The 468,050-nt window shown below is 39.0% G+C and overlaps 1 protein-coding gene, 1 long non-coding RNA gene and 2 other non-coding genes across 15 annotated transcripts; 1 reads left to right on the top strand and 3 right to left on the bottom strand.

Moving 5' to 3' along the window:
- Window positions 1-42,822: 42,822 nt before the first annotated feature.
- Window positions 42,823-417,391, bottom strand: TCF12 (transcription factor 12). 12 transcript variants are annotated; one of them, XM_066276118.1, is made up of 21 exons: window positions 417,127-417,391; window positions 416,092-416,188; window positions 414,998-415,070; window positions 277,751-277,824; window positions 247,652-247,754; window positions 156,254-156,318; window positions 123,319-123,454; window positions 118,770-118,822; window positions 89,277-89,382; window positions 88,130-88,269; window positions 87,699-87,843; window positions 87,336-87,400; window positions 77,800-77,878; window positions 68,522-68,595; window positions 67,526-67,597; window positions 66,567-66,773; window positions 56,978-57,092; window positions 55,296-55,458; window positions 52,687-52,916; window positions 48,810-48,963; window positions 42,823-45,168 (listed from the first exon to the last, which is right to left on the bottom strand). In XM_066276118.1, exons 2-20 carry the CDS (start codon window positions 416,164-416,166, stop codon window positions 48,821-48,823), a joined length of 2,118 nt encoding a protein of 705 aa, XP_066132215.1. In that variant the 5' UTR covers window positions 416,167-416,188; window positions 417,127-417,391; the 3' UTR covers window positions 42,823-45,168; window positions 48,810-48,820. The 12 variants fall into 12 exon arrangements, with proteins under 12 accessions (XP_066132215.1, XP_066132214.1, XP_066132212.1 ...); XM_066276117.1 differs by having other exon boundaries at window positions 52,687-52,919; window positions 66,567-66,770; window positions 417,127-417,389; XM_066276115.1 differs by having other exon boundaries at window positions 52,687-52,919; window positions 417,127-417,389.
- LOC136336886 (U5 spliceosomal RNA) lies at window positions 120,963-121,078 on the bottom strand. The gene has a single exon (XR_010731626.1). It is a non-coding gene; the product is annotated as a U5 spliceosomal RNA (small nuclear RNA).
- Window positions 399,260-399,363, top strand: LOC136336961 (U6 spliceosomal RNA). The gene has a single exon (XR_010731694.1). It is a non-coding gene; the product is annotated as a U6 spliceosomal RNA (small nuclear RNA).
- A 6,466-nt stretch (window positions 417,392-423,857) lies between the features above and the next one.
- LOC136335088 (uncharacterized) lies at window positions 423,858-441,069 on the bottom strand. Its single transcript, XR_010731263.1, has 4 exons — window positions 440,961-441,069; window positions 431,997-432,088; window positions 429,701-429,781; window positions 423,858-425,940 (listed from the first exon to the last, which is right to left on the bottom strand). It is a non-coding gene; the product is annotated as an uncharacterized lncRNA (long non-coding RNA).
- Window positions 441,070-468,050: the final 26,981 nt, after the last annotated feature.

The following is a 468,050-nucleotide window of genomic DNA, read 5'->3' on the forward strand; positions in this document are numbered from 1 at the left end:
CCTCAATGGCCAGAGGCAAAGACTTCCATTTTTGAATGGGTGAGAGAGCGTCATCTCTGTCTTCTTGTTCACTGCTGGAATGACGTTCATGGGTCATCCACACACGAGGTCACACAGTTCTCCAGATGACACTTCACCCGGAGCTCTGTACACCCTGCATCTATTGACTCTTTCATCTTTGTCATTGCGATGCATGGTGCACCAGGCCAGGAGCTGGGAGCCAGGGCCTGGGCCTGAGCCAGAGGCGTGTGGCGGAGCTCAGTGCCCTGTGATGTACCTGCTGCATGGACACCCGGCGTCCTCACAGCCCCGTTGCTACAGTGGAATGTGAGACCCTGCGTTTTCCCGGTCCAGGCGTGGACAAACTTTTTATTAAAACCACCCATTTTTGCAGTGCTGGTCAACCTGATCCCTACCGCCCACTAGTGGGCGTTCCAGCTTTCATGGTGAGCCAATCGCGACGCCGTTTGGTTGTTCTGCTACGCCCACAATGAAAGAGGAAACGCTCACTAGTGGGCGGAAGGGACCAGGTTGACCAGCACTGCAAAAGTGGGCAGTTTTTATAAAAAGTTTGACGATGCCTGCTCCAGACTCTTCAACCACGGAGTTTACCGCCTCCTGCGCTGGAAGGTGCTATCGCTCCGCCCTGGCATCCTGACGCTACTGCTATATTTCCTTAAAGAACATCTGCTTCTGACATTTATGCTCCCCTGTAACAAGTTGCACAGAAGGGAATTTTTTCTGAGTATCATTCAAGCAAGGGAATTTGAATACAAATTCTGTTATGAACTTAAATAAGTTGTAGCAATTAACTTTTTGTGACATTTAAAAATACCTGTCTACTCTTTACAAAGTTTGTGCAGTAGTTATAAAAATAATTGGATAACTGTCACCCTAAGAAAATAAGTTAATAAAAATAATAATAAAGCATCTCTTAAGCTGTAATTCACAAAGTTTGCCACAGCACTTTATATTTTCTTCCAACACAGTCTAGAACGTCTGTCCAGCACCCCACATTTCTTCCAGAAAATTCTCTATCACTGACTATTCATTGTACAAGAAAGCTTAAGTTTCAGAGAAAATAAAAGCTAAAACAGTTGGAAAGCTTTGCCCCCCCCCCCCCCCCGCCACGTGGTCCTTTCTGACAGGTCAGAGCGCAGCACTCAGCACTCCCCTCTATGAGCTGTGACCTGAGTCCCGTCTGGCCTCTCAGGAGAAAGCCGTTCCCCATCTTGTTTCCCCCCAGTGATTTGAAGGGGGCAGTGGAGGGAGTGGGGAGGGGGGAGGGAGAGAGAGAGAGAGAGAGAGAGAGAGAGAGAAGCATCAACTTGTTTCACTTAGTTATTCCACTTAGTTGTGTACTCATTGGTTGCTTCTCCCACGCGCCCTGACTGGGGATGGAACCCACAACATCAGCGCACCAGGATGATGCTCTGTGCACTGAGTGGCTCCCGCCAGGGCCATTCCCCATCTTGCCGTGGATTTTCTCCCCTTGGGTGTCAGGCTACCCACACTGCACTGCCATGCAGTTTGTGCCTGGGTCCCCAGCTTCTCCCAAGCCCTTGCTTTGTTTCTGATTTCCTCAGGTTACAAGAAGCAGGTGTCGGGAAGGTTGTGAAGACTGGTAAGTCCTCAGCTTCTGCTTCACCTGCTCTTTGAAGGTAACCCTGAGCTTGTCACACTACGACTTGTATGTCTCAGTGTGGCCACCATCACAGAGGGCTCTGACTTCCCCGTAATTTCCCTCCATCAGGAAACACCCATCTCTTCACAGTTCAACACCTGTGGCCTCCATTTGGACATCCTGCTATCCCTCCTTCATTTCAGGGCCCCTGACAACTCTCCTCATTTGTAGAGCGTGTGATGGACACCCGCGAGGCCGGCGTAGAGCCAGTCTGGTGCCTTCTCTGTGCTCCGGGCTCCTGTCCCACCACAGCCTTCTGAGGAACTTCCAAAATCAAAGAACCAAGTGAGCAATGGTAAGGACTCTATGTCCATCCACAGTCTGAGAAGTACTGCTGATTGATAAGCCACGTGTCCCCCCGCCCCCTTCCCCAGTTCCTAACCCACACAAGAGGAAAAAGGTAGATTGTACAAAGCTAATTCCTGGCTCTCAATGCTGCTAAAACCAGGCCCCTGCCCTTACATGACCTCTGACCCGTTCAACCCAGATCCAGCGCCTGTCCCACAACCTCCTCAGTCCCCAAGGAAGACTTTATTGAAGAATTCATCCTGGCCTGACTTGTGGTGGCGCAGTGGATAAAGCCTTGACCTAGAACGCTGAGGTCGCCAGTTTAAAACCCTGGGCTTGCCTGGTCAAGGTACAGATGGGAGTTGATAGTTCCTGCTCTCCCCTTCTCTTTCCTCTCTAAAATAATAAATAAATAAAATCTTAAAAAAATATTCACCCTGCTTTCTACACCTGCAGACTAGGAAGCACATTTCTCAGATAGATTAGATTCTACTAACCGTCAAAATATTTAAAAAGTTACTAGGTACAAAAGATATCTTTACTAAATAAATGGATTAGTAAACTGACAGTAGCTGGCCAAATGCTTTTCAGGGAGATGTGGACACAGCCTCATTAGACTTGTCATTGAGTAAAGTGACTTTTGGAAAGCAGGCCACGCCCCTGGGCAGCGTTTTCCCAATTCATTTGTATTGAGCCCTCGGAGTGTGCAGCTGTTGTGCAATGGTGCCACCTGGTGGTTATTTTTAGAATAACCACTGTAGTAGCAAATTCCTGCCAGAAGACTGAAATGTTGAATATTTTTCCCTGTTGTCTGTTGTCTGCTGGTTGGTGTTCACCACAAATGAAAAGAGTGAATACCAGGATTCACCTCTTTTTATTTTGCCTAAAAAATGAAATTTCTCAGCTATATCTACTGATGTATTATGGAAAGAACATGACTTAGAAATGGGAGATTCAGGCTAAAACCCACTTTGGCAACGTACTAGTTATAAGCCTTGGGAAAGTGACTCACCCTGAGCACCCATTTCCTTATCTGGAGCTAGGATTCTCTGTGAGGATGACACGGGAATACATGCACACCTGTGAGCACGATGCCTGTCCCGGAGAGCAAGTATGCAGAGGAAACCGACGCCATGGTAACAGTTCACTGAAGGAGGGCCTCGCCAGCTGTCTTCAGTGGCTGGAAGTAACAGTCACCCCATCCCACCCGCAGCGAACAGTGAATGCACAACTAAGTGGCACAGCAAATGAGTGCTTCTCTCTCTCTCTCTCTCTCTCTTTTCCTTCCTCTCTCTGTCTTTCTAGAATCTCTCTAAAATCCATCAATAATAATAATAATAAAATCATCCCACCCTTTGTTTGGCAGTGGCTAAGGTTGTGATGAGGCCATGTCTCAGCCAGAGGGTACCTGCTTGGGGCACTGTGGCCATAGTGCCAGGGCAGTGTCCACCTCTGGGCCTGACTCCGGCCCAAGTGAGTAATTTAACGGTGGGGCTGGCATCTCTTTAAACTTCCGTCCAGGCCAAGCGACAGCTCAAGTAGTCTCTCTAAGCCTTGGTTTCTTTGTCTGTAAAATGAAGTTGATATAACAAGGTGAGCTATTTATTAGAACAAAAAAAAAATGGTCCTGTGGGTTTGGTTTTGTTTATGTGGTGGGGGAGAGGGGTGGGTAGAAGTGTCATTTGACTTATGCTCTAAATTCCCCAAAGAAAATTAAAGCATCTTCCTTCCTCCTTCTGCCTTCTCATTCTGGGAACGAGGCCACTCAGCGTGTCTGAAGGGCCGAGCCTGTCCGCTTCAACTCCGCAGGCACACAGGGTAATAATGTTTAGCCCATGGGGTGTGGGGAGGGGAGTAAGCTAGTGGTCTTGTAAGAAAAGTGGGTGTGAAATTGGTGTCTTGACTTGAAGGGGCTTGGCCAACAGTGCCGGATAGAGGGGTCACAGGGGTAGTGGTCTCAACAAACGTCAAGGAGTCAGGGTGGGCATGCGGGTACCCAAGGTTGCTCTCAGGGATGGGGCATGAATAGCCAAGGACCGAGCTTGGACTCAGTGGTGCCGCGGCCACTGGGGACCGGGACGACTGAAGAGCCACCTCTCAGCAGTGCCCACGGTGTCCTGAGGCCCAGAGCACCACTTGTCTGAATGGATGAGACCCTCTCCAGTGATAGGACCCCAGGGAGCAGAGAAGGTCCCCGAACACAACAGATGGGATTCCCCGCCAAGCCTGGTAGACGGGTGCTAGAAAACTAAAGGAAACTGGTGACTTGCCCACTGGAATGTTATGAAGGAAACCATGCCCATTCCTCAGTCACACCCTGCTGGGAGGACTCAGCAGCCCCCAGCCCTGCTCAGTGACCACTGACTGCCTTCCCTTTCCTGGCCCCACTTTGTATTCAAGACTTTGAATACAAAGGTCTTACGTGAGAAGAGGAGGGCTTGCAAAAGAAGTTTTATGACCCACTTCCTGAGGCTCTGCCTGCAGGAAGTGCTTTTTCACACCAAGAAATTCTGGCTCCAGGATCCACATTTTTAGTGGGAACGTGGCCAGTCCACACGCGTCCTCCAGGCCGGCTGTGGACCAGATGCTGAGAAGAAACATCCCCCGAACCAGAGAGCAAGCCAGGCCACCTCAGCTCTGTGGGAAAGCCGCTTCCCTCCCATTTCAGCCAGAGAGGTGCAGGGACACCTGCCCCTGAAGGCTCACAGGGACTATGACGACCGGACCGGTGTCTGCCTTGCCTCCCTCCTCACCGGGGAGGGGCAGTTCTCAGTGGCTCAAGCATTTTTCTTATGAGCTTCCTGCCCTTTCATCTCAGAGCTGCAGCTTCCCCCTCACCCCCAGCCTGGAGCTCTCTGAACCCCCCCACCACTATAATAAGTGAAGCATACGGAGCTGCCCATGGCCCCCTGAACATACTGCATTAAGGTCCCAGTGAGCCCCCAAAATCTCCCAGCAGAAAATTGAGCTCTACCTCCATTACCACCGAAGAACATGAACTCACCTTCGTCATCCGGGACACAGAAACACAGATCTGTTTGTTCTGAAACACATTTTTCACAAACAAGAAATAAGAAAGCTCTGAGACTCACACTGTGGAGAGGACCCCCTGCCGCTGTCACCTCTGTCAGGTGGGCCCCTGCGGGGAGGTGGGCCCCTGCGGGGAGACGCCCCAAGGCAGGCCTCCCCCGTGAGCCCCTGCGGGGAGACGCCCCAAGGCAGGCCTCCCCCCCCCCCCGTGAGCCCCTGCGGGGAGACGCCCCAAGGCAGGCCTCCCCCGTGAGCCCCTGCGGGGAGACGCCCCAAGGCAGGCCTCCCCCCCCCCCCGTGAGCCCCTGCGGGGAGACGCCCCAAGGCAGGCCTCCCCCCCCCCGTGAGCCCCTGCGGGGAGACGCCCCAAGGCAGGCCTCCCCCCCCCCCGTGAGCCCCTGCGGGGAGACGCCCCAAGGCAGGCCTCCCCCCCCCCCCCCCGTGAGCCCCTGCGGGGCGTGAGCCCCTGCGGGGAGATGCCCCAAGGCAGGCCTCCCCCCCCCCCCCGTGAGCCCCTGCGGGGAGATGCCCCAAGGCAGGCCTCCCCCCCCCCCCGTGAGCCCCTGCGGGGAGACGCCCCAAGGCAGGCCTCCCCCCCCCCCCCCCGTGAGCCCCTGCGGGGAGACGCCCCAAGGCAGGCCTCCCCCGTGAGCCCCTGCGGGGAGACGCCCCAAGGCAGGCCTCCCCCCCCCCGTGAGCCCCTGCGGGGAGACGCCCCAAGGCAGGCCTCCCCCCCCCCCCCGTGCGCCCCTGCGGGGAGACGCCCCAAGGCAGGCCTCCCCCCCCCCCCCCCCGTGAGCCCCTGCGGGGAGACGCCCCAAGGCAGGCCTCCCCCCCCCCCCCCGTGAGCCCCTGCGGGGAGATGCCCCAAGGCAGGCCTCCCCCCCCCCCCCGTGAGCCCCTGCGGGGAGACGCCCCAAGGCAGGCCTCCCCCGTGAGCCCCTGCGGGGAGACGCCCCAAGGCAGGCCTCCCCCGCTGAGCTGCTGAGCCCACAGGAAAGCCCAGGCTGGCCCTGAAGATGCAGTGTCTTCAGTCACTTCAGCCCCGTGACCCACGGGATGGGGGATGGTCACGTGCGAGGCACTGGAACCATGTGGACCTGGAAGCCCGCTCTTTGTCCACCTCGCCCTCCTCTTGCCGAGGAACTCGAAGTCCACCCCAGGAAGAACACCCCTGGATTATGCGTGGGCAAGACAGGAACCGGTGACGGTGACGAGGTGCTCTGCGCAGGGCCTCGCTACCCCTCCCTCTGGGCTCCTGTGGGGTGGGCCGGGGTCCGAAGCCCTTTCTCAGGTACCCCTGCCGGAGGGCTCCAAGCATCTTCCCTTACCTTGGGTTCTGGCTCACAGATCCCACGCGTGAGAGAGACCCTGGAAGACGTCTCCCGTTTGGCACATGCAGAAAGGGAAGAACGGAGAGTTTATGGGGACTTGCCCCCAGTTACACAGCACATCAGTGGCAAAGCCAGGTGGCCCCTCTGTCCCCTGGCCAGTGTGCTTGTGCTCCAGGCTCCGGAGCAGGGGTCCTCAACTGCCTTGGCCGGTGAGAGCGTTAAGTTCCCGGCTCAGGCCCTGCCTCGGGGGGGGCGGCGAGTGGGGAGTTGGTAGTTGTGAAGTCCCCCCAGTGGTCCGCTGGGCCGCTGGAGCAGAGCCCCTGCAGGGGCAGGTGTGGTGGCCCCGCCCGTCTCCAGATCGTGGAGCTGTGTGAGCTGAAGGAGGCCGCCTCTCCTCCCTGAGTCCCTCTGCAATCTGTAACGAGGCCCCTCTTCCTGACAAAGAGCATATGGGAGGTCCAGACACTGGAGCCCCTCCCAGTCCAGCGACAGGTTCTCTGAGCTGAGATCAAATGTAGAAAGATTTTTATAAGCTTGATGTGTGTTAGAGTAGAAAGCATGATGTGTTGTTGTTTTTCCAAGTAATCATTTAAAAAGTAGTCAAGGCGTTCTTTAACTAGAAGCATATTTGGAATGAGCCCCTTCTACTGGGACGGCTTTGGGGTGGTCAGGCCCCAGCACAATGACAGGCGCCCCCTCCTACAGGGACCGCTTTGGGGTGGTCAGGCCCCAGCACACTGACAGGTGCACAGCCGGCCTTCAGTAAGTGTTGGCGGAGTGAGTGCCAAAGGCGTGGGTGGCCAGGGTTCTCTGAATGCACCCAGCTCTGTTATAAGAACAAAACAAACAAACGGGCACGAGTCTAGGCCAGGTCAGTGAGCGTGGCTGTCCTGCGTACATGTCACTCCATTTGGTCTCTCTGAGCCTGAGACTGTGAAGCACTCTCCAAGTGACGAGAAAGCCAAGGTTAGCACTGGCTTTGTGATTCAGAGAATGGCAGGAGGATCATTTTCTTGGGGGGAAAATGTTCATTAAAGCAGATCTGTCTCTCTCAGCATAAAATAAACAAGAAATTTCCTCTAGCAGTTTTAGCCAAGATTTTTGGTCAAATCATCCCTGGATAGGGGGACCTGAGTGGCTTAAGTGATCCCTGTGGCAAAGGGTCAGCTGCAGGACAGAACAACAGGCACTAGGGAGCCCTGTGGCCTCTCAGGGAGGAAGGGGCACGTGAACCCAGGCCCAGAGCGGACGCAGGGTGCAGAGCGCATGCTCAGAACATACCTATTAGTGAAGGAGAGTAAGATACTGTCACGTGGGTCAAACACTGCTGCCCCTGGAGCACTAGCCCACAGTCCAAATGCGTATATATGTGTGTGAGTGTGTGTGTGCACGTGCATGAGCATGGATGAGCGTGTGCATATGGGCACATGTGAGTGCCTGTGTGAGTGTGCCTGTATGAGGGAGAGTTGAGGACTCTGGAATCAGACCCTCTTCTGCCACTTCCTTTGGGCTTTGACTTTCTTTTCTGCAAAAGTGAGGTGGAGACATCATCTTAACCCCTAGTGTAGCTGGGAAGATAGTGAGATAGTGCAGGTGAGAGCAGAGGGCACTGACTAGATAAGTAGCAGTTCCCTTTCCCCCTTCCTTCCCTCTTTCTTTGCTCCTTCCTTCCCTCCTTCCCTCCGCCCTTCCTCCTTCCCTTCCCTCTCTCTCCCTCTTCCCTCCCTCCCTCCCTCCGTTCCTTCCTCCCTCCCTCCTTCCCTCCCTCCCTCCCTCCCTCCCTCCCTCCCTCCCTCCCTTCCTTCCTTCCTTCCTTCCTTCCTTCCTTCCTTCCTTCCTTCCTTCCTTCCTTTCTTCCTTCCTTCCTAGCTCACAGAGCTGTTGTAAAAATCAAGTGAGACCATGCTGAGACCGAGCACAGAAAACTCAGCCTTGTGTGGCCCTGTATTGCTCACGCACTGCCACTGCCCTGTGGGACAGCGTGCCCACTGTGCACATTCACCCCTGTACACACTCCTAGCGCAGTGCCTGTGCTGACACATGACAGGTGTACATATTTACTAGGGAGTGACTAAATGCACAGACGAAAGGGTGTGGGGGAGACTGTGACTTCTGCAGCTGTCACTGCTTCCAGAAACTGCAGCAAGGCTCCCAGCTGTGGGAGAGCCTAGGCAGGTGAGTGGGAAGGGCCTGCCCTGTGTAGCTGCACTGTCCGGGGGCCATGGCCTGTGAGCTCCATCTCACCTGTGTCCCCAGACCTGGGCAGCAGCAATCTATGACAGGGGACAGTCTCGAGGACTGCTGTTCTCCTGCTCAGAGGAGGCTAGCTCTCCTGAGAGGCAAGTCCCATTCCTCCAGTCTCATAACATTTGTGCCACGGAGAGAGGCCTCAGGCGTCAGTTGTTTGTCTTTAGAAATGGGTAAAAAGCATCACCCAGATATGTGTCTAAAATGGGCCTGGACAATGTTCAGAGGAAGATTTATTTTTGCAAGTGGGAGTCTGCCAGACACAGATTGTATCTTTCTGGGAAAATGCAAAGTCCTGGCGAACGACCGACAGAAGAGAGCTGAGGAGCAAGGCTGGGCACTCAAGTCCAAGGTCATTGGTGGGCAGAACCAGGGTCCAGGAGAGCAGCTCCCGGAGGCCAGTCAGGGCTGCAAAGGGCCTGGTCTGAGGGCTTTTCTCCCGGGGAGAAGCTCCTCTCTCACCTCAGGTAGTGGGGCCACCCTGCTGCACTCACAGCTGCCCCAACACCAGGTGGAGACAGGATCTCAGAACTCCAACTACCATTGCAAATGTACCAGGAAAGTTTCTATTTAAGGAGCCCCGTCGTCTTCCGAGGCAGAGCTAGTGAGCCCCACCGCTTCTCACAGGGGTGGGGACGGAGTCCACAGAGCCAGGAGGAGCAACCTGGGAGAGGCTCTCCCTTCAGGGGCAGAGCAAGCCAACTACAGAATTGAAGGTGGGCAGCTCAAAGGCCCTCAACCTTCACGGGCTCCACCAACACCCACGACGGCAGTGGAACTGAGTTCACTCAGCTGTGTCTCATAAATGAAACCGTGTCCAGGAGGCAGGGGGAGAGGAGCCCGCCGGCTGCGCGGGCCTCTGGCTTCCCTGGGGTCTCTCCTCTTCCCCAGTTCTCTTCTGGGGACCTGGGCGGAGGGGTGCACAGAGGGAGACACTGTTTCCTAGGTTCTTGCCCACATTTGGGGAGCCCTATGCATGTATGTCTGGCCAGTGGCTTCTCATCTGTTCACCAGGATCTGGACTTCTCAGCTGAAGCACTCAGCCTCTCCTTGTCCTCGCCGTCTGGAGGGGACCGCACAGCCACTGCCTCTCTGCCTTCCTCTCAGCCCTGTGTCCCCGTGTGGTTTCCTCCCACAGTGTGGCTGCCCACGCCCCCTGCACTCTGTCAAGGCAGTGAAGAGGGTCTGCAAGCGTTTTTAAGATTTCAGAAAGCTTAAGGAGAATTATACATTGACCTCAAAGAGATTCCCAGACTAAATAAAACATTAAGTTTATTTGCTTTGGGCTGGAGTTGTATCAACTCAGTGTGGCCTCCTGACTGATCAGAAGCACTGATCTGCAGTTATAGATCTTTGATGAATAAAATTCAAAGAAGCAAATTATTATTCAATAAATGTAGTTTGTTGGGTAGATAAAAGCTTTCAAAACACGGAATCCCTAGAGGAAAGAACTAAAAAGGCTCTGTGGTGGTGAAAGGGGTGGGAACTTCTGATTTACACAAATGTCACGTTCTTATGAAAGCAAAGCCCATATTTCTCCACAGGCCTTTGATGCCAGGTTTCTCATTAGAGCATTTTGACTTCACAGTATTCCTGGCATGAAATATTGTCCATGCCAGCTTTCCCCCAAATGTGATTCACCAAATTCTGTTCATAGGCGCTCCTTGGGAGTTCCTAGGAAAAGGCCCACAAGCCAAGTAGTTTTGGCAAAAACTAGCTAAGCAAAATGAGAGCATTTGTGTGGAATTTTTCGGAGCTCTTAGCAGATAATACGAATCAGGAGCGCCCAGAGGGAGGCGGAGGGTGCAGCCTGCCGTCAGCCGTGGGGTCCATGTTTTGAGGCACATTCATAAGAAACAAGTGTTCCACAGGGCACACTTTGGAGCAATGAGAGATTATGATGACAAGGGTTAGCCAAGACCCCACTGACGGCCACAGGGACAGATGGAATTAGGAGGAGAAGATGGGTGAAGAAGTGGGGGGCGGGCCCCAGGGTGGTTGAGTTGTAGAACGCTGAGGGTGCCGGCACATTCCGAGTCAACACTGTGCTCTGCTGCTTCCCCTGCAGGGAACAGGTGTGGGGGACAGGTGTGGCCAGGTAAGGTACCGGCCGCCATGTTTCCCAGAGCCCTGGATTCTGAAAGAAGAGCTCAAGCGACTTGGGTAGCCTCCACTTGACTGGCTTTCCAGCCCTCATCGTGTGATCGCCTGTTAAAGCAGGAGGAGGTGGGGTATTTATGAGAAGCATCTCAACACCCTTTCGTGAAACCCACTTAATAAGATCCTACCTGACTCTTCACTTCTTTAGGCCCCTTGGGTCCCTCTCCCCTCCTCTGGGGCCACCCCAGCACCTACACATGGACCCACACGAAGTCGCCTCTTGGCTTGCCCGCCGCACAGGTGCCACGGTTCTCAAGGTGCGGTGGTGGTTGAGGCCTGTGGCATGTCCAGATGCAGCACGAAAAATCCAGTGACTCACCCAGATGTTTTCCCCACACATCTCCACATGTGAGGAACCTGGACCAGGATCTATAGGAGGGGGATGTGGCCCTGTGAGGGCTTCTCCCGGCAGATGGGGCCAACTTCCTTGCTTTCGCAAACAAAGAAAAGGAGCTCTTATCCAAGAGACAGGAGATGGTGCCGTGCCAGCGGCTGATTAGGGAAGGGACAGGGAAAGAAGGAGAAAGGAAAAGGATAACAGTGGTGGGATTCAGCCGGCTCGCACCAGTTCAGCAGAGCTGATACCTGATTTTTTTCTTGAGTTTGGCGAACCGGTTGTTAAAATGGCACTTGTAATCAGGGTTCTCTCTAAGGTGGGCACCGGGGCAGCCGCCCAATGTGGAAATCACAACTTTACATTCCCTTCCTCTTTCTAAATGTTTATCTGCGCAACAGCGTATTCTAAGTGCCCGTAGTGACATTCATTCTGTCCACAGGTGAAAAGAATTGCAAGTGAGGATGCCAATCAAGAAGCAATATAAAAATATCTTAAATAACAGTTTTATTGTTTTTTTGTCAGGTATTATTTAATATGTTTTCATTAATATTTTAAAATGCTTTCTTATAACATATCTAGTTTTGTGTCTTCTTTTATTGTTCTTATTTAAGTACTAAATTTATGAAATAATAAACTACCTTTTGATATATTATTTTCTTATACTTAAAATGGTCATTAGGGCAGAGAACCAGCTGTTAAATTATTTGAATCCCACCACTGGGTATATACCCAGCTCCTATGATATGCCAAGCCCCTCCGCCAGTGGTCCTTTGTTTCGCTCTTACAGACTCCCATTAGAGTAGATTTATTATCTCCACTTAACAGATGAGAAAACGACAGCTCAGCAAAGTCCACAGATAATTAATAAGTGATCTGTCTGGCTCAAAGTCCCGCAAGCTGCCCGGTGCTAGGCTGCCTCAAGGACTTCGGGAAACCTGACTTGGTTTCAGGGAGGTGGTTGCCCAGCCAAGAATTCTGTGAGAAGACTCTGGAAGACACGATGAAGAAACTTGGAGGAGGGCGATTTCAAGAGGAAGCCGAGAGGTTCCTCTGTGGTCCTTGCTTCCCGCAGCGACAGAGGCAAAGAGCCCGAGGCCATGACAGAACCAGTCAGAAGGTCAGGCTGACCCCCAAGGGCAGCTGGTACATAAAGAGAAGAGACCACTAACACAGTTTGAATAGCAAGGCAACTACAATTGGGAATGATTGAAAAGCTTCATGAGGAAGAATCTAGAAGTGGTATCCACTCGTGCTTTCTATTTGTGTAGAACTTTGAACGTTGTGTGGCTTTTCTCAATCTATATTCTCGTCTTACTCTTGTTAACTTTCCTGGGAGGCCAGGGGAATGGGTACGTAATAATTAGTGTTTCCACCTGACAGATAAAGAAACTGGGGCTCAGTGAAGTAGGGAAAAGACATCCTTTATGCCTGATAGCTGGTGATGGACCGCATTCGTGACTTTTCTACACTTCTCCATACAGTACAATGACTCTAAGCTGAGCCATTCGATGACTAGAATTGCCAAACCCCGGTAGCACCTGTGGCAGAAGTAGAACTGTCTCCTGGCACCGGAGTCACTGGCACCAGGGGCAGCGGCTGCCCCTCCTGCCACCCCATTTCTACATTTAACATAAGAAACCATCTTCTACTGACTTCAAAGGCTTTATCCACAAAAATGGTATCCTGCCTCTGCAGCTATTTTCTGGTGTACTGAGGTCACCAAGAGCTGCCCTGACCAGGATTTGGTGACTTCAGGCACAAGCTATCTGCAGTCTGGGCAGTCTCTGGAATTTGCTCCTGGAACCACAAGCAGATGACTGTTTAATAAATTGACCTGGACATTAACGGTAGATTTAATGCCAGCGCTTCTTCTCAGTGACCTCATTTGTTGAGTCAGACTTAATTCCATCACAATCCTCTGAGCAAGGATCCAAGTTGCCGGGGCCGTGTCTCAGAGGCATCCTCAGATTGGGTACTACACTTGATCGCCTTAAGGGATGGGAAGAATTCTGTCGATCATCAGTTGCTGGGTTTCAGTGATGTATCAGCTTGGCTGCTTATTTATTTTTATATTTATTATTATTTTTTTTTAATCATAGTGAATTCAACCAGGTACTCTGAAATGCAGACATTAATTCATCATTAATTTTCAGTTAATGTTGTCATCAAATGTTGGTAGGGTTGAGTGAAATGGAAATATCATTCTGAGGGAAAGACCATTCTAAAGTCTCTGCAAGAGCCAAGCAGCCAAGTTGGGCCGTTGGATTCTGGGGCTCTGCGTGTCAATGGCAGGGCTTCCAGCCCAGGAAGTAAAGGGGTTGGTTCTAAAACCCATTCTCTTTTTCTTCTTTTTAAGATTTTTTTAAAAAAATTTATTCATTTTAGAGAGGTGGGGGAGATAGACACAGACAGAAGGGTGCGAGGAGCAGGAAGCATCAACTCCCAGATGTGCCTTGACCAGGCGAGCCCAGGGTTTCGAACCGGCAATCTTGTGTGCTAGGTCGATGCTTTATCCGCTGTGCCACCCCGGGTCAGGCCTGAAGCCCATCCTTACACTGGCAGTGAGAGGAAGGCACCCCTGAAGGCAGGAGAAGGGAGAGGGTCATCGAGAGCCGCTACGATAAGGGGAAGGGAACACAGGAAAGGTCAGTTAAAATAAACAAGCGCTGTGACGCCCATGTCAGGCAAACAACTCTTGTTTAATTAAGGAAGAAATTTAAAGCACGACAGCAGAGAAAAGGGGCTTAAAGACAATTTATGTCAGTGTGAGGTATTTTCCAGAAAGAATTAGGGCAACCAAGGATTATTATTTTCTTAAGCTTTTGGTTGAAATCTCAGACTTTCATCCATTCTGCTGTTAGAAAAATCAAGAGATGAGTGGCTCAAGCCCCAACAAGGGAAACGACAGGCCAGGAACACACAGGGGCTGTGGGAACTCAGGGGGGAACTCGCGGGAAAGAGGCGGGGCTTTGGCCCATCCTTCCTACTTACCTTCCCGCCCTGGCCACACAGCCCAGCAGATGATTTCGACCCCCGCACTCCCCCCCTGCATCAGGGCTGCCCCCTTCGGGGACTTACTGGACCCTCCCTCCTGCAGGCACGGCTGGGCCCTCCCTCACACAGTGCCCAGGAGTCTCTCTAATGGTCATGTCCCCCACAGCTCCCTGGGACAGCAAGCTGCTGCGGGTACAGCCCATTTCTGCCAACAAACGCGCACACAGGGCTGCCAGTCTTGGCTTTGGAACCACACAAGTCATCTCATTCCCTGCTAGGTAAAAGGAGTTCACTAGCATCTCCAGCACTAAGCACATATCTATTTTTATTTTACCACGGGGGAAAATAAATCCCTTGGCTGTGTAGGAGCGCCCCATTCAGTCCGCACCACCGAGTATTACACGCCACAAAAAAGAGGGAGTAGGATCCCTAGCTGCTCTCTCACACAGGGATTTTTATGACGTATTTTATCCTTCAGTAAGCAAAACAAGTGGCGGAGAATTGTATCGAGTCTATTCAACTCTTGCAAAACAAATATAGCTACAGAAAAGCAGTGACACCCCTTACAACGAAAGTGTGTGCACGCACAAGGAGAAAAGGGTGAGTTGTCAAGAGCCATTGCTTTGGCGATAGGCCTAGGAAACGGGACTGGAGGCTTGTGAGAAGAGACGTTTTGAAGAAAGCACTTATAAACAAATGCAAGAATATATTTGCATGGACATTAGAGGTTCTCAGAGAGGTTCTCAAATGATAACAGGTTGAAGTTCAACCTTAGAGTTCTGGTTAAAGTAATGGTTCAAACACACAGAGCAACCTCTCCTGTCTGTAGATGAAGACGGAGGGCTATGGTGGGCGGGGCGGGTAGAGCTCTGATCTGAGGAAGAGCAGTTCCTGAGTTGGGGAGGAGGGGCTGATTTCTCCTCTTCCTCCTCCTGCTTCCTTCCTTGGCTTTGCCTCTTCCCTGGCTCCCACCTTTTCCTCTATCTCCCTCTTCTCGCTCCCCTCCCGCCGCCCCCACTCCCCTTTCTCGCCTCCCCCACCCCTCCCTTGCCCTTCTCTCCCTCTTCTTCCTCCTAGAAACTATGAAGGGGCGTATGGCTGGCTCTTCACCCAGCGGGCCTGTCCTGTAGCCAGAGCCAGTGAGCCTCTAGAGAGGGCAGATCTGGGTCTTAATCCTCCTCCTGGCCCTCCTGGAATCCGGTAAATGACTTATTCAAGGTCACAACAATTTGTCACCTTACCTCCCAAAATTATTATCCCAACTCCAAGTAGACTCTTTCTCTCCTCATCAGGTGGCTGGTTAATGTGGACAGGTTTTGTTTGTTTGTTTGTTTGTTTAGAGAGAGAGAGAGAGAGAGAGAGAGAGGAGAGGAAGTGAGAAGCATCAACTGGTTGTTCCCTCGCTTAATTGTTCATTGATTGCTTTCTCATATGTGCCTTGAGGGGGTGTGCTCAAGCCGAGCCAGTGACCCCATGCTCAAGTCAGTGATCTTGAGATCATGTTCATGACCCCATGCTCAGGCTGGCAAGTTGGCGCTCAAGCCAGTGACCTTGGGATTTTGAACCTGGGACCTCAGCGTTCCAAGTCCATGCTCTATCCACTGTGCCACCACAGCTCAGGCAATGTGGACAGATTTTTTTTTTCCTTTGTATTTTCTGAAGTTGGAAACAGGGAGGCAGTCAGACAGACTCCTGCATGCGCCCGACCAGGATCCACCCAGCACGTCCACCAGGGGGCGATGCTCTGCCCATCCGGGGCGTTGCTCTGTTGCAACTAGAGCCATTCTAACACCTAAGGCAGAGGCCATGGAGCCATCCTCAGCGCCCAGGCCAACTTTGCTCCAATGGAGCCTTGACTGCGGGGGGGGGAAGAGAGAGACAGAGAGGAAGGAGAGGGGGAGGGGTGGAGAAGCAGATGGGCACTTCTTCTGTGTGCCCTGGCCAGGAATCGAACTCAGGACTCCTGCATGCCAGGCTGATGCTCTACCACTGAGCCAACCGACCAGGGCCAATATGGACAGATTTTGACAGCTCTGGAATCCCTGCCTAGGGAATGTCGGTCAAATAAATTTGTAAATATGATATATATGTTTGCTCACTTATAGTTTGCACTGGGTGTGGGGGACAGGCTATAAGCAGACAGGGTCGTTATAGCCTAAGACTTAGTTTTAAGACTAAGCTTTCCCCCACACCCTTGACTGTTGCATGATGTGGGTGGTGCACTCTCATGAGGAATCCCATCATGCCTCAGATAAGTGACTTTGTATCAGAGACTTCCTTGTTTGTATATTGGATTAAAGGTTTTGATTTCTACACTATAAAATGGGCAGAGGAGCCCATGCTGAAAGAGAGCAGAGAAAGGCCACGTGGAGGAGAGGAGAGGCAGCCAAGATGGTGGAGTGCTGAAGGAGAAGCCAGTTTGTGCAGAGTTTGTGCAGAGAGAAGGAGATGGGGAACAGAGGTGAATAAGGCTAGTGAGGTAGAACCTTTGATTCTAGGAAACTCGGATAAGTCAGTGGTTTTGGGATCCCTGAATGGAAAGAGAAGTGTTTTCCCACTGTGTGTATTTCTTGCCCGCCGGGTGCAAGCTAGGATTAAAGGTAATGGCCCACCAGTTCTTGGCTCCGTTGTTTCATTACCATCTGTCCGAATCAAATACAAACCTGCACGGGCCAGGCAGCTGTGATGGTGGCCGAGGCTACTGGCTTTACACTAGGGAATCTGAGTGACTTGATTGCTATGCTTATCTGCACGGGAAGGCGCGTCCAGGGTGCCCCGCCACAGTGCAGCTGACTGCTGAAGCCGGTGTTCATTTTCCTGCTTGGAGGTGCCCGCTGACTTGGTGGCAGGTAAAAGTCCTGCTGGCACCTGCCTACTAGGGCCTGGCCTGGGGATCACTTAGTGCTGTAACCCTGTGCTTCAGAAGTGACTGTTTCCAAACTAGCCACATTCTGCCTTTACCACATGCTGGGCTGCCTGGTGCACCTGCCTCTGGGCCTCCCTCACATCTCCATTGGAGGCATGCAGCTAGGGGTACAGGATGGCCATCCCTGTCCCCACCCACCTTCACCTCTGCGAGTGACAGAAAGCTCCAAGGGGGTGGGAAGGCCCCAGGAGAGCACCGCCTCCGGAGGCGCAGAGCACTCCGTTCTGGGTCCCCATTCCCTGTGACCTGCTCCCTGGCCCCAACACCCTGTCTCCTGCCGTGCTCTTGGCCTCAGTGCGTGCCACCCAGCCAGAAACTCCGGCCTCAACCTTGACACTTCCATCTCCTTCATCCCAAGGGAATGAGTTGCCAAACCCTGTCAATTTCATCTCCTAAACATCCCTCAAGGCCCTCTGCGTCCTGCCATTCCTGTCCAAGGTGCTTTCGTCTCCTGGCTGGACCACTGCAGGGGCTCCTGCTGGGCCCCTCGGACCAACTGAACGCAAATGTCTGGCGGGGGAGGCTGAGGTTTGAGTGCATCTCAGACTTCTTGGTGCAGCACATCTGAGACTGCAAACCACTGCTCCAGGCCATTCGCTGCACAGCAGCCAACGGAATTGTTCTGAAACACAAATTTGATCTGCCAGTCCCCTCCTTAAAACCTGTCAAAGGCTCTCCAGATGGTTCTTCTGATCAAGACACCCTCATCCCCCCCAAGGGCCAGCTCCTGCCCACCCACCCAGCAGCTCACCCCACCCCCTTCTCTAAGAGTCCTGCCTCTGCTTGGCCTGCCTCCAGTCCTTCTCATCCTTCACACTCCCTTCTATCAGAGCCACAGAGGCCCGCCCTCCTGGGAACACCTCCCTCTGGCCGCTCCCTCTTCCTTCCCAGATAGCAGACAAGCTCTCGGGAATGGGTTTCCTTCCTTCACACACACCTCTCTGTCTGCAGTTCCACATTCTTGCATACGATTATTTGACTGATGTCTCCTTCCCCTCCCTGTGAAGGCAGGACTATGTCAGAATTGGTCATTGTCATAACACAGGCTAATCATTCAGGAGTATTTGCTGTATGAAATGACTAGACAATTACAACAGGAGTTCAGATGAAGGCAGTGATGGTGAACACAGGATTGGGAAGATCATGACCCCAAACTCAGATTCTGGGAAGGGTTTCTGAGGGAGGTGGCATCTGAACGGAGAGCCGAAGGACTAACGGACTTCTCCAGGCCAGGGCCCTGGGGTGAGAAGGGGCCGGCTTTGCATGTGGAAGGTGTGCACGAGGGTGTGCAGGCTGAGTGGGTGGAACAATAAGTAATCCACAGGAAGTGGCAAGTGGGCGAGAAGACTGGAAAGATGAGCTGTGACCAGATCACACAGAGCCTTGAGCTTCAGGCTAAGGAGTTTGGGCTTGATGCTGTGGGCCACAGAGGATCCTAGAACACTAACTTTAGCATAGAGGGACACTAATATTTTCAGCATTAGTGCAATATGGGAGCAGGTCAGCCCTGGAAGGGATCTGAGCTCATTCAATCCCAGCCCCTTCATTTGACAAGTTAGAAAGTTGAGGCCCAGCCTGACCCGTGGAGAGAGCGTCAACTTGGGACGCTGAGGTCCCAGGTTCAAAACCCTGAGGTCGCCAGCTTGAGCGCAGGTTCACCAGCTTGAGCAGGGGTTGCTGCCTTGAGCATGGGATCATCGATAGGATCCAATGGTCACTGGCTTGAGCCCAAGGTCGCTGGCTTGAGCAAGGGGTCACTGACTCGGCTGCCTCACCCCCACCAAGGCACGCATGAGAAGCAATCAATGAACAACTAAAATGCCACAACTCTGAGTTGATATTTCTCATTTTTCTCCCTTCCTCTCTCTCTCTCTCTCTCTATAAAAGAAAAGAAGGAAGGAAAGAAGGAAGGAAGGAAGGAAGGAAGGAAGGAAGGAAGGAAGGAAGGAAGGACAAAAACAAAAACAAAAACAAAAACCTGAGACCCAGAGAGTGCAGAGAGTGAGAGTGGCTTGTCCAAGGTCACACATCTGACTTCCAGTACAGTGCTCTTTCCAAAAGAAAAAAAGAATGATCTCAATCAGATGTCAATCTAATTTTAACCTCTCATTATTCTTCCTTTATGTTGCCCCCATCAGCCAGCTTCCTTTTCCTTTGCCCTTTATTAGAAAATATATTTGTTCATAAAAGTTCATCCTGGCTCCTGCTCTGTGGGCCACAGCTGCTTAGAAATCCTGGCTTTTGTGCTTAATTCTGTCCCTGCATACAGTAAGTGACCTTGGGTCAGTTCCTCCCCTCTGTGACTCTGTTTGCCCTGCTAACCCCAGCCTTTTCTGAAGATCAATGCAGGGAGAGCTCTCTGCCTGGCCAGTCATAAAGCAAACGAATGCTCAGTGGTCCCACAGCGCCCTCAGGGTAATAACTTCATCGAGCAGAGGACCAGGAGTGGCCATGAAGACACTGGAGGGGACCCTGCAGGAACTCCCCAGTGAGGCTAGCTGGTCATTTCTCACTTTATTGTTGTTGTTGTTGTTTTGATTGATTGATTTTAAAGAGACACAGAGAGAAAGGAGGAGAGGGAGAAAGAGTGAGAGAGAGAGAGAAAAGCATTCATTTTGTTGTTCTACTTAGTTGTACATTCATTAGTCATTTCCTATGTATATGCCCTGATCGGGAATTGAACCCACACCCTTGGACGCTCTGACTGACTGAGCTAACTGGCCAGGACATCTAACATTTTTAACATCTGCCCTCAGATGTTGCGAAGAGGCAAATGGAGGCATCAGACCTCAACTCAGAAGGTGGGTACAGTGTGTGGCTCTGCAGAAGCAGCTGGTGAGCCCCGAGCACGCTCAAGGATCAAAGAGGAAAAAAGCACGCAGGCTGGAGCTGGTCGTTGGTCCTGTTTTAAACCCTATTACATCATGTCATTCCAAAGAACTGACTCTGTTCTCCCTGAAAGAACTTGTGAATCATTCCTTTTTTCCCCTGAAAACTGTTACTCTACAGGAAGGAATCTCCATAGCAACCATTTTATATCCCCAAAGCCTTCAGAAGGAAGTACCGTGAGAGTTCTCAGTATCTCCCAAGGATCCCAGGCCTCTCACTCATTTCCATTAGTCTGAGAGACAAAGACATTGGCCTAATCTTCAGGTTTCAGTTGAAGAAGAAGCGAACAGGAGCTTCAGAAAGGGAACAGTAACCAGGGCTATCGGTGGGAGAGCCAAACTCACGGGCCCTCTGAGGAGACGCGGGGAGCACAGAGGAGGCCTGGGCCATTCTGCAGGTTTGCAGGCAGGAGAGCCCACGCCATCTGGCTGCCTCGGGCAGTGGCTGGCCTTGGCTGGGGCCCAGGCCTTTCCCCAAGCTGCCCTGGGGAGACCTGGTTCCCCTCTCACTCCTCCTCTTTTGCCCTCCTCTCTTTGGTTCCTTGTGTCGGTAACCATCCCTTTCCCTTCTGCACAGAATGGGAGAGGAACCTGACAAACCACCTCCAACACTCGTTTCACAGGGAGGAAACCAGGCGGGCGCCCTCCCAGGAGCGGAGGTGCATGTGCGTGTTCTCCCGCCTCGGCGGTGACTGCCCGGAAGCTTCTGGCTCCTGGAGAACGCTCTCTCTATCCCCTAACGCACGGCCGCTTCCCTCCTCCTTTCCATCCACGGGGGTCAGCTGGGATGAGCTCGGACAAATGCCTATCTATAGCTTATAGCTTTGGGGACTTCCGCAGGGACCTGCCAGGCAAGTGGTCAAGGTGGGCTTTCCCCTTTCCCTAACCCTAGACCCCCCAGGGCACAGAGACGCAAAAGGCCTGGGGAGTGGAAGGGAAGTCAGAGGTCACTCGGCTGGAGACTTAGGTCTCCGGCTTCTCTGCGGCCGGAGGCTCTCTCCTGCCTCCTGGGCCCCACGATGCTTCTCTCTCTCTCCTTGTCTTCTCCTTTCCTCTCTCCCTCTCTCCCTTTCCTGTTTGGCTCAGAGCCTTATGCTGCCCACCATGTGCACACCATCTACCTCAGGCCTGCCCTAGTCACCATGTTCAGGACTCTAGAACCTTCTCTCTCCTCACCCCAGCATCAGTCATACCTCCTTGGCTTTAGAGCTTTGCATGAGAAATGCAATAACAACAACAACAACAAAATGACAGGAGGACTCCGGGATGTGGGCCTCCCTGGCCCTGATTCCCACCCTCCAGGCTTCCCTGTCACGGCACAAGATGGGAATAGGAGGGTCACCTGCAGCCTACTTTCCTCACCCCCAGGACAGACCCTCACGCAGAGTCAGCTGGTTCACATGGGGGGCTGGGGGCGCTCCCCCTGGGGTCTCGAGGGAGGGTGTGTGCTTGGTCCTCGCAGTTTGTTCCTTTCTCCTGGTGTGCACAGTTCACGGCTCACTGTCCTAAAGAAAAGGAAAAGCAGGGCACCCTCATTCCCCACCACAGTTTAAGGGAAACAATAGTGTGAAGGACATCATTTATGCCTCCATCCCGCAGCATTCATTCATTGCACATTTCCTCAACCCACTCTGCACCACACCGGTGCCTGTTGCTAAGGAACAAAGAAGACAAGCTCCTGTCCTCAAGTCTGAGCAACTACTGCAGGGAGAGGCATGGAGCCCTTGGTGGGGAGGACGTCCGTCAGGTGCAGGTGAGATGGTGGTGTACGCCACCCCCTTCGTGTTCTGCATAGGGTTGAACAGTAAGGTTTTCCAGCTGGTGAATGTCTTTTGGGCAAACATTGTTTCTGGGCTATGATACAAATAGTTGTTTATATAAAGTCACCCATAGTATTGTTTATTGTTAATATTAACAATAATAATATCATTAATTCACTCAGGCTGAGCATAACTCTTTCTCACCCTGGTGGTAGACAGCCTTCCTCACTAGACTGACTGACAGTGATTTGACAGCCCTCTCCCCACCCCCACCTCAAAGCCCACCCCTTAGCAACCCAGCAACCCAGGTGATCAACCCAGGGATTAACCCTGGCACATCATAGGTTCATAGTAGAACTGAGCTGATGGGCAGATGCAGCTCAGGGATGAGGAGCAGGCTGGTCTCTAGAGGCCCTGGGGCTGTGGGGCAGATCCTGGCCCTGCCACTTCTCACCGGGGTAGGCTTTGTCTGAATTTCCTAATCAATAGACCAAGAATAGTAAGGTGGGAGTGTCCTGAGAATCACAGTGCATGTGGAGCCAGACAATGAATAAAGGGTTCTTTAAGAAGCTTTTTAGTATGGAGTCAAAATTTACAAGGAAGGCCCTGGCTGGTTGGCTCAGCGGTAGAGTGTCGGCCTGGCGTGCGGGGGACCCGGGTTCGATTCCCGGCCAGGGCACATAGGAGAAGCGCCCATTTTCTTCTACCCCCCCCCCCCTTCCTCTCTGTCTCTCTCTTCCCCTCCGGCAGCCGAGGCTCCATTGGAGCAAAGATGGCCCGGGCGCTGGGGATGGCTCCTTGGCCTCTGCCCCAGGTGCTAGAGTGGCTCTGGTCGCGGCAGAGCTTCGCCCCTGGTGGGCGTGCCAGGTGGATCCCGGTCAGGCGCATGCAGGAATCTGTCTGACTGTCTCTCCCCGTTTCCAGCTTCAGAAAAATACAAAAAAAAATTTATATATATATAAAAAAAATTTACAAGGAAGAGCTTCTTTATTCAAACGTATTTTGGGCAGCTCTGTGCTAGGTGCTGGGGCACCTAAGAGCGCCTAAAAACAGGAAGCAAGGACTGAGGGGCAGGGAATGAGGGGAGCAGAAATGAGTGGGTGTTAGCTGGGCAGACAGAAGCCAGACGGGCCAGATGAGGAGCCAAGGAGGTGGCCACTCAGCCAGCGTGCACCCTAACCCAGGCCCGAGGGAGTGGGCAGGGCCACATCTTCCCTGCCCTGAGATGGCGTAGGGATTGGAGTCGAAGGATCATGCAGAGAGTCACAGATGGGCTGAGCCTGCTAGGTCGTGGGTTCAGTTTCCGTGTCTGCCAGATGGTTGCTTTGACCTCAAGCCAGGAAGGGTGGTCCACAGCTCAGAGCGGAAACAGGAAACACCCTCTCTGAGCAACCCAGGGAGATGGACAAGAGGACTGAGCAAAGTGCTGGGACAAAGAAATCCCAACCTCATGCTGGTTCCCCGGAGCGGAGAAGCAGCACCCCAGGAATGCCATCGTGTGGCCTGAACAAGGCTGGACTGAGCCCACCCTGACAGGCACATGGTGGCAGGAGGGTGCATAAGCTTGAAGTGGCACTGTTGCCCAGGAAGGCTGCAGGCATTGGACTTTCAGTTGAGCAAGAGCATCCCCTGGGATGTAAATTGGTAATTGGTCCCACCCACCCAGTGAGTGTGGAGAGCTTTTCTGCTTCCAAATGGGGTGAAGTCATATCTTCTGTGGTCAAGAACTTTTACATGGATCCTAAGCTCCTTCTTAAAAAGATGACATGCCTGACCTGTGGTGGCTCAGTGGATAAAGCGTCGACCTGGAAATGCTGAGGTTGCCGGTTTGAAACCCTGGGCTTGCCTGGTCAAGGCACATATGGGAGTTGATGCTTCCAGCTCCTCCCCACCCTTCTCTCTCTCTGTCTCTCCTCTCTCTCTCTCTGTCTCACCCTCTCCTCTCTAAAATGAATAAATTAAAAAAATAAATTAAAAAAAAAAAAAAAAAAGATGACATGCTACAAATCAAGTATCTGTGGATGAATGAATGCATAAACCCAACACGGTATATCCATACAGTGGAATATTGTTCAGCCACTAAAAAGCTACAATGTGGATGAATCCTGAAGATCTTACACTACTTGAAATACCTGACACAAAAGGTCACATATGTTTCCATTTTTATGGAATGTCTAGAACAGGTAAATCCATACAGAAAGGAAGCAGAGGTGTTTGCTAGGGGTGGGGAGAGGGAGAGAATGGAAGTGACTGTTTAATGGGTTTGGGGTTTTCATTTGGGGTGATGAAAATGTGTTGAGACTCGATATTCATGATAGTTGCATAATATTGTGAATGTACTAAATGATACTAAATTGTACACTTTAAAATGATTAATTTTATGATTTTCTGTTATGTGAATTTCACCCCAATTTAAAACAACAACAACAACTTTGCAGCTGAAAGAAGACAACTGAAATGCTGTCACGGATGCCCAGGCAGGCAGGTCCGCCTTCAGGAAGGACTTCCTCTCCCAGCGCCCGGCTGCCCCGCCAGGTCCGAGTTGCCAGCCCCTCCCCGGCAGCCACAGCTCCTCCCCGGGAGGCCACCCCCAATGCCTGAGTGGCTTGGGGCTGGAAAGGCCCGACCCCCAACGTCCCTTTACAGCGCTGAGGGCGTCACCCAGCTGCAGAGCACCCAAAGGTCTGCAGAGACTGCGCCTCAGCTCAACTCCTCCCTCTGCCCGCACTTGCCTCCTTCTTGCCACTTCCCTTCTCGTCCCGGGTGTGGAACCCAAGAATTCTCCCTGACAAGCCCCCTGCAAGCTGCCCTCAGCCTTCGAGTCAGCTTTCTGGGGACACATGGCAATAGAGTCTCGCAGGAGAGGGCTTTAGTGCCCAAGCAAAGCAGCGGGCAATAATCTTGACCCCTTGGGGGTCCAAGGCCAGAGTGTACTCCTTGTCGTCACGTAGAACAGATGGTGAGGGGCCGGGAGCCTCCGGTGTTTCTGTTTATATCATCTGAGGAGCAGTTTGGCGGAGCGCGCCTGTCGTGGCATTTTGGTTTCACAGTTGCTTTGGGACCCTTGCCAGGAAAGGGCCTCTGACGGGGAGAACTTTGGAAAGACATCCACCCAACCGCCCTGATCCCCCAGGTGACTCGTTTCCAAGCCTCTTAAAAATAGAAGTGTGAAAACCATTTAATTGCCAAGAAGCTGTGGGGTTCCGTGCTTCTGTGGCCATGGTCAAGTTGGAGTGCCGCCTTGAGATGCCTGAGGAAAACAAGTCCCTGTTTTTCCCCTTGGCCTGTGACTCAGATGGACCGACACACTCCGGGGACGTCAGCAGTGCCAGGCCAGGAGTCACGTGCCAGGCCGTGGTCCCTGGAAGGCATGCCTGTGCTATAATTACGCAGGGCGGTGGAGGTGTCCAGAGCAGCCTCCATGTCTATCACGGCCTTTCCTTCCAGCGCTGGGCTGTGGTCAGAGGGCATGATTGCCCTGTGAATGAGGCAGAGATGGCAGGTAGGACGCCTGGGCCCTGGGAACTCAGGCAAGTAATGAAGTCACAACCTCAACGTTTCTGCAACTTATCTTCCAAAAGAAAATATCAGAATGGCTTATTTCCACAGGTCCAAGCAGGTTTACTTTAAAAAGTGTTTTAAGAGCCTCGGATAAAGCAGGGCAACAGATTAAGAATTCACTTAACTGCAGCAATTTGAAACGTGTGATATTTTGCAGAATCGGGGCTGACGTTTACTTCGGGGGAAATTCTGAGGGCAAAGTCAGCTGAGCAAATGATGTTGTAAACGGATGTCACTGTAGTGGAGAATGAACAGGCTTTTCCAGAACTATAAAAACCTTCCATTTCCATATAGCAACTGATAAGCTAATGATACATCATTTTCTTGTCTCCATTAAGACCCCAAAGAAGTTTTCCTGCCTGAAATTTATCTCATTTTAAATTCTACACTCACTTGAAGCCATAAAACTGTTTAGTTTAAAAGATGTGGTTCAGATTTCATTTCACTAATGTGGTGAGCCCCCCCACACACACACACACTTAAGTGAGATAGCAGTTGGTAAAACACCACACCAGTTATTGGGTCAATATTGTGGGTGAAATGCCATCCACACTGGGCTCTGTGCCCTTGGCCATCTCTTCGGAGAGTCAGGCTTTATGATGTTGCCCGTTTCTGTCTGTGCACACACAGATATCGAGCCCAGCCTCGTTGTCAGGACTGAGATGGGAAAGGTCTGCAGGCAGAACTGCCACTGGGGGCAGCCCTGGCTGAGTCTAACCCTGGGTTTTGGGCACAGCTGCAACCAATGAATCTTGGGTCTGCAGGCTCTGGGACTTCATATCATTCGCTGTTTTGTGTGAAGAAGGAAAGAAGCAATAAGAATTGTATTTTGGACCCTGGCCAGTTGGCTCAGTGGTAGAGCATTGACCTGGTGTGTGGATGACCCAGGTTCAATTCCTGGTCAGGGCACACAGGATAAGCACCCATCTACCTCTCCACTCCTTCCTCTCCCCCTTCTCTCTCTCTCACTCTCTCCCTCCCACAGCCATGGCTTGACTGATTCAAGTGCATTGGCCTGGGCACTGAGGTTGGCTCTGTGGAGTCTCTGCCTCTGGCACTAAAAATAACTCGGATGTGAGCATACCCCAGATGGGCAGAGCATCAGCTCCAGATGGGAGTTGCTAGGTGGATCCTGGTTGGGGTGTATGCAGGAGTCTGTCCTCTCTATCTCCCCTTCTCTCACTTGGCAAAAGAAGAAGAAGGAAGGAAGGAAGGAAGGAAGGAAGGAAGGAAGGAAGGAAGGAAGGAAGGAAGGGGAGAGAGAAAGAGAGAAAGAAAGAAAGGAAAGAAAGGAAAGGAAGAAAGAGAGAGAGAGAGAGAAAGAAAGAAAGAAAGAAAGAAAGAAAGAAAGAAAGAAAGAAAGAAAGAAAGAATTGTGATTTGGTTGAAGGTGCTGGGAACCACCTGCCCCAGGAACTAAGTCTTTCTCCTATGACGTTTCCACAAGGGTCTTTTGTGGGGCACACAGACGAGCCCAGGGAGAGGCTCCAGGGTCAGGGTGAGAGGGTACCATGCTGACTGGGACAGGAGCCTTCCTAGCTGCAGGGAGAACAGTGTGGCTCTGGCCTGGGGCACTGAAGGAGGCCCCGCTCCATTTGGGCTACTCAAGGGTTTTGTTCTTAAGAAGTGTAGCCCTGGGGTAGCACGTCACAGAGACAATGGCCATGGGGGGAACGGCACTTTGAGAGTTTCATCATTAACACATGGCACTCAGGAGTTCCAGTGAAAGGACTGTCAGTGGACTCAGGTGAGATGGTGTCTGGCGGCTCCCAGAAGGGGCTGGGAAATGTTTATGGGGAGCCCCTGAGGTCCTGAGTTAGGCGGAGGTAAGTGGGATGAGCCCATGGAACATGAGCACTGATGCTAATGCCACTTGCTGGGTATGAACCTGCCTGAATGGAACTGGGTTAGGTGAGGAGGAGGTCAGGGACACGTCAGTGTGCTCAGGGGCGTGAGACTACCGGAAAAGTGACATGATATAGAATCTCTTGAGCGGGTTTTAAAGAGATTCTCAGAAAGGCTTCCAGGGGAGAGGGCTGGCAGGAGCGGAGGCTGCGGTTCATTTTCTCAGCAAAGGCAAGGCAGTGAGGAGCACGGCTCACTCTGGGTTCCAGTTTCGCCTCCCGGGTAGCCGGGGAGATATGGTTATTCTACACAGGTGACTTAGGGTTGAGTGGCAATCAGGATGGGATTTGGTGTTCCTCCAAACCTGGTCAGCACCTGGAGACCTAAGCAGACAGGTTTGCTCTGAAGGAGACGAGACAGCTGCAATAATGTCTTCCACCCCAGGAAAAGTATGCGCAGGGCTGAGGGAGGGCCAGAGAGGATCCCTGCCCAAATGGGTAAGACGAAAAAGCAGTCGCCAGCTAGTCCTTACTTTACCAGCGGAAGAGTTGATAGGCACAGCACGGAAACCTGGAACTGTAGAAAAATAGAGGAGCACCGGCTTGGAAAATGCCAAACAAAAATACGTTTTTAAATTTGCCTACCGCTTTGGAATATTGTGAATAATAATAATAATTGTTGTTTTTTTTAAAGATGGATCTTTCCCACTTTGCTCCTCTTTAGCTTGGTGAGTGAACCTGACCCCTTTGAGCACGCACCAGTCAGGAGGGTAGGACAAGAAGATGGGGCTGTCCTGGGGGAGGCACTTCACAAGTTGGTGTCTTTCCAAAATGTTCTACCCAACAACTGGGTAAGTGCAGACTAGGTTTGTGAAAGATTCTTCTAGCAAAAAGAATTCTCCAGGGGGTTCTTCATAAACTCAGTTCACGAATTTGGAACTATGATCATTGAGTAATTATTAGAACAAGGATCAGACTTTTGGGTTCAAAAGGCAGGCAATGTTTAGGTCACAGCAGGGGGGCCAGGCTGGCCCGGGGGAGGGGGCACTGCTGATTTCTACGGTAAGCCTGGAGTAAAAAGAATACCCCTAAATTTAGAGCAGAGGGCATCCTTCCCGTTGCTGAGAATTATCTTACAAGTATCAAGAGGCAGTCTTCCCGCCCTGGCTGGTTGGCTCAGCGGTAGAGCGTCGGCCTAGCGTGCGGAGGACCCGGGTTCGATTCCGGCCAGGGCACACAGGAGAAGCGCCCATTTGCTTCTCCACCCCTCCGCCGCGCTTTCCCTCTCTGTCTCTCTCTTCCCCTCCCGCAGCCAAGGCTCTGTTGGAGCAAAGATGGCCCGGGCGCTGGGGATGGCTCTGTGGCCTCTGCCCCAGGCGCTAGAGTGGCTCTGGTCGCGGCAGAGCGACGCCCAGGATGGGCAGAGCATCGCCCCCTGGTGGGCAGAGCGTCGCCCTTGGTGGGCGTGCCGGGTGGATCCCGGTCGGGCGCATGCGGGAGTCTGTCTGGCTGTCTCTCCCTGTTTCCAGCTTCAGAAAAATGAAAAAAAAAAAAAAAAAAAAAAAAAGAGGCAGTCTTCCCAAGGGTCGGCCAGGTGGACCTGCCTGTGGAGAGCCCCCTTCTCCCAGAAGCAAAGGGGCCTCTTCTGCCTGAGGCTGGGCAGCAGCGCCTTCGCCAGCTCAGTGCTCCCAGCATCCTGGCCTGCAGCCCTCCAAGCTCTCTGTCATGCCTGTTTTTTATCCGATTGTCACTCTTCACATGCTCACATTCTAGAGTTCTGGCCACCATTTCTGTGCTTGGAGATGGAGGTAGTGGTAGGTGTTTCGGACTGAATTAACGCACCCTCGTACCCCTTATTCAGATATTGAAGTCCTAATACCGGAACTACAGAATGTGACTATTTGGAGATGGTGTCTTTAGTGAAGTAATTAAGTTAAAATAAAGTCATTGGGGTGGGCCCTAATCTGATGACTGGTGTCCTTTTAGAAAAGATGATCAGGACCCAGACCCACACAGAGGGAGAAGAGGGCCATCTACATTCCAGAGAGAAACCCTCCCACCAGCACCTTAGTTTTGGACTTTTAGCTTCCAGAGTTGTGGGAGAATAAATGTCTGTTGTTTAACCACCTGGCTGGTCTGTGGGGCTTTGTTACGGCCCCAGCACAGGGAAACAGTGGGGGAGGGAAAAAGGAGTTACAGAAGAAGTTGCTAGGACCCTTGAGAAGGCCAGGGCTGAGGACGTGCAGGAAGGAGCTGCTGGGGGTGGAACTGGAAGTCGGGGGCGGAAGGCCAGCTGGAAGGCAGAGCAGGGGCTCCAGGGAGCTCAGTGGCAGGGAGCGCCCGCCCTCTCCGCCCGCCGCATCCTGATACACTCTCCCTCCATTCCAAAAGGGCTTGAATCTGCAATTACCAGGAACATGCAGGAACAGCCAAAAGTACACGAAACACATTTCCTAAGACGTGAAACACAAACCAAAGTTCTGTTTGTTCTCTGACAATGTAAACATTACACGTTTTATTAAGAGAGAAAATAAAAAGCAAAGACTCCACATGAGGCTCTCTAAGGAAATCCCATCACTGCCTCCTCGAAGGAATCTGCGTTCGCCAGCGTTTTAGCCCGGACAGCCCTCAGATGGTGGCCCAGGAGGACGGCCGTGTCCAAGGGCACGTGAGGACTTCGGTAGGCCCTGGGCACCTTTGCCTTCGTGGACTATCTTCTCCATCAACATATAATATTTACAATTATACTTTACCACTGTGTGGGTATAAAGATGACTATGTTAATATTGTGTATTAAAATATTTTCTTCAACCTAAAAGTATATTTCTTCTTTCTGATTTTAAAAGAAATGAAAACATCCCCGAGGGCCTCTGTGGTGTGGGAGTCGTGGGGCTGCAGCCTCCTGGACCTCCGTAGAGAGCGCCCTGGCCCTGGTGAGGGAGGGGCCCGGAACCCTGAGGCCTCAGGCTGGGCAGGGGGCAGGGTGGTTGGGGGAAACGGGCGCTGGCCCTTGGAATATGGAAAACCAGACTCGGTTCTTAGGGAAAAGGGGGAGCAGGGCACAGGGGACGAGACCAGGATGCAGTCACGGACCATTGCTTGGTCCCCAGAGCAAGTGAGAGCTGGAAGGGGAGCTCTGTGGTGTAGGCTGCTGGGAAAGGACCTTGGTGCTGTCTCGCCTGCCCTGCTCCTGCCCCCTCAGATAGGGGGCCTTTGAATTTCCCTTTAGAGCATCAAGGCTCGTCTGGAACCTGGGGTCTGGCTGGAAGGTCAGCTGGCCTGGGGACGGGCACTGAACATCCTGGCAGGAGACAGGCAGGGGTGCGCTGGTCACGGTAGCCCAGCTGAGACAGCCTGCGTCTTACTGTGTCCTCCGTAGTACCCAGCAGAGCACTGGCTTGGGGACAACTGCGAAGTTCTTTTTGACTGATTGATTAATTACCACTAAGTTTGCAGCCCATGGGATGTGAACCCAATCACCAGCACATTGAACCTCTGCCCAATGGTCACAATAACTTCAGGCAGCAGGGAGCGCCCCAGCGCGGAAGTTAAAGGTGGGCTGGGCAGGTAGGTGCACAGAGCGCGGGGCCTAGGTGACCAAGAAGGGCAGGGACTCCAGAAAAACTGGCGCAGGTGCTGGAGGTACCGTGATAAAGTAGCAGCTGACAGAGGCACCTTAGAGCTAGAAAGAGCCCTTGTTGGAAGGAGAGGTGCAGGTTGAAAAATAAATCAAATGTTAAGAATATACAGCTCACAAAAATTAGGGGATATTTATCGCTTTCTAGTCATTTTGAAATATCCCCTAATTTTTGTGAGCCGTATAATTCATCACTCCCCCTCTCCCAACTGCATCTCTCAAAAGCACCTTCCCTGTCTGGTGACATCTCTTCCCAGACTCCGTGCTTCCTTCCTGAAGGGCAAAGGGCACTGCTCTACCCGGCCCAGGAATATATCAAGTTCATGAACGGGGTGACTGCCTAAGCTGACGCTCCCCTCGGACAGCTGTGATCCGGAGAGCCCCTTCATCACTTGTCTTTGTCTAAAAATAAACGTGGAGGAAAGAGAAGAGTAGATCCACCCTTCAGAGGGAGGCCGGCAGGGCCACTTCTGAGGACCTCCACTCCTAGGGGCCCACTCCGGGATCTTATTTGTAATTAAAGCAACGTGGCCCTTTCAGCTTCAAGGGAAAACATGAGATGAGAGTAATCAGGGGTGACGAAGAGAAACAAAGGCAGTGCACGTAGGAAGCACAGGGCAGAGCCAGGCAGGACATGTATTGCAACTGCCTTTACTGCACATGCTGATAAGCTTCTAACAATGCCTGGTTCTTTGATAAGCTCTAAGATTGCAGCATGCGCTTTGATAGCTCAAAAAGGGAGTCCCCCAGTTAGGCTAGGTCATGGAAAGTGGGTTGACAGAGGGAGAAGTAGGGGTCAGCGCCTTGCCTTTAGAGCCTGGATTTAGTCCCTGTCTCTCCCCAACTTCCTCACAGTTTACACAGATGGCATATGAGGCCCAGACAAGTTAAGTAACGTGCTCAGGGTCACACAGCAAATTAGCAAAAAATAAATAAAATAAAAAATTCTGGATAGCAAGCCCCAAATAACTGGATTCCCAGTGTTCTTTGTTTAGTTGTTCACTGAGCCATTTAATCAAACGGTAATTATTGCACGTTCACTATGTGCTCTATTTGATCTTGTGTCCAGAGTGGTTTCTCAGCTGTCTGGTTCTCACTGGCCTTTTTATCATCTTTCATCCAAATACTATCCACACACGTCTTAGCCCAGGGTGTCTGTGAGTCTCTCAAGCTGACTTGCTCCCTTTCTGCCTGCAAGGCTGGGCCTTCAGGGAGCTTTGGACGTTCTAGACGCTTTTACATAAGTTCTACCAAAATAAGTCGTTTCTTATTTCACAGGAATTTTCCCTGTTCTCCTCCCGTGGGTGAGACATTCTTCAAGAGAAGGAGGCTTTTCAGTAGGAGTAATGGTCCTCATTTCCAGATTCAAACATTAGCACCTTACGAACACACGTGCGCGCACGCGCGCACACACACACACACACACACACACACGCACACGCACACACACACTCATATTCTCATACTCAGACATTTACCCAAATGAGTGCTTAGGATGGTACCTCTTCTTCTCTCTCTTGTTTTCTAATGAATGGGAGACAGTCTTGCTTCCCAGTCAAAAGATAAACTGGGCATCTGTCCCAATCAAAGATATAAATGAGGACATTTTCCTGCCAGGCATGTGAGTGGGGGCCCCTCCAGAAGCAGTCCCCCTCCCCCAGCCAATGTTTGCCGCTGCTGTTTGATTGCAGCTGTGCTGGTCCTCCCTAACTCCCCCCTCCCATCTGAGTTAATTGCTGCTGCCATGGGTCCCAGAGCCCTGGGTCTGTACACTGGGGAGCAAGTGTAATTTCTTAGCCTGCCCTGCTGGTCTGCGCTGTGGTCATCTCCATGTTCCCCGTGGCACCCAGCAAGGTCCCTGCCACTTCAGGAGAATCCAAACGTTGGAGGGAGAGAGAGGCTGGGAGCCACACCTGCCAGGTAATTGGAGCTCCAAGAGCCTGAAATTTCTCTTTGTGACTTTAACTTGTTATTATGAAAAATGTCAAGAACACACAGGAGTGGGGAGAAAAGAACAATCCACGTTCATGTGTCTTCATCCAGCTTCGAGCGTCATTCATCCTCTGACATTCTTGTGTCATCTACTCAGAACACCTTTTGCTGGAATAGTTTAAAATAAAATACCTCCCAATGTGAGACTGAGATAGAAGAACCACTGAATGTTGGGGTTAAGTGAGCCCCCAACAAGCCAGGTGGGGCTGCAGGCCCTGCAGTGGGTGCGGAGCCTGGGACAACCCTGGCCCCGGAGCTGTGGAGGGCAGTGTAGGCACCGCCATCAGCTCCCGCCGGATCCTGGGGAAAGAGCCCGGGGTGACTGGTTTAGTTCTTCCTGAGCCCAATGGAATCCATCCAAAGGATCCTCTTGCTTCCTCTTCTCCAACTCCCCTCTCCCCTTGTGCCACACCCTTGCGGTGTAGGGATTATCGGTTCTGTTTTACAAGCAAGGCCATGTATGCTCCAAGAGGCTGAGGACCTTGCCCTCAGTGGCTGCCAGTCAGCAGAAGCAGACGCTCACCCGGCTCTGCTGAACTTCAAAGCCCCAGCTTGACCGAAGGTCTCACCTCCTGGCCTTGTTTTATCCTCCAGAAAGGTGCAGTCTGCATGCAACCTTCTCCCAACAGCAAACAGTCCTGGCGGCTCCTGGGTCTCTCCTGGGTGGTGGTGAAAGCTGCTGGTGAAAAGGTGGCTTTGGGGGAAGTTGAACCTGAATATAAGAACTAGGATTTAAGAAGCGTGTTGAGTGAGTGGGAGAAAGTTTTATGGGGGGACCTCCAAAGCCAGCCGCAAAACACATACAATGGGGAGCCGCTCCTTCCCTCCCCCAGAGGGTTGGAGTCTCCAGCCAGCAAAACCCACGCTGCCTAGGGGCCTCGCTCCCCATTGTCTCTCCTGTCCTTTGATGTCGGATAAACCCAATTCATCGCTTTCATATCACTACAAAGGAGCCTCCTAATTACTTTGTTTAGGCAGCTTCTTTTCCAAATATTAAACATTTGGTCTTCTCGGCCCTCCAACCACTTAACACCATCCAGGTTGTTGCAAAATACACTTTTCCCTAAACTAGTTGGCAGACTCTTCTCTCCCATTCCCAGCCTCCCTGGACGGATCTGGACACCTCCCCATGCCCGCAGGCGGCACCAGGAATAGCCCTTCCTCTAGGAGACAGTGAGCGCCCTGTCCTGCTAGGACCCTCGGAGAAGCCTCAGGGAAACGGGAGTCATGCAAGGGCTCAAGGGTGGCAGGCTTGTGGGGCAAGCTTTGCCCTAGTGGTGGCTGGCTCAGCACCTAGCCCAGGGCCATCTGCCACTTCCAACTGCCAGACCACGAACTTGGTGGCCTGTGTGTCTCCAAATGCCACCTGCCCGGTAGCTAGGGGCTTTCCTTGTCTTTAAAAAAAATCACTCTGATCCTGGAGCACCCTCCCACCACCAGCCTCGAGGCCCCGGCACCCTTTCCTTAGGAAGGGACGTTGGCTCCCATTGCTTCCTCCTAGACAGTGATTCATGGTCTCCTTTCTGATACTTCCCTCCTGGTCCCATGACCCTTCACCACCTGATGTCATGTGCACCACCTGTCCTGCTGGCTCTCTCCAGGGTGTGGGCTTGTCCCCAGAGGATTTTGCCACTTGGGGCTGCACCCTGGATATTCCTCCTGTCTCTTTATGGGCCTCTTAGCTCTGGCCACAGATGACAACCTGCTCCCCTGCTGTCAATGTGGAAGGTTTCAGAGGGGAAACCTTTGAGCAGAATCTGTTTCCTTCTGTGCTCTCTGCCTCCATCCCTGCCTCCTTTCCTGCCTGCCTCTCTCCTTTCTTTCTTCTAACTTTTTCTTTCTTTCTTTCTTTCTTTTTTTTTGAGAGACAGGGACAGACAGAGAGGAAGAGAGAGAGATGAGCAGCATCAACTCATAGTTGTGGCACTTTAGTTGTTCATTGATTGCTTTCCTTTTTTTTAAATACAGAGACAGAGAGAGAGTCAGAGAGAGGGATAGGGACAGACAGATAGGAATGGAGATGAGAAACATCAATCATCAGTTTTTCGTTGCAACACCTTAGTTGTTCATTGATTGCTATCTCATATGTGCCTTGACCAGGGGACTACTTAGACTGAGTAACCCCATGCTCGAGCCACTGACCTTGGGTCCAAGCTGGTGAGCCTTGTTCAAACCAGATGAGCCCGTGCTCAAGCTGGCAAGCTTGGGGTCTCAAACCTGGGTCCTCCACATCCCAGTCCGACGCTCTATCCACTGCGCCACCGCCTGGTCAGGCCGATTGCTTTCTCATATTAGCCTTGGTTGGGGAGGGAAGCTCCAGCCAAGCCAGTGACCTCTGGGCTCAAGCCAGCGACCATGGGGCAGTAGGGGGATTCAGCTGGTTCGCACCGGCTTGGCAGAACTGATACCGAATTTTTTGTTGAGTTTGGTGAACTGGTTGTTAAAATGGCACCTGTAATCAGGGTTCTTGCAATGTGAAAACCACAAATTTACATTTCTCACTTTTTTTTTTTTTTTAATTTTTCTGAAGCTGGAAACCGGGAGAGACAGACAGACTCCCACATGCGCCCAACCGGGATCCACCCGGCACGCCCACCAGGGGTGAAGCTCTGCCCACCAGGGGGCGATGCTCTGCCCCTCCAGGGTGTCGCTCTGCCGTGACCAGAGCCACTCTAGCGCCTGGGGCAGAGGCCAAGGAGCCATCCCCAGCGCCCGGGCCATCTTTGCTCCAATGGAGCCTTGGCTGCGGGAGGGGAAGAGAGAGACAGAAAGGAAGGAGGGGAGGGGGGTCGGAGAAGCAAATGGGTGCTTCTCCTATATGCCCTGGCCAGGAATTGAACCCGGGTCCCCCGCACGCCAGGCCGACGCTCTACCGCTGAACCAACCGGCCAGGGCCTCTCACTTTTTTTTTAATGTTCATCTGCGCAACAGCATATTCTAAGAGCGCCCGTAGTAATGTTCATCCCATATGTAGGTAAAAAAAATTGCAAGTGAGGATGCCAATCAAGAAGCAATGTCGAAATGTCTTAAATAACAGTTTTGTTTTTTGTCACTTATTATTTAGCATTTTTCATTAACATTTTAAAACTTTCTTTTTTTTGTTTTTTTTGTTTTAATAAAATAAAATATTTTGCAGTTGAGGCAGAGAAATGGAGAGGTAACTGGAGAGAGAGAGGCAGAGAAATGGAGAGGTAACTGGAGAGAGAGAGGCAGAGAAATGGAGAGGTAACTGGAGAGAGAGAGGCAGAGAAATGGAGAGGTAACTGGAGAGAGAAGACCGAGCTGATTGAATGACAAGGAAGCTTTACTGGGAAGTCCCTTTTATTTTTTTATTTTTATTTTTTTTAAGACTTTATTCATTTTAGAGAGGAGAGAAGGAGGAGAGAGAGAGAGAGAGAGAGAGAGAGAGAGAGAAGAGAGGAGGAGCGGGAAGCATCAACTCCCATATGTGCCTTGACCAGGTAATCCCAGGGTTTTGAACCGGCAACCTCAGCATTTCCAGGTCGACGCTTTATCCACTGCGCCACCACAGGTCAGGCCTTTAAAACTTTCTTATAACATCATCTAGTTTTGTGTACCTCTTTTATTATTTAAGTATTAAATTCATGAAATAATAAGCTATCTTTCAAGATATTGTTTTTCCATACTTAAAAGTGTCATTAGGGCAGAGAACTGGTTGTTAATTCTTTTTTAATCCCATCACTGCCATAGGGGTCATGTTTATGATCCTGCACTCAAGCCAGCAACCCTGCCCTCAAGCTGGTGAGCCTGCACTCAAGCTGGCAACCTTAGGGTTTTGAACGTGGGTCCTCATATCCTAGGTTGGCGCTCTGTCCACAGCGCCACCGCTGGTCAGGCTCTTTCAACTTTTTATCATGAAAAATGTCAAACATCTACAGTAATGAGTATAATAACCCCCCCACATTCCTATCACCCAGATGAACAACTACCAACTCCCTGCCTTGTGCCATCTAACCCCCTATCATCCTCAGTCACTGAAGCTAAACCAGACATCCTGTCACTCCTCTGTATGCACTTCAGTGTGTCTCTCTAGAAGACAAAGGTTTGCCTGACCTGTGGTGGCGCAGTGGATAAAGCGTCGACCTGAAAATGCTGAGGTCGCTGGTTCAAAACCCTGGGCTTGCCTGGTCAAGGCACATATGGGAGTTGATGCTTCCTGCTCCTCCCCTGTTTCTCTCTCTCTTCTCTAAAATGAATAAAGTCCTAAAATTTTTTAAAAAGATAAATAAAAGACAAAGACTTTTAGAAAACAACCACAGTATCATATCTAAAGTTATAAATACAGTGGTGCCTTGACACACGAGTTTAATTTCATAGCCGAGCTTGTGACTCAACTTGCTTGTGTGTCAAATCAAATTTCCCCATTTAAATTAATGGGAATGCAATTAATCTGTTCTGGCTCCCAAAAACCACACGGATTTTTTGTTTTATATGCTTTTAAATAAGAAAATGTACTTTATAAATAACAAATACATACATATATATACATAATAAGAGAGAATGTAAAGAAATAAACTAGTTTATGAAGTGTATTTACCTTCAAGGTCAGGCGAAGATGCTGGTGGAGGGGGAGGATATATTAGCATAACAATGGCCCTTTCCAAGCAGGAAGGTAATCAGCAGTTTGCAATCAACTGCCTTGCTCTGAGGGCAAGCACACATGTGGCTGCCCAGCACCGTTTTTTAACAATAAACGTGCACAAACTCAAAAAACACAAATTTTTTTGTCATTTGCCAATACTCATGATTCAAATATCCGCTCGTGACTTAAAGCAAAAATCCTGTGAGTGACTGCTCGTCTCTCAAACTGCTTGTGATTCAAAGTGCTCGTGTGTCAAGGTACCACTGTAATTATTTTCTTGATAGCATCAAGTGTCCAATCAGTCTTCAAACCTCCTCAAGTATCTCAAGGCTTATGTTTGTAGTTGGTTGGTTTGAGCCAGGATCCAAACACAGGTCACCTACTGAGCAGGGAGGCTTGAGGGAGCCACATTCTGGTGTGGGTGTGGGGTGACCAGTGGGGAGGGGCAGGGTATTCTCTCCATTCTTGCTCTGCCTCCCTTTTGGTACTGATTCTCCTGGACCTATCACCATCTAGCCCTTGAACACTCTCCTCACTTCCTGGTCAGACTCAGGGGCGTGGCACTCCTTCCAGGCAGCCTTCTTTGCACCCTGCCGTGGCCTTCAGCCCTGGCCAGGGTCCTTGTCTTTTGGTACCCAGGTCCACTGTGTTTCCCTGGTCACACTGTCTGCTCCTATCGACTTGTCTATCTTCCCACGCCTCTGTGATGTGAGCGGTGGCAGGCCTGCCTGTGCCCCACACACTGTCAGCCTGTGAAGCTTGCGCCGGTAAGTGACGAGTGGGTGTGCATGTCGGCAGGTTTTGATTTGCTGCTCTCTTTGGCTTGCTTTCGTGAGGGGGTCCGGAAGCGTTCGCTCTGCGCCATGCACCGCTGAACTCAGTTCTCGTAACCATCACGCAAGCAAAGAGGAAACTGAAGCTCAGAGTTGTTAAGTTAGTCAAATCTCATGGCTGCTAAATCGCAGTCCCTCCTATCCTCTGTGGCTCTCCCCAGCACCCGTAAAGGGCCATTTCGGCTGTTAATCCTGGATGCAAAGTTCCAGAAAATGCCAGTAATAGAACAAGATGGCTCCCACTTCTTAGCTGTAGAAAATTCTTTTCACTATTTCTAGTCAGGTCGCAGGGTGATTACTCCCTCTCCATCCCACCTTCCTCCCCAAGCCCAACGGAGCTGAGTCTCCACTGCTGGCGTCCTCGGCCCCCCACAGCTGAGTGTGCCTGGAGCAGGTACTTCAAATGAAGCAGGTACCTCCTGCTTAACCGTGCCTTCCTATGCACCAGCAGGCAAGGAGCAGAGCACAGAAAATAAACGTATATTTCCATAGATGATCCTTGCAGGAAGGCACCTTCTCCTCCCCGCTGTTTCTGCTTGTGGACTCGTTGCCCTGGGTTTGGACTAGGCAGGAAGCACTCGGGTGCTGGGACATGTTTACTACCTACTCCTCCCTCTACACCCCTGGACAGAAGGTCGCTGGTTCTTGGGGAAGAATAGTTCCTTTGTGTTTCCTTTCCTTTCTTCCTGGCGCCTAATTAGGATTATGCTTGGGAATCAAGCTAATTAATCTCTGCCAGTCCGGGGTAAGATCCAGCTTCTTGCATTATCAGTGTTGATCAATAACTCACTGCTGAGCCTGGAAAACAACCCCACTCCTTTCATCACCGGCCTGAACGAGGATGAGGCTGATGGCCTGCGGGAGGCCCAGAGCTGGGGGGGGGGGTGGCAGCCCGCCTGCCAGGAGGGAGGTGTCGGAAAGGGTCTTCTAGCTGGGTCCTCCCGAGTGAGGTGGCCTCCATGGCAGGGTTGGAGCTTCGCTTATTATGCTGCTGCTTGGAACATGATCTGACTTCTCGGAGCATTAAGGGTGGTCACGGGGAGTACTCACACAATGGAGAAAAACCACCATGGCAAACCACTGGGTGTATTTTAGGACAAGGTGATCCTTCCTGCTGACCAGAGCCTGGCCACAGCCTGCTTACAACACTGGGCTGCCACCTTGGCCCAATAGGGACCAACTGACCAGGAGAACAGACCCAGGCTTGCAGGAAAGGGGGCAGCAGAAGGTCAGATGTAGTATTTAGAGCTCCTAAAAAATCCATGCTGTCTCTGGGAGTCTTCTGGGTCTTGGTAGAGTAGGTTTTCAGGGATACCCACGTTGCCCTTGCCTCCAGAGGGGAAGACACAGTTGTATTTCTGCCCAAGGAGACTATTGATAAACCAGAGGGAGACAAAAAAAGATAATGGAGACTGTGGAACCCAGGAGGGGCTCTTAAGACCTTTGGAAGTCCTTGCCTTCATCATATCAAATATGTTAAAATGAGCTCAAATCCTACAGGAAAAAGTAATTTTATTTTGCTATAACAATTTGAGATGATTTTTATAATTGTTTTTGAAATAAATTTGATTTTTTGCAGTTTGTCTTTTCAGGTCGGAAATGCCTTCACAGGCTTTGCAAGGCTCGGAGGCCCTGGAGTGTGCTTACTGTGCGTAAGGGTAAATGGCGCGGAGAGCTGCGGGGTTTGGCAAGGGCCCGTCTGGTGGAGCAGGAGCCCCGAGCGTGAGAAGGAGAATGGCAGTCTGCAGCAGTACCTGTCAGCTTTGGGACGAGATTGTAGGTCTAAGCCAAAGGGAACAGAAAACCCGTTTCAGGCTGTCTTCCACAATAAATGATTAGACAGGGAAAGATAAGGAAAGCAGGATATTTCTACTCCCATGAACATACCCTAGTATAGGGCAGAGGTAAGAGCTTCCACAACTGGGGACACTCACACAGGGAAATACCCCAAAACTGAGAACATGTGGCCCTCCAAACAGAGGTGGCCCCAAAGACTCTCTGGACCATCCACTGACTGGGACTATGGTGCCCTCCTGGGAACACCAGAATACTGAACACTGCAACCTCAGAGGCTCGGCCAACTATGCCAGCCCACATCACAACCATGGAGGTGGGGAGGAATGTGATTCACCTTTCCTAATTACATGTGTAGGTGTATTTTGACTGTATAATGCCAAGGGAGAAAGAATTGCAATGTTTGAAACACTGATCAGCCTGCGATCACCTATGGTTTCAGCAATTGCAGAAGACCCTTAACAGAGGTGTTGTGGAAGCTAGGGAGGGGCACCTCTGAGATCTCTTTTCAAGGGACAACCTGTGCAGTCAGCTGCCAGCCTCCAGGTGCAGCAGCACCCTTGCTGCAGTGTTCTGGGGTCTGTCTCCCCAGGTAATGCACAGCCAGTGACTGACCACAGCAGAGATACAGGTTCCTTAGCTTTTTTGCCCAACACAAGACTCTGCAATAGGCAATCTTCTTGGACCCCACTGCACAGCCCAGGACTTCCTCAGAACTCCAAGGCAGGGTGAAGCTCTTCCTGCTTACTTCTCCTCCCCCTCCCCCTCACAGGTGTCGGATCTGCATCATGTTCTGAAGGCCGATCTGGCTCCTCTTGATTCCTTTTCTTTTGTTTTCCGTAGGTGCTACATCCAGTAAATCCCTTGTACTTCCCCTCCTTGGCATCCGCTTCCTAAGCACCCAAACTGATCCAGCCATCAACCCACACAGGGTGCCCAGGGTAGAGCCTACTAGCTCATTCTTGACATGGGAAGATTTTAAAATGTCTTCAGAAAATGTAGGCCACAGGTGGGTGCTGAAAATGAGTATTTCATTGCATTGGCCAAAAATAATGTAGGCTTCTGCAGAAATGGGCTGACATCTTCCTGAGGTGTCTGAAGAAGAATGAATCATCCTGGGAGCTGGTTGTAAGGAAAGCTACTATTTATTTAAAAAATATTTATCATTTATTGAGTACTTGCGTGACAGGAACCATGGTAAGAGCTCTCCATACATTGTTTCATTCTGTCCTTACCCAACTCTAGTATGCTCCTCCATTTGTCAGATAAAGAAATGGAGTTAATTAGATGTTGGGCTTGGATTTGAACTGAGGACTGTTGATGCCAAAACGAATACTTTTTTAAAACACACACATATACACCCACACACATGATGTGATGTGTATTTAATTGAGTTTCCATGGAAGAAAAAAATATATAGAGGATAGGAAAATAAAAGAAAAAATGGAATAGAGAGAAAAATAAATTCAATGAATAGAACTGGGCTAAAAATCTGTAAAGAGAAAAGAAAAAATAAAGGCACAGATTTTTGTAGAAAATGTTTTAAAGAATCTTGATCTGTTACTAGGTTATGTGTTCTTGGAGACATATAAGCTCTCTGGGCCTCAATTTTTATAAATGAAGCAGTTGATGAGACGATTTCTAGATTTCATTCAGTTCTAATGTTCTTTTTTTTCTTCTTAGATGTAACTTTTAATTCAGCTTATCAGAGAAATAAAACTAACACCTTGAATTACTTTTACCAAATCCCACACTTAGTGGAAGGATCTGCTGGGCCTCCACTGTGGATTGTAGATTTCAGAACTCACCCAGAGAAGCAACCTGCCAGGACCCTGAGAGGGTGTAACAGGACTGTGGGCACTCACACACAGGCCCTACAGAGCATCCGTCCCATTGTTCAGGCTCTTCCTTGGCATGCACTCCTCATGGCTAATTACTAGGAGTATTTTTGATGGTGGTGGCAGTGGTGGTGTGTGTGAAAACTGGGATGAAAGCAGAACTTTAAATCTGAAAACAGTAAGTAAAACCATACTCTAATTATGACATAGGCTTTTTTGTGAGAAAAGGGACATTAAAACATGTGAAAAGTGTTTTGAAGAATGTTCATTTGAAAAGCCTCATTTGAGTCTTTTTCCATTTTCTTTGTTTTTTTTCCTAGACCTACAAATTAGTTATTAACTATTAACAGATGTTTGGTCAGCCTTCAGAAAAAGGCTAAAAGGCTCCTCTCAGTAGAGAGAGCAAGAGAAACATATAACCCAGAGAAGCTACAGGCTCCAATACCTACCTAGCTTTACAACAGTGGTCCCCAACCTTTTTTGAGCCACGGACCGGTTTGATGTCAAAAAATATTTTCACGGACCGGCCTTTAGGGTGGGACGGAAAAATGTATCACGAGATCGAGACAAGCGTCAAGAGTGAGTCTTAGACGGATATAACAGAGGGAATCTGGTCATTTAAAAAAAATAAAACACCGTTCAGACTTAAATATAAATAAAACAAAAATAATGTAAGTTATTTATTCTTTCTCTGTGGACCCCGGTACCAGTCTGCAGCCGGGGGGTTGAGGACCACTGCTTTACAAGACTGATTTTGTCTTGATGGTTTCCCAGGTAATATTGTCAATAATGCAGACATGAAAAGCAGTGTGCGCCTTTCACCACAACACACACAAAAGCCACTATTGAGGTGAGGGATGTTAACTAACTTATTGTGATAATCATTTTGCAATATATACATATATCAAATCATTAAGCTGTATACCTTAAACTCCCAATGTTATATGCCAATAGTATTTCAATAAAGCTGGAGGGAGAAAAGAAAAGCAGTGTGGGCAATTCTGGGAGGAATGAAATGGAGAAAAGAAAAATTGTATTTTTCTTTGGGAGGAATGTAAAAAACTCACTAAGTTTACTATGTTAAAAAAAGATGGCACATTTATTGCTACATAAATGTTATATACATATTGTGTTTTCTGTTACAGTGACAGAAAAATTTTGAACTTCTTGCTGCTGGTTGAAAAGATTTATCAATAATACCTTCAATTTGACACAGGATACAAATCTGCAATAAACCAACAATGGAAACTGGAGAACAAGATGAGAGGCAATTCATCTCGGACTATTAGCTCTTACAATACTCCATAGGTACTACACGGTATGCTAGAATCCTACTATGGTCTTAAAATGCTATTGTAAATTTCTGATATTAATGAACAGGTTATGGTAAATAACCCTACATTTTTACTACCTAATATAATAAAATAAAGTAAGAAACTTTTTACTGAAAACTTTTCGATTTCAAAAATCTAGAAAGAGTAATATTTAGAATTCAAGAAATTTTCTTACAAGATTATTGTATAAAAGACTAGCTACAGTGAAAAATAAGCCAAATGTTTTTTCTTTCTATTTTATGAAGGAAAGCTTCTGGGCATACTGCAAAGTCTAATATAGCGAAAAAGACAACAAGCTCTGAAGAAAAAAGGCCAGGCAGTGGCATATGTTCACTCACACATCATAAGCAACAATTTCTGTTTAGCTGATAAACACTGAAATGAAGAACAAGGCCACAGATAGAGTCTGATGTAACTGGAGACTATATGAAAATTAAAGTAACCAAAAAGTCCACTAAGTTCACAAAAGACTGTTTTTCTTGTTAGGAATCATCCTGATTGGCGGATCTCAAGTTCTGTCTGTTTTTGTTCTTTCAAATTAACAGAAATCTTTAAGTTACATAGTGATTTGGGTCCTTTCTCCTGTGTGCTGATTGCCACTGTTAATATTGGCTATAGGAATTATTAAGCCAAGACAACCTTGTTTAGCATGTGTTTTTCTCTCCCAGGGTGGTTGCGGTGGAAGACAGATTTCATGGAAGTTCAAAGTGATTATTAAATCTTAAAAAACAACTCTTAAGGATAAGAGACAGAGGGGTGTGCCATAATATACAGTATTAACATGGACCAACAAGTACTGATTTAATGCTAATCTGGCTCATCTTCTTGGGACAGAGGCAGATGGTTTGCAGTTGATTAAATCACCCACTCAATTCCTCCCCACTGACCAGCCATCCAAATGACAGAGATCAAGGCTAGGATAAGGAAACATGGGTGACCACTGTTCTTGTATCCCATTTAGTAATTAGCCTCAGAGTGGTGCATTCATTTATCACACTACCCGCCTTGGTGACTACCGGAATTTGTTATGGTCACCGTAACCACAGCCTGCAAATCTTTTTTGTATTTTAAATCCACTTTGTGCTTACTTATAGCTCACACTTTACAAGTACTATATGAAGTACTTACTGCTTGGAAAACAAAGCAATTTCTAAATAATAGATTCTTCCCTTGTAATTTACACTTCTTGCTATTACAAGCTTTACTATGAAACCTAGAAGCTTGAAAAGTCGTGATTATTAGAAATAAAGAAATATTTATTTTAGGGAAAATCTAGGGGACATAATTTCCCCTTTCAAAATCTTAGCTAAGCTATGGTCTCTGCTTATCTTTGTAAGTTAAATATGCAAAGCACATAGGGCTACATGGAGGATTCTGGACTGTGACCATAAACTATCCAGATTCAGAGACCAAATATAACACCCACAAGGAGAAAATAAAAATGAATGAAAAAAATGAGCGAGAAATGCTATACAAAGTAATATTTTCCTATTTTATGGAAAACACTATTCATATGGCAAAAGGATAGGAGAGGGTAACAAAAGACTTTTCCCTTCCTTTTTAAGACACTAATAGGTATGCCGGGAATGCTAAGGGCCAATGGTTGTCACTGCTTTGTTCTCTGCACGTGAACAGCTTTAACAAATGCTGGCATCAGCTGAGTGTATATCAGCTTTCCATAATAACTTTTTCCCTTTATATGTAGACCTTACAGTTCCATAACAATAAATAAAATTTGTAGTTACAATGCATTTGTCAATTCAGTTTAGGCACAAGGCAACTTCCACGGTGAGTGGAGAGATCGAGACAGTCTCTGATTGTGCAGAAGCGATACTCTGCTTGCAACAAAATGATATGCTGCAAACGTCTCATGGGCTGATGTTCTACCTGATGAGCTTCCTGTCTTCACTTCTGATGGAAGTGTTGACCAGTTGCTTTGATCGTAGGATTACATTTGAGTTTCTTGCTTCAAGTGTTTTGTTTTTTCTTCTCCCTCCTATCAGGTTTGTCTTCAGATAATCTGAGTTGTCCAAGTCCTTATGAGGAGAGTTCACCTTCTATCTAGCCTACTGATAACTCTGGAACTGTGGCAGGCAGAGCCAAGGGAGAGAACAGAACCAATTAGGACACCATTGTTAAAAATAAATACCTCTCCAGAAAACCAACCAACCAACCAACCAAGAAAAATTGATATTCCTCATACCCAGGTTTACACTAAATTAGCAGTCTGCTAAATGACTTAAAAATAAGCCTCTTTCTTTCAAGGCGTAATTGAAATGGTTTTACTTGATGTAAGTGGTCATATTTTTAAAAAAAGAGATCATGTGATTATAGAACCACAAAATATAGGATTATTCTCCTCTGTGACAACTGTGCAAATCTTAATTTTGGCAGCACTTGAGTCAGCAGTCTGTGAGCTTTGAGGTTCTACTCATTGTTCTCCAGTGGAGACATGTGTTAAATAAAGTATACATTTACTGCTATATCCAGTCATCACACTGAGCTTATAGTTCACATCTACTCCAAACTGAACATTTCTGAAGGCAAAGATCATTTTGTACTCATTTTCACATTGATCCCCATTCCTGGTCCAAAGTAAGACCTCAAAAAGTATTTGCTCGAAGTTTTAGGGACATTTCACTCTATTTTAGTATAAATCTTATACATATTTATATTCTTTATATAATATATACAGAGTAGTAACTCTAAAATTTTCCATTTTTGATGGATATAGTTTTATGAAGACTCCTACTTTTCACTTCCTTTTAAAACAATAACCACAATATTGTTTTGTAATAGAGTGATGCTCTTTTGTAATAGAGAGATACTCAAAGCTGCCTGGCTGTAATAATGTAAATTATATGGAGGATCCTTGTACTTCTACAGTCATTCATTTTGTGCTCATTTATCAGCTAATTTGACCCTAGCAGCTGTTTCCTGGTGCCTAGTCTCTTGCTGGCTTTAATCTGCCATTCAGTTCTATAAAGAATTGAAGGTTATCAGGTGAAACCAGACAACCACCTTTATGAAATTAGCAACCCTTAAGATATATTTTAAGATAATAAACACTGGTCTATAAAATCTAATGGAACAAAGTGCATTCAATTTATTTCTCATAACCTTGAAGCTTTTTTTTTTAAAGGATTCTTGATCTCTTTTTGATAGGTGATAATCTCAAGGTTTAATTTAACCTAAGTGGGGGAATTTCCTCATTATAGAGATATGGGTAGAGATATGAAAGTCATATGAGATATAGAAGCAGTAAAAAGAGCAGGAAGTAAACAGAAGGAGGGAAGACAGATGTGAGGTAGGGCGGGAGAGTTAAAGGGAAAGAGCTGGAGAGAGAGGGAAGAAAATAAGAGGAAATGATTATAACAAACTACAGACAAGAAAAAGAAGACATAGGCTCTGAGATAAATGTGACCGGTGAATTCAAAGCGTTCTGTTCACAGCTCGGTGATTACCCGGGCCCTGGACATAAGTGACCTCTCATCATGCTTCTTTGAGATGATCTGCCAATTTAGAAAGTCACCTTTGCATTAAGAAACAGTGGCACGTTTTTATTTTAAAACTTCAAAGTTTATTTTCGAACAAAAATATTTATTTTTTCATAATATTCTGTATTTTTGATAGAATATGAAACAATGGCTTGGGTTTTAGAGGATCTGCAAGTTAGCTAGCTCTTACCAAAGTCTCTCTGACATGCACAATCAGTTAAGACTATGGGATATTTTTTGTGGGGGAGGTAGCTTAGAGTTTTATCCAGTGTAGTAATGTCAGAATTATAATTGACAAATAAATCAACATTCTTCCTCTTGTATCCAAATGAAACCTTCAGTATTGGTCTAGTTTGATCCTAGGAAGGCTATATGAAGAGGTGGCAGGAACCAAAATTTTCAGAAAAGGGTGAGTTGTTGACTAATGTTTGTAGTTTATAAAATAGTCTAACAAATTCCAGACTTTCAGATCAAAATAACAGCCACAAAGCTGATAAAATGAAATTGAAATTTTCTTCCTGCTCTATATCCCCCCTGCCCCCAGTTCATCTTTACTTAATGCTTTTAACCTGCTGATGGAACTGGGAGGAGACTAACATACTGGCACATTACACAAATAAAGGTACCAATTCTATTCCTGATCCACGATGCTAGCTAAAATGTTACTGCCCTAAATATTTAGTTATAGTGCATATTAATTTCTGCCACCTAAATATTTTTTCTTTTTCTTTTCCAAACAAGAAGAGGGGAGATAAAGAGACAGACTCCTGTATGCACCCAGACTGATATCCACCCAGCAACCTCCATCTGGGGCAGGTGCACTAACCATCTGGGCCATGCTCGGCAACCCAGCTATTTTTAGCGCCTAAGGCAGATGTTCTATGAAGCCATCCTCAGCACCTGAGGCCAATGTGCTTGAAGCAACAGAGCCATGGCTGCGTGAGAGGAAGAGAGAGAGAAAGAGAGGAGTGGAGGGGTGGAGAAGCAGATGGTTGCTTTTCCTGTGTGCCCTAACTGGGAATCAAACCCTGGATATCCACACGCCTGGCTGACACTCTACTACTGAACCAACCAGCCAGGGCCTCTGCTACCTAAATATTAACTATACAACTTAGATTATAGATAATGTGAAAAAAAGGTGATTCATATTAACTTAGGCAACAACCTCACATTACTTTGGCACTCAGTTTAAAAAACAAAAATTACAAGGAAGTAAACTGTGTTTAGTCTATGAAGAGGAAGATAAAAAGAATTGTCTTTCAACAAGCAAAATTCCAGAGAGAAGGGCATTCTGGTTCTATCATATATAGTACCTTTATATTCGTTAGTTGATTCAAAGTGTACTGATATTCTTACAGGGAAGAAAGACACATAATACAAACTTGTATGACTGATCCAATGGAAACAAGGAGTAACTGTTTTGTATATTAAGACTTCATGGCAAAGAAGAGGTGGATGGTTAAGAGAAAACTGACAATACAGTCAAGTATTTGTTAGGAAAATGAGAAACATAAGTGATAGCCAAAATTATTAAAAATTTCTTTTAAAATTTATTGATTTTAGAGAGAGGGGGGAAAGGGGAGAGGAAGAGAGAGTGACCTGGACTTGTTCCACTTATTTATGAATTCATTGGTTGATTCATATATATGCCCTGACTGGGGATCAAGTCCACCACTTTGATGTATTGGATGATGCTCTAACCACCTGACCTACCTGGCCAGGGCACAAAAGTATTTTTTGATGGAAGAGTCATTGTACTATTTTCTTCTTGGATCAGAATGACATTCATGATGATCCAGAAAAGAGCCCAAAGTTCTTTATAAGTCATAGACTACTATCACACTTTTAAGAGAATAGTAATTGGGTAGAAGATGACATTGGCTTTCTAAGCATGACTATACAACAGAAAAGTAAACAGATTCCAAATTACATATGACCTTTATCACAACCAGTGCCACTAGAGAATTCTGATCAAAGGTTCTAAGTTTAAGAAAAATCAGGTGATTTGCCTGACCTGTGGTGGCACAGTGGATAAAGCGTCAACCTGGAAACGCTGAATGAGGTTGCCGGTTCAAAACCCTGGGCTTGCCTGGTCAAGGCACATATGGGAGTTGATGCTTCCTGCTCCCCCCCCCTTCTCTATAATAAATAAATAAAATCTTAAGAAAAATAAAATAAAAGAAAAATCAGGTGATTTCCTTATACTTTCTTTTCATACCCTTACTTACCTGGCTGATGTTTACATATGACCCATAGGGTTGGTAGTTTCACTAAGCCCAGGATGGGTTCCTGGTAGTGTGGTTGGCGGCTCTGCCGATACGGCAGAAACTTTTTCTTCTTCCCTTCTCTTAAGGCAGGCTGCTTTGGGGTTAAGATTCCTCTCTGAAACAGGTGAAAATAATTTCTTATCATTTTAGTCATTAGTTATGAATCAGGGACTCTTAGGTCTTAAACTGAGCAAATTACTGTTATTTTTCTTTCTGTGGGTTTTACCCCATGGTAACCCAAAAGTGAGACACTATTATTCAGGAATTCCTAAATCTGGAGGTCTTTTCTCTATTTAGTTTCTCTAGAAAAGAGTTCTCCAATTTTCTTGAAGTTGGGGTAATATACTTTGCTGTGAGCGCCAGGGAAGCAGAGCGGACACAGGGCTGAGGGTTTCCCTGCTCCTCGTCATGCCTCTCATATTATCTGTTCTTGTTGGTGTCCAGATTTGCAGCCTTTGTGAGTTTTTCCCCAGAAAATGCTCCTCTTGTCTTTTATGGTGGAAGGGAAGGGAGGGCAAAAGAAATATGAAGTAGAGAGGAGACTTAGGGATCCAACCTTTCCACAGAAGACCTACAATCAATCTTTCTGTTTTCAGGCCTGATGCCTGGTCCAACAGGCAGTACTCCATAGCTCAGAGCCGTTCAGGGTGGGGAGCTCTGTGTGGCCTACTTCTTGCTGGTTTTCTTCCCTGTCCCACTCCATTTCTTCTGCCTAAGTACGGCAGGTACCCTCTTCTACTTTCTATCCATCTTACAAACAGGATTTGCCCTCTCATCTGCTATCGTTTTCTTTCCCATCTGTCTGTGTGGGTTAATTTCATTTTCATTCATTTCAGTGGGATTTCAGTAAGGAGTAGAGGATTATCAATGAATATGCTAAGACACCATGTTTGACTGTCCTGTTGCAGCTAAATTAAAATCTATTGGGTGTAAGGTCAGATTTGTTTAGGAAAAGGAAAGCCTCAGGTGATTCTGAGGCAAACCACATTTGGGAACTGTTGTCCTAGTTTATTCATTAAGAAACCAGGAAACAAAAATTGTAATAGTTCTATTGATTCTAGATTATCACTAGAAGAGAAGTGAGTTGATGAACTGATCTGTGAGTTTGATGAGGAAGTATATGACCAGTAATTCAACCTTTAGTAAAAGCTTAAAGTACAAACATGAAGGTAATAAGTGAAATCTACTGAGAATTAGCAAAATTGTAGTCATGATAATGTAAAGGCTTAAGCTGGCGATGGCAAGGACAAGACAACTGAACACGTGGGCACCAAGGCACAGAGTGCTCTGGCAAATCGGAAGCTGAGGGAAGCCCTCTTCTTGCTCTTCTCCAGATGCTCTGCTAGGCCTGGGCCTGGCTGCCCTCCTGGTACAACTGTTGTCCAGGGAGGACAGGTTATAGATAGCCAGGGGTAGCCTTGGATCACCATTCCACAGCAGAGAGGAGCCCAGAGGGGCCAGAGGATGCCCAAAGTAGACATGTAAACAATGGTTACCTTTTCAGAAACTGTGGGGCCCAGGGACTGCTGGGTGGGGCCCCTGCAAGGATGAAGAAGCTCTCACAAGTGAATAGGTTACCAAAATAACTCAAAAATGCGGAGATCAAGTCCAGGGAAAGACAGTGGCAACACCAAATTCTGAAGGTGCTGCCATAGACAAGCACAGCTTGCTGTGAACTGCTCAAAGGGTTATGAATCCTGTTTGACAAACAACCATCAGAACTCCTTTCAAAAAGCAATCTTACATGGATCCCAAAGCTTTTACGGTAAGTCATAAAATAAAGGCTCTGGGTTTTGAAGCCCAGAGTCTGAGAGTTGGAGAAAGTCCCTAATGAATTCATTGTTCAGTGCACTTAAATTTTGTTCAAACTCTATAATCAGTCAATGGCTCCTTATAAAAAGCTTCCTAGATTTGTGTGAAAAAGTCAGTACTCATAACAGTGACCAGAGCCTAGATGTTAGATCCTCCCTTAGACTCAGTACTTGAGTGGAACTACTATAAAATCCAATCTTACAAATGAATGAATAAGATCTACCCAGGCATGGTGATGTTTATAATTCTTTTCAAACATAGAGGTACGTCTCATTTTTTATGGCCTGGATCTGAGAGTAGGTACTTCTAATCTTAAAAAAATATTTTAACTGCAGATGACTGTATTCTAGCTCTAATAAACTGTGAGGAGAGATGCTGTATAGGAATAAGTTCTAGCACCACTGTTGTCCAGACAGTGGGACATTCAGTCCATCTAGAAGCAATAATCTTGACAATAAATGAAGAGAGTCAGGGTAGAAAATATCTTGGGCTACAGAGCAGGAGGATGATTGTACTTGGGCCACTAACAAAGGTGTCTTGCTGCCTTCAGCATGAGACAAGGGGGTCGGACACAATGGAATAAAAACTTTTGGTAAAATACCAGAAGATACTAGAGGTTCCAGGAACAACTGCTCCTGCCACAGATGAGCGGGCAACAATTGGAATGTATTTCTGAATACCTCAATGCAGTCTGTAACTCCTTGAAGATCGGGTTTCCTTAACATTTATCCTTTACAGATATTTCCAAGGGCCTTAAAACAATAGGACCAAGTATCTGGCTTTAGTGATAGGTTGGTTATATATGAAATAATCCATTCATCATTCTTATTCATTAAATATATTGGAGGGAAGTGGGTGGATAAATTAATTACTACTGTATGTTTTTCTGAGAACATGTTCTAGTTCCCTAATTCTGGTTTTCCTGAAACGAGTGGTCTTCCTGTGATCAATGTCGAGGGTCTATGGTTATAGCTGTCAGGCATCTGTCTACTCCTACTGTTCTTTTTCCTTTCCAACTTTCTTTAAATATTACATAATTATACAATAAATAGGACAGAATTTCTCTCAATGAGATAGGCTAAAGGGAGGTCTAGAACCCAAGGTCACATCTATAAATTCTTTGCAAAAAGGCATAGGATGAGGCATTCATAACTTTGGATAAAAAGATACAAAAGTAATATGCAAAAAAGCAAGCTTAATGGTAGAACCTCACAAGGGCCTGTATTAACTGATAACTCAGGGTCAGAGTAGTAAGTACTTGTTCAAAAGATAAAATTTCACATTATCTTCAAGATTTCATCAAACTTCTTGAAAAGCTAAACAGCTGGGGGAGTTGTCTGAATCAGTAGTGGATACACTGATATAAATCACACTTTGCGCCCTTACGGACATCCATATGGGCAAGCAAGTTCGTACCAGCCCAAGTAGCTCATGGCATTCCTGATCAGAAATCAACAAAGGAGTCCTGACCCCTTATTCACACCTTAAGTAAGGCGTCCTTTATATCCTTATATACTTTATGACCTTAAATAAGGGTATAAAGGACATCCACATAAGGCAAAGCCAGGAGGGGCCATGACGGGGCATCCTATTAAGCAGCACTAATTAGTAGATGCCCCCAGAGTAAAGCAGGTAAGAAACTGAGTTCAGAGAAATGGGAAAGACAGAAAGGAGCAGAAGGAGAACAGGTCTTGGCAGGTAAATTCAACAGTGTGGGAGACCAGAGTCATTAAGACAAAAAGGCACAAAGCACTAATGCTGAGCAGCAGGCGGGGGCTGGCTATTCTCTGCATTGTTACACAGGCTCGCTCTCCTCTGGTTTGTGCAAAGCACTGAGCCAGCAGATACTGACAATACAGTGCAACAGAGGTGGGAGAACTAGAAAGAAAACTTGATCCAGATGATGCAGTGGCAGAAGTACCAGCTGAATTTGAAAACAATCTGCCTACGCAGAAGAGTGAGTGGAAACAGAAATGTCTGCCCGCCTGAGGCAGAAGAGTTATGTGTCTCTGCAGAACCACCTTACCTCTGACTTGCTGTTCTAGACTAAGGATGACTGCCACGGCCTGATGAAGAATAAGGAGTTTTGTTTGGGGTTTTTCACTCTTTAAATGAAGTTGACACATTCGACCAAGCTCTTTGAATGCCTCATTAATATCCCGCACACGCAAGCGTTCTCTGGCATTGTTAGCCATCCGCCTTTCCTTCTCCCTTTCTATCTTCTGTTCTGGGTTCAAGTCCTCATCTTCATTAGTACTGCTGGAAAACAAAGTGACAACAACGTCCATAAAGCACAGATGAATCTATGAAAGCATTCACAGATTACTGAATGAAATGATAAAGTATAAAGATGGAAATGAAAATTACCTATAAATTTTACCAAACAGTAGTGGTAGCTACACTTCACGTGAATGTTTATTTCTCTCCAGTCTTTCCTCAATGCACACATATAGTTAAAATGGCTGAAATTTTACCACATACAGGGTGGGGCAAAAGAAGGTTTACAGCGGTGAGTATGCAAAATACATTTTATTTTTGTATAACACAATATTATATTACTTATAAATTATTATATTATTTTTCATACAAACTGTAAACTCACTTTTTGCCCCATCCTATAAATTAAAAAATGCATTTTCATTGCATATTACAGCATGAAGACTTTTCCATGCTAGTGAAATTCTTCATAAATATAATTTGAACGACTATGTAATATTCTTGGCACTTTGCTGCTCAAAATGTGACCAGCAGCACCACTGTTACTGGGAGCTTGTTGAAAACAGACTTGCAGGTTCTGTTGCAACCTACAGCATCAGAAGCTGCATTTTAAAACCCTCAGCTGACTCCTATGTACATACAAGTTTGGGAAGCACTGTCCTAGTACGCTATTGTATTACTCTGCTTAACCTCTTCTCTTAACTACATGCTGGCAGTCACCTGGTGAAGAGAAAGAAAAGCTTAAAGACATAGAGTGAGAAAAGTAATCAGAAAATGACTATTTTTTCGTTCCACAGAGAAATATCATCACCAGAGATGACAATTAAAAACACGGGTGAATTGGAAAATTTTTTTCTGAAGGACAAACTGGCAAAATAAATCCAAAGCCTTAAAAGGTTCTTTACCTCTTAATCAGCAATTCCAACTTTAGAAATTCATCCTACGGATATAATTAGAGATGTACATAGAAATTTATGTAAATAAAGTTGATCACAGAACTATTATATTAGTAACACACTGGAGGCCAATAATAGGAGATGGGTTAGATAAATCACAGTACATTCAGACAATGGTCTACTGTACAGCCTCTAAAAATCAAGCTGCAGGTTACAAGAAGTCAAAGACGCCAGACACAAAAGACTATATACTATATGATTCTATTTATATGAACATCTAGAAAAGACACCACTCTGGTAATGGAAAGCAGATCTATGGTTGCCAAGAGATGGAAGAGAGTACTCATTATAAAGGGGCATGTGGGAACTTTTTGAGGTGGTAGAACTATTCTTCCATTTTGCAGAAAACATCCAGGGTTAGATGAAAATGTTAAAAATACACTGCTAAATAAAAAATTGAAATTATAAAAATTATATCAAGTTTAATTCAAATTTAAACTATATTTATGGAAAAAGATATTCCTTGAGAAGTAAACAGTGGTTAATTCTGGGTAGTGAAATCAGGAGCTGGCAAACTTTTCCTATAAAGGCCAGATAATAAATATTTTCAGCTTTGTGGGCCATCTGGTTTCTTTCGCAACTACTCAAAACTATTATTATTGCAGTGCAAAAGCAGCCATAGATAATATGTAAATAAATGGGTGTGAAAGTGTTCCAATAAAACTATATTTCTTCTTTTTTTTTGGTGATAGACAGAGAGGAACAGATAGGAACAGTCAGATAGGAAGGGAGAGAGATGAGAAATATCAATTCTTCACGCGGTACATTGGCTGTTCATCGATTGCTTTCTCATATGTGCCTTGATTGGCGGACTACCGCAGAGTGAGTGACCCCTTGCTCAAGCCAGCGGCCCCGCGCTCAAGCCAGGTGAGCCCGCGCACAAGCCGGAGGCCTTGGGGTTTCGAACCTGGGTCCTTTACGTCCCAGTCTGAGCTCTATCCACTGTGCCACTGCCTGGTCAGGCAAAACTATATTTCATTAAAATATTTTTCCCCATTGATTTGAGGGGAGAGGGAGGGCGGGAAGGAGAGAGAGAGCAAGCATCAACTCATTCCACTTACTCCATTTTGTTGTGTACTCATTGGTTGCTCCTCATATGTGCCCTGACTGGGGATCGAACCTGTGACATTAGTGTATCAGGATGACACTCTATTCACTGAACCACCTGTCCAGGGCCCCAATAAAACTTTACTTATAAAAAATAAGAAGTGGGCTGGATTTGGCCCATTAACTATTTGCCAACTCCTGGTTTAAATCATACAATAGAGAAAACATAATTTTTGAGTCAGCTTCATGATTACCTTTTAGGGACGCTGTAAGGATTAAATGAGGCAACATACATAAAGTCCCAACACAGTATTTAGAACACTGCTAACAATAAATTCACAACACCCTTCAATTTTCCAAGCTTTTTCATCCAGGGCAAATGAGTGAAATTTAATACCTGGATGCTAACAAATACCTTGTTCTGCCTCTAGATGAAACCTTGATATCTTTTTGGGAGGATTCATCATCTGATTTCATGTCATCTGATGAAGGAGGTTCATGAAGGTTTTCATCTTTCTCTTTGTTTTCAGTCTTGATTTCTGCTGGAACAACAGTTCCAGACTGACTCTGCAAGCCACCTAACAGAGGCAAAGAAACAAAATAAATATCCAGACTCGTGAATTAGAACCAAGACAGGAAAAGTAAATACTCTTAGTTGTTATAGGGCTCTGAGGGATACCTGAAGATGTAGGAAAGTAAACTATTTAGAGCTGGAAAAGCATGCCCGCAAATCTTAAGAGAAAATTATTTTTTATTTTATTTTATTAAAGATTTTATCTGTTGATTTTACAGAGGTGGTGGTAGTGTGACGACAAGAAGTAGTTGCTTCACGTTAGCTGTTCACTGCTTGCTTGTTGTATGTGCCTTGACCCGGCAAGCTCAGGGTTTCAAACAGGCAACCTCAGTATTCCAGGTCAATGCTCCATCCACTGCGCCACCACAGGTCAGGCAAGAGAAAATGATTTTTTAAAGCATCTGTATTTAAAAGAACAAGTCTGGCCTTGATGGTCAAACTAATGATCATGCTCAGGTTCTATTTCAGGTACTATTTAATAAATGAATAAGATATGAGAAACTTGATGAATTTTTAGAAACTGACTTCTAAGATTTTGCCAAGGTAAAGGAAATAAGCTTTAAGATTTTCCTAAACACAATAAAATAAGTGTCATAGTTAAATGTAACTGGGAGAACTTTACTTTGATATTCTTTTTTAAAAAAAATTCAGTGAGAGGAGGAGAGGTAGAGACAGACTCCTGCATGCGCCTGGACCAGGATCCACCTGGCAAACCCACTAGGGGGGTGATGTGGCATTGCTCCTTTGCTCAGCAACCAAGTTCTTCTTAGTGCCTGAGACGGAGGCCATAGAGCCATTCTCAGCTCCCGGGGCCAACTTGCTCCAATTGAGCCATGGTGCAGGAAAGGGAGAGAGAGGGGGAAAGAGGGAAAGAAAGAAGGAGAGGGAGACGGGGGGGGGGGGGGGGGGGGGAGAGGGTGAGAGAGAGAGAGAGAGAGAGAGAGAGAGAAACGAGAAGCAAGGAGGGGATTCCCTGACTGAGAATCGAACCTGGGACATCTATATGCTGGGCCGATGCTTTACCACTGAGCCAGCAGGCCAGGGCCTACTTTGGTACTCTTAATGTTAGCCATGTATTATATTTGTATTTTAGTGCTTTTCATCAGAGATGTTTCTACAATTTTACTATTTCTGAAAATCAGCTACTATCACCGTATCAGATCTCTCAACGTACTCGGATATATCTTTCCCACTGCTATTAGGGACCATAAAGACTCAGTCATGAAGGGAAGTAATTAAGGCAGACATGACAGAAGCAGGAGTAGGTAAGAAAATGACAAAAACCAAATAACAGTTTGCATGCAGTTCCAACCATAAGGATCTATAATTCACCCAGCCAAACAGGCTGACTGGAACCATCAATATTTACCCTCTGTATTCATGCAGTGGTATTACTGTTTGGAATTTTCCCACCTAAAGATGACTTTTGACCCACAGTTGTCAATCTGTATGTGAAAAAGGTGGTAAGTGTTCCAAATGGTATTTCTGTCTGCATCACTGCTGAAAACCAACAATACAGTTACCTCTATAATTCTCTTGTGTTTTATGGTTCAAGTCCGTGCTTGAAGCAGTGACTGTACTAGACAGGACTGAATGATTGCCATTGAGACTGACAGAATCTTCTCGATGAGTTCCAACCTGAAGTTAAAAAAAAAGTCAAGATAGTTCAGGGGCAATAATTGCTTAAATTCTTTTATTGGGTTTAATAGAGAAAACAAGAGTACTCATCTGAATTTAGCAGCTTTTCTTGAATACCACTTTTCTGGATTTTGGATTTCAAAAGACTTGATAATAGCTTAAATTTTATTTTCAATTATCCCATAGAGGATTATAGCAAATGAGCTAATAAGAGACAAAGCACTCCAGAAGCCATAAAGCTCTACACATTATTAGAATTTATTAATAATCCTCTATGAACTGATCTGAAAACCTAAATACTATTTAAATACAGAGGGGCAAAAGTAGGTTTCCAGTTGTGCGTATGCAAAACATAGTTCCTTGTATTATTACTATATATTTATTAGTTATTGTATTATCTTCCATACGAACAACTGGAAACCTACTTTTGCCCCACCCTGTATATTTTAATGTGTATGAACTTACATTTAAGAAAATATCGCTAGGTTCCAAGTAACAATACCTACCTACACTTTGGCACATCCTTTCCTCATACACACATATAGTGTTTTATTTTTTCTTCCTCTAAATGCCTGCCCTCAAAAATTTTAAGAGCAACAAGACAATACAAAATTAAAATAACTTAAAACAAAAGTTCTGCATTGCCAGGAAATAAAAATGACATATATTTTTATTCTCGGTTTTAATCAAGCATACACAAGTCACAATTAACCTGAAATGGGAATTAAAGCATGTAAATGCCACCAAATGTTTTGGCTATTGCAGTATTTTTAGAAAAACTGGTTACAAATGAAGCTTTATTAGAACAGTAGCAGACATGTCAACCCAAAGATTAAGTCTTTAATTAAAGAGGTTTACTGCCTGGAGTTATACATGAGAACCACTGTTTTCAATAAATCCTTCAATCCTAGTAAATTGACGAGCTCTGAATCCCTCTTGAGTAATTAATATAGCTTTTTATCTTTAATAACTTTGTATGGATTTTACCTAAGAGGTATAAACACCCTTATGCTAGTTTATCCTTTGGTTTCTTACGAGCTACACTAGAGAAACCAAAGCAAAATTTAAGGCAATGCAGACCATTTGGTAGCAGACCTAACTAGGACACATCAGGTCTTCACCACTTCTATAAGAAATGTGATGATGCCTTAAGGAATTGTGCACCTGAAACCTGTGTAATTATGTTCACCAGTGCCACTCCAATAAAAAAAAAAATGAAAATACTATGAAAAATTAAGAGAAACGTCTGTCCCCTACCTACCCTCATTCTTAACTTTAATGTAGTTTTAAAATACATATAATACATTTAATGTATTCCACAACTACCGGTACTTTCAAAATTATTTGAGGGTTAGGATAACAGTAGGTAATTGCTGGAGGGGGAGGTAAAGGAGGGTACAGGGGACATAATGGTGATGGGATGAAGAACTGACTTGGGGGTTGTGTGAACACACAATACTACAGAGATGTGCTGTGGAACTGTAGAATTGGGCACCTGAAACGTATATATAATAATGTTAACTAGTGTCACCCTAGTACATTCAATTAAAAAAAAGTGAGGTGTAAAATGGCTAAAAAGTAAATGTAAAAACCCCACAAATTATTTGAATATTAGTCATGCTGAGGCTTAGTTGTGTCACTACTCTTAGATAATCAAGCATGAAGATATATCCTTTTTCTAAACCACACAATTTCATCATGAATTAGAATCATAAAATCTTAAAGTTGGGGAGGGGCTACAGACACTACTTTTATCCCTTTCCCACTAAAATCTTCCCTAAGTCTTTAAATCCCCCCCCCAAAAAAAAACACTTGAGAAAAATCTGAAGACTTAATCAGTGAAAAAATCGGTTGTGAAAATTATATTCGAGAGAAAATTATTCTTAAAATATTTCATGATATTCTAGTCATGTTTATTTTTAACACATAGGGTGCTTTCTTGCTAGCTATAAACTGCTCTAAGGACAAGGTCAGTTCAAAATCCCATTTTATAAACATTTTTTGAAACCTTAAGAGCCTTGGCCTACTCTATAGAAAAAATATCACTAGAACAATTCTGACTGACTAAAGAAATCATTGCAGAATGTAGTAAAAGGTAAGATTTTTGTATTTGTGTTTATCATAAACTTAAAACAGCCTGACCATGGTGGCACAGTGGATAGAGTGTTGGATTGGGATGTGGAGGATCCAGGTTTGAAACCCAACGGTTGCCAGCTTGAGCCCAGGCTCACCAGCTTGAGCCCAAGATCCCTGGCTTGAGCCCAAGGATGCTGGTTTGAGCAAGGGGTCACTTGCTCTGCTGGAGCCCCTGGTCAAGGCACATATGAGAGAGTAATCAATGAACAATTAAGGTGGTGCAACAAAGAAATGATGCTTCTCATCTCTCTCCCTTCCTGTCTGTCTGTCCCTCTCTCTGTCACAAAAACAAAATAAAACACAAAACTTAAAACTTTCTGTGATCTCTGGTAATATGTGCGAATTCTGCTCTTACCTTAGTATTGTGAGCTATCATATAAAGTAATTTAAAAGGAAACAACCTTATAAAATTAAAAAAAAATTAAACATATACAATTACTATATGTGAAACTTATTTTACAGTTCCATAAGACAATAATCACTGGACAGTAACAAACTAAAATTTCACTCATTTTAGTGATAAGTGATGATGCATCTGCTAAATTCTTACTTCTTTTTGTTTCATTAGTATAAACAATTCTTTGATTTTCCTAAATCTTTACTAACAAAATGTTTTATTATCTCCTTTCTGATGAAAGGCTTTGCAGACAAAGGATCATTATTTAAACAATAAATCTAAGGAATTTTGCCTTTCCCTGAAAGAAAATCAAAATGGTTGCTACATTGGTTTTGGGATATAAATGCCAGCAGATATTTTTGTTTCTACAGAATACTACAAATTATGTTCTCATACCAATCTACACAACTGGCTTCCAAAAGAAAAAAAAACAACACAACCTTAAAAATTGGCCTTCGACTAGCAAACTGCTTGAAGTCTGGAGTTTTTCATGTTAATGAAGTTAGCAGGAACTTTTTCTTTGTAACTTGATTCCCCTTGCAAATGGCCCTCAAATATACTTTCTGAAGAATCTGACTTTTATAGTACTTACAGTTCTCTTTAACCCTTGGCTCACCTTGGCTGCCATGGCCTCCCTTTAATCTGCAGTTACCCATTCAAATGGCTCTGTCCACACACATACAACAGGTGTATAAACAGTTCTTTGTCTGAGCCCACAGAGCCTGTGAGGCCAGCCAGATAGGACCCTGTTTAATTGTTCACCTCGTTAGCATACAGCTGACAGGCTGCCTTCCATTGGGGCAGAACCAGGGGAAGGCAACCCTTAGGCTGCTATGCTCAAAATTTCAATTATTATGTAGAGCTCTATGTCAGAATAAAAGGCCATCTCATTAAACAACAGCATCTTGAATTCTGAATCTTCACAAGTTGTGTATGACCCTAGTTTATTTAGTGCAGGCACCCTTCAAGAAACCTGTTTCAATTTCATTTAGCCAATAGCTTTAACACCCATGATGAAAAATGTTAAATCTAACTAGCTGATGAATAGTGGGTCTTGTGAATTAAGGAACAGAACAGACTGGAAAATACTCAGTATAAATTCCACTCTGATTCTGAATTCTAGTCTAATAATTTGTTCAAATTTCTATTATTCACTGAATACTAATGACTTAATCAGTACTAACCTACATACTGATTAAAGAATCTTTATGTATTATATGCATTTGTTTTACTTAAAGAGGGGTTTTATTCCAGAAACTTGGCAGAATTCCATTTGTTACGTATCCTTTTGAATGATATTTCCGTAATATATAACCTGTAGGTTTTCAAACTTTAAAAAATGCTGCCATTTTGTGTACCATTTTGAATTTTAAAACTGGCATCAAAATCCTTAAGAGTACTATCCCTGTGGTATTAACAAAAATAAAAAAAAATTAATTGCCCTTTTAAGGAAAAAATGTTAGAAAAAGTAAAATACAATTAAAAACTAGATAATTTTTACAGCATATAAATTTATACCAATAAAATAAAATACTATCTAAATATAAGGTTAAAATGATTCCAAATTTATTCTGATGTGACAAAAATGCTAATCTTAAACAAAATATTACCTATTTCCCTGTTAGTCTTTAATAACTTAATCTGAAGTCTCTCAGAATTTTTTTTTCTTAATTCGGTAAGAGGAGGGGAGGCAGAGAGAAAGACTCCTGCAAGCACTCTGACCGGGATCCACCCAGCAAGCCCACTAGGTGGTGATGCTCTGGTGCTCAGCAACCTAGCTCTTCTTTAGCGTCTGAGGCAGACAGAGGCCATGGAGCCATCCTCTGCGCCAGGGGCCAACTTGCTCCAATCGAGCCATGGCTGCAGGAAGGGGAGAGATAGAGGGGGAGAGAGAAGCAAGAAGGGGAGGGGTGAAGAAACAGATGGTTGCTTCTCCTGTGTGTCCTGACTAGAAATCGAACCAGGACATCCACATGCTAGTAGGACACTACCAGTGAGCCAACCGGCCGGGGCCTGAAGTCTCAGGATTTAAACAAAACAAAACAATAGTTTCTCTAACTGCTTTAGAGTTTTGAAAACAGACATGATTTATATTTTTAAATCATATAAGGTAGCTTAAAATTTCTTGATTTAACATTATTTACTCTGTTTTCATACAATAAATAATACCACACATCTCCAACCACAGTTTAAATAACAAAGCCCCTCAAGCAATAAAAACAAACAAATACATAAATAGAAAGAAAGAAAAGAAAGAAATGCATGGATTAAATTTCCCCATGACTTGTACAAAAAACTCAAAAGACTTTATGGATGGAATTTTATCTTACATCATAAATAAGGAACTTTTAAAGATTTGCACCAAGCTTCCATTAATACAGAAAGCTCCTAATCTCACTTAGTTTGAAGTTGATATCACTGAGGAATAACAGCACTTTGTGTTAAAGATAAAAGTGCTGTCATGGATCTATCTCAATGGGCCTCAGTATTTTATATATTATAGCTATAAACAGACGTGATATATTTTATATTGCAGAAACCTCTTTGTACTACACAAATACAATTAACATTCTATTCCCTTTTAGTTTTCCACTTAACACAAGTATTTTTTCCTGTCAGCAGTTTATTCTTACACTAAATAAATACGAGCAAAACTAAAGTACAACACTAACATTTTAATAGTTCTAAAAACCCTGATTTTATGCCTTAAAATTTAAATGATACATCAACCGCATCTCGGTAAGAGTGTCTGACGAAAAGTCAAGTTTTATATTTGCATTAAACAAATTTGAAGAAATTATCAAGATTACTTAAAGGGAATAGGAAATCAAGCAAATGAAAATATTAACCCCATTAAAAAAATAAGAGCAAATATTAAACTATGCCAGGCTGGTTACACTAATTATACAAAAAGGAGAAGGAGCTACCCATTTCCTAGTTTCTTTTTTGAATATAATAATCTTTCAGGAAACTTAACTTCTGTGTATGTTTGATAGCTAAAGTATGTTAAAAGCTTTCTGTCGTTGAAACTCCATTTAATTCTAAACTTTGACACAGTCAAGTCTATTGTTAAAAGAATCAACAGTCAAAATTAAGTCTTTGACACTGACTCATATTAACATACATTTTTGTTAGGTGGCAGTCTTCTTATCTACTTGACGTGAAATATAAAAATACTTTCTGGAACAATAAAAAAAAACCAAATTATTTCTTTTATAAGACAGTAAGACTGATCTCATACAAAATCAACAACACTATCAGCTGTGGATGATCCTACTGGCACATCCTTGTTATAACTAAAGACAGTGTAAAGAATGGTGATCAACAACAAAGCTATTTCCTTGACCGTGGACATTATTACTGGCCCATGTAGTTTTTACACCACAGGTAATATGCCAGCATTGCAGGGTAAAAGCTGAGCTCCCCTTACCGCTTGTATCCTGCCATCAACTCTCATTCTTCCATTCCCGGTGCATTCTAGCTCACCTCAAAATATTCTGCTTCAACAAAACTTAAAAAACACTCAATAAAACAAAATAAACAAAAAGTTACAGGTTCCAAGAAAAATGAAAACAAAACACAAGAACCAAATCTTACTAACCCTTGTTTCCTGCACTGGAAAGCTAATTCTGCTTCTACATCAGGTATTGGGAAAGTATTATCAGCGGGCCAAGTCTGGTCTGTTTTTTACAAATAAAGGAACACTCTTTATTAATAAATTTTTATTGAAACAGCCACACCCACTTGTTTTCATAATATCTATGGCTACACTTTCATGTCACAATGTCAAAGTAAAGTAGCTGTGACAGAGACCATAAAAGGCTGAAAATATTTATTATATGGCCTTTTACAGAAAAAGTGTGTGGATCCTTCTAAATTCTGGGTGAAAAAGCAGTATCATATTTAACACCTGCAGTTGGATGATTAAAAGTAAATGTCGCCTGACCTGTGGTGGCACAGTGGATAAAGCATTGACCTGGAAATGCTGAGGTCGCCAGTTCGAAACCCTGGGCTTGCCTGGTCAAGGCACATATGGGAGTTGATGCTTCCTGCTCCTCCCCCCTTCTTTCTCCCTCTCTCTCCTCCTCTTTCTCCTTTCTAAAATGAATAAATAAATATTAAAAAAAAACAGATTTAAAAAAAAAAAGTAAATGCCCATTAGAACACAAATCCATTAAAACAAAAATATTATCTGAATGTTCTGTGTAGTTACTGAAATAGTATTTATGTTTATTAGAATTTCTGTTATTTTCTGTAGAAAACAAATAGAATGATGAAAGTTAAATATTTTTGGAAAAGCAGACCTCACAAATTATATGGGTGATACAGAATTGCTGATAACCTGATACTTCTGTGATTACTTTGTAATTTTGGCCAAGTGACCTTCAGTTCTAAGAGCCTAAAACAAATACTAATTTAGATTCACTCAGAGGAAAAGTATATACACTACCAGAAAGTTACATAAGACACGAAAAGTAATGACAAAATGTAAAATTGTGTCATTTCTTAGTTATGATCAGTTATAATACATGGGGGTGAAAAGGAATAATAAAAGCAGGAGATAACTCTTGGAGACGGCTGGCAATAGTTACAATTATGTCCCCCCAAATCACACACCCTTCAGGAATATGAAAAGAGTTGATTTCAGATGGGGGTACTGATAAAAATCTTCAGACACGGACAGAAACACTAGGATAAGAATTCTTCAAAAGTATGCCTAAGACTCAGCAGGGAGAGTCACTGGCTGACTGTGATCTTTATTTCATTCCTTCCTTTTGTTTTTTTTGCTGAAACTGAGAAGTGAGGACTGCCAGCTAAAAAGTTCATTTTAGAAGTACAGGAGATGAATATTGACTCATATGACAGTGTCAGGTTCTGTCAGTTAATAACTTTGTATTCTGAAGGTAAGCCTGGCAGAAACAATTAAATCTCCACCTCTACTAGTGATTGTGCCTGAATGGAGTAGATGTAGCAGATGATGTCTAGCAGATTTTCGTCAGCTCTATGTCTTCTACGAAAGCTGAAGCACTGAAGAGATCTGGATAGACACACTAGGCAATACCTTGGCTGAGCTGCTGTGGCATTGATCTGCTGTGGCATTGATCTGCTATTCAGACTAAGCCAGACTCAGCTCATGTTTCAGGAGACTTGTTTTTCTGACTCCTTCGAATTTCTTTTTTAAGAGTATCTCTGACAGTCCTTTTGTTCATGCTCTGAAGTAGGCAGCATATTCCTAGAGAATTATATACAAGCTACTTTCTTAATTAAAAGCTTCAGGGTAGTATTTATGCAACAATTTTTCTTTCTACACATTCTTTTAAAATGTATTGGGTTTCTAAATGACTTCGAAGGAATGAATTTTCAAAAAATATCTCAATTCATATCCAAAGTTGGTAAAAACTGCCTTCTTAAAGACATAGGTTCCATTTTATACAAATGAAGAAACCCATTTTTTGAAAATAAATATTTATTGAAACATAGTCACACTCATTTTAATTGAGAGGAGTCAGAGATATATCAAATATTATAGCAGATAAACTGAAAAGGAATAATAAACAATATATAATGAAGAATTAAAAATAATTAAGAGGTGAGGATTAAGAACTATAAATATGGTAAACTTAGGATTCAAATTTATTGATTTTTAAGTAATCCTTCTAAATAAGGATAAGTAGTATTTCTATAAAATAAGTTTGATATTCTACATTTATACTTATTACAAAGGTTATACTATGAAAATTACTACTGCCAATAGTGGTAACACTCCCTTATATTTCTATGAGTTTCACAATTTATAAATGTTCACACATTAGTTTATCAATACAACAAAAACTAATTTTAAAGAAGATTGATTTCAAGATTTCTTGGCATTAAAAAAAACAACCAAACACACCGCCCTCCCAAAACCACAACCCAAAACTGGTTCAGATATGCAGGCATCTAATGTCACCTATGTTACTGAAAACACTGTGCTCAAGAAACCAGGCTGCCTTGTTTGATGTTTACTTTGGTGGCTCCAAAATGAATATAAATGGCTGTCTGACATGTGAATGTGAAAATCTGGAACCAATCTTATTTTATAGAACACAAGCCTTCAGCATTTGAAAACCTAACTAGTTTGATGATAGGTGAGTTTTAGCCTTGATCACATGGATTATAGCTAGAAATCTATTTCATAGGAGAATATTTCACAACATGCAGTGAATCTTAAAAACCATGCCATAAACATGCAAACACATGGTATCAGTTAAATAGCAGGTTCAAAAAGAGCTTCATTCCTTTAAAAGACAATTTGGATAAAAAATAATGTAAGACACTCAATATAAAATTTTTGATGTACATAGCTACAGATTTTTTACTTTTTTCCATCTAAAGAATTACCACATTTTAAAAAACATGGATTGAATTATTCTCTTTGGGGATTAATCTAAAATTGTTTCCTTTCATCATCACTTAAATTACAGCCATTCTTAAAACTACTCCCACATTTTTTCTTAGTTTGGGAATAAAGCTTAAGTATGGACCTATACAAATAATTTCATATTTCTTCTGCTCTTGAAGGCTGGTTCCAAAGATAATAAACAGCCCTTCTGGACCAGAACCCCTAAAATCCAGTCTTGTTTTACTGCTCTTGCTATTCAGACTTCCTACACACTAGGAAAGGCAAAAGCTGTTCTGCCAATTATTATGCATCTGGGGGAGGGGTGGATACAAGTTTAAGCTAAAATGATCTCTGAATAAAGTTTCTGCTTTTTGCACATGATCATAGCAGGATTTTAAGGGTTAATGCTCAGCCAATGACCCTGCCGGGGACAGTAAAGGAATTCTTAAAAGCCACTCTATGTCCCTTCAATAAGAAAGTCTCTTTCCTCAAAGATTTCATGAAAAACATTTAGGACAATAGACTATAGGAGTTATAAGAAAGATGAGCACTATTTTACCATTGAAGCAGATCTACTGCTTGTGACAAGGCTTGATCCACCATAGTTTGAATTGATGCTTCCAACTGGTGCACTGTGGGATGGTCCCAATAAACTATGTATATCACTGTGACCAGCAGGCAAACTGGTGGAAGGTCCCACAGCATGGTTCCGCAGCACGTGGATAGCATCATCCAGTCTGTCTAAACGATCCTCCATTCGAGACTGCTGGAGTGATTGAAAAAAGACATGGAAGTTACTGCTTGTAATTGTTAAAATCAAACTTCTGTGTTTCCTACTTTGGGATATATGGAAGACAGCAAGTGAAATGCAGTATCAAGTAGCTTCAAAAGCAACTATCTGCACTACAAATCAACTACCAAAGAAAGGAGACTATGCTCAATTAACAAAGCTTCAGAAACTAATCACTGCTTCATCAAGTAAATTTACCAATCTACCATGAGGTTATTTCTTTTAGTTTCTATTAAAGATGAATGCTACTGTACTACCGTGCCTGATACTCAATTACAGCTGATAAAAAAAGATAACCTGTACTTTAATACTGATCTTTGAAATGAGGGCAATTTGGGACACATCCTCAAACCCATCAAGTTTAAGTTGTAATTTTGTCTTAAGTGAATAAAGCATACGTTTCTGAAATAGTGAACACATCCAAATATCATCTTTCATAAAACTGAGCAAATGATATTGTCTGTGGATACAAACATGCCCCATACACAAACATATTAGAATTTTTAAAATCAAAAGCACATGCCAGTAGAGCTCTTTAAAAAAACAAATCATTCTCAACAACGTAAGAGAACAAAAGTCTATTTTTACACACTGTTACAAAAACAGAAATGGTCATTGTTTGGTTTTAAAAGACTTTGGAGTCTGTATATACTTGAAGATTTTAAATGGACAATAGGAATTATAATTAACTGAAACAGAAAAAAGGCACCATCTAAAAGAAATAGTACCTCACAGACATCCTTTAAGAAGGACATTGCATCTTGCAAATGCTCGTGAAGTTGCTGCTCAACTCGATTTTTCTGGCAAAGTCAAGACAGAACAGGAGGCAAAGCACAGGTTAAGATTAACTCCAAAAGAGATGAGGAAATAGCTGATGTGCATGTCAGTATAACATGTTAGTAAAGTTAACGCGGAGACCTGTGAGATCTACTTGTATTAAGGTATGAGAAGACTGGAATTTAATAGCGAAGTTATAAGGTTAGCATATAAATAGCACAAATTGCTTATATGTGCTTGTGAGAAGAAAACTTTCCATTAATTTAAAATATTCTGTTAGTCACAGAAAAATACATTTTCTATTTGCAACCTGGAATTACTAAATGATAACATGACTTAGTATTCCATCAAGTCATCCTTATTTTGTTTTTATAATATTTTGTAATTCTGTGGTATGCATAGAAAAGCAATAGTAGTTAACATTCAACCACAAATTCTTCACACTCAATACCTAGACAGGCTCCTTTATTCTACTGCCTTATTAGTTTGTTAAATAACATTTTTGCTTGTACAATTAGCACAATAAAAACGGGGAATAATCTTCATGACAAAAATGATTTCTATAATATTTAATACAACTGGTTTCCATTGTTGGACTAATTTTCTTGCATTTACTTGGTCTGTGTTTTTTTTTAAGCTTCCTCTTACATACAAATGCAAAAGTATAGAAAAACTAAGCCCTAGATTTCTCAAAGTAACAAAAATCCCGTAACACTATTTTGATACCAGCTGTCCTTAGACCAGAAGCCTGATGTCCCAAAGAACAGATGGCAAAGGCACACCCAATGTGTCTTATATTGTTCAACTAAAAAGGCCATTTGTTAGCAAAGAATTTGTGTGTAATGCTATCCTACTGTTTTTTCATTGTTACTCAAGATTTACTGGGGAAAAAAAGAACTGCATTCTATTACATAAAAGCAAACTGTATGTTTCTAAGAGGTTCTTACCAGAGAGTGGAGTGAGTTTTCATAGCTTGGAGATGAAGGAGCTTGCCCTCCAGGTCTGGGCCACTGACTGGTACCTGTTAAAACAAAACCCCCAAAGCACCCACACACCTTGGTTAGTACAGTGTTCTTGATAATGTTCTGAAGGAAAGGGTAAAGACATTTAGTAATTAACTGTACATAAATTTATATAAAAATTTTTGTTCAGCCTTCAGCATAGTATTGGCTTCTTTTAAGCCCAACACATTAAAACAATCTTTTCATTATTAATACAATAATGTAGAGAGTGTAGGTAATTAAGAAAACAAAGAAAAAAACATACTTTAAAACAGAACTACTTTTATGTTTTCATATCCTTCAGGCTGTCGATATGCACACATATCTTCAGAAAATGTTCTTACAATATACATACTTTAAAATCTGTGCCTTCCCATGGTTTTACATAGGCTGAACTGCCTTTGTGTGTGTGTATGAGAAAGAGAAGGAGAGAGACAGACAGGAAGGGAGAGAGATGAGAAGCATCAACTTGTAGTTGTGGCTCCTTAGTTGTTCACTGATTGCTTTCTATTATGTGCCTTGACCAGGGGGCTGAAGCTGAGCCAGTGACCTCTTGCTAAAGCCAGCGACTGTGAGCTTCAAGCCAGCAACCTTTGGGCCCAAGCCAGTGACCATGGGGTCATGTCTATGATCCCATGTTCAAGCTGGCGAGCCTGTGCTCTACTTTGGTATTTTGAACCTTGGTCCTCAGTGTCCCAAGCCGACACTCTATCCACTGCACCATGGCCAGGTCAGGCAGGCTAAACTGCCTTTAGTAATACACAAATGTAACAATTTCAAATGACTACAAACGCATTTAGGATCATCTGTTAAAAATTTTCCCGACATAATTTTATAACAGAGCACATTCTTTAATTTGGAAATATTAGAAAAAAAATTAAATTTCATTTATTCTTCAAGTTTTGAAAAGAATCAATTTAATAAAAATGAAGATAGAAAAAAGAAAAAACACAAGTTCAGAGTGGAAAGAATAAAAAGGGGGAAAAAAACCATAAGAAAAAATAAAGGGATGAATTCATCCATGTGATAGGGAGAATACAGAGTTTATTGGTCTTGCCAAATACCTTCATATAAAAATATGAGAACGGATCAAAAATCTTAACTATTTCATGACTGTGCATTTGAAAATAAGTTATTTATAGAAAACAATGAAGACCATTCAGTTAAATACATACCATTGTTCTTAGTAAAAGTTTTAGTGACAACCCATATATATAAGAAATATAAAGTTGGCAAAGTTAAAGTCTTACTTAATTTGTCTCATTTATTGCTAAATTAATTTTAAACTATAGTCTACTGGAGACGGTTATTGCAGGTTTATTCATCACATTTAGGAAACTAAAAACTTATGGTAAAGTGAAACTATTATAGTTCACCTTAGCAGACTAACCTAGTAGTTCTATGACCATTAATCATATATATTTGCAAGTTGAAAAGTTGGATACATAGATCCTTAATAACCTGATATTTCACAATTAATTATATGTAACTGTTGTGATTATACAGAAAAATCTTAAATTCTAAAGTTGTTAAGAAAAAGTACAATACGTATTTCATTAGCTAACTATTTTTTTACTTGTGAGTAAATTACAAATTATTTTGAGGACCAATACAAGGCTTCCTAACTAGACATACTTTACACAAATAAAGGAGAATCTAAAATTGCTCATTAAAACAGAAGCTTGTAGACTAATTTTATAATAAATAAGTAGAATTTAGCAACCAGAAAAACCTAGTAACGTACTGTATAAAAAATCCATATAAAAACAACCAGCCAATACTTTATTACTGATTTCAGTGCATTATTTTCAAAGCACTGATGTAGACTTTTAAATTTTTAAGTAAATAAGAGGTTACTCAGAATATATTTTTGAAAAGGAACCCTAAATTATTTTTAAAATAGTTTCCCGGCCCTGGCCAGATAGCTAGATTTGTTAGAGAGGCATCCGGTATGCAAAGGTTGCTGGTTCAATCCCCCATCAGGGCACACATGGAAATAGATCAATGTTCTTGTCTCTCTTTCCCCTCCCTTCCTTTCTCTCTAAAGTAAAAATAAAAAAACCAAAAAGTTTCCCTTAATATTTATAATTTTTTTTTTTGTATTTTTCTGAAGTTGGAAACGGGGAGGCAGTCAGACTCCCGCATGCTCCTGACTGGGATCCACCAGGCACGTCCACCAGGGGGCGATGCTCTGCCCATCTGGGACGTTGCTCTGTTGCAACCAGAGCCACTCTAGTGCCTGAGGCAGAGGCCACAGAGCCATCCTCAGTGCCCGGGGCCAACTTTGCTCCAATGGAGCCTCAGCTGCGGGAGGGGAAGAGAGAGACAGAGAGGAAGGAGAGGGGGAGGGGTAGAGAAGCAGATGGGCGCTCCTCCTGTGTGCCCTGGCTGGGAATCAAACCTGGGACTCCTGCACACCAGGCCGACGCTCTACCGCTGAGCCAACCGGCCAGGGCCAAAATTTATAATATTTTATTTTCAGTCATTTTGCTCCATCTTTCCCAACCCCCTTGGGTTGGGTGATCAGCCTGTGGTAGGAACCTTATCATCAAATACTAATGTAATATTAATTCAAATTTTATGTTTGAACTCAGAATTATAGAGGCAATTTTTGCAAAATAGGCAATTTTTTTGTTTCTTCACTAACTTAATGTTGAACAGTAAGGTCTGTGCACTGAATTACTCAGATAAGAAATCACCTACATTAGTTACTTTTTGATGGTTACACGAAGAGACTATGCTCAGGTCTATCTTCAAAAGGCAATTAATTAAACTGGAAAAATATACATATAGTCAAACCTATTTTTTTTTATTATACATAGGGCTGTCCACTGTAACATACTTAATTAAAACAAAATATTAACAAGGTTAAATCACTGATATTTGTTTGAACTTAATAAAAACACCAAGTTATATTTCATGGACAGATTTTCTTGAACCTCACTTGGTCAACTGAAAAATTCATGCTATTATTCACAAAGAGGATGGCTGGATAGTTAGCTCAGCAGAAGTCAATCCTATGGCTGGCAAAACTCAAAGGGGGGCATGAAAGTTGAAATGATACTGGGAGTTAATGGAACTTCATTCTTGCTGATCTGTACTATTTATTAATTTTATAAGCCCTGACTATAAAATAGGCACATTGTTTTTTTGTTTTGTTTTCAATCTGTCATACAAGGCTAATCAATGAGGTAAAAGATATGAAAGCACTCACATCATGAGCCTAAAGGTCTTTCTGACTTTGGGACATTATTATTTCTTTGTGATGGTAGATCTACTGTGAAGAAAAATGATACATAGACTTTTACAACTCTGGCCCACCGATGGCATATGAGCTACAGGTGAAACCTCTAGGGTTGTGAATGGAATTCAAGTTCTGGACACAGACCATGATACTAGCTAGCATACCTCTGACAATAGGCATCCTTTTGTAAAACTAGTATGTGAATAAAATATATAGATTAAATTTAGAATATAATGATACTCTAGCTTATTATCGACTGTAGCATCAGTGCACAAGTATGGAAAAACAGAAGCGCAGAGGCTGAATCTCAGGGGTTTCCTGGAGAACAGACACTGCCCCTTTCCTTTCCTGCCACCTGTCGCCTGGTAGTAGACATAGACAGGGAGGCATTCTCAAACATTTTTTTTTTCCAGCTACAGTTGAATACAATAGTGTATTAGTTTTAGGTCAACATAGTGATTAGGCATTTACATAACTTACAAAGTGATCATGTCAATAAGTCTAGTATCTGTATGACACCATATATAGCTCTTACAATACAATTTGATTATATTCCATATCCTGTACTTTACATCCCTGTGATTGGTTTTATAACGGGCAATTTGCACATCTTAATCCTGTCACCTATTTACCCTTTCCCCTACCCAATCTGGCAACCATCAATATGTTCTCTGTATCTATGAGTTTCTTCATTTGGTTCTTAGATTCTGCATGTAAGTGAAATCATATGGTATTTATTTTTATTTGTCTGACTTATTTTACTTAGTACAATACCTTTATAGAGGTTTTGGGCTTCTACTTTTTTCAATTAGACAGGCACAAGCTTTCAACTATTTTAAAAAAAATTTTAATGTTTATTTAATTGATTTTAGAGGGATAGGGAGAGAGACAGAAACATTGCTCCATTCCTGTATGTGCCCTGACCAGGGATTGAACCAGCAACCTCTGCGCTTTGGGCTGATGCTCTAAGTCCAAACCAATCCAGCTATCCGGCCAGGGCAGCTTTCAACTATTAATGTAGTTAATTTCTATAATTGCCTTGGGCTTTTTAGTGAGCACCTCAAAGAGCTATCTTTTATTCAAAAAGGATTATAATAAACCTACTTAATATTAAATTTTATTTATTTATTTATTTATTTATTTATTTATTTATATTTTTCTGAAGCTGGAAACGGGGAGAGACAGTCAGACAGACTCCTGCATGCGCCCGACCGGGATCCACCGGGCATGCCCACCAGAGGCGATGCTCTGCCCACCAGGGGGTGATGCTCTGCCCCTCCAGGGCGTCGCTCTGTCACGACCAGAGCCACTCTAGCCGCTCTGTCACGACCAGAGCCACTCTAGCGCCTGGGGCAGAGGCCAAGGAGCCATCCCTACTCCAATGGAGCCTCAGCTGCGGGAGGGGAAGAGAGAGACAGAGAGGAAGGAGAGGGGGAGGGCTGGAGAAGCAGATAGGCATTTCTCCTGTGTGCCCTGGCTGGGAATCGAACCCGGGACTTCTGCACGCCAGGCCGACGCTCTACCACTGAGCCAACCGGCCAGGGTGTATTAAAATTTATTGACCATTTCCAGGAAACAAGCTAGCTGGGTGATTAGGATAACAGAATCAAGTATTTGGCTTGGAAATCTGGAAAGACTTTCTTTGACCACTAAATCTAAAAGGACTTAATAAGTACTTCACCTAATGAAACTGGTTAACAAACTTAGAGAATAGATACTAACATTTTGTGTGATTGAGAGAAATTCTAAGGACTATTTACCATGCATTTTCTTATTTTGTTAATTGTTTCCCTTTGTCATCTCACCCTAAATTCAAACTTTCATGAGATTCCCCCATGCCTGGGAAAGGCTGGATAATTCTTAAAGTAGCTTTTACTGCTCTGAGTTCCACAATCGGGCCCCAGCCAACCTTTCTGTCTTAGTTTTTCACCTACGCATACATGAAGAATTCACAACTAGTCAGCTCAATGGCTCTGGATAAGCAGATTACATACTGCCTTACATCTGCATCTTTGTTGGGCTTTTCCTTTTATAACCAGAGATTTCTACTTACCTCCTTTAAATATGCAGTGTGTCCGTAAAGTCATGGTGCACTTTTGACTGGTCACAGGAAAGCAACAAAAGACGATAGAAATGTGAAATCTGCACCAAATAAAAGGAAAACTCTCCCAGTTTCTGTAGGATGATGTGGCAGCATGTGCGCATGTGCAGATGATGATGTAACACCGTGTATACAGCGGAGCAACCCATGGCCATGCTAGTCGAGATGTGGACGGAACAGAGAAAAGTTCAGTGTGTTCTGTGGCTCGCTAAATTCAAATCCGTGACCAAAGTGCAATGTGAATATCGGTGTGTTTATAACGAAGTGCCACCACATAGGAATAACATTACTCAGTGGGATAAGCAGTTGAAGGAAACCGGCAGTTTGGTGGAGAAACCCCGTTCTGGTAGGCCATCAGTCAGTGATGAGTCTGTAGAGGCTATACAGGATAGCTCCCTAAGGAGCCCTAAAAAATCTGTGCGTGAGCCCACATCGAACTGCACTGAATAGGTATGAAACTGGGAGAGTTTTCCTTTTATTTGGTGCAGATTTCACATTTCTATCGTCTTTTGTTGTTTTCCTGTGACCAGTCATAAGTGCACCATGACTTTACGGACACACTGTACTACTCTCTTCATGAAGTCTATCCTGAGCACTCTAGAGAAATACTTTCTTGATTAAACGAGCAAAAACTAAGGACTCCTTTCTTTCTTTTCTCCCTATTTTTATTCTGAGTGTTCTGAAGACTGCTACTGACTACTGAAATTATTAAATTTTTATTGACTTATACTAAAGAAGGAGATATGGTTTTGCCTCTGCTTTCCCAGTTCTCTTTGTAAATACATTCTCTTAATTCAAAATACTCATGGTCTTTTCCCAAAAGGCAACTGTAATAGATAAAGCCCTTCTTCTCTTCTACCTTGCTGCCAGAGTCCTAATTTTCTTCAGAAGGCATATGTGTGTGTCTATCCTTTCCTAGTGTGAACTGGGACAGAGTCATTATATTCTTGCCTCTCGGAATAAACTTGGTGTCTAAGATAAATATGGTGGACTCATGTTTGTTGAGAGCAAATGTGTTAGGTTCAGTGCTGGCCAATGAGTTATGAGGGGAAATCTGTTGACAAGGTTTCTGGAGAAAGATTCTTTTATAAAAAAGTCTTTTAAATTTTATTTAGAAAATTAAATTTAATTAAAATTAAATTTAATTTTAATCTCTCTCTCTCTCTTTTTTTTTTTACGAATTGGACAATGTTAAATCTGCATTGGGACCTTGCCACAGGCCTGAGGAAAAAATTGCAAAGAAGTAGAGCAGCAGTAGCAGCCCAGAACTTGCACTGCTATGGGTTTCTTGTCATACAAGATAATCAATCCCCTTATTAAAGTTAACTGAGACAAGGGTTTCTCTTTCTTTTAGCCTAAAGTGTCCTAACTGATGCAATATGATCATCTCAAAAGCTTCCTCATAAGCATTCTCTAGGTAAAATGTATATTCTTAGCCTGAAAAGTTCCCAAGGAAAATGAGTGAGATTTAAACAGGAATGATGACTGCCTTAGGAAGCTGCCTATATGGCTCTGCACCTGTTTCACTATCGGTACAAGGCCTGTGCTCAGTCTGGCTGATGAGGCATAAGGGATAGGGCAAGTGTGAGCATGAGCATGGAGTGGGTAGGAGTTTTCTTACTCTAGAAAACAGGCCATTGCCACACAAGGCACACAATTGTTTCTACATTATTATGTAGGAGCTCTGGTTTGTTCCATCTTTTACATTTTTCCTTCAACTGTGAGTACTTTACCACATAGTGCTACTTTCCTTTTTTCCTCCTCCCCCTTCATCTCTGCTCTGCTGACTGGGTGTGTGTGTGTGTGTTTTGATAAGGAGAACATTTGATACAGGAGATGGGAGATACACCGCATAAAATCAGTTGTTGATTTGCCCTTTCAGCAGTATATGCAAGTATTCTTCTTTGATTCAACTACTGATTTTTATTTTTATTTTTTTGTGGCAGAGACAGAGAGAGTCAGAGAGAGGGACAGACAGACAGACAGGGAGAGAGATGAAAACATCAATTCTTCGTTGCGGATCCTTAGTTGTTCATTGATTGATTTCTCATATGTGCCTTGACCTGGGTGCTACAGCAGACTGAGTGACCCCTTGCTCAAACCAGAAGAACCCGTGCTCAAGCTGGTGACCTCGGGGTCTCGAACCTGGGTCCTCCACATCCCACTCCGACGCTCTATCTACTGTGCTACCGCCTGGTCAGGCTCAACTACTGAATTTAAAAAGCCTATTAATACCTTCATGATGCAATTCAACAGTCCAGAGATTTTCATTAATTGGCTGAATTATGGGGAAAAGAGGATGCTACCCATTAAATACCAACAAAAGGCGGAGGAAATATGAGATTCTACTTATTATGTTTTGAAAAATGTCTAAGTCTCCAATTTTCCATTTTATTGATGTCGCTTCATAGATGCCGGGCTCCTCTGCTGCCTGCTTTCCCCATGTTAATGAAAACTAACTAATAGACACTTTGATAACTCTCTCACTGGGCAGGGGAGCAGAGGCAGTGGGAACAGAGAGTAAGGGCTAACATAGCACCTCAGATGGGAAAGGGAAACAGGCTGTGGCAAAAATGATGCTGATAGTTTCAGTAAAACTCTGCCAGGAGGGTGAGTAGGGTTAAAGTTACATCATTCTTCCTGTAATTTCAGCTCTCTGTCAAACAACAACTTTAAGTCAATGGGCCTTTCATAGTCCAGTCTATGTGGGGAACAGCTGTTCAACTTTTACTAGACAGCTGAAGCCACGGTGTCTGAGAAAGTGGCCGAACCCACTCAGAGCTGGCAGCAGCTGCCGGCAGTTCATCATCTCCATACCTAAATGCTTCTCAGCAGAGCCACAGGCTCCCACACAAAGCACAGGTGACAGCCAGGACCCTGAGAGACCAGAGCTCTGATTTTCATAAACCATGTACAATGCAAAAAAAAAAAAAAGAAAGGCTTAACAACAACAGCAAAGCCACATGTTTGATCAGAAAAAGAGAATCATTTCTGAGGTCAACTGATGGAGGTATATGGCAATTTTTATCCAGTTGCCTGACTAATATCTTTCCTCAGAACCTATACCTTTCTTCTTCAGCATGTTTTGTTTTTTTTACCAAATATTAATAGAAAATAAAAGTTAAAGTTTTAAAATTATAATTTTAACACATATTAAGCATTTTTCTATAATTTAATCCTAATAAATCTAAAAATTCCTATTTACAATAATAATTAGATCTCAACACATTTATACTGTAGGATGAATATATCTGAAACTTGTTAATGTAGAAAAAAAGGAAAACATAAAGCAAATCTAAATCACTTATTTAACTCTATTTATTTATAACCACTTAGTTATTTACATTCACAGAGTTCTTTTCCTTAGCAAAAAATCCCAACATTTCCCCCAGGAATTTATTTACATATATATGAAATAATAACTTAGTAGATCTAAAAATAAAGACAAACATCTAGCCAAAACAGTTATTCATTTCTGAGTTGTATGATACAGGGAAACGCAGTGAACTAGGAAGAGAGGAGTTACATGTACTGCTAAATAATTTTCTATGCTATCATATAAAAACTTCTGATTTATCTCCTTCATATTTTATCTTCATCCAATTGCCTATTCTTATTTTTATCCCATTATAACAGTTGTTCTTAGGAATAACTACAAATTATTTTAAGAATAAGATATGAACAAATTAATTCAAAACTAGCAAATATTTCAATGGTCTCTAAAATGAACTCAAGAAAAAAGTTCTGTTCATTTACTTTCTCAAAATCTAGTTTATTTCTCCCACAAATTTTTACTGCATTTTATTTAAAAATATATTTCAAATATTTCCAAGTAGCCCCATACACGTTATTAAGTAGTTAGATAAAACAAAAGCCTACCTGTGAGAGGTGAGGGTGATCCAACTGGTGTTGATGGATTTGATGGAAAACTACTACTGGTATGGTCAGGAGAATAAATCTAATAACCAGAAAACAACAGAGATACACATATCAATATGTGATAACAGTAAAAATAGAAATCCATTTGCATGGATTTATAAAATCTAAGTTGACCACCCCTAAGACCAGAGTGAAAAACTCATTAATTTTAGGACTATTCCACTGAATAAAGGCAATAAAAGACCCAGTTTTAAAACTAGGATTTAAAAGTTTATATATTCTAATACTAGAGGAAAATAATAAGATCATATCTATTATACTAGTTGGAAACAAATTAAAGTTTCTAATTTCAGAAGAAAGAGAAGTGACCTATAACAAATTTGGTAACACTCTTTCTAGACTGTTACCAAGTGATATCCATGAAAAATAGTTCAGGAAACTATTAACTTATCTTTTGAATAGTCTTTAAAAAGTTTTAAAAGCCAAAGAAAATAATTGCTAACATGTTACCCCTTATTTCTTATTTGAAAAACTCTAATCAACTATATTTTCGCCAAATTTAGCTCCAAGTGCTATATAAGTAGTATTGTAAAAAATCAAACTTGCTCTGAAAGGATACTTTGTCATCCTGGAAGGAAGTGAGAGAACCCTAAAAGTCCTTCAAAAAATATCCCCCAAATAATCTGTGGACTTTACGCCCTAAGAGGTTTATGTTAAAGAAGATAAAACATATCTGGATGCAGACATTCTGGTATTTTGGTTAAAAGTTTTGTTGTAATACTTTGTATTTGTCATTATTGCTTTAAAAAAATGACAAAAATTCATTCAAATTTACCTGACTAACCATTACATATTTAAAAAGTCTCCTTAATCCAGTCACTAAAGGTTCCTACGAGGTCTTCTCTAGGATAAACCTATTTTTATAATGGTCATAATAAATCATCTTCATATTTCAGCATTTAACTCAGGGCAGACAAATCAACTTATGTGGACAAATTGTGGCCAAACATTTTAAAAAGGAAAACTACTAGTGGGTGCAGAGTCATCCAACAGAAATAACCTTGAGCTTAGAGCTCAAAGAGATTCAAATTATGTTATATAAAAGGTCTCAGAACTGGTTTTAAAGACAGTGTTATGTGTTAGAAAAGTTGGATATCGGGACAGTCATGTGAAGCAAAATTCCACAAATCATGATCATCAAACACAACACTTCCATTTTTTCTAAAAAAGAAGACAGCACTAAGTAAACTGCAGGCAGCCAGAAAGTCTATTTTCTATTGTACAGATACGGAGATATCTACTTCAAACAACATACTCCAATTTGTATGTTATTAATAAATTATAATTGTAAATACCTTTAAACATCAACTTGCTCCAAACAGCCAGATCTATAAGTTGCATTTTCAGTTAGAAAGACATTTTGGAAAAAGCAAAGCTATCAAGAAGTCTTCAGAAGACTTTATGGGAAAACTTAGTACTAGGGAAATAGTATAAGATATCATTACTGTTGATCTTCAAGTTGTTATCTTTAAAAATACTCAAGGGACATGTGAAAATTAGCTAACGGCTTGATTTTAGTTCCCAGTGGCCTGCATACATATAGCAATTTATTTATATCATATAAGTAAATTAGATAAAGGTCATTGAACTTCAACACAAACATATCTCCATGTACCCCTTTTAATCACTATTTCTATCATGTTTAAGATTCAAATAATTATACCTTTTATGAAAAACTGATGCTCACCTCTATGAAATATCTCAACTATTATATTGGTAAGAGTGAAAGGTTGATAACATTGACGGTGGGATGAGAAGTGACAAAAGTTTCAATTCCATGCAGATTTTATCAAGAACTAGACCCAATGACTCATTTTTTAAAAATTTCCTTGTCTATAGGATTAATAGCATGAAAGCATTGGAGAATAGCATTCCCTCTCTGTCACACCCTCCTGCTTCTATTTTCTTCATACTGCTTAAGTTAATTCCTAACTGTCCAAATTTTCTTACTTATTATCGGTCTTTTACCCTTTCTCTACTAAAATATGTTCCAGTAAAGCAAGGATATGGTCTTATTCAGACAAAATCTTAATTATATATAACCTGCAGTAGTTTCAGATTCCAGACAGTACTGGTGAATATACACATATTTATTGAAAGAATGAATGATACCCTTGTGAGAAGTTACCACTTGAATATTTCTTTTAAATCCTTGTGTTTACCTAGGCAAGGTCCTTCCCTCTTTTAGTCTCCTGTTCCCTTACTGTAGGTTTCCAGAGCCCTTGTCTCAGTTTTTTATTTTGGTAAAACCATTCTTTGCAAAGTATAGCTAAGTTGACAATTCTATCCTCATACTGATTGTTAGACTTCTCCATCTGGACCTGTTCTTCCACCTCAAGCTGAGTATGTCCAAACCCAAACTTTTATCACTGCCCCAAGCTTCTTACATTCTTATCACTAGTCTTCTGTTTTCTCTGCCTCAGTACCATTAGTCTCATAGTGGTGAGAATCACTTTCCCTATTTCCTCCTTTCCACTGTCCCCCCACACTTCCCACCACAGATTCCGATATTCACAATGATTTAGTTCCTGGGGTAGGCACACGTCATTCTCAATGCCATGATACTTCTTCAAACTTTTATTAGAACTTGTGGCTAAACTACTTACGTCTGTATTCCTAGTTACTCCAGGCTCCTCTTATCACATCTGTAACTGCCTGAGCTATTGTGCTTAACCAGTTTTGAAGAGTTAGATGCCATGTAGTGCTTCCTGTTGCTTATTAAATGAAATAGACCGTCTTTCATAATCTGGCCACAAAGATATCTTTCTACAATATAATATTATGTACCCTATTATCCAAACAAAAACGTATTTTTTTATTATCTAAACATAGCTTATCCATTCAATGTGCCTGTTTCTTAACTTCTCCCTGATGGAATTCTATACCACATCAAAGCACAGCTCAAATGTCACCTCCCTTGTACTCTTAGAATAACCTGCACTTCTCTTCCGTCTTTTACTTCACACTATGTGTTAAATTATCATTTTTTGTATGCCTGACTTATCTTCTCTCCTTGAATGCAAGTTCTTTGAAGGCAGGGACCTGTTCAATACTGAATTCATTATTCTTTGTCACTGTCATGTACAAGTAGGTGCTCAAATTTTTTTTAATACTTGAGTGATTAAATTGCACTTAAAATTTGCTATAATACTTTTTTTAAAGGAAGGATATTCTTTTATCTTTATTTATTTATTTTAGTGAAAGAGGAAGGGAGAGAGAGAGAAAGAAACATCAACTGGTCCCTGTATGCGCTCTGACTGGGGGTCAAACTGGCAACCCCTGCACTCTGGGACGATGCAACTGAGCTCACCAGTCAGGGCTGCTATCATACTTTTTGATTAGAAGCAGAAGGACTCAGTAAGTGGTAGTGTTATGTAATGGGGTACTGTAACAGAAATACCAAAAGGATGAAAAAGATTTTGTTATAAAGATGAATTCACTTGCAAACTAGTTTTATGGTAAGTTTTGAGAACAATATAGTGGGGTTCCATTATTTCTGAGAATTAGTGTTGATATACTAAGCTGTTCATACCACATTGTTAGGCAGGTATGGGCTTTGAGGATATAAGTAAACTATTGTATCAATCTTCATTCTCCCCAGTAACTCTGCCATTAGTGTTAAATAATCCCTAGGTAGGGTATGTCAAGGACTGGTGACAACTTCCTTATCTCAAAGAAGAAAGAGGTTATTTATACTTTAGAGTTATATATCACTACCTTGCAATGACTTAGCAAAATGTGCTGATGCTGTGTTATAAAATAGGTGTGAGATTTAAAAAATCACTCTGAAAACAGGAGAAACAGTACCCAAAATGTATCCAGTGAAAAAACAGCTTCTGGTGTTTTTTTCAAAAGCAGCTTCTCCATTTGTACAATAAAAGCCATTTTCTCTACTCACTTATCCAATTCCCTGATTCTATTCTGCCCCAAACTAAAGTGATGACAGACAAAATTGTTATTAATTAAGGTGACCAACATTTTACAATGAAAAGGAGAACAAAAATAAATTGAAGAAAACAATATCGTAAATATAAGAAACAGTTTATTCATTGCAACAATACACTATGATATGATAAATGCATAACATTTGTAATATTTTATATTGTAATTATGCTTACATGTCTATTAATTTTTAATAATTGTAAGAAAAAAGTACTCACTTAGATACTGATCTTTGACAAATCATCATGTCAGATACAAATATGTCACATCATACACAATGGATCGACTCTGCATCGATCGAATACGGACATTTACAGATTAGTCTTCCAAAAGGAGGACATGTAGGAGGACATTTTTCAAGGGAGGACGGAACTTACAAAAGAAGGACTGTCCTCCCTAAAGGAGGATGATTGGTCACCTTATATTAATACTTTTCCTAAACTGACAGACAGCCTGGAAAATTACAGGACTTTTTCTTGTCCCTTTTACTTTCATAAAAAGAATGTGTATATGAGGAGAAGAAGAAGAAACACAACATTAAAAAGACAAAATAATATTGCCTTTTAGATCACAGGCCATTTCATTAAACTTCACTTCTGTGTGCTTATTCCATTACCAAATAACGTAGAAGTTATACTTACTCTATATAGAAATTGTTGTGCTACTTTAATTCTAAACATAAGGTTTTATTTGACAGAGCATTCTAAATCAGGAATACATTACTTTTTGTACTTTTTGACCTTAAAGAATTCTTACATTGGTGTTTGAAAGCAAAAAAAGAAAAAAGAAAAAAGTCAGTCATTTAAAAAATGGGAACAGGAGTGATTTAGAATCTAGAGCATAAACACAAAGTAAGAACTCATTCTGCATGCAGCCATGGTCCTACTGTTAAATGACCAATGATGAATAACCCCCAACACCTTCTGCGAGGCTTAAACGGTAATATGCCTCATTTTACTGCAACAAATGAGGCTCCTCCTCCTATCAGTCACGGTCCATTCCAATCAGCAGGGTGCCAATAAGCCAGAGGGTAATGAAAAGGGCCTCAAACAAAAGAGAAACAATAGAGAGCTCCCAAGCCCAACCTTGGAACTGTGAGCCCAATTTTTTAAACACTACAGTGCACATTTCAGTTAATCTTTATTATGCTAATGTTATTGAGTCTAAGGAACAAAGAAACTTATTTCATGAATTACTTTTAAACGTCAACTTCTCTGAATTTTCTTTTCTTTTGTTAGAGACTACTGACCATTTAACTATCCAGATTAAAACTCTCTCTCTTCTTGCTCTGAGGTAGAAATCGAAACATAAATTATCACAAAGAAGTCTGATATAATCAACAAAGTTAAACAGTTCCCTTGTTTGATCTCCTCTAAATTAAAGACCAAGTGTTTTGATATGGTATTAAGCACTGAAATAAACCAGATGTTTTCTTCCTCTATATAACTCTCCATGGGCACAATCTTAAAGGGTTATTGTCTGGCAAATGTTCAGGGAAACACATTAGAAATGGCACGAATACCCAGATTTTCCTTTCCTTCTATCTACCCTAGTTTATTATCTAAACTAATGCATAATCCACAGGGCTTTGGGAACTTTGTGTAAATACTTTCATGTACAATTCTCTTTCTAGCTATCCTGAGATTAAGACCACAATTATCCAGGCTTAAACCTAAAATAAAGGAACCTTTGCAAATGTATTATCTGGCTTTACATGTTTAATCACACAGTATTCTGTGTGCTCTTTAATACCTAAACTGAAGAATAAAGGTTGTACCCTCTGATGTTTCACACATGAAAGATCTTCTAAGACACACATCAGACAATTGGGGCACTAGAAATGTCTTCTAATGATAATAGGAGGGTGTTTCTCCATCTAAAACTAGATGCTATTTTAAAAATGTCACATTTAAAGAACTTAAAATCTCAAAATGCTCATGGTCATCATTTTGAAAGATTTCCTAATATCGAACATAAAATTCTGATATGTCAAGACTCTTAAACGTAATCCTCATAAAATTCTTTCTCCTCATCTCTTCTAATCGTATGTAATGTTTTTGCTTTTCAGTACATTCTGAGAGCACTAAAGTAAATGTGAGTCTGTAATGGAGTTAGAGAAAGAATGTACTGGGGGAGGTGCCTGGTAGGGAGGGGGCAGCAGATGGATTGAAGGAGGGATCCAAAGTGTGTAGACTATGGCATGCAGTGATGGAGCAGATGGAATGCATCACCATCAACTATGACAGAAATGATTTATGGAATGACCTGGCTGCTCCTGCCTAGTAACAACATAGGATGACAGAGCTGAGTTTCCATGACAACCAAAGCCCACCCACTAACTAGATTAAACATTCTTGCTGGCTTCCACTCACACTGAATTTGGATTTCCTCTCCCAAATGCCAACTGATTGGTTCATATGGTGGTCATAATATGGGAAAATAGTCAAGGACTTGAAGGGTAACTGAAAAGGAACTTGAAGGACCACTGAGAACATCACAAATTCTTGCCTACCTGAATGCCAAGATTCCTTTACATATGTTTTCTTTGAAAATAAACTGACTATTGAGAAAAACACTCCTTAAGATGCCAGTTACTGTTTTAAAAGTCCCTAGTATTGAAGGCTCAAATAGTATTTGTCCTCTTACATGTGAAATACATGCTTCTGGATTCTTTCAGAATCAGCAGAAGGAATATGGCAAGACAATCAAATACTTGGGAAGTACTCTGATTTAATATTGTATTATAGAATACTTTTTTTCCTAGTAGTAGTTTTCATCAGGTGGCAATAAAGTGGGACAACTGCCTTTTATCCTCATCAGCCTGTAAAACAATACACTGCAGCACTGCTGTTCTGGGAGTAAGAGCAGTAAAGATCATCATGTCAGGGCTCTCATCTTATAGATAGGGGCTTTACCCTTCTCACTTGGTGATCCCAAGGGCAAGAGACTTCATTTTTTCTGAGCTGAAGTTACTTAACCTTTTAAACCCATGCTCCTCATCTGTAATATTGGGAATATAATACTAACCTCACAGGGTTTTCTTGAGGCTTAAATAAAAAACGCATGTAAATGCTTAGTATAGTGCTTAGCACCTAGTAATCATTCAAATTAGAGCTGATGTTTTTGTGGGTTTTGTTATCATCACTCTTTTTGTCATATGATGAAAGACTGAACTCAACAAACATTAACTGAGCTCTGTTTTGTGCAGGGCTCCATTATGTGATAGGTAAGTTTGAATTGGCTTCACTTCTCAAGAAACTTTTACTGGGCTGCAGAGAAAGGTTTATTTACTGAAACCATATACAAAGAGGTTTATCTACTTAAATGTTTAATATATAGTTGCTTCCTATTAATTACTCTCACATGAGGTGGTCTGCCATGCCCATAAACAGCAGCAGAAGTGTGTGACAGAATTACCTGCACTTCATAGGAATGTAAGACAACTCTGTGGGAATTCTCAGAGGCATATCACTTAGGAGGAAAAACAAAACCACCAAGTAAAAAAAACCTAAGGAGAAACTTCAAAAAGTATAAATAAGTAATGTCTCCTTCAAATAATTATATTTGTAATTTCTGTGGATTGTTGGAGAATGCTCTTGCAAAAAAATTCCAAAAGGGATTTCAGTTTTAATGTTTTAAGGATCACATATTAAAATATAATTTAAAAAAATATTTTTGACAGAGTCAGAAAGAGGGACAGATAGGGACAGACAGACAGGAAGGGAGAGAGATGAGAAGCATCAATTCTTCATTGCAGCACCTTAGTTGTTCATTGACTGCTTTCTCATATGTGCCTTGATGGGGGGGGGGGGTAACAGCAGACCCAGTGACCCCTTGCTTAAGCTGGCGACCTCAGGGTTTTGAACCTGGGTCCTCTGCATCCCAGTCCAATGCTCTATTTACTGCGCCACCGCCTGGTCAGGCTAATTATTAATTTTCTTAAAGCAAATCATTGCTTTGTCATTAATGTTCTGATGTAATATAAACAAGATGTTCAAGAAAAAACTGTGGAATTCCTCCAAATCAGTTTTACTAACTTTAGCACAAACTCTTCAACAAATCTGGCTTTTTGTGAGGAAGGCTCTCATTTCCTGTTTCTTGTATAAATCAGTTGCATATAATTATGTTTCCTTTTAAAAACTATGTAAAATATTTTCTGTTTTGGAAAAATTCCTTATAAAAGCACTTTCTTCTCTGGATCAGAAAAATAACTGAGTTGCCCTTTTTTTCCATAAATTATTTAAAATTGATTTTAGATAGAGAGAGGAAGGGTGGACAGAGAAAGGGTGAGAGAAACATTAGTGACTTCTTGCTCCACTCATTTATTCTTTTCTCAGTTGATCCTGTACTTTTCTTTTTTTGAGGTGCACACACCCATGCGCGCAAGAGAGACAGGATGTGAAAGAGATGAGGAACATCAACTCGTAGTTGTGTCACTTTAGTTGTTCACAGATTGCTTCTCCTACATGCCTTTACCAGGGGCTCAAGCTGAGCCAGTGACCCCTTGCTCAAGCCAGTGACCCTGGGCTCACGTTGACAATCCTGTGCTCAAGCCAGCAACCCCTTGCTCAAGCTGGAGAGCCTATGCTCAAACCGGTGATTTCAGGGTTTTGAACCTTGGTCCTCAGTGTCCCAGGTTGATGTTCTATCTACTGTGCCACCACTGGCCAGGCTCTCAGTTGACTCTTGTATGTGCCCTGACCGGGGATCAAACTCACAACCTTGATATATCAGGAAAACATTCCAACCAGCTGAGCTACCTGGCCAAGGCCTTTCTTGGTTCCAGATGACTTATGTTAATAGACAACTCACTAAGTATTTGAATCTAAGAAATAGCTTTAAATATTAATCTGAGAAATCTGTGTTTTAGAGTTCAAAATGTTCAAATTTCTCTCCCTTCTATCTATATCTGTTCTATTAAGACAAAAACATATACAGTATTTTTTTTTTTTTTTCTGAAGTTGGAAATGGGGAGATAGTCAGACAGACTCCCGCATGCGCCCGACCGGGATCCACCCGGCATGCCCACCAGGGGGCGATGCTCCACCCATCCGGGGGCGTCGCGCCGTGGCGACCAGAGCCACTCTAGCGCCTGGGGCAGAGGCCAAGGAGCCATCCCCAGCGCCCGGGCCATCCTTTGCTCCAGTGGAGCCTCGGCTGCGGGAGGGGAAGAGAGAGACAGAGAGGAAGGAGAGGGGGAGCGGTGGAGAAGCAGATGGGCGCCTCTCCTGTGTGCCCCGGCCGGGAATCGAACCCGGGACTTCCGCACGCCAGGCCGATGCTCCACAACTGAGCCAACCGGCCAGGGCCAAAAACATATACAGTGTTTAAATTGAAGTTAGAAGAACAGATCTTGTGGGAATGTTCTCATGAGTTATTTTAAGGACAGCATGAATTGATAAAAACAGAATAATGCTAAATGAGTAATGAAGTTGATCCTGTTATACCACATCCTTTAACTATGACACACAAAATACAATCACTGCATTCAGCAGTGTAAAATTCATTCAGTAGGAAAGCAAATCAATACTCACAGATGCCAAAGCCTTTCCAAGTGCATCACCTGTCTGTGAGCTTCCAGCAGCATTCCCTCTGGTTCCTGAATATTTCAAGTAGAAAAACAAATCAAGAATTTTAGCAAGATGGCATGCTTTTCTTAGCACTCTGTCATTATCTCAAGGGTGTTCTCTACTGCTATCTCACAACTGTCACAATAAACTAGCAAATGCTCTGCATGTGTTGTACTTTGTAAGCTAAAGATGGTTCTACATTAATGAAAATGAAAAGGTTTCTTCCTTTCTTTCATTTTTAATTCAATACTAAAAAATATGTTAAAAGGTATAGGGTTCACTGAAAATCTCATAATTAGGGAGTTTTGCCAACCTAAAAAAGCTCACCTAGAATGCTATCTGATCCATTGATGGGAGGAGTGTGTGAGGCAGCAACATAAGGTGAGCCACTGGTACTGCCACGATGGAAGCTGGACATCGGCGGAAGACTCGTGTTCATGTCTGTTGGTGAAACTGAGTGTGGAGGATAACTCTAGAGAGAGGGGGAAGAAACATAATGTATTAAATACATTTTCTGAATAATATGCACATATAACTGGACAACTACTGTAACAGGACAAGAAGAACATCACATATTAGCAACTGAAGAGTACTACTATTGTCATTTACATTTTAAAAAGGTATGCTTAATGCAGTAAGCTTAGAAGTATTTCAAACTTCAGAAGTTTCGGCAGAACCAAATCTTACACTTGTAATCCAATAAGAAGGACAAGTGAGGACAAAGTGTTGCTACACCCTAGTCATGTGTCACAGCCTACCAAGCGGTCATGTGAATGAAGGCTGCCATAACTACTGGATTGAGACATGTGGGAAGTGGAGGTCCCCAGAATTCCACCAAAACCAGGCTGGCTCATCCCATTTGATGAACTCCAAAGGTCAGAAGAATTGTGGGTCCCATCTAAGACAAAAAGAGAAATATAAAATTTTCCTTAGCTAAAAATTTTTCTTTGGAAGATGCTATAAAAATTCAAAGGGTACCCTCCAATATTTTTCCTCCCCTTTCCAACCTAGTCCTCTATTTAGTTTTCTTCCCTTCACATTGTATAATTACTATCTGAAAAGAAGGACTAAAGCTTTTTAGTGAGAGGAAAAAAATGTAATCCAAATTAATAGGTAAGTTATTATAAAAATCCTCAAAAAATCTACCATCATATCAAGGATAATAAAAATTCCACTTTTGGGGATAGGTTTTATTTAATTTTTGATTAAATGGTATACCCATAAACATTTTAAAAAGTCCTTAATCTATAATAAACGATGTACATTAAATCAAATATTCTAAACCTAAGTAATTGATGACTATATTATAGTCAGCCTTCAAATGAAATGTATTAGCAATGACTTCACTCACCAATGCAAAGTCAAAGAACCATTTATGCAGTAATTTATCGCTCCCATAGTATATGCTTCCCATAGTCCAAAACCTCCTATTGTCCAAACAATACGGATTTGCTAGACACGAATGAAAGGAAATGCAACTCTTTTTTTCAAACTTAAGAAATCTTATTCTGTCCTATGATATTCATCTTTTATTTATATCGATAACTTTAGGAATGATAAGAATCTGTAATTTAAATAAGAAACTATAGTTAGTATCTTTTATACATTTTAAATATAAAATGAAAAATAACTGCTCTATTCATTTTTCTCAGGTGAAGTCTGTTATAAATTCAGTCAGTACTAGATAGGCACTCCAATGGTTTGCTGGATAGTCCAACAATGCAGGCAGTGATGAACTGGACTAGAAAACTTTAAAGATAAATTTTATTTATGTCAGCCAGAAACACTTTGATAAATAACGCCTGAATTCCTATGAAGGTATTCTTTTTCCTCACACCTGTAAACGTTAGCTAACATACCGGAGGTAACTGCTGTAGTGCTGAACAATTGTTTGGCAGTGCTTACCTTGCATAAAGAAAGTGCTAGCAAACATACTGGCTGGTGGCTTGGGAGATGGATAACTGGGAGATTCACGGTTGAAATCATCTGAATTTGGGGATGGTGCATATACCTTAAAATTAAATAGGAAATTTAATTGAAATGTAAATTACTATCATATCACTTATGTAAAATGAGTGCTACATTATAAAGGGCCAGAAAAGACTTACCTAATATCTATAAAGGCCTACCAAAAATCCAACAAACTGCTTTAATCCACATAAATAATGCCTAATTTCGTGAATATCTACATGTTTGTTTTTAGCTAATTACTAGAGAAAAATACTACTCCAAATATGGGGCAAAAGTAGGCTTAGAGCTGTTCATATGAAAAATAATACAAGAATAAATAAAAATACAAGAATAAACTTTGTTTCATGTACTTGCAACATTAAACCTACTTTTGCCTCACCCTGTGTTCCTGCAATGCATCTCATATGACAATTACATCAGGTGGTTGGATCAAGTCATAAGCGTTGACTTTTCTTACAGAACACAAATCCATATAGACTCATGACTCAAAATGTGACCGTGAAAACAAATGTCTTTTGAATATAGCATGAAATAAAATTTGGGCTACAAGATTTTTCAAAATCAAAATATGTTCAATGAGATGTTACTATGCTTTGTTACTATTAAAATCTCATTTAATTTGAGCAGTACTATTTTCCTGGGGCACACCTTTGCTTCAGATAAGCAAAGTATAAACATTTTAAACTGGCCAATGGACAACACTGGCACTTTTCTGGAAAACTGAAGGGGCAACCAAATAACTTTAATAATCGAAACATCATCAAACCATTTTCATGATGACTATTAAAATCAAGAAAAAATAGTATTTAAGATAATGAATAATCTATAAAAGTAAATTAGAAGGAAGAATGAAAAGGTATCTTATTATGAACAGTGTATAAAACATTTCTTTTGTTTAGCCTGATAAAAATACATAAATTTCACTCCAAAATAAGAACCTTAAGTGTTCACGTAAGTGGTAGAAAGTAACTACCTTACTAAAAATATGGGACATGTATATATAAAGAATTGTATTTTTTGATAAGCATTGAAAATTTCTGGAATTATATATGAGAAACTAAATGGTTACACATCTGGACTTAGAACTATGAAGAAGGGCACTGACTTTTACTTTTACAAAGTTTAATATTTTTAACCTGAGCATATATTTCTATGCATTAATAAAAAAGTCAAGAAAGTATACATGGAGATTACAATGGGAGCCAATTATTAAATTTATATAATCTATCATTTATATTCATTTAGTCTTTCTCTGAGGTAGTAACTAAATGTAAAGACTTCTGGTAAATTAACCCTCCGGACTCAACTTCCTCATTTGTAAGATAGTGCTAACAGTACCTATATCATGGGGTTGATAGGAAAATCAGACAAGATAATACACATAAAATGTTTAGCACAGTAACCACTCAACGAGTATTAGCTTAGAGTATCACCTTCCTATAATTCTTCCAGGAGCAGTTATTTTGCCATATTGTCCATGTTCAGTCCTCAAATACTATTTCTTATATAATAGTTGTCTGACACGATCCTACAAATTCATTCTAAATGAAAAGTTAAAAAGTCCATGTGTACTCTTCTTGCTATTGTGCTGATACTTGCACAGGTGTATGTCCTTTTAATGAATTGGTAACTCAGGTTAGTTTTCTACCTTTCACATCTCAAAGATCAAACAAACACCTGTAGTACCTGAGAAGTTTGGGACAAGATATATTCCTATGAATTCTCCAGAAGGAGCCTAGATAGGAAAATACGGAAGATAAAATGTTTCTTTTCATTATCTATATTAAACAGATTTTTCTAGCTTACTGTTATTACATAAAAATAGTGTTGGAATGAAATGATAACAAATGTGTTTGGAATGTATTATATAATCCATAAACTGATAGGCAAGAAAATGCTTTCAGGAAGGTAATTTTGCACTTTTTTCTTTTGATCAAGTTTTAGTGTCTAAATTTAGCCACAGATAGATGTCCTTTGTTCTCTTTATATGTAGACTGTCACAAACTAGGCTGAAACCACAAACAAAAAAAAGTAAAGTAAATCCACAGATGTAGCAAGAAAATACAATGAGAATAAAACTTAGACAATAGCACTAGCACGTGTTTTTGTTGCAAATGCTTATTTACTATATACATCATCACTGATCTGAAGGTATCATGTATAAAATTCTCCAATTCTATCTAGGTTATAGAATGAAACTGTGTAAGCCTCCCACTGATAGCTATGAAAAACTCCAGTTTTGATGTCATTTCACAAAACAAACCTACATAATTTGCCAATTTAAATTTATATATAGCTTATCAATTTATATATCCTTTACCTTCTTTCTATTCAATTCACTGTATTCCAAACAGAATATACTTGTCACTTGAAATTTTTTTTAAATGTTTGCAATTACAAAAGCAAATAAGAAGATATACTTCAGTTTACTGATTTACAAATTGCTGTCAAATATATAAAGAATATACAGCTCAGATAATGGTTAATAGACGGCTGTTATGGAAAGTAAGATAAACCAACAGAAACCTCATAAAGGAGAAGAAACTTGTCTACTCTTGTAAAAACTGGAAACTATACAGAGAAAATAAAATGGACTTATTTTAGAGTTAAAAGTTATTTTTAATATTGGTATTTATAAATGGACTTTGAAAAAATAAATGGACTTTTGAAGGCTAGTACTTATAAACACAGATAATAACTAAACTACTATAAGTTTATAACTTATTTACTAACATAAGTTCATAGTTTGTATCTTAATAAAAATGTTTTGAAAAACATGGTTTTCAGAGAGGCCCATCTAACAGCATTTCTAACAGCCAAACAACGTTACTTTTCTATCTTAACCATAGCTTGCAAAAACATAGATGCAATGTTATGAAGCAGCAGTTGTGCCAGTCTCAATTTTTTAGATCAAAGAGTTCTTGCGGCAAAGAGCAACTGATGTGGTCTCAAAGACTTTATTAACTCCAGATGTAGGGAAATAGCCAATTCCACAAAAAGAGCAAATCTCTTTTAGTTACAATCAGTACTGGCCACAAATTAAAACCAGACTGCTTATGTCATCTGATCACCTGCATCCAGATGCCAGTTTTTTCTAGTTAATGATCTAATCATATGTTTAAATCTTAAGTACGATTTTGTATAACAACAATCTTAAAATTAAGAGAAGAGAATATATATGTATGCATTAAGATGGTTAAAATCTACCAGGAGTTAAACTATTTTTTTTAAAAATAGAAAGAAGGTACAATTAAGTACAGTAATTTAAGATTTTTATTAAAATGTGGTAGGTACTTAGAAATTATCTTTAGAATCCTAGCTTCATTCAAAAATGTTAGGCTCACAGTAGCTATCATGGGACTGTCTGTCTTCTTTCCCAAGCACTATATTTTTTCCTTCAGGAATGGCGATGAGAGAAATTTTGAGTGTCTGGGGAATAAAACCATAACATTTATTTAAACTTGCATGCATATATAACTGAAAATCTAACAGTACCTCCTTTTCACTGTTAGGACTGGGTGAAAATAACAAATCCACATTATTATCTTTAATGTTCACATCCCATCCCCCTAAATTGACTTTTTAAGAGTGATAGAGTACTCCAGGGGTGAATATTTACAATTAGTCCTAATAGTGATCACACAATTGTTGGAATGTTTTAGCTTATACAATCAATGGAGTGAAGTTAACAAAAACAGATTCTCCTTTTCCTATTTGGATGATTCAGTTCAGTCATAAGGTTAACTCCAAATTCAAGGCAGCCCACTCTGTTTAGCTTTAGAGACTGGAGCTGTGTGCTGTTCTCTTGGTTTCAATGCATCCTTCACGTAATTAATATTGGAAACATCTATGCAAGGCAGAGAGTCAGAATGATTTCCTGATACTTATTGAGAAAAGATGCAAAGAAGTAAAAGCTTTTGTTAAAAAGATAGTTTTTCTTTTTATCTTATCACACACAGTGATGAGTTAAAAGATGATGTCATTCTCTATGCTTTTTAAAATAATAGCCTGTGTGGTGGCTGGTATTTTTAAATATCCCAAATGATGAGGAGATGAGTTGGGAATTTTCTTTAGCATGTGAGAATAGCTGTATATCTTAATTAAGATACCTTCCACAGAAAATGAGAGGAATGCTTTAGATGAGCACTTGTCCAATAGAGGTTTCTCTGATGATGGAAGTGTTCTATATCTGTGCTACACAATACAGTAGCCACTAGTTACATGTGACTTTTGAACATTTCAAATGTAGGTATGTAGCACACTGAGGAAATGAATTTTTAATTTTATTTTAATTAATTTAAAATAATCATACATGACTAGGGGTTACTACAGAACAACACCTAGCAGTTCAAAATTATGTAACTTACTTTGAAAGAAATATTCTAGAAGTCTCATAAGTTAGTTCCAAGACCATAATTAGTCTTAATTCTCAAACATTATGGGAACACCTTCAGCTAATTTGGAAAGAAAGAAAGAGAAGCTTATCCATTTTTCTGAACATTCTCTAACACAGAAATTATTACCAAGATTTCAAAATGTTTAAGCTTCTACTTGTTCTTTTGTCAAGATGATCTGAATAGTATTATTTTAAGTTCTGATATGTTAAATATCATTAAATGCTTTAATATCTGCTAACATGGACCTCTAATATGTAAAAAAGTTTATGCTAATAATAGAAATCATCTTTAGCACAATCTTCATCAATTTACCAAAATAACTAAATAAAATTACTTGGCTAATTTACCATCATAATTTTAAAATAAAGATGTAAAATCATATTCAGAAACATCCACTTAATTTATCTGATATTTTACATAACTATATTTTGTATTAAACTATAAAAAATTTTACAAGTTGATACTTAAAACTTGAAAAAAAATCGTCTAGGTCACTAGAAAAAAGAAAACTGCAACCTAAGTCATATCCCCCTTGAAATACTGTAATTAAATCTCTGGACCAATAATTTTAAAAATGTACACATTTAAGAGTTAATACTCAAAAATTAGGGAAAAAATTAAGTAATTATTATAATAATTTATTTTTTAGTTATTGGTAATTAACCTATACAAAGTTCCACACATAGTAACACATACACAAACAACAGCTTCCTGAATTTTGTGGGACTTGAATTTAGTAAAAAAAAACAAAACAAAAACAGGTCAATAAAAGTTGTTTAATAATTATACTCACTCTGATAAGAGTGCTAGATAAGTGTCAGAGGAGTTAAAGAAGTTTCCTATTGATTTTCCTGATCATTTTTGATCCTTTATTTTCCATGAATACTAATCTTATGTATAGACTCAGATAGTCATTAGAACATTTAAATAAATCTATGAAACAAAAGTCTAATTTAAGAATTTCCCCAATATCTAATATATAAATGATAGATTTAATAAACATCTCAATGCGTTTAACATTTTAATATGACATAAGATTTTTTTTTTTTTGCCATAAAGCCCAGTCTAACACTACAGTTTTTATGTTAATTCCAAGCCTGAGGGAGAAAATATTTGGATAGTTCCAATACTAAATACCACAAGAACTGAAACCAAAAGGCATTAAAAAGCAAAATGTCTAAAGTACAAAGATGAACTCAGGGACATACAACCTACCTCTATCAAAGATTCTTTTCATCTAATTAGCCTGCTAAAAATACAGTTGGCATTTCTGTAAAAGGTATAAGTATACATGTTTATATTTTCAATAGTTTCATAAACAAAAAGACCAACATCTTTTCCCAAGAATTTCCAGAGACATGTTTAGGGTTGAAATAAAGTAAAATGTCTTTTCTAACATAAGAAAAAAGAATTCCAGCTTTGGTACAAAGCTGTTTAAAATCAATGACTACTTCTACAAAGAAGCATCATTGAAATTACTGATTTTCAACTGTGAGAAAAACTTCTTAGGTAAGTCAAGCACACACTTTTTATTCAAGTTAACTGCACTGCACTGGGCATATTTCATCAGCTCTTTACTGTAACTGCTATCATTTCTATACTAACCACAAATTTTTTCCTGAGAAATAAACTGTGGAATTTTTAAGGAACTGAGTTTGAAATCTGTACGCTAGAATAATATACTGAACAAATCAATGTCACTTTTTAGTTACTTACATTTTAAAGAAATTTAGATCCAACAATATAGCACCTGATCCCTTTAACATGTTCATTAACTAGTGAAAAATGACAAATTTCTTTCTAAAACATTAATAAAGCTGACCAGTGAGTGACAACATACTCTTTTGGCAGGGACTATAGTTTTAACTCACTGGTATTTGTGTTCACTTGAATCATGAAAAAAAGACTTCTTTGGATTCATATCTGGAATATAGTTTCAGATATTTTTGGTAAAGAGAAAAACAAAGATTTAAGAGGAAATCCTTGTCATTCAATGTCATTAGTATTCTACCTTCAGAGAATTATTAAATGACTTCATGTTTTCTTCATTATACACATTAGACTTAATTCTATTGGGCCGACAGACATGGAAATTTAAATGAATTTAATTGTACTTTCTTTCCTCTCTCATGTTAATTAGCAAAAAATCCCCAATGAAACAGAAATGTAGTTCTATACACTCTCATATGGGTTTCTGTGCTTTTATTCACTGAAAATGTTTATTTGAAAAATAAGTCTTAGAAATATTTACAGTGCAATTTTAGCTATATGAGACCCTACTTCTTATGAAAACACAAATTATGTGGGCAAGCAGGTGCCAAAACTATGGCTAACCCAACTTCTAGTACTATGAGCTCTATTAGAAGAGGAGACCTATTATGTAATTTCCTGAGTTTTTAAACATATTTAGAATAGTTTTAAGTTCTTTATCTTAAACAGAAATAAATATTTGCTTGATTGGGCACATCAATTATTATTCAGAAAATTGTTAGCCTGATCATATATGTAAAATAACATTTATTTTTAGGAATGGGCTAGTGTTTTTCCCAGTAACATTCTTTCCATTGCAGTATGTTTTTATACAAATGGTAGGTAAGGACAAGTGAAGTTTGGCCTTGTCCTATGGAGGCTAGTTTATTTGCTCTTAGATGACATAAAAGAGAAAACCTCCTCTTGGGAGAGACCAGTGTTCAATTCTGGCTTAAGCACTTACTAACTGGGTGGAGCTTGAGCAAGAACTAAACATCCCTGAACCTCATTTCCCTTATTTATAAAAGGCTAGAAACAGATAAATGACAGCGTGAATGCAGAAATTAAACGAGGCAAACATCAAGTCCCCCACATGGCTCCTGACACAGAGTAGCCCTTATAATCATGCTAGTTCCTGTCCCTTCTTTCCCAGAGTCCATACAAAGAAGCTCAATATTCAAAATGTGTTTTTAAGCTTGAGTTTTAAAACTTGGATTTCTGTGTTGTCTCTAATTAAAGATTAAAATAACCCCGATACAATTAAAAGAGCATCATGCCTGTACGTGCTGTGGTTTTTATACCTGGACTACTCTGTAACATCTTCAGTTCAAGGCTTAGAAAATAGAGGCTGATCAGATCAGAGGAAGGCCAAAACTCCAGAATCATAAAGGCAAAGAAAACCGGAGGAATCCTCTCTTCCCAAAACTTTCTCCTACTTTACCTCTAAGACTTTCTACCTTTCTGCATAAAGGATACAACTTAGTCATGTTAATGAGAAAACTGAATGTAGGCCAAATTCTTTATATATAAGGAATTTCAAAAACCCATTATTCCTTACTATTTTTATTTTGGCTATTTTTTTTAAAATCTCAAAAAATAGAAAATACTAAAATAGTTTTTAGTTCTCTATCATAAACATGTATTACTATCTTACAGTATGGTAGAGAATACACCTACACTAAAGTTATGAATAATTCAAAAACATTAACCCCATCACTTTTCAAATAGTGGAAAAATAGGGTTAACATTTTTGGCTTCTTTTTTTTTCTGTATACAGGTGTTCAAGCCTGTAATATTCCAACAATACAATATGGCCACATAATCTAAAATAAAATAAAATCTGATTGTTTTTCCTCTAGTTTGTCAGTCTTATTATTAAAATATCTCTAAACATCCTCTAAATACATGGAACCAAATTTGAAATTTAAAAACAAAAACCAAAAAAGGGCGGGCATTTTCTTTAAGACCAGTACCACTAATGACTTCTCAACTCTCTCATAATACCCATAATGGAATTGTAAAAATAAAATCAATGTGAACTTATTAGCATTTCAAAATATTAATCTGTACTATCATCTTAACTTGATAAAATGGAATCAAAATGTAAACTTAAATTTAACCTATTCACTGAGAATTATCTAAAAATTCCATAACTCAAATGAGCAAGTATATTTCACTTAGAGTCCAGAAATGTTAATTTAAAGTGCTAGTTTTTACTATAAAGCATTGATGGGTAGACATTTCCTAATATATACTAAGATTGAGGTATTTAAGTAGTCTGGATAATGTACTTATTTCCACATGATTTTCTTACTGAAGAGTTATAAGAGAATAATAGTAAAAAACTAGGTAGAGGTGGTAAAAATAAAATACATATAAGAAAATATATGTAAGAACAGGGCCTTATGATACAGATGACTAAGACAATAAATATATCATCTCTTTATGCATTTTTCAGGAACATAAAAGTCCCCTCTGACCTATATCAGGCACAGGCTATCAATTTTCAGGCTACACTTCTCTACCATACCAGCTTTGTCATCTACACTAAGCCTGGAAATACTTAATACGATCAAAGCTGTTGCGCTCCCCCCCAAATGTAGAACAAAGAGAAATGTTGTAATAGAGTGATCTGTGCTCTCGAAAAGAATCAAATCTAAACTCAATTTGAGTTATAGTTTCTCCACTTCAAGGGTCCTGTATAATTAATTTTACTGAAAACACACACACACACACACACACACCTTCAAACAGACTATTTTACTTAAAATTGGACATAAAAGAAAAATATTTTCACATTTGAAAGACAGTTGGCAAGGAAATTATACACAGATCAAGTAATTTCATTTACATACAACCCCATCTAAATCTCTCATACTTAAAGCTCTACTTACACGGGCAGTGTGAACATGTATTTTTTAATGAGTTTAAGGGTAATTTGGCTTGATTATCATCTATTAAGAAATCATACCCAAAAGTTAACAACCAAATGCTAAGAGTCTAAAGAGGCCTTACCAAAGCAACCAGAGAATGGAAAAGTGCTTTCATTAGTTCTCATGTACCCTGGTTAGAAACATCCAGGATGGGGCAAAAGTAGGTTACAGCTGTGAGTATGCAAAATGAGTTTATTCCTGCATTATTATTTATTAATTATTGTATTATTTTTCCATATAAACAATTGAAAACCTACTTTTGCCCCATCCTGTGTGCTATTTTAAAACATTAAAGTGGTAAAAAGGGTAGACAAAACATATCTGGTTTTTATACCTATTTTAGAAAATGATTAAATTTTCTTTATAATTTCAAACATTAACATGAAAAATGCCTTCACTCCTAACCAAAAAAAATTACTAAAGTCATATCTATCACCTATTTATCTATCATCTAGATATCTATATACATATATAGATATATAGTTAACTATATATATATCTATATATATCTCTAGGTATATATATATATTTAAAAAGACATCTAAGGGAAAACTTTCTTGGGAAATGACTGAAGAAAAAAACACTGAATTCTTGACATAAACTCAAGATCGTTATTCATTAGTATAACATTTTTATAATGTGAAACAAAATATCTTACAAAGATAATTCCTTCCTATTATCTCTTCCAGGGTAGTTCATAGTTCATTTTCTTTTTAGAATATACAAAATCTTCTGACTTAGAGATATTTTTGCAAAAACATATTAAATAATTAATACTAAGTAAAGAATAGAAAGATTTCACTTAGCAACACAGAAAGGTATTATCTTAAAACATCTAACCATGTGCTGTAAATTGACCAGAAGTACATTCTTTGGGAAATGTATAAATACATTCTTTGAAAAATAGTGATTTATTTTATGAATCTGTACAGGGTCAAAATTCTAGTTTGATTGGAAACAGATGGTATCCCAGTAAAGTCAGGCTCTGGACCTGAAACTCCAAACAGGAAATACGGCCCTCACTAGCTGACTGCTTTCTTAATCATTCCCAGAGCTTCATACTTGTTATTTTTATGAATATCCAATATGACTTTCATCTTTGCTTTCTATCTAGAAAGTATTAAATAATCCTCTCTGTCTATTATGTGTGTGTCCTTTATATATAGATTATGTTTACAAGATAATAAAACATTAAACCAAAGGTACTTTCAAGCTCACTGCTAGTAAAGAAATAAGGTATTAAAAATAAGTCACAAATTCAAGTTTATATTCTGTACTATTTTAGAAATAAAAGCCAACAACTATTGAGTAACTCCGTCAAAGACACTTTACTGACACTTCTTACAAAGAAATACATAATCTAAATGTATTATAGAAAATGATAAAACAAAACCTTACAGATTTTAATAAAAAGCAATTAATCTACACTGCTTTCCATACAACAAACCAGTCAGAAGCTATATGAACAAAGAAAAAAGACTTACCGTTTTCCCATTGTAGTAATACATCAAAGAATTGCTGCCCATTCCAGGAACAGGATAAGCACAATACATGTTGATTTTGAAAATGTTACTGTTTGCAGCTAATGCACACAGCTTTTCTCCCAGACATACATCCACACAGCCAGAGTTAAGAGTTCAGCACTATGCATCCACACATGGATCTACTCAAAAGGAACTTATGCAAAACAGGACTGAACCAACTCACAGAGCAGAGAGGGAGGGTTTATGCTGTAAGTAACTTCTTTCAATTTCTAGTAAGTCTTTGCATTGTGGAGGAGACCAACAAGACAAACTTTAGGATATTAAAAAAAAACAAAAACAAGTCACTTACAAATGCTAAATAATAAAAAAAAGAATGTCCTGGAAATAAATATCCCAAGGAATTATTATTTTTGTCATATGAGATTATCTATCTATTTCAAAGAAAGGCAAACTGACAGATCTGCTAATCTGGTTTTAGTTTTAATTAAATTAGAGCACTTGTGGCAAGAAAACCTAGTTTGCCACACCTCTAGCAACATTACCATCTGGCGTGATCTAAAGTTGCTTCCAACTTTGATAAACACATGATCAAGCAATCAGGAATTGGAAACACTGAATCATGTGTAACAAGAAGGATCTAGGGAGTTAAGCTTAGTACAAAATCACTTCCTGGAGAAAGCGGACTTGTCATGTAAGTACCACTTAACTAGTTAGAACAAACAATGATTCTTTTTAAATTATAAAAATCATATTGAAAAAGAAGGGAAAGGAACACATTTTATGAAAATGTTCAGTCCAAAAAATAGATTTTTTGTTATTAAACTTCTTAAATTCCTCATCATAACACCAATTACAAGTTTATAATGAACCTGCACTCTTCTAGAATATCTAATATGTATTAAGCAATTCAGAAATTAAATAGAAAAAACAATCAAGGTTATGTATTCCCTTATAAAAAAAGTATGAAAAGCCAGTGTGTGTAACAGACAAAATGTATTGAATACATTCTAGCTGATAACTTAAAAAAAAGGCTTCTTAGAGCTCTTTTCTCCAAGTTTATTATTGTTCATAAAAAAGTTTATATAGTTATATTTTAGTGTTAATACTCAAATTTCTCAAAATGGAAAAATAATAAGTGCGGGAATCTCATAGATTTAAAAAATTTGTTATATTTAGAAGTCAAAAGGTTCTAGACATTGTCTGCAAATATGTATTTTTCACACACAAACTTTTGTTATTTAAAGTTTTCTATTTGTCTTTTGGTATGGACAAAAAAAGAGAACAGCAACCTTTTCCTGATATACCCCCATCAAAACCTCTTTGTAATAGCTCTTCTTCCTGTGCCCTATAGGTTCTAACAGAACTCTGTTAATCAGAGCTCACAGGCTGCAAAAAAGGGGAAAGTTACTTTTTTTAAAAAGGTATCTTTTATAAAGCAGAACTTCTCTAACTTAGAAATATTCTAAAAGGGACCACCTCCTCATTCTTATGAAACATACTGATCAAATTATAGTAATAAAACAAAACCAGACAATAAGGCCAGCTAACTTCACGTTTTAAAAGCTGATGATATCAGAGTAACAATAAAGCTTCCCCACACTCTCCAGATATAGAAAAGGCTAAGCAGCAGCTGCAAAAGAACATCACTGTACAGCAGACTATTAAAATGCCAGTCTGCAGAGTGGTTTGTAACTTCCTCCCTCCTGAGAGACCACAAAGACCCATTTCAATCCTGACAGAACTGTGTAAAAAGCTTTGATTTACAATTAACAATGCCATGCCTTAAAACCATTCAAGTAAATTTTAGTCTTTCATCGACACAGTCTTTCTCTAACAAAACAGCTATAAAAAAAAAAGAAAAAGAAAAACCATCTAAAATGAAATTTCCTTTTTTTCTTAAAGATGAAAAAATTTATTGAAAACCTTACTCTTGAATAGAAAGTGAGGCAGGATGGAGGAAGGAGTCAGAAAGCACTGACAATACTTCCAACATTTTCTTCCTACAATCATTATTCCAACCTGAGAAAACTTTTATACATTGGTTTAAAAAAAACCCCACCTACAGTAGCTAAGCTTCTCTGGGGCTTGCCAAAAAAGAGAGAGAGAGAGAGAGAGAGAGAGAGAGTACTATGTTGTCTAATAAAACAAAAGCATAATGTAATTTCAATTATGCAATCTTGGCTAGTAAAAGCACGACAAAAATTTTAGTATTTCATCATTCATTCTTTAGTATAGAAGCAACCATATGATACTGACAGGAATAAACAGATATCCAAGTAAAAAAGAAATTCAGAATAAAGTCAGACAGCATATCTTACTGTTCTAAAGCAGTTTATTAAGTAATTAGGTAAGATTTGCTCTTAAACATGAAACCTGAATGTAAAATATAAGTTTCTAAACAGTCGAGTAAGTAATTAAAAGCTATTGTTTCTACTCTTCATTCCTCCTCTTAAAAACACAGATACAAAAGCCATACAAGGGTATTTAAGAACCCTCTTCCCCAGTACCCAAAACATTCACTGCGTATACACAATTGCCTAATAAAGACTGTATCTAGGAACGGGGGTGGTGGTAGAGGAAGGTAGATCTACATATATATGGCATTAAACTCATTCCTCAAACACAGTAAATCATACGCACACACACAAAACTGGTGGTGATCTAAAGAAAATGTTCCCGTATTTTACTTGTACATTATGGAAAGGTCTTTTAACATTGTTGCACCAAAATATCATCTTTTTGAAGTTGCCTTACCCCAAAGAAGCTAAAATTGGTTGGTATGGACAGTTATTTTCTTTATCACAATTACTAATTATCTTCTATAGTAAAGTCTTTTTTCTCTTCCTCAAAAATATTTTTGGAAAAATTTAATCTAATCTGTGTAACAGCTGGAGCACAATTTTTTTCTTAAGGAGAATCACATTACAGGAAAAAATGCATAGAGATGGATCAAGTGCTGCTCTAGTCAATGCAGTTGTTTAATCTTTGCCTTTTTTTTTTTAAAGGAACATGTCAAGGGTTAATCCTGTGACTCCATCTGACAAAACGAGTCAGCTGGAGACAGGGCCACTATTTAAATCTGGTTTCAGATAGACATGCAGTCTGCACAGGAGCTCCACATGTCATGCTTTTTTATCCTGAATTGTTTCCGCCCACAAATCTACGTAAGTATGTGTGTTTATTCTAAGACAATGGGATCTGACTCAATATTCACACTCCCAGTCCAAAATCTAAAAAGTCACCAAGTTTCATAGCCAAATGAACATACTGTGCACATGGGCAACATAATTAATAAAAATGTCAGAGAACTCTGGAAAAATATGACTTGGAGCCACACATATTTTACTAGCAAACTGATGATTCCTGGTTTGAGGATTATTGCATTTTTCCAATTTTCAAATATGCTTACCCTCATGAATGGTTCAGGATGTGTGATGTTTTCTGCCATTCCAATAGTCATCAGGCACAGATCTAAACTAGATAAGAAAAAGCTACAGAGTGCTTTGCCTAAGCAACATGCTTCTTTACTGAAGATTTAAGAAAAGATGTTTTCAGAAAGTCTACTAGGTAGGGACTTTGTGGCTATTTCAGTTTCCAGTTCAGATCCCCATGCAGAAATTTCCTTTTTCCTTATTTTTCTGAATTTGGGGAAATGGGCAGATCTTCCTTGGAGAGCTATGCACTATTTCTTGGGATTAACCAGGCAGTATTTTAATCTATTTTATTAGCTCTTCTTCATCCCCAATACCTGGATCACTATAATTCTCAAATCTATTTTTAAAACTGCCCTTAATGCAAGAATGTTTCAAAAATTTAAAATATTTTCAAGAAAAAACTTAAACTAAATCACATACCTTGAATTAATTACTTAGTTAATGCCAGATAGTGGTTAATCCTATTGTACATTTTTTCTAAAAATAAGCAGGCAACATTCCAGTGTCCCAGAAGGACAGAAGAACTGGCTGGGGGGGGGGGCCCTAAAACTTCCTCATAGAATTCCTCTTGAAAAGTTTCAACATTAATTCTAAGTGAATCAATTCCTGAAAAACAAGACTTGTAATGTGATAAAAGATGCCAAATAAAATTCACATGTGAATAATTCCATAAATGGCCTGACCAGGCGATGGCACAGTGGATAGAACGTCGGACTGGGATGTGGAGGACCCAGGTTCAAGACCCCAAGGTTGTCAGCTTGAGCAAGGGGTTACTCAGTCTGCTGAAGGCCCGCGGTCATGGCACATATGAGAAAGCAATCAATGAGCAACTAAGGTGTCACAACGAAAAACTAATGATTGATGCTTCTCATCTCTCTCCGTTCCTGTCTGTCCCTATCTATCCCTCTCTCTGACTTTCCCTCTGTCTCTGTAAAAAAAATATAAATAAATAAAAATAAATAATTCCATAAATAAACTTTATATTTTCCTAAAGTGTGAAATTCAATAAATAACTAACAAATGATCGACTGCAAAGGAGGGGGGGGGGTGAAGATAGGTTTAAGAGGATAACAAGCCAAAGAATCATCAAGTGGACAGATTCAAAGCAAAAGACCCTTCTCAATGCCTCCTCTTCCTCAGCTTGTGGAGAGATGACTTGTGAATGCATGCTGTTTCCTATGTGTGCTGTAATAGTTAGCCCGGCTAACTAAATCAGACACCAAGTCAGATACCAAAGTCCAGGTTTTATATCTAAACATTATTATTGCAGATTCTAGTATATGCTTTGGAAAAAACATGAAAAGTCATTCCTAAGTGTTCATAACATTGGTCTTTTTTCAATATCCTCGTAATTTAGAAACTTTACTTTCACAAAAAAGGAAAAAATATAAAATTCTAGTGAAATAATGCCTCTGCTGTCTTAAACTAATCCAATAACATCCAATGTAAAGATAATGCTATTGATGTAAAATCATATATTGCATCTTCTAATTCAATAATATCACTCATCTTGCTGATACTGATCAATCAGTAAAAAGGCTTGTGAATATTGCCTTTCCATTGTATGAATATATTAAAAATCAAAGACTTGATTTTGTGACCTTTATTCAGGTGACACTGAAAAAAAAGATTTAATTATACCTTATTTGTGAGCACCTAAACTTAGCCAAACCAATAATCAGAGTTACACTGAATGATATTATATATTGGTCTGAGTTACCAGTACTTATTTCGATATTGGTTGGGAATAAGGAGATCAATACCCATAAATTTCTTAAGAGCAGAGTAAAAGCACATGCTAAAATTCACAAATCACATCACCTGTCTCACAGAACATCAGATTTCTTATTATTTGTTGACAAAAATCTCTATAGTCTAACTTGAGCTTTAGAAATGCTTAATGGTTAACAAGTAAGAAAATACTTACTTGTATTTGTTTCTGTATAGTCAACAGAAACAATCAGCTACCTAAATTGCATTTATAGGGTAAAAGAATACTTGTTTAACTTCCCTTTTGACAACCATATGACTCTAATGAGGATGTGTAAAACAGCCATACCTCCTGGAGGAGAAAGCAAATTCTTCTCTTTCTGAGTGAGGTAAATAAATAGTATCCCTCTGACATCAACACTAACAGAATTGACAAATCATACAAAGCGTCATCATTAGACTCCCCTTCAAATGAGAGAACTTTAATTCCTGAGAATATATAAAACCTGAAGCAAACTGCATTTTTAAACTACAAACTCAGAATAACAAAGTGGTTTTCTTTGAAATATTCAAGTCTCCCCCTCCCTAGTAACCCCTGCAACTCTTGACTGTCCATTCTTTTCCTACATGGATTGCAGTTGGTCACTTCTCATTTACTACATACTTGAAATAACAGGGTAAGAGAATCATTATGTTGCAACTTGATTAATTTTCCTGCACATGGCTCTATAATCACAGGACTGCCTAATGGTGTGCACACAAGTAAAAAAAGAAACAACAACGAAGAAGACACCCAGGTTTTTACATTTCTCAGTAACCCAGAACTTCTGAAGAGCTTCCAAGGATGGACAAGGCTTTGCACTATTGACTTATTAGGCAACCTGACAACAAAATAAAACTATAAGCAAACAAAGTTATTTTAAAAAATCATCTGTAGAAGGCAAACAATTTGGCTTTGGGTTGAGGTAGCTCTCGCTTAAGGAAAATGCCACCCATCTGTCTGTTTCTTTTTCTGCCTTGTGCAATTTTTTTTTCTTCCAAGCTGGAAAGAGCCAGATCCTTTCAATTTATGAGAAATGAAACAGTACCAAGAAATTTTATTCTAAAATTATTTTTAAAGAGACAAGAAGTAACATCTGCATTTTAGCCTAGAACCATTTCAAGATTCTAAATAATATGTTATTTCTGGCCCCCAGTCTATGTTTTGTTTCAGTAAAAATTCTTGTTAGTGGCAGAAATTTTCTTAATACTTCATATAATTAATCAAATAATGAGAGTCTACCAAATCATCCTGCCTCACATTTTTAACAATCAGGTAACAAAGCAGAGTTAATTTTAGCTATACTCACTGAAGAAATCACGCAGATCCTGAATTTATGAAAAGAACTACGTATCTTAAAAAGTAGGGTTTTTTACTAATAAGTATAGTGACCACTAGCAACAAAAGCCATATATTATTTCATTTTGAAAACACATCCAAAGAGGTAAGAATAGGCAGGAAGGAGATGGGAGATGGTGTCAGTTCAACACAGAACAAGGCAAAAACAAAATAAAGTTTGACTAATGTTTAGTACACTTCACCAGTAAAGGCAATATACCACCCCAACAATAAGTGTCCCTTACCAGACAGACTGGGAAACAGACACAAAACTTTGAAGAAGAAATCTGTTAAGTTGCTTGTTCTATGTATTTATATCACATCTATACACAATAGGGCAGAAGTATTCTTCCTACCACTCATTAGTACTCTGCAATGTGAGATAGGCTACTCAGGTTTCAGACACTGTGATGTCAGATCCCATGATGAAAAAGAGCACTAGGCCCTGGCCGGTTGGCTCAGCGGTAGAGTGTCGGCCTGGCGTGCTGGGGACCCGGGTTCGATTCCCGGCCAGGGCACATAGGAGAAGCGCCCATTTGCTTCTCCACCCCTCCTTCCTCTCTGTCTCTTCCCCTCCCGCAGCCAAGGCTCCATTGGAGCAAAGATGGCCCGGGCGCTGGGGATGGCTCCTTGGCCTCTGCTCCAGGAGCTAGAATGGCTCTGGTGTGGCAGAGCGACCCCCCCCCCCCCCGGAAGGGCAGAACATCGCCCCCTGGTGGGTGTGCCGGGTGGACACCGGTCGGGTGCATGCGGGAGTCTGTCTGACTGTCTCTCCCTGTTTCCAGCTTCAGAAAAATACAAAAAAAGAAAAAAGAAAAAAAAAAGAAAAAGAGCACTGGACTTGGAGTCAGAAAATAGGAATCCAGGTTTTAGCTGCCCTCTTAGGAGGCATGAGAGTTTAGGCTAGGTTTTGACTTTCCCTGAGCCTAAGTTTCCATTTCTGCAAAATGCAAGCATTAAACTAGGCCAAAGATTTCCTAGCTATTTCACCACCAATAAAACCTTTTATTATCTACTCCACCCAAAACACTGACTTCCTATTTTAAAAGATTTTGGTCTCCCAAATTCCTTTTTATTGAGTTATAATGAATATTTTTCCCTGTTAAAAAACAAACACAAAGCAATGTAACTTCCATTCAGAAATCCTGATTAAAAGGAAAATGAAGCATTGCCATGCTGAGCTAAAATATTCAATAATTCTAATAAAAGAATTTGCTAGCTCTGGCCAGTTGGATCAGTGGATAGAGCGTTGGCACCATGGTATATAGATTATAGATGTCCTGGGTTCGATTCCCAGTTAGTGCACACAGGAGAAGCAACCATCTGCTTCTCTATCTCTCCCCCTCTCCCATCTTCCCCTCCTGCTGCCAGTGGCTGGATTGGTTCCGGCATTGCCCCAGGCACTGAGGATAACTCTGTTGGTCCAAGCACCAGCCCCAGATAGGTTGCATGCGGGTAGTCTGTCTCATTATCTCCCCTCCTCTCACTTAAAAGAAAATAAAAAAAAGAAAGAAATTTACTGTTTTAACTAGCATCAATAATTTTATTTTAGTAAAGTACACAATTTGTTAGGTATTCTGAAACATTTTACACCTTGTCAGATTATTATTTTTGAAGACTCAGGCTGTGACTCACTGGCATAGATAATACCCAGTGTCCATACCAACCCTGAACTGTATTTTTATAATCATCTCTGCAAGTGGTTTGATTAAAAGCCTAAAGCCTCACACGAAAGGTTGATACAAAAGGGAATCCTAAAACATAATTACAGCTTCTCAGTTCTAAGAAAAGAGTACAAATGCTTTGCATTCTAACAGCATTGATGCTAGCAAATTAATTATTTTTACAAGTTTAGTAACATACTTCCATTACTTAGTAATATTTCCATTTAAAACTAACATCTTTTTAAAGAGTTTTCTAGTGTCTAGAACAAAGCAGTTAAAAAAGAGAGAAAAAGGTTGATATCTTACCAATAGTTAACTTTTACTGAACTTTCTCATTGTTCAATTAGTTTGATAACAATTTTTGTTTCTCACTAATGTGCCATTTGATCCACAAGTCAAACACTTTATTTTTAACAAAGCATCATCTGGAAAATAAAAGATTTTGGTCATGTCCTTCAAATAAACATATAAGCCTCTACAGCAGGGGTCCCCAAACTACGCATGCGGCCCCCTGAGGCCATTTATCCCCCCCCCCCCCCCCGCACTTCTGGAAGGGGCACCTCTTTCATTGGTGGTCAGTGAGAGAAGCATAGTTCCCTTTGAAATACTGGTCAGTTTGTTGATTTAAATTTACTTGTTCTTTATTTTAAATATTGTATCTGTTCCCGTTTTGTTTTTTTATTTTAAAATAAGATATGTGCAGTGTGCATAGGGATTTGTTCATAGTTTTTTTTATAGTCCGGCCCTCCAACAGTCTGAGGGACAGTGAATTGGCCCCCTGTGTAAAAATTTTGGGGACCCCTGCTCTACAGAGATGGCTTTGTTATATCTTTAGCAGGCAACAGAGTTAATGAGTCAATAGGGAGCCTATCTTTCTTTTTTTAAATTTATTCATTTTTTAGAGAGAGGAGAGAAAAAGGAGAGAAGAGAGAGTGAGTGAGTGAGAGAGAGAGAGAGAGAGAGAGATGGGGGGGAGCAGGAAGCATCAACTCCTAAATGGGCTCTGACTGGGCAAGCTCAGGGTTTCAAACCAGTGACCTCAATGTTCCAGCTCAATGCTTCTTAAGTAGGCTGTGGCTCCTGCACTATTTTGAATGAAGTTGGGCTTGTGATGTGTGTCTTTGTGCCTTTAGGCGGGAGTATTTAGCAGATCGGTAAAAGATATTGTTAAGCAGATTATAAACAAAGGTCGCTGTAATGAATATGTAGGTTGGAAAATTTACAGGTACAATAGGACAGGTAAGGGTGAAAGCAGGTCCCTTTTCAGGTATAGGTATGTGATCCAGAGGACACCTGTTGCCCTAACATTGGTTATTTCAGACTTAAATGATTAATCTATAAAAAAAGGTTCAGACTGCATTACTACTGTTAAAAATGGAATTAAGATCACATGAATGTAAGAACACAATTATCAAATGATAAAACTTCACATGGGTCTTCCTAATTCTAATGTATCCAACTGAGGGTAAATTTATACCTATGTAAATGGGAAGAATCTCAGCGATCTTTGCCACTGAAAACACTTTCACTTTTCTCCCTAAAATGCTTTTACAAAGTTTAAGCATGGTACTTTATAATATAGATGGCAAAAATATACTGTAGTTCTTGCTGAAGGATACTGATTTCTGATAATCCAGCATGCTCTTTATACCTTCTCTGAGTCAAGAGTTATGATTTTATTGCTATGTCATGGGGTGAAGATTCTCTTAAATTTTGTGTGAAGCTTTTGTATTTAGAGATACATTGCGGCATGTTTCAAGAGAATCCACTTCATAGTTATACCTGTACTGGAGTTAATTCTTAAGCTGCTAGAAACTTTCTTTTAGCTTTGGGTTCTATGAGAAAGTTGGGCCAGGATAAAAGATGGATAAATAAATGATAGTAGAGCTGTTTACATCAAAGTAAAATGATTTAAATAAATACTTTATACCCAAATGTTTCAAATATACATTTGCTAATATCAGTTTATGGGCTTACTTTTTTTTTTTGTCTGTGTGACAGAGACAGAGAGAGAGAGAAACACAGAGAGGGACAGATAGGAAAAGACAGGAAGGGAGAGAGATGAGAAGCATCAATTCTTCGTTGTGGTGCTTTAGTTGTTCATTGATTGCTTTCTCATATGTGCCTTGACTGGGGGGCTACAACACAGTGAGTAACCCCTTGCTCAAGCCAGTGACCTTGGGCTTCAAGCCAGCGACCCTGTACTCAAGCTGGTGAGCCCGCGCTCAAGCTGGCTATCTCGGGTTTCAAACCTGGGTCCTCTGCATCCCAGTCTGACATTCTACCACTGTACCACCGCCTGGTCAGGCTCATGGGCTTACTTTTGATGTTATAAACTACTGCATATTATTACCTGATGTGGTATTTAAATCCTAAAAAAATTATGATGTCACAGCACCCACTTTATACACTGAGGCTTTTCCACTGTCCCAATCAAGTACATTTTAGAATAAGGCAAATAATGGTTTTGAAAACTCTGTTTATACAATAAGCTCTGGCTCAGTTCTCAGAGCCTTAAGGAAATGATGATGGGATAATGAATACTGGGTAATGGATCTTACCCCCTCACAAACCTCCCCCCAAAACCCTACCATGGAACACACCTGAAAATATTTAATTTTGTTGCTCTTTGGGCCTGTTTTTCACAGGAACTACATTTATGAAAAAGGTAAGACTATATCTACTTTAGGCATATGCTTGAGTTGTGTTCTTTTTTTTTTTTTTTTTTTTGTATTTTTTCTGAAGTTGGAAACGGGGAGGCACTCAGACTCCTGCATGCGCCCGACCGGGATCCACCCAGCACGCCCACCAGGGGGTGATGCTCTGCCCATCTAGGGCATCGCTCTGTTGCAACCAGAGCCATTCTAGCACTTGAGGCAGAGGCCACAGAGCCATCCTCAGTGCCCGGGTCAACTTTGCTCCAATGGAGCCTTGGCTGCGGTAGGGGAAGAGAGAGACAGAGAGGAAGGAGAGGGGGAGGGGTGGAGAAGCAGATGGGCGCTTCTCCTGTGTGTCCTGGCCAGGAATTGAACCCGGGACTCCTGCACGCCAGGCTGATGCTCTACCATTGAGTAAACCGGCCAGGGCCAAGTTCTTGTGTTCTTAATGTTTAATGCAGGGGTTGGCAAACTATTGCAATAGGCCAAATCTGTTTTGTTTCCGTTTTTCCCCCCACAAATAAAGTTTTATTGGAACACAACCAACCCCATTATTTATGTATTATCTGTTGCTGCTTCAACACTCCAATGCACAGTTAAGTAATTGTGACAGAGGGTGCGTGGCCCACAAAGCCTAACATACTTACTATACAATCCTTTACACAAAAAGTTTGCTGACCTTTGATCTAGCACATTGAGGAAGAGTAGAAATACACACTATACAAAGAGATAAGCAGGTTCTAGCAAATATTCCAGGAACATAAATTTCTAGAAACAAATTATTTTTGAAAACTAATAAAACATTGGCATATTACAGATATATTGGGTTATGTGTTAAAATAACTGCAGATAGGCTTGGCTGGGTAACTTAGTTGGTTAGAATGTTGTCCTGTTATGCCAAGGTTGCAGGTTTGATCTCCGTTCAGGGCATATACAAAAATCATTCACTGAATGCAAAAATAAGTGGAACAATAAATCAATGTTCCCCCCCTCTAAAAAAAATCAATAAAAAATAAAATAATAGCAGATAATAAAAAGATAAAAATTTGGAATGGTCAACACTTTAAAATGTGTTTAAAATCTATTAAGTAAACACAAACACAGAGGAGAAATTAGAAACTATCCTGGGACTGGCAGTGTTTTAAAAATGCTTAAAAGACTTAACTATGAATTTATCTATATAGCATATAGTTCAGTCCTCAAAATCAGATATGTATTATACAAGTAAAATAAATGACTTTTCAAAGTAAAATCATTATGATTAAACACAGGGAATATCAATGATAGCAAAATTTTATGCCAGCACTTACTCAGGATGAAAATGCCCTCCCTAACTTTGAATGAAATCCAGAGCCTCAAACATCCCCATTGATAAAATTAAAAATGTCTTACTTTATTCCTTCTTTGCTATACTTGAAAAAACAATTCTCAACTGTATTAAGCAAAAAAATAAAAAATAAAAAACTTCATGTTTCTATTGCTGTTGAACACCGTGAAAAGCATTTACAGAATTCAACCACATAGTCTTTAAAAACCATACAAGTTACACGCACACACACACACATATACTCTCTCCCCCTTCTACCCTCCCCCCATCCTATATTTGGTTTGTCAAGTCTCAAAGAGTAGAACTACCAGTGGCTGAAGAGTTAGATCTTAATCGCCAGCTCTGAAATTCAGCCACAATCTTTCTTCTTTAAAAAGAAATAGAAAGGGCCCTGACCCAGAAGCTCAGTTGGTTAGAGAATTTAAATCTCCGGTCAGGGAACATACAGGAATCAACAAATAAATGCCTAAGCGGGCAGAACAACAAATCGATGTTTTTTTCTCTCTCTCTCCCTTCCTTTCTTTCTCTCTCTGAAATGAATTAAAAAAAAAAGATTAGAAAATAACAAGTATCACTGTACAACCACAGGACATCAGTACAAACAATTGGATACGTAGGATTCAGTGATTCCATTTCCTTCTGCTTTTTGACTTGAAATCAGATCAAAGACATTACTGGCTTGTCATTAAAATGAACATCTTATAACTATGTATTAAAAGCCTATTATTTGTAATGATACAATTCTGACACTGTTCTGAACAGTAGTTACTGTCAGCATAAACAGTGGCTATTTCTTCTTATTAATGTAGGAAGATAATCTTTCATTCAGTGACCAAATTGAATATAAATGTGGAATGAATTTTAGAACCATTCCCTTTATTTACTAAAATTTTTCTGCCAGTCTGTTCTATAAGGTCAGAGGAAGAATTGACCACTTTGGAAATTTTATATTGTGGTAGCCCTCCAATAGAGATAGCTTATCTAATAGCCAGCAATAAGAAACTCTAAAGTACCCTACAGTTGTTTTGTGCCCTCTATGCTTGTCTGCCAAAGGAGCTGAGCAAAAATCTATTCCAACTCATGTCCAGGAACTGAAAGGTTCACTCAAGTTCTGCTAAAGCTGGGACTGCAAATAAATACTATTTATTGTACAATCACTAGGATTCTTGCTAGTCTTAAAGGCCTAGGATAACTGTCTATACGACACACTGTTATCTTAGCTTCCTAGTGACTTCCACAGGACACACCTTTTGAGAGTACTTTACTTGCTGTTCAACTTGCTATTTTCATGAATAAACAGAGGTAACAGTTTTTCCATAGTTCTAACTCTTGACCTTTTCCTTGCTGGTTCAGATACCTAGTAATGATTTTTTTTAAAAATATTTTAATTGTTATTGAATGTACTGGGGTGACATTGGTTAATAAAATTATATAGGTTTCAAGTATACTGTATTATGTTCACCACCCAAAGTCAAATCTCCTTCTGTCACCATTTATCCCCCCTTTACTCTCTCCTATTCCCTACCAGTAACCTTTTAAATGGTAGTTTTCAAAATTATTTATTTCTACCAACTCCAGAAAGTAGTGTTTGTCCTCTCGTTCTCATTAAAAAAAATCCTCATTTTAGCCACCCTCAGGATTTATTATTTTGACTGTTTCTATTTAAGTCTTACTAATTCTATTAGTACTTACATTAAAATGCTATCTCATTGGACGTGGTTTAGTGGTCTCCAATCATCTCAAGGGGTGCCTTTAAAATTTCAAATTTAATATTAAAAATAACTCAAAACTCATATTAATTAGCCTGATCAGTGGTGGCACAGTAGATAGAACATCGACCTGGGGCACTGAGATCCCAAGTTTGAAACACCGAGGTCGCTGGCTTGAGCGTGAGCTCATCCGGCTTGAGCGCAGGGTTACTGGCTTGACTGCAGTATCATTGACATGATCCCATGATCACTGGCTTGAGCACAGGGCCAGTGGCTTGGCTGGAGCCCCCTGATCAAGGCACGCATGAGAAGCAATCAATGGACAACTAAAGTGCCACAACTACAAGTTGATGTTTTTTTAAAAAAATTATTATTATTATTATTTTAAATTTTGGACAGAGACAGAGAGAGTCAGAGAGAGGGACAGATAGGGACAGACAGACCAGAAGGGACAGAGATGAGAAGCATCAGTTCTTCATTGTTGTACCTTAGTTGTTCATTGATTGCTTTCTCATATGTGCCGTGACTGAGGGGCTACAGTAGAGCGAGCGACCCCTTGCTCAAGCCACCTACTTTGGGCTTCAAGCCAGTGACCCCGTGTTCAAGCTGGTGAGCCTGTGCTCAAGCCGGTAACCTCGGGGTTTCGAACCTGGGTCCTTTGCAGTCTGATGCTTTATTCACTGTGCCACTGCCTGGTCAGGCAAGTTGATGTTTCTTATCTCGCTCCCTTCCCATCTTGTTCACGCTCTCCTTTCTCACTTAAAAAAAAAATCACGATAATTAAAAAAGAAAAAAAAAAAGCCATTTCCAACAACAAAAAAAATCCCATAAAAAATTTGGGAAATTAGAAGGCATCATTTCTTCAACTGTAGTCAATTACCAATCCAAAGGCAGACTGTGCACCTGTCTGCAGCAAAGCAAGGAAAGGTGAAATCTAAGTTTCTTTGATTCATCTCAGAAACAGTAAAGTAACTCATGGGGGGAAGAGTTTAAATAATATTTTTTTCCTTTATGGCTGTGGTGGTAAAATATACTTTGAGAGTTTAACTGAAAAGCAAAGAAATTATCTGATAAGCTGTAAAGGCTTTTGTGGGAAAATATATACACACTTAAAAACAGGACAAAGGACAGAATAACATTTGATAAAGAAACAAAGAGATATTGTCATTAGCCTATGTATGGGACTGCAAACTAGTTATTTTCAAAACGAATGAAGCAAGCCTTTTTGATGCATAGCTAAGATTTGATGTTCAAAAGACATTTTCAAATGTTACTGAACCAGCATATAACTTTAGGGATTTGGATCTAAAGGCATTCTAGAATTGGTCTAAGGCGTGTACTCTCTGGTGATAAAAATCTTAAAAATGTCTTGCTTCATTCTTACTTCAGAATTCTGTGCCTTCCTTAGCATATTTTTAAGAAAGGATCTATGTCTAGAAATACTAACATTAAGTTAAGGAATAAAGAATAAAAGACAACAAAACTTCTCTCCATCTGAGAAATGCTTCTCACTGATAAAAATAAAGGAAAAAAAGCATAGACTTCTGATAGCTTGGAAAAACAAAAATAATTAGTATGAATTCTAGGCGGCATAAATTTCACTCAACAAATTTTCCCTCCTTTTTATAGGTTCCTTTTCTGACAATGCTTTTTTTTTTTTTTTTGCATTTTTCTGAAGCTGGAAACAGGGAGAGACAGTTAGACAGACTCCCGCATGCGCACGACCGACCGGGATCCACCCGGCACGCCCATCAGGGGCGATGCTCTGCCTACCAGGGGGGCGATGCTCTGCCCATCCTGGGCGTCGCCATGTTGCGACCAGAGCCACTCTAGTGCCTGAGGCAGAGGCCACAGAGCCATCCCCAGCACCCGGGCCATCTTTGCTCCAATAGAGCCTTGGCTGCGGGAAGGGAAGAGAGAGACAGAGAGGAAGGCGCGGCGGAGGGGTGGAGAAGCAAATGGGCGCTTCTCCTGTGTGCCCTGGCCGGGAATTGAACCCGGGTCCTCCGCAAGCTAGGCCGACGCTCTACCGCTGAGCCAACCGGCCAGCGCCATATTATATATTTTTTATGAGCAGTACTACCCTAGCTCTTTCACCATCTTTGGTAAAGGTGAAGTGTATTTTACAGATTAAAGATAGATGAGATAAGCAGCAAACTTTAAAATTTGAGATGTTACTGTCCAATTTCTAGATTGATTTGAGAAGTCTAGTATTCAAATGATCATGAAATAAAATAAACACAGTCCATTCTCATTCTTATACCCATTAGAAAAAAACAAACATTTTGCGCCTGACCAGGCGGTGGTGCAGTGGAGAGAGTGTAGGACTGGGATGCAGAGGACCCAGGTTCGAGACCCTGAGGTTGCCAGCTTGAGCGTGGGCTCATCTGGCTTGAGCAAAAAGTTCACCAGCTTGGACCCAAGGTCGCTGGCTCGACCAAGGGGTTACTCAATCTGCTGAAGGCCCGTGGTCAAGGCACATAAGAGAAAGCAATCAATGAACAACTAAGGTGTCGCAACGTGCAACGAAAAATGATTGATGCTTCTCATCTCTCTCCGTTCCTATCTGTCTGTCTGTCCCTATCTATCCCTCTCTCTGACTCTCTGTCCCTGTAAGAAAAAATAAAAATAAAAAACATTTTTCATTGTTAATAGTCTATAAGTTACATATATTTCAGGAAAAGCATTTAAATAGAAAACCATAACTTTAAATTCCCAGTTGTTTTTAGACACTGAAAAGGTAAGCAGTGTAATGGTAAGTGTTCACAGAAGTATCAAGGTATCTGTTTTTAAAGATTTAAAAAAATACTTCTGTAAAAACTTGAGAATTCTACATAGAATTAATCTAAAATATACTTTCAATTAATTAAAATGCATTTATTATTTATATATCCTTAACAGCATTCAATATATTAAAATACAGTACTATTTTCAACATGGTTTCAAAGTAGTATGATCAGGTTTGAAGTTGATGTTTAATATAAAACTAAAAATACTAAATTTTATCCTGTTCTGCAAAACTATCAAATAAATCCCAAATAAGGTAGCTAGTAATACAATATATAAGTAGGCTTGGCTTGTAAATTCCTGATGGTTCTCAAAGGAATCAAAGGTTTTGTCAGATTTGGTGACTTTCTCTATCTCTGCGGTTCCTCCTGGGACAATACAGAGAACTACCTCCAAGCAGTGAATGTTTGATTAGGACATAACAGTAACCTCCAGTGTCTATTCTCCTTCCAGCTGTTCTGTCCATTTTGCCTTTTTGGTTTAAAAATGAAAGAACTATGAAGCACTGAAAAGAAACTGTTTCTTAAAAACTGATCTCAGATTATGAAGAAATGGGATGAATTTTTCATGTACTAATGTGGTATTATTTTACCTGTGTAGTTCTACTAAATATCAACATATAATTTAACTTTTATTATTCTCCTAGAATTACAGCAATAGATTACAAGAAAATCGCAGTTATATGCTTTAGTGATTCTGTCAGTTTTAAGTATGATTTGTTAATCTAGCAGAAATCAGTTGAACCACCTACCCCTGCACAGCACTCAACTGTTAAAATGTAAATTTCCCAACTATTTTTAGCTGCTGCTGAAAAAAAAAATTCCTGTCTTTAGGAATAATGATTTGAGGCATTGTGTTCATTTTGTTTATCAAGCAGCTATTCAGCCTCTAGTGGGCCCAAGTGCTTACGCAAGCAAAAGCTTTTAAGAATGCCTGCAGCTGCAATCCAACCTTCCAGGTAGGCTGCAGGTTCAGAGCAAGCTGCCCTAGGCGGCATAAAACTCAGATCCATCTGAAACCGAGTTTCAAAGAGGATTTCAAATTTGAGTTTTCATATATCTCACGACAGAGAAGGCGAGGGAAGAACAGAGGAAAGAGGGAAAGCAAACAACCAAAAGATGGTATCTGTACTTCAGCCTTAATAAAAAATGAAAAGCTCAAACCCATGCTGCTCCTTCTGGATTACTACTTGCCAAGCCGGATATTCCATTCAGTGTGTACTTCGATGAGCTGTGACTCATCCAGCAGCACCTGCGCCCATGTGTTAAGTACTGCCAAATAAAAGCCCAACAGCCATTTACACAACAAAGAGATGTACCCTACAAGGCATGAGGCCTCAATCCAAAAGCCCCACTCCCCATTTTGTTCTAAGCAAAGGGAGAGAAAAAAAACATCTTCCCTCCTCACACCAGGGATTTCTAAATTGTAGGTAGATTTATGATGCAGGTTCATTTACAAATACTTTTACTCTTTAAAAGAATAAAGTCTATTTAATAGTACAAACATCCCTACAGCATTAGAGTATCATGGCCATTAATGATCGTTCCCCAAACCTTTCCAACCTCCTTCATGAACACTCTTAATTCTCAAAGGACACATTTTTGAGCAAAGAGGGATCAACAAACTAGTTGCTTGAAAGCTTTCTTGATGCTAGGCTGAAGTTAGGAAAGGCTTAATGAAGGCTTTAAAATCCACAAGGGCTTCACAATGAACATCAGACTTGGTGATTTATGCATATTAATAACCTCAGTCCTACTGGGCAAGCTGAGCCGAACATGTCCTCCGAATCTTAATGTCTTTAGCTCCACTGGGATTATTACAAATGTAAATTTCTAAGATTCTCAGCTATTAATCTCTGTCTGTTCTCCTGTTCGGCAACATAATGACTAATTAAACATCAAAAGACCTGTACAGGAGATCTTCTTTGACAGCTACCGGCCTAGTCTTCTTCCCAAGAGGGGAATTCAAATGACAGGGACATGGAGTAAAAGCATATGAGTCAGCTACAAATCACTGCAGAGAAATCTAAAAACCTAACATTAAATGCAGATTTATCTCAATCAATGATTCCATTAAGCAGCAAACAGTGACTATGAAGTGTGCTTACTGACACCAATTGAATATATCCTGATAGCCAGTAAATTCTGAATATCTGAAACCAGTTTGTTTACCACAAAGTAAAAAAAATGGGTACTTACAGAAGAAGGCAAACCAGGAGGCACCTTTCTGACTTTCTTTGCTTGCAAAGGATCTGCACATGGAAAACACTATATGTCATCAGCATTTATATTAGAGACGAACAGACTTCAAATAAACAGGAAATAATTTTTCCTTCTAGTACCTTTCTTGTTTTCCAATATTTAGGAGTAAACAAATGAATATAGGGATGAGGGCCTCATTCTTCCTAACTGGTTCCAGAGTAAAACAGGTTCTAATGAAGTGATATATTCTGAAATACATATCTCACAAGTCTGGGAAGATTACAGCCCATAAAGTAAAACAAGAAAGAAAACAACAAACCAATAAGCATGTGCAAGGAAAGAAAATACTTCTTCTTAATTACCTATTACTATAACTATTATGCCCAGGCTCTACACGAGCACTTTACATCCTTTATCTCAGTTTCATTTGCACAGGGGGTATGTGGTGCAAGAGGTCATTTTCATAATTGACTCCTTCACAGGCACAAATTTAGTGTCCCCATCACATTGAGAAGCTGTTTTACTTTAACAATGTGTGGTGAAACCCGTAACTTCAGCACCAATTATGGTACAAGTTATCTTTGAGTGTTTTTGTTTATATTTACTTCCCAGAACTATATAGAGAAAGTATGTTTCTCTCTAAGATATAAATGATTTATTAATATAAATGAAAACATGAGCACTTTCATATACCTAACCAGCCTTACTTGGTATTTTAATTTTACTATCTGTAAAATTTAAAACTTATCCTTATTTATTGTAAAAAAAAAAAGTGGTAAGTACAGCTTTTTAATATTTCACAAATAAGGGATCAAATTCAGAATTTTTTCTAGGAGTTCACTATTAAGAAGAGAGAACACAGAAAAGGCTGATGTAAAGTACATTTTATTTCTGAAAACTGTAAAAATGGGAATTAAACAAGCATGGTACTTTCCTGGGTCATAAATGATATGACACAATAAGACATGGAGTTGTTCAATAAAGAATGAAACCCATTTAAAATGGGAGTGAAAATCTTTACAGCAAATATCCCAGGAGGTTACAAAGCTAAAAAACCAACTTTATAAGTAGCATGTGGAAAAATTTTACAGAATAAAAGGGGGGGAGCATTCATTAACGTCCAAGTCACTACCCCAACAGGCAACTTACATTTCCTTAAAACAAAGTGCCAAGGATAAACAACATCTGGCACACACAAATTTATAAAATTTGCAGGGAAAATTTTTGTGAAGCTTTTCTAGAACCTGACTCTTCACAACTAATACAACATTCCTTGAGCAAAGCCACTCTAAATCAAGAGTCAAATGAACTGCTTTTAATAGTTTGGAGCCCATCACTCTATCGACGGGTAATTATTAGTAGGAGATACTATTTAATTTAGGGCTGTTTTCCCCTGCCAGGTGAATTGAAAATTTTTATGTTTTTATTTCATCATTAGTTACCACTCTACAGTCACATACATAATGTGAAATTTAAAATCATGAATTTGGAATTCACACCACTTTTGGGACGGTGTGAAGTATAATAGTTAGGAGGGGAAGCCAGCTGGATTAAAATTTTAACATCATTCAGCAGCTGTGTGAGCTTGGGAGATTACTTGTCCATTTTGAGCTTCAGTGACTTAAGATGGAAAAGGTGGATAACACCTCCTGGAGTTATTGTAATAAAGATAATACATGAAACAGGTTCAGGGCAGTGCCTACAGAGAGTGACACTTTAATAAATTTTAGCTATTATTATTAGGTTTCTACTAAAATCTGGCAAAATGAAGCCCTGGCCGGTTGGCTCAGTGGTAGAGCGTCGGCCTGGCATGCGGGAGTCCTGGGTTCGATTCCCGGCCAGGGCACACAGGAGAAGCGCCCATCTGCTTCTCCACCCCTCCCCCTCTCCTTCCTCTCTGTCTCTCTCTTCCCCTCCTGCAGCCAAGGCTCCACTGGAGCAAAGTTGGCCCGGGCGCTGAGGATGGCTCTGTGGTCTCTGCCTCAGGCGCTAGAGTGGCTCTGGTTGCAACAGAGCGACGCCCCTGATGGGCAGAGCATCGCCCCCTGGTGGGCATGCCGGGTGGATCCCGGTCGGGCGCATGCGGGAGTCTGTCTGACTGCCTCCCCCTTTCCAGCTTCAGAAAAAAATAAAATAAAATAAAATAAAATCTGGCAAAATGATTATAAAATGGATATTTCTTTCTTTTTTAGCTTTGCAGACATAAGGCCTCAAAAAACTGGTTCAAAACTCAGAATTATTTCTCTCCATGGAAATCTTTTGTAAAAGGCAAAAGATTTATGTGACCTGGAGAGAAATCAGAGTATGTGTTTGATACTGTTTTATAGAATGTTAATTGCCCTAAAGCATCTAAATAGAGAAGATGCTGAGATTGGTGCAGATGATCGGTGAGATCCTTTCAACTCTGAGATTTTAAGAATAACTGTAATGCCAAGAAAGAGTGGCTATGAAAGAAATAACAACAAAGAATAGAAAAAAATAATCCACTAAATGGAAACCACACAGGACATGAATGGGCCTCCCTGGGTACCAAGTCTCGGCTAATAAGTTACTTAAGCTTCCTGGGTCTTGGTTCCTCATTTGTAATAAAAGGTTAACATTATAATACCATGGAGTTTTTGTAAAAACGTAGTATGTACAGCATAGAACCTGACATAGAGACAATAGACAGTATCTACCATTATTATAATAAAAAATAAAAAAGTAAGATAAAATTTGGGTTTTTATGAAATCCACCCTTTCTTCCTAGTTATTTAAATAGTTCATTTTCCCCCAGAACTGTTATTAATTATATACTGGTCTATAGTAGTGGTTTTTTTTTTTGTCACAGTAGATGTTCACATAATAAAAAGATATTTTCTAGAGTAAAATCAACACATCTAGACTCAAATGAATACCACTAACTCATTTGGTGGGAAACAAGAGTGGAGATGTATAGGACAAGCTACAATTAATAATTTTTTTCATAATAAAAAGTATAGGCCCTGGCCAGTTAGCTCAGTGGTAGAGTGTCGGCCTGGCGTGCGGGGGACCCGGGTTCGATTCCCGGACAGGGCACATAAGAGAAGCGCCCATTTGCTTCTCCACCCCCCTCCCTTTCTCTCTGTCTCTCTCTTCCCCTCCCGCAGCCAAGGCTCCATTGGAGCAAAGATGGCCCAGACGCTGGGGATGGCTCCTTGGCCTCTGCCCCAGGCGCTAGAGTGGCTCTGGTCGCAGCAGAGCGACGCCCCGGAGGGGCAGAGCATTGCCCCCTGGTGGGCAGAGCGTTGCCCCTGGTGGGCGTGTCGGGTGGATCCCGGTCGGGTGCATGCAGGAGTCTGTCTCACTGTCTCTCCCCGTTTCCAGCTCAAAAAAGAAAAAAAAAAAAAAAAAAGTATACTGGCCTAAATCATCTGGGTTCACTCAACTAGTACATATATATACTAAATCACTCATAATACTGAGAGGTAGGAACACCTAATTAAGAGCTCTCTGCTGACCATGACAATCCATCATTGTGCCCGTTGTTACCTCAAGCATACTCTAGACACAGAAAGTAGGGCTATTTCTCCAAAATGTAGGTTTGATATACATATATATATGTATATACACATATATATGTACATATATATGTAGATATATATATATACGTGTGTGTGTGTGTGTGTATATATATATATATCTAAAAATAAAAATAAAAATAAACTGGAGACAGTCCAGAAATATTTGTGGAATAAATAATGACATAATATAAACATGCTTTAAATTTCAATTTTCCTGTACACAGGATTCTTTGGTAGGAATGACCAAAAATTCCCACATTTAAACAGTGCTTAGATGGTGTCAGAGTACACCTGAAGCTCACTGTAAGTAGCAACACGAAACAGATTGGCCTGGTTAGGCAATGTATAAAGCAAATGAAGGCTGAATGCTTAATAAGTATTGTTTTCCTTTTGAGGTGATGTTTTGGAATTAGAGATTATGGTTACAGAGTAGTGTAAATAAATTGAATGTCACCAAATTGTACACTTTAGTATGACTGATTTCACATTATTTAACTTGATCTCATTTTTTTAAAAAGGGGGGGAGTAGAAGCAATTAATATACCAAAAATATTAGACTTACAGAGTCAGAAAAATCTTAAATTTTCTCCTGTGTAAATCACCTAATACAAATGTGTCCTCCTTTGAGCCTTGGTTTTATGTTAAATCTAGTTTTATACCCACTGTCTTGCAGAACTGTTGGTATTGAGATGAGAATGTATGTAAAACCACTTTGTAAACTGTTCACTCTATCAATTTTAATCAAAAATAAGGTACACATGACATAAAAGGAAAAACAAGTTCTGTTTTTAAGCTGTTTTTCACTATTCAGTTCCTCATAATGATGAACAAACAAGAGCATTAAATTGTTTATTAAATATCTAAAACACATTATTTTATGCAAATTGGTGCCAATATCAACATGATACCCCCCAAATCAAATTTCTTCTAATTAAAAATGCAGAAGAGACTAAGGGTGAGGGAGGAACATTTACAGGACAGTTTTTGTCGTGTGACATACTTACCAAGTGCTGCAGAGTCATGGAGTGGCCTTCTCCTGGAACTTGTGGCAGAGAATGAGTAGTATGGAGTCCCAGGTTTTCCTGAGGAAGACAGCTGTGCTGGGCTTCCAAGTCCTAGATCTTGTCTCAGGAGACTAGACTATAAAACAAGGCCAAGGAAACAAGTTACTTTCCCACTGATAATGACCCAAAGTAGAAAATTTCACAACTTCTGTATTTAGTATCTTCAACAATGCCTTGAATTTAGGAAGCATCCACTAGGTACTTATTTGAGTTTGATTAGACCGTTGGTTAGGCATGTATTTCTCCTTTCTCCCATCCTCACGTTGCCTGCTCTATACTAGTCGTTACATAGATCCATATAATCTTAAGGTTGAAAGACGCTTTAGTTACTTTGTGCTTCACCCATTAATCATCAAAAATATTTTTTAAAAATGGCCACCCAACCTTTGCTTGAACGCTTTCAGACCACACAGGCAGTCAATTTTGTTATTTTTCTTTTCTCTTTTTCTTTTTGGATAACTTTCATTGTTTGAAGAGTGCCAATATTTTCACGACTAGCCACTCCTGTTTTCTTCAACTGTGTCTCATGACGTGTTTGTATATATTTTTCACCATCCTGACATATAGATCTCTGTATTTATTTTCAGTTTATCAAAGTCTCTTGTAAAATGGAATGGAGGACAATATGTCAGATTAATGCAGAGTAGTTTTTAACAATACATTTAAACAATCCATTTGTGCTAGCTCATATTGAAAGGTTAATAAGAGTGATCACATCCTATTACTCTTTATTGCATATGCTACAATTAAGTCATGTCCCTCCAATCGTGTCCTTGCTTAGTTTGTGTTTTTTGGTCCCAAGTAAAGTACAAAGACTTTTAACATTTATCTCTGAAAGAATTCATCTTGTTATATTTGATCCATAATAATAACCTATTCCTATTTTTTTAGATTCTGAGTCTGTCAACCAAGACTTGCTAACCAAGTGTCTAGGCATAAAAAAATGTATTAAAGAAATTAGGATGACAGGCTAAGGAGAGTATGTTACAGTGACATCATGAGAATTTGTCAAGTGCTTTACTGAATTCAGAGATTCAGCAGCCCTGACCTATATGATAGCAGTGATAGTATCATAAAGCAAATAAAGTTAACTTGCCAGAATTTGGTTCCAAGCTTTCTGGTAGCTGAAGGAAAAAGAAGACCTCAATTGGAAGAGTGCTGGATACACTTGAATGGATGCTCTCAAGTGAAAAGAGCTGTGGTTTATCTGACACATTTACCATCCTACTATCCCATATTTAATTTCCCTTACTGCCATCACCATACGTATGCTTAGTAGCTGACTTCAGCTACTGAGTATCATGAAGGTACTGAGAAATAAAACTTGCCCTTTGGCCAGAAAGAATCACAGAAAGAACTGTGAAAAAGCAAGTTATAGTAGGCCAACTCCTGCCTCTGTTCTCATAATCAAGAAAAACTCCTATTTCAGTTTATCATACTATTTATTAATTTTAAAGTAATTTTATCTTTCATCTTTAAAAAATTGAGGTGAAACCCACATTTAAGACACTCATAATGCTGTACAACTATCACTACCTAGTTCCAGAACATTTTCATCACCTCAGAAGAAAACCCCATACCGATTAAACAGTTACTTTCATTTTTCCCCTCCCTAGCCCCACTACTCTGCTTCCTAGTCTAGGATTTACCTATCCTGAATATTTATTATAAATGGAATCATACAATACGTAATTTCTTGTATCTGGCTTCTTTCACTTAGCATAATGTTCACAGACTTTATCTGTGTTGTAGGATATATCAGTATTTCATTCCTATTTAGGGCTGAATAATATTCCATTTTACAGGTACATTACAATTGGTTATCTGTTAATCCACTGATGAGACATTTTGGTTGTTTCCAAACAGCTTTGGACTGTTGTGAACAGTATTGCTATTAACATTTGTATACAAGTATTTGAGTATCTGTTTTCAAATCTTTTGGGGTATATATAGACTTAAGAGTTGAACTGCTGTGTTATGTGTCAATTCTAGGTTTAACTTTTTGAAGACCTGCCACACTATTTCCACAGTGGTGGCACCAATTTTACATTCCCACTAGCAATGTTTAAGGGTTCTAATTTCTCTATGTCACTGCCAACACTTGTCACTTAAAACAAGACAAAACAAAACAAAAAAACCCAAAGTCATCCTCATGGGTATGAAGTGGTATCTTATTGTGGCTTTGTTTTGCATTTCTCTAATGACTAATGATAGTGAGCACCTCTTCACGGGCTTGATGGTCCTTTGTGTATCTTTTTTGGGAAAATGTCTATTCAACTCCTTTGCCCATTTTAAAATAGACTGTCTCTCTGTTGTGTATTGTAAGAGTTCTTCTATGTTTTGAATACTAGACCCTTCTCAGACATATGATTTGCAAATATTTTATCCCTTGTGTAGGTTGTCCTTTCACTTTCTTGATGGACTTTAATGCACAAGAGTTTTTAATTCTGATGAACTTTAATTTACCTATTTTTTTTTGCTTTTCGTGCTTTTGATCTAAGAATCCATTGCTAAACCCAAGGTAATGAAGATTTATCCCTACACTTTCTTTTAAGAGTTTATAGTTTTTGTTCTTTCACATAAATCATTGACCCAGTTTGAATTAATTTTTGTATATGATGTAGGTAGGGGTCTAACTTCATTCTTTCATATGTGGATACCCAATTGTCCTAACACCACTAGATGAGGAAAATAGTATTTTCTTATTCAGTGGTCTTGGCACACTTGCTGAAAATAAAATTGGTTACAGATGTAACCAACTGTGTTTATGTCTGAACTCTCAATTCTATTCTGTTGGTCTATATGTTTACTTTATGCCAGTTCCATACTGTTTCGATTACTATAGCTTTGTAATAAGTTTTGAAGTTTGGAAGGTGTGAGTATTCCAACTTTATTCTTTTTCAATATTGTTTTGGCTATTTGAGGTTCCTTAAAGTTGCATATAAATTTGAGGATCAGCTTTTCCACTTCTGAAAAAACGTCACTGAAATTTTAATAGGGATTGTACTGAATCTATAGATTGCTCTGGGTGTATTGCCATCTTAACAACATGGAGTCTTCTAGTTGATGAACACAATACTTTTCCACTTATTTAGGTCTTCTTTAATTTCTTTTGGCAATGCTCTGTAATTTCCAATGTACAAGTCTTACACCTTGTAGTTAAATTTTATTTCTAGGTATTTTATTCTTTTGTATGTTATTATTGAAACTATTTTCCCAATTTTATTTTTGGTTTGTTCATCCGCAGTGCACAAATTTAAAACTAATTTTTTGTGCATTGATTTTGACTTTTGCAATTTTGCTAAATTCATTTATTAGCTCTAATAGTTTTATTGCGAATTCACTCATACCATCTGCAAATAGCGATAGTTTTTCTTTCTCTTTTTTGTTTTCCTTACTTTCCCATTTGAATGCCTTTTATTTCTGTTACTTGCCTGTTTTGGTTAAACCTTCCAGTAAAATGTTTCATATAAAAGTGTTAAAGGTGGACATCCTTGTCTTGTTCTTGATCTCAGGAGAGGCTTTCATGCTTTAACCACTATAAGCTGTCAGTTTTCATAAATGACCATTATCAAATTAAGAAAGTTCCTGATACTATTTGTTAAGCATCATCATGAAAGTGTACTGAGCCTTGGCTGGTCTGCTCAGTGGAGAGAGCATCGGCCTGGCATATGGATGTCCTGGGTTCAATTCTGGTCAGGGCACATAAGAGAAGTGACCATCTACTTCTATACATCCCCCCTTCCCCTTCCTCTCCCACAGCCAGTGGCGTGACTCGTTCAAGCACTAGCCCCAGGGCACTGAGGATAGCTCTGATTGGGCAGAGGGTGTCAGCCTCAGGTGCTAAAAAGTAGCTTGGCTGGTAAGAGCATCTGCCTCAGATGAGGGCTGCCAGGTAGATCCTGGTCCAGATTCATGCAGGAGTCTGTCTTACTATTTCCCCTCCTCTCACTTAAAAAGAGTATTGAATTTGATCAGATGTCTTTTCTACATTAATTGAGATGATCATACAACTTTCCCTTCTATTCGTAAATTAAAATGATCAATTTTCATATATTATATATTGAACTACCCTTGCATTCTGGAGACAAAACCCACTTGGTCATTGTGCATAATCCTTTTAATACACTGTTGGATTTAGTTAGCATTTTGTATAAGATTTTTACATTAATATACAAAAAGGATATTGGTTTCCTTTTTCTTCTGATAACTCTGTCTGCCTTTTGTATCAGGGTAATGCTGGCCTCATAGGATGAGATAAGAAGTGCTTGAGAAGGATTGGTGTTAATTCTTCAAATGATTGGTAGAATCCATTAGTGAAGCCAGTTGGTGCTAGGCTTCTTTTTGGGGGAGAATTTTTATTAGTAATTCAATCCCTTTACTTGTTTTAGCTCTGTTCAGATATTCTGTTTTTACTTGAGTCAGTTTTGATAGTGTGTCTATTTCTAGGAATTTGTCCCTTTCATCTAGATTGTCTAATCTGTTAGCATACATTTGTCCATAGTATTCTTTTATCATTTTTTTAAATTTCTATAAGGTCAGTAGTAATGCTCCCTATTTTCATTTCTGATCTTATTAAGTAGACATTCCTTTTTTTCCTAGCTAAAGGTCTGTCAATTTTTTAATCTTTTTATTTATATTTTTAAATTTTTAATTGATTTTAGAGAGAGAGAAGGGGGCAGGGAGAGAGACAGAAACATTGAGCTGCTTCATTATGTGTCCTGATTGGGTATTGAATTGGCAACTGCTAGGTATCCAGATGATGTTCTAACTAAATGAGCTATCCAATCAGGGCTTGTTAAGCTTTCTTTTTTTTTTTGTATTTTTCTGAAGTGAGAAGTGGGGAGGCAGAAAGACAGATTCCTGCATGTGCCCACTGGGACCCACTGGGCATGCCCACTAGGGGGTGATGCTCTGCCCATCTGGGGCATTGCTCTGTTGCAAGTGGAGCCATTCTAGCACCTGAGGCGGAGGGCCATGGAGCTATCCTAGATGCCTGGGCCAACTTTGCTCCAATGCAGTCTTGGCTGAGGGAGGGGAAGAGAGAGAAAGGAGAGGGGGAAGGGTGGAGAAGCAGATGGGCACTTCTCTTGTGTGCCCTGACTGGTAATAGAACCTGGGATATCCACAAGCCAGGCTGACACTCTACCATTGTGCCAACCAGCCAGGGCCTTGTTAAGCTTTTTAAAAAATAGAATTTTTATTTGATTTTGTTGATTATATTATTTTTCCGTTCTCTATTTTTAAAAATTCTGCTCTAATCTTTATTTCCTTGCCACTGCTAACTTTGTACTTGGTTTGCTCTTCCTTTTCCTACGTTATTATGGTATAAAGTTAGGTTATTCATTTGAAATCTTTTTTCTTTTTAAATGTAGGCATTTACAACTATAAATTCCCTTCTGATCACTGCTTTCAATGCATTTCATGTTTTGCTATATTGTCTTTTCTTCATTTAAAATTCAATTAAATAAAAAGCCTATTCAACAATACTGAAGCACACATGAGGTAATCACTGTATTAAACCAGTCAAAGATCGTTACATATTTTATAAATGCTTGTGATTAAAAACAGCTTTTTCAGACTCCACAATGGACCTCCTGATCATGTTAATTATATAAAAGTAGTGTGACCAAATCAAGTCTCCCACACATTATACTGAAATTTCTTCCACTGTCACATATGTTTTGTGTTTTTTTCTCTCTCTTTTGCCCATGCAAGGCACATTCAACATTCCTCAAATAATGATCAAAATATGGCTCATGGTATGCTAGATGGAATAATTTATTATCACATGTTTGAGGGCAGGGGTCATGTATCTTGAAATTTTCCTCTAAACAACACTAGTCTTTTAGGATATTCCCATGCCTTTCATGATATCATGTTTTGAGACACCTGCTGTATTTATTACTTCACCTGCTTTTTATCTAGAAGGCATATATGAAACTAGTCATTGTAAAAGGTGAAAGATTTATATGATCTAAAGCGAAACCAGAAAGCCCAGTTGGTTAGTGTCATCCCGATACACCAAAGTTGTGGGTTCAATTCCTGGTCAGGGCATATACAAGACTCTACCAATGAATGCATAAATAAGATGAACAACAAATGGATGTTTCTCTCCACCCCTTCTCCCATTTTCTCTCTAAATTCAATAAATTTATAAAAAGAAAAAGGAAACTGTTCATTGTACATATATAAACAAATACATGACAAAAACTGGGCATTCACATCTCTCTTAACAGTGCTCCTTACAACATTTCTAAATAATGATTTAGAGAAGAGGTCAACAAACCATGGTCTGTCGGCAGGTCAAATTGGGCCTGTTTATAAATACTTTTTATTGGAACACAGTTTTACCCATTCCTTTATGTATTAGCTATGGTTCTTTTTGTGCTATGATGGAAGAGTTGAGTACAGAGAATATATATGGTCTACAAAGCCTAAAATATTTACTACCCTTTTTAGAAACTGTTTATTGACCCCTTTGATGAAGGAACAAAGGACTGTATTTGGAGGACAGTGAAGAAATGGGTATACTGAAGTCACAAAATAAAGATAAACTTTCAGGTGAGTAAAATGTAGTCAGTAAGTTATTTCCTTAAAGAAGTCAAATAATAGTCATAATAAAGACTAACAGAAGCATAAAATAATCTAGTCATGAATCAGAAAGCTCATTTCTTATATTCCTAAAAATAGATAAAATGCTTACAAAAACTTTATGTGCTAGAAATAGCTGGGGCTTCATAGTTAGATACACTGAGTTCAAATCCTAACTGTGTAATCCAGGGCAAATTATCTAACATTAATGCATGTTTCCTTTTCTGTAAATGGGTGTGTTACTAATTAGCTCATATGGTTGCTGGGAGAAGTAAATAAGGCTTTAAGTAAAACTGGGTAGTACAGTTGTAGACTCTGTTGAAAACAAAAAACTCAATTTCATTTTTTCCTTCATGTATCACCACATTCTAAGCATCACAAAAGAATGAAAACAAGCCATGGCTGGGCAACTCAGTTGGTTGGAGCATCGTCCTGATATACTAAACTGCAGGTATGATCCCCAGTCAGGGCACATATAAGAAACAAGCAATGAATGCATAGATAAGTGGAACAATCACTGATGTTTTTCTCTCTCTTTCAAAGCAATAAATAAAAATTAAAAAACAAAAGAATGAAACTAAGATGAATGGCTTTTTAAATTGTTTTCTGGGCACTAACTCCTTTCTTAACTTAGGAGGCCTTGTGTTCCCTGAAGCTGTCTTACAACTCCCGATGACTACAGTGAGACGGATGTTAGAAATAGGAAAGAGAACAGGCTCCTAGAGAGAAGGCTGACAATTAGAGGTTAAATCCTAAGAGAAGTATGACAGATTCAAACTGTTTCAATTTTGATCAAGAATAAATAGACAAATGCCAACTTATTCCTCAAAATGACTTAGCATAAACCCATATATAACATACATACATATATAAACACATATTGAGTGAAAGAAAAGGAATGTGTGTAACAACTGTGGAGGCTAATGAGTACATGGTCATTCTGGCATGTTTTCTGTGGATCTGTTAATTTTCAAAATAAAAAGTTGGAGAAAATCAGAATAAATATCAAGGATCTACTAGCACACTTTCAAATGCATTATCTCTGTTAATGTTAACCACAATCTTAATGATTATATGGATTTTATGTTTTACAGATAACAAGTAGTAGAAACCTAATTTTTTTAAATTAAGCTAGGGGCAGGAAGGCAGTGAGACAGACTTCCACATATGCCCCAACCGGGATCCACCAGGCAAGCCCTCTACCAGGCCATGCTCTACCCATCTGTGGCTGCTGCTCTGTTGCTTGGCAACCGAGCTATTTTAGCTCCTGAGGAGAGGCCATGGAGCCATCCTCAGCACCTGGGGCCAACTTGCTTGAACCATGTGAACCACAGCTGCGGGGAAGGCGGGGGCGGGGGGAGAGTAAAGTGAGAGGGGAAGGAGTGGAGAAGCAGGTGGGTGCTTCGCCTCTGTGTCCTGACCAGGAATCTAACCTGGGACTTCTACATGCTGGGCCAACACTCTACCACTGAGCCAACCGGCCAGGGCCAGAAACCTAATTTGAACATAGGTCTATTTCAGAGGCTTCTTTCTCAATATGACAAGGCTTCTACAATAGTCCAGGAGCCTAATGACAATTTAAAAGATTGTTAACTTGAAAAAATATAAGTGACCTGTAGAGGAATTTGTGCATAACAATCCTATAGCTGAGTCATCTACAGAACACATACTGGTAGGCTTTTTTATGCACATACACATGGAAGCAAAAAAATGAGAAAAGAATTTTAAGGAAAAAAAGTTTACTTGCTACCAAGTTTAGTGTTGCTAAACCTTCCTCTCTGTACTTATACACAAATATGTAGATGTGGTTAGGAAATACCTTGTCTTCTTGTTCTATACTAAATGTAAAAAAAGTGTAGAAGCTGTTCTTCACTCAGCTGTCCTAACTGCAGAACTAACCATTTCCCTCTGTTTAATCTTTACCAAGATGTTATATAATTAGGTAAAGTAAATGGAGAAGAAATTGTTTCTCTTTAAAAACACAAGATGACATTTTATCCTGTTAACTACAATAAATTGTTCAGTACTGTAATAAATAAAAAATTTATTTATCTACCACATGCCGGTTGGCTCAGTGGTAGAACGTTGGCCCGGCGAGTGGAAATCCTGGGTTTGATTCCTGGTCAGGGCACATAGGAAAAGTGACCATCTTCTTCTCCACCCCTCCTCCTTCTCTTTCTTTCTTTTTCTCTCTCTCTACCCCTCCTACAGCCATGGCTCATTCGAGCAAGTTGGCCCTGGAGGCTGAGGATGGCACCATGGCCTCACTTTGGTGCTAAAATAGCTCAGTTGCTGAGCAATGGAGCAACAGCCCCATATGGACAGAGCATCGTCCCCTAGTGGGCTGGTCAGGTGGATCCTGGTCAGGGCACATGCAGGAGTCTGTCTCTCTGCCTCTCTCTCATTTAATATAATAATAGAAAAAGAAATTTAAGACAAGGTTTTCTTCACAAGGACTTGATAAATCTAGGAAACAATACCCATGAAACTAATGCAATATAAGACTAAAAAAACTTAAGGGCCAAACTTATGTAAGCCTAATATTTTGATATTCTACCCCTAAACAAAATCATGTATTTTTCCTTTGATTCTTCAAACATTTTGGTAACATTAAAACACATATAATAAACTAATTTTTCCCACAAAATTAAATTACAAGTCAGCTCATGTTATTGATTTTTCTGCCTGCCTAAAACAAATGAGAAGCATTATTGATCACCACTAATCTTGTCCTAGAGTTATCTCCAGCAAAGGAATAAACAGGTATCCCTGGGGATACAGAATTAGGCAAAGCAGTTTTATTCTGCCAAGCGGTCTTATTCAAGGCAGAATTAGAATTCTGAAGAGACAAAGTATTAAATATCTTACACATACTTCAAAAAGAATCTTTAAAAAAGTTATCTAGAAGTTCATTTGTGAAAAACTTATATAATTACTGAAGAATAATCAATAAAGGGTTACTCCTGAAACACTAATATAACATATCAGTATATATTATTATAATAAAACTGACAGCAAGTTAAGCTTCATTCTGAATTACATATGAGAAACCTCTAGCTAGTAAATAAAAATCCCTATTTTTTACAAGGAACTTAGGGTAGCTTATTTGAGAAATTTGTTTAAGTTCTCTCTCCTTCATATGCTTGAGTATTCCTGACTCTAAATTGTGAACTTTAAAAGGCTATTCAAATTCGATGTAAGCCTTCACGATGACACTGACAGAAAAGTAGGGAAGAGAAAAATGTAGTAAGGGGTGTGGCCATCTCAGCCAACATGGTTTATCAATGCTTAATTATACTGGAAGGTATTCTAAATGTGATTTACTGAGAAAGTAGAAGAAACGGTGCTGCTCAACAGCCAGTAGGAGTCAGAATCACACTGCAGTAATTTGGATATTCTTTACCCTAAAAGAGAAAGTATTAATATTTGAAATCTTGATAAACATCTGGGTTTTCTCTAAGAACTGCTTTTTACCATTAAATAGTTTTTAGCTCCAGCACTATATTACATATACTTTGATATCCATAACTTCAGATTAAATAAAGACCTAATTAACCCCATGTCAAAAATTATTAGCCTCATTTTATGATTAATAATTAAGAACTCAACACTAACTCGTTTTCTAGAAAAATAAAATGGAAGTGTCTAATACTATAGTCACATATCTCAAAGAATTTAAAATACTTAATATGGACTCCTGGAAGCTCAGTAGAATTCCTTACTTTCATGCCCATAATATACCCCCCAAGTAATATGCAGTTGTAATATATAAAAGCAAGCAGCTGTTACCAGATTTGTCTTTTTGAGAGGAGAATCTACTGATTAAAGTGGTAGAAAGGTATACAACAATCAAAACAGAGTACATATATAAACTGTTAAGATTTCTCAGTTGAATTCTTTATACTGTACCATGTATTTGTCACTGAAGGGTGAAGAAAAATTTTTTCTAAGAGCAAAATTAGTATAGTATTTTCATATATATTTGCAACTGTCCTTTTAATTTAGATACATCACAGTACAGTTTATCTGTAAATCCACTTGAAGTTTCAGAGACTATGACAGGGGAACTGGAAAGTGATAAGCTTCTCACTCCAAGTCACAATAAAAAATCTCAGAGGATGAGGAGGAAGTCAGGGCAAAATATAAATGTTGGGCTTTAATAATATCAGTCTTCTGTTAATTTTCTACAAAGAATTAAAAAACAGACCTTAAAAAAATCCAAATTTGGACAACACTGACATTTGTGGAATAATTTTATTATAATGCAAATTCATTTACATCGAAATTCCAGGGATATGTTAGCAATTATCAGCATGTTGTTAAAGAATTCTATCCTGAGAATCTCATTAGATAGTGATGCAAAGTACAGTTGTTATCATTCTGAGAACAAAGGGATCTTGAATGAGTAATCAATAGCAACTGGCAGAAAATGAGACATTAATTATGATCCTCTCTAGTGTTTTGTCTAAGACAAGATTTCATTAAATGCTTTGTGCAACCCTGAGCAGTTCCAAGTCATTACCAACACGCTGGACAAGATATTAACTGGGGGAGGGGGTTGGAGATGTACAGGGAAACAAAGTGAAAGGAAACCCAAGATGTTTCTATTTCTTTCCTCATCAATAAAAACACACCAACCACTACCAGCCAACTGTTATGCTCATTCTTTTACAAGTCCCAAATTTTATAATCTCAACATAATCTCTTGAAAATTTATTTATAATTTTCTATACTTAAAAGTGTTGTGCACGTTTGAGATGATAATGACAGTCATCTATCAAAGGCATCCTGCCAATGCAATCAACCCAATCTTTCTATCTTAAAAAGAGAAGAAAAAAAAACTACCTATGCACCATGAAATTACTAAAATGTGGTAATCTTAGCAGTTTAATCTTCTTTAATAATCAGCAACAGAGAGAAATTTTACCATCTTAATATTTCCTTTTCATGAATTTTTTTTCTCTGAACATTTCTCCCATATCTATGAAAAGACATCAAAGTAGATATATTTGAACTTAGATCAATAAAAAAAAGACTTCTTAGAAATAAAAGAACTATATAGAACTAAAAGTCATTTTAATATATCCAATATTTAAATAATTGCCACTATGCAATAAGAAAATCTTTATTTTAGAATTTTATAGGCTTCCATAAAGAGAGTTCCCATTTCTAAAAATGCTATAAGGGATTTCTTGAAGGCAGACTCATGAAGTCAGGTGTGGGCATATTCCGTCTTCTAAGTGAGTTTTTCTGAATGTCTGCAAACTTCCTTGTTAAATAGGACTCTCTGAAAACCATTTGTAAAGCTACCAGAAAGCCTTTGAAGTGTTTCTTTTGTGAATACAAAGGAGCCAACTATATGAGGTGCTAACCAGGCAGTAGAAGAACAGGAGACAAGTGTCATTTCTCTCTTGCTTTTGTGGAAATGGTGTTACACAGTCCTAAGATTTTCAGCAGAGCTTCTAATACTCTGAAGCCACTCCCTTTCCCTTTAATGCTAGTTTTTACTTCTAGTAAATGAGTACCCTCTCTTCTCAATCCCTTGCATTTTTACACATACAATTAAGAGCAAACCAAAACCCAATATAGTAAGTACTACAGGCATGCAATACTGAAACATTATCATCTATACTGGACAACTTTAAAAATTTAAACTTTTTATTTCTGGAATTCTCAATAATCAACAGAAGTAGAAAAAAAAAGTACAATGAACCTTCACATAACTTTTACCTATTTCAACAACTCAGCATACTGTTGCTCTTGCTCTATTCTGTCATCTCTCAGTTCTTATACACGTCCCACAATAGACAACAATCCCTTATTATCATATAATATCCAGTCTGTGGTCACCTGTTTTCATTTTTTATTCGGAGATGTTGTCTAATTGCTGGCCATAATTTAATTTTTTCTCCTGAAATAAATCTGCTAAAGAATAAACTGACTTTTTGAAACAATGCTTCCAAAGAGCATTAAGAACCACCAAAAGTATAATTAGAAAGTTTTTTGGAAAGAACAGAAACAATGAAGTTCTTTTCCCTGCCAAGATCCCTGCATAATATAACTCTCTGTAGTCTTTTAACAGAAGCAGGAAATTAAGACTGACTATACTGCCTGACAATTCAAGATGAGAATTTCCTTCCACAAAACAATTTATTTTACCTATGTTCCAAACAACTTACAAATCCTAGCTCACTCTGAAGGCAGTTAATGGTTTTTCCTTCTATCTAATGTGCTTTTTCATAGATGACAGGATTTAGATTCAAACATTTTTGGAATGCCTACTGTGTGCCAACCACTGTACATGGCTCTTTCACATGCTACTTCATGAGTGAATTCTCTTGGCTAGCTTCAACACTGATTGAATATAAATTTTTTTAAAAAATTATTTTAATTTATTCATTTTAGAGGAGACAGAGAGAGAGAGAGAGAAAGAGAGAGAGAGAGAGAAGGGGGGAGGAGCAGGAAGCATCAACTCCCATATGTGCCTTGTGCGGGCAAGCCCAGGGTTTTGAACCGGCAACCTCAGCATTCCAGGCTCGAATATAAAATTTTTATGTCTTAATATTCCTGACTCTAACCATCCTCTAATCACCCTCAAATAATTTATTCCCAAAAGGATGTTTTAAAGTACTGGAAACCACATGACTTCTGAAGTTTTTAAGGACAGTATTCAACTCTGAGATAACCTATTCTTAAGACACCACTGCCCTCTTATTACTGCATTTGTTCTTTCGCCTCAACACATCCAATATCTTGACCTTTCCTTTTTCAGTCCCAAAGTTTAATCATGGCTTCATCTCCTCTCTTTGAAAACTAGACAGTATAGTCCACCACTTTAATTATTTCATCACTACCTCAGTTTTCCTAGCCATATCTCACTTATCAGCTGTGAAACCTTGGATAAATTGTATAACCCTTAATATCAATAGTTCAGGTTCCTCAGTTGTGAAATAAGAGAAATAACTGTAACAGCAATAACAGCAGTAGCAACAACTTTTTCATAGAGCACTGCAAGGACCAAATGAAATGTTTATAAGGTACTTAGCACAATCCTGGCATTAGTAACTGTCTGACATATGCTATCAAGTTATCATATAACCTATCAAATTATTCTGCAAACTTGATCACTTTATCAATTCAAATATTTGCTAACAGTGCTTCCACATTTAATCTGCTGAATACTATTGGAATAAAAATTAAAACATATAAAACCATATAGGTTATTGTCAGTAATAATTTCTGGTCTCCAACCTCAAATGGATCAGCAGCGCCTCTTAGAAAATAGGAGAGGAACATTTTAAGGTCTTCTATTTCATACAACAAATGTTCTAATCCCTCTATTATAAAAATTCCAGTAAAGTGAATATGTAGCCTCTGCTTGAAAATACCAAGTGAGAGGGAAGTCACTATCCACCAAGACTCCATCCTAGGTACTTACTATGAGAACATTCTTATATTAAGTTAAAATCAGGATTGCTTAACTCCTATCTACTGTCCAAAATTTTAACCCTAAATGTTACAGAACAAATCGAACTGTGTTTCAAATATTTGAAGATGTTCCTTATATTACTGGAGTCCTCACCACTTAAAACTAGCCCTTAGTTCTTCAATCATTGTCCATATGTAAGAGTTGCAAGTTACTTTACTATTTGTGAGCTGTTCTCTGAATCAGTTTTAGTTTACTTATGCCTGTTTGGAAATGCATTTCCTCAGAATGAAATACAATATCAACTTTTTGTTCTAAATATTATGTTTCTAATAATTCTGTCTAAAGTCCCTCCTATTAGGTTTGTTGTTATGTAAAAAACTATCCAAATTGCTCTTTAAAACAAATAGCTTTAATTAATTCTCTCGGGGAAAGAGGAGGCCTGTATATGATTGGCTACATATGAAAGCCCCTGATTTTCTTGTCAGAAACACATATATGCAGAGGAAAACTATTGTGCTTCAATGGAAAATTATGCATTATCTAGATTCTAGAGCAGGGGTCTCAAACTCAACTCAGCATGTGGGCCGCAGAGCAAGATCACAGTCGTTCAGCGGGCCGCACTAGGTCTACAAAAGGCAACTGTTACGCAACATTTTTCTCACTGCAGTTGAAAACAAAAAAAATCAGTACAACAAGCACAATTGTACATGCAGTTTACTCAGTGTCACAAAACGACCAGAAACTGTAGTTCGCATCACAACTGCTGTTAACTAAGCTAATATCTAGCTAGGATACTAGAGAAATGAAAAATACAAGCGGGCCGCATGCGGCCCGCAGGACACGAGTTTGAGACCCCTGTTCTAGAGTATGGTCAGTTCTATAAAGAGCCAGATAAAAACATTAAAGCTTTGAGGGCGAATATTGTCTCTGTTTTAACTACTCAATGCCATCTTTGAGGGGAAAAAAGGAGCCATAGTCAATATGTAAACAAATGAGCATAGCTATGTTCGAATACAACAACAACAACAACAAAAAGAAGGAAAGCACTGGGGATATTTGGCTGGTAGCCACAGTTTGTTGAGCCCTGGTTACAGCACATCTTTCCAGATACCAGATTCTCAAGGGGAGCTATTTTATAACTTTGTAAGTTGCAGATAACTGATAACAATGCAAAATAATTCTTTTTTTTTTTTTTTCTGAAGCTGGAAACGGGGAGAGACAGTCAGACTCCTGCATGCGCCTGACCAGGATCCACCCGGCACGCCCACCAGGGGGCGAAGCTCTGCCCACCAGGGGGCGATGCTCTGCCCCTCCAGGGCATCACTCTGTTGAGACCAGAGCCATTCCAGCGCCTAGGGCAGAGGCCAAGGAGCCATCCCCTGCGCCCGGGCCATCTTTGCTCCAATGGAGCCTCGGCTGCGGGAGGGGAAGAGAGAGACAGAGAAGAAGGAGAGGGGGAGGGGTGGAGAAGCAAATGGGTGCTTCTCCTGTGTGCCCTGGCCGGGAATCGAACCCAGGACCTCTGCACGCCAGGCCGACGCTCTACTACTGAGCCAACCGGCCAGGGCACAAAATAATTCTTATCAGTAGACCTGCAAAAAAATTCTGTCCATTGAAGGAATGAAAAATCCTCCTCCACCCTCAAAATCTCTATCATCCTCTTAAAGAAAAAAAATAGTTTTGCCTCCGTTTGAACATTAATTTCCATAATTTTGATCAATGAATGTATCTGTTTTTAGATTTTCCTTTGAACTGGTTCTAATATCTTACACATTTCTTCACTGATGAGATAAAATCTGCATACATGTTCATTCTCATATCTGTAGGAGTCATGAGTTTATCTAATTATTTTCACAGAAAACATTAATTTATATTTTGAAAACCAAGCTTGACTTTATAGCAGTGATTCAATGAGGGGGAAATCTCTTAAAATTATTTATAGGGTTCTTTTGACACCCTAAGTTCTAATCTAATAGAATTTATGGCCTATAATTCTCTTTATCTTTGCATATAATTTTACTTTTTTTTTTTTGTATTTTTTTGAAGTTGGAAACTGGGAGGCAGTCAGACAGACTCCCGCATGCACCCAACCGGGATCCATCTGGCTTGCCCACCCGGCTTGCTCTGCCCATCTGGGGCATCGCTCTGTTGCAACCAGAGCCATTCTAGTGCCTGAGGCAGAGGCCACAGAGCCATCCTCAGCACCCGGGTCAACTTTGCTCCAATGGAGCCTTGGCTGTGGGAGGGGAAGAGAGAGACAGAGAGGAAGGAGGGGGGAGAGGTAGAGAAGCAGATGGGTGCTTCTCCTGTGTGCCCTGGCCGGGAATCAAACCTGGGACTCCTGCATGCCAGGCTGACGCTCTACCACTGAGCCAACTGGCTTGGGCCTAATTTAACCTATTTTTTAAAAATTATCTTTTTATATACCTGCAGATATATTAAAATATAACTAAATTACTTGCCATCTCACTGTTCTTCATATGTGGCCTATAACAATAACATCTCAAATAGTTTGTCTCCAGTTTATAAATTATCTTATATATCCTGAACTAGAGCTCACTTTCTAAGAAACACTTGTATTTTACCTCATGCTACATGTCCAATTACAAACCATTATAGGGTAAAATACAAACTCTTCAGTTACCTGTTCAAGCATTGCCCTTAAAAATTTAGGCCCTGGCTGGTTGGCTCAGTGGTAGAGAGTCGGCCTGGCGTGCGGAAGTCCCGGGTTCGATTCCCAGCCAGTGCACACAGGAGAAGCGCCCATCTGCTTCTCCACCCCTCCCCCTCTCCTTCCTCTCTGTCTCTCTCCTCCCCTCCTGCAGCCAAGGCTCCATTGGAGCAAAGATGGCCCGGGCGCTGGGGATGGCTGCATGGCCTCTGCCTCAGGTGCTACAGTGGCTCTGGTCGCAACAGAGCGACGCCCTGGATGGGCAGAGCATCGCCCCCTGGTGGGCATGCCGGGTGGATCCCGGTCAGGCGCATGCGGGAGTCTGCCTGCCTGCCTCCCTGTTTCCAGCTTCAGAAAAATACAAAAAATAAAAATAAAAAATAAAAAAAATTAAACATCTTACACCGTTTATCTAAATAAATACTCCATTCAAGCCAAATGAAAACGCTACTATTCACTTATTTTTTTTCTTTTAAAATATAAATACATTTATTAAAAGGTATTCATTGAAATCTTCTATTTGTCAGGCACAGAGCTAGATGACTGTGAAATATAAGTAAGTAGCCATGACCCTGCCCTCACAAAATTTAGTTTTGGTGGGAGAAAATTAAGAAGCAACTGCATGATGTGTGTTAAATATGACTGACTCTAATCTTTCTTCAAGATGTCCTCCTCTCTATTCTGTCAAATTCTACTGATCCTTCAAGATCTTAGAGTTCTAAACTTTCTTTTTTTTTTTTTTTCATTTTTCTGAAGCTGGAAACAGGGAGAGACAGACAGACTCCCGCATGCGCCCGACCGGGATCCACCCGGCACGCCCACCATGGGGCGACGCTCTGCCCACCAGGGGGTGATGCTCTGCCCCTCCGGGGCGTCGCCATGTCACGACCAGAGCCACTCTAGTGCCTGAGGCAGAGGCCACAGAGCCATCCCCAGCGCCCGGGCCATCTTTGCTCCAATGGAGCCTTAGCTGCGGGAAGGGAAGAGAGAGACAGAGAGGAAAGCGCGGCGGAGGGGTGGAGAAGCAAATGGGCGCTTCTCCTGTGTGCCCTGGCCGGGAATTGAACCCGGGTCCTCCACACGCTAGGCAGACGCTCTACCGCTGAGCCAACCGGCCAGGGCAGTTCTAAACTTTCTTGATATCAAAATTACATTTATTTATTTTTTCTTCTAACTTACTACCTACTTGAGATTTGATATGGAGCCTTTTGTAATCTTAATTAATTTTTCTGTGTGTACACAGCTGGTCTTCCCCAACTAGAATATAACCTTCTTGAGGACAACACTAATTTTTTTTATGTTGCTGCCTGGCCCAGGTCCTTATACATGTAAAACAAATAAATATTTGTTGATTTGATTCTATATGTTAAGCAAATACTGTAATGTATAAAGTTGTTTCCTTGACATTTTTTACCCAGTAAGAAAAAAGCATGAAAGAAAAGATGGAACATTTAAATTGTAAGTGAATTTGGTCTGCTTAAAACAGAAGTTGCAACAAATCTTTGAGAATTGGAAACGCCATAGTTATTAAAGGCACAACAGTCCTCAAGGAATAAGGAATTCTTTTAATTAAAAATAAAGAATACTAAAATTGCAAAAATTCTAGCCCATAAAATGCAAAATACAACGCATATATTATGTTATAAGATACAGGTTTGTGTAATAAACCCTCTGTGTAAAACTCACTTATTTTTTATTAAAAGTAGGTTTGAAATAAAGCAAGTCATGTCAAACACTCCCTAAGACACAAATTATATCTAGAGATTAAACAATTAGGGTTGCTGAAGTCATTTAAAATGCATTAAAAATTCTGTCTTAGCAACTTAAAAACTTAAAAAGTAAAAGCAGCAATGAGTTTAGGATGTACCACCCTTGACTTATTGAATACTTTAAATTGAGGAGTTTGAGAAATTCACAGAAGCAGGAAGCTGACTTTGAGCCCGCCCCCGCCCCGCAGCCTTCTTCCCTGAAACAGGCCATCACATCTTCAGGGAGACAGCTACCCTTCCTGTACCCAGAGGAAAAGAGCATCTTCATCTCCAAAGACAAAGGGATGCCGACAAACAGGACTTAGTAAGTTTCCCCCAATTTACTACAAGTCCCTCAGATTCCTTTATCTATCATACTCCTCCATAACTATGTCCACTCTTCATCAGACTTAGCATAAAAGTAAATAGGTCTTTCCTTTCAGTTCCTTATGACGGCTCCTGTGTCATGTAAAATTATTATTAAATAAATCTTATGTTTTTCTTCTGTTAATCTGTCTTTGTCGGTTTGTTTTTTAGACCCAGCCGGGGACCCTAACAGGGTTGAGGAAAACTTTGCTCCCCTACAGCAGTAAGACTTTCATATATTCTTAGGGGTCTCTTAGGCTGCATCATTATTCTACTGATCCCATCCTTTAGGGTTTTCTTTATATACACGGTCAGAAATCACCATATTAAGTAACAGTTCAAATTGTAAAACTGTCAGCTCACTGGCTAAGGAATTGTTTTTGGAGGAGAGAAGCCATATTGGGGGAAGAGGAAGGAGAAGAAAGAAAGAGAAGTTATACCATATTGTCTTTTATGTAGCAGCTTATAATCATGCTATCCACTAGGAATGATCCTGTTCTTGAAATGATCACAGCATCACCAGTCTAGAAGGGATTGGAAATTTGTTTATCCACTGCACTTAAAACTCCTGTCATAAGGAGAAAAACTATAGAAGTCTTGGGTAACCTTGTTATAGAGTCCAGGGGCTCTTTCTACATCTTGGATATGAGTCCTTTGTCAGATACCTGTTTTATAAATACTGACACCAGCTCTGTGGCTTGTCTGTTTTGTTTTTGTTCTTATATCTATGCTTTTTGATAGCAGAAGTCTTTAATTTTGATGAAGTCTAATTTACCATATTTTCTTTTGTGGTTATTTTTCTCTGTATTCTGTGTAAAAAACCTTTGCTTACTCCGAAATTGAGAAAATATTCTTTTATGTTTTCTTCTTAAATCTTTGTAGTTTTTAGCTTTTACATTTAGGTCTAGGATCCATCTTGAATAATTTTTGTGTTTAGTGTGAGAAAAGAAAAGACATCCATATTTGTCCAGATGAATATCCACTTGCTACTGTATTTTTTTGTTGAAAAATCTTTCCTTTCCCCATCAGACTACTTCAGCAAACATTGTTGAAATCAAATTATCTCTGTGTGGAACATAAGTGACTTCATCTTAAAGCTAATACCACGCTGACATCTGGGTGAACCTGGAACCTTAACTCCCTTGCTTTTCTCAACTCATATGCTCTCTCTGTGCAGCGAGGGGATCTCTTAACTTACTCTGGCACCAGAGCCCCCCCACACCTGGTTCTTGTGATCATTCACACATTCTCACTGCTTAGGACAGGGGTTCCCAAACATTTTACACAGGGGGCCAGTTCACTGTCCCTCAGACCGTTAGAGGGCTGGACTATAAAATAAACAATGAACAAATCCCTATGCACACTGCACATATCTTATTTTAAAGTAAAAAAACAAAACGGGAATAAATATAATATTTAAAATAAAGAACAAGTAAATTTAAATCAACAAACTGACCAGTATTTCAATGGGAACTAAGCTCTTCTCACTGACCACCAATAAAAGAGGTGCCCCTTCCAGAAGTGCGGCAGGGGCCGGATAAATGACCTCAGGGGGCCGCATGCGGCCCACGGGCCGTAGTTTGGGGACCTCTGGCTTAGGAGATACAAGTCATTGATCTGGGGGGGGTGTGCAAAGAATAAAGATCCATTCATCTTGCTGCATGCAGCCTGAGACTGCTTTCTGTATGTAAATCCCCAATTCATGAGTCTTAAACCGAAAAGCTGGACTTGTCTGCCTCGTTATTTGGCCTCTCGGTGCATCTGGTGTTTGGGGACTGCTTTGCATATAACAGCCTTATCACAAAACAAACTCCAAAAGTATAGGTGTATTGGGCTCTATTTTATTCTAATGTCATATTTCTTAACAATGCTTGTATGGTGCTTAATTATAATACAGTAGCTTTATACGAGGTATTCATTTATAATAGTCAAGTAACAAATTCTTCAATTTTGCTCTTCACTTTCCAAGACTGCTTTGGGTATTCTAGGTCCTTTTTATTTCCAATTTACTTTTAAATCAGCTTGTAAATTCCTACATGCACATGCACGTAAACCCGCTGCCCCCCCCCAATATTTTGGTAGGGTTATATTTAGGATTGCAATTAATCTACAGATCAATTTGGGAAGAACTGACATTAGAATACTGTCTTCCTGTTCATAAACATGATACATCTCTGCATTTGCTTATGTCTTTTTAAATTTTTCTAGGCATGTCTTGTTATATTTTGTTCCTAAGTATTTTAAGTTTTTAGATGCTACTGTAAATGGGATTTCTTTTCATTTAAAAAAAAAACAAACTAAAACAATAAAATGTTCACAACTTAAGTGTACTACTTAATCAATGCATATCAAGACACAAGACATTTCCATCACCTTGGAAATAGGAGTCCCTTCCTTTTCGTTAGAACCCTTCTCCCATTAGCAACCACTGATTTGAATTTTATCAACACATGACAGTTTCCCCAACATAGATGTTCATATAAAGGGAGTTATACAGTATTTTTGAGATTTGACTTCTTTCACTCAGCATAACATTATGAGATAATTATATCACTCCATTTTATTGCTGAGTACAGTCATCCCTGGTCATATCACGGTTCACTTTTCATGGTCTCCCTGTATCAGATTTTTAAATTGTATATATCTAATTGTGTATCGTGGATTTTTTGCTATATCATGGGATTTTGTGGTATACAGATATTTTTATATATTTGTTATTTTAATTACTTTTGTGGTAAAATAAGCATTTTTTAGCCTAAAAAATTGAAAAGGTTTATAAGAGTGTAGGGAGGGTTTATAAGGCCTTAAAAATATATAAATAATAAAATAAATATAAGGTCGCTACTTTGTGGATTTTCACCTATGGGGGGGTGGTTCTGGAACCTAACCACTGTGATAGACGAGGGAACACTGTATATTCAATATGTGAACATTAACACAGGTCCATTTATCTCCTTTCCTGCTAATGAACATCTTGGTTGTTTTCAGTTTTAGGCTACAATAAATAAAGCTGCTACAAACAATAAAAAAAAAATTTTTCCTTTGATTTGAAAGAGAGAGAACAAGGCAGTGGGGGAGAGAGAGAAGGATCAACTCATTGTTTCACTCAGTTGCTCTATCTAGCTGTATACTCACTGCTTCTCACAGGTGCCCTGACCATGAGGTTGAACCTGTGACACTATTTCCTGAGCCACCTGGCCAGAGCCTACAGACATTTTTGAGGAAAGCTTTCATGAACAATGTTTTCACTTCTCTTGATAAGTACCTGGGAGTAAAACTGCTGAGTAATGGGATGAAGGCATATTTAACTTTATAAGAAACCACCGGTTTTCTAAAGTCAGTGTACCATTTCAGTCCTACTGGCAATGTATCACCTTTTAATTTTAGTTATTCTGGTAAGTATGTGCTGGTATGTCACTGTGGTTTTAATTTTCATGTGTCCAAGAGCTAATAATGTGGACTTTTTGAAAAAATTAATTTTTAGAGCCTGACCTATGGTGGTGCAGTGGATAGAGTGTTGACCTGAAATGCAGAGCTCACCAGTTCAAAACTCTGGGCTTGCCTGGTCAAGGCACATGAGAGAGGCGACTGCTTTGAGTTGAAGCTTCCTGATCCTCCCTCCGCCTTTCTCCATGTATACACCCTCTAAAATCAATAAATAAAATCTTTTAAAAAATGAATTTTTAGAAAGAAAGAAGGAAAGAAGAGGGAAAGAAGAGAGAAAGAGAGAGATTTGTCGTTCTACTTATTCACACATTCATTGGTTGATTCTTGTATGTGCCCTGATTGGGATCAAACCCACAACCTTGGCATACTGGGAGAATACTCTAACCAACTGAGCTACTGGGCCAGGGCCAAGGTGGACCTTTTCTGATGTGTGGATTGTCCACTTGTGCATCTTCTTCTATGAAGTGTCTACTCAGGTGTTTTGCCCATTTAAAAAATTGAGTTGCAAAAAAAAAAAAATTGAGTTGCTTGTTTATCACTATTTAGTTGTCAGGGATCATTATGTACACAAGTCCTTTGTTAGATATACAGTGTGTCCGTAAAGTCATGGTGCACTTTTGACCGGTCACAGGAAAGCAACAAAAGACGACAGAAATGTGAAATCTGTACCAAATAAAAGGAAAACCCTCCCAGTTTCTGTAGAATGATGTGGCAGCAAGTGCACATGCACAGATGATGATGTAACACCGTGTATATAGTGGAGCAGCCCACGGCCATGCCAGTCGAGATGTGGATGGTACAGAGGAAAGTTCAGTGTGTTCTGTGGCTCACTAAATTCGAATCTGTGACCAAAGTGCAACGTGAATATTGGCGCATTTATAACGAAGCGCCACCACATAGGAATAATATTACTTGGTGGGATAAGCAGTTGAAGGAAACCAGCAGTTTGGTGGAGAAACCCTGTTTTGGTAGGCCATCAGTCAGTGATGAGTCTGCAGAGGCTATACGGGATAGCTACCTAAGGAGCCCTAAGTCTGTGCATGAGCCCACATTGAACTGCACTGAATATGTATGAAACTGGGAGAGTTTTCCTTTTATTTGGTGCAGATTTCACATTTCTATCGTCTTTTGTTGCTTTCCTGTGACTGGTCAAAAGTGCACCATGACTTTACGGACACACTGTATGTGTTGCAAATTCCTTCTCCTGTCTGTGGCTTCTCTTTTCATTCTCTTGTCAGTTTTTGATGTATACAAGTTTTAAATTCTGATTAGGTTCAATTTATCAAGTTTTCTTTTATGTTTTATGCTTTCTGTGTCTTCCCTAAGAGATTGTGATTTTCCCTGAAGTGGCAAAGATGTCCATCTACCTTTTCCCTAGCAACTTAATTATTTTAGTTTTCATTTTTAAGTCAATATATATATCTCAAACTTGTGACTGTGTATGGTATAAGGTAGGATTGAGTTTTAAAAATATTGGCATACACCCTGGCTGGTTGGCTAAGTGGTAGAGCGTCAGCCTGGTGTGCAGGAGTCCTGGGTTCGATTCCCGGCCAGGGCACACAGGAGAAGCGCCCATCTGCTTCTCTACCCCTCCCCCTCTCCTTCCTCTCTGTCTCTCTCTTCCTCTCTGGCAGCCGAGGCTCCACTGGCGCAAAGTTGGCCCAGGTGCTTAGGATGGCTTCATGGCCTCTGCCTCAGGCGCTAGAATGGCTCTGGTCGCAACAGAACATCGCCCCCTAGTGGGCATGCTGGGTGGATCCCGTTCGGGCACATGTGGGAGTCTGTCTGTCTCCCCATTTCCAACTTCAGAAAAAAAAAAAAATTGGCATACACTTGTTTCAGCACCATAGGTTAAAAAGAAGTGTTTCTTTTCTCTCTAAATTGCTAGGGTGCTCTTTTTTGTGTGTGACAGAGAGAGGGACAGATAGGGACAGACAGACAGGAAGGGACAGAGATGAGAAGCATCAATTCTTTGTTGCAGCTCCTTAGTCTCCTTAGTTGTTCATTGATTGCTTGCTCATATATGCCTTGACCCGGGGGTGAGGGTGGGGTGCGGGAGGGCTACAGCAGAGGAAATGAGCCCTTGTTCAACCCAGCGACCTTTGGGCTCAAGCCAGCAACTATGGGGTCATGTTTATGATCCCATGCTCAAGTCGGCGACCTCGGGGTTTCGAACCTTGGTCCTCTGTGTCCCAGTTCCACACTCTATCCACTGTGCCACTGCCTGGTCAGGCATGGGGTGCTCTTATCAAACATCACTTACCATGTAGGTATGGGTTCCTTTCTGGACTCTGTTTTATTCTATGATCTATTTGTCAATCTTTATAGAAATACTACACTGTCTTGTTTAGCACTGCTTTGTAATAAGTCTTTAAGTCAGCTAAAAGAAGTCCTTTCTCCTTTCAGATTTATTTTGGTTCTTATTTCTGTGCTTTTTCAAATGAACTTTTAAATAATCTTGTCAATGTCTCAATGTCTATAAGAACCTGCTGGAATTCTGACTGGGACTGAATTAAGTCTATAGTTGAATGGAACCAAGATCTAAATGATACTGAGTTTTCTAGTTCATGAACATGGCATATCTCTCTATTTAGATCTTGATTTCTCTCAGCACTACAGTAATCCTACCTTACCTTTAATTTCACTTTCTGTGGTTTCAGTTATCTGTGGTCAAGCATGGTCCAGAAAATATTAAGTGAAAAATTACAGAAATAAATAATTCATAAATTTTAGGTTGTGTGCCATTTGGAGTAGCATGATGAAATCCCATGGTGACCATAAGCAGCCGTAAAGTTGCTCGCTAGGAATTGTTGGAAGGTCAATAGTAGCCTAATGCTATGTCATAATGTTTACTGTCAATCACCTTACTTCATCTCATCACATACGTATTTCAGGATCTTCCATCATCAAGAGAAGTGAGAACAATACAGAACAGTGGCTAACACCAAACCCTATACATACTGTGTCCTTTCCTATACATTCATACATACATACATAAATACACACACACACACACACATACCTTTTCACTTGAAGAAAGCATTTTATGGCTTCTCTTTGGCATATCGAGATTGCTAGTATCACTACTATTGTACTCGGGGACCATTATTAAGTAAAAGAAGAATTACTTGAACACAATCTGATAACCAAAAAGGCTGCTAAGTGAGTAAGGGGTGGGTAGCATATGCAGCATAGATACACTAGACAAAGGGATCATTTACATCCTGGGTGGGACAGAGCCAGCACAAGATTTCATCATGTTACTTAGAACAGCACATGACTTAAAATTTATGAATTGTTTATTTCTGTTATTTTCCATTTAATATTTTCAGATCACAATTGAGCAAGTAACTAAAACCACAGAAAACAAAACTGGATAAAGGGGCAGGGGGGGAGGGGGTTACTATATTTTTAGAGACAGAAAAACCACATTCACATAATTTTTATTACAGTATAATGTTATAACTGTTCTATTTTATTATTAGTCATATTAATCTCTTATTATGCATAATTTATAAATTAAACATTACCTTAAGTATGTATTATAGGAAAAAACATAGTATACATACAAGGTTCAGTACTATCCATGGTTTCAGCTTCAGCATCCACTGGGTGTCTTGTAACATATCCTCCATGGGTAAGGGGGAACTACTATATTTTCATAGTTTTGCTTGTTGAAGTTCTACAATATTTTACTAGATTTATCCTTCAGTATTTTAAGCTTTTTTGTTAATTATAAATGGCACTATTGCCCTGGCCGGTTGGCTCAGCGGTAGAGCGTCGGCCTAGCGTGCGGAGGACCCGGGTTCGATTCCCGGCCAGGGCACACAGGAGAAGCACCCATTTGCTTCTCCACCCCTCCGCCACGCTTTCCTCTCTGTCTCTCTCTTCCCCTCCCGCAGCCAAGGCTCCACTGGAGCAAAGATGGCCCGGGTGCTGGGGATGGCTCTGTGGCCTCTGCCTCAGGTGCTAGAGTGGCTCTGGTCGCAACATGGTGACGTCCAGGATGGGCAGAGCATCGCCCCCTGGTGGGCAGAGCGTCGCCCCTGGTGGGCGTGCCGGGTGGATCCCGGTCGGGCGCATGCAGGAGTCTGTCTGACTGTCTCTCCCTGTTTCCAGCTTCAGAAAAATGAAAAAAAAAAAATGGCACTATTTGGTTAATTGTTTTATAATCGTTCATTGCTAGTATATAGAAATACAACTGGAGTTTTTAGATTGGCTTTGTGACATGGCAAATAGTATTTATTAGTTCCAGAAGTTTTTTTTTTTTTTGATGATTCTTTAGGATTTCCCATGTAGACAAACGTGTCATCTGCAAATTCAGCTTTATTCCTTTCCAATTTTTATGCCTTCTTTTTCTTGTCTTATTACACTGGACAAGACATTAAATTCAATTGATGAGAATGAAAATTCTTACTTTTTTCCTAATATTGGAAGAAAACCATTAGTCTTTTACCATGAAGTTAACTTTTAGCTATAGATATTTAATGAATGTCTTTTATCAAAGTAAGGAAGCTGTTTTCTATGCTTAGTTTGTTGAGAGGTTTTATCATGAGTATTTGAATTTGTCAAATACCTTTTCTATGTCCATAGAAAAAATTATATTGTTTTTCTTAATCCTGTTAATGTGGTAAATGAAACTGATTATTAATATTAAGCTAAACTTTCATTTCTGGTACAAACCAGATACACAGTTTGAGGATCAGGGTGGTTTTCACCTCATAAAATGATACAAAGTATTCCCTCCTCTTCTATTTTTGAAAATAGTTTGTATAAGCTCCCCCCCTCCTCTCCTAAGCATCTGAAAAAATTCAGCAGTGAAACCATATGACTATCAAGTTTTCTTTGTGGGAAAGTTTCTGAAATAAATTTACTTTCATTAATAAATACAGGGCTATTCAGACTTTGTTTCATCTTGTCTCTTGTTGGTAAGCATTTTTCTTAACAGTTTATTTTTTTTAGATTTTATTTATTGATTTTGAGAGAGAGGAGAGAGAGGGAATAAAAGAGGGAGAGAGAGAAAGAGGGTGAAGAAACAGGATGCATCAACTCATAGTAGTTGCTTCCTGTATGTGCCTTGACCAGGCAAGTCAAAGGTTTTGAACCAGTGACCTCAGTGTTCCAGTTCAATGCTTTATCCACTGCGTCACCACAGGTCAGGCGGTAAGCATTTTTTAAGGAATTTGTCTATTTCATCTAAGTTGTCAAATTTACTGAATTAAGTTATTCACAATATCTCCATACTACCTTTGTAAATTTATGTACAATGATAAATTTCTCTTCCATTCCTGTATTGATAATTTGTGTGCTTTCCCCCTCATTCTCACTTACCTTCTGTATTAGTCTTTCTAGGAGTTATTAATTGTATGGGTCCATTCAAATCAAGTTTGGCTTTGTTAGTTTTTCCTATTATTTGAATTATATATTACACTGATTTCTGCTTTTATTTGTACTATTGCCTCCCTTCCACTAATTCTGTTATTCTTTCTTCAAACATCCTAGGGCAGAACCTCAGGTCATGTACTATAGAACCTCTTTTTCCTTTTTTATTTTTTTAAGGTCAGAGGATGGGAGATAATGAGGCAGACTCTCACATGTACCGACCAGAATCTACCCTGCAACCAACCCCATCTAGGGTCAATGCTCAAGTATTGAGCTATTTTTAGCACCCGAGGCTGACTTGCCTGGACTAACTAAGCTATCCTTAGTGCCTGAGGCCATACTGTGTGCTCTAACTAGGAAATGAACCCAGGATGGCCACATGCTGGAATGACAATCTGTCCACAGAGCCACCAGCCAGGGCCAGAACCTCTTTTCAATACAAGCATTTAAAGCTATACCTTTTCTTCTGAGCACTGCCTTAGGTGCACCAACAAATTTTGTTATATATTAATGTAATTTAGTTAAAAATATCTTCTAAATTCCTTTGTGATTTCTTTTTAGAACCATGGGTTTTTTAGACATTTAAAAATTTTTTTATTGATTGATTTTAACAAGAGAAGGAAGGAAAGGTGGAGGGAGAGAGGGAGGGAGGGAAAGAGGGAGAGAGAGATAGGAACATCTATTTGTTCCTGCATGTTCCCTGACTGGGGATTGAACCAGTAACCTCTGCACTTTGGGATAATGCTCTAACCAATTGAGTTATCCAGCCATGGCTTAGACATGGGTTTTTAAATTTCCAAGTTTCTGGTGTTTAACTGACTTAATTCTTTTGTGTTTTCAAAACTTTTCAATATATTGACACTATATTGACAGCAGTGTCAATATGCTAGTTTTATAAACCAGCATACGGTTCAGTCCTGTTGAATATAACAAGTACCTTTAAGAAGAATTTATATTCTTCAGTTGTTAGGAGTAGAGTTCTATTAAACATCACTTAGGTCAAGGTAGTTCACAGTTCATTTAGTTCTATGTCTTGACTAAGTTTTTGTCTAGTCTGACAATTGTTGAGAGAGTTATTCAAATATTTAACTGTAATTGTGAATTTATTTCTTTATCAATTTTTGCTTCGTTTATTTAGAAGTTCCATGATTAGGTCTATACATTGTATTATTGTTCTATCTTCCTGATGTATTGACTCATCATTTTATCATTATCAAATGTCTATATATAGATTGGCTATGATGGAAAAAGAGGATGGTAAAGAAGCAAACGTTTTAGGTAAATATCCAAATAACTAAGTATTAACTAAGTTTTTAATGTTAACTGTCATTTTTTCAAGGCTACACTATCTGAACTGTAATGAAACTTAAATCTCTGGAAAAAAATAAGACCCTTCCTTTTCCAGGTCTTAATTAACACTTAGAGAAAAACATATACAAACTAGTTAAATATACAAAATACTTAAGAGGTCTTAATGAGACACTATTGTAATGATAAAAGGATTTTTCACTTCATGACTGATTTTTAAAGTACTGTCCCTATTGTTAATAAAGATGTTGGCTTCTGTGCTCTGTATTGAATCAATTAAATTCAAATGCAGAACGATCTGATCTATCATTGTTTCCAGTAATACTGCTACACCAGTTTCTTTTTAATGGCTCATCAGTTATGTGATTGCTGTGATGGTAATATGAGGAGACTCATTTAGCAACATATTATTACATCATTTTAACATGAAGTAAGGCCCATCAGGCATTATTAAATTAGCCTGAATTTTGCAGTATATCAGCAGGATTCTATGTACATTAATAGCAGGGTTAATGTTCCTTGGAGGGATTATGTTGAAGAAAAATGGTTTCAAGTGGGGTTTGGATACAATTTCTTAGTCACTATTTCTATTTCCTTGTGTTGTCATTGTAGAGTTGATCTTCATGTTACTTGTGAAAAAGGAAGACAAAATGGAAGCCAATTAGTAGATTCAGTGTATTTCTTTCTTCTCTGGCCTATTATAATAAATAGTTTGGAATATAGGTATTTCTTTCAAGGAAAATGATACATCTCTTTTAACTCATGAATTTCCTGAGCATTCTACTTAGGCCTCAAATCAGCTGGTGCCTCTCATCAAAATTTCTGGTATAAATTGCAGCATAGGGAGAGCTAAATAACAATAATAAATGGCACTGTTCTTTCAACAGTGAGGAATCCCTTTACTTGCTTTAAGAGCCCTTGTGTCTTCAATGGGAGTATTTGCCCTGGATGCAGTATAATCATCATTCCTCTGTATTGAATTTTGGACTTCCTTCTTGGGGCTTCATGCACTGCTTCTGTGAATTCTTCAGAAACAACTCTTTCCCTCACTTGAATACTTTTAAATCTTCTTGTATATAGCAATGCTATTTTATATTTCATACATTCTAGTAACCTTAAATTTTTTTGAGAGAGAGGTAAAGAAAGAGACAAAAACATTGAGCTGCTCCTGTATGTGCCCTGACTGGTGAATCAAACCAGCAACCTTTGTGCTCTGGGATGACGCTCCAACCAATCGAACTATCTGGCCAGGGCTAATTTTTTCTTTTCCACAGGCCTGCCTGATCCCTGTAAAATGTTTGTTAAACAATAATCTTATAGTTTCTTCCTTTTTGTACTCTATATATGTTTATATTTAGTGTATACAAAGGAAATGGGTTTCTCAAAGCATAATCTCTAGTCCATGTCAATTAGATCACTTGAGGCACTTGTTGAAAAATATATATTTTGGCCCGTCTGGTTGGCTTAGTGGTAGAGCATTGGCCCAGTGTGTGGATATCCTGAGTTCAATTCCCTGTCAGGGCACACAGGAGAAGTGACCATCTGCTTCTCCACCCCTCCTCCTCTCCCTTCTCTCTCTCTTATCTTTCTCTTACCCTCCTACAGCCATGGCTCGATTGGAGCAAGTTGGAAACGGGCGTGAGGATGGCTCCATGGCCTCACCTCAAGTGCTAAAATAGCTTGGTTACTGAGCAATGGAGCAACGACCCCAGATGGGCAGATCATCACCCCGTAGGGGGCTTGCCAGGTATATCCCGGTTGGGGCACATGAGGGACTGTCTCTTTGCCTCCCGCTTCTCACTTACGGGGGGGGGGGGGGGGGGGATATGTATATGAATATGTATATGTATATGTATGTGTATATGTGTGTGAATATGTGTGTGTGTGTATATATATATATATATATATTTCCATCAATGAACAACTAAGTTGCCTCAACGAAGAATTGATGCTTCTCATTTCTCTCCTTTCCTCTCTGTCCCTATATGTCCCTCTCTCTGTCTCCCTCCCTCTCTCTCTCTCTCTCTCTGTCGCACAAATTTTTTTTTTAAATTTCCAGGCCCCTCCTCCAACAAGTAGGTTAAAATGGAAGGATGGTAAGGGGACAGACTAGAAATCTGAGAAATTTTTATGGTAAAATATAGTTATACCATAGTTAAAAACATTAAGCATAAGTTTAGAAGGTTTACCATTTGCTAGATGTAGGTCCTTAAGTAAATTTACTTAATACCTCTGTAGAACATCCATTTACTTATCTGCAAAATGGGTACTGTTAAAAGGATTAAATGTGTTCATGTTATGGGCTAAGTTAATGCTGAGTAAATGGTGGCTACTATAGCACTATGTGTGTATATATTTAAAATAATTTTTTTGGTATGAGAATTAAATCTGATATAAACACATTAATCCTTGGAAAAAACTGTTAAGGTTCATCTTTGCAAAACTGGGGAATTAAACAGAGCTTACCACCAATTTTAACTAAATAGCAATAGCTTTACCAAGAGAACATATATTAGAAAGTAAACACTTGTTAATATAGGCATTAACTATGATTTACTAGATGCAGCTATAGTTTTTTTTAAATTTATTATTTTTTTAAATTTTATTTATTTATTTTTAGAGAGGAGAGAGAGAGAGAGAGAGAGGGAGAGAGAGACAGAGAGAGAGAAGGGGGAAGGAGCAGGAAGCATCAACTCCCATATGTGCCTTGACCAGGCAAGCCCAGGGTTTCGAACTGGCGACCTCAGCATTTCCAGGTCAACGCTTTATCCACTGCGCCACCACAGGTCAGGCTAGATGCAGCTATAGTTTTAAAGAGCTTACAATAGCTTTTCTCTCGTTTAGCATAGTATGAACATTAGACCAGTGGGCTCTCAAACTTTTTGGTCTATTAAAAATAATATTAAGGGCTCAAATAACTTTTGTTTTGTGGGTTACATGAACTGAAAACTTTGAAAAATATGCATTTATTTTGTAAAATGTTCTCACAAATACATGGAAGTTAAATCTTCAGAGACCTACAAAGTGGGTGGAAGCAAAAATGCCTCTATTTTGCAAATGAGGAAAGCAATGCAGAGATGGAATTTAAGTTTAAATGACTTTTCTTATGACCACAGATCCTAACTAGTAGAGATGGGATTTGAACCTAGGTCATCTGATTCTGAATGGCACAATTATGGGATATGTATGTGTTAAATGGAGTAGTGTTCTTATGACAGTAAAAACTGGCTCACATGTTTACGTGTGAATTAGAGTAGGCGTGCACGCAGACAGCAGAGAACAAATTTAATACATTCTACTTTTGCTTTCTATTTTTTTTTCGTTTGAACCTGATGGGAATCTACAGTAAACTGAGTTCAGGATTCTCAGTTTACAGATACCCGGGAAAGGCAGAGAAGATGACCATTATTAGACAAGCAACATGCTAGGGAAGGTGAAGGAACCGAAACAGTTTCCAAGTAAAAAGACCAAAGAAAGCCTAAAAATTTGAATAGATGTAGGGCTGAAATAATTCCAATATTAGCAAGTTTAATATTACAGAATAGTCAAGCTACACAGAGCATTTGCATACTCTTCATGTAATGCATTAGCAACTTTGTACTTTCTATGAAGTAATATGAAAAAATCATTTTCGGAAATGATAAACATTTTGGAAAGAAATAGGAAGATAACTGCTTTTCTGCTTCCAGTTAAAGTGAACATTAATTTAAAAAATCTGAGGATACAGAAAGACTGTTGAATTGGGGAGGGGAAAGCATTTTAAGTAGAGGGAGCATAAGAAAATATGATTAATTGCTAAAAACTCAACACAGTCACAAATTAAAAGGCATAAATAATGCTAAAATAAATTGGATAAATTTCTACCTACTCCATTAGAATTTTTATTTATGTGTTAAGAAATTACCTCACAGCTTGTAATATTAAACTTACCTGACAGCCTGGTAATCCAGTGTCTCTGCTATACAGGGAAAATGAGCCCCTCTCTGATGTTTTTCCTATAAAACAAAGAAAATGATTTTATATAAAAACCGTTATTTGTTGAGAGAATTTAACTTCTAGACCAGTGTTTTTCAACACCCAGTATGAGGACTGGTGCCAGTCTGCAAGAAGTTTTGTGCCAGTTTGCACAAGAGTTAACCACCGTAATGTTGTATGAAAATTAATTATAGACCCAGTGATCTTAGTTGAATTCACTTATGCTCAGGGTGATTTCTGCATTACTAGTCCCCGAAATAATTCTCCTATTTTCACTGGTCCCCAAGTGTAAAAAGGTTGAAAACCACTGGTACAGATCATTCATGGTAATTATATTGAGGTTTGGAAGTATAGAGAACAAATTACAAATAAGAGAAAATCAAATAAAATTTAAAAAGTTTATTATTCTAGTCAGTTTAAGAGTCAAATTCTGACTTTCTACATTTAATAGCATGTATTTTATTTTTGATATTTATTTATTTTTAAAATACTTTATTCATTATAGAGAGGGAAGAGAGAGAGAGAGAGAGAGAGAGAAAAGAGAGGAGGAGCAGGAAGCATCAACTCCCATATGTGCCTTGACCAGGCAAGCCCAGGTTTTGAACCGGCAACCTCAGAGTTTCCAGGTTGACGCTTTATCTACTGTGCCACCCCAGGTCAGGCGACTTTTATTTATTTTTAAATTTTTTTTAGGTGAGAGGATGGGAGATAGTGAGGCAGACTCCCACATGCACCCTGACTGGGCCCCACCTAGCAATCCCATCATGGGTAAATGGCTCAAGTACCATGCTATTTTTAGCGCCTGAGGCTGATATGCTCCAACAAAGCTATCTTCAGCAAGCGGGCCAAGCTAGAACCAACTGAGCCATTGGCTGCAGGAGGGGAAGATAAGATGGAAGATGGTGATGGGGGGAAGCAGATGGTTACTTTTCTTGTGTGCCATGACCAAAATCAAACCCAGAATATTCATATGCCAGGCCAATGCTCTATCCACTAAGCCACTGGCCAGGGTCGCATGTACTTTATTAAATACTTTCTTTTAATTGTAAAGCATTAAAATATGTTCAAGAGAATTGATATTTATATAGCCAACAGTATTATATATATATCCACTAGTGAGAATTACATTTTCCTCATATTTGCTTCATAGTAAACATTTGTCCCTTTCTCCTTTTCTTTCAGAAATTAAAACAGTATAGAAACAGTTCAAATCTCACCCAAGACCCCAAGGTAACCATTATCATAAAGTGAGTATACATGATTCCCATGTATATTTTGAACCTTTTAATATATATTCACTTAAACGATACGTTACTGTTTGTCTTTAATACATTTACACATGGTATCTATCCTTTGAGCCTGTTTGGTGGTGGCACAGTGGATAAAAGCATTGATCTGGAATGCTGAGGTTCTCAGTTAGAAACCCTGAGGTCATCAGTTTGAGCATGGGATCCTCGGCTTGAGCGCAGGCTCACCAGCTTAAAGCACGGGGTTGCTGGCTTGAGTGCAGGGTCACTAACATGATCCCAAGGTCTCTGGCTTGAGCCTAAGGTTGCTGGCTTGACTAAGGGGTCACTGGCTTGGCTTGTGCCTCTTGATCAAGGTATATAAAAGAAGCAATCAATGAACAACTAAAGTGAAGAAACTACAAGTTGATTCTCACTCTCTCCCTCCCCTCCCCCCCCCCCAAAAAATAAAAAAACAAAAACCTGGTACCTAGTCTTTAAAATTTGCATTTTTGTGCATTATATTTTTGAGATACATGTTAACAACCACCCAGTTCATTCATTTTTAATGTTACAAAATGTCCCATTATACACACAAAAAAATCACAGCTGATATATTCCCCTACTGAAAAGTAGATTGTTTCTACTTTTTTGTTATCAGCACTTATTCTGGGTTGTCTTGTTGATGAGCGACATTCTGACTGGTGTGAGGTGATATCTCATTGTGGTTTTAATTTGCATTTCTCTAATGATTAGTGATGTTGAGCATTTTTTCATATGCCTGTTGGCCATCTGTATGTCCTCTTTGGAGAAGTGTCTATTCATTTCTTTTGCCCATTTTTTGATTGGATTGTTTCTCTTCCTGGTGTTGAGTTTTAGAAGTTCTTTACAAATTTTGGTTATTAACACCTTATCAAGCGTATTGTTGAATATGTTCTCCCATTTTGTGGTTTGCCATTTTATTTTGTTCATATTGTGCAAAAGCTTTTTAGTTTGATATAGTCCCATTTGTTTATCCTGTCCTTTATTTCCATTGCGCGTGGAGATAAATCGGCAAATATATTGCTGCGAGTGATGTCAGAGAGCTTATTGCCTATGTTTTCCTCTAGGATGCTTATGGTTTCATGACTTACATTTAACCTTTTATCCATTTTGAGTTTATTTTTGTGAATGATGTAAGCTGGTGGTCTAGATTCATTATTTTGCAGGTAGCTGTCCAATTTTCTCAACACTATTTGTTAAAGAGACTGTCTTTACTCCATTGTCTGCAATTACCACCCTTGTCAAATATCAATTGTTCATAAAGGTGCGGGTTTATTTCTGGGTTCTCTGTTCTGTTCCATTGATCTATATGCCTGTTCTTATGCCAGTACCAAGCTGTTTTGAGTACAATGGCCTTATAGTATAACTTGATATCAGGAAGTGTGATACCACCCACTTTATTCTTCTTTTTCAAGATTGCTGAGTCTACTCATGTTCTTTTTTTGGTTCTGTATGAATATTTCAAATATTTGTTCTATATCTTTGAAGTATGTCCTTGGTATTTTCATAGGAATTGCATTAAATTTATAAATTGCTTTGGGTAATATGGACATTATAATGATGTTTATTCTTCCTAGCCATGAACATGGTATATGCTTCATTTTGTTTGTATCTTCCTTGATTTCTTTTATCAATGTTTTATAATTTTCTGAGTACAAGTCTTTAACCTCCTTGGTTAAATTTACACATAGGTATTTTATTTTTTTTGTTGCAATAGAGAAGGGGATTGTTTTCTTAATTTCTCTTTCAGACATATAATTGCTGGTGTATAAAAATGCCTCTGATTTCTGAGTATTAATTTTATATCCTGACACCTTGCTAAATTTCTCTACCAGGTCCAGTAGTTTTTTGACTGTGACTTTAGGGTTTTCTATGCACAGTATCATATCATCAGCAAATGATTATAGTTTTACTTCTTCTTTTCCAATTTAGATGCCTTTTATTTCTTCTTCTTGTCTGATTGCTGTGGCTAGGACTTCCAGAACTATATTGAATAAAAGTGGTGAAAGGGGGCACACCTACCTTGTTCTTGATCTTAAGGGGATTGCTTTTAATTTCTGCCTATTGAGTATGATGGCTGTGGGTTTGTCATAGATGACCTTTATCATATTGAGGTACGTTCCCTGTATTCCCACTTTGCTGAGAGTTTTGATCATAAATGGGTGCTGGATTTTATCGAATGCTTTTTCTGCATTGATATTATCATGTGGTTTTTGTCCTTCCTTTTATTTATGTGATGAATCATATTTATTGATTGTGCATTGATATTATCATGTGGTTTTTGTCCTTCCTTTTATTTATGTGATGAATCATATTTATTGATTGTGAATATTGTACCAGCCTTGCCTCCCCAGAATAAATCCCACTTGGTCATGATGTGTGATTTTTTCATGGATTGCTGGATCTGGTTTGCCAATATTTTGTTGAGAATTTTAGCATCTAAATTCATCAGGGATATTGGCCTATAGTTTTCTTTCTTTGTGCTATCTTTGCCTGGTTTTGGAATCAGAATTATGCTTGCCTCATAAAAGGAGCTTGGAAGATTTCCCTCCTCTTGAATTTTTTGAAATAGCTTGAGAAGGATAGGGGTTCATTCTTCTTTGAATGTTTGGTAGAATTTGCCTATGAAGTCATCTGGCCCAGAGCTTTTGTTTGTTGGAAGTTTTTTTACTAAGTTTCGATTTTACTTGTTGTAATCGGTCTATTTAAGTTTTCAGATTCTTCCAGATTGGTTTTTGAAAGATTATATTTTTCAAGGAATTTGTCCATTTCACCTAGGTTGTCTAATTTTTTGGCATACAGTTCTTCATAGTATTTTCTTAAAATCCTTTGTATTTCTGTTGTGTCTGTTGTTATTTCTCCAGCCTCATCTAATTTTATTTGAGTACTTTTTCTTTTTTTCTTGGTGAGCCTGGCTAAGGGTTCATCAATCTTGTTTACTTTTTCAAAGTACCAGCTCTTGGTTTCATTGATCCTCTGTATTGTTTTTTTAGTCTCTATGTCATTTATTTCTGCTCTAATTTTTATTATTTCCATCCTTCTACTTTCTCTAGGCTTTACTTGTTCTTTTTCTAGTTCTTTTAGTTGCAAGATTTTTTTTTTTTATAGGGACAGAGAGAGAGGGATAGATAGAAACAGACAGGAATGGAGAGAGATGAGAAGCAGCAATCATCAGTTTTTCGTTGCGATACCTTAGTTGTTCATTGATTGCTTTCTCATATGTGCCTTGGCCAGAAGCCTTCAGCAGACTGAGTAACTCCTTGCTGGAGCCAGTGACCTTGGGTCCAAGCTGGTGAGCTTTTTTATTGCTCAAGCCAGATGAGCCCGCGCTCAAGCTGATGACCTCGGGGTCTAGAACCTGGGTCCTTCTGCATCCCAGTCTGATGCTCTATCCACTGCGCCACCGCCTGGTCAGGCGGATTAAGTTGTTTATTTGTGCTTTTTCTAGTTTCTTAAGGTTTGCCTGTAATGCTATGAACTTCCCTCTCAGGACTGCTTTTGCTGTGTCCCACAGATTTTGAGTTGTTGTATGCTCATTTTCATTTGTTTCAAGGAAATTTTTTATTTCTTCCTTGATCTTATTGTTGATCCATTTGTTATATAATAACATGCTGTTTAGTGTCCAAGTATTTGAGTGTTTTTCAGTTTTTCTATTGTAGTTGATTTCTAGTTTAATGCCATTGTGGTCAGAGAAGATGCCTTCAATCTTCTTAAATTTGTTGAGACTCGCTTTCTGCCCTAATATGTAGTCTGTCCTAGAGAACGTACCATGAGCACTTGAAAAGAATGTATATTCTGCTGCTGTAGGGTGAAAGGTTCTGAAGATATCTATTAAATTCAGTTGATCTAGAGCAGCAGTTCTCAACCTGTGGGTCGCGACCCCAGTTGAGGATCTATCCATTGATGTTAGTGGGGTATTGAAATCCCTACTATTATATATAGTATTGCTGTTGATCTCGCCCTTTATGTACATCCAAATCTGCTTTATATATTTAGGTGCTCCCATATTAGGTGCATTGATATTTATAATGGTTATCTCTTCCTGTTGGATTGCACCTTTTATCATTATGTAGTGACCTTTTTAATCCCTTACTATGTCTTTGTTTTAAAGTCTATTTTGTCAGATATAAGTATTGCTTACCCCAGCTTATTTTTCATTTTCATTTGCATGAAATACTTTTTCCCATCCTTTTACTTTCAGTCTATGTATATATTTTGTTTTGAGGTGGGTCTCCTGTACACAGCATATGTACGGGTCCTGTTTTCTTATCCACACAGCTACCCTATGTCTTTTGATTGGAGCATTTTATCCATTTACATTTAAGGATATTATTGATATGTAGTTGTTTACTGCCATTTTTTTCTTTAAATCTATATTCTTCTTTTAATTATATATATATGTTCTGTATTACTTTGAATATTTCTTGCCAATCCCTTCTGGCCTCAAGTGTTTCTGTTGAGAAGTTGGATGTCATCATTATGGTGTTCCTTTGTAGATGATTAACTTTTTCTCTTACAACTTTTAGTATTCTTTCTTTACCTCTTAACTTTGGTATTTTGATTATGATGTGTCTTGGTTTGGGTCTCTTTGGGTTCTTTTTTAATGGGGTTCTCTCTGCTTTTTGAACTTGTGTGACTCTTTCCTAAATCAATTAGGAAAATTTTAGGCTAAAATTTCTTCAAAGAGTTTCTCTAGTCCTTGTTCTTTCTCTTCTCTTTCAGGAACCCCTGTATCGAGGATATTATTTCTCTTCATGTTTTCACAGAGCTCTCTTAGAGTTTCCTCAGACTTTTTAATCCTCTTTTCTTCTTGCTTTTCTGCTTCTGTGCTTTTTGCTTATCTTGTCCTCTAAGTTGCTGATTCAGTCCTCTGCTTCATCCAGCATGCTTTTAATTCCTTCTAGTGTAGTCTTCATTTCTTATACTGTGTTTGTTGTTTCTGTCTGGTTCTTCTTCTATGATTTCTGTGTCCTTTTTGATGCTTAGAATTTCTTTATTGAGGTGTTCATTAAGTCATCCATTGTAGCTTTGAGATCCTTACGTATCCTAACAATCATTATTTTATACTCTGCATCTGGTAATTTGATTACTTCCAATTCATCCAGGTCTTTTTCTGAGAATTTATCTTGTTGAAGCATATGACTTATGCTTCTTTGCCTTCCCATTTTTCTGTTTCCAGTTGTGGTCTCCTTGCCTAGTAGAGCCACTTTGAAGTCTTGATTTGTTTGTTTTGTTTTCAGTTTTCTTAACTCGGTTGTAATCTTGTTTACTGATCTCAGCAGGGGGTTTATTTGAAAGTATATCCAGGAATGCAGTGGGTGTAACCTCTGAGACTCCGCTAGCTACTCTCCAGGAGCCGGGTGCTTTACCAGCTTCATTAGGGGGAGATCTATCTCAGATCTCCATGGAGACCTGAGTTACTGCCCTTCCTCACCACTTCCTGTTTTTAGCTGTGTCTTTTTGCGCTGATTGGAGCTGGAGAGCTTTCTGGAGGTAGGTCACCCGGAACCACTTTAGGCTTGTGTTGTGTGGAGGGATCAACCCCTCCCCCAGCCATGGCCACCTCCACACTGAATGAGTCAGCTTCTCAGGTCATCCCATGCATTCCTCTGCCTGTCACCACCTCTCTCTCTCTCCACTTTCCTTTTGGAAAATATGCCAGTCCTCTCAGCCCACCTCGTTCCCCCCAAGGCAAGTGGCTGTGAACGATATTTTCTGCTCTTCTCCTTGTAATGAGAGCCCTTCTGGGCTCTCAACCTCACTTCCCCTTCGCTCCTGGAAGCAGGGGAACCCCGACCATGACTCTGCATTCTTTACCAGGCTTAGTGTGGCTTCTTCTTTGCTACTTGGTTATTGAGATCTGTTCTTTTAGTCCAAAGTTGGTTTTTCATGCTGATTGTTCCTAAATTAATTTGTAATTCAGTTTGGTGGTGTGAGCTGGGAGTCTGTGCGTCTGCCTACTCTGCTGCCATCTTGGTATCTCAATAGCTGGTTTTTAATTAACTCATTAAAATGAGATTTTGAAATGTATATAATTTTTATTTTACCTTTCATTTATTAGAAACTCTTTTTTAGGGACTTAGAAGTTTGGCTCTATATTAATGTGTACTTAGTCTGAGATTTAGAAGACACTCATCTTTAATTCTTTCAAACTTACTTTTCATAAGAACTATTTTCATGAGTTAAAATTAAGCATATGTCTATTTTACCTCAAGTGTCTCACAACAGGTGTCTGGTTATTCTATTATATGTAGATGCAGTATGTGTATAATTTTAATACTAAAATCAGCTGAACAATAGTTCAAGAACTATTATTAGATATAAGTAACTTAATATACACCTAATTTTCCTTACAACACCTATAAAGAAAATAATGACAAAGAATTTACTAGGATATTCTAGTAAAGAGATTTTTACTTGTGTACAAGGATTTGTGCACCACAGAACACTTTGGCAGCCTTTTCAGAATAATGTGTTTAAATGCACAAAATAAAATATATACTTGTATAAAGTAAATTGACATGTGATCATCAAAATGTTAAAAAAACAAATTTCCGACATGATATACAGTGGTACCTTGAGATACGAACAGACCAACATATGATTTTTTTTTTTAAAGATATGAGCTGCGACTTGATCCATATTTTTGTTCGAGATCCAAGCAAAATTACGAGATACGAGTCGTTGATTCAGGAAGCTTCCACTAGTTCGCGCATTGGTGCACAGGTCCAGTATCAGCAGTTTGATATATGAGTTGACTGACTTACAACTTGGTTACAGAACAAATTAAATTTGTATCTCAAGGTACCACTATATATGCTTTTTTATTAATATGTTAAATAAGATCAAGAAGCAGGCCTATCAACAATGGCAATTTCAAAGCATAAATGATATTGTCTGCAACAACTATATCATGCTATGAAAATATTTGTTCTATTGGTGACAAAAATCATAGGTACTATTAGGAATGTTTTGCTACCCTTATTCAAAATTGAAGGACATGTTAAATTTCACTTAGAGGTTGGTAAAAATGAAAATGAGATTTTCCCATCCAAATTCACTGATTATCCTTCTATTCTGGGAGTCACTGGACTTCAGGCTCAGAACTCAAACTCTGATAGAATTGTAACATTATCAAAAGATACATCAGGCCATCAGACGCATTTCCTAAATAAGTACCTCCTGTGCCTAAAACATGTAAAATAAAAGTATTTTTAAGTAGCTAGACATACATAGTTTACAAGATGAATTCATTTTCTTTTTAATTCTAAGAAATTATGTTACAGTAATGAGATTGCCTCAAATATATAGTTTATGCATCTTACACAAACAACTGGGTAAAATAATTTCTTGAACTTGAATAATTTGCTGTTTCTTGAACTGTTGTTTTAAACACTGTACAAATTAGCCAAAAGAGTTGCAACTCTCGACTGCTTTTCTCAGTTCCAAAAATACAAACTAATGTTAATATTAGCCTATAAAGAGCTCTTCAAAAAATAATTCTGCCTACATTCTTCTGACATAGGACACAGCAGCCAAGTTGCGGCTGGGAGTAGACCGGCAAAATTTTGTATCTCCAATCCTCCCCAACCCAATCATAATATTTAAGAGTTGACTAGATAAAAGAATCTGATTTCAATACATTCCATCAAACATTTATGAGCTAGTCACTCTTATAGATGGTGGGGTTTATGAGATGAAGACCGAAGCTTCTTTCCCTCAATAGATACCAAGCAGTGGAAAAGTTCACATGGGCTTTAGCCATGTGGACGAAAAACAAGTTTCATAATTATGATCTGGTGTCTTGAGTTTCAGATTCAGAATGCACTTGTGGGTGGTTACAGAGGAGTGGACAAGGAATTGCCTAAGGCTAAGGTAATCCTTAATATCTACTGAACGTAGAAGGAACCCCTATTCAACCGAATAAAGAAATAAGCACCTCTGGTCATATTATAGGTGGAAATGAAATTACCCACCATGTCATAGAAGAAGCATTTTCTGAGTATTTGGCCTTTGTGAGAACAATTTTGCCTTTTAGGCAAGTGGTTTCCCAACATAAGTGGTCTGGCACATAAGTTTGTACTCTGCTCTACACATAGCTTTAGGGCTGTCAAATTGATTTTCATTTATACCCAGATTATGCTATTCAGAGACTAAGAGGAAAATCAGTCTCAATGATAAAAGGGATATATGCACTGACTGGGACAAGCTCATCAAATGCTTGAGTAAAGGGTAAGACCAGATCTGAATTCTATTCCTTTGCTGGAGGGCTAACGAATGAGACTCTAACTAGTCTTGGGAGTTTCTAGTGTGGTAAAAACCAAATATATGGGGATTCCATCTCTCATCTTATAGAAAGATAGCTCACTAATTTTTTTCCAAAATAAATTAAATGCTCCCCCCTGCTCCTGCAATTTCAGAGTTAAGAAAAAGAGGGCAGAAAGATAAGGACTGAAAACAAAATGGCAAAAAAAGTATATAAAAAAAGGGGGGCCCTGGTTGGTTGGCTCAGTAGTAGAGTGTCGGCCTGGCGTGTGGATGTCCCAAGTTCAATTTCTAGTCAGGGCATACAAGAGAACTGACCATCTGCTTCTCCATACCTCCCCCTCTCCCTTCTCTCACTCTCTATCTCTCTTCCCTACCCCCAGCCATGGCTTCATAGACTCACTTCAGGTGCTAAAATAGCTTGGTTGCCAAGCAACAGAGCAATGGCTCCAGATGAGCAGAGCATCCCTAGTAGGGAGCCTGCCAGGTGGATCCCAGTCAGGTGCATGCGGGAGTCTGTGTCTCTGCCTCCCCACTTCTCACATCAGAAAAATTAAAAACAAAAACAAAAAACAGCACAAAAGAAAAATCTGGAAAACTGCCTTCCAGGACAACTTCATATGAATTTTATTACTCTGTGCAATTAAGAATACATAGGCTTTTTTCTTCTGGAAGTCATACTACCTGTGGACATAAACTAGACCTTAAAATAAAAAACAAAAAACTTGAACCATTGTTAAACCAAGTCACCATATCCTGTACATACACAATTTTTATAAACAAAAATGCAGAATTGCATTTTCTTAAAAACATTACATTAATTTTTAATTTCTTAAATTAAAAAATTCAGTTACAGTTGACATACAATTTTATATTAACTTCAGATGTTCAATACAGTGATTAGACATTTGTATAACTTATGAAGTGATCACCCCAATAACTCTAGTACCCATCTGAAGCCATAGTTATTACAATATTATTGACTATATTCTTTATGCTATACATCACTGTGGCTTTATTTTTTTTTTAAGGTGATAAGAGGGTGATAGTGTGGCAGACTCCTGCATATACCCTGACCAGCCTCCACCCGGCAACCTCATCTGGAGCCAATGCTCAAGTACCGAGCTATTTTTAGTGCCTGAAGCTGTGTGCTCCAACTGAGCTATTCTTCAGTGACAGAGCCCGGGGCCATGCTCAAATCAATAGAGCCACTGGCTGTGGAAGGAGAAGAGAGAAAAAAGGGGAGGGGGGAGAAATAGATGGTGGCTTCTCTTGTGTGCCCTGACCGGGATAAAACCTGGGATGTCCATATGCCAGGCCGATGCTCAATCCAGTGAGCCACTGACCAGGGCCCTCTGTGACTCTTTAAAAAACCATCTTAAATTTCCTCTTTCATTTATCACATCACTCTAACCTATCTGAGTTTATGTTAAATACTCAGAAACTCCAGAAAAGAGGAAGAACATGATTAGAAAATGCTAACACTTATTTCACCTTAAAAGCTGAGAACAGTCATGCCCCTGAGGAAGTTGAAATGACAAGAATTCTCCTAGAGCAGGGGTCAGGAACCTTTTTGGCTGAGAGAGCCATGAACACCACATATTTTAAAATGTAATTCCGTGAGAGCCATACAACACCCGTGTACATTACAAATTATCCAATAAAAATTTGGTGTTGTCCCAGAGGACAGCTGTGATTGGCTCCAGCCACCCGCAACCATGAACATGAGTGGTAGGAAATGAATGGATTGTAATACATGAGAATGTTTTATATTTTTAACATTATTTTTTTTATTAAAGATGTGTCTGCGAGCCAGATGCAGCCTTCAAAAGAGCCAGATCTGGCTTGTGAGCCATAGGTTCCCGACCCCTGTCTTAGAGGGTCATTTAATTGGCTGGGATGTATTACATCTAATTTTTGGAACCCTGGTTGTTAAGTATTCAGATTTTATGTCCAATTTTGGTTAACTCCTTGTAGGGCAGATGAAACATAAGACCTCCATATCAGTTCTGAGTAATTAGAACTGACAAATGAAACCAGATGCCCTTTCCGAGGCTCAAAGACTCCATTCTCAATGTGACTTCAGGGGCTACCTACCTACCTAGTCCAACTCCCACTCAATGCAGCAATATTTAGAACACAGTCTCACCAAAAAAGGTCCACTGATGACTGCCTTCTACTTTGTAGAAGGCATATTTAAGCATAATGCTAAAACAAAACAAAAACTACATATTTACACACAAAAACTCCAAAGGGACAGGCTGGTGAGGGATCTGGAAATCTGAACAGCTGAAAGAATAGGACGTTAGTCTAGAGAAGATCTGGGAGAAAGAAATGTGGTCTCTGTCCTTATTAATACTTGCAGAATTATTATGCCAAGGAGTACTCAGAGACTACACTGTTTGGTACTGGTGAAGAGAGCTAAGAACAAAGGATAAAAATATAAAGATAAAATATTTTAGCTAATTCTGAGGCAGAACTCTCAGAAAACAAAACTTCCAACAGTAAAATAAAAACTATGCAAAAAATTATATAGTATTTCAGCTGTTCTAAGTAAAGAGTTCTGTGGAACAATTCGTCCTTTACTGTGAATTTATTTATTAACACACTGGATTTTTAGTAGCCAAATTCTACTGATGAATCACAGTGGGTTTGTGTTTATTTGGACATTCAAGTATTTTATTTTATTTTATTATTTATTTATTTATTTATTTTTTGGGTATTTTTCTGAAGCTGGAAACGGGAAGAAACAGTCAGACAGACTCCCGCATGCGCCCGACCGGGATACAACCGGCACGCCCACCAGGGGCGATGCTCTGCCCACCGGGGACAATGCTCTGCCGCCTGGGGCAGAGGCCAAGGAGCCATCCCCAGCGCCCCGGCCATCTTCGCTCCAATGGAGCCTAGCTGCAGGAGGGGAAGAGAGAGACAGAGAAGAAGGAGGGGAGGGGGTGGAGAAGCAAATGGGCGCTTCTCCTATGTGCCCTGGCCGGGAATCAAACCCGGGCCCCCCGCACGCCAGGCCGACGCTCTACCGCTGAGCCAACCGGCCAGGGCCTGGACATTCAAGTATTTTACAATGAAACGGACATTCAAGTTTTTTGTCCACATTTTTTCCTATTAGATTATCTGTCTTCATTGATTTGTAAAAGTTCTTCACATATTTTTATACAAGACTTTTTATTATATCTATGTCAGTATTTTTGTAGGTTGCCTTTTCACTCTCTTAATATTGTCTTTTGACAAACAGAAATTATTTTTTCCTTTAAAAGCTTTGCTGTTTTATCTTTTACATTCAAATCTGAACTTAGTTTCTGTGTATGTTGGTAGGGGGTCAAGGTCTATGTTTTCTCCATATGGAAATTCAACTGACTTCATCAGTACTGTTTATTGAAATGATGATCTATGTGTTAAAAGTATCATCATGGCTACTGTGTGGAAAATAAACTATAAGAATTAAGTGTAGAAGCAGTAGACCAATTAGAAGACAATTAAAATAATGCAGATTAAAGCTAATGGTGGCTTTACTTCTTCAAAACTACTGAGGTAGGTACTATAATATCCCCATTTTACTATTTTTTCCCTTTCTCTTTTTTCCCCCAGAGACAGAGAGAGAGAGAGAGGGACAGATAGGGACAGACAGGAACGGAGAGAGATGAGAAGCATCAATCATCAGTTTTCCATTGTGACACCTTAGTTGTTCATTGCTTGCTTTCTCACACGTCCCCTGACATTGGGCCTTCAGCAGACAGAGTAACCCTTTGCTTGAGCCAGCGACCTTGGGTCCAAATTGGTGAGCTTTGCTCAAACCAGATGAGCCCGCACTCAAGCTGACGACCTCGGGGTCTCGAACCTGGGTCCTCCACATCCCAGTCTGATGCTCTATCCACTGTGCCACTGCCTGGTCAGGCCCCATTTTACTATTAGGAAAAAGTGATTTGCCCAAGGTCACAGAATTATTAAATAGCCCAAAGAACTAGAATACAGGGTTATCTGATACCAACTTCTTTTTTTTTGTTTTTGACAGAGATACAGAGAGGGATAAATAGGGATAGACAAATAGGAGGGAGAGAGCTCAATGAGAAGCATCAATTCTTCATTGCGGCACCTTTGTTGTTCACGGATTGCTTTCTCATATGTGCCTGGACCAGGGGAGCTCCAGCAGAGCGAGTGACCCCTTTCTCAAGCCAGCAACCTTGGGCTCAAGCCAGTGACCATGGGTATTGTCTATAATCCCTGTGCTCAAGCTGATAACCTTGGTGTTTCAAACCTGGGTCCTCTGCGTCCCAGATTGACGCTGTATCCACAGCGCTACCACCTGGTCAGGCCTGACACCAAATTCTTAATAGCATAATATACTGCATTGCTTTCCAAAGGAAGTTTAGGACATGATTCCCATATTCTGATTATATATGCAGACATCTGGTAGAACCCAAATATAGCATAAGAATTTTTCTCTGTTTAGCCCTCTAAGAAGCCTCTACCAATCAACTGATTTGGCACCAGATGTGAAATCTACTCCTGATGAAAAGAGGGACTGATGACAAATCATCCCAAAAATGACTGGCAGCAAAACCCAACTACTCCAAAGGCTGGCTCTTGCTATTACTACAACATGGTCAGTTATGCTGGTTTCACTCGCAAGTAATTGCTATTGTTTTCACTTTTCCCAAATGGTACATGATGATGTTACTCTTGCTTCAAATGCCTGCTAGAAAAACATTTATTTATTTTTTCCCCCAGGCCTCAATTTCCCAATCATCAAAAATGAACAAATTGAACAAGATCAGAGGTTGCATAATGGCATCCTAGAGGTTGTTTCATGTGGTCAGTGCAAGGATTTGTTTGTGTGCATATGTTTAAAACAATTTCTGTAAAAAAAAAAAATTGCTGTGGCAGCCATGAGAATATACCTCGCAGAACTTATTTTTAAGTAATATAATTGACCTGACAGCTTCAGCTGCTATACTCTGAAATCCATGACTTCCTTTGCACTGAGAATCCTTTGCTTCCAGCATGCTTTGACAAAGTATGGTGGGGAACTAGAGCACAGTTCCTCCTGAGAGACACACCATTCCTTTGTTGACTAACTTTGTTTCAAGAACTCCCAGGATGCTGTGATGAATCTTCTTTAGAATACACTGCAGTCTAGGACTGTTACACTTCCTCTCCTTCCTCTCAAAGTTTTGAGATTGCTGTGGACATGGTGACAGGAACTAGCATTTACTTACTAGTTATTATGTGCAAAGCACTGTGAAAGGTGCTTTGCTTTTACATTGCTGGTACCATTGATAAGTTGTATTCTTCTTCCTACTAAAAAATCCTGTTAATACTAAGCACTGAAGGAAGCTGATCACAGCTGTGAGAAATGACAGTAAAAATTCAAGATTTCTTGTAGATCTCAGTCTATTGGCTGGAGAAACCTGACCTATAATACTCTCCTGGTAGTATATGTTCTTTTGCTACCACTCAAAATAATGTTATTATGAGGAAACACACAAAGACAAAGACATTATAAAAGATATAGCTACTGCAGCATTTATTTCCGAAGCAGTCTAGTCAATACCTGAAAATGTCTGACAAACTAAAATTTATAACTTTCAATAATATACTACTTAAATAATTGTTGACTTCATGAGTAACAGCACAAATTAGAACAAATAGCTTCCCTATTTCTCTGAAAGCCAATATTACTTCAATGTTTATTTTTATAAAATACTGATTTGCATTCATTAATTCAAATTCACAGTCTATTAAAGAAAAAAACCCTCCATGTGCTATATTTTAAATGGGTAGCATTAGACTAGTTTTTCTTGGAAGATAAAGGTTTAACCTAGGAAAAGAATTCCTGGATATTTCCAAAAAAATTATCTAGGTCAACATTACTATATTACAAAATGAAATATAGTATTTTGATATAAATATATGTCATGAGAGTTTTCTCACATTTAGTTTTCAGAGAAACAATATGAAATCCTTATATAGGCAAATCTAAATATTTGGGCTCAAATCTAATATTTGATCACAGTTTTATGAGCAGACTATCCTCCTTCCCCTTAGGTATCTTTGAAAAATCATTACTCACCTAGGCTCTCTGCTCATAGAGAAGCTTTGCCTCTTTTTTGTGGGTGAATACTACAAAGCTTTCTTACAGTTTAAATCACACTAACCACTTGGAGAAACATAAAATATTATCCTACAAAGTAGGCAAATCTGTAATGCCGTTGGGTATATCAGACCAGATAACTAGGAATTCTGACTACTGCATTCATCTCTTGGCTCTTGACTCTCTCATTGAGTGAACTGGGCAAGTTACAAGTCACCTGACATCAATGGTCTCACGCAGTTTTTTAGAAAAATCAACTCAGTAACATGCACCTCACACAGGCCCACACAGTTTAATTAATGCCTATAAAGTACTGTAGTTGGAAATTCTTGTTTGAAAAAACCAAAGCCAGTGCTAAGTATTAGAATTATAGACTTCATTTTGGTAACAATCTGCTCAAACTTACAGAAAAAAATCTAAAAAGGATCTCAAAGTAACATTTTTTTTTAAGGAAAGAAAAGAGGGAGGATTTTAACATAAACGCCTGCCTGTTTTCTTCACAACAATTTGTTTAAGTATTATTGGCTAACATTTGTGCCAAGCACACTGCTGGCTACATTGAAGATATTTAAATATCTAGTGCCAACAAGCACAGCTGCTGGACTCTCTATGCCCTTCTCTTGTTCACTCCATGCCAAATTACTCTCACAGCTATGAAAGATGAGGCTGAAGCATAGGAAAATGCCAAGTGTGAGTGAGATTAGTGATAAACCAGAGGATTGCTATTAGAGGTCAGTGATTATTAGTAAGTTCCCTGTTGTAATGACTTTTCTAACCCAACCTTTATTGCATCACTTATTCTACCTTAAGTCTGCACCAACATCCTGTGACAGGCATCAGAACTGTAAGCAGCTAGCTAATCAGTAATTCCTGCAGAATTGCTAAAGCACCCATAAAATATAAATATATCATTGTCCTTGACGAGAGCACACAGTGAGATGTGGGCAATCTGAATAGGCTTTAGAAATAACTTCTTGATACTAAAATCTGAGATACAGTAGTCCAGGATGCAACATGCACCAATCCAGCTACCCTCACCATGCTCTCCACCCTCCTCCTAAAATCAGATTTACACATTAAATATAAACAAATAGATGAGAAGGTTTATACAAAACTGTTTGATCTTCAGTCTTCAGAACACCCACAGAGAACAATTAAAACACAGAATTCAGTATGAAAGGGTGAGGTGGTAGGGTGTTAAGTATTAAGAATTAATGAACTGAGTAAGGCACATTTACATCAATTTTAGTCATTTATCAAAACTTTCTGGACCATTTTATGGTCCAGTTGTGCCACATATAGAATCCATAACAAGGTATTCAGTATAGGTAGCTCAAAATCTAAGCTCCACTTTTCTGAGAGTTTACTTTATAACTGTATTTTCTAAATTATCCCTGAAATCGTATTTACATCTATATTGCATTATTGTTTTTCCTTAGTTTCAGAATTTAAGTGTGTTTTCTCACTTAATGTCTCCACACTTCCCCAACCACATGTTGTTTAGAACTTAGAAACAAAGACATTTCATTTTTATAGCATTTCAACAGATTATAGAACTAGGAATCATCTCTATATCCTTGGCTGCATTTCAGGAGAGAACATAATGAATGCATATGCTCTAAAAATAATCAAGTAACCTTTGCGTCACAATGTTTATTCTATTCTTAAATAATAAAAGATTTGAAATAATTTCTAGGGATTAAATTAAGCCAATCTTTCAACACCTTAATCTTGTCTATTCCCCTAATTACCCCTCAACCCCCCCCCCCCCCCCAATCAGCTAAAAAATCACATCACCAAAAAAATCTGACTGGGGGAAGAGAGGAAAACATTAAGATATTTTGGTAATCACACACTTAAATATTCTACTTCTTCTGATGTACTGATTGTTTCAACCAAATTCTTGAACGCTTCTCTCAAAAATTTCTTGCATCATACAATGATAAATAGAACATTAAGCTCATTGCTATTAATTTTCATTATTTTCTCACATTTTTCTGCATTTTGGCTGTTTAATTTAAACCATGACATTACCAGGCAAGGTCAGTATCTGAATCTGTTTTTTATAGCACCCAGGGACCAGAAGGCAGATGCCACTTGTTCAGAGAACATTGATCCAGAATTCTAGACTTGTTTTGTTTGTGAGCCAGGGACAGATTCTACTCCAAGGCTCTAACTATGGCACACAGCCATGTGGAAACAGAAAGACAATTTAACAGAACTGTGCTCTAAAAGAGCGGGTAATAAATGATTGTTAATTAGCTAGTCTCCCTTGACAGCAAGAACTGGAATAGAAAAGAAAGGAACTAGTCAATGGAACTGCTACCATTCACCAACTATCTGGTCAGAAACAGTGAGATAAACCAAGCATGGAAAGAGTCAGGAGGGTCTATTCCTCTCTGCTGTGAACTAGCTGTGTGACCTGAACAAGTCAAACCACCCCAGGTCTCAGTTTCTTTACCTGAAGAATGGGTTAAGGTGGGGCAAGTTTGGATTATATAATATCCGTTTTAATACCCCATGAAGTTGACATCCTCATCTATTTTGCTATTAATCAGGTACCCCCTACTAACAGAATGTAAAAGTTGGCAACAGCTGCTAAAAAATGTAGGACTTTGGGAATAATGACAATGTACAGTTATAAAACTGAAGAGTATAAGCAGCTCATCATATATTTCTTTAATACACTTTAATATAGTTAACCATGAATATAGGATGTTGAATATAACAAACTGAAGTCAATACAACAAGAATTCATTCTACTTAGGATAAGAAAAACTGCAAATGTTAATAAAATTTCTCACTTGGCTCCACACCCCCTACCTAGATAATATAGAGAAGCAACACACTTTATATACCATAAAAAATATACAAACATAGAGCAACTGAAAGGAGATTATTCTATCTTACTGAAGCAGATGGAGAAAGACCAAAAGAGAGTCTTAAATCCCTTTGTGGTCTACTAAGATTTAAATAAGGTTCTTCCTACAGAATAGGTACTCTGAGGGTAAAATACGAGACACTCAGTTTTCACTGCACGGCCTCCAGGATGGTGATTTACTGCTATCCTACTTTTGCAGTCTGCAAACAGGTAGAGACTAGCCTCAAGTTCTCAATGTGTTGTAATCCAAAACTCATTTGTGAGTCAGGCATAACAAAATAAGTTTTCTTATATACAAACTCATTATAAATCAATTTAAGTCACAGTATGTTTGTGTGAAATATTTGCTAAAGGGAAGAACAAAGGAAGAAAGTAAAGAAAGAAGGAAGTGAAGAAAAGGGAAAAAATATGTAATAATAAAATTAGGAAGGAGGCATGGGGAATTGGTTTGAACAGAGAGACTCTAGATGTAGACTACGTAGGTTTAAATTCCCACGCTGCTCAACTCACATTATTACCCAACTTCTCTGTCCCTAACAGTTGCCTCGACTGTGAAGTAACAGTTTTACCTAACTGGGTTTTTGTGAAGATAAAATCTATTGACATATAAAGCATTTAAAAGAGTGAAAAACACAAGGGCTAATTATATTAGTTATTACTTTAAAAATGAAATATATTGACTATAAAATCCATATATGAGTATCTTCGATATCAGTGCTTCAGGAAAACATCTTAAATAGAGGGAGAAAAAGGTAGGTTCCAGGCAAATAATTTATAGGAAACTCCTGCATATCTTCAAAGCTTTTAAAATTCTTTATGCTTTTCATTTTATTAAAAACTAATGGCTTCACTCCTTCCATAGCATTAATAAACAGATATATCTCTAGCACTAGTTGTATACTTAGCCACAATTAAGTTTCTATTCACAACTGAAATAAGAGAAAACAAGATTTACCAAAGAATGCATGCAAGATATGAAAGGTTGTAAGGCATCTGAAGAGAAATGAAGGCATAAACAAAAAAGAAAGCTCTAAAGTGAATTTTTACAGAGCTGTACATTCTATAATATACAGGAAACAGAGCAGAGAGGATTGGATGCAATCCTTAACCTGCTTATTCCCTTTTTCACAGGGGCTGAAGAAAATGGTTATAGGAGATTATCTTGGGTCTGACGGTTTTAAGTCACTGGTTCAAGATAACTTGGTTTGTCTGAAGTTCCTGGGGGAAATACAGGGACGGACAATCTTTATTAGGTAAAAAGGAGATGTTACCAGTGTTACACTGTGAGGAAGTGCTTGTTATATTGTGTTAGCAGTATATAAACAGATATGATGCTCACTATTTCAATGTTTTCACCCAAGGAAGAGCCTATTCTTAAAAATATGTATAAAAACAATTGAGGCCCTGGTCGGTTGGCTCAGTGGTAGAGTGTCGGCCTGGTGTGCAGGAGTCCCGGGTTCAATTCCCGGCCAGGGCACACAGGAGAAGTGCCCATCTGCTTCTCCACCCCTCCCCTTCTCCTTCCTCTCTCTCTCTTCCCCTCCCGCAGCCAAGGCTCCATTGGAGCAAAGTTGGCCCGGGCGCTGAGGATGGCTTTATGGCCTCTGCCTCAGGCGCTGGAATGGCTCTGGTTGCAACAGAGCAACGCCCCAGATGGGCAGAGCATTGCCCCCTGGTGGGCACGCCGGGTGGATCCCGCTCAGTCTGTCTGACTGCTTCCCTGTTTCCAACTTCAGAAAAATAAAAAAAAAACCCACCCAAAAAACAAAAATAAAACCAACTGGAAAAATAGAAAATACAAACATCAAAAACTGACTAACCCATGGTGATGCAGTGGATAAAGCATTGACTTGGAATGCTGAGATTGCGGGTTCGAAACCCCAGGCTTGCTCAGTCAAGGCACATGAGAGAAGCAACTACGAGATGATGCTTCCTGCTCTTCCCCCTTCACCTGCCATTCTCTCTCCTCTCTCTCTAAAATAAATAAATAAAATCTTTTAAAAAAGTCAGAAACTTTGTAAAAATCTCATTTCTCTATGTGCTTCATTTTGACTATTACATTTAATGTGATGATTAATAAACGAACCATCTTGTGAAATGTTTTCTACTTATGTTTATTTTCTTCTTTTTTGAGTGAGAGGCGCAGAGATAGAGACAGACTCCTGCATGCGCCCCAACTGGGATCCACCCAGCAACCCCTATCTAGGGCCCAGGCTCTGCCCATTTTGGACCATGCTCACAACTGAGCTATTTTTAGTGCCTGAGGCAGAGGCTCCATGGAGCCGTCCTCAGCGCCAGGGGCAATGTGCTCTAACCCAGTGGTGCCCAACCTTTTTTGGGCCACGGATTGGTTTAATGTCAGAAAATATTTTCACGGACTGCCTTTAGGGTGGGATGGATAAATGTATCACGTGACCAAGACAAGCTTCAAGAGTGAGTCTTAGACGATGTAACAGAGGGAATCTGGTCATTTTAAAAAAATAAAACATTGTTCAGACTTAAATATAAATAAAACGGAAATAATGTAAGTTATTTATTCTTTCTCTGCAGACCAGTACCAAATGGCCCGGGGGTTGGGAACCACTGCTCTAAACAATTGAGCCATGGCTGCAAGAGGAGAAGAGAGAGATAAAGAAAAGGGGGAATAAAGAGGGGAGTATCAGATGGTCATTTTCCTGTGTGCCCTGACTGGTAATCAAACCCAGGACATCCACACACTGGGCTGATGCTCTACCACTGAGCCAGCCGGCCAGGGCCATATATAATATATAATATATATATGTTTTTAACCTGCCCTTGGATTGAGTATTGGCTTTTAATTTTTAGTGTTTGCCCTCAATTTACAATATATTTTCTTTAATTAATCTACTTCAAATAATAGTGTAATAGCCTAACAATCTTACAACAATATATACTGCTTACAAAAATTAGGGGATATTTTATATAGCTTCATTTTTATTTTGAAATATCCCCTAATTTTTGTAAGCAGTATATTTCCAAAATCTCCCCTTGTATCCTATGGGTTATTATTGTCATACATTTTACTTTTGCATATTTTATATACCTCACATACAACGTTAATATTTTTGCTTAGACATTTAGTTATTTTATAGTGTGGTTTATGATGAGGAAATATTTTTTTAAAATTCATTTTAGAGAGGAGAGTGAGAGTGAGAGTGAGAGTGAGAGAGAGAGAGAGAGAGAGAGAGAGAGAGAGAGAGAAAGGGGGGAGGAGCAGGAAGCATCAACTCCCATATGTGCCTTGACCAGACAAGTGCAGGGTTTCAAACTGGCTACCTCAGAATTCCAGGTGGACGCTTTATCCACTGTGCCACCACAGGTCAGGCTGAGGGAGCATGCTTTTATATTCACTTTTATTTTTCCCATTTCTGGAGCTCTCATTTCTTTGTAATAATCAGAGGTTGGCCTACTATCACCCATGAACTAAAGCTAGCCTGCTTCCTGTTTTTGTAAGTAAAGTTTTACTGGAACACAGCCATGCTCATTTGTTTATGAATTATCTATGGTTGCTTTTGTGCTTTAAGGGCAGAGTTGAATAGCTGTGACAGAGATTGTTTGACCTACAAAGCCTAAAATGTGTGATATGTGGCCCTCTACAGAAAAAACCTGCTGAGCCCTGGTGTAGAACCAAGTTTCTGCCTGGAGTCGTATTACCTCTGCCTGAAGAACTTGTAATAGTTATTGTAGCATATGTCTGCTGGAAATGGATTCTCTCAGCTTTTCTGTATCTGAAAAAGTCTTAACATTGCTCTCATTAAAAAAAAAAAAAAAAAAAGTATTGCCTGACCAGGCGGTGGCACAGTGGATAGAACGTTGGACTGGGATGTGGAGGACCCAGGTTTGAAACCCTGAGGTTGCCGGCTTGAATGCAGGTTCATATGGCTTGAGCGCCCGGTTGCTGGCTTGAGCATGGGATCATAGACATGACTCCATGGTTACTGGCTTGAGCAAGGGGTCACTCAATCTGCTGTAGCCTCTCCTTATCAAGGCACATATGAGAAAGCAATCAATGAACAACAAAGGTGCAGCCACAAAGAATAGATGCTTCTCATCTCTCTCCCTTCTTGTCTGTCTGTCCCTCTGACTCTCTGTTTCTATATAAAAAATAAAAAAAAATATTTTCAAAGATTAGATAATTCTGAATTGACATTTCTTAAAATTTAATATTCTTTTAAAGATGTGCTGCATCTTATTGCTTGCAAACATTATAATTAGTCTGGTGTAGTTTATTTTTATTTTCCTGTACATAATTTTTTCCTGTCTCTGGCTACCTTCAAGATTTTTTCCTTATTTTTCGCTTTCAGCAGTTTGAACATAATATGTCTCATCTAGTTGTGTGTGTGTGTGCGTGTTTTAAAATCTTGGACGTATAATATTTTCTCCCTCCCTCTTCATCTGAGACTTCAATCACATGTATGAGACTTTGACACTGTCCCATATCTATTTTCTCTTTGTGTTTCAGTTTGGATTTCTATCGACCTATATTCAAAGTTATTGATTTCTTCTTTAATTGTATTATCTATTGATGAGTCTAAAGAAATTTTTCATCTCGTGATATCATACCTTTTATTTCTAGCATTTCAATTAGACTCTCATTACTTCCGCCTATTTGCTAAAAATTAACTATTTGTGCATGTTGTCCACTTTTTCTACTAGACTCTTTAATATGTTAACTAGTTACTTTAAAATCCTTGTCAGATAGGTTCAACATGAGTCACCTTTGAATCTTGTCCTACTGATTATTTTGCCTTCTGACAACAGTTTTTCCTATGTTCATATCTCATAATTTTGATTTAATGCAGAAGAGCGTGTATAGAAGAAATAAACAGTATTTGGGCCTAGAAATAAGCATTTCTCTTCCTGTATAAGGCCCTCAGTGCGGGGAAATTAATCAAATCAGGAGTTTAGCAAGGTGTGATTGTTGTTGCTGCGGCTACCTTCAGTTGACCAGAGCCTTCCACTCCCTTAGTGACTAAGTCCTTTTACTTCATGCTCATTATATGACTAGGTGCTATACAGGACTTTTCTCAGGGTTAGTTTTTCATGCTCCTCTTTCAACAGACCCTATAAATCTGTGCCCCTTAGTGGGTCTCTCTTCATGGTTTTGTCCTCCCCCAGTGGTAGACTGCTGTTGCTTTCCTGTCCCTCGCTCCTTCTTCTCCCTGTAAGAACAAAACTCTGTTTTACGTCTAAAGTTGACCTTGGGATAAAGTTTTCAACCCTCCCTGACAGGCAGGAGACCTGTATTTGGTTGGTATAAGCATAGGATATTAGGTCTCAGATGAGTTTCCTGTCCTCCCCCAGTCACAATATAACAATACTTAGCTTGTGAACTTTTTTGACCTAAGTCTTTCAATATCTAGGATCCAGGGAAGCTGGCAAGCTGTTTTCTTTCTCACACTGACTGATCAGCACCTGCATGCCTGTACCATCAACAGGAATTCTCTTCAGTCTCTTTCCCTACCCCTTAATTGCTCTTGCAGATGTGAGGGAAAAAACACTTGAGGGTGAGTGTGAAATCCCGTTTTCAACGTCCTTTTGTTAGATGACCCCAGATAGTTCAAACTGATATGTTGCTAGTTCATATTGGCCTTCTGTTAAACGTTAAAATTTTAGATGATTCCTCTTACCTGTTTGTGTTATGACTGGTAAGACACCTTATATGCCCATGCCCTGCTACAAGTAAGACAGTTCATGTATTCCATTTCTCTTTGGGATTCAGGTCACATGACTGTCTTGAGATTTCTGCTCTCTGATTGGTTCAAAAAAGAATTTTGTAGTTTATCAGGCTTTTTAATTTTGTTTTCATCATTAAGAGTGGAAATGGCATTCTTTGCAGCTTTCTACAGCATAAGTTTGAAGCTACATGTCCTCTGATTTTCATTTTGGATAGTTTCCATGTCTGCAAATTCACCAAATCTTTCTTCTGCAGTGAAAATTCTGTTATTAATCCCATCCAATGTATTTTTCATTTCAGATATATTTTTCATTTCTAGAAAGCCCATTTGGTTTTCCTTTTTTATCTTTCCTTTTTTTCCTCTCATATTTGTGTTTTCCTGAACATTTTTGAGCTATGGAGCATATTGGTAACATTTTAATTCCCTTGTTTGCTAACTCCATCACCTCTGTAATTTCTTGCTCTACTGTTTCTTTTGATGAATTTTACCTGTGGTTAGGATATAACTTCCACTTTTTTAAAAAAGTTGACTTTAGAGAGAGAGAAAAGGACAGAAAAAATGTCGATTTGTTGTTCCACTTATTAATGCATTCATTGGTTGACTCTTATATATGCCCTGACTGGGGATTGAACCTGAAATCTTGGGAGTATTGGGATAATGCTCTAAACCAGGGGTCCCCAAACTGTGGCCTCCTGAGACCATTTATCTGGCCCCCACCGCACTTCCGGAGGGGGCACCTCTTTCATTGGTGGTCAGGGAGAGGAGCACAGGATGTGGATGCAGATCCTCTGTGGATCCACAGGATGCAGATGTGGATGCATCCTGTGCTCCTGGAGTACTGTATGTGGCAGCACCGCAAAGTGCGGCGTTGCTCACGTACAGTACTACTTCCAGTGAGGCAGGACGCACGCGGAAGTGTGTCTATCCCTTGTTACGGCTAGCAGTGACAAATATGGAACCGGACATTGACCATCTCATTAACCAAAAGCAGGCCCATAGTTCCCATTGAAATACTGGTCAGTTTGTTGATTTAAATTTACTTGTTCTTTATTTTAAATATTGTATTTATTCCCGGTTTGTTTTTTTACTTTAAAATAAGATATGTGCAGTGTGCATAGGGATTTGTTCATAGTTTTTTTTATAGTCCGGCCCTCCAATGGTCTGAGGGACAGTGAACTGGCCCCCTGTGTAAAAAGTTTGGCGACCCCTGCTCTAAACCAACGGAGCTACCTAGCCAGGGTGCCCTTCTGCTTTTGATGCTTATTTGACACTTAGTAATTTTTGGTTTGATACCAGACATTATAAAGTTCACAACTGTGGGTATTAGATTTTGTTTTAATCCTTTAAAAGAATGTTAAATGTGTTCTGGTATACAGTTAAGTGACTTAGAATTAGTCTGATCCTTTTGGAGGATTTCCTTTAAGCTTTATGAAAGTAGGTCCAGAACAGCCTTCAGGCCAGAGCTAATTTAGCCTCACCAACACAACACCCTCCAAAACTCCAGAAACTGCCTTTTACAATCATACTTTGGAGATATTACAGGTTCGATTTCAGACCATCTCCATAAAGCAAATATTCCAATAAAGTATGTCACACAAATTGTTTCGTGTCCCAGTGCACATAAATGTCATACTTATACTTACTGTAGTCTATTAAGTGTGCAACAGCATATGACTAAAAAACAATGGACATATCTTAATTTGAATGCTTTATTGCTAAAACAAAATGCTAACTATCTCAACTGAGTTATAATCTTTTTGCTGGTGTAAGATTTTGCCTTGACGTTAATGGCTGCTGACAGATCAGAGTGGTGGATGCTGACGGCTGGGGTGGCTGTGGCAGTTTCTTAAAATAAGACAACAATGTGGTTTGCCAAGTTGATTAATTCTTCTTTTCAGAAAGTAATTTCTTTAGTATATGATACTGTTTGATAGCATTTTACCAAGAACTTCTTTCAAAACTGGGGTTGATTCTTTCAAACCCTGCCACTGCTTTATCAACTAATTTTCTGTAATTTCCTAAGTGCTTTGTTGTCTTTTCAACAATCTGCATGCATTTTCTTTTTTTTTTTTTCTTTTTTCTGAAGCTGGAAACAGGGAGAGACAGTCAGACAGACTCCCGCATGCGCCCGACCGGGATCCACCCGGCACGCCCACCAGGGGCGGTGCTCTGCCCCCCAGAGGGCGATGCTCTGCCCATCCTGGGCGTCGCCATATTGCGACCAGAGCCACTCTAGCGCCTGAGGCAGAGGCCACAGAGCCATGCCCAGCGCCCGGGCCATCTTTGCTCCAATGGAGCCTTGGCTGCGGGAGGGGAAGAGAGAGACAGAGAGGAAAGCGCGGCGGAGGGGTGGAGAAGCAAATGGGTGCTTCTCCTATGTGCCCTGACCGGGAATCGAACCCGGGTCCTCCGCACGCTAGGCCGATGCTCTACCACTGAGCCAACCGGCCAGGGCGCATTTTCTCTAGAAGTAGATTTTATCTGCTTTCTTTGCTTATCCATAAGAAACAATGCCTCATCTGTTAAAATTTTAACATGAGACTGCAGCAATTCAGTCACATTCCCAGGCTCCACTTATAATTCTCTTGCTATTTCTACCACATCTACAGTACTTACTTTACTGAAGCCTTGAACCCCTCACTGTCATCCATGAAGTTTAGAATCAACTTCTTCCAAACTCCTGTTAACGATGATATTTGGACCTCTTCCCATAATCATGAATGTTTTCAACAATATCTAGAACAGCGGTTCTCAACCTGTGGGTCGCGACCCCGGCGGGGGTCGAACGACCAAAACACATCACCTAAAGCCATCGGAAATACATATTTTTTTTTCTCAACCTGTGGGTTGCGACCCCGGTGGGGGTCGAACAACCAAAACACAGGGGTCGCCTAAAATATGTATTTCCGATGGCTTTAGGTGACCCCTGTGTTTTGGTCATTCGACCCCCACTGGGGTCGCAACCCACAGGTTGAGAACCGCTGATCTAGAATAATGAATCTTTTTCAGAAGGTTTTTTTTTACTTTGCCCATATCCACAGCAATCACTAGCTATGGCAGCTATAGCTTTATAAAATGTATTTCTTAAATAATAAGACTTGAAAATCAAAATCAGTCCCTGATCCATAGGCTGCAAAATGGATGTTGTGTTAGCAGCCATGAAAACAACATTCATATTGTTGTGTATCTTCATCAGAGATCTTAGGTGACCAGGTGAACTGTCAACGAGCAGTAACATTTGAAAGGAATCTTTGGGGGGGGGCAGTAGATCTCAACAGTGGGATTCAAGTATTCAGCAAGTCATGTTACAAACAGCTGTGCTGTCACTTAGGCATTATTTTACCATTTGAGAATAAAGGCAGAAGATTTAGCATAATTCTTAAGGGTTCTAGGACTTTCAGAATGACAAATGAGCACTAGTTTTAACTTAAAGTCACCAGCTACATTAGCCCCTAACAAAAGAATCAGTCTGTCCTTTGAAGCTTTGAAGCCATACACTGATTTTTCTATAGCTATGAAAGTCTTAGACGGCATCTTCTTCCAATATGACTGTTTCATTTACAAAGAACTGTTTTTCAGTGCAGCCACCTTCATAATCTTAGCTAGATCTTCTGGATAACTTGCTGCTGCTTCTACATCAACATTTATTTGCTGCTTCACAATGCACTTTTTTTTTTTTTTTTTTTTTTCATTTTTCTGAAGCTGGAAACAGGGAGAGACAGTCAGACTCCCGCATGCGCCCGACCGGGATCCACCCGGCACGCCCACCAGGGGCGACGCTCTGCCCACCAGGGGGCGATGCTCTGCCCATCCTGGGCGTCGCCATGTTGCGACCAGAGCCACTCTAGCGCCTGAGGCAGAGGCCACAAGAGCCATCCCCAGTGCCCGGGCCATCTTTGCTCCAATGGAGCCTTGGCTGTGGGAAGGGAAGAGAGAGACAGAGAGGAAAGCGCGGCGGAGGGGTGGAGAAGCAAATGGGTGCTTCTCCTGTGTGCCCTGGCCGGGAATCAAACCCGGGTCCTCCGCACGCTAGGCCGACGCTCTACCGCTGAGCCAACTGGCCAGGGCCCACAATGCACTTTTATATTATGGAGAGACAGCTTCTTTCCTTAAATTTCATGAAAAAACCTTTGCCAGCTTCAAACTTTTCTTCTGCAGCTTCCTCACCTCTTTCAGCCTTTAGAGCAGGGGTCCCCAAACTTTTTACACAGGGGGCCAGTTCACTGTCCCTCAGATCGTTGGAGGGCCGGATTATAAAAAAAAAAACTATGAACAAATCCCTATGCACACTGCACATATCTTATTTTAAAGTAAAAAAAAAACAAGACGGGAACAAATACAATATTTAAAATAAAGAACAAGTAAATTTAAATCAACAAACTGACCAGTGTTTCCATGGGAACTATGAGCCTGCTTTTGGCTAATGAGATGGTCAATGTCCGGTTCCGTATTTGTCACTGCTAGCCGTAACAAGTGATATGACACGCTTCCGGAGCCATAACGCGTGCATCCTGCGTCACCGTAAGTAGTACTGTACGTGAGCAATGCCCTGCTTTGCAGTGCCGCCACATACAGTGCTCCAGGAGCTCCTCTCACTGACCACCAATGAAACAGGTGCCCCTTCTGGAAGTGTGGCGGGGGGCCAGATAAATAGCCTCAGGGGGCTGCATGCGGCCCACGGGCCGTAGTTTGGGACCCCTGCTTTAGAGAATTGAAGAGAGTTAGGGCCTTGCTTTGGATTAGGCTTAGTTGTGACTAGTTTGATACTCTGTCCAGACCACTTAAACTTTCTCCCTATCAACAATAAGGCTGCTTTGCTTTTTAAATTTGTGGTTCACTGGAGTAGCATTTTTAATTTTCTTCAAGAACTTAACCTTTGCATTTAGAACTTGGCTAACTCTTTGGTGCAAGAGACCTAGCTTTTGGCCTATCTCTGTTTTCAAAATGCATATCTCACAAAGTTTAATCATTTTAGCTTTTAATTGAAAGTGAGATATGTGCAACTATTTCTTCCACTTGAACACTTTGAGGCCACTGCAGGATTATCAATTGGCCTAATTATATTACTGCTGTGTCTCAGAGAACAGGGAGGCCCAAGGACAGGGAGATGGGAGAAGACCCAGTTAGTGGAGCAGCCAGAACACACATAACATTTATTAAGTTCAGTCTTATATGGGTACAGTTTCTGGTGCTTCAAAACAATTATAATATAAATAGTAATATCAAACATCACTGATCACAGATCACCATAACAAACATAATACTGTAATGATGAAAAAGTTTGAAATAATGTGAGAATAACCAAAATGTGATTCAGAGACAAATAAGTGAACAAATGCTGTTGGAAAAATGACACTGATAGACTTGCTCCAAGCATGGTTGCCATAAACATTCAATTTGTAAAAAATGCAAAACTATAAAGCGCAATAAAATGAGGTATGCCTGTGTTATAAGATCTTCTACTTGATTGGCTGGAAGATCTAGTCTTAGCTTTGTGTGAGTTTCAGAAATTGTTTGGCCTACTCCTTTTGAAGTGAATCTTTCCTGGTTTCAAGTTAAGGTTCCTCTCATGGCATGTAAACACAGGTCAGTACTCATCCAAACACTTTAGTGAATCTAGAGATCTTTTTCTGTACTACTCTCCATTTTGCCCTGAAAATTCAAACCTCCTTAGCTTCCATGAATTCTGTTGTCTCCTCAATTCAGTAAGACGGTTCGACTCTGATTTCCTCCTCTTATTGCTGTGGCCAGAAGTCTTCCTCCAGAAAGTCAGTTGGAGAACTGTGGGACTCACTTGACTGATTTCCCTTTTCTCATGTACCACCTATGGTACAGTGTGTGAGGACTAGTGGTTTAATTAGGTCTACTATGAAACCTCTTTAGCTTTTCTACACTTGATGGACATCCTTCTACCAGCCCTATCCCACTCAAAAGAATAAAAGAGTATTTTCCTGATCTTACTCTAGAAAACCCATTTTTTAGATCAGAAAGCCAGAATACAGCAAAACTTGACTCCTATAAATAATCAGACTTTCTGGGGGTAATAAAAACCTTACACAGAGGAGTACATATGGTAGAAGATACCATAATACAACAGACCCCAAATATGTTACTATCTTTACATTTTGGAGTGTCTTAAATTAAATGTATACATCCTGCTCAGCTAGACTTTAACATAATAGAAATGGAGTTCCATAAAACCCTTGAAAAGTTAAAAACTTTGTTAAACTACTTTTGTTGAAATTGTAAAAGATTCTCCTACTTCTAACCTCAGATGTTTTATTTCTAAAATACTTTGAGTTCCACTAGGTGTGCTGAATATGATCTCTTGTACTAACTACACACAGTTTTTTCTAAAAAGTTAAAAAGAGCTGGCAATTTTCTTGTCATTTTTCATCATTTTAGTTATGACATACTATGTTCAATTTATAGTTTCTCTTCTATTTTCTGAAAGTGTGTGTGTGTGTGTGTGTGTGAGAGAGAGAGAGAGAGAGAGAGAGAGAGAGAGAGAGAGAGAAAGAAAGAGAGGGACAGACAGGAAGGGAGAGATATCAGAAATAGTTGCAGCACCTTAGTTGTTCACTGACTGCTTTCTCATATGTGCCTTGACCAGGGGTTCCATCCGAGCCAGTGACCCCTTGCTCAAATCAGTGACCTTGACCTTTCGGCTCAAGCCAGCAGCCATGGGGTCATGTCTATGATCCCATGCACAAGCCGGATGAGCCTACCCTCAAACTGGCAACCTCAGGGTTTCTAAACTGGGTCCTCAATGTCCCAGGCCAATACTCTATCCACTACACCACCACCTAGTCAGGCTCTCTATTTTCTCTTGGCACGTTGACTTGGTCTCTAAATTAAACCTCAGGTATACACACATGTTCTAGATACTACAGCATTAAAATATTTGTACAAATTGGTATTATTAGACTATTTTATCTTAGAGGCCATTGCTTCCCAAGAGTATCTGTTTCTGACTATGTTAGCTGCTTACATTTATTTTTGACACATTTTTCTCTGAATTGCTTCTTCTTTAAATCAGACTATATTAAATAATTTTTAAAAACCACTGATTTCATAATATTTTGAAAAAACTAAATATCAACAAAACTCAATTTAAAAAATTTTATTTGGAAACAATCCTATTTTTTCTCTGAGAGATTCCAACATCCTGCCAACCTAAACTTTGCTTTTGGTTGCTAATTCTGAACCTGTCTCATGTAAGAAAACTGGTCATGTTCTAGTTAAAGTTCATTTGAACATTTTTGTATTATTCAATCTCATTTATAAATGTGTATTTTGTTTCTTAAACATTTTAAGTTCAATCCCATTGAAGGCTGGTGGACTTATTAGCCTCTGCATGAAATGTTCTTTTGCCAGAACATGCAGGTCTCTACTCAAATGTTACTTCCTCCGAAAAGCCATCTCTGATCATCTTAGCTAAAATAGTCTATTCCTTCTCTATTGTATTTTATGAAGTTATAAACATTTGCCTTGTTTCCTTTGTAGAGGTGATATAACTTAGCTGATAACCTTGATAAAACCATAATAGCTCACAAATTTTCCCCTTTCATAATATAACGAAACTCTGCTTTAATTTGTGTCACTTTATTTACATTTTACTATCATTTCCCATTATTTTTATTCTAGTATATCACATTTACTCTAATTGAAACCTAAATTCCTTTTTTTCCTGTTCTTGTAATGTGTGTTTCCATTTACAACTTCATGAAATATGCATAAGGATTTACTTGCATGTTTATAGTTTTTAAACTTTTATATCTTCTTTTGTTTCAGTAAGAGTTTCTTATTTTGGGTAATGTGCTTTCTTCCTAATATGAAATGCTTTAAAATATTATGAATGATATTACAGCAGATAAGTAGCATAAATAAAAAAATATTCAGGGATCAAAAGCAATTGTTTAATAGGATATAGTGTTCCCAATAAATATCTTAAGATCAAGAAGGAAGTGCAAAAACACCTATAGGGTTAGGTAACTATCATATCGATGTCAAACAAATACTGTGCTCACAGGAATTCAACTTTTAGTAGTAATAATAAGCTTAATAACAGAATATACAGATATAGTCTTAGTATTGAGCATAGAAGTGACCCAGAATGATTGCATTTATTCCACACTTACTTCCTCAACTTTTTTGGATTACATTCAGCATATATCTATTTTAGGAACTGCTTTGGAAGGTCCTTATGTTTTATGCAAGGAACTGCTATTTTCCCAGATGAATAGAATATCCATTCTCTGGCTCCAAGTTTCCATGACAACAAAAACAAAACATTCATCAGCACCAACTTGGTATTTGATGGCAAATGCAGCTGCAGCTTATAACAGTTCAATCTTTATCCCAAATCTTTTCTGAAGAACAGAGGCACTATATTTCCCCAAAGCAACTGAACTGTTTATACAGTGATTTCCCCCCACCACGAACCTAACCACTAACAACTCAATGTGTTATACAATCTTCAAATCATCCACTCTTTCCAAAATTATGCCAAATACAATGAAAAGTTCCTGAATTTTTCTAAGAGCACATTTGATTAGTGAACTCTGAAAGATTAGCTGGTTTAAGTATTATATAACAGCTTTAGAGGTACATATAGTGTTTAAACTTTCATGATAAACACAGAGAAAATAAAATTTTGGGAGCAGCATTCACTGTAAACAAAAAGCTGTTAAACTCAATCAGATTATGGTAAAACAGTGCCCCCTTGTGTCTTGGTACTTCTGACTTGACCAAATCCAATATTCACTTCCTTAGAGTTCAGTGATACAGATTTGAATAATTTTTGTATCATAAAGACGAATAGGACTTGATAATGAGCAGCTTTCCTAAGACAAAATCTTAACTTATTACAATATAAAAACATTGGCTATATAGCATCAGTGATTTTTAACATGCACAATCTGCAAAATGAGGAAAATACAGTGTGTCCGTAAAGTCATGGTGCACTTTTGACCGGTCACAGGAAAGCAACAAAAGACGATAGAAATGTGAAATCTGCACCAAATAAAAGGAAAACTCTCCCAGTTTCATATCTATTCAGTGCAGTTCGATGTGGGCTCACACACAGATGTTTTAGGGCTCCACCCTTAGGTAGCTATCCCGTATAGCCTCTACAGACTTGGGGTTTCTCCACCAAACTGCCAGTTTCCTTCAACTGCTTATCCCACCAAGTAATGTTATTCCTATGTGGTGGCGCTTTGTTATAAACGCACCGAGATTCACGTTGCACTTTGGTCACGGATTCTAATTTAGCGAGCAACAGAACACACTGAACTCTCCTCTGTACCGTACACATCTCGACTAGCATGGCCGTGGGCTGCTCCACTGTATACATGGTATTACACTGCCACATCATTCTACAGAAACTGGGAGGGTTTTCCTTTTATTTGGTGCAGATTTCACATTTCTATTGTCTTTTGTTGCTTTCCTGTAACCGGTCAAAAGTGCACTGTGACTTTATGGACACACTGTATAACTTTGGACAGATTCAGTATTTTTATTTTAAATTTCATATTTAATTTACTATTAGTAAGAGAGGTTGACAAAGTTTTAAAAATGAAAAGAAAAGACTCAGCACTATTAGTTACATTTTCTTGTAGTAGTGATTCTCCTCTGTAACCACTTTATACTAGTATTGTTGCTTCCATTATCACCTTGGGACAACTATCTTTATTAAGAACATGGTTTGTCCTAAATGGAGAAAATTATTATAAAAATTTAAAATGAGTGTGTAGTAACAATATGAACAATTCTCTAAGTCACATACAGTTTTAGTAATGAAACATACAGGAAGACATCATGCATGTTTTAACCACACTCATTATGTAATACTTTTAACTGGAGGCCAGGGCATGAAATCTGTAAAAAATCAAAATCTCAGGTCCTACCCAAATAATCTGAAATAGAACTTGCATTTTGGTGAGAATTCCAGAAGATTCTTCTGAGCATTAAAGCTTGAGAAACTCCCTGTTCTCCTATTCTCACTGCCAAGAGGTGAGGGGGAGAGGGGGAAAGAAGAGGCCTGAAGACTATTTGGACATGGGAGTTTTAAAGACCAGAGGGATTCAAAGAAAGGAAAGGAATCGGAACCAGCTTTGGGAAGGCAATCTTGAGTATATAACCCAAGCTCGGTCAGTCTGCTTAAATGACTCCTACTGCAATTGCAACTGCTTTCCCACTCTCTGAAATCACCATTTAAAAAAAAAAAAAACTAGCCCTGGCCGGTTGGCTCAGCGGTAGAGCGTCGGCCTAGCGTGCGGAGGACTTGGGTTCGATTCCCGGCCAGGGCACACAGGAGAAGCGCCCATTTGCTTCTCCACCCCTCCGCCGCGCTTTCCTCTCTGTCTCTCTCTTCCCCTCCCGCAGCCAAGGCTCCATTGGAGCAAAGATGGCCCGGGCGCTGGGGATGGCTCTGTGGCCTCTGCCTCAGGCGCTAGAGTGGCTCTGGTCGCAACATGGCGACACCCAGGATGGGCAGAGCATCGCCCCCTGGTGGGCAGAGCGTCGCCCCTGGTGGGCGTGCCAGGTGGATCCCGGTCGGGTGCATGCGGGAGTCTGTCTGACTGTCTCTCCCTGTTTCCAGCTTCAGAAAAGTGAAAAAAAACAACAAAAAACAAACAAACAAACAAAAAACTAGAACTCTGCCAATTAAGAGTTTTATTTGGATAAGCAATAAAGAAACTTTTTTTTTTTGTATTTTTCTGAAGCTGGAAACGGGGAGAGACAGTCAGACTCCCGCATGCGCCTGACCGGGATCCACCTGGCACGCCCACCAGGGGCGATGCTCTGCCCCTCCGGGGCATTGCTCTGCCGTGACCAGAGCCACTCTAGCATCTGGGGCAGAGGCCAAGGAGCCATCCCCAGCGCCCGGGCCATCTTTGCTCCAATGGAGCCTCGGCTGCGGGAGGGGAAGAGAGAAACAGAGAGGAAGGGGGGGGGGTGGAGAAGCAAATGGGTGCCTCTCCTATGTGCCCTGGCTGGGAATCGAACCCAGGTCCCCCGCTCCACCACTGAGCCAACCAGCCAGGGCCAAGAAACTTTTAAAAAGTAAAAAATTATGCAAAAAACCTTAAGTCCATCATTCATTATCAATGATGCCTCATACATGTATTTTTACATATCTATACATTATTTCAAATATTTGACACTGATAAACAAGTGTTATTACTCCCATTTTATAAATGAGGTGACTGAGACTCACTGAGATCAACTAAATTAACCAAAGTCTTAACAACCAGTGAAGGCTAAGTAGATTGCTTAGATATAGGTCTAATGTCAAATCTTAAATTCTGTGCTCTGTACCGTACCAGCACACTACTCCTTAATGTGAATGAGTCTAATTAGATTGCTTGTCTCCTAACAGAAGCTGATTGAGTATACTAAAGTCTGGTAAACCACTGGAGAAAAATGAGATAACTCTGAAAGAGCATTCTGGGTAAGATGAACCTTCTATCTGAAGACTAAACAGCATAACAGCACTGGACATATGAAAACTTGGAGTATGAGACTCCAGAAGGAGAATGGGGATTAGAGGTATGAAGGTGGGAAGATTCCAAAGATAAGTCATACTGAGGAAACAGTTACATACTTACGCCTAACTCTAACTCTTTCTCTAGGTACTCCTTTTGCTCTTTGTCCTTGTACAACAATAATCGTCTTTCTGGATATAAGTTCAGCTACACTATGTGTCATTCTCTTGTACACCAGTTTGAATACCTGTTCCTATTACCTCCAACACTGTATAAATGGGAAAAGATGTACAAGTTTCAAATAACTGGCAAATTAGCTTCCAGAAAACATAAAATGTTCATATGTCATTGAAGAATCATTTATCACCTGCTCTGTGGTGGTGCAGTGGATGAGGCATCAACCTGGAAAGCTCCAGTCACTACCTAAAAACCCCAAGCTTGCCCAGTCAAGGCACATACGAGAAGCAACAACTATAAGTTTATGCTTCCCACTCCCCACTTCTCTTTCTCTCTAAAGTCAATAAATAAAATTCTTATTTTTTAAGAGAAAGACAGGAAGGGAGATAGACAAGAAACAACTCATAGTTGTGTCACTTTAGTTGTTTGATAGTTGCTTCTCATACGTGCGTTGACTGGGGGGCACTCAAACCAAGTCAGTAACTTTTTTTTTTTTTTATAAATTTTTTTTTTAATTTTTTTATTTTATTTATTCATTTTTAGAGAGGAGAGAGAGAGACAGAGAGGGATAGAGAGAAGAGAGAGACAAAGAGAGAGAGAAGGGGGGAGGAGCTGGAAGCATCAACTCCCATATGTGCCTTGACCAAGCAAGCCCAGGGTTTCGAACCGGCGACCTCAGCATTTCCAGGTTGACGCTTTATCTACTGCGCCACCACAGGTCAGGCCAAGTCAGTAACTTTTGATTAGTGACCTAAGAGTTATTTCTTTTGACCCCCTTACTCATATGCTGGCAACCTTGGGGTTTTGAACCTGGAACTTCAGCATCCCAGATTGAAGCTCTATCCACTGCGCCACCACCCATCAGGCAACAAATAAAATTCTTAAAAAACAATCATTTATCCTTCTAGCCAATCAAGAAATACCTAGCAGATACGTAGTTATGCAACTCAGGAGGCAGATGATGAAAATGGAAGAAGTAGTGGACTTACAAACAAACAGATTTGCATTTCAATATTGCTTTACCACTTTAAGTGTGGGATGTTGGATCAACTTAATCTCTCTAATGTTTAGCTTTCATATATATATACACATATATATATGTGTATATATATATGTGTATATATATATTTCTTTTTTTGAATTTTTCTGAAGTGAGAAGCAGGGAGGCAGAGAGACAGACTCCTACATGTGCCCAACCGGGATCCACCCAGCATGCCCACTAGAGAGTGATGCTCTGCCCATCTGGGGTGTTGCTCCATTTGCAACCGGAGCCATTCTAGTGCCTGAGGCAGAGGCCATGGAGCATTCTTAGCGCCTGGGCCAACTTTGCTCCAATGGAGCCTTGGCTGCAGGAGTGGAGAGAGAGAACGGAGAGGGGGAAGGGTGGAGAAGCAAATGGGCACTTTTCCTGTGTGCACTGGCTGGGAATCGAACCCGGGACTTCACACTGGGCTGACGCTCTACCACTGAGCCAACAAGCCAGGGCCTTTTAGTTTCCATATTTTTAAATGCCAAGAAGTCAAGATTGATAAAAATGTTATTTTCTTTTAGTTCATTCTATATTTTGATTTTCTACAATAAATGTATGTTATAGTTGATATAAGAAAAAGAAATTGTGAAAGTAACATAATATAATCCTTATAAACTATAATCTTTTTAAAAGAATTTACATGTCAAATATTTACTATAATATGTGTATGAAGATAGCTTATTTACCTAATTATTAGAAAATAGTCACTGATATAAGTATACAATAGCAAAGCATAAAAAGCACAAGAACTTTCAGTAATTTAATAGTAGCACTACTTATTACAGAGTAAGCATTTATATTAAAGTAGTAATGTTTCATCAAATTACAGTCATCCTTCTGTCATCCAACAGGGATTGGTCCTACCTCTCCCCCAGTGGATAGCAAAATCTGAGGATGCCCAAATCCCTTATTAAAATGGTATAGTACTTGCATATAACCTGTGCATATTCCCTGTATACTTTAAATCATCTGTAGATTACTTATACACCTACTAAAATGTAAATTCTATGTAAATGACTGTTGTATTATTTAGAAAGAAGAAATAAAGCCTGTACATGTTCAGTACCATCCCTGGCCTTACTACATACTACACATCTGCAACAACGTAACATTTTTTTTTTAATTTTTAAAAATTTTTTTATTTTTGTATTTTTCTGAAGTTGGAAACGGGGAGGCAGTCAGACAGACTCCCGCATGCGCCCGACCGGGATCCACCCGGCATGCCCACCAGGGGGCGATGCTCTGCCCATCCGGGGCGTCGCTCTGTCGCAACCAGAGCCATTCTAGCGCCTGAGGCAGAGGCCAAGGAGCCATCCCCAGCGCCCGGGCAAACTTTGCTCCAATGGAGCCTTGGCTGCGGGAGGGGAAGAGAGAGACAGAGAGGAAGGAGAGGGGGAGGGGTGGAGAAGCACATGGGCGCCTCTCCTGTGTGCCCTGGCCGGGAATCGAACCAGGGACTTCCGCACGCCAGGCTGACGCTCTACCACTGAGCCAACTGGCCAGGGCTAACAATGTAACATTTTTAAAAAAATATTTTCTATCTGTGGTTGACAACTCTGTGGATGTGGAACTGCGGATATGAAGTGCCAACTGTTATTTTCAAGTAAATTCAGGAATATCATCTATTCTGGTTCAGAACTTGAGCCTATTTGTATTGAGTACCATGTTTCTTTTTCTGTCACATTTTAAGAGGGAACAAATTCCAAAAGATAACCTTAGGATGCGCCTCATATCCATCATTTTCTTTCCACCCTCAACCACCACCATCTCAGCTCAGGTTCCTATGGATGAGCATCTAAGCCAGTGGCAGTCAACCTGGTTCCTACCACCCACTAGTAGGCCTTCCAGCTTTCAAGGTGGGCGGTAGTGGAGCAACCAAAGTATTAATAAAAAGATAGATTTAACTATAGTAAGTTGTTTTATAAAGATTTATTCTGCCAAACTTAGCGAAAATCCAACATAAAGTACTTGGTAAGTAATTATTATTATATGCTTTAACTTGCTATAACTCTGCTTTATAAATTTTATAAAGTAAAGTTACTTTCCTACTTTATAAATCACCATTACTGTGGAACCGGTGGGCGGTTAGAAAATTTTACTACTAACAGAGATACTAAAGTGGGCGGTAGGTATAAAAAGGTTGACTACCCCTGATCTAAGTGATTATATCTCAGCTCATATCCTCACCTCTGTCTCTCTGCTCCCATCTATCACACACTGATGATAAACTCATATTCCAAGAGCATTTTCATCATTACTTTCCACTGTTCAAAACTAATGAAAAATTCCCAAAGTGTGGCATACAAAATCCATTTTTAAAAAATATCCTGATATTTCAAGCTCTCTACATTCAGGTTCCAGTCTAACCTTTCTTTGTTGTCTTTTTGTTTTAATTTTGAAAAAGCCCAAAGCTTTTCAAACATTAGTTGGAAAGTTTATTTTTCTAAATCTGCAGGTAATGCAACAATTTCTGGGTCCACAGTAAGAAAACTACAAGCAACCTAAAAGTTGTTCACAGAGGACTGAGACAGTAAAAACATTTAAAATCATGGGTTTTGAGTGGGAAAATATTTCTGGAGAAGAAAAGGTGATAGCTTGCTTTAAATTTCTGAAGAGATGCCATAGTTTGGTGTGATCCTAAGAGCATATCTAGGCCCAAAATAGGAAAATCCTAGGGAGACATATTTTGTTTTTAAGCATATCATATAACAGACCATTCTCTCAGAGATAGCCAAAGATTAAAGAGTAAATAACTTCCTTGGAGGAAATAATGTATTACATTCTTGAAGATATTCAAAGCACAAGTTGGATAACATCTTCATGGAGATGTAAAGGCAAAACAGTAAAAAGAAGAACATTGGACTTGGAGTCAGAAGTCATGATATACTGGTTAAAAGTACAGGTTGTGGAATCACAGAGACCTTGGTTTGCAATGTAAATTGTCAAGTCTTGAATAAATTAATTACTTCAGTTCCCTCATATGTGAAATAAAACAGTTGTGTCTATCACAGAGAATTGTTGTGTGAACTTAATGCACTAATATACACAAGAAGGAGTGTCACAAATAAATAATAAATGTTTTGCAGTATAATCATAGAGTACTTTGTAATCAACAAACTCTAAGATATGCAAGGTTTTATTAATAGGCATTAGCTCTATAAACATAGGGATTTTATCAATCTTGTTTCGTTTCCCCAGTCCAATAACTGGTGTTTTAGCACATGGTTTATAAATATTTGTTAAATAAAAAGAGATTAAAGTACTAATGGGCTGTTGGATTATGAATGAACCTTTTAAAGTCCTTTGCAATGCTGATAATCTATGACCCAGTCATGTGGTATTAATGAAAGAAAATGTTTATCATAATAATCATAATTCTTGGCAATTATCTCTTTCACCTATTTAGAATGATCAATCAAACAATTCAATGGATACCTTTTATGAACCTAACACATTTATCTACAAACTAGTTGATGAAACAAGACAAACGCATGGTATAATACATTTAACACCAGAATGTAAGCTCCACGAAGGTGGGACCAGAGAATTTTGCTCACTGCTATTTTCTCTGCACTTACCCTGTTAATTAATTTAATTTCAAATGTAGCTGGAAAAGAGAGAGGTGGGTAGATGTTTCATAGAACTGTTACACGTTTCATAAAACACGTGAATAAAAGTTGGGAAGAGTAGGAAAAGCGAGGAGCTGAAAGGAGCAAATAGCATTGCATAAGTAAGAGAAACTACCCAAAGCAATTACAAAAGATGAAATGAACAGTGTGTGTGTGAGTGGACTTGCCTACTTGAAAGACAAAAAGCTAGGATGATTTCATTGTACATATTTAATATATCTACTTAGGACTCAATATATATTATCAGGCACAAGATTTTCCTCAATACCTGGGTTTGGAAGAAAATAATAAACAATTTTATGTGTATCAGATATATCAACAAAATGACTATTGGAAATCATCCAAACACCTCATACTTTTTGACCAAGCAACTTCTTAATTATTAGAAATTTAGTCTAAGAAAATAACCAAGTTAGGACAGACAAAACTTTACATGTTAAAGATGCTCAATACAGAACTGTTTTATGAACAATTCAAATTCCAATAACAGGTGACGAGTGGAAAAAATTATGACTACATAACAGATTGATTACACTAGAGTCCTTCAAAACCATATTTATGGCAAGTGCTTATTATATAACATTAAGTGAAAAAACCCAAATACAAGATTGTTGGGTCAGATAAATTTTCATCTATGAAAAAGTGTGCAAAAGGAAATATTATCATCCAATTATATAATAGTAAGAGAACTGCAAAGGATGGGGGTGTCATAAAAATCTATAGGAGTGCACACACTTGCTCTAAAAATATTAAAAGTTTTCTTGCTTAACTTATATCTGCAATTCACCATCTGTGATTTTCAGATAGTGTACTACAGCTGGGATTTAAGCAAGAAAGACAATCTAAAACCCAAATTGCTCCATTCACTAAAGGCAGGCCTTGTCTCTACTTCAAAAGACTAGTGACTGAATGTACATTTATGTTTTACACCTGTTTCAATGAAGTGTTTGTGTATTATAACTGTGGTAAAATGCACACAATGTAATATTTGAAATCATAACCATTTGAAGTATAAAATCCAGTACAATGTTAACTATATTTAAATGGTTGTACAATAAACCTTTAGAACTCTTTTCATATTGCAAAGATGAAATTTTATAACCATTAAATAATTCTCTATTCTCACTTCCCTGCCCAGTCCCTAGCAACCACCATTCTATTTTCTGTTGCTATGAATTTTATTACTCAATGTACTTCATATAAGTGAAATTATACAATACTTGTGTTTTTGTGACTAGCTAATTTTATTTAGCATAATGCCCTCAAGATTCATCTATGTTATAGCATGTTTCAGAATCTCCTTTCTTCATAGGCTTAATAATGTTCCATTGTATGTAGATACTACATCTATCTCGTTTATCCATTTTCCATCAAGGTACATATGGACTGCTTCCACCTTTTGACTACTATAAATAATACTGCTATGAACATGGGGTGTACATAACCTCAAGACTCTGCTTGTAATTCTTTTGAGTATACATCTAGAAGTGGAATTGCTGGATAATATCATAGTTTTGTTTCTAATTTTTTGAGAAATACCATATTTTTCACTCCATAGACGCACCTGACCATAAGACACACCTAGGGTTTTAAGGAGGAAATAAGAAAAAAAATATTCTGAACCAAATGGTGTGTTAAAATGTTTAATAAAATGCCGTATTTTTTGCTCCATAAGACACACTGGCATTTTCCCTCCACTTTTGGGAGAAAAAAGTGCATCTTATGGAGTGAAAAATACGGTAAACTGTTTTTTAACTAAATGAACTACCTGTCATGTTTCTGTGGAAAAGAGAACTACTATATATTTTTTTATCTTTTAGTGTGTGGAGGGGAAATAGACAGACTCCCACACACACCCCATCTAGGATCCACCTGGCAACACCCATCTGGGGCCAATGCTCTGCCCCTCTGGAGCCATGCTCGTGAGTTATTTTTAGTGCCTGATGGGGAGGCTCCACAGAGCCATCCTGAGTGCCTGGGTATGTTGCACTCGAACCAACTGAGCCATGGCTGTGGGAGAGACAGAGGAAGAGAGAGAGAGACAGAGAGAGACAGAGAGACAGAGAGAGAGAGAGAGAGAGCAAGAGCGAGAAAGGAGAGGGGAAGAGGGGAAGAGGGGGAGAAGCAGATGGTCGCCGCTTCTCCTATGTATCCTGACCAAAGTCAAACCCAGGACTTCCACATGCCAGGTTGACACTCTACTGCTGAGTCAACTGACCAGGTCCTATACTCCAAGTGTTAACACTGATTTTGACTCAATAATAGGATTATGAGTAAATAAAGTTTATTCTTCCCTTTGGTTTACAAATTTCCTAATTTTCTAAAGTGAGATTAAGGTAAACAATGAAAACACATATAAAGCTTTTGCTGGTATTACTTTTTATTTGAGTGAATCACAACACATGCTTAAAAATTCTTGGCCCCTAGATATTAGGACAAGTGCTGTGGTCTGAATGTTTGTGTCTTCCCAAAATTTGTATTTGAAACCTAAGCCCCAAAGTGATGGTATAGGACAGGAGTAGTCAACCTTTTTATAACTACAGCCCACTTTTGTATCTCTGTTAGTAGTAAAATTTTCTAACCGCCCACCGGTTCCACAGTAATGGTGATTTATAAAGTAGGAAAGTAACTTTACTTTATAAAATTTATAAAGCAGAGTTACAGCAAGTTAAAGCATATAATAATAATTACTTACACCAAGTACTTTATGTTGGATTTTCGCTGAGTGTGGCAGAATAAATCTTTATAAAACAACTTACTATAGTCAAATCTTTTTACTTATACTTTGGTTGCTCCGCTACCGTCCACCATGAAAGCTGGAAGGCCCACTAGTGGGTGGTAGGGACGAGGTTGACTACCACTGGTATAGGATATTGGGTCTTTGGGAGGTGATTAGGTTATGAGGGCTGAATCCTCAAAAACGGGATTAATAACCTTATAAAGAAGCTCAACATAGCTCCTTAGCATCCTTCCATTTTATAAGGATGCAATGAAAAGTCTGCAAGCAGAAGAGACCCCTTATTCGACCAAGCTGGTACCCTAATCTTGTACCCTCCAGAATTGTGAGAATTTAATGTTTGTTGTTTATAAGGAACCCAGTCTGTGGCATTTTGTTACAGCAACTCAGATGGACTAAGACAGCAAGTATATTTTCCTCTGTGAGTGCAGTCCAAAGCTGTAATCCACGAACATGTGGGAGGTTTTAATTTAGGGGTGAGGTGGGGGGGTCTAACTTAAAGACATAAACATAAGATTTTTTAGTGATGTGCAAATAAAGATAAAGGGTAGGTACATTAAGATTTCTCTACTGATTTAGCTATGACACAGGAGCAAAGCCCTGCATGATGAGAAATACTACCAATTTTTCCAGGAAAAGTACTTAGATTCGCTAAAGTATGTATAGTCCAGAGAATCTATCTTCTGCTCCCAATTATCAGAATCATTGCTAATATTCTTAAACTATATGGAAGCAGAGAAATATTGGCTGCGGAAAGCTGGTTCTATTTATAAGATTTCAAAAAATATCCATGATAGAACATTAGGCATTTGTTTTTAAGATTTAGTGTATATAATTAATAAATAGCCATAACATAAGTTATCAAAGAACATTATTCTTTTTGGTACATATGAATAAAAATTTGAGAGTAGGAAGAAGTAAATATCAAAGAAAACAATACCATAACAAAGGAAAAGACTGCTGAAGAGAATGGGTAACTCAAGACAGGGATAAAAGGAGAAAAAGACTAATTTTCCTGTGTTTGGGACGATCTAAACATGATCTTAGCTAGAGGACCTCACAAGGTCCTTTTGGAAACTGGATAAAGCTTAAATTTGAACTCAAATTCCCAATTGGAATGAGTTAAATCACCTCAGCTATTGGGCAATAAATTTATAAATTCACTTACATACTTAAAACTTCCCAATATTGGGAATATTACTTAATAATATTCCAAATCTAAAATTTTGATCACTGAACAGCGAAAGTCTCAGTAATCTAATGTATCAACTGGTAGTATGCATCTGAAAAAGACAGTATTTTAATGGTTTATAACTCGATTACACATAAATAGTAATACTTGGTCACTTTCTTTTTATCTTTTAACTTCAATAAATATCATTAGGCATCTTCTAATCTCATCTCTTTTAGCCTGTTCTCCTATTTCAAGCGCAATAAATTTCTTTAATAAGAAGTCATTTCTAAAATAAAGAGCTGACTTTCTCTTAGAAGTGACTTATAAGGTGACGCACATGAATAACCTCCAAAAGCTTTACCATTTAATACGGTTTAGATATAAATAAAATAGATCTGGTTATTTATGCTGTATTTGTTGTGTGGGGTAGCAGCTGCAGTTGCCTGAACTTCCACTGGAAGCAGCAACTAATCCCCAGTGCACTGACTTCCCCAAGATTTTTGTAACAAATACAGTGTAAGGGAAAGAAGGCCTTAAGTTAAGGCTCATTCCAACCTTAGAGAAAAACTCTTCCAAGCTCTTATTTAAGCACTGAGAGCCAATTCCAACTGCAGAGTGACAGATTTAAAGAAAAAAAAAAAAGCATGAAGAACAGAAACCCTCAGTGCTAAAAAGTGTTATTTTAGACATGAGCATCAAAGTTCAATCTTATGAAAAAATCTAGCCACCCAGTGATGCTAATAAGGAAAGACAAAACAGAAATATTGGAACTTCTTTTCCTTTCTCCGTCTCTGTTCTCTACGATGGACTACTATCGAGAGGACTAGCTTAAGGATAGGCTGCTGACAGAGAAGAGAAAGTAAAACTAGAGGTAGTATTCTTTAGAAAGAAATCTTTATGATGAACACCTTCTATCACTGGAGAAAGTACATTACCTCAGAACTGTAACTTCTGCAAACAAAAACATTTGCCTAATTATTGTACTTGCTCTATGATTAAACAAATCTAGACAGTTGCTGCAGGGCCACTGAATTATAGAAGCAATGCCATTACCACTAAATAAAAATGGTTAGACTATATACATTCTGCAACTACTCCAATGTTCCCAAATTAATCCAAAAACGTTTTTAGAAATAGTAGGTTTTTTTGTTTGGTTGGGTTTTTTTTAATTCATTTTAGAGAGGAGAGGGAGAGACAAAGAGAGAGAGAGAGAGAGAGAGAGAGAAGAAAGAGAGAGAAGGGGGGGAGGAGCTGGAAGCATCAACTCCCATATGTGCCTTGACTAGGCAAGCCCAGGGTTTCGAACTGGTGACCTCAGCATTTCCAGGTCGACGCTTTATCCACTGCGCCACCACAAGTCAGGCTAGAAATAGTGTTTTTATAGACACACAATTTAGGTTTTTTAACTTTTAAAAATCTTTTGACTATTACAGATTATTTTTCAAAATAATAAAAACCCTTCATATTTAAGTGTCGAAGTTTTACCAAAGTGGAAAAAAGAACATTGTTTCATTATTCATTCATATGTACTATGCAAATTACATTTTAAATATTAGAAAAATGTTATTTTCACTGGCACAACTACATAGAATGAATCTCTCCCTTTCTCACAAAAAATGTTATTTATTTATAAGCATATGCTAAGTATCACATTATTTAAGAAAACACTATAAAACAGAAGAAGGAAAGCCTTCTCCTCAAATCTAAAATAATTTTAATGTCCCTGAAAATTTTATTTTATTTTTTTATATTTTTCTGAAGTGAGAAGCAGGGAGGCAGAGAGAGATTCCCGTATGTGCTGGACCAGGATCCATCGGACTGCCTACCAGGGGGTGATGCTCAGCCCATCTGGGACATTGCTCTGATACAACCAGAGCCATTCTAGCGCCTGAGGCAGAGGCCATGGAGCCATCCTCAGTGCCTGGGCCAACTTTGCTCCAATGGAGCCTTGGCTGCTGGAGGGGAAGAGAGAGATAGAGAGGAAGGAGAGGGGGAAGGGTAGAGAAGCAGATGGGCGCTTCTTCTGTGTGCCCTGGCTAGGAATCGAACCCAGGGCTTCCACATGCTGGGCCAATGTTCTACCATTGAGCCAACAGGCCAGGGCCAAAAATTTACAATTTTTTAAGGGAAAGTTAACACACTTCTATATGTATTGAACTAGAAACTGATATTTTTAGAATACAGATATAAGGAATACTTATTGATTTGTTAAAAGATAGGTCAACAGCATGAGGATATTTTTGTTTTATGTTCAGATCTTCAATCCATGGTTTTGACAGACCAGCGTGACATTGTAAGAGGCAGAAAGAAAAAATGCTTCCCCAGAGCAACCAAGCAAACCAAACCAAAGTTAACCAAACCAAACTACAATAACAAAATAGCATGGTACTATTCCATATGGTCTCCCAGCCAAGCTTCTTTCCAGCTTCTAGACAGCAAAGATGGTTAAAAAGCTCAACTTTCTGACTTCTGTATGTGTCTCAGGTACCAAAGACGTAAGTAATTTGAGTGCTAGAGTTCAGAAGGTATAACAAACATACTTCTTTACTCCCTGTGCTCAGGGAAGGCATATTCCCTAATTAATGTATCAAAGACTTTTCAGCTCAAAATTATTGATCAATGATTTTATTGAGACAGAAAAATGTAGAACTACATATAATTTAATTGATGACAGTTCTACATTTCACCTAAACAGTGGAAATTATTAAAAAAGATCTAAATGATGTCAAAAGAAACGGAAAACAACCAAGTAAGCCAGTTTCTTAACACTACTGTAGCGTTTAAAAAATAAAAAAAAAAGAGTTCCACGTTTTCCCTCTCTGATCCAAAATTCCTGTCAGTTCTTAAGAGCAACATGTTCAAACATTCTATAGGTAACTAATCCTTAGTTACAATGATAATTTTACCAAAGTGGCTTTTAGTTTTCCTGTTCTCACCAGGTAAATCAAGAGTATCACACAGATACACATAAAATGAAGAAGCCTACAGGTTAGCAGTTTTGTTTTGTTACTGTTTAACAGAACAGCAAAACTTTTTTCCTACTACTATATGTAATATATTTCAGTTAAAAAACAACATTTTAAAAGAAGTTTTTCTATCCTATACCTTATAAGCCCAATTCATTTCAGAGAGGGCTGCTGTTAAACATTACTAAAATAGTTTTAGAAATGACACTGCTTGCTCCTTCAGGTCCACAAACCTGAAACACTGGGACAGAAGATTGATAAAGATAGTTCTCTAATCTTAAAAACGTAAAACTCATTTTAGACATTTCCCTAAAAAGAATAAACAATATAAGCCTATATGGACCATGATTTTAAAGTAATGTGCTATATATACAGAAATAGTCTCTTTCATAGCATTTTGTAAAAGACTGTAAAGAATCTATTTTTTTGAAAAATCTTTTCCTCTTTGTTTACTTCTTTATATTTTGCTTCTTTAAAAGATGTTCTTTTTCCAATTACAAGGAGGAAATAAAAAGAAATGCAACTCTTTTATGTAAAGTAAATCCATCTGGATGTTTGCTGCATCCCATATTATAAACCTGTGATCCCCAACCAGAATGAGTTATAGTAAAGCTGCAGGCAAAATTGTCTCCATACACCACAATCCATTATCCCTGTCAAGTTAATGTTCCATGTTGGGCCATATGGCACGGGTACACACTCAACAAAGGAAATTCCTTAAACTTGTTATAATCAGCACTTGCAGTCATCCAAAAAACTGACATAAACAGCTTTATTGTGTTTAGTGCATTTCAGTTAATATCCATGACAAAAACAGAAAACAGTACAGAAAAAGGAGGAGGAATGTGGGGGAGAACTATTTTTTTTTAATGTACATTTTTATAATTAGATTTTTTCCCTAAGTAAGTGATTTTCAATTACAGTGAGCCTCAACCTCTTGACAGTGATCCACTGGGCCATATGTAAGAAAAAACAAATTTAATGACATCAGTTTTCCATAGCATGAACAAATCTGAAAGTAAAATCTTACAGTATCTGGTTCATAGCAGTTCAAGCAAAATAATGAATGATTTGAATTTTCATGTTTGTTTTCTTTTTACAGTTGTCTCATAATAGCTAAAATCTAACAGTGCTTCATTAAAAAAATAAGGCAATTTAAATAGAGTGTTGTTATATGCGTTAAGGGTAGGTCATAGATGAATCAAGGGCTCCCAGAAGCCTTTGGTACCTGGCACAACCCAGCACATCAAACTCCAGTCAAGGTACAAGTAGAGCAGAACTTCATTTCAGCCCCCGCAGTGACAACAATAAAACGCTGAGAAAACACACTATCAAATACTGAACTCAGCATCAATTTCTGTTAATTACAGCCTTGTCAGCAATGTGATTATTCAAACAACTCATGCAAATGTTAATGAGGCTTTATTTGCATATTTATTTTTTCCTTTGTTGAAATGTCATTGATTATTACATTCTACTATGATGAATGTGGCTGATGATGTGCTCTGATGTGTAATTAGTCATTAGGTGGAATGAATAGATCAATTATGAAAAAGGACTAAGATTAAGAAATATCAAACAAGAACGCCCAATATAACTATAGAATCTTTTTAAAAAAAGAACCTGATAAATAATTTCTTGACATTTAAACTGCAACATCAGTAGTTTTCAATAAATAAACCACTACTTTTGTGAGGTTAAATGAAGGCTTAAAAACATATCAGTACTTTGATAATCCAATTATGGTCACAGAAACCATCTTTTTAAAACCTACAAACCACCTCAAGCGGTATGTCAGAACAAAAAACAAAAAAAAAGAACAGATTTTCCTTTAGACTTGTACAAATTAGAAATATATATAAAGTACACTTTTATCTAGTATGAGAAGGCAGTGGAAACAGGTCAAAAGAGAAAGGAATATAACATCATAGAAAAAAGGGATTGGGACCTGATAAAGAATGATTACTTTCATAAAAAAAAAAAGCGAGCAAAAATAAACTCCTTCAAATCCCAATTTATTCTTAGAGGAAAAGGATTATTTAGCCTCTGAAACTCTTTGCTGTAACTATCCAGACAGCACTTGCTATTCACAGAGGTAAAAAAAACCAAACACACACACACACACACACACATTACTGCAGACCAGATGGGAACATTCCACATGACCAAACCAATCAATCACCTCGGTGGGGCGCAGGTGCAACACAGCCGTGTAGCAACACACCATTTCACAGTCTATCGGGCACAAACACATGGCCACCAATCAATGGCACCCTGAGGACCTCAGAGGGGGCAGGCTCTCTGGAGTCTTACTGGTCCATGCCTGATGACTTCATAATCACACATCATTTCATTCACTAGAGGATACAAACTAGCATTCTAATAACCTTCTACTGCAAATGGTCATGTTGTGCATATTAATACAGAGCTGTTTGGAGTGAAGCAACTGACTTTACACGGCAGGCTAGGCAAGGCATGCAGGGTTGAAACAACCTGAAGCTAAAAACTTCTTCCTATTTGAAGATGGTTATACTGTTCAGGCTGAGATCAATGGCAACATGATTCATTCTGCCACATTAAAATTGACATGCAAGTATCTTATACAAAGCAACTGATAAACAATAGTATGCTTACAGGGACAAGGGACAAGGGACAAAGGAGGATAAAATAAAAAGGAAAGCCGGTAATTCTGTATAAAGGGTGAAAAGGCTCCACATCTTTCTAAAATAACCTAACTAAAACCGAACTGCAAATAAATATTTATTAGGTGACCATGAATAAACTTAAATGGATATTCATGGGCTTTGTTTTCCTCACATTTTTCCAGTGCTAGAGGGGTGACTGTACAGTGCATATAATTACAGGAGAAGATAGAACAATTTTCAGCAAACACTGCTATAATTCCAAGGCAGAGCTCCATTCTCTGTTAGGTAGCATTCACAGAGCTCCTGTTGGCTCCTTGTCAATGATATCTTGGATAACTAAGTATTTTCAATAACTGATTCACCATACACCACATAGAGGTGACCTAATTTTAAAAAAACAAAACAGGGAAAATGTGCTTTGTCCCAAAAAAGCAAAGTAGTCAACTCAAATCTTTGGTGGAACAAGGCTGAGCATATATCTGTTTTTAAACTGCAGATTTCTTTGATAATTCAGAGGGCAGTTTGAAATCTTACAGGTCTTTAGATCCTACTAGGAACATTGATCACCAGAGCCAAAGTTCATGTGGAAACCAGTACAAGGCATGTAGCAGAGTCTAAACTGACCCTTTGATGACACTAAAAGTTGGCTTGGGTGATAATTTTTAATGCTAATATTCTTATTATGTTGTTTTTCAAAAAAAAAAAAACCATATAGAAAATCTAATGAGTATCACACTTTGTCCATATGAGGCTATCAGCGGTTATATATCTTCTACATTCTAAAATAAAGAATGTATACATTCTATATGAAAATATAGAGGTCCTTTTGGGAACAAAATCTAGTGATTAGTGAAAGGAAGGTATTATTATTATTATTATCCCACAAAGAAATAACTGGCAAGATAATCACATTGGTGGTTTATTATATAGCATTTACTTTATAAAGCAGATTATCTAACGTCTTTCCAAATGGTAGACTAAAAGAGGATACAGGATTCAAAAATCGTAAGACTTGGATACTACTTCGGGTTCTTATTAATTAGATGTGCAGCCTTCATCAGATCAGATAATACTGAAGGCTGCAACTTATTAATTTGTATGGTGACCTGATTAGGGAGGACCTGGAAGTTTCTCCTTATTTATGATCTCCCTTTGTGACCTGACATCTTTATTTATTTTTTTTTTCTTTTCATTTTTCCGAAGCTGGAAACGGGGAGGCAGTCAGACAGACTCCCGCACGCGCCCGACAGGGATCCACCTGGCATGGCCACCAGAGGGCGATGCTCTGCCCATCTGGGGCGTCGCTCTGTTGCATCCAGAGCCACTCTAGTGCCTGAGGCAGAGGCCACAGAGCCATCCTCAGCGCCCGGGCCATCTTTGCTCCAATGGAGCCTTGGCTGCGGGAGGGGAAGAGAGAGACAGAGAGGAAGGAGAGGGGGAGGGGTGGAGAAGCAAATGCACACTTCTCCTGTGTGCCCTGGCTGGGAATCGAACCCGGGACTCCTGCACGCCAGGCCGACATTCTACCGCTGAGCCAACTGGCCAGGGCCTGACCTGATATCTTTAAAGGCTCCAGCTTACTAGGGATGACTAGAGATAGGTGTGGTAGTTGCAAAAGTCTGTCAAGGAAGCATAATAAAGCATGCTTATTGTTAAAACAGACAAGCAGTCATTTTAAGTGGATGATGTACAGTGATTCTTATGAAGATATAAAAGACAACTATTCCTTCGATTTATAAAGTATAAGTAAAAGAATCAAGATTTGAGTTGAAGTTTGCTTGCTTTCTAAAGACTAACAATACCAAAATTTTTTCATATTATCACCTACTTCCTAAACAACACAACTAAAAAAGGAGCGTAAAACCATTCCAAATAAAGTTGAACTTTTCTGAAGTAGCTAACACAGAGGCTAAGCTATCCTTGCAATAGCTCTGCTGCACTAAAAACAATGTATATTAAACCCAGTTAACAGAAAAACATGAAGATAAAAGAGTGGTGACTGGCCTTAGCAAATCAGCAGAAGAGACTGAACAGCATGGTATCGCCAGACATATCTTGGGTGACCACAAAAACACGTTTTCTCTCTTTCTTGATTCTGAGTTCAATTCTTAATTAAAGCACCTGTGTCTGAACCTTTCCCCCCAAAGACACAGAAAATCTATTTGCAAAAACATGCCTGACAATAATACTTTGAAAAGCAAAGTTGAAAACCACTTCACTTTCACTTTTTAACCACTGTGAATACAAAACAGTATTTAAGGTAATATAGAGAAAGGTTAAGAGAGCAGCTAGCTCTAGATTCATGCAGTATTTGGTTTAAATGCCAGTTCCATAACTGACAAATTTTGTGACTTTTGGAATAGTTATTAAATTCTCCAAACCTCAAAGTCTTTATTTGAAAAAGATGATTAATAATATAAGTAATACGTATACACAGGGGTTGTTGTGAAGATTAAATGAAGTGCTTAGCAACATGCCTAACACACAGCAAGCAATCTATTTTTGTTATCCTTTAATATTAAAAATAAAAACACTAATTTGAAAGTATTTAAATCAAAAGACAGTTAATCTCTTTAATGTTCTAGTCTCAGTTCATAAACAGAACTAGTCCCAACTCTGTTGTTTAAAAGAAAAAAAACTTCACAAAAAACTGACAGTCCCTTATGGTACCCAACAATTAATTGCAGCTGTTGGTCAATGTGCTGCTCCTCAATTGGCCCCCTCATAATATCTATACATTGTACAGAAATTAAATCAGAAAAATCTACCAAGAGGAAAGGTTTCCGCTTTTGTCGAGAAAGATTTCTCCCTTTTCCTTCTCTAGAGTTGTGCAAAGTTATGAAAAAAAGTTGGTCCATTTGAACCCAATTGACAGATGTTGCTTCACTAGTAATCACAAAAATACCAAAATGGTCAATATAACGTCAGCTGTAACCTTGTAACTAAGTTTACCTACTCACAATAGCCACTTCACAGTACAGGATTGTGCTCAGCAGAGGACTAAAGGAGGAATTTTTGGGAGGCATACAGTGTTGAATCTAGTAGAAACTAGAAAGATCTGGATTTGAATCTAGCATTCACCAACTAAAAGCCAAATGAACTCTGCTGAATTTCTCTCTCTCTCAGCCTCAGTTTTTCCATCTGTGAAATTGGAGATAAAATGGGAAAGAAGAAATGAACATTTAATAAAAGTCTTTTAAGTGTTAGGTCCTGTGCTGGGCATTAGAATACACCCTCAGAATACAGCAAAACCAGAATTACTCTCTCCATTTCAGAGTTCAGAGTCTTTTTTTTTTAATTTGGAAATTAAATTTGATGGGGTGATATTGATCAATAAGAGTACATAGATTTCAGTACATAGGTAATCATCTCCATGGCATTTGAATGATTATTTGCATTGTGTGCCCACCACCTATATTCAACTCATTTTCCATCACCATATTTTTGTCCCTCCCCATAACCACTTCAACTTTATCTATGTCCATGAGTCTGTTTTATATCCCACCTATGTATGAAATCATACAGGTCTTAGCTTTTTCTGATTTACTTTTTTCACTTAGTATGTTCTCAAGGTTCATCCATGTTGTGGAAAAAGGCAATATGTCATCATTTCTTATGGCTGAGTAGTATTCCATTGCATATACTGTATGTACCACATCTTCTTTATCCAATCCTCTGTTAAGGGATACCACGGTTCTTGACCACTGTGATTAATGCTGTGATGAATACGAAAGTAGATGAACATGGATGCAGTTCTGCATCCAATACTTTTTAGTATTTTGGGTAGATACCCAGAGTAAAGGAATTGTTGGGTCATATGGAAATTCTATTTTTAATTTTTTGAGGTACCACCATACTGTCTTTCATAATTGCTGTAACAGTTTACATTTCCACCAGCAGTGAATAAGGGTTCCTTTTTTCTCAACAGCCTCTCCAACACTTGTTATTACCTGTCTTGTTGATAAAAGCCAATCTAACAGGTGTAAGGTAGTATTTCATCACGTAGTTTTTTGATTTGCAGTATTTCATCACGTAGTTTTTTGATTTGCAGTTCTCTATAGCTAGCAAAGATGAGCATTTTTTCACATATCTGTTGGCCATTTGTATGTCTTCTTGGGAGAAGTGTCTGTTCAAATCCTTTCACCATGTTTTGATTGGATTCTTTGCTTGTTTGTTGCCAAGCTTTATGAGTTATTTATATATTTTGGATATTGGCCCCTTACCAGAACTGTTGTTTGTGAATATCATTTCCAATTTGGTTGGCTGCCTTTTTGTTTTGCTGTTGGTTTCTTTTGCTATGCAGAAGCATTTTAGTTTGATATAGTCTCATTTATTAATTTTCGCCTTTACTTCCCTTGCCTTTGTAGTCAAATTCATAAAATATTCTCTCTACAGTCAAGGTCCATAAGTTTTATTTTTATTTTTTTTATTTTTTATTTATTCATTTTAGACAGGAGAGAGAGAAAGACGGAGAGAGAGAGGAGAGAGAGACAGGGGGGAGGAGCTGGAAGCATCAACTCCCATATGTGCCTTGACCAGGCAAGCCCAGGGTTTCGAACCGGCGACCTCAGCATTTCCAGGTCGACACTTTATCCACTGTGCCACCACAGGTCAGGCCAAGGTCCATAAGTTTTAGTACCTATGTGTTCTTCTATGTAATTTATTGTTTCAGATCTTATATTTAGGTCTTTGGTCCATTTTGAATTCATTTTTGTGCAGGGGACACACTGTAGTCAAGTTTCATTCTTTTGCATGTGGCTTTCCAATTTTGGCAGCACCATTTATTAGAGTTTTTCTTTTCTGTATTGTGTGTTTTTGGGTCCCTTGTAAATGATTTATTTGTCCCTTTATATGTGGTTTCATTTCTGGGCTCTCGATTTTGTTCCATTGGTCTCTGTTTTTCTGCCAACACCACGCTGTTTTGACTACTGTGGTTCTGTAGTGTAATTTGAAGCCAGGTAGTGTGATACCTTCAGCTTTATTATTTTTCCCAGGATTACTTTAGCTATTCGGGATCTTTTGTGATTCCATACTAATCTGGTGATTTTTTTTTTGGTTATATTTCTTTAAAAAATGATAGTGGGATTTTAATGGGGATTCCATTAAATTTGTATATTGCTTTGGGTAATATGACCACTTTAACTATTTTGATTCTTCTGATCCAAGAACATGGAATATTGTATCTTTTTCAATTTCTTTCAATAATGCTTTGTAATTTTCAGTACATAGATCCTCACATCCTTTAAGTTTATTCCTAAGTATTTTATTTTTCTTGTTGCAATTATAAAAGGACATGTTTTTTAAATTCATTTTCTTAAGTTTTGTTGTTGGCATATAGGAAAGCAATAGATAGTTATATATTAATTTTGTATCCTGCAACTTTACTGTATTTATTGTTTTTAATATTTCTTCAGTGGAGTTTTTGGGGTTTTCTATATACAAGATCATGTCATTTGCAAAAAGTGATAATTATTTCTTCTTTCTCAATATGGACGCCTTTATTTCTTTCTTTTGCCTGACTGCTCTGGCTAGAACTTTCAGTACTGTGTTGAGTAAGAGTGAAGAGAGTGGGCATCTTTGTATTTTAGAGAAAAAACTTCCAGGTTTTCATCATTTAGTATAATATTGGTTAATGGTTTGTCATATATAGCCTTTATTATGTTGAGGTACTTTGAAAAATAAAGGGATGTTGTATCTTTTTTTTTTTTTTTTTAACAGAGACAGTGAACAGAGTCAGTGAGAGGAACAGATAGAAATAAAGAGTCAGAAAGGAAGAGAAATGAGAAGCATCAATTTTTCATTGCGGCACCTTGTTCTTCATTGATGATTTCTCATGTGTGCCTTAACCAGGAGGCTATAGCAGAGCGAGTGACCTCTTGCTCAAGCAAGCAATGTTGGGCTCAAGCCAGCAACCTTTGGGGTCAAGCCAGCGACCATGAAGTCATGTCTACATTCCCATGCTCAAACCAGTAACCTCTGTCCTCAAGCTGGATGAACCCACACTCAAGCTGGCGAAACTTGGGGTTTTGAACCTGGGTCCTCTGTGTCCCAGTCCAATGCTCTATCCACTGCACCACTGCCTGGTCAGGCAGGGATGTTGTATCTTATCAAATGCTTTTTCTGTATCTGTTGATAGGATCACATAATTTTTATAGAGATTAGAGTCTTGAACAGACATTTTTCCAAAAAGTATACTACTTACAAAAATTAGGGGATATTTCAAAATGAATATGAAGTGATAAAAAGCAGCATTTGATTTTTTTTAAACAACATCAGAAAAGCAAACGACAAGTCAAAGAAAGTTGTTAGATTATGCAAATGAGATGCAAAACCAACTTCTATTTCATTGGTGAAAATGTACTGTACAAAAGGGTGAAAGTACTGGAGTATCTGCATGTTCCCTGATCCCGTAATTTTTGTGAGCAGTTATATACAAGTAGTCAGTGAGCACATAAAATAATGCTCATTATCACTAGTCATTAAGGAAATTAAAATCAAAACCTCAATGAAGTTTTCACATCCACTAGAATGGCTAAAATTTAAAAAGAAATGGCAAGGATATGAAGAAATTGAAACCCCCATAAACTGCTGGTAGGATTTCAAAATGGTATAAAGCCACTTGAGAAAATAGTCTGTCCGTTCAATTAAACAGAGAGCTATATTACTCAACAATTCCACTTGTAGGTATATTAATTACAGACTTAGGAGAACTAAAACATGTCCATACAAACATGTGTACACCAATGTTTATAAGAACATTACTCATAATGGCCAAAAAGTAAAAAACACCCCAAATCTCAATCAACTGATGAACGAGTAAGTAAAATGTAGTATACTCATTCAATGGAATATTTAGCATAAAAATAATTAAATACTGATACATGCTATAATATGAGTGACCCCTGAAAATACTATGCCAAGTGAAAAAAGCCAGTCTCAAAAGGCTACATAGTGTATGATTCCATTTATAAGCAATACCTAGAATGGACGAATCCAGTGACCGAAAGTAGGTTAATGGATGCTGGGGGTGGCAGAGGGGAAATGAGGACTGATTTCTAATAGGTATGAGGTATCTTCATATTCTAATGAAAATATTTTAAAATTAGATAGTGGTGATGGCTGCACAACTGTGGAAATATACTAAAAACCACTGAACTGCATACTTTGAAAGTATGATTTTATTATCTGTGAATTATATCTCAATAAAGCTGTAATAAAAATAATACTGAGTATCAAAGATTTTAAAATAATGAAACCATTCCCATAAGGTTATGAATATTAAATGAACTAAGCTGAAGCACTCTGCATGGTGCCTGGGACACACTGAGGGTTATTAATGAAATGTGATCTCCTTTACCCTTTGTCAAATACAGAAAGAATAGGAGCATAATACTGATTCTATAAAGCTCAATTATTGTCATCTGATTAGAAATGAAGAAACATGCCATGTTTATAGTTCTATAGTAAAGTTAAGAAAACTAGAACACAACTAAATTAGTATGAAAGAAAATGGACTTACTAACCAGCCCACATCTAAGCTCACCTAAGTTTAATGAAAATATACAACCAAATTAGTTATATACAATTCCAATGAATCCCTTCCAAATCTGTTAGCAATCATCTCAGGAATAATGGAACTGTAGCTGTGAACCTCACTTCCTTTTTTAAAAAGAATATAATTGTTCAAATAAATCTGGTAGGCTCTAATTTAAATTGCTCTCATTTCAAGATTAGATATTCTCATGTTCAGTAAAGTATTTTTTTAAATATCAAAACAAGCAACAAAATCTGTGTTCCATGCTATCAGATGGCTCTCCTGTGAACTGCTAACATTGATCAAAATAATACAATAGGCAGATTCTTAAATGCCAATTAATTTATCACCCCAGGTGAAAATAAAGAACAGACAGGGAGACATCTCCCCATGGGCACCATTACATCTAAGAAGAGTTCTTCGTATTTATTCTTATACCTTCACTGGGGGTGACCAATGAATAATTTGGCGAAATAATTTTACTACTCATTACATATATTCTCTCATTCACTCATTCAATATTTCACAAACAGTTCTTAGACTCAGTAAGTGTTTCTTCCTTGTTTAAATCAGTGTGGGAAGCAATGGGAAAATGTTTAAAAAGCTAGAAACACAAAGAGACCAAAAATATTTCATATAAATGATGACATTTATATAAGTGCAACTCTACCCATTATGACCTCCCTTTACTTATGTGATCTATGGATAACCAAAAACTACGAACATTGAAAATGTCTGTTAACCATACTTGTCTCCTCCAAGTCTAGCAGAACCTCTTGTATATGATAAGTGTTTAATAAAAGTTTACAGAATGCATAAATGAAAAAAAGAGAAGGAAAAGTAGACAGAAATAAAAATAAACTTATTGTTTTGCTTTCATGAAAAAGGATGCCACATCCCCCCCCCAAAAAAAAATCCCACACAAAATAGATTTCTACACTGGACTGATATAATTAAGCCCACTACAAAGAATTTTGATGATCTATAGTTATCCTGTGCTGCCTTATCAAAGGAAAATTCCATTAGACATTAACAAATATGTAGCACAGAGATAGATCTCCACTGTGATGTTTTTTTGGACCCACTGGGGAAACTGGATAATCAGATAATAAAGCAAAATTGGTAGATGCAGTTTCATTTGGGGCACACTAATGAAGAAAAAAGATGGGATCTGACCAAGCAGTGAAGGGCCAATATAATCAGATAAACATATTTAACTTCAAACAATTGAGGTTTTGCCAATGGGTAAATTAAGGGAGGAAACAGCTTGGGTTTTTGTTTCTTACAACCATATACATGAGCAATGATTCCCAAATGAGAGTGAGATAGAGCATATTATACTGAAGGGGAAAGGAATATTTAAAAAATATTTCAGAATACCTTTTTAATTTTACACACAAACAGAATGAAAAAGTCAACCAAATTTTTGCTAATAAGATTATAAAGTTGATACCACAAGGAGGTATTTTGAAAAAACATTGCATTAAAGACAAATTACAATAGATCCTCAAGGTCTCAATTAAAATAATAGATTCACTATACACAAAACGTGAAAAATCTAAAAATTATAAAACACTATATTAACTAGAATTATTAGTTGCTTTTACATTTCCCCCCCCAATTCTAGTTTTTTGTATGTGAAGAAAACAAGCTCAGAATATTTACAGCCATGCTACAAAGATATATAGCTTTTACTAAAAGGGTTATGAAATAATTTAAAACTATAAAGACAGCCTGAGAAGTAGTGGAAAGAGCATTGATCTAGAACGCTGGCTGAGGTCGTCAGCTCCAAACCCAAGATCACCAGCTAGATCCCACGGTCGCCAACTTGAGCCCGGGGTCATGCCCTGTCAAGGCATATATGAGAAGAATGCACAACTAAGTGGAACAATGAGTTGATGCTTCTCATTCTATCACTCTCTTCACCCCCCCTCAAAAAAAACAACTATATAACAATGAACAGGAAATAACTTTTTTCACTAAGTACATCTTACTTACACCTATCAAAAATATCACAAGTATTAAGTTAATAACTATATATATTGAATATTATATAAAGTGAGAACCTGCTTTCTAGAAATTAGCTGAGTTTAAAAGTAATAAAGTAAAACAACTAGTTTAATATTTTGAAGTTTAAAGACTAAAGCATAATAGTTTTCTGTTTACTTATTTCATAGGTAACATTATTCATTCTACCTATAGGTTTGCCTAGGATAACAGTAAGATATTGATCACTTCATTTGTGGTTTGCGTAAAATAACTAGGTGCATCAAATCATCGATTATAGCTGTAGTTATAGATTTTATGCAGGCTCATCAGCTGGATCCACTACAATAAAATTTAAAAGAATATTATAAAAAATCTTTAGCTTTTGTTTTGTTTTAGGGTCTTCCATTAGAGAAAAAAGAGCAAGGACAGTTATACGTCATACCTCACAGCGCAGTTAGTATTCTCAGGTTTCTGTGCACACAAAGGCTCCAAATAACTTCCACAGAGACCTGACCAAGCAATACAGCCAGATCTTGGGAAAGGTGGCTAACCCTGGGCATGCAAGCTCAGTTATCTGTCCCCAGTGGGATCAGCATCATTAGCCCGTTTGATTTTTTTCCCATCCGGTTGGTGGTTTCTTCCTGATGAGGCAATGCTTAGTCATAGGGGACAAAAAGGAATATAACCAAGATGGTACAGTCAATGTAAGAAAAAACGAATAGTGTGAGATTCAAGACACTATCTGGTATAAAAATATCAGTTTGTTGACATATTAGCAGTAGAAGTCCAGCACAGAAAACTTCCTGGGACATGGCCACCTGTGTTTTCTTAATTTTGGGGGAGGAAATAAAACTGTCACCTGCAACACCTGGGAAGCCATGGAATCAGTCTAATCTGCATCAATCATACTGGCCAAGAGAAGTCCAACAGAATCCTCTGAACTCTAGGAAGGACAACACAGCCAGACACACTCCAGCAAACTGGTTCCCAAATTCCCCAGCCACTCCCAGACCACCTTCAACATTATTTGCCACAGCTACACTTACAGCTTCTTCATACCTAATTTATTATTATTGTTACTATTATTGCTTAAATCAAATCATTGAAAAAGAAAATGATAAATCTTTGTAGAACAAAGTAAAAGCACGGAAACTGAAGTATGTAAGAGGCTCCAATAGAACTTAATAAAAAATCAGCAGCACTTTCCATAAACAGAAATCCTTACTGCCCTAGACGCCGAGTAAGAGGCCTACTTACTTTTCTTCCTTTAAAAGGAAACTAACATAATACTGTATGTCAACTGTAATTAAAAAATAAAAAATGATTAAGGAAAAAGAAGGGAGATTCCCAAGAGTTAGAGGTGATGAAGCTATGGTAGCAGCAAATGGAGACTTTCTACCTAATCAGAAGAAATGAAAAAGACTGGAAAAGTATTGATAAGAAATCCCACCATGGTGGTTCAAAATTATTTAGCTCTATAACAGTATCTCAAATAAATAAAGCTCGTGACTAAAAAATTATACTAATGGTGTATTTTATTACAAAAGCCTTAGAATTTCTTTCACTTAAGAAGTCTCTTCAGGCTGACCAGGCAATGGTGTAGTGGATAGAGTGTCAAAACGGGACACAGAGGACCTAGGTTCAAAACCCCAAGGTTGCTGGCTTGAGCATGGGCTCATCCGGCTTGAGCGCAAGCTTACCAGCTTGAGCATGGTATCAAAGACATGACCCCAAGGTCACTGGCTTGAGCCCAAAGGTCAGCAGTTTGAAGCCCAAGGTCACTGGCTTAAGCCCGAGGTCGCTGGCTTGAGCAAGGGGTCGTTCGTTTTGCTGTAGCCCCCAGATCAAGGCACATGAGAAAGCAATCAATGAACAACTAAAGAGCAGCAATGAAGAAGTGATGCTTCTCATCTCTCTTCCTTCCCGTCTGTCTGTCCCTATCAGTCCTTCTTTCTGTCTCTGTCGCAAAAAAAAGTTCCTTCATTCATGTTCACTTACTTCATTTATATTACCAAAGTTATATAAACCAAAAATTTTGACATAGCAAAGATGCAAAGTTTAAATTTAACAAGAAATGTACATAAAGTTTCAGTAACTTTATCTTTCACAGTTGTGAATGACATCTTTTTCTTTTTTTGCTCTAATATCAGTCAATATTTTAGTATGTGACTGGTTTTTCTCATCCACTCAACCTGACCTCCACAAATAATTTAAGATTCCTTTCCATTAAATAATTTGAAACAGCTATTTTTAGTCAGTCTGTCCTGCTTAATTTACACAACATAACTGTTGCTGTTCTTTAACCGGAAGGTTTTCCAAATAGCCATTTTATGTGCACAGACTAAATCCCTTTAAAATCTCTAGTTTTTTCCTACAGCTAATGAACACATCCTCAAATTTATGAGCCTCACTTTAATTAGATTTAGTCTGTGAACAGTTATAAGAAATCTATTGATTGGGCCCTGGCCGGTTGGCTCAGCGGTAGAGCGTCGGCCTGGCGTGCGGGGGACCTGGGTTCGATCCCTGGCCAGGGCACATGGGAGAGGCGCCCATTTGCTTCTCCACTCCCACCCCCTCCTTCCTCTCTGTCTCTCTCTTCCCCTCCCGCAGCCAAGGCTCCACTGGAGCAAGGATGGCCCGGACGCTGGGGATGGCTCCTTGGCCTCTGCCCCAGGTGCTAGAGTGGCTCTGGTCACGGCAGAGCGATGCCCCGGAGGGGCAGAGCATCGCTCCCTGGTGGGCAGAGTGTCACCCCTGGTGGGTGTGCCGGGTGGATCCCGGTCAGGCGCATGCGGGAGTCTGTCTGACTGTCTCTCCCCGTTTCCAACTTCAGAAAAAAAAAGATACCAAAAAAAAAAAAAAAAAAAGAAAGAAATAAATCTATTGACTGTATATTTTGCTAAAAATTGCACTCCAAATATAATTTTATTTAAACTATATATTCCAAAGGTCTGAATGAAAATAAAAAAAGAAAAGAAAATAATAGGGTTAACTGGTTCTTCGAAGGTGGTTCTATTTGAAGCTGAGAGTAAGCAGTACAGTGCTATGTTTGAAGAGTGTCAACTTTGGAGTTAAAGAGCTGAGTTCTACTTCCTGATTCACAATGAACAGCTCTGGAAGCAAGGCTGCTAGAAGGCTTTTCAAGTTTGTTTCTTTACACATAAAAAACACTATAATAAATAATCAGAAAAAGCTAAGACTTATCAACATAAATAATAGTGAACTGGTCGACTTATCGACATAAATAAAAGTGAACTGGTTACGGGGGAAAGGAATGTGGGAGGAGGTGGTGGGGGCATGAGAGTCAAGAGGGACAAATATAAGGTGATGGAAAATGATTTGACTTTGGGTGATGGGTATACAACATAATCAACAGTTCAAATACTACAGAAATGTTTACCTGAAACCTATGTACTCTTATCGATCAATGAAACTCCATTAAATGTGATTTTTAGAATAAAATTAAAAAACAAAAACTAAGCAGTATAAAACTAAGGCAATTATTAATTCAGGAAAAATAAAAATACAATAAGGGTATGTGATGTAACCAAAAAAAGGAAAATGATTAATATAAACACTGCACAATGTATGGCATATAATCATTACTATAAGAATTACATTCTTTCTTTTGTCTTGGTTTTTGGTTTGGATACAAATATAATCAAAACTCTGATGGCTCTGTAGGAAACCAAACATGTCCCTCTCTCCTCAGATTACGGTCTGATGAAGGGGACTTGAAGCTATAACGCAAGGCAAACTTCACATTTCCTTAAAGGTGCCATAGGAAAGAGAAAAAATGAGAAAAAAATCAAGCAAGGCTTTTCTTAAAAAGTGACATTTGAGCCCTGGCCGGTTGGCTCAGTGGTAGAGCGTCACCCTGGTGTGCAGAAGTCCCGGGTTCGATTCCCGGCCAGGGCACACAGGAGAGGCGCCCATCTGCTTCTCCACCCCTCCCCCTCTCCTTCCTCTCTGTCTCTCACTTCCCCTCCTGCAGCCGAGGCTCCATTGGAGCAAAAGATGGCCCGGACACTGGGGATGGCTCCTTGGCCTCTGCCTCAGGTGCTAGAGTGGCTCTGGTTGCGACAGAGCGACGCCCCAGATGGGCAGAGCATCGCCTCCTGGTGGGCGTGCCGGGTGGATCCTGGTCGGGCGCATGCGGGAGTCTGACTGCCTCCCCATCTCCAGCTTCAGAAAAATACAAACAAACAAACAAACAAACAAAAAAAACCTTTGGTATATATATACTATGAAATACTACTCAGCCATAAGAAATGATGACATTGGATCATTTACAACAACATGGATGGACCTTGATAACATTATACTGAGTGAAATAAGTAAATCAGGAAAAACTAAGAACTATATGATTCCATACATAGATGGGACATAAAAATGAGACATGGACAAGAGTGTGATGGTCGAAGGGGGGGAGGTGTGAGGGAGCCTCGGCTGCGGGAGGGGAAGAGAGAGACAGAGAGGAAGGAGAGGGGGAGGGGTGGAGAAGCAGATGGGCACTTCTCCTGTGTGCCCTGGCAGGGAATCAAACCCGGAACCTCTGCACGCCAGGCCGATGCTCTACCACTGAGCCAACCAGACAGTGCCTATGTGTAGCTTCTAGTTCAACTGCATCTAAAGACTCAAGAGAAAGTGATTCTTTAACGTGGGTTAACAGAAATAAGAGTTAATTTGCTCATACAAAATTTTTTTCCTAATGAATCACTGCCTTTCAATTTGCTTTTATTTAACATTTACAAAGGTTGTTATTGAAGTTTGCTGTATGTCACTGCCAGGGAACCAAGTTGTGTCTGTACTTAGAAAAGAACACAATGGAGATGAGGCAGAGTTATAATCAAAACTGAAGCTTGCCTTCCTCATACTGCCAAATCCATCCTGGCCTAGAAGCCTCATCCTGCAAAAGCCACCTACATCGATCATTATACTGAATACAAGATAAGCTTTCTGCATTGCAAAAATTCACAGAACAAAGTAATAGACAAAAATTACTCAAAATGATCAACAAATTTTTATTTAATATTCCTCTCTGGTATTTATCAGTGGGCAAATTACTTAGTTGAATATGATCTCTTCACAAAATAAAAATACTATTTTAAAACATCTGCAAGTTCTCCTATTCCTTTTGTGATCCATAATACTACTTTTGAATTATACAATTGTTTTAACAATAGTTCTCATACTGAAAGTAGTAGGATTCTAATTGAAATAAAATGACCTTCATCCCAAATTGAGGGAAATAGATTATAATTTACAATATATATAAATAACAGAGAATGCTTATTGAGTATTATCAATATGCCTGGTACCATTTTAAGCTTTTTAATTTTTTTTTTTGTATTGATATTTTTCTGAAGCTGGAAACGGGGAGAGACAGACAGACTCCCGCATGCGCCCGACCGGGATCCACCCGGCACGCCCACCAGGGGCGAGGCTCTGCCCACCAGGGGGCGGTGCTCTGCCCCTCCGGGGTGTCGCTATGCTGCGACCAGAGCCACTCTAGCGCCTGGGGCAAAGGCCAAGGAGCCATCCCCAGCGCCCGGGCCATCTCTGCTCCAATGGAGCCTTGGCTGCCGGAGGGGAAGAGAGAGACAGAGAGGAAGGAGGGGGTGGGGGTGGAGAAGCAAATGGGCGCTTCTCCTATGTGCCCTGGCCGGGAATCGAACTCGGGTCCCCCGCACGCCAGGCCGATGCTCTACCCCAACAGGCCAGGGCCCATTTTAAGCTTTTTGTATTAAGTATGTCCTATAATTCTAAAACCAACCCTATAACTTAAATATAATTACTATCCTCATTTATATATATAAAGAAACTGAAGAAATCAAGGCCAGAATTTGAACCCATACAATCTGACATCACTCATGCTGCAAGAAGGCAGCTTACAGCTACAGTAATGAAGTTTTGCTTATTCAAGACAGATTTTTAAATTATAGTACTATGAGAAGTCATTTTTTTTTTGTTATTTTTGTATTTTTCTGAAGTTGGAAACAGGGAGGCAGTCAGACAAACTCCCGCATGCACCCGAACAGGATCCACCCGGCATGCCCACCAGGGGGCAATGCTCTGCCCATCTGGGGCCCCGCTCTATTGCAACCAGAGCCATTCTAGCACCTGAGGCAGAGGCCATGGAGCCATCCTCAGCACCCGGGCCAACTTTGCTCCAATGGAGCCCTGGCTGCGGGAGGGGAAGAGAGAGACAGAGAGGAAGGAGAGGGGGAGGGGTGGAGAAGCAGATGGGCGCTTCTCCTGTGTGCCCTGCCGGGAATCGAACCCGAGACTCCTGCATGCCAGGCTGACGCTCTACCACTGAGCCAACTTGCCAGGGCTGAGAAGTCATTTTCTACCAAAGAAAAAAACACACATTTTTCTCCTTTTATTTTATTGGGTTTAACAATGGCAGTGGAATTTCATCTTTCTACTTCAGTTCTATTTTTCCTCAAATAAAACTATCATTAAAAGAATAAACTTACACAGTGAGCAATTTGATGCCAAAAAATGATGAAATTTGGAAACTCAGTATGTACTGAAATCAACTCACACCTGAGAAAGTGAATCAATGTTATTAATAAATCACTTCATTATTCTGTCCCCACACTTCTGAATTACTCTATCACAACTGAAAAAAATACCTGCTTCCCAGCAATTAAATTATATAGGGAAAAGTAAAACAATGCAGTAGTTTAAATGAAATGAGAATAGCAATTTTTATATAAACTATATTAAACTCTAACCTCTGAGAAGGGCAATATCTTATATCTTTTACACATATCATCTAAATAATAATTAAGAGAATATCTGTATTAAAAAATATCATGCAATAATATCTACCGGAGTAAAAAAAGAAAACAATTATAAACCACCAATTCTCATAATCTTATTTATAAATAAGCTATATTAGAAACCTGAAATTTATTTGTACATGAGAAAATATTCATATGTGGAACCCAGGGTTAGGGTAGTGTGAAAGTTAAACAGTATAAGCTTTGGAATCATGGAGACCAATATTTCCCTTCCCCTATTAACAGGATTAAGAAAATACATAACCTTGTTGTGCCTCAATTTCCTCACCTGTAAAACAAGCATTACAATAACCATCTCATATGTTTTTCCTGAGGTTTAAATGAGACAATGTTATGAAAACAATTAGAACAGAATCCAACACAGTGAGGACCTGTGAAATGGTAATCTGGGAATCAGAAGAGAGAAGGAAAATGTCCTTTCCTTCCTTCCTTTCTTAGTAGAGGAGGGAGAAGCATATTTTCTTCCTACCTTTTACTGTACACTTGTCTCTTACTGCCTAGTATCCCTCTGCTCAGCTGGTGCCCAAGGTGCTCAACACTTCACTGTAGATTCCTGCAGCAATTTGCTATCCATCATACATCATCCTCCAAAATAACTCAATCCCCTCCTCCCTCATTTAAGACTTCTCTGCTCCTCCCTCATTTAAGACTTCTCTGCTAGGAATTAAGAAATCCTCTTGACTAAGTATTAATTATACATTAACATTCTGAGAGATTTTGGTTAGTAAGCTAAAATAATCACTGGTAGCCTAAAAGAAATGGAAACAAAATAAAAATTTAGGGAAAATAGACCACATTTTGCTAAATATTTGCCAATAGATCTGGTTCTTTAAGTAATTTCTATTAGTCATAGCTTCTTCCAATATAATCCACCAAGTTCTGAGAACTTTCAAAATAGATCCTATGGCAGTAAGGACAGCCAGTTGCTTACAAGCTGCCAATGTCACTGTTAATTTCACAATAATTCTAAAATAATATATTTTAATATTGAATCTTAGAAAGTGCAGAATTTGTCATTTACCTAAATCAGATGCTAACATCTAGAATAAAATACACTTGTATTTCATTCATTTATGTAGTTCATTCCATAGATACCTAAATAAAATGCATTAAAACTGGTGAATATCAATAGGGACCAAACTGTAATTTATTTTTTTTTTATTTTTTATTTTTTTCTGAAGTTGGAAATGGGGAGGCAGTCAGACAGACTCCCGGATGTGCCCAACCGGGATCCACCCGGCATGCCCACCAGGGGGCGATGCTCTGCCCACCCGGGGCATTGCTCTGTTGCAACCAGAGCCATTCTAGTGCCTGAGGCAGAGGCCATAGAGCCATCCTCAGCGCCCAGGCCAACTTTGCTCCAATGGAGCCTTGGCTGCAGGAGGGGAAGAGAGACAGAAAGGAAGGAGAGGGGGAGGGGTGAAGAAGCAGATGGGCGCCTCTCCTGTGTGCCCTGGACGGAAATTGAACCCGGGACTCCCATACATCAGGCCGACACTCTACCACTGAGCCAACTGGCCAGGGCCCCAAACTGTAATTTTGAAAAATACTTTGAACCGTTGACCTTCTTTAATTTTCTAATTAAAGAGTGAAAACTATGCAATATTGTATAAGTAAATTCTCCCAAAATCTTTATTTTCTAAAATAATAGAAATAAAACAAATCTGAGCACTGAAAGTAGTCTTAGTCTAACACAAAGCTCAATCAGATATTTAATTCTGTCTGGGAATTGTTTTATTTTTATTGTCATGTAACAAATATAAAAAGCAAAATGAAGATGCTTCATATTAATTCACAATTTTCTTTCCTCTTTGAATAAAAAAACCCCTCATTTTAGTTCTAAGATTAATAACAAACAGCTTTTATTCCTTCATTTATTCAATATCTATATTTTTAGTACAAGGCATAAAGGTACCAAAAGAGATAAAACAACTGAAGAGTTAACCAGTTATATTATGAAACCAAAAACACTGTTTATTTGGGAAGAAGAGTGGGAAGGCTCAACATGGAGATGTGGTAAACTAGAACAAGTTTTTAGAGAAATCCATGCATCCTAAAAGTACCATGTTTTTCACTCCATAAGACGTACTTTTCCCCCCCAAAAGTGGAGGGGGAAACGCCTGTGCATCTTATGGAATGAATGTTCATTTTTTTTAGCTGCTGTGGGGCGCTGCGCTGGTAAACACATATAGAATGAATGCCAGCCAGCAGGAGCGTAATCATACCAGCCACAATGGTGTGCAGAACCCCAGCATCTGCTGAGTGCTCTCCTGTTCCGGTTTCCACAGTTGCATGCTGCGCCGGAGGGAAGGCGAGCGATGTTGTGTGGCATCATCTGGCATCATCAAGGGCAGAAGTGAGAGGGGCGCTGCAGCTGCTGGAGCTCTGTGTGAAGTGCTGACGTCACTTGCTGCCCTATTAGCGCTTGACCAGTTTAGAGCACATATTAGTGAAACCACACAAAAAAACTTCAAAGACGTGAAGACTCATCTAGCTGTAATTCCTGGGGGTCTTACCAGCCAGTTGCAACCTCTCGCCATTTCCATCAACAAACCGTTTAAACTAAAGTCTTTATGTGAGAAGAGTGGAACAAATGGATGGCTGCTGGTAATCATGATCTGACACCAACTGGACGAATGAAGAGACCCACTATCACTCCAGTTTGTGAATAGGTGAAAACATCATGGCAGTCAGTAAAGAATGAAACCGTGGTACGGTCATTCAAAAAACGAGGCATTAGCAATGCCTTAGATGGCACTGAAGATGGTATCATATATGAAAATAGCGAAGAAAGTGATACCAGTGATTGTAAGCAACTGAGCTTCTAAAATTCTGACACCAGCAATGATAAGTTCCTGGGGTTCCTGGACAACTAGAAGAGTATTTAAACATTAAAATCTCTTCTCATTTGTTAATAACAGTGCTCATGGTTGTTAATACTGCTTGAATTTACATTTTTGAAATATTATTGTGGTATATTTTATTAAATATTTTAACATACCATTTGGTTCAGAATATTTTTTTCCTTATTTTCTTCCTTAAAACCCTAGATGTGTCTTATAGAATGAAAAATACGGTACTTACAAAGCTAACTCTTTTCACCCTATCCATCCCATCCCCACTTGAAATCATAAATGTTTATGTAAACGTTATCATAGGTTAAACAGCCTATAATTTTTTCACTGGCTGAAAAGCATATTAAGATGACTGCCAACCATAACCACATCCCCAAGTAACAAGCTCCTGGTATAGTAATAAATAAAATACCATGTAAAACATTCATGTCAGAAAGCAAAAAGTATTACTTATGTTACTGATGTAAACATGCTTTCAAGAAGGGGTAACAAAAATAAATTTACTTGTTAGGCTTAAATATGGTTTTTAAAATTCAAGCCACTCACTCAATTTCTGTATCCCTACTACTGAAAATATCATTACCAAAGCCCGGTATTTCACTTCAAGGTTAGGACCACAGTCAAGTTTTACATCTAAATTTACTTTTTTAAAGATTGTTCTGGCCTGACCAGGCGGTAATGCAGTGGATAGAACGTTAGACTGGGATGCGGAGGACCCAGGTTTGAGACCCCCAGGTCGCCAGCTTGAGCGTGGGCTCATCTGGTTTAAGCAAAGCTCACCAGCTTGGATCCAAGGTCGCTGGCTCGAGTAAGGGTCATTTGGTCTGCTGTAGCCCCCTGGTCCAAGGCACATATGAGAAAGCAATCAATGAACAACTAAGGACCCACAACAAAGAACTGATGCTTCTCATCTCTCTCCTTTCCTGTCTGTCCATCCCTCTCTCTGACTCTGTCTCTTGTCAAAAAAAAAAAAAAAAAAGATTGTTCTGTATCCCTTAGCACAGTGTTTTTCAACCACTGGTCCATCAGAAATTTCATGATAGTCTGTGAAAGAGTTAACCACCCTGATGTTATATCTTCATTCATGGACAGGCAATTGAAAAATCACTGTTTTAGATGGGTATGCCGCAGAATTGAATGACATGATAACCTGGACATGTTTTCTTTGAATATATGTACCCTGATTTATTGATGTCACCCCACTAAAATAAAAATTTATTTATTAAAAAAAAAAAAAAAAAAAAAAAGGGGCCTGACCTGTGGTGGCGCAGTGGATAAAGCGTCAACCTGGAAATGCTGAGGTCGCCGGTTCGAAACCCTGGGGTTGCCTGGTCAAGGCACATATGGGAGTTGATGCTTCCAGCTCCTCCCCCCCCCCTCTCTCTGTCTCTCTCTTTCCCTCTCTCTCCTGTCTAAAATGAATAAATAAAAAATTAAAAAAATTTAAAAAAAAGAAAAATCACTGTTTTAGCAGACAAGAACTTCAACTATAGTACTACTTTTGAAAGGTAAAGTAGAGCCACACAAGTAACACCTTAATTACAGGGTGGGGCAAAAGTAAGTTTACAGTAGTAAGTATAAAAAACACAGTTTATTCTTGTATTATTATTTATTAATTATTGTATTATTTTTTATATGAACTATAAACCTACTTTACTGGACCCTGTATTCACAGAGCACTACTATATTTCAGATATGGATACAAAGATAACTAGTAATAAAGATAAACAGACCTATGCTCAAGGAACTTATAGTTCAACAAAAAAGAAGACAGAGTTGTACACAACTCACTATAATGAAAGATGATAAAAAGTTGTGCAAGTTGCACAATGCATTAAGGAAGTACAAAAGAGGCACTGATTGCCTCTAAGGTCACAGATGTCATATGTAAGCTGATCTTGATGGATAGGAAGAAAGTCAAAGTCATCAATCAAAGGCAAAAACCTGTAAAAGTGAATAATTCTAGAAATAAGGAGTTGCTGGGATGTGCTGTCCCTTGATAAATATGAGGATGACAAAAATGAAGCTTGAGGCAGAAAATGAAGGTCTTTAAGCGCCATGCTAAGGACCCTATAAGTAGGGCACAAGGAATATGATGTGGAGAGATCTATGATAGCCTTTTGTCATGAAAAAGCAAAATTTATAATTGAAAAACATAAAGTATTCATATTGAAAATCATGTTTAAGTCAAATGAGTTTAAATTTTATTTTTTCTCCACTTATCAAATGTACTGTGTTCCCATAGCTTAAACTGGAAGTTAATGTCTATAAAATACTTCACTTTTTACATACATTATAAATGTATTAGGTACAAAGTCTGAGTCCTTCGAAGTTCTTTTGAAGATAATATTGTTTTTTTTCGTCTTGGTTTTCCCACATTCTCAAGCACAGTGTTTAAACACATGGAAGAAATTCAATAAAATTGAGACAGTCTGTGTATTAAAGCTCTTACCAGAAGAACTATTAGAATTTGTGCTATACCAAATCAATTTCACAAAAATAAATTTCATAGAAAATCAAGGCCATAGAGGCCGTGCTGAAAGGATAGAACTTTAACTGCTACACTCCTAGAAGACAGCAATCTGAGCTGCCCTGCAGCGCCTCTGCAGCTGGACAGTTGTTAAGATCAAGTGTCAGCTTGGATATGTATAATCCGTTAGCAGATAGCTGAGAACATTCCAAGTGATAGTGTCGAAGTTATCTGCCAAAGTAGTCATCTACTTTAGACACAGATATAATCCAGGGCCCATCCCTGCAAAGCTACCTGAGGTTTGGCTCCTTTACACAATGGTGTCAGATAACTAAAAAATCAGATCACCTGAAAATTCAAGTGACATCAGGCCACAGGGCTAGTCTGGTATGAAGAATATTCCCAGCTCCAGGACTTCCTACCCAAATCTAGGGAGATAGACTTCTCAGCAATCAGAAGGCTCAACTTTCTGGACTCAAAATTTCTAGTATAACTCCTCCTTTCCACCTTCTCAAGATTTGAGGAGGGGCAGAGAATTTCTCTTCCTTCTAAATCACATTATAGAAAATATAAATTATGCTCTCCAGTAATATTCCTCTGATTATCCTAAAGGATTTTAGTTCTCTATGACATCTAAAAGAAGTAGAGGAGAGACAGGTTGGTCTCCAGTTCATATGCCACTTTTGGGTAACTCTTCTCTTTTCGCCCTCTCCCCATTTACGCACACAGGCAAACTATGAAGTCTTATCAAGGCATGCTGATCAGTTCTTTCTGTGTCATCTTCCCTTGATAAGCATATTCTAAATTATCTCTCTGTGGGTCTTAGAAATGATAAGAATTGCTACTACCTTCAGTGAATCCAAAATTTCTTTTTTATGCCTGTAACAAATTACTAAGAAAAGTTATAGGCACTATGTTTTTATAGTTTGGCCTGAAACTCACTGAGATTCAGCTGCCCCATGCCTCTGTCCACAGTGAAATAAAACATTCCACCACCAAGAAATTAACCAAAAGTATGTCAATTTAGCCCTTGCCAGTTCTGTCTAATGTGAGCTCCATCTTAAACAAAACCAACCGACCAACCAACCAACCAACAACAAAAAACACACAAAAGAACCCTAGAGTGGGATCAGTGCAAGTCAGGAAAGGGAGGACATTCAAATATGCCTTCATCTCAAGACTGCATACATGGGACTAACACCAGGAACACTGCATCTGGAACAGGATATAAATCTATTCCTCACTCACTGAAAGTCTACATTTCTGTTCATAATTTTAGCTCAGTAACTCACTACAATTTGAATCTCCTATTATCACATCGACTTTTTATTCCTTTTCCTCTAACTCAATAAATGTTGGGAATATTCTGAAAGTGAGGCTTCCAAGTACCTCAATTATTTAATTATTTATTCATTGGGGGGGTGCAAGAAGAATCAACTCCCTTATGTGCCTTGACCAGACAAGTGCAGAGTTTTGAACTGGTGACCTCAGCGTTCAGGGTCAATGCTTTATCCACTGCGCCACCACAGGTCAGACCCCAAGTACCTCAATTTTAACATCTCAGTTTCCTCATTTATATGAGAACTAAGCCCATTTTTAGTTTTCAACAGCCAATACATCCATTCTATGTAGGCCCAACCAAAACAACCTATAAAAGATAGACTGAGCCTGACCAGGCACTGGCTCAGTGAATAGAGCGTCAGACTGGGATGCGAAGAACCCAGGTTTGAAACCCAAGGTTGCTGCTTGAGCATGGGCTCATCCAGCCTGAATGTGGGCTCACCAGCTCAAGCACAGGGTCCCTGGCTTGAGTGTGAGATCACAGACATAACCCCATGGTCACTGACTTGAGTCCAAGGTCGCTTGCTTGGGCAAGGGGTCTCTCGTTCTGCTATAGCCACCCCTACCCCTACAAGGCATATATGAGAAAGCAATCAATGAACAACTAAGGTGCTGCAACAAAGACCTGATGCTTCTAATCTCTCTTCCTTCCTGTCTGTCTGCCTACCCCTATCCTTCTGTATCTTGCAAAAAAAAAAAAAAAAAAAAATAGACTGAGCCTCTTAAATTAAAGGGTTTTGTGGAACTGAGCAGAAGGTAGCAGTCTATGTTATTATTTTTGCATTCTTTTCTTTCCTGTACATAAATGCCTCACTTTACTGAAAACAAACTTTCAACTAAATTCTTAAGAGCCTCGTCACAGAAGAAAATAATGGACACTATGGAACAATGACTACAATTTCTCAAGTACATACACATTTGTTTATATTTTCTATTAAAAATGAAAATGTCATATATATTGGATCAAAGACTATTAACACATGTCAAGAAGATTCAGAGTTTTATGGCTTTACCCTATTTGTGACAGTCCTCTAATCTTCCAGTGCTTTCAAAGGAAAAACATAAGCCTATTCCCTGACTACGATACACTTCAAATGCTTTGAAATAGAATTCTTTAAAATAAAATCTTAATAATCAAGATGAACACAAAGTCTCATTTTTTTTGAACCCACATTGATCGTGCTAATTAAATCTTTTCTACTCTGTGCTTTATTGACCCTTAGAACCATTATCTTTGGAGGCAATCCATTATGACATCAAGCAGATATATTATACATTGTTAAGCTAGCATGTATATGCATGCTGAGAAAGCTTTACCTTTACAATTTGCTGGGTAATTTAGGCATTGCTTTTACTTCTTCCAAACTTTCAAAGTCTGGTTTTCTATGACACTAAATAATCTATATATTTTCTCATTTGAAATATCAGGACCATTTGGAACTGAATTAAAGTATTATTTCATCAAATATATACATATATAGCTTGAAGGCCATTCTAATCTCTTTAATTTTTCTCCTTCATAAATTAATGCTTTCTATTACCTTACATGTACATTTGCATTGAGTAGGACTTCCTCATGGTTGACTTAAATACAATTATGATTTATGGTAAAGTATAAATGATTTAAATAAGAATACTTAATGGTGCTGGGGTTTGCCACTGAAGGCTGAAGGTGCCCAGGGCCGTCAGCCCCATCTACGACACTGTGGACGAGCCTAGGGTATTTCTTCCAAGAAGCAGGTAAACTGATCTCATTTGCACAAGGGCCACTTAACTACGTCTTGCCTGAATAGTCAGGTTTTTTATTCTTCCCTTGAAGATCTCTGTTGTGGGTGTTGATAGTCCTATTTTCTGCTGCTTTGTTTAATATATAGTGTTTCCTTTATTCCTCCTACCTCAATGCCCCACTCATATTTCAGGCTGGGAACTACTCCTAATTTAGAGCTCTCTTTCCCCCTTTTGCCAACTTCTATTATAAATCTACCTTTGCCACCCAGCTTAGTGTATCCCAAAGTTCTCTTTACCAAGCCAAAGTCACAGAGCTCCAGGGAAAAGCAACCTGGTCTCATCTCTCCAGGCAGAGGAGAACAGAAGCTCCATATCCACACTTGTTGCAGATGGCTTTTCCAGTCTACCTGAATCATTACCAGCTAGAAGCAGCGGTCATTGGGACTTGGACGTGAACTGCAAAGTATAGAATTGTGACAACAATTCTAGTGCCATGCAGACTTTTCCTGGATGTGGACTTTTCCTGGACTCCTGCTCCTTGTGACAGCTCCTAACAGACTGAACTGGGGTTGGGTTGCATTTTTCAGGGATTTGGCATGGTGTTGGGGCCAACTTGGACTTGGTGAACATGTTAAGGACACTACTCTTTTATGGATTCTTGCTGTATTGGCCAAGAGTTTGCTTAAAGGCTTTAATCACTGTAAAAAAAAATAGAAGACTAGATAAAGAAGATGTGGCACATATACACCATGGTATACTATTCTGCCATAAGAAATGATGACATCGGATCACTTACAACAAAATGGTGGGATCTTGATAACATTATACGGAGTGAAATATGTAAATCAGAAAAAAACAAGAACTGTAGGATTCCATACATTGGTGGGACATAAAAACGAGACTAAGAAAGAGTGTGGTGGTTATGGGGCATGGGGGGAGGGAAGGAGGGAGAGGGGGAAGGGGAGGGGGAGGGGTACAAAGAAAACTAGATAGGAGGTGATGGAGGACAATCTCTCTTTGGGTGATGGGTATGCAACAGAATTGAATGACAAGATAACCTGGACATGTTTTCTTTGAATATATGTACCCTGATTTATTGATGTCACCCCATTAAAATAAAAATTTATTTATAATAAAAAAAGAATATTTAATGATATTAAATACACTTCATAACTTTAACATTCTTTATGAAGAAAGGTAAAAAGCCAAGTTAAGCTGCCTTTGACAATTTCTACTCATTTGTAATATACAACAGCATTCAGTATTCATCCCAAAACATCTAAAGCACTATTATATATGACAACAGGGTATGAAAAATAATCTGAACTCTTTAATTAGTTAATAGTTAATCTAAGCCATAGGTTCTAAATAAATAAGAATAACTTAAATTATTTGATGTTAAGACAGAAGTAGAATACTCTTCTAGAAAAGCATAAGTGAACTACAAAAGAATTACAGAATTATTCTTTAAATACCATAGAACTTAATATTGTTCTATTTATAATAATAATGATCATTTATATGCATGCTTCCACATAACTATCTATTTTTTAAAAGATCAGACAATAGCTGACATCTCAGCCCTGCTAGCTCTCCCCAGCTGATCCCATATACAGAAGCACAACTACAAATGCCCAGAGAACGAAGACCCACTGGGCAGAATGGTACTCTGCTCAGCTCTGCATGCATCAGTGGACTTCACAGTAGATAAATATACCCTACAACAGATTAACTGACACACCAAAGCAAAAAAGGGTTATTTGAAATTTAGTCATTTCATCTTAACTCTCTTTTTAAGTAAGGGGGGAATTATTTTACTTTAGCTTTCACATATACAAAAAGTCTGTCCCCAAGGACTTATCTACATTTCTATACCAATCATTTCAAAATAGTCCTAAAATCCTTAAATAAATAATGCACCATAGTTTATTATATAATTTTAAAAGATCCACAGTAAACTTTGCTTTTCATAGAAGACAGAAAATTTTTGACAACACAGAGGCAAGTATGTTTTTATTTATTGTTGGCTTTGTACATGTATTTAGAAGCAAGACTATTTTTTTAAATCTTAGGAGAAAATTTGGCAAATTAAGGTAGAATCTTTAAAAAGCCAAGGGGAAGTTCTGAACTAGCCTACTGATATTTCCTCAACTCCATTTCCAAGAACCCTCACCCTAATTACCTCAAGAGACTCCAAGCCAAAACTCTCCCTAAAGATTTGTTTGCTTAAAATACCTAAACCCAGGGACCACAAGAATAGCCTCACTTCAAAAATTATCAGTCTTCCAATGGAGACAGCTTACTGTGACTAGTAAAAACTGTAAACTGCAAGAGTTTCCTAAGCAGAATTAGCATTTTAGGGAATAGGAGAGAATTTTTCACATCCAATTGAGATTATGTAGATGAGAGTCAATCTAATCCTCAAATCTCATTTCTCACTTAAGTAAAAGTGAGGACAAGCCCAAACAACATATGCATTTCTACTATGCCTCTAGGGGAAAACAGGTGACAAGGATCAGTGCTAGGTGATGTTTATCACTGAAGAATTAACTTTGGGACCTTACAAAATTTTTCTGACATGCCTGCTATCTTTCCCTCACTGCAAGCACCAAGTGTTTATATGCTGTCCTCTTGCTAATATTTTTCCATGAAACAATTCTGAAATACAGGTTATCTTGCTCTCTAGATGTTCTCAAGCTGTTGATGTCCTTAAAAACACACATAAGGATTTTGGCCTTTGATGTTTTCCAACCCCAAATGCGCAAAGGTACAACAGTCCTGTGCACACAAAGTGAAAGATATTGACAAAATGATTTTTCTCACATGCTAATATCACTTATTAGAGTAGTACAGTTTCCTAAAAGAAGTTCAAGAGACATTCTTTTTATTTTATTTTTTTTAAATCACAGTCCTCTTTTTTATTTTTTTTACAGAGACAGAGAGAGGAATAGACAGGGACAGACAGATAGGAATGGGGAGATGAGAAGCATCAATCATTAGTTTTTCGTTGCGCATTGCAACACCTTAATTGTTCATTGATTTCTTTCTCATACGTGCCTTGACAGCGGGCCTTCAGCAGACTGAGTAACCCCTTGCTGAAGCCAGCGACCTTGGGCTCAACCTGGTGAGCTTTTGCTCAAACCAGATGAACCCGCACTCAAGCTGGCGATCTCGGAGTCTCGAACCTGGGTCTTCCGCATCCAGTCCGACGCTCTATCCACTGCACGACCGCCCAGTCAGGCTCAAGAGACATTCTTGCATTAAAAATATATAAAATGGCCCTGGCCGGTTGGCTCAGTGGTAGAGCGTCGGCCTGGCGTGCAGGGGTCCCGGGTTCGATTCTCAGCCAGGGCACACAGGAGAAGTGCCCATCTGCTTCTCCACCCCTCCCCTTCTCCTTCCTCTCTGTCTCTCTCTTCCCCTCCCGCAGCGAGGCTCCATTGGAGCAAAGATGGCCCGGGTGCTGGGGATGGCTCCTTGGCCTCTGCCCCAGGCGCCAGAGTGGCTCTGGTCGCGACAGAGCGACGCCCCGGAGGGGCAGAGCATCGCCCCCTGGTGGGGCGTGCTGGGTGAATCCCGGTCGGGCGCATGTGGGAGTCTGTCTGACTGTCTCTCCCCATTCCCAGCTTCGGAAAAATACAGAAGAGATACAGAGAGAGTCAGAGAGAGGGGATAGACAGGAACAGACAGACAAGAATGGAGAGAGATGAGAAGCATCAATCATCAATTTTTCGTTGTGACACCTTAGTTGTTCACTGATTGCTTTCTCATATGTGCCTTGACCGCGGGCCTTCAGCAGACTGGGTAACCCCTTGCTGGAGCCAGCGACCTTGGGTCCAAGCTGGTGAGCTTTGCCCAAACCAGATGAGCCTGCGCTCAAGCTGGCGGCCTCGGGGTCTCGAACCTGGATCCTCAGCATCCCAGTTAGACGCTCTATCCACTGCGTCACCGCCTGGTCAGGCAAAAAATATATAAATTTTCAGTGATTTAAAAGGCCACAACCATGACTATTTTGGTCTAGATTACCATTAGAAATTATTTCTAGAAAAAGATTCTCTGAACATCCCTGGCCTATCTCTTCACATCTGTATTGCCTACTCTTCTACAATATTTTAACTTCCTTTAATTAATTAATTTATATATCCAATTATATGTTTGTATACATACTTGTTTAACTTTTTTTGCCTTGGCTGATTGGCTCAGCAGTACAGCGTTGGCCCAGCGTGTGGAAGTCCCAGGTTCAATTCCCAGTCAGGGTACATAGAAGCAGCATTTGTCTGTTTCTCCACTGCTTCTCCTCCTCCTTCTTTCTCTCATTCTCTTCCCCTCCCGCAGCCATGGCTTGAATGATTCGAGCAAGTTGGCCTCAGGCGCTGAGAATGGCTCCATGGCCTTACTTCAAGAGCTGAAAATACCTTGGTTGCTGAACAATGGAGCAGCAGCCCCAGATGGGCAAAGCATGGCACTGTAGGGGGCTTGCTGGGTGAGTCCCCGTCAAGTTGCATGCGGGAATCTGTCTCTCTGCCTCCCTGCCTCCCCACCTCTCACTTAAAAAAAAATTTTTTTTAATCAAACTTTTTTGTTGTTGAGAAAATTAGATTTACACACAGGTGTAAGAAATAATGAAGAGATCCTGTGTATCCTTTACATAATTTCCCCATTTTGCAATAATACAATCAGAATGTTGATATTGATACAACCCACTGATCTTGCTCAGATTTTCGAGCAGTTGTTTTTGGGCCAGTTCACACATTTGCCATCACAATCATAATAGAGAATAGTTCCAACAGCATAAGCACGCCTTATGTTGTTCTTTTCAGAACCAAATCCACCTGTCTCATTAACCCTAGTAACCAACAATTTGCTCTCGATTCTATATTTGCCATTTCAAGAGTAGTTATACAGATGGAATCATATAGTAGATAATTTTTTGAGAGTGGCTTTTTTCAGTCAACATAATGCACTTATGATCAATCTAAATTGTTGCAATGATTAATAATAGTTCATTCCTTTTCACTGGTGAATAGTATTCCATGGTATGAGTGACCATAAGTTGTTTAAACCATTTACTCAGTGAAGGACATTCAGATTGTTTCCAGTTTTTGGCTATTATAAGAAAAGTTGCTGTGAACATTGGTGTTCAAGTTTTTGCAAGCACTTAAGTTTTTGGTTCTCTGGGATAAATATTCAAGAGAACAACTGCTGAGCTCTATGCTAATTGCATGTTTGGCTTTATAACAAAATGCCAATGTTTTCTAGAACTGCTATACCATTTTACATCCCCAAGGTAAAATTTCAATTACTTCCTTGGATTAAATTCCTTACTGGTACAGTTAAGTAGGCACACAATGTATTTTTCTAATGGGTATATAAATTCATTTTCGTAAGTGTGTTTGGGGTACTGTGTTTCCTTCCAAGTGTATCATAGTAAGTTTGAAAGTTAAAAGCATATTGTTTAACAAAAACAGTTGGGAATTCAGATGAATAGCAATGTCTTAAAACTGTTCAGTGCAACAAGTTAACCAAAGGAGTCAGGGACAGATTAAGGGATAGATATAAACAGAGGATACACATAATGACACACAAATTATGAATGTATATACACATACTCCCCCAACATATCTAGGGAAAAAGTAAATTACAAACAGATACCTGCTCTACTATTACTCTGTAAAGCACCTAAACATAGTATTTACCATTCTTAGACAGGATTGAAATCTTACTGCAAAATGAAATTAAACAAAAGCCTATACTTAACATGCTCTTATCTTGTCTAAATACACAGATGTGCATGCCCCCACTCAGAGTAAAAATGCTCTGCACAATTTAATTTGCTTAAAACCCATTAGCCTATATGGAAGAAAAATTAAAAGTAAATAAAAATTCTTTGGTGTTAGCACATTTTACTTTATGTAAACCTAAGCAAAAATTTATAAAAAAAATATCATATAACAAATGGAGTACATTTCCTCTTAAATCTTTCAGATATGACAGCCTTAAATTGAAGATGAATAGCATATTAAATCAATATTTCTTAAACACACACTATTAAGCATTATATATATAAAAATTTTAAATATATATTCTATGAACTGAAATAAAAATCCAAAATTTATATTTGTCTGATAAAAGTTATTCAGATACAAGCCTGGAAAATAGTATAATATTTTTATTATATGGGGAGATTCCCAAGTTGACAGTGCTGACTCTCTGTAAGGCAACAGAAGACTTTTCTGATGACGGGCCACTCTTACCCGCCCTCAGCACAGGTTCTGTCTATATCTTCTCCATAGGAGTTCTCTGAAGAGTCCTCTCTGAAGGGCTGCCCACTGCCACATCTCTACCGAGCTGCTTACTTTTCATCTCTCCTATTGTCATAGTTTAACTCACTACAGCTTTATATTACTATTTTGAGAAATAGAGTTTATATTTTAAATTTCAGATTGCAGAAAACTAATGGGATAACAGGAATTCAAATGAAGAAAATACAGTGTTTGCCTTAAAAGCCAATTATCAATATCATATTTGAAGACAAAAACAACAGGAAAACAACTCACCTAATATGAAACTTAACAGTTTGTAAAGAGGCAATAGAGTCCTGGAAATTTTAGAAATAATTCAGCACCACCAAACAACCCTGGTACATTCAACAAAATTTCATATATGTCATTTATTACGTCTTCAATAAATCGATAGGGTTACTACTGTTTAAAATATTTTTGTTAAATTATCTATAATAAGTTTGGCAAACTACAGGCTGTAGAGTAAATCCAGAAAATGACTATACAAGTACCTACAAAACGTTACCGATTTTTGCCTTCTGGACTGCAAACTATAAACTATTTACTATCTGGGTTTTTGCAGAAAAGTTTGCTGAGCCGTGACCTGCAGGACTAGCGTAGGAAAGTATATAATAAAAACTAATACAATTTACAACTATAAATAAACTAATTGATTTAACTTATTGTGAAGTGCCCTTATACTCTAATCCTATTTAATTGTAATTCCCTAGAAATTTCACACAGAGGAACCTGGCAACCCTCCAGAGGTACTCTCAATGTGAAAAACAAGTATGTAATATAAGAATGACTGTTACAAACTTTACACCATACCAGCATATGGCAATAGTCAAAAGAAATTTTCCCTTTCAAGAGGAAAGTCCTAAAACATAGGTAGAATGGCAAGGTCTAGTGTTCATAAAAACCTAAAATTTCAAATAACAACAAAACAAACCCAAACTAAAAGTCACAAACAAATATGAGCTATCAAAAGCAAAGGCTAAATTTCATAATAAAAAAGAAATAAATTGAGATGTGAAGATTACAAAAATAGTGGATTGACACTCAAAATATGCAACAGTCTTTTGAAGGGCTTCATTTCAAGTTTGAGGCTTACTAAGTAACAGCAACATAGTACAAATCATTTACAACTGAAAGATGAATGCCACCAATATTTTCATACAGTGACATGTCTACAAATTTAAACTCAAAACAATCAAGAATTGCTTTCCAAATTTTTTAAATTTCATTTTTATTTGGTGGCTAATTAAAACTTGCATAAACATTGTGACCACTAACCCAGCTAGTACCAATTCTTCACTTTGAAAGAGGTTCTGCAGTTTCCAGGGTATGGTGTGTGTGTGTGGGGAGTTGCATCTCCCCCTACTTCCAGTCTTTATGACAACCATTTATTTTTCAACACTTCCAAATTGAGAACCAATCTAGGGAAGAACCATTCTAGCTCAAATATTCTATGGGAATTTTAATATTTAAGCATTTACATTTAACAAAACAGTCCGAAAACCTATAGCAAATGATCAAAGCAACCCTGTAAGCAGTGAATCTGCAATGTTACCACACAGAAGGTGTAATCTGATAATGCTGCTCCAGAACTCCTCCTAACCGTAATAGTGGCCCATGTTCTCAACTGTATGTCATGGTGTGATTCTGAGATTATGTAGGAAAACTGTTCAGTTTACAAAAGTTCCTTTAAAAAACAAAATCATTCTTTTGAACTCTAGTATCCAAGCAGCCATAGCCCTTTGTCATCGACCCCATACAGGCAACTCAGAATATCCTGGTCTCACATTCACTTGCCTACAATTAGATGTAAACATTGGGAAGATTAAAGAAAAAAATCATTTATCAGAGGTATACCACAGACCCACTAGTAAACGGTGAAGAGCAGTAAAGATTGCTGTTGATCACAAAGCATATATACACAGTGATGATAAACAAATAGCTTAGGTAAACAGAAATAAAGGTGGCCCTCCTTATTGGAGTCCCTGAGTTACCGGTATGCAAAATTGCATAGTTAAGACAATGTGGGGATATTAAGAAAATATTCACTAATCACTAGACAACTTAAAAAAAAAATACCAGTGAAATATCCTCCACAGATGGTGTGGCTATCTCAGGTCAGAGTCAATGGAGATGTTGGTCAATCTTTTGCTAAATATCCCATAATACAAAGCAAATGCAAAAGAAATCCACAGAGCCTGACCAAGTGGTGGCTCAGTGAACAGAGTGTCAGCCTGGGATGCTGAGGACCCAGGTTAGAAACCCCGAGGTCACCGGCTTGAGCACAGGCTCACCAGCTTGATCACGGGCTCATCAGCTTGAGCGTGGCATCACAGACATGACCTCATGGTCGCTGGCTTGAGCCCAAAGGTTGCTGGCTTGAGCAAGGGGTCACTGGCTCAGCTGGAGCTCCCCAGTCAAGGCACATATGAGAAAGTAATCCAAGAACAACTAAGGTGCCACAACTATGAGTTGATGATTTTCATCTGGCTGCCTTTCTGTCTGTCTGTCCCTGTTTGCCCCCACCACCCCACCACAACAACAAAAAAGGAAATCCACAGAAAGTTGAAGATCATGCAGGAAACTCAAAATTTCATGAAATACTTGAAAGGGATGTTAAAGAATCATTCAATAAAACACAAAAGCCACCAACTGATATATACCTTACCATGTTTGTCCAAAAACAACAAAATCAACAAGGTTTAAATATACAGATTTCTATATTGCCATACAATTGTCTAAAGGAAAAAAATATACAGAAAAACGTAACAATTATTTCATTCTTTGATCACTTAAGATCTAGTAGATAATATAAATTGTTTTGTTAATGTTACTTTCTAATTTTAGTTTTTAGTTTTAATTTTCAAAATAAAGCCCAATTGAACATTTCTTATCCTCTATCTTCTGAAATCTTGGGAAATCTTTTAAGTAATTTTAACTAGTTCTTTTCAGCAATTCACTACAAGACAAATTACTCTTAGATAAAAGGGACCTAAGCCTCTCTCTGTAGCCATACCCTTGAAATTCTAAAACCTACTATAAAGTTAGGCATCAGTACTAGTTCGGTCTCTTTCAGACGAGTAGGAAAGAAGCCATTAGATCATCTCTGGCCTAAAAGAATGGCTATCAAAAGCTACTTTAACCATGGAAAAAGCTGGCTTTTCTAGGGTATGGGTGTGGGAAGAAATGATGTTGCCAGGGAAAGAGAAGTATAAATAAAATGCTTATTTGCATCAAAGAAAACATCCCTGGCCCTGGCCAGATGGCTCAATGGTAGAGCATCGGCCTGTTGTGTGGATGTCCTGGGTTCGATTCCTGATCAGGGCACACGGGAGAAGTGCCAATCTGTTTCTCTACCCTGCCTCCTCTCACTTCTCTCTCTCTCCTCCCCTCCTGCAGCCATGGCTCAATTGGAGCAAGTTGGTCACAGGCTCTGAGGATGGTTCCATGGCTTCCACCTCAGACGCTAAAAAAATGGCTCCAGTTGCAACAGAGCAAGGGCCCAGATGGGCAAGTCCCCTAGTGGGCTTGCCAGGTGGATCCCAGTCAGGATACATGCGGGAAGTCTGTCTGCCTCCCCTCCTCTCATAAAATAAAACATTGCTACCCATGAAGAAATAATGTATCCTGTAATATGGTAGCCAGAAAAAAACAACTGAGAACAATTAGGAATGACTGAAATGGAGGATCTAGAAGTAGATAGGAAGAGACAAGAACAGTGCACCCCTCTTTCCCACTTCTCAAATCTCTCAGCCCAACGTGTCATTCCAGTTTTACTTCATTCTCTCAACAAACGCTCTTAATGGGAAAGAAGGGAACCTGATGACATTGTGTGAACCTCTGGATTCACCATGCCTGAAATCAATCTATTCCTAGATATCTGGGATATTTAAGTCAATAAACAGCCTGAGTTTTTTCTTGAATATAGTTTAATTTCTCTCACTTGTGAGAAAAACTCCTAATACAGTGGATTAAATGCTACTCCACAATAAAATTTCTCCTGATCCCTTCTGGCTGTGCCTTATGTTAATCTCTTCTGAACTTCTGGTCAGAGTTTTTTTGTATCACTCACATTTTACCCAAATATACTACTACCACTACTACTAGTAATAATAATAATTAGTAGTAATAATAATTATTATTAGTAATAATAATAATAATTGAGAGAGACAGGCAGGCAGACAGGAAAGGAGAGAGATGAGAAGCATCAACTTGTAGTTGCAGCACCTTAGTTGTTCATGGATTGCTTCTCATTCGTGCCTTAACCGCGACCCCCTGGCTCCAGCCCAGCCAGTGACCCCCTTGCTCAAGCCAGTGCTCTTTGTATTAAAACCAGTGACCATGGGGTCATACCTATGATCACAAGAGCAAGCTGGCAACCCTGTGCTCAAGTAGGTGACCTCAAGGTTTCGAACCTGGGTCCTCAGCATCCCTGGTCAGTGCTCTCCACTGCACCGCCACCTGGTCAGACTAAATATACTAATTATTAAAATTACCATACTTCCCCATATTTAAGATGCTCCCATGTATAAGACACACCTTAATATTGGGGCCCGAAATTTTTTAAAACCTGTATTACATAAAGTTATTTAACTCAAGTTTTATTCATCATAAAATTCATGCAAGTCAACACTGTCAAAACTCCCATTCATTAGCTTGTCCCCACCTGTGTCTGATGATGAATCACTGTCTTCAACAATGAGCGCAAAAACAAGCACAGAAAAGTGGGAAATGCAAGTAAAAGAATCTACAACCACTGTAGAAAACACACCCAGTTTTTAGACCTCAAATATTTGGGGAAAGGGTGCATCTTATACACGAAGAAATACAGTACTTCCCAACCACATTAAATAGACAAAATTGGAAACAGACCGAATCTTTTTTACCTTTATATTGTGCCATACAGTATTTTACAGTCAAGGGTAAAATAAAGAGATGAATGGGTACATTAAGGAGAAGAAGGAAGGAAGGTATTCACCAACTCAGACTGGTGTAAGCTGCATCAAGAGGAAGCAGAAAATATTAAGAACTATAACATATAAAATGAAGTAAATAAACAAATGGTTGAACATGAGAGGTAAAAGAGGGGGAAAAGCAATGTAGTAGAAAGGGGATGTGATCTAAGTTAGAATCAAGAGGGCTGGGTACATGTTTCCTAATAAACCCTCACTTCATTTTCCCAGCTTTGGTTTCTTCAATGGTAACCAGGTCTCTTTCACTCACGTTTCTTCCAGTGCCAACATTTTGTGTTAGTAAGCAATCACAGATCAGAGAATGCAGGTCAATAAATATACAACTCATATCCTTTCTTGAGACTTGAGGTTATTTAATAAAAAGAGAAAGTATGAAGGCCTCATTCTTCTCAAATAATGTTAAATACTATGCCAAACTGTTTTCCTAAAGCACACTATAATAATTTTCATTAGTGAAAAAAAATGTCATGTACATCAAAGTTAGAGAGCTTTGGAGGACAGGAATTCTATTGTGCTTTGATATTCTAAAAATGGTGATTCTACATTTTTTGTAACTCTAGGAGACTTCTGGATTAGCCATAAATTATAGTGCAGGCAGGATCAAATATACAAGAGTTTTCTTTGAAATTCGATTGTTTGAAATACCAAATATATAGAAAAAAATGTGTACTTAGGTTTAAATATCCAGACAAGCCAACAGAAACCTATTTAATCCACAATGAAATGAAAATAAAATGCAATAGCTGCTACCAGAGGGGCACTTTGGACTCTGAGGTAGAAAAATGGGTAGGACTGAGCAAGGAAACTTCAACAGCAATGGAAGGACTGTTGTTGTTTATAAGTCACACACTCAAAAACAAGTTTAACTCTAATGTACTTGAACAACTGGACCCAAACTGTTAAATGAGTTATAAAAATATATACAGCAATATTATGAACATTGTGTTACTTTACATTTCAGAGAACTTTCACATATTATCTTGTTTTTCTCCTAAAAGAACTTACAAGCATTTTCTATTGTGTGTTCTATGGAAAACTAGTTCTTCAGAGGTAATGATGACTTTTACAAAACGGCACTTACATCATCTGAATATGAGATATGATGGGCTAAACAAAGTTATATAAGCTTTATTCTTCTTTATTCCCCCCAGAATCTTTGATAAAGTACAACCTGAATCTCTTAAAAGGGAGCACCTAATATACAATGTTTTCTAAAGTTATGTTATTATTATAGAACCCTTTCCTCATGATCATCTCTCAAGACCAGTGTCTACAAAATTGTAGTTTAGGAAAATGCTGAACTAGTAAAAACCTGGGAGCATTATAAAGAAAGAACAAGAAACTTATATGCCTAATGTGACTCTGATGAAAAGAACACTGAACTGGACGTTAGGAGGCTTGATATTCAGTTTTGCCAGTTATTGGCTCTATAAAATGTCAGGAAAAAAACAATTTTCCTGTGCCCTGATTTTCATTTTCAAATTAGCAATTATAATTTTAGTTGCAAGCTTTTTCAAGGTTGAAAATATTAGATACCTTATCAGTGGTTTTCAACCTTTTTATATTTGGAGACTGGTGAAAATAAGAATTAGTTCAGGGACTGCTAAGGTAGAAATTACCCCAACACCAAAGCAAATCTAAGATCATTGTCTATAATCTTCATACAACATCAGGGTGGTCAACTCTTTCGTGCACTTGAACTAAATTTCTGACAGACAGGGTCCGGCAATTGAAAAACACGGACTTCAAGTATAAAATTCTAAAGCTGCAGATCTTTGAAACTATACCCTGCCCTCTATCAGAAAGGTAAAGATTACTAAAATGTAGATCACCTGACTCTCAGCCCTGCGTTTTTTCTTATACCACAAATATTTTCAAGGGGGCAAAAACACAAAGATCTCAGAAAAAAAGAAATATTGAAGGTAATATCTCAAGTTAAGTTTTCTATTAAGAATACAGGCACACACCACCTAAAATAAGTAAAGCTTTGATAAATTAAAGGGGTAGAAAGATACGAGTATTTCATTTCACAATCAGTTGGAAATTGAAAGTAGGCAATTCTGTGAAATAATTCATTTCTATGTCCAATTAATACACTGGTCCTATCATCACCAAAAATACATCTAATCAACAACAGGTAAAGGAAAGCATGTATTACTGAAGTTAATGAGAGTATCAAGAGTCGAGAAACAGAACAAAGCTGGAAGAGGCTAGAAAAAGGTAAGATTATTTGGTGATACTACTGCAATTCATTGCTACTGTCAAAGCTTTGTAGTTTTACTATAATAGAGTACAGAACTGTTTGATGCTAATGATGTAGTGATGTGAAAGGATGTACTTATTTCAACTTGAAACATAAGAAAAGCCCTTTTTACCATATTGATAAATCAACTGGATAATTCTGGAATTCATTAAAAAGGAACACTAACTGAACTAACATAATAGCTTTAATTCCTATTCAAAACACTTCAAAATATCTAAATGAATATAGAAATGCATGTTTCAATGGTAAATCATTCAGTATTGAATCATTATCAACCCTTGTTAAGCGAAATTTCTCATTTTTGCAATGTACAAAATCATTAAAGTGTTTGAGAGCTCGATCATGAAATATAGTGGCACTTTATAATCCACTATTTCTTCAGGCAAATGTGCTTATAGCTGAACATAATACAAAAAATAACAACATTGCCTAGACCTACAATCCCCCCTGTTAAGAGCTTTTTTAATACGTTGCAGCAATGATGAAATATGTTACTGCTTTCCTATTAGCTTTAACTGTGTCTGAGCATTTACGATTCATAGCACCACTCTGAACTATCACCTGTTCTGATGATTAGCTATCAACCGTTCCAAATGCTTCTAGTACTACATGTTGTGCTTTAACAATGAGGATTTTTAGCCTGAAACTCTCTTAATTTGTCAATAGCTAGAAAAGTGAACCTATCCACTGTATTCTACCTATAGCTATAAACCCACATTTTTAGTATCTAACAGTTCAAGTACTTCAGCTCACATCAAGTGAGAATGCCCATTGTTGTGTACCTGCTTTACAATTTATGAGACACTGATTTCTAAAAGCAGACTACTGCCATGTGGATTGCTTAGGCTAAATTATTAGACATTTGATTTGATCACTTTTATTGAAAAGAAAGGGAAGGAAGTATACTATATTAGATATTGCTAATGACCAGTGAAATGCTTTTGAACATTTCTGCCTAATATTTTCAAAATTATTTCCCCGTTGTTTAAAGGTAAATTAACATTTTTTAGGATTAGGTTTGAAACTTACAATGAAAATGTGTAGCTCTGTTTTATTAACTGTGATGTATAGTTCAGATAAATACAGATATTTTTGACTTGTGTTACACACAATCTGTTTATAAATCCAAGTGTGTTTTTTTTTTATTTCAAGACTTACTTTAGATGCTGATTTTATACACAGGATATGGATGACTATTAAAAGTATTCTAATAATCATCTATAAACTCAAGAAACCACAAGTACATGCTCACAATTGTTCCAACCAAGAAAATGATATCTCAAAATGAATTAGTCAAAAGCTGCCCAGGGCAAGTGACTGATACATACTTATTAGAATACATTTTATTTCCACACTTACCCCAAAATTTTAACAGTAACCTTTGCTGAAAGCTGTGCTAATGATACAATTCTACTGTGCTTAAGAGTCATCTCTGTGAGTTAAAAATAAAGGTACGAACATAAATATTTTAAAAAAAACACATTTTCTGATTTTTCATAATTCAGAGTTACAGCCTCAATTAAGAAAACTTAGTTCAATCTGATATTACAAAAACATTGACTGTAACTTGCTCTGCCACATTTACTATAAATTAAATGATACTTGGGGAAAAGCTATACTACAAAAATAAATTGAAGAATTACATCTATTTTACTTTGATGGTAAGCTCAACAGAAAATTTAAAAAATAAATTGGATAATTACTTTGTTCTAAATTTATTAAAATAAATTCTAATTTTAACCTGGAATGATAATGTACTTAATATATGGGTTTTCATTTGTATTTATCTTGAAACAAATTGTCATATTAAACACAATTTTATTGCTGACTAGGTATTTTACTCTTGTGTCATACTCAATGATTCTGGGTTTATACTGGTAACTGCCTTAGGCAAAATCCACACTAAAACAATAGACTGTGTTTCCTCAACACTTTATACAGGATAAGTGAAATAAAAACTGTGTAAAGCAAAGCCATTTATAAAGAAATTGCAGACCACCAGGATTTTGGATTTGGGTAATCCACTTAGATTAGCATGGCTGTGTCTTAAAAGGACAAATCTAAGATCACAATATAGGTCACGTCTTTAAGACATAAAGTAATGAAATCAATGTTAAATTACAAAAAACTTCCATATTTACTTGACATCACCAACAACCAGTAAAACATTAAATAAAGCTTTTGTAATGTGCTGGGTGCCAACATAAGAAAAAAGGAAAAATAATGCCATAAAAGAGAGATTCTTTTGAATCAGGTTCTGGAAAAAGATAAAAGTATCATTGAAATAAAAAAAGAGTAGCATCCAAACAGATTAAAAAAATAAATAAAAGCCTGGCCCACCATTTCAGATTGAACAGCTATAAACTTTCATTTGAGAAAGATGGAGGGATGTTTTGCAGGAAGTAATGGGTAGATATAGAGAATAGCTAACCTAAAGGTTTTGCTAAAATATAATAATCAGGTTTATGTGGTAGGTAATACCCTTCAAAGTACAATTTTACTATTGAGGAACAAAACTTTTTAAATCTCCAATACGAACCCATGTGCTTAAAACAAATGCTGCAACATCTAAATGTACTATTAAGTTTTAATCAAATAGTGCCAAAAGAAAAGATTGTCCAATTAGAGTAAAATCTGCTTAAAATCACTGCTTTGTCATATTTTTATTACTACATACCTATAAAACTGTTAGGACAAATAGTAAATTATAGATGTTTCAGAAACACTTCTCTGCCAATAAAGCAGAGAACATATAATGCTTGATGTCACAATGATACTATAAAAATCGACAGTTAAAAGATTGCTGCTTTCTTTTCTAATGTCAATGACAAGAATGCTCTGAGAAGAACCCACATTTCTGAATGCTTGCTCCTCAAACTGAGCTGAACAGAAAAGCCCAGATGCCCCTAGAAACTCAGGAACTTCATTCTAGATACTTATGTGTCCTTTCTGGACAAGGGGATAAAATATTCTTCTGATTAAAGAGGTTTTGTGAAGACTACTTGTAAAACAGTACCACTTACCCATCAGATTTGAGTTCATGAAAGGTGTTGGGGACAAGCCTTCATGGGCTCCTAATCGACTGTCATTCAAGTGATCACTGTAATGAGGGCTGTCTGTAAAACCCTAGGGGAAAGAAAGACCAGAGTATTAAAGAGATTATTTGGCAGTCCTGCTAATTTGACCATAATCATCTAATTAATAGACAGACTTACAAATGATTAGTCCTGACCAAGCTCCTTGTTCATTACTTGAAAAATGAAACAGAAGTGCTTCTTTTATGTTACTTTTTAAGGCTTTAAAGTAAGAAAATGTTTCTTACTTAGTCGTAAAGAAAATTAGCCTTGAGATCTCTTTACATCTAAGAGGAAACTTCTTTAAATCTTTTTTAAGGAAATATATTTGAGTTGTACTAAATTATGAAAATACTTATTTACCTCTATCCTCCTTCCTCTGCCTCCATACCCTATCAATAAAGGGGTAGGCAATTACAAGTTTTACTTAAAATACTAAAAACAACCCACAATCAATATGCTAGAAATGAATCCTTTTCTAAATGGCAAACAAATATTTAGTAAAAAAGATGTCAATACTTCTTTTAATACTAGTATAACAAAATACACTCTTACAGAAAGTGAGCCTTGTAAAAAGGAAAACATTAAAATAGCTGATATAAGTTCTTAAAAGTCTTAAAAATTTAACTAAACACCATGAAAACAATAAAGGTAATGTTATTATTTCACAACAGCTGTTATTAAATCTCTCCTTACAACTTAAAACATTTTTTTTTGGTTTTTTTTCTTTTGTATTTTCTGAAGTGAGAAGAGGGGGCAGACAGACAGACACCCGCATGCACCCAACCAGGATTCACCCAGCATGCCCAGCAGCGGGCGATGCTCATCTCATCTGGGGCATTGCTCCACTGCAATTGGAGCCATTCTAGCACATGAGGTGCAGGCCATGGAGCCAGCCTCAGCACCCAGGCCAACTTTGTTACAATGGATCTTTGGCTGCAGGAGGGAAAGAGAGAGATAGAGAAGAAGGAGAGGGGGAAGGGCGGAGAAGCAGATGGGTGCTTCTCCTGTGTGCCCTGAATGGGAATCAAACCTGAGACTTCCACATGACAGGCTGACGCTTTACCACTGAGCCAACTGGCCAGGGCCAAAACAGATTTTTTAAAAGGAAAACAGATACCAAAGTTTACAAATAAAATGTTACAAAAACTCTGTGAATTAAAAACTGTTCTGCTTCTCAGACTCTTTTTTTTTTTTGGTATTTTTCTGAAGTTGGAAACGGGAGGCAGTCAGACAGACTCCCACATGCTCTCGACCGGAATCCACCCAGCATGCCCACCAGGGGGCGATGCTCTGCCCATCTGGGGCGTTGCTCTGTTGCGACCAGAGCCATTCTAGTGCCTGAGGCAGAGGCCACAGAGCCATCCTCAGCGCCTGGGCCAACTTTGCTCCGATGGAGCCTTGGCTGTGGGAGGGGAAGAGAGAGACAGAGAGGAAGGAGAGGGGGAAGGGTGGAGAAACAGATGGGCGCTTCTCCTGTGTGCCCTGGCCAGGAATCAAACCCAGGACTCCTGCACGCCAGGCTGATGCTCTACCACTGAGCCAACTGGCCAGGGCCCTTCTCAGACTCTTACACATACTTAGTATATTACCTCTATACTTCTGAAATCATATTGGTAAAGCTTTAAACTCTAGTTAATTAAAACTGCAGATGATACCTCCCTTCTGCCAACTTATAACAATTTTAGTAAAGATCACAAAAACTAACAGCAGGCCCAAACAAGACAGAAAACTGCCCTTGCTCACAGAAACCAGAAACCACCCAGAATCCCCTGGGACTATAAAATCAACAATCACCGAACATTTATCATTGCCCAGACTGAGGGATAACATTCAAGAAGACATTAATGGGGCTGAAACAGGCCTCACTATCTTTGCATGCATGCTGTCTGTTCAACCAAAAGGCTACAAACTGAGGGTTAAATAATTGTCAGATCATTAAATTGCTTATGGATACATGTCACAAGTCCTTCTACTGTTCTGTTTAAAAACTAATCTTCTAGGAATGCAAACTCCCAAATGAATGTTACATTTTTATCTACTTTAGAATTAATGACACACATGTGACACACATTGAAAGAAGAATCTCAGTGACATTTACATCTTGGTTATGACCACAGGGTATCCTCTGGTAACCACTACCATAGTCCCCGTCTGTGACTGCTACATGCAGCAGAAGATATATACAAACTAGAATGGATTCTAGCTAAGGTCACTTTCTTGGAATTTACTTTTTTTGCTTAAAATTAAAGTGTCTTGAAGTACTAAGTGACATACTGCTATATCATATATTTGAGTGCTTCTCTCTGCCTCTCCTTCTCACTGCCATTCTCAGGCACATGGTCAAAAGAAGGTACTGAAACCTAAAAAACATTCACTGAAATATTGTTCATCATCATTAAACAATGCTATTACTCAAGAAAAATGCCAATAGAAATGTGTTTGTAGCTCGGCCATATTGGTAACATTTCATTTGCTAAAGTAATGCTAAAGGAATAATAACACTGATTTTGTACATTCTTAGTATTCTTATTCTTGAAGTACGATAAAAAGTACTTTATTTCCTTTATGACTATAAAATATCACTTTAGTTTTTGTTGTTGTTTTTTTTTTTTTTTTGTACTTTTCTGAAGCTGGAAACGGGGAGAGACAGTCAGACTCCCACATGCGCCCGACCGGGATCCACCCGGCACGCCCACCAGGGGCGACGCTCTCCCCACCAGGGGGCGATGCTCTGCCCCTCCGGGGCATCGCTCTGCCGCGACCAGAGCCACTCCAGCGCCCGGGGCAGAGGCCAAGGAGCCATCCCCAGCGCCTGGGCCATCTCCGCTCCAATGGAGCCCCGGCTGCGAGAGGGAAGAGAGAGACAGAGGAAGGAGGAGGGGGGTGGAGAAGCAAATGGGCGCTTCTCTTATGTGCCCTGGCCGGGAATCGAACCCGCCCCCCCCCCCCCCCCCCCCCCCCCCCCCCCCCCCCCCCCCCCCCCCCCCCGGCACGCCAGGCCGACGCTCCACCGCCGAGCCAACCAGCCAGGGCCTTAGTTTTTTTTTAACTACTTCCTAAATCACAAGTACACAAATAAATTTGAGTTTTTGGGTGTCATCAATGACTGTATACACAGTGTATTAACGTGATTGATTACATGTAGTTACGTAGAGGAATTCTACTAAGCTTCCATTAATATGTGTTTGAGAATACAACAATTATTTTACTATCAATCATACAAAATCAGTTGTAAGTGTTGTCCCTATCCATGTGTACCCAGATACTGCAGAGCATAGAAGAGAATTTACTACTAGATTATTTCCCAGTCCATTCAAATTCTCAATAAACACTTAATGAAATTTTATTGGACTGTCATAATGCACTACAGGGAAGGAATGAAGGAGTCTATGAACTTTTTAAATCATATATAAGCATGATTTGAATATGAATGCTCCATATTCCTTCATAAATTGTATACAGCCTGACCAAGCAATGATACAGTGGATAGAGTGTCAAACCAGGACACAGAAGACCCAGGTTCAAAACCCCGAGGTCACTGGCTTGAGCACTGTGGGCTCACCAGCTTGAGCGAGAGCTTGCTGACTTGAGCGTGGGATCATGGACATGACCCCATGGTCGCTGGCTTGAGCCCAAACATTGTTGGCTTGAGCCCAAGGTGGCTGGCTTGAGCCCAAGGTCTCTGGCTTGAGCAAGAGGTCACTCGCTCTGCTGCTGCCCCTTGGTCAAGGCACATATGAGAAAGCAATTAATGCACAACTAAGGTGCTGCAACGAAGAATTGATACTTCTCATCTCTCTCCCTTCCTGTGCGTCTGTCCCTACCTGTCCCTCTCTCTGACTCTTTCTGTCTCTGTAAAAAAATATATAAATAAATAAAATTGTATACATATACTACAGTATTAAGCAATGTACCAAAATTCAGGAAGAAATAATTTTGCACATTTAATATAAAAATTAAATAGAAACTTGTATATTTTTTCCTATATCTCAAAGGTTCACCTTAGACTTTTCTTGAGAAGTCACAGCCCAAGAAGATAGAAACAGTTTTCTATCCAAAGATGCAAACTGATGATGGAGGACGGATCCAAATCCTCACTTAAAAGACTGGACCTAGCTACTGTTTGAGATAAATCTTGTCATTTCTTCCACATAGCAGTAGTGATATCCATCCAGGATATAACTTTTGGTGAACCAAGATGAAAATGAATAGTTATAAAATAATTTTAAAACATTTAAATAATATCACTACAGAACACATATTCAAGATCAGTTCTAAAAAGTACACAGACATCTATCAGGCAGTACGTTAATGTGTCAAACAGTTGGATGACACTACAGTAATGCTTTGCAAACTTCAGTGCATCCAATTAGAGATCTTGTTAAAATATAGATTAAGAAGTATAAGTAATGCCCTGGCCGGTTGGCTCAGCGGTAGAGCGTCGGCCTAGCGTGCGGAGGACCCGGGTTCGATTCCCGGCCAGGGCACATAGGAGAAGCGCCCATTTGCTTCTCCAACCCTCCGCCGCGCTTTCCTCACTGTCTCTCTCTTCCCCTCCCGCAGCCAAGGCTCCATTGGAGCAAAGATGGCCCGGGCGCTGGGCATGGCTCTGTGGCCTCTGCCTCAGGCGCTAGAGTGGCTCTGGTCGCAATATGGTGACGCCCAGGATGGGCAGAGCATCGCCCCCTGGGGGGCAGAGCACCGCCCCTGGTGGGCGTGCCGGGTGGATCCCGGTCGGGCGCATGCGGGAGTCTGTCTGACTGTCTCTCCCTGTTTCCAGCTTCAGAAAAATGAAAAGAAAAAAAAAAAAAGAAAAAAAAAGAAAAAAGAAGTATAAGTAAGGTCTTGAGTAGGGCCAGAGAGTCTGCATTTCTAACATACAGGTGATGTTGATGCTACTGGTCTGCAAACTACATTTCTAGTAACAAGAATCTAAACAAACCGGAAATAAAGATCTCTTCCAGATATAGAGAGGAGAAGCTCAAGTCCTGAAAGGTGATAGCCAGGTTAGACCCCCACCCACCCAACCTGAACCATATTAAAACACCAAAAGTTACCAAGTTAAGTATAAATTAGAAGAAATTCATAGTTAACAAAAAATCTAAAGCAATCAGAATAACAAAATATTTTTATGTACGTAGGTATATACTCATCCATGTAGTGTTAAGTTCAAGACAGATGTCAAATACAGCTTTAATGGGGGAAAAAGGAGTAATTTGACCCACAGTTTAAACAGCCAACTCTTTAAATCCCACATAGAGTTAGGCAATGAGTAACAGATGCTCATCAGTAGAAAAGGCAGAAAATGCCACAACATAATGCAATATGGGGTTGGCAGAATGGCAGGGAAGGAAGCAGAATAATGCAGTGACTAGCTAGACATCAAAGAGCTGGAGAAACAAAGGGAGGTGACTGAGCTGAGGAAGGAGCTGGAGTGAGGAGAAAGGAACAAAAATGAAGCAAGCAATTGTTAAGATGGAGGCTAAGTAGGTAACTCAATGGTACCAATAATGAATGCCATTCCAATTATAGACTATAAAGAAAGTAAACCAATGAAATCATTAAATACAGGGTGATCATGGTGCATATTTTAAATCAGGGGTCCCCAAACTTTTTACACAGGGGGCCAGTTCACTGTCCCTCGACCGTTGGAGAGCCGGACTATAAAAAAAAACTATGAACAAATCCCTATGCACACTGCACATATCTCATTTTAAAGTAAAAAAACAAAACGGGAACAAATACAATATTTAAAATAAAGAACAAGTAAATTTAAATCAACAAACTGACCAGTATTTCAATGGGAACTATGCTCTTCTCATTGACCACCAATGAAAGAGGTGCCCCTTCCGGAAGTGCAGTGGGGGCCAGATAAATGGCCTCAGGGGGCCGCATGCAGCCCATGGGCCATAGTTTGGGGACCCCTGTTTTAAATTGACAGAGTGTGACTGTGCTAATAAAAGTAGTCAAACCTGACCCCCTGGGGCTCTTAATTAAGATCTTAAATTCTGTACAATGATTTCACCATGAAAATAACCATTCATGATAATGAAATTTTTATACGAGAGATGATAAACACCATATTATGAAGGATAGAGCAATACTACCAGAATCATGTATCATAGTAGCTTTTTAGCTATACTGTATTATGCTATCCACAAAAATATTTCCAAATACACATTTAAAAATGACTGTTCCTGTCTTACAATAAAAATGGAAAGCAGTCAAAATTAATAACTGATAAAGTAGGTTGATACATAATGCACAAAAATGTTCAATTTTAAACTTAAAAAATCTAAAATACAATTTAAAAAACCTAAATTACAATTTAAATCTTAAATAGTTCTATCTATGAATACATAATACTTCATAAAAAGTTTGATATTATGAAATGTGCTTTATATAATGCATTTTGTGCTTTTTTGTATACTCATTTCATGGTACAGAATTTACAAATGTCAATCCCAGAGAACCTTCCCAAGTTGAAAACAGACTAGTAATTTTCTTTCCTTAAAAAAATTTTTTTTTTGTATTTTTCTGAAGTTGGAAACGGGGGTGATGCTCTGCCCATCTGGGGCATTGCTCTGTTGCAACCAGGGCCATTTTAGCACCTGAGGCAGAGGCCATGGAGCCATCCTCAGCGCCCGGGGCCAACTTTGCTCCAATGGAGCCTTGGGTGCGGGAGGGAAAGAGAGAGACAGAGAAGAAGGAGAGGGGGAGGGGTGGAGAAGCAGATGGGCGCTTCTCCTGTGTGCCCCGGCCGGGAATCAAACCTGGGACTCCTGCATGCCAGCTCGACGCTCTACCACTGAGCCAACCGGCCAGGGCCTCCTTAAAAAATTTTTTTTAATTTATTTTTTAGAGAGAGAAAAAAGGAAAGAGGAGAGAGAGAAAGAGAGAGAGAAACATTCATCTGTTTCTGTATTTGCCTGGATTGTGGATCAAACCAGCAACCTCTGCACATTGGAACAATGCTCTAAGTCTAACCAACTGAGCCATCCAGCCAGGTCAACTCATGGTTTTCTAACTTTTATGTTGCTAACTTTTGGATAAGAACTACTGCTTATTTTAAAATATTCTTTCCAATTACTTTTCATAGTTAAAAAGTATGTGTGTGGCGGGAAAGGCTCCTTTCAATAAAGATTTACTATCTTTTTTATTTTTTTGTGACAGAGACAGTGAGAGAGAAAGGGACAGAAAGGGACAGACAGGAAGGGAGAGATATGAGAAGCATCCGTTCTTCATTGTGGCTCCTTAGTTGTTCATTGATTGCTTTCTCATATGTGCCTTGACCAGGGGGCTATAGCAGACTCAGTGACCCCTTGCTCAAGCCAACAATGTTTGGGCTCAAGCCAGCGACCATGGGGTCATGCCCATGATCCCAAGCTCAAGCCAGCAACTCTGTGCTCAAGCCGGGAAGCCTGTGCTCAAGCCAGTGACCTTGGGGTTTCAAACCTGGGTCTTCTGTGTCCCAGTCCAATGCTCTATCCACTGTGCCACTGCCTGGTCAGGCAAAGATTTACTTTCTCAGAAAAGCTTTTTCTGACCCTAGCAACACCAAATGGCGTGAAATCATTATGAATTCCCACAGTAGCATGTACTTCCATCATATCACTGCTCACACATACTGAAATTAGCTATTTAATTATCCACTTAAATTACACCATAATTATCTGTTATAATTGCACAGTACAATGTAGTTTATAAACGTAGAATTTTTGAAGCCAGACTGGCAGATCTGAATTACATCTTTACCACACACTAGTTATGTGACTTGGAACAATGTAATCATTCTTGCCTCAGTTTCCTTATTTGTAAATTAGGATGAATAATAATAATACCATTATTTCACAGGTTGTTATAAGCATTAGTGAGTAAATAGATGTAGCAATTAAAAAAGTACCTGGCCCATAGTAAATGTCAGCCATTATCAGTATCATCTCAGTTACAGACTGTTATATCTTACAAATCTTGAGAAGACAGAGACTGTGTTTTTTTTCACAATTATAGCTTCAGCTTCAGAACAATGGCTGGAACACACATATCAGGTGCTCAATAAATGAGAGATTTTAGCTATTAAATCTTTAAAATGCTGAAGGGCTTGCACCCTGACTAGGTGGCTCGGTTGGAGTGTGGTCCCAATACACCAAGATTGCAGGTTTGCTCCCTGGTCAGAACACAGACAAGAATCAGCCAATTAACACAGGGATGAATGAATCAACAAATCCATCTCTCTTTCTCTCTCTCTCCAAATAATAGATTAAAAAATAAAAAATAAATAAAATGCTAAATAGCTTTAGATATTATAAAGACTCAAACAGTTTTACCTTAGAACATCCAATAACTAGCAGAAAGAAAGCTGATAAGGTACTAAACTTTTGCAACCAGAGGATTGAACAAGAAACCACAGAATTCTGGTATTCAGAGAGCCTTAAGATTTCAAATCAACTATTGAAATCCTACAGCTTCTAAGCGGTCAAAGTCAGTAGAATCAGACAAGTCATAGAAAGCTCTAGACAAGGACTGAATATAAATGAATGGTAATACCTCAAAGAGAAGTAAAATGGAAATAAAAATGAAGTTCAAAGAGAAACAAGTTCTTACATTTATTTATTCCTATGATAAATCACCAAAATAAATGTTTAGATAAATAAGGTCATAGTTTTAAAACAAATCCTTGAATGTGATTGTCTCAGTTAAATACATCTATGAAAAAAACAAGTAGGTTGACTTGATCACAATAATCTGTTACCTGAAAGCATGGTCTTTGTATCACTCCTTACTTTAGCACTAGTGACAAGAACATTAATGAGTGCTCAGTATATGACTAATAAAATGTGTTAATCTAATGAATGTATAAAAACTGAACAGTGTTCACTGTTAATTAAGTCTGCATGTGAAAAAGCAACCTAATATTTAATATGTTAAGGTTTTGTTATCCTATAAGAAATCAGTTACTAACATATACTGTAATCAATTTTCTTGACAGAGAAATGGATTCTGTCACCCAGATTCATAAATTCCTAAATGGCAAGAACATTTTATCCCTCACTTTATGATCCCCAAAGAGACCAGCACCAAACTTTTGAATGTAATTAAGTGCTTAAGTTTTTCTTGAGAGGATGAATAACCTCTCCAGGTAATTTTTATTTGTGAATGCTAAGAAGTCGTGTCATAGAATTACTATAATCCTAGACTGAAGAGCAAGTCTTGAATTGTCATTGGTGGAAGAAGAGGGTAAGTCAAAATCTTTTAGGGAAAGGATCCTCAGAAAATATGATGGATACATGAAATACTGCTTAGCACAAGGGCATAGAATGCTTCTGAACATGAGATCCCAGATGATTACCTAAAAAATTTCACATACGTTCAGTTCTACATGGGAACCATTCATGTTCACAAATGTATATATTAAAATGGGAAACGCAAAAAATTTGTTACTGAATCCAGGTGTTACACAGAATGAATTTCAGAGCCCTAAACAACCATATAGTTCATACTCATTGTACTTACCACACAGTTTCTGAAGACATACTAGTTCAAGCTGACTATCTTGTTAAGATCTACAAGTAAGAGATCAGCAGAGCTGGCTGGGATTAATAAGAATGTCATATACCTCATAACAATTTATAGGGAGATCTAAAACTAACACTATGACACAAGTTTAGTGACACTGGTATATTACAGATACTAAAAAACTAAAGTTCAGAGCAGGAGTAGTCAACCTTTTTATACGTACCGTCCACTTTTGTATCTCTGTTAGTAGTAAAATTTTCTAACCGCCCACCGGTTCCACAGTAATGGTGATTTATAAAGTAGGGAAGTAATTTTACTTTATAAAATTTATAAAGCAGAGTTACAGCAAGTTAAAGCATATAATAATAATTACTTACCAAGTACTTATGTCAAATTTTTGCTGTTTGGCAGAATAAATCTTTATAAAACAACTTACTATAGTTAAATCTATCTTTTTATTTATACTTTGGTTGCTCCGCTACTACCCACTATGAAAGCTGAAATGCCCACTAGTGGGCGGCAGGGACCAGGTTGACTACCACTGGTTCAGAGTAACCAAGATTACAAAACACAATCAAATTCTGAATTATCAGTAGCCTGCAAGAAGCTTCCTACTGTTCTGTACCATTATTCTATGTTGGTATTATTAAACTACCTATATTAGCCTAAGGGGCAAGATGGCATGACCAGTGAAATTTCAAATAAAGCCTAAGCCAGTTTGCCAACTTCCAAGTTAAACTCCAGGGTTGTATAAGAACAGTTTAGGAAATGGTAATATTATAGCACAGCCTAAAATGGAAATATCAAAGGCTAGTGAGAATTGCCAGACTGGCAAAGAAACAACATAAAGACTTGCTAAGAATGCCCTAGAACAAAAGATACATGTTGGTAACTAAAAAACAATAAGCACAACTCTGTGGCATCATAATCATCACAGCTAACTTTTGCTAAGTGCCTACTAAATAAATTAACTAATATACTACATGCCAGCACTGTATTAAGGGCTTTCATGTAGTATATCAGTTAATTTAAACTATTACACAGATACTGTATTTTCCCTGTTTCATAGTTGAGGAAATTTTGTCTTAAGAGATTCTAAGGCCCTGGCCAGGTGGCTCAGCAGTAGAGCTTTGCCCCAACATGTAGAAGTCCCAGCTTCGATTCCTGGTTAGGGCACACAGCAGAAGCAACCATCTGCTTTACCACCCCTTCCCCTACTACACACACCGCCCCTTGCAGCCATGGCTCATTTGAGCAAGTTGGGTTCGGGCACTGAGGATGGCACCCTGGCTTCACTTCAGGAGCTAAAATAGCTCGGTTGCCGAGCAATGGAGCAACGGCCCCAGATGGGTAGAGCACTGCCCCATGGGGGGTTTGCCGGGTAGATCACATGCACCTGTTGGAGTACATGCAGGAGTCTGTCTCTGCCTCCCCTCCTCTCACTTAATTAAAAAAAAAGAGAATTTAAGAACTTTCCCAAAGTCAGACAGTGGTACAAAACCTTGGAGCTATGACAGCAGATGACTTGATGTTAGCCACTAATTTTTTGCTCTCCAGCACCAAGAAATCTGTCAATCGAGTACACACCTAAATAGAGAATAATTTCCATTAAGCCAGCCATTTTCAATGTCTCAGAACCCCTCTGATCTCAGGGCTTCTTATTTAAAATATATTTTGTCTTAAAAAATACTGAGAACCCAATGAAATTTTGTTTATGTGGGACATATCCATTGATATTTACCATATTAGAAATTATACTTGAGAAATTTGAAAAACACAGGAACAAAAAGGCATCATTACCTATCATGTAGTATTTGAAAATTTCACAGTATAATCAGGAAGAATATGACTGAAATGGCAAATAATGTCTTAGTAATATCATGAAACAGTCGCAATTTGTACCCTGTAAAACAGAGACGTTTCTTTAACACCTTATGTACTGTAGTCTTGGTTAGGTGTAATTGTCAAGCACATGCACGCACAGATTTTTTAGGGCTCCTTAGGTAGCTATCCCGTATAGCCTCTACAGACTCGTCACTGACTGATGGCCTACCAGAACGGGGTTTCTCCACCAAACTGCTGGTTTCCTTCAACTGCTTATCCCACTGAATAATGTGATTCCTATGTGGTGGTGCTTCGTTATAAATGCGCTGATATTCATGTTGCACTTTGGTCATGGAATCGAATTAAGCGAGCCAGAGAACACACTGTACTTTCCTCTGTACCATCCACACCTCGACTGGCATGGCCGTGGGCTGCTCCGCTATATACATGGTGTTACATCATCATCTGCGCATGTGCACATGCTACCACATCATCCTACAGAAACTGGGAGGGTTTTCCTTTCATTTGGTGCAGATTTCACATTTGTATCGTCTTTTGTTGCTTTCCTGTGACCGGTCAAAAGTGCACCATGACTTTACGGACACACAGTAGTTTTAACCTTGCAAACACTCTAAAAGGGTCTGAGGGACCCCGAAAGGTCCCTGGAACATACCAGGGATTAGAGCCCTAAACAACCAATGTTGGATTGGAGTACAACTGATTATCTTAAACAATATCAGGAGTGGGGGGATTGACTAGGGGCACCAACCCCAGTACAGTAAAATAATCTGGGTATAAACTTCGAACTCCCCCAAAACTTAACTATAGCACAGTCATCCCTTGGTAGCCCTGGAGGGATCCCACAGATACCCAAATCTGAGCATGCTCAAATCTCTTATATAAAATGGTAGAACAATGCATACAGTTGCCCTCTGCACCCACAGATTCCCAACTGTTCTGATCTCCCATTAGTTAAAACCACCGTTGGTTGAATCTGTGGATGTGATATCTGGGCATAGTGAGAGCCAACTAACTATATGCATACATCTTTTTAAAAACCCACATACAAGTGGACCTGTGCTGTTCAAATGCCTGTTGTTCAAAGGTCAATTATATTTATTATATTTTAAAATAAGTCATAAACTCTCATTATGACCACCTTATCAGAATCTGGAAAGTCAGGTTGAAACTTTAAGACAGAGGCCTCATTTCAGATGAGAAAAAAAGATTCATAAAGTCAAGGGATATGCCTAAGGTCACACAGCTCGTCAATGGTAGATTTCTGCTTTACTACATTAAATAACATATTTTTCACTTTTGATTACAAAATAGTAGTAGACAATATTTGGGGACAATTGTAAGGAAAGCAACTGCACAACAGCAAACAGGGTATCAAAATTCTTTCTTGAATAAGCCAGAACTTCAGGGGTTGTGCAGAAAAAACTAACAGTACAGACTTCATTTCTCCAATCAATCATATGTGTGGCTTGTAGGTCTCTCACAGATTATGTAAATCCATGGTCCCTATCAGATCAGCCTAACTAATAATTTCATTTCCACCTCTACTTACAAACAGGTCAAGGTAACAGAGATCAAATTAACCCTCATAACTTGAAACAATCACCAAATTAAAAAGTACATTAGGCCCTGGCCGGTTGGCTCAGTGGTAGAGCGTCGGCCTGGCGTGCAGAAGTCCTGGGTTCAATTCCCGGCCAGGGCACACAGGAGAAGCGCCCATCTGCTTCTCGACCCCTCCCCCTCTCCTTCCTCTCTGTCTCTCTCTTCCCCTCCCGCAGCGGAGGCTCCACTGGAGCAAAGATGGCCCGGGCGCTGGGGATGGCTCCTTGGCCTCTGCCCCAGGCGCTAGAGTGGCTCTGGTTGCCGCAGAGCATCGCCCCCTGGTGGGCAGAGCATCGCCCCCTGGTGGGCGTGCCGGGTGAATCCCATTCGGGCGCATGCGGGAGTCTGTCTCTCCCCGTTTCTAGCTTCAGAAAAATACAAAAAAAAAAAAAAAAAGTACATTAAACAACAGTTCTAGACATTGGATATCAGCAGTGCAGGAATGGTAATCTCTAAGAGAAAAGGAAACAAAATGAATCCTATGAGTTCTAGTTACAGAGGGAAAGAGGAAGATAGCTTAACCTAGAACTCTATACCTAGTAAAAAATATATATTTCTGACAATGAAATATGAAAATTTCATCAAGACCAGCCCTACACAATGAAGAATATTAAAGGAAGTCCTTCAGTCAAAAGGAAAATAATACCAAAAATAAATATAAATCTACACAAAGAACTAAAATAAAACATTGTTATCTGATCACAGAACTAAATACCAATAAAAATATCTCTAGAGAATCCCCAAATATGTCAAAATTTAAATAGTATATTTGTAAATAAATCATGGGTCAAAGAAGTAATAAGTGGGAAAATCATAAAGTATTTTAAAGTCAGTGAAATGAAAACACAACATAGCAAAAATTATAGGATGCAAGTAATACCATGGCCAGAGGAAAATTTATAGTACTAAAATGCCTGTTAGAAAAGATGAAAGTTCTGCAATGAATGACCTCAACCTCCACCTTAAGAAATTAAAAAACAGCCTGATCAGGTGGTGGTGCAGTGGATACAGTGTGGGACTGGGATGCAGAGAACCCAGGTTCGAAACCCCGAGGTTGCCAGCTTGAGCACAAGGTCGCTGGCTTGAGCAAGGGCTCACTCAGTTTGCTGTTGCCACCCCCCCCAAGGCACATACGAGAAAGCAATCAATGAACTAAGGAGCTGCAACAAAGAATTGATGCTTCTCATTTCTCTCTTAATTTAATTTCTTTAATTTAAGAAATTAAAAAACAAAGATCAAATTAAACTTAAAGATAAGAGCAGAAGTCAAACATATTGCAAAAACAAAATGAAAATAGAAAAAGGACATGAAACCAAAAATCAGTTCTTTTGAGGATCAGTAAAATAAGCCAGCCTCTAGCCATAATGATCAAAAAAAGAAAGAAAACAATTCACCAATATCAGGAATGAGGCTGGTATAGTTACTTCAGATCCTACAAACATTATGCCAGGAAGACTGAAAAATGACCCTCAAGGTCTCTGTCTTCTGGTATTCACACCCCTATATAAACCATTCCTCTTGAGTGTGAGCTGGCTTAAGGACTTGCTTCTAATTCAGTGGTCGGCAAACTGCGGCTCACAAGCCACATGCAGTTTTTTTGTTTTGTTTTGTTTTGTTTTTTGTATTTTTCTGAAGCTGGAAACTGGGAGAGACAGTCAGACAGACTCCTGCATGCGCCCGAACGGGATCCACCCGGCACGCCCACCAGGGGGCGACGCTCTGCCCCTCCGGGGCGTCGCTCTGCGGGGACCAGAGCCACTCTAGCGCCTGGGGCAGAGGCCAAGGAGCCATCCCCAGTGCCTGGGCCATCTTTGCTCCAATGGAGCCTCGGCTGCGGGAGGGGAAAAGAGAGACAGAGAGGAAGGAGAGGGGGAGGGGTGGAGAAGCAGATGGGCGCTTCTCCTGTGTGCCCTGGCCGGGAATCGAACCCAGGACTTCTGCACACTAGGCCGATGCTCTACCACTGAGCCAACCGGCCACGGCCACATGCAGCTCTTTAGCTCTTTGAGTGCAGCTCTTTGGCCAGCTTAGGAGTACCCTAATTAAGTTAATAACGAAGTACCTACCTATATAGTTTAAGTTTAAAAAATTTGGCTCTCAAAAGAAATTTCAATTGTTGTACTGTTGATATTTGGCTCTGTTGACTAATGAGTTTGCCGACCACAGTTCTAATCAACAGAATATGGCAAAAGTGATTCAGTGTCATGTCTATGATTAGGCTCCATAATATTATACCTTCTATCTTGCTAGCAGTCCCCTCCCTTGCTGGCTTTGATGAAGTAAGTTGCTGTGATGAAAAGACCCAATTGGCAAGATTCTGAGCAACTTCCAGCCAACAGCCAACCGTGAACTGTAGTCCTCAGTTCAACAAACAAAGAGAACAGAATTCTGTTTAAAAAAAACACAAAACACACGAGCTTGGAAGCAGATGCTTCCCAAATCAGTATTTCAAATGGGATTCCAGTTCTGGGCAATACCAGGTGGTAAGAGACCCTGAAGCAAAGGACAAACCTAAACTCTGCCAAATTCTTCACTCACAGAAACTGAAGACAATAAGGACATAATTCTTAAAATACACAAATTAACAAAGCTCACCCCCCAAAAAAAATAACCTGAATAATCCTTTAATAAAAAATTTAAATCATAATTAAAAATCATCTCCCCAACAAAAACTCCAGGCCACATAACTTTATTAGTAAATTCTACCAAACATTTAAGAAGGAAATAATACCAATTCTACACAAATTCCTCCAAAAACATTAAAGAGGAAACAATACAGTTCAACTCATTCATTAAGGCCAGTATTACTGTGATACCAAATTCTGCTAAAGACATTAGAAGAAAAAATTCCTACATATCACCTATATAGGAATCATCCTATATATTACTCAAATATAAAAATTCTTAATAACATTTTAACAAGTTGAATTCAATAATATATAAAAAAGAACAATACATAATAATCCAGTACTATTTATTTAGGAATGCAGGGTTGGTTTAAAATTAAAAATAGCAATCAATGTAACACAGTAACACACTAAAAAAGAAAACCATACAGCATCTCTATAGATGAAAAAAAAATCCAATATCCATTTTTGATAAATACTCAACAAAGGAGAAATAAAAAGGAACTTCTTTAATCTAATAAGTCACATTATAGAAACCTGTAACTAACATCATACTTAATGGTGAAGGACTAATGGTTTCCTCAACATCAAGAACAAGGCAAAGCTATCCATTCTTACTATTTAATTAAACATTTTATACAAGAAAACATAACCAATTCAATAAGAGAAAAAATCCTAATTGAAAAGAAAAAGGTTTAAATTCTTATTATTCACAGAAGACATACTACCCATATAAAAACTCCAGCATCTATCAAAAAGCTTTATAGCTATTGAGTTTAGCAAGGTACAGAATAGAAGGTCAATATATAGAAATCTATTGAAATTTTATATGAGATATAAACAGCCAGAAACTGAAATTAAAAATGCAATCATAAGAACATTATAAATTATTTACTTATAAACTGAATGGAAGCTGTGCAAGACATGTTCAAAGAAAACTGTAAAATATTACTAAGAGAAATTAAATAAGATTTATATAAAAGGATATAACATATTCATGAATCAGAAGACTCCCCATTGTTAAAATATCAATTTCTCTGGCCCTGGCTCAGTAGCTTAATGAATAGAAGGTCCTGGCACACCAAGTTTGAACCTAGGTCAGGGCATGTGTGAAAGGCAATTGAGTAAACAACTAAATGGAACAACTAAGTAGAGCAACGAATAATGTTTCTCTCTTTCTCCCTTGCCCCTCCCTCCCTTCTATCTTCCTTCCTCTCTCACAAATCAATAAAAAAAATTTTTTTAATAAAAAATAAATTAAAAATATCGGCCCTGGCCAGTTAGCTCAACAATAGATCACTGACCCAGCATGTAAAAGTCCTGGGTTTGATTCCCAGTCAGGGCACACAGGAGGAGTAACCATCTGCTTCTCCTCCCCTCCCCATCTTCTCTCTCTTTTTCTCTTCCTCTCCCGCAGCCATGGCTCAACTGATTCCAGCGCATTGGCCTGGGGCGCTGAAGATGGCTCCATGGAGCCTCCACCTCAGACACTAAAACTAACTTGGTTGTGAGCATTGGTCTTAGATAGGCAGAGCATCAGCCCCAGATGGGGGTTGCTGGGTGGATCTCAGTAAGGGTACATGTAGGAGTCCGTCTGTTTCCTTCTCTCATTTAAATTAAAAAAGAAAAAAAATCAATTTCCCTTAAACTGATCTACAGATTCAACATAATCCCAATCCAAATCCAGAAGACGTTGTAGAAACTGATAAACTGTTTTAAATATTTTAATTTATATGCAAGATACCTAGAATAGGCAAAACAATTTTGAAACCAAAAAACAAGTTAGAGGACATACACTACCTCATATCAAGATTTATTTTAAAGGTACAGTTGTAATCAAGACAAAATGGTATTGGTATAATGATAAAAAACCAAAACAAACAAACAAAACAACACAAAACAATGACAGAAGAGTCCAAAACTGACCCTGGCATAAAATGCCAATTGATTTTCTGAGGTAACATGGAAATTCAATGGGAAAAAATAAACAATCTTTTTAACAATGGTACCAATAAAAATGGACCCTTATTTCACACTTTTTTCAAAAATAAACTTAATGGATCAAAGATCTAAATTAACAGTTAAATGTATACATTGTCTAATTTACTATTTCTTTTTTTTAGGTGAGATGAGGGGAGACAATGAGGCAAACTCCTGCATGCACCCCCACTAGGATCCATGTGGCAACCCCATCTGGGCAAATGCTTGAGTACCAAGCTATTTTTACTGACTGAGGCTGATGCAATCCAATGAAGCTATTCTCAGTGTCTGGGGCCACACTCAAGCCAACTGAGCCACTGTCTGCAGGAGGGAAAGAGGGAGAGAAGGTGGGGGGGTTGAGGGAGGAGAAGCAGATGGTCACTTCTCCTGTGTGCCCTGACCAGGAATCGAATCTGGGATGTCTATATCTATATGCTGGGATGATGTTCTATCCAATGGGCCACCGGCCAGGGCCAATTTACTATTTCTTGAGACTGCTACTAGTGTCAGTCAAACTCAATTCATAAGTGATATAGAAGGACTCCGTGGTTGGTAAAATATGTGAAAAGGAAGTACATTTTATTGCTTTCTTAAAAATTTATAATTTACAACATCATTAAAAACAAAAACCTAACAAAAACAAAGAAGTTTGTTTAATTTTGTTTGATTCAATAATATGTAACTATGTTGGACTGTGGAGCTCTGTATTTATGATTTTATTAATATCCCAATAAGCACAGTTTAAGAAACTACAATCTTGTTCAAATTTTCTGTTTTCCATGTTAGGAACTAATGTCCAGAATAAGTAATTAATTTGACCAAGTTCACTTGTATACTGGAAGAAGCCTCCAGGCTTAAGTCCTCTGTTTTCTGTATTACAAAACAGATATTCATTTTCACTTGGTGTGTCCTTGGTTTCATAATCAAGTACTGCTTCTACTTCTGTGCTTCTCCTCTCCCTAAGCCATTCTTATAACAATTTTACCATTCCATAGTGTAATAATCTGGTTTTCCCATGAGAATGAGCGCTACTTTTGCCCAGGATACGTGAACCAATCATTTTTGTCTTGCCCTGCTAATTCCAGTGAGCAGAAAATAGAAGAATCTCAGTAAATGTTTCGTGAATGAAAGAAGCGGGGAAAAAATGAAAAGAGCCCACAAAGAAGAGTACAGAAGTCCAAAGGAAGACTAGGATTGCAAATGAGGAGAAAGAGACTGAGGAAAAGTGACCTGAAAGATTTAGAGAGTTAGTGGCAAATCAAGAACAATATTTAGAGAGCACAAAATCAGAAAAGTAGAACCTCAATGAGATGTAATGTTATCACCAATGCAGAGAAGGTTTTTGGTTCAGAACACCTGATACTTCACTGTTTAATCACTAAACAATTTCTTAAACTAAACACAAAGAGTATGTTCTGCTCCATGCAAAATGTAGCACACTGAGTATAATATAAAACACATCCAAATCATTTCATTTGATAACACAAAGGAATGAGCATCAGTTAATATGTGGAAGGGAAACCTTCCAAGCTTATTATTCTCAGAAAATGTTAGAATACATGACAACAAAAGTATGTCACAAAGAGATCTAAAATTAATTGATTATGCTGTTCTTGACTACATAACCTCATTTAGTTTATCCTAACCACCTTGTGATGTAGATAGCCTTTAAAACAGATTTGAGAAACTGAAGTCTCTTCTTTTAGAATCTACAGTCCTAAAAATCTGGGTTACCTACTCTTTACCACAATAATACAAGATCTGTGATGCAATAAACTTTTCCAATAGTTTCAATTTTGTAAACATATATACTTTTCCTGATTTATAGAACCTATGGGTATTTAAAAACTGTGATAAGTTACTCATCTTGTTCAGAACATACTCCAGGAATTCAAAGCAGCTTCCTCCCTAAGGAGCATCCAAAACCTGTAAAACTCCTACCATAATTGTGTATCAGAAGGGATCTCTATACTGTTCATGAGACAGGATGTAAAAAGAAGAACATTTTTAGACTACTTAATGAATTCCAGATCTTGTGCAAAATACTTTATAAAACTTCCTCTATTTAATTCTTACACATTTCTTGAGATAAATCTTTGCAGATTTATCTAGGCTCAGAAATTATTTTATCTTTTCTAAGGTCAAATATAGTGGTAAAGCCAGAAAGTAAACTTATCTGATTTATTCCATGGCTTTGCTTTTTACATATAAAAAAATAATATTTATGTAAGAAATAATAATAGTCCCATCATGTTACTATTTCTAGAGTATCTGTCTTTAAAGTCCATAACAAGGAGAAATAACTGTGTAGAAGTCTCTTTCATATTTCAGCAAGTATAATATGATAGAAAGGGACAGTAATTTAGTCATATTAGTCTTAGAAATTTAAGATCTGGTTAAGTTTTCTAAAAACATATTTAGCCAGAATCTATCTTCAACTGTTTCCTAAGTTTTTAAGAAATAATTAAAAAGCCATCAGAAAGTTAGACCTCAACAATTACAAAAAGAAACACAAGAGAGTTTGTAACACAAGAGATTAATAGGTTTTGACTTCTACTGGTTAAGTTTAAAGACTAAACAATGATGATAAAAAAAGAGAACTGTAAATATCAATCCTGATAAAGATGCTATTTCATAGGCATACACAATCAAGTGAAACTCACAGTGAGTTGAGAAACTGACAGACTCTTTCCAGCTCCCCCTTATCTCCCCCCCACACACTAAAATCAATAAATAAAATCTGAAGAAGAAAAAAGACTCTTTCCAAAAGATCTATGGCAGTGGTTTTCAACTGCAGGTTCATGGAAGAATGGCTAAACTGAAAAAAATAGCTTTGACTAGCTTAAAATGGAACCATGAACAATTTGATAGGCATGTGATTTCTTTAATTTTAAATATCTGTTGGCAAGGATTTAAAGGAGCTTATATCATCTTAACCCAATTCTTTTCTTTTCCAAGAACATTAAGATTATAATATATAAGTAGGAGTTGTTTTGAATGCAACAAAGTATAACAAAGATTCCCTCATGGGTTCATTTAACACTAACTTTAAAATACACCTTTTTCTTACCCATAGTTTTCTTCACATTCAGATCATTCAGAAGGAGCAGTTACATAACAAAACAGAGATTAAAGGGAACATAGATGCAATATATAGAAAACACTTACTTTAATTCTCTGTCCCTCCTGTCTTGCTTTGCTATTTAACTGCTTCATCTCGTGTTTTGTACCTGAGATCAAGAGGCATAAAACACTATTTCAAAATTTGTGTGTCCTTTCTAATTATTGCATTTGAACTACTAGTAGCTATAAAACCTATACCATTTTCCCCTTCAATATAAAAAGAGCAAACAATAAACAATCTAGAGAAAGGAAATACCTACTCTAAAGGAGAGAGTAACACTAAACTTTATTACCTAACTATGCTAACAGGTGAGGGTAAGTAAAAACTATTTTATATAATTGTTATTCATGCAGCTAGATTTTCCCATTTATAAAGGAAACTATCAAAATCAGATAACCTAGTAGTTGTATAACACAACCACAGCTAACTTGTTGAAGCCTAAATAAAACACAGGTAGTTCAAGTCAGGAATCATCATTCTGGGGGTCAGCAAGTCTATATAATTTTATATCTTCCCCAGTGGCCAAGTGTGCCTGGGTTTTTTTCCCCTTCGTGACATCTCTCTTCTTTCAATTATTTTGTAATCTTGATCCTACCATCCTACTTTAAGTTTTATCTCATTGCAAGTGGGCCTGTACACAGTAACATCTTACCAGATCATCTCATTTCTTCTCAATCTTTTCCTTTGGTTCCATCCTCATACCAAAACATAATTATCTTTATAAAACTTTATATCATTACCTGTGTAGAAGTCTATTTTTAATTGGCTCTCTATTTCCCAAAGGAAAGACTGTATTTCTTCTACAGAAAGGTTACCTGCCTTACCAAACTATTTATCAAACTGATTTACTATTTGTGATTTAGAGGTATCTGGACTTAAGAGTCCCATCATTCCACATTTCTGAACAGTTGTCTTCATTTCAACCTTACTCATACAAATACTATCTGTACTATAATATTGCACCATATACTTCCTCTTCTATTGTCTTTCCTGACCACTGAAAGTAAGCTGGCCCTCTCCTATAATCCCATGGTTATCACAGGATTTGTAATTTGGTAATTAATTATTCGCTGCCTTAAAAGAGTTAAAGTTTTATAATTTATTTTACTCTTTAGTCAAATATGACTTGTTTTTCTAACCATATTTCCTGAACTCTAAGATATACATTTAATCATGTTTTACATTTAAGAAACTGAGTACAGGCCCTGGCTGGCTGGTGCAGTGGTAGAGCATCAGCCTGGAGTGTGAAAGTCCTGGGTTTGATTCCAGGTCAGGGTACACAGGATAAGTGCCCATCTGCTTCTCCATACCTCCTCCTCCTCCTTCTCTTCCCTTCCCACAGCCGTGGCTCCAATGGCTCGAGCAAGTTGGCCCAGGGCACTGAGGAAGGTTCCATGGCCTCACCTCAGGTGCTGAAATAGCTTGGTTGCTGAGCAAAGGAACAGTAGCCCCAGGTGGGAAGAGCATCGCCCTATAGGGGGCATGCCGGGTGGATCCCGGGTTAGGGGCATGAAGGAGTCTGTCTCTCTGCCTCCCTGCCTCTCACTTTAAAATAAAATAATAAAAAAATAAGAATAAAAGAAAAGAAAAGAAACTGAGTGCTCTGAGAAATATCAGCATCTTAAAACTTGGGGACAACAAACGGTAAGCTGCAAGCTACTTAAAAGTGAGCAGACTTTATTCTCCTTATTTACAATGGTGGTTCAATGCCACTGTGTTCTGCCTGAAGAAGAAAACCTAAGTTCTCTACTTCTAGATATTCCCAAGGCTTCTACTGTAAAATATAAAAACTACACTCCAGGAGTATAACCCTTCCTGGGGTCAAAATGACCACTGTGTATTTTTATAGATAGCATGTGAGGGGAACTAAGGATCTATTACCCATCTCCACCTTGTTATCCATCCAACCATAAAAGGGCTCTTCGCCTGGCTCTTCCACATGATGAATGAAGAGAGCACTAAGCAAAATTAAAGATCCCTTTAGCCACATCTAACAGAAATCGTCCAGGAGTCCTAGAAAAGTAGCATTAAATTCATCCAGATAATGTTACAAACTCATTTTATTTATAGTTTTCCCAGAAGCTGAAAGTTTTATGTGTATTCTAGTTGAATATTTATTTTATTTTGGATTCCCTTACCCCACGTACCTAATCTATAGCTTGTGTATGACTCTTAGGAGGCTGAAGCTGCCATCCATGTGTATTCTGACAACAGATCTGAAAAATGACAACTGCCAGTGCTTTTAAAATAAACCAAACTCTCATATCCCTTCATTGCAACAGACAGAAGTCATAGTATGTATTAAAATGAAAGACCTCAAAATGCACCTACTGTTTATCCCTTAATAAAAAGTCCGTGAATTATTCTGTGCTGAGTCATATACAGCAGCTAAACCAAGTAATTTAAAGCCAACTCATCACCACATAACTGGTTTTCCCCTTTTCCACTAATAGGCCTAAGGCCGGAACTTAATAAGGTAGCTATTATTAGTATCCCTACCCCCTGTCAATGAAAAACAAAAACAAAAAACAATAGTATGAGGTAGAGAGAAGTAACACGTCCAGCCAGGGTCACACAGCTAGGAAGAAGAAGTGCCAGAAATAGAACTCAGCCTGATTTCAATATTCAAGTTCTTAAATTCCATGCTATTCTGCCTCTCAATACACTATACTTGCTAAGCAAATTTATTTTTACCATATCATGTCCCATGTCCTCTTTTGAGATATCAATTACAGATCCTCTTCTCTTTCACCTTTCTCTCCTTTTCTTCCCCCTTCCTTCAGTATATGGCAGAAAATTTAAAACAGTTCTTTGAACAGGCAAAAACTAAAGTAAGAGGGTTAAAAAGAACTAACATAGGATTCAGAATCCAGCCAAATCTCATGGGTATTTTTGTATCAAAAGCACACATCACAAACTAGCTAAATTTCAAACTCATTAATTCTTAGTTTCTTCATCTATGAAATAAAAGCATTGAATGTAAATAAATAACTAGCATACCTTCTAATTTTGAAAACTCTAAATAAAATACTTCAAAATGGGGATGAAAGGAAGAGCAACATGAACATGATTGTTTCATTCTACAAACCATACTATAAAGAGAAGGGAAAAACCATGATGAAACTTTAGCAATTAGACAAAATAAGCACTCAAATCGTATTCAACTGAATATTACTGCTTTTCCAAAAATAACTACCATAATAGATTATATATAACCTGAAAAATGCTCATGATTAAAATGCCAACTCCTGGTCACTGATGGTGCCTATAAATAGAATTTCTATTAGTAGTTGCCTGCCAGTGAACTCCTCTACCTTTTAAATTAAGAAATGAAAAACTCTACCTCAGGAAAGAGTGCACGTAATAAGATGTCTTCTGTCTCCTGTGAGCCCATCATAACCCATAGCCCAGAGTAGGGAATAAACCCCAGTGGTACTTTAGTACTTTGAATTTGGCCTTGGTTGTGTAGCAGAGCTAGGAAGTAGGAAAACCAAGATGAGATGGCCCTTTGGAATTTCCATGAACTAAAATGATCAGACAACATTTCAGAAACAGAATTTGTACACCAGGAAATGTCCATTAAAATACACAATGAAATATTAGATATTTGAAGATAATAATAATAATGTTAATAATAGTAATAGCAGCTTTCATTCACTGATATAATTAAATACTTAATAGCTATTATTATCATTTTTCATCCTTACCAAAACCCTACCCAATATGTGTGAAATTATCATAATTTTAGAGATGAAAATCCTGAAGCATAGTGAGGCTCAGTAACTTGCCGTAGGTCAGAGTAGATCTCTCCAGAGGCTGTAATCTTAAATAAAATGCTTCACTATGTAGTGTTACTACTCAGGACAATAATTTGTAATCACAGAAAAAAGGCCTGTTGCCACTAATACCACCACCATCCACTTCAAACTTCACCACCTTTGGTCAATTGCGTTTCTTTCCTCCCTTGATCTCTAAAAACAATTAATCTAGTAAATCTAAAAATTCTTCCCCAACTTGATTATATTCAGCAAACATATATAGAACCTCCATTATGTATAAAGCATTGTAGATGAACTAAAACCTTTATATCAAAGTTTTTGTCAGAATTCCCCATTCTCAAAGAAGAGACAATTGAAGGGAAGGAAATCAATTTCACTTATGTCTTTTACACATCTAAAAGTATGTTAAGCATCACTGAATCAATACATAATTCTTATTCATTACACTTAGAATGCAGCACACATTTGCAAAGGTATTCATCGATTTAAATTTGTTTAAACATTAAATATATATCTAATTGATCAATTCTGATACACATAAAATTAAAGCCAATACCTATAAAGCACTCACTCTGTACCAGACACTAGTCTAAGCCCTTTACATATATAGTATCTCACTTAATCCTCACAACAAACTTTAAAAATAGTCATATTATCCCCATATCACAGATGAATAAACTGAGAAACAGTGACTTTAAGCAAGATATACAGAATCACACAGGTAGTAAGTGGCAGGGCTAGGATTTACACCCAGTCTTCCTCCAGAGTCTGTGCACTTAACCACTGCCTTCAAAAGAGGGGACAAAATCTGAAACTGGAATAAACCATTAACACTGTAGTTACCAAGAAAAACCATGATATTCTTGGCCTTTATATACCTGATATGATGTCAAATACAGAAAACATTTGTTTGCAAGAAAGAATAAAAAATAATTGCCTGACCGGGCGGTGGCGCAGTGGATAGAGCGTAGGACTGGGATGCGGAAGACCCAGGTTCGAGACCCCGAGGTCACCAGCTTCAGCACAGGCTTATCTGGTTTGAGCAAAAAGCTCACCAGCTTGGACCCAAGGTCCCTGGCTCGAGCAAGGGGTCACTCAGTCTGCTGAAGGCCCGCGGTCAAGGCACATATGAGAAAGCAATCAATGAACCACTAAGGTGTCGCAACGAAAAACTGATGATTGATGCTTCCCATCTCTCCGTTCCTGTCTGTCTGTCCCTATCTATCCCTCTCTTTGACTTTCTCTCTGTCCTTGTAAAAAAAAAAAAAAAAAAGAAAGAAGAACAAAAAATAATTAATTGCTCCTTTCAATTTCTGGTGCTTTAGTCTTCTTGATCACTACTTTCACATATTTCTGAAATTAGCAGAGCCAGTCACTTCAACAATGGTGTTTTTATCTGTTCATATCTGTGTTTTTGTTCTCCACAGGTGGGCAGTAGGTCAACAGTGCAGAAACCAGGACTCTAAAGTAGAGGTCTGAGGTATACACCAGAAATACTACACTACTTCCCTCTGTCAACATGTCTGTCTCATCCCCACATTTCCTAATAAGAATGCTAACCATTTTTTCTATAGCTGCTATTAGTTATAGTATTTATTTCCATGTCAGCCTAACAAAAATTCTGCACAGAAGGATATGTTGTGGGTAGTTCTGAAAACCAGAACTTTGTGTTCACTGTAAGGTTACTTTTCTGGTAGATTTGGAAAAAACAGGGCAGGCACACCAGCCCTGCTGGAGTGAGTTTTACTTCTTGTGAGAGAACGATATAAGACTAACACAATGATGAGAACATTCCGCTTGAAAAGGTGTTAAATAAAAAGTTCCAATTATATAATTTTGTATAGTCAATTTTATACAGTAAAATACATAGTAATATACAGTCTTAATAGAGTTCATGTGTCAAATATAGTTTCACAGTACTGCAAAAATTATTATTTCTCCCTTATATGTAGTTTTAAGTGGGGGCAGGGAGGGAGGAGAACAACTCAGTAGAATCTATGTAAATTAAAAGCATATGTTTTATAACTACACCAAAATACTTACTTTGCAGTTTTAAAATATTTTTTATTGTGAACCAATAAAAACTTTGTAAAGTTTTCAAACTTTACAAAACTTAAAATATTTTTTCTATTAATGTCAAATTAATTATTTTTAAATGATTCGATCTGCAATGATAGAAATTTATTATTTATGTAATATGGTAAAGTCTAAAGAAATCTCATTCACATAATTTCACTGAGGTTTAAACTGACTTGTTAATAATTTTACTAAAATGTGTAAAACTGGTTTTTAGCCGACAAATATGTATTTCTGAATTTTAAAAAACTCAAGATAGTAAAATACTCAGAAGAATGATGTACTCTGGTTAATTGTGATTCTTATTAACAAAATTATATCCATCTTTACCTTGAAAAAGATGGTCAAGATAGTGAATGGTATTTAATAATAAAACTAAAAAGTTGCAAATCTTCCTATAAAGAAGTGCTACGGGCACCTTCAAAGATAACCCATAAATGTCCTTCCTGGTAAGAAGAACCTTAGGGTAAAATGAAATGGTTTGAAACTGTAAATAAAACAACTTCTAACTAGCTCACTAAACAATTTTAAGTTCAAAATCATGATTAAAATAGGAGAAACATTAGTGGAAGAGTGTATTTCAATGGGATCAAAACTTAAGAAGGGGCGTCGGCCTATCGTGTGGAGGACCCGGGTTCGATTCCCGGCCGGGGCACACGGGAGAAGCGCCCATTTGCTTCTCCACCCCTCCGCCGCGCTTTCCTCTCTGTCTCTCTCTTCCCCTCCCGCAGCCAGGGCTCCATTGGAGCAGAGATGGCCCGGGCGCTGGGGATGGCTCTGTGGCCTCTGCCTCAGGCGCTAGAGTGGCTCTGGTCGCAATATGGCGACGCCCAGGATGGGCAGAGCATCGCCCCCTGGTGGGCAGAGCGTCGCCCCTGGTGGGCGTGCCGGGTGGATCCCGGTCGGGCGCATGCGGGAGTCTGTCTGACTGTCTCTCCCCGTTTCCAGCTTCAGAAAAATGAAAAAATGAAAAAAACAAAACAAAACAAAAAAAAACTTAAGAAGGGTAGCATTAAATCACCACTCACTCTGATCTCTCAGTACACCGGTAGGAATTTATATATGGGGGGGGGGGAGAAATATGTATATTCCCAAGACTGGGAATATCTAAAAATTAATTTTGTTTTAAAAACAGAATACTAGACTACTATAAAGTAAACTTAACTTTTCACTGAACAAAATATATAATCAAAAAAACCAAATTAAGGCCCTGGCCGGTTGGCTCAGCGGTAGAGCGTCAGCCTGGCGTGCGGGGGACCCGGGTTCGATTCCTGGCCAGGGCACACAGGAGAAGCGCCCATTTGCTTCTCCACCCCTCCCCCTCTCCTTCCTCTCTGTCTCTCTCTTCCCCTCCCGCAGCCAAGGCTCCATTGGAGCAAAGATGGCCCGGGCGCTGGGGATGGCTCCTTGGCCTCTGCCCCAGGTGCTAGAGTGGCTCTGGTCACGGCAGAGCGACGCCCGGGAGGGGCAGAGCATCGCCCCCTGGTGGGCAGAGCTTCGCCCCTGGTGGGCCTGCCGGGTGGATCCCAATCTGGTGCATGCGGGAGTCTGTCTGACTGTCTATCCCCGTTTCCAGCTTCAGAAAAAAAAACCCAAACAAACCCAAATTAATGGTGAAAAATAAAATTTCACATTTGACCTATAAATCAAGTAACAAAAAGAAAAGCAAGATTTGCTTTGAATTCCATTTCTGGAGGCAAACTTCATTTCAGGGCCATGAAACATATAAATGTTTGTATACATTATCATGTTCTGTTCTCCTAACGTCCTACTTAGTACTCAAGTAGAAAAAGAAGCTTGAAAGAAAAGTAAACATCATAAGGTACAAAGGCACCATTCAATGCATTTTTAAAAAGAACATGTTATCACACAGTAACTCAAGCCTCTGAAAGAAAATAATCATAGAATTGTACACTTAACACCTATATTTTTTAACCAATGTCACCCCAATAAATTTAATTAAAAAGAAAATAATGCAGTAGTAATGTTCTCCACCATATAAAATCCCTACTTCAAAAATCTAAACAGGAAACCTACCTTTCCTATTCACAGTATTATTCAAAGAATCAAAAACTTTTTAAGATTTTATTTATTGGTTTTAGAAAAAGGGGGGGAGTAAGATAGAAACAGAGAGAAGAGGGGAAGGAGCAGGAAGCATCAACTCGTAGTAGTTGCCTCCCATATGTGCCTTGACCAGGCAAGTTCAGGGTTTTGAACCAGCTACCTCAGCATTCCAGGTCAACACTTTATCCACTGCGCCACCACAGGTCAGGCAAGAATCAAAAAAGGTGGAAGGAAATTTGGACATCGACCAGCTGAACTATCCCCAAAATAAAATAAGATGTCCAAAATTAAATGTCAAGTTCATAGTAGAGTCACTAGCAAATCCAAGGCTTATGATACACAGGAACAGTGCTTTATACAGTACAACTTGGCTCTCTCAGCACTGATTCCCTAAAAGAAACATGAAAACTTTTAACAGTCACTCTCTATCTTTTTGGATTACAAATGACTATCTTAGTTCTTACCAAAGTATTTGAAATAAATTAAACAAGCTATAGCCAGTGTAATATTAAAACCACATATAATAAGTATTTTAAGTCAAGATTTTTCAATGCCAAACAGTATAACCCATATGGAGACTATGAACTGCATCACATAATTCAGTTCTCTCCCTTCCACTTAAAACCAACTCACTTCTAGGGTTAAGTAATAATAAATTTTATGCTTGTCTATTTTCTCTTGGTTAATTCTGAGAGAAATAAATGTTCACTAGTCATTCAAAGTATGATCTTTTGGAAAATGTATCTCTTAACTTCACCAATTTATCAGGGAGTCTGAAAACACAGCATTTATTTTTATCACCAATTCTTTGCTCTAATTTTCAATCTCTCAGTTTAATTTTTTCAAGTTTTGGGGGATTTTTTTATTTGTTCATTGTTGGAAGAAGCTTTAACCTATCAACCTTTCAGTGTGTAGTATGTTAGTGTGGTCCTATTTTCTCGTAACTGGCAACCAAGAAATGTCATCTGTTTTATGTGTTTTGACATGCTTCCAAGAGACAGGGCTATAGAGTCCCTGGTATAAACAGCTGATGATTACTGAAGCAAGAATGGAACAGAGGAGACTGGAATCTGTTGATCTGAAAGCTAGTGCCATCTCTCCAAACAAATAAACAATACATTAAGAAAAATGTATGGAAACTATTTAGTGAGGTATTCAAAGCCCTTCCCATTTTATTAAAGAGTATTACAAGTAGTCCAGGCATAAAAATAACACCAGGAATATTTTCTGCATATTAGAAGATAAAATAAAATTTCAATGTATGACAGTTAATGGGAAGATTTAAATATACCTTGAAGTTACTGGGTATTCTATATTCCAATGGAAATAAGTTAATCTTCACCTTTCTTAAGAAACAGAGTTCATGTATGAAAGAATTTACTTATTTGGCAAATTATCTTTTCAGTTTTAATCAAAAGTTGATGAGTAAACTTACTCTAGATGAGTCATAAGAGGGGCTTGGTTGACCGCTTGTTCCCCAAGATGTCGTACTTCCTCGTTCATCCATACCTATGGAAAGAAGAAAGTACAAGATTCAAAAGGATACTATGATGGATGTGTCTTTGGTATGGTATAGCAAGTGTACATACAGTTCAGTGAGTAGCACATGCATTTGGGTGTTAACTGGTTGTATATCAATTCTTGTCTCAGAAACCTGTAGAAAATAAGTTATGTGACAGCATCTTCATCACTGCTTCATAAAATGCCCTATACACACTGCAGAACTTCCATACCAAAGTCTTTGGAGACTAGAATAGTGCATAATTTAGCTCTCCATCTTTATCCCCAACTATTGCTACTTCTAAGAGTAGAGAAACCCCCACCGCTTTCTATAGTTTAGTGCTGCTTGCATGAAAACACGAAGAATTTAGCTCTAAAGGATAAGCCTTAGAAAATGAAGCAAGTCAAATAACTGTTCAAGTGAATAAAATTGGTTTCTATTAGAACACTGATTAGACAATCTTAAATGAACGATAGCAAACCATATCAAATCAACATTAGTTATATCAGAACTAGTCAAAATGTGACAATTCATCCTAGTAAAGTCTCTAAAATCTGAATCTAAAGGAGTAGATCCACTCTCATGAAAATTGCAAAGAAAAAGTCAGAGAAAGGATCATTAACTATTAACAACAAAACAATTTATTGTGTTTCTTAATTAATGTACATTCTGAAGCTTTGGTTCCATTATTTCCACCTTCCACTCAGTCCCCAGAAATCCCCTTTCTGGACTGAAAGAGTTGGGGATCTCTCAAGCCAGCAAATTCTTTCTTTTCTGTTTTAAGGACTAGTCATTTTCATCCTTGACTCCTATTACGGTATACTGTACCAACCCCTTCTGAGCTTCTTTTTATGATGAAATACAAATATTTGACTTCTTTTGTTTCATCTTTGCATGTGAAAACTCTAGATGTTGCAAAGCAGTCTACTAAGTGTAGAACCTATTTTTCTTTCTTTCTTTTTTTTTTTTTTCTTCTGAAGCTGGAAACGGGGAGAGACAGTCAGACAGACTCCCGCATGCGCCCGACCGGGATCCACCCGGCACGCCCACCAGGGGCGACGCTGTGCCCACCAGGGGGCTATGCTCTGCCCCTCCGGGGCGTTGCTCTGCGGCGACCAGAGCCACTCTAGCGCCTGGGGCAGAGGCCAAGGAGCCACCCCAGCGCCCTGGCCATCTTTGCTCCAACGGAGCCTTGGCTGCGGGAGGGGAAGAGAGAGACAGAGAGGAAGGAGGGGGTGGGGGGTGGAGAAGCAAATGGGCGCTTCTCCTGTGTGCCCTGGCCGGGAATCAAACCCGGGTCCCCCGCACACCAGGCCGATGCTCTACCGCTGAGCCAACCGGCCAGGGCCCCTATTTTTCTTTAAAAAAAAATTTCTTTAAGTCATGTGTGATTTAGATGAGAATGTGATGTGTAGTCAGTTAAATGCCCCAAATTCCCCAGTAACAAGTCAACAGTGGGTCTTTCACAGGGACTGAATTACCAACTGAAGGGTTATGTGACAAAAAGCAGAGAAAAGGAAGTCAATTTCTAAAGTATAATTTATTAATTACTAACTCAGTTAGTAGAACCCTAATTAATTCTTTTAATGATCCTGTACTTCCTATACTAGTAATTAATATATATAAATATTTTTTAAAGTTTTTAAAAATACTGTAGAGAAATGATGGGTACCTGTTATAACAGGACCACACTCCAGGCACAATTTCAAGTGAACCCAAAGCTTTGAAAATAGAGATTATGTATAAAAACATATTTTCTTCATTCTTGGAGAAATCTTATTAAAATTCTATGTTTAAGAAACATTCTAAAAGTTTGGGACATGTGTTATAAAATCATACTTTGTTACTATCTCTCCAGTATCACCTGTAGGTTTTCTTCACAACCAACCTTAGGACAGCAGATAGAATTCCCATGAGACCCGACTCAAGACAGAGGCTACCATTAACCTACAAAATCTACTTATATCAAACTATTTTCTTTGTAATATCATACTTTCCATTTGCAATTATTTTTCCACATGAGGTAAAGCTTTTGAATACTAAATAGTTAAAGTAACATACAAAGGTAAATTGGCTACTAAGAAAGCAGGGTCTCAGATATATGTACATCCGTGTTTACGGCAGCACTATTTATAATACTCAAAAGGTAAAAGCAACCCAATTTTCTATTGAAGGATGAGTGAATATACAAAATGTGGTATGTATGTATGTACACACACACACACACACACACACAAAATGGATTATTATTCATTCTTAAAAAGAAAGTTCTTACATATGCTAACACATGGAAGAACCTGAAAACATTATCATCATGTTAAGTTAAACAAGCCAATCACAAAAGGACAAATACTGTATGATTACACTTACATGAGGTACCAAGAGCAGTCATAAAATTCACAGAGATAGAAAGTAGAATGGTGGGGCTCAGGGGAAGTGGAGGAAATTATACTTTCATTGAAAAATTAAAATATATAATGAAAATTTATTTTGATGATTGCATCCTAATGAAAATGATCAGGCCATAATTTACTCAGTCAAGAATTAAATTGTCTTTTATCAAATGATTAATCAATAAGGCCTTTGTGTTATTTTAAATACATTTGTAAAAGAGAATATAGAAAAGATGAGCACTTGCTACAGAAAACAGACCAAATTTAAAAGGATGCGTGAAATTCTGTGAAAACACATAATCAATTTTCATCAAGTTGACACTAATTACTTCCACAGCATGAAGAGCAAAGATTAATTAAATAAAATGGTAATTAATTAAGCCACCAGCAAAAAAAGTACTACATACCAATAACATTAGACATGGCAGGGAGCTCAAAGGACACTATAGAATAACAAGGATCAGGCTAGGTTTTCAATTCAGAGCTCTATAGTTGTATTGTTACTATATCCAGACTCTGAATAGAAGGTCGTGGCTGGCACGGACAAAGGCAAGAGTCATCTTCAAGCATCAATGACTCCTTTCTGCTGAAGACAATGTCTGTACAAACAGAATTATGACATGAATAATAAACTTTCCAAAGCTTCAGCCATAACATCAAGGTAAGCAGAAAAAAAGAAATTACACATAAAATAAACAATACAGAAATTATATAACTTGATCAAAATTTGAAAAACTATCAACAAGAAAATACACCATATTTACAAGACAGTAATTAGGAGAGAAAACATTCCTAATTTAATTACATCTAAACCATTACTTGTCATATATTTTCTTTCTTTCCCATTTCCACTGAATCTACACCATATCAACATTTTTAGAGAAGTCAGTTCCATAACTGACAGATTAAAATGGTAGATGTAAGAGAAAGTTTATAATAAAGTGACAGAAATAATTGTCTTGTTTAATTTTCTAATATATTAACCTAATCTACCCCAAATAATAAGATTAAAAGTTAATGAATAACTTAATACAGAAATTAAAATGACCCTTTTCATTTTTAATCTTTTTTTATTTACATAACTGCTTAAGTACCTGCTTTTCTGAATAGAACAAATTAAAGAAAATTCAAACACATATTTTGAGTCCATGGGTCCCATTTTAAAAGGCAAACAACTTTTATTTAATATTTTCCAGTAAAGAACAAACATTAAATTTAAACCTTAGATCAGGCCAGTTGGCTCAGCCTGGTGTGTGAATGTCCCAGGTTTAATTTCCAGTCTGGGCACACAGGAGAAGCAACCATCTGCTTCTCCACCCCTCCCCCTCTAGCTTCGGTCTCTCTCCTCCCCTCCTCCTGCAGGCATGGCTCAATTGGAGCTAGTTGGCCCTGGGTATTCAGGATGACTCCATGGCCCCCACCTCAGGCACTTAAAAAATGGCTCCAGTTGCAATGGAGCAAGGGCCCCAGATGTGCAGAGCATCATCCCTTAGTTGGCTTGCCGGGTGGATCCTGGTCAGGGAGCATGTGGGAGTCTGTCTCTGCCTCCCTTCCTCTCATAAATTAAAAAATAAAATTTAAATTTTATATCTAAAAACAATAGTTTGTAAATTCAAAGAAATAACTCCCTTCTTTTGTAAAACATTTAATAGAGAAAGTAACAAAGCAAACCCTAAATTACTTCATATACAGGAGATTTCCTAAGAGGGCTGGGACCCTAGAGAAGGAAAAAGGGTGGAAACCAAATTTTGAGGTGTCAGAGAGCAAGACTTCTGGTCCAGCAAATAAACTTCTTGGCAAAGTTCAATATCTGCATTACTCTTTCTCTGAAGAACTCAGTTATAGTGTACTGCTGCCTATCCACTGTCACCATCTTTTGTTTTTGACCAAGTGTGTTCTCTTTCTTGAGTTAGTCATAAAATTCTCTCACAGCTTCTATCCTATCCCTTCTTTCATTCTTCAAGTGGAGAGTCCTAGATGTTTTTAACCACTAGGAAAAACTAGAAATACATATTTTTGGGGGGAGTGACTTTTATGTGCCCTAAACACCCATTATTCCCCCACAGGAGCCCCAACAGTTCAGAGTTTGAATACATTAAGCACTATTCAAGATTTGGTGAGGTTCAGACAAGACCTGCCTGGAGGTAAAAGGGGTCAATGAGCAGCAAAGCTGCAGAGCAGTTCCTTCCCTTCCCACTTGCCACTGGCAGACCTACAACCAAAAATTCTGCCACTCTAGACTAAGGGACTAGGATAAAGTGAGAAATGGGTTTAGAATTGGGAAAATATTTTGGCAGTAATAGGGAGGTCAGTGAGTTGAGAAGGGATGAAAGGAAGAAGGAAGGTGGCAAAAAGAATGAAGAGAAAGAGTAGGTAGGATGTCCCTGCAGCAATGCTGGTAAGAAAAAACAAGTCAATACAGTCACTCTGCTTAACATCATGACCAAGTTTACCCCTGTGGAAAAGAAATACATATTGTTGGAAGTGCACAGAAGATTGTATAGCTACTGATCTACTGCTCTCTCAATCTCTAACTCCATCACACACACACACACACCACTCTGCCTTTGGTTGCACTACAAAAATATAATAAATCCCAATATGGATAAATAAGGGAAAGAGAATATACTTTGCAGGAATGCCATCTGCTATAGGGTGATTCAATAAGTTGATGAAAAAAATCTCACTGGAGAGAGCTATATCAGATAGCCAAAGCTATGAATGTCCCTTCAATAGTTTCTTTACTCAATTTTATTTCTGAAGCAATGGTATTCCTTTAGATAAGATTCAAAGCCAGAGATCAATTATAAAACAATATACACCTAAAAACCTACTACCACCATTTTTATTGTATTTTTCAGATTTTTTATATACAATAAATAAATCTACCAAAGGTTTTTCTAGAAATTCACTGTGAAATGGGGTCAATTAGAATAGCAGCAAAGCCTTTGTGTTTTTGCCATGCATCAGTGTTTTTCAACCACCAGTCTATGAATCATTCTGCAAAAGCGTTAACCACTCTGATCTTATAAGATGATTATAGAGTCCATAACCGGCGGTTGAAAATCACTGCCATATATTAATGAGAAACAAATAAAATAGAAAAGCTATGAAAATACTAAAATTGTAAAGGAATTTAAGAGAAGTTAGACATGCTGTTTTATAAAGTATATAATATTGGTTATAGAAATTTTTATTCATAAAAAATTGAGATTCTGTACAATGAACTGCTAAATAAAAGTTTGATTTTTTTAAGTTTCTAATAAAATAAGACCAGTAAAAAGATGAGGATTTGCCTTCTCAGGTCATCTTTTTAAAATTCAATCACAATTTGTTTGCTTTTTTTTTTTTTTTAAGATTTTACTTATTGATTCTACAGAGAAAGGAGGAGGATACGAGAACTATCAACTCAGTTACTTCTCTTTAATTGTTCAATGACTGTATGTTGTTGTACGTGCCTTGACAGGACAAGCTGAACTGGCAACCTCAGCCTTCCAGGTCAACACTCTATCCACCGAGCGCCACACACTTGCCTCTGCTCGGTATTGTTAAAAACAAAGATTTATAGGCAAGGAATTGTAGTGCTACTGTACACTAGAAAAAAGTAGTAAACACAAAGCTAATTTCAAGAAAATAATTAATTTTGAAAAATAACTTTCAAACACAGTTATTTTACTATGTAATCGTTATTAGCCTCATTACTATATGTAACATGCCCTGTAAAGATACAATTAAACAGGATAGTCCAGTTATTTAATCAAGAACATCAGATGGTCAAAAGGAAAGGACAGGTCTATCTCTTCAAGAAAAATAGAAACAGTGTGATGGCCACAGATTGAAACTAAGTTCCCAGAGGACAAGCAGGTATTTTGTACCACCTTGGGGACTGCCTAGTGGCCTAATATCTTGAGGATTTGCTCTGACTGAAAAGACATTCTAACCCTGACAAAGCTATTGAGCTGTCTCTAAACTTCCCTTAAATAGTTGTCAAGTCTCTGGAGCCTTTCTACTGCACCTGAGAAAAAAAATGGAATACTTCTTTCCAATCTAAATACCACAGCGCTTGCCTAAAACACATTGCCAGTTATTTCCTTCCATGGGGCACTAAAGACAGTCAACTTTTTTTCAAAGTACAGTACTTGATTCCTTTCTCTGAGTCTAGATGAGTCTCTGCAAAAACTCTCCCTACACAATTTTCAGTGGTACAATCACATTAGATTTACTTTACAAACATTTCCGAAATCTAATCTATGACTATTTTTTTTTTTTGTATTTTTCTGAAGTTGGAAACGGGGAGGCAGTCAGACAGACTCTCGCATGCGTCTGACCGGGATCCACCTGGCATGCCACCAGGGGGTGATGCTCTGCCCATCTAGGGCGTTGCTCCGCTGCAGCGGGAGCCATTGTATAGTGCCTGAGGCAGAGGCCACAGAGCCATCCTCAGCACCCAGGCCAACTTTGCTCCAATGGAGCCTTGGCTGCGGGAGGGGAAGAGAGAGAGGGAAGGGAAGAGAGAGAGAGAGAGGAAGGAGAGGGGGAGGGGTGGAGAAGCAGATGGGTGCTTCTCCTGTGTGCCCTGGCCGGGAATCGAAACCAGGACTCCTGCACGCCAGGCTGACGTTCTACCACTGAGCCAACCGGCCAGGGCCTATGACTCACTATTTTTAACATGATTATTTTAGCCCAAGCCACCATCATTCCTACAATAGTCTCCTCAAGGGTTTCTATTCTTTCCCCACTTCTGCTATATATTCTCCACAGGGGAACTAGGATGACATTTTAAAAACAACTCAAAGCATGACAATCTTATGCTCAAAATCTACCACTGGCTTTCCATCTCATTCAAAATTAAATCCAATTGTCTCCAATATTTTGCAGATTCTGCCTGCAACCTCTTTCACTTCATCTCCTACTATTCTTTCTCTTGTATTACTTTATTTCAACAACATGGACCCTGCTTTTGCTCAAATACACGAAACATGCTCCATCCTCAGGGCCTTTTCACATGCTCTTTCCTCCTCATAAAACGCTCTTCTCCAGATATCTGAAGGGTCTCTTCCCCTTAATTCCTTCAGGTCTTTGTTCAAACATTATCTTATGGGAGGATATTTACTATCTGTCTTTCCCCAAAACATTGAAAGCTCCATGAAAAAATAAAAAGAATGCCATCTATTTTATTTTAAATACTTGGTGCCTAGGATAATGCCTGACATACAGTAGATATTAATAAACATCTGTGGAAGAAGTGAATGTATAAAGTGAAAATAATGCATCAGTTTAATAAAAGTGGGGCTAAAGACGGTTCCCTATTTGTTAGCTTCTCATTCCTCTGTATACAATAATCAAAACCAATATTCTAAATAACTGAATAGAACTTTATAAATCCCAATGTGAAGCAGCTAGACTGTAAATGACTCTATGAACTAGACAAGTAACTACCTCCAAAGTGAAAAGTTTTAGAGAAACTTAAATCCTCACTAGGCTTGGTGGCTAAACCATACAGAGACCTGAAGTACCACTACCCTGAAGTGACTTCGATCGTATGGCCTTCAGAAAATCACTTTATATCCACAATAGCACAGCCTAAGTATACTGCTATAAAAGGAATTGTAAATCAAAAATGTTTCAAAAAGTTTTATACACTCAACATGATGTAGGGGTATTTACAAATGTGATTAAAATTTTAACGATTCTCTTAAATTTGGTAACACTCTTCTTTTGTATTCCCTTAATCAGTCACTCATTGTATTAATTTCTACTTCAGCAATATTTCAAGTAACTACCCCATTTTGTTCTGTTCACATATACAGTGCTATGGATCAGGTCCTATGTATTGCTTATTCTTCTATTATGTTTCTGTTCCAATCTGCAGTTAACATTGCCAGCACACTTATCTTGCCACAAACATAACTTGGATCCCTTCCATTCACTCCTCAAATGTGATCCCCTGCTGCTTTAGGAATAACATTCACTGAACTCCTGAGCATAATATTCTGCAAGGTGGCCTCAATCTACCTTTTCAGCTTCACTACTTAACCAAAAACTCAATGCTCCAGGCCTCATCAAGACATTAATCACTCCCCAAATATGTCAAGACTTGTCACAGATTTATATTCTTCTACTATTGTTTCCTAGGCCTAAAATATCCACCCTTATCTTTCCCGCCACCAATTGAATTTCTAATTTTGAATCATCCTCAGCACTAGTTTTCAAAGGCTGGTCTATAAAAGAATTACCCACCCGATATTGTTTATGCCAGCACAAAATTTCTGGCAGACCAGCTGTTGAAAACCACTGACCCTACGATCAAATGCCCTCTCCTCTGAGAAAGTGTTCTCCATCACTAACTCTAAATTAATCACAGTTTTTCAGAAATATTTGCACTTACTGTATCTTGAACACTCTGGTTGTCTCCATGTAGATCCTACCAAAAAACTTCTATAATAGGCAACATACCTTGTTAATCTCTACTGTCTTCTGGAACCTAACAGAAGTGTGGTTTTCAGCATTAAAATGTTAATAAACTGGTTAAGAATATATAAAATTAGGACATTTGCTTAAGAGTCTGTTATAAAAATTAAGTAACTATAAAGATGGGTTAAAAAGAAAAAAATCCAGTAATTACTATTTTCAAAGACAGTATTATTTTTCAAAGCAGCATGAAAATATGGAGGAAATCTAAAAACTGACCTAGTGAGCTCAGCTTCCGATACAATGCCGTAAGCTCCTACTAATAGCTATCATAAATGCGGTGGGGGGGGGTAATATAAATATAAAGTAGCTACCTAAATGCTCTAGAAGTGAACAAAACTAGGTTGATTTAGGTTGAAAATATAAACACAGAAGATTAGAATGAGTTTCTCTTTTTAACAGCTTTTAGAGATCAGTACAAGTGAATTTCCCATTCTTTTTTTTTTCTTAAGTGAGAAGCAGGGAGGCAGAGAAACAGAGTCCTGCATGTGCACTGACCTACCGTGATCCACCCGGAAAGCCCCCTATGGGGCGATGCTCTGCCCATCTGGGGCTGTTGCTCTGCTGCTTGGCTACTGAGCTATTTTAGCGCTTAAGGTGAGGCCATAGAGCCATCCTCAGCCCCCACAGCCAACTTACTCTAACCAAGCCATAGCTGTGGAAGGGGAAAAGAGAGAGAAAAGAGAGAGAGAGGAGAGAGAGAGGGGAAAGAGAAGGGAGAGAGAAGGGAGAGGAGGAAGGGTGAAGAAGATGGTCGCTTCTCCTCTGTTCCCTGAGAATCAAACCTAAGACAACCACACACTGGGCCAAACCTCTAACACTGAGCCAACTGTCCAGGGCCTTCCCATTCTTAAAGCTTTATCCTGTAGGCAAGCAGCAGCCACAGCATGCAGGAATTAAAATTCCAAAAGAAACACATGTCTTTCTGGCAAGACAAAATAGAGAGCAGACCAGCACAAGCACAGTCTCCAAAAAGAAAGGACAGAATCCCCAAAAGGGGAGAGATAACAAAGCGAATTCCCAACTTTTTGGTATATCTCTAAGTCTTCTGGCTGAGCGCTGGAGCACACATTCATACGGCAGGCCCAAGGCAGTTTGCAGATGGGGCCAAAAGAATCAGATTGAGATCTGAACAGCTGCCAACCTCAGGTAAGAGAGAGTTTCCACTTTAAGTCTAATCCAATTATTGCTCATTAAAATAAGAAAATCAACTCCTTGATGTAACAAGAATGAAACTAAAATTTCCACAAATAACATTCACAAATCCACAATATAATATAAAAGTTCTTGACAATAAAATTTGACCCAATCTCAAGGGAAAGGATCATCAAGAGAGGTTAATCTCAAGATGACCCAGATATCGAGATTTTCAGACAAAGACATTAAAGCAGATATGCTCAATGAAGTAAAGAACATATGACTGTAATATAAAGACTGAAAATTTCACAGAGACAATTAAAAACCCATAAAATAACAAATAGAAGTTTTAGAAAGTAAAATATCTAAAAACTAATTATTGGATGGGTTTAAGAGAAGAATGAAGATATGATAGAGAGAAAGAATGACTTTGATGACAAAGAATTCAATTTGATATACAGAAAAAAAATTAAAAGAAAATGATAAGGACCTTACAGATATAAGAGAAGATATTTAAAAGTTTAATATAGGCATAATGAGAACAAGCTAGAATAGGGAAGGAAAAAAAATTAAGAAATAATGGCCACAAAATTCACAAATGTGGTAAGATACAGATTTACCAATTAATGACACTAAGTAACCCAAATCTAGACACATCACAATCAAACTTCTGAAAACCAAAAATACAGAGAAAATCTTGAAAGTGGACAGAAATGAAAAAACATTATATAAAGAAGAACAGTTCAAATTATTGCAGCCTTGTCTTCAGAAAGTATGGATGTCAGCAGATGTGGAAACATCAATAAAGGGGACAAATAAAAATATTTATTAATGTTATAAAAAATTATAACATTTTCTCATAGGAGTTACAGTATAGTTAGAAATACATATGACAAACAAAACATAAGGGAAGACAGAGGTGGGGGTAAATAGATCTATAAAGTTACAAGATGTCTGCATTTTATGTGAAGTGGTACAATATTAATTCTAAATAGACTGTGAGAAGTTCATTATGTATATTAACATCCTTAGAGAGGCTCAAAAAAGCAGAGGTTATCACTATAAAGCCATCTAATAAGTTAAAATGGAATCCTAAGAAATAGCCAAATCCAAAATAAGTACAGTTGAACAGAATTCGGATTAAAAAACAAAACATATATACATACATACATACATACATACATACACAAATTAGAAGACCTAAATCCAACCATGTGATAAAACATTCGATTTTTGTCTAGGGGGGAAGACAGAGAAACAATCAAATAGATACTACTCCTTTCAATGAAAACAAATCTCATTGCTCTGTGAGCTCATAAAGTTCACATTTCTGCTCTCTGAATAAGACAGTTATATCTGTGTTTAGTGGTAGGTAAAGGAAGATGAAACCATTATAACTGTACTTACACATTAAACAAAAAACATACAGTACTGTACCACTGTGAAAACTGCATACAAAGGTTTTTGGTTTATTTGTTTGTTTGTTTTTTATAGTACCCATTAGGATCATAAGTCAGTACCAATAAAGCAGCTTCTGCATAACTATCAAGTAGGTTTTAGTGGATTTTTGCTGATTACCTAACACAATTTGCTATTTAAAAACAGCTGTGTGAGCAATTACTATTCTTAACTCAATTCCACAAACAATTCTATTCATTTCCTGTAATGAGGCCTGTGTACTCTCTACACTCAAGTCTTACACCATTAATTCCTGTAATGGCAGCACACTTCACCTCTCCCAGAGGAACTCCGTAAAAATGCTTCCTTCATATTTTCCCTATATCTAAAAATCTCCTCTTCAAGCCATCACTCATTTCTCCACAAAACAAAAACTTTCACTGACCACCTTCACTCTTTACAAGTTATTTGCTCACTCACTGATAAATCTTTTGTTACCACCTAGCCTCTTCCTAGATAGACCAGACCAGCAAAACCAAATGCCATGTACACACTCTCACTCAGCCTTAAGCTCAGTTCTGTATTTTGCATCTTCAATCACCAAATTTCTGCTGGTAGCTTTCATTTGGCTCTTCTGCCATCATTCAAAACCTATCATCTCTAAAACCAAACTCTTCAGATAGCCTTCATCTCTTCCTCATATGCTCTGGACAATAATTATTAATACTTCTAATACTACAGGTCGTACTATAATATACAGAGGTGGGTAAATGTAGGTTTACAGTTGTGAATACATGAAAATCTGTTCTTATATAACTATTAGTTATTGTATTATTTGTCTTATTATTATTAATATTATATTACTGTTATTATTTCATATCCTTACTTATGATTTAACTTTTAGGTAATGATGGCTGATTATGTAATCTACTTTTGCCCAACCCTGTTTAATAGTTCAGGTCAACTATAGACTTGTAGATTGGCATTATTTTTGAGTCTCCCTTTGCTTCTCCCTCCACTCTTTCTATATTGAGTGTTCCTTATAAATGTCTTCTGAGGCAGCTTTTCCATTCCTACTTAGATGCTTTTGCTGGAGTCTATTTGAATCTTCTTAAAACACTATTTCAGAATAGTTCATCTGCTTGTAATAACCTGCCAGTGTAATCTTCCTAAAACAATCCTTCAAAACACATTATCCAAAGACTTTAAAAGTAAACACATCCATTACCCACTGCTAATAAAGTAATTTCCAAATTCTTCTATCTGAATTGGAATACTTACCTGTTCTACAAATGTTTACTCTCAATTATACTAGGGTTTGTCCCTCCTATGTTAAAAGCCTTTGAAAACCCAGTTACAATAGCCTCTGCTTTTCCAACCCTAACAGTCAAAACCACTAATTTCCTGGTATGGTATACAAACTGTCGAAGTCTAGGGAGGATTCTAGGTACTAATAACACAGAGAACCTACTTCAAGGAGATGTGCTCAGTGTCTTACCATTCAAACTCTCAACTGGAACAATGAGGCATATTCATTACACATAGTACCATTCACAAAAATTTTCATTGCTCTAATTCCTCTTAGCACTTCTCCTCTACAGTGAATAAGTCTTAATAGTTTGATGCTCACTTCAAATTTCACCTCTGCTATACAACTGCCCAACCTCCCTAATCTTTACTGGGCTCTTAATACTTGAATCATACTTCTAAATCTATGTCACATAGCGCAAAAGTTACAATATTCTTAAGTAAATACCACTCAATATGTGGTCTCCAATTAGTTTAAGAGCAAAGAACACATTCATCTCTTATTCTATATCACCCACCATGATGAACACACAGCTGAAGATCAACAAAAAACTTTTTACACACAAAACGACATTGTTAATTAATGTAAGGAAAGGGTTTTTTTTAGTAGAAACTATACCTTTAAACTTACCTACTTTTAGTCACTCTTCCGAGTCCCATTGGTGAACAGCATGAGTTTGTAATAAGCCTTCATAAAAGATACAACTGATAACCAAAGCACAAAACAAAAGTATCTACACTAGGAAGACACTCAGGGGAAACCCCAACATTACAGTGCTCTGGAATGAACGAAAACTCGCTGCTTCACACTAATGTATACTTATGACACCACCATGTAAGTAAAAATTACTGCCATGTACAGATTATTAAATTTTGAACTCTCATAATCATTATCCACTCTTAAAAAGATAAATTTAATTCTTTTAAAAACACCTACAACTTGTAAGGATGAATAATTACACCCACAAGCTACCCACGCATCCAACTTCTGGAGATACTAAAACTAGTTGGAAAAGTTGGATATTGCCTATGTAAAAAAAGCATATCACTCTTGAAATCGCTATGAATATTCTTAGTTTAAAAATAGAATACTTATCAAAATTATTTACCAGGAATTCAAAACATACATTAAAAATAACCTCTGTTTATAACTAGACTATAATCCTGACATAAAAATAAAATCTGCACCTAAAACTTACATATTGCTTGTGAACATTTAAAATGATACACTTTGGAAAACTGGCAGTTTCTTAAAAGAGAAAAACACATATACAGAGGGTCCTCGGGTTACGGCAGTCTCGACATACGACATTTTGCGATTACAACACTCCCATAAAAGTTTTAAAAAATTGAGACATGTTTTGGCTTACACTGTTTTAGTGTTGTACTTATGGACTATGTGGGAAAACTAGTTTGGTTTGTGTGGCAGAAGAATATGCAGTAATGAAGCATGTAAGTGAGGGAGTTGGTGTCCCCTGGTACGCTTACCAACACCATTCTGGACTGTTCAAAGTGCAAGTGTTCCATTTGTGTTAGGCTACGGTATGTTTCGACTTATACCAAAATTTGGGTTACGTCACTGTCATAGAAAGAGAACTGTGTCATAACCCGAAGACACCCTGCACGGCGACACAAGCTATTTACACTAGATAAAGTGATAAAAACACATACTCACAGAATCTTTTACATTAATATTAAGGCCAGTATAATACCTATAACTGGAAACAATGCAGGTGACCATCAATAAAAAAAGATGGCCTGACCTGTGGTGGCGCAGTGAATAGAGCATCAACTTGGAATGTTCAGGTTGCCAGTCTGAAAACCCGGGTTTGCTTGATTAAGACAGATATGGGAGTTGATGCTTCTTGCTCCTCTCCCTTTTCTCTCTTTCTCTCTCTCTCCCCCCCCACCTTTCTAAAATGAATAAATACAATTTTAAAAAGATGGATAAAAGAAGTGTGGTGCTTGACCAGGCGGTGGCACAGTGGATACGGCATCAGACTGAGACGCGGAAGACTGAGGTTTGAAACCCCGAGGTTGCCAGCTTGAGCATGGGTTCACCAGCTTGGGCGTGCGATCATAGACATGACCCCATGGTCACCGGATCGAGGCCAAAGGTCATTGGCTTGAAGCCCAAGGTCTCTGGCTTAAGCCCAAGGTTTCTGGCTTGAACAAGGGGTCACTCACTCTACTGTAGCACCCCCCAGTCAAGGCACATATGAGAAAGCAGTCAATGAACAACTAAGATGCCACAAGGAAGAACTGATGCTTCTCATCTCTCTCCCTTCCTGTCTTTCTGTTCCTATCTGTCTCTCTCTCTGTCTGTCAAAAATTAAAAAAAAAAAAAGTGTGGTTTCCTCATTCAATGCAATAATTGCTCAACAAAAAAACGGACCACAGGTAAATGCAACAACATGCATAAATCTCAAAAAGATTATGCTTTGTGAAAGATATCAAATACAAAAAATGAATTTGACTTATATATTAATCTAAAACAGAAAAAACACACCAAAATCATAGTGATAAGAATAAAGGCTGGGCCCTGGCCGGTTGGCTCAGTGGTAGAGCGTCGGCCTGGCGTGCAGGAGACCCGGGTTCAATTCCCGGCCAGGGCACATAGGAGAAGCGCCCATTTGCTTCTCTACCCCCCCCTTCCTCTCTGTCTCTCTCTTCCCCTCCCGCAGCCAAGGCTCCATTGGAGCAAAGATGGCCAGGGCGTTGGGGATGGCTCCTTGGCCTCTGCCCCAGGTGCTAGAGTGGCTCTGGTCATGCCCCGGAGGGGTACAGCATCGCCCCGTGGTGGGCAGAGCTTCGCCCCTGGTGGGCGTGCCAGGTGGAGCCCGGTCGGGCACATGCGGGAGTCTGTCTGACTATCTCCTCCCCCCCCCCCCCCCCCCCCCCGTTTCCAGCTTCAGAAAAATACAAAAAAAAAAAAAAAAAAAAAGAATAAAGGCTGGTGGTTCTTGGGTAGTGAGTTGAATAGGAATGGGGTATAAAGGATCTTTATGGGGTGAGGAAAATGTTTTATAGAATACCCAAATATTCAGTGACCATTTTTCTGGGTTTACTCAATGGAAAATAACAACTATAAACTATAAGCAAAAGACTTAAAAACGCCTGACCTGTGGTGGCGCAGTGGATAAAGCGTCGACCTGGAAATGCTGAGGTGGCCGGTTCAAAATCCTGGGCTTGCCTGGTCAAGGCACATATGGGAGTTGATGCTTCCTGCTCCTCCCTCCCCCTTCTCTCTCTCTCCTCTCCTCTCTCAAAATTAATAATAATAAAAAAAATAAATAAAAAGATTTAAAAACAACTATTTAAAAGCAAGGAAGTAAACAAAGGTAGGAAGACAATGGAGAGGATGTCATCACTGAAAAAACAAATCCAGACACACTGGCTAAAACCCAAATCTGTATGGTTTGTCCAACGAGGACATAGCCCAGTCAGCATTGCACATGGTGGCTGAACAAGTAGAAGGCCACTGTCTTCTTTGCTTAAAGAACCAGAAAATAGAATTTGGGAATTCCAGTGTGGCTAGAAATTAAGAAGGAGAAAAACAGGAGAAAGCCACAGGTGGAGAAGGTCCAAGAGTTTACTTTTAAATTCCCTTTAAATCCTTTGCTGAATTATAAACAACATAAATGTGAGAAAGAATACAAGGAATTCACTGAAATCAACAGCTGGAAGGCTAAAATAACTGAGCATAGACTTCACTGTTGGGTACCACAGAGAAAACTAATTAGAAAGGCTTGGTAAATAATTTGGGCTTCCTATAGACTTGCCTTAACAAAGCATAAAATCAAGCCAATAATGTAACTACTTATCAGTGCAACAATAAAACTTTGCAGGAGAAACCAAAACCTCTACATGATTTATACATGTGTGGAGAAATAAAAATATAACCTACAGTCTAGGACAAATGCTCCATACAAACACCCCCCCCCCCAAGATCATACAGACGCTGGAATAAGCAAAAAGAGAATGAATTTATAGCAGCTATTATAAACAGTCAAAGCCTTTTTCTTAAATTAAAAAAAAAAAAAGATGGTCAAAATGAATGAACAGACGGAGACTTGCAGCAGGAAAAAGTATTTGAAAAATGGAAATTTAAAATAATATCTGAAATAAGCCCTGGCTGGTTGGCTCAGTGGTAGAGCATCGGCCTGGCGTGCAGAAGTCCCGGGTTCAATTCCCAGCCAGGGCACACAGGAGAAGCGCCCATCTGCTTCTCCACCCCTCCCCCTCTCTTTCCTCTCTCTCTCTTCCCCTCCCGCAGCGAGGCTCCATTGGAGCAAAGATGGCCCGGGCGCTGGGGATGGCTCCTTGGCCTCTGCCCCAGGCGCTGGAGTGGCTCTGGTCGCAACAGAGCGATGCCCCGGAGGGGCAGAGCGTCGCCCCCTGGTGGGCATGCCGGGTGGATCCTGGTCGGGCGCATGCGGGAGTCTGTCTGACTGTCTCTCCCGTTTCCAGCTTCAGAAAAATACAAAAAAAAAAATCTGAAATAAAAAAATTCACTGAATATGCTTAAAAATGAACAGAAGTCAGAGAAAGAAATGGTAAGTGAAACAACACAGATCAATAAAAATTATTCAATATGAAGTATAAAAATATTCAAAAAAAGAATAGAACCTCAGCTCCGTTAGACAATATTAAACAGTCTAAAATTCTTTCCATGTACCAGAGTAGAGAGAGAAAAGGAGGATGACTATAAAACTGGGGGGGGGGGGGGAGGAAATGAGAAAATTTCCCCAAATCAGTGAAAAAACATCAACTTATATTGCAGATCCAATGAACTCAGCAACCTCATCAATATATAATTATCAAAAATGACAAGTTACATTAGAAGAAAATTATATAAATAAATGTTGATTTCTCATTAGCAACAATGGAAGCCAGAAACAATGCAATGGCATTCTTAAAATTTAAGAGAAAAGAATAGGTCATCTAATTACCTCAATTATGTCATTAACAAGATAGGGGAGAAGATGAGTAAAATATGAGTTTATAATTTGCTCAGAGCTGCTTTAGAAGAGAATAGGTAGAGAAAAACACTCTATGGTGATTTCATGGTACTCACAAACAAATCTGTCTTCCGGCCCTGGCCGTTTGGCTCAGTGTAGAGCGTCGGCCTGGTGTGCGGGAGTCCCAGGTTCATTTCCAGGCCAGGGCACACAGGAGAAGCGCCCATCTGCTTCTCCACCCCTCCTCCTCTCCTTCCTCTCTGTCTCTCTCTTCCCCTCCCGCAGCCAAGGCTCCATTGGAGCAAAGTTGGCCCGGGCGCTGAGATTGGCTCTATGGCCTCTGCCTCAGGCACTAGAATGGCTCTGGATGCAACAGAGCGACGCCCCAGATGGGCAGAACATCACCCCCTGGTGGGCATGCCGGGTGGATCCCGGTCGGGCACATGCGGGAGTCTGTCTGACTGCCTCCCCGTTTCCAAATTCAGAAAAATAAAAAGTTTTAAAAAATAAATTAAAAAAACTGTCTTCCACAAATTCAGTAAGTGAATACCAACTCAATTCTAAATAATATATACCCTTATCAATCTCAAAGTGAAAAGGCTTGAACTGTACTGATTTACCCAATTTTATATTAACATATAGTATCAAATATCTTAGTTGTTTAGAATTCCCATCTCTTCTCAATATATGAATCCCTGGCCTGGATCTTCCCGCAGACTTGTTGCAATGCAGTATTTCTATCTTTGATCGAGCTGGCTTCCAAATCTGCTGTCCCAGAAATACCTCCCAATTTCTCCCTTTGTATATACCTTAGTTAGAAATGGTATTTATTGAAGAAAACTTGACATGTTATGAACATTTAATGTATTTATTTCAAAATTTTAAGAGTGCCTGAAAAATGGATCTAGCTGATTTCCTTCCATAATCAATTACTCTCTTTGTCCTTTCAGCTTAACAAAGCAGGTCGAATAGATATAGTAACTCGGCAACTGCCAAAGCCATATCAGGAAAATATACTTTATAGTCAACTGGACCCAACAACAATCTCCGGCTTTTCCACTGTCTAGTTATGTCTGTTTCTTTCTCTATAAAATAGGTTGGTGACAGTCATTCTGAGGATGAAAATTAAATGAGATGATACTTACAAGGCACTTAATGTCACATAATGCTCAATAAATGTAAGCTGTCTGAAACTATAGGGAAAGTCTTTTAATCTTCATTGTTAGAGACCTCATTTGGCAATCTTGCCACGGATGAAAATTGTGAAGGTGACTTACCTGCTGCTTAATGAAGTGACTAGAACTAAGTTGGGAGTTCCCATCTGTGGTACTTCTTCTCAATCAGTTCTTCTCTGACTGAAATATGGATAGCCTGCTGCAGCAATTACTTTCTGTATTTAACACTACTCAACATGAATGACTATTTATAGTAAATGATGTCATCACTCAGAGTCTGACCATAGAGCAGAACAGTGACACAACTGGGAACCTGACACAAAGGTACTCAGTCTACAAAGACATTCAAGTTTATACCAAATCAACTTGGGGTTTTTTTTCCTGCTTTTACAATAAAAACCTAAAAAATGAAAAAGAAATAGTATCTTCATATTATAGGGTTGGGTGTAAGGATTCGAGGTAGCAGGACAAACATAGTTCAAATTGCATTAACTTGAATGTCACATCTTTTTCCTCGCCTCAGTTTCCTCCTTTGTGAAAATCAGGTAACATTGACTGCCTCCTTAAATGAGACAGTATAGAAAGTGCCTGGAAGCATCTTGCATGTAGTAGTACCACATTACTATCTTCACAAAACCATTTTCCTGCAAAGTTTCAGCAGATTGTTTTAAAAGATTAAGGCAACACATGATAGAAAATATTATTTTCTGTCACTGGTTTCTTCAATTATCTAATTTTATGTTTTCACAATTTAACGATTTGTACTTAATATTTATTCATTGAAGACCTACTATGAGCCAGGAACCATACTTTGTCATTTACTCCCCACAAAGTTTCTCTCATTTGCTCTTTACACCTTCTCTGTGGTAGGCCATTAGCACTACAAAAAACTGGGCAAGTTAAGGTAAATAAAACGGATGAAGTTATCACCCCACATACTCCCTTACATTTTATATCCACTGACTTCACCAAATAATTTGTGTGCAAAACACAGCAAATATATAAACTTTTGAAAATACAAAATATCCAAACAGAAGATGTCACCCTAAAGAGTCCTGTAAGAAGCTAACCTGAAAATCACACGTGGCTAAAGTCAGAAAGAAAAGCTTTAATTCTAACAAAGTGAAGTTAAAGAGGTATTTAATTTTGACTAGGAAATGTGTAAAAGCAAGATTAATGCACAATCAGAACAGTCAGAAAATGAGAAAAATTATTCACAAATCTAGAGCTCTCCCTAAGCATGACGATTCATTCAACAAACAGAATGTATATCCTGGAAGAGTTTCTCTAATGAAAAAAAAAAAGTTGATTAAAATAAAAACAATTAAATAACAATGCAAGAAGTGTTCGCTTGCATCTTGTTTTAAAAATTCACAGGTACGCCTGAACTGTGGTAGTGCAGTGGATAAAGCAACAACCTAAAATGCTGAGGTCATCAGTTCAAAACCCCATGCTTGCCTGGTCAAGGCATATATGAGAAGCAACTACACTATTCACAAAAATTGGGGAATCAGCCTGACCAGGCTGTGGAGCAGTGGATAGAGCATCAGACTAGGACACAGAGGACCGAGGTTCAAAACCCCAAGATCGTCGGCTTGAGCATGGGCTCATCTGGCTTGAGCACGAGCTCACCAGCTTGAGTGTGGGTTTGCTGGCTTGAGCATGGGATCATAGACATGACCCCATAGTGGCTGGCTTGAGCCTGGGATCATAGACATGACCCCATAGTGGCTGGCTTGAGCAAGGGGTGACTGGCTCTGTTGTCTGTCGTCGTCCCCCATCAAGGCACATATGAGAAAGCAATCAATGAACAACTAAAGAGCTGCAACAAAAGATCCTCAACAAAGAATAGATGATTCTCATCTCTCCCTCTTGTCTGTCTGTTCCTATCTGTTCCTCTCTCTCTGTCACCAAAAAAAAAAATAAAAAAAAATTAGGGGATCAGGGAATGTGCAGATACTCCAGTATTTTCAGCCTTCTGTGTAGTGCATTTTCACCAATGAAATAAAAGTTGGTTTTGCATCTCATTTACATAATCAAACAACTTTCTTTGACTTGTCATTTGCTTTCCTGATGTTCTTGCTTAATAAAAAAATATTAAATGCTTCTTTTTTCCATTGCTTCATATTCATTTTGAAATATCCCCTAATTTGATTCCCACCCTCCCTCTTCTCTCTCCCTCCCTCTTTCTCCCCTCTCTAAAACAAAAGCAATAAATAAAATCTTTTTAAAAAATTCACAAGTAAATTCTTATTTATTTTGAGAGAGAGACAAAGAGACAGGAAGGGAGAGAGATGAGAAGCATCAGCTCATAGTTGCAGCACCTTAGTTGTTCATTGATTGCTTTCTCATTTGTGCCTTGACCAGGGTGGGGGATGCACCTCCAGCCAAGCCAGTGACCCCTTGCTCAAGCTGGCAGTGCTGTGCTCAAGCCAGCAACCTCAGGATTTTGAACCTGGGTCCTTAGCATGCTAGGTCAACACTCTATCTACTGTACCACCACCAACTCAGGCTAAAAATTCACAGGTATATTCTTAAATTATAAAAAACTTAAAACCCAGTAAAAGAATGTGGCTGATTATTGTAGATTTAATATAATATGTTCTGACTCATGTCTGCATTTCTAAGATACAATAATACAATACTATTTCCCACTTTCTCCTCCTACTTTAAGAATTTGCAATGGCACCTAACATCTCTGTTTTGCCACTTTTCCAATTTAAGAGCTTTCTTAAATCTGAATGTACAAAACCATTCTGCCTTATTTTTGTCTTTTACCTTTTAAGCTTAATAAAAAAATTTTTCCATGACACTGTCAATTAAAACAAGCAAACAGCCTGACCTGTGGTGGCGCAGTGGATAAAGCGTTGACCTGGAAATGCTGAGGTCGCCGGTTCGAAACCCTGGGCTTGCCTGGTCAAGGCACATATGGAAGTTGATGCTTCCAGCTCCTCCCCCCTTCTCTCTGTCTCTCCTCTCTCTCTCTCCCCTCTGTCTCTCCCTCTCCTCTCTAAAAAATGAATAAATAAATAAAAAATTAAAAAAATAAAATAAAATAAAAAGGCACATACGAGAAACAACTATGAGTTGATGCTTCCTGCTCCTCCCCACCCCCATTGCCACTTTCTCTATATATCTCTACTCTCTCTAAAAAAAAATCAATACCTAAAAAAAATAAAATAAAAAAAAAAACAAACAAAAAAAACAAGCAAACAACAAAAAGCCATGATACAAATTGCATATTTACTACAGTAACTATTTCAAAATAATGCCTTAGGTGGGAAAAACTGGAAGAAAATACAAAAAGTACTAATAGTTTCACTTGAAAAGTTAGATTATTGTCTTCCTTTTTACTGTTTTTAAACTTTTCTGAAATGAGTTTATATTATTTATAAAATTTTAAATGAGTCTAATATAATTTAAAGATAAGGTTTTTAAAAAATTCTAAGCCAAAAGCAATAAATGGATGAATACAAACTACTATCAGTCTAACATACATTATCATTTAAACATTTTTTATTTAAACCTTTTTTTAAAGTGAGAAAAGGGGAGACAGTGATACAGATTCCTGCATGTGCTCTGACCAGGATCCAACTGGCAACCCCTCTCTGGAACCGATGCTCAAATCAACCAAGCTATTCTTAGCACCTAAGGTTGATGCCCTAGGACCAACCCAGCTATGCACAGCACCCAGGGTGACACTCAAACCAGAGGAGCCACTGGCTGTGTTGGGATGGGGGGAGAAGGAGAGAAGTGGGAGAGGGTGGGGAGAGAAGTGAGAGAGAAGCAGATGGTTGCTTCTCTTATGTGCTTGGCCCAGAATCAAACCCAGGACACGTCCATATGCCAGGCTGACACTCTATCCCAGGGGTCGGGAACCTATGGCTCACGAGCCAGATGTGGCTCTTTTGATGGCTGCATCTGGCTCACAGACAAATCTTTAATAATAATAAAAAAATAACATTAAAAATATAAAACATAAAACCAAAAAGGTTCCCGACCCCTGCCCTATCCACTGAGCCAACCAGCCAGGGATAAACATTTTCTTGTTATGTACAATTCAAAAAACAATAACAAAGACTTAGCAAAAATTAGTATTTTTTATTTCACTAACATTTTACTGACTTAAATATTGCTCTAAATCAGGGGTCAGGAACCTTTTTGGCTGAGAAAGCCATGAACGCCACATATTTTAAACTGTAATTCCATGAGAGCCATACAACAACCCATGTACATTTGCATTATCCAATAAAAATTTGGTATTGTCCCGGAGGACAGCTGTGATTGGCTCCAGCCACTCGCAATCATGAACATGAGCGGTAGAAAATGGATTGTAATACATGAGACTTTTACAGTTTTAACGCTATTACTTTTTTTATTAAAGATTTGTCTGTGAGCCAGATGCAGCCATCAAAAGAGCCACATATGGCTGGCGAGCCATAGGTTCCCAACCCCTGCTCTAAATGATGTGAGAACACCTCATTTCTCCAAAGAACATATACAAGTGGCCAAGAGGTACATGAAAAGATTATTAACATCATTAATCATGAAAGAAATGTAAATCAAAACCGCAATCAAGTATCAACTCACACATGTTAGGATGACCATAATAGAAAACAAACAAAAAAACTAAAGTATTAGTGAAGATGTGGAAAAATTAGAACCCTACACACTGTTGGTGGGAATGTAGGTAGTGCAGCCACTAATGCAGGTTCCTCAAAATAATAAAAATAGAACTACTGGCCCTGGCCGGTTGGCTCAGCCGTAGACGTCAGCCCAGCGTGTGGATGTCCCAGGTTCAATTCCTGGCCAGGGCACACAGGAGAAGCACCCATCTGCTTCTCCACCCTTCCCCCTCTCCTTTCTCTCTGTCTCTCTCTTCCTCTCCCACAGTCAAGGCTCCATTGGAGCAAAGTTGGCCGGATGCTGAGGATGGCTCTATGGCCTCTGCCTCAGGCACTAGAATGGCTCCAGTTCAATGGAGCAATGCTTCAGATGGGCCAAGCATCGCCCCCTGGTGGGCATGCCAGGTGGATCCTGGTCGGGCGAATGTGGCGTCTGTCTCTCTGCCTCCTTGCTTCTTACTTCAGAAAATTACAAAAAAATGGATGGAGAGATGGGAGGGGAGGGGGGGAAGGGGGAGAAGGGAGGGGAGGGACGGAGGGAGGGAGGGAGGGAGGGAGGGAGGGAGGGAGGGAGGGAGGGAGGAAGGAAGGAAGGAAGGAAGGAAGGAAGGAAAGAAGGAAGGAAGGGACTGACTTCCACAAGATCTTACAATCCCACTTCTGGGTATTTACCCAAAAGAAATGAAGCGAAGATCTTGAAGATTTCTTTTTAAAATTTGTACTGTTATATTCACTGCAGTATTTTTCATAATAGTCAAGAGGTAGAAACAACATAAATATACACTGGTAGATGAATAGATAAAGAAAACGCTGTATATTATAAATCCTGTCCTATGCTACAACATAGATAAACCTGGAGAACAATATGCTAAATGAAATAAGCCAGTCACAGAAGGACAACTACTGTGTGATTCAACTCATCTGCATGAGGTATCTAAGCAGTTGAATTCAAAGAAGCAGAAAGTACAATGGTGATTGCCCAAGGGCTAGGAGAAGAGGAGTGGGGACTTGTTAAATGGGTTTCAAGTTTAGGTCATGCAAGATGAAAAAGTCCTAGAGATCCGCTGTTCAACAATGTTAACAACATTGTATAATACATACACTTAGAATTTTATTAGGAGGGTACATCCCATGTTGTGTTTTTTACCATATTAAAAGATAAAATAGCCCTGGCCGGTTGGCTCAGTGGTAGAGCGTTGGCCTGGCGTGTGGGGGACCCGGGTTCGATTCCCGGCCAGGGCACATAGGAGAAGCGCCCATTTGCTCTCCACCCCCACCCGCTCCCTTCCTCTCTCTCTCTCTCTTCCCCTCCCGCAGCCAAGGCTCCATTGGAGCAAAGATGGCCCGGGTGCTGGCGATGGCTCTTTGGCCTTTGCCCCAGGCGCTAAAGTGGCTCTGGTTGCAACAGAGCTATGCCCCGAAGGGACAGAGCATCGCCCCCTGGTGGGCAGAGCATCGCCCCTGGTGGGCGTGCCGGGTGGATCCCGGTCGGGCGCATGCGGGAGTCTGTCTGTCTCTCCCCGTTTCCAGCTTCAGAAAAATACCAAAAAAAAAAAAAAAAAGATAAAATAACACCAAGTAATTCATAAGAAAAATATTCATATGCAAATAATATCATGCAATAAAGAGGGGGAAAGAAATCATTTTGAACATACAGAAAAATGGTATCCATTTCTTTCTCTTTTTTTCAGAGACAGGAAGGGAGAGAGATGTGAAGCATCAACTCATAGCTGCATCACCTTTGTTGTTCACTGATTGCTTCTCACATGTACCTTGACCTCAAACTGAGCCAGTGACCCCTTTTGCTCAGCGACCTTGGGATCATATTTCTGATAATCCTGTGCTCAAACTGGCAACGCCACTCAAGCTGGAGACCTCGGGGTCTCGAACCTGGTTGAGACCTAAGCATCCCAGGTTGATGCTCTATCCACTGTGTCACCAACTGGCCAGGTGGTATCCATTTCTTTTCATCTTTTTATTTGTGTAAAAATAATCTGTTTTCATTCCTGAACCTAATCTTCAAAGAAAGTGTACTACCTGTGTTTCCCTTCACCCACAGCCATCTGATGAGCCACTCTGAGATCCACAACGAGCTCAATACTGTTTATTTCCTGTCATAAAATAAAAAGCATTTCTGTAATTACATAAATGCCACACAGGCAAGGGCTGGAAAATGGCAATTATATTCACAATATAAAATATGCCGCTAACATACCAAGAAAGGGTTCTAACTATGGGCCCAAATCCAAGCCCTAAAAAAAAATATGTTCAGTAAACTTTTGATATAATGGTCATATCTTCTTATGTTACCCAAAATAACTTCCATGAATATGAAGAAAGATAGTACACTAGTAATGGGATTAACTAAACAATAACTGGATTTTAACAAAAGTGAAAGGCAGCATTGTTCATACAAACTAAATGGCTACTATAAATTTTGAAGGACCATTTCCTTAAAAAAAAAAAAAAAACTCAATTACTTTTGCTTTTGTTATGTCTTTTGTATTTTAACTCCAACAGTTGCCAAAATAAGCCCATTTACACGTGATGCCTGTCAACTAGCAAATTTACATTTGGATTTTATTGGCTTTGGACCCTGCATTCTGTTCTCTTCTTTATGCCATTGTTGTTCTTAGGTTTGGCAGTAGCTCTCAATCTTTGTTTAACTTAGTCCCTTCATGTAACTTCTGCAGTATATACGCATTATAAAATTAGCATGAAACAACATTTTAGGTTCATTGCCACAATTCCCACCATGGCAAAGGCTTGAAAATTATGCTTATGTGAATCCAAAGGTAAAAAACTCAGACACAGAACCTAATTTCTTCACCTGAAGATGTAAAAAGCAAATAAGAGAATGAACTCTTTGGTTCAACAGTATATATTTATATCTACAAAAGGTCATCATAAAAGATCATATCCAATTTTAATGAATTAAAAGCTGAGTAATCAGCAATGAGTTCCCTGCCCTCTGCCCTGCCCAGCAGTCAGTTAAATTTGTTTGGCTGCCAAAATGCCCATCTTTCTCTCCAGCTAGATTTTATTCCAATGTATTTTTAGTTCTACTACAGATGTACTTAATGTCAGGTGGAGTCTCCTGTCTGAAATTCTTAATGTAACTGTAAAAATGATTGCTTACTTTGTTTAAGTTAATACTTGAGAAGTTCATTACAGGTTCACATAAATGGATCATGCAATGGATCAATACTTTAAAAGGGATTTATATAGTATTATGAGCCTGACCTTCAGTACTCTGGCAAAACTTAAAAATGTGTATGGATATCCTACACGCACATAAAGAAGAAAATTTGACTGTAATAACTTTCACAAACCCCATCTATGTAATCATAAACTCAGCTGCCTTCATATTCATATTATTAGTAGGTTAATTACCCTAAATGCAATTTTTACCCTAATCAAGGCAGAAATGTCATTAGCAATATTCATGAGAATTTTATTGGCTCTGAACTGTTTTTTATATTTACATCTGATCATAAAATAGTCTTGATGTTCTCAGAACTCACAGCCCTTCAAAAATATTATAAATAAATCAGAGTTAAGACCTTATTTGAAAGAGCATTTATCTCCTACTGAATACCAGCATAAATACAGCTGTTCCTTCATTTGAAGGTTGAGCTCTTCTTAACATCATTTCTGCAGGTAAGGAAAGGCAATAAAGCTATTTTACAGAAAGTCAAACTCCTACTACAGTATTCAGCCAATTCTTATGGAACTCCTTTCCATCTGATACCTGACATTTCATTCAAGTTACGCACATGCCAAAGAGCTTTCTTTGGATATTGAATCCACTGGTAAAGACAAATGGGAAAAAAAACAATTGACTTAAATATCATTCATTTAAAATATGGAAAGTCATCATGCATTATGTCAAAATAGACTCTACAATCAAATACATAGTTCATGCTATAAACAAAAACAGGAATCTAGACTAAACAAGAAATCAGTATTTCAAAATTTTTTGCTACTTGGATATATTAAAATTTTACTCTATGGTGAAAAGATAACAAGAACCAATATTAATCATGTTTTCGTGGAGAAATGATAACTTCTCAAAAAAAAAAATACCCTGAAAAGGGTTTGGAAATCATTTTGCAATAGCTTAAAAAGCATTTTAAAAATAAAAGTTCTTCTTCAGGGAATAAAGTGAGACAGAAGAGATACTTAGTGATTCCATGCTTCGGTATTTATTGAAAAAGGTGTTCAAGAAAGATTTGAATAATTTTAAAACAGAAGTTAAAAATATTAGATCAAAAAGTAATAAAGATAATCAATACAAAGAATTTGCTAGGTCTGGGTAACAACCAACCATGACTTTTGACTATATCAAAGAATTGTGACTATTAAATGATTTGTAGCTACTGTGTCAGAGGGCAGGCTGCTTAGTAACTCTACTTGTTATTCAGGAGGTCCAGAAGAAAGCCTGAACTGTATAGACAAAACCGGCCTCATGATTCTTGAAAAGAAGGTCTGAAACAAGAAGGTCCATTAACTCAATCAACAAGTATAACCCACAGAGAGCAGGGAATAGTTTTTAAGGTGAAGGTACAGAAGGGTAGGAGGGGAGGAGGAATGACCCAAGACTAATTTTTCTTAGGATGTATATAAAATGTGAAATGAAACCCTTAGGCATAATTTATCCTTTAAAGACTTGAAAATTTCTGTATGATTATTCAAAGAGAAAATAAAACTAAGAACCAAAGTTATGATAAAATATATATACTTTTTGACCTGGTTAAAGTTTTGACAATTTTTACCATTTAGTTAACCCAAGCATCCCCAAGAAAAGAGCTGCCATTTGCTTGAAGAACTGTTAACTGTATTCAAATCCAAATAGGCACTACCAAAACTAACACACTGATCAGTGATGCAAAGTAACTCACTAGTAAACTTAAATTGAAAAAATATATTATTATTTTTGCCTGAATTTCATCACCACAGTATCACTAAATACCTTTAGGATAAATAGTTTTGGCTAAGTATTCTTTCAAAGAGCAAACAGCATTTACATGAAGTCTTCTGTATCAATTCATGGCATCTACTTCTGAATCTTTTCCATTTATTTTCCCTTCTAATGGATACTTTGTACTTTGGTGTTTATTTTCCTTTTCACCTGTAAAATCTCTGCCAAATGTCTATATAGCTGTGAAATTAGGAGTATTTAGTTAATGGCATATTTTTAGAATTAAATAAACAAAGCTGCCAATTTTTACCAATGTCCCCTAATATTCTGTAAATAGAAAAGAACCTATTTTCTTTTTTTTTAATAATTTTGAATCCTTTTTAAGTTTTTTTTTTTTAATTTTTTTATTTATTCATTTTAGAGGAGAAAGAGAGAGAGAGAGAAGGAGGAGGAGGAGGAGGAGGAGGAGGAGGAGGAGGAGGAAGCATCAACTCCCACACGTGCCTTGACCAGGCAAGCCCAGGGTTTCGAACCGGCGACCTCAGCATTTCCAGGTCGACACTTTTCCACTGCGCCACCATGGGTCAGGCAAGAACCTATTTTCTATCTTTCTCAGGGTTGTTCACATCCTGGCAGCTACTTATAAGCAGAAAACTTCTAGAGTTTAGAAAGATATAAGAAGCCAAACTATCATATACGCCAAAAGTAGTTGCTTTATAAAGAAGAAAAAGTAACTAAACATTTTTCCACCACCTTTTTTTTTTTTTTGACAGAAACGGAGAGAGATGAGAAGCATCAATCATTAGTTTTTCGTTGCGCGTTGCGACTTCTTAGTTGTTCATTGATTGCTTTCTCATATGTGCCTTGACCGTGGGCCTTCAGCAGACCGAGTAACCCCTTGCTCGAGCCAGCGACCTTGGGTCCAAGCTGGTGAGCTTTTTGCTCAAGCCAGATGAGCCCGTGCTCAAGCTGGCAACCTCGGGGGTCTCGAACCTGGGTCCTTCCACATCCCAGTCTGATGCTCTATCCACTGTGCCACCACCTGGTCAGGCCACTTTTCACACCAAATTAGTGAATCATGTCCAGTAATAAGGTGGGAAAGGAGGGGAAAGAGTAAAACATTCGCTTATCACTAACTGTGAAACCTGTGATTCCCAAAGTCAAAGGAGTCCAAGGATTCATGACTGCTAAATAAAATTCTACATGACCACCACAATATCACCCCATTCAAAATGCACTCTATTTTTTAAATTCTCATTTGGTTAAATTGACCTTTTCCCATTTTGGTGTACAGTTCCATGAATTATAAAACATCTGAGTTTCAGTCAGTAATTCTTCAAAAATTTTTTTCTGCATTACACTATTTCTCCTCTCCTTTTGAAACTCCAAGGATGGCTCTTATGTTACTGGTCTACAGTTTTCTGAAGCTTTTTTTTTTTTTTATCATTTTCCTCATTGTTCAGATTGAAAAATTTCTATTGACCTATCAAGTTCAGTGACTCTCTTTCATCTCCATTCTGCTATTGAATCCATCCAATGAGTTTTTCATTATGATACGTACTATTCAGTTTCAAATTTTATTTGGTTCCACTTTATCTCTTTTATTTCTTTGCTGATACTTAGCTATCCACTTGTTGCAGGGATATTTGCAATGCTTTATTAATAACAAATTTTTATCGTGGCTGGTGTAAAGCCTTTGTCAAATAATTCCCACATTTTATTATTTTGTCAGTAGTGTCTTACATTGCCTTTTCCAATGTGTCATTTGTGGTTCTTTGCAGATTGAGTAATTGTGGATTATATCTTTGATATTTTGAATAATATACTATTAAAATCAGGATCTTCTTAAATCCAATGGAGTATATTGATATTTTTTTATTCACAGGCCGTTGACCTGGTCAGGTTTAAGGTGTAAGTTCCAATATGCTTTCCATAGGCTGTGGTTCCAAGGTCAGTTCAGTTTTCAAAACCTTTCCAATGCTTTTTGTATTTTTTCCATGAGTGCGCCACCCAGTGGTCAGTCTGTAACCTGGGTGGAGTTTTTTCCCAAATCTGCATTCACAGCCTTTAATGCTAAAAAGGATCACATCCTTACAGAAGCGCAGGTTGACATGTAAGCTTAGGTGTTTGTAAACAACTTCACGGGTCTATTTCTTAAACTTTCCCCTCTTCTCTCTTTCTCTTGTAGTTTGCAGTTTCCTGAGGATATTGTCTGTCCTCCAGCAAGAAGCAGTCTAATTCAACTATGCCTGTCTCAGGCCAAACATTCAGAAGACAGACTAAAAAGAGTAAAGTAGTTTGCCTCTGCCCTTTTGAAACCACAGCTGCATCCGAGTGGTAAGGTTCCCCTCCTACAGACCTTTGACTCCTATAGAAACCTTGACACTGTTATTACTAACTGGATTGTGGGAAGGAAAGATGGAAGGGAGGGAGGGAGAAAGGGAAAGAGAGAAGGAGGAAGGGAGGGAGAGAGGGAGGGAAGGAGTAAAGAGAGAGAAAGAGAGAGAGAGAGAGAGAGAGAATAGTGGATGATCGCAACTCTCTTGAGTTTTTCATTTTTTCTCACACCTCAAGCCTGAACTAGATAGAGGGCTTTTGAATCTCGTTCTGTCTATAACACCGTGCTCAATTCCAGATCAGGGATTCTGGAGATGTGGTGGTATTTCAAAATCTGATGTTCTGCAATGTGCCTGCTGCTATTTACCATGCATTTTGTGCAGATCTTACAGTTACAGTCAGTTGTAAAGAAAGGATGTTGTGTGTTTACTCTATATTATCCAACAAGACACTACCCTTTTTAAACTAAGTAAAAGAATTCTATGTTTCCTAATTTTAAATTCTGAGTTATAGGGTCCTAATAACATAAAAAAATTCTCTCATAGAAGCCAGGTTGAGAAGGACTTAGAAGATTTATTTATTCCCCCAAACCTCAAGCCAAACAATCCTTTCAGCCAACCTCTTGGCTACAAAGGTGACAGAAATACCACTGAGTTGCACTTCAGCCAAATGCAAAAAAAAAAAAAAAAGAGTGTTTATCTGAGTTCTACAAGACCACATCAAGGCCTTGGCTATCACCTGACAAGAGTCAACATTATAAAAACAGGAGTAGCCCAAAGCACTTAAAAGGTATGAAATAGAAAAATATGCAGCTAGCAGCATCTGGTTTCTAAGACTCCATGGAAACATTTTCACATTTGCTTCATGAATACAAATAGCCCTATTATTCTATTGAGGTTTAGAGGAAAAGTCTACTCTACTCCAGAAATAATCACTCACATTATAAACAATGGCAAATATTCAGTCCAAGTGGCAAAGCAAGTGTCTGGCATCAACCACAGCATCCCCAAGATCAGGCAATTGGTTAGAGTCCACAGTTGCCCAAATGGCAGGATTAGGTGAGTCAAGAGTGGTTGGTCAGTCTAAAATATCTAACACCAGCCAGTTGCACTGCCTAAAATCCCACCATGGTTACTCACTTCTACAAATGTGTACTATGATCAAGTACATACTGGACCCGTGCCATAGGCCTATTAGAAAATTACTGTCTAGTAAGCTGAATCTTACATGTAAATAATGCAATTAAGAAAAAGAAAATGGGCCCTGGCCGGTTGGCTCAGTGGTAGAGCGTCAGCCTGGCGTGCAGAAGTCCCGGGTTCGATACCCGGCCAGGGCACACAGGGGAAGTGCCCATCTGCTTCTCCACCCCTCCCCTTTTCCTTCCTCTCTGTCTCTCTCTTCCCCTCCCGCAGCCGAGGCTCCATTGGAGCAAAGATGGCCCGGGCGCTGGGGATGGCTCCTTGGCCTCTGCCCCAGGCGCTAGAGTGGCTCTGGTCGCAACAGAGCGACACCCCGGAGGGGCAGAGCATCGCCCCCTGGTGGGCAGAGCGTAGCCCCCTGGTGGGCGTGCCGGGTGGATCCAGGTCGGGCGCATGCGGGAGTCTGTCTGACTGTCTCTCCCTGTTTCTAGCTTCAGAAAAATACAAAAAAAAAAAAAAAAGAAAATGAATTATTAAATTCTATTTTCAATATGATCACTTCTAGGTAAAAACAGACAAGAGGAAGAGAAGGAGAAGGGGGAGGAAATGGAGGAAAAAGATAAAGAAGAGCAGAGGGTAGAAGAGAAAGAGGAAGAATAAAAGGAAACTGTATAAAATTTCTACAGTGTTTGGGTTTCAGCAGAGACGATAGGTAATATGTGTTCAGTTTTTTTCTTCCTGTCCATGCTTTATAAATTTACTTTAATGAATGTAATTACTTCCAAAATAAGAAACAAACACTATTTAAAAAAAATAAAAGCAGCCTGACCAGGGGGTGGCACAGTGGATAGAGCATCAGACTGGGATGCAGAGGACCCAGGTTCGAGACCCTGAGGTCATCAGCTTGAGCGCGGGCTCATCTGGTTTGAGCAAAAGCTCACCAGCTTGGACCCAAGGTCGCTGGCTTGAGCAAGGGGTCACTCGGTCTGCTGAAGGCCCGCAGTCAAGGCACATATGAGAAAGCAATCAATGAACAACTAAGATGTCACAACGAAAAACTGATGATTGATGCTTCTCATCTCTCTCCGTTCCTGTCTGTCTGTCCCTATCTATCCCTCTCTCTGACTCTCTGCAAAAAATAAAAAATAAAAGCTAACTGCACACAGTTACTGTGTGACCCAAAAGACCCACTCCTAGATGTTTACTGTATAAGAAACGAAACTGATGTTCACACAAAAATGTTCATAGCCATTCTAATATTATCTAGAAACCATAAACACCACAAATATCCTTTAACATGGATAAAGAACCTGGTACACAGGTAAGTGAAGTGGTTACCGGGGAGGGGGGTATGGGGGAGGTGTGGGAGAAGAGTATAAAGAGGGACAAATATAAGGTGATGAAAAATTATTTGACTTTGGGTGATGGGTATACAATAAGATAATCAACAGTTCAAATACTATAGAAATGTTTACTTGAAACCTATGTACTGTTATTGATCAATGTTATCCTGTTAAATTTAGTTTTCTAAATAAGTTTTTATTAATTAAAAAAAAGAAATGGTACATCCACATAATGTGATACTCAGCAATAAAAGAAAAAAACTACCAATACATTTGATAGCATAGTTGAATCTCAAAGGTAATATGCTTAATGAAAGAAGCCACTTTCAAAATGTTACAAACTGTATTATTACATTTATAGGAACTTCATAAAGAGATAAAGCTATGATAACAGAGAACAAATTAGTGGTTGCTAAGGATCAAGAGGCAAGGAATGGAGAAAGAAATATCAAGTGTTAACAGAGGATGTTAAGCAACTAGAACAATCAATCATGCATTGTTTGTGGAAATTTAAAATGGTACAACCACTTTAAAAAGCAGTTTTCCAGTACTGGAGAATATTAACAATATACTTGCAATATGACTTTGAGATAATTACATGAGAATAATAAAAAATAAATGTCCATTAAAAAAACCCTGTATACTGGCCCTGGCCGGTTGGCTCAGCGGTAGAGCGTCGGCCTAGCGTGCGGAGGACCCGGGTTCGATTCCCGGCCAGGGCACACAGGAGAAGCGCCCATTTGCTTCTCCACCCCTCCGCCACGCTTTCCTCTCTGTCTCTCTCTTCCCCTCCCGCAGTCGAGGCTCCATTGGAGCAAAGATGGCCCGGGCGCTGGGGATGGCTCTGTGGCCTCTGCCTCAGGCGCTAGAGTGGCTCTGGTCGCAACATGGCGACGCCCAGGATGGGCAGAGCATCGCCCCCTGGTGGGCGTGCCGGGTGGATCCCGGTCAGGCGCATGCGGGAGTCTGTCTGACTGTCTCTCCCTGTTTCCAGCTTCAGAAAAATGAAGAAAAAAAAAAAAACCTGTATACTAATTTCACAACAGCTTTATTCATAATAGCCAAAATCTGTAAATAATCCAAATACCATCAACTGATTGATAAGTGGATAAATACTGGTATATGAAAAGGTACTATTCAGCAATAAGAAAGAACTAATTTCTGATGCATGCCACAACCTGTATGAATCTCAAAAACATTATTTTGAGTCAAAAAAGACAAATAAAAGAATTTATTATGTGTAATTTCACTATTATGAAGTTATTTCTAGAACAGGTTAAAAGTAATTTACAGTGACAGAAATCAGGTGAGTGGTTTCCAACAAACAGGTGTTGAGGAAATTGCCTGCAAAGGAGTATAAGGCAACTTTCTGGAATGAGATATATGTTCTATTCATCTATCAAAATAAATCTGAAAACTACAATATTGATTCTATAAATGTATTTTTGTACATATACATATATATCCTATACATATATATCCTACATATACATTAGTGTAGACATTACATAACAAAATGCACACATTTTAAGTGTATAATAGAATTTATAATCTAAACTATAGAATAAAATACATATTGTATTTTATTACATGTAATAAAACTCATACATACCGTAAAATGCAAATGTAAAATAAAAGTGTACTGAATTAAATTCAATAAAATGAAATTAAGCAAACTCATACAAAGCAAAGTTTAATACTTAAGACTTATTTTGTGAACTGATTCTTTTCCCATTAAATTGCAACCATTCAAATGACTGAAACAGACAACTTTTATCAGTTAGAAAAGCATGGTAAGAAAAAGTTGGCAGAAGTCTTCTTAGAAGTGATCTGGTCTTCCCTGTCAGGTACTACAAAGTCCTACCAACAGCGCAGTAGGTAGAGAAATTGTAACAAATCAGTGAGTGGGTGCTCACACTGCTGGGGACAGTCTCTTCCCACTGCTGAAAACCACAATCTCTTGGAAAATTCTCTCTTAAACTGAGAAGAAAACTGTGCTCCTCTAGAGCAGGAGTTGGCCTGTGGATGAAATCCAGCCTACTGTCTGTTTTTAAAATCAAATTTTGTTGGACTATAGCCATACCCATTTGTTTACTACATATTTCTATGAATGCTTTCATGTAACAATGGCAGAATCAAATGGCTGCATTATAAAACAAAATATTTATTTGGCCCTTTATAAAAAGTTTTTCTACCACTTTTTTAGAGGAACACCAGAGAAACCTATACCTTCTTTTGTATGGCAATATTCAAACACCGGGAGAATATCAGTTCCATTTGCTCTCAGTCTCCACCCATTGACTATTCAGTAGCACCAACCCTAAACATGCCCTTCTAGTCACTATAGCTGATGAGTGACTCTCTTAAAGTACGAAAATGAATTCATCATCTCATCTAAGATGACAATGGAACCATTAGTATCTATGATTCTGATACCACATTTTGATTTATGCAGTTTAAGGTTTCATTTACTTCTTTTATGCTCCACCACATTGCTGAATCACATATTTCACAATAATAACTTTTTTCCAAAGTCTTTGCATAGGGATAGGCTGGGGGGGCATAATGCGGTGTGTAGATGGTGTTAAAAATTAAAATAATCGATGTGCATGTTTATAAATAAAAACACTGTGAATATAGAGATTTTTTTCCACAAATTCTTTTAAAATAATTTGTCTAGGTCTGGAGACCCGTATGTTATTTCAGGAATTTGAAAATCCTAACTGATAATTTTCTCTTTCTCTTCACTTACTCTAGACTATAATTCTGTTCTTTTATGTTGTTTGATACAAGCCTTTCAGTTTGAGGATTATTCTCCTGAATGAAACAAAATAGGCTCTGTAATCAAAGTCCCAAGGGGAAAATTCAGAGAACTGGCTCATCAATAAAGAAAACTATGAAAAAGGAAGCAGAAGGGGACCCAGAAGAAATCTCAACAAGTGTAAAGTATTGAAAGGCACAAAGGTTTATAAATCAGACAGAATGAGGCTTGATTAGGGCTCTGTACCTTTTAGCTACTTAACACATGATCATAAGTTCACAGAAGATTAAAGGAAAGATATACTGAATTAGCCAAGCATTACCTTAAATATTTTTTAAACATAAAAATATTGATGTAAGAATTACCTTTACTTAGTATTAGTACCTTTATGCCTGTATCTGGAAGAACTCCCTTCCATCCCTTACCTATCCTGTCCTAAGGAAGAGTGAGCTTCTTGACTAGTGAGCACATTTCTTAAATATGTGCATATAAAACAATAATAAATCTGCCAACACTAGGAATTGGCACTATTCTTCCAGTCAGGTCTTGGAATAGTGTAAAACAAATTCTGAGTATTTTCTTTGAAGTGTTGGCAAGTTCTTTTAGTGGCAACAGTTCTAAAGCCATAAACTCTAATCATTGTATCATTAATAAAGCTGACATTTCAATCTTCGTATGTCACTCTCTTGTGTCTATTTTTCATTTGGTTCCAAACTCAAGATCAAGATCCTTTTATTGAGTGTTCCACATCATCCTTCTTACAGAAATCACACTCTTAATGTATCTTCCAAAGTGTTCAGATTCTTTCTTTAAAGTACAGTAAAAACCAATGCATTTGCAAAGAAATAAAATTCAGACTCTTCTACTTTTGTTTTTCATCCAATTTATTAACACCATCTCATTTACATCTAATTCAATACCAAGTGTTTTAGTTCCTTGTCATTGAGTCTTTCCAAACATTCAACTCAGCTTCCATAAACATTTTTAATTTCAAATAATTATTAATAGGTTTGTGGAAAATGGAAATTGATTATCAGTTAGGATACATACAAATCATGGTTGAAGAGGTATGAAAACATACTATAGCAGGGGTCGGGAACCTTTATGTCTGAGAGAGCCATAAACGCCACATATTTTAAAATGTAATTCCGTGAGAGCCATATGATGACCCTTGTACGTTACGCATTATCCAATAAAAATTTGGTGTTGTCCTGGAGGACAGCTGCAATTGGCTCCAGCCACCAGCAACCATGAACATGAGCAGTAGGAAATGAATGGATTGTAATATATTTTTAACGTTCTTATTTTTTTTATTGAAGATTTGTCTGCGAGCCAGATGCAGCCATCAAAAGAGCCATATCTGGCTTGTGAGCCATAGGTTCCCGACCCCTGTACTATAGTATACCTGATTAGACGTGACCACTAAAGTCACTGTCATCAGTCTGTATATTTTCCAGGGGAAATGATGATTGATTAATTTGGATGATAAAGAGAGCTTCAATATTCTCACCTTTAACAGTAGAAATATCACTATCTTTCTTTTAAAGTTCCCATGAGAATTAAATGAAATAACAGGTTTAAAGTACCTAGAGAAGTATTTGTCATATATCAGGTGCTCAATAAATACACGAAGCCAGCACTGAATAGCACCAAGCCCCATACCTAAATGAAACCTATTAAACAGGTCAATCTTATCCAAACAATCTACTTAAGGTTAAAAAATGGAAATTTTGTTAGAGATTATTTTTTATAACCTCAGCTGACCTTTCAGTATGGCAACCAAAACAAGTTCTTAAAATTTCCCAATAGGTTAAATATGACATTTAATGCCTATGTACATCAACAGAGAGAGGACAAGCCTCAATTTCCTAAAAGAGAAGGAAAACCATATGGCATGGCACTGTGCAGATTATTTCACTCTCACCTATATAACCTAAAACAGTAACTTGTTCTCTTTTCAATTTAGAAATCCTCTGAACTCAGGATATTACTACGATATTACTACATTTTTCTTTCTACCAGTCCTATGACCTGAGAAGAGAGGATTTATCCAAAAAATATGATCATCAAGGTCTAGTGTTTAAAGAAATAAAAAGAAATTTAAAACTACTCAGAATCATAGTTCCTATAATTCTAAGCCAAACCTGAAAAATACAGTATAGTATTTATAAATTTTTATCTACTAGGTTTCACACACTACAGTCAAGTCGTATAAAGACCAAAGAAGTCACGTCTTTGTAAAGTAAAAGACTTAACTCTGGATCCAATCCTAAATAAAAGTGTTTTCCTATCAGATCCTGAGGCATGGATCCTATTTGAGCAGCATTCCCAAATTGTTTCTTTGTGGTAGAATTCTAACCCACACCTTGCATACTAAGTCACTTTTAATACCCATGTTTCCTGTCCCACTACTAGTCTAACCTGCTACACTCAGGAGCATCCCCATGTCTTTCAATTTCATTGCGACACTCTGACACATCTTTGCTCTCAAAGCTAGAACTGCTTCAAAGGTTTTCCCCAGCTCTTGGACACAAATTCACTCTTTACATTGTGCCCAATAGCTAAAAATGCTCAAGCTTCCCATATTTGAAATCCTAACTTACTTTTTTAAAAAAGAAAAAAACAAACTTTTGTTACCATGATATAATTTCCACCCTCAAAATGCTGTTAATCTAATTAAAGAGAGAATACATGGTAAAAGAAGTAAACATGAAATTAATATATATCAAGTCAAAAAAACTATAAGGCAATATACATTTTACCTTATCCATCCACTTTATTTACCTTATCCATCCACAAAAATTAAAGCTTATTATACTTACTTTGAAAAATGGTATACTGCTCTTTGATAGCCATACTACTCTAAGGTTCTTATCCATACTTACTCATTCTCTTCCAAGAAGTCTTCCCTGGTTAACTAGAAGAAAGCTTAGCATTGTTCTACCTACACATAGTCCCAAAGCTCTTCCACGTCTGCCACCTGAAATAACATACTTACCTAACTGCCAATAAAGAAAAATAAGCCACTTAAACAACCTATTTATTTAGTTGAGCACATTTCCCAAGTGTTATGCAGCTAGCTCACTGTATTAGCTTTGGGTAAGACATATGGTTTCCTACATTGCTTGTCTACCATAGGTTACTTGAACATTTGGAAATGTAATGTTTGAGGTAAAATATAATCTATGGAAATTAGGCAACAGGTTACACAGTAATAGGTCTCCCCCTCACTACTTATATATTTTTTTCAAAAGGAAAAAAAAGCACTGTTTGAAAAAGATTTCCCTACTGTATGTCAAATAGTAAGATATTACTTCTCCAGCTCCACACTTGAAGAAATAAAAACACAAGGTTTACAACATATTGAACTCTGCAAGAAATCTTCAAGATGAGCTCAAAACTCTGTCTCTACTCCTGTCCCTAGACAGCAGATTCACCGCTTATCCCCTGACCACATTCTGTTAACACACTGGACTACATAACATGGCACACGTCCTACATTTTATGGGACAATCCCTATTTCATATGCCTTCTTTTTATGAAGATGTCAATGTATAGTTAAATAATGATTAAATTTGTATAAATTCTTAAGACTTTTTTTTTAAAAGTTCAAAACACACTGTCACTACATTTATAACTAAAAAGGAACCTCACTTGAGACTCTGAAACATCTTTAATATTATGTGCTAAAAAGCTGTATTTTGACAATGTTGGCCACCATAATATTAGAACTTTGCTTCTTTCCCTTAGATAGATTCCTAAAATTTAAGTTGCTACCTATCAACTCCCCCACTTATTATCAGGGTACCAAACTCCAAAACAGTTTGGCATTGATTTCCTTACTAAAGGCTCATTAAAATAAAATCTCTAATTCTTAACTATCTCCTAAACCTCAGTCAGCATATGTTTCCACCTAACTTTAGAGTTCTACTGTCACACTTCAGCAGACAACCAAAAGGCCCCCTTACCAGAAAAGAATCAGTAGTTAATGTGGCTTATCCACATCAGAAGCAATACCTTTGCTGTTGAACAACAGCAATCTTTCTGTTTTGTTTGGTTTTTGTTTCTAATTTTACTTTGTTTTCTTAATGACTACCTTTTGGCTGGCTTTCAAGACCTTTAGACTAAAGTGCAAAACTTAATAACAGGACTGCAGCTTCTTACTGGGTGATTCTTGCACTGTGTGGAACTTGTAATATGCAGAGGCTTGCCAAATTAATCTGGTGTCTCTTCCCTTTTCTCCCAGATTGTATCATCTGACAATTGTGGCTGAAGAAGAAAATTGTGTTTCATGAGTATTTAAATCCAAGTATGTAATGCAGTGTCTCAGACTCACTGGGGAAGAGTTTAGTCCAAGGGATGACTTGTGAAAAATCTGAAGAACAGAACTAGTCCATGTTCATGTAATAAATCTATACCTCAACAAACAAACAAACAATCCCATAAAAAAATGGGAAGAGGATATGAACAGACACTTCTCCCAGGAAGAAATACAAATGGCCAACAGATATATGAAAAGATGCTCATCTTCGTTAGCTATTAGAGAAATGCAAATCAAAACAGCAATGAGATACCACCTCACACCTGTTAGATTAGCTATTATTAGCAAGACAGGTAATAGCAAATGTTGGAGAGGCTGTGGAGAAAAAGGAACCCTCATCCACTGTTGGTGGGAATGTAAAGTAGTACAACCATTATGGAAGAAAGTATGGTGGTTCCTCAAAAAACTGAAAATAGAACTACCTTATGACCCAACAATCCCTCTACTGGGTATATACCCCAAAAACTCAGAAACATTGATACGTAAAGACACATGCAGCCCCATGTTTATTGCAGCATTGTTCACAGTGGCCAGGACATGGAAACAACCAAAAAGCCCGTCAATAGATGACTGGATAAAGAAGATGTGGCACATATACACTATGGAATACTACTCAGCCATAAGAAATGATGACATCGGAACATTTACAGCAAAATGGTGGGATCTTGATAACATGATACGAAGCGAAATAAGTAAATCAGAAAAAACCAGGAACTGCATTATTCCATACGTAGGTGGGACATAAAAGTGAAACTAAGAGACATTGATAAGAGTGTGGTGGTTACGGGGGGAGGGGGGAATGGGAGAGGGAAAGGGGGAGGGGGAGGGGCACAAAGAAAACAAGATAGAAGGTGACAGAGGACAATCTGACTTTGGGTGACGGGTATGCATCATAATTGAACGACAAGATACCCTGGTCTTGTTATCTTTGAATATATGTATCCTGATTTATTGATGTCACCCCATTAAAAAAATAAAATTATTTATTAAAAAAAAAAAAATCTATACCTCACAATTCCTGAAGTTGCTTCCAGTTTTTTTATGATTGCTGGGGGATTTTTTGTTGTGTTTTTTTTTTTTAACTGTTATCAACAATCCTGCAGTGAACATCTTTCTTTGTACATCTACCTTGACACACTTTTGCAAGTATATTGAAAGGAAATAATGTTGGGCTAGAGTGCTATAGCAGAGCTCTGCAAACTTTTTTTTGAAGGAACAGATAATAATTTTTTACTTTGCAGGCCTTTGTTGAAAATACCCAATTCTGCCTTGTAGCAAGCACAAAAGTAGCCACAGACAACACAAATACAGAGGGTGTGGTCATATAACAAGCAAACTTAAGCCCTGGCTGGTTGGCTCAGCGGTAGAACGTGGGCCTGGCGTGCATGGGACCCGGGTTCGATTCCCATCCAGGGCACATAGGAGAGGCGCCCATTTGCTTCTCCACCCCCCTCCTCCTTCCTCTCTGTCTCTCTCTTCCCCGCCCGCAGCCAAGGCTCCATTGGAGCAAAGATGGCCCGGCACTAGAGTGGCTCTTGTCGCGGCAGAGCGATGCCCCGGAGGGGCAGAGCATCGCTCCCTGGTGGGCAGAGCTTCGCCCGTGGTGGGCGTGCCGGGTGGATCCCGGTTGGGTACATGCGGGAGTCTGTCTGACTGTCTCTCCCCGTTTCCAGCTTCAGAAAAATACAAACACACACACACACACACACACACACACACACAACTTCATTTACAAGAAACAGATTTGACTCCAAGAGCTACGGCAGTAGCTTGTGACCCTGTAGTAGAGGCAATATGCATTTAAGTGGCCTTGCCAGACTGAAAGTTATATGTAAACAGTTCATTATTAAATAGAGATATGGGGTCCCCTAAATGGACACTCCAGAGAGAATACCTGTAATCTCCGTGTTAAGAACTATGAAAGGTCTGAGATTCTGTCCTACTGGTAAACAAGGCAGGTTGTCAGTTTCATGAATGATAGCAAAAGACAGGAGACTCCTGAGTCAGCAACAAACTACTTTATTAGTCATATCCTGTGGCAGCCAAATGGATGTCTGCACACAGTGGGTTTACAGGAGAGGAAATCTGAGTTTGGGGAGCCACATCTTTTATACTGAGTGTGCATGTGCCTTACCTTTGCTCTGGTGAGAGATGTTATCTCTATTACACTAAACAGTAAACATCTCTGCCCTTTGCTCCAGAGAGACACTATGTCTATTTTTCAAGGCTGTTTACTATACAAGCATCCTTAAAAGGATAGTCCAGAACAAAGGCAGTCAGTGCCTCTGCTTGTAAAACATGCAGATACTTAAGAGGACTGGGGAAACTCGCCTCCAAACCATACCATGTATCCCTTGTTTCTGCACTATCTTGGGCTCCTGGCAAATTGTTCTAAAGCATTCCACTCTATCAACCAACCTGATTAATCTGACCAACAAAAGTAGACCACATCTATTTGTCTTAAGAATCACAAAACTAAGGCTATTACAAGCAGGACTCCAAGCAGAAAGATAAGGCCAACCTGCAGTACTAACATCCACCAGGTTTTCCAGGGACCTGGGTCAAATCACCTGAACAAATCCCATGAACCATCAAAGTCTACTGCAGAAATCCAAGTGGCTTTCTCCTTACACATCTGAACTGACCTTTCCATTTAGACTGAAAAATTAATCCAGATATAGGATTAATACTAGAAATTAAACAGAATCTGTTTTATAATCCACCTACACCACTAGAAAATCTAAGGCAATCCTCTCACCATAAAATCCCTGGCTGACCTAAATACCTTCTTTACACGAGGTGGTGGTATCACTGATCATTCAGCTCAAGTCAGGGACACCAATTTCATAACGCCTAACCTAACTAGGTGACTCCATCCTAGGGATAACTGCCTGCAAAGTACATGTAAATAATGAATCAGTCATCCCTCCAGGGAGTTCCTCCAAGTAATCAAGGTTAGCCTAATGTTGGAGAGATCTCTACCATCATTTGAAAACTACACATTTCACTAAATACCCTAAGGTCTCTTACAACTCTACTATGGTAGAAGTCGCTATGTTTTTAGTAAGGAGGCAAGTTAAATGTCTGGCTTCCATACAGAATGTACCATCCCAGGAGTGCTTCATGCGCCCCTGGAAAAGGAGTTGTTTACAATTCTTGGAGGTGCACAAGTAGGGCCTAAATCAGTCAGGGGCACAGGCTGACATGCATCAAATGTAGCCTTTTAATAAGCTGATGCACTTAGTGTTCTCAAGTTAGTTTAAATTTGGTCCATATTACACTCCAGAAGGGCAGAGCATTGCCCCCTAGTGGGTGTGCCGGGTGGATCCCAGTCGGGCGCATGCGGGAGTCTGACTGCCTCCCCGTTTCCAACTTCAGGAAAAAAAATAAATAAATAAATAAAATAAAAAAAATTTAGTCCATATTTTTTAGAGACAGCCTAAGAAAAGTCATTTAGACCTGTCGTGTCTGCCCAAACATCAGCTAGGCAGCATTTGGCCACTTCAAGGAATGACTGAGCAAGGGTTACTGGAATAAGGGCAGGGAAGGCACTTTGAAGTTTTGTCAGGGGTTTTGTGCAGGAGGTACAAGGGTTTGGGGCCATTCCCTGCTGTTTCCAATACACTTCTCAGTTAAGCTAAGAAGAATGACAATTAAATCATGGTCAGAACCACCTGGGGGTGAACAGCAGAGCCAGCACTTAGTTATATTTAAGGCACTGGGAAGAGTTTGGGAGCATTGCACTGTTTTCCTTCCTGAGGAAGGCTCTGGGGGAAGTTCTGGAAGACAAAAGTCAGCAATGTCCTGTCTTGTCCCATTCCCTTCCCTCTCCTCCCACTCCCTTACTTCCCAGGGCCTAAGGTATTCCCCTCCTGAGGAGCCAGGAAAAATCCCATGTGACCCATTCCAATAACCATATATTCAACTTTTGTCTAATACTTTCAGACCCAGTCTCTTCATCTGGAACACTCAAGTACAAGAGAAACAAAGGTATGTTTTTAAAATAAATATTCCAGAGAACCATTATCCTCCTCCTGTACTTGAACCTCATGGGTCACTGTAGGGAGACTTTGGAAATGTTCCATCTTGCTGAAAATGCCTAGTTGCTAAGCCCATACTCTTGCTGCAAAATTCTATTATCCCCAAAGTTACTAACAGTGCCTGGCACACAGTAGGTACTTTATATGTATGTGTGTGTATACTGAATAAATTAAAATCAGAAGCCAAATATTATTTATTTTTATTCTGCCTTCCTAATACACTCCTTTCCAACCCCAGCCAAGGCAAACTAAATGCCTCAAGACAGCCAGAGAGACCATGTATATGGAAATGCAAAATACAGAAATATTATTTTTCTTTTCTACTCATAATATACAGTTTTGCAAAAAAAAAGAATCTGAACATTTTATATATAATGATCTCAAAGAATTTTTAACGTATTTAGTATTAGAGACTCTCACTAGTTCTTTAAGGCAGTTAAAGTCAAACCTCTTACCTTGCTCAGAGGAAAAGGTGTTATAACTTATCCCAGAGGCAAAATGGAGATTATAATGAAAAATAAGAGGTGGTGTGGGGGAGAAAGGGGGGAGGAGGGAAAGAAGGAAGGGAGGGAGGGAAATCGTATCAGAGAAAACAATATATTCCTGGAGAGGATGCTGTGATGTGCCACCCAATCCCGCTTAATTAAGGACTCACTGCCCCAACTGTTAGGAGTGCCCGAGCTAAAGAGAACAGCTTTGGCCCAAGATTATGCCCTTTCTGGGCAGCCCATATTCAGTGACAGATTCACACAAAGCTATAAAAACCTGGTAATATTAGCCAAACTTAAGACAACTCTGAATGGACATTGTAGCTACAGAATTCACAGTAGGGTTGGGCAAAGTATATCATTGGGCCTGTATCACAACTCAACTTTTCCTCTGCGCTAAATCTTGTTTTCTTTCTTTCCTTTTCACAGATGTTGATACCAAGGGCACTCAAAGAACATCCTGTAAACTGAATTCTATCTCAGACTTCCCATGGAATCCAATCTGCAACAATTCCCAAGAGCCACACTTATAGATCAGGAAAGTCATGAGAATTAAAATCTTTATAACAGTTTCCACTTACTCTTATAGCTGGAGAAAGAATACTGTAAAATGAAAAGACCATTACTATTTTTCTGATAATACTAATTCAATCAAAATGTTTTCCTTAAAAACGAAAGACCAATACACTGAAAGTTATATATTCAAGATCTCAGTAACACTGCTTCCCTTCTCAACCCAAAAAACAGCAATTGAACATATATATTTATTTAGTATAGTAGAAACGTTAGATTATTCATGGTCTTATGTCTCATGTAATTTTTTTTAAATTTTTAATCATTACACAAATTCCCCAGGTAAGTATTCTATTTTCTCTATGTAAATTAAAATTCAGAAGGTATTCTTCCTGTTAAAATTTCTGTAAGATGCCCTGGCCGGTTGGCTCAGTGGTAGAGCGTCGGCCTGGCGTGCAGAAGTCCCGGGTTCGATTCCAGGCCAGGGCACACAGGAGAAGCGCTCATCTGCTTCTCCACCCCTCCCCCTCTCCTTCCTCTCTGTCTCTCTCTTCCCTTCCCGCAGCGAGGCTCCACTGGAGCAAAGATGGCCCGGGCGCTGGGGATGGCTCCTTGGCCTCTGCCCCAGGCGCTAGAGTGGCTCTGGTCACGACATAGCGATGCCCGGGAGGGGCAGAGTATCACCCCCTGGTGGGCAGAGTGTCGCCCCCTGGTGGGCGTGCCGGGTGGATCCCCGTCGGGCGCATGCGGGAGTCTGACTATCCCCGTTTCCAGCTTCAGAAAAATACAAAAAAAAAAAAAAAAAAAAAAAATCTGTAAGAGGAAGATTCTTTCCTAAAACGTAACAACAGAATGCAAAAATTTATAAATGATTTAATTAAACATCATATCAGTATAAGCATCATCTCATATAAAATTCACTCCAAACAGGGAAATTAGAACATGAATTATTACACAGAGGGGGTAAAAAAAACAACATTTCCTAGGTCCACTTTCATAATAGTCCTTGATTCTTAAGAGTCCTCCTTGGCTCTGAAAATTCAATCACTTCTCCTAGAACTCCTTAAAATAATAAAAATTTCTATTCTTTAATAGTATGTTTTTGACCATCTATAATTCTCCTATTGCGGTGAAAATCACATAAAATACAGTTAATCATTTTATAGCATACAATTCATTTGCATTTAGTACATTCACAATGTTGTTAAACTATCATCTCACTTTTTTCATTTTTTTCCTTTTTATTGAATTTATAGGCTGACACTAGTTAATAAACTTATATAGGTTTCAGGGGCACAATAATTACACAACACATCATCTGTACACTGTTTGTGTGTTCACCACCCCAAGACAAGTCTCCTCCATTACTATTTATCTTGATTATGTCCTCCTCTACTGTCCCCCACCCTTATTGTTCTTATTGTTCTCCCAGCAATAAGAGAAGTCCATGACTTTCTTCTCTTTTTTCTTTTGTATTCAGTCCCTCCATCCCCTCCATCCCCACAAATCCATCCCTACCCTTGACAGTGGTCAGCCTGTTATCTATGAATCTGTCTAGATTTTGCTTGTTAGTTCATTGTGTTCATTAGATCCCACATGTAAGTGAAAACATACGGTACTTGCCTTTTTCTGACTGGCTTATATCACTTAGCATAATGCTCTTCAGGGCCATTCATTCTGTCCCAAGGGATAAGATTTCTTTTTTATGGCAAGTAGTATTCCCTTGTATAAATGTACCACAACATTTTTATCTACTTATCTACTAAGGACACTTGGGACTGCTTCCAAATCTTGGCTATTGTAAATAATGATGCAGTTAACATATAAATGCATGTATTCTTTCGAATTTGTGTTTCAGGCTTCTTCAGATAAATTCTGAGAAGTGGAATCAATGGGTCATAAGGCAGTTCCATTTTTAATTTTTTAAGATAATTCCATACTTATTTATATAGTGGCTGCACCAATCTGCATTCCCACCAACACTTGTCCGTCTTCTCCACATCCCCTCCAACACGTTTGCTGATTTATTGATGATAGCCATTCTGACAAATGTCCCACTGTGGATTCAATTTGCATTTCTCTGATGATTAGTTACTTTGAGCATCTTTTATATTTTTATTGGGCATCTGTATATCCTCTTTGAAGAAGTGTCCATTCAGGTCCTTTGCCCATTTTTTAACTGAACTGTCTGTGTTTTTGGTATTGAGTTTCATTAGAATTTTATACATTTTGGATATTAACCCCTTGTTAGATGGATCATTGGCAAATATATTTTCCCATTCAATGGGTTGTCTTTTCATTTTGTTGATGATTTCCTTTGGTGTGCAAAAACTTTCTGAGTTTGATGCAGTCTTACTTGTTAATTTTTTTATTTCCTGTGTCCAGGAAAATATATCAGAAAAAGGTTTATAATGGGAAATGTCCAGTATTCACTGCCTATGTTTTCTTCTAGTATTTCTATGGTTACAAGCCTAACATTTAAGTCTATAATCCATTTTTAGTTTATTATTGTGTATGGTATAAGGTGGTGGTCTAGTTTCATTTTTTGCACATATTGGTCCAATTTCCTAACACCATTTATTGAATAGACAATCTTTATCCCGCTGTGTGTTTAAGACTCCTCTGCAAAAAGAAATTGACTCTAAGGGTATAGGGTTTTCTCTGGGTTTTCTATCCTGTTTCACTGATCTACATCTGTTTTTTGCCATTACCATGCTGTTCTGATTACTATGGCACTGCAGTACAGTTGTATATGAGGTAACATGATTCCTCCAACTTAGCTCTTCTTTCTCAAGATTGCGGTTGCTATTTGGGGTCTTTTGTGATTCCATATAAATTTTTGGATTATTTCTTCTAGTTTTTTGAAATATGGCACTGGCATCTTGATAGGAATTGCACTGGGTACTACGAACATTTTAAATGATTGTAATTTTTCCCATCCATGAGCACAGTATATGCTTCCACTTATTTGCATCTTCTTCAATTTCATCTTCAGTGTCTTGTAATTTTCCAAGTATAGGGCTTTTACATTCTTGGTTAAATCTATTCCTAGGGATTTATTCTTTTTGAAGCAATTGTAAATGGCATTATTTTCTTAGTTTCCCTTTCTGATAGTTCATTATTGGTATATAAAAGTGCAATTAACTTCTGGATATTTATCCTGTATCCTAATACTTTACTGAAGTCATTTATCAGTTCTAGTAGTTCTCTGGTGGAATCTTTAGGATTCTCTATATACAGTATCATATCATCTGCAAAAAATAACAGATTCACTTTTTCTCTTTCAATCTGGATATCTTTTATTTCTTCTTCTTGTCTCACTGCTGTGGATAGGACTTCCAGTACTATGTTGAGTAACAGTGATGAAAACAGACATTCCTATCTTAAAGGAAATGCTTATAGTGTCTACCCACTGAGTTTAATATTGGCTGTGAATTTCTCACATATGACAAATCCACTTTATTACACTGAGGTATGTTCCTTCTATTCCTTCTTTGTTGAGCGTTGTTTTTTTTTTATCATAAAAGGGTATTCAATTTTATCAAATGCTTTTTCTGTATCTATTGATAAAATCATGTGATTTCTATCCATTTTGTTTACATGTTGTATCACAATTTAGTGATTTGTGAATATTGTAGCAACTTTGCATCCCCAAAATAAATCCTTTTTTTTTTTTTTTTTTAACAGAATCAGAGAGAGAGAGAGAGAGATACGGAAGGACAGACAGACAGGAATGGAGAGAGATGAGAAGCACTAATCATTAGTTTTTTGTTGTGGCACTTTAATTGTTCATTGATTGCTTTCTCATATGTGCCTTGACCAGGGGGCTACAGCAGACCAAGTAACCCCTTGCTCAAGCCAGTGACCTTGGGTCCAAGCTGGTGAGTTTTGCTCAAACCAGATGAGCTCGTGCTCAAGCTGACGAACTCGGGGTCTCAAACCTGGGTCCTCTCCATCCCAGTCTGACGCTCTATCCACTGCGCCACCACCTGGTCAGGCAAAATAAATCCTTCTTAATCATGGTGTATGATCTTTTTAATGTATTGCTGGATCCAGTTAACTAATAATATTATATTGAGGATTTCAGTATCTATGTTCATCAAGAGATACTGTCCTATAATTTTCTTTCTTTGTAGTGTCTTTAACTGGGTGCTTTCAAGATTTTTTTTCTTGTTTTACAGTTTTCAAATTTATTATGACATGTCTGAGATAAATTTCTTTCGGTTTACCCTATTTCAGGTTCTTAAATATGTATATATACATCTTTCACTAAATTTGTGATGTTTTGAGCCATTATTTCTCCAAATAATTTTTGCACCAAATTCATTCCCAAAATATCTTTAAACATCCAACATTTTGTTATTTTTCCATCGTTCCTGAGGATTTGTACAATTTTAAATTTTTCTCCTTTTTTTAAGTCATACAATGAGTTTTTTTTCTCACTGTATTTTTAAGTTCTAGTAATTCCATTTTTTTCTTTTATTTTTTGCTGAGACTTTCTACTTTTCCATCTATTTCAAGAGCATTCACAACTGCTTGCTGGAATATTTATACAGTGGCTAATATAAAGCCTCTGTAATATCCCACGCCTGTATTATAATGTCTGATCATCTCTTTTCATGTAAATTGATATTTTCCTGGTTTTTCACATGCTAGATGATTTTTTTATAATAATATAGACACTTTAAAATATTATGTATGAAATTCTGGCTCTTAAATGTTGGAGAGGCTGTGGAGAAAAAGGAACCCTCATCCACTGTTGGTGGGACTGTAAAGTAGTACAACCATTATGGAGGAAAGTATGGTGGTTCCTCAAAAAACTGCCAATAGAACTACCTTATGACCCAGCAATCCCTCTACTGGGTATATACCCCAAAACCTCAGAAACACTGATACGTAAAGACACATGTAGCCCCATGTTCATTGCAGCATTGTTCACAGTGGCCAAGACATGGAAACAACCAAAAAGTCCTTCAATAGAAGACTGGATAAAGAAGATGTGGCACATATACACTATGGAATACTACATGATTCCATACATTGGTGGAACATAAAATCGAGACTAAGAGACATGGACAAGAGTGTGGTGGTTACCAGGGGTGGGGGGAGGGAAGACACGGGAGGGAAGGAGGGAGAGGGTTAGGGGGAGGGGGAGGGGCACAGGGAAAACTAGATAGAGGGTGATGGAGGACAATCTGACTATGGGCGATGGGTATGCAACATAATTTAATGACAAGATGACATGGACATGTTTTCTTTGAATATATATACCCTGATTTATTAATGTCACCCCAATAACATTAATAAAAATTTATTAAAAAAAAATTCTGGCTCTTGTTTAAATCCTGTGGATAATGTTAATATTTTTGCTTTAATGGGTGATCAACATGGTTAGGTTAAGGCCGCAGGTTCTAACATGGCTTCTGTGGGCATAATTCCAGTATCAGTTCAATTCTCAAAGCCTTTGCTATTTTATTTGAATCTCTACCACCCTGTATCATCCAATAATCAGTCTAGGACTTGGGCAGTAATGTTATCAACAGCAGAAAAAAAAAATCCAATTAAAAATGAATAAAACCTGAAGATACATTTTTTTCTAAAGGAGATATTCAAATGACCACTGGGTATGTAAAGAGGTGCTCAACACCACTAATTATTAGGAAAACACAAACTGAAACCACAATGACTCATTCCAGTTACATTGGTTATTTAAAAAATATAAAAAATAAATGCTGGTGAGAGTATAAGGGGAACCCTTGTACACTGTTGGTGAGGCTATAAATTCATACAGCCATATGGAAAAGAGTATGGCGGTTCCTCAAAAAATTAAAACTAGAACTACCATATGATATGACAATTTCATTTCTAGGTATATATCCAAAAGAAACAAAATCACTATGTAAAGATATATCTGTATCCCCCATGTTCACTGCAGCATTATTTACAATAGCCAACTTATAGAAAACACAGAAGAGAGAATAGAGAAAGTGTGGTATATAAACACCACAGAATACTACACAACCAAAAAAATGGAAATTCTGCTATTTGTGACAACACAGATAGAATTTAAGGGCCTTACTGATAAGTGAAATATGTCTGAGAACAAAAATACTATTTGATCTCACTTATACGTACAGTCTAAAAACGAAAAATCAAATTTGTGTTTACCAGAGATAGGGGGTAAGAAGAAGAGAAATAGAATGACGGTGGTCAAAACATACACACTTCCAGTTAAAAATAAATAAGGCGTGACCTGTGGTGGAGCAGTGGATAAAACGTCGACCTGGAATGCTGAGGTTGCCAGTTCGAAACCCTGGGCTTGCCTTGTCAAGGCACATATGGGAGTTGATGCTTCCTGCTCCTCCCCCCTTCTCTCTATCTCCTCTCTAAAATAAATAAAATCTTTAAAAATAAATAAATAAAAATTTTTAAAAAGATATGTACTAGGGATCTAATGTACAACATAAATTTAGTTAAGACTGCTTTTACAGTGTATCTGAAAGTAGCTAAGAAAGTCCTAAAACCTCTCATCATAAAAAAAAACGTTTTTAATTTTTTTAATATCTACATGAGATAATGGATGTTGACTTATGGAATGATTTCACAATATTTGTGGGTTGAGTTATATAATACACTTTAAACTTATGTAGTGCTGTAAATTATATATCTCAATAAACCCCAAAAATGTTTTAATAATATGCTATCTGAAATATTAAAATAATTCAACTAAATTTAATTATAAAAGTGAGATCAGTAATTATATATAAATGATGCAGCACACTGAACTTTATGTCTTCCTGTATCCTTTACTATTTGGGTAGAAATGATCAAAACAGTATTTTAAAACTAAAAAACAGGCCCTGGCTGGTTGGCTCAGTGGATAGAGCGTCGGCCCAGTGTGTGGACATGCTGGGTTCGATCCCCAGTCAGGGCACACATAAGAAGCGACCATCCGCAGACAGTGAGTGAGAGTTTCCTCCAAGCGCCCCGGAAGTGGGCGCCCGCTTGTGTTACCGGACAGAGTGGCAGAGCCAGAGGTCTTTGAGTGGGTGGAAAGCCCGCCTGATTATGCTAGCAGCTCTGACTGACTGAGCCTTACCCAGAGCCCTGTGCTGAGTGGAAATAGAGTGGGGAGTTGCCAGCTCTTTGAGCCTCTTACTATCCAGGCAGAGGCAGCAGCAACCCCATAGCTGGATTATCAGGCTACTAATTAAGGAAGGAAAGACTAGGAGAAAGGCTCCAGGAACACGGACTCTCTCACTGTCGGAGCCTATAAATGCTATTGAGCTTCGACTGCCAACAAGACTAAAGCACAATACATGACATTGCCATAGAGACTTATCAACTGCAAATCTCTACCTGAGCGTGCCAAAGGGGCAGAACCCGGGGTACAGAGTCACCGACCAGGAAGAGGGAGAGAAAAGAAAAAGCAAGAAGATAACCTCTCAAAATCAAGAATAATCTGCAGACTTTATAACCTATCCCATTTTATTATATTTGTTCGTTTGTTTCTCTTATCTTCATTCTTGAGACTTTTTTTTCCTCCTCCAATTTGGCCGATTAACTCTCTACCGGTCTTACTCTCTCCTCTCCTTAAACTACACTACCCATAAGTGTTACATCTCCCATTATCATTTCTCTTCTCTTCCTTTCTCTCTATGAGGGTTGCACTCCAAAACCCTTAACTCTTTCTCTCTCTCTCCTTTCTTTTTTCTTCTTTTAGTGGTTCCCTCTTTTTTTCTCTCTCTCTCTTTCTTTTCTCCCTCTATATTAGTTTCTTCCTTTCTCCTTTACATCTCCTCTCATTCAAACCTCAATAACAAACAAATTATCTTATCTGGGACTCAAACCTATGTTTGTGGCATTTTGGGGGGTTTTTACTTCACCTTTTTAACTCACTAGCAGTGCTCTCAGCCCTGGCTCTCCATATTATCTAGTTCTTGTTCCACTAAATACAATAGTAATTTTTTAATTTGTCCCCCCATTTTTCCGTTTTCCTCTTATTCCTCTCATCATAACTCTTAGACAACCAACACCTAAAAGCAAATCATTTCATTCTTGACCCAAATTTTTTCCTTATTTGCTTTTTGTGGGTCCATACGCTCTTTTTTTTTCTTTTTTCTTTCCTTTTTTTTTTTTTTTTCTTTTTTTTTCTTTTTTGCCCCTTTATTACTTTTCCCCAATTCAGGCCCTCCATCACAGGCATTGTTTGTTATCATTCACAGTCCAGCACAAGATTTTCTCAAAAAAGAGGGGAGAAGAGAGGAGAGGAAAAAAGGAGGGGGGGAATAATTTCCTTTTTTTTAATTTTTATTTTATTTTTCTTTATTTCATTATTAATTTTTTTAAAAAAAAAAACAACTCTTTTCGATTTTTTATTTTTTTTATTGTTATTTTTTTAACTTTTTATTCTTTATTAAATCTCATTAATACTATCAACAAAACCACCCTCAGATGCCATTAAGGAAGAGAAAATCGAATATCATGGATACAAAAGAAAGAGAGGTAACACAGCTACGTGAGGAAAAATCTATGGAGAAAAAATTTAATATATTGGAAACCTTGGAGCTAAATGACAGAGAATTCAAGATAGAAATCCTAAAAATCCTCCGAGATATACAAGAAAACACAGAAAGGCAATTTAGGGAGCTCAGAAAACAACTCAATGAATACAAAGAATATATGTCCAAGGAAATTGAAACTATAAAAACAAATCAAACAGAGATGAAAAACTCAATTCACGAGCTGAAAAACGAAGTAACAAGCTTAGCTAATAGAACAGGTCAGATAGAAGAGAGGATTAGTGAAATAGAAGACAAGCAACTTGAGGCACAACAGAGAGAAGAAGAAAGAGACTCAAAAATTAAAAAAAATGAGATAGCCCTACAAGAATTATCTGACTCCATCAAAAAGAATAACATAAGAATAATAGGTATATCAGAGGGAGAAGAGAGAGAAAATAGAATGGAGAACATACTCAAACAAATAATAGATGAGAACTTCCCAAGCCTGTGGAAAGAACTAAAGCCTCAAGTTCAAGAAGCAAACAGAACTCCAAGTTTTCTTAACCCCAACAAACCTACTCCAAGGCATATCATAATGAAATTGACACAAACCAACAGCAAAGAAAAAATTCTCAAGGCAGCCAGGGAAAAGAAAAATACAACATATAAAGGAAGGCCCATTAGATTATCATCAGATTTCTCAGCAGAAACTCTACAAGCTAGAAGAGAGTGGACCCCAATATTTAAAGTCCTGAAAGAGAGGAACTTTCAGCCACAAATACTATACCCATCAAAGGTATCCTTCAAATACGAAGGAGAAATAAAAACATTCACAGATACAGAAAAGATGAGGGAATTTATCATCAGAAAACCCCCACTCCAGGAATCACAAAAGGGGGTTCTCCAATCAGATACAAAGAACAAAAAAAAACAGAGCCACAAGTAAAAGCTCCAAGAAGAACACAATAAAACCAAATTTAAACTGTGACAACAACAAAAAGAAAGAGGGGGAGAAGATGGAGATTAACAGTAGCAAAGGACGATGGAGTGCAAAAGTACTCACAAAATAGTTCGCTACAATGAACAGGGTAGGGACCCTTTTCATTACTCAAAGGTAACCACCATTGAAAAAACCACCACAGAAGCACATGAGATAAAAAAGATAGCAACAGAGGAAAGATGTATGGAATACAACCAAATAAAAACAAAAGATAGAAAAACGAAAGAGAAGGATCAAACAAGACACAAAACTAACAGAAAGCAATCTATAAAATGGCAATAGGGAACTCACAAGTATCAATAATTACACTAAATGTAAACGGATTAAACTCACCAATAAAAAGGCACAGAGTAGCAGAATGGATTAAAAAAGAAAATCCAACTGTATGCTGCCTACAGGAAACTCATCTAAGTAACAAGGATAAAAACAAATTCAAAGTGAAAGGCTGGAAAACAATACTCCAAGCAAATAACATCCAAAAAAAAGCAGGTGTAGCAATACTCATATCGAATAATGCTGACTACAAGACAGGAAGAGTACTCAGAGATAAAAATGGCCATTTCATAATGGCTAAGGGGACATTGAATCAAGAAGACATAACAATTCTTAATATATATGCACCAAACCAAGGAGCACCAAAATATATAAGACAGCTACTTATTGATCTTAAAACAAAAACTGACAAAAATACAATCATACTTGGAGACCTCAATACACCGCTGACGGCTCTAGATCGGTCATCCAAACAGAGAATCAACAAAGACATAGTGGCCTTAAACAAAACACTAGAGCACCTGGATATGATAGACATCTACAGGACATTTCATCCCAAAGTGACTGAGTATACATTTTTCTCCAGTGTACATGGATCATTCTCAAGAATTGACCATATGTTGGGCCACAAAAACAACATCAGCAAATTCAGAAAAATTGAAGTTGTACCAAGCATATTTTCTGATCATAAAGCCTTGAAACTAGAATTCAACTGCAAAAAAGAGGAAAAAAATCCCACAAAAATGTGGAAACTAAACATACTTTTAAAAAATGAATGGGTCAAAGAAGAAATAAGTGCAGAGATCAAAAGATATATACAGACTAATGAAAATGACAATACGACATATCAGAATCTATGGGATGCAGCAAAAGCAGTGATAAGAGGGAAGTTCATATCGCTTCAGGCCTATATGAACAAACAAGAGAGAGCCCAAGTGAACCACTTAACTTCCCACCTTAAGGAACTAGAAAAAGAAGAACAAAGACAACCCAAAACCAGCCGAAGAAAGGAGATAATAAAAATTAGAGCAGAAATAAATGAATTAGAGAACAGAAAAACTATAGAAAAAATTAATAGAACAAGGAGCTGGTTCTTTGAAAAGATCAACAAAATTGACAAACCCTTGGCAAGACTTACCAAGGAAAAAAGAGAAAGAACTCATATAAACAAAATCCAAAATGAAAGAGGAGAAATCACCACGGACACCGTAGATATACAAAGAATTATTGTAGAATACTATGAAAAACTTTATGCCACTAAATTCAACAACCTAGAAGAAATGGATAAATTCCTAGAAAAATACAACCTTCCTAGACTGAGTCAAGAAGAAGCAGAAAGCCTAAACAGACCTATCAGTAGAGAAGAAATAGAAAAAAACATTAAAAACCTCCCCAAAAATAAAAGTCCAGGCCCTGACGGCTATACCAGCGAATTTTATCAAACATTCAAAGAAGACTTGGTTCCTATTCTACTCAAAGTCTTCCAAAAAATTGAAGAAGCAATACTTCCAAACACATTTTATGAGACCAACATAACCCTCATACCAAAACCAGGCAAGGATGGCACAAAAAAAGAAAACTACAGACCAATATCTCTAATGAATACAGATGCTAAAATACTAAACAAAATACTAGCAAATCGAATACAACAACATATTAAAAAAATAATACATCATGATCAAGTGGGATTCATCCCAGAATCTCAAGGATGGTTCAACATACGTAAAACGGTTAACGTAATACAGCATATCAACAAAACAAAGAACAAAAACCACATGATCTTATCAATAGACGCAGAAAAGGCTTTCGATAAAATACAACACAATTTTATGTTTAAGACTCTCAACAAAATGGGTATAGAAGGAAAATATCTCAACATGATAAAGGCCATATATGATAAACCATCAGCTAACATCATATTAAATGGCACTAAACTGAAGGCTTTCCCCCTTAAATCAGGAACAAGACAGGGTTGTCCACTCTCTCCACTCTTATTTAATGTGGTACTAGAGGTTCTAGCCAGAGCAATCAGACAAGACAAAGAAATAAAAGGCATCCATATCGGAAAAGAAGAAGTAAAGGTATCACTTTTTGCAGATGATATGATCCTATACATCGAAAACCCCAAAGAATCCACAAAAAGACTACTAGAAACAATAAGCCAATACAGTAAGGTCGCAGGATACAAAATTAACATACAGAAGTCAAAAGCCTTTCTATATGCCAACAATGAAACAACTGAGAAGGAACTCAAAAGAATAATCCCCGTCACGATTGCAACAAAAAAAATAAAATACTTAGGAATAAACATAACAAAGAATGTAAAGGACTTATATAATGAAAACTATAAACCATTGTTAAGGGAAATCGAAAAAGATATAATGAGATGGAAGAATATACCTTGTTCTTGGCTAGGAAGAATAAATATAATCAAGATGGCTATATTACCCAAAGCAATATACAAATTTAATGCAATTCCCATCAAACTTCCAATGACATTTTTTAAAGAAATAAAGCAAAAAATCATCAGATTTATATGGAACTATAAAAAACCCCCAATAGCCAAAGCAATCCTAAAGAAAAAGAATGAAGCTGGGGGCATAACAATACCTGACTTCAAACTCTATTATAGGGCCACGACAATCAAAAGAGCATGGTATTGGCAGAAAAATAGACACTCAGACCAATGGAACAGAATAGAAAGTCCAGAAATAAAACCACATATATATAGTCAAATAATTTTTGATAAAGGGGCCAACAACACACAATGGAGAAAAGAAAGCCTCTTCAATAAATGGTGCTGGGAAAACTGGAAAGCCACATGCAAAAGAATGAAACTGGACTACAGTCTCTCCCCCTGTACAAAAGTTAACTCAAAATGGATCAAAGATCTAAACATAAGACCTGAAACAATTAAGTACATAGAAGAAGACATAGGTACTCAACTCATGGACCTGGGTTTTAAAGAGCATTTTATGAATTTGACTCCAATGGCAAGAGAAGTGAAGGCAAAAATTAATGAATGGGACTACATCAGACTAAGAAGTTTTTGCTCAGCAAGAGAAACTGATAACAAAATAAACAGAAAGCCAACTAAATGGGAAATGATATTTTCAAACAACAGCTCAGATAAGGGCCTAATATCCAAAATATACAAAGAACTCATAAAACTCAACAACAAACAAACAAACAATCCAATAAAAAAATGGGAAGAGGATATGAATAGACACTTCTCCCAGGAAGAAATACAAATGGCCAACAGATATATGAAAAGATGCTCATCTTCTTTAGCTATTAGAGAAATGCAAATCAAAACGGCAATGAGATACCACCTCACACCTGTTCGATTAGCTGTTATTAGCAAGACAGGTAATAGCAAATGTTGGAGAGGCTGTGGAGAAAAAGGAACCCTCATACACTGTTGGTGGGAATGTAAAGTAGTACAACCATTTTGGAAGAAAGTATGGTGGTTCCTCAAAAAACTGAAAATAGAACTACCTTATGACCCAGCAATTCCTCTACTGGGTATATATCCCCAAAACTCAGAAACATTGATACGTAAAGACACATGCAGCCCCATGTTTATTGCAGCATTGTTCACAGTGGCCAGGACATGGAAACAACCAAAAAGCCCATCAATAGATGACTGGATAAAGAAGATGTGGCACATATACACTATGGAATACTACTCAGCCATAAGAAATGATGACATCGGAACATTTACAGCAAAATGGTGGGATCTTGATAACATGATACGAAGCGAAATAAGTAAATCAGAAAAAAACAGGAACTGTATAATTCCATACGTAGGTGGGAGATAATAGTGAAACTAAGAGACATTGATAAGAGTGTGGTGGTTACGGGGGGGGAGGGGGGAATGGGGGAGGGAAAGGGGAGGGGGAGGGGCACAGAGAGAACAAGATACAGGGTGACAGAGGACAATCTGACTTTGGGTGGTGGGTATGCAACATAATTGAACGACAAGATAACCTGGACTTGTTATCTTTGAATATATGTATCCTGATTTATTGATGTCACCCCATTAAAAAAATAAAATTATATAAAAAAAAAAAAAAAGAAGCGACCATCTGCTTCTCTCTCCTCCTTCTTCCCCTTCTCTCTCTCTGCCTCTCTCACAACCTGTGGTTTGATTGGTCCAAACAGCGGCCTCAGGCACTGAGGAAAATTCAGTTGATTCTATTGATAGCATCAGCCACAGATGGAGGTGGATCCCAGTCAGGGCTCATGCAAAAGTCTGTCTCTATCTCCCCACCTCTCACTTATATACAAACAAACAAACAAACAAACAGTACTCGCTTTCTCACTCTTCATTGAAATCACAATGACATGATGGCCACATCACAAGGTATTTATGTGAATGATCCATTTATAAGTAACTAGTTAAGAACTACCATCAAAGGAAATGTTAAATGACTTTCAGTAGTAGACTAAAAATCATTAAGAGCATTTCCTCTCAAAAGAATGACTCTTAAAACTCTTTCAAACTCTGGCACCTAACTGAAAATGTTTTAAAAATTAGTTTTAAAATAACAACAAAAAAAGAGCAAAAACAGAAAGAATATGACAAAATTTAAGAGGGTTTATATTTGATAGAAAGGCTTAAAGTTTAAGGAGATTAAATTGTTTTTTCTTTTATTAATTTTAACGGGGTGACTTTAATCAATCAGGGTACACAGGTTCAGAGAAAACATAGGAGATTAAATTTTAAAACAATCTAAGAAATCACACAAAGGAGTTTGTCTCCATTATAAACTAAAAACTTTTTCATTGACTTGATTTCATCAACTGACCTCTTCCAACACAGTTAACTCTTGTACAATGTGTCAGTCAATAATGATAAATTTTAAAAGGGCACTACAATTATTTATTTATGAGAGTCAACTCTGTGGTTCTGACAACAGCATACAAAAAGAATTAAGGTACACAAAACTTAGTGCCTATTTTCATGTCTTTAAAAAATATTAAATGCTTTGCCATAAAAAATTATTATCCCTAAGCCCTGGCCTATTGTCTCAGCGGTAGAGCGTCGGCCCAGCGTGTGGAAGTCTTGGGTTCAATTCCCAGTCAGGGCACAAAGGAGAAGAGCCCATCTGCTTCTCCATCCTTCCCCCTCTCCTTTCTCTCTGTCTCTCTCTTCCCATCCCATAGCCAAAGCTCCACTGGAGCAAAGTTCGCCCAGGCGCTGAGGATGGCTCTATGGCCTCCACCTCAGGCGTTAGAATAGCTCTGGCCTCAACCAAGCAACACCCCAGATGGACAGAGCATTGCCCCCTGGTGGGCATGCTGGGTGGATGCCAGTCGGGCGCATATGGGAGTCTGTCTGACTGCCTCCTGGCTTTTAACTTATGAAAAATACAAAAATAAAATATATATATAAATATAAATATATACATATTAACTCTAAATGTCTTAAATCTTCAAACCATCATCATGCAAGTAGTAGGCAGATCTCTATATTCACAGACAAAAAGACATTTTTCATAACATATACTACTGAGATTTTATTTTCTCCAAAGTTTAAATAGAACCATACTTTGCTAACCAATTAGAAATTTGAATTAAGTTAAGACATTCTAATATAACAATTAGAATTACCTTTTTTTTTTTTGCTCTATAAGACACACTTTTTCTCCAAAAAAAGTGGAAGGGAAAATGCCCGGGCATCTTATGGAGCGAAAAATACGGTATTTTATTAAATATTTTAACACACCATTGGGTTCAGAATATTTTTTTTCTTATTTTCCTCCTTAAAACCCTACATGTGTCTTATGGATCAAAAAATACGTGAAAGATAACATAAGGTCACAAATTTAATCTTTTTCTATACAAGTTCAATATATAACTTTTTCCTGTGCCCCCTGATCTGGTCAACCATTTTATCTTGTCCAATGTACGACACCAGTCACTGGATGGGAAGGGAGGATTCATAAGGAAAGAGGAGAGAAAAGATGACAAAAGAATCAGAGAATAATGGGCCTGTACAAACCCTTTACCATTAGTGGAAAAACAATATAGTAATATAATGAGTCAGGAATATTATCTTTCATTCCATGTACTAGTCCCACATTAAGGTAACTGGGAAATTAAAACAAACACCTGAGATTTTAGTTAACTTATCTAAAGTGTGACACAGAAATTTTAATTTATGAGTTCTGGTCAAATTTGTCAGGAAATTCTTAAAAGCTCAGCAGTATTCCAAAACGTATTCCAAGAACATATCAGCCATCAAAACATATACTATCTCACCCTGGCCGGTTGGCTCAGCGGTAGAGCGTCAGCCTAGCGTGCGGAGGACCCGGGTTCGATTCCCGGCCAGGGCACATAGGAGAAGCGCCCATTTGCTTCTCCAACCCTCCGCCGCGCTTTCCTCTCTGTCTCTCTTCCCCTCCCGCAGCCAAGGCTCCATTGGAGCAAAGATGGCCTGGGCGCTGGGGATGGCTCTGTGGCCTCTGCCTCAGGCGCTAGAGTGGCTCTGGTCGCAACATGGCGACGCCCAGGATGGGCAGAGCACCGCCCCTGGTGGGCAGAGCGTCGCCCCTGGTGGGCGTGCCGGGTGGATCCCGGTCGGGTGCATGCGGGAGTCTGTCTGACTGTCTCTCCCTATTTCCAGCTTCAGAAAAATGAAAAAAAACAACAACAAAAAAAAACATATACTATCTCTGCTCCATATTCTGCAGGAAGGATGCTATGGGCCAACAGATATATAGAATAATATTAACAACAAACAGCAAATCTGCCTGTGTTAAAAACTAATTACCACCCTTCCTTATTAAGTATTTCTAGTATTACAGGCAAAACAAGCTAAGAAATGCAACCTAGAATTTACTACTCAAATGCATGTTTCCAATATTTTTAAACTTCTGATTAGGAGGGCAAGAAAAAATACAAGCACTGTGTCCCTCTAAAAGTTCCTATGAAATACAAGCACCATAAACGAAAACCATCTTAAGACAAGACATTGTTTGAATAAAGCTTTGGTATATAATTTCCCAGTAACTATAAATAAGTTTGTAAATCGCCCCCCACCCCCAAAATGGCAGAAAGCTTTGGCTTTTGTATTATATCATTAGGGATACAGTTTGAAATAACAACATTAAATCTTATTTTAAATCTACTGTTCTGCTCCAAATATTTTTGTTCACTGAAAACATTATAAGGAGTAACAAATAGACAAGAGTTAACCAGAAAAGCTTTGCAAAAAATCTGAAAATGGGAACTGCAATATTTACATACTTGCACAAAAACTGTACCTAACAATATATAATATCATTGCAATACCAAAGCTACAGCCTTCTTTCCCTGCTTTCAGAGCATGATAAAAAATGTGATTAAAACCCTTAAATATATATTCTATGCATACTCCCTATGTCCTATATAACCATAACATTAATATTTAAAATAATACTGGGCAATACAATTTCTTGTTAATAGTCACTAAACAGTTCAAACAAAAATATATATTTTTTACTGACAGGAAATAAAATGTTATTATTGAAAAATGAGACAGGTCTTCTGTTAACACTAAGGTATGAACAATGAAACAATTGTGATGGTTTTCTTGAACAGAACTTTAGTTTTCTTGTTCAATAATTACTGCTTATATGTTTTAGCTGTTGTTTTGAACCACACTATTAACTATAAACATAAAACAACATAATAATGTGATATAATATATCATTATCACCAATTTAACTCTAACTTGATAGATGAGGAGTTTACTTTGGTTAAAAGGCATTTTAAAAGTCACATCTTCTCTATGTTCTGAAACAAAAACCAATCTTTGCTTTATGGTTTATTTCCTGGGTTTATCTTGAAAGTACACAATAAGTCTTACTACTAAATGATGTTAAAGTCCAAATGTAATTCTCCCAAACCACAAATTTAAATTAGCTTATCAGACTACAAACAACTTTTCTTTCCTAGGTGTCACTCACATATCTGTTCCCTTTATTGTACAATGTTAACTGATAAAATATTAAAACGCCAACTTTTAAAAGTAAAAATTTTTGATCATGTCATGTAACACAACTACTGCAAAATAATAAAGATTTTATAGCTACTTAATACTGACTTTAGTATTGTTTGTCTGTGTCTTCACTTTGTATACAATAGCAGCTATAAGAGTTTTCCTACTCTCCCTCTTCTTGTGATGACAGAAGCAAGCACTCAGAGAGAAATTTAAAACCTTTATTCAGAGGCCCTGGCAGGGTAGCCCAGTTGGTTAAGAGTGTTGTCCCAATTACACCAAAGGAGTGCTTGCTTCAGCAACAAATATACCAATAACACCCAGGTTGCGAGTTAGATCCCTAGTCAGGGTACATTCAAGAATCAACCAATGAATGTATAAATAAGAGTAACAACAAATAGATGTTTCTCTTTCTCTTCCTTCCTCTCTTTAAAAATCAATAAATTAAAATATATATATTTTAAAAAGCATTCAGAAGACAAAAACCACACTTCAAAGCCCTATTAGCAATAATTTAAAGGCAAAGACTTCATCTCATTTAACGTTTAATTACTACATTTTGAAGATAGACATTAAAATTCAAGAATTGGACTTCTAAAAACATTATCTTACTTTTGTAGACTAATATTTCAAATTCAGATTCTGTTATCAAAGATAGTAAGAAATCCTCAAAAAAAATCCAAAGATGAACTACTTATTGAACAGAAAACAGATTTTGAAGACTTTGTTTTATCTGAAATGTCTATCCTATTAAGTATTGCATACAAATAAATCTTGTCAGAATTATATCTAATTAGCATAAATTATAAATTAACAGTATCTCTTACAGATACACTAAACAGAGACAAATTTTCACTTACTCTAGGCTAAGGTTTTCTTAAAAATAAATAAATAAATAAATAAATAAATAAATAAATAAAACTACATACATATATTTAGTAAAGCCAGTAAAAGAAGACCTTTGTGTATAGGATATACAAAGTAACTCAGTTCTATAGTTAACAGCCTCTTTTAAAAACTTTTAAAACTAATTTACTCCAAAATATAAGCAGAAATTCAATAGATTATAAAATTGCTGGTAGATTTCTATTTCTGGTTTCCGCCATAATAAATACTAGGGGTTTAAGCTGAGCTGCTTTTTTTGACTTAAAAGATTTTTCCACAGTCAGCAACTTACAACAGGACATACTGTAATACCAAAATGGAAAGTACTTAATCAACATTTCCTCATAGAAACACATATCATACACAACAGTCTGTAAGGGTAAAGTTTTATTTTTTAAAGTAGCACTTAAATTTTATTTAATAACAAGCTCAATTTTATTCTCTGGTCTGTCAATGTATTCAGTCAATTTTAGTCAACATTAATAATATCCCCCAAAACTGACATGTAAGCTGTAATAGAAAGCAATTTGTTTATATAATTTTAAATAAAACAACTCAACTATTTTCTTTTCTCTTTTTATTGAATTTATTTTTAAACATGAGGCACTGGTTTTCTAGTCCTATAGAATAAATGTGGTCCTATTCTCATGCTATGTGTTTTTAAAGCTGTGTCTGTAAAGAATTTAAGCCATGTGGAAAACTCAACAGTATGTGTGAATCATCCAATATATAAATCTTTCAAATTTCAAGTTTCAAATCAGTCGTCTGTAGCATCACAAACGGCTGACAGAAGATTGAAAACTGTTGGGCATAATTTCAAAATATTCCTCTTTCCTTTTGCCCCCTCTCCTAAACATATCATTTAATAAAAAACAAAATCTCATAACCAAAATTCCCTCAGCCTCATAGTTGGTCTTGTTGGTTATAATTAAAGTATATTATATGTAAATTTATGTAAGATATATAAATAACATATGTAAACATATAAATATGAAAATCAGTAGACCCAGAGGAAGTATTATTAACTTCACTTCTGACTCACAGTTTTAAATTATCATTTGTAATACTCATTTAATTGCCTCATTCTTTGTGCTTCCTCTTCACAAAGTCTAAGCTCACTTCCTAAGAGCTTTTTTCTTGTAGGAATCAGCATTTATTGACTTCACAAAGTACACACACTTGCTGCTGTCAGCAAAGAACACAGAGGTTGGAGAAAAAGCATCACAGAAGCATTGGAAGTATATGAAAGTGTATCTTCTTACACAGTTACGTTTGTAAAGATATGGGACCTTATATTTAACCTAAGAAATACTGAAGATTTTTATATTTAAAAAGGAACTACAGCATTTCAACCCAAGGGTTCATTTCATCTGATTAATTCAGGACTTTACATTCGGTTGCTACAACTGACAAGAAAGAGGTAATTTCTACCACATTTACTATTACTCACACAGTTAAGCAATATTGAAGTCTGAGTATTTTTCAAAGCCTCCTGAAGTCATCTGAGCACTCATGGGATTTTTCATAATGAGAGGGAGTTAATCCCCAAATCCCTGGCCTATTTCCAATTTGGATCATTAGTTTCTGCTTACCTAAATACCTAATACAATCCAATTGGTTCAGGTATTCTTCATTTCCTGTCTCGAACCACAGTCCATGTACTAATTATTAAAACAGGCAACAAGAAACAGCTTCTTTGGGTGACTATATACCACCAAAAACATTTCACATTCCTTTAGGGTTAGTAAAACAGTAGTTTAAGCCATTTTCTGTTCTGACTTTAAATTTTTTTCCTACCGTTATTTTGTATGGCACACAGAATATTCTGATTGTAATTTTACACAGAATTTTTGGGTTCTGTCTTATCAAGAGAATCTATTAGTGATGATCTTAAGTGCTAACAAAGCTGTGAAAATGCAATTAAGGTTTTGTCACACCATATTAGTTTTACCAAACCAAAGTTAGCAAAGATGAAACAGAGCTAAATGGACCCAGTTCAACACTCCCCGTTCTTGCCATCCACAGCCATCTCCTCTCCTTCCTCTCAGACACACAAAACATGTTTCCCCAAACTTGTATATATGTACATACGTGTATTTGTATAAATGTTTATACACACATCATCATCATCATCATCATCATCTCAACCAAACATATATGGTTCATAAAGGTCCAAACAAAAGAATATTTCTTCACAGGAATAGGCTCTATTGTTCCTTGGAAACATCAAAACAAAGAGGGAGAGATCCATAATCCCCTTTTCAATAATTCTATAATCCAAACAAATTCTGAAAAATGAAGTTTAAAGTAACTTATTTAGTGGTAAAACCAGACCTGAACTGAAATGAGGATAATTATAGTTCTTATATCAAAACTCCATGTACATGTTAATATGTTTCAATTTGGAAATACTGATGTATTTGATTATAGGATTCTGCCATAGATCTCTCTGGGGAATGTTACATAATATACAGTATACATCTTTCGTTCAGTTTTTAAAATTCAAGAAATTCTGGACTCTAAAATAAATCAAATCTCAGTTTGAGGCCAAGGAACTGTGAAGTAATACTTTTATATTTAAAAAAAATAAAATTTATGTAATTGTCTACTTCAGGGGTCGGGAACCTATGGCTCGCGAGCCAGATATGGCTATTTTGATGGCTGCATCTGGCTCACAGACACATCTTTAATAATAAAAAAAAAAAGATAACATTAAAAATATACATGTATTCTCATGTATTACAATCCATTCATTTCGTACCGCTCATGTTCACAGTTGCGGGTGGCTGGAGCCAAGCACAGCTGTCCTCCAGGACAATACCAAATTTTTATTAGATAATGCGTAACATATACAGGTCATTGTGAGGTCAGGAAGTAAACTTCCCTCCTTTAAATCAAGTAGTCAGCTAGCATTGCAGAAATGCTTTAGATGAAGAAGATGGCTAAAAGAAAAAAAAAGAGGAGTATCATACTTTTCAGCAGGAATGGACAGAGGAATTCGCCTTTGTGGAGAGAGCAGGTTCTGCAGTGTGTCTAATATGCAATGATAAATTTGCATCGATGAAACGGTCAAATATAAAGCGCACTTTGACACACGCCATACTACATTTGCATAGAAATATCCAGTAGGGGACAGCAGGAAGAAAGCACGTCAAGAGCTACTGTGCAGAGTGCAAGCTAGTCAGCAGCAACTCAGTGTTTGGACCCAACAAGGTGACTGGAATTCGGCTAGCTTTGCTGGTGCTTTAGCAATTGTGAGAAACAGAAAGCCATTCACAGATGGGTTGCCAATGAATTTTTTGACGACTTTTCGGATAAAGACAAGATAATCAAACGAATAAAAGACAGGCCTCTGTCAGCAAGATCTGTTGACAATCGTACCATCATGATGGTAAATCAAATTGAGGCAACCCAAGTGAAGGACATAAATGCAGCACCATTCTTTTCTCTCGCTTTGGATGAGTCAACAGACGTAAGCCATTTACCCCAGTTCAGCGTGATTGCAAGGTATGCTGTCGGTGACACACTACGTGAGGAAAGTCTTGTTGTTTTGCCTATGAAAGAGACAACAAGAGGGGAGGATTTATTCAAGTCTTTCACTGAGTTCACTAAAGAAAAAAATCTACTGATGAATAAACTTATTTTGGTGTGTACTGATGGTGCTCCATGCTTGATGGGGAAAAACAGAGGATTTGTAGAGTTTCTTCGTGAACATGAAAAGAGAACCATCCTAAGTTTTCACTGCATCCTACATCAGGAGGCATTTTGTGCCCAGATGTGTGGCGAGCAGCTTGGTGAGGTGATATCGCTGGTCATTCGGGTGGACAACTTTATCGTTGCCCGAGCTTTAAATGATCTCCAGTTTAAAACAGTGCTGGATCAAGTTGGGAATCATTATCCTGGTCTGCTTCTGCACAGCAATGTGCGTTGGTTGTCAAGAGGGAAGGTGCTCAGTCGTTTCGCGGTTTGTCTGAGAGAAATCTGGATTTTTCTTGAAATGAAAAACGTCGAGCATCCTGAGTTAGCTAACACTGAGTGGCTCCTGAAGTTCTACTATCTCATGGACATGACTGAACATCTGAACCAGCTCAATGTGAAAATGCAAGGTGTTGGAAATACAGTCTTATCCCTTCAACAAGCAGTGTTTGCATTTGAAAATAAGCTGGAACTCTTCATCACTGACATTGAAACAGGTTGTTTACTACATTTTGAAAAACTGGGAGAGTTTAGAGATGCATGCACAGCAAGTGACTCTGCTCAACATCTTGATCTCCAGGAGCTAGTGGGCTTCACATCTAATCTCCTGTAGTCATTCAAAATGCGCTTTGGAGAATTTTGTGAGCCCACTCATCTTTTTAAGCTCATCACCCATCCACACAAGTGTGCAGTGGACAGCACTGACCTAAGTTACATCCCTGGTGTCTCCATCAGATATTTTGAGCTACAAGCTGCTGACCTGAAGGCCTCAGACATGTGGGTGAATAAGTTCAAGTCACTGAATGAAGATTTGGAAAGACTTCCATGGCAGCAAGCAGAGTTGGCGAGCAACACAAGTGGGGAGAAGTGAAAAAACTTCAACCGCGAACCAGCTGATTGTCAAAACTTGGAACGCGCTTCCCGTCACATACCACACACTGCAGCGTGTGAGTATTGCTGTACTGACAATGTTTGGCTCTACGTATGCATGTGAGCAGTCTTTCTTACCTCTAAAGAACATTAAGACCAACCTACGATCACGTTTAACAGATGGAAGTCTCAACGCCTGCATGAAGCTTAACTTCACCACATAACAACCAGACTACAAAGCCATCAGCAAAACCATGCAGCACTAGAAGTTGCATTAATGGTAAGAAGTACTTTATTCATCATTGGTTAGCAACCAGCATAACAACATTAAAAAGAATTCAGAGACTTATTGTACTTTAAAAGTGTTGGTCTTACATAAAATGCACACATTTACTTGTATTTAGTGTTAAACATATTGTATGACTTTCACGGAATTACATTTTAAAATATGTGGCGTTCATGGCTCTCTCAGCCTTATATAAAGGTTCCTGACCCCTGGTCTACTTTCTCTTTACAGCTTTTACTATTGCAATCTACTATAAATTAGAAAGGGAGGGAAGAAGGAAACCATAATAAGGTTCATATCTATAACTCCTATCTTTAATGTTTATTAATCTCCTTTTTGCCAAGCAAGGTTCACTCTGGACTACAGACAGCAGTAGCAGCCAGAGTGACTGGAGAAGACAGAAGTAAAAGGAAAGAGCTGAACCCATATTAACCTCCACAGGAAATATTTAACCCAGAAAATTTGAATCTTAAGAATTTCCCGCCCTGGCCGGTTGGCTCAGCGGTAGAGCGTCGGCCTAGCGTGCGGAGGACCCGGGTTCGATTCCCGGCCAGGGCACACAGGAGAAGCGCCCATTTGCTTCTCCACCCCTCCGCCGCGCCTTCCTCTCTGTCTCTCTCTTCCCCTCCCACAGCCAAGGCTCCATTGGAGCAGAGATGGCCCGGGCGCTGGGGATGGCTCTGTGGCCTCTGCCTCAGGCGCTAGAGTGGCTCTGGTTGCAATATGGCGACGCCCAGGATGGGCAGAGCATCGCCCCCTGGTGGGCAGAGCGTCGCCCCTGGTGGGCGTGCCGGGTGGATCCCGGTCGGGTGCATGCGGGAGTCTGTCTGACTGTCTCTCCCCGTTCCCAGCTTCAGAAAAATGAAAAAATGAAAAAAAAAAAAAAGAATTTCCCATATTCTTAATGCTATTTCCAAATACAACAACCCTGCATTAATAACAATGTTTTGAGTATACTTTTAAGTATGTCATTAGGCCTTCATACTCTATAGTGACTCTACAGTCACTTTATACAATACTTCATCTGCAGAATTATTACATATTTTAATCCCAGATTAACATCTACCACAGTTATTACCTACCCCAAAGCTTACCTCAAAGATAATTCAGAATCCATATTCATTGCAAAAAAATTAGGTAACATATGATAAAAACAGAATATAAATGACTATTCAATTAGCAGTTACTTTTTGGATTGAAAGAGCAACTTTGGCCTGACAAAGCGGTGGCGTAGTGGACAGAGCGTTGGACTGGGATGCTGAGGACCCAGGTTCGAGACCCCAAGGTTGCCAGCTTGAGCACGGGCTTATCTGGTTTGAGCAAAAGCTCACCAGCTTGGACCCAAGGTCACTGGCTCAAGCAAGGGGATACTGGGTCTGCCCACAGTCAAGGCACATATGAGAAAACAATCAATGAACAACTAAAGTGTCGCAATGCACGATGAAAAACTAATGATTGATGCTTCTCATCTCTCCGTCCCTGTCTATCCCTCTCTCTGACTCTCTCTGTCTCTGTAAAAAACAAAAACAAAGAGCAACTTTACCCCCTCAGATACAGAATTTAATTAAATTAATTTAAATCACTAGTCAAGAAGATTCAATTTTATCTGTTTTCTAGAGAATACATTCTTCTATCTTAAAATATTGAAGTATGCTCTACATAATCAAGGTGTCAATATAGGGTTTAAAGCTTTTAAAATGTAGTAATAACACCATTTAAAGTGGTGACGTGTTTTAATAGTATACTGAGGTGAATTTTACAAATTTGTATGGAGCTGAATGAGTTGGCCATTTCATTCACGAAGGTAAATGAACAAATAGTTATTATGTCATTGAAAGGTGAACCATCTCCAATTCAACATCTGTACGGGAAGTAATCTTCATCAAAATCAAAAGAAATGTCAAATTTACCTCAGTTTTTTCTTGGTTATTCTATAAGAATATTTTTATTGTCACTGTAATAGAGTAGGTAAAAACAATAAAATTATTACCATAAGGTACATATATATATTTTTTCTTAACAGGAGAAAATAACCGTATTTATTCACATGTACCTACAGGAAATCCGTAAAATATGAGACCCAAGGATAAATAAGGCAATTGAGGCTAATCTGCCATCTAGAGTTAAGGAAAAAGTGGGGTGGAGTGGTTTAAGACTTCAAAGAGGGAGGCAATTCACATGAAGATGAAAACGAGATGTATGGTAAACAAATGTCTGCTGGGCCATCTTTAACAATAAGATACAGAGAGAACTTTGATCAAATGTGCCTTGCTAGGTTCTTCCCTATCATCTAGTTCATATTAAACTACAGTTATCTATGTTGACAGCATCCTTCATAAAGCAAGTCCTCTATCTAAATTATTTTAGGAAGCTAGTAGTACTGGTCAAAGGTTTTTCCTGAGTCTTTTGCTTCTTAAAAATAACCAGTATAGCTTGACCAGTGGTGACGCATTAGACAGAGCATTGACCTGGGACGCTGAGGTCTCAAGTTAGAAATCCCAAGGTCCACAGCTTGAGCTTGAGCTCATCCAACTTGAATACAGGCTCATCGGCTTGAGTGCACACTCACAGGGTCGCAGACTTGAGTGAGGGATCATTACAAATGATCCCAAGGTTGCTGGCTTAAGTCCAAAGGTCACTGGCTTAATTAAGCAAGGGCTCAGTGGCTTGACTGAAGAACCCCAATCAAGGCACATGTGAGAAAAAATCAGTGAAGTGAAGTACCACAACTACAAATTGATGCTTCTTATCTCTCTCCTTTCCTATCTCTCTCTCTCTCAATAAATAAATAAATACATACATACATACATACATACATATATAATCAGAATAGGCTCTCACCTGCTCTGCTGTAGCCCCCCCATCAAGATACATATAAGAAAGCACTCAATGAACAAAGCAGCTGCAATAAAGAGATGCTGCTTCTCACCTTTCTCCCTTCCTGTCTGTCCCCATCTGTCCCTCTCTCTGTCTCTTTCTCTGTCTCTGTCACACACATACACACAAAAAAAGAATTTGTCTTAGAGGATCAAGCAGATAATAATTACAGGGTAAAATTCAGATAGGTTTATCATTAGAAGTCAGTATTTGAACAAATACAAGACGTTCTATACTTTGTTCTTAAATTCCAAATTTAAGTAGATTATTATTTATTGCCAATGGGGGTTTATATGCATTATTTTTTTATTTTTAATTTAAAAATGCATGCAACTTTATTTTTAATATTTTTTATTTTTATTGAATTTATTGGGATGACTTGGGTAAGGTGTACAATCCTATAATTCCTTGTTTATAACATTTAAACTAAATTACACATGATTAAATTTAGTTATATCAAACAAAGATGCTTAAAATTTTGAATTGTTCAGCACACACTTTATCCTCTTTATTCTTTTTATTTTTTAATAAGCTCCACGAATTTATGTGTCTTGCTCACCACTGTATCTCCAAATCCTAGCTAAATGCCTGGAGTTTAGCATACAATAAATATATGCTAAATAAATTTAAAAATTATATCTAAATTTAGAATTAGTAAACACTATATAGAAAAGTAAACTTTCTGTTAAAAAAGCTTATTTCCGTAAACTCTAAGGAATTTTAGTCTTATCACATGGATTTTTGTAAGATCATCTTAAATGAGTCACCATCAACGCTGAATTTCTTTAGTACTGAAAAAAAAAAAAAAAAAGATGAGGACTTATAGCTCTCAACCTAGATAAATCTATGAAAGTGATCATACCACAGCCTAATCCTCTGCAAATGTCAAAAACCAACCTCTGGTTGTGAATATTAAGAATCAGATAATTCAATTATTTATTTAACAACTATCTACAATGTGCCTAGCATTATGCTAGGCATCACAAATATATATACAAATAATATCTATACTAGCCTGACCTGTGGTGGCACAGTGGCTAAGTGTCGACCTGGAACACTGAGGTTGCCATTTTAAAACTCTGGGCTTGCCTGGTCAAGGCACATATGGAAAGCAACTATACTATGAGCTGATGTTTCCTTCTTCTCCTCACTCTTTCTCTCTCTAAAAAATTAAATAAAATAAATAATATCTATTCTCAAAGAAAGCACCAATTTGAGAAAGGAGAGTCATATGAATAAATAACCAAACATGACAGGCAAGGTGAACAAAATCTTATAAAAAAGAAGACTAAAAGTGAAGGTCATATTCATAGATGAGAATGCAAATGATCTGGTTGTCACAGGAATGTGGAGTTAGCTATGGGGACTGAGAGTGTAGTGAGCCCACACTGTCAAAGAAAGGCACTGTAAACAGAGGACACACCATAAACAAATGTACAGAAGAATAAACACACACACAGAAAAGATAATAAAACTTATTTTTAAAGATAAAGTATTAAACTATTTTGAAATAAACCTTCCTTTTTAGAAAACTTTTTTTTTTTGTGAGAGAGGGACAGATAGGGACAGACAGACAGGAAGGGAGAGAGATGAGAAGCATCAATTCTTCGTTGCAGCTCCTTAGTTGTTCATTGATTGCTTTCTCATATGTGCCTTGATGAGGGGGGGTGCTACAGCAGATCGAGTGACCCTTTGCTCAAGCCAGCGACCTGGGCTTCAAGAAAGCTATGTTTGGGCTCAAGCCAGAGAACCCATGTTCAAGCTATGAGTATGCACTCAAGTCAGAGTTCAAGCTAGTGAGTATGCACTCAAGCCAGATGAGCCCGCTCAAGCCGGCAACCTCGGGTTTCGAACCTGGGTCTTCTGCATCCCAGTCCTACACTCTATCCACTGCACCATCACCTGGTAAGGCTAGAAAACATTCTTACAAAAGCATTTTACACAATAATTTTAACCAAATATTATTCTTTTAGGAACATAAAATTCAAGGACTAGCTTAAGATTTACAAAACAGTCCTGAAAAGTAAAAACGTGCTGTTATCTAAAATAAATAGGATGAATCTTACATCTTTTGATGTTTAAGCTCATGTCAAAACCATATGATCAAAAGCTTCAAATCCTTACCTTCTATTTTTACCAGTTCCATGAACCTTGGATCAATTATTCTAAAAACTCCTGAATTTAAATTCTTTCAGTTATTGTCTCTTCAAAAAAAAATAACCATAATTTCCCAAAAGGCAAAAAAACATCTTAATAGTCTTTCAGGTCCCCACACCCATCTAAAAGTACAGTGTAGATGCAATTAGAAATTTATTGACTGTTTATTGAGATTGGAACTTTTACCTTTTAAAGCACACACTACCCTAAAATGTACTTGACATTATATCGCGTTGCAGCTTTTTATTCTAGTGAATCACACTTGATAAGAAAACCAGAATAGGGTGGAAATTGCACTTTAGAGATTTTTTTTTTAAACTGCACTCTGCCATCGTAACCTAGCATCAGTTTAATTTTGTCCTTCAGAGATAATTCTATTAGTCAACCAACTCACTTATAACAACCAAAAGAAATCCCGAGAGTAGGGTTTACAATCCTGAGTTTATACATTCATTACCCACACCACAATCCTGAAATTTAGATGCTTTTATACTCTGTAATTCTCACTCTACCACGACAAACTAAAGAAAAATGTAAGATATGAAAAGATTCTTACCTTTTCCATAGAAAGCCAAAAATAAAAGACTTTCCAAAAGATTAATTGGAGTAAATAAAATAAATATAATGAATTAAAAGTGTACTTAGAATATTTTGATAAATGATCACTTTAAAGGCATTTGGTGATGGGGGAAAAAAACCACTTGGAGAGTTTAGCAGTAAAAAGAACTATTCTTTTTATGACTGAAGAATAAACATATAATTGTAAAGATGATTATATTTAGAACATTAGGTAGTCCATGAATATACTTGAGTATTTAAAAAAAAGGAACAGTTTAAACCAGAGGTAGTCAGCCTTTTTATACCTACCGTCCACTTTTGTATCTCTGTTAGTAGTAAAATTTTCTAACCGCCTACCGGTTCCACAGTAATGGTGATTTATAAGGTAGGGAAGTAACTTTACTTTATAAAATTTATAAAGCAGAATTACAGCAAGTTAAAGCATATAATAATTACTTACCAAGTACTTTATGTTGGATTTTCGCTAAGTTTGGCTGAATAAATCTTTATAAAACAACTTACTATAGTTAAATCTATCTTTTTATTTATATTTTGGTTGCTCCGCTACTGCCCACCATGAAAGCTGGAACGCCCACTAGTGGGCGGTAGGGACCAGGTTGACTACCACTGGTTTAAACAATGTAGAAAGAGATCAAGGGAGTTTTCCTGCTAGTGCTGTTTTCAATGAGAATAGTGAGTCATCAAAATGTGTAGTACAGCGGTAGAGCGTCGGCCTAGCGTGCGGAGGACCCGGGTTCGATTCCCGGCCAGGGCACATAGGAGAAGCACCCATTTGCTTCTCCACCCCTCCGCCGTGCCTTCCTCTCTGTCTCTCTCTTCCCCTCCCGCAGCCAAGGCTCCATTGGAGCAAAAGATGGCCCGGGCGCTGGGGATGGCTCTGTGGCCTCTGCCCCAGGCGCTAGAGTGGCTCTGGTTGCAACATGGCGACACCCAGGAGGGTCGCAACATGGCGACGCCCAGGATGGGCAGAGCATCGCCCCCTGGTGGGCAGAGCGTCGCCCCTGGTGGGCGTGCCGGGTGGATCCCGGTCGGGCGCATGCGGGAGTCTGACTGTCTCTCCCTGTTTCCAGCTTCAGAAAAAAAAAAAAAAAAAAAAAAAATGTGTAGTAAGAGATATTGTTTCTGATATACTTTTAGTATCTATTTAGATCCATGTAAAATACATTTTCCATATATATGTTAGTGTATAAACATATGGAAACTCACAGTTTAACTGTTTCCGTTTCCAAATAAAAGCTGAGATTGGAAATGTCTTAAATTTCTTTTTAATTTATGTATCACAAAAATGTACACTTGAAACCTGTATTATCTTATTAACCAATGTCACTCCAATAAGTTTAATAAAAAATAAAAATTCTTTTTATTTTTGTTGTAATACTGTTTTATAGGTAAGGCACTTTTATTTTGGGAAAGTTTTAAAAATACAGAAAATTATAAAAAATCATAAATATATACATATCCACCATACAAAATGTTAACATTTTTCATTTTTACATCACATACATGTTTAATATAAAAGAAGTGTATATATTATAGTTATCACACTGAATTCTAGAAGAGCTGTGTATAACTTTATATTGTACTTGAACACTGCTGATCAAGTTAAAGTCTCTTGTTGTCCCCAATTTCATCCTCTGTCTGTCTCTCATTTCTCTCCCAAAGCAATTGTTATGATAAATTTGATTTATCTTTTTATAAATCACATATATAAACAGTTCATGGCAATTCTCTGGCTGCTTTTGAAGAGTGTGGACTTTGGAGCCTTAGTTTGAATCTTTATTCTGCTGCTTAATAGTTTTATAACCTTAGGAAAGTTTTTAAATCTTTTCATGCCTCCTTATCCTCATCTATCAAACATGGATAATAGAAGTCTCTACATCAGGCATCCCCAAACTGCGGCCCCCTGAGGCTATTTATCTGGCCCCTCGCCGCAATTCCGGAAGGGGCACCTCTTTCATTGGTGGTCAGTGAGAGGAGCACTATATGTGGCAGCCCTCCAATAGTCTGAGGGACAGTGAATTGGCCCCCTGTATAAAAAGTTTGGGGACCCCTACATCATAAGGTTGTTGTAAAAGTAAATAAGCTAATTTACAGAAAGTGTTTAAAACTGTGCCTGGAAATTTTTTTAAAAATGTGTTGGTAAATTTAAACATCTATCAATGTGATTGTGTCATGCTATACATATTTTGAAACTTTCTTTTTAAATTTTACCGCACCTCTCCTCATCCTTTTTAGCCCTATAGTCTAGATCAGTGGTTCTCAACCTGTGGATCACGGGGTCGAATGACCAAAACACAGGTTGAGAACCGCTGCCTTAAAAGGAAGGAAGGAAAGGAGGGAGGGAGGGAGGGAGGGAAGGAAGGAAGGAAGGAAGGAAGGAAGGAAGGAAGGGAGGGAGGGAGGGAGGGAGGGAGGGAGGGAGGGAGGGAGGGAAGGCAGGAAGGGAGGGAAGGCAGGAAGGCAGGCAGGAAGGAATCAAGCTTTTAGCTTCTTGAGCAGTTTATTTCAACTGATTATTTACACAATAGCCCTGATTATAGCTGGCTGAACATGAAGTATGATTTTCTTTGTTCATTTTGTTATCCTTTGAAAAATTTTAATGATAACAAACTAGGACCTGGGGAAAGAAAACTACCTTCAAAGAAGGATTATATTACATAATTTACACAATAATATAACCACAAGGTTCTGAAAATACAACTACAAGTAGTGTCACCCAGTCTATTTCCCCCAATTTAAACCATGATCTAACTATGGAAGAAATATCTTACAGGTAAATGAAACTGAATTGGGTCTACTCTACTAGCTTTTTTTCCTTTTCCTTTTCCAACAAGTCACACTGTTATGTAATGACTCAGAATCAGTGAAGATTGTTTTTTTGAGCTGCCTTCTCATAAACACTAGAAGCTTCAATTTTCTTTCAGATGCTATAGAATGTATAATATCTGACTTTAAAATGCATAAACCAACGTTTATTTTTACTGTCATCCTCTGATCTCTCAATGCTGTTAATTCTGAGACTTCAACAAGTTCCAAAATATTTGACTGAAATCAAAGGCATAGAAAACTCAAGCTTGATCTTGAAAACAGAACCAAGAATTCTGTACCTCATCATGTAATCATGAATTGCAATCAACAGCTGTTACACTCATTGGCTATTTTAAACCATTTAATATGATGTGTGGCAAGACTAATTCTTTTCCAGATAAGCATGTCAACACTTAAACCAAAACAATGCTGTTCTTCAAAATTGGCTCTTTAGAAATCTTAATACTTACTTAACGTATGCTACCACTTTTCAAATACTTCAGAACTTTCTTTTCAGAAATCTCCATCACAGAAAACTTACTAACCACATAAAGAAATCCCTCTCATTACTGTGTAAACATTGGATTTATACTCTTGGCCTGACTTTTCCAACTTTCCTTACGACTATCCACTCTATTCCCATATTCCCTTAAATCTGGCCCTTGCCTTTCCCTTTCCTCTGGTTTTTAAAATCAACACAATCAGAACTTATAGGGTGATAATGGAACCTGAAGTGACCTAGGAGAATAGATAGTGGAACAAAAGAAATAGATCTGTAAGTAGACAATTGTTTTCATGCCTCTTGCTTGCTAGTATCAAAGGTAAAAATGTGCAAAAGGCCACAAATGAATACTTTTTTAAAAATAAAAAAAATACTGTATAAGTTGTATGATGTCCATACTTTCTCTTAAAAGAAATATCTTCCAAGCCAAAGTTTCCAGTTCAACATTCAGGAGAAGAAGAAGTGCTATTTATCATACCCTGTACTAAGACTAACTTCTTCCATAACAGAGTTCTTCTAACTGGAGGCCGACCCAAACCACTAAGAGTGCTCATGCTCAAATACAAATAAATAATACTCAATAAATATTTCCTCAATTGGACCTGGGTGAAAGGGCTATGAAATAGCAATAGCAACACTTTCTGGTAGACCAGGCAATTTCCCATCACAACTGCTATTAGCACGGTGTCCTTTTTTTTTTTTTTTTTTTTTTTTACAGGGCCTGAGAGAGTCAGAGAGAGAGAGAGAGATAGGGACAGACAGACAGGAAGGGAGAGAGATGAGAAGCATCAATCATCAGTTTTTCATTGGGACACCTTAGTTGTTCATTGATTGCTTTTTCATACGTGCCTTGACCGTGGGCCTTCAGCAGACGGAGTTAACACCTTGCAGAAGCCAGTGACCTTGGGTCCAAGCTGGTGAGCCCTTTGCTCAAGCCAGACGAGCCCACGCTCAAGCTGGCGACCTCGGGGTCTCGAACCTGGGTCCTCCACATCCCAGTCCGATGCTCTATCCACTGCGCCACCGCCTGGTCAGGCACGGGTGTCCTTTTTATCCTCAACTTTCTAAAATGGTATCAGATTCTGAGAGTGTTGTGAGTCAATGACCAAAGTATTATAGAAAAGGGCAATGTGGTCCTTTACTGAATCATATAAATGGGTAATTCACTTAAATCATGGGTATGAAGAAAAATCTACACTTCTTGAGAAAACAGCTAAAAGATCATTTTAAATAAATAAAAATTAAACTGCTTAATTAAGATTGAGATGAAAGAAATGTTCCTTTAAAAAAAAAAGTTCCTTTTGTTTTCCTCCTGTAGTGTTTCTGTAACTTGAAAAATTAAGATCACCCTTTACACCACAATATATTAACATGGTATATTTAATAGATACACATTCTTTTCAAAACATAAACTCTCCTTACCTGCTAAGGGACAATTAATTAATTGTATACATGCAGATTCACTTCTGATTGTATTTACCTCAACTAAGAGATTCAAATTCAGTTAGTCAAATGAGGCACATTTAAAAAGTGAGGTACCTAAATATTAAAAATATATTTTAAAATATATAAGATGACCAAGCAGGCAGAGAGGTTTTTGTAATTCAGGCATAGGAAAGAAAATTGAAACCAGACCTTAGAAACAGGATTCCTATGTCTGATGTATAAGTGAATTTAGATTTGGAAAGAATATCCTGTTCCAAGTCAGACAGCTCAGCTATGCTCTTGCCTGAGTTTTGTAAAACAAAGGATCTGGTCATGTATCTCAGTTGGTTACAGTGTCATCCAGATACACCAAGGTTGCAGGTTTGAGCCCAGCTTAGAACACATATTATAATCAACCAACAAATGCATAAATAAGTAGAATTACAAACATTTCTTTCTCTCTCTCCCCCATTGCCATCTCTCCTCCTTAAAAATAAATAAAACAAAATAATAAAGAGCCTGACCAGTAGTGCCAGTGGATAGAGCATCAACATGAGATGCCGAGGTCCCAGCTTTGAAACCCCAAGGTCGTAGGCTAGAGCACGGGCTCATACAGTTTGAGTGTGGGGTCACCAGCTTAAGCGTGGGATGGCCAGTTTGAGCACGGGATCCTAGACATGACCCCATGGCTGCTGGCTTGAGCCCAAAGATTGGTGCCTTGAAGCCCAAGGTCACTCACTCACTGGCTTAAAGACCAAGGTCGTTGAGTAAGGCATCACTGGCTCGGCTTAAGCTCCCAGTCAAGGCACATCTGAGAAGCAACTAATAAACAACTCAAGTAATGCAAGTACAAGTTGATGCTTCTCATCTCTCTCCTGTGTGTGTGTGTCTCTCTCTCCCTCTCCCTCTCTCAAAAGAAAAAAAAATGCAAAGAAAAGGATCAGAAATAATCAGTGAGTAAGTGAAGATTCTGCAAAGCTTTTTCTTTGCTCACACATAGAAATTTGTCTCTGGGTCAAAAAAGCAGGCATCCATCACTCTGAGTCATAAAATCAGAAAGGTAGTAAGCTCCTAAAGAAAGAAGAAGACATAAACTACTCAATCTATATGAGAGAAAAATTAATAATAACCACACTATTGACGCTTTGGGGAGGGAATCCTGAAATGTTTTTAGTAATCAAGATCAAAAACGAATTAACTGCATGATGCTCATCTAATCTGAAATTTATAAAATGCTCATTATTTATTCAGTTTTCTTTATTGTTTTGGGTTTAAAATATGAAAATATGTAAGGACTCGTTTTCTTGCAATTTTAATCCCATTTTCCCCAAAAAGTAAAATTCCACAATTGTACAATCATCAATGGGATTTTCAGAAAAATAAGCTTCAAGGTTCATACTTTATACTGTGTTTATTTTTAGACACATCTATTCATATTTCAATGTTTTGGCAGTTTCTAGACGGACACCTTCATTTTAAGGTTTATGACAGAGTCTATCAGCACCTTCTCAATTACAAAGAAAAATAAGTAGTAGAATCCAAATAAGTAACATACCAATTTATCAATCTCTCAGGAATCCATTTTCTTAAATAATCATTAAAACAGTTTGTATTAAGCAATATGCACTTTCAAAACTTGAGTCATATGATGTAAATGTATATAATCCTTTGATTAAAACTTTATAATCTGATCAACAATGGTTAGATTAATTCAAGGTAAGGTATATAAATGATTGAGCATTGCACCTAGTTCACATTTTATTTTTTGAATATTAATAGATATCATATTTTTAAAGAAAACCCACTCAATTAAATTACCACAGACTAGAGATAATAGCGTTTGTAGACATAAATAAACCTAGATTTCTTCTTTTTATTCATTTATCCAAAATTAAGAAATTTGTACATACAGTTAATTCATGAAAACTCATCTTTTCCACTCTGTGAACAAAAAGGAAGATGAGGACTAAAATCATTCAATATTTATAGTTACCATACTGATCTGGTTGAAAACTTAATTGAGGGGGAGGATAAATATCTTAGCTAGATTTAAAATTATAAACTTACTTAAAATACAAGATATAGAGAATTGCGAAGGGGGAGAAATGCAAGATATAGAGGAATAAGCTAAATAGCACCAACAGGGAGCAATCAAACATGCTCCTCTGACCCCCCCCCCCCCAAATAAACATATTTATAACAAAAGGCAAGGTCGAATCAAAAAGTCAGTGCCATGAAAAAGGTAAGAAGAGGGACTACTGGATTTAAAAGGATTTAATGGGTAAGAATTATGAAATGCAATGAGTCATATGGATTGAACCTGATTTGGATATATCAACTGTAAATAATATTTTACAGAAAACTGAAAAAAAATGTATTAATTGGGTATTAGATAAGATGAAAATCTGGTGACATAAAAAAGCAGAAACTGTTAACTAAAAAAGCATATATTTTACTTGTGCAGCTATTCATGTCTAAGAAATGATATACTAAAATAACATGTACAGCAGTATAACTTTAGTAAAGAAATACATGTGTGTACATAAATTTACTTAGGAAAGTATCTGGAAGAACATATACTCAAGTATTACATGTCAGCTCTAGGTAGTGGAAATATGCTGTTTTTATTTATTTTTTTAACTTTATATATGTTTGTTTATGTGTATGGACTGCTTTTGCAATATTGAAAATATAATTTAAAAAGTTAATATGCATGCTTTCTTCCAAATCATATGAATGCTATTTTTTAAATTCCAGAATCCACAGCTACACTTATAATCCAATATACAAGATCTACATATAGTAAACAATATATATCTGTCAGCTACATTTTTGAAGAACTAATCCTGGTGATAGATGTCTTAATGTAAACTGCCAAAAGAATAATTAGGTAAAGGTATTCACTCATTCAGTAAGGTATGTGAGTATTTTCTTTAATACTATGTGACTTAGACTCAGTGGCATGTATCTGCCTAAATTGAGAAGCAAAATAATCATTTTCAGGGTTCCCAACAAAATTAAGTTCAGAAAGCAATATAATTTTAAAGCATGCAATATCTCGCTTCTAAATAACACCTATAGTTGAGCTGAGGGGAAAATACATAGATTCACAATCATACAAGTAACAGGAATCTTTCCTCCAGATTAATCATTTAATAATGACATTATCAATATAAACCTAAGTTAATATAAACCAATACCAACAAGATCGATTTTAGCTTAAAAAATAAAGTTAGTGAAATAATATATGTACAAAGAATACTTACGTATAAAAAATTGTATCTTCAAATATTTTTAAGTTCTAATGTTAAATTCAAAGAGAAAAGTAAAATTAAACACAGAAAGGCAAGAAAATGTCAAACTCACAACAAAATGTGTAACTACATTAAAAAAAAAGGCAAAGGTGAGGTCTCAAGAAGATGATATAACCTCCTAAGGTGAATAGTAAGAAAAAATACAGTCTTTCAAACATAAAGATTAGACTAAAACTGAAGGCAACTGAAACAGTCTGCTTAAACAATTATATTTTTTGTTACAATTCACACTTTTTTTTTACACCATACTTTCCATGTGTATTATCTCTAGTGACACAATGAAGCAACACATCATTTCCATTTTAAAGACTCGTACTTTGAAATTTTAAGAAACTTACTTGAAGGCACACTGTCTTGGGGACAAAAATACAACTCTGAGCCCTTATTTGGTATGACTATTAAATAGTTTACTTACATTAGAATTACTAGATTAACATTGCATTGCACTAATGTTATGTGTCACTATAATTTCTTGGGGGGCAGGGATTGTATCTGCCTCTGGCCATTTTTGTAGCACCATCAACTGACATAGCATCATTTTATAATAGGTGCTCAAAAAAAAGTCTGTTAATGAACATGCATAAGAATAATCAAAGTAATCTATTATACAAAGAATTTATTTAATTACTTTTACAGTACACATACAGGAAGACCCCAAGTTATAAACATGAGGCATACAACTCTTACTTAAAAACGGAGCCCTGTAAGGGCTATTGCTAATCAACTGCAGTTGGATATCAGTGAAAATGGTAGTTATTCCACTCCCATGGCAAAGAACTAACCAATGAAGACCTTATGGAACTAAAACAGCAAATAATAGCGTTTAGGGAAGAAAACAGGGACCTAGAACCCCAGAACCAAGTAAATTTTCTCCAAAAGAGTTAGCTGATGCTTTTCATCTCACTGAAGCCGGAATGGCAAAGTTAAAGAAGCTAGATCCTGATCCAGAGAGGTTCACCAAAGTTTACCGTACAGTTACCAAAAGCTGAGATGCTACAGGGCCTTTGATGATGAGAAAAAGAAGAGTTCTGTACAAACCTCCCTTAACGCCTACTTCAAGAAACTAAGTTCAGCAGCAGAATCAAACCCTGACTCTCTAACACCAGTCCCATCCTCTCCAACAAGGCAATCATCATCTTCTGCATCTCCAACATTGTTTACAGTTGTATTTGAAAATATTAAGTATTTATAAGCACAAAAAAGTAAAAATAAATACTATGTTAAGACAAACATCTAAGTTGCATTTAATAGGTAAATTTACCTGTTCCAAATTATATACAAATTCAACTTAAGAACAAACCTACCAATCCTATCTTGTTTGTAACCCAAGGACTGCCCCTATACAAAACCCTCACTCTAGGCCAGGGGTCGAGAACCTATGGCTCACGAGCCAGATGTAGCTCTTTTGATGGCTGCATCGGGCTCGTAGAAAATCTTTAACAAAAAAAATAATAACATTAAAAATATAAAATATTCTCATGTATTACAATCCATTCATTTCCTACCACTCATGTTCATGGTTGCAGGTGGCTGGAGCCAATCACAGCTGTCCTCCAGGACAACACCAAATTTTTATTGAATAATGAGTAACGTACACGGGTCGTTGTATGGTTCTCATGGAATTACATTTTAAAATATGTGGCGTTCATGGCTCTCTCAGCCAAAAAGGTTCCCGACTCCTACTCCAGGCCTTAGTTAAATGGGTAGCCCTAAGTAGCCATCTTCATACCAGTTAACAATAATCATGTCCCTATCAGTGGTCGGCAAACCACGGCTTGCAAGCCACATGTGGCTCTTTGGCCCCTTGAGTGTAGCTCTTCCATAAAATACCACGTGCGGGCGCTACCTCGATAAGGAATGGACCTACCTATATATACTAGTTTAAGTTTAAAAAATTTGACTCTCAAACGAAATTTCAATCGTTGTACTGTTGATTTGGCTCTGTTGACTAATGAGTTTGCTGACCACTGCTAACCCCAACTAACTGAATCAAACATGGGCAGCCAATCCGAGACTAGTCAATCCATTGGCTTGCAACCTTATCTCTTGCAAATTGAACCCAAGAGGCAGACAGAAAGATAGTGCTTAAGCTGGAGGTCTTGTGAATTCAGGCAAAGACGTAAACAAGTAAAGGAAGCTGGATGGTAATAGAAACAAGAGCAAAAAGCAAGCATCCTCCAGGAACTTGAATCAAGAGACAGATTGTTTTTTCAATCCCTATAAGACCTAACTATATTTGTTTTCATGTTAGACTTCTGAGATTCAACTATCGCCTTTCCCAATTGTTAGCTAATAGTTCTATAAAAAAAGATTCCCTTCATCTACTATTTAGTTGCCTAATAGTACATTCTTATAGAAAAGGCAGGCTAAACGCACAATTCTTTCCTTCCATTTACAACTTCTGAAAATAATGACTGACTCATTAGCATCATCTATTAGTCAGTTTTTAAGTCAATATAAACTCATCTATTTAAACATATATGTTGTATCTCAATCCACTATAGATATTATCTTAACTGAAGCTCACATTGTCCCATTTTATGCCACTAGGAAGCTCTTCAAGTTGGACCTTGAGTCTTTCTGACAAAACCACAATAAGTCTTAAAGCTTCCTTATTATTGGTTATGACAAGATGTTCCAGGCTTATTTTGTACATTTCCTGGGTCACCGTGAAACCAGCCATTTATTCCAAGTATATCTGATGAATATTAGTGAAAAATAACATACAATGATTTCAATTTAGATGCCCCCCCAAAAAAACCCTCTTCTTTCAAAAATTTAATTCTAAACTTTTATTAAAATCAGCACTTGTAATTAGCTATATGTCAACTGTCTGCCATAATGCTTAGATTTCTTTATATTATATAGTAATAAAAAAAGTAGACTTTGGTCACTAGCATATTTTATTTTTTAAGGTATTCACACAGGTTATAGAGTGAGGCAGATTTTATTATGTAATTCAATATTTTTAGAATAGATTCTAATAATTTCAAATCACTAAAAGAAAATTCAATTATTACATAATTAATAATCATTGAAATATCCACAATTTACACATATTTTCTTTCTCAAAAGGAATATAATTATGCCCTGTTTAGGGAGGCTCAAGTGGTTAATTTCTATTTTTTTTTAATTTTTTAGGGTTTTTTTATTTGTTCATTTTTAGAGAAAAGAGAGAGAGAGAAAGAGAGAGAAGTGGGGGAGGAACAGGAAACATCAATTCCCATATGTTACTTGACCAGGCAAGACCAGGGTTTTGAACCAGCAACCTCACTGTTCCAGGCTGACACTTCATCCACTGCGGCACCACAGGTCAGGCCAAACTCAATTAGTTAGAGAGTCATCCTGATTCTCCAAGGTTGTGGGTTTGATCCCAGGTCAGGCCACATATAAGAATCAACAAAAGAATGTATAAATAAGTGGAACAACAAATTGATGTTTCTCTTTCTCTCCCTCCTTCTCTCTCTAAAATCAATAAATAGAAAGAAGAGTATAATTATATACAAAGTATAGAAGTACAATTACTATTATATAATTTCATATTTTAAATGTACAGCTTAGTAGCAAATTCAATTATTCCAATACAGCTTTAATTCTTGCTTTAGATTATATTTTGTCAACTATAGATAAAAGCACCTTGATTACTAATACTTTAAATGACTTGTTACCATATCCTAATGATTATTAGATCATAACCATTACTAGATGCTCGCACATAAATCCATATGTCAAAATAAACTTTAATTTAATCTATCAATTATAAAAAATAGCTACAGACATGCTGTTTTCCATTTGTGTATAAGCTAAAAATTGTTGCTATGGGAGGTCCTTTACTACCATTTTATCAATATTGCACATGTTTTCTTAAAGAAAAATCTGGGAAACATTTACAAAATTAAACTAAACATATTTCAAGGAGGTCCGCTATTCACAATTAAATAGCCTGAAATCTAATGCTTTAGCAAATGCATTTAATGTAAATGACCAAACTAAAAAAAAAAAAAAAAAGGTAGCATCTAAAGAAAAATTTTTGTAATACCTTACCTAGCAAGTTTAGTCGATGATAAATTTATTGACTGAAAATCATCTAGGAAGCATATCCACTCAAGGGGTTGGTACAGAAGAGTATAAAATAAATTAATATATACGTATATATTCATACATACATTCAGATACATCTCAGCTATAATGATATCTATAGATGAACTGACTGATGAATAGATAGGTGGACAGATGGAAGGAAGGAGGAAAAAAGATGAGTTTATATTGACACTCTAAATTCCAAATGAACGTTGCAGTTCTTCAAGCTTGCCCCCTTTTCATATGTACAGTTCTCTCCTCCAACAATAAGAAATCTGGCTTCCATTACCCATATAGTATTTATTTGTCTATTTGTTCAATCTGGTATATAGAGAAGTGCAATAGTGTTGGATTTGCAACCCAGAGCTCGTCATGAAAAAGGAAAGCCTGCCTGCAAAACCGAGTTCAATATTGTTTTGAGTCTGGGCCAAAAAGTAAATGCATGTGCAATGTTTGTTAGATACTGCCTAAATCCTTTCCAAAAGAGTTGTGCCATTTTGCACTCACACCCAGCAATGTAAAGGAATGGGTCACAGACATTTTAGTGATGGGGTAAAAGACACATTATTAGTTGCTAAGCAGAGATAACTCCCTTCTCTTATAATAACTTCCTTGAGATGTAATTCACATAACCCGCAATTCACATATTTAAAGTACATAATTCAATAGGTTTAATATATTCAGTTGTGTAATCATCAAATCAACACTATCAATTTTTCTTTTTTTTTTTGTATTTTTCTGAAGCTAGAAATGGGGAGAGACAGACAGACTCCCGCATGTGCCCAACTGGGATCCACCCGGCACGCCCACCAGGGGATGATGCTCTGCCCATGGGGGGAGGTCGCTATGTTGCAACCAGAGCCACTCCAGCGCCTGAGGCAGAGGCCACAGAGCCATCCCCAGCGCCCGGGCCATCTTTGCTCCAATGGAGCCTTGGCTGCAGGAGGGGAAGAGAGAGACAGAGAGGAAGGAGAGGGGGAGGGGTGGAGAAGCAGATGGGCGCTTCTCTTGTGTGCCCTGGCCAGAATCAAACCCGGGGGAGATGACGTCAGAGTAATGGCGGGGTAGGAACCGATACCGATAAATCTCCCCCAAAACTCAACAAGATCTTCAACCAGAAACAGAAAAACCTATACTTGGAGCTTCCAGATGCTTCGCAATACACCCAAAGGTATGATTGAGTGAAAAATTGGCTAAATATATAACCAAACCCCGAAGGAAATAGGGAGTAAGAAATGCTCCGCCTTCCTCACTAACCTAAACAGGGCGGCTTTCTCTGGTAACTGTGAATATAGAAACTGAGGCAGGCAAAGGGGGTGAATAGATCCAGGCCGCCACGGCACAAATGGCCGAACCAGGCTGTGGCACGGAGATCCAAGCCGAGGAAAATCTGATCCTGTGGCAACCCGGGCAATACAAGCTAACACTCGCGCCAAACCCAAACAAAGAAAGACAAGCGGAGCGGTCATTTTACCCGGTCTCCTGGTCGGTGCGCAGTTAGTGGGCGAGAATTTCTTCCTAGGCCCCGAGAGTGGGTGCCCGTGTTGCCCCACGGAGAGGCAGGGTCAGAAGCCTTTCTGTGGGCCGAGGGGAGAGTCTCTGGGCAGCCCCAGCACCCTGGGAAAGCCACGCACGGGAGGGAGTGAGAACTAATTCCAACGGTGGAGATTTTCCGTGCTGGAGGGTGTTTCACTCAGAGGGAAACGCGGCCGGCCTCATATCCTGGTTTGCACTCGCAGATAAGGAGTGAGCGATTCCTCCGAGTGCCTCGGCAGTGCGTGCCGTGCCCGTGTTATCGCACAGAGGGGCAGAGTCAGGGGCCTTTGTGTGGGCCAAAGCGGAATCTCGAGCCGCCCCAGCGCCTTGCAAAAGCCGCGCACGGGGACGGAGCGAGACTCAATTCCAACGCTGCAACTTTTCCCTGCGGTTGGGGGTTTCACTCAGAGCGTGAGACAGCTGGCCGGATATCCTGGTCGCAGACAGTGAGTGAGAGTTTCCTCCAAGCGCCCCGGAAGTGGGCACCCGCTTGTGTTACCGGACAGAGTGGCAGAGCCAGAGGTCTTTGAGTGGGTGGAAAGCCCGCCTGATTATGCTAGCAGCTCTGACTGACTGAGCCTTACCCAGAGCCCTGTGCTGAGTGGAAATAGAGTGGGGAGTTGCCAGCTCTTTGAGCCTCTTACTATCCAGGCAGAGGCAGCAGCAACCCCATAGCTGGATTATCAGGCTACTAATTAAGGAAGGAAAGACTAGGAGAAAGGCTCCAGGAACACGGACTCTCTCACTGTCGGAGCCTATAAATGCTATTGAGCTTCGACTGCCAACAAGACTAAAGCACAATACATGACATTGCCATAGAGACTTATCAACTGCAAACCTCTCCCTGAGCATGCCAAAGGGGCAGAACCCGGGGTACAGAGTCACCGACCAGGAAGAGGGAGAGAAAAGAAAAAGCAAGAAGATAACCTCTCAAAATCAAGAATAATCTGCAGACTTTATAACCTATCCCATTTTATTATATTTGTTCGTTTGTTTCTCTTATCTTCATTCTTGAGACTTTTTTCTTCTTCCTCCAATTTGGCCGATTAACTCTCTACCGGTCTTACTCTCTCCTCTCCTTGAACTACACTACCCATAAGTGTTACATCTCCCATTATCTTTTCTCTTCTCTTCCTTTCTCTCTATGAGGGTTGCACTCCAAAACCCTTAACTCTCTCTCTCTCTCTCTCTCTCCTTTCTTTTTTCTTCTTTTAGTGGTTCCCTCTTTTTTTCTCTCTCTCTCTTTCTTTTCTCCCTCTCTATTAGTTTCTTCCTTTCTCCTTTACATCTCCTCTCATTCAAACCTCAGTAACAAACAAATTATCTTATCTGGGACTCAAACCTATGTTTGTGGCATTTTGGGGGGTTTTTACTTCACCTTTTTAACTCACTAGCAGTGCTCCCATCCCTGGCTCTCCATATTATCTAGTTCTTGTTCCACTAAATACAATAGTAATTTTTTAATTTGTCCCCCCATTTTTCCGTTTTCCTCTTATTCCTCTCATCATAACTCTTAGACAACCAACACCTAAAAGCAAATCATTTTATTCTTGACCCAAATTTTTTCCTTATTTGCTTTTTGTGGGTCCATACGCTATTTTTTTTTCTTTTTTCTTTTCTTTTTTTTTTTTTTTTTTGCCCCTTTATTACTTTTCCCCAATTCAGGCCCTCCATCACAGGCATTGTTTGTTATAATTCACAGTCCACCACAAGATTTTCTCAAGAAAGAGGGGAGAAGAGAGGAGAGGAAAAAAGGAGGGGGGGAATAATTTCCTTTTTTAAAAAATTTTTATTTTATTTTATTTTTCTTTATTTCATTATTAATTTTTTTTAAAAAACAACTCTTCTATTTTTTATTTTTTTTAACTTTTTATTCTTTATTAAATCTCATTAATACTATCAACAAAACCACCCTCAGATGCCATTAAGGAAGAGAAAATCGAATATCATGGATACAAAAGAAAGAGAGGTAACACAGCTACGTGAGGAAAAATCTATGGAGAAAAAATTTAATATATTGGAAACCTTGGAGCTAAATGACAGAGAATTCAAGATAGAAATCCTAAAAATCCTCCGAGATATACAAGAAAACACAGAAAGGCAATTTAGGGAGCTCAGAAAACAACTCAATGAACACAAAGAATATATGTCCAAGGAAATTGAAACTATAAAAACAAATCAAACAGAGATGAAAAACTCAATTCACGAGCTGAAAAACGAAGTAACAAGCTTAGCTAATAGAACAGGTCAGATAGAAGAGAGGATTAGTGAAATAGAAGACAAACAACTTGAGGCACAACAGAGAGAAGAAGAAAGAGACTCAAAAATTAAAAAAAATGAGATAGCCCTACAAGAATTATCTGACTCCATCAAAAAGAATAACATAAGAATAATAGGTATATCAGAGGGAGAAGAGAGAGAAAATGGAATGGAGAACATACTCAAACAAATAATAGATGAGAACTTCCCAAGCCTGTGGAAAGAACTAAAGCCTCAAGTTCAAGAAGCAAACAGAACTCCAAGTTTTCTTAACCCCAACAAACCTACTCCAAGGCATATCATAATGAAATTGACACAAACCAACAGCAAAGAAAAAATTCTCAAGGCAGCCAGGGAAAAGAAAAATACAACATATAAAGGAAGGCCCATTAGATTATCATCAGATTTCTCAGCAGAAACTCTACAAGCTAGAAGAGAGTGGACCCCAATATTTAAAGTCCTGAAAGAGAGGAACTTTCAGCCACAAATACTATACCCATCAAAGGTATCCTTCAAATACGAAGGAGAAATAAAAACATTCACAGATACAGAAAAGATGAGGGAATTTATCATCAGAAAACCCCCACTCCAGGAATCACAAAAGGGGGTTCTCCAATCAGATACAAAGAACAAAAAAAAACAGAGCCACAAGTAAAAGCTCCAAGAAGAACACAATAAAACCAAATTTAAACTGTGACAACAACAAAAAGAAAGAGGGGGAGAAGATGGAGATTAACAGTAGCAAAGGACGATGGAGTGCAAAAGTACTCACAAAATAGTTCGCTACAATGAACAGGGTAGGGACCCTTTTCATTACTCAAAGGTAACCACCATTGAAAAAACCACCACAGAAGCACATGAGATAAAAAAGATAGCAACAGAGGAAAGATGTATGGAATACAACCAAATAAAAACAAAAGATAGAAAAACGAAAGAGAAGGATCAAACAAGACACAAAACTAACAGAAAGCAATCTATAAAATGGCAATAGGGAACTCACAAGTATCAATAATTACACTAAATGTAAACGGATTAAACTCACCAATAAAAAGGCACAGAGTAGCAGAATGGATTAAAAAAGAAAATCCAACTGTATGCTGCCTACAGGAAACTCATCTAAGTAACAAGGATAAAAACAAATTCAAAGTGAAAGGCTGGAAAACAATACTCCAAGCAAATAACATCCAAAAAAAAGCAGGTGTAGCAATACTCATATCGAATAATGCTGACTACAAGACAGGAAGAGTACTCAGAGATAAAAATGGCCATTTCATAATGGCTAAGGGGACATTGAATCAAGAAGACATAACAATTCTTAATATATATGCACCAAACCAAGGAGCACCAAAATATATAAGACAGCTACTTATTGATCTTAAAACAAAAACTGACAAAAATACAATCATACTTGGAGACCTCAATACACCGCTGACGGCTCTAGATCGGTCATCCAAACAGAGAATCAACAAAGACATAGTGGCCTTAAACAAAACACTAGAGCACCTGGATATGATAGACATCTACAGGACATTTCATCCCAAAGTGACTGAGTATACATTTTTCTCCAGTGTACATGGATCATTCTCAAGAATTGACCATATGTTGGGCCACAAAAACAACATCAGCAAATTCAGAAAAATTGAAGTTGTACCAAGCATATTTTCTGATCATAAAGCCTTGAAACTAGAATTCAACTGCAAAAAAGAGGAAAAAAATCCCACAAAAATGTGGAAACTAAACATACTTTTAAAAAATGAATGGGTCAAAGAAGAAATAAGTGCAGAGATCAAAAGATATATACAGACTAATGAAAATGACAATACGACATATCAGAATCTATGGGATGCAGCAAAAGCAGTGATAAGAGGGAAGTTCATATCGCTTCAGGCCTATATGAACAAACAAGAGAGAGCCCAAGTGAACCACTTAACTTCCCACCTTAAGGAACTAGAAAAAGAAGAACAAAGACAACCCAAAACCAGCCGAAGAAAGGAGATAATAAAAATTAGAGCAGAAATAAATGAATTAGAGAACAGAAAAACTATAGAAAAAATTAATAGAACAAGGAGCTGGTTCTTTGAAAAGATCAACAAAATTGACAAACCCTTGGCAAGACTTACCAAGGAAAAAAGAGAAAGAACTCATATAAACAAAATCCAAAATGAAAGAGGAGAAATCACCACGGACACCGTAGATATACAAAGAATTATTGTAGAATACTATGAAAAACTTTATGCCACTAAATTCAACAACCTAGAAGAAATGGATAAATTCCTAGAAAAATACAACCTTCCTAGACTGAGTCAAGAAGAAGCAGAAAGCCTAAACAGACCTATCAGTAGAGAAGAAATAGAAAAAAACATTAAAAACCTCCCCAAAAATAAAAGTCCAGGCCCTGACGGCTATACCAGCGAATTTTATCAAACATTCAAAGAAGACTTGGTTCCTATTCTACTCAAAGTCTTCCAAAAAATTGAAGAAGCAATACTTCCAAACACATTTTATGAGACCAACATAACCCTCATACCAAAACCAGGCAAGGATGGCACAAAAAAAGAAAACTACAGACCAATATCTCTAATGAATACAGATGCTAAAATACTAAACAAAATACTAGCAAATCGAATACAACAACATATTAAAAAAATAATACATCATGATCAAGTGGGATTCATCCCAGAATCTCAAGGATGGTTCAACATACGTAAAACGGTTAACGTAATACAGCATATCAACAAAACAAAGAACAAAAACCACATGATCTTATCAATAGACGCAGAAAAGGCTTTCGATAAAATACAACACAATTTTATGTTTAAGACTCTCAACAAAATGGGTATAGAAGGAAAATATCTCAACATGATAAAGGCCATATATGATAAACCATCAGCTAACATCATATTAAATGGCACTAAACTGAAGGCTTTCCCCCTTAAAACAGGAACAAGACAGGGTTGTCCACTCTCTCCACTCTTATTTAATGTGGTACTAGAGGTTCTAGCCAGAGCAATCAGACAAGACAAAGAAATAAAAGGCATCCATATCGGAAAAGAAGAAGTAAAGGTATCACTTTTTGCAGATGATATGATCCTATACATCGAAAACCCCAAAGAATCCACAAAAAGACTACTAGAAACAATAAGCCAATACAGTAAGGTCGCAGGATACAAAATTAACATACAGAAGTCAATAGCCTTTCTATATGCCAACAATGAAACAACTGAGAAGGAACTCAAAAGAATAATCCCCGTCACGATTGCAACAAAAAAAATAAAATACTTAGGAATAAACATAACAAAGAATGTAAAGGACTTATATAATGAAAACTATAAACCATTGTTAAGGGAAATCGAAAAAGATATAATGAGATGGAAGAATATACCTTGTTCTTGGCTAGGAAGAATAAATATAATCAAGATGGCTATATTACCCAAAGCAATATACAAATTTAATGCAATTCCCATCAAACTTCCAATGACATTTTTTAAAGAAATAGAGCAAAAAATCATCAGATTTATATGGAACTATAAAAAACCCCCAATAGCCAAAGCAGTCCTAAAGAAAAAGAATGAAGCTGGGGGCATAACAATACCTGACTTCAAACTCTATTATAGGGCCACGACAATCAAAAGAGCATGGTATTGGCAGAAAAATAGACACTCAGACCAATGGAACAGAATAGAAAGTCCAGAAATAAAACCACATATATATAGTCAAATAATTTTTGATAAAGGGGCCAACAACACACAATGGAGAAAAGAAAGCCTCTTCAATAAATGGTGCTGGGAAAACTGGAAAGCCACATGCAAAAGAATGAAACTGGACTACAGTCTCTCCCCCTGTACAAAAGTTAACTCAAAATGGATCAAAGATCTAAACATAAGACCTGAAACAATTAAGTACATAGAAGAAGACATAGGTACTCAACTCATGGACCTGGGTTTTAAAGAGCATTTTATGAATTTGACTCCAATGGCAAGAGAAGTGAAGGCAAAAATTAATGAATGGGACTACATCAGACTAAGAAGTTTTTGCTCAGCAAGAGAAACTGATAACAAAATAAACAGAAAGCCAACTAAATGGGAAATGATATTTTCAAACAACAGCTCAGATAAGGGCCTAATATCCAAAATATACAAAGAACTCATAAAACTCAACAACAAACAAACAAACAATCCAATAAAAAAATGGGAAGAGGATATGAATAGACACTTCTCCCAGGAAGAAATACAAATGGCCAACAGATATATGAAAAGATGCTCATCTTCTTTAGCTATTAGAGAAATGCAAATCAAAACGGCAATGAGATACCACCTCACACCTGTTAGATTAGCTGTTATTAGCAAGACAGGTAATAGCAAATGTTGGAGAGGCTGTGGAGAAAAAGGAACCCTCATACACTGTTGGTGGGAATGTAAAGTAGTACAACCATTATGGAAGAAAGTATGGTGGTTCCTCAAAAAACTGAAAATAGAACTACCTTATGACCCAGCAATCCCTCTACTGGGTATATACCCCAAAAACTCAGAAACATTGATACGTAAAGACACATGCAGCCCCATGTTTATTGCAGCATTGTTCACAGTGGCCAGGACATGGAAACAACCAAAAAGCCCATCAATAGATGACTGGATAAAGAAGATGTGGCACATATACACTATGGAATACTACTCAGCCATAAGAAATGATGACATCGGAACATTTACAGCAAAATGGTGGGATCTTGATAACATGATACGAAGCGAAATAAGTAAATCAGAAAAAAACAGGAACTGTATTATTCCATACGTAGGTGGGACATAATAGTGAAACTAAGAGACATTGATAAGAGTGTGGTGGTTACGGGGGGGAGGGGGGAATGGGAGAGGGATAGGGGGTGGGGAGGGGCACAAAGAAAACAAGATAGAAGGTGACAGAGGACAATCTGACTTTGGGTGGTGGGTATGCAACATAATTGAACAAGATAACCTGGACTTGTTATCTTTGAATATATGTATCCTGATTTATTGATGTCACCCCATTAAAAAAATAAAATTATTAAAAAATAAAATAAAAAATAAAAAATAATAAAAATAATAAAAAAATAAAAATATACCAGAATCGAACCCGGGACTTCTGCACGCCAGGCCGACGCTCTACCACTGAGCCAACCGGCCAGGGCCTCAACACTATCAATTTTAGAACATTTTCATCATACAACATCCTCAAGAAACCCATGTCCATTAACAGTCTCTCCCTGTCTGCTCACCTAGCCTAAGTAACTACTAATCTACCTTTTATTGTTATAGATTTGCCTATTCTGCACATTTCATATAAAAGGAATCATACTATATATGATCTTTAGTGATTGACTTCTTTTGCTTAGCATGTTTTCAATGCTCATCCACATTGTAACATATATCAGTACTTTATTTCCTTTTTATGGCCAAATAATACTTCATAGTATGGATACACAATACTTTATACACTCATCAGCTGGATCTTTGGCTTGTTTTTACCTTTTGGCTATTAAATATGATGCTGCTGTAAACACTCATGTGCTAGTTTTTGAGTGGACATGTTTTCAACTCTTTTGGGTATATACTTAGGAGTGGAACTGCTGGGACATAAGGTAACAACTATATGATTAACCTTTTGAGGAACCATCACACTGTTTCCTAAAGCAGCTTTTACTATTTTCCATTCCCACCAATAGGATAATTCGCTTTTTAACTTTACTTATAAAATCATCTACTCCAGTTCTAATTAATACAAACAAAATACCTCTAAATGAGATGACACGTAATCAAGCCATTATTAAATCAGACTAGTTAACTGTCCTTATGCCATCACTGATCTAAAAATTAATCAGCAATGCATATACATAATCGTGTAGGATGTAATGATTGTGAGTTTATGTGGAAGCTTTTTTTTTTAATTGAGAAGCAGGTAGGCAGAGAAACACACTTCCACATGTGCTCCAACTGGGATCCACCCAGCAAGGCCCCTATTGGGTGATACTCTGCCCATCTGGGGCCACTGCTCCATTGCTTGGCAATCAAGCTGTTTTAGCACCTGAGAGAAGGCGATGGAGCCATCCTCAAAGCTGGGGGCCAACTTTGCTCGAACCACTTGAGGAGAAAACAGATGGGGGGTAGGGAGGATAAGCAGATGGTTGCTTCACTTATGTGCCCTGACCAGAAATCAAATCCAGGACTTCCACATGCCAGGCCAATGCTCTACAGTTGAGCCAACCAGCCAGGGTCTGTGGAAGCTTTGTGGTTACAGAGCACATCACAGTTTGTATTAATTCTAAGTATATATTCTTTATTATATATTTGAGACTCAATTCCTCCCCGAAACATGTGCCTTCATATATAAAACCACAATTATTGAGGATAATTTGTTAAAATCATATTGGTCTTTCCAATCACCTGATGTTTTGCACTCACAGGCCTGATGAATCCATTTACCTTGAAAGAGACTATGGTTTGCTACCAAAGGAATATAACTAGACAGAGCTAGTGAATGTTCTGTTTCCTGCAATCATAGACATGATTTCTTTTGTTAAAGATCTACTACTGTCTTGGGAAAGGACTGTTTGCGTTCTTTAACTTGCCTGCCTTAAGCATCACAAAAGCCAGTCTTGGTGAGAGAAACCACGGAGTTTTAATCAAGACCCAGAAAGGAAGAGGGGATGGAAATTCCCACTTCTTTCTGACCCCAGGGAATTGCAGAAAGAAGAAAAAGGACCAAGTGGACTGGTGAGATATATGTCCCAAAGTGCCTTAATGATGAACTCTTCTCTTCCCTTACCCTCTTGCTAGGAAATGAGCCACTTCTTGAGATGTCCACCATCAACCTGGGATACAGCTGTATCAAAATACCAGGTTACATTACCCACCATCAACAAAGTGTGAAAATACCTCTTCCTTCACAGCTAACAAGTTATTCTAAATTTCAGCCAATCTCATAGGTGAAAACTAGCATCTCAGTGCAAGTCTTAACTTAGATTTTTTTTATATATAGCTTTTTGTGAGAACTGTCTGCCCATGTCTTTTGCCTATATTTCCATTGGGTCTCTTTTTATTTGGTCTTTTTTTCACCCTCCACTTTTAAAGGTTCTTTATATATTAGGTGTATTAGCCCTTTATCTGTGTTATACAATGCAAATATTGTTCCCAATCTTATATCTGTCTTTTGACTTCATTATTAGTTTTTTTTGCTATATATGTCTTACTTTATATTTTTATATACTCAAAAAATTTATCACTTTCCTTTTGCTGAATCTAGATTTTGAGTCATACAGAGAAAACCTTTCCTTATACCCAGATCACAGAATAATTCATTCATGTTTTCCTTTAATGTCTGTATAGTTCCATTCTTATACTGAGATCACTGGTCCATTTACAGTTAATATTTCTACATGAAATGAGGTATAAACTTAATTTTTTATACCTGATGATTAGCCATTTATTTAAAAGTCCATCTTTACCCCAGTGCTCTGAGATGCCAGGTTTATCATATACTAAATTTCCATGTTCTTGGGTCTACATCTCAATTTTCCTATTCTATTCAAGACTGTTCTGTCTGCATAACATTAAACAAAAATCTACACTGCAAATGACACAAACTATATGTAGTTCAAGAGTCCTCCCATTCTATAACTCTTAAAAAGAAACTTCGAGCCCATTCATATAGTCAGTCAAGTGACTAAATCTAATTGGCCTAATCATATACAGCTGACAGTGATTATTTAGACTAGTTACATAAGCAAGCTAAGGCACATTAGAATTTGCAGGTTTACAAATAGTACCTTAAAATTTTTGTCCATCAATTGGTAGTTCACAGAACCATACAAACAGATACTTAGTATGATGAGCAAAACTATTTAAATATATTTTTAACAGTTTTCTTAACTTCAAGCTTATTAGTATTTCATACCTCCTCCATACCTTTCAATATCAGTTTTATCATGATATTCATAAATTTATTAGATTTAATAAAAATTATATAAATAGTAAAATAAAGATCATAACCCGGCCTAGCATGTGGAGGACCCGGATTCGATTCCCAGCCAGGGCACACAGGAGAAGCGCCCATTTGCTTCTCCACCCCTCCGCCGCGCCTTCCTCTCTGTCTCTCTCTTCCCCTCCCGTAGCCAAGGCTCCATTGGAGCAAAGATAGCCCGGGCACTGGGGATGGCTCTGTGGCCTCTGCCTCAGGCGCTAGAGTGGCTCTGGTCGCAACATGGCGATGCCCAGGATGGGCAGAGCATCGCCCCCTGGTGGGCAGAGCTTCACCCCTGGTGGGTGTGCCGGGTGGATCCCGGTTGGGCGCATGCGGGAGTCTGTCTGACTGTCTCTCCCTGTTTCCAGCTTCAGAAAAATGCAAAAAAAAAAAAAAAAAAGATCATAACAGTATATTTCTGTGTTTCTAAAATATAAATGATATTGATAACCTAATACACATTTTCTCTCCTGCATCTGTGAGCTTCTTACTCTTAGCCAAACCCGTTCCCTCCCCCGTGCCCCTGATCCACTCTCCTCTCCACCGCTCAAACAAGTCTCCCTTGCCTCCTCTATCAGCAGTTCTTCTCTTATACAGACTCATTGCCATGATCCTACAACATGCTATTAACTCTCAAATCTTAAAAATGATTAAAAAATCAAAAACTACTTCTGACTCACTTCTCCCCACTACCACATTGCTACAACCCCTTTTCTGTCTTCCCCATAAGCAAACTCTTATGTTAAAAGCATATACTTACCATCTACTTTCTTTACTCCCACGCTCCCAAATGTTTTTCCTTTCACTCTACCAAAATTGCTCCTTTCAAAGTCACCAATGATGTCCATATTGTTAAATCAATTAAGTAGTCAATTCTCCCCTCATCTTAATTCCTATAAGCAGCATTTAATTATTAGTAAAACAGCATTTCTTCCTTGAAACAATGCTTTCATTTGCCTTCCACAATACCACAGCTGCCAAGTTCTCCTCCTGCATTTCTGGACATGCCTCCTCAAACCTCTCTTGATCATTTCCCCAAACTCTAAAATCAACTTAATCTACTTTAATGCCAAAACATTTCTGTTATCTAATAAGTATTTTATATACCTTTAACTCACAATTCATTGACATTATGAATTCATGTTCTAGCACATTTAATATAAACAAACTTTTCCTGGATATGTTCTCAAATTTTGCTACTGTGTGAGAAAAAATGTGTTAAAAAAAAATTAAATCTCAAAGTCACCTCAAGGAGAAATGAGTATAGTACATATATCTCATGTTTACACATCAAGTGACTGCAATCAGTTATACCTACAGGCAACCAGAGAAATAAGCTAGAAAAAGAGCTTGAACAAAGCCTATGTACTCTTCTCAACCACAAGAGGCGGAAATCACTCCCAGGCCTATTTTCATGTATTAACACAAACTCTGACTTTAACAAGGCTAACCTACACCTCACTAACTCTAGAATGTCAGTTTTTAGTAGTTTAGATTATAGAGCAGAATAAAAATTATACAGAATAAAAGCCAACAATTAGTCCTGTTAAAAACTGACAAGCTAAGAAATAACTATAGGTAAAAAGGAAATAAAAATAAAAATGCCACTTATATAAAATACACAGTAATCAGAAAAATATCTGCATAGACTCAATGTTACCAAACTTTATTACAAAGAATACACTATTGCTGTATTAAAGCAAAGTACAAAAAGTACTCATGACTATAACTTTGATAAAACTAAATATTTGATAAGCTTTAAGAAAATAAAATTTGTAATACATTTAATAAAGATTTTAATCATAAATGACTAAAACAAAGTACTACTTCTTCAAATACATTCACCTAAACAATTTATCACAAATAGTGAAGAATTATATATAAATAATTAACCATTAAATCATTTTCCAAAGTGATTACTTTCTAGAGCTTTTTCACTACACTTGCATTAAGGGAATAATAACTATCCTGTGAATGGGAAACATTCCTAAAATTTTATCAGACTTAAAATATCCTGGCACTTTTCTAAGGCCCTACGCATTCATTCACCCTAGACCTGCTCAGCTCAGTAAACAAATGTGACTTTTAAATTTTAGTTCTTCAACAAATAATTACTTTTAAAAATAAAAAATAAAGGTCCTAGCCAGGTTACTCAGTGGATAGAGTGTAGTCCTGGAGTGTAGACATCACGGGTTCGACCCCCAGTCAGGGCACATATGAGAAGCAACCAACGAGTGCACAACTATACAGAACTAAGTGGAACAACAAATTGATGTCTCTCTCTCACTCTCTCCCCACTCCCCTTCTCCTCCTTCCTCGCTCTCTCCCAAATCAATGGAATTTTTTTTTCATTTTTTGAAATAAATAATGAAGTTTAACATTTCTAGGTAGGTGTAAAATGAATGCATGTAACTACTAGATTCTTTTCCAGACAGGATAATAAAATAATCCTAAAACATTTTATTCAGCAGCTACCTTTTACCTTCCTCTTCATTCATAGAGTAAAGGGAGAAGAAATTTTTAAAGCTTTTGTAATATGAAAAGCTTCCCTATTTTACTCTGAAATAGTCTAAAAGGTGAGAAATGATTTTGCATCTGCATGTGGCAGCACTGCTACTTAAAATTGGGTTAACTTTTCAAATAGCTTCTAATAAATCAAGAGCAAAAACTTCCACCAGGTCCCTGGAATGACTTTCCTTGAAATTTTACCAGCATTTATTTCTTAAAAACAGAAAATAATAAAATTAATACATGAAAAGATTCAAGCAAGTCATTCACACATGAGGAAACTAACTGTAAGACAGAAATGACATGCATGTCCCATTCTCAACTGTGGTTACACATAACAATTAACCCTACTACCCCAAGCATTCACTATATGTACTGAAGTTAACTTGTAGGCTTTTAGAATGGTATTAGTTATGTATCATTCTTGGGAGAATACAGAAAAGAGTCATCCAAATAATATTCTGGGTCCTTCAGTTTAGATGAAGAATTGTAGTTGGAAAAAGCTCTATACAAATTATTAGCCCTGGGATCAAGCATCAAAAATAAGACAGTAACCTGACCTGTGGTGGCGCAGTGGATTAAGCATCGACCTGGAAATGCTGAGGTCGCCGGTTCAAAACCCTGGGCTTAGCCCTGGCCAGTTGGCTCAGCGGTAGAGCGTCGGCCTAGCGTGCGGAGGACCCGGGTTCGATTCCCGGCCAGGGCACATAGGAGAAGCGCCCATTTGCTTCTCCACCCCTCCGCCGCGCCTTCCTCTCTGTCTCTCTCTTCCCCTCCCGTAGCCAAGGCTCCATTGGAGCAAAGATGGCCCGGGCCCTGGGGATGGCTCTGTGGCCTCTGCCCCAGGCGCTAGAGTGGCTCTGGTCGCAACATGGCGACGCCCAGGATGGGCAGAACATCGCCCCCTGGTGGGCAGAGCGTCGCCCCCTGGTGGGCGTGCCGGGTGGATCCCGGTCGGGCGCATGCGGGAGTCTGTCTGACTGTCTCTCCCTGTTTCCAGCTTCAGAAAAATGCAAAAAAAAAAAAAAAACAAAAAAAAAAAAAACAAAACCCTGGGCTTGCCTGGTCAAGGCACATATGGGAGTTGATGCTTCCAGCTCCTCCCCCCTTCTCTCTCTCAGTCTCTCTCCTCTCTCTCTCTTTCTATGTCTCTCTCTCTCCCTCTCTCCTCTCTAAAAATGAATAAATAAAATAAAATAAATACATCACTTTATCTTTTAAAAAAATACAGTATTCTCGAGATAGTACATTGTCTATGGTGACTATATAAACAACTTATTAAAAAGCTAAGTACTCTATTATTTAAATACAATTTTTGATCATTAATACATTTCAAGTAAAAACCATTTATGAACTAATTTTTACTAGATATTAACCATGTCTGGTCCTTTATAATAAGTAACAGAGTATTGGATACAATTGATGATCACAAAAAGCTTATTAACAAAGTAAGTCCAACACAACATAAAACACATGAAGAAAAAATGTATAAAATCACATTAAGCTCTAAATGATTCAACATATAAATTCTACTCCAGAATTGGAAGGAAAAAATTCCTAGAGAAGTCAGGGGAAGCTTAATAGCAAAGGTGAAACCTGAGAAAATATTTTTCTGATAAGTAGTATTTGGAGAGGCAGAAAAATGAGAAGGCAGGTGGAATGTCTACTATCCTGACTAAATATGTAATACCTTATCAAAACCAAAACTAAATTCTGCCTAGAATCAGAGAGTTCCTTACGAAGAAAGAGTAGAGGCTCTGAAATCATTTCTATAGTAAACCTTGTCAAATATTTCATAAAGAATATGTGCTAATAAACAGAGCATGTGGGAAAACCACAGCCAGAGTTTCAGGCTATGCTTCCAGATGTAACATACTTCTGACCTAAAGAAATTGTTTTTCATCTCTGTTCAACTTACACAGCCCACATTCCTAAATTGAGTAAGCTATGTTCTCTATACTCAAGTAGTCCTCAAGTTAACAGCAAATACCATGACAATAAAACCCTAAAATCAAGCAATGTAAAAAAGCAATAAGGTCTATGACCTGCTAAGATTCTGAAAATAGCTTCATTTTAAGAATTTTATGGGCCCTGGCCAGTGGCTCAGTGGATAAAGCATCAGCCCGGCACCTGGAAGTCCTGGGTTTGATTCCCAGTCAGGACACACAGGAGAAATGATCATCTGCTTCTCCACCCCTTCCCTCTCCCCTTCCCTCCCTCTTACTCTCACAGCCAGTGGCTCCATTGGTTCAAGCGTCAGTCAGCCTCAAGCACTAAAAACAGCTCGGTACCCCCAGACCTGGGGGGGGGGGGGTAGCCAGGTAGATCCTAGCTGGAGTGCATAAGGAGTTTGCCTCACTATTACCCCTCTAACTTTAAAAAAATATATGTATTTCTAGAATATAAAAGTTACAGAGTATTTAAATGCTGAGCTATCTTTTGCAATGAAAATAATCCTACAGAGGGTAAGGGTAGGAACAGGCTTTGACACACCATTATAAATTACATTTGCTTCAAAGATGCATTCACTTAGAAGAAAGTTTTTTTTTAACTGACTTTATTGGGGTGACATTGGTTAATAATATTACATAGGTTTCAAGTGCTCTGTTCCATAATGCATCATCTGTACACTGCATTGTGCATTCAGCACCCCAAGTCAAGTCTCCTTCCATCACCATTTATACCCCTTTATACTCTTCTACCTCCCCCTTCCTGCCTTTCCCTCCCGTAATGACCACACTGTTGTCCCTATGACTTTTTTTTCTTTGCTTAATCCCTTCACCTTTTTCACCCAGCTCAAGAAAAGATCTAACAGCCCTGGTAGGGTTAGCCCAGTCAGTTAGAATGTCACCCCAAAACAACAAGGTTATGGGTTCCATCCCGTCAGGGCACACGGAGGCAAACCAATGAATGCACACTAAGTGGAACAACAAATGAATATTCTGTCTCTCTTTTTCCCTCTCTCTCACTGTCTCACTTCCTCTGTCTAAAATTAATCAATAAAAAAATGTTCTAAGATTTTTTTTCCAATATGCAGGCGACGAGCATTTAATTCTCCTATATAAACTTTATCAAATAGTATATAGGCTCTTATAAAGCCATTTAAGTACACACATATTAATGAATGCAGTTCATTTCCATTTCATTAGGGGTTCTGAACTTCTGAAAGTCAAGCTGTTCATATTATCATTGCAGATATTTAGAATTCCAGATCTGAAAGAGAAGTAAAGATGCCAAATTGTATGAGAAAATACCTGAGAAATCAAGTGACAACCCTCCTCTTTCTTTCCAAACACAGACCTAGGTCATATCATTATCTGAATTTTCTTGTTTGACACGGTGCCTTTTTTTTTTATTTTTTACATAATTACAGTCTAGTCTCTCTCTTCATGTTTCTGAGATCTTTTCCATTGTGAGATGTTTCTATTCTTTAAGAAGAATAGAAATATTCATATTTCTATTCTTATAGAATAGAATATTCACAGTAGAAATATTCAAATACCTCCCATGCCAATAAAGCTGCCTTCCTTTTTAAAATGAAGTGAACATGAGTTTAGGGTCAGTGGCAGAAACACTGAAGGCTACTAAGAACAAAAAGATTGTAATGGACTTTTTATTCAACACAGGAAAATTTGGAGTGAAGTTTAAGCCACCATGTCTAGCATTTTGCAAAGCAGCCTCAACAAGGACCAAACCCATCCTCACATCAGCTATGCAAATCCAAACATTTTCACACCTTACAAAATACTAAAGAGAGACTAGAAATTTTAAAGTAGCCAAATTTAACTACTAACGCTGTTGTTATTCAAAATTTTTTTCTGTACCACAATCCACTGTTGAGTATATTTTTATATCACCACCTAGTATATACAAATGTATGTTTATATAACAAACTAATATTTTATAGAAACAGTACTCTAAGTGCATGTAATGCATTTTCGTCATTTCTGTTCTTTCTTTATCATGCTGTGTGGGATCCCCAAAATGTTTTCTCAACCACTAATGGGTAATGAATGAACGGACTGCAGTCTAAAAATGATGGAAAGTATTTTTCACTGTTACTGATAGAGTCTCAGGGAGAACAGTTTTCATAGGCATTTACAATCCCAAATATTTATTAACACTTAACCATGTAAAAAATATGTGTTTGATTATCCTATGCTAGATATTGTACTACAGAATTTGAGGTTGCTTATACAAATATAAATATAGTCTTGTACTATTTTAAAAATAAGGTTAGACACATAAGGGAGAAAAGACAGACCTGTAAACCCATTTACTCATTAAGCATTTTTTCACAGATTTTTTTCTAGCGTGTCTACAAGAATTCAAAAGGCTTATATTTGTATAATATTACATTTATGACTATGGTATAGATACTCTCTCTTCTACTAGATACATGAAACTATACTGACTGTATGAAATACATCTTTATTATCCTCAAAACACTTAGCCCAGTGCCTAGCACACAGTGGGGACTTATTTACTGAAATAATAATTTTCTCTTAATCTCAAATATTAGTTTATAGCTCCAAGAATTAAGAGGATAAGGCACAATAAAACAGCTCTGGATGAACAAAAGTACTTTTAGATACTGCTATAAAAATTCCTCAATATCAAAGCAAATTTCTGAAAGACTAAATTCTGCTCCACACATCTATAAGATTTTTGAAATTACTTAAAATAGAACTATGCAAAAATGACACCAAACTCCATAACTGTTATTAATAAAATCCTATTAAGCCTGACCAGTCAGTGGCACAGTAGATTGAGCGTCGGACTGTGACACAGATGACCCACATTCGAAACCTCGAGGTTGCTGGCTTGAGCGCAGCCTTATCCCACTTGAGCACAGGATCGCTGGCTTGAGCATGGGAACATAGACATGACCCCACGGTCGCTGGCTTGAGCCCAAAGGTCACTGGCTTGAAGGCCAAGGTTGCGGGCTTGAGTCCAAGGTCGCTGGCTTGATCAAGAGATCACTCGCTTTGCTGTAGCCCCCCAGTCACGAGGCACATATGAAAAAACAGTCATTGAACAACTGAGGTGCCACAATGAAGAACTGATGTTTCTCATCTCTCTTTCTTCCTGTCTGTACTTATCTGTCCCTCTCTCTGTCTCTCTCTCCTGTATCACACACACAAAAAATCCTATTAAAAAGAAGAAATACACACTACTAGCTAGTAAATTTTAATTTTATTATTTATTTTCTATAGCGAGTATGTCCAACTCAAATTCTTTTGGGAATAAGTCAGAATACAAATTAATTGCATATTTCATAAATGCATTTTCAAGCTTTACAACTCAGAGGGATATTGATTTCATTTGTAAAAGAGAAATGCACTGTAGTACTTTATAGCTATTTATTTTGATTTTTCAGATTGTCATGTCAAAATACTGAATGATAATCTTGCTATTTCTTTTTAAGACTAAAGCTAATTAAAACAGATGTCTTAACTTCTAATTCAATATTTGCACCATCACTAAACACAATCTATTTTTAAACAGTTTTATTAAATGGTAAATAACAAAATTAACCAATAAAATAAGCATTTGATACTTAAATGTGAATTTTTCTTCTTAACAACTAAATAACCAGCCAACTCAAAACAAGAAACTTTACTGATTAAATTGCCTCCAATTTATCAGTTTACAACAATTAGATTCTTGGAAGAAAATGGTTTCCTATGTGTGGAAGACGTTTCTCCTATAAAAGCTAGGTTCTTCCATTTTCTCATGAACCAAGGTGGTTAAACAACATTCACAGCTCTTCAACACTTATCACCATACCATTAGAGACTTTTCTTTCTATATAAAATAGCTCTGTTACTAGGCAAAGGGGAGCACTATTTTTCATTAAGATTATAAGGCAGCCCAGCTATGCCTTTCCACATCTCAACTGGCAGGGTGACTGAAAATACAGTTTAAGTTTTCAGGATATGGGTTCATTCTTCTTTTAGGGTGTTGTAACCTCTCTATAGAAACAATGAATATCCATAGCCTATTAGGTTTGCAACTGAAAGTAATCTTTCATACACATTATTTCCAAGAAAACGTCAGGTTCATAGTAAGTATGCAAATATTTTTTAAATAAACAAGTAATTAAGCACGTACTGCATGCCAGACACTGTCTTAGACCTAGAAAATATTAAAGAGCTAGAACATTATCAATCACAATGATATTTGCCACAAGAAACAAAAAATTTTTTTTTCAAAAAAAAAAAAAATGATCCAACAAGCTAGACTATTCTCACCCTGCCACAGGGAGACAACATAATACAGAAAAAAGAGCACTAAAGTTGAAGCATTCACAATTTCACAATTCCCTAGGGTAAATATAATATAAACTTAGTATCTCAAAATTAAAAACCTAGATTTGTGTGTAAAAAAAAATTACATCAATCTAATTTATACATAAACTTAATTATTGCTTGTTAAAAAATATAAATCTGCCTGGCCAGTCTACTCAGTGGTCGAGTATCAGTCCAGCGTGTGGAAGTCCCAGGTTCGATTCCCAGTCAGAGGTAACAGGAGAAGCGACCATCTGCTTCTCCACCCCTCCCCCTCTCGCTTCTCTCTCTCTCTCTCTCTCTTCCCCTCCTGCAGGATAGCTCCATAGCCTCTGCCCCAGGCGCTAAGAAGAGCTTGGTTGCTGAGCAATGGAACAATGGCTCAGATGGGCAGAACATCGCTCCTTAGTGGGCTTGCCGGGTGGATCCCAGTCGGGGCTCATACAGGAGTCTCTCTGCCTACCCTCCTCTAACTGAATTAAAAAAAAAAAAATCAAAATAGAAAATTTTTTTAAATAAATCTAATTGTAGTTTTTACATAAGCTTTTATTAGATATATGGGCACACTGTATATAATATACAGCCTAACATAGCACAGTACAGAACTTTATACAATGATGGAATGTTCTATATCTGTACTCTCCAATATGGTAGCCATTAGATACATGTGGCTTTTATACACTTAGAATACGGCTAGTGCAACTAAGGAACTGAATTTTCTTTTTTATATATTAATTGAAATGTAAATAGGCTGAACTGTCTCCAGTAAAAATAAAGTAATACAGAGTAACAGATATTAGAATATACTTTTGCCTGAAAGAAAGCATATAATGGAGAAAACAAGGACATAACAATTTTTAAGTCACTAGACAACTGGCAAGAAAAGACAGTGAGAGATAAGAAACAAGTTAGATAAGCCCTACAAATGGCCAATCTTACTGACATGAGAAAGTCCCAGGCTGAGGTACAGGAAAGGAAAATAGAAATGAAGACTGACCAACTCCACAAGTAGAGAACTCGGACATGGAACTCATGGAGTGAGCAGGACAGAGATCCAGAGAGCAGCAATGAGGGCAAGCAACTCCTGCTGAGGGCTCCCTTTGAGTCCAGATCGCCACATGAATATGAGGAAGCTGACTGAAGCCAGAGAAAGAGAACCTCAAAAGATAAAAGATAAGAGTGTCAGTCACTAACTCAGGGCCAGTAATAGTGTCTGTTCCCAGAAGCCAGACTGGAAACTGCATGAGTCCATGAGGCACTGTATAGTAACAAAATGGATTTCCTCAGTATTGAGGAAAAAAACAGTCCTAGACCAAGCACTGCTCTGGACCCACCTAACCAAGACCAGAAGGAATAAAGCTGTTTCGAGGTACGTAATTACTTCTGAAAACAAAGAGCTCAAGAACATTTTTGGTAATACAAAAATATACAGCACCCAGCAAGGTAAAATTCACAATATCTAGAATCTAATAAAAAAAAATCACAGGCATAGAAAGAAGCAGAAAAGGCCTGACCAGGTGGTGGCGCAGTGTATAGAGTGTTGGCCTGGCATGCTGAGGACCCAGGTTCGAAATCCACGGTTGCCAGCTTGAATGCAGGCTCATGCAGCTTAGGCATGGGCTCACGAGTGAAGGGTCGTGGGCTTGACCATGGGATCATAAACATGACCCCATGGTTGCTGGCTTGAGCTGGAGTCCCTACTCAAGGTACATATGAGAAGCAATCAATGAACAACTAAGGTGCTGCAATTATGAGTTGACACTTCTCATCTCTCTCCCTTCCTGTCTCTATCTCTCGCCTTTAAAAAAAAAAAAAAAAAAGGAAAGGAGCAGAAAAGTATCAACCACATGGGGTGGGGGCAGAGGGGGGTGTAAATTAAATTTACCCAGAATTGACACAGACATAAGAATTGATAGCTCTGGATACTAAATCAGTTATTATAAACTACTGCGTATGTTCCAAAAACTTAGAGATAAAGAAGATATAAAAAGACACAAATCAAGATTCTAGAGATGAAAACTAAACAGATAAAAGCATATATAAATATACAAAATAATTTAATGGGATGAATAAAACTAAAATCAAGGATTTCAACTACATTTTTAAAATGTAACAACTGTTTTGCCTTTTCAGGGTTCTGTGAAATGACCTTTTCTAGAAGTCATGAAATTGGACATTCTCTCTCACACCGTCACCAACAAAAAGCTGTTGGGAATCAAGCAGATAAAAATCAGTTAACAGTAATCTGCATTGCGGTCTTGTTGTCCACTTCTTGTAGGTTATGATCTATCTGGGGAAAGAGTAGGACTTTATGTGTCCTTACTATAAAAAAAAATGTAAGCATTCTCTTCCCTCTAATGACAGAGGAAGATGAGCTCAAGTGCAACACATAAGAAAGAGGTGATAACACCTGTAACAATGGAACATGTTCACAAAGCTTTCACGACTGTTGTCACTTCCATACATTTGGTTATGACCTCTGAGTTGATTCTATCATAAACTTTAGTCTTCAGCTTCATTCTAAGGTGATTCCACCACTGAGAACAATGTTTTATCTTTCCTCAATTGACACAGAATGTCATTGGTATTTACTGTGTACTTCACTGGTATTGACTACAGTTTGTCTTAATAGTCTCTTCTAGAATCAAGGATTTTATTTAAAGAGCTATCTTACCCAGATTGCCCTGAGGTTAAGAAACTCTCACATACTGACTAAATTCTTCAAAGAGAGGAATAAACCTCTCTGAAGATGAATTCTGATGTTTTGGAGTTAAGTTTTTCAGATCACTATGACATCAGGACATTATTCAGACTCTTCTGTAGAAATCTAGAGGATAGACACTTTAACAATAAATAATACTTCAAATTGTATACTGCTTTGTCATTTAGAAAGCATTTTCATACACATGATCTCATTGAAGTCTCATGAAATCCTTCTGAATAGGACTTATTCACCTACATAGTGATAAATAAATCACATAAAATAACTTTGACATCATTTTGGATAGTCCACTCCACCTCACACTACTAAATTAAGATTAGGTTCTATCAATTCCATACCTGCCCATGCTCACTTGTATCCTCACCTAGCTCTGCTCCATGCAAAAGCTGTCTGTCATTTAAGCTACATACCACACACCTTCAGGGCCATCACTCATAATGCAGTGTTAACACATGACCAGACTTACATGGTTGTCCTAGCTTCATGAATACTGCCCTCATTCAAGAACTCTGCCTCCACTCTCCCTATTTCATATTTTCTAATAGCCACATTTACCTTCCTTTTAAAAACGGGGGCACTTCCAACTTCAACAATGATATAGTAACATCCCACTGCAAACAATTATAAAATTGGAAAACAATGTAAGATGGTGATCCCCGAGAAAGGGGAAGCAAACTATGCGAACTCTACCATCAACCTGGTTTCCTGCCTGGAAGCAATTTGCAGATCACTGTGCAGGAATGAGATCTCAAGCAGAACAGAGCAGTATCACTGAGTTAAGTGAAGAGACTGGAGTTCTGAGAGAAAAGGGCAGCTGGAATTTGTAGGGCAAAGATTCAAAGGAGGAAACTATACAGAGAAAGATCTCCAAAAATCTGCATGAGGTCCCCTTGAGTATGTTATCGAGCATATGGTAAAACTCCACAAAGGCAGCCAAGAAATGACCAAGAAGTTATAGGTTCAACAACTCATTAAGCTCAAACAGGACTCCCAGACCTCAAATGTTGGAAAGAGTCATAGTAGTGCATAAACATCGAAAACTTGAGGCATTTAGTAAAGTCTTCAGAGTAGGTTATACATACCTTAGTAACAGGGTCAACTATTCTTAGTTACTCTAGAACCATCCTAAAAAAAAGCTTAAAAACAAGACTGAAGGTATTGAGTTGATCTCTAGTAACTTAATTTCCTGTCATAACAAAATCCTACCTTCTTTAAAGGAGAGAACAAAATCAAAATAATCAATATTAGATTAACAATGTCTAGAGTCTACTCTAAATTTACCACACATGGCCTGACCAGACAGTGGCGCAGTGGATACAGCGTCGGACTGGGATGCAGAGGACCCAGGTTTGAGACCCCAAGGTTGCCAGTTTGAGCGCAGGCTCATCTGGTTTGAGCAAAAAAGCTCACCAGCTTGGACCCAAGGTCACTGACTTGAGCATGTGGTTACCCGGTCTGCTGTAGCCCCACAGTCAAGGCACATATGAGAAAGCAATCAATGAACAACTAAGGTGTTGCAACGAAAAACTAATGATTGATGCTTCTCATCTCTCTCCATTTCTGTCTGTTCCTATCTATCCCTCTCTCTGACTCTCTGTCTCTCTCTGTCTCTGTAAAAAAAAAAATAAAAAAATAAAAAAATAAATTAACCACACATGTGCAGAAGCAGGAAAATGTGACCCATAACCAGAAGAAAAATCTGTCCACAGAAACAGGCCCAGAATAAAAAGGTGACGATGTTAGCAAACAAAGACTTAAAAACAGCTATTACAGGCCCTGGCCGGTTGGGTCAGCAGTAGAGCGTCGGCCTGGCGTGCAGAAGTCCCAGGTTCGATTCCCGGCCAGGGCACACAGAAGAAGAGCCCATCTGCTTCTCCACCCTCCCCCTCTCCTTCCTCTCTGTCTCTCTCTCCCCCTCCCACAGCCGAGGCTCCATTGGAGCAAAGATGACCCGGGCGCTGGGGATGGCTCTGTGGCCTCTGCCTAAGGTGCGAGAATGGCTCTGGATGCAACAGAGCGACGCCCCAAAGGGGCAGAACATGGTGGGCATGCCGGGTGGATCCCGGTCGGGTGTATGTGGGAGCCTGTCTGACTGCTTCCCCGTTTCCAGCTTTGGAAAAAAGAAAAAGAAAACAAAAAACAAAAAACAAACAAACAAAAAAACACCATGTTGTTCACTATTACAGAAAATGGGGGGGAAATCTGATGATCTCAGTGGATTCAAAAAATGCATTTGACAAAATTTCAGTACATTCATGACAAAAAACACTCAGCAAACTGGGTTTAGAAAGGTATTTCAGCAACCTGGTAAAGAGCATCTACCAAAACCTACACTTTAATAAATCATACTTAATGGTGAAAAATTGAATGTTTCTCCTTTAAAATGAAGAACAAGGAAAAGATGCCAATTCTCACCATTTCTATTTAACATTATATATTTACTATGATAGCCAGTATCCTAAGTCAGTAAAAGAAAAAATATATATATAGTTAGAATGAAAAAAAATTAAGTATATAGAGCAACTATACTGCTTACAAAAATTAGGGGATATTTCAAAATGAATATGAAGCCATAAAATATCCCCTAATTTTTGTGAGCAGTATATATTTCAAACAAAATCCCAGTAGGCTTTGTTTACAGAATTTGACGAACTGATTAAAATGTATATGGAAATGCAAAGAATCTTTAAGTCAGTCACACACACAAATTTACACCAGATTAAATAAGTCACTATTCTTAGAACATAAAGCCCATTTTCTACTTAATACATCTTTATGCCATATCCTCCTTCTAGAAAGCCTTTTCCCCAATTTCAATTTCTGTGCTCTAGACAATTGAAATTCCATCTCCTCCAGTCTCCCTTACTACAACAAATAGAAGAATTAACACTTTCCTGAGTAGCTTTATTTACCACTTTTTACACAGACTTTATCATATTCATCTCTGTATTTCCCATATTATCTTAGTTAATGTAATTTAGTAAACAGTGTTAGCTGATTTTAATAGAACTTGCTAATTTCACTGTACTCATGATAGACCACATTGTAAAAAAAAATACTTTGTGCACTAAAAATTAACAATGTCAGAAATATTGCCCATCTTTCTTCCCTGGCTCATAGTAAGCAAAATTTCTAAAGGGAGGAGGAGAATTTTTCACTTCTTATATCCAGGCTTACCAAAATGCAGAAAAATATATAAAAAATAAAAGTCATCAAGTGCTTTATTTTTGAATTCTCGTGTCTTAGAAGCATGGTAATCCAGGCTCAACATTTAAAGCAATGACAAGGCAAGACATCTAATTTACAATTATTTCTTTAGATAAGTATTGTCTTGCTCTCTACTGAAAATGAAATGGGAAACCCATCTCTAGAGCCTTTTGAGTCTTGATCATTTAATTTCTGTTTATGCATTTTAGAGATGTATTTACAAAATGTTTCTACAGTGTTCGCCTCTGCAAGAAACAAGATACCTCAGGTTAAAGCACCGACCATTACAGTGTGGCCCTATGAAAAAAATAAATCCTTAAGCAACAAGTAACACAGCTCAATAAGATGAACTGTTTTGTTTTAACATATTAAATGAACTTTCAAGTTTCAGATGTTCGTTTCCACAAAGTAATGGTTCATTATTTTTAAAGAGAATACAAGTAGAGAACTGAAACCTCATATTCATAAATTTGAAACAAAGACACACTTCAGTGGTTCTAAAATGCAGTCTGGTTGGCTCCTTAAGAATTAAGTATCAGCTTGTTAAAAATTCAGATTCCTAGATTGTACCCCAGATCTATGCAATCAGAATATCTGGGGTGGGGTATCCAGGAATAGATGGGGTTTTTTAAATTTGTTTATTGATTTGAGAGAAAGAGGAAGGAAGAAGGAGAGGGAAAAAGGGAGACAGGGAGATGGAGAAAGAAAGGGAGGATGGAGAGGAGAAGAGGGGGAGAGACACACATCAACTTCTTGTTCCACTTATTTATGCAGCCACTCATTGGTTGACTCCTGAACCTGCCCTGACCGGGGATTGAACCACCAACCTTGGGGTACCAGGATGCTCTAACCAACTGATCTACCCAGCCAAGGCCCAGGAATAAGTATTTGTTAAAAGCTCTCCAAATGATGCTACTGAGTCTGGGGTCAAAGAAGATCAAATCCCTCCATCAAACACATTTTAGCAATGATTAATTCACCCAACTTTCATATTAAATAACTGTGAGATTTAAATACAGAATATTAAACAACTGTCCATTAGACTATTTTTTTAACAACCTGAATAACTAGGTACTGCTGTATAACTGTACGGATTAGCTTTGAAACCTGATTCTGCCACTTAACTGCTGTTACTCAAACGACCTGAATTCTGTTTCCTCATCTGTACAAATGGGGAGTAAAACTGACTCTGCTTCAAAGAGTTATCGTGAAGATTATATTAACTCATGTAAAAATGTACCCAGTGCTCAGGGCCTATACATAAGGAACTAGTATTTTATGGAATGCTTCCTATTACAATAAAACTCATTTTTTGTGCTTGTTTCCTAAAAGGGAGAACAATTAAATTGGTGAAACTGAAATAGTAATAATGCCAACAAATGGCCCTGGCCAGTTGGCTCAGCAGTGGAATGTCAGCCTGGCCAGTGGAAGTCCAAGTTCAATTCCGGGTCAGAGCACACAGGAGAGGTGCCCATCTGCTTCTTCACCCTCCCCCCCTCTATCTTCTCTCTTTTTCTTTCTCTCTCTCTCCTCTTCTCCCCTCCTGCAGCCATGGCTCAAATGGTTTGTGCAAAGTTGGCCCTGGGAGCTGAGCATGGCTCTGTGGCCTCACCACAGGAGCTAAAAATAGCTCAGTTCTCAAACAATGAAGCAGCAACCCCAGATGGGCAGATCATCGCCAGTAGGGGACCTGCTGGGTGGATGCTGGGGTGCATGTGGAATCTGTCTCTGCCTCCCTTCCTCTTACTTAAAAGAAAAAAAGAAAAGAATGCCAATAAATGCTCACGCTTTCGTGTTTTTTAGCTTCATTAAGGTATATGTATTGTACAATCGTCACTTTCTACAGGTCAAATCATTACACATATTCTAAAAAATCAAATATCCTACAAAAATCAATATGGGCTCAAGAATGATCCCCTACATTCCTCTCTTGTTAAGTGAAAAGGCTAATTTGAAGAACTATTATTCCCTATCACGTAAAAAAGAGAGAGAAAGAGACACGCTCTATTCACCATGTACATATAAATGGAAAACTCTGAGAAGAAATTTAACAGTGTAAGTCTCTGCCAAGGGAGTGGAAAGGGGGAACAGGAAGAAATAACCAGAAGATTTTGGTTTTTAGTTTGCTACCATATAGCATTCTGTGCTGTTTAGATTTTTTTTAACTATGGCTTGTATTTTCATAGTTTTCCAAAAGTAGTTAGTAAAAGAAAACATTTTCAATCACTTACATATTTCTAAATTTATTTAAAATTTAACACTTCCCACCTATGTCACCTAGGCTAGTGAAAACCACATTACAAATAGATGTAAGACACTTCCTCTGGAATAATACTGCTACACCTGAACAGACAATTTCATTAGAATGCCAAAAAAGTCTTTAAAATATGAAGGAATTGGAGGGGAGTATAAAATTAACAACTTTATTTTACAAATCTTAAGACGCACTTTGGATTTTGCCTGAGCACTTTTACAACGTTTATTTACACCTAACCATTTAAGCCAAACCAAAATATTCCTGTTACTGGTCCAATACCACAGCAACCTGCTTGTTCATCTTACATCAGAGCATTAAACAAATGCTTTCCTAGAGCTTCCCAAACTATTTTTACATTGAAGAATGCTTATGATACATTCTTCTAAACTAAGACAATAGTTGAGAACCTCAAATTAATACAGGATATTGGATACCAAGAAAAGATTTTCCTATGACAACACAAACTGTAGATTATTTTCATTACAAAAAATTCTAAAAATCAGGTTCTCTTTAAACATCAATGAGATAGTCAATGAAAACAGTTAGATTATTATTAAATGTCAACAAAAGCTCCTTTTTTTCTGAACTTTCTTGCTATTCAGTTAACAACTTCACTAAAAATTGTCATTTATATTTTTGAAATGTGTTTACAAACACAGCTTTGTTTCACAGAATTCAAAAATACAAAGCCTCTATTCAAATAATAAAAATACCAATTATCTCATTTTAGACTCACTGAATATATCCAAATCTGCTCCTTTCACAGGGAGCAAATGGGCACTTTCAGAGAACTAAAAATCAACCTTAAGTCTATAAAAGTGGCATCTCAGAAATCGGCAGATTTTACAAGCCATGAAAGTTAATGTATGAAATAAAAATCCACTCTAGAGACTATATAAGAAAATATATTCTACACATTTCATAGGTAAGCTATATAAGTACCGAGACATATATGAGTAGTCTAGTAGCTAATAGCTTAAGTTGCCTTAAGTTCATGAGAAACTTTACTAAACTGATTTATCATCCAGATCACATCTCTACCTTGATATAGTCCTAAATCTGTCCTGACAAAATTTCTTAACCTTCCATTGTGTTCCTAAGACAAGATTTTTCCAAGTTCCACATACAAGGGTAATATTTTAGCTCCAAATTACATCACAGTGGACAACTCAATTCCTAGCTGAGTGAGTGAAAGAAAGAAAGAAAGAAAGAAAGAAAGAAAGAAAGAAAGAAAGAAAGAAAGACACAGCTGCCAAAAACATAATGTCTAGATTGGCAACCTAACTTCAAAGTACAAAGACAACGTATTTTTCTACGGTCAACAAAAACAGCTTTGGCCTCAAAACTGAAGATGATGTAGAAACTTTAAGTAAAAGGTGGTAGGCAGTTCACTGTTCTGTCACAGATTAAGCAGGTAAATGGACTTGGTTCCATTAAAATAAAATAATCTTTTCCTGCTCTTAATGGATGTTTCCCCACATCTACTCTAATGCTAGATTACATAATCTCTCTTCCATGGCCAATCCAATTGGCAAAAATCAAGGTGTTTTAGGAAAAGTATCACTTGCAAAGTTTTCGCCATCAACTGATTTCTATCCATACTGTAGTAAAATGGTTCCTACGGCCCTTATGCAACAGAACTCCTTTACCGATCGATCTCAGAATCAGACAAGCCATTCTCCCCACAATCTAACATTACTAAAGCACAAAAGTAACACACGCCCTGTGAAAAGAAAACTATGAAAGTATCACTTCTCTTTGTTTTTCAGAGCCAGGGCTGGCTGTGGTTCAGTAGCAGCAGCTGTATTCATGTACAACATCAATGGCTTTAACCATTTGGAAACTTCTTATTCATCCTTGATCTTTGAATGTGGGGTCCTGGATGGGCTAAGATCTTTTCAGAAGAAATAAGAAAATAAGTAAAATTTATTTATCCTAATAAACACCTCAGGTCTCTCATTATATTCTAATAAATGAACACCATGCAGCTGATGCTAGAAAAGATAATTACCATTTAGGAAATTTAATCTAGGCAATTTAACTTAAGGAATTTAATCTTTCTTTCCGCCAACCTATCATATATTCCCAAACCTAAAAATAGTCAAACGTGCGTTGGCCTAGCGTGCGGAGGACCCGGGTTCGATTCCCGGCCAGGGCACATAGGAGAAGCGCCCATTTGCTTCTCCACCCCTCCGCCGCGCTTTCCTCTCTGTCTCTCTCTTCCCCTCCTGCAGCCAAGGCTCCATTGGAGCAAAGATGGCCCGGGCGCTGGGCATGGCTCTGTGGCCTCTGCCTCAGGCGCTAGAGTGGCTCTGGTCGCAATATGGCGACGCCCAGGATGGGCAGAGCATCGCCCCCTGGGGGGCAGAGCACCGCCCCTGGTGGGCGTGCCGGGTGGATCCCGGTCGGGCGCATGCGGGAGTCTGTCTGACTGTCTCTCCCTGTTTCCAGCTTCAGAAAAATGAAGAAAAAAAAAAAAAAAAAAAGTCAAACGTCAGGTGTTTGTTGACCTCAAAGTAGAGTACTTAGCAGAAAAACAAATGTAAAACACTATCTTTGCTTTTAGGGAGCTATAATCTGGCTAATACACATGTAATTTTTTTAAAAGATGAAAGCATTGTAAAGAATTTTAAGGCTAAAAAAGAACTTGGAAAGTCACAGAGTAGAACTCCAACAAACAGAAATCCCTTGTTCAATATTCATCAGAAGTAGGCTTCAGTCTTCTTTTAAACTTATGAGACTATCTAGCTACAATAACTGGCTGCACTCAAAATCTACTAGCCATAAGTGCTATACTGACCTTAGCTTTGCCTTCAGGAGCTGTTGGGCAGATAAAATATATTATGCTCACTTTGTTAAAGATGGCGCTGCCCACATGGAAGCTCATTGTCCAGGTGATATTAATGTGTTGGGGGCGGGCTGTAGGCAGGCAGGATCCTTGTAGCCAGGAGCTTGGTTTTGGGACTAAGCCTTTCCCACCCTTTTTGATGTGGGGTGGTGCAATCCCATCATGCCTCAGATAAATAACTTTGTATTAGAGACTTCCCTATTTTGTATATTGGATTAAAGGTTTTGATTTCTGCACTATAAAGTGGGGCAGACCAGGAGCTTGCTCTCTTGGTTCCTGAGATTATCATTAGAGCAGAGAGCAGAGAAAGGCCATGTGGAAAGGAGAGAGGCAGCCAAGATGGCAGAGTACTAAAGGAGAAGTTAATTACTGCAGAGTTTGTACAGAGAGAAGGAGATGGGGAACAGCGGTGAATAAGGCTGGTGAGGTAGACACCTTTAATTCTAGGAAACTCGGATAAGTCAGTAGCTTTGTGAGCACTGAATGAGTGGGTTTTGGAGCCCAGTGTGTGTTTTTACTTGCCCACCGGGCGCAAGCTAGGATTAAAGATAATGGCCCACCAGTTCGTGACTCCATTGTTTCTTTACCGTCTGTCCGAATCTAATGCGACCCTGCACGGGCCAGGCGGCTATGATGGTGGCCGTGGCTACTGGCTTTACAGGAGCAAAACAGAACTCATACTTCCCTTTACCCAAGAGTCCTTAAAGTATCTGCAAGACACATTTTTACAAAATTATGACTTGTAATGGCTAGAAAAGACTTCATAAATGACAGGGGGTTCATATGGCACAAGAATGACAGAAGGCATTCCAGTTTGGGAGAAAAGAACAACTAGAGGTAGAAGGTCAGGTAAAAAATACCAATGTGGCCCTGGCCGGTTGGCTCAGTGGTAGAGTGTCAGCCTGGTGTGCGGGAGTCCCGGGTTCGATTCCCGGCCAGGGCACACAGGAGAAGCGCCCATCTGCTTCTCCACCCCTCCCACTCTCCTTTATCTCTGTCTCTCTCTTCCCCTCCCGCAGCCAAGGCTCCATTGGAGCAAAAGATGGCCCGGGCGCTGAGGATGGCTCCTTGGCCTCTGCCCCAGGGCTAGAGTGGCTCTGGTCGAGACAGAGCGACGCCCCGGATGGGCAGAGCATCACCCCCTGGTGGGCGTGCGGGGGGGGGGGGGGAGTGGATCCCGGTCGGGTGCATGCGGGAGTCTGTCTGACTGCCTCCCCGTCTCCAGCTTCAGAAAAAAAACAAAAACAAAAACAAAACCAATGTGCTCAAATCATACAGTTCACACCGGTAAGCAGTGAGTGTAACATGAGAAACCTAAATTCCTATCAGAAAAAGAACTTAATAACCAAGGTGAGACTTTTGATTGTTTTGATAGCCAACAGGGAACAAATGTAGACTCTTAAGACAAATCACGAGGGGGAAGATGGTTAAAAAATATGAAAAAAGCCTGACCAGGCGGTGGAGCAGTGAATAGAACGTCGGATTGAGATGCGGAAGGACCCAGGTTCGAGACCCCAGGTTGCCAGCTTCAGCGTGGGCTCATCTGGCTTGAGCAAAAAGTTCACCAGCTTGGACTCAAGGTCACTGGCTCAAGCAAGGGGTTACTCAGTCTGCTGAAGGCTCGCGGTCAAGGCACATATGAGAGAGCAATCAATGAATAGATAAGGTGTCGCAACAAAAAACTGATGATTGATGCTTCTCATCTCTCTCCATTCCTGTCTGTCTGTCCCTATCTATCCCTCCCTCTGACTCTCTCTCTGTAAAAAAAAAAAAAGAAAGAAAGAAAGAAAAGAAAAAGAAAAAAAAATATGAAAAAATTATGTACTGTAAGGCCAGTAGCCACGGCCACCATCACAGCCACCTGGCCCGTTTAGGTTCCCATTTGATTCGGACAGACGGTAATGAAACAATGGAACCAAGAACTGGTGGGCCATTAGCTTTATCCTAGCTTGCACCCAGTGGGTGAGAAATACACACAGTGAGAAAACACTTTCCTTTCCATTCAGGGTTTCCAAAGCCACTGACTCATCTGAGTTTCCTAGAATCAAAGGTTCCTACTTCACCAGCCTTATTCACCTCTGTTCCCTATCGCCTTCTCTCTGCACAAACTCTGCACAAACTGGCTTCTCCTTCAGCACTCTGCCATCTTGGCTGCCTCTCCTCTCCTCCACGTGGCCTTTCTCTGCTCTACCCTTATAGTGTAGAAATCAAAACCTTTAATCCAATATACAAACAAGGAAGTCTCTGATACAAAATCACTTATCTGAGGCATGATGGGATTCCTCAAGAGAGTGCACCACCCCCTATCATGCAACAGTCAAGGGTGTGGGGAAAAGCTTAGTCTTAAAACTAAGCCTTAGGCCAGAGGTCCCCAAACTATGGCCCGCGGGCCACATGCGGCCCCCTGAGGCCATTTATCTGGCCCTCGCAGCACTTCCAGAAGGGGCATCTCTTTCATTGGCGGTCAGTGAGAGGAGCATAGTTCCCATTGAAATACTGGTCAGTTTGTTGATTTAAATTTACTTGTTCTTTATTTTAAATATTGTATTTGTTCCCGTTTTGTTTTTTACTTTAAAATATGTGCAGTGTGCATAGGGATTTGTTCATAGTTTTTTTTATAGTCCGGCCCTCCAACGGTCTGAGGGACAGTGAACTGGCCCCCTGTGTAAAAAGTTTGGGGACCCCTGCCTTAGGCTATAACGACCCTGCCTGCTTACAGCCTATCCCCCACACACAATGCAAACTGTAAGTGCGCAAACATATATATATTTACAAACTTATTTGACCAACATGTACTAAATGTTTGTATCCCCCAAAATTTCTCTATTGAAGCCAGTATTTTGAGGTGAAGCCCTTGAGAGGTCATAAGAGTTAAATAAGTCCATCATCAGAATGGGGCCCCAGCCCTCGCTGGTGACTCAGTGGGCAGAACATCAGCCCAGTGTGTGGACTCCCTGGGTTCAATTCCCAGTCAGGGGACACAGGAGAAGCAACAATCTGTTCTCTTCCTCTTCCTCTCCCCCTTCTCTCCCTCTTTCCCTCCCACAGCCAGTGGCTTAGTTTGTTCAAGCATGCCCAGACACTGAGTATAGCTAGCTCCCTTGGAGTGCATCAGCCTTAGGTGCTAAATATAGCTCAGGACTAGAGCTCAGCCCCTGGCTGGGGCACAAGTGGGAGTCTGCCTATCTCCCCTCTTCTCACATACACTAAAAAGAAAAAAAGTAAAGAAAAGAAAAGAAAAAAAAAAGAATGGGTGCTCGCTTCGGCAGCACATACACTAAAACTGAAACGATACAGAGATTAGCATGGCCCCTGTGCAAGGATGACACGCAAATTCGTGAAGCGTTCCATATTAAAATAAAAAATAAAAATAAAAAAGAATGGGACCCCTGTAAAGGGATTAGTGGCCTTATAAGAAGAGTTCTCTTTTCCCCAACTTGCTCAAGTTTACAGACTGAGCCAAGACTATTTGAAAATGCAGCAAGAAGGCAGCTGCTGTCCCCAAGCCAGAGTCAGCATCAGAACCCAAGCATGCTGGTACCCTATTTCTGACTTCCAGCCTTCAGAACTGTTAGGACACAAATTGCTCTTGTTTAAGCAATCCAGTCTGCGGTATTATTGTATGGCAGCCTGAGCAGACTAAGACAGATTGGAAAAGAGAGCAACTGGGAGTAAAGAGTCCAAGTAAGGAGACTATTACAACATCCAGTAGTGAAGTAACAGATTACAGAGATGGCAGCAGAAATTATCAATCACCTATGAAAGAAAAATAAGCTACTTCACCTAGCCCTAGGTTTCTTGGAAATTATATTCATGAATTCTTGCTATCCATCCCCAAGGTCCTTAGTTCTGCTGTTTTACCTACCATCTACTCTCACACCGTTGTAATTTAACATAAACCTTTCAAGAAAGCATTAGGGGCCCTGGCCAGTTGGCTCAGTGGTAGAGTGTATGCTCGGAGTGTGGATGTCCTGGGTTCAATTCCTGGTCAGGGCACACAGAAAAATGACCATCTGCTTCTCTACCCCATCCCTCTGCCCCTTTTCCCTCCTGCAGCCATGGCTTCATGGTTCCAGCTGAAGATGGCTTTTGTCTCAGGCACTAAAAATAGCAACTTCCCAGACAGGCAAAGCACCGCCCTTAAGGGGCTTGCTAGGTAGATCTCAGCCAGGGTGCATGCAGAAATATGTCTCTCTGCCTCCTTTCCTCTCAATAATAATAGGAAGAAAAATTAAAAAAAAAAAAAAAAGCATTAGGAATAATTACAGTTGAAAACCCAGAGACAGAAGGCCCCATAGTGACTGTCAAATTATCCTATAACCCTTCTCACCCAAACCCAGTCATTGTCTTATCCTAAACAATCAGAAAACAACTATAAACCCCAAAAGTCCACAGTCCTCCATCAAAGCCACAGCAATAGCCCTGCTAGCTCTAGGTTTCAGGAAATTTGGACTTGATTTCCTTCTTTAAAATAAAGGTAAACATTTAAACAATACAATCCCATGAACATACAGAAAGTCAGGGAAAACACCAATATTTTCCAGTAAAAAGTGAGCCAGGTGTCTTATATACCCAAACAAACACATTAAATGGAAAAGGGCAATTTGGGACCTGGGGGATCCCTCAACTTCTCTGATCACAGTGGCATCAGCAGACAGTCCCAAGACCTGCTACCTTGTCAGTTATGGGTGAGACTAAATCAGCCCTCCCTACCTGTACAGCAGATGGACATTCCACTTGTATTTCCCAACTTCATCCTTGTACCTTCTCATCCTTACTTAGGAGAGAGTATGCAAAGGCCTCCACATCCTGTACTTTTAAATCTTTAAAAGGTTGACTCTTACTGATACTAAAATCTTGTTCAGATTACTGCTCATCAAAGCAAAAGCAGTCGACTCCTAAGAACTATTTGGCTGTTGCACCTACTTAAGCCTGAGGTTAAACCCTGTCTGTACAACAGATCCTCAACAAGCATTTAAAACAAATAAGCTGAGAAAAAAGGGCTCAAGGGTACTAATTTGGGGGCTCTATGATTTGGGATGTAATTAACAGAGTTCTAACAAAGAATATGTGTAAGGATTTCTTTACTTTTTTTTTTTTTTTTTTTTTTTTTTTTTTGTATTTTTCTGAAGCTAGAAATGGGGAGAGACAGTCAGACAGACTCCCGCATGAGCCCGACTGGGATCCACCCGGCACGCCCACCAGGGGGCAACGCTCTGCCCACCAGGAGGCGATGCTCTGCCCCTCCGGGGCATCGCTCTGTCGCAACCAGAGCTACTCTAGCGCCTGGGGCAGAGGCCAAGGAGCCATCCTCAGTGCCCAGGCCATCTTTGCTCCAATGGAGCCTCGGCTGCGGGAGGGGAAGAGAGAGACAGAGAGGAAGGAGAGGGGGAGGGGTGGAGAAGCAGATGGGCGCTTCTCCTGTGTGCCCTGGCCGGGAATCGAACCCGGGACCTCTACACACCAGGCCAACGCTCTACCACTGAGCCAACCGGCCAGGGCCTCTTTACTTTTTTGCTTTAACTTTCTCCACCTAACCAAAAGAGGAAAAACTCACCTGAATAATTCTAAGATTTTGAGGGTTACCTACTATAAAGCAGTGTTTTTTAATGCCAATCCAACAGAAATTTCATGCTCATTAGTGAAAGAGTTAACCACTCTGGTGTTGTATAAAGACTATGGAGTCCTTTAGGCCATCATCCCTCTCAATCACCTATTTTAATCTTCAATAATTATATGTAACTGAAATACATGAGTTTTTCATGAAGAATTACTTTTTACATATATACGTACTTGTAAATTTGGAATCCCTTCAAGAGTTGCTATGCCACCTAACATAAGACATTAGCGCTGAACCACAAATATACACATTACAGAAAGAATTTCCTTAAAAATTACTTATCTTGACCACTATCACAGCCCCTTAAGGCAGTATTTTTATTCTCCTCATTTTAGACATGAGATAAACAAGACTCAGAGAAGTTAACATATTGACCTAGAAACATAAATCTAGTAAAAGATAAAGCCAACACTGAACCAAAACTCTGTCACTCCAAACCCCTCCTCTTTCCACTATACCAGAATGTGTTTCTATCTATTCTCTACCACCTTAAACAAACCATTCTACATAGACCAATAAAATAAAAGTGTGTTAGTAAGAGCTCTCTGTAATAACTATGATACTCTTCAATATAATGAAAGCCCAGCCTACTTTTAAATAAATGAAAATACAAAATGAGCTAATCAACACCCTCTCAGTATTATAAAAGTTAGCATCAGTCTTTTCATTTTAATGCATTAAAAGTTGCCAAAATTAAATTTTAACAACTTCCATTAAAATCTCTTCTGTATAATTAATAACATTTTTTAACTACTTTTGGAATAACTATTTCCTATCTGCTCTTACTTGCCTTTATATCTAAATAAACACTAAATCTTTAAAAAGCGGAAGTGAAAATAAAGAATTTTCCACACTATGAAGCAACCATTCTTTTCTATAGCCTCAACTAAATAATAAATGTGACTATTCCAATAATTACACATCTATCAAATTTCATCTTCTTCCCAAGGCATAAAGTCTGATGACAGCTGAACAGTAAGAGAAGACCACACATAAAAAAAATTACACTTTCCTAAAGACATTTCAGGTTGTAGCTGTATAGACTGAATAACTTACAGTACTAAAAGTAGTTTATGGAGGCTTTTTAATAATTGTTTTCTTTTTAATAAAAATAAGTAAATCTTGAAGCTCTTTCTTTTGGAGAATATCTATATTATACCAGTTAAGCCTTCTGTTACAACAACAAATTTTAAAGATTTCTAGAGATATTAAATTCCTCCTCAAGACAAACCATGCGCTGGTGTAGATTGGTATCAGTGCAGGTGCAACTACCACTGATCAGTTTGCTGCTTCTGAGGGGGCAATAAGAAACCACAGGGAAATGTGTATCACTGTTGATTTCTCTATTTCCTCTGTAAAATGAACAGTTACCAACTTTCTACAAGAATTATGAATAATGTATGAGTAAACATTTATGCAGTACTTTTATCATTATTGCTTTTTTTAAAACAATAAGACTCCTCCCCTTTCCCCAATCATTCACTAGGCAAAGTCCTACTGCCGTACAATTAGTTCAGCAAGCACTACTCTTTAAAATTGACAAAGGATTCTATAACCATGAAAAGGTAAGAGAGACCCTGTCTGTACTGCCTGTTTTACGTTCCTACAGCACAGCATCTCAAACTCCTACAAACTTCAAGTGGATTTAACTATTCAACACTGTATCACTGTTCATGAGACAGTAGTACTGGGAACAGTACAGGGAACAAGCTTGCAAGGCAACCAGAAAAGTCCGAATGGCCAACTGGCACTGTGTCTCAAAGCACCCACACAACAAACTATTTCACCTCACTTCATTGTTACTTTCCTAGTTTATATTAAACAGTAGTAGGACTAAGAAGCCAATGAAAGACTGAGAGAATTTTCACATACTCATTATAATCACAATTTTTCTTTTTAAGAAACTTTTTAAAAACTTTTTATTGATTGAGTTTAGAAGGGGGGAGAGAAACATCAATTTGTTGTTCCATTTATTTATGCATTCACTGGTTGACTCTTGTATGTACCCTGACTGGGATCAAACTCACAACCTTGGTGTCCTGGGATAATGCCCTAACCGACTAAGCTAACTGGCCAGGGCCAAAAAACTTTTAACCAATATAAAAGGAAAGAAGAGCCCCTGACTGGATAGCTCAGTTGGTTGGAGCATTGTCCTAAAACATATCAATGTTAACCAATTCAATAAGTAAAGTGGAACAACAAATGAATGTTTCTCTCTCCACCCCCACTTCCTCTCTCTAAAAAAGAAAAGAAAGAATAAAGTTACCAAAGACTGGTTTTGTTTTGTTTGCTTTTTGTTTTTACAGAGACAGAGAGTCAGAGAGAGGGATAGACAGGGACAGACAGGAATGGAGAGAAATGAGAAGCATCAATCAGTTTTTCGTTGCGCATTGCAACACCTTAGTTGTTCATCAATTGCTTTCTCATATGTGCCTTGACTGCTGGCCTTCAGCAGACCGAGAAACCCCTTGCTCGAGCCAGCAACCTTGGGCTCAAGCTGGTGAGCTTTTGCTCAAACCAGATGAGCCCTCGCTCAAACTGGAGACCTTGGAGTCTCGAACCTGGGTCTTCCACATCCCAGTCCGACGCTCTATCCACTGAGCCACTGCCCGGTCAGGCACCAAAGACTGGTTTTATTGTTTGTCCCCTATAGAACCATACCTTAGCTCCTCCTTTTCTTCATGAAGATGGTATGGTAGAATTGTTTGCTCTCAGGCAGTAGTCAAAATTGGGTATGGTCAGGGTGGAGGCTTTCTTTTAGAGGTGATCATATGATGCTAGTTTTGTGTGTGTATGGGTTTGTATTTGTGTGTGTAAATAACTATTTTCATTGTTTTTACATGTGTATAAACATACTGCTCACAAAAATTGGGGGACATTTCAAAATTAATATGAAGCGATAAAAAAAGCATTAGATATTTTTTATTAAACAAGAACACCAGAAAAGCAAACAAGTCAAAGAAAGTTGTTCGATTATACAAATGAGATGCAAAACCAACTTCTATGTCATTGGTGAAAATGCACTGTACAAAAGACTGTAAGTACTGGAGTACCTGCATGTTCCCTGATCCCCTCATTTTTGTGAGCAGTGTATATCTACTCTTAGCCCTCTGAAAATTTCCATGCAAACTAACTGACCATGGAAATATCAGTACACTCCTTTGCCCAAAAGATGAAAAAGCTTGTCCCTCCTCAAAATAGAGATCAATTCCCTACATCAATACATTGAAGAAACTGTTCAAATCACAAACCTCAGCCTAAAAAGTTTAAATTCCAAAAAGAATTTTTTATATTAACAAGTCCACCATATTTTTTTTCTGTATACAAAGTAATAAAAACCTCTAATACAGATTTTTAGTCCAAAACAGAACTCCATATTTTGAGTTGAAAACGATACCTGAGAGGCACATACCAAGCGGGAGGTCAATAATACCTTTCTTGAAACCCAGGGGGCAGGTGGGTTTTAGAATCCAGTTTTCCATACTTTAGAAAAGACATACAGAATACTATATATACCATATGTTACAAATCACCCCTAGCACATGTTAACCATACAGTAACAAGAGAAATGAGGAATGTCAATGGCGTCCCTTCAGGTAGGATCAGATTTTGCCATGAAAATAGTTTATGCTGAATTTAAAGGAAAATTTTGATTCAGACCTTTTTGGATTTCAAAATCACAAATCAGGGATTGTAGCTCTTTGGCAGATAAAAGGTGGTCTTGACATATAATAAACTATGCTATCTTTTATAACAAAAAGAACTAGCTGGTACTTCGATTAAGAGACAGGTAAGATACTCAGTATAGTCTTGAAACAAGTCTAACTTACCTAGTTGGAGAGGTATAATCAATTCAAGCTGGCTGTAAGTTTCTACCAAGAGATTTAAATATCTCATCATTTTCCCCTTTAACTTTACTCCAAATTAGAACTAACAGTGAACAACATTTTCCAAAACCATGACAGGCCAATGCCAAGCAGAGAGGTAATGGGCCTCTGAACAGATGACCAAGTCAACTGAATAGAGTAAGGCTTCCAAATAGCAAAAAACTAAGAGGACTTGCTCACTCAAGAGAACTCAAAAGATTTTCACACATGCTCTATGAGTACCCATACAAATTCAGATTCCCTAACTCGTGGCAAAATCATGCTTCCACCATAAGCTCAAAGTGAGCCTATCGTTTTTTCTTCTCTAGTGGCGCAAACCTCTTATTTATCCCCAACAACATATGCCTCAAGGACTGAGAAACCTGATGACTGTAATTCTCTCCCAGGAGGGATCCCTGTGGTGTCCCACCACTACTCAAGTCTCGCTGAGAGAAGCAGCACATTTGCTCACTGATTGGAGTTGCATGATCATATTAAGTTTAACCCGTGTTCTCCACATTAACCACCAATGAAGTCGTGGAACAGTAATCATGAGTTGCTCCTGCTCATTTTAAAGCCTCATAACGGCTCACTGGCAGAACCACCAGAAAAAAATAAACCAACAACTGTTGAAAATGGCTGCCTCATATTCTTTCAAATTCATAGAACCCTTCAGTTCAAATTCAGTCACCTTCCTATAACCTAAAACAGATCTGACAAAATGAAATCTTAGGCAAACTTTTTCTGTTTTTAATAATCAAAAATATAGTAAGATATGGTAGTGTACTTGTTAAAAAAAAAAAAAAAAAGAGGTGGTATTTTTCTGTCCTGCAACTTATCTCAAAATTGTTTTATGTTATTTTGAAGTTTTCATCCTTCAGTCACTACCCAATACAATAAAAATTAGTAACCAATCCCTAATCTGTAAATTAGTAACCAATCTCTAATCTGTTTTCATTTATGTGTGATCTTTAAATGTGATCCTTAAGTCCCCAATCAGCTTAAAGTAGCTTGGATGACTCACCATGATCTTTATGAAAGCACATTTTAAGCATGGCACAAGAATGACAAAAAATTCCAAAGCTCTCCCTATAAAAATATATTTTTTCTTCTCAAGCCATGTATATGTTAAGAAACTATAGGACGATATACCTGTAAATAGAAAACAGAAATTCAAATGACAGTTCCATTACTAACAAATCTCTCTGTGCTTCAGTTTGGAGAGTAATATAATTTCCTCTCTACCAAAACCATCCTCCCCTAATATAATAATGATCTCTTTCCATAGACTTTTGTGGGAAGAAATGGTCCAGGAATAAAGTCACCTAAACACGCTTCAGCACTGGGTTTCTCACTAAGAAAAAGATAGTATAGGCCTGCATCCTACTCCACTCTGGCCCTACAAAGCAAAACTACAAAGCAAAACAGGAGGAAGGAGATGCCATAGCTAAACATAATGCTTTACTCAGTGATTAATTAAAACATTACAACAGATATGATTGCGCTAGGGAGCAGAAAGTAAAACGACATGAATTTTTAGTACTGCTTCACGCTACTGGGCAAGTTTGTTTCTTCTCCTCTACCATTAAGAAAAAAAGTGGAGAAGCTCTGCCCTAGAGACTCTTAACATTCTCTTCCACCTGTCTCCCAAGTATTTTATCCTCTCAGGTCATGTAATTTTTTCTTTATTTATTTACTGAGACTACACCTCAGTTCAGAAAAAATTTCAAATAGCTGGAGAGGTAATATGGAGAAAACATTACATCCAAGTGACAATGCCTAAAGCATGGAAGAGGGATTTCAAGAGGTGTATGCACACTTCTGCTGGTCACTCTGCACTGCACAATGTCTAGTCTACAAAATAACAGTACTAAGAAAAAACACTGTAAAAATAGAAAGTAAGGTTCTAAGGTACCTGATGACCTTTCAAAATTACTCTTCTGGCCTGACTTCTTTTTAGATTTTTAACAATATAATAATTTTATGGCACTAAAAAGCAACTTTGATGTGTTGCCCCAGTGGCAGCATTTCCTCACCCCTACCTGCAACCAGGTCACATCTCATTATCCAAAGTAAGATAACACCTGTAAATTGCTTAGCATAGTGCCTGGCTTATAATAATAATTCAATAAATACTGATAATACTAGTTATAATTACTAATATTAATAATAATTAATATTATCATCAGTATTACTTGAGAGGGTGCCACCCAGCTAACAAGTAGAAAAGCAATGATTCCAATCCAGTTGTCTGGCTCCCTAAGCCATTCTTCCCACTATGCTATACACTGTTTCTCTTATAAAAAGTCAAGAATTCAAGTGCTCTCACTGACAGACTCCCCATTAGATTCCACCCCATTTCAATAAACACAGGTCAAAGAAAGATAAGAATTTCCTACAGTCATGCACAACCCATTTATATACAAATCTATACCAAATGCCATCATATACTCCATTCATACACTAATAAGAATTTGTGTTTTTACATAGTAAAATCAACCACAGTCATTACTTTCATATACCCAACTCCACCATTAACATCAATCCTTGGCCTGATCATTTATCTCCCTCTGAGTTCATTACCTTAAGGGTATTCATTCGCACATTTGGCTTTAATTATAACTTGTAGGCACAGAAACAAAATCTACATCTCCTATCCAAAAGAAATCAAAGTGTGAATAAAAATATATGTATGTACAAAAAGGTGTTTACTATCACATTTTTTATAACAAAAGCAAATTAACAAAACTCCTGAACGGCACACAGTAAGAGACCGATTTGATAAGCTATGCAATATTCATTCCATATAATATCACACAACAATTTTAAATCAAATTGATAAGCTTTAAAAACATGAGAAAATATTCATAATATTAAGTGACATTTAAAAAGCAGGACATAAAATGAAACCATCATTAAGCTCTCAACTTTGAAAACACAGAGCTAACAGAAAAAAAGACTAAAAGAAAAAAAAAACAATTTTCTCTGGATTATGAAATACTGGGTGATTTTTTCTCTCTGTTGCTTTTTCTTTCTCCAATTTTCTTTTCAATGATAACTGTTCCTTAATTTTATAAGCAGAAAAAAACTTCTTTTAAGCCAAAATCTTTATTTAACACATCTCCTTGTACTTCTGTCATAAATACACAAATTAGCCAGGATCATCCCAGTCCCTGTGAATTTTTAATTGCTCTAAACAATTCAACATCTTTACTTCCTCCAACACTACCATTCTCCAATTATGCAGAACTGCAAGTTTGGGTCATTTCTCTTACCTACAAAAATCCAATCCTTCCAATCTGCCTTTTCTTCAGGTATTTTTCCTTCCTACTTCCTATATGAATACCAACTCCAAACCTTCACCAGCTCATACCTAGATTAGCACACCAGCCTCCTGAATGAATAAATGCTTTTCTTATTCTATTGCCTCACCAGTAACAATTCACTCCACCACAGCTCTCTATGTGCCAGGCACTGTTCTTTAAGCTCTATCTGTATTAACTCAGTCAACATTCATACAACTCTATGAAGACAGCTACTCTTAGTAGTTTAATTTTACAGAGAGGTTAAGTAATTTACCCCAGATTACCCAGCTATTAAGTGGCAATTATTGGATTTGAACCCATGCAGTCAGGCTCCAGATAATACTCACTACTCACAAAAACTAGGGGATATTTCAAAATGAATATGAAGCTATAAAATATCCCCTAATTTTTGTGAGCAGTGTATATAAATATGAGCTCCTCCACAAATCGCAGGATCAATAAAATCCAGCTTCTCTTTTCCTGAATGTTATTGGCCCTTGGAGCAAGCCAAATTTTGGGGTCTCTTTTCATGTTATTTCACATCTAGGAAACCAGTTCTTCTCTTCCTTATTCATTTTCCATAAAGTCAACTCTAAATTCAATATCTATGAGTTTTCCTAGACCAGTTCCCTGACTCCTCGGCATACCCTTTTCTTACAGACTCAATTTACACCATTGTGCAGTAGTCAACATTTTTTATGCTACAAAAATTTACCTCATGATTTCACATTTACCTTCCTATCTAGACAATGAAATGACTCCCTTTTCTTTGGTTTATGTCCTTCTTCATTTCCCATCTTCCCCAAAGCTAAAAGAATAACAGGCAACACAAAATATATATAAAATAAATATGCAGTTAAATAATTATCTGAGATATATGGCTCAAATATTTAACAAAGCAGAAAGTCATTCATTAGTCTTTTCAATTGACATTTTAAAATATTTATCTTCTCATTTTATTCCCTAAATGCAGAAGCAGATTTATAACTTCAACATTCCCCTCCAAAAAATACTATTGAAGTGATATCCAAAAGCAGTCCTATTAATTTTTTTTTAAAAGATCACATTGTCCAGAAATAGCCTTTCTTTTTTTCCAAAGACCTTTTCTAACCCTTTTACTTGACTCTCTTACGCCAAGAGTTACCCATGTCTGACAACACTAAGTAGGCAGTGACATTACAGGCATGATTAACAATTGTTTAAGAACAGAAAGACAAGCTCTGCTTTCATAAGAGATTATTCTAAATGACCCCATTAAAACTAAAGTGTGACAACAACTGTTTATTTTTAAGGTTCAGTGTCTTCATCTTTATCTTCCTATTACAAAAGAATTATTTAAAACTCAAAGAAAAAGATATACCAAAGGATAGTAGCCTAAAAGACAGAAAGTTGAACTTGTACATAAATCGTTAACAGAAAGAGAAAAATAAATAGTTTTGCCACACTATATATAATTTAAAAAGTCTCTAAAATATTGTGATGCACACAAATTGTTTTTCAAATCCATTTTAAGCCAATGACTACTTAAAAGGAACACTACAGGAATTGTTCTGAAAAGCACCCAGTACTCATGGTTATAACCTTGTGTCTAATGTTTCTGTTTTCCAAGTTTGTATTTTCATATTCGGATCTTCTCTAAAGACTTCCTTGCTACTTAACTTTTACCTTAAATGAGCCAGTAAACAGCAGAAAACATTTCCCCTAAAATATTAGGTTTTCCCTCACATGCCTACTGACCCTGCAGTTACTTCATTCACCACTAAAACTTGCTAGAAAGTAAATGTCTAACATGGCTTAGTTACCCAAATAACAGCACAAATTTGAATGTGTGTATAATACACCTTATAGTTATTATAAATTTCAAGAGTTAGGTACACAATATGAGCCACACCCTACTCATAACCTTAAAATACCTTACGTCTAAGGCCAAACCTAGTTTCCACCCTATTATAAATTATCATTCATGCTTATATTACAGTACAGTTACACTGGTAAATTTTGGTTTTCTTTCTTGACTTTTTTTAGTATTTTCAAATAATGGTACAGGCAATTTGAAAAGCTTACTTCATGTTTAACATGGTGAGTAGGTAATTTAATCAACTTACCATAGGTTTTTTTAAAAATTGCTTTAGAAGTAGATGCAGTTATAAAAGGAAAACACTAAGAACTGGTGATGGAACTGTCCTTCTATCTTGACTGTATCACTATCAATAACCTAAGTATAATATACTGTACTACAGTGTTGCAAATTGTTACTATTACAGGAAACTCAGTAAGTGTACATGGGATCTCTGTATTTTTTTATACTTTATTAATTGACAGAAAGAGAGAGAGAAACATGGATTTGTTGTTCTACTTATTTATGCACTCGTTGGTTGATTCTTGTATGTGTCCTGACTGAGGATCAATCCCACAACCTTAGCATATTGGGACAATGCTCTAACCAACTGAGCTACCCAGCCAGGGCCTCTGTACTGCTTCTTACAACTGCATATGAATCCACAAAAAAAAATAATTCAATAAAAAAATTACTAAAAAGCAATTTAATGCAAATTTATTTTTCAGGCCCTTTAGCAACTTTTTTTTTTTCCTGAAGTGAAAAGCAGGAAGGCAGAGGCAGACTCTCGCATGCACCCAACTGGGATCCACCAGGCATACCCATTAGGGGGCAATGCTCTGCCCATCTGGGGAGTTGCTCCATTGCAACTGGAGCCATTCTAGTGCCTAAGGTGGAGGCCATGGAGCCATCCTCAATGCCCGGGCCAACTTTGCTCCAATGGAGCCTTGGCTGCGGGAGGGGAAGAGAGAGACAGAGAGGAAGGAGAGGGGGAAGGGTGGAGAAGCAAATGGGTGCTTCTCCTGTGTTTCCTGACGGGGAATTGAACCTGGGACATCTACATACCAGGCCAACGCTCTACTACTGAGCAAACCAGCCACGGCTAGCAACATTTTTAAAAAGATATTTGCCTTATCAGTAACTGAAGAATGAAAATGTACACCTTTTAAATTTTAAGCGCTAGAAAATATTCCTTACAATTATTTCCCAAAATCTTGGGCAAAAACTGTTCTAAAAGTCTGATCTGAATAAAGAAAAGTACAGCTTTACTTGCTAGTTAAAATAACTTTTTTGATAGAAATACCAGACAGAGAGACTTAATGTGGCTCACACGATGAATATATCCCACTCCCTCCCAACATCTCTTATTACTTGATTCAAAAACTAACAAAGGAAATTTTTCAGAGAGCCCATAAACATTATATTACTAAAATTAAGCCCAGCATCAGAATTTATTTCTACATACTCAAATCCTAAAGTTGAGGGAACAGTGGATTTAAACACCTTAACTATTTTCATTTTATCAACCCTTTCAACAAGCTTTCCTCTTATACAGTGCCCTACGACAATGCCTCACCTTTAACTCCTACAGAAACATCTCTCCCAAGGTCACTGTTAAGAACACCTCACAGACTATCATATGCAGACCAATTCAGTCTTATCAGATAAATAAAATTAACACAATAATGGGGGAAAAAATGGCATTTTAACAGATAAAGACTACTCAAGTCAAATAGTAGAAATAATACAAATTCATCTTTTCCATAGTGACTTTATGAAGTGTCAGCTATCATATGAGTTATTTGTTTTGCATTAGAAATAAGATTTTTCAAAATAACATTGTACTCAAGCATATATCATATGTTTTCAGTTTAAAAAATTCCAAAACTGTTATATTATTTCTTAAAAATAATGCCACTGTGAAATTAAATCATCCTGAAAAGGACAAGTAATCAAGAAAGGAAATTATACTGTACAATTATAGTTGTCATGAGGCAAAAGGCTTAGGGTTTTACAAATGTTACTCGAAAGACAAGAAAACTCTAATCTTTAAGACAGCTCTTCAGAAGGAAAGTCAGATCTTTATAAGCTGCAAACAAACAGACATTAGAATGTATTATATATCCTTTGATTTCAAGACCGAAGATTATGCAAATATCAAGAAAATATTTTAAAAAACAATACTGCTATACCAATTTCTTTTAGACATTTCCTTTAGGATAAGAAATGGCTACAGAAAAACCATTATCTACCAGAGTACGGACTTTGATGTAAAATAATCACATGCCATTTTCCCTTCCCAAAAACTAATCATTAAAGGTCACAGCTTTTAAAATATTTTTTCTAGATTTAAAACAAACCACACAGATAAATATTATGTCCGCTGAATACAGGTGTTTAAATTCAAACTTTCAATGGATAAATAACAAGTCTCAGTTTTAAAATTAAAACTACCCTATTCCAAAGAAGCAAATACTATAACTACTTCTACAATGTAGAAAAATAATTTTTCCTTCATATAATGCAAAATATAAAAAGAGCCCATAACATCCAATGTCATGTCTGTAATCCACACCAAGTTCACATACTTTTTAATTTCACAGACTACAAAAATCATACCTTCTTAATTTTAGAAATAAAAAAATTGCCCTTATTCTAAAAAAGAAAAATATTTCTCATAGCAAGTTTCTGAAGTCCATGTCCTTGATATCAATGAGTGTCAAATATATTTTCTACAATTCAAGCTGGAACTAACAGCCTGAAAGAACAATATATCACTATTCATTAATAAAATACAGTAAGCATCTACTGTGTATTAGACAAAGTAAATATGAAAGCTCCTCAGAATGATTTAGTTGCAAAAATTACGATGTACTCAAACAGTAGTAAAGAAAGGGAATATACAGCCTTCATCTACATTAACTAATAATGTTCTCCCCTCTCCCCCAAAAGTGACCATTTTCAAATGATTGCCAGTAAAAGGAAATAGGTAGGAGAAAAGCTGGAGTTTGGCTGATATTTTATGACACCCTTTTTATTAAGGATAACATTAGCCTTAGGACATTTACAATCCAAAGTGCTTTTCTTTTTTTTTTTTAACTTAAAGTATTAAAATGACATACTATTTTCCCCATAAACTACAATTTCACCATTAAAAATAAATTTTTGTAAATTAAGTTATTGTATGATTTTTAAATAGGAATATCGTTTAAATGTAAAGTGGTGAAATGATTACTAATTTAACCTTCTTTCTAATGTTTTACTCTCACAGTACCTTAAGAAGTTACTATTACTATACTGGGGGAAATAAGCACCCGTCAAAGAAGAATTACCTAGTCTCAGCTCAGAGATTTGATAGCTGGTTTTCTTAAGATGATACTGTCATGGCTTTAGTATTTTTGTTAGTTGATTTGTTGTTATTTTCATCCTTCTCTGAGCACTAATGAATGCACTTAAGTTAAACAGAAAATTATACCTTTTGTATACCAGAATGGACCTTGCTTCTGGAATGTTTTTTTTTTTTCTTAAATCATGAGTTTAAATAAGTTAGAAAACAAAAAACGTATACTTAAGGAATATAAGATAAATGTTAATAGAGCAGAGTACTTATATAGAAGGTAAATTTAAAGAGGAGAGCACCAGCATAGGAATAGGAATCTAATTTAACTTACTCTAAATATTATCCTAATGTAATCTGCAGGTAGAACAGAATTCGGTCATCTAATAGGTGTCACTTGAAAATAAATCTACCTCCTATTCACTTATTTGTAAGTTTTATTCTATTAACATTTCAATTAACCATCCAAAAAATTGTTAAGCTTGCTGCAGACTTCTAAAAGAATGTTCATCTTTCAAAATAGACATTTTACTAATTACTGATTGACTTAATTCCACTGTACATGTGCATGTATTAAAATATATTATTTTACCAATTCTTGAGAACTCAGGGTTTAATAATGATAATGGGCTGAAAATCTAGAAAAATTTAAAATACATACTTAAATAAACATTTTTCAAAAATCACACATGGACCATAGGGTATTTAGTTCTTATACATTTCTATAAACAGAAGCATGATATAATCCCTTGTACTTAAGACAATTTTCAATTTAAAAATTCATATAAAACAGGACAATTTTAAATACATATTGAAATCCTTAGAGAAATGTCAATAGATCCTTACAGTAACAGCCCACATTTGGGGGCTCGGTTTGTTTTCATTTATAATTTTTCTGTTTTTATTTACAATTTTAACAGGACACTAAAGAATAGCATTAAGAAAGATATTAAAATTCTTTATGTTTCCACTAAACTGTATTAACACCACCAAAATATAAGTTTCTGACTTTAGTCATCACCTTACCTGATCCACTGAACTGACTGCTTCCCAGTGTTGTTGGTCTGGTTTTCCCACTATTAACAGGTGGGGAAAACATCTGCAAAATAATCCAAAAGTATCTCTTAGTCCTGACCGTCTTCTAAACTCCTTGCAAACCAAGAGTCATCAGTTAGTATATTTCAAGGAAGTTAAAATATAATTGGAAATGTACATTCAGACCCAGAAAAGCAAATACACTGAGTGATACTATTTCTTAACACCACTTGGAAATACTGGTTATATTCTGTCCTACAAACCCAGTCACTTAAGTGAGAGATTCTGAGATTATTAAATTTAAACAGCAAATTTTTATGCATGACCTTCACTTTTAAACTATAATCTCATTACACTTATATTACATTTTAATATACAGAATCATAGTCAGTGAAACTACTACATACACTAAAGATCCATTATAAGTTTTAGGTATTGGTCCTGACTCCTAACAGCAGTTAATAAAGGAATTCAACATATTAGAAATAAGGGCAGTGGGCCCTCTGGTTTCAGCAGATACTTCCAAGTCACTCAATCATTTCCCTGGTAAAAACAATTTAAAATACACACACACAAACATGTATCATAAAGGTACTCCGCTTAAAAGGCTGGAAATTCTAGCCCCTGACTGGCTTTCTTGTAAATGACATCTTTCATATACCACAGCTTGATGAGAGAAATGGAGTGTTGAAGAAAAAATAATTTTCTTTTCTCATATTAAGTTCAAAATCCCTAATAATCATCAGGGTCAGAGGGTGACTTAACCACTTAACCGAAGCTCATGATTACATTGTTTTCCTTTTAACTGGTTAAAACAAAAGTTCGTTATCACATTGTTTTCCTTTTTAACTGGTTAAAACAAATGACCCCTTTGGCAATAAAGTTTTAAATCTGCAAGTCTAGACATTACATCAAAGTTCAGGTGTCCAACTTGGGGGAGCTGGACTCCAGCCCTGAGAACTACTGCTCAAAGCAAAGCGAGTTCACGCTGCCTAGACTCCACGTCGCTCTCCCCCTCCTCGATTCTTTCTTATTTTTGTAAACCTCAGCAGAAACCCCCAAGATGCCGCGGAAAGCTCTCCTACCGCACTGAAGTCCAGCAGGTCGCTCAGCTCCTTGTCGGTCCCTATAGCGGCCATGCGCTGCTGCTGAGGATTCATCTTGAGCCACTTCTAGCAGGTCCTAAGGTAGAGGAAGAACCAGACTCAGCTAGAGATCACCAAGGGGATGGAGAGGGGCTCAAAGATGAGCAAGAGCGCGGGGTTGACTCTCACCCAACTCGTTTCCCTCGCCGCGCGGACAGGCGGCGGGAGAGCCGGGAGCCCGCGCCCCGTCCGTGAATCCACGCGTTCCTCGGCGTGGCCCGGGAGCGACGTAGCGGCTCCCGCAACTCACCGCCTCTCCCGCAAGTTTCCAAGCTGGTCCCCTCTCCCTCCGGGTTACCCTACCCCGCGCGGCCGCCCGGAGGTCGGCGCGCGGGGTCCGGCCGGGGCGGGGGTCTCGAGGGGCGTGTAAGGGGCGCCCGGGCGTCCAGCGAGCCGAGCGGCAGCGAGTGGAGATGCGAAGTGACTCACTCGCTCGGCAACAATAGAACTGACAAGTTACAGGGAACGCGCCGTTCGCAGGCCCGCGGCCGCCGCCGCCCGGACGTCCCCGGCGGGCCCGGGGGGCCGAAAAGCACCCCCGTGCGTCAAGGGGCGTTTTTAAAAAGAAAACAGAAACACCGACAACTAGTCTCGTTCTCGCCCGGCATCCTCCTCTCCCGGCTCGGCCTCCTCCCACTTTTGCTGCCCGGCCCGCGGCCCACCGGCCCCGGACCTGCCGAACAATGAGCTTAGCTCGGCGGCTGAAGCAGCCCGCTCTCCCGCGCGCCCGGGAGCCCGAGCCAGGAGCCGAACGGGGCGCGCAGGCCGAGCGCGCCGCCCGCGGGCCTGGCCGCCAGCGACTCTCGCCTCCGCCCCCACTCCGCTCCCCAACTTAGAGGGGACGCCCTGGTTCACTCTGTACAAAGGGGCGCGGAGTTGGGGCTTGGGCCGGGGACGCCTCCGATCCGGCAGGGACGCGGTGGCGTCCGCGGCGCCGCCACGGCGTCCCCCTCCCGTTCGCCTTCCCGCAATTACCTGCCGCCCCGTCTCCGCATCCAACCACCCCGATTAAAGTTCACTTTGGCCGGCAGAGCGGGCTCCGGCTTCTCCTTGCACCGCCCGGCGGCTCGGTTCACTTTGCCCCGCGCGAGCTCTCGGATCCAGGCGGGGGAGGCGGCTCTCGGGCCTGGCCGCCCCTTCCTCCCCGGGGTGGGCTGGCGGTCCCCCCGAATAGAACTTGTGGGTTTCCTCAGGCGGACATTTTTTTCGCTGAGACGGCCTCACCACCGCGCTCGGCTCGGCTCCGGATCCCTCCGCGCCGGGAAGAGCCCCGGCTTAACCCCTGCGTCGCCAGCCCGCTGCCTCCGCCTGCGCCAAGGAAGTGGGGCCAGCGGGGAGGGGGCGGGGAGGAGCTGGCGCGTACGGGGAGGGGCGCCGTGCCGCCGGTGGACAAAGCCCGCGGTGGGGTGAGGCCGGCCGGAGTTCGACTGGCGGGAGGGGCCGGAGACGCACGCAGGCACCCCGCGAAGCAGGGCCGGGCTACCCGCTGAGGACGCCTCCTCCGGGCCCCCGGGAGCGGGGTGGCGGGCGCCGTGGCGCCTCCTCCAGCTGGTCCCGCTCCTGCCTCGGGCCTCGAAGCCAAGCGGCGGAGACGCCCCTGCGGGCCCATCTGGATCGGCTGCTCAGGCCACCCAGCCCGAGGACGCAGAGCCGTGATGGACGCTGGAACCCGCGCTCGGCGGGGCCGGGAGGTTCCAGCCCCGGGAGAATGCTCAGCGCGGGGCACAGAAGATGCGTGCGTGGGGAAGGGACCTCCTGCCACCTCGGTCCACATTTGAAGTAGGTGCAGTTGGTCAAATTTGTTGCTGAGCGGAAGGCAGAGGGGCAAACCCTCTCAAACCACACAAAGCTGCGTGGGCTTCAGGTCCCAAGTACTCCACTCACTCAAGCCCCCACGTCTACAGTCACCTTTTCTCACCCGAATCCCATTCGGGTCACCAAACTGCACAGCACCACGAGTTCTTGGAAATGGATCGAGCCAGTCCCTTCATTTGATCCAGGGAGATTCTGTCGCACAGCCACTAACTTGGCTCAAGTTCTGAACTTGGCCTGAAGAATCCCCAAACGGAATAGAAAGAAGACAAAATATATAATTAAACCTCAATTCCTTTCGATTCGGAGATGGAAGTTTTCTCTAATGGCAGCCAGTGTTTTCATTCTTTTGAGTCAATGAGTGCAGTAAAGACCAGTAAAAGCCAGGAAGGAGAAACACTGTGAAGAAAGGAGACATCCAAAGTAACAAATTGAAGGAAGCAGACAACTCCTTGAGGGTAACAACCATGGAGAGAAGAAGCCATTGGAGCCCAGACTTGTATGGAAGCAAGGAGGTAGATTGCCTGCAAATATGCATTTACCTTACTTTATTACAACCGGAGCTGTCCAGCGGGAGAAAGCAATTGTAGCTTGGGGGTAGAGATTTCCATGACGTCAATGGCTGCTCCCTGGACCTTGTGCCAGATCCTGTGGTAGCCTCCTTTATACCCACTTCTCTTTATCTAGGCAAACACACCCCCACCCCCTTCTTAGGATCACATCCCAGCCCTGGCTGCCTACTGGAGTATATGGTTCCAATATAAGCAAGTTAACATAATTCCAACTTAAATAAATCAGTATGGTCCCAATTCCCTGCTACAGTTACTGTTCAGCAATGGGCATGACACGAATGAACCAATGAGAAGAGTGATTTTCTGGGAAGGTTTTTTTTGTTTCATATTTCAAGACAGCTTCAGAGGCAACCTGCATGTACTCAAAAATCAAGGTGCATAAAAACAATCCAAAAAATTGAAGACATATTACTAGTATGTTCTGTTGGGGGGTGGGGGGATCCAGGAGCCCTTGGACTGTGGGCAGCCATCTTCCATCCACAAGGTCCAGCCAGATTAAAATAAAGCAGATGTGAAAGAAGCAGAGGCAGGTCCTGGTGGGATAGCTCCAGCTCAGCTGGATGGAGCATGTTTCCCACGTACCAGGGTTATGGGTTCGATCTCAGTGAGGGCAAATACAGGAACCGGTCAATATTTTCCTGTCTCTTTCTTTCTCTCTCTCCTCTCTCTAAAGTCAATATTAAAAAAAAAAAGCATAGGCAAAACGAAATGTGATTTTTGTTGATGTTTTTGAGCCTCTGATCAAACAGCTTCTGAACCCAGGTCTTTCTTCATTGATTAAACTAACAGGATTAGTGTTTTCTGCTATTTGTAATCTAGTGTGTTAGCAATATAGGCCCAATGGCTATACATCAGATGGGAAATCTGAAACTTTGAAGGCCTCAATTCAGTGGTAAGATTCCATGGCTCAGAGAAGTCTTGGGAAATGGGGAGATTATGTAATCCCATCTGAAGGATTTATGCCAGGGGCCCCCAAACTTTTTACACAGGGGGCCAGTTCACTGTCCCTCAGACCGTTGGAGGGCCGGACTATAAAAAAAACTATGAACAAATTCCTATGCACACTGCACATATCTTATTTTTTTTTTTTAATTTATTTTTTATAGAGACAGAGAGTGAGTCAGAGAGAAGGATAGACAGGGACAGACAGACAGGAATGGAGAGAGATAAGAAGCATCAATCATTAGTTTCTCATTGCGCGTTGCAACACCTTAGTTGTTCATTGATTGCTCTCTCATATGTGCCTTGACCGCGGACCTTCAGCAAACCGAGTAACCCCTTGCTGGAGCCAGCGACCTTGGGCTCAAGCTGGTGGAATTTCTGCTCAAACCAGATGAGCCCGTGCTCAAGCTGGCGACCTCAGGGTCTCGAACCTGGGTCCTCTGCATCCCAGTCCGACGCTCTATCCACTGCGCCACCGCCTGGTCAGGCCATATCTTATTTTAAAGTAAAAAAAAACAAAACGGGAACAAATACAATATTTAAAATAAAGAACAAGTAAATTTAAATCAACAAACTGACCAATATTTCAATGGGAACTATGCTCCTCTCACTGACCACCAATGAAAGAAGTACCCTTCCAGAAGTGCGGCGGGGGCCGGATAAATGGCCTAAGGGGGCCGCATGTGGCCCACGGGCCGTAGTTTGGAGACCCCTGATTTATGCTGTCTTCAAAAAGAAAAGGAGGGTCAGTTTCTTCTCATACTTCTCTTACAACTAATTCGAGGAAGAAATAGCTGTCTTCCCAAACTCTCAGTCATGTGGACTCCTTCACTCCTTTGAGGGATTGAATAGTGAACTTTTTCATAACTAGGATAGGTCATATCATTTAATACTTTATTTTCCTCATTAGACTGTAACTCCTTGAGGGTTGGTACTGCCATACATCTGTCTGTATGATGCACTTACATAGTGCCCAGTGCACAGTAGACATAAAAAGGGAGGGCTGAAATTAAATCTATCAATCTTTGACATATATGATTTTTTACATGCTGTAGTGTTATCATTGCTTGTATCATTTTTAATAGGAGAATATTGTTCCCACCAATTCCTGATATATATGGAAGATAAAAAAGGGTATAAAACTGGAGTTTTTGTCACTTGTAAGTTATTTCTGGGCCTTTGCTAACCTTGCTAGATAGAGCCAGAAGGCTTTATTGAAAATGTCGGAGAGAAAAATAACAGTAATACAAATTGAGTGATAATTAATGGTACTGTTTCTATAGTGTAAGTTAACCAATATCAACAAATCATTGCCTGACCTGTGGTGATGCAGTGGACAAAGCATCAACCTGAAACGCTGAGGTAACCAGTTCGAAACCCTAAGCTTGCCTGGTCAAGTCACATATGGGAGTTGATGCTTTCTGCTCCTCCCCCCTTCTCTCTCTCTCTCTCTCTCTCTCTCGCTCTCTCTCGCTCTCTCTCTCTCTTTCTCTGTCCTCTAAAAATATGAAAAAATAAAATATTTTTAAAAATCATTATTGAAATTTTTTAATGAATATTTCTTATATGCAAGGCATAGTGCTAAATGCTTTGAAGAACAGAGTCTCAAGCCCACCCTGCCCTCAAGAAAGTTATAATTTGATAGATTTTAGTCCATTCACCTTAGCCTACCATTGAGCAGATACAGGAGTTCCATCAGCATAGTTTCAGTCCTTACTTTCTTAGAGGTCCCACATACCCCAACCCCCACACTGTACACTGGAAAATACACAGTTTTATCAGAGAGCCCTGAGTTGCCCAGAGAAATCTTCATAGGTAAATGCAAAAGCAGCCAAAGCAATGGGCTTTGCTTCCTTAAGAGATTGACTTGACCTTGATCTCTTGTTTAGAAGGCAAGTATTCTAGAAAGCTCAGAGAAAGAAGGTGGAGAAGAGGAAAGAATAGAGCTAATCAAGTCAAGTGGCAAGTTGCTATCTGGATGGAGTGACTGACCTCCTGGTATTACTTAAAACCAAAGTTGATGGCTAATGTAGCTCTCTGCTCCTTTGGAGAGCAGCTAGCAGTCTGTACCTTTATTCCCCACAGCTATCATCTTGAGACTAAAGGGAACAATTTTATGTAACAATTAGCTTAATAAAGTATTACCTTTAGTTCATGATACACCCATTACTGATGAGCTAAAAGCCAAGTTTTTACTCATCATCAATAGTCCACTCTCCTCATTCTCTTCTATCAACCAACAAGAGTCCCTCACCTTTGTGGGATTTTTGGTATAGATTTTTACTTTATGTTTACAGATAAAAAGAGTTCTCTACTCCTTGATAACATCATTTATCATTCAAGCCATTAAATAGCTTGTATGAATGCTATCTTCAGTTTTGAGGAGATATTTCATAATGTTCCATCTCATATCTAATGTCTCTTTCCCCTTTAGGGTTTCTTTCATATTTTAGAAAAGCCTTTTCTGTATAAAAAGAAAAACTGTCAAACACTCTAAAACATCAAACTTAGAGAGCCACACATTTTAATTTTAAAAACTGAGTAGAGTTGATCAAGTTTGATGAATAACAATCTCTCTTTTCCATATTCTTGTGTATATCTTGGCACAGTACCTATTATACAGTGAATGATCAATAATATTTGTTGAAAAATGAATGGTTCTGCACATCTAGGTATTGATAGAAATGGCAGTTTAACACATGCTCCAAATTTTGCTCCCTTCTAAAAATCACACGAAGATATCAGTATTTGATTTTTAAAACATTTTTATTATAGAAAATTTCAAACCCATTTAAAAAGGCAGACAGAGTGATATTAAGAACCTCCCTATATTTAATGTATGGACTCTTCTATTGTACTCTGGCTTTTCTACCCTCGTGTTACAGTAAACGTCATGTGTTTCAAGTGTATCATGTCATGTCATAAAATGACCTTTTAAGGATTAAAAGCATGGGGACACAGAGAGAAGACAATGGCAATAATATTTGAGAAGATTTTTAGCTAGAAAAATAGAAGAGTGGTTTTTTAAAATGCAGTAGATGACAAAACTAACTCTTAAGGCAGCAATGAGGTGAATCAGTCACCAAATGCATACATATAGTAGGGTCTCCAAAAGGCTCTAAATAGCCATAACTAGTCACCATTACTAGTTGCTCTTGAAGTGAGGAAAGAGGGAAGTACTATAAGGAGGATTGTTTGCAAATCCGTTTAAGAAACAATCAGATTCCCCAGATTCCCTTCGCAACTGCATGCAGTCAGGCAAACAAATGCTTTCCTCCTACCTGGGTAAAATGCTGCAAACTTATTCTCTGAAAGTGGAACAGGAGACATTAAGGGGCTAGGATTAAAACAGAATCATCTTATTTAACTAATGCATTCTCTTTTGAATATAGAAAAATTCATTATACATATTTCTTACAGTCAGATCTCATTTATTCAGAAAATAAGAGAAGCATCCCAAACAGCAAATACCTTTTCAGAATAAATGAACATTTGTATATTGGATTCTGGGGCCCCCAGATATCTTTACCAATTTAGCTCCCAGATTTTGGCAGCCAGTTTTTCAACTTTCAGGGAAGAGATTAGAAGATCCTTCCATGCGGAATCTGATCAATGCCAGAGAAAAGACATGAAGATACTGATATGGGAGGTTCCCCAATTATGAACCCAAACAAATCACTCAACAGGTAAGTTTATAGCTAACAAAACCTCACCCAATCATTGTAAGTTTCCATCAGCATTTATTGCCCTATTCCTAAGTATGGAGCAGACAACCAGGATTATCAGACATTTGAGGAAAGCAACTATCATGTGAGACATTTAGAACATTTAGAATTGAAGAGAGAAAAGTATAAATGGGGAATAGGGAGAGAAGTGGTAAAAGAGAAGAGAAAGGAAAGAAAATTTCCTAAAAAGCAGAGCAAAAAGACAGAAAACACCACATGAGGAGATTCAAAATCCAAATAACAACGGCTTCAAAAAGAGAGGTAAGAGGAAAGTCATTAGTGAAATAATCTAAGAAAAATTCCCAAAGTGGAAGTACATGAGTTACCAAAATTAAATGAGTTTACCAACTGCCCACCACCTTGGATAAAAATAGAACTATACCAAACCATGTGACCAGGAATTCTGAGCACACAGCGGACAAAAACCTTTAAGCTTCCAGAGAGAACACAAAACAGGACAAAGACAAAGAACTAAAAACAAAATGGCATCTGTTGTTCAACAACAACATTGGAGACTCAAGAGCAATGGAACAAGGCCTGTAAACATTGTGAAGAAAAAATGTTTGCTAAATGAATTATTTGGAAGTATTTTTAAAATTATATATCTTTTTTTTATATATAATTTTTAAACCAAATAGTGCTTTCATCAGTTTTGGATCAGTGTGAGTTAGGGATACAGAGGTACACCTGACTGTGTCCCAAATAGAATGCACAGTGGCATCACCTGCAAATACACATACAATATTTGCTCTCTATTTTCTCAGCACCTCTAAAGCATTTTAAAAATGTTAATGTCCTCTGAACTTTTGTCGAACAACAAATCATCTTATTTAATGAATGCATTCTCTTTGGAATATAGACAAATTCAGTATACATATTTCTTACAGTCAGATCTCATTTATTCACTCCAATGAGAGAAGCATCCCAAATATCAAGTACATTTCCAGAATATATATTCACCATGTATTTGATGAGACAGGTGCCTAGATAACTAGAACAACGAGTAGAACTGTCATGGAAAAGCTGACAAACAATAGAGGACTTATTTTGTTCCACCTACTTAACCAGTCCTTGTTTGGAATCAAAGTTTGAAATCTGGTGTGGAATACCAACAGAGACTGAAGACATCCCACTACAATGTAAGTTCCACGGGGGCAAAAAAAAATTTTCTATTTTATTTATTAGTATATTCTAAGCACCTAGAAGACAGTGCCTGGTATATAGTGTGTGCTTAATAAATGTTTGTTGGCTTTATGAAAAACTGAAAGAATAAATGAATGACAGAAGGCATTTTAGTCTTCAAAATCTCAGCTGTATTTCCAAGTAAGTAGCCAGGCTTTTGAAAATCTTAAATTTGCTCCTACAATTTCCTACTGACAATCATTATATTAACACCTGCTAAAGAATGATAGTGGAAGTTTGTCATCATCACAACGTCCACCATCTCTTAAAATGTCTTTCTGTATTAAAAGACATTACCATGATATGAGTCTTGCCTCCCTAACATGTAATTCAGAGCCAAAAATTCCCAAGACTCTTTGCAGCCAGGACACAGCCTTGTGATGTAGGCACTTGCAGACTTTGGTGCAGTAGCGAGCTACATGAGAAACCAGGCTATGGTTGGAACTGCCATTTTGTTATTTGGTTGTTGTTTTTCTTTTCCTTATTGATTTGTAGAGCTCTTAACGTAATATCAGAAATAGTCCTCTTTCTGTGATAATGGTTGCAAATATTTACACTTGTAATTTGTCTTTATTTTTGACACGTAAATTTTTAAAAATGTTTTACATAGTACAATGTATTTATCATAAATGGGCATCTGAGTTGTATGTCATATTTAGAAAGAGCGATCTCCCTTTCAGATTATAAAAAAGAAATTTGTTCATAACTTTTTCTGGAACTTTCATAGTTTGATTTTTTTGTGTTTAAATCTTCAATTTATCTAGACTTTCTTTTGGTGTAAGGAGTAACATAGGGGTACAACTTATTTTTTCCAGTTGACTATATAGTTGTCCCCAATCTTTTATTGAATCCAGTGCTCTGAATTAGATTTCTATACTAAATTATTTAGTTCTTTTATTCAACGCACTGAATTAAAGAACATGTGGTCCATTATCAAGAAAGAAAAGTGAGCAGTGAAAGAAAATAAGGATAACTTGGAGAACTCTAAGCTTAGATGTTAAGATCTTATGAGATTCTTGTTACTCTCAGTGACAACCTCATTCTTCATCACCTGGAAAGACAACTGGTGTCTGCAGTTGATAACACTCCCAACAATTATTTTAAGAAAAGCCATTCCTTTCCTTTTCTGATCATGTACTAACTCTCTAGTACTTGGATTTTTAGTGTGTAGAAATTTTGTTTTGTGCCCTGGCTGGTTGGCTCAGTGGTAGAGCCACTCAGCTGGTGTGTGGATGTCCATGGGTTCAATTTCTGGTCAGGGCACACAGGAGAAGTACCATCTGCTTCTGTATCCCTTCCCCTCCCCTTTCTCTCTCTCTCTCTTTTTCTCTCTCTCTCCTCTCCGCCCTCAGCCAGCCATGGCTCAATTGGTTCCAGTACATCTCCCCTGGGTGCTGAGAATGGCTACTTGGGTCTCCACCTCAAGTGCTATAAATAGCTCAGTTGCAGTTGCGAGCATGGTCCCAGATAGGCAGAGCATTGGCCCCAGATAAGAGTTGCTGGGTGGATCCTGGCTGGGTGCAGGAGGAAGTGTCTCTCTACCTCCCCTTTTCTCACTTGGAAAAGAAGGAAAAAAGAAAAGAAATTTTGCTTTGTTGTAGCAAGGAGGTGCTTTTAACCTGTGCTTTAATGTGGTAAGAATTCTGTTTTTTGTTTTTTATCTTATCTATTTTTGAAATAACTAATCCTTAATCTATGGGTGTAGCCTATACATCTCTCTAGATGTATAAGCTGACTTCCATCATGCTCCTCTGAGCATGTGTGTGCTAGGATCTGCCTACCTTAAAAACAAAACAAACAAAAACATTGAATTCTGGAACCCTCCCAGAAGGAAGAGATTATGCTTAAATATATGAACAGACAGGGCCAGACCTGAGACTTTTGTGGGAGCAAGAAAATACTTTCTGGCTTCCTCGACTCCTCTTGTGACTTTACTTCTCTTACTTCTGAGAATACACAGATAAATATCACTTAGAACAGTTATTCTCAAAGTGTGGCCCCTGGACCAGTAGAATCAATATGACCTGGCAACTAATTAGAAATGCAAATCCTTGAGCTCTATCCTCTAGACCTGGTCTGTTAATGAGGCTTCATCTCAGAAACTGACCGTAGGGCTAGCAATCTATTTTTAACAAGTTCTCCCTGTGATTCTGATGCACACTGAAGTTTGAAGAAAAGCGCTTTAGAATGGTGCCCTGTGACGTCCTTAATGCCTCAGGATAATAAAGATGAACATGAAGTGGACAAAGTATTGTATATATACCTTGAATAGATAATGACCATTGGAGAAATGTCATTACAAGATGAAGCAATGCTGAAAGGAATAGAGTGAATATAAATTAAGTGTTTTTAAGTAGTTGCCAAAAGCAAAAGTTATTGCTGGTGAAAGTGTAGAGAAAGGATGTTAGGTTAACACCAAGTTCAGCACTCACCACATGTCAGATCTTAGAGATCTTTTTGCACAAATCATTGGCATTTTAAGCAAATTTAGTCCACTATAGTCACTTTATTGTTTATCTTAACATTTACAAAAAGCAGGAGAATGCATAATCAATATCCTCAAGCTTTTAGGTGCAAATGTCTAGTTTCTCTCAATGATCAACTCTTTTGGGGTAAAAAATTAATTTTCCTTGTCCAACTAACAACTGCATCTTCTCTCTAACCCCAATAATCTCTCAGTAATTGTTTATTAATTGTTAGAAATTGTATTTTCAGTGGAAGTTTCCTGTCTTGAGTTCATTCCTCTGGGTGATTTGATAAAAATTAATTGATTGAGTCAAATTGGATGATTTAGATTGCACTTAATTATCCACATTTTCATTTGAGAGGAGTTAGGGGACAATTGTTCTCATATACCGCAGAAATATTTTATTTGGGGACCATCTGTTGAACTTCTGATTTTACCGAATTAGCATTTTTACGTAATTACACATTAAGTTTTGGTGATTGGCACCTTCTTCTCTAAGTCCAAAACAACTTACTATAATTTTTGATATTTCATTTGCATTATAAATACTGGGTTTTTAAAAATTGTTTTTAATCTTGAAACATATTACCTTAAGCTTCCAAAGTATATTTAGTAGCATGATAAAAAGATGCCACTGAATATTTTAAACATCTTTTACTTCCTCTGGAATTGGGAATCAAACCTGAGGAAATACTAGATGGGACTGGCTCACTATATGCCAGTCTTTGGCTACTCTCCTTCATTCTATTTCTAAAGGTCTGATGGTGTTCCATCATTTCCATCATGATTTTACTCAATCTTTAATAAAGTATGCTCGATGGGATTAAAACTGGCAAAGATGTATTATTTGCTTTCTAAATCTCTGAGCTTATACTTAGTCTTTAGATATGACTTGAGCTAGGATTCAAGTGAAAATGAAAGCATTAATAATCATTTAGAATATACTTCCATTTTCTTCAGTAACATTTTTATTTGAACAAGAGATTTAGTGTTTTGTTTCTCTTTTAGCCAAGTAATGCAGTTTTCTTAGAAACGCAGTTTCATTACAATCACTTGTTGAATCAAAAGTGCTCTGATTTGTTTTTCTGATGAGCTCTGCAAGAACAGAAGCACTAATCTATAAGAAAAAACTCTCTAACTTGGCTCTCCCAAAGTGCTCCTGTATTGACTTGTGTGACTGTCAGTCACACTTGAATGAAGCTCACAATGCTAATGAGATCGAAATCATAGGCTTATCCCCAAAGGATCTGTTCCCTTCTCTCAGAAAAGCAGGGGTCTCTTCACCACAGATCAGTCTTTTATTCCTGACTATCTCAAAAAGTATTGGTCCCAGAAGGGCAGATCACAAGAATGCTACTGGCTCATCAATAATGTCAAATGTGTGTTGTGTTTTGAGCCACCTAAGAAATGAACTGATCTAGAGATAGGTACACACACAGAACTTAAAGAAAATAGCTATTTGAAACACAGAACATGTGGTCCATTATCAAGAAAGAAAAGTGGGCAGTGAAAGAAAATAAGGATAACTTGGAGAACTCTAAGCTTAGATGTTAAGATCTTATGAGATTCTTGTTACTCTCAGTGACAACCTCATTCTTCATCACCCCATGAAGTGTAGGATGGTTGGGCAATGGGTAAAAAACTGGAGGTAACAGATGTACATATGCTCAAGTGAGAAAAAACATTCTCTGCATTTATGTTACAAACCTAATATTGAGATTATACTCTAACATAATTTTAAAATCTAATTATTTTATGGAAATGCCCAAACACCTACAAAAGTAAAAAAAAAAAAAAAAAGTGTAATACATGCCCTTAAACCTGGCACCCAGTTTCAACAATTATTCAAGCATCCCTACCTACAGGTTAATTTGAAGCAAACATCATATCATTTCATTCACAAATTGTTCAGCGCTTATATGTAAAAAATAGGATGCATCTAAAAAAATACAATGACATCATTATCACATCTACTGTGTTTATAAAATGCTATATCATAAATGAACATGATGCAATGAATATGAGAATGCAGATATCTCTTCAAGACAGTGATTTCAGTCAAATTTCTCTCAGTTGTTTCACAAATATTTTTTTATTGCAGTTAATATGTTTAGATAAGATCTACATAGAGAATTGTGTGATATGTGTGAAGCCTGTTAATCTATAGCTTCCCCCTCCTTCTCTTTCAACTGGTTTGTTAAAGCAAAATTGTATGCTTTGTCCTGTGGGATTTCCATAGTTTGGATTTTCTGATTGTGACTCTCCTGTTGTCATTCAATAGGTTCCTTTATGACCTGTGTTTTCTGTAATTATTATTTAGATATATAGCTTTGATCAAATCCTAGTTTGATCTTTAGCAAGAATATTTCATATGTGATGTTATATACAGGAGGCAAATACTGTCTGCTTGTCTCTCTTTCTCTGAAGTTAGCCATCATTTATGACCATTTCCTAGTTGCATTATTTCATTAAGGATTACAATGTGATGATATTCTATTATTTTTACATCTATTATTAGCTGAAAAACTCTGAGAGAACCTCCCTTTCATCAACTATCAAGTTATCCTGAGGTACTACTTGTATAAAGGAAGTGAGATAAATCTTTGATTCATTCTCTTTATTTACCAGTTTTCAATACAATGAGCCAGTTTCTTTGCATTTTACTAGGGTACCAATAATTTTTTGTTTTAGAGTATCAATCTGAGCTAATAGATTAAACATAAATAATATGTTTCATTCCATTACAATCATTCTCATACAAGCTCAGATTGTCTCTTCTTGAACCAGTGGAAGCATCAAGTTAGTTTCTGACTCCCTTTTGACATGACCCAGAAGTCTTTGATACTTACCTTCCGGTATGACAGGATGTTTCAGGATCATCTTGTAATTTCCTGCTTCAATCCTAGAATTAGCCATTTTTCCAAGAAGCCCTGGAAAATAATCATTTGTAATCTTGCATCTTATACATATACTATTATTTATTAACCATTTCACTTCTGGGGAGGAAGAGGCTTTGGGTAGTTTCTATTTCCTATTATAAATTAAACACTTAGATATTTTCTAGAAATAGCATATATAAGTGATTATAACTTTTTTCTCCCCTATTATTTAATAGTTAAAGAAAGGCTAGTCAATTGGCCCATTTATGGCCTGGCCCCTAAACCGGGATACATCATTCAGCTCTTACAGATATCTGCCTCACGGGTGGAGCATGCACAGAATTCATTAAAAAGTGGCAGCAAACATGACATAAAACCTCTGGTCAGGGGAGACTATGTATGTTCAGTCCCAACACTCATCAGCCCCTAAGGATATTTTACTTCTTTTTGTTGTTGTTGTTGTTGTTGTTTGTATTTTTCTGGAGCTGGAAACGGGGAGAGACAGTCAGACAGACTCCCGCATGCGCCCGACAGGGATCCACCCGGCATGCCCACCAGGGGCGATGCTCTGCCCACCAGGGGGCGATGCTCTGCCCCTCCGGGGCCTCGCTCTGCCTCGACCAGAGCCACTCTAGTGCCTGGGGCAGAGGCCAAGGAGCCATCCCCAGCGCCCGGGCCATCTTTGCTCCAATGGAGCCTTAGCTGCGGGAGGGGAAGAGAGAGACAGAGAGGAAGGAGGGGGTGGGGGGTGGAGAAGCAAATGGGCGCTTCTCCTATGTGCCCTGGCCGGGAATCGAACCCGGGTCCCCCGCATGCCAGGCCGACGCTCTACCGCTGAGCCAACCGGCCAGGGCCGATATTTTACTTCTTGAAACTACAATTCCTCTCATAGTCCCTAGACATTTCATCGTGAGTCAAGAGATAAGATAAGGCTTGATAGAAGTATGATAAATTGAAGATTTTTGTTGATAAACTGTATTGGAGGTAGCTCACTGATAGCTGTGCAAAAGGTTATAAAAGGAAGATCATCATCTTTCAACCACCTAAAAGTCTTTATTTGGCTGATTGAAAATATCTGGACTGGCTAAAATGTGAAATGAATTAAGTCTTCTTCAAAATAAATTCATCGGTATATGTTTTGGAGGACTAAAACTTTTCTTTAAGTTTTGAATGTCACGTACCTAATTTGAATTGATCTATCCTGCAATTTGCCTCTTTCCTCAGAATGTTTAAAAGCTGTTTTTCTAAAACTACTGGGCATAGGCAGCAACCCTTTTCTTCAGGAAGAAAATGAAATTGTAATAGCAGTATCCAGAGGGAAGCCAAAAGTGATTGTCACCACTTATTTCCTTTATATACTTAATTTATGAATCTGTTTCTGTGGAATAAAGGTATTATTGGTCAAAACTCATTAACGAATTTGGTTGCAATTCAGAGGTATATTTAAAAATTAACTTTTATCCTACGGAATAGTTAAATACAGGGTTAACAGAACATTCACTTTTCATATTATATGGGCCCCTCAAGCATGAAATGCTTAAACAGAATTCAGGGTGGGCTTGTTTAGAGTTTGTATGTTCTAATCTCATGATACTTACAGTTTACCATGCCAAATAGAAAACTGGTATAAATGCTTTCCTATAGGCTATTCTCTTAGTTTCTCTATGTTTTATTCATTTCTGTTTTTTGTTGGGAGAGAGTTTTGTGGATGAATATGATTGCCAGACAAAATACTGGATATCCAGTTAAATTGAATTTCAGATGCACAAGGAATACTCTTTAGTATAAGTACAGTATGTCCCAAATATTTCATGGAACATATTTATTCTAAAAATGATTTATTCAAATTTAATTGGGTGTCCTGCATTAAGTCTGGCAACCCTATGGATGAATACAGCCTAATAAGAACTGATATGTGAAAATGAAAAAGAACTACATGATGTATAATGTAGAACAACACTTCTAAAACTTTAATGTACATACAAGTTCCCTCGCCTATTTGTTAGGAAGCAGATCTCGATCCTGCAGATCTGAAAGAGGACTGAGAGCCTGTATTTCTAACAAGCTTCTGCTTCACATTGCTGCTGCTATTCTGTGAACCACCGTTTGTGCAAAGCTGGAATGAACATCTTTTTTTGTTAATTGTTTTTGTTATTTGGAGGCCTAGTCTCTGAGCTTGGAGAATTCACTGATATGTGAGTCTTGGAAGAAAGTGAAACCTTATTCTTACTATATAGAAACTGACGGAAGTTGTAAAATACCTTACCATCCTCCCTTGATCCTCCTCCCTTGCAGTCTGGATTCAGGTGCAAGACCTGCTCTGGTGAACCAGAGTTCTCTATGGCCTTGAATAGAGAACTAGTAACACAAAGAAGCAAGGATAGCAGTCAGATCTCTCTCTTGCAACAGTGCAGTTGTAGTCAAATTAAGCTCCCACAGCAGTGGTAGGGGTAGAGGAAGGGAGCAGAGTCCGGCATACTGAGTAGTATCAGTAATAGCAGTCTTCTCACCAGCCTATTTCTGCAGCACGATGTTGGACAGTGTTCTTGGCTAAACAGCTCTGAGCTTGGTTCTCTCCCTCATAACAATTCTGTGAGCTTCCCACTTCCTTTGCTACTAAATCAATCAAAATGCATTTTTGTTACTTGAAACTAAGAACCCTGAAGAAGCCAGAGGATCTGCCAGAAGCTATTTGGCTTGAACAGCCTGTCGACTGACAATATGTGTATGGGATGCCTCTCTAGTCACTACTCAGACTGATCTCCACCTCACAGTGTTAGGAAGATTCTGAGAGGTGCAACCTCTAATTGGTGGGAGGGTATCTATTTCCTGGCATACACCTTTTCACCTCCTCTGGTGATGAGGTTTCTGATAATAATTAGTCTTGGCTTAATAGGACTAGATTTATATGCTAACCTTGTCATTAACTAATTATATGACTTTGGGCAAATCACTTAGACTCTCTGAACTCCATTTCCTTGGTTATTAAAGGGGGTAAAGACTACATGTTTATTATTACATTGTTCACATTATATCATAATTATTTGTTTTTTTATAATTTTATTAGTATGTCACTTACATATCATAAAATTCACCCAGTTCAGGTATATAATTCAGTAATTTTTAGTAAATTTGTTGAGTTGTACAGTCATTACCATAATCCAGTTTTTAAAACTTTCTCATCATCCCAATAAAATCCTTCATAACCATTTAGTTAATCCTTATTTCCACCCCTGGCCTAGGCAACCACCAATCTACTATCTGTCTACAGATCTGTCTTTTCTGAATATTTCATATATATAAATAGAATTACACTCAGAATTATTTGTCTTGCTAGTTTTTTGGTGCCATATAGTGAGTTTCCAAAAGGCTTATATCTCATTGAACTGTTTACCTACAATGTATAGCACAGTGCTTTGTAGATAGTATTCAAGATAATAAAAAAATAAAACAACACTGATACATATCTTATGAAGTTGTGAGGATTAAATGAATCTATCAGGCTCTTGTTTCTCAAAGTGTGATCCTTGGATAAGTAGTATCAGCATCACTAGGAGCTGTCTAGAAATGCTTATTGTCTTGGGTTCCATCTCAGACTTAGAACCTATATTTTCATAAGATCCTCAAGTGATTTATATTCTCATTTAATTTTGAGAACACTGCTCTAGACTATAAATTTCATGAGGGCAGAGATTGTGTGTGGCACATAGCAGGTACTCAATAGTTTTTGTTCAATGAATAAATGAACAATGATACATATGAAAGTATTTTGTAAACTGTTTAAGTTTTATATATATAGGATTGCCAAAGAACAGAAGTACGGATTTTTGGCTTAATTAAATCTGTTACAGAAACAGTTTGGACTAACATTTCATAATGCCAATTTATATACTGAAGCAAGTAGAAATAGAGATAAATATATTTTACATTTGAATGATAATCCCATAAGGAACCCCAGATTTTAGATAAAAACAATATTAGTCTGCCTGGCCAGGTGGTGGTGCAGTGAATAGAGCGTCGGACTGGGATGTGGAGGACCCAGGTTCGAGACCCCAAGGTCACCAGCTTGAGCATGGGCTCATCTGGTTTGAGCAAGGCTCACTAGCTTGAGCCCAAGGTTGCTGGCTCGAGCAAGAGGTCACTTGGTCTGCTGTAGTCCCCCAGTCAAGGCACATATGAGAAATCAATCAATGAACAACTAAGGAACCGCAAGGAAGAATTGATGTTTCTCATCTCTCTCCCTTCCTGTCTGTCTGTCCTTATCTGTCCCTCTCTCTGACTCTCTCTGTCTCTGCTGCACAAAAAAAAAACACCCAAAAAAACAATATTAGTCTGTTAACTGAAATGGACTTTATAGTCAGTTAATTAGTATGACAGTTAATTATAGAACTTCTTACTTCTAAAGATTGACAAGAACAATTTCAGTTCCATTTTCAATGAGATAATAAATACCTTGACCAATAGCTACGAAGTCAATGTCAGACTTTAAGAGACAGAATTGGCAGATGTTGTATAGTTAGTATCAAACTCTAACAAGAAAAACCCGTATAGTTTCCCACTAATAGTCTGGATTGAAATGCTTTAATTTATTCATTTAATCATTCTTCAAATCATCAAACATTTATCAAATTTGTCACTATCTGACAAGTGCTGTGCAGAGTTTTCTGATGGATTACCAGGTAGGTACAATATTCTTGAGGAGTTCCATATCAATACAATGATGATAGCTTTTTAACGGCATAGGCTTAAAAAGACATTTTATGATTTATGATTTCATGAATTTTAAATCCTTAAAATGCTGTAAAAATTAAACCACATTATTTATACATTGAACAAAGTTATTGGAAGGGGTAAAATTATATTTTCCTGCTCAACTCGAGCTATATGGTTAATGCTTACAGAATATGAATTATTTTTATTTAGGGTTACTTGTCTAAGGAATATAACCGCGATGTTCTGGTTATTTTCCATTTGTTCCTCTGGATCACTTTTTTCATCCTATTTGCCTTGCTGCATATTGCACCATCCAAGCCCTCTTGCTTCTGGTTGGATTTGGCCAATGGGACGTACCAACACGAGTTTGGAGAGTGGGAATGAAAGAGGACAGGTGTTTATTCCCACTCCTTTGGTGGGGCACATTTTGGAAGTGGCTGCATTTCTCTGTTTATAGTCCTACCTTTTGTCAGGCATCCCCTTCAAAACTAAAAGTATTACTGGATTTCTTTCCCTGTTCCTCCAGGCTTAAGGCTTCCCTTTGTTACCAGTCCTTACCTGCTTTACCACTGCATATTCATTCCCTGACCCTTAACCCTTCCCATACCTCTGTAAGTCACCCCTTTATTAAGCTCTTTTTACCCTCTTGGAGTGTGCCACCTTTAGTGTTACAAGAAGAAGCAATCAATCAGGCAGTATCTAAGGACTGCCTGCTGGGCTGACACTGTCAAGACATATAATACATGATCCTGCTCCTGAGACACAGTCCAGCAAGAAGATAAAACCAACACATGTGAAGCAATTAGGAAACACTATACATTGGTATCTAATGAGAGACATTGGGGTTTTTGCTATGCAGCAAACATTACTCTTCTGATAACCATATCCTGATTTTCCTCTTCTATTACTCTCTGCCAGTGTCTTTTAGGTAGAGTGGACTACAGTCTCAACAAGAGTAAATCATGTGAATCAGGTTTAACCTACTGGATTCCTCTGGCCTCATGCCCTAATCAGAGCCAATGAAATATAAGGAGACTATTGCTGGCACTTGTGGGAAAGAGGCATGCACTCTTCCACTGAGATTGCTAAGAGTAAGGATTATGTGAACTGGAGCTGCCAGGAGTCACCATATGGAGCCTGAAAATGAAGCCAACACAGAAGACAGAGCCAAGAGATGAAGCAGAATAGAATTCTAATGACATTGCTTAAGCCCTTGGATCAACCTATGCCTTGAGCTAAATATATCACTAGTTCTTCAGTTACGTGAGCCAATAGAGTTCTCTCTCTCTCTCTCTCAGTCTTTCTCTCTCTCTTTTTGCATAAGTCAGCGTGAGCAGTGTTTTTTTTTATTTTATCACCTCAACTAAAATAGCTCTAACAATTCATAAAGTGGTAGCAGAAGTGGGAATTAGTAAGAGAAAGATTTAAAAATGTTGAATCAGTTGACTCAGATGAGGCCCTACCTATACTGGACTAGAGATTCAAAAGCAAAGTAGTAGGTTAAACTGGCACCTGTTGTACACTAAGATTCAGAATATGTGCTTATCAAGTATGAAATGTAAAAGGGCCTGCTATTAAAACGTCAGATACTACAGTACATCAGCTATTATATGTTGCCTTTTAGTAAGGTCCTATAAGAAAGACTCAAGTTTAGGACTTAGCTTGATTTATCCAAGGCAGAGAAGGAAAAATACTGATTTGTTTAAAATCACCATTTTTACTTATAGGCTGAAATCAAATATAACAGAAACTTCAGTAATCCGGAGTCATTAAGGCTTAGAAAAGCCCCAAGAGACTGTTAAAGCCAATGCAGGCAAGAAATGAATAAACTTGGCACTTGGGAGAGGTTTGGACACATCCAGGCCTCTCTCAGGTAATTCCTGCCTGCTTAGTAAGGTAATGATTATCTCTTTCTATTCCCTCTAGCAACACTGTGCCTTCCCTCCCCACCCTCCCTTTTGCAAAATCAGTGGCTATTGTTTCAAATTGTTCTCAGGTAGAAACCAAAATGGAGGCCGTTAAGCTAGGAGAATATCAAGGCCTATTACTAAAAGACAAAGATACCCATATTGGAAACGAAAGGCAAAGACTACAGTTTAAGACAGCGGTTCTCAACCTGTGGGTCGCGACCCCGCCGGGGGTCGAACGACCAAAACACAGGGTTCGCCTAAAGCCATCGGTTTAAGATGACTTCTAGCTTGGAGTTTTTTCTCCCATAGATTTGGCCAGATGTAAAGAGGCTGGAAACTTACTAAGAACTAAAGAAAACTGTATTGTGGCCCTGGCCGGTTGGCTCAATGGTAGAGCGTTGGCCTGGCGCGTGCGGGAGTCCCAAGTTCGATTCCTGGCAGGGCACACAGGAGAAGCACCCATCTGCTTCTCCTCCCCTCCCCCTCTCCTTCCTCTCTGTCTCTCTCTTCCCTTCCTGCAGCCAAGGCTCCATTGGAGCAAAGTTTGCCCAGGCGCTGAGGATGGCTCTATGGCCTCTGCCTCAGGCACTAGAATGGCTCTGGTTGCAACAGAGCGACGCCCCGGATGGGCAGAGCATCGCCCCCTGGTGGGCATGCCAGGTGGGTCCCGATCGGGTGCATGCGGGAGACTGTCTGACTGCCTCCCCGTTTCCAACTTCAGAAAAATACAAAAAAACAAACAAACAACAACCAAAAAAACTGTATTGTGAGGAAAATTCTAAGCCTAGAGAAAAAAGCCTAGGTCTTAGTCTTAGCACTCACTGCTATAACAGTTTGAGTGGCTTAACACACTAGATGCTTATTTTTCACTCTTGTGAAGTCCAATATCAGTACTTCTGGTCTTCTATAAGGTCATCCAGTTATCCAGACTTCTTCCATCTCGTGGCTCTCTTATGACTATATTTCAGGGTCTTAGGGTCCTTTGAGTGCAGGCAGAGGAGGGGAAAAAAACCAGGGAAGTGCTAAGCTTGTTCTTAACCACATTAGCAAGAAATGATTCACATTATTTCCCCTCATTCCAAAGGAGATAATTAGTTCTATGACTTTACCAAGAACAATGAGGAAGCTGGAAAATATAATCCCTAGCTATTAAGCTACTTCCTTGCAACAACTCTACACAATAGAAGAGAATCATAACTATTTGGTAGTAAAAGCTAGTTATCTCTGCCTTAACTAGTGATTTTATAATCCCCACTGTATTAGGAAGCAGAACACGGAGGAGGTGTAGTCCCTAGAAGGATTATACTCCTCATGGTCCATTACAGAGATGGCATGGGGGAACAATGAATGAGAATTTCTCCGTGAGTACAACATATGGCAGCCAGATGGGTTGATCAAAGAACTTTCTCCTCTCTCATGGTAGGAAGCCCTTGCTATTCCTGTCCAGCTAGATTTGATATATGCTATGAATTGGAGACCACTGTATGTTTGTCATTAGTCATTTTCCCAAATATGAGTTTTCATTGTAGTTGTTCTTTTGTTTCTCAGTCATTATATTTTAAGTATTTTGTAGCTAATTTTATCATGTAGTCTTAGGTTACAACACCACAAAGAACTATATTGCTATGTGATAGAGAAACATGTATTACTCTACTATTCTGAACTTATCTGCAGTAACTAGATGAAACTTTGGATCATCCCTTTCTGAGGAGGAAGTGAGTACATTTTTGGTGGTAAAAAAAAATACTGTTGCATTGAATAGGCATAGATATTTTTGAAGGCATACGGAGAGGAAGAATGTTCGCGTATATCCAAGAGAACCAGAATATGCGGTATGTCTGTTGATTCAATTACCCAGTCATATCCACCATTCCTGTGATAACCGTACTCCTATTTTCCTAAGTGGAATCACATTCTTGTGCCATTCCTGTGTTACTGATAGACTCAAGTCCTGGGATGAGTTGTGAATCTGTCTGGGCCAATCTGAGCATTTCATTCTCTTTGAAACAGTGAGTGGTTTAGGAATGGGCACCTGATCTTTGCTGGCAGTGAGGACAGTGTGAACTTAGAGCTGCTGGTTACTCACTTGTGGAGCTTGAGAATGAAGCCAACAGCAGAGGAAAGATCTAACAGATCAGGGAGAATATGAATCTTAATGACATAATTTGAACCCTTCAGCTAAGCCATCTAACAAAAAAACTATCTTGAACTTTTTGGTATGTGAGCCAATATATTCCCTTCTCTGTTTAAGCCAATTTAAATTGGATTTTGTGTTACTAGCAACCATACATCCTTACTGAATGAATACTATGCTGTGTAAGGGTAAATCCATAAGTATATATTCATAGGAATAAATGACATAAATCTACTTGAGGGATCTAACTAAAACTGAGAGAGTAGATTGATGAATGGCTCATAGGGTACAAAAAGAATTATTTTTGAGGCAAGAGCTTAAAAATCATCAGAAGAACTAATTTAAATTTAATAGCTATGAAACTATCAAAACAAGAAGAGGTGCTAAAAGTGATGATTTAGAATGATTATTCTGTCAGGTTAGACTGCAGCAGGGAGAAAGAAGTCAGAAAGACCACAGAGAGACTCTATGGCTTACAACATTCAAAGGTTTCAATAGAGAACATGATGTAGAGACAAAGGAAGGAATTTGACAAGAGACATTTTAAAGGATATATCATAGGGCCTGATAACTGGTTGGATAAAAGGAATAAGTAGATGGAATGAGTTAACAATGACATATGAGTATTCAAGCTTTGGTGGCAGGGAGAGCAGTAATATCAGCAAGAGAGAAAGGAAATTATTCTGAAGACAGTAAGATTGGAAAGGAGATGGCAGGACATTCAATCAGAAACACTGATTATGTATTTGAAGACGTGAATAGGCAACTTGGGACAAAGGTGACATTAAAGATAAGGCTCTGCACAAAATAAACATGAAGCAGCAGGTGTAAATGAGTACCAGAGGGTGAGGGAAAAGCAGAAATTAACATTTAATATTACAAAGTGGTATCCAACATGAACTGAAGCTAGTGCTTGGTGGAGACACAGGAAGAGAACAAGGACACTTCAATGAATAAAAAGCTTAGAGAGCCCTGGCCGGTTGGCTCAGTGGTAGAGCGTCGGCCTGGTGTGCGGGGGACCTGGGTTCGATTCCCGGCCAGGGCACATAGGAGAAGCGCCCATTTGCTTCTCCACCCCCCCCTCCTTCCTCTCTGTCTCTCTCTTCCCCTCCCGCAGCCAAGGCTCCATTGGAGCAAAGATGGCCCGGGCGCTGGGGATGGCTCCTTGGCCTCTGCCCCAGGCACTAGAGTGGCTCTGGTCGCGGCAGAGCTTCGCCCCTGGTGGGCGTGCCGGGTGGATCCCGGTCGGGCGCATGCGGGAGTCTGTCTGACTGTCTGACTGTCTCTCCCCGTTTCCAGCTTCAGAAAAATACAAAAAAAAAAAAAAAAAAAAAAGCTTAAAGAAAAGCTTTAAATGATGTTAAAAACAAAACAAAACAATGCTAAGCCCGTATGTACCATGGTCTATATGGCACTGTATCAGTCAGTCCATCTCCAACTGTTCTTCCTGTTCATTGCACAGCATTTGCATTGCCCTCCTTGCTTTCTACTAATTCAAACTCAACACTCTTTGGCCTCAGAGCCTTTGCACTTGCTTTTGTCTTTGCCTGGAAAGTTCTTCCCCAGGATATTTGCTTGGCTTTCTCAGACCACTGTTTAAATATAATTTCATCCAAGACGCTTTTCTAGATCAACTTAACTAAAATATAAACACATTAGGCCCTGGCCAGTTGGCTCAGTGGTAGAGTGTTGGCCTGGCGTGCAGGAGTCCCGGGTTCGATTCCTGGCCAGGGCACACAGGAGAAGCGCCCATCTGCTTCTCTACCCCTCCCCCTCTCCTTCCTCTCTGTCTCTCTCTTCTCCTCCTACAGCCAAGGCTCTATTGGAGCAAAGTTGGCCCGGGTGCTGAGGATAGCTCTATGGCCTCTGCCTCAGGCGCTAGAATGGCTCTGGTTGCAACAGAGCCACGCCACAGATGGGCAGAGCATCGTCCCCTGGTGGGCGTGCTGGGTGGCTCCTGGTAGGGCACATGTGGGAGTCTGTCTGAATGCCTCCCCGTTACCAACTTCAGAAAAATACAAAAAAATAAAAATAAAAATAACACACTACTCTCTCCTGCATCCTTGTTTGTCCTTCTACTCTGTTTGTCTTTATAGCACTTATAACTACAAAACATTATATTGTAGATCTGTTTGTAAATCTATTGGCTGTCTCCCCCATTAGAGGAACCATAACGAGGTTCCAGGAGTACAAGGACTCGTATAATTTACTGATGTACCATGGTAGTAAGTACAACACAGCCTGGCACATAGAAAGCGCCCATAAAATCTTGTTTGTTGATGAATGATGAGTGAAACGCAGTAAAGAATATGAAAAAACAATTACAAGAGGGCTGAATTATACACTTAAATTCCTAGAACATCCCTATCATTACAGACAAAAACGCTGCATAAGTCTCCCACTTCTGCTTCATTTCACAAGGCAGAGGGAATTTAGGGAAGTTTGCTACTGCTAACACAAGGCCTTGCAATACCTTCTTGTATGAGTCTGGTAAGAGTGCTATTTTCTCTTGAGTTGACACGTTTAGAAGAGACATTTCCAATCCTGGATTTGACATGGTTCTTTCTCCATCCCAGCTCCAAGTAGAGCTCTGAGAGAAAAAGGAAGTGATGGTGTTAGGTCAAGGATCTCAAGGTCTGCACCATTCTTATCAAATGCTGTTTTTTCTAAACATTAAAAATGTTGCCTCAGTGGTAGAGCGTCAGCCCTATATGTGGAAGTCCCAGGTTCAATTCCCAGTCAGGGCACACAGGAGAAGTGCCCATCTGCTTCTCCATCCCTCCCCTTTTCGCTTCTCTCTCTGTTTTCTTCCTGGCTCCACGGCTTCCACCTCAGGTGCTAAGAGCTTGGTTGAGCAAAGGAGCTACGTCCCAGATGGACAGAGCATCACCCCCTAGTGGGCTTACCAGATGTATCCCGTTGGGGGTGCATGCAGGACTCTGACTCCCCTCCTCTCACTGAATTAAAAAAAAAAAAATGTAGCTGCAGTATTTTGCAGACCAGCGCTGTAAATAGAATGAGCTTAACAGGAATTCAACCCTAAAAATGTGGCCAATTAGCACATAAGAAATTAACACAACATTGACCAAATAGTGTCCACGAGCAATGACTAAGTCTCCCTTACAAGAGGCGGCCGGGCTTTGGATATGAATCCCTTGTCTCCTTTACTTGCTGCAAGTAAATAAAACTACCCTGCGACAACCGCTTCTCCTGAATAGAGTGCCCCAACCTGCAAAACCCCTGAGTTCTGTCACAGAGCGGACTGAAAGACTCAAAGTTTCAGAAGTATTTCTCTTCCCGTAAATCAGCAAACAGGTGAATTTCGGAATGATGCCAACTTGGAGGGGCAAGTGTCACATGCCGGGCAGAAAAGGGCACCAGGGGCAATCTCCGTTGCCACTCAGCTTTCCACCGCGGCCAGTACAGAAACAAGGACGGCAACACTTCAGGGGATAGAAGAGCTTTCACCAAATTTCCCTCCCTGGGGCTACTCCCCGCCTTTCTCCTCCACGGCGGCGACTCCCAAAGCGGCAGGCTCGGCCTCCGATTTCCGCTGATCCTAGCGGCTGGCGCCTGGCGGCAGAGAGCCCAGAATCCAATTACTTTTCTCAAGGGAGGGCCATCCGCCCATCTGGCCGCGAAGGGCGAGCGGGGGTCGAGAAGCCCCAGAAGCCATCCCACCCCTCTCCGAGGGCCTCCGGCCCGAGCTGCCCCGGGCGGGGCGAGCCGAGCGACCGAGGGGTGCGCGACGCTGCCTCTGGGACTATTTGTCCTTCCGCGCGCGGTCCTAAGGCCGCGGCGCCGACGTTGTCCCGGCTGAGTAGCAGATTAGCCAAGGGCTTCCCCGCCGCGCGCCCGCGGCCAATCGGCGCCGCGCGGGACGTGCCCAAGGGTCGCACACAGGCATAGCGCCGAATGCACGCCTCCCACGACCACCCTCCACCCCGTGCACTAGCCGGCTGGGCTGCACGCGCGAGGCTGCTGGGACTTCTGCAGGTTCGGTCCTGGACTGTGTCTGCTTGGCCCCTCGGCGCTGCTGCCTAAAGTGAAAGTGAAATGAGCACAGAAGGCCAAAGGGTCTGTGGGAGAGGGGCACTGAGCACCTGTGTCAGGTTTTACACCACTGCTCCACCACCGTCCAGGCTTGCCTACCGCCTGGAGGGCAGCTGCGGGACTTTTGGGACTCTCACTGGGGAGGAAGGCAAAGGACATCCTCCTGATTCAGTTTCCTTGAGTGTTCTCTAGTACCTTAACCTGGAGGATTTCTCACTGGGTGTTGGCTATGGTCAGAACACTTGATATATCTCTTCTTCATCTGGTCAAAAAAAAAAAAAAAAGGAAAAAAAAAAGCAACGCTTCTGCACACATTGTCAGACTTATGAGTCTACAATTGACAGACGCGCTTGAAGGAGCAAGTGGTCTATTGTGCCTTGTTTTCTCTTTTCAGTGCATCCTCCTGAGACATGCTGACCCTTAGGCCCACAGAGTCCTGAATGTGATTGACACGCGTGATTAGCAAGCTAGTGAAAGAGAACCAGGGAAATTGCTATCAAAACAATTACATACAGGGACATCAGAACAATGGCTTGAGAGCCCCCAGGGACTCAGTGACCATCCTAGCTCTGCCACGTGTCCCTCTGGGGCTGTGGCCAAGTCAGATAATCGCTTTGTGTCTTTCTTCCTGGTAAGTTAAAACTATTCTTACTGCTCCCTATCTAAAAGTATATTATAAAAATAAATTTAGATAACCAAGGTGAAAACATTGAAGGTTTTGTGTTTTGGGGGAAGTTGTTGGTGATTGAAAGGCACCCTGAAGAAGATTCTGTAAAAGGAAGCCATTTGGTCTGCAGCCTAATCTGGTTACGTCAATTAAATTTCATACACACGCTGAAACTACTAACTTTGTACAATAGATGCAGAGTTCTGCATTGGGTGCTATATGGCCTTCACAGGTGTTATTCCCTAGTAAAGCTACACTAACACCTGTGTTCTCAGACCTTCTCCCATGCCTGTGCCAGTCTCCATCCCTAAATGTTGGCCATTTTCATTTTCTATTTCTGCTCAAAGGCCACAGGGGATTACTAGATATAGGTACAGAATGGTGCTGTGGTTGGGGCTTTCCGCTTGAGCCTAAGCTGGCGCTTGAGGTTCAGCCATGTCTGGGTATCTCTGTGGAACTGACAAGACAAGGCCCCAGCAGCCTGTTTAGAGGAGCGTTTAGTTCCTTGGACAGAACACATCCTCTGTGAAGAAAGAGCCAAACACAGTGTGCTTGAGTCAGGCACAAAAACTCAAGTCTCAAGAAGGGAGTGTTTCTTTTGTGTTCAGTGTTGTGCTCTTGAGTAGGAGTGGGGAAGGAAAATAAAAGGTGAAAGGAGGCTATGGATAAAAGCTGAAATTTCTGTTTCAAACTTTTCAAATCCTCTATTTCACGTTCGTAACATACGTTCTCACCGTTACTAGAAAACACCAGGCTATCAACAGAAGTGTAAGCAACAGAAACCCTGAATAGAATTGGTGTTTGAAAAGTAAGAAATGTATTAGCTCATAAAAGAAATTGGAAGGAAAGTAGATCCTGTATTACTTAACTCAAGGATGTCATCCGGGACTCAAGTGGGTTTCTTCTTTCTGCTCTGCCATCCTCAGATGATGGTAATCTCTCCTGCCATGTTTCTTAGCATCAGATGCAGTCAGGGGCACCCAGCAAAGAAGAGGGAGGTTGTCTCCCACCTCTTTCTGTCCGTCTCTCTCACAACAAAGGAAAGGTAATCCTTTCTAAAGGCAGCCAGCAAAACTGAGTCCAATTGGGAAGGATTGTGTCACACATCCATCCTAATCTATTTATTTGTAAAAAGAATGATGCTGAAAATAATCTACCCTTTGTGCTGGGAAGAGTAATCACCTTCCTTAAGTACACTGAAGGGTATAATCTAAACAACATCAAATTTTGCCAGAAAAAAAAAAATAAAGTGGTTGTGGTTTAGGCCTCAAAAGTTTCCCTCGTCTTTCCTTTCCTCTATTTTTTTTTAATATTCTTTTTTTTAAATTTTATTTATTCATTTTAGAGAGGAGAGAGAGAGACAGAGAGGGAGAGAGAGAGAGACAGAGAGAGAAGGTGGGGAGGAGCTGGAAGCATCAACTCCCATATGTGCCTTGGCCAGGCAAGCCCAGGGTTTTGAACCGGCGACCTCAGCATTTCCAGGTCGACGCTTTATCCACTGCGCCACCACAGGTCAGGCTCCTTTCCTCTATTTGAAAATGTTTCTGTATCTACTTTCCTTCATCACATCAAAATTTTTCTTTCTCTCTCCATGTTCTTTCTATCTCATGAAGAGATAATCCAGCTCTGCTTCAGATAATCCAGCTTTGTCTACTTACCTCAGACCTTGTTTTTGTCCTAGCTCCGCACAGTGGTCCCTAAACCACATGAAGTTAGCAACAGGCTGTTCCACCTCACACTCTATTAGTGAGAATCAGAGGTGACCTAATGCTCCTTTTGCTGTCCCAGGAAAGTCCAGATTGAAAGATGCAGGAATTTGTCCAGATCTATCTGGTGGGGCTGGGTTATATGAGCAGGAATGACGAGGTAAGGACTAAGGGCAAGATTTTTTTTTTTTTTACTTTTTCATTGATTGAGAAAGGGAGAGAGAATCATCAGTGCTGTTCCACTTAGGTGTTCCATTTCATTGTGTACTCACTGATTGCTTCTGATACATGACCTGACCAGGGATTGAACCTGTGACCTCAGTGTGCCAGGATGACACTTTATCCACTGAGCCACCCGGCCAGGTCCCCAAGGGCAAGCTTTATTATTTCCCAACAGGCTTCTATACCCAGAGCTTCTCTGCCTGCCTCAGCAATGTGGGAGTGCATGTGGCATCCTCAGCTACTTAGCTTCATACTGCTTCTATTTTGCCCTCTCCCTCCCTACCAGTACTGATCTCCTAGAGACTGGGTCCCACACTTTTTCTGGATAGCAACCTGGAAGAACTTTGATAATGGCTTAGCTTGAGGCTGAAACTTGATCCATTTCTTTCTTATAGTCATATTCATTCCTGTTTTCATTTAGCAGTTATTAAACATTGACTGTCTTCCAAACACTGTGCTATGTGCTAGGAGACATTGGTAAATACCTCAGAGTTCTCTGCCTTCACTGAATTTAATTTACACTTTGGTGGGGGAAGTTTGTCTCTCCACATGGCTTGGTTTGAGATTCCAGGTTATATTACAGAGACCAGAATAGAAATAAAACTTAAAAGCAAGGCCCAGTCATGAGTGGTATGCAGCATAACCTATGTTTTAATCCTTCATAAAAAAAAAAAATAACTGCCATTATTAGTCTAAATTATTTTGATCTTTACACAGCTCATAATATATCATATCTTTTCACAGAGGCCATTGTTTCAGACAATTACAGTTTCCAACAATGTAAACACCATGTAGGGCAATGAACTTGTGGCACAGTGCATTTTATTAATAACATGCCTTGTCATCTGAACAGGCTAGGCTATGGATGGATGAATACAGCAAAAACGAGCCTGTTATGTGATATAAGTTTATGTATCATCACAGTTGTTACCATATCTCTGCTCACAATCAGGAAGCTGCCAGATGTATTCAGCAGAATGGTGTGTAGATACATTGTTAGGAGATAAAAATATTTACCTTAACCTACCTTTCTTTGCCTATTCTTGCTTGAAGATACATAGTAAAAACAAATTTTAAAATTCACCCAGATTTATTATTCCCCTTTCACTTTTAGTAGAAAGTAGGTTCTCCAAAAAGTGCTACAGTGTATTGAAATATAAAACTGCTCATATATTTTCTAACAATAGTACTTCTGCTTCAAATGGTGTCATGGACCCTCAGTGTCTAATCTATCTTGACAGGATCTGAAGTGGAAGTAAACCAGTTCAGACTGCAGGTCCTGAAATATGAGTCAGAGAAGGTGGATGTAGCTGAAGTGAAATGAGAACATTTAAATGAAATGTGAACTCCATTCAATCTGAATGAATTCCCTTAGCACCTCAGTCCAAGAAAGAACCTGTAAGGGTTTTAATCCTTGCTCTACTCATGACAAAGTGCATGACCCTGAACAAAGTCAGTTAATTAATCTCTGTGTCTTGGTGTCTCCTTTTTTACAATAGGGTTAATAAGACCTGAAGTGCACCTGCACTTGGAGTTTAAAAGAAAATTACATTCTTTCTGAAATGTACTTAATTATCAATCATCGACAGGAATTTATTGAGCCTTGCACTCACCCATCATTATATGATAAAGAAGTCATTAAATGCTAAAGAAATCTTTGTTACATGAATGAATGAGAAAGTGAATGAATGAGCCGAGTACTGCATACCAGTTTCTGTGTTGTGGAAGACCCAAGATACATCCCTGCCTTTAAGGAACTAACTTTCTACTGCAATAAGACATGCATAAATTAAAAGATATTTAATAATTAAGATGTGAAGTGCCAAATGAATGTTGGGGTCCATCATCGTCAAACTAAAATTTCCAGATTCTCAGCTTCATAAAGAATTCTTCCCTAAAATTGACCTTATTGAGAACATGCCTAAGGTTTTGTTGCATAGCTGAATTAGAGGATGTTTAATAAAAGACTTTAAAATATAGAAATATATTTTATTAGAGTAATGATCTGTAAGAAAGTACAATTGAAATGTAAGTTTGAGGTGGAGAAAGATAGAAAACTGGTAAAGAAAACTTGTTTATATTACTTCTTTTTATATTTTCATTGAGGTATAATATTCACACAGTAACGTGCACAAACCACTACCTAAATCAAGATATAATCCCTCACAAACATGACCTTTCAAAGTTATTGTCCTACTTCCCCCCATGATGTAACCAATTGCATATAGTGTGACTTTAGGATCAATAATCTTTTTTTTTCCTAATGGATGTCCAGTTATTATAGCACTACTTACTAAAAAGACTACTTGTTCTCCCTGTTTTCACTGAATTACCTTGGCATTTTTTGTCAAAATGAATTGACCATATATCTTTAGAGACTTTGTACTCAGTTTCACTTCTCTATATATGTCTTTCCTTTCATGAATACAATAATATGGGGAGAATTGTTATGTTAACAATACTGACTCCTCTAATTCATGAACATGGTATATCTCTCTATTTATTTAGGTACTCTTAAAATTCCTTTAACTGGCCCTGGCCGGTTGGCTCGGCGGTAGAGTGTCGGCCTGGCGTGCGGGGGACCCGGGTTGATTCCTGGCCAGGGCACACAGGAGGGGCACCCATCTGCTTCTCCCCCCCTTCCCCCTCCTTCCTCTCTGTCTCTCTCTTCCCCTTCCGCAGCCGAGGCTCCATTGGAGCAAAGATGGCCCGGGCGCTGGGGATGGTTCCTTGGCCTCTGCCCCAGGCGCTGGAGTGGCTCTGGTCGCGGCAGAGCGACACCCCGGAGGGGCAGAGCATCGCTCCCTGGTGGGCAGAGCATCGCCCCTGGTGGGCGTGCCGGGTGGATCCCAGTTGGGCGCATGCGGGAGTCTGTCTGACTGTCTCTCCCCATTTCCAGCTTCAGAAAAATACAAAAAAAAAAAAATTCCTTTAACTATGTTTTTTTTTTTTTAAGAGAGAGACAGAGAGGAAGGAGGGGGGGAGAAGCAGATGGGCACCCCTCCTGTGTGCCCTGGCCGGGAATCGAACCCGGGTCCCCCGCACGCCAGGCCGATGCTCTACCGCTGAGCCAACCAGCCAGGGCCTAACTATGTTTTTGCAGTTTCCAATATAAAGATCTTTTGTTAGATTTATTCATAATTTTGGGGGTGCTATTGTAAAATGCAGTGGCTTTATAAATTTCATTTTTCAGTAGTTTGCTGTAAGTATACAAAGATATATGTTTAATATTTGCTTTAGGCCCTGGCAGGTTGGCTCAGGAGATAGAGCATCAGTCTGGCATATGAACATCCAGGTTTGATTATTGGTCAGGGGACACAAGAGAAACGACCATCTGCTTCTCCCCCCCACTCTCTCCCCCATCTTTCCCTTTTCCCCTCCTGTGGCCAGTGGCTTGACTGGTTCTAGCATCACTCTGGACTCTGAGGATAACTTAGTGGTTTGAGTGTGTCAGCGTCAGGCACTAAAAATAGCTCTGTAGACTTGAGCATCAGCCCCAGACAGTGGTTGCTGGGGGGACCCTGGTTGAGGTGCATGCAGGAGTCTGTCTCACTATCTCTCCTCCCACACTTAAAAAATTTTGCTTTAAACAGATTCTTTTGTATAAACCCTGTATTCCGTGACCTTGATAAATTTACTTACTAGTTCTAGGAATTTTTTTTAGATTCCCTGGGATTTTTACTTTTAGATTATATTCATATGATTTGCAAATAGAGACTATTTTACTTCTTCATTTTTTATTTTAATGCCATTTCCTTTTTTTTCTCCTTTCTTAGAATAACAAGGATCTCTAGTACAATGCTGAATAGATGTAGTGATAATGGCATGTTTGCCTTATTCCTATTGTAGGGGAAAACAATTCAGTCTTTTACCATTTACTATGCTGCAGATGCCTTTTATCATTTGAGAACATTCCCTACTATTTCTGGTTTGCTGAAAGTTTTTTAGCAGGAATGAATATTGTAATCTATCAAATGCTTTTTCTGTATCTATTGAAATGATCATAGTTTCTTTTCCCAGTTATCATAGTGAATTACAGCAGGTCCTCTTTTGTACAAGTTCATTTGTTATAACATTGAAGAGATGCCTAGGAACTTAACTCTTGTTTATATTTATCAGGTTATGGCAAAATTGGTTATATTATATGTGGTTTTGCCACAGTTCCAAGAATCTATCAACGATGATGATGTTAAGTGAGGACTTATTGTATATTGATTGATCTGCAAATCTTGAACTAATTTGCATTTCTGGGATAAATCCTACATAATCTTGAAGTGTTTGTCTTTTTTATGTACTGGGCTTTGATTTCTTAGTGTTTTGCTAAGGATTTTGCCTCTCTATCCACAAAGGATATTGGTCTGCAGTTTTTTTATACAATCTTTGTCAGGTTTTGATATTAAGCTTATGTTGGTTATTAGTTTACTGAGGCTGACATAACGAGATATCACAGACCAGGGGTCTTAAACAGAAAATATTTATTTTCTCACAGTTCTGGAAGCTAGAAATCCAAGATCAAATTGTTGGCATGTTTAGTTTCTCCTGAGGACTCTGTCCTTAGCTTCTAGATCAGTGGTCCCCAACCCCCAGGCCGCGGACCGGTACCGGTCCATAGGCCATTTGGTACCAGTCCGCAGAGAAAGAATAAGTAACTTACATTATTTCCATTTTATTTATATTTAAGTCTGAACGATGTTTTATTTTTTAAAAATGACCAGATTCCCTCTGTTACATCCGTCTAAGACTCACTCTTGATGCTTGTCTCACCAAGACCTTTATCCATCCCGCCCTAAGGGCCAGTCCGTGAAAATATTTCTGACATTAAACCGGTCCGTGACCCAAAAAAGGTTGAGGACCACTGTTCTAGATGGCTACCTTCTCACCGTGTCCTCAAATGGCCTTTTCTCTGTGCAAGTGCATGTGCCTTATGTCTTTCCTTTTTCTTATAGGGACAAGTCTTATTAGATTAGGGCCTTAATTTTTCTTTTTCATCTGTGGTATTGAATTTATTGGCATAATATTGTTCATAGTGTTCTCTTATTATTCTCCTAATGACTGTAGGATCTATGTTCCCAACCTGTTTGACTTAAGCCCTTGTTTTAAATAGTCATACCTATTTTAAAGAACTTAAGAGGAAAAAAATTTAAAATGTACTTTGTTATTCTTGATACTTAGCTTATCCATATAATTAAAAATTAACTTGTCAATTTTTATAAAAAAGTTGATATTTTGGTTGAGAGTTCATTGAATCTATAGATTTTTTTGGTGGGGGGGAATTGCCACCTTAACAATAATATATTTTTAGATCCATGAACAACTCTATTTACATCTTCTTAAATTTCTCTCATAAATAGATTTTAGTTTTTAGGGTACAAATCTTGGAAAAAAATTTTTGGACATGTTCCCAAGTATTTTATATATTTTGAAAATGGTATTTGTAGCCCTGGCAAGATAGCTTGGTTGGTTAGGGCATTTTTCTGAAGCACAGAGGTTGCCAGTTCAATCCCCAGTAAAGGTACATACAGAAACAGATTGATGTTCCCGTCTCTCTCTTCCATTTTTTTTTTTTTTTTTTTTTTTTTTTAGTGAGAGGAGGGGAGGCAGAGAAACTCCCGCATGCGCCCCGACCGGGATACACCCAGAAAGCCCACTAAGTGAAGATACTCTGCCCATCTGGGGCCCTTGCTCTGTTGCAAACAGAGTTATTTTAGTGCCTGTGGCAGAGGCCATGGAGCCATCCTCAGCGCCCAACTCACTCTAATTAAGCCTTTGCTGCAGGAGGAGAGGAGAAGCGACAGGGGGAGGGGTGGAAAAGCAGATAGGTGCTTCTCCTGTGTGCCCTGACTGGTTATCAAACCTAGGACATTCACATGCCAGCCTGACGTTCTACCACTGAGCCAACTGCTATACAATTATGTTATCTGTGAATAAAGACAGTTTTATTTCTTCCAGTTTTATTATTATTATTATTATTTTTGTATTTTTCTGAAGCTGGAAACGGGGAGAGACAGTCAGACAGATTCCCGCATGCGCCCGACCGGGATCCACCCGGCAGGTCCACCAGGGGCGAAGCTCTGCCCACCAGGGGGCGATGCTCTGCCCCTCCAGGGTGTTGCTCTGTCGCAACCAGAGCCACTCTAGCGCCTGGGGCAGAGGCCAAGGAGCCATCCCCAGCGCCCGGGCCATCTTTGCTCCAATGGAGCCTTGGCTGAGGGAGGAGAAGAGAGAGACAGAGAGGAAGGAGAGGGGGAGGGGTGGAGAAGCAGATGGGCGCTTCTCCTGTGTGCCCTGGCCGGGAATCGAAAGCGGGACTCCTGCACGCCAGGCTGACGCTCTACCACTGAACCAACCGGCCAGGGCCTATTTCTTCCTGTTTTAGCTATATACTTTTATTTCTTTTTCTTCTCTTATGGAACTGACAAGATTCTTTTTTTTTTTTTTAAGTGAGAAGAGAGGAGGTAATTGAGACAGACTTCCACATGTGCCCCAACCGGGATCCACCCAGCAGCCCTTGTCTGGTGCCGATGCTTGAATCAACTGAACTATCCTCAATGCCTGAGGCCAAGCTTTGACCAATTAAGCCACTGGCTGCAAGAGGAAAATAGAGAGAAAGGGGAGAGGGAGGGAAAAAGTAGCTGGTTGTTTCTCATGTGTGCGCTAACCAGGGATCAAACTCAGAATTTCCATACACTGAGCCAACTGGCCAGGACCAAGATTGTTGAGTACGATATTGAGTAGAAGCAATGAAAGCAGAGACTCTTGCTTTGTTTTCAGTCTTAGAAGGGAAATATTTAGTCTTTTATCATTAATTATGATATTATAAATATGTGTTTCCTAGATTTTTATTAGGTTCAAGAAGTTTCATTCCTTTGTTGCTGAGATTAGTACATGTATCTTAATAATCTGTGTGATGAAATGGGAAATACACATGAAGTATTTCTGCTGCATATAGATATGATGATTGCCTTAAAAAAAGGAAGCACTTCTGTGATTGAATTGTAAACTGAATTGTTTACCTTTTTCGTAGAACGCCATTTTTTTTTTTTTCTTCATTTTTCTGAAGCTGGAAACAGGGAGAGACAGTCAGACAGACTCCCGCATGCGCCCGACCGGGATCCACCCGGCACGCCCACCAGGGGCGACGCTCTGCCCACCAGGGGGCGATAATCTGCCCATCCTGGGCGTCGCCATGTTGCGACCAGAGCCACTCTAGCGCCTGAGGCAGAGGCCACAGAGCCATCCCCAGCGCCCGGGCCATCTCCGCTCCAGTGGAGCCTTGGCTGCGGGAGGGGAAGAGAGAGACAGAGAGGAAAGCGCGGCGGAGGGGTGGAGAAGCAAATGGGCGCTTCTCCTGTGTGCCCTGGCCGGGAATCAAACCTGGGTCCTCCGCACGCTAGGCCGACGCTCTACCGCTGAGCCAACCGGCCAGGGCTAGAACGCCATTTTTACTTGAAAGGACCAAGGACAAACTGATTACTCAGACTTAGGTATTTGCCAGATAGTTTGTAAAAAAAAAAAAAAAAAAAGTGATCTCATCATTTCAAGGTGAACAACTATTTGTTGACAATGACAAAAATTGCAATTTCAAGCAAAAATTAGAATTTTTAAAAATATATATTCACTCTTCTAGGCTTAATATCTTCCTAATACCCTCATTCACTGTTGGTGGGACTGTAAAGTAGTACAACCATTATGGAGGAAAGTATGGTGGTTCCTCAAAAAACTGCAAATAGAACTACCTTATGACCCAGCAATCCCTCTACTGGGTATATACCCCAAAACCTCAGAAACATTGATACGTGAAGACACATGTAGCCCCATGTTCATTGCAGCACTGTTCACAGTGGCCAAGACATGGAAACAACCAAAAAGCCCTTCAATAGAAGACTGGATAAAGAAGATGTGGCACATATACACTATGGAATACTACTCAGCCATAAGAAATGATGACATCAGATCATTTACAGCAAAATGGTGGGATCTTGATAACATTATAAGGAGTGAAATAAGTAAATCAGAAAAAAACAAGAACTACATGATTCCATACATTGGTGGAACATAAAAATGAGACTAAGAGACATGGACAAGAGTGTGGTGGTTACCAAGGGTGGGGGGGAGGGAGGGAGGGAGAGAGTTAGGGGGAGGGGGAGGGGCACAGAGAACTAGATAGAGGGTGACGGAGGACAATCTGACTTTGGGCGAGGGGTTTGCAACATAATTTGATGACAAAATAACCTAGACATGTTTTCTTTGAATATATGTACCCTGATTTATTAATGTCATCCCATTACCATTAATAAAAATTTATTAAAAAAAAAAATCTTCCTAATATGTTATGACTTTTCTGTTGAGATAGGTGGTGATGTGAACAAATGTGATTTAAGTCAGTGGTCCCCAACCTTTTTTAGGCCATGGACTGGTTTAATGTCAGAAAATATTTTCACAGACCGGCCTTTAGGGCAGGACAGATAAATGTATCACGTGACCAAGACAAGCGTCAAGAGTGAGTCTTAGATAGATGTAATGGAGGGAATCTGGTCATTTTTAAAAAATAAAACATTGTTCAGACTTAAATATAAATAAAACGGAAATAATATAAGTTATTTATTCCTTCTCTGCGGACCAGTACCAAATGGCCCACAGACCGGTACCAGTCCACGGTCCGGTCCGGGGGTTGGGGACCACTGATTTAAGTGATATACAATGTGTCAGTATTTGGAAGATCTGCATATTTTGGTCAACCAATATTTTAAGTCACTACCACTTAAGTTCTGATGTAGTATTAAAGAAGACTATTCACAACTCTCTAAAAATAAGCTATTAAAATAATCCTTCTCATTTTCATTATATAGCTTCTCATTTTCATTATATAGCTGTATTTTCTTAACGTACTGCAATGAAAACATTTTATAAAAGGTTGAAAATAGAAGCAGATATTAGGGTCCAGTAGTCTGTTATTAAGCTCAACCTCAAAGAGATTTGCAAATATATAAAATAATGTCACTTCTTACTAATATTTTTGTTTGAAAAATATAGTCATACATAAAACTATATACACTGACAGGTAGGAATTTATTATTGTTATTTTTAGTTGTGGTAAAATACACACAACATAAAACTTACCATTTTAACCATTTTAGATGTAGAGTTACATTGTGGTACAGCTGACACCACCATTCTTCTCCAGAACTTTTTTATCTGCCCAAACTGAAACTCTTTATTCATTAAGTGAAAATTCTCCATTTGCCATCCCTTAGTCCCTGGAAGCTACCATTTTATTTTCTTTTTCTATGAATTTGCCTACCCTGGGTACCTCCTATAAATAGAATCATACACTATTTTTCTTTTGTGTCTGGCTTGTTTCACTTAGTACAATGACTTCAAGATTTATTCATGTTGTTATTGCTACTTTTTAAATAATAAAAACTGTCAGTTTTAATTTTTAATATGACAGATATTAATAGATATGCCCAAATAGATAAAAACAAACAAACAAACTCTTTGGTATTCTAAATAAGTTGTAAAAGTCCTGAGAATAGCCCTGGCCAGGGGGTGTGAAGACGTCCTGGGGTTTAATCCCTGGTCAGGGCACTCATGAGAAGTGACCATCTCTTTCTCCTCTCCTCCCTCTCTCTCTTCTTTATTTCTTCCCCTCTCACAGCTAGTGGCTCGGCTAGTACTGTTAGAGCATTGGTCCCAGACAAGGTTGTCAGGTGGATCCTGGTCAGGGCACACGCAGGAGTCTGTCTCTATCTCCCCTCCTCTCACTTTAAAAAAAAAAAAAGAGTTTTAAGACCAAAAAGTATGAGAACCACTGCTATATGATATACCAGTGTATGTATGTATGTACAATAATCTATTTAGCCATTATATTGCTGAAAAACAATTGATTTTTCTTCAGTTGTTGGATATTGTGGATAAAGTTGCTATGAATATTCTTGTACATGTCTTGTGGAGGACCTCTATACTACTTTCTCTCCGATGTCTGGGAGTGATATGGCTGGATTTTTGTGTCTTTTTAAAATAGTGGTGATGGAGATTAAATATTGTATTTAGGCTCCACTGGACACATTTTAAAGAACATTGTATAAGAGAGTTACTTATACAATGCTAGAATGCTAATATTTACAATATACAGTATATTTATTCTGTGTTTGTTTAAATTTATGATGAAAACTTTTAGATATCAACTTAAGCATGTGTGAGGGCATATATCATTTAAATACATTCTATTAGGAAGTGCATGGGGATAGTGTTTTGAAGACTGCTAGACAGTAGACCCTTTAGGGGTGCAGAAGAAAAACAAGAGAACTGAAGATAGGGAGGTCTCTTTCTCTCTCGCTCCCCTCCTCCCCTTTTGCTCTCATCCTTATGACTTATCCTGACATCTAAAAAATGTTTACTCAACAACTATTATATGTCAAGCACTCTGCTAGGTATTGGGGATAAAACTGTGAACAAGGTAGACAAGAATTTGACTTATAGTCTAGTAAGGGATACAATCAGCATGAAAACAAATAACTGAAATGACTATAAATTGTGTTAAACATCACAAAAGAAACAAATGAGTATTATTATAGAGGACAGTGGTGGCACTGGCTGTTATGGAGGCTGGTTATGGTGACCTGGTGTTGAACGAGTTGACTGTATTTAAGAGGCAGGGTAAGAGCCTTCCAGGTAGAGTCTCATACTGAGAACATTAATAAGACTTTGAAGAAAAAAGAGTTTGAAGTGTTCTAAAAGCCAAAAGCAGGCCACTGTGATGGGATTATGGTCAAACTCAAGTCTTTTTAAGGAGTTATTTCATAGTCAACTCTTAAAAATGTCTATGCACAAAATATATAATTAATATAAACTATATAAAAGGTAATAATAGGCCCTGGCTGGGTAGCTCAGTTGGTTAGAGTGGCATCCCTGTACACAAGCATTGCGGGTTCAATCCCCAGTCAGGGCACATGAATCAGGAATCAGCCAATGAATGCATAGATAGGTAAAACAATGAACTGATCTTTTTCTCTCTCTTTCTCTTTAAAAAATAAACTATAAGTTTATTATATACTTATATAATGAATGCATAGATAGGTAAAACAATGAATTGATCTTTTTCTCTCTCTTTCTCTTTAAAAAATAAACTATAAGTTTATAAATAAGTTAATAATAAAATTTATTTTTTATTTTCATTTTTTAGTGAGAGAGAGAAAGGGACAGACAGGGACAGACAGGAAGGGAGATGAAAAGCATCAATTCTTCGTTGCGACACCCTAGTTGTTCATTGATTGCTTTCTCATAGGTGCCTTGACCAGTGGCCTCCAGCAGAGCAAATGATCCCTTGCTCAAGCCAGCAGCCTTTGGGCTCAAGCCAGTGACCATAGGGTCATGTCCATGATCCCATGCTCAAGCCGGTGACCCCATGCTCAAGCTGATGAGCCGACACTCAAGCTGGAGACCTTGGGTTTCGAACCTGTGTCCTCAGCATTCCAGTGTGATGCTCTATCCACTGCACCACCACCTGATCAAGCATAAAATTTAGAAAACATACTATGTTCATCTTTGAGAAATGATAAAAGTGAACAAGGTTCTATTTCCCCAGAGAACAAAAGACAAGGAAAGAAGTTTCAGGAAAATAAAACAAGCTAACTCCATCTACATTAACAACAGCACTGCCATCATCCTGGTAAAACAGTCCATTGAGAAAAAGAGTATGTCTTGTTAATTTTTTTTATCTCCAGTGCCCAGCGTTGTGCTGAAGAAGATACTTACTCCATATGTGTCTTAAGGGAGAGAGAAACAGAATTAACATTATTTAGTGCCAATTTCTGTGCTGGAACCAATTAAGCAGAATTAAAGAACAAATAAAATACAAGAAAAATTGCAGCATGCATAACAGACAATAGGTTGATGTGCTTAATAGACTTTAAAAAACTAGCATATTGGTTAAGAGCTTATGTTCTGGAGTATGGAAGGTATACTGCTTTGAAGGCAAATTAGGGAGTTTGGTTTTTTTTTTAGTTAGCCAAAGGGGAGCCAGAGCATATAGGGGGTAGGGACAAAGAGAGAGAAAGAATATCATGGATCTGCAATGTCTGTGAAGCTCTTTCCTAAACTGATTCCCCTAAAACTGACCTTCAGGTGTTCCCTCACCATGTTTGTTCTCTTTTCCTGGTATCATACTGAGAGTGCAAATATAAATAGAAGAGACATATCCCTCCCAAACTGTCTAGCTTCAGAGAGAACAACAAAGGTCTGAGTAACCTGTCAATTGAATGATGACTCCTTGAAGTACTTACTATCTTTTAACTTTTTTTTTTTTTTCTGAAGCTGGAAACGGGGAGAGACAGTCAGACAGACTCCCGCATGCACCCGACTGGGATCCACCTGGCACGCCCACCAGGGGGCGATGCTCTGCCCCTCTGGGGTGTCGCTCTGCCGCGACCAGAGCCACTCTAGCGCCTGGGCCAGAGGCCAAGGAGCCATCCCCAGCGCCCGGGCCATCTTTGCTCCAATGGAGCCTTGGCTGCAGGAGGGGAAGAGAGAGACAGAGAGGAAGGAGGGGGGGGGTGGAGAAGCAAATGGGCACTTCTCCTATGTGCCCTGGCCGGGAATCGAACCCAGGTCCCCCGCACGCCAGGTCGACACTCTACCGCTGAGCCAACCGGCCAGGGCCTACTTACTATCTTTTAAAAAACTTTGTCAAAACTTATGTTGACACACAGTGTGGTTTTTTTTTACACTTGTGTATATTTATTACCATCATTTTACTCATTACAAAAAGTCCTCTTAATTTTGAGGAGGAAATGAGCTAACTTTTGTATTACGTGAGTTTTCCAACTTTAACCAAGCTAATTTTTGCTAAGTTCGTCCATTTAACATAACTGGTTGCCTAGTAAGTGCCACTGGCCCAGAGGCAGCAGATACAGCAGGGGTGAATAAAACAGGCAAAGTCAGTGACTTCATAGAGCTTTTATTCTACATGGGAGTGCAGTAGGACAAACAGGTAAAGAAATAAACTACCTTACATAATGTCAGGTAGGGATAAATATTGTGAAGAAAAATAGATCAAGGAAAGGAGCTGAAATAATGTGTGCTCAATGTTGGGAGAAGCAAGGTGGAGCAAAGGATGATGGGTAAAGCTCATCTCCAGTGAACAACATTATTGCCAAAAGGACTCTGACTCTACCCATCTTCAGAGTCCCCAGGCTGATTCTCATTTAATCAATGTTCAGGCAAAAATGAGTTTGTCAGGAGAAGACCTAGAAATCAAATGGTAATATAGATGGTATAAATGCCAGGAAATGAAAACACAGGGGTCCTTGGGTTATGACAGTTCCGTTCCTACAACAGTGATGTAACCTGAACTTTAATGAAAGTAGAAACACACCCTAGCCTAATTCACTTACCTATCTTAACACAGTTGTAAAATCATAATCTAGAATATAAAAACACAACTAAGCCACAGAAAAAGGAAAAAGACATAAATATACTGTCCTGTACATTGTACTGTAGTAACAGAATAAATGACCAAAAATGAGTGTAAAAAAATTTCCTTACCTTTATTCCTGTGGTTGGCTTGCACACTGGAAGGTCGGAGAGAGTGACCCATTGGGAGGAGGAAGCTGGATAGGCAGGAGAACCTGCAGAAGGTGCTGGAGATACTGGGTCAGGGGAATCAGGATTGTCTAAGGAACATGTAGGAGACACTGGAGATGATTCTACCTGCACTACAGGTGTTTCATCTCGAGAAGCAGATGGGATAGAGGGTATAATATATGTTTCAGGCCTCTCTACCTTTTTAAGAAGTTGTTCCAGGCTAGTTTGGAAGGTTGATGACTTCTTCTCTTCCCAAGGCATTCATAACAGCTCTGTAGACCTTACTGAATCAGTCATCACCGGGTCCTCAGCCTGAAATTTTGCCAATGCATCCTCTACCATAGAAAAACCTTCCGCCAAATACTTGGTAGTAAATCTCTTAGGTTCTAGGGTTTCTGTCTTCCTCTTCAATCAGCTGCTTCTCTGGCTGAATGAGGTCCTCAGCAGACAGCTCCTCTCCATGTGATATCGGTAGCTCTGACTTTTGTTTAGGAGCCATGATAAGTGCCAAATAGTCACCAAACAAAGTAACACAAATGGAACATCTGTGCTTTTCACATTCCAAATGGCGTAGGTAGGCATACTGAGGGACGCCATCTCCCTCACTCATATGCCGCCTTACTGTGTATTATTACACCACGCATAACCAAACTACTTTGCCCACGTAGTTCATAAGTATGCCGCTAACGGCATAAGCTGAAACTCTCCTGTCTCAATTTCTTTAAGTTTTAATCGGAGTGAGTATTGTAAACTCAAAACGTATGTCGAGACTGTCGTAACCCAAGGACCCCTGTGTCGCTAATGTCACCAATTCCCAACTGTCCTTTCCAATTGGCTGAAAAACCAACAGGCAAAGTAAAAAGGGGATGGCACAGTCACACCAAGTGGTTTATTATAACAATAAGATGGTTTGTTCGAAGGAATAGAAAATATTGTATAATCAGTAAGACTTGGGGGAAAAAAAAAACAGCCCTCAGAGGACTAGGGCTAATAGTGGTATTAAACTGGTTTTGTTTATATGAGTGCCCTTGAAAAGTTGTGTTTTTTTTTAACAGAGATCACCAATGACAAACAAATACCAAAGCCAATGGTTAATTTTCTCTTCTAACCTTGCTCTGAATTTATCCCAAAGCATTCTCTCCTCTCCTTCCTTCCTTCTCCTTTTCGCTCTCTATCTGGATTTTATGTAACCTCATTCAGAGCTATGGCTTAATAAACCATCTATATACTGATGGTCCTAATTTATATATTCAACCTGTTTGCTCTCCTGGACTCTAGTTTAATATACCTAACTGTTTACTTGGCATCTCCACTTGTATTTCAATTTAAATATGCTTAAAATGGAAAATTTGATTTTCATCTGTCTTCTCCAATACCCAAATATGGACTTCCTAAATCTTTTCCATTATACTGCTCTTGTTTATCCTATTGCTTGGTACAAACATCTTGATATCTCACTTTAATTTATACTCTACATCCAATCCTTCAATAAATTTTATTGGCTCTAACTCCCAATTTATATGTGGACCATCCATTTCTCATCATCCACACTTTAACTGTCTTAGTTTTAAAAAGTCATCACATCTTGCCTGGTCTACTGCCAGAATGTTCTCAATGGTCTCCGTCTCTAGTACAGGTGAGCCAAGGCTACTGGGTTGGGGGAGTTGAGGCCCTGCTGTAAACATGAAGCTCAGAGTGATGGTGTCTATATTGGAAGGACGATAGTGAGGCGGTCACTGGGGCCAGGCTGGGTTCTGTGAGGTCACCAAGGGACGGGGCACTTGGTGCACGGTTGGAGAAAGCCAGCAATGCCTCCCCACACACTTGCACCGCTAATAGATGATGCAGCAGGAACTAGAAAAAACAAAAGGCAGCAATGAGGAACCAGGAAGAAAATGTCCCTTCCTTCTGCAATGTCCCTCCCATGCTTTCTACTGATAAAGTTTAACGTGCTCACTGTAAGGGAGAAATGTTGCAGAGCAGGTTCTGAGGGGTGAATTTAGAGCTCAGAGGCAATATATTTGATAACTAGAACAATTTTTTTCATAATAAATAAATCTTAACTAGCCTCCCAAATCACCATAGTATAAGACTTATTAACTTCATTTCTGGAATTATTCATAAATTATTTATGAAACTGGATTTAAAATTTAGAATGTACAATTTCCATGTCTTTCCTATTTTTTTTTTTTTTTTAGCTAGCTAGCGAGAGACAGACTGACAGGGAGAGAGATAAAAAGCATCAACTCATAGTAGTGACACTTTAGTTGGTCATTGATTGCTTTTCATACATGCCTTGACCTGGGAGCTCAGCCAAGCCAATGACCCCGCACTCAAGCCGATAACCCCATGCTCAAGCTGGTGAGTCCACGCTCAAACCAGTGAGCCCATGCTCAAACCGATGACCCCACGCTCAAGCCAGTGAGACCACGCTCAAGCTGATGACCCCACGCTCAAGCCAGTGAGACCATGCTCAAGCTGGTGAGCCTATGCTCAAGCCAGCAACCTCGGGATTTTGAACCTGGGTCCCTTGCGTCCCAGGCTGGAGCTCTATCCACTGCGTATCGCCTTAACAGGCTTTTTGTTTGTCTTTTGTTTCTGTTGAGTTTCTTAGATGAACATCATTGATATAATTAATAACAACTCTTTCAGAGCAGAACTAGTCTTTTAGCCCAGATTAATCAAAATAGTCACTCAGAAAAAAAAAAAAAAAAAAAGGCCTGACCTGTGGTAGCGCAGTGGATAAAGCGTCGACCTGGAAATGCTGAGGTCGCCGGTTTGAAACCCTGGGCTTGCCTGGTCAAGGCACATATGGGAGTTGATGCTTCCAGCTCCTCCCCCCTGTCTCTCTCTCCCCTTTCTCTCTGTCTCTCTTTCTCCCTCTCTCTCTCCTCTCTAAAATGAATAAATAAAACAAAAATTTAAAAAAATAAATTAAAAAAAACCCAAACAAGTCTCTAAGGGGAAGATAAGGCTTGAAGTAAGATTTAAGACAGGAGGTGTTATGGACTGAATGTTTATGTCCCTCCCAAATTTGTATGCTGAAGCTCTAGCTCCCTGTCTGTATATGGAGTGGGGCCTCTAAGGAAGTAATTAAGGTTAAATAAGATCATAAGGGTGGAGCTCTGTTCTGATGGGACAAGTGTCCATATGAGTAGAAATACCAGGGAACTTGTGCTCCCCCAAACCCCCGCCATGCACTCACTGAGAAAAAGCCATATGAGCACACTGCAAACCAAGGGGAGAGCTCTCATCAGACACAAACCCTACTAGCCGCTTGATCTTGAACTTCAGTCTCCAGAACTGTGAGATAATTCCTGTTGTTTAAGCTACCCAGTTTATGGTATTTTGTGATAGCAGCCCTCTCAACAAGAATAAAAGGCACCGTCTGGGAAAGGCAAGCTCAGAGGGATGCCATAGGGTTTTCAGGCTACTTGTGTGTGCTGGAATAAGAGAAGAGACAGGGAAAAAGACGAGAGTGGAGGAATAGCAAAAACAAATATCCTTCACTATGTTATCATTGAGCTTAAGATGGGTCTTTTCAACTAATAGAGGGGGGTGGAATCAGGGTATCACCAAAACATATGAACACTTTTTCTACTTAACTTTAGAATCTCTTTCTTTCCTTCTTTCCTTTTCTTCCTTTCTTTTTTATTACTTTTATCTGAATATAAGTCTGTAGCAGTTTCAAAGTAAATATCATAAAGGTTTAATTTAGGAGAAGTCATAAAACTACTTTTCATTCTTATCTAGAGTATGAACTCTAAGACCTACTTTAACAATTAAGCCTCGTCTATATAAAAATGGTACCTCAATTGTTCATTTGGCTTTTCTCAGTTAAGAGGAAGGTGGAAAATTATTTGAGGTTGAAAGGACTTCTCTACAGCATAACTCAACACAAGGTGTAGAGATATCCATATAAATATACATGAATTAGATGATTGAGGGCTAAATTCTCAATAGTATTCTGATACAGCTAGCAGAAGCTCAGTAAGGCCAGTGAATGAGCAAACATGGCTTGAAGTAAATAAAGCATAAAAATTAAGTTTTACCCCTGACTCTGTTTTCTATGTATGGTTTTTCCCTAAAACTCCTTACTGTATCTCTTCATAAAGCTGTGATCAGCTCAGTGATGCACGCTTTAGTTTATTTCCTCTCTTTTCCTGCCTTATTTGGCTTATTTCCTTACTCTAAATTTAGTCTTCGGATTATAAACCTCCCAATAAAATGCTAATACTCAAATTTGCTCAGGTTCTTTTTTCTAGACAATCCAAGCTAAGACAGTGCCCAAAACAATATAGAAATGAGTGCTTAAGAAGATATTTTATAAAAATAAGAAAATATATTTTATAAATAAATTTCATCAAAATTTGCTTCAGATACAGACATGTGAATAATTATCCTTTGGTAAAACTAAGAATTCTTGGCAATAAATCCTAGAATTCAGATATTAAAAATTCTGACATTGACAATTTTGGAGAATACTTCCTTTTGTATAGACTGTTTATGACTTGGGATTTGTCTGATGTTTGCTCATGATTAGATTTATATCTGGCTAGAATATTACATAGTGATATTGTATTCTTCTTAAGGCATTGTATCTAGAGGTTCATTGTATCCATAATATCATCTTATTAATGATATTGATTTTGATCATCTGGTCAAAGTAGTTAATACATTTTTTTACATGTACACTTAAATATCTGTACTTTTCCCATTCATAACTTCATTATGGCTTGACAACACCACAATGCTGTAGCAGACTTCATTATTATTGCCTCACGCTCCAGTCCTTCACAACTACCAACTAAAACATATTTACCACAGAGGCAAGAATTATTGTCTGTTTTATTCACTGATACAAAATATTCCAAGCACATGGTACATTGCCTAGCACATATGTATTTACTGAATGAATGAATAAAAAAATAATTCATTTTAGTAAAAGTTCAAGAACAAATTTATTATAAAAAGATTTTTTTTTAGGTGAGAGGAGGGGAGATAGTGAGGCAGATTCCTGCATGTGCCCTGACCAGATCCACCTGGCAACCCCATTTTGTGCTGATGCTTGAGTACTGAACTGCTTTTAGCACTCGAGGCCGATGTACCCAGACCAACTGAGTTATCCTCAGCACCTGGGGCCATGCTTGAACAAATCAAGCCATTGGCTGTGGGCGGGAAAGAGGGAGAGAAGGGAGAAAGAGAAGGGGAGAGAAGCAGATGATTACTTCTCCTGTGTGCTCTGACTTGGGAATTGAACCCACGATGTCCATACACCAGGCCAACACTCTATCCACTGAGCCACTGGCTAGGGCCAAAAGTTTTTTTATGACAAAACATTAGTTTTAAAATTTATTTTTCAATTACAGTTTATATTTAATATTATTTTTTATTAGTTTCAGGTGTATGCATAGTGGTTAGACACCTATATACTTTACAGTGTGTTCCCCCCTCTAGATATTTCAAGTACACACCTGGCACCATACATAGTTAATATTATACAATGTTATTGACTTTATTCCCTAAGTGCTACTTTACATCTTCATGACTATTTTTTAACTACCAATTTACAGTTATTAATCCCTTCACCCTTTTTCACTATCAATCTATTCTTTGTATCTCTTTTGTATCTTTTTATTTTTTTATTTTTATTTTTTTATTTTTTTTATTTTTATTTTTTTTCATTTTTCATTTTTCTGAAGCTGGAAACGGGGAGAGACAGTCAGACAGACTCCCGCATGCGCCCGACCGGGATCCACCCGGCACGCCCACCAGGGGCGACGCTCTGCCCACCAGGGGACGATGTTCTGCCCATCCTGGGCGTCGCCATGTTGCGACCAGAGCCACTCTAGCGCCTGAGGCAGAGGCCACAGAGCCATCCCCAGCGCCCGGGCCATCTTTGCTCCAATGGAGCCTTGGCTGCGGGAGGGGAAGAGAGAGACAGAGAGGAAAGTGCGGCGGAGGGGTGGAGAAGCAAATGGGCGCTTCTCCTGTGTGCCCTGGCCGGGAATCGAACCCGGGTCCTCCGCACGCTAGGCCGACGCTCTACCGCTGAGCCAACCGGCCAGGGCTGTATCTTTTTATTTTGTTAAGACAAAACATTATTAAAGCCATGCTGTTTTAGCAATCCATGGTTATAGGATACAAGCACCGTACAGAAACTATATGATTAAGCATGATTTTAAACCTGTTCTCCCTTCCCCATCCCATCACCTCTCACATTTTAGCCAATTTAATTAAAGCCATCAGCTGCAAAACTGATTTAGGGTGCATTATAAATTTCCCTTACCACTCTTCAGAAATAATATTAGAAATGAAATGGCTAGGAAGCGAGTAAAAAGAGGAGGTACAAAAGAGAGGAAATGAATGTTGCATGGACACATCTAGATTTTACTCACCAGTGCCAAACTGGATCATATACAACAGGCCTTACTTTGCATGGTTCTAACACACACAATTTCCAGTTACCATGGCTTAGTTAAATAATCCAGTCTTCCAGCATAACAGTTCACATTTTAGGTACCATGCATGGTTCAGTTCAGTTTAGTAATTGCATAAAGTACAAATCTTATTGTTAGCTCTTCACTCCAATGATCACACTATGTAAATACCAGAAGCATATCATGATCAGTGACCAAGCATAGCACTTCTTTCAAAGCCCATCAGTGGTTGATCATGGTGCATCTATTATTCAATTCACATAGAGAGATAGTGAAAGTGTGTAGTTGTGTTTCCATCTTGTCTTCCAGTGATAAAATCCACGTGATATCTTACAAAACTGGTTAATCAAAAGAGAGAATTAGCTAACAGAGATGAAAGTACAGGAAATAACCCAAAAGTGACATTGCTGGAAGCGAAAATTAAACTGAATGTACATGGATTTATAGAATAAATAGCTGATGGTGAGGATGTTGACACTGCCACCATTTGAGAAACTTTAGCTATGCAACCAGAGGAACTCAGTGAAGGCAAACTTATCAACATGTATAAGGAAAGTGGTTATAAATAAAAATAAAAAGGTGTCCCAGAGGGCCCTGGCTGGTTGGCTAAGCGGTAGAGCGTCGGCCTGGCGTGCGGGGGACCCGGGTTCGATTCCCGGCCAGGGCACATGGGAGAAGTGCCCATTTGCCTCTCCACGCCCCCCCCCTCCCTCCTCCCTGTCTCTCTCCTCTCCTCCCGCAGCCGAGGCTCCATTGGAGCAAGGATGGCCCGGGCGCTGGGGATGGCTCCTTGGCCTCTGCCCCAGGCGCTGGAGTGGCTCTGGTCGCGGCAGAGCGACGCCCCCTGGTGGGCAGAGCATCGCCCCTGGTGGGCGTGCCGGGTGGATCCCGGTCGGGCGCATGCGGGAGTCTGTCTGACTGTCTCTCCCCGTTTCCAGCTTCAGAAAAGGAAAAAAAAAAAAAAAAAGGTGTCCCAGAAAAAGTAACACAGGCCAAAAACTCCACGTTAATGGAATTTTTGGAGATAGTTCACATCAGTGTGCAAAGGATGAAATGTTGAATGCTGATCCAGATTTAGGAAGGAGATTATCATTCACTAGAGTGTACAAAAGATCCTCTCTCCCTCTATAGTAAGTTGCACAACAGTAGAAAGCAAGCAGTTTTTAAACTACTCTTGATATATTTTTAACAAAGAAATAAAACACTTTAATTCTCAATGTTTTTAATGCTTTAAATTCCAATATACTATGTAAAAATTAGCTTTATTAGTTTTTCTCTATATATGAATAACTGACAGTAAGATAGTTTAAATGTTTTGACAAAAAATTTAAAGGTCACAAAAAAAGCATAATTTTCCCATTGATTATTAAGATCACTGCAGTTTCAGCTTGCACACTCATTTTTATGGTTCTGTACTGCCACGCAAAATCAAGATTGCTTTTATTTCATTCAAGGTAAAGTGCCAGTTAAATGCTCAGAAGTGAAAAATAGAAAGTCCTTATCATAGTCATGATCTGAAGAAAATTAAGAACCACTGAATGGAAATGATAAGCTGTAAATGTTAGACACCCACTTGGATCAATCCCAAATCTATATCACTAGCGTGTGTTTCCAAGTGACTTCTAGGCGTTTCACCTGCACCTCACAGACAACTTCCTTCCCATGCTGCTGCCTACCAAAAAGCTCCAAGCAACCTGATTCTCTATAATGGGGTATCAACTAGCATTAGCTTTAGTGGCTAATAACAGAGACCTAAAATAACAGTAACTTAAATAAAATAAATATTTACTTTCCTATCAAAATAAAATTCCAGAATTAGACAACACAGGGCTATTATGGTGACTCACCAGTGCTCAGAAATACATCTTTTGTTCTACAATCCTAGCACGATGTGTCTATCTTCAAGTTACTTCATGGTCTCAAACTAGCTGCTGGTGCTCCAACCATGTTGGGCAAACCAGTGTGTTACAAGTGTGTTAGGTTTGCTTACTTGCACTTTGCCTAATTGGTGCCTGAGCACGGGGCAGTGTCATGTGTATATAGTCTACTTAAGGCTGTGGGTGCTTTCCTTCAGGGCAGCAGACTGCAAATTGTGGACTGCCTGCTACCATTGGGAAGGTCCATTGCTTGCTATTGTTTGCCAGAGAAGGGTCCCCCAAACCCTGGCCTCTTTTGCTGGGGAGCCCTGAGAGAGGGAGAAGCATTTTTTTTTTTTCCTGAAGCTGGAAACCGGGAGAGACAGTCAGACAGACTCCCGCCTGCGCCCAACCAGGATCCACCCGGCACGCCCACCAGGGGTGATGCTCTGCCCACCAGGGGGCGATGCTCTGCCCCTCCGGGGCGTCGCTCTGCCATGACCAGAGCCACTCTAGCGCTTGGGGCAGAGGCCAAGGAGCCATCCCCAGCGCCCGGGCCATCTTTGCTCCAATGGAGCCTTGGCTGCAGGAGGGGAAGAGAGAGACAGAGAGGAAGGGGGGGGGTGGAGAAGCAAATGGGTGCTTCTCCTATGTGCCCTGGCCGGGAATCGAACCCGGGTTCCCCGCACGCCAGGCCGACGCTCTACCGCTGAGCCAACCGGCCAGGGCAGGGAGAAGCAGTTTTGCCCTGCCTGTTTGCTCCTCTGCCATTTTGAGACTCTAATAAATGGAATGGCCCACCATTTTCTGGCTCCACAGTTCCTTTACCGTCTGCTCAAATCCAATGTGAACCTGCATGGCCAGCAGGTTCACAAACCACCACATTTCAGGAATAAAGAAGGAAGATAAAGATAAACTGCTGCCACTCTTTTGAGTCAATGTACTTTAGAGAGCTTTCACAGATGCCCCACCCAAACATGACTGCTTATGTCATATGTCTTACTAAATAGAATGGAGACTTAAAAATACAGTTTT

The sequence above is a fragment of the Saccopteryx bilineata genome, chromosome 4 (assembly GCF_036850765.1).
Source record: "Saccopteryx bilineata isolate mSacBil1 chromosome 4, mSacBil1_pri_phased_curated, whole genome shotgun sequence".
Taxonomy (NCBI): domain Eukaryota; kingdom Metazoa; phylum Chordata; class Mammalia; order Chiroptera; family Emballonuridae; genus Saccopteryx; species Saccopteryx bilineata.

Excerpts from the sequence above, each read along its gene's own strand:
- TCF12 (XM_066276115.1), bottom strand. The coding sequence starts at position 416,166 with ATGAATCCTCAGCAGCAGCGCATGGCCGCTATAGGGACCGACAAGGAG. Across the intron at positions 87,401-87,698 it reads TGGATCAGATAGCATTCTAG|GAACCAGAGGGAATGCTGCT; the intron begins GTGAGCTTTTTT and ends TGAAATATTCAG. Across the intron at positions 55,459-56,977 it reads AACACAAGAGAATTATAGAG|GTGGCTTGCAGAGTCAGTCT; the intron begins GTAACTGTATTG and ends TGCCTCTGTTAG.